The 576716-nt window shown below is 46.8% G+C and overlaps 4 protein-coding genes and 4 long non-coding RNA genes across 21 annotated transcripts in view; 4 read left to right on the top strand and 4 right to left on the bottom strand.

Moving 5' to 3' along the window:
• Positions 1-16992: 16992 nt before the first annotated feature.
• On the bottom strand, positions 16993-156939 carry MAP2K4 (mitogen-activated protein kinase kinase 4). Of its 3 annotated transcripts, XM_023244457.2 has the most exons (12): positions 156774-156939; positions 143510-143542; positions 118211-118313; positions 87917-88091; positions 73309-73428; positions 59223-59342; positions 56841-56892; positions 53173-53300; positions 34989-35066; positions 33131-33279; positions 21378-21423; positions 16993-19697 (listed from the first exon to the last, which is right to left on the bottom strand). In XM_023244457.2, exons 1-12 carry the CDS (start codon positions 156889-156891, stop codon positions 19584-19586), a joined length of 1236 nt encoding a protein of 411 aa, XP_023100225.1. In that variant the 5' UTR covers positions 156892-156939; the 3' UTR covers positions 16993-19583. The 3 variants fall into 3 exon arrangements, with proteins under 3 accessions (XP_023100225.1, XP_023100226.1, XP_044901077.1); XM_023244458.2 differs by lacking the exon at positions 143510-143542 and having other exon boundaries at positions 156774-156938; XM_045045142.1 differs by lacking the exons at positions 118211-118313; positions 143510-143542; positions 156774-156939 and adding an exon at positions 103207-103244.
• On the bottom strand, positions 86541-87910 carry LOC109494197. Its single transcript, XR_002148846.3, has 2 exons — positions 87625-87910; positions 86541-87393 (listed from the first exon to the last, which is right to left on the bottom strand). It is a non-coding gene; the product is annotated as an uncharacterized LOC109494197 (long non-coding RNA).
• A 23984-nt stretch (positions 156940-180923) lies between the features above and the next one.
• Positions 180924-210963, top strand: ZNF18 (zinc finger protein 18). Of its 3 annotated transcripts, none has more exons than XM_023244532.2 (7): positions 180924-180989; positions 193127-193635; positions 195379-195568; positions 195969-196048; positions 203205-203289; positions 204114-204221; positions 209670-210963. In XM_023244532.2, exons 2-7 carry the CDS (start codon positions 193246-193248, stop codon positions 210446-210448), a joined length of 1632 nt encoding a protein of 543 aa, XP_023100300.2. In that variant the 5' UTR covers positions 180924-180989; positions 193127-193245; the 3' UTR covers positions 210449-210963. The 3 variants fall into 3 exon arrangements, with proteins under 3 accessions (XP_023100300.2, XP_019672743.2, XP_003996264.3); XM_019817184.3 differs by lacking the exon at positions 180924-180989 and adding an exon at positions 181018-181698; XM_003996215.5 differs by lacking the exon at positions 180924-180989 and adding an exon at positions 192047-193031.
• A 1882-nt stretch (positions 210964-212845) lies between these two features.
• On the bottom strand, positions 212846-546873 carry DNAH9 (dynein axonemal heavy chain 9). 5 transcript variants are annotated; one of them, XM_023244531.2, is made up of 69 exons: positions 546450-546873; positions 537641-537837; positions 535508-535666; positions 534345-534475; positions 529051-529262; positions 527260-527493; positions 518884-519051; positions 517291-517407; positions 515553-515703; positions 511967-512081; positions 506635-506703; positions 505183-505309; positions 501448-501703; positions 500005-500246; positions 493732-493867; positions 489781-489977; positions 489266-489690; positions 470906-471128; positions 470082-470248; positions 460347-461217; positions 457016-457146; positions 456547-456673; positions 451914-452066; positions 450789-450914; positions 448375-448614; positions 447899-448059; positions 434893-435049; positions 429175-429279; positions 418151-418308; positions 415289-415427; positions 413260-413547; positions 401958-402168; positions 396924-397051; positions 395018-395126; positions 393805-393952; positions 391526-391700; positions 385207-385380; positions 384529-384736; positions 371010-371175; positions 369244-369346; positions 368434-368673; positions 358452-358613; positions 353931-354127; positions 344109-344271; positions 342179-342302; positions 329691-329833; positions 329147-329308; positions 328706-328939; positions 319739-319999; positions 309832-310257; positions 301927-302046; positions 298784-298972; positions 297478-297713; positions 292129-292251; positions 290945-291149; positions 289757-289921; positions 284643-284783; positions 279660-279830; positions 277320-277442; positions 269719-269912; positions 267293-267441; positions 253365-253492; positions 250698-250925; positions 247259-247450; positions 246061-246252; positions 243321-243491; positions 238658-238840; positions 220196-220585; positions 212846-213286 (listed from the first exon to the last, which is right to left on the bottom strand). In XM_023244531.2, exons 1-69 carry the CDS (start codon positions 546840-546842, stop codon positions 213059-213061), a joined length of 13437 nt encoding a protein of 4478 aa, XP_023100299.2. In that variant the 5' UTR covers positions 546843-546873; the 3' UTR covers positions 212846-213058. The 5 variants fall into 5 exon arrangements, 4 of the variants coding, with proteins under 4 accessions (XP_023100299.2, XP_044900974.1, XP_044900975.1 ...); XM_045045039.1 differs by lacking the exons at positions 511967-512081; positions 515553-515703; positions 517291-517407; ... (5 more) ...; positions 537641-537837; positions 546450-546873 and adding an exon at positions 508838-510666; XM_045045040.1 differs by lacking the exons at positions 511967-512081; positions 515553-515703; positions 517291-517407; ... (5 more) ...; positions 537641-537837; positions 546450-546873 and adding an exon at positions 508625-508981.
• On the top strand, positions 233199-240828 carry LOC109494193. 2 transcript variants are annotated; one of them, XR_002738235.2, is made up of 3 exons: positions 233199-233261; positions 233605-233772; positions 237047-240828. It is a non-coding gene; the product is annotated as an uncharacterized LOC109494193 (long non-coding RNA). The 2 variants fall into 2 exon arrangements; XR_006589823.1 differs by lacking the exons at positions 233199-233261; positions 233605-233772 and adding an exon at positions 234119-236727.
• LOC123382060 lies at positions 499831-522833 on the top strand. 2 transcript variants are annotated; one of them, XR_006589826.1, is made up of 5 exons: positions 499831-499842; positions 516021-516025; positions 520764-521474; positions 521739-521840; positions 522648-522833. It is a non-coding gene; the product is annotated as an uncharacterized LOC123382060 (long non-coding RNA). The 2 variants fall into 2 exon arrangements; XR_006589825.1 differs by having other exon boundaries at positions 521739-522833.
• On the top strand, positions 509700-512022 carry LOC123382059. Its single transcript, XR_006589824.1, has 3 exons — positions 509700-509851; positions 510645-510797; positions 511884-512022. It is a non-coding gene; the product is annotated as an uncharacterized LOC123382059 (long non-coding RNA).
• Positions 546874-564292: 17419 nt separating the features above from the next.
• Positions 564293-576716, bottom strand: part of SHISA6 (shisa family member 6) — a 279136-nt gene continuing 266712 nt past the window's right edge. For 2 of the 4 annotated variants that reach the window (XM_003996297.6, XM_023244669.2), the window contains 3 exons: positions 571841-571897; positions 568172-568324; positions 564293-566479 (listed from right to left, as the gene is read on the bottom strand). In XM_003996297.6, coding sequence (XP_003996346.2) covers positions 565932-566479; positions 568172-568324; positions 571841-571897 — 758 coding nt within the window. In that variant the 3' untranslated portion in view covers positions 564293-565931. The remainder of the gene's footprint in view (positions 566480-568171; positions 568325-571840; positions 571898-576716) is intronic. The other 2 variants (XM_023244668.2, XM_023244670.2) reach the window with 1 other exon arrangement.

The following is a 576716-nucleotide window of genomic DNA, read 5'->3' as shown; positions in this document are numbered from 1 at the left end:
GACAGTGGGATTTGCTGTTCCTGCAAGAGATCCTTAATGGGATCTTGGATTGGCAGGGGCCAAAGGATGGCCCTGAACTGCCAAAGACAAGATGGGTGTAATCAACATCGTGGACAGTGGAGTCAAATATGGAACCAGAACAGTCCGATTCACAGAGATCTATGGTACTGGCGAGTGGATCCTGGTGTCCCTAGAAGAGAAACAGATGGGTAGTCTACTAAATTCTTACTTGATCTGGATAAGCAGACAAGTTGTAGGTCAAATGAACAGAAGTCTAACTTGAATCATCAGAACAAAGAATCATGGCTTCTTAATCAGTTCCCGGAGTTAAGCCAGTTTACAGAACCAGAACCCCTTGAATGAAGGGAAGGTCACATTCCTTTGAGGAAGGAAGGACCCTGGCACACTGCCAAAAATTTATAGAGGTAATCTTTCTCCTAGCCTTTCCCCCTGCCCAAAGGTGCCTACAGCCTTTTATCAGGGCGACTGTGCACTGAGGGCAGGGAAATAAGGCTCTGGGGATATTACTGGGCACTGGTTCTGAATGACTTGATTCCAAGAGACGCAAAATGTCACTGTAATTCACCAGTCAGAGAAGGCTTATGGAAGTCAGGTGATCAATGGAGTTTTCACTCAGGTACAGCTAACGGTGGGTGCGGTGCCTCTCTGAACCCATCCTGGGGTTGTTTCACCCAGTTCTGGAAGGTAAAGCCAGAAATCCCCACCCCATCCCTGACTGATTTATTTGGTCTGTACAGAAAAGAGACAGATCTTAGAAAATGGCAGCAGATTACTGTAAACTTCAGCACATGGTGACTAATCACACCTGCTCTTAGCAATGTGGCTTCATTGCTGGAGCAAATCAACATATCCCCTGGTCCCTCGCATGCAGCCACTGATCTCACAAATGCTTTTTTCCCCACGTCTGTCACTAAGAATCACCCAAAGTGGCTTCCTTTCAGCAGCATACATTCACTGTCCTTCGCCGATAGGTTCAGGGATATATCGACTCTCTGGCCTTATGTCCTGATGTAGTTTTCAGAGATGGTAATCACCTTTCCCTCCTACGAGAGATCACATTGGTTCATTACCTTGATGTTCATGTGCTGATTTGACCCAGTGAGCAGAATTAGCAACTACTTTCAACTTACTTGTAAGATATTCGTGTGTCAGAGGGTGGGAAACAAATCCAACAAAAAGTCAGGAAGTTGCTACCTTGGTGAAACATCTAGAGGCCCAACGGTGTAGGGCACGTTGAGTTATCCTTTCTAAGGTGAAGGATGAGTTGTTACATCTGGCCTCTCCCACAACCAAAAAAGGAGCACAGTGCCTACCTGGGGCTCTGGGTTTTGAAGGCAACATGTTCTTCATTTGAGGGTCTACTCCATTCTGTTTACCAAATGACCCAAAAAGCTGATACTTTTGAGAGGGGCCCAGAATAAGAGAAGGCTCTGTGACAGGTCTAGGCGTCTGTGCAAGTGGGTATGCCTGCTGGGCCATATGATCCAGCAGGCTGAATGGTGCTTCAAGTAGCAATGGCAAAAATAGGGTTGCTGCTTGGAGGTGAATCATGGCATGGGCTCTTAGGATTTTGAAGAAAAGCCCTGCCACCCTCCGTGGCTAACTATTATCCTCTTTAGACACAGCTTGTGGCCTGCTGCTGGGCCTTGGTAAAGACTGAACGCTAACCACAGGCCACTAAGTTACCATGCAACCTGAAATGCCCATCATGAGCTGGGTGTTGTCTGATCCCCAAGCCATAAAGCTGCGTGTGCATGGCAGCACAGTCCATCATCAAATAGAAGCGGTGTGAGTAAGCTAAATGAAGATGTGGCCCAATGGCCATGGTCCCCATTCCCACTACACGACCTTCTCTAGAGAGTACCTATAGCCTTATTGGCAGGTGGGGGAGGGCAGATCCCTATGATCAGTTGACTAAGAAAGGGAAAACCCTGGCATGGGTTACAGATAGTTTTCCATGATATACAGGCACCATTCAAAAGTAGACATCTGGAGCACCACTTTCCGGGACATCCCTGAAAGATGGTGGCAAAGGCAAGTCCTCCCAGTGGTCAGAACTCCAGGCAATGTACCAGGTTGTTCATTTTTCTTGGAAGGAGAAATGGCCACAGGTAGGAGTCTATACAGAATCACAAGCTGTGACCAATGGTTCGGCTGGATGGCTAGGGACTTGGCAGGAACATGATTAGAAATTTGGTGATAAGGATGTCTGAGGAAGAGGTATGTAGATAGACTTTTCTAAATGGATAAGTAGATAAGTAAGTAAATACATGCATGCATAAACTGTATCTAACGTGACTCCTCACCAAGAAGTGGCTTCGGCAAAAGGATTTTGATAACCGGATGGATAACGTGATCTGTTCCATGGATACCAGCTATTCTCTTTCTTTAGCTACTTTCCCAATGGACCAATTGCCCAATGGACTCATTAGCAAAGTGGCCATAGTGACAGAAACGGAGGTAATGCATGTGCTCAGCAAAAGGGACTTCTATTCACCAAGGCCAACATGGCTCCCGTCATTGCTGGGTGCCCAATCTGCCAGTAGCAGAGACCAAACCTGACTCCCTGATACGGCATCTTTCCCTGGGGTGATTCATTCAGCAGGTTGATTACACTGGACCACTTCCATCATGGAAGGGGAAGCATTTTGCTCACTGTAATAGACACTTAACTATGGGATGTACACGTGCCTTCACACAATGCTTCTGTCAAACCCACCATCTGTGGACTTACAGGAGGCCTTCCCCACCATCATGCCATTCTGCACAGCATTGCTTCTGATCAAGGAACTCATTTCACAGCAAATGAAGAGCAACGATGGGCTCATGCTCATGGAATTTACTGATCTTTCCAAACTACTCTTTGTCCTGAAGCTGCTGGCTTGACATAATGGAGGATTCGCCTGTTGAAGACTCAGTTATGACACTAGTTAGGTGGTAATCCTTTGCAGGGCTGAGGCAAGGTTCTCAGGAGTCTGTATATGCCCCAAATCCACATCTAATACAGGGTGCTGTTTCTCTCGTAGCCAAGATCCATGGGTCCAGGAATCAAGAGGCGGAAATGGACGTGGGGGCACTCACACTTACCCCTACTTATATGCTAGCAAAAGTTTTATTTCCTGTTCCCCTGAGCTAGAGGTCTTAGTTCCAAAGGAAGGAATGCTTCCACCAGGAAATACAACAGTGGTTCCATTGACCAGGAAGTTAAGACTACCACGTGGTCACTTTGAGATCCTCGTGCCTCTGAATCAACAGGTAGGGACGGAGTTACTCTCCTGGCTGGGGTGACTGATCCTGTCTACCCAGGAGAAATGATTTAAATGATCGACCATGGATATGAAGGAGAACATAAAGGAAGCAAGACCATGAGGGGAGCAAGGGATGGAAAGAAGACGGTAAGATCAATGGACTGAGGGTCCCATGGGGTTAAGGTGCTGGCCCCCAGGCTTTGCCCCCACCCATGACTTCACTGTTGCTATCATTCATACAGTAGATTCCCCTTACTTCCATTCTAAAGAGAAAGATATAGATGAGTATTCAAATAAATAAAGAAGATGATGTCACAGAGTGATGAATGCAACCAAGTAAATAAAGCAGGGTAAGGGCATAGATAGTCATGGCAGGGAGGTGGGGCTATTTCAAACTTGCTGGTCATGGAAAACCATTCCGTGCCCCATATCTCCCCTCTGTAGTAAGCCCCGATCCCACGTCTGCGTCTTATCCACCACTCCTGCCAGATACCTTTGCCTCCTGTTCACTGGGAAGTATTACATAGCAATAAACCCTTTTACTTTTCCCTCGTCTGCCTGCGAATGTTTTCTCTCTCTAGTCTGCCCACATTTCCTCCAGGCTCCATGAATGGGAGACCTCTCTCCCCATAGAGCACAACCTCACCGATCTTGTCCCTTACCCATCATATTTGATCTTCTCCTGACCATCCAGGTTCCTTCCCTCTTGCCTTCAAACAACAACAGATCTTCCCATGTAGGAAAGAATGTTCTCTTGAACTCTGGTGCTTTGCTTGGGAATACCCAAAATGAGACCTCAACCCTGAGTCTCCTCTCCAATGAAATACCAACAGCCCGTACTATGGACTGGTTGCCTCCACCCAAAATTCATATGTTGAAATCCTAATCCCCAATGTGCTGGCAGCTGGAGGCAGGTCTTTGGGAGGTAACTAGGGTTAGATCAGGCCATGAGGCTTGGGCCTCCATGGTGGGATTAGTGGAAGAGACACAATCTCTCTCTGCCCTGTGCCAACACAGCAAGAAGGCAGCTGCCGACAAGCCAGGAAGTGGGCTCTCACGAGGAACCAGATCTACCTGCACCTTGATCTGGAACTTTCCAGCCTCCAGAACTGTGAGAAATAGAGTTGTTTAAGCCTCCCAGTCTAGGATGTTTTTGTTAAAGTGGCCCACCCTGACCAAGACAGTCCATGAACCTCTCCCCTCCCCCCCCCCAACCAGTTTTTCCCTGCCTCTCCCGTTCTTCCTTCTGTTACTGGTCTGTATACCTAAGTGCATTTTCTCTTCTGCCTTTCCTTCCCCTGCAACTGTCTGGTTCCAGGACTTACTGTGTTTCCCATCACAACATCTCTCGAATCTGTTCTCCCAATTCTAGCCTTACTGGCACCATCTTGGTCCAGGTCCTCATCATCCTCGGACTAAAAATCTCTCACAGCCTCCTAACTGGCCCCCGGCCCCAGACCCCCAGACTCCACTTCCTCTGTGGCATCCTGCATAAAGTAATCTCCCTAAGCACTTATTTGGATCCTTTCCTGCTCAAAATTGTTTGTGCCTCACCCGTGAAAGGGACAAGTCTTTGCAAACATGCCCTCAACCTATCTTCTTAGATGTGTTTCCCATCACACCCCCCAAGAACCCTTCTGTTACTGTCTGGCCTGCCCTCCACCCACCCCCACACACTTCCTGCATGCCGACTGCTGTCTGCCTTGTGACATCGGACTCCGTCTCTGGGCCCGTGACTATCCAAGCCCGTAGGTACCGCCTCCTGCCTCATACTGACTTTGGAACTTGCAGGATCTGAATGCAACACTTCCTGTGTGCAGGGTCTGAGCACGTGACGTCAACCTTTTAGAGCAGAGACACCCTTGCATCCTTCTCTGTAATATCAGGAATGGGGCTCGGTGATTGCTTGCTCCCAAGAGGGATCCTGTAGTTGCCCCAAATCAAACAGGGATAAGTAAGCCAAAACCATTTTACTCCTAGCACCCCTTGCCTCACGTTCACTAGCTGTGTTTTTAACTATAATTAAGACACGGCGTTCGATGAGTTTCAGGTGTAGAGCGTAATGATTCAACAATCCCATATGTTGTGCAGTGCTCCCCAGGATAAGTGCCCCGACCATCTGTCACCAAACAACCATATTACAATCCAACTGACCCCTATTCCTTACGCTATTCGCCTGCGTAACCTCTTCAGTTCACAACCGGAAGTCTGTAGCTCTAAGCCCCTTTACAACTGCTTCACCCATCCCCCCCCCCCCCCAACTCCCCTCGGCAACCACGCGGACTTGTTTTTCATTCTCGAAGGGGGAGGCAGTCGTTCAACAAAATGAGTAAATAGAATGCACAGAATGTTGGCTGGTAAGTGCTAGGGAAGCGGGGAGGCAGTGCAGGGGTGGGGGGGTGGGGGGGAAGGTGCTGCAGTCTTTTAAAGAGAAGTGGGGTGAAGGTGACAAGGGTGTAGATGGGGAGGAAGACGGGGAGTGGGTGGCTCTGCAGGCATGGGGATCACACCAGGGCAGGCAGGTGACGCAGGAGCGAAGGGGAGAGCACTCCAGGACTGCTCGTGAACAGCCAGGAGGTCCGTGTGACAGGTGGGAAAGGAGGGATGGTTGGAGACCTCTGCAGACACCCCTGGGAAGGGCAGCCATCAGGGCCTGAGTGAGAGGGGACACACTGGAGGTCTTGGAGCCAAGGAGAGGGGGACATGCCCCGCAGAGAGTAAGCTGTGGGCGGGCATGAGCGGGAGGCTGGCAGGAGGCTTGGCAATGACCACAGACAAGCTGATGGTGGCTGACATCATCATGGGAGCAGCGGAGGTGGTAAGAAGTGAGAAGTGATGGGATTCGGGGTCTGGCTGGAAGGCAGGGCCAGCGTCTTTGTTGGTGCACGTGGACCACGAGAGAAAGAGAGGGATGAAGGGCAACTCAAAGTTTTAGCTGAATAAACGGAGACACGGAGCCATGCTTCACCAAAATAAGAAAGTCTGCTGGAGAAACATGTATGGGAGGAGATAAGAAGCTCAGGTTTAAATGACAGGAGATACCTCGCAGGCTTCCAAGTGGAAATGTTGTATAAGAAGTCAGGTAGATGAGGGGCGCCTGGGGGGCTCAGCCGGTGAAGCGTCCGACTTCCGCTCAGGTCATGATCTCATGGTTTGTGAGTTCGAGCCCCGCGTCGGGCTCTGTGCTGACAGCTCAGGGCCTGGAGCCTGCTTCCAATTCTGTCTCCCCCCTCTCTGCACTGCCCCCCCCCCATGCTCATGCTCTGTCTCTCTCTGTCTCTCAATAATAAATAAACATTCAAAAAATTAAAAAAAGAAAACGAAAAAGACTCCAGTCTTCAGATTACCTGCTATTTGCATGACTGTGAGCAAATTATTCCTTCTCCCAGAGCCTCTGCACAAATGCAAAAAGGAGGGAGTGAACCAGATGCACTTTAACTCCCCCTTTCTGTCAGAGACAAAAATCCTAACCGCTCCTGAGAACTGTTTTGGTTTTTGGCTATATGGCTCCCCCAAGTGGTCAATGGGGTGAACGCAGCTCGCAGGTCACCTCGTGATTACTGAGCCTACGCATGTACTGATCATTCACCTACGGGTCAGACAGCGTGGATACCATTTTAGATGCATTATCTCATTAAATCCTCACCAGAACATTACGAGGCAATTACTGTGTTTATCCCCATGTCACAGGGGAGGAAACTGGGACACCGGGTTCAAGACTGCAGCAGAAAGTGTCGATGCAGGGTTCACACCCGGGCAGTCTTAAGTGTGCAGTCTAACTCCGACCATTGTACCCATCGGGATACGTCACTGTCCAGGGGTAAGAATGGATGAACAGCCAAGACCGGAAGAGCTTTCTCAGTGTTGGCACGTCACTGGGAGAGGTTATGAATGTCCGTCCACCTGCATGTGGAAACAGTTGAAGAACCCGCCCACCCCGGCTCCCCACCTCGGGTCAGAAAGGATTTCAGCAGCCGGCGGAGGCCCCTATGGAACCCAGAGCCTCGCCCCCACGTTGTCAGCCACCTAACACAGGCCTCTTATATCCAGCAGAACTGGAAAGAGTATTAGAAAGTGCACTGAAATTACCTTACTCTGGTTTGCTTGCTTCTGGGTGGTTCCGGAACATGCTTTTGTTTTGAGGTTCAGTTAAGTGACTGAGATCGAGCAACCAGAAAGTGGCTGGGCCTGGGGAAACCCAGGTCTTCTGGACCCACATCCCATTCTTTGTCTTCTCTCACATACAGTTGTTTAAAGATCGGTTTCTTTATTTTAGTAAAATTCACTCCTGTGGATGCACACTTCTCTGAGTTTTGACAAGGCACAGTCGTGCCTTCCAAATTTCAACTCCTTTCCCCGATGCACCTGCTCTCCAGAGTCCACAGGGAGCTAGCTGCCTCTCGTGTGGTCTGGAGTCTTGGCTGTCGTCGGAGGGAGAGGGGATGAGCTGGAGAATGAGCCCTGCACCTTGGCCAGTAGCCTTCCAGGTGGTCAAGGCTGGATAAACGGAGACACGGAGCCATGCTTCACCAAAATGATTTGCTCGTTAGCTGGGCTTAGGGTATAAGGAGGCGAGATGCTGCCCCCCCCCCAACCCCCGGCCCCGAAGCAGGTAGCGTATTGATCCTGGCAGGGCCCCCAAGGACGGGCTCAGACGCTGGCCCTGCAGGTTGCGTGGGGCTGTGGCAGCTCTGGGGCCTTCAGGAGGGGGTGCCAGGTGAATTTCACTCTACACACCCGGCCTCTAGGCCACAGATTTCTCTTCCCATCCTAAGAGGAGCACTGGGTTTCCATGTGGACATTCTCCACCTAGAAGGTCCCGCCCCTTGGACTTTGACTTGCCCATGACGTGCACAGCATGCTTTTGCTAACTCGGGGATGCTCATTCCCGTGTTCCGTTCAGCCAAGCATTGGGTGAACCCCACTGCCGCCTGCTTCATCATCTCAGTGTCTCCCCGCCCACAGTCCTGGGAAAGGACAAATGATGGGTCCGCTCATCGTTTTATACCAGGCCCTGTTGTGGGCTAGCCTAGGGTTGCGTTGATCTTGCCCGATCCAAGAAGCCGTAACTCAGCGGGAGACAGTGGAAGGCGGGGCCGCGGTCACCTCTGCTGCTGTCTGAACGCAGGGCACCCGGACTGCTAGTCTAGCCCAAGCAGAACCGCCAAGGCGCTCCCCCTACTCCTTCTGTGTTCCTGTTCTCTCGTATCTTTTTTCAAATTTGTTGTGAAATATTTTACACAGACAAGCACGTATAAAAGATACATGTGCGGTTGGAAGAACAGAGCAAACGCCAACGACCCCACCATAATCCGGCTTGAGGAACTGATCGCTCATATCATCTGAGAGGTATTGGCCCGTCTCTGACGGTGTCTCCCAACCTCTTCGACCAGAGAAAATCAGTATCCTGTGTTTTGAATCGATCATGCTTTTGGTTTGCCTAAGAGGTCTCCCGCCTCTGGATGTATTCTTAAAATAGGGTTTCCTCCGTTTTGTCTGGTTTTGAGCTTTATATAAATGGATTCACGGCTGATATGACCTTCTGTGATCTGCTTCATAGAGTTAAAGTTACACTTTATCAACATCCTCACTTTCAAGTCTTTATAATAACTCTTTTATCATACACAGATGTATCGTAAAAGATTACACACAGCTGTAGCCATCTGTATCTACGGATGCCTAGTTATACATCGGCTACTGGTGGGCATTTGAGTGTTTCTGGGTTCTGTAACTACAGGCAATATAGACATTCTTACATGTTTTTCCTGCTGCACGCTGGAATGCTTCTCTGGAATGCAAGCTTAGGGGGGCACGGCTAGATTGCAAGTTAACATCACACTCGAATGATTAGATTATGGCGATTCCCCCCCCCCCCAATATTTACATCCATTTGTACTCCCAAAAATAGTGTATGCGAATTCTCAGAGGACTTCATGCCCACCAACGCTTGGTTTTGTCCCTCTTTTTCAAAGCTTCTAAGCCTACCGAGTGTGAAAACGTTGTCTCACTGTGGTTTTAATCTACCATGCCCCAACACCAAGAAGGTCAAGCTTCTTTTCGTATGTGGACAGTCTCCTGTTAAAACACCTGCTGATGTCTTTCCCCATTTTTTTATCGGGTCGGTTGTATTTTTCTGATTGAGTCATGGGACTTTTTTATATACTGTGGAGGCCCCGAGTCATGAAGATACTATCTTTCATGGTTTTCGAAAGCCTTAAAATTCTACAGTCTGTTGATATTCTAGATCCATCTAGAACTGATGTTTGTGTACAAATGTAAAATTAGGGCTCTCATTTCACTTTTTCTTTTTCATCTTAAAGACCTATTGCCCTAGAGCCACAATGTCACCTTTCTCCCCAGGGGTTGCCCACACTGTGAAAGTCAAATTTTAGGTATATGCATGAGTGGGGTCTCTAGTCAGTTCGTCAAGAAATGACATGCAGAATGACCCCCTCTTACTCTATTCTCTGGAAGATGGTGGCACGGTTTGAATTCTCTGTTCCATAAATGTTTGGGGAAACCACCGCTAAAACCAGGCATCCAGTACGGCGTGGTTTTAAGGATTTTCAAACTGTGTTTCACTGACTTTAATGGATACACAACAAATCCTGACTGGTCCAGGTACAGCCAAAGCTTCCTACTCAGTCCTAATGTAATTTCCGCCTTTTCCTTCTTTATACGGTAATCTTGCCAAGGACTTACCCCTTCATTGCCCTTTTCGAAGACATAAATTTTGTCTTTCCTGATCCTCTCTACCACATTCTGTCTTTGGGTCCTCGCACATTCGTTTCTGCTCCTAATTCTGTTTTCCTTGGATTTACTCTGCTTTAAGCAAACAAAAGTCAGCATAAATATAAAAGATCTGAACAATAAAGTAAGCAATCTTGATCTGATACATCTAGAGAATTCCACATTCGATACAGAAAATAGATGTATACCATATATATATATATATACATATATATATACATATGTATATGTGTATATATGTATATATATGTATATGTATACATATATATGTATATATATACATATATATATACACATATATATATACACATATATATGTATACATATATATGTATATATATACATATACATATATATACATATATACACATATACATATGTATATATATATACATACACACACACACACACACACACACACAGAGGGAGAGAGAGAGAGGGGGAGAGAAAAGTGTGACATTAAAATGCAAACCACCTACTGGCTCTAAAAAAATATCCAATTTCAGGGGCGCCTGGGTGGCTCAGTCGGTTGAGCGTTCACATTCAGCTCAGGTCATGATCTCACACTGCGTGAGTTCAAGCCCCACGTTGGGCTCTCTGCTGCCAGCTCGGAGCCTGGAGCCTGCTTCGGATTCTGTGTCTCCCCCGCTCCCTGACCCTCCCCTGCTCATGCTCTGTCTCTGTCTCAAAAATAAATAAAAAACATTAAAAAAAAAAATATCCAATTTCAAATACATGCCACATATGTTACTATCTCTAACTGCAGTGTCAATGAATGACAAGTTAATAACGAAAAGATATTTGGAAATTTTTAAAATATGATGTAAAAGAACTCTTTGAGCAAAATAAGAAATCATCATGAAAATTGTAAAGAAAACCTAAAACAGAGTAATAATGAAACCTCTTCGTACTAAAATGTATGGGACTCATCAGTGGTGGTTCTTAGAGGGAAGTGCATAGCCTAACATGCTTACATTAAAAAGAATAAAGTCTCGGGGCGCCTGGGTGGCGCAGTCGGTTAAGCGTCCGACTTCAGCCAGGTCACGATCTCGCGGTCCGTGAGTTCGAGCCCCGCATCAGGCTCTGGGCTGATGGCTCAGAGCCTGGAGCCTGTTTCCCATTCTGTGTCTCCCTCTCTCTCTGACCCTCCCCCGTTCATGCTCTGTCTCTCTCTGTCCCAAAAATAAATAAACGTTGAAAAAAAAATTAAAAAAAAAAAAAAGAATAAAGTCTCAAAATTCTTGGGTCTGACGTCCATGTGGAAAAGTGAGAGAAATAACATTATAAACCTAGAAGAAGTACAAGGTTAGAGGTAACCAAAATAAGAGCAGAAACAAATAGCAAAGAAAGCCAAAAAGTGATTTTCAAAATAATTAACTCAGTGGGGCACCTGATGGCTCAGTCGGTTAAGCGTCTGGCTTCAGCTCAGGTCATGATCTCGCAGTTTGTGAGTTTGAGCCCTGCATCGGGCTCTGTGCTGATGGCTCGGAGCCTGGAGCCTGCTCGGGATTCTGTGTCTCCCTCTCTCTCTGCCCCTCCCCTGCTCACGCTCTGTCTCTCTCTCTCTCAAAAATAAATAAACATTAAAAAAAATTTTTAAACAAAACAAAATAATTAACTCAGCAGACAAACCTCTGGAAAGACTTAACAAAAATAAAAAAAAAAGACGAGAAGAGCATCATGAAGGCAAAGAGGGAGTCAATAAAGCAGAGGTTAAAAAGGGAGAGGACAGTGTTAGTAATCAGATGCCAACCAACGTAGCAATATAGATAACATAGGAAAATCAACTTCCAGGAACAGACACAAAAAAGGATTCTTCCAAGTATATAAATCATCCTCTGAAGAAACTGACACCGTGATTAAAAATCTTCTCCCAAAGAAAACATCAAGCCAAGACAGGTTTACCGGCAAAGTCCTGAAAAGCTTTCAAGGAATAAAAATTGGGGCGATCTCTTCCAGGCAAGAGAAAAGAAACTCCAATTCATTCTACAAGGCAAATGTAACCTGATATAAAAAAAAGAAAAAGAAAAAATAAGTCTTACGAGAAAGGAAAGTTATAGGATCATATCACTCAGGATTATGGATCTGAGAATCTTAAACACCACCAAGCTGTGTTTATCCTAGTAACTAATGAATGGTTTACAGGATGGCTGAATATCAGGGAAACGTAAGCACAATCCCCACATGAAAAGATTAATTAGGAGGATTGCTAAGCGTGTCTACTGCAACATCCTCTCAGAGACAGAAGCCATGGGTACTTTCTTAGTGATAGTACCTGCCTGCTTCTGTCTACAGTGCCTAAGCTTTGGATACTCACCATTGACTGTGCGGTCAACTGAGTCTATATTGGCTTCTCTGTTTTTAGCAAATATGCCACAGATATACAAATCCAATTTTTCGCATGGCTCTGGGAAAACATCATCGAGGCTCGAGAGAATGAAACGCTATGTTCCACAAGTGTGAAAAAACTGGGATTGAAAGGCTTTTTTAACAGAAGAGTACCGACGCTGTAGGACAGGTATGAGGACTCTTCTCACTGGGCCATAAGGATGACTAGACTGACTTCAGATAACTCACAACCAAGGAAGGAAAGAGATAACCATAACTGAACATGATTAATGCTACACAGAGATATCACGAGAGAGAAAGAGAGAGAGGGAGGGAGAGAGAGAGAGAGAGAAGTGAAGCTCAGAGGACAGAATTGGGAAGGCTTCTGAGAGGGTGTATGATTGAATTCAGGTCTTTAATTCAGAGTAGGTAGGTGCTTTCAAAAGCAGGAAAAAAAAAAAAGAGTTCTGGACAGAAGGAACCAGCTTAGACAACAAGAAGGTACTGAAAAGCACAGGAGGTTTGGTGAACCATGAAAGTTTGTGAATGGCACAACCGATCTCTAAGGCAATCTGTCACCCAAGCCAGAAAACATCATTCGTCCAGGCCCCCTCCCCTACCTCCTTCTTTACCGCACACATCTGATGAGCCCATGGAGCTAATTCCACCCCCTACATTATCTCTTAAATCCTCTCCACCTCCCATTCCACTATTTTACCTTCCCCAACTTTTGCCTAGAATATTGTTTCTTAATCGGCCTTCAAACCTCCCCATTTCCAGCCTACATAGTCACTGAAATGATTTTCCAAAAGCACAGTCTGAGAGACAGAGACAGAATCCGAAGCAGGCTCCAAGCTCTGAGCTGTCAGCACAGAGCCTGACGTGGGGCTCGAACTCATGAACCGTGAGATCATGACCTTGCCTAAAATTCCCTATGGTTCTCCAGCATGTAAGAGAAAAAGTTCATCCTTGGCATGTGCAATTTCATGTACGATTATGACCCTGCCCATCTTTTCACACTCGTGCCCTACTCCTGACTTTTCCAGACTCTTCACTGGCTCTGAGATAGTGGGCAGATTACTAGCCACAGTGAGTCCGTTTCTTAATCTTTAACACGGAGATAATAGTTTCTACCCACGTGTTGAGGATTAAATAAAGCTATACATGGAAACACACATAAGCCCGGCCTTCATCCTGCATATCCCCAGGACTTATTAAAGAATTTTAAACAGAAGAATGACACAATTCAATCAGCACTTTACAAAGGCTGGGGCACCTGGGGGGCCTAGTCAGTTAAGCGTCCGACTTCGGCTCAGGTCATGATCTCGCAGTTCGTGAGTTCGAGCCATGTGTCGTGATCTGTGCTGACAGCTCAGAGCCCGGAGCCAGCTTCAGATTCTGTGTCTCCCTCTCTCTGACCCTCCCCTGTTCATGCTCTGTCTCTCCTTGTCTCAAAAATAAATTAAAAAAAAGTTTTAAAAAATTTTTTTAAATAAATAGACATCAAAAAAATTAAAAAATATGGGTGCCTGCGTGGCTCAGTCGATTAAGTGACCAACTCTTAGTTTCTGCTCAAGTCATGATCTCGTGGGTCGTGAGTTCAAAGCCCAGCATCAGACTCTGCAGTGCCAGAGCCTCTCTCTCTCTCTCTCTCTCTCTCTCTCTCTCTCTCTCTGCCCCTCCCCGGCTCTCGCTCTCTCTCAAATATAAATAAACATTTAAAAAAGAAAAGGAAAAAAAAAAGAGAGGTGAAGGGCAGTCATGGGGATAGATTGAAGGGGAACAAGCCCAGAGGTGAGGAAGACTGATTAGGAGGCAGAAACCCACAGTGAGAAATGAATGTGTCACATTGTCAATCAGAGTAGAGAGAAACAAAAGAAACTAGAGAAAATTATGGGATCCCACCAAAAGCACCTGGCTCCTACCCAGAAGAAGAAGGTGAAGAGAAAGAGGCCCCCAGAAGGCAAGTCTCACATATTCAAGGCAAGCCTTGACATATTCAGGAACAGAAGCTGATTCTAGCCAGTGCTTATGCTTTCTCTGCCCTCGGTTGAAACAACCCTCCACGCTTTGGAATTGGGTTGACCTTATAGAAACGGGCAGATGTGTTGGGACCCAGTCTTGCAAACAAAGAAATGAAGCTGCGAAATACCACCTGGGATCAAAAGCGAGCAGGAAGCGTGATGCTTCTAACCACACGCTGAAGGCATTTTTTCCAAGGAAATAAAAAATGTTCTCATCCGTGGCTCCGCGGACTGGACTCAATGTAGAGTTCGTAAGATAGGAAGGAATCATGTGCATGTAACGAATCTTGGCTTAAAACATTTTTTTAGCCATCCTATACACACACCTTCTTATTTGTTACGTTGTTGAATAGGAAACACATGATTTCTCCAGGAGACTCTCAACAAAGCGTCAAGAGACAGAGATGGTCTGCCTCTGCCCGGGCACTGCCTTACAAAAGCTACCGAGTTCTTGAAGACTGGTACCCGGCGTGTGGGACTATCTGCCTCACAGACTTGCATTCGCATTGAATATGTGCAGAAAAGCTAGGAAAACCCAGAAGTCCTGTTTTTCAGTGTTTCAGCAAATCAAAGGCTGATAGAAATCTGATTCCTTCTACATTATCCTTACTCAGTCGGGACTTCACACTATGCTCTACAGATTGATAATTTCAGATGGCAGAGTCACATCTTACATCGAAGAAGTAGAATACACTTTGGCAGACCCTCAGGAAAAGAACAAAACAAAAATAAAAACGCTAACGCAGACGTTGCGTTACCTCGTAATGATTTCAAGGTTTGAGACGAGAATTCTTGGATATTCGTTTATCGGAAAGATTTCCTGGATACTCGTTTATCTGAAAGAAATACATCAATTTAGTCCGTAGCAAATTCCCAGAAGGCACAAGGAGGCTGGTGGTTCGGACTAACGGTATTCCTTACGCGCGCAGTCTCACACCAGCTTTCCATCACACGCGCGTGTCTTAAGAGTGCACCCTAAGAAGTGAGTCTCTCGTGCTATTGGATTTTCCCTCAGCCGACTTCATGAGGTATTTTAAGGAGTTGACAAGTTCAAGACCAACAGTTCTTAGGTTCTCCATCCCTCACACCCCGAGTAATAGGTACAGATGCCATGCATGTGACTGGTGCATCCAGCCCTGGTCGAGAGCTGGAGACAGAAGTCACCTCTGGACCTCTGCGACAAGGCGGCCAGTGTTCCAGAACGCTTCCAAGCCCCTCTGGGTCCCGTTTCTATCCTCCCGCAGCTAAGACACATGGAGGGAACCAGTAAGCGAAAAGGCACTTTAATACTAACTAAAAGCCGTCACAATTTCCTCTCCTGCCAAATCCCCATTACCAGCGACTGCCACACGATGTCATCATGCTGATAGGGATATGAAGGCCTCTGTCCTGAATCCCGGGGGTGCTACACCTGACGCTGCCTTTGTATTGGCCACTAAGCCCCACTGAGCACCCCGCTCCAGAACCTCTGAGGTCAACTCATCCCCAAGACAAAGAAGCTGGCCTTGGTCAGGTTTACGAACAGAGTTGCCCCAGCTGGAGTTCCCTCTCCCTCTCAACTCCGGCCTGCTTCTTGGGTGACAGTTTTTTTGTTTTCTTAATTAATGTAGCATTTCCTACAGTACATGTCACAGACGTGGATTTGAATCTCAGCTCCCCTCCCTGCTGCTACCGGAGCCACAAGTTTGCTTCTCTCAGCCTTGTTTTTGCTTTTGTTTCCTCTCTTCTATCTGAGACGAGACACTACAAACTGACTTTGGAAGGCTACAGTCAGGATCAGAGGAGATGAACACATACAGGAGAGGCAGGTTGCTCACAGTCTATTTCCCATGACATTGTCTTGCACGGCTAGGGTCTGGACGCTCCGCGGGGTCTCCTTTCCCCTGGCAGCAAAGGCGTAGCCGGGGAGGCGATCTACGGCCATTCCCTGGAGAACGTTTGATACTCACCTACCGCAGCTGGTTCCAGAACGATACCTCCTGCATCTCAGATCAGGTTGGGAAACAGGCACAGGGGAAGAGTGAGGTGCTGAATCTGCACACGGTCAATGAGTCAGGATTTGGCCAATAGCCGAGAGGTGCTAATGTAACAGATACGTTCAGCGCTGGAGCTTTGAAGTTCTTCCCTCCCCCACTTTCTCAGGCTCCCAAGGCTTTCTGCTCAGCAACATCTATCCTCCCGCCCATAAACCTCTCAGGTCTGGCCTCCACAGGCCTTTGGCCCACAAACCTCCTCCCCACCCTTCTCTCTAAAGTAGCGGTGACCGCGATCTGAGCTGGTATCCAGTGCTCACCCAGCAGCGACGGCACCAGCGTGAGGCAGGCTGGGTTCTTGCGAGCTGTGTACCTCCACCGGACACAGGTTGAAGAACGGTACCCCTTTCCTTTAGCATCGAGAAAGCCAGGGCAGGTGAGGGCAACCAACAGAGGAGCAAACTGGAAAAAGAGACTGCATCACACCCACTCAACAGGTGCTTCACGAATACCTCTGTGGTTTCCAGAAGAGTGAGCAGAGAGAGAGAGAGAGAGAGAGAGAGAGAGAGCGCAACCACAAGAAGGGAGGAGGGGAAAAAAAAAAAAGGAGCCATAAACACTTCCAGAAGAAGGGAGTTTGTCCCAATGTGAAATGCACAGATAATTTAATGGAATTTACTTGATTTTTCCCCTCTCAGGGTCTGACTTCAGAAAATCAAATTACAAAGTCATCATCACAGCCTAGATTTATTACAACTGACCTGCAGGCAAAGGGTAGAACTATTACATAAACACTTCGATTCCATGTATATATCTTAAATAGAGGAGGAATTCAAACAAGAATACAGGATAAAATATTCCAAAGCTCCAAGAAGCAATTATGTTACTGAGCTCCATTTTTACAGACAAATAAGGCAATATCCCTGCACATTAGCTTTTTGATAATTTTTATACATTTTTTTTCTATGGTACAAGAGAAAAATAACCAGAGCTCACAATGTACAGTCCTTACACTATTTTCACAGTTTGTGAACACTATACACCCTTTTGTTTTAATAAAGATACATTGTAATAAACTCCTTGCCCTTAAGTTTATAGTTTATAATAATCTATGATTAATACACTAAAATTGCCTTTTTATGTGGTTGTCCACACAACAGAACGGTCAGATTAGCTCCTGGACAGTCAGAATTGCTTTGATCTCCATGTGTCTAATGGCAAAGTGACCCTACGCTGAGCCAGACGGGAAGTTGACAGCAGAGAAACAGATTCCTCTTGAGTCGCCGGGGGCAACGGAGGATGATGGCTTGGTGCGGTCGAAGGAAGACGTGCAACGACGCCTCCGTTCAGAGCACTGGGAAGTCTAAGGTTTGGGGAGCCAGGGAGGGGGGAGAAAAACAAGGAGACTGGGCAGGCGGACCAAAGTGAGAAATCATTTCTGAATTCTGAAAATGGACAGGGACGTAACCTTAAACAGCACCGTCTCCCCTCTATCGTTCTATACCGTTTGCGACGGCCACCCTGGGAGGAGACACGTCGACACCTGCCACCGCCTGGTTCCTGGATGGCACTGTGTGCCTCTCGGCCCACGGCCGTTTCCTACCCAGTGTGCCTGAGCCACTCCCAAGGGCTGCTTGACTGTTACACGGAACCCAACGCTCGGTGCCGGGGAGGCCTGAGCGAAACCTAGGGAAGACCCGGCTAAGGGGTAAGTGAGGCAGCATGGCAAAAGAGAGCAGATTCTAGGGGTGGTTTTGGGCTTTGGGGTTTTGTGGGTTTTTGGTTGCTGTTGTTGTCGTCGTCTTTTTTTTTTTTTTTTTTTATAGAATTCCAATTCCAAGAAACGACAGTGACCTGTGCCAGAGACTCTCATGGGTGACGAGCTTCTCTAAAGACTGCCATTTCAGACCCTCATTTGGTCAAATGTGTCTCTAGAAGATGCTTCCTCATCACCTACCACATCAGTGGGGCCCCACGCTCCTCAGCCTTTTACACGTTAGAGTGCAGGAGGGATTTGGGGCTAGATATCCCGGATGATTAAAAATGGTTTTGAAATGGAGGGGTGGGGGGTAAAAGGCAAAATACTGGACTGAGCAAAAGTCAGTTAGCGGCAACAGACCACATGGGCAGGGGGAGGGATCCAGAAACCGAAGATGTGGGCCAGTGCGGGCAGACGACTGAGGTTTGGTCTCGTGCTGCCTGTAAGCAATCTCTACGTCATCAGTCAAGGCACATCGCTTCTATAGCTACTTCTCCCTGTGAGTGAGTTATGATGGCTAAAGTATCAGGCTTGGGACCCAGGGGAAATACAGGGTGCTGTAAGTTGTTCCAGATCGGATGCTAGAATTGGAAACACCCGTAAACTTGGCCCTCAGCACGTTTTTCTTCTTTCAGTCCTGGTGGTTTGTGGCAGACGGAATATCAAGTTGGCAGGACACCGAACTTTGAGAAAGAAAATTCTTAGGGGCAGCACCTTCTGTGACAAGTGGCAGACTCCTGAGTCTTCCCGATGAAGAGAAGGACTAGTCAAGGAGAAAAGAACACGTTCTGTCCTGTCTCCGTATTTCAGGGTTCACCTCTTTGAACGCAACACGGTTTTTGGTAAAGAGAAACTCGTTCTAATTTAACGTGATATTTCAAACAGGAAATTTGGCTGAGCACATCGATCCCCGAACATCGACCGTGACGGTGAAGCAACAGAGTATCAAATCAGTAAATCTATTGCACTTGGTGAAGAGAGAAAATTAAAATTCCTCCTTTGTCTCCCAGCTCCAGAAGGCAATGCGTCTCGTTGGCTGTGCAAACCCTTCTCGCTCAAGCCCGAGTCTCTGTGTTCAGACGTCGTACATCCATCACCGTGCGCTCCCAGTTTCTGGAAGTCTGACAAAACACCATTCCAGTGGCTGCGTCTCCAGGTTTCGAGTCTAGAAATGAAGTTAAGATGTGATCTGATCACAGTCAATAAATTGATCGTACTGACTTCCACATGTCACGGACATGTCCGTCACAAAAGAGCGGGGTGAGGTCTCTCTGACCAGCACGAACACTGTGTGATCGATCGGGTATCACGGGGATGCATGTCTAGGTGACAGGAGCATACACACAAGATGGAAACGAACACCAATCTCACTGCACGTGGTGTCTGGGCAAGCAATAAAAACACTGCGATGCGGGATGAAAATTCTTTACGTCTTGCCTCCTCTCAGCCCTTTTTCCTAGAGTCTGACGCAGCGGCGAGGTCAGTCGACGTACATGGGGGAGCTGGGAGTGGCTGGCATTTGATCCAGGATTTTACAAACGTAGCATGCGACCTCTACGGTACGTTCTTCATACATCAAAATAAAGGGATGTTTCTGCACGAAAAAAGAAAAGATGATCAAAGTTCGTAGGGGGAGCCCACACTGAGCTTTTCCCAATTTCGATACGGCACGGGACGGAAGGCTCCCACCCCATAATGGCCGTGAAATACGGCCACGCTCGTTCCGAGAGACCGGTTAGTGGGTGTGGGCAAGCCCGATCTGGAAGAGCCATCCTGGCAGTGAGGTCAGGAGGCTTCTCTGCACACCGGGGAGGATTTGTTAGGCAGACAGCAGGAGAGCTGCTCCTCGGCCCCAAACACAGCTGGAGGCCCTGCCACCATCTGAGAGCCAGGAAGAGCCACACGAGTATGGCTTGCCACTCCCCGTGGGACACAGGCATAAGCTTCAACCTCCCATATCCCCCATGTGCAGAAGGATCTCAGAGAAGAGGCTGTTCCAGTGCTCCAGACCCTGCTCTGAAAGAGGCTCGACAGAATCCCATCCTGCGAACTTCTGCCCCCGTCCCCTCCGAAGCCACCAGCCCCGTATCTGCGTCACAAGCCCACCCTTTCGCACGCCATCTCTACCAGTGTTTTTCTTTCATGGCTTCTCTAAGTACGTGGGCTGGATATCTTCGGAGTCCCTGCTGGCACAGACCAGAAGTTTGACCTAACACCCTGGACAGCTAGGCAAGGGCGTCTTTGCTTCAACTATCACCACATTATTGATTAGGTCCCAGCATTTTGTTCACTGCCAGGACCGGAGCCATTCCAGCGCTGCTTAAAACAACCAAGTCCCAGGGATGGGTGAGCTTTTGAAGAAATGGGAATTTGCTGTATGATGTAAATTTGCATTGAGAGAGTTTAATACAGAATAATTTTGAATAATTTTGTAGGGGCAGCTTGGTGGCTCGGTCGGTTAAGCGTCCGACTTCAGCTCAGGTCATGAGCTCATGGTTTGTGGGTTCGAGCCCCGCGTTGGGCTGTGTGCTGACAGCTGACTCTGGAGCCTGCTTCGGATTCTGTGTCTCCCTCTCTCTGCCCCTCCCCTGCTCACGCTCTGTCTCTGTCTCAAAAATAAATAAAACATTAAAAAAATTTTTTTAATTACTTAAAAAAAAAAACAAAACTTTGTTACACACACACAGGCCAGGCAGTGGACGGTGGCTCCTGAAATGAATGTTAAAATTCTGGGGGGTAATTTTTATGACATGTCAAGGCCAAATTTTTCCATGAGAATCTAGCCAAAAATTAGGAGGAAAATGTAACTTCAAATTTTCTCTTTCCAAATACTGGTTTCAAACATTATTAAAAAAAAAAAAAAAAACACTCAATGGTGGGGTGGGGGGTGGCGGTGGGGGTACCTGGGTAGTGGAATTGGTTAAGCATCCGACTCCTGATTTTGGCTCAGGTCATGATCTGGCGTTTGTGAGTTTGAGCCCGGCATCAGGCTCCACGCTGACAATGGGGAGCCTGCTTAGGATTCTCTCTCTCTCTCTCTCTCTCTCTCTCTCTCTCTCTCTCTCTGCCCCTCCCCTGCTTATACTCTCTCTCAAAAATAAACATTAGAAAAAATAAAATTATTAAAAACATAATAATAAAATACTCAATTAGGTCAGGCTATTTGTTGAGAACACAGGAGACCATTACTTGCTAAGAGCATTTGGGCAAGGAAATAACTAAAATTCCCAAGGTCTCATACAAATAACTAAAATTCCCAAGGTCTCATACTTACCAGAAGTTCTTTATACTTTGGCCTTTTGGATTCATCCTTCGTAAGGCTAAAATAACAGAAAAATACCATTATTAAAACGGAAACACAGTTACCCAAGTGCTTTTCTTTTCACAAGTGAAGTATCACAAAGAACCAAGCAGTTTTTTTCCTTCAGACACAAAAGGAACAAAGAGAACAACCTGCCAGATGTACGTACACACACACACACACTCTTAAACAATTTATAATCTAAGGATTTGTCCTCAGGATATTCAGTGTAGAAGCATTAGTGGAAAACAAGAAACAAGTTAACTACTGCTTACAGATTACAGCACAGCTGCGAATACTAGGAATAAATGTACGAATGTGTGTATAAAATTGTGTGTATGCACGTGTTTTCTAAATACAGACACTAGTATTTATACTGACACCACCTGAGAGAAACCAGAAGTCTGGGAAGTAAACTATATACAAATTTTATCAATTTATCCTTAGATTTTTTTTTTTTTAATTTTTGCGCTCTGTATTTCAATCCTGCGTCCTTTGGTCCAAACGTGGAGAGCACCACCGCCTTACTAAGGACTATATTGATATAATAAAACACTCTGCCCTGATATTTTTGCCTTGAATCCTACCTTGTCTAATTAATGTGGCCAGAGGTATTTTCATGTTGTTTATATTTACCATATTGGTCTGGGACCATGTATCTTAATCACCCCTCTCTTCCAATCTCAATTAAATTCTTTTTTTTTTTTTACTCGCAAAAGTTAATTAACACTGACAACATAGTTCATCTATTTCTTTTTTCTAATTAATTGGTTTTTATTTATTTTGAGAAAGAGAGAGAGAGAGCAAGGGAGGGGCTAGAGAGGGAATCCCAAGCAGGCTCCGCACCATCAGCATGGAGCCTGACGTGGGCTTTGAACCCACGAACCGTGGGATCATAACCTGAGCTGAAACTAAGAGTCAGGCCTTTAACCGACTGAGCCCCCTCACCTGTTTCCAAACTCAGCGCGGTTTTCTGTGTTCCATACCTTCTGGGCGGGATGTGGTGCTGTGCTATGGCGACTGTACCTACGCCGAGTTGCAGTATGAAAGCATTCTCCTGGCAGACAACCCTCAGCGGCCAGCCTCTTCGGGATGACCTTGGCCGAAGAGACCCACCTTAGCCTCCCTGGGGCAGCCTGAGCTCATGACTGCTCCACAGAGGGGCAGGGAAATCAAGACCCTCACGCACGTCAGGCCAACCCTGGAGGGTCATCCCAGTGGTACGCCTTGCCTGTAGAGGTCTTTGTGAAGATCGCACTGCAGGCCAACTTCCCTCCGCTCCTCTAGCTGTTGATGGCAAGGTCACTGCCATCTCATCCGCTTCCCACACACTGATCTCTGCCTCAAAAGCCTGGCTTCTGGGACGCCTGGGTGGGCTCAGTTGGTTAAGCATCTGACCTTGGCTCAGGTCACGATCTCACAGTTCGTGGGTTTGAGCCCCACATCAGGCTCTGGAGGACAGTGCAGAGAACTGCTTGGGATTCTCTCTCTCCGTCCTCTCTCTCTCTACTCCTCCCCAAGTCACGCTTTCTCTCACTTTCAAAATAAATAAACTTAAAAAAAAGAGAAAAGCCTGCCTTCCAGGGAACCAAGCTGCAACACCCTTCTGGGTTCACTCTCCTTCTGGGCCAAGTATATCTTTTCAAACAATCTATGAATGGTAAACTCTTACTCTTTCCATTCCTGGAAAAATCTGTATTTCCTCCTTATTTTGAATTATAATGGAGTGCCGACGTATAAAGCTTTAGGACAAGGCTAACAATTCTTTTTCCTCCGTGGAAAGAAGGAGCTACGGCTCGTTTTCTGGCAATTACTGTGGCTCATCGCAAGGTGGCTGTCGGTCTAATTGATTACACCTTCCCAGACAGTCTACATTCCTGCTAACTTCTACACTACCGTTCTCCGCTCGTCCTTCAGGGCATTTAGATACACATTTAGATACCTTTGTGTCTCCCACACGGCACAGAGATTTGATTCCAAGCTGAGAACATCAAGTCTCAAATGCTTCGCCACATGATCTCCAATACTGCTTCTCCCACTTCCAGAATTATGTTTCGCCACGTTCGCTACATGTATCTTACCAGTTCCCTTTCTGTTCCCCCTGGTGCTCAACCACTCTTTCACGCAGTTGAATCTGTGTCATGTTGGGAAATCCCTGTGGCCTATCTGCCAACTTCCCCAGTTCTATCCCCAGTTTCCGGCCTAGAGTACATCAAATATGCGGTCTTTTGTATCGACGGCTAAGTTTTTTTCATTTCTAAATCTCTGCATCAGTTTTCATAGCCAACTGTTCATCATTTCTGTTTTACTTCTTTCTCAGCTTTCTAAAATTTTTTTTTAAGGCTTCTTTATTTTTGAGAGAGACAGAGAGTGAGAGAAAGGCAGAGCACAAGCAGGGGAGGGGGAGAGGGAGACACAGAATCCTGAGGAGGCTCCAGGCTCCAAGCTGTCCGCACAGAGCCTGACACGGGCCCCGAACCCATGAACCACGAGATCACGACCTGAGCTGAAGTCAGACGCTTAACTGACTGAGCCCCTCAGGAGCCCCACTTCTTTCTCAGTTTTATTTTTTTTTTAATTTTTTTTTTCAACGTTTATTTATTTTTGGGACAGAGAGAGACAGAGCATGAACGGGGGAGGGGCAGAGAGAGAGGGAGACACAGAATCGGAAACAGGCTCCAGGCTCTGAACCATCAGCCCAGAGCCTGACGCGGGGCTCGAACTCACAGACCGCGAGATCATGACCTGGCTGAAGTCGGACGCTTAACCGACTGCGCCACCCAGGCGCCCCATTCTTTCTCAGTTTTAATCGAACTTACACCCTCATTTCCTCAGACAGCCTAAATATACTTATTTTATTTTGAACTGTATTTTGGACTAGTCCACAAGCTCAGCTTGATTTAAAGTAAATTCATGTTTTGTTTTATTAGTTGATTTTTTTTTTTTTTTTTTTTTTAGCATCAGACTCCATGCATTTTGGAATTCTGGCTTGCACGGTGCACACGCTTATGCATGCATTTGTTCCGCAGATCTCAGAGTGCCTGGCGGGTACTACAACCCGAAGCAGGAGCTAGAGCTAGATAGAGCCATTTCACCGCTGTTGCTCCTTTTTGGGTCCACCGCTACAGAACAAGGTCCCCCAACGGCTCTTTCAAGTTCCAGCCCCCTGCTGATATTAGGATTATTATAGATCCAGTCCTCTGGTTACACAAACAGTATCTATGCCCTTGCCATTCTGTGTCCCTGCAGCACGCGGTGGCCCAGGCAGTGACTGACAGGGGCATGTTTTCACTCCCCAGATCCTGATTTCTAGGCAGAGCCCAATTCCTGTGGATCCCTGTCCGGAAAAGAGCACTTGTCGACCCCTGATCGTGCAGGAAGTGATGTCCTGGGCAGAGCAAGGCCAAGGCTTCAGACCTCCAGAGCATTTCCATCACATCGGTCATCCACACAGATGTTTACTTCGTAAAGCTGCCACAATCTTAGGTTTTTGATTTTTCCATGTCAACTACTGTAGCAAAAAGCTGCACCAACGTATAAACTCATGATGCCATCTGAGTAGAAATGTTTAACCAAGTTCTTATTAACACTGACGATCTTCTGTTTCAGAATTACTACTGCCATTAGTTTGGTCCCACTTATCCCGTGAAACCCAACCAGTTAAACCCCACGCATCCAATAAGGTTGAGTCACTTGTCAAATTAACGTCAATGAAATAAAATTTTAAAGTTTACCTCCTGAGCCACACTTGGAGTGCTATGGCCACCACAGTGGACAGGGCAGGTTACAAAACGTTCCCATCATTTCAAAAGTTCAGCTGACAGCTTCAGACCCACTTTTCAGTTTACTGATCTCTCTTCAATCACACCCAATCTGTCTATTCCAGCCACTGAATTTGTAATGTATGCTTTTTATCTCTGGACGTTCCCTGTTGTTCTTCGTAGATTCGTGTTCCTTGCTTTTTTTTTATTTCTGAGCTTTTTCATTTTTCTTTAAATGTATGAGAAGACTTTTTCTAATTGTCCTAATATCTCAAGTCGTCGGATCTATCCCTGCCATCGGTTGTTTCTACTAATTCTCGTTCCTTGTGCTTGGGAGTGAGTGTTGGCATTTCTTCTGAACTCACACTGCACTCGACTTTTTCCTGGGGAATTCTGGGGCCCTGGCTTGAAGGACCTGGTCTTGCTCCTGCCGAACAACTAGTCTTTCTGATCAGTAGCCTCTTGGAATCCTTACCTCCCATAATTTATTGAAGTCACTTTTTCTTCACCTGAAGTACAGTTGACACACACTGTTACATTAGTTTCAGGCGTACGACACAGCGATTCAACAAGTCTGTGCGTCAGGCTGTGCTCCCACTGGTCACCATGCGACGCCATTGCAATGTCACTGACCACGTTCCCCACGCTGTGCCTCTTATCCTCATGACTTACTCATCGCACAACTGGAAGCCTGGCCCTCCTTCCCCCCTCCACCCCTTTCACTCCTCCCCTGCCCTCCTCCCCTCTGGTGACCATCAATTCTCAGTTTTCCCGGGTCTGTTTCTGCTGTTTGTTTGTTTATTCATTTGTTTTGTTTTTTCGGATCCCGCGCATAAGTGAAATCATGGCATCTTTCTCTGATTCCTTTCGTTTAGCATAATATCCTCTAGCTCCATCCATGTTGTAACAGATGACAAGATTTTCTTTTTTTATGGCTGAGTAGTATTTCATTACACTCAGGCACGCGCACACCCACCCTACCCCACATCTTTATCTGTTCAACCGTGGATGGATACAGGCTGCTTCCATATCTTGGCTATTATTTAAAAATGCTGCAGTAAACACAGCGGTGCATACATTATTTCTGAATTCATGTTTTCATTTTCTTCGGCTAAATACCCAGTAATCGAACCACTGGATTGTATGATGTTTCTACTTTTAATTTTTTCAAGACCATCTATACTGTTTTCCACAATGGCTGCACCAATTTGCATTCCCACCAACACTGCGTGAGGGTTCCTTTCTCTCCACCCCCTTGCCAGCACTTGATATTTCTAGGCTTTTTAATTCTAGCCATTCTGACAGGTATGAGGTGATACCTCATTGTGGTTTTGATTTGCATCAATTGTCATTTCCCTGACAATGAGTGACACTGGACTTCTTTTCATGTGTCTGTTAGCCATCTGGATGTCTTCTTTGGAAACATGTCTATGCAGGTCCTCTGCCCATTTTTTAATGGTATTATTTACAGTTTTTTGGTGTTGAGTTGTACGAGTTCTTTACATATTTTGGATATTAACCCCTTACTAGAGATCTTACCTCCCGTAATTTCTGATTCCACGTAGTTTTAGAACTCTGTGAACTCCATGGCGTTGTTCTAATGCCGCTACATTTTAAAAGATACCATGAAACGTTTAACCAGTATTTTAGTAGTTTTGGTGCAATTACTGTCCTGGATCGAATGCACCCTAATAATCTAAAGTGGTCTCACCCATCATAACACTCGTCAGGTACTGCTCTGATTCTATGTCTTTCTACACTGGTGTGAACATTAATGTGTGCCTGTGTTTTCAACGAAAGCTTGTCAAGTTTTCTCTCTGAATGCAAAAAACAACAACAAAATCTTACAACATCCCTAGATGGCTTTTTTTTCCCCTCCCCTCCGAGTTAATTTGGTCTGGTACTTTAATTTAGGGACTCAAGGTTTTCTTCAAGTGAAGATAATTTTTATTTTAATTCTCTCTCTACTATAATCAGTTAAGTGGGGTCTCCTGGATTTTGTTCTCCAGGACTCCTATCGTGTGTCTCCTGTTCGTCTTTCTTACCCCTCTTGTCTGCAGGATTCACTCAAGGGTGTTTCCTGCTCTATAGATTCGGTCAACCGTGCAATACCCAATATGCTGTTTACCACCAGTTCCTCCTCTTCAATTCAGAAACCGTGTTTGTTCATTGAAAAACCTGTCCCGAATTCAAATTCGTCCATTCTGACCAGTTTTCGTCCCTGACTTCTTCACTGGCAAATTTTACAAGGGAGTGTTGGCTCCAATTTCGCAGGCTGATACGACGCTCATCTTCATTGGTGTTTCTTCACGCCCCCAGGGCATCAGTGCTCGTGGAGTGTGACGAGCTGACCCCGGTCACAGCCCTGGGTGACTGGGAGAAAGAGTAGAGGGCCATCTCTGGAGCACGGTCACCTTGCCAAGGGATGCGTTTCCTGGGTTGTTAGGACAGCTTCCGCTGTGCTCCCAGACTCTGACCAACACAAGTGTCCTCAGTAGGAGTTACTTCAGCAGAGCCTGAGCCAAGGAGAAGGCAGGGGTGAACACTGCCGAAGGAAGAGTCCTGGCCGTGCCTGGGTTCCAGCAGAGAATGCTCCCTCGAGACGTTTTTCGGATCGAGATAAGCTTCCTAACTGCCTGTCCCTCAAGCTGCCTCTTTTTCCGGGTCCTGCTGTGCCCAGCTGAGCAGTTCCTGTGCAGATCTCCTACCGTCCCCGTGGCGCTCTCCCTCTGTGCATGCAAACTCTGCCATCAGTTGGCCCATCCCTGAAGTCAGTCTCACCTGTGCTATTTCACAAGAACTCCTTGAGGACAGTGCAAGTAAAGGCTGGGTTTCCCTTTTAAAAATTCCATTAATGACTTAAGGGGCACCTGGGTGGCTCTGCCAGTTAAGTGTCTGACTCATGCTTTCGGGTCAGGTCATGATCTCATGGTTCATGGGATCGAGCCGTGCACTGGGCTCCGTGCTGACAGTGCTGAGCCTGCTTGGGATTCTGGGTCTCCCTCTCTCTCTGCCCCTCCCCCACTTGTGCACACTTTCTCTTTCTCTCAAAATAAATAGACTTCAACAAATCCGTTAATGATTTAAATAGGAAGTTAAAGCAGGGAGAATTTAAACTGTGAGCTGGCGTCATCATTTTGGTCCCTAAGTGCTTCTTCTTATTCCTTAAGTGAACTTTTTTTACATTTATTTATTTTGTTTATTTTTTAATTTATTTTTTTTATGTTTATTCATTTTTGAAAGACAGAGAGAGACAGAGCAATAGCAGGGGAGGGGCAGAGAGAGAGGGAGACGCAGAATCAGAAGCAGGTTCCAGGCTCCAAGCTGTCAGCACAGAGCCCGACGCGGGGCTCGAACCCATGAACTGTGAGATCATGACCTGGGCTGAAGTCGGACGCTCAACGGACTGAGCCACCCAGGCGCCCCCCCCTTAAGCGAACTTTTGATTGAAGCATACATTCAGGAAAACACACACGCCCTCAGCATGGAACAAAAATAAAGAATATCAATATTCTGATTCTATTACCTTTTATTCATTCTTGTCTGCCTTTTGAAATTCCACGTCAATGAAACCATACACGCTGTTTTACGTATTGCTTCTTTCGCTCAGCGCTGTTTGAGGTTTACCCGTGGCTGAGTGTAGCAACAGTCCAACCTCCGATGCTGTGTACCACTGTGCTAACAATGCTAGAACTTACTGTCCACTCTCCTGGGGATAAATGCTGTTCTTTTCCCTACATTTATTTATTTATTTTTGAGGGAGCAGAGAAGGGGCAGAGAGAGAGGGAGACAGAGAATCCCAGGCAGGCTATGCGCTGTCAGTGCAGAGCCTGATGTGGGGCTGGAACTCTCGGACCCTGAGATCACGACCTGGGCCGAAATCAAGAGTTGGCCACTTTACCAAGTGAGCCACCCAGGCGCTCCTTTCTGACTGGAGATTATTACAAATACGCCGTTCTGAACGTTCTTCCACACGTCCTTTAGCGTGCCTCTGTCTCTGCTTTCGCTGGGCATCCACTTGGGACAGAATTGCTGGAGCATAACGTAGGCACCAGCTGTATTCCACCGGCTGTATGAGATACTGCCAATCTCCCAATGACACTGCACCACGTACAGTCTTACAGCTACTGCACGGGACTTCCAGGGGCTTCCAGACCCTCCTGTACCATCAGCCTTTTAAACTGTAGTCAATTCTGGCGACGGTAATGGTATTTCATCGTAGGATTTCATTTGAGTTCCCCTGATGTCCCATCACACCCGAGGAGCACCCTTTCATATGCTGACAGAGCACCCGAATATCATCTTTTTAAGCACCTTTTCATGTATCTGGCCATTTTCGGTTGTCACTTTCATAGTGCAAGTGTTCTATACTCATAGGTACTCTCTACGTATTCTGATTGAAAGTCCTGTATCGAGTGTCTGTACGGCAAGGAGACCGCATGGGAGGGCATTTCATTCAGTGGTGTCTCCTCATCAAAAGACGTTCTCAGTTTTAATGAAATTGAATTTTATCAATCTCTTCTTTTACGCTTAGCAGCTTTCTGTGTGCTGTTGGGAGAAATCTTAATCTACCCAAAGACCGTGAGACTGTGTTCCCATATCTCCTATATGCTTTTAACTCACACAACTGAAGAAACTCAGTTTGGCAGAAAAACAGCTCTAGGGGAGTACTGAGAAATGTGGCCAGGGCCATAAACCAGGTCCAGGTCATAATGGGTTTTGAGGGGCCCCTGGGTGGCTCAGTCAGTTAAGCGTCCAACTCTTGATCTTGGCTCAGATCATGATCTCACGGTTCATGAGTGTGAGCCCCTCATCAGGCTCTGTGCTGACAGCTGGAACCCTACTTGGAATTCTCTCTTTCCCTCCCCCTCTCTCTGCCCCTCCCCAACTCATGCTCTCTCTTGCTCTCTCTCTCTCTCTCTCTCCCTCCCTCCCTCAAAATAAACAACAACAACAAAAAGTTTTTTTAAAATAATAATGTGTTTTGAAAGCCATGTTAATTTAGTCTTTATTTTAAGGGCCAGGGTAAGCCTCTAGACCAGTACTCTCTAATCTTTTATTCATTACTGCCCTACCTTCCTGTGAAATTTCAATTCCGCCAATCTGCAGACGTTCTGTAGCAGCCCTTTGGAGGGCTGCAGACCATTACGCTATCCAAGAGGTTTTCCTCTCCAGAATAAATTTCTGCCCCCTTAGGGGTGATAGCACGCTGTTAAAAATGCATGCTCTAGGCAGTTTTAAACAAAAAGAAACATGATCAGACGTACATCAATAAAAATACAACTCTGACAAAAAGGAGAATGGTTTGGCACAAAACGGCACTGGATCACGAGGAAACCAATCGGAAACCTGAATGATCCAGGTTAGCGAGGACAGAAAATGCCCAGGAACAGTGGAAGGGAGGATGGGCAAACGCAGAGAGCTGATAGGAGCAGGTCATAAAAACAGATGTACTTCAGCTACGGCCCCTGATGATCTGGAATGAGATGGATCCATGGACCTACTCAGGGAAAACAATGGAACACTGATGCCTATAACCATTATCTACAGGGGAGAACTGGCAACAAGAGACACAGAAATTTAAAAAAATATACAAGTACTACACATAGGTGCAACAAAACCAGTCAAGAGATCAAGGGCCTGGGCGCCTGGGTGGCTCAGTCAGTTGAGCGTCTGACTCTTGATTTCGGCTCAGGTCATGATCCCAGGGTCGTAGGATCAAGCCCCACATCAAACTCTGGGCTGACAGTGTGGAGCCTGCTTGGGATTCTCTCTCTCTCCCTCTCTCTGCCCTTCCCCTGCACGCACACACACTTTCTCTCTTAAAGTAAATAAATAAATACTTTAAAAAAGACCAGACCAGGGGCTCCTGAGTGGCTCTGTCGGTTGAGTGTCCGACTTCGGCTCAAGTCATGATCTCACAGTTTGTGAGTTTGAGCCCCACGTCAGGCTCTGCGCTCACAGCTCGGAGCCTGGAGCCTGCTTCGGATTCTGTCTCCCTCTCTCTGCCCCTCTCCCTCTCTCTCTCTCTCTCTCTCTCTCTCTCTCTCTCTCTCTCAAAAATGCATAAACATTAAAAATTTTTAAAAATAAAGGGGGTGCCTGGGTGGCTCATTCGGTTAAGCGTCCGACTTCGGCTCAGGTCATGATCTTGCAGTCTGTGGGTTCGAGCCCCGCATCGGGCTCTGTGCTGACAGCTCAGAGCCTGGAGCCCGTTTCAGATTCTGTGTCTCCCTCTCTCTCTGACCCTCCCCTGTTCATGCTCTGTCTCTCTCTGTCTCAAAAATAAACATTAAAAAAAATTAAAATAAAATTTAAAAAATAATTTAAAAAATAAAACAAAGAGATCGAGGGATTAAACAACTCTTAATTATTTTAGAAATTATGCTCTTTGACTCACACAGATTACTTTAACCAAATTACTTCATTAAAATGGAATATATAAAATTATCACATGCAATTATATAAACTGTATAGGTGTTTGCAAACTGGTAAAAATGGAAGAAGCAGGGACACCTGGGTGGTTCATCTGGTTAAGCATCTGACTCTTGATTTCAGCTCAGGTCATGATCTCACAGGTTCGTGGGATCGAGCCCCATGTTGGGCTCTGTGCTAACCGTGCAGAGCCTGCTCGGGATTCTCTCTCTTTCTCTGTCTCTCCCCTCTCCCCCGCTTGCACAAACTCACTCTCTCTTTCTCTCTCTCTCAAAATAAATATATAAGCTTAAAAAAGATAAAAAAGGAAAAAGCAGCCAATCTGAGTCATGCTAAAGGTCCTCTTCCGCCTAGAAAACCCTGAGGTATCCGTCACCCCCTGGGAAACCATTGCAAAAGGAGAATTTCATTACAAAAGATGAAAGGGACTTAAAAACTAGAGTCTAACAAATATTTTCTAATTATTCAAAAAGAGGGCAATGCTGGACCATGAAATGGAAGTCTTACAGGGCCTAGAAAGAGGAGGGAGATAGCGTTCTTGGCAAGAAAAAAACTAGCAGAAAAAGGAAAGCATTTTCAAGAACGCTTTTTGCCCAGAAACGCATTATTTGAAATCATGTTGGATAAACAGAATAATCACCAAAAATATTCAAATGATAACAAAACAGGTGTCATTTAAAACACAGACTGAAACAGGGGCACCTGGGTGGCTCAGTCAGTTAAGCACCCGACTTCAGCTCAGGTCATGATCTCACAGTTCATGAGTTCGAGCCCCACGTCGGGTTCTGTGCTGACACCTCAGAGCCTGGAGCCCGCTTCAAATTCTGTGTCTCCCTCTCTCTCTGCCCCTAGCCCCTCACATTCTGTCTCTCTCTGTCTCTCTCCCTCTCAAAAATAAATAAAACATTAAAATACAGACTGAAACAGTAGAAAGCACGACTGTGTTCCTGCTGTATCTGCACGTTCTTATTTTTACATTCTACGCACACGCAGGTGTGCACAGGCACACACACCTGTTAAAAGGTGGACAAACAACACCAGGTGTCGGGCTCACAGCTTCCCCGGAAGCGGCTTTCAGAGAGCCAGTACTCAGCCGACCCACCAAGCTTTGGGTGGTCTCTCCTACGTGCATCGCACTATGTCGTAGTCTGTGTCGGAGCAGAGGGCCAGCCCTGAAATGCCAGTCTGACCTGGTAGGTTCTTGACTTCGTAAAAGCTTCCCCGCAATTCTAGCACAACTGCACTGTTAGAGCCGCATCTGAATAAAATGATCAGTCTCGCAGAAGCTCAATTTCTTGTACTGGGTACTAGAAATCAGTATCCAACTAGCAGAACACAAGAGCAATGCTCTCCGGGCCTGCTGGAACCTTCCGTGTGGCCAAAGTGGCCCAGAGTTCTGGCACAGAGGCAGAGCGACAGGAAGAAGGCCACCCCCCCGCCCAGGGCATGGAGGCCCAGTGCTGCAGGGAGCCAGGAACACTGGCTGTTCTCACCGCGTGTTTGTTGTGCATTTGGACATCACGTACTCACCACAAGTTGACAAAGTTGATGAAACTGGGGGAGAACTCCCTTTCCTCCGAGTTACTCAGCTGTGGAGGGTCTCCTTTCACGACTTGTGTTAGTTGATCGAATACACTATTCCACTTTGGGTAAGGAAATCGGCCTGTGGCTAACTCGTACTGAAGAGAACACAGAGGGAAAAGCAAGATATACAAGATATATAATTTTCCCAATTAGTAAGGCTAAGCGGAAGGGGTGTTTAGAAATCAAGGTAATACAGAGAATTCCGTATCAACTGAGTTCAAGGACTGGGACTAAAGGAAACCCCAAACGTAAGCCCGGACCATGTCCCCACCACGTAAGAGCTGGGACAGCCCTCAATTCTGATTCCTTTGTGTGAAGGATCCTGGAAGGTTGGCTTTAGAACACTCTTGGTACAAAGTCTGCACAGTCAACGGTTACCTGAACGGAAGGCCACGTCCAGAACAGCGGTCATATTCATTTTTAAGCGAAGAGAAGGTTCAATCAACAAAAGCCCAACCTGAGCTCAAAGGAAGCAAATGTGCGATTCTGTTCTCCAGCCATCCTGTGGTTACTACGGTTCTGACCACAGCCAGATATTACCACAACAGAAGAAATCAAGTCTGGATCAAAACCCCAACGGTGGGGTGCTCAGGACAGCATCTCTCAACCATCCCAAACCAGATCCGAAGGATCTTACGGACGTCATGTCCCAATTGGTCAAAGGTCAATTCTCCCCTTTCTCTTGCTCTGTTCTGAGGATAATGAAAACCCAGAAATTGTGCTTTTTCCGAAAAAATAGGTCTAAGTCTGCAGCATGGCCTAAATGAGCCCCGTTTTAGGTATGCTGGTAGGTGATTGCTATGCGAGGGTGTGACCCCAAGCTCATGAGAGAAGAAGGCACCTGAGAGGCAGCGCTGAGGACAGCGCCTCAGGGCTTCTTCAGCTACAAAGGGGAGGACATGAACGGGAAAGTTTGGGGCTGCCTACCAAACAGGGCACAGCCCCATCTAGTGATGGGAAATTCACAGCCCATGTAGAAGAAGCTGTCCAAGGTCAGAAAAACACCACCAAGCCGTGATAAAGCAGCAAGCACAAGAAAAGAAATCTAAAATGTCAAAACAACATTTGGTAACAAAGATAAGTAATGAGCAAATACAGGTAATTTTTAAGATAGAAGGAAAATTTCAGTACAGGTACAGGTGAGAAAGAAGAATTTGCTTAATTGTGCTTAGCTGCAAGTTAAGTAGCTTCCTTACTATTCTTTCTCAGTGTTGTTTGAAGGTAGAACTTTCATTAGGTCTATTACCTCGGTTGTTCTGGTTCCACAAGAACTGAATTACTTGTAGCTCATTCACGTGTGACTTTTCTGTTCAGTGAGTAGAAGATTCCAAGTAGAAACTCTGCTCATCCGTGTAAACACATACACCTAATACACATGCTGTACAGAGAGTACATGCTATTCCCGCTGGAGGCGGCAGCAGACAGGTGCCTTCACCGCTGCACTGCCCGTGGGGGCGCCGCCCTCCCCCGTTCCTGTTCCTAGTGCGGTTGCTGGCACCTCGTATCTGTGGCCAAGGGACCCAGCATGACACCAAAGAGCCCAAGGCACTTCGTAAACCTTGAGGGAAACTGTCAACTCTGGTTTGATTTTTAAAGTAAAACACATACTTTTTTTCAACCACTAGAAGATATAGTTCCTGTGATTATGACCATGGAGGAAAAAAACAGGTAAGTAAAGTCAAAGACTAGGAGAGAGAGAGAGAGAGAGAGAGAGAGAGAGAGAGAGAGAGAAAGGCAGTTCTTATGAGGGGTGGAAGACTGATAAAATTTTCTTTCAATGCTAAATCTACCATGACGAACGTACCAATGTGATCCCCAAACTCCAGACATCAGAGCGGACATCATATCCTTGTCGAGATGCACTTGGGTCTATTCTTTCAGGCTGGAACACAAAGAGAAGTCACAGTCATTAATCATGCAAACCCTCAAGGTTCAGGGTGGAAGCAACCGCTGGGTAGGTGGCTGAAATGCCAGCATACTTCTAGAAGAATCCACATGTGGGGTCAGACTTGGAGCAACAGGAAGCCATCATTGTATTGAAAACAAGCAAGAACAATCCACAAAACCCAACCTAATGGCCACCTCCATAAAGGGAAAACAAAGTGACTCTTCTCATTTTCCCCCCCTAACGACTCCAAAGCATGTGCAAACCGGAAGCTAAGCACAAAGAAAAAAGAAGAAAACTGGAGAAGTGAAAAAAAAAAAATAATTACAGGGTCAGATTAGTAAGCAAGTAGTGGTAAACAGAAGAAGAAAAAAAAAAGACTAGATCTTCTCTGTTTCAGGGAATGAAGCCACACCACAAAATATCTGAAATACAAGAGCAAATATAAACTCAATAAATTCGTTATAATTATTCTACCTACTCTTCATCATAAAGCTAAATTTAACACTATGCAGAGCTTTAAAGATACCTATTGGTCATTTTTAACCAAATGAGGCACTGGCAAAATATATTATCCTATCATGCAAACCGCGGAAATCATCTTTAGTAATTCCCATGAAGGGAGCATTCTTTACATGTCCTTGAAATAAGGGACCATTAGTTCCATACGTGTCAGGGATGGAGAAGAGAACCAGTAGCACAGAGCTGACAGTCCCTAGGTAAGACTGAGAGTGAGTACTATTGAAAGAAACGTCCAGAAGTCTGATAGTTGACTGTTATAATCTCTGCCCGTCAGCAACAACTAGTTTGCAGATTTATTTTACATATTTTTGCTTTGAACAGGAGTACTGAGGCTGTATAAATACTCACTGGAGGCTACTTAGTTTTTAGTTGCGGATACGTGTATTTACCTGAGAAGATACACATTACATAAAAATCCCGGACCGTCAACCAAGAGAGGCACATACTGTGCCCAAAAGAGCCAGGGTATACACACTTTTCTCAGGCTCACATGGAGCATTTACTGACATAAACTATGTTCTGGGCCATAAAACACACCTTATTTTTTAAAAAAGAAATCACGCAAAGCGTGTTCTCAGATCGCGAAGTCACTCAATTAGAAACCAGTAACAGAAAGATACCTGGGCAATCCCCAAATATTTGGAGGTGAAACAACATACTTCTAAACAACCCGCAGATCACAAAGGAAGCCTCAAGATGAAGTAAAATAATACCCTGAACTAAGTGAAAATGCAATAGAACTCATGAAGCTTCAGGAAATGCAGCGAAAGTAGTATTCAGGGGGGAAATTCATAGTACTGAATAAATGCAAATACTAGAAGAGAAGACACAGCCAGCCATCAAAACCTAACCTCACAGCTTTAGGGAGTTTGAAATGGAACAAACCAAGGCCAAACCACTCAGAAAAAAAAATAATCAAAAGAAGAGTGAAAAGTATGCGAAATAGACAAAAACAACAAAAATGACAACAGAATGCACACCGACTCTTCGGAAAGATCAACAAAACGGATAAACTTCTGGCTACAATGAGAGAAAAGGAGACATAACCAAATTACTGAAATCAGAACGAAAGGGGGGACATTGCCGTTCTTCCAGAAACAGACAAAATGGACACAGTTTTTGAAAATGAAACCTATCAAAAATAATAATAGAAATCTGAATAGCCGTAAAGCTATTTTTTCAATGAATTTGTTATGAAAAACTTTCCCGTGAAGTAAAGTCGAACCCAGATGTTCTGGTGAACTCTTTCGACCATGCAAGGGAGAGATAAGACCAGTCTTACATGAATTTCTTTCGAAAACATTTTATGAGGTCAATTTATTCACTTGTAAAACATTATAAAGACATTATGATACTACTCGTAATCCTCATAAACACAAACTCAAAAACTATTAACAAAAATAGGGACAAATCTAATCTAGCAACATGTGAACCACATAATAATCATGACCAAATGGTGTTTATCTCAGGAATACAAACACTGGTTTAAAACCTGAAAAGCAACGGGATGCCCCGTATTTACAGAAAAATGGAGGAATATTATACCATCTTCTCAATAAATGTAGGATTGACATCTGAGAAGATTCACAATTCAACTCTCAGCACACTATGAGAAAAGAAGGAAATGTCATGTCATAAAGAGCATCCAAAAACCACCAAGAGCAAATGTCATACTTTTTACCCATGAAATCTGGAACACTCTTTTCCTAATTAACACTGGAACAAGATAGGACTTCTGTTCAGCATTATATTGGAGGTCCTAGCCAGTCTAGAAAGCTAAGGAGGGAAGAAAAAAAACCAAACACCACACCACTGCCTTTACTCAGAGACACTTGAACTTCTATAACTGTTTACACAGACCATCCCTACTAAAGTTAACAGCAACACGAGCAGGGATACGGGGCGTGATGTCAAAATACGCAAATCTGTATTTATCTATGACAACAGAAACATGCTGGAAGATAGGTTTTAAAATTCCATTTTACAAGAGTAGCATCGAGGACCATGAATCGGTTAGGAATAAACGTAAAAGGCGCTCAAGGGTTCCTACGCTGAAAACCACAAAACATGGCTGGCAGCAAAACGCCCTCAGTAAATGGAGGCACTGCAGGTACTGAAGCACTTGCTAAGGCCAACATACGCACCAGTGAGTGGACAACAGATCGTGGTCCGTCAACACAGTGGAAACTTCTCAGCAATAACAAGAATGAGCTAACATACCCCACAGGACGGCTACCTCTTCAGCACATCGCGCTAGAGAAAGGCAGCGGCCAGACAAGAACATGGCGTGAGATTGCATTTGGATGAATCTCCGGGATGAGAAAATCCAATTGCATGGACAGAAAACAGGACCGAGGATCTTTTCTCGGTAACAGACATCTTCCTCTCCTGACTGATGAGCAGTCATTTGTCAAAATTCAAAGTGTGCACTTAAAATGGGTACCACTTGTGGTCTTGGGGGGCAGGTCATTCTGAAACCGCTCTATGTTTCTAGCATGTGTGTGTCGTGAAAACTTCCCCAACTCCTGTAAATATGTCAAAAAAGGATTCCATTTCCTTTCACTCACACTGGGGCCAACCCAAGGATTTTTTAACTGCCCTTTTCAGTTTGCTTGATATTTATTATTCACTAGGGCCGCTTCAGTTACAGGATTACGTGTATATTTTTGTCCATGAGGGATGCAAATGATTTCTGTCCCGTAACCCCCAACGTTACTTCTTCATTGACCTGGAGATAATTAGCAGCATTTTATTTGGATGGGCCATCTCGTTCTTTCCTCAGTGACTGTAAATACTAAATGACACAAATGCTTTTATGCTAGTTTCAGCATCCTACCCGCCCAGTGCTCTTCCCAATGAGTTAGATACATTTTGACATGTTCTTTCTTTACTTCCAAGTGTACTCTTTTTAACATCTAAAAGTTATTCACTGAGAGGGGTAGATATTTAAGATTCAAGAAGTTAAAGACCCAGCATCCTGAATCTAAAATCGAAGCATAGGTTTGAAAAACAAAAAGCTAGCCAGAAGTATAAAGGAAAACATCAACTTAGAGGATATGTCACGTTAACAAAAATAGCAAAAAAAGAAAAAGATAAAATAATTTTATATCCAAAAACATATATGACAATAAATACACAAGTTACTTTGTATGCAAACATATAAAATAAAAACCAAGAAATAAGAAGAAACCGACAATTGAATGTTACACATTTTGAACTAATCCTTCTCAATTTGTATTAAAGAGGCAAAAAAGAGGTGTTACGTATATGTAACTAATAATACAGGTCTTTTCCAATATTTCACATTTGATTGATCATCTATCATGCTAAAAAGAATCTTAATATGTCTCAAAAGGCAGAAACATATGGGCCAAAAAGCTTTGATAAGAAATAAGTCAAGAAATTAAAAAGAAATCAATGAAACTCTTTGTACTCGTTAGCTATGATGTATAACAAATTATCCCAAAACTGAATAGCTTAAAACAACAAATATTATCTCACGGTTTCTGTGAGTCAGGATTCAGGGAATAGCTTTGATGGGTGGTTCTGACTCGGGTTATCTCATGACTGAGGTCAAGATGTCAACTAAGACTTAAGGCTTTTCTGGGTTCTGGAAGATTTGGCACTAAACTCATTCACCGGGTTCCTGGCAGGAAGGCATGGCAGCTGGCTTCCCCCAAAGTGAGCAATCCAAGAAAGAAAGAAGGAGCTACAGTGTTTTTATACGGCCTGCTCTCAGAAAGGACACCCTGTCCTTTCTGCCATATGCTCTCATTAGGAGTGACTCACTAAGTTCGGCCCATACATCAGGCAGTACTTAGTCTCCACCTTATAAAGGGAGGGGTATTAAGGAAATTGTGGACACCTTTTTAAACTACCACACACCTGGCTACTAAAAAACATTCCAATAAGCAGTTCTTAAAACTAATATTTAAAAACCCAAGGGGGCACCTGGATGGCTCAGTCAGTTAAGTGTCCAACTCTTGATGGTGGCTCAGGTCATGATCTCACAGTCGTGAGATCGAGCCCCGCATTGGGCTCTGCACACGGCATAGAGCCTCCTTAAGAGTCTCTCTGTCTCTCCCTCTGCCCCTCTTCCTAGCTTGTACCCTCTAAATAAATAAATAAATAAATAAATAAATAAATAAATAAATAAAACCAACTAAGAAAACAAAAATACGTATGTGAATACATGTACACGTTCACACACGCCCACATGCATCTGATGCTGAAGAAATAGTAAAACCTCACAGATTTTGAAGAATCATCTACCTTTCCCCAAAGACTTCTGGCTCAGAAGGATTTCAGTCTCAAAGAACGGAAAATTATACCACCACAAATGTTCTGAAGTCTGGGGAAACTTTTTTGAGCTCAAGGAGATCAAAGATATGTTTCATTCACAAGATGATCAGTAACTTTTTACTATATGAATAAACTAAAGATGGAAAATTTCCCAATTTGATTTTTAAAGCTAGCATAGCCTATAGAAGACCTTCATAATATAAAGTATGAACCAATCTCATTTAAACACTTTTATGCAGAAATTATATTACCATACCACATGTAAAAATACATTAAACATGTAAACTATGAGCCATGCAGGGATCACTTCTGGAAGGCCGGAATGGTTCAACCGCAGAAAACATGTTATTATGATTTGTGATACCAGTAGCTACACAGGGAGAAACATTTCCTCATGGCATGATTGATACCAAAAAGGCATTTAATAAAATTTTTAATAGCTGTTCCTAATTCATGCTCATCTTCATATTCTCTCTCTCTCTCTCTCTCTCTCTCTCTCTCTCTCTCTCTGTCACACACACACACACACACACACACACACACACACACACACACGTACACACACAGAAATGCACAGACTTTAATCAGAAAAAAAGTATTTGGTTTCAAGTGAGAAAAAACATGAGAATCGTACAATCAATATTGTCATTCGGTACTGATCTAGAAGTATGAGAAAAGTAAATACATACAAATGTATAAGAAATATCAATCAATAGAAGGAGAGCCAAGGCAAAAATTATTTCCAGAATGGTACCTTGAGTACCATCCGAGATCAATTCAAATTCAAAAATGAGGCAGATTAGTACTTTGGCTGGTTATAAAATTAACATAGTCATCTAAATAGCTTCCCTGTATATCAGCAATGTTAGGAAAACACATTATGTGACATTTAAAATAGCAACAAAAAACTGTCTTAGCACCCAAGAATATAGCAGGGAGCCAACTAAATAAAGACTGGGGTCTTGGGGCGCCTGGCTGGTTCAGTCAGTAGGACACGCTATTTTTGATCTCAGGGTTGTGAGTTCGAGCCCTATGTTGGCTCCAGGTTGCTTAAAAATAAATTCTAGGGTCGCCTGGGTGGCTCAGTCGGTTGGGCGTCCGACTTTGGCTCAGGTCATGATCTCGTGGTCCGTGAGTTTGAGCCCCGCGTCGGGCTCTGTGCTGACAGCTCGGAGCCTGGAGCCTGTTTCGGATTCTGTGTCTCCCTCTCTCTCTGGCCCTCCCCCGTTCATGCTCTGTCTCTCTCTGTCTCAAAAATAAATAAATGTTAAAAAAAATTTTTTTTAAATAAATAAATTAAAAAAAAAAAAAAGCAAAGATGGGGGTCTCAAAGGGCTCACAATCTAGTCAGGAGACACATATACACATACAAAATACAAAACACATACAAAACAAAAACAAAGAATCAGGTGGTGATAAGGGTTATGAAGCAAAGTGGGGTCAAGGAGATGAGAGGAACAGGTCAGATGTGGTGGTCCAGGAAGGACTAGCCAAGCACATGGCATCTGCTCCAAGACCTAACTGAAGTGAAAGACCGCCAACGTTAAAAATATTCACAGAGGATGGGGCGCCTGGGTGGCGCAGTCGGTTGAGCGTCCGACTTCAGCCAGGTCACGATCTCGCGCTCCGTGAGTTCGAGCCCCACGTCGGGCTCTGGGCTGATGGCTCAGAGCCTGGAGCCTGTTTCCGATTCTGTGTCTCCCTCTCTCTCTGCCCCTCCCCCGTTCATGCTCTGTCTCTCTCTGTCCCAAAAATAAATGTTGAAAAAAAAAATTAAAAAGAAAAAAATATTCACAGAGGAGAGAGTTCAAGGGAGAAAGGAAAAGACCCCCAGGTAGGAACATCCTCCAGATGCACGTGGAACACAGAGGTCGGTGTGGTGGCCAGAGTGTGGCAAGCAAGGCAGAAGGTAACGTGTGGACAATTCTGAATGACAGTTGAGGGCCAGATCATATAGAGCCTTCTAGGCCCATTATGAGGATTTGGGGATGAGTTTTAAGCAGAGAGGTGGCATAATTTAACAATGCTCAGAGAGGGTACCAGCTGTTACATGAAGCACAGACTACTAGAGCAAGGTTAAGCGGAAGACCATTCTAGAGACTAGAGCAATCAGGCAGGCGAGACATGCCATGGCCGGACCAAGAAACACTGGTGGTTTAAACATTTTTTTTAAATGTTTTATTATTTATTTTTAAGAGATAGAGGCAGATTGTGAGCGGGACAGGGGCAGAAAGAGAGGGAGACACAGAATCCGAAGTAGGCTCCAGGCTCTGAGTTGTCAGCACAGAGCCCGACACGGGGCTCGAACTCACGGAACCGTGAGATCATGACCTGAGCCGAAGTCGGACGCTTAACAGACTGAGCCACCCAGGGACACCACCCCCCTTTTTTCTTCAAAGGAACACTAGTTGTTTTCAAAAGAGAGCAGGTTCTATGCCTTGAAAGTAAAGCAGACAGCATTTGCTTATGGACAGGATGTAGAGTATGAAGAGGAAGGAAGTGAAACTCTAAAGTCTGTGCCTTGAGCAACTGGAAAGAGGGGTAAGTATTTACTGAAATATAGAGAAACTGGGGAAGGGGAGGCAGCTCCCAGATTTTGTAGGGAGCAGAGGAGTGATATGATGAGGTCAAGAGCTTGGGAATAAACTTATTATACGTGCAACTTCTGTGGGATCTAAGAAGTAATAGAAAGTAGGAAACCAGACGTATAATTTTGGAGTTTACAAGTGAGGTGTGGACAGTAAGAAATGTATGGGCACTCATCATCCCCAAGCATCTACTAAGTGACAGAAGCTGTACATCACAGAACAGAGACAGAAAGAAAGTATTAATCCCTAAGACTGGATGATGGACTCACTAGAAGAATTTGGGTAGTTGAGGGAAAAAAAAGAGACTGAATACTCAGCCCTGGGGCATACCAAAACAAAAGAGATCAGAAAGATGAGAAGGCCCTGGAGACCCAGGAGAGAGGGGCCAGTCAGGGAGGTAGCCAAGAGCACATAAATGTCATGGAAACCAAGAGACAAAAGTCTTCAAGAACATAGTATTTTCAACATCCCAGGAAAATTAAGGAAGGTCATGGCTCCAAACTGACCATGGGCTTCAGCAACAAAAAGATGGTGATTGCTCTAATGACAGCAGTGATGTCATTCAGTGATGGGGGTAAAAGAACCCATAAGAATGGGGACAGAAAGAATAAAAGGAGAAAAAGGACAGACAGTGGGTATAGACAAGTATTCAGAATGGACAACAAAAAAAATTTTTTTAAGTTTATTTATTTTTGAAATAGAGACAGAAAGAGACAGAGCATCCGAAGCAGGCTCTGTGCTGACAGCAGAGAGCCCAAGGCGGGGCTTGAACTCATGCACCGTGAGATCATGACCTGAGCCTAAGTCAGATGCTTAACCGACTGAGCCACCCACGCGTTCCCAGAATGGACAACAATATTTTAAAGAATTTAGTAAGAAATGTGTGTAGCCAGTTAAGAAGGAAAAATTAACAGACAGTAAGATAACTTGAGCAAATAGAAACAAAGTATTCTTCCCTGGGAGGACTAAATAATATAAAAATGCAGTAACCAAAGGAATTTAAGACTCTAATGAAATGCCAATACAATTCCTGCTATTTTTAATAATGATACACTATTCAAATGAAACATAAAGAGGATACAACACAGTCCAGAAACAGTCCCAAATCCAAGGATTTAGTACAAGAGTACTGATTCCGAACAATGGAATTTGAATAATCAGATAATTAAAAATATAATTTTTATTTTATGGGTGAGGGGGTTTGATTAACAATGCACTTGTCACAATGAGCGGTAATGCATAGAACTGCTGAGTCATCATATTGTACATTACATTGTACAATGAGACCAACACCACTGTATGCTAATTACCTTGAATTGAGAAAAATAAGCAAAAAGTTTTAAAAATTCATGACTAATCATTTGTGGGGAGAAAAGTCACACTCTTTCCCCTGATAATTCACTAATCCTGATTACCTCAGGATTAAAAACCTGAAATGTTAGGGGCACCTGGCTTACTGGGAGGGGCATGTGACTCTTGGGGTTGTGATTTCGAGCCCATTTGGGTGTAGAGATTACTTGAAAAAAAAAAAAACTTAAATTTTTTTTTTTTTTTTTACCTGAAAAGTAAAAAAACAAGAGCCTAAACTTAGGTACTCAAATGTGACTCTACAACCATTTCTGATCTCGGCACCAGGAAAACCTTTCAAGATACGCTGACAGCCAGAAACCGTGACAGCCAGAAACCGTAACGGTAACCCTGATACGCTAACCACATTGAAATTTTCTATTTCTGTAATTCAATCAAAAAGTTGTAGAATTTAAAGACAAATGACAACTTCTGGGAAAACATACGAAACCTAACAAGAAAAGACTGAAGTCCTCATTATGTTATACATCAGTACAAAAGACTGGCATCCTAATAGAAAATCTGGCAAAGGATAATACAGGAAAGTGGCCAAATATAAGAAAAAATACAAAAGTATATAACTTTCTCAATAATTTTGAAATATGTAAGAAAAACCCCTTGAAGTTTTTCTTTTTTAACGTTTATTTATTTTTGAGACAGAGAGAGACAGAGCATGAATGGGGGAGGGTCAGAGAGAGGGAGACACAGAATCGGAAGCAGGCTCCAGGCTCTGAGCTGTCAGCACAGAGCCCGACGCGGGGCTCGAACTCACGGACCGCGAGATCGTGACCTGAGCTGAAGTCGGATGCTTAACCGACTGAGCCACCCAGGCGCCCCCCCTTGAAGTTTTTTAACAAATCCCATTCTGGCCTACCAACTCAACAAAGATAAAGCTGTAACACTCTAATGCAGAATGACACCTACTGAAAAAACACACCATTTTAATCGTATATTGTTTCCCCAAAGGTCTTGAGAAGTGTGATCCTTTCATATATAGCCAAGGAAAGATATGAAAGAGTTGTGCGAAGACACAGCTTAAAAATTTCTGCAGCAGTATTTAGAATAACAAACAACTAGGGGCGCCTGAGTGGCTCAGTTCAGCGTCCGACTTCAACTCAGATCATGATCTCACAAGTCTGAGAGTCCAAACCCTGCTGAAAGCACAGAGCCTGAAGCCTGTTTCAGATTCTGTGTCTCCCTCTCTCTGCCCCTCCCCCATTCATGCTCTATCTCTGTCTCTCTCAAAAATAAACATTTTTTAAAAATTAGAAAAAGAGAGGGACGCCTGGGTGGCGCAGTCGGTTAAGCGTCCGACTTCAGCCAGGTCACGATCTCGCGGTCCGTGAGTTCGAGCCCCGCGTCAGGCTCTGGGCTGACGGCTCGGAGCCTGGAGCCTGTTTCCGATTCTGCGTCTCCCTCTCTCTCTGCCCCTCCCCGTTCATGCTCTGTCTCTCTCTGTCTCAAAAATAAATAAACGTTGAAAAAAAAATTAAAAAAAAATTAGGAAAAGAGAATAACAAAAAACTAAAAAATCACAAGCAGGCAAAAATAGAAAGTCAGTTAATGTCTAGTGGCTAAATTCTTTATACATGAAGGTGCATCGACCTGGAAACACGCCTGCAAATGCCTACGGAGCAGACGAAAAGCAGAAGCACCATAGGATTTCATTTACATAAAAATGTAGCGGGATATATACTCACAGAACAATTTTTTCCCTTTATGAGTGAACGATGGGTAATTAATTCTCCACTTTCCTAGTCTGTACTTTATTTTTAACATATCAAACAAGGACATAATCTTCCAATAAGAAACACATTTACAACACTATCAATGGTAGAGTTCTTCAAACGTGGAGTTATTTCACTGAACATTTAAAAAAACAGGCATAATACAATGGGATTTCAAAGTCACCAGGAAGTGAAATATCAAGCCACTGGGGATAAGCTGTGTGTCTCAAAGTTATGTGTACAAACAGAAAAAGTGACATATACGCCTCCTTTGGGTGTGTGTGTGTGTGTGTGTGTGTGTGGACATATACATCCACCATATATATATATGTATGTACATATATATATGCATGTACATACATACATATACATACATACACACACACACACACACACACACACACATATACACACATACATCAAGGGAGAAAAAAAATCAGATCTGGAATCTTTTCCTGAATATTCCAAAATGTTTTGCTAGGCAAAAAATATTAGGCAACTGACAGAATGGAAGAAGATATTTGCAAATGATATATCGGATAAAGGGTTAGTATCCAAAATTTATAAAGAACTTGCCAAACTTAACACCTAAAAACATAATTTGAAGTGAAGAAATGGGCAGAAGACATGAATAGACACTTTTCCAAAGAAAACATCCAGATGAGTAACAGACACATGAAAAGATGCTCAATATCACTCATCATCAGGGAAATACAAATCAAAACAACTATGAGATACCACCTCACACCTGTCAGAATGGCTAAAATGAACAACTCAGGAAACAACAGATGTTGGCGAGGATGCGGAGAAAGGGGAACCCTCTTGCACTGTTGGTGGGAATGCAAACTAGTGCAGCCACTCTGGAAAACAGTATGGAAGGTTCTCAAAAAAATTAAAAATAGAACTACCCTACGACCCAGCAAATGCACTACTAGGAATTTATCCAAAGGATACAAATATGCTGATTTGAAGGGGCACATGCACCCCAATGTTTATAGCAGTGCTATCAAAAATAGGCAAATTATGCAAAGGGCCCAAATGTCCATCTACTGATGAAGGGATAAAGAAGATATGGTATGTGTTTGTATACACACACACACACACACACACACACACACACACACACACACACACAATGGAACACTACTCGGCGGTGAAGAAGAATGAAATCTTGCCATTTGCAATAATGTGGATGGAGTGGAGGGTGTTATGCTAAGCCAAATAAGTCAGAGAGAGACAGATATTGTAGGATTTCACTTATATGTGGAATTTGAGAAACAAAACAGATGAACATAGGGGAAGGGAAGGAAACATAAGATAAAAACAGAGAGGAAGGCAAACCATGAGACTCTTAAATACAGAGAACAAACTGAGGGTTCCTGGTGGGTGTTGGGTGGGAGAATGGGCTAAATGGGGGATGGACATTAAGGAGGGCACTTGCTGGGATGAGCACTGGGTGTTATATGTAAGTGATGAATCACTGGGTTCTACTCCTAAAGTCAAGGTTACACTGTAACCTTGAATGGGGAGGGGGGGAGAATCTTTACTATATTTAAAATTAGAGTAAAAAGCTCTTCTTAGAAGAAAACCATCATGGACTTAACACCCAAGATCATGCAGGGGCAGGGGGAGGATGGGGGGGAGGGAGGAGTTGTTACCTAACATTCAGAAATAAGCCTTCAAACCGCTACAGAAAGAAAGAGCACTGGTTGCTCAACCACAAATCCCCATGTTCAAAGGTGGCAGCAGGGTTGCCCATGGACAGTTGTTTCCTAAGCTTGATTTCTGTGAAGTCACAATTCTCCAGGACTGGGTGCACCAGCCGCGGTCTCAGTCCTGACTCAAACAACGGTGGCCTTCCATTGGTTTTGAAACAGCTTTCCTGAGATGGAATCCATACACCATCCGACCCACCCATTTGAAGCACTCAGGTATTCCCAGAGCTGCGCGACCATGACCAAGGTCACTTGGAGAACCTTCCCCCCGCCCCGCACTTCTGGCCATCGCCACCTCACGGTACCACAACTACCCCCCACGCCGGACTTACTAATCTACTTTCTGTCCCTACAGGTTTCCTTTTTTGGCACTTACGTATAAATGGAACCATACAGCACGTAACCTTTTATATCTGGCTTCTGCCACTTAGCGTAATGTCTTCAAGGTTTATCTATATCGTAACACGTGTCAGTATTTCATTTTGGCTTGAGACGGGGCACGAGTCCACTAGTTCACCCAGACCACGTTTTGTGTGCCCATTCACCCACTGGGGCACATGTGGGTTATTTCTGCCTTTTGGGTATTACACATTCATGTCGTTATGTGCTACAAACATTCACGTGCGAGTTTTATGGGCGTGGGCTTTCATTGCTATCAGGGATATACCTGGGAGTCCAGTTTACTGTAACTTCTGCACTGACATGTTTGAGGACCTGCCAGGATCTTTTTCCAAAGTGGCCGTATCATCTTACTCTCCCACCAACAGCGCATGACAGCTCCAAGCTCTCCACATCTTCATTAACACTTATTAGTATCTGACTTGGGGATTCTGGTCATCCTAGTGGATGTGTGGGGTGGGGCCTCACTGTGGCTTGAAGTCTTCAATTTTTAAACCAAGAAGAACTGGAATGTGACAGATTGATAAGCCGTCAAAGCAATAGCTAACAACCCCGAAGAAAATTTATTTTTTTCCCGACTGAAAAGCCTGAGACCGTTACATCCTTAACAACACTCCTGAATCAACTGCTTTCTGGTTATTAACAGGCAAGCCACAAAATAAAGTGGGTTCCACTGACAAATATCAGGGGAATGCTAAGTTTAGAAAAGCTGTTTCTTCACTGAGATTTTTCTCAGCATTTTTAATTAGTGTGCTAACATACATGATGTATCTAAACCCTTAAAATAGCATACAGCGACTCCCAGTCATTGGGTCCCAGAACGCTTTTTTGACAAACTACCCATAACATGTCATCCAGATGCAAAATTTTTAAAAAGCCACTCTACACAGTCTCCCAGTTTTCTGAACAAGATGAGTGTTCAGAACATGGCCTTCACTGAAAACGATACATAGACTGACAACAGCGAAAACGACAGAGCAGGCAACTCCAAGGGAGTATCCTTCCAAAGAAACATGAAAAAATAAAGCAAAAAAATAACCAACCTTGTCAGAATTCTGGGGTTAAAGAATCAAAAGTTTATAGGAACCAGGGGTGCCCGGGTAGCCCAGTCAGGTAAGCATCCAACCTCAGCTCAGGAATGATCTCACAGTTCGTGAGTCCAAGCCCCACGTCGGGCTCCGTGCTGACGGCTCAGAGCCTGGAGCCTGCTTCAGATTCTGGGTCTCCCTCTCTCTCTGCCCCCCACCCCTGCTCATGCTCTGTCTCTCTCTCTCTCTCTCTCTCTCTCTCTCTCTCTGCCCCTCCCCAACTTATGCTCTTTCTCAAAAATAAATAAATAAACATATTTTTAAAAAGTTTATACCAACCAAGCAAACAATGAATCAAGAAAATCCAACTCAAAAATGATAAGAACCCTCTGCAGCATTTCTACTTGACCTTGCCCCAGTCCTTGCTCCAGCTCAAAAGCTGTCTTACAGACGGCAGATCCCCGGTATCGGACCCTAGACTCTGGGTCCAGAGGGAAGAGGAAGCAGAGCAGACGTTAATCAAGAAGAAGGGAGTTGGTCTGTTCCAACCTGTGCGGGGAGCGATGGAGAATGGGCCGTGGGGCCTGCCTTCGTCCTGCCCAGCTGGGGACTCACTCACGGCATAAGGTCAGAGGACGCGCCTCAAAAACACTGTAAGGCAAACGCGTGACCTGTGGGTGGCCGGTGCAGAAGATAAGGACTGAGACACACATGAGACCCCCAGAAATGTGGCAGGAAGAGTAGACGGCAGAGTTTCTTTGGAAAATGAAGCCATTCACACTCCCCTGTGCATGCTGGGAAGTTTAGAAAGCCAGGTGCGTGCCCAGTGGGGGACCCGCACTCAGAAAGACCAGAGGACTTAAGCTGTAACCTCTGGCTGCTCTACAGGCCAAGGGCAGGTAGGAAGTGAACGGGAAAGCAGATATGTGAACGGAGGGGCTGAGCATTGGAGGGGAGCGCCCAGCACAAAAGCCATCTGCCAGGGCTCCAGTAGTTGTGTGGGTTTCCTTCCCTTTGCTTTCTTTATGGATTGTTTTTTCTTTTCTTTTTGGATACTGGTATCCGAAAGGAAACAAGCAAAACAAAAAACTAAGGAAAACAAAAAACGAAACTGTCAAAACATTAGCTGAACACAAGCTAGGAAAAGAGACATCAGAGACCACATAGGATTTATTATACGGACTTTTTCTTTTTAATTTTTTTAATGTTTATTTATTTTTGAGAGAGACAGACAGACAGACAGTGTGAGCAGGGGAGGGGCAGAGAGAGAGGGACACACAGAATCCGAAACAGGCTCCAGGCTCTGAGCTGTTAGCACAGAGCCTGACGCAGGGCTCGAACTCACAAACCACAAGATCATGACCTGAGCCGAAGTCAGACACTTAACCGACTGAGCCACCCAGGCAGCCCCATTACACAGATGTTAAGACTTTAGAGAAAAAAAAAAAAATCACTAAAGAAACAGCTACATCTCATGGCAAGGAACAAAACAAACCATGAGGAGAGGGTTCCCGAATCACCATGTTATAATAATTCAAAATGTCCAGTTTTTCACATACACAAAAATACAAAGCATGCAAAGAAAATGCCTGAAACTAACCACAAGGAGCCGATAATCAGACAAATCCGGAATGTGGGACATTCCTGGGAAATGTGTGCATGACGTACGTATTAGATGATAATATGAAATTCTTGCTAATCATTTAAGGTTTGTGTCTTGGGTGTGGTGATGACATTGTGGTTATGAAGAAAAGTGCACTTTTTTGGGGGAGATTCGCGCAGAAGTGTTTAGAATGAGATTCATCAGCCACATGCTTTCAAATGCTCCAGAGCACATACGTACATGTGTATCTGTATCTATGTTTATGCACATCTAGATGAGGAGACGGGGAGGCTGCAAAATGTTAACTATTGGTTTATGGAAACGTTTGTGCTTCAACTCTACATTTTATACACTTTTGATGATATTAAATAATCTAGAAAGATGGGGCTCGATTGAGTGTCCGACTTCAGCTCAGGTCATAATCTTGCAGTTTGTGGGCTCGAACCCCACTTCGGGCTTGCTCCCATCAGCCTGTCAGCACAGAGCCTGCTTGGGATCCTCTACCCCCCTCTCTCTGCTCCTTCCCCAAAATAAATAATTATTTTAAAAAATAAATAATCTAAAAAGAAATCACAATTCCTATAGATCAAAGATAAAATAATAAATCTTAAATAAAAAGACAAGCTATGGGGTGCCTGGGTAGCTCTGTTGGTTTGAGCATCTGACTTTGGCTCAGGTCATGATCTTGCAGTCATGAGTTCCAGTCCCGTGTGGGGCTGACAGCTCGGAGCCTGGAGCCTGCTTCGGATTCTGTCTCCCTCTTGCTGTCTGCTCCTCCCCTGTTCACCCTCCATCTCTATCTGTCTCTCAAAAATAAACATTAAAAAACAACAAAAAAAGACAAGATACATTTCTGATACCTGATGTAAAGATGCATCAAGGAAGAGTCAAGCCACCTTAAGGCTTGTAATGAAATCAATGTGGACCACACTCCTGCCCATCTACAGGCCTCACAAGACTCGAGTGGACAGAAGCATTTCATTTAGTCCAGGAAGGATTAAAGGCGGAGAAGTTTATCTGCCTGCTGACTCCAGAGCTGAAGAAGCTTAGCAGGAAGTGAAAAGCAGTGCAGCTCCTGGGCCTGTGAGCCCTATTTCCACACAAAGACTCAAAGTCTCCTTCTTTCTTAAAAGTCACCTAAGTACAGGGGCACCTGGATGGCTCAGTTGGTTGAGTGTCCGACTTCAGCTCAGGTCATGATCTCACAGCTTGTGGGTTCGGGCCCCGCGTCAGGCTCTGGGCTGATGGCTCAGAGCCTGGAGCCTGCTTTGGATTCTGTGTCTCCCTGTCTCTCTGCCCCTCCCTGGCTCACGCTCTGTCTCTCTCTCAAAAACAAATAAACATTAAAAAAAAAAAAAAAAAAGTCACCTGAGTACAAACATTCAGCTTCAGCTGTGCTGCAATTACCTTTTTAAAACCTGCATAAATTACACAGGGGCTCCTGGGTGGCTCAGCCAGTTACGCGTCTGACTTCAACTTAGGTCATGATCTCGCCATTCAGAGTTCGAGCCCTGCATCAGGCTCTGTGCTGACAGCTCGGAGCCTGGAGCCTGCTTCGGATTCTGTGTCTCCCTCTCTCTCTGACCCTCCCCCACTCATTCTCTCTCTCCCTCCCTCCCTCCCTCCCTCCCTCCCCTTCTCTCTCTCTCAAAAATAAACATTAAAGAAATTTTTAACTATCTTTAAAAAAAAATTTTTTTTCATCAGTGTTACACAGCAAAGGTACTCAGTCAACCTTAGTGCTGTGACAAGCCCGAAAAATGAAGGTGGCAGTTTCTAGTTAATTCTCAGGGCATCATTACTAAATGTGTAAATTATATGAATTCGAAATGTTCAGTGATTAATATGTTTTATTTCTTACTTTTGAAATTGTTCCATTTATCTCTGATTATCATGATGAATGCAAGATCTTCCAAATGTTCCCAATAATCTGCCTGCCCAGCCAACATCCACAAAGCCCAAACTGCAAATGAAGATCTCTTTTTGCGCGCACACACACACACACACAAGTCCATAAAGACTGCGGCCAAAGCTGCTAAATGGAATGAGTCAATACTCTGCACACCCACATGCCACCACCTACGAGCAGCATGCTGGTCCCCAAAGAACCACGGCCACATTAAAGAAGACACCAACACCTAGGGCAAGCGCTTCAAACATAGACACTAAATTTCCAATCAAATACAGATGAAAATCCAGCCTGTAGGAACAGTATATGCATACATACTATGCATACATACAGGGATAAGGTGAGTGTGAACCATGTGGATGGCTAGTGTAAGCCTGGCTAGTGTAAGTCCGGCTCTGAGGACAAACAGGATCTAAGTTGGCAAATGCCCAAGACCTCTACCCTCGAATTTGTCAGCGTGCTTCATCCACCTCCAAAGAAGGGACCAACAATATTCAGAACACAGCCTCAGATTCTTCCAGACACTGTGAGCTCTGTTAGGAACTCTGGGAACTCCAGTCTCCCGTTTTTCTCCAACTGGAAGAAAAGCATCACTGGGTGGCCCAGGACACTTTCTCCATGTGTTAACGGATGATGTGGACACAAGATCCATAGTATCCCTGACCCTACAATGTTATCTACGACAGTCAAGAGAGCATAGGGGGCGCTGGAAACAGAGAGGCCTTCTGAGAACCACCTGGGGGTTAGTGGAATGGAGGAAGACAAGGAAACAGGAATTCACTGGGACAATTTCATAGTTCCTTGGAGAAGCTAGAACCTGAATTTGGCTCTTAGGGAAGAGGAAAATATTCTAGTATGGTAAAACTGCTGACCAGTGTCAGACCCCTGAGAAGGAGAGCACCAAAGGGCAGGGGATCTCGGGGCAAAGACTACCAAGCAGGAAGATCTGGCCTTCGTACTTACTGCCATGTATGGCCTACACCCGGCATCTCTTGTCTTGGCAATGGAGTCCACCAGCTGTCCACTGATGCCAAAGTCACAGAGCTTAATATTCCCACTCCTGTCCAGAAGAATATTGGAAGGTTTGATATCTGCAAGGGAGAGAGAGAGGTCATTCCGCATACAAGTGAACGGTCAAATGAGCTATATTCTAAAGCACGTTAAGCAAAATTACTGAAAAACTTTAGACAATGCAAGTGATCAAGTCCTTAAAATTCAGGTATTTAAAAGGAGGAAAATGAGGAAAGAATACCCTGAATGCCAATGCTTACAAATGCAGGCTCAGAAATGTGTCACAGTAAATGTAGGCATTCTATAATGCTTTCTTTGTTTATATCCAAAGACGTACATTCATTTACCTGTTTCAAATTCATTACTTACTGGTCAAAATACAAAGAATGAATTTAACCTACAAGAGCAAACCAAGCTACCTTACAGGATGACAAAGACTATCCACCCACATGCAAACTACGCAAATTACACAGCCACAATTTAGTTATAAGGTCAAGCTTCATCTAACTTAGAAAAGTATCCAATCCAGTCTACCTCAAAACCACAGCTTTTGGACCAAAGAAGCAAAGACTCAAAATCTGGGTCCAAAATTCACAATGTGACCTGGGGCAAGGTAGTCGACTCTCTCAGCAGCTACAACTTCCTCATCTACCAAACGAAAATGATCATTAATTCACAGGGCTCTGGACATGAAAACACCGGATGCCGTACCTGAACTTTATTTGTACTCAATAAATGATACGTATCCACTTAGTAATTATTCCTCCTTGAGAGATTTTTCTGACCTTAGCTGACTTCATCAAGTTTCCCCCCAACTAATCCTTTGAGTCATCCTTGAGAAACCAGATTCATTTTCATTTTCACCCCTTCCAAGGTGTGTGTCTGCTGTCCTGTAAATTTGAGAAAGCCAAATCCCTTCCATTTGGTTCTCCGAGTTTTATGGTCTTGCCAAACTGGCCCCTGGATTTTCACCCCTTCCTCACGGACAATGAACTCACTGCCAGAATGTGCTAGACCCACTGTCTGGCCAATTCTCCCCCTTTGCTCACTAATTCTCTATCCCTGTCTCAATGCTTCTATCCATTGCATTATCACTATCAAATCTCAATGAATAAAAAGCAAGGATAATAAAGATGAGATACAAAAAATATCTGTCTATAACTCAGAAGGAGAGCTACAGAAAAGTCCAGAAAAGGTCTCTTACCAGCTCTGACAAGGCTGACGCCTATCAAACGTCCATCCTAACCAGCCCATCCCTTCTAACGGAATCTACATTTGATTTTATTGAGGCATCTATTCTCCTCTGTGTAGCTCTAACCACACCTCCCAAACTGGGGCCTGACTGGTCCAAACTTATCAGGATCGTTCCTCGCCAGTAACCAGCTGAGGCAAGGGCATGAGGCAATTCTGGTGAATGAGACAAGAGAAAACACTGGAGAGAGAGAAGGAAGATTTCCCAGCTCCTAAAATAGCCAAACGGGAAGAGAAAGAGCTTCTCCAAGAGGCTGTCACATCCACATGTGACGCTGGGGACTTGCTGTGGCAGTTAGCACCCTGAGGACACAGCCAACATATTAAGAAGGGTGGAGTCAAAAGAAGGGAACTTGAACCCTAAACATACTGGGCTTGGAGCCACCCTACCCTTCGACTTGTCAGGACAGATGGTGAATTTGCTTGAAGTTTAAGGCAGTTATCAGGATTTTCTGTTACTCATAACCAAAAGCACTCTTAACTACAGCAAAAAAGCTAACTGATCATAATGGATAAGAAAAAAAAGAGACTTGGGGCTGGGACTTGGAGCCTGGGTGGCTCAGTCGGTTGAGCGTCCGACTTCAGCTCAGGTCATGATCTCACAATCTGTGGGTTCGAGCCCCGCGTCGGGCTCTGTGCTGACAGCTCGGAGCCTGGAGCCTGCTTCGGATTCTGAGTCTCCCTCTCTCTGCCCCTTCCCCACTCACGCTGTGTGTGTGTCTTTCTTTCTCAAAAGTAAAATTAAAAAAAAAAAAATCAAAGAAAAAAGAGACTGCTATAAACTCATCATTTCATTTATTAATAGGAAAACCGAAGTTATTTGTGAAGCTTTTCCCATTCGTTCAGCTACTCCTCTCGTTCAGCTACTCCTCTGGCCCTGTCTTAGTGCTTCACTGTGATTGGCGAGTATCCTCGAGGTAAGTGTTAAATGCCCTAAAGGGGATACTCTCATAGGCGCAAAATACAGCCAAAAAACAATCCCAAAACGAGAACGAGATGAACAAGAACAAAATAATTTTGGTTAGCGACCTAACCCTACGTGATTTTAGGCCAAAAGAGGAAATAAGAAGCCTACCTCCTGTTATTTTTTAACAAACATTAAGCCACGCAAAATTATTCCTGATAATGCAACATATGCTGATGTTCAAGGTTACCACTGAACCACAGTTCGGCTGAACCACACAGTGCCATGTACTGTCCTGGATTTGTCCGTGACAAGTTTCGTGAGGAGAGTGACCTTGGCTACTTCTTCAAAGCCACCACCACATGGCCCTGAGTCTAGCATAGTAATAAATAGAGCAACTGTGAAATCTGTTTGCTGAATTAATTTCGTGATTCCCCCCAACTTCCAATAAATCTACATCAAATGTTTATATTCGGGCCTGTGTCTAACAAGGCCAAGATCACTGTTCATGCAAATACAAATGCTTTAGATGAATTTCAACATACAGTAACAATCAAAGCATCTCTCTCTATTTTCAAAAAAAATCTTCTAAAGTAAAGAAGAAACACCTGAAAGGGACAGTAACTTGACTTTAAAAAGCTCCAGAGGGTCGAGGGGCCTGAGTTGCTCAGTCGGTTTAGCGTCTGACTTCGGCTCAGGTCATAATCTCAAAGTTCGTGGGTTTGAGCCCCACGTCAGGCTCTATGCTGACAGCTCAGAGCCTGGAGCTTGCTTCAGATTCTGTGTCTCCCTCTCTCTCTCTGCCTCTCCCCGTCTTGCGCTCTCTCTCTTGCTCAAAAATAAACATTAAAAAAAAAACATTTTTTTAATGCTCAAGGGGGACATCTGGGTGGTTCAGTCGGTTGAGCATCCAGCTTCAGTTCAGGTCATGATCTCACAGCTTGTGGGTTCAAGCCCCACGTTGGGCTCTGTGTCTCCGTCTCTCTGTCCCTCCCCTGCTCATGCTCTCGCTCTCTCTCTCTCTCTCAAAAATAAACATACATACATACATACATACATATGTAAAAATAAAATGCTCAAGGTACCATCCTCCAAATCATTTGAATTTCCCCAGGACCATCTTCCTGCCCATTTGTATACACAGAGAAACATTATCTATCAAGCAAATGAATAACTGTTTTTCAAATAAGAGTATTAAGAACTTGCAGCAAAATCTATTTCAATTTCTAAACTCAATATATGAATAAGCTAAGCTGAAATTTATAGAATCCCAAAGGAAAAAATACCTTAAATTAATAAAGTTTTAGGGAGAAAATAACAATAGTGTTAGGATACATATGTTTTGCTAAAAACACAAGTATTTCAGGAAAGCTTAGACAGTGACACTGTAATTTTCAATAATGTTTTCCTATTAAGGAAATTTTATAGATTAATTTCTAATCTATAAAAAATAATTCCTACCCACCTCTGTGAATGATTTTCAAGTTTTCTTTTAAGTGGTTTAGTGCTTTCACAGTCTGGGGAGAAAAAGCAAAGATGAGAGAAGTAATACCCTTTTAATCAAAAAGCATGCAGTTTATCACAGCCCCGGAAGCCCTTTATATTCTTTTAGGCTCCATTATTTCAATATTCTGTCCACTTCTTGTGTTAAGTGAAAATGCTACATGATCATTTTAGATCTGAAAACTTACTTGCTTTTACATGCTGGTTGGTCCCCAATAATGAAAAGAACCCAATAACTTATAATTTTTCAGTAAGTCATTACAAAGTTGTACATTTCTCGCACCTTCAAACTTTTAAGAATGGAAATATTCCATACAAGAGAGTCCATATAGTCTGGTTCCGTTATGACCTCTAATTTAAATTAAGTTTTTCCAAATTTCCTCAGTGTCTACTAATTACTCATTCCCCTTCACTCGGTGCAACGCCTTCAAAGTCATTTTCACAGAGCCAAAGTATCTCTGCTCAACCTCTATTGCAATTTATTCAGAACTGACAATATTGTTTGATCACTGCTCAGAAAATCAGTCATTTCTTCAGGAATATAGGGAACAGGGACTTGAGTTAAAATTTCCACAGTCTCCAACTAAAAGAGGACTAAAGGACAGGCCAACCATTTGCTATCAAAAGGTCAAGTCTCTGCCCCATCAAGCTGCTGGGTGTCAGGAACACAGAACTTGCAATGTTTGAAGCAGCTAAGCCTCTTGTGTTCATTGGGTTGTTAATGAGCAAGAAGAGATTTAACACCAAGTGATTTTAAATGTTGTGCTTAAGAGGAAGGATGATCACCAAGTCTGGAAACATAGGCAAACATGTAGTAAATGATTTACTAGTGTTTCTAGATTACATATACTGCATTATACAATAAAACAATTTTGTCTATGTTTCCCAACTTCACGGCCACCCTGGTACATGGCGGTCAGGAGCAGGATTCTGGGATGGGGCTGCCTGGGACTTAAATCATTCACCATCTACAACTGTATGAGATTCAGAGCAAATTAACTACTTAACTTCTACAAGCTCCAGATCTGTCATGTGTAAAAAGGGGGCTACACTATTTACCACAGAGAATTACTACGAAGAGAAAATGTCAAAAGATCTTGGCCTGACACAAAATAAACATTCAATAACCATTAGCTATTATCATTATTCTACTACTTATAACATTATAACTGCTATGAATACTGGGTTTGGTATACTGGAGAGATGACAAAATTTCATTTATCTTCCCAAAAATAAGTTTCTAGTGTAATTCAGCTTCTTTTTATAAAACCATATGAAAGGGTGTATAACTTAACCTTTAGCTCATAAAATATTTAAATTTATGAATCAATTTAGCTAAATAAATTAAAATATTAACGAGACCCACGGATCTCAAGATTTCGATGATTAGCGTTTCATCTGATTTTTAAAATTCCAATTATACACACACACCTTTCATGACTAAAATACAGATCAGAAACTGCCCACATATTTTTACATTAACTCTTAAGGATAAAACGGGATGAGTCGGCAGTTAGCGGGTAGACAATACTGAAAATAGAGGATGCCGGAAAGGAAGAGGCGGGAAATTACTCACGACCGGAATATCTACCTTACAAATCCCTAGAAAACTTATTTTGCACATTCACTAACCTAAGTCGGGTCGTTAGCTGAGATTCTTACGGGTTTCTGAGAGTCTTACTAATTTTACCCTACTGAAAAGGATTTCGTGGACAGCTTTGGTCAACTGGAAGATTCAGAGCAAGAAAGAAAATGGTGAGGAATTCGCTTTCAGAACGACAAACGCGTATGTAAAAAAGCACCTGGCGTCTTTTTGGTAGTCTGATGAAAGTGAATTGACCCAATTAGTAGCAATGCAGGTTACTGAAATTGCTAGGCAAAAATTTAAATAGTTTAGAGTGGGCAGCTCAAAACGTAAACCACAGGAAATATGCTTTGTTTAAGAGTTTCAGTGTAAGGGACTTCAAGGGAACTGCTGTAATTCTGATTAATTCAGAGACAATGGTGAGAATATAACCGATTTAAAAGTAGGAAAAACAACAGGGCTAAAAAGGAGCAGAAAATTTCTTCTGGTCCTACTTACAACACAATGTATTATGGTTCATTGTGATTTTAATGAGCAGAGTATTACAGTTTTTACATAGAATATATTTTGAAAATTGTTTCTCAGGACTTGTATTAGTTACCCCACAGAAGTGACTGTGTCTCTTTTCCTATGACAAATGATTTTCCAGGAAGGTCAAAACCATTCTGTGAAGGACATTCAGATATGGACATTCAAAACCCGAACAGCATCTTTACGGAAGTATAGACAGAATGAACAATTTGAAAACCAGGTACTTACTGCTAAAGTGATTTTGCCTAAAATTTCTTCTGGAATAACATCATCTAATACACTATATACATATTTGTAAAACTTATCAAACGAGGTAGACATGAGTTCCATACAGATCCAACAGTCACCCTATAAAATAACAAATATCTGTTATTCCTTTACATCTCAGGATTAAGTACTATGTTTCCTTTACTTAAAATAGAAATACAATGAGAGAAAAAGCAACTAGCAGTCATTTCTGGTTCCTCCTTAAAGCCCTGGGCAGAAGAGTCCCCTCCTCTGTAAACCCAAACCTATTTGCCCAGTGTCCCCGCTCTTAATTGTAAAGACGGGGATGGTCTTACAGGGAAACTTCTGTGCTTTCACAAAGAGTTCCAATTTTCCCATAATTAAATACAGGTATGGAAAATATGTGGGAAACTGTTCGTTGCCGCTAACAAAGAAAATCGATGACAGTAATCTGGAGGCTCTAGGGTTCGTGGGAGGTCCGCACGAGAACGCACAAGATGTAAGCAGACACCACGGGGATAGCGCTCTAAGAGGACGTGTACCTATGAACGCGGACTACGGAGGGCCTTGCGAGAATGAGAACGGCTACTGGGATGATGACGATTCTGCGTGTTGTTGGGAATTTGTGGACCAGCTGCATCCTGGCAGACTCGCTACCACTAGGCTCCTACCTGGATTGGTTACGTAGGAGATTAATGCCCGAGAAAGCAAAACAGCTTGCCCAGAATAACAACGCCCATCAGTGACAGAGCCAGGAACAGAACCCAGTTTACTTAACTCCTGGCTCCCCTCAACACCTAAAAGCAAGGACCCTTCACGTACACACAGGAAGCATGCCTACGCTGTGATGGAGACTGAGACACATAACGGTGCCCTCACGACAGGAGGCGCCACCTGCCAGAACTTACCTGGCTTCACGGAATTCTTACTTGTAAAACATATTTGACATAGCGAATTTCCAGTTACATTTTCTTAAAAACATTTTTTTTAATGTTTATTTATTTTTGAGAGACAGAGAAAGAGCGTGAGTGGAGGAGGGGCAGAGAGAGAGGGAGACACAGAATCCGAAGCAGGCTCCAGGCTCCCAGCTGTCAGCACAGAGCTGGACGCGGGGCTGGAACTCACGAACTGTGAGATCATGCATGACCTGAGCCTAAGTCGGACGCTCAACCGACGGAACCCCTCAACCTATACTTTCTTTCTTCTCTCTCTGCGGCTTTTTTTCTTTTGGGTGTTCTTACAGACTGCTGTTCACAAAGAGCTGAGTAGCACCCTTTCCCTGAAACAAACGCTCGAATTTATTTTAATCTAAAGACACCATCTCAATAGATACACCAAAAAACTTTTTTTTTATTAGAGAGAGAGATAGCCCACTGAACTCATCTACTTACAAGGAAGGAACCTAACTTCAGCAGCACAGCAAAGTGGAAAGATCACTGGAAGGCCTGACTTCTTATCCAGACTCCCCCACTTGTGCAAGCTTGGGCCCCCCTCTCTGTTCCTCATCTAGGAAATAGGGCTGCCCCGCCATCCTCAATGGACTAGGATATAATCAAATGAGTTCACATATGTAAAGTACAAAATAAAGTGTCCTGGCAGGTGCCAAAAAATGACAGTTAAAGAAATGAGAGGAGGAGGAAGAAGCAGGGGAAAAGAGGAAGGCGACCAAGAGAGAAACAGAGACACAGAACAGGGGAAATAAAGGTAGGAAGGAAACTAGAAATGGGGGTGGGGGGAGCCGTCAGCTCCAGAGACAGAGAGATCTTGTGCTTGCCAAGCCCCATAACCTAATGTAAACTTCTTACCTCTTCGGGCAGTTCCTTTTGACCATAACTGAGAATAGGGAGGAGCAGCGGTGAGCTGCATTTAAAAATTTTTAAAAAGGTAGGGGGCGGGGGGGATGGTCTGAGGTGCCCCCAAAAGCAGCAACAGCAACATTACTTTCATGGTCAAGCACGAGACGGGACACTCACATGACTGAAATGTGAAAGTAGAAATTACTAAATATGGATTTACAGAAAAGAAAAGTGAAGGATGATGAAAACCTGAACCACTGAGATCGAGATAAGTGTTCCTAGGGACGAGAACCAGATAAAACCAATGACATGCTTATATGCCTACAGTACCCACTCAGAAAATAAATTGTTTAAAAAGACACCACTCAAGGGGCGCCTGGGTGGCTCAGTCAGTTAAGCGTCCATCCATCTTCAGCTCAGGTCGTGATCTCATGGTTTGTGAGTTCGAGTCCCACACTGGGCTCTGGGCTGACAGCTTGGAGCCTGGAGCCTGTTTCGGATTCTGTGTCTCCCTCTCTCTCTGCCCCTCCCCTGCTCACGCTCTGTCTCTCTCTCTCTCTCTTTCTTCTCAAAAATAAATAAACATTAGGGGCGCCTGGGTGGCGCAGTCGGTTAAGCGTCCGACTTCAGCCAGGTCACGATCTCACGGTCCGGGAGTTCGAGCCCCTCGTCGGGCTCTGGGCTGATGGCTCAGAGCCTGGAGCCTGTTTCCGATTCTGTGTCTCCCTCTCTCTCTGCCCCTCCCCCGTTCATGCTCTGTCTCTCTCTGTCCCAAAAATAAATAAACGTTGAAAAAAATAAATAAATAAACATTAAAAAAATTTTTAAAGACACCACTCACAATACAAAAACTATAAAGCACCTCGTAATGTCTCTAACAAAAGAAGCAAAACATTGATGAAAACACGTATAAAATTTGACTAAGGGACATAACAACTGACCAAAGAGAGACGCAAAGCGGAGCCTGGTCTACTAGACAAAGACTTTTTATAAAGCTGTGAAGCTGTCAAAATAAAAGACAGTGGTACTGATGCAGGGGGAAAAGTAAACAGACCAATACAACAGATTCAAAAGCCCATGCAACACATGGAAATATGAAGTATGATAGATGTGGCAGAGCAAAGAGTGGCAAAAGCATGGAATATTCAATGAATGTTGCTGGAACCAGTGGCCTTCCAGATGGAAAAGAGTTAAATGAGATCATTACCTCAGACCACTCACAAATAAAGATATAAAAATCCCAAATGGATTTTTTGGAAAGCAAAGGTTTAAACTTTTTTTTTAAAGTTTATTTATTTACTTAGAGAGAGAGAGAGAGAGCGCACACACACTTGCAAGAGGGGGAGGGGCAGAGAGAAAGAGAGAGAATCCCAAGCAGACTCACCCTGACAGACGCAGGGCTCAAACTCAAGAAACCCGAGATCATGACATGAGCCAAAGCTGGATGCTTAACCGACTGAGCCACCCAGGTGCCCCTAAAACCTGTCCAGAAGAGGGGCGCCTGGGTGACTCAGTCGGTTAAGTGTCCCACTCTCGGTTTCGGCTCAGGTCATAATCTCACAGTTTATGAGATCAAGCCCCACATCGGGGTCTGTGCTGACAGTGCAGAGCCTGCCTGGGATTTTCTCTCTCCCTCTCTCTCTGCCCCTCCCCTGCTCGCTCGCTTGCTCTCTCTCTCTCTCTCTCTCTCTCTCTCTCTCCCTCAAAAATACATAAATAAGCATTAAAAAAAAAAAAGATACCACTTCAAACTCATCCAATTGCCAAAACCAAAACATTTAGTAATACGAAATGTTAGCAATGAGGTCTGTGACAATAAATGTCTGTGACAATAAATGGCTTCCCCAACAACTACCCCCTCTTTGTTACATACAATGTGCCCAGCTGAAACTACATTTCTCTGTCTTCGACACAGAGAAGGGCAGCCAACAAGATATCCACAAAAACAGTTGGCTGATGATTCCAGAATGGTCTTTTTGGTTCTTCCCTCTTCTCTTCCTTTGTATGGACATCACAGTTGAACTCTACAAGCCAACTTGAACCACAGGACAATCTTAACAATGTAAACCGCAAACTCAGTAAGCCACTAACAGTTTCCAGTACTGACACCTGTATACAATTCCTGACAAGGAAATCTCATTCTTACTAGTAGGAACACAAGTTAGAACAACCACTATGAAGAGAAATGTCACAATAGCCACTAAGGTGGGAATAGTTCATATGATTTAACCTAGCAATTATATTTCTAGGTGTGTGCTGTATGGAATCTGTAATCTAAGTTGTCAAGGAGAAATGCAAAAAGACGTTCATTTTTACACTGTTTTATAACTGCAAAAAATTAGAAACAACCTTTGTTGGGGATTATTGAAGAAATGTAAAAAATGGTATATTTAATCATTAGAATACTACATAGCAGTTAAGATAAATTAACCAAATCAGGGGTGCCTAGCTGGCTCAGTTGGTAGAACATGAAACTCTTGTTCTAGGGGTTGTGAGTTCAAGCCCCACATTGGGCATAGAGCCTACTAAATAAATAAATAAATAAAGTAATTAATGACCCAAATCTATATATTAAAGATCTGTATTTATCTATATGGATGAATCTTGAAAACTATGGTAAATAGAAAATGCTATGAGGGATACATACAGGAAAATTTCATTTATGTAAACTTTAAAAATACATACATCAATACTACACATTTAGGGAAAAATACACATTGGAAAGCCTAAAGAAGTTGAAAGAAATGTTAACTCAAGACAGTGTTTAAAACTGTACAGTGAGAAGCAGACTAGGATGGGACCCTCAACCATAGCTATACTTTAAAGACAAATAAAGAGCGGGGCGCCTGGGTGGCTCAGTTGATTCAGTGTCCGACTTCAGCTCAGGTCATGATCTCACCGTCCATGAGTTTGAGCCCCGCGTCCGGCTCTGCACTGACAGCTCAGAGCCTGGAGCCTGTTTCAGATTCTGTGTCTCCCTCTCTCTCTGACCCTCCCCCATTCATGCTCTGTCTCAAAAATAAATAAACGTTAAAAAAATTTTTTGGAAGACAAATAAAGAGTAAATATGCCCAAGTGCTAATCTGCAGTGTTGGGTACACTATAATTCCTTTGTAATTTTTCAGTATGTTTGAAATATTTCATAGTTTAAAAAAAGCAAGAATTACCTTAAGAGACTAGACAAAGATGAGCATATTAAACCAAAACATGCAAAAAATAGGAAGGAAGAGTGATCATAATAAAAAAATTTTTACGTAGAAAATAGAAAAACAGGGATGCCTGGGTGGCTCATTGGTTAAGTGTCCGACTTCGGCTCAGGTCATGATCTCATGGTTTGTGGGTCTGAGCCCTGTGTTGGCATCTCTGCTGACAGCTCAGAGCGTAGAGCCTGCTTCAGATTCTGTGTCTCCCTCTCTCTCTGCCCTTTCCCCACTCACACTCTGTCTCTCTCTCTCCTCTCTCCAAAATAAACATAAAAAAAAAAAGGAAATAGAAAAATATAGAAAATTCTAATGACAGAAAATTAATGCAACTGAAAGCTGGCTCCCTGAAAGACTAATAAAACTGATAAATCTCTAGCCAGATTCATCAGGAAAAACTAGAGAAGATGCAAATTATCTATTAAATTGCCAATTAATTTGACAATTCCGATGAAAGGGACAAATTTCTTCAGAGAAACAAAACTACGGAATGTCACTCAAGAAGAAATGGATAACTTGAATAGAGCTCTATCTTTGAAAGAAATTGTATTTGTAGTTAAAAATCTTCCCACAAGGAAAATTCTACATTCACATGGCTTCAGGGGTGGATTCTACCAAACATTTCCAGAAGAAATACCAATTCTCTACAAATTCTTCCAGAGAACTGCAGACAGGGACTACTTTCTAGCTCGTTTTGTAAGGCTAGCTCAGATACACAGACACAAACTGATATGCTGATTCAAAAGCCAAAAACAGGGGCGCCTGGGTGGTTCAGTCGGTTAAGCGGCTGACTTCGGCTCAGGTCACGAACTCACGGTCCGTGAGTTCGAGCCCCACGTCGGGCTCTGTGCTGACAGCTCAGAGCCTGGAGCCTGTTTCAGATTCTGTGTCTCCCTCTCTCTGACCCTCCCCCGTTCGTGCTTTGTCTCTCTCTGTCTCAAAAATAAATAAACGTTTAAAAAAAAAATTCAAAAGCCAAAAACATTACAAGAAAACTACAGATCAGTATCTCTCAAGAACACAGGTATAAGACATCTAAATAACATTTTAGCAAACTCAATCCAACAATATGTTAAAAAGGTAACACATCATAATCAAGTGGATTTACCCTGGGAATGTAAGGTTGGTTTAACATATGAAAAGCAATCCATGTAACTTAGGATATGAAAAAAAGAATTTCTCTAACACCATACACAATCATCTTAAGGATGCAGAAAAAGATTGTGACAAAACTCTAACATCCATTCCTGATTAAAAAAAAAATCTCAGCAAATCTGGGGTGCTTGGGTGGCTCAGTTGGTTGAGCATTCCACTTCGGCTCAGGTCATGATCTCATGGTTGGTGGGTTCAAGTCCCACATCGGGCTCTGTGCTGATAGCTCAGAGCCTGGAGCCTGCTTCAGATTCTGGGTCTCCCTCTCTTTACCCCTCCCCCTTCATGCTCTCTCTCTCTCTCTCTCTCTCAAAGTAAACAGACATTAAAAAAAAAAAAAAAAAAGACCTGGGGCACCTGGGTAGCTCAGTAGGTTGAGCGGCCAACTTCGGCTCAGGTCATGATCTTGCAGTCACTGAGTTCGAGCCCCTCTCAGGCTCTGTGCTGACAGCTCAGAGTCTGGAGCCTGTCTCACATTCTGTGTCTCCCTCTCTCTCTGACCCTCCCCCGTTCATGCTCTGTCTCTCTCTGTCTCAAAAATAAATAAACGTTAAAAAAAAAAAAAAAAGCCCTCAGCAAATAAGAAACAGAAGGGCACTTCCTCAACTTGATAAAGAACATCTACAAAAAACCTACAGCTAACATCACCCTTCCTGGTGAAACCCTGAGTGGTTCCTCCCTTAGATGAGAAACATTACAAGGATGTCTCCTCTCACTATTTCTATTCAACAGCGTACTAGAGGATCTAGCCAGTGCAATAAGGCAAGAAATACAGAAACAAATGCAACCAAACCACAAAGAGGTAAACTCTCTTTGTTCACAGACAACGTGATAATCTACGTGGAAAATGTGAGGGAGTCCACAAAAAGCTACCAAAACTCACAAGTGAGTTTAACAAAGTTAGGGTAGCCAAGATAAACAAACAAATATCAACCGCATTTCTTTATATCAATCACAAAACAAGAGGAGACAAATTTCTTTAAAATATCATTTATTGGCGTGCCTGGGTAGCTCAGTCGGATGAGCATCTGACTTTGGCTCAGGTCATGCTCTCATGGTTTGTGAGTTGGAGCCCCACATCGGGCTCTGTACTGACAGCTCGGAGCCTGGAGCCTGCTTTGGATTCTGTGTCTCCTTCTCTCCCTGCTCCTCCCCCACTTGTGTTCTGTCTCTGTCTCTCAAAAATAAATAAATGTAAAAAAAAAATTTTTTTTGAAGATCATTTATTCAGCACCAAAAAATACTAAATACTTAAGGATAAACTCAACAACAAAAAAAGTGATAGGACTATAAAGTGAAACCTACAAATATTGCTGAGAAAAATTAATGTAAATAAATGAAGTAAAATATCAAGCAAATGAGTCATTACACTGGATGTCTTTAAAATATTGATACCCCTCCAACTGACCTACAGATTTAGCGCAATCCCAATACATTTTTTCAAAAAAGTTAACAAATTGGCCCACGTTGCAATTACAAACTTTCACCCTCCCAAAAAAATGCCATTACTAGTCTAATGGCTAAGCCACAGATGAGGGAGCAAATATTTGCAATCCTTTATCTGATAACAAACCTGTAACCAGAATACGTATTTTTTTTTTATTTAAAAAAATTTTTTTTTCCAACGTCTTTATTTATTTTTGGGACAGAGAGAGACAGAGCATGAACAGGGGAGGGGCAGAGAGAGAGGGAGACACAGAATCGGAAACAGGCTCCAGGCTCCGAGCCATCAGCCCAGAGCCCGACGCGGGGCTCGAACTCACAGACCGCGAGATCGTGACCTGGCTGAAGTCGGACGCTTAACCGACTGCGCCACCCAGGCGCCCCCAGAATACGTATTTTTAAAACTCCCAAAACTCAGTAAGAAACAAAAAAAACAAGTTTTTAAAAAAAATGGATAAAAGTCCAAAGAGAAACTTCATCAGAGGAGACATAAGGTTGGTAAACAATCTTATGAAAGGTTGTTCAACATCATTAGCCGCTCAAGAAACACAAATTTAAAACACAATGAGATTCCAGTATACACCAGCTAGAATGGCTAAAAATTAAAAAGACAGACCATCCCCAGTGGTGGAAAAGATGTGGAAGAAAGAGAACTCTCATACATTACTTTTGAAGGTGGAAAACAGCTTTATAAAGTCAAACATTCATCTACCACATGATCCAGCCACTCCACTGCCAGGTGTTTATTTCCCCAAGGGAAATGAAACCATGGGTGCCCCTCACAGACTTGTACACAGATGCTCACAGCAGCATTATTTGTAACAGACAAAAACCAGAGGCAATCCAAAAGTCCCGCAGCGGGTATAAAGGGGTAAAACAACTATGGTGTATCCCCACAGTGGAAGACCACTTCCAGTACTCAGCAAAAAAAGAAACCAACTATTGCCACACACCACAACAGGAATTGCAAATAATTCTGCAGAGTGAAGAAAGACAACACGTACCTACTGTAGGACTCTACTTATGCAAAATTCTAGAAAAGGCACATTCATCTATAGTGGCAGAAAGCTGCACGGTGGCAGAAGGGACGTGTGTGTGTTACATACAGGGCACAAGGAAATGTGTGAGTGATGGAAATGTCCATTATCTTTTTTTTTTAAGTTTATTTATTTTGAGAGAAAGAGAGAGCAGGGGAGGGGCAGAGAGAAAGAGAGAGAGAGAGAGAGAGAGAGAGAGAGAGAGAGAGAAAATCCCAAGCTATCTCCACACTGTCAGTGCAGAGCCCGACATGGGGCTTGACCTCACAAATCCTTAGATCACACACAACCTGAGCTGAAATCAAGAGTCGGACACTTAACCAACTGAGCCACCCAGGCACCCCGGAAATGTCCAGTTATCTTCATTACAGTGATAATCCTACAGGTGAATACACTTGTTCACACATATGAAACTGTGCACTTTAAATATGTGCATTTTAGTGTATGTCCCTTCTATCTCCATAAAGCTGTACTTAAAATTTGCAAGCGAGAAGGAAAGGAAAGAGCATGAGTAGCAGCAGGGGTAGAAAGCGAGAAGGAGATGAAATTCAGCTAATATCACTGCCTTCCATATAATCCAGTGAACTTCTATGGTTACTCAGAAGTGTATGTTCCAGACTAGAATTTCTCCAACCTCAAAAGATACCTGAAGGAAGGACTTCCACTCAGTGAATTGTGAAAATATATATGTTAAAGGACATTTGTTTAAGTGATTCTAGGTTTCAGCGTTAATAAAATAAATGGCAGGTGCGGACCTTTTACACAAGCTACAGGCTAGAAGTTACGTTTATTATTCAGTGCTGTCAAGCTCTTTGTTTTCCTGTCTACAAAGTATGAAAACGTGTTGCAAAACCCATGCAATTAGGTGTCTTAGTAACATATCTACATCAAATCCAAGTTGTACTTTGGGCTTTTTATTTGAGTTCAGTTCTACCATAGAAAGAAGTGCAAATGGTTGGAGACAATGGCAAAAAACTGAGTTACAGGGGCAAATGGGTGGTTCAGTCAGTTACGTGTCCGACTCCAGCTCAGGTCATGATCTCGCAGTTTGTGAGTTCGAGCCCCACGTCGGGCTCTGTGCTGACGGCTCAGAGCCTAAAGCCTGCTTTGGATTCTGTGCCTTCTTCTCTGAACCCCCACCCTCTCACGCTCTGTCTCTCTCTCAAACATAAATAAACATTAAAAAATTTTAAAAACAGAGTTACAAACTTCAGTATGAAATATTATTCACTCACTGTCTGAGTAAAGCTATGGGACTTTCAGAGGCTCAATTATTCCCCCAACGGCAAGATTAATCTCCTCGCAGCAGCCGCAAGAAGAAAATTAACGTCTTGCGAGCTCCTTGATGGATGGTTGACTGAGCCAGACCATGAACCGATGTCCTACGGGGGATACAAATTATGAAATGAAATGTTCTGGTGGGTTCCTCAAGGCGACGGGAATTAAAAGCGATTTGTCTTCCTCACAGCGGTAGTGAAGCAAGAAATCCAGGGGCACCTGGGTGGCTCAGTCGGTTAAGCATCGGACTTCGGCTCAGGTCATGATCTCACACAGTCCATGAGTTCGAGCCCCGCGTCTGGCTCTGTGCTGACAGCTCAGAGCCTGAAGCCTCTTTCAGATTCTATTTCTCCCTCTCTCTCTGACCCTCCCCTGTTCGTGCTGTGTCTCTCTCTGTCTCAAAACTAAATAAACGTTAAAAAAAAAAAATTTAATAAAAAAAAAGAAGTCCAGACCGCATCCACTCACTTCTGCTCTTTCCCTTCATAACCCAGAATTCCGGGTCTATTATTGGAACTGAAGGTCACATCATTAAAAAGATCCTAAAAGTGATCACCCTCGAGAGAAAAATGTTCCTCTAAACCTTTATTTAATCTGTTTAAAACGTTAACCTTTGTAACATCAGGAAACACGCTGCCCATGCACTCTTTAAAGGTGAACTTTTTGCTTCTGAATTTCATTTTGTATTATTCAGCAGGTCCCCATTACCTCTTGGCGGTGGGGACGGAGGGAAGTTGACAATCAGCCTGTTGGGGCAGTTTGGGACTTTATACAACTGAACTGTATCAATGTTAAAAAGTAGATTGCTTTCTTATCTTTAGTATTTTTTAAATGTTTTAACGTTTATTTATTTTTGAGAGAGACAGAGAGACAGAGCATGAGCAGGGCAGGGGCAGAGGGAGAGGGAGACACAGAATCCGAAGCAGGCTCCAGGCTCTGAGCTGTCGGCACAGAGCCCGATGTGGGACTGGAACTCACAAGTCATGAAATCATGACCTGAGCCCAAGTCGGTGCTTAACCGACTGAGCCTCCCAGGCGTCCCTTTACTTATTTTTGAAAGAGAGAGAGAGAGAGAGAGAGAGAGAGAACTAGCAGGGGAGGGGCAGAGAGAGAGGGAGACACAGACTCCGAAGCAGGCTCCGGGCTCTGAGCTGTCGGCACAGAGCCTGACGCGGGGCTCAAACGCACGAACCATGAGGTCATGACCTGAGCCCAAGTAAGACACTTAACCGACTGGGCCACCAGGTGCCCCAGCAGATTGTTTTTTTTAAATGAAGCTGAAAAGTTCCTCATCTCTGGACCACTTGTTCCATCACAGAAATAACAGCGAGGTTTTTGCCCGTGAAGTCTCATCTCTATCACTTCCTGGCTATGTGATGCCCATCAAATCAGTCCTCAAACCTCAGCCTCCTCTCTGGAGAAGGGGGATAATGCCTCTAAGCCCCCTGAGACTGTTACCAAGAGAATACACGTGAAAACTCTAGAATGTTCGATAGATGCTTGTGCTTACAGCTGCATATCTCAACTCCTTGCAACCTCCCTGAGATACATAAAACTGAATTTTACCCAGCTGGTGATAAGAAAAGATGAGCATACTGTTCAGACCCTATTCCAAGCTGTCTGTGTTGTTTCCGATACTTTGCAATCATGGGTATCACTCTGGCTTCTATTCGTAAAATCAGACGTCCACCCCGTGTAGGCTGGGGTTACGCACTGAAGTGTGGCTTGCGGGAACGATGAAACAGTGGCCACAGGAAACAGGCTGGCATGTGCCAGCACTCTGGGCTAAGACTGAGCCGGCAGGAGTCCAGAGCAGCAGTGAATACAGCCCTGGGAAAGCAGACGTGGAACGCGGTTAGGACAGAACCCCTAGTCGAGTCCCTTAACAACTCCCATCCTGCATATGATCTGAAGAGTCAAAAGGCCAGAGGATTTAGTGATTATGAAGAATAAATCCATGGTCTGGGGGAAGAAGGGAGGAGGAGATGGCAAGAGCCTTGGGCGACATGAAGAAAGTTCCAGATGTGATCTTACAAACGGCACGATATTATGTAATACTTAGGTACGTTCCCGAACACAGAACTGCACACTGTCACGACACACAACCGACGTGCTTTGGTGAAGTAAGTCAACAGATTCGGTGTGTCTGGCCACAAAAACGAATATCTGAGTCATAAAAAGTACAGGGACAGGAGTAGAAAGAAATTGCATGAAACTAGACTTAACAGTCATGAATTACGGATTCAACGAAGCAGCGGGCGCGATCATGAAGCAGGATTCCATTGACAGAGTCACCCATCAAAAGCACAGAAAAGCAAGTAAGTGCAAATGTAGGGATCGAGTGGGGGAATCAATTGACTAACCTCTGCGTGACAAGATTTGATACATTTCTAGCCAGGGTTACAGTCAGTGCTGTCTCACAACACAGTATTTTTTAAGGCAGGAGCCACAACAAAACCCCCAAGGCTACATACACGCTTTGTGATCCAGTCCCAAAAAGAAGGGGCAGGGGGCTCCTCACCAGCTCGTAACGACCCCACCAGCACAAACTCAGCCTAACATTTTCAAAATGAGAATCGTACTGGGGCGCCTGGGTGGCTCCGTCAGGTCAGTGTCCGACTCTTGATTTCAGCTCAGGTCATGATCTCATGGTTCGTGCGTTCAAACCCTGCACCGGACTCTGTGCTCACAGCACAGAACCTGCTTGGGATCCTCTCTCTCCTTTCTCTCTCTCTGCCCCTCGCCAGCTCGTGTGCGCTCTCTCACACTCTCTCTCTCTCTCAAAATAAATAAATAAACTTTAAAAAGAAATTAGATTGGTATTTTATAGAGTATTAAAAGTGTGTAGGGGCGCCTGGGTGGCGCAGTCGGTTAAGCGTCCGACTTCAGCCAGGTCACAATCTCGCGGTCTGTGAGTTCGAGCCCCGCGTCAGGCTCGGGCTGATGGCTCAGAGCCTGGAGCCTGCTTCCGATTCTGTGTCTCCCTCTCTCTCTGCCCCTCCCCCATTCATGCTCTCTCTCGCTCTCTCTCTCTCTGTCCCAAAAATAAATAAAAGTTGAAAAAAAAAATTTTTTTTAATAAAAATATAAATAAATAAATAAATAAATAAATAAATAAATAAATAAATAAATAAATAAATAAATAAAATAAAAGTGTGTAAAGGTTCAGGGCACCTAGGTGGCTCAGTCAGTTAAGCATCCAACTTCGGCTCAGGTCATAATCTCACAGTTCATGGGTTTGAGCCCCACATCAGGCTCTGTGCTGACGGCTCAGAGCCTGGAGCCTGCTTCGGATTCTGTGTCTCCCTCTCTCTCTACCCCCTTCCCCGCTTGTGCTCTGTCTCTCTGTCTCTCAAAAATAAACATTAAAAAACAAAAAGTGCTTAAAGGTTCATTCAGTTGAAGTCCTACTCACCTAACTAAATACCACAAGTGCGTGAGGACTGTCCCAGACCCCAGAAAGTATCTGATCCAAGCCCAGCTCCAGTCCCGCCCACTGCCCTAACTCCCTGCCCTATGTCAGGCAGTGGAAGGACTGGAAATGACAGAAGTGACAACCTTCAGCAGGACGCAAAATACCCAGAGGCCGAAAGAAGACACGTGAGCCCATGACCATCCGAGACCGTGCAGTTTCTACAAACAGCTCTGGATAACAAGATTTGATAAAAGAAAGAATTTCTATTATGCCTGTTTATTTCCACCTGGGTTGTACTGAGGGTTCTGGAGGAGGACGAGTAAATGCTTATGTTAAATGCAGATACATCTGATGACAGAAATAAAGTTTCAAAAGGGGGACCGTGGAGGGGGGAACACCAAGGGAGTTCAGAGTCAACAACAGGAAGAACTTAACCCACGGTAGAGGGTTAATATTCAGAAGTCGGCTGATTTGCCAGGTTCTTAAAGAACAGAAACTCTAAGAAAGGAAATAGGGGATTCACATACAACAGCCATAAATACATATATGTATATAAAAAGTACGAGATTCGCCCCTTAACTGAGGAATGGTGAGTTCTGGAAATTAATACGTAGACTCTCACGGTTACACACTAAACATTGAACAGTTAGCTTACTGCTACTGTATGGCAATTAACTGAAGATCAGAACCTAAGCCTGTCATCCTCTTATCTACTCCAATTCGATATTTATTCGTCGGCTAAAACCCCAAAGTGTTTGCTCCTACCTCTCTGAAGAGTGCACCATAAAACTGAACAATGTACGGGCAGTCACTACTGCGCATTACTACATCCAAATCCATAAGAAGTTGTTTTTGTTCTTTTTCATCCACTGTTGACCGAATTCTCTGGAAAAGAATGACAAAAGATGTCACAAACACATAAAACAACTTTAGAAACCTGAGAACAAAGGCTACCACAAGACTGAAAATTTATAAGCAAATGTCATAAATGCTAACCAGACATAAAAAATGATCATCTTCCTTAGACTTTACAAGAACAATTTTTATCGCAGAAAAACAAAATAGCACTTAGGAGATTTGTTTTACGTATTTATGTTTTTTGGGGGTTTTTTTGTTTTGTTTTGAAGCAAAACAGCACTTAAGAATTTCTTTAAAGGACACAGGACTTTTTAACCACAAGCATCCACTAATGACGTTGGAAGTTATATAACAAAGTTCCTAGCAGTGAAAATTAACCGTCACATGCAAATATAAAGAAAACCACAATGAGCGAGACTTTAAGCAATTCTTGTGTGAACAATCGTGAGCTTCACATCCTCATTCACGAGAGCTGGAAAAAGCGTCCAGAAGAGGTCAAAATGGGAATCAGTTCAGGGGAAGCTCAGGGGCCCCAGTCCCTGCCCCCCAAACCCTAGACTGCAATAGTCCCCCTTTGCCACACTTTCTGGTGCATTAAGAACAAAAAGTTTTGGGGTGCCTGGGTGGCTCAGTCAGTTAAGTGTCCGACTCCGGCTCAGGTCATGACCTTGCGGTTCGTGGGCTCGAGCCCCGTGTCAGGCTCTGTGCTGACAGCTCAGAGCCTGGAGTCTGTTTCAGATTCTGTGTCTCCCTCTCTCTCTGCCCCTTGTCCACTTGCATGTGCTCTCTCTCTCTCTCAGAAATAAATAAACATTAAAAAAAAAAAAAAAAAAGAACAAAAAGTTCTACCTGACTCTCTACCCCAGGAGTCAGAATGTAGGGTAGTAATAACATATGGAAGAAAAATCTAAAAATGAAAAAACAGAGGGCTCTTTGTCTATCCCTAAACTGATGAGGCCCTCTTCTCGTACACGGCAGACCTGGGGTATATCCCTAATCCACCTGTAGGACTTCTGTGCCAAATTCTAAAAGACTGCCTTGAATACCTAGCGCCCCCACCTCCCACCACACAATGGTATTGCACATGGACACGTCCGGAGGGACCGTTCCCACTGCACTGGCGAGACAGGAAAGAATCAAGTTCAGAAAGCGTAAAACATGAATAATGAGGTTATAGTTTAACATCGAGGCATGCAAACAACGTTTTTCTCATCAAGAAGGTCACAAGGTCACAACGCACCGCTCTGTACAACGTATGGTACATACTTACAAGGCAAGTTAGTATATCAAAAAATACACAACGTGGCATTTTGTCTTCCAAAGACTTCAAGGTATCTGTCCTCAATGTTCTTGAAAGGGATGAAGGCAGACAATTAAATCCTTGAGCCCATTTTACAGGAGAGAAGCCAGAGGCACAGAGAGATACAAAAGACGTATTCCGTGTAACATGACAATAAGCGGTTGTAGAAGGAATAGAAGCAGCTTCTTTCGTTTTGCTCTCTCCCCACGAAATGAGACATTCCGTATACTCCCCACACGAATTTCATTGTGCTACTTAAAATTTATAGCCCGTTAGCTACAGTACTTGATAGCAAACAGAATTTACTGACTCCCATACATCTCATATATACGGATTGACTTAACATTTTTACATTGGATATTAACTGGCCAGATAAACAAGAAATAAATATGAAAAATGAAAACCAATGACAAAATAAGGCTGATACTTGTAAAATCAAGAAAAGTTTCCTTCTTTCTCTCATTTCTATATTTTATGGACTATTAGATGATCAGAGTTTGGGGATAAATAACTTTTTTTTTTTAATCAACATCAGGATAACGTTTGCTCACAAAGTATGTTTGTAAAAAGTCAAAACAGCCCAGAGATATGATTTGTTATCAGTTCAAAACCATGACGTGGATAATTCTGGTAAACATTTAAATTACATTTTATTCCTGTTTTTAAAAAAAAGTAACTTAAGGCGGCTCAGTCGGGGGAGTGTGCAGCTCTTGATCTTGGGGTTGTGAGTTCAAGCCCCACATTGGGTGTAGAGTTTACTTAAAAAAAAAAAGAAAAAAAGAAAGAACGTTAAAAGAATAGCTGTGAAAATACTCATTTGGGGAAGGCAATTTTTTAACATTTTTAACATTTTTTAAAAGAAAAAGCTGGTGATCAGAGACAAATGGGGGACGAAAAAGGAAATGATACTCTGGGGGAGATGTCCATCAACTAAAGGATTCTCCCTTTAAGGTTTAAAAAGGTTTTAAAGGTTTAAAAACTTTTTTCTGTTTTTGCCTGTATGGATATACGGACAAGTATAAACACACTCACACTCACAAGACACTATTGTAAAAGGTGCCCTCTTTGCTAAGTTCTTTTCCTGAGCTGGTTATACAGTTTTCTAAGTTTCCAACTTATGCAACTGTTTGCATTTCGACTATGGGGAATCACATTACAGCCAAAACCTCGAGAGTTACTCTGACTGACTCTTGAGGACCAATTTCTAAAAATACTGCTGTAGCTACAGCAAGGATGCATATGCTCCCACATGGCCTGGAGGCCTCACGGAAGCCCCAGCATCGGACTGGTATCTCCTTCTCAGTCCTGGACAGGATTCCCGTGAGCCACAATGGAGACGGTCCCTGGCCCCGCTCTAACGTTTGAGCTCATCGGCACGGCAGTAAAACCGACTCATCTGAAAGCTGTTCTTTAATGCCACCAATGGCACACAAGAGAACACGGGCTGCTGTGTGTGGCCTGCCGGCCCCCCAGGAAATAGATTCCGCTCCTGGATGCTTGTCAGCGGGTGAACACCTCTTCACGCTCTCTGAACATCTGGCCCGTGGGGCAGGCAGTGGGTACAAGAGTCGGGACTGTTTGGGACTGAGTAAGCAGGAGCTAACTCCTAATTATACGTAAGTTTCAGGATTCTACTGCAACATTTGTTATATGGGAATACTTAATAAAATAAACTCATCCAAAAGTCCTAAAGGACTCAAAAAGGGGGAATTAACCACTCACACACCTACAATAGTGGTCGCTTCACATCGATGATTTTAACTCAAGAATTCAATAAATGTTCACATTGGAGAATACTTAACAGTGATCAATGATTAACAATAACCAATGAGAGAACAGTTAATAAGAGTCACGACCAAAGACAGCCTTTCTAATAGAACAAAACAACGTGTCCGGGTAAGAGTTCTACCACTGCAGGTAAGTACAGCCAAGATTCTCGAACATTCAGGCAGAAAATCACAGAAAACTGAAGACATGAACAAACCCCCCTTCCCTTCAGGAACCTGTCCTTGGGAGCTCCCCTCTCATCGCCACACGGGACGCTGCCTGATTCATGGATCGCTTCATAAAGCCAATTAGATCTTCAACTTAGAGAGAAAAAAAAAAAGCTTTTCTTAATGGAGGGGGACGGAAAATAAAAGTACAAAGGCGTTGCCAATGCATCCGTAAAAATCTCCCCTAATTAGAATGTTCAGAAATCAAATGTATTGATAAATGTCTTCAGTCACAGAAAATTTTCATTCATGCCATAAATTTAAAAGTTAGATAAGACTGGGGCGCCTGGGTGGCTCAGATGATTGAGCATCCAGCTTGATTTCGGCTTGGGTCATGACCTCACGGTTCGTGGGTTCGAGCCCCACGTCAGGCTCTGTGCTGACAGCGTGAAAGCCTGCTTGGGATCCTCTCTCTGCCTCTCTCTGGCCCTCCTCTGTTCGTGTGTGCTCTCTCTCTCTCTCTCATAAGAAATAAATAAGCTTCAAAAAAAAAAAAAAGTTAGAGAAGACTAGAGTTTACTTGAGTTCGGAAAAACCTTTTTTTCCCTCTCATAAAAAATAGAGTTGAAAAGCTCACACAAAACCACAAAACATTTAAGAAAATCATCTCAAGAACCTTAACTTTTTTTTTTAAGTTTCATTTTCAACCAAATATCAGAATTCATTAAAATCACTCCTGCCTTCATTATTGAGTTCTTTTACTTGTCACTACTTTCTTAACCTAACTTAAGTTATTACATGCTCTCAGGACAAATGCAACTGTACTTTTTGAAAATTGAGCCACACTGCTGTTCCAATAATGAGGTATTTTCAAATCATTGCAAGTTTTACCTTATTTGGAACAAAATGTAGAGAAGACACTTAAAATCCAAACAAGAATGACTACCCTACGTGAAAAAGCCATTTTCCACAGTGAAGAAATTTATATACTTGAAGCTAAAAAAATATTTAAAGAATTTTTTTTCATGTTTATTTATTTTTGAGAGAGAGAGACTGTGTGGGGAAGGGGCAGAGAGAGAGAGAGGGGGAGACACAGAATCGATAGCAGGTTCCAGGCTCTAAGCCATCAGCACAGAGCTCAGTGTGGGGCTCGAACTCACCAGCCGTGAGATCATGACCTGAGCCAAAGTCGGACGCTCGACTGACGAGCCACCCAGGCGCCCCTAAAAAAATATTTTAAAAATTGTCGTCTAAATTTGTATTCAAGGTTGTTTTACACTCCACACAAGAGGAGGCAGATGCCAATAAAAACAGCACGTAGCTACAGAGCGGCAATGCCCAAATGACCCCAGCGAAAAGTCTTTCGGTGACCCAGAAAAGGGATGCGCTGACTGACCAGTTCTCCATTGTTACGACTGTTAGGGTTGTACGTGGTTCTTATCCAATTAAAAAGAAAAAAGTCCACAGAGCTTCACTTTCCTAAAACCTCCAATCCAACTCATGCCACTGGCGGGGGCCTGGGAATGATGCAGTAGTGATAGTTAACAGGTTCCAAAGGACAAGCTAAAAGTTTCAGCTCAAAATCATCCTCCTGCCCTCTCCTACCCCGTGCATAAAACACAACAGTGTCCACTCTGAGGACAGTGCCGATCCACGGCGACAGAAACATCTAGAAGTTGCTGAAAGGTCGCTTTCCTTGTGCCTGTGCAACGTGACGTCTGGAAGTCATTGGTCAATCTAAATGTTGACAGCTTATACATGGCCTTCGTTTGGAATGCCTCAATGTGCGACCATTTAAATTTAAGGCATAAATACTCCTCTACTGATAGCGAACAGCTATTTCAATGTGGCGTCCTTCCAGATGGCCTCTAAATACACCGGGACCTTCACCCGGACACGATTCTCGCCCGTTAACTCCAAACCCTGCCAGCCCCACTCCCCCCTCGCAGTGTGCTGCTTCTCCTCAGGGGTAAATGACTAGGGATGAAACTAACAGCAGTAAGCGGGAAGAACTTTCCAGTAGATTAAGACCGGTTGTTATAATGCAAAGGGATTGTGGGAACTATTAAAAACCTATGTTCGCTCTAGGAGCAGGGGTGGAGGGGTGGGGGCCGAGAAGCAAAGAAGATAGAGGAAAACACTCTCAGAGAAAGTGCTTTCACCCCTTAGAGATATGAAGACGTGTCGTTTCTGCTTGTTTCTCTTCCTGTCCTACATTTATTTTCAGGGACAAGGAGAAGGGGTAGGAGGAAAGCGTGTGACGGCGGCCCAGTCGCTGTTAGGGGATGCGGCTAGGATGGCTCAACTGTGGCAAAAAGAAAAGGGAAAAAGGTTAGCAACACAAAGGCCAAGGGACGAGCCACAGAAGAAGCGAAGGAAGAAAGGCCCACAGGGTCGGTCCTCAGAAGGTCACCAAGGAGCACTGCGCCTGCGTGCTGACGAAATACCCAGCTGGCAGTGATGCTTACACTCATTCTGACTCCGAGCGAACCCTTACAGCCCCATGTCAGACTTCTCAAAGCCATCTCAGTTGCCAGGGAGGCTGGACATACACCACTGGGGACTGCGCAGAGGCTTGCCTCGAAATGGCCCAGTCTGCATCTGCCTGTGTTCCGGTGACATGGGTTCTTCCTGCCAACTCAAGCTAAGCTAGCAGAAAAGGCTACAGTCAGATGACAAGCTCCACCTCTTGGACAGTCTGTGTGTATGGCGAGGGAAGGCCCTCTGGGTTACCGGATCCCAGTCCTGCTCAGAGAAGGGGAAAACAGCTCATCATATTCTCGAAAGACACAGAATAAAGTGAGATTGATGACAAGTCATATATGCTCTTGGTTAAAAACAGCAGCTCCCCAATGTGTGGGACAGATGTTCATTCCTAGGATTGGATCATTCCAGACAAAAAAGATAAAAGTCATCTGCAAACCAACCAGGAGTCGAGAACTGAGGAGTCCAGGAATGAACTTTTACAAAGACAGACTTGAAAATAGCAACACAGTCAAATAAACTTGCCAAATATCTACCAATTCTAACTGATACTCTTTTCTTGTTTTTGTTTTGAAATGGAGAAAATATGTATGGGGAGAATGGGATGAGGGGACACAGAAGAAATGGGGTAATTAACGTGGCAGGGCATGACCACTAGGCCCCAGCAGATAAGGCCTCCCAAATTCTCAAACAAAATCTTGTCAGGTTTCTGTAGGGCTCAGGTGAGGGTCCCAAGGGCAGTATAACAAGGTCATTAAGGGTAAGGTCAGTGACTCATACCCCTGCTGCACATGTTCATCTCCAACTACCTAGAAGAAGTTGGAATAAAGTACGAGTATTTAAAAGTGAGAGAAGTGAGTTCCCCGATGAGAAATTAGGGCACGGATACAATGAGACTCCGCAAGGAGATGGGCTCCATCACTGTACGAGAAATGAGTGGGTGGCTTCAAAGACGATCTGGGTGTTGATTAAGACAATCTGACATCATGGGCACCTGGGTGGCTCAGTCGGTCAAGCGTCTGACTTCGGCTGAGGTCATGATCCCACAGTTCATGGGTTTAAGACCCGAGTCAGGCTCTGTGCTGACAGCTCGGAGCCTGGAGCCTGCTTTGGATTCTGTGTCTCCCTCTCTGCCCCTCCCCCACTCATGCTCTGTCTCTGTCTCTCTGTCTCTCTCTCTCTCTCTCTCTCTCTCAAAAATAAATTAAACATTAAAAAAAATTTTTTTAAAAAGGCAATCTGACAAAGTGTCACTTTCAATTTGTCACCAATCCAAACTAGAGCACCAGAAGGTATATACTCTTCAGCAAAGCCGTGCAGGGTCTGTGATCACTGGCAAAAAGCTGAAACTCCAATGACTGTGACTGTGGCTCACTCCTACACGTAATCACTGATCACCAACCAATGTTACCAAAAGCATGAGCATTCTGTATTTCAAGAAACAGCCAAACAACAACAACAAAAACAACAACAACTACCAAATGTCTTGCCAGAGTGATATGATAGCTAGACCAACCACTCCCAGGACAAAAGCGAAACCCAAAGCTCCCTGTGTTGACCGTCTGTACCAAGTGGGCATTGATAAATATCAGCCACACAGAAATCTTAGAACTGATCCACGAGCAAACAGATCACGTGGGATCTTAGGTGAGACTCCTCTCCACAGGAACTATTCCATTTGAAATCAAAGGAGGTGGGGCACCTGGGTGGCTGAGTCGGTTAAGCATCTGACTTTGGCTCAGGTCACGATCTCACAGTCCATGAGTTCGAGCCCCGCATCGGGCTCTGTGCTGACAGCTCGGAGCCTGGAGCCTGCTTCGGATTCTGTGTCTCCCCCTCTCTCTCTGCCCCTCCCCCACTTGCACTCTGTTTCTCTCTCTCTCAAAAATAAATAAAACATAAAAAAAGTTTTTTAATAAAATCAAAGGACGAAAAGAACAAGGATTATCTTAATTGATATAGCTGTGATATTTTGCAAATGTGTCCCGTTCCTAGAATCACAAATGCCAATACTGCTACGCCATAAATGCATCCCATTTGTTACGCGTTCCTTGCAAAGAACCCTCCTATGATTAGCGTCTGTGGGTAAAATATGAAGGGGGGTCCACTGCAGTCAGCAACCTAAATCAGTGACGCAGGGGACGGGAGATAGGATCGCACTCAGATCCCCCAAGTGCCCCAGTGGATCCTTACAAACACGCTGCTGCTGGACAGAAATGTCCAGAATTCAGTTCCAATACAAAGGGTGGAAAACCCCAGAAACCACAGCAGCATGTCCCCTTTGGGCCACATTTTCATTTTCTTAAGTCCAAAACAAAGATTCCATGTTCCACAGCTGCAGCAAGGCTCCTCCCTGCTACCCAGGTTCATCCTTGGCTGCTGGAATCTTCTGAATCGATCACATACAAAAATGCCCACTGTGTCACTCTCACAATGCCGTCACTAACGGCATGAAGGCAGACAGCAACATTAGCCGAAACAAGTTAAAAAAGGCAAGTATTTGGAATGCCGATCACAGATGCAAAATTGGTTTTCACATCAAAGAGTAACAGATAATAAGTGTGCCTGTTAAATCAATTGTTTTAAATTAGGAAGACATGTTTCTACCAGGGCAGGAAGAAAGAATACTAATTCTTAATTGCCAAATCATCCAAGCCTTTAGAAGCAATTTAATGAACTCTCAATTGTCTCTTGATCAAATTAATTAGTTAATAGTAGTACCTCCTATTCTCCTCACTGAGGAGACTGAGGCCCAAGCAATTCCTTGCACATATCCTCTCTGATGTGTCACCAGGGAACTGGGGAGATCGGTTCCAAAAATATATGGAGGATTTATTACGTCATGGGCAGGGCTGCCCCGAGGGCAAGGTTAATGGGACAAGCTGGACTTGTCTTGATCACCGGCTTCCTCTTTACTAATGACATCATCCACATAAAAAGAGCACAGCCATAGCGCTAACATTTTACAAGGGCCGAAAGATCATCGGTGACAAGTGACAGGTCATTACTTCCATACCCATGACACCGAAGTGCGACACAAGTGGAAATGACGTACCACCAACATCCGGGGCATGACCGTAAGACAAAAGCAACAAAAATGACAGGACACTTGCAGGAGGCATATCAAATAGGGGGTCAGATGGTCCTCATTTAGACCAAAGGGTGGAAGACAGGTTCTTCTCCAAACTGCGACACAGGCTGAGCTACAGATTCCGAAGGTTTCCTCAGAGCTCACGAGCCCAGAGCATCCTTCCAATATTGGCAGGCACGGGGTTGCCATCCCCTATCCCTTACATCAGCCAGAACAGTGCTATTTAGTGTATATTATTGATTGGAGTCTACATACGATGCTGTCAACAGAAAGAACCCATGGAGGAAAACCGCTAGGAACAAAAGGAACACGTCTATGTGAGGGGTGCCGAGCTACACAAGACGAGTTCAAAACCAAGCTGACCGGAGGGCAGTCCTGCCACAGCCTTTGGATCTGCCCACCTCTGTTAGCACTTTTCACCTGGAACACCGTGACATTCAAGCAACGCTAGGAACATACCGTAACACGGCTCCAGCAGCCACGGATTGCTTAATTAAGCCACAGGATGTAGCCGATCAAAGAAGAGTGGAAGGCCCTGGAATCCAGTCCCAATTCAAAACCAGGCAGCCATGACTTCTGCATTCCACACGTGATCTGGAAAATCAAACGCTAGCACGCTGGCCTTCCAACACGCGGTAGAATTGCCTAACAAAGCGCTCTACACCGTCCGAAAGGAGCTTTGCAAATGTAAGTCCGCTCCCGTCAACTATCATTCTAGCACTTTCGGAACAGTGTGCGAGACCAATGTTTAAGGACTACAATGAATCTCCTCCAGTGAGCCTCACAGTTCCCGCCAAAATTATTCAGTAAGGGAACTTCTGGTAGAAGTGGCAAGGTGTCCACAGGGGCCGACCCCCACGTTGCCATACTTACAGCACTGTCTGCGTGGGGGAGGCCTACCTAGGGAGCAGATGCAAGCACCAGCCAGCCCCAAGGCTGGGGGGGTGGGGGTGGTTCTGGTCCTTCCCACCAGGCATGAGGGTTAACCTAGGTCTCAACTGTACATCAAGGACACTGAAGGCGAGATCCAAATACCAAGGAGAAGCAGGAATCGAGATCAGGTTACCAGCCTAGGATGGACCAGGAAGACTGAAACGGATACACCAGTAGAGTTGGAACAGTAGAGAAAAAACTGAGGGTTGAAAGAACAAGACGAGCGAGGCCCATCCTCGAGAAAGGGGAAATGCCTGAAACCCTTCAGTCCAAGGTCACATTGCTAACTCAGTGTGGCCTAAGCACCTAATCTGAGACAGCCAGTCCATCTTTCTGAGTTCCACAGATGAGTTCTCAGGTTGAAGACTGAATGCTCATCGTAGTATCAACCCTGACAACCTTGACTGGACACGTTCCCATCCCCACCTACCTGCCTGCCATCGGTTTCATCCTCCCACGAGAGGTCAGCCTCGCTCAACGGTCAAGCCTCTAACAAACAACTCCACTGCCCTCCGTCTGCAGGGGCATCAATCTCTTTCTATCCCTTGACAACCTGAGGCTGTCATACCACTCCATTCCAGCCCACGGGCCTGAACTCTTTCTAACTCTTCACTCCTGTGTCCCCAGATTTGCTCACACATGCTGATTTGGATCATCTGAGGACCTGACTCTGCTGGGTGTTTCTCCCAGACGTGAGTTTCTCTAACCCTAGCCCAGAAACCTAATCCCGATGCCAATGCCTTCCTCAAACATTTGATCTGAATGTCGGGCCTTTCCCCATTACAATTAGCCCCGGAAGGGAGCTAACCAGACACCTACTTTACCCTTAGAGGACAGGGTCTGTGTGGGTCTCATTTTTTTCATTTAGTGGTTATTCCAACATCATGCGAAATGGGGTATTAAATAAATGTTATTTGCCGAAGATGCTGATTGAAGCCCGAAGTACCCAACCAGAGCCGAAGGTGGTCCCTCCTGAGCTTTAGGAGACCTGGTGGCCAGGACAACGGCTTTGCCCTGGGCAGCCCCGTGACTCAGTCATTCAGGCGACAAGACAAACCAGCTGTATCACTCCCCGTCACAGAAGAGGAAGACCTTTTTCCCACGAGTGTGCGATTAAAACTGAAGGGTCAAGATTTTCCACATCTTAGGTCCTAATGCCGAACCTCACTGGCAGCTTCAGGAACTGTCCTCGGGCCAAAGGTCAAGAAATTGTTGGCGTGCCTGGGTGGCTCAGTAGGATAAGCAACCAAGTCTTGATTTCGACTCAGGTTACGATCTCCCTGTCATGAGATCGAACCCCACGCCCAGCACAGAGGCTGCTTGGGAAGCTCTCTCCCACTCCTTCTGTGCCTCCCACCCCATACACATGCACACATGCCCTCTCTCTTTCCCTCTCTCTTTCTCTCTCTCTCTCTCAAAAAAAAAGAGAAATTGTCGTATGTACAACTCTTACACATGCTGTATGCTACCTCGCTGAGTTTGATTTATTATATCTTAGCTGATTTTTAGATTACATCTTGGAGATAACCATTTCTACTAACAGGTCTTTTCAGACATTTCTTAGAGGTGGCAAAATAAACTTGGGGAAGGGCTCCCTCAAAACTAAAACTCAGGGGCGCCCCTGGTTGGCTCAGTTAGAAAAACATGTGACCCTTGATCTTGGGGTCGTGAGTTCAAGCCCCACATTGGGCTTAAAATAATTTAAAAAACCAAAACTAAAAATGAGGAAAAATGATAATAAAACCAGGCTAATACCACAGTCCACTTTTGTACAGAACTGCAAATAGGTCTTAAGGATGACTTATTTCCAACATAAGCTTAGTATCTACTAAGTTAACCCCTCCATATTTCCCAGTGCATAGTAAAACACTAGTATAGTGCGTTTCTCATTTTACCAACAACCAGGGAAAACTCACAGGAGTGCGAACCACTGTCTCCCACTCTTTTAAATTTCTGTAGTCCTATCTCAAGGCTGAACACAGAGGGCGCTTAGTAATCAGGCTGTCTACGTCAGACCTAATGTCTTGATCACACACTGTCCCTGGGTATTTGCTCTTGTCCATCTGTCCACGTGCCTACGTGATAAGGAATACACTCGCTCAGGTGTGATGAAAGGCTAAGCTTTTTCAGAGAGACCCACAAGACACACATTTAAAAACTGCAGTGGGAGGCAAACACCAGTCTGCAAATTGGTATCAAACTGTCATGTATGTGAATGGAAAAACCCTCTTCCAGTATCATATGATGTCATGGAATCCAATGGTACGCCCCACTGATAGGTCGGTTGATAACGTCATATCACCACCTTCCCCACACTAAACGGACCCGCTTGCTCAAGGATTCAAGGTGATGGGGAGCCTGGGTGGCTCAGTCGGTTCAGCATCAGACTTCAGCTCAGGTCATGATCTCACAGTTTGTGAGGTCGAGCCCTGAGTTGGGGCTCTGTGCTGACAGCTCGGAGCCTGGAGCCTGCTTTGGATTCTGTGTCTCCCTCTCTGTCTGCCCCTTCCCTGCTCGCTCGCTCTCTCTCTCTCTCTCTCTCTCTCTCTCTCTCTCTCTCAAAAATAATAAAAACATTTAAAAAATTGAAAAAAAAAGAATTCAAGTTGATAAACACGGGGCACCTGAGTGGCTCAGTCGGTTGAGCATCCGACTTCGGCTCAGGTCATGATCTCGCGGTCCGTGTCTCCCTCTCTCTCTGCCTCTCCCCTACTCACATTCTGTCTGTCTGTCTGTCTCTCTCTCAAAAATAAAGAAACATTAAAAAATTAAAAAGAACTCAAGGTGATAAACAAATGGAGACAGTACCAACTGATAGGTATAGATGTGAGAGTTACCCATCTGGAGGTCCCATGACCCCCTCCAAGTATTTCTTAAGAGCTGGGATTTTCAAAGCCACACCAACAGGGGCTCTCAAAATAAGGTCAAATTACAAACAGCAGACAACAACTTCCTATTTTCACTCTTAAATGCCTTCAAAACTTGAGTGAGCACTACAGAGTTTCAAAAGTTCTCAAATTAAGAAAAACTTCCTTCAAGTCACAATGAAGCAAGTACCTTCTTCATTTCCCTTGAAAACCTACTGACTGTGGCCGAAGTCGACACAGATTACTAAAACAGATTAAGATAACGGTCAACATAGTAAAACGCGTGGAGTGCAGGCTGAAAATCGCAGGACATAATTATTTAAAAGCTCTTTCCCTAGTACCTGGAAGAAAGTTTAGAAGCTTCAGTTACATAGGATAGCTCTCCCTTAGACCCAGCCAAGTCAAAGCGAGTGTCATGCACAGACCGCATACAGAAGAGCAGTGCAACACTCATCCAGAAAAATCTCAATAAAATGACTTCCCACTTCCATTGCAGCGGCACAAAATAAATATAGAGGAATCATTTCACGTTCCAAGAAGAGTACCAGTTTATTTCAAGAGATAATCCAAAGCAGAGGGCGTAGCCTATGCGTCTTTAGAGGTCTACAGTTCACGTGCAAGATTTGGCAGACGTATGCAGCATCCTAAGAAAAAGGTCCACAGTCGTCATCACAATGCAAAAGAACAATGACCCAAAACGAGGTGAAGAACCATACAAGTTTTCCCCATCATGAATTTCTCATCGGTTTATATGACCCCACAAAGAGAAATGCTCAACAGTGAAGGAGGCAAAAACAGTTAGAGTAACATTTTGCTCACAGTAAACTTTAACACAGAGAGCATCTTCTATTAACGTGATGCGAATCCCCTCCCAAAAGTCAATTACGACACTGAGGCGCCTAGTCAATCAAGCCACGTTGAAAAAGTCTCCAAACAGGCGTTTCGACAGGAAGATGATTAGCCGACACTGTCTGCAAACCCATTCTCCATTGTGTAAACTGAGGCATTTACTGCTTCCGTAAGAATTGTAACTGGGATCCCCTCTTGCCTTTTTCTTTTTAAACCGCCACCCCCAACACTGTCCATTTTCCGGTAACATCTGAGACACAGCGAACATCTGCTCGACATCTAAACAAACAAATGGACACGTTACAACTACGCGGGCCCCACAGGAGTCGGATGGACGGCATCGATGCGTAACAGGCACCGACATCAGCCCGCCGAGGACAGCCTGTGGGGCCGATCTCCACTCCGGGCCACTCTGCTGTCTTCTTCACATGAACGTATTAGGTGGCAGACACTCACAGCAAGGACGGAATGTGACGGCATTATCACGAGGTACGCATTTCAAGTCCAGCTTTCGAACCGGGGAACAGGGCAGTACTGGGTGGAGATGAAAAAACAAACAGAAGCCGAGCCGGTCAGGGCCGAGTAAGGTTGAGGTTAGTGGCAACAGCATGTGCGTGGTTTCCAGGAAACCTTCAGTGAGACTGCTGTTAGCCCTAGCCCCGCACCTTGCCCAACCCAGTGCGCTGCCTCTTCGTCCAGCTCCCCGCCTGGCTCGGTGCAGCACTGCCCTGCTCCCAGGGGTGCGGCCGCCCAGCCTGAACTCACCTTGGCAGCGGAAGGGCCTGGAGTTGAAAACACGTTAGCGCATCATGCCAAGAGCGCAGCGAACACGCGCACTTCACCCCCTCGGCGCTTCCGGAGGGGAGGGAAACACATGCCAGCGGCCAGACAGCCTCGGGACGGTTCACACCCTCGAAGGATTTGGAGAAACGGTTTTACAAACACCCACGTTCGCCACACAAGCCGGGAGAGGACAGAACAACAGTGGAGCGACTGCACCAGGAAGTTGCACCTAACGGCTGAAAGCACCGGAAAAAGAAGGACGGGCGTCACCTACTTTAACTGCCATTATCTGCCCACTTGGTTTGTGGACCATTTTGTTGACGGAACCGTAAGCTCCTCGTCCGATTTCTCCAAGGTCCTTCAAGTCCTCCGCGGTGAAATCCCAGTGCTGCTCAGGAGAGATCTTCAGTTTTCCCGACGATTCGATGCTGTGTGTTCTCAGCCTCTCTCTGTTAAAATACCGGGAAGCAATTGTGCCACATTTTAAACAGGTTTGGACTTTTTTTCTGATAGCTAGCACCGATGAACGCGTGGGAAAAAAACACGGTCTGACCTCCAGGGTTTTGGAGGGGTTTTTTTTTTGCTTTGTTTTGTTTGTTTTGTTTTTGTTGTTGTTGTTTTTAGTGGGTTGTTTTTGTTTGTTTTTGTGGGGTTTTTTTTTTTTTTTGCATCGTCTTCTTTTTTTGACACACTGACTTCATTAAGGAAGGCCTAAATTTAGGGAGTCAATGATCATAGCTTTAAGAGGATTCAGAAAACCAAGGTTCCATTGACTGAAGAAAGTAATTCTATAGACTCGTTTTCATTTCCAAATACGAGAGCTTTCTCAAACCTTTGCAAAACTGCATTGTTAAATGCAGACGCCCAGGAGTGACAGACCTCATTTCCAGAAAGTTCTTATCCAACCTTACCCGACGTTAATACTCCAGGCCCTCAACCTGTGGCACAGGCACTCCCAAACTTTGGTGCACATTAGAATTTCCTGGCGAGATTCTTAAAATCTGGATGCCCAGGTTACCATCTCATAGCAATTAAATCAGAGTATCTGGGGGCAGGAGTCCAAAAGACCCAGTATTTTTAAAGATCCCAGGTGACCCCAGCAGAGTTTGGGAACTAACACCTTACCATACTGCCCTGTCCCTGTCCCTGTTTATGCCATGCTGGGGTAGGGGATTAGTTACATAAATAGCCAGCAGGCACTAAGAGAAAAACTGTCATGTATTATTCAAACTTGAACCTCTCAGTCTTTGTTCACAGATATAGCAACGAGGTGAAAACAAATGATTCATGGACAAAAGGACCCACTCCTTACAGATTTTCATTACATTCTAAAACCATCTCCAAAATTCCAACCTGGAGATCAAAGGATGAACTTGTAACCATGCTTTGTAAAAAAGCAAATCCGGGGCACCTGGGTGGCTCAGTCGGTTAAGCGTCCGACTTCGGCTCAGGTCATGATCTCGCGGTCCGTGGGTTCGAGCCCCACGTTGGGCTCTGTGCTGACAGCTTGGAACCTGGAGGCTGCTTTGGATTCTGTGTCTCCCTCCCTCTCTGTTCCTCCCCTGCTCTCACTCTGTCTGTCTCTCTCACTCTCTCAAAACTAAATAAAGATTAAAAAATTAGCAAATTTTTTGATTAAAAAAAAGCAAATCCAAAATGAAAAATGGGAAAACCACCTCATTTGTGTCTCTTTCTCCCCTGCCCCCACAGATCAACGCAGTAATGAACTCTATCAAGCCAGGGAGGGCAACATGCCAGAAAAAGATTCTTGAATATCATTGATATTTTTCTTCAATTTCATATGAAATGGTCAGAGTCTCCTTAAAATCTGATCAGGTAATACAAGCAAGAAAAGTTGACATGCTTATTTCTTTTACTTCTTCCAAAATACAGAAATGTTTTCTCAGGTTACTGGAACTGATTTTTGTAGCTACTTTTAAGGTTCTCAAAATATTCAGAATTTTAAAATCACTTCCCCAGAATTACCACATATACTAGTATTCATAATTACCATGCTTCAAGACTGTAGTTCAAAGACTAATACACTTTGTCTAAGTAACCACTTAGGGAACCCACATTCCCAATGCCAGATTCCAGGATCATAATAAGTCATACTACCAGCTTTTATTCACGCAAATTCTTGTCTTGTTTAGGACATATTTTCACCAACCAAACCTAGTGACGAACTGTCTTAGTAATCTTTTTCATGATGCAGAAGTATCCTAACGTAAAGAAGATTCGTTTTGGGGGCGCCTGGGTGGCTCAGTCAGTGAAGCGTCCAACTCTTGATTTCGGCTCAGGTCATGATCTCACAGTCCGCGAGACTGAGCCCCACATCGGGCTCTGTGCTGATGGTACAGAGCCTGCTTGGGATTCTCTTTCTCCCTCTCTCTCTGACCCTTCCCTGCGTGCACACGCTCTCCCTCTCTCTCAAAATAAAGCAATAAGCACTAAAACAAAAAGAAGAAGAAAGAAAGAAGCAAGGAAGGAAAGAAACAAAGAAAGAAAAAGAAGGCTCATTTGTAATGATCATTGTTCTCCGATCACTGGCAAGTAAACACCATCCCTATGGCTCAGTGTAATCACTGGCGAAACGTCCAGCAGTGGGCAACCGCTGAGCGCAGCTGAAAAACAGTTAAAATTACATGTAAATTGGAAGCAACGTGTTTTAAATTATTCGCTAATTTATGGGACACGGCAGACAGGCTCAAAGGTGATCTCCGCGATCTGTACGTCCCTGGGGTTCCCATCGTTGTGTAGGCTCCTCTCTCTCAGTGTGGACGGGACCTATGACCTGATTCTAACCAAGAGAGTGTGGCAAAAGACATCATTCTCATGAATACATCGTGTCATACAGCATTCCTGAGAAACGAAAGGAGTGTTTCATTACTACCTAAATCATAGAATAGCAAGTTATAATATTACCTATTTAAAGATCAAATTTCAGAATTATGGAGTAGCTCTTCAAATAATTTCGCTTACTGTAGCCTGCTGTGTAGTTTCTGGAGAAGGTCTCTCTCTTTTTTTTTTTTTTTTTTTTAAAGGGAACAGATTGACACCTACGGGGTACAGGTTATCTTCTTGGACTCATGTAAATGTTCAAAAACTGAGTACACAACTCTGAATACAGGAAAGGCAACTGAATTGTACAGTATAAGGAGTGAATTCTATGGGATGTGAATTATATCTCAATAAAGCTGCGAAGACAGAAGATGGAGGGCAGAATGTGGTCACCACCCACAGTCCATTTTCTCATTTAGACTGGAAAAAAGTTGTGGAAACCACAAAAAAAAAAACCATGCTACGGTTATGCCATCATGAAGGTGTGTTCATGGAGTCTTTGCTCCTACCAGGCTGGCAACCTTTCCAGCGAAACTGAATCAATTTCACAGCTATTGTTTTAAGAGTTAGTGGCTTCCAAAGAAGGACTGGATAGAGATACAGCGCTGTAGTGACCACACCTGGAAGCCTGACCTGACCCTTTACCCTCACACTATAGCAGTCAACCAGTGAAGCAACTGTACCGAGTGCCCGAAACCTTAGTGGTGGTTTTCTATGGAGGCAAATGTGTCAATCAAGATTTAAGTGTTACTTCTATTAGGCATATCCGAAATTCCCAGTCATTTCATTATTAATTTCTTACCTGAAAATTAGTTCAGCTCAACTCCACAAATCTGTAAGCGATCCCCAATGCCTTTCTCTGCCTCATCAGTAACTAAGTTCAGCCTATGACCTTTTCTTTACTCTTACATTCAGCCTTCTAAAATGCATGGTAAGTGCGGTCCACATGAGCAATTCTTAACCCAGACATCTTACCCATTCCCTCTGTTGGGCTTATTCAAGAAACAAGCAAGCGATGGAGAGGTTCCAAGTCTCAAATTAACCCAAATGTCATACAGAAACACAAGCCCAGCCCCATATCTAACCACCTACGCAGAGAAGTCCCTAAGAAAATCGGTAACGTTCTCTTCTGGATCTAGAGGTCTTCAACATGGAAACAAATTTTAATAGTTTTTGTTGTAAGAAGACCTGTAATTAGACAATCAAGTGATACACACTCCAGTTAAAAAGTGAGCTATACACTTACATATTTAATGCCTACAGATCACAAATCAGATTTAAAGGGCACCCCTCTTGAATACAGTATTTCCAACAGGATGTACTTGGGGATAGATCTCAACACCAGGGAAGCTGTTTAGATATAGACTGATGTCACCATAAAATATTTTCTCTTATATAAAGGGAAGTAGGAGTTGAGTGGCAATAATAAACCTTGGTGATATCTACAGACACCAACATGAAGGATTAAAACCTAAAAAGAAAAATAATGGATCCATTTTGTTAACCAATTTGAATCAAACTTGAAAAAAATCGGTTCGTGGACACAATGCATCTTACCACCAGATTCGCTAATTAACGTGAATGGACTGGGTCCGTGTCCCCTGCGGTCATATCGTCATGTTCCAAAGACTATGCTCCCTGGCCTTGTAAAGGGATGCCGTATGAATGACTGAAAAAAATCAGAGGTTCTAGGCCTTCCCTCTTCTACTTTTTCAGGGAACCCTCATTCCCCTGTTCCCCAGGCTTCATCTTTCCACGGAGAGGGATCTGGTGTCTCACCTGAGAGCCCTTACGGGCTGACCAGAGAACACGAATAAAGAAACCGAACACACTCAGGTCAAGTCCTCTCTTTTGAAACCAGCCTTCCTACATGGAGGGTACAGATGCTCTGGGTGTCCCTCTGTCATGCATTATGAGAGGCTGCCACTCACAGGATTGGGAAGTCTAATTACATGAGGCGACGAGGAGGAGTCAGCAAACTATTCGGGTCTCAAATGCAGAGCTACATTTCCCATTTTGTCAAGAATAAGACAGGGGTAGGGGCTCCTGGGTGGCTCAGTCAGTTTAGCGCCTGGCTCTTTTTTTTTTTTTTTTTAATTTTTTTTTCAACATTTATTTATTTTTGGGACAGAGAGAGACAGAGCATGAACGGGGGAGGGGCAGAGAGAGAGGGAGACACAGAATTGGAAACAAGCTTCCAGGCTCTGAGCCATCAGCCCAGAGCCTGACGCGGGGCTCGAACTCACGGACCGCGAGATCGTGACCTGGCTGAAGTCGGACACTTAACCGACTGCGCCACCCAGGCGCCCCTAGCGCCTGGCTCTTGATTTCTGCTCAGGTCATGATCTCACAGTTCATGAGATCAAGCCCCATGCCGGGCTCTGTGCTGACAGTACGGGGCCTGCTGGAGAGTCTCTCTCTCCCTCTCTCTCTCTCTCTCTCAAAATAAAGAAACAAGCATTTATCAAGGATAAGACAAATCTTACCATCTCTCTCAATTGGTGCCCAATACAAAGGGAATGAAGCCTTTTCCACTTTTTAACTTTTTAACTTCTAGAGAACCAAAAACCAAGATTTTCAAACATTTTCACAAAGTATTAGTAATAAAACGAAATGCGATCGTGCAATTCCTAGGGTTCAAAGAAAATATAACAATTTCAAGGTGACCTCAGAGCCTCCAGACGCCAAGAATTTCACCGCTCTGCAGCTAACCCTATAAACTAAAGTCAATTCCCTTTGGCCCCCTTGTACAAGTGCTCAGAAAGACAAAAGACAAATACTTTTGGTGACCTGAGTCACAGCTGTAGCTTCAAAGTCCCAGTTTATTCCACTTCTAGAAAAAGCTCACCCCGAGTCTCAAGGGCAACAAGGAGATCACGTGCAGTCTGCCGACTGCAATTTCCGTCCTAAGATACAACTTCTGGGAGCGCCAGGGTGGCTCCATTGGTTGAGCATCTGACTCTCAATTTCGGCTCAGGTAAGGATCCCAGGGTCGAGGCAGCAAACCCCGCACCAGGCTCCACAATGAACATGGAGCCTGCTGGAGAGTATCTCTCTCTCTCTCTCTCTCTCTCTCTCTCTCTCTCTCTCTCTCTCCCTCTGCCCTCCTCCCCAGCTTGCGCTCACTCTCTCTCTCAAAAATAAAAATTTTTAAATTTTAAACGTTTTAAAAAAAAATTTTTAAAGATATAATTTCTGTCCTAACTAAATAGCAGGCCTAGAGAAGAAAATAACAATAATAAATAAATAAATATATATATATATATATATATATATATATATATATATATATATATATATGAATAGCAGAAAACACACTCATGGAGAGAAAAGGTTTCCTGACTCCTAAGCTTCACTCCTAAGGGGAAGAAAGGTTTCCTGACTTTTCCTGGAATACCGCTTTCTTGAGACTAAGGGACTGTGTTTTATCAGCAATGACTTCCAAATCTCTCTCATTTTCCCACTTCTCTGGATGATTTTCTACAGAGTATCCTTAGCTGCTTTCAGTGAATCCTCCATAGGATTCCGCCTTCAAGCGCCTGATGATCCATCCGGGGAACTGAGTCAGCAGCCCCCCCCCCCCCCCCCCGTGGCAATTACCGCCACCTGCCAGCCAACACCTGTCCTCCTCTTCTCGATAAGGTCTTCTTTATTCGGGGAAACACTACACGCAGCTAAAACGCTACTCTTCCCAACTGCTATGGAATCACCTGCACTCCCCCTCCCCCCTTTCCCGCCAAAATTCACGTCAAAGCCCTAACCCCCAGCGTGACTGTATTGGAGACAGGGCCTACAAGGAGATAATTATGTTTAAACGAGGTCATAAGGGTGGAGCCCTGATCGGATGGGACTAGTGTCCTTCTTAGAAGGACCCCAGCGGAGACAGGCTCTCCCCCACCCTCACACTTGCACAAAGCAGGGGTCACAGAGCAAGATGGCGGCCACCAACGAGCCAAGGGAAGAATCCTCGGGACGAAACCTACCTGGTCGGCACCTTGATCTTCCCGGCCTCCAGAACTGCCAGCAATAGACTTCTGTTGTTGGAGCCACCCAAGCTGTAGTATTTTGTTATGATGGACCGAGCGGATGGAGAAGGCAAACTTCCTTGTGGTTAGAGGCAGTAGGATGAATGCAGTATTTAAAAGGAGCTGAGCTCGCGCGCCTGGGGGCTCCGTCGGCGCAGGTCATGATCTCGCGGTTCGTGAGTTCGAGCCCCGCGTCAGGCTCCGTGCTGACAGCTCAGAGCCTGGAGCCTGTTTCAGATTCTGTGTCTCCCTCTCTCTCTCTCTCTCTCTCTCTCTCTCTCTCTCTCTCTGCCCCTCCCCTGCTGTGCGCTCTCTCTCTCTCTCTCTCTCTCTCCCAAAAATAAATAGATAAAAAGAGGTGACTCAGCCAGAAGGAAGGTCATGGGTTTTTTCTTCTCTTTCTCCCCCTTCTGGCTCTTGTTGCCTGGAATACTGGTGAGGACTGGAGTTCCAATCACCCTCAAGTCCCTTGAGAATGGAAACGATGTACTGAGAATGAGGGAGAAGAAAATTACGGCTCTCTAGACTCTGATGACCATGAAGCCATTTCACCAACCCTACACCTACCTATCTCCAGACAACATCTCCAGAAAGAGAAATAAACGGTCTTACTTAAGCCGCTATCTGTCCTCACCGCTGATGCTGTTGATATGCAAACTCATTTCCGGTTAATGCAGCCCCCAAGGACATCTTATTTCCCGGTGATTGTCACGGGAGGAGGTCCCTAGCATCTGGCAGTGGTGAAGAGGGAGGGAACAGGTGGAAGTCTGGTCGTGACAATGACTGGGAAGTGCTATGAGCACTTAGTGGCTGAGGGTCAATGATGCTAAAATGGTTTCAAATCCACAGACCAGTCACAAACAGGCCAAGAACACTTCCCTGAATAAAGTCCTTAACTCTGGCATCCCTCATTTCTTACAGCCAGCCCTAGTCATCCCTGTTCCCAGCGACTAGCAGTTTCAACCTCTAGGGCAAACATGCACAGACAGAGACAGACAGACAGACAGACAGACACACACACACACACACACACACAGAGAGAGAGAGAGAGAGAGAGAGAGAGAGAGAGAGAGAGAGAGAGAGAGAGAGAAACCGACACAGATACTGTGGGCATCACAAATAAGTAGAATATGTGTGTTTTCTTTTACAAAACATGCAAAATGATGGGTAGAATGAATCCACGCAATACAGACCTTATTAAGACACAAATGCGATATAAGAAAATTATTTTTTGAAATAAGGGGGACATCTTGTTACATGAAAATCTGAAAGCTGTCATTTCTGAGCCCACGTGTTTGCAGTGAAGTCCTTTAGTGTACCCTCTTTGATCACCGACCCTCTGGACAGAAATGACCACTTTGTCTTTTCACTACTTACTGAACACTGAATCATCACTACTGCGTTTTCACTACCATCCATTCACTGATTCGGACTGATGTGTACAAGTTTCTAAAATCCTACAGATTCCCCTCCCCCCCCCAAAAAAATAAAAAACTGTGACATGATGTTCCAGAGCATTCCTGAGACTGGACACTGGGAAAAGCTTTATTTCTATCTAAAGCGTCCAATAAAGCTGCCCGGCTTTGCACATAGGTGGGTGGACTTGTTCTTTGGAGAAATATGGCCAGCACGGCCACGGCTACCTGGGATGTCTCTCGTTCATCTTCCACCCCTACCCTCTGCTAAATCCAGAGGGCACCCTTCTGTGCTAATTCAGCAGCAGGATAAGTACTCGGACAAATATAAAGGGTATAGGCTAAACTGTTAAGCGAGTGCCCACAGAGCCCCGTCCACAGCGCCCTTTTCCCTCACGCCCACCTAAAAGGTGATCAGGGGTGAGGTCACTCTTTTAAGCCGCAGTTTGGTTTCTTACTCTTAGAGTTGGACTTTTTTTTTTTTTGCCACTTGGCGAGCAAGTGTCTCTTCCTTGGTTAAGTCCCTGGGAGAACACCCCTGAGCCCTCCTGCCAAGGCTTGGTTTTCCTGCTGCTGTTTCTGCTAAGAGTTATTAGCATATGTTATTAACTTATCGACTGACTCCTGGTCCTGCGCTGTAAATGTTTCTCCAGAGCGTGTTTACCTTCCCATTCTATTCATGAATTTATGCCTGTAAAACATTCAGAAACGTGCATGCTCTCAAGTTGATCGTGCCATTTCACTCTGCCACGCAGTATCACTCAAGTTCACTTGCGCGTGCGAAAGGGACTTCCTTCCACCATTGCCTTTCCAGCTTCCTGCCAATGCCTTATTTTCTCACCTATCACCTAATCAATAATCCTGTTCCCTATTTATCCAAATTTGCTCTCCCCTCGAGATTTGCTGGGGGCGCCGGCGTGGCTCAGATGGTTAAGCGTCCAACCTCGGCTCAGGTCATGATCTCACAGTTCGTGGGTTTGAGCCCCGCGTCGGGCTCTGTGCTGACAGTGTGGCGCCTGCTTGGGATTCTCTCGCTTTCTGTCTCTCCCCACTCTCACTTTTTCTCTCTCTCAAAAATAAACTTAAAAAAAAAAAAAAACTTGCTGATCCTTTTTTATAAACATCATGATGTCTTCTACTGTATTAAGAATGCCGTAAAGTGCCGTGTTCAGAGATGCTTTCTCAAAGTCAAGAAGACATTGCTTCCTAGTTCCAGAATGCCTGCTCCCGTCTCACAGGGAGGATACGTGTGGCACTCACGCTTGGGCCACTGTGGAGCATCAGGGACACAGACTTACTCTCACACTTGAAACAAGTAAAAAAACAGACAAAGTCTGAGATGGTCTTGAAGACACTGGACGTCAGGCATCAAAGGGCAGTGAACACCGAGAGGCAAGAAATACACACGGTGAGCCTACGGCTGTCCCCAGCTTCCGGTCTGGAGGGGTCCACACACTGCGAGGGGACGGGGGACCAGGGGGACCGAGGCACCTCCTGGCAGTATCCTGGTGTTGAGCAGACAGATCTGGGTGTCTGAGGAGACCAAGGTAGCCAGAGTCTAAGAAGCGGAGTTCTGGGATAAGAGAGCGCCGCACAGAAAGAGAACCCCACAGATAGGCACGGAGCCCTCCTTGGTCGGCACGCTCTTACAAAGACCCTACACTCGCCTGGGGAAAGAACCCCCAAAAGGATTAGAGGGAACAATGCCCAGGCTGGAGCGGTTCTCAGAACACCCACCAAAGCTGGTAAGCAAGAGTCAACAGGATCCAGCTGTGTCCAAGTAACTTAACCAAAGATTCGTAGGAACGCAAAAACACCTGGCACCCAAAGTCCGGCCTGCAATCTAAAACTCAGCAAGGACGCACAGAAGCAAAATAAGGTGGCCCAAAATGAAGAGAAAGATCAACCAGTTCTAACTGAGTCAGAAATGGCGAAGATGCCAGAATTAGCAAAGACAATGAAACCGTGCTTACGACTCTATGGCATGTGTTCGAGAAACTGAAGGGCAGACGAATACATCGGACAGATGTGGGATATACAAAAAGCAACGAAACCAAACGTCTAGACAGAAAAGCTAGAACAGGTCAGGAGGAAACTTTGGGGGTGGTAGGTATGTTCACTAACCTGCCTGGAGTGGTGCTTTCACAGGGTATACGCACGTCAAAACTTCCCAAACTGTACACTTTCACTACGTACAGTTTATTATATGTCAACTATACCTAAGTAAGATTGATGGGAAAGAGAGAAAGAGACTGTCTTTGAGCCTCACTCTCCTTGTGGGAAAGGGATTTGTCCATCCCGTGTCTATATGTTCAAACCCCATCTGTAGTTCAAGGCCCCGGGGCTCAGGGTATTCCCAATCAGAGCACGCACTGCTCCGGAGGCAAATTCTCTCTTGATGCCCTTGTCCTCGAATTCCATACTCTTCAACGGACAGCAGCAAATCTAAGAATATAATCCTCAGTCTATTTTGCTACCACGACCCTTCTCTGCGTCCACGCTGCCCAGATGAAATGTACCTACATCCATCTGGCCTCCCTCCCCAGTTATTTTCTGGGACTTGCTAGTCAGGGGGGAGGCCTTGGGGTGGGGGAGGCACTCTGTCTCTTAAACTAATGGTTCAGAAGAGGCCACATTTTCACCTGCGGTCTGCAGGAATGCCCTAAGAGAAATCCTCGGTAAATCTCTTCTTGATTCCTATAGAGACTCCACGTGGGATTGTCTTAATTTTCTGTGTTTCATACATCCATCCTTGTTCCTTAATAAATAGTTTAGCAGGATGCTCCTTCTCCTACATCATTTTGCCCTACAAATCTGAAATTGCTTTTACGAAGTCAGAACATTGGTTCCTGAAGCAAGTAACGAAGGACCAAGAATCTTAATCCCTTTTCATTCATAACCTGTAGCTAGCTGTGTGAACTGTCTTGTAAACTATGGAACATTCTCAAGCTCACCTTTATTATTCTGGGGCAGGGCGGGCATTTACCCAAACTAGTCAATGAGAAAAAAAAAAAGATTTTATAGATTTATCTACAATCTAAAGATTTATCAACAGACACACTTAGGAACACAGGCTATTTTATATAATGTACCTACTTGAAACAGAGGGTATTTTTGAACCTCCTACAGTGCTTACATTTTAGCTTGTGTGAATTGCGATCAAACCAGCTTAATTTAATGCCAGTCTAGGCTGTAGACCTTAACTCACTCTACTTCCTTATGTATACTCTAGGTGCCTACAGAAAAATAAAAAGGTAAATCTCTAATTACAGTTGAATCTGGATCTTGCTGTGAAGAGAAGCCAAAGCACACCACTCAACATGTGTGCTAGTGAATGCACAAAATAGCCTGTGAAAGGAGAAAAGAAGAAAACATTCTTCATGCCCCCAGCTTCCAGACATCTCCGTTTGGGTTTCAGATGCACACAGTCACAGACTAACAGAATCGTCCAGGCTTGTCCTTCAGAAAACCCTGCCTGGAGGTCCTGGATTGGGTCCAGTGCTCTTCCGCAGCACCCACATATGCTAAAATCAGGAAACACCCAGTCCGAGGCCCCTGGGTGGCTCAGTCGGTTAAGCGTCCGACCTCGGCTCAGGTCATGATCTCGCGGTTTAGGAGTTTGAGCCCCACATCCGGCTCTGTGCTGACAGCTCAGAGCCTGGAGCTTGCTTTGGATTCTAGGTCTCCCTCTCTCTGCCCCTTCCTCCCCAAAACTAAACATTAAGAAAAAAAAATTGGGAGGCCTGGGTGGCTGAGTCGGTTTAGCGTCCGACTTCAGCTCAGGTCATGATCTCACATTCTGTGAGTTGGAACCCCGCATCGGGCTCTGTGCTGACAGCTCAGAGCCTAGAGTCTGCTTCAGATTCTGTCTCCCTCTCTCTCTGTGCCTCCCCCACTCACACTCTGTCTCTCTCAAAAATAAACAAACATTAAAAAAAAATTTTTAATTAAAAGAAGAAAAAAGAAAAAAAAAGAAATACCCAGTCCATGGCAAATTCCTGATCTGCAGTCCCAGCAACGTTTTCTTTAAAGTAGATTAGGATAGTTTGGTACTTCTTCTTAGTTTGGTATCCCCCTATTGTGGGTCCACATTTAACTGTTTGTGCTTAATTCTTCTGATAATTCCCTCTATCGAGTCTAACTCAGAGGTCTCCTTTGAAGGGGCACAGGGGAGGATACAGGCAACAGGCCAGGGTCCCTCAAGTCGCAGAACAAGGAGGCTTCTATCCGCAGCTCGGGCACCCGGGCTGGAATCTCCTGTCTACAACCTGACTCTTCACCATGGGCGTGTATCACTTCTTAAACGTTCCCAAGTACTCCCCAGTCTGCCTCAGGAAACATCCCACGGGAGCAAGGACACCGTGGCTTACTGATAGGAGGGGGACACCGCAGACCTCTCCTGCCCAGGCCAACAGCTCCCGTTCTCCCACAACGACACACACCGCCCACCCGGAGTCCGGTCTCCAGTTCACAGCTCTGTCCACCGGCGTATCCACTCCACGCCGCGGCTCCTCCGCCCGCTAATCAAGTCTACTTATCTTCAAGCACACACACGTACTCCCCACTGCCGTGATCTGGACAGGACTCTAATTCCCCAAAGCTCTGATTCTTTTGGGACCAAAATGCCAAGTCCACTGTGTTGTTTCTCGGGGGCGGGAGCCAAGGAGAGACTGATAGGAGGCACTAGGCCCTGCCCTCCGTCAGCTTCCCGCAAATGTGTGGGTACTTTTTCTCCCAGATATTCTGAGACTATCTCTGCCCGGCGACTTCCCTTTGCATCACAGAGGCTGTCTGCTCCGATTTCAACTACGTCTCCACCACTCTGTTCTTGAAAAGTGAACGGAACGTCCTCTCCAGCAGGTCACGTCTATCACAGAGCATATGCTCCACGGGTTTCCAGAGGACACTTGCCAGGAGCCAGTCAGTCATTTTTTTACTTAGGTAATTTCTACACCCAATGTGGGGCTCGAACTCACGACCCCAAGATTACTACGAGTCGCGTGTTCTTCCAAATGAGCCAGCCAGGCGCCCTAAGGAGCTAGCTACTCTTATCACAAAACGTGGTCTGAGAAGCCAAAACCCATTTCTCCAATACCACATGCACTGGGCTCAACTGGGGTCCCCCAGCAACAGATTTATCCACCTCAGATGGTGACCTTATCTTTACAGGTACAATTAAGATAAAGATCTTGAGGAAAGGTCATCCTGGACTTGGGTGGGCCCTAAATATAATGGCAAGTGTCCTTATAAGAGACAGACAGGAAGACAGAGACGCAGGGAGACACAGGGAGGAAATCCAAGCAAGGACAGAGGCGACTGGGGTCCTGCCACCTCCACCCCAGGAATGCCAGGAGGTACCAGGGCTGGAAGAGGGAAGGAAGGATCCCCTCCAAAGCCTGTAGAAGAAGCATCACCTTGCCAACACCCTGATTTCGGATTTCTGGCCTCCGAAACTGCGAGAGAATAAATTTCTGTCGTTTTAGTCTACCAAGTCTGTGGTAATTTGTTACAGCAGCCGTAGGAATCCAATACACCATCTAAACCACGAGTCAACAAACTTCTTCTGTAAAGAAACAGATGAACATTTTAGGCATTGCCAGCCCCTCTCTGTAGCAACTATGCGACCAAATGGGTGTGGCTATGTTCCAATAAAACTTTATTTATAAAAACTAGCAGCAGGGCCACATTTGGCTCCTGAGCTGTAGTTTGAGTACTACGGGAGTACTCAACTGTAGTTTGAGTACTAAATGAGACCTATCATTCAGACGATCTCTATCACATCTACTCATTTTTCATATCCTTCCTCTTTCAACTTTATAATTATTCTCTGGAAGATAAGAAACTCCAGTAATGCACCCAAATCTTATAGTTTTATTTTCAAAATTTAAGCTCAAGATACATTTCAGGCTCTTTCTTAACCCTCACGGCCCCTTCTCCCCCCTACACACACATACACACACACACACACACACACACACACACGCAAATCAACAGGCAGTGGAATTGGGGGTCTGTAACCCATCCCTGATTCTCTTGCCACACACGTAAATAAGTACACTAAAGAGGCAGCAGACCTCCATGCCTTGGGCATCCTTCCTATCTACGTATCCTTCCGAAAATGACAGCTAATTACCTGAACACATCTCTTCCTCCTGGGCATAAGAACTTGATCCCCCAACCCTGCCAGTGCCTACAGATTTTCCTTTGATAAATAAACATCTCCTGGTGCCCAGAACCTTCTATTATCTAATTAGGCATGTTTGAAGGCTTGAAGCATGTTTTCTCCTCTTCTTTCATGATCACATCCTTCCCCTTCATTTATCTTACTCTTGATTTCCTCCCAACGTTATCAAACATGTCTTTCTCTCCAAATTACTTATTCCTCCTTTTGCCCTGTAAGCAGCCTTGATTTTATCAAGCCGACGTACTCTAAAATGCCTCAAGCTGCTTTAATGCTCTCCTTGGCACATATACATATATATAACTAGCATTCCTCCTAAGACAGGAAAATAAATAGAACACATACCCTGCACACCACTGCAACCGTTCTGTGTCCGTACTGTTAGCATCTCTAGATGAATACTGCTTTATGCATCCTTCTGCAATGCAGCTCTGTTAATTCCGGAAATTTCCACAGTAAACCCGGTCTGTCAGTTGCCATGGAAACTGTCTGCTTCCTGCCACTACTAACAAAATGAGTATGTTTGCTAAGACCTAAGATGAGGCAAAGGGAAGAATTGGGAAGGAAGGAAGGAGGGAGGGAGGGAGGGAGGGAGGGAGGGAAGGAAGGAAGGAAGGAAGGAAGGAAGGAAGGAAGGAAGGAAGGAAGGAAGGAAGGAAGGAAAGATGTCCAAAAGAATTGCTCAAACACTCCAAATATAAATTTTCAAATTCTGATATTCATATGCAGTGAGGAGAAGATACTAATGACACAGACCTGCAGTGCCTTGAGCAGCACTGATTTAGGGGGGAGAAAGCAATTTCCCACCACTAAGGAAAAGAGTAAGATTAGAGAGTATAAGACGAGCATCCACGGTTGCATCCTGTGGCTACAGGCAGCATATTCCCTACGAGCTGATGGCGTGTCAGCTGTACTCAGCGTTTACCATCAGCACAGTTTCTCTGGGCTGTGTTTCTCACACACAAAAGTTAAGAAAGCTGCCTTAGCTAAACCAACAGGTTACAAGTTTTCCTAAGATCCTCTCCCTGTCTGGGCCCCCATCTCCACGGGCGGCTACCTAACGCCTTTTCCCCGCTAGTATGGAAGAAATCAGGGTCCTTACATGCAGATGTCAGGAGCAGGCATCGAGACAGCCACCTTACTAGGACTCTCAGAATATTAGGCACAGCTGACCACAATCGCTCCCACCTGCCCCTGGAAAAAAATGCATGTCATTCTTCTGTGACATCACATGTAACGATCTGCTGCCTACCTCCCAAGCGTCTTTGCTTTCTCTGCCTGTCGCTTCTCTGCTATCCAACCTCGACATGTTAGATTTCCTCGGGGCTCAGCCCCGGATCCGATTCTCTTATCGAGACACACTCTCTCCCCGGACAACATCAGCATCTACATGCTGACAGCTCGCAACCTTTAATTTCCAAGCTACCCCGTCTTCTCTAGGTACCAGACTTCCATCTTCAACACCACAGTGGGTGCTGTATTTACCCCTTGATCTCGCAGGGTATTTCACGGGCATCTCAATCAAATCTGACATACCTCAAGCCGAACTCCTGTTCTTCTGTGCCCTCCCCCACAGACACTTCACGGCCGGTGGGCCCATTTCAGCAATGGCAGCTGAACCCATCATTCAACCCACAATTCTGGAAGTGACCAGGGACACTTGCCCGTTTTTGCCACCGACATTCAAATTGTTTCTTGTTTTTGTTAATGCTTCCTTCAAAATTCCTTCACAAGCTCCATTTCCCTGTATGTCCCTGTCATCAACTAACATCATCACCCATCATGCCATAGCCACACTACCACCGCCTCATGAGGACTCCTGAATTCCTTTCTTGCCTCTCCACAATACACACTGCACACAGCAGCCAGGGTGATCGCACTGGGGTGTAAATCAGATGGTGCCACTCGCCTGCTCATAACCCTTCGTTAGCTTCCCACTCCCTTTGGGTTTTTCTTTTATTTTTAAGTTTATTTATTTTGAGAGAGAGAGCTAGTACGAGAAGGGGAGGAGCAGAGAGAGAGGAAGCGAGCGAGCCAGAAGCAGGCTCCTTGCACTATCAGCGTGGAGCCCATGGTGGGGCTCGATCTCACGAGCCGCGAGATGGTGACCTGAGCCGAAATCAAGAGTCTGTCACTTGAATGACTGTGTCACCCAGGCGCCCGCACCAACTCGCAAATGCCATCCCAAGTGGTTACCTACAAGGCCACGTGTGATCGGGCCCGTGACTCTCTCTCCACCCTTAAATGCACTTCTCCTCGTTTTCTGATCAAATTGGCATCTCTTCGTTTCCCTGAAAAGCTGCATCTTTTCCACCTTGATACGTTGCCTCTTCAAATACTTGCAATTCCCTGCACTTGGGACGCCCTCAGCAGCCCCCTTCCCCAGATCTAGTAAGAACCTGCCCGGGCTCAGAAGCCTTCAGTGACAACTGGTTCGTCTCCATGCTGAATGAAGCCCCTCATATGCCCTCAGCTGGCCCTTTTCCTGGAAGAGCATGAATACTACCTGTAATCACACACACACACACACACACACACACACACACACACACGCTGAATGTGTCATCCCAACACCTGAAGCTTCATTAAGTAGCAGCAGAATCTCCTTTTTTTCAACATGGAATACCCAGTGTCCACCGTGGCATCTGGCAGATGGTGGCACTCAACAAACAGCTGCTGCAAGTCTAACAGAACGTGCGTGGGGTTGGTCTCTGACAGCTACCAAGTCAGCTGCTCACAAAGCTCCGAGGCACTCCCTGGACTCTAGGAGATACCCCGTAACCTAGGCTCCCCCTCGTTTTACATCCACTCAAACCCCAAGACATGGAGGAACACACCACTGACATCTGACTTCGGCAGCTCCTAGGTCAGGACAGAGGCGACGGTAACCGTCCGTGTGAACCTACAATGCTTCTCTGGTCGATGGTCCCCAACCACAGGCAATGTTGCACTTGTACCTCAAGGGTCACACGGCCACATCTGGAGATTCCCTGCACTTGGAATTCCCTGCACTTGAAACAACTAGGTGGTTGTTCCTACTGGGGGGGGAGGGGAGTGCTACTGGCATCTGATGGGGGGAAGCCAGAGTTACCGGGAAGCATCCTACAGTGCGCAGCCCAGCCTCCTGCCTCCTATACCAAGAACTATCCCGTCTAAAACGTCAATAGCGCCAAGGTGGAGAAGAAACAGCTACTCCCACAGTCTTAGAAGATAGGAGTAGGGCCCAAAACTGTCAATCTGGGCACCTGTCTGGCTCAGTCGGTGGAGTGTGTGACTCTTGATCTCAGGGTTGTGAGTTTGAGCCACATGTTGGGTGTAGAGATTACTTGAGAGCTTAGGAGGGGCACCAGGGTGGCTCAGTCAGTTAAGTGTCTGACTCTTGACTTTGGCTCAGGTCATGATCTCATGGTTCAAGCCCCGCATCAGGCTCTGTACCAACTGTGTGGAGCCTGCTTGGGATTCTCTCTTTCTGCCCCTCCCCTACTTTCTCTCTCTCTCTCAAAAGAAACATTAAAAAGAAAATTTAGGGGTGCCTGGGTGGCTCAGTGAGTTAAGCATCTGACTTTGGCTCAGGTCATGATCTCACAGTTCCTAGGTTCAAGTCCTATAACGGGCTCTGTGCTGACAGAGCCTGGAGCCTGCTTCAGATTCTGTGTCCTCCTCTCTCTCTGCTCCTCCCCCACTCACTCTCTCTCTCTCTCTCTCTCTCTCTCTCTCTCAAAAACAAAACATTAAAACAATTTTTAAAAATTTTAAACAGGGGCGCCTGGGTGGCGCAGTCGGTTAAGCGCCCGACTTCAGCCAGGTCACGATCTCGCGGTCCGTGAGTTCGAGCCCCGCGTCGGGCTCTGGGCTGATGGCTCGGAGCCTGGAGCCTGTTTCCGATTCTGTGTCTCCCTCTCTCTCTGCCCCTCCCCCGTTCATGCTCTGTCTCTCTCTGTCCCAAAAATAAATAAAAAACGTTGAAAAAAATTTAAAAAATAATAATAAAAATAAAAATTTTAAACAAATAAAATCTTTAAAAAATATTTCTATATATAACATTTTACCAGCACAAAGTTGTTTTTTAAAGCATTATTTTTAATTAAAAAATGAAGGGGCACCTGGGTGGCTCAGTTGGTTAAGCATCCTACTTCAGCCCAGGTCATGATCTCACGGTTCGTGAGTTCGAGCCCCGCGTCGGGCACTGTGCTGACGGCTCGGAGCCTGGAACCTGCTTCAGATTCTGTGTCTCCTCTCTCTGCCCCTCTCCTGCTCATGCTCACACACACTCTCTCTCTCTCTGTCAAAAATAAGTAAACTTAAAAAAATGAAAATAATCTAAATGGTTATCAGTAAGGAACTAATTACATAATTACATAATTGGTATATAATTACATAATACATCAATTCAAATGTAATGAAAGAAAAAACTGATTTCTGAAAATGAATGTGCTAATTTAGAAATACATTTTCAAGATGTACTAAGTGAAAAATCAAGCCACAAAGTAGGGTACTAAATGGCTTTTTGAATAAATATTTTCAAGAATTACATAAATTATTATATATTTTGGTATTTGAACAAGTTTTTCTATAAGGACATACTACACTTAAAAGGGTTTTATCTTTAGAGAGAACTACATACCAAATGAATTCTTTCACCAGAAGGATATACCACTCATTTTTTAAACGGTAACATGAACTTTCTGGATGGTAACATTATGAGCCATTTTGATTTTCTTCTTTAAACTTTTCTGAAAGGAAGGATGGAAGAAAGGAAGGAGATAGACTAGTAAATGGTCTTTTTATTTATTTATTTATTTTGAGAGAAAGAGAGCATGAGCAGGGGAGGGACAGAGAGGGAAAGAGAGAGAGAATTCTAAGCAGGCTCCACACTCAGCTCAGAGCCTGAAAGGGGCTCGATCCCACGGCCCTGGGATAACGATCTGAGCTGAAATCAAGAGGCGGATGGATGCTCAACCGACTGAGCCACCCGGGTGCCCCGAGATTTACTTTTTTTAAGTAATCTCTACACCCACTGTGGAACTCATACTGACAGCCCCAGGATCAAGAGTTGCACGTTCTGCGGACTGCACCAGCCAGGCACCGCCCTGGAGCCCAATATAGACAACCTGTCCCCACACTTTTTTCTAGGGGACTCCCGCCATTCAGGGGTACGCTACACCCACTGTGACTCCACAGATGCTATAGATTAATCTTCAAATTGCATTAAAAATTTCCATCTAGGTTTGTCTCAAACATCATGACACGGGAAACCACGTGGGCAGGAATAACATCCGTCACCATACCATTCCACGGGCCTAAGAGTTGAATTCAATAAAAACAGTGTTCGTACCCTTACCAAGTGATTGTTGAAACACATACGGGCTTTGAAAACAAAGACAGAAAAACACAGGTACCATTCAATGAGAGTAAATAATAGACTTAGCATTTTTACTGTTAGTCTTCCGCCATCTGTTTTTTTTTTTTTTTAATTGAAGTGTGGTTTCCAAATGAAATGCAGACATCGTTAAGGATACAGTTGGCCGAGTTACCAAGCACACACACCCGTGACGAGACGGGTGAAGATCCCCGTCTCTTGTCTCTTGTTCACACCTGAACAAGACGGAGAAGATCCCACCACACCAGGAACGCGCCATTCCCGTCCAGCCCCTCCAGACACTGTTCTGATTTCGATCACTTTGTCTAGAATTTGATACAGATAAAATGAAACAGTGTTCCCTTATGCCTGACTTCTGCTCAGCATTTCTGAAGATTCATCAAGCAGGCTGCGAGCCTCAGTACTTTGTTCCTTTTGGTTGTTGAAAAGTATTTCACTGATTAACATGCCACATATTATCCATTCTTCCATCACGGGATACCTGGGTGGTTTCCAGTTGGAGGGCCATTATAAATTGAGTTTTCATGAACCTTCACATGCAAGTCTTTCTGAGGACACTCTTATCTTAAGTAAATAACAAGAAATAGAATTTGCTGAGTTACGGGGTAGATGTGCCCGTAAGTGACTATCAAAGATTTTTCTGAGGTGCTTGTGCCATTTTCTACTTCCCCCATAACATATGAGAATTCTGGTCATACGTACTTGTTAATACACTGTGTGGCCTTTCAAATTGTATCCATTCTGGTGGGTATGTAATAACGTAAGATAACACAAGAAATATATCTTGGTCTCCACTCCCAGCTCCTGGAGCAAAGCTTCTAAAACGCTTGTAATTTCAGGGGCACCTGGCTGGCTCACTCATTTAAGCGTCTGAGTTTGGCTCCGGTCATGATCTTGCGGTTTGTGGGCTCAAGCCCCATGTCAGGCTCCATGCTGACAGCTGGGAGCCTGGAGCCTGCTTCGAATTCTATGCCTCCTTCTCTCTCTGTTCCCCTCCCCCACTCGTGCTGTCTGTCTCTCAAAAATGAAAACATTAAAAAAAAAAAAAAGTTTTAAAACCCTGGTCATCTCCTAAATGATATGAACACTAGCAGCATCTCTTGTCCTAAAGAGGACACTGCATGGCTCCTGGGAGGGACTGGTCACCAGAAATCCCAAGCCGGGATTAGAAGTTTAGAATTCTCAGGCCCAGCGCCCATCCTCCGGAGAGCGGAGACGGGCTGGAAACAGAGTCCCTGATTCATCGCACCTGTGTGACAAAGTCCCCACAAAATCCCAACAGGAAGTGATTCCAAGGGCTTTCAGGCCAGTGAACACGTGCACCCCAGGAAGGAGAGGAGATGTACACCAGCTCCTCAGGAACTCTGGTGCCTGCGACCCTTCCAGACCTCTCCCTGGATATCTCTTCATCTGGCTGTTCGTCCGTACCTTTCGGTAAACCTAGGCGCCACCCCTGTCGCTCTCTCTGGCTCTCACTCTCTCTCTCAAAATAAATAAATAGACTTTAAAAAAAAAAAAACAAAACAGAGAGACCACACCAAGAGCTCAGTGGAAGGAAAGGAGGAAGGAAGAAGAGAAAAGAAAACTAAAACCAAAGCAGAAAAGTGAGATCTGAGACACTGGGGGAAAAGCCCACTCTGTGGTCACCCACAAAGGAAAACCCAGGTCACATTCCGAAGCTCAGAACCGTCATGGCACGTAGGTTCTTCACAGTAACCCTGCAAGTCCGGAAGCCTGGAGCAGCGCCTTCCAACTCTGAAGAACAATTTCTACCCCAGAATCCTAAGACCGACAAAGCTATTAATCTAGCAGGAGGGTGAGATAAAGGCATTTTCAGACATGCAAAGACCCCAAAACCCTACTTACTAGGAAAGAACACTTATCTCAGGAAGCTGTTGGAAGATACACTCCCTCAAAATGGAGGGAAACTAAATCACAATGAAAGAAAGAGAAAGAGAATGAAAAGGAAAAGGAAAGAGAAGAAGAGAAGGAAGGGAAGGGAAGGGAAGGGAAGGGAAGGGAAGGGAAGGGAAGGGAAGGGAAGGGAAGGGAAGGGAAGGGAAGGGAAGGGAAGGGAAGGGAAGGGAAGGGAAGGGAAGGGAAGGGAAGGGAAGGGAAGGGAAAGGAAAGAGGGGCAGCTGGGTGGCTCAGTCGGTTGAGCATCTGACTCTTAATTTCGGCTCAGGTCATGATCCCAGGCTTGTGGGACTGTGCCCTACATCGGGCTCTGAGCTGACAGCACAGAGCCCACTTGGGACTCTCTGTCTCCCTGTCTCTCTGCCCCTCCCCTGCTCTCTCTCTCTCTCTCTCTCTCTCTCTCAAAATAAATAAACACTAAAAAAAAAATACACCTCTGAAAGAAAGAGAGAGAGAGAGACAGAGAGACAGAGAGAGGGAGGGAGGGAGGACATGACTCCCAAAGACAGGGAATCAAAATCAGGAGAGTAATACAGGCATTCACAAACCACTGCCAACAGCCATGAAGCAGGCCTAACACGCAACCACTCCAGATTACAGCAAGATTAGGGATGATAGACAACTCTTAAAAAGAAAGAAAAAAAAAAAGAAAAAAGAAAAACACTGAGTGATCATCTACTCTTTCACGTTGAGAGGAGATTCACGCTGAACCATTAAACGAGGCAATTATTAATTCTGAGGAAAACAAATCTGCTCAAGATCAGTAATGTAATCACACTCAGTGGTAAATAATAATAAAAAAGAACACTCTGAAAAGATAGGATGTTTCCTTTAAGCAGCTTAACTCCTTATTCGTAGGTAAGTTTCCAGAAACATGCCCGTAACATGAAGGCAAAGGACCTCTATAGCATTCTGAACTGAATCGGAACCCAGTCTTGCTGCCTTATCAGAAACAGTTGGGAAGCTCAGGAAAAGCAAAACAAAAAACAAAGCAAGACAAAAAACACAAAAAACAAAAAACCTAGGCATTTCTTTAAAGAACACAGTTCTACAGCTCTATAGGTTAAAAAAAAAAAAACAGGGACACCTTTCAACGTGTGCCTGAGTCTCTGATTCAAGAAACAAGATGCTTGAAAATGCCAAAACTAAATTCATCTTTAGTAAACAAGCAAGTCAGCACGTTTACTATTAATTTCTTTAAGTGAATATTCCAGAACTAACTTCAATATCTCAGCTATACACACCCAGCTTGAGGAAAATTATACTAGTGAATCTCCAGGTTGGGGGGGGGGGGGGGGGAAGACAACACACAGAGAATCAGTTCAACCACAGCTATGACCACTGTGCTCAGTTGAAAATCACATCTCCCGTGAAACACTAACTTTAGGAAATGTGCCACAACCATCAGGTGCACCGAGGTAGGAGGTGGGACTGAGGAATAGATTGCATGTCTCTGAACTTTAAGAAGTACAATAATGCAAGTTCTAGAAGACAATCTCACACGACAGGATTGTTTACTAGAGTCGAAAGGTAGAAATGCCTAAATGTCCATCTGTATGAACGGATAAACAAAATGCCGTATATAAATACAACACTATTCAGCCTTGAAAAGGAAATTCTGGGGCGCCTGGGTGGCTCAGTTGGTTAAGCGTGTGACTCTTGGTTTTGGCTCAGGTCATGAACTCACGGTTCATGAGTTCGAGCCCCACATTGGGCTCTGTCCTAATGGCTCAGAGCCTGCTTGGGATTCATTCTCTCTCTCTCTCTCTCTCTCTCTCTCTCTCTCCTCCTTCCCCGCTCATGTTCTCTTTCTCTCTCAAAATAAATAAAACTTTAAAAAGGGGCGGGGGGGGGGATTCTGACACACATAACATGGATAGAGTGTGAAGACATTATGTTGAGTGAAATAAGCCAGACACAAAAGAACAAATATTGTATCATAACTCTACTTATATGAGGTACCTAGAGTGACCAAATTTAGAGACAAAGTAGAACCAAGGCGGGCAGGAGGAGAAACGTGGAGTTAGCGTTTAATGAACACAGTTTCAGTTGAGAAGATGAAATCGAGTCCTGGAGATGGATGGCAGTGATGCCTGCACAAAAATGTGAATATACTTAATGCCCCTGAGCTGCACATTTGGAAATGGTTAAGATGCTAAATTGCATGTTATGTATATTTGGCACGGGGAGTCAGAAAGAAAAAGTTTCCAGCAGTAAATCTAAACCAGCCAAAAATTAAAAGATCCCATCATATTTAATACACTTGGTGTTTTAAATTTTGGAGTACTAGTTTGTAGCTATAAATATTTCTCCCACGACTGCCATTTTGTGAAAGTACTCCAGCACAGAAGTTACCAGGCCTGCATCAAAAAATGTCAGAGATGGGGGAAAACTTTGCAGCTCGTGTAGACTCATGGTTTTCACACTTAGGAGCTGAGCAGCGATGTCCCAGGGACTATTTTGGAGAAAGGACGGGCAAGACTACAGAGACCTCGCCCAACGCACACACACTTAGCCCCCCGGGCTTTTCCATAACCTCTGATTTGAAGAAAGCACACACCTGGCTGAATTCTTTCCCTCCCTGCCCCAATTTACCATGTACAAGAATGGAAGTCGCTATGCGAATTCAACACCTGAATTGCGATCAGAGTGCCACATGACACATTCAAGGTCACAGGGATAATGATGATGTAAGGATAGAACCCAGGTCTTCCAACATTAACTAAAATGGTTAATCCAAAATAATAAAGTTTAAAAGACAAAGTTTCCACAAAATTTAACCAGCAACAGTGGCTAGATGATTTATTTTTTATTATTTATTTATTGTGGGGAGAGCGTAAGCAGGGGACGGGTAGAGAGAGGGAGACCAAGGATCCAAAGAGGGCTCTGCGCTGACAGGCTGACAGCAGTGAGCCCAATATGGGGCTCAAACTCATGAACGGCAAGATCATGACCTGAGCTGAAGTTGGACGCTCAACTGACTGAGCCACCCAAGTACCCCCACGGCTACATAATTTCTAATTGCTGTTCTATGCTTTACTGTAAAGCTCTACTGAGTAGGCTTACCATGAAATGACGAACACCACTAGCTATTAACTAGCTTTAAAACTTCTTTCAAACGACTCCTAGTGTCCCATAGCACAAACTGAGCCTTTTAACATTCAAATGTCATAAAAATAAATGAGATCCCAGAGACCTTCTTGGTCTCAACAAAGAGATTCTTTTAAACGTGGAATATATGGTTTCGAACCGCTTAGCTCAAGCCCCCAAATATATCTGTACTCGGCATTATTTCTAATATGTATTCTTTTGAGCTAGTGTTTCTTCTTGTACAATTCTGATATGTTGTGAGGATAAAAGGGCTGTTCTTTCAGGAAAACAATTGTATTTGGTGCATTCTCAGTGGTTCTGTGCTCGACGAGCACTCACACATTACTCAGTGCGATGGAAGCAGAGACCTCACAGGAGAATATCTACTGGTGTTCGTGTCCGATTTATGTACAGAACATGACTGTAGCACAAGCCTCCCACATTTATAAGAACACCGTGGGGTATCAGAGGGGGAAAAACCTACACTTCCTGTTCAGGTTTCTCCTCACTCTCGAAGGACGCACAAGAAAAGTACAATTTAAAAAAAAGGAAATAAACGATGAAGAAACTGAGAGATTCCAGCAAATTTCTGAAGGTCTGAAAGCAGACACAAATGTGTAGACAAAGCAAAACTAATCACCTCTAAAAGCAGGGACTCTAGTTTCAAAGACATCAGTCAATTGTAGTACAGGACCTTGTTTAGATCCTGCTTCAAAGTATTTTTTAAAAAAAATGATGAAGTAATTCACTTACATGATGATATTAAAGATTTATTCTACTGGATGTAATAATGGTATTGTGACTGTGTTTTTATAAAGGAGTCCTTTAGGGCACCTGGGTGGCTCAGTCGGTTGAGCGTCCAACTTTGGCTCAGGTCATGATCTCACGGTCTGTGAGTTCGAGCCCCGTGTCGGGCTCTGTGCTGACAGCTCGGAGCCTGGAGCCTGCTTTGGATTCTGTGTCTCCCTCTCTGTCCCTTTCCCACTTGTGCTCTCTCTCAAAAATAATTAAAAACATTCCAAAAGAATTTTTAAAAACAGAAGTACATCTTGAAATACTTATAGATAGAATAACATCTGAGGTTTGGTTAAAAATAAGGAAGGTGGAGAAATAGATAAAAACAGTATTGGCCACATTAACCACTAAAACTTCTATGTATCTGTCATACAGATAAATACATGCAGATTCATCTATAACTCTCTACTTCTGGATATGCTTGTAACTTTCCATAATAAGGGGTTAAAAAAAAAACAGTAATAGGGGCACCTGGCTGGCTCAGTCAGTAGAGTGTGCAACCCTTGATCTCAGGGCTGTGAGTTTGAGCCCCATGTTTCAGATTACTGAAAAGTAAAATCTTAAAAAAAGAAGAAGAAGAAGACGACGACGACGACGACTTTCCTTGTGGGGGAGGAACAGTAATAGAGAAAACTACCACCTGTAACACATTGGGAGGGAAACACTCAGCAGAGAGGAGAAATAAACAATAGTCCCAAAAGAATCATAGAGAGGATCCAAAGTTGGAAGGTACGAATGCCTAGAAGCAGAAAAGCTCATTAAAGTTCTTTCTGTAAGAAAGGTCCAGTTGGTTCCTCCTTCTCTCTACCTCCCCCCACCCCCCCAAGTGGGAAGAGAGCATGTCTTTAAAGAAAATAAACATGCTATCTGAGGAGAAAAAGGCCTCTAATGGTGAATGTTGGCTCTACTCACTCTGGCATCTGAATATTCCTGGCCTGACAGCCAGTTCTCAGACCATTCACAGAATACTCACCTGTATCAGAGCGACCCATCAGCCTTCTAATTTCCTCACTCTCAACGATCAATGGACAACCAAGAATTACAAGACACATGTAAATAAACTAACACAAAGGAGAAAGACAAAGGAAAATAAAACTGACACCCTGAAGAAATGGATTGCCAAGAGGACAGAAAAGAACCTTAAAATTCCAGATAAAGTAGGTGTGCCTGGGTGGCTCAGTCAGTTAAGCATCCGACTTCGACTCAGGTCATGATCTCGCGGTTTGTGGGTTCGAGCCCCACATCAGGCTCTGTGCCAACAGTGCCAGGCCTGAAGCCTGCTTCAGATTCTGTGTCTCCTCCTCTCTCTGCCCCTCCCATGCTCATGCTCTATCTCTCTCTGTCTCTCAATAATAAATAAATGTTAAAAAAAAATTTTTTTAATTCCAGATAAATTAAGAATAAGATACTAAAGATGGCTTAGTCGTTTAAGCATCCACCTTCGGGTTAGGTCATGATCTCACAGTTCGTGGGATCGAGCCCCGCATCGGACTCTGTGCTGACAGCTCAGGACCTGAAGCCTGCTTCAGAGGCTGTGTCTCCCTCTCTCTGACCGTCCCCCATTCATGTTCTCTCTCTCTCTCAAAAATAAATAAAACATTAAAAAAAAAAAGAGTAAGATACTAAGAAGAAGCCACAATCCACACATGGAAATTAAAATCAAATGCTAAAATAGAAAATTTCATAGAAGGATCAGTAAATAAGGGAAATCTAGGATACAGAAAAAGAAAACAAAAAGATAAAAAACACATGAAAGAAAAATCAAAGACCCAGGAAATTCAAAAGGTCCAACATCCAAACAACAGGAGACTAGGAAATACATGAAGGAATTGATCAAAACAAAAGCAGAAATTTTCTCAGAAACAGATACCTGAACTAAATAAAATGGTTCCTCCATGCACAGAAAGATGATCCAGACCTAGATAGATCTTCATATAACTATAGAACAGCAAGAATAAAGGAAAAAAAATGCTAAAAGTTTCCAGTGATAGAACTAGGTAATCTACAAGTAACATCCGTGCTATAATTAAACAGACTACACACAGTCCCCAAAACTTATCTGTACTTACACTCACCAGAATGTCATTCTCCCTTCTCTGCCCATCTTTCAAAACCCAATTCAAATCTTGCTTCTTTGTGAAAGGTTTCACCAAGTTGTTTATCCGAAAGTGACCTTATCCCCTCCTGCACCATTCATTTGACATTCAATCTGTATTGCTTTATGCCTCATTTCTTGAATCTCTACAGCCAACTGTTATTTCTTAGAATTTTATTTGAACTGTTGGTTCCCAGAAAATAAGGACACAGTTTTAAAATTTTAAATCTTACATGCCAGATGGATGTGAGAGTAGCTCCTGGGAGCTACATCTCTCAACTTCATTAGTTGCTTATACTTCACCTTATCTTTTCCTAAATTCAAGAGCAAGTTTTCTATTTAGATCTATAACTAAAGTTAAAGGGGAAAAAAAAGTTCAAGCAAATTTTCGAAGGAGGTAACACATATAAATGGCACAGAGGTAGCTTTTTCAAATCCCCACACTGCAAGTAACCAACAGTGGTTCTTTAGAGCCCAATGGTGCACAACCCAGAGAAAGAGCACAGAAGGATCCCCTTATGGAAGGGTGTAGGGAGTCAGAAGACATAAGCTGCCCTACATACTGAAACAATGGTCTTAAGGGGCGCCTGGGTGGCTCAGTCGGTTAAGCGTCCAACTTCGGCTCAGGTCATGATCTCGCGGTCCATGAGTTCGAGCCCCGCATCCAGCTCTGTGCTGACAGCTCAGAGCCTGGAGCCTGCTTCGGATCCCATGCATCCCTCTCTCTGTGACCCTCCTCTGCTCACATGCTTTCTCTTTCTCTTTTGCAAAACAATAAACAGGTTGAAACCATGGTCTTTGACCAATATCAATGCTAGTAGTTTCACCTGTTCCTCATCCACATAATAACAGACCAGCGCAGTAAGAAAATTAAAACAACGTCTGGGTCTAAAATGTTTACACCCCAGAACCAAAATCTTAAGATTCTATCATAAAATAGAATAAAACACTTCTTATTTACAGAATAAGAATGCTTATTACCATGTCCTCTCAAACTTTTAACACCTGCTGGGACGAGACAAGGGATAAGAAACCTAGCTGGTTATAAGGATATTATAAAGTGGTAGGCTTCAATAAAAAAAATGATGGACCCAAATTTTGGAAGAAAGCTTTTTTTTCACCCTGTTTACCGTTCACACACACACACACACACAAGATTTTGTCCATGAATTCCCGAATACATGAAATGCTCAAAGGATGAGAGTACAAGTATGTAAATGTTTTTGCAGTTCTAAGTGTAAGTCAGGGTGTTTTTCTGTGTGTCCAAGGGGGCTTTGAAAAAAAAGGAGGGGGAGGGGGAGGGGGAGGATCAGTTAAGTTGGGCGATTGCTATATATCCTCTTTCACAGACTTCAACTACGTAGTTCAGCTAGCAACCAAGGTAATAGAAATGGACCATGTTCAAGAATTAGTTTTGTACTAGCTTTCACCAGAAATTCTAGGAAATGAGGAAGGAGGTTCTTTTAAAAATGTTTCCTTGCTGCCAGAGTTCTGACTAATTAAGAGGTACTAAGAGTTTCCTTCCTCAATATAACCCCCACTTGATGTTTTCGAGGAGGTAAAAAGGCTGGGACGCTAAACTGAGCTCTGACAAGAAATCTCGTTAGGGACACCCGTCCAATAAAATTAGCAGACCTATTCCCAGTCAAATGAACTGCTGTCACTCTAGTTTTCATTGGTTTAAAGTCACAGGTGAAAACCTAAGAACGAACACACACACACACACACACACACACACACACACACACAGCCCCCTTCTATACTCTGATGGTTTAAAAATAACAAAATAGTTTTAGCATTCCTATTTCAAGACACTCTACCTCCTACCAGTTCGTTACTGTTTGCAAACACGACGCCTGCCAGACATCAAAAGGAAAGAAAGTAGCCATAAATGTGCTTTTTTGGGAAGTATGAATCAATTTGTAGTCTAACAAGGTTTGAATAAAAATTGTTAAGGAATGATTAAAAACTGCAGATACTATATTCTGACTGCTTTTTCAACCATACCTTCTGCCATTTGCTTGCTTTATCGTTCTCAATCCCGGAACTAGGAAAAATTAATTTTATGAACGTGAGTATGAATGTGAAGCCACTAGCTTTGACCCTTCATACTCATGATAGGTCTTGGGGGGTAAAAGGGGGAGGCATCATTATTTAATACATCACTTCACTTCGATTCAAAGGTGTCTGTAAATATTATTCTGGAGGTATTTTAAATTAACAGATGTTTCTAATACACTCAGTGACTTTCAGTGATGCTAAAATATCATTTTTACATTTTAATAAAAATATTTAGGGAAAAACATACATGTAGGGAATAAATCTTAAAAATATTCACTGACACCTGTACACTGACGGGCACACATTCTTTCAATTTACTGTGACATGAAAATCTTACAGGAATTTAGTTCATCATAATAAAATAGAATGGGACTCTACTTTGTCACCCAGTAAGCAGGGACGATTTGTACAGATCTAGAGGCGAGAGTTATGTTTCCTAAGTACCACTTACAATTTAAATGGAAATCCAGAGGGAAAGGTCTAAACGATAGTCTCAGTTCAGAAAGAGAAAAATGTTGACGATCTCAAGGTATCTGGATCTTCAGCTCTTTTTTCCCTTCAAGTTTAAACTTTAACAAGGAAAATTATGCTTATCTACTTCAGACTACAGAATCAATAATTTTCTACTTAAGTTCAAATAGTAGTATTTCAAATGGCCCATAAAATAATGAAAATACCAACCCCTCAACTTGGGAAAATTCATAAAATACAGTAACGTTAAAACCTTTGCTTGAGCTGAGCCTTTTAGTTGATTACCAGAATACTCACATGTGTGGGTTTTGAACTCCTGTAGGATTGGGATTCAGAGTAAACCTTGCTGTAGATTTGAAAGGTGGATTTGCAAAATTCAACTTCAGTGCTTTGCGTTTACCTAAGAAATAACAAATAAAAAGTAAAAGTTTCAAGCACTATAAAAGAGATACCACTCTGAGGGCATAAGAAATTCATACCAAAAAGCAGAAAAATGTGTTTTAACATACAGTTAATATAATATTTTGAAAGGCAACAAAGAATTTCTCGGAATTAAGAAACAGTAAATAAAAATGACCTAAAGTTGTTACTAACTACAAATCATCCGTTATGCTTCAATACAATAGAAAACAACGTTCAGTGTTTCAAGTTTATATTGTTCAGAGACGCTAACACTTTTGCAAATGAAAATACCACCACAAAAATCATTTACCTCAGCAAATATATTGAAAAATACTAAAGTATTACCACCTTTCCAGGGTTACACTTCGATGCCATAGTTTAATGGTTTTCCCTCAAACATAGCATAAATGACCGAGCGAAGAATCTCAAGCATTCTGCAACCATTACAAGCTAAAAAAAACATCATGGCACGGTCAACTTCAAGTTCAATACACTGGTATTTCAAATAATTATTTATCTGGAGCCATTTCTTTGGGGTTAGGGAAAGGGGAGGTAAGGTACCAATGTTTTACATTATGCCAACAAAACATGTCCAGTATAGAAAAGCCAAAAATTTCAGAAAGATAAAGAAGAGAAAAATACACAGAGTATTATTTATATACCTACAGAATATATGAGTTTTTAAAAATATATATTATACATAAGTCAGGAAAGATAAAGAAAAATATACATAATACTATGTACACACCTACAGAATATATGGATTTTTTTTAATATATATTATATATAAGTCCAATTATCCCCAAATAATCATTGTCTCTTGGAAAGTATTTTCTGTACATAGACACCCATTTTTTTTCTCTACCATTAAAATCAGACCACGATATGTTTTGTAACATGCTATACTCACTGACCATATTCCTCTCTATGTCAATAAAGCTTACAAGATCATTTCTCTGGGATTCTACCGAATGGAAACTCTGTAACAAAGTCAGGTTTGTTAAGCATTTGCAACACATCTTAGCTTCCCGAAGATACTAAGGATACTTTTTCCAGCATACACACCTCCTGGTTTGTTATGCATGTATCTACCTTCTCAAACAACACGGCTACAATCCAAACCCTTTCCCACCCCTTCAGAAGATGTATGGGTTCAGAAGATGTATGAAGGGGCTCCATCTACTCAGCCTGGTGTTTCTGATGCCAGGGTTTCAGGGTGCCACACTAGCCGGACGGGACTGCAGGACAAGAGCAGAGAGCTCCTGGCCGTGGCTCCTGGATCAGCTCTGGGAGACGGGCTTTACTACAGGATAATGTGAATTCCCAAGAAGCCCAGACACATCATGTTCAGAAGTAAGCATGGGGGGCGCCTAGGTGGCTCAGTCAGTTGAGCGTCCGACTTCGGCTCAGGTCATGAACTCAGTCTGTGAGTTCGAGCCCTGCATTGGGCTCTGTGCTGATGGCTCAGAGCCCGAAGCCTGCTTCGGATTCTGTGTCTCCCTCTCTCTCTGACCCTCCCGCACTCATGCTCTGTCTGTCTGTCTGTCTGTCTCTCTCTCTCTCTCTCTCTCTCTCTCTGTCAAAAATAAATAAAACATTAAAAAAAAAAGAAGAAGTAAGCATGGTACAACATGAATTTTCCACGTAACTTGCCCATTCAGGTGCCAAACATTTATTTTAAATTCAGTTTCATTTGAAAGCCAGTAGAGAAGGGGTTCTCTATAATTGCAAAAGGTTCTCTATGAAAATCGGCAGGTTTGGCTGTATTAAAAAGCAAATTCCGTATATTACAAAAAAAAAAAAAACTTAAAAAATTTTAAGGGAAATCTGGGGAAAATCCTTGCAATACAAAACAGGAAACTCTAAATAGACATAAAGACATCACACAAGTCAAGAAAAATAGAAAAATTGGCAAGGGTATGAAAAAGTAAAGTTTTGTTCAGTAAAGCAAAACTGAGAACAAATTATGAAAGGCACTCACTAACACCAAAAACAGTTAAAAATTTTGTTCATGTGAAACTGATAAAACTTAGGTCTCGTTTATATATACACCTATTTTTCCCCCAACGATAATGGGTTAACGTGACCAGGTAAAAGAATCACTAGTATCACACATTGCTGGTAAAAAAAAAAAAAGTAAATTGAGGGGCACCTGGGTGGCGCAGTCGGTTAAGCGTCCGACTTCAGCCAAGTCACGATCTCGCGGTCTGTGAGTTCGAGCCCCGCGTCGGGCTCTGGGCTGACAGCTCGGAGCCTGGAGCCTGTTTCCGATTCTGTGTCTCCCTCTCTCTCTGCCCCTCCCCCGTTCATGCTCTGTCTCTCTCTGTCCCAAAAATAAATAAACGTTGAAAAAAAAAATTAAAAAAAAAAAAGTAAATTGATAGAATTGTTTCTGATGAAATGTTCAGCAACATACAAGAAAAAGTCTCTAATGAACAGGCTCTTTTACCTCTTGGAAATCTGTCTTTAGGAATTGTCTAAAGGCAGAGGGCTATCCCCGGGCCTTGAAACCTAACGGAATTTGCTCTGCTGGATTTTGAAGCTGCTTGGGACTGCCGTTTCCTTTTTTCCTTCAGTGTCCTCCCATTTTGAATGGGTATCTCTAGAAATGCAATCCAATGCCTGACAAGGTCACCTGTCTTCTTGCTTCTAGGTTCGCGGATGGAGAGGAATCCTGTGTCACAACGGATCATACTCTGCCTCACCCATACCTGATTTGGATGATTCTGATGAGACTGGGGGTTGATGAACTGGTGGTGTCTAGATAAGATCTGCATTCGAGCTGATGCTGTGACCTAAGGCTCTGGGGGAAGCCGGAGCACCGAGTATCGGCTGCACACGGAGAAGATGTAAATATTTGGGGGCCACAGGTGGACTGTAGTGAAAATGGAGGCCTTCAAAGATGTCAGGTCCATGGGATGCCTGGGGGACTCAGTCGGTTAATCGTCCGACTTCAGCTCAGGTCACGATTTCGCGGTTCATGGGTTCGAACCCCGCGTCGGGCTTTGTGCTGACAGCTCAGAGCCTGGAGCCCGTTCCTGATTCTGTGTCTCCCTCTCTCTCTCTGCCCCTCCCCACCTCTCTCTCTCTCTCTCTCTCTCAAAAATAAACACTGAAAGAAGAATTTTAAAACAAACAAAAAGACGCCAGGTCCTAATCAATCCCTGGAACCTATGAATGTTACTTTATAGAACAAAGTTTCTGGAATTTAAATTAAGCTCTGGGGGCACCTGGGTGGCTCAGTCAGTTAAGCTCAGGTCATGATCTCACCGTTTGTGAGTTCAAGCCCCACATCGGGATCCACACTGGCAGTGCAGAGCCTGCTTGGGATTCTCTCTCTCTCTCCTTCACTCTCTGCCCTTCCCCAGATCGCAAAGTAAATAAACTTTAAGAAAATAAAAGAACTGAAGTTCTGAATGAGCTCAATGCCTACCAACCCCCCAAATCAAAAGCTGAACACCACGTGTCATGTGGTTGTGTCTGGAACCACCCTATAGGGTGAAAAACCGAAAACACACTAAGATCAAATTCAGGACAATAACAGAACAAAGAATCATTGTTAAAACCATCCCAAGGAAAACACCGAAACTGGTCTTTTCTTCCAAAGCTCAGTTTGAGGGGACAGCAGCTAACCTTTGCAGGCAGACAAAATATATTACTACAATTAAAACTTAAACTGTTTTCTTGAAAGTAAATATTTACACACACACACACACACACACACACACACACACACACACATCCTTCCTCAGCACTGCTTTCACACTTGAGCAAAAATAAACCGGGGTCTTGAAGGCCATTTCCCGCAGAAATGAACAAGCACACAAACATCACACAACGTGACTTACACAGGTTAGGTCTGAACACACGCCATACTTCGCCACATCTGCAACTGTCTTGAACACTGTCCAAGCACATGTTCTGATCGTCCACCAACAAAATACGCTAAATAATTCTATAAAAGTTCACAGCCTCTCTAAGCGGAGGTGATGACTCAGGGCCTAGAACCGGTGCCAGGGGGTGTAGGGGAAGATCGAGTTGCATGGGCTGGTCCTGCAGGGCTCCCACTCTCCAAAGGCTGACCATTTGGAGATGAACTCACAGGGCAGTTTTGAGGAGGAGAAGGACAGTCCCAGAAAGTCAGTCACAGACGAGATGTGGGGAGAGGCAGAAAGGAACAGAGCAGTTTTTACGAGACTTCAGAGAGGCTATCTCTGTGGACATGAACATTGTTTCCCCCAGCATTTCTTTTTTTCCCCCCATTCACTTTCTCTAAGTAAGAACCTTTATTATGACTGGTCCTTATCTTCTCTTTCTCACCCCAAAAACCTAAATCCTAAAGGCAACCCGTCACTATGCCAGTTATTTTTAGTGACAAAACTACACGCAAATACGACATTAGAGCAACAGGGATTTTTTTTTTTTTTTCAAAAGCCTGCAACTTCTACAGGGAGTAAAGGGAGCAAGGAAGGAAGTTTTCCTACAAATGGCCTGTGGAGGTTTTTAGAAGCTAACAGAGATTAAGCTATTTGTACAGCAGGCTTTAAACTAGTTGATCAAAAAAGATTATAAACTTGTGATTATAATTCTCCCTTTGGGGACACTGTCACCAAATAATCCCCATCCCTAACCAGTCAGAGATAAACAGAGCCTCCCCTTTATCTACAGCAGAAGAGAAAACAGCCATTGATCAAACATCTTAAAGTATTCATAGGGAAGGAGTCTCCTGCGAGCGAAGACGGTCTTTGTGTACCTAAAAACTAAGTTCAGTGCGGCTGGTAACAGAAAATGCTCTCAAATGTGTATTAGATCAGTCCGAGAACAAATTTCACACAGATTGCCCCAGACAACCCCGATGTGGGTCAAATTGGCTAGAATAAATTCTTGCCATCTGTAACCAAGAACCCTGACTGTTAAGGACAACAGTGTCCGCCCTCGTCCCATCATCATACTTCCAAGGCACTGCTCTGCCCCTCAGGGTAATACTGCCCAACTCTTCTCATGCCGGCTCATACAGGAAATGAGGACACCTGCTTGGCACACCGGGAAGACCAGAATCTCCGCCAGCCCACAGGCCGACCCAGGTGGCTCACAGCCTCATGTCCCACTCAGGCTCGCCAAGGACCGGGGATCGACCTCTCTGCACCACCCTTTGAAGGTCTGGTTTCAAAGCTCTTGCCTCAAACAACCTCTCCACATCGACATCCAACTTCTTCCTCACGCTTCTCATGAAAGACACGGTCCCAAGGATGGGATCTTCAAGAACATTCCGAGCTATGATTCTGAAGAACAAGGATTTGTCCACTGATATCCATACTCAGTAAGGCCTAGGAATGTGTTTGGCTTGTATTCTGACCACAGAGCAACTCACAGAATTTTGAAGGTGGAAGGAAGATATCTTTCAACTTTGCTTGGCCTTAAGCAAGAAGACAAAGGAGCCATCCCTGAATATTGTACTCCACCAACTTCTCAAGCGATACAAACCCTTAACATCACTTTCCACAATCGGCTAAGCTGGCCCATAGCTGAGTTTAACCTTGGTCAAAAATTCTATCCGAGAGCAGCCAAGAGTCTACCAGTCAACTATGCAAGATGACCAGTCTTTGCAATCTAGGTCACCAAAACATCCTTCCCCGACCTCCCACAGATGAGGAAAAAGTATTTCCTAAGCACTATTTCTATTTCCAAAACGTCAGAACCAGCCTGTCCTCAGAGAGACACTATGTCTACATGGGGTCCACCCTGTCACTCTCTCCCATCCTTCTCAAGCCTGTTCCCATAATCAAATTGTGAGCAATTTTGTCCTAAATGTTTAACTAGCTTAATTTATCTTTGAATTCTACAAATCACCTGTAATAGGTAACTACGACAAAATAACAGTGCAACAAATATTTGTTGAATTCAAATTATTAATTTTTTTTATCAACATTGCACTAACCTCTCATACAACCTAGTGGGCTTATTTTCTTTTATTCGATCATAGGAAAGCAAGATTCTGGTCCTCTGACTCAGAATCAGAGAACCAGAATCTTCCCACCCAACCTGTAAGAATGGAGACCATCTCTAAAATACTGCAGTCAATCCACGTACCTTCGACACGGGATTTCACCAAATTTGAAATAGTAACAGCAAAACTTCCCATTGTTGGTGGCAACAAAGATCACTGAAGGATCCAGCGATGCATCTAGAAGTTAGCTTTTTTGCTGTAATATTAATGCATCACTTCAGGTTATGTGGTAGATTGTTATCAAAATAGCCACCAGTGAATCACCTCTTTAGAATGTGACTATTCCCTGCCTCTCTAATCAGGCTGGATTTCAGACTCGCTGGGACCCCAAGAACACAGCAGAAAGGGTTGTTGTAGGACTTCCAAAGTTAAGCCTTAGGAGGCCCCACAGCGTCCACTTTCACCCTCTTGGAAAGTGACCAAGTCTAAACGTGAAGCGGCCCAAGTAGCATCCTTGATGATGGAAATCCACATGCACAAGGTCCAGAGGGCCCAGTCATCCCCACTGAGCTTAGTCTCCACCCACAGACGTACTAGCTGAATACAGACACATAGCAGAGCTCAGGTTAAACCAGCAGGACCACCACCCGACTACCAAACAGAATCACGAAAACGTCACAGTTACTCTTTAAAGCCACTACTCAGAAGCCAAAGGAGCTAGGTAGGAATAAAAACAAACAAACAAACAAACAAAAACCAGTAAGAATCAGTCTCTCTTAAGATCTTAAGAACCCCCACTGCCACCACTAGGGATTTCCCAGAACCTAGCAGAGGAAAAAGCGAGAACTGAAACTACGGTGTACAAATCACTCACAGAACACCTTCAAAAACATGAGCGATTGACCTACAAGTACCCAGAACATCCCGCCAGGGGATGGAGGGGTGAGGACCACCTGAAATTCTCATTTCTCCCTTGGCTCTGACTCTTCATACCTCATTTCCAAACGGAGTATCCGGAGCAACTCGTTCAATTATCTGTAATCACTGGCTATAAAATGAGGAACGCACAGTTCCAACTACACAACTTTATATTCGAGTAATTTCAGAAACAAGAAAATAAAATGGTAAACAAGGACTTACTCTCGTTTCCTTTTCTACCTAAATTACTGCAGCGATGAGGGCCCTAACTTCTTTGATAAGCTCAAGAGAAGGGCAGGACACGAAGGATGTTAGGCTCGGAACTGTCCGTTATGTCCCAGTCTTGCAATCTCCAGCAATCTGAGCACTGAATGAGTCACTGTCGGCTAATACCGTACCGCGCCTCTCCTCCTCCAGCCCTGGGTACGTAAGAGTGAACGAGTTCCAAAAATTTACAAAATCTCACTTAGAACTCTGAACTCCCATCGATATCACAACACACGGTTATTCATCCATACAGCTAAGCGGTTTGGAAGGTGGCTTGTTCTGGGTAGAAGAGATAAACAAATATATGCCAACAGGCCCTTCTGGCACAGTTCAACACTTTTGTGTGGAAGGTGGGTTTGGGGGAAGTCCAACGTAGTCATTCACACGGCCATAGGTGCAGAAATATCACGGTTATACACAAGCTATTGTGCCAGGTAGCATAGACAAAAAGACCGATAAGGCAGCTGGCTGACCTACCCACAAAGACTGCTTTGTTTCTCACCTTAGCAAAATTAAAAAGGAATGTGGTGGGAGGGGGCTAAAAGGCAGACTAGGGGAGAAAATTACTTCTGCGAGACGCTAAATGATTATCACTGAGATACTGATAAAGATGACACGGGGCTATTTCTGCGGTCAAGCAATTTACACATCTGTAAAATCAAGACAAAAACAGTCCCTTACTGTTTTCACTGCTCTGGTGATGCTGCGGGGAGGATTCATATACCTTAAAAATACAATGGCTGGTAAAGAGTAACGATGAAAAAATGGCAACTAACTGTGAGATTAGTCAGAAGTACTGAAACCCAATTGAAAAGTTGATTAAATTATTAAATTCTCTAAAAAAGAAAAAACTGGGAAAAATTGATACCTTTTAAATTTTTTTTCTTTAATGTTTATTTATTTTTGACAGAGAGAGAAAGAGCATGAGCAGGGGAGGGGCAGCGAGAGGGAGACACAGAATCCGAAGCAGGCTCCAGGCTCCGAGCTGTCAGCACACAGCCCGACGCGGGGCTCAAGCTCCTGAACTGTGAGGTCATGACCCAAGCCGAAGTCGGACGCTTAAATGACTGAGCCACCCAGGCACCCCTTGTCTGATACCTTTTAAACCAAAAAAACATATGAGCAACAAGAAAGAAATGCAACTGGCTCTGTAGATTCCTTTTAACTACTGTGCCAATAAAAGTCCCTGTTCTTACCCACAGCCAGCATCCCAGTGGTGCTCAACCAGAAACTGGGAAAACCAGTGGTAAAGCCCGTCTACCTAGTCTTGGAGTTCAGCTCTTCCACTTACTGGCTATGCACTCTCAGGCAGGTGATGTCATCTCTCTGCCACAGGCCCATTCCTGCCAAATGGGGTTGATATTACCTTCCTCAGAGGGGGGCTGGCAGGAGGAAAGGAGTTACTGTGTAGCTCAGGGTCAGCCAACCATCACTCATTGTTTCCCACCTTGTATTATCCGCTGTGTGCAGGTTTACAGTGGCAAGGTCCTGAACCAGGGTGGGTGGGAGACCACTAACACCAGTGCTTCCTCAACATTAAGCATCTTCCTCATCTGACAAGCTCGGGCCTCAGAGGCTCTGTTGCCAAAGAACGAACCGAAACGATTCACTCTCTACCTTGCCAACCTCTGGCACATGATTCACGGACCTCTCCTGGGGTAGACAGATTTTTTTTTTTAAACCTGTAATATCGAGAACTCTGCTATTTCTCTATCGGTGCCTAGAGGGGTACTGCTCTGACACAATGGCATAACAATTTCTAGCAGATTCGATGGACTCCAGGCAAAGGCAAAAGAAGCGTTTTAGTTTCTGTAGACTACATTTCACTATGAGACCTTATTTGGTTAACAAAAGTCTTCAGGGAGAGTGTAAAGGCTGAAAAGCCCCCAACATGCTCCCAAAGCTGATCAACCAACTATTAAAAAAAAAAAATGTTTTTAGCTCATTTTCTATCACAGTAAAATGGGGAGTTCATCAAGTTTCCTGGAATGAAACAGACAACCTGCCCTAACATCCTTCCAAACCGAACATTAGAGAGACTCGTGATGATTCTTCGTCCCTTGATCCCACTAACCATTAACTCTGACATTGATGACATGAGCCCCTCTATGGTCACCAGTAATTTTGCCTCAATTATGCACAATGTCACCATTATGAGTTTCTACGTGCAGCCACACCTTTGAGCTAGCATTTAAGCCAACAACACCTGCTTTGATCAGACTCTGAGCCGGATGTCTCCTTCCAACAAACAAATACAATTCCTCAGGCTAAACTGACCAAGTCCTGATTAGTCCAAACTCTTTAAAAATACCAGAGAGACAGCTCATTCAGGATGACCAATGCAGCACAAATGTCAAGGCTTTATTGAAATAAACAGGACTTCAGATACTCATGCAGGTAGAGTCAACAGACTGTCCAGCAGAACTTGCTCTGGATTCCCATGGTCCCGAGTGCTGCTGTGAGGTCCACAGGTTCATTAAGGAGATAAAGAAAACAACTTTGTACCTTGGTACTTTTGTCTAAACTACATAGCCCCAGCTGAAATGACCCACTGTGGGGGCTGGGAGGGTTGGGGTAGATATAAGGGACTGACTGATGGATTTGAGAGCAAATATCCCAGTCAGAAAATAAACAAAGAATATGAACAGGTAATTAACAAAAGGGAGAATACACACAGAATCCAAAAAACCATCAAATTCTTCTAGCTATCCACAGAACTAAAATTCAATTTTTGCCTCTAATACCACATGTAAATAAAAGGAATCCCTATGTTAATTTTTTTAATGTTTATTTATTTTTGAGAAACAGAGAGACAGCGTATGACTGGGAGCGGGGGGAGAGAGAGGGAGACAGAATCCGAAGCAGGCTCCAGGCTCTGAGCTGTCAGCACAGAGCCTGACATGGGGCTCAAACCCACGAACTGTGAGATTGTGACCTGAGCCGAAGTCGGACACTTAACCGACTGAGCCACCCAGGCGTTCCAGGAATCCCAATATTAACGTTAATAGGAGTATGAAGAAGTGGGCAGTCTTCTCAGAATTTTCCACAGCTGTACTTTCACATCGGTCTGTGGTTATGTGACGTATACCATCCCCACGACACCTTAAGCTCCAGGAGCACAGAAATTCTATTTCTCACCTGCCTCCCTGCCTAGAACTGCACCTGATGCACAGATCCTTAACATCTGTTCAGTAGACAGATGAACAGAGACAAATAAATGAACCAATTACTGCCGTGAATATAAACTGGTCCACTTTCTAGAGGGCAAGATCTTGCAAACATCTCCAAATGTCCTTGATGATTAATGTAGTAAGTCTATTCCTAAGAATTCATTCTCTAGGAAGTTAAAGATTATGCAAAGTATTCAGCATCGTGATATTTATGCTAGACTAGATAGAAAAATTACGACACATCCGTAACAGGAATACTACACCACTACCACCAAAAAAAAAAACAAAAACCCAGAAACAAAAACAAAAACAAAAAAAAAAACCACACCATAAAAGACTACTGACATTAGTAAATGTTAGTAATAGTAAGAGTTTTTTTTTTAAACAAGCAATAAGTAATGTGTCTAATAAATTATTTCAGTAAAGCATATGTGCATATGATAAATTTATAATACACACACAGGTCTTTCTCCAAAAGTACGACTGGTGATTACTTCCAGGTGCTAGAATTATGGGTCATTTTTTTCTACTTTGCTGTATTTCCGTTTTTCTACACTAAGTATTTGTTGTTTCTGTTTCAATTATAATCTCCTTGCTACTCACACCCGAGCTTTCTAAAAGAGACCAATCTGTTCTCTAAACCCAAATTTACTGAGGCCTAGAGAACAAGTAAAATGTCCTTAAAAACACAAATCTAGGCACTTTCATATATATATCTGCTAATCCAACTTGAACATTTCCATACCCCTAAAATCTTGTAATATTTCACACATGATATCTTTTGAGATTTTTTTAAGGTGTATGTACCAGCTAAGTTCAATAATATTTTAATCCCCCCCAAAAACAGGAAAAGCTTATTCAACACAGCCCCCTCGCCCCAAAAGTCACACTCCACAGATTTGGGAAGCACAGCCTCCATGGGAATCTAAGGGTAGAAATTCCAGTTACACACCCACCTTGAGAAGGTTCCAAGTGGACACCCAAGAGGTGGCAGCCATCCCTGCCAGCACGCCTCCACCCCCAGTTTAGGGGAGAAGGGGAAGAATGTGTAATAATGCTGAGCTTGTCATTTGTCCCCAGCTGGTTCGGAGCTCTCTTTTATACCATCACCCATCACAATTCTTAACAAGAAAGGTCTAACCTGCTAGGCGCCTACACTAATCCCATTCACACAGCATTACTGCTCTTAGGGCGCTGAGAGTTCTGGCCAGGAAGGGGGGAGGTTTACAGCACAGCAGGTCAGTACATAGACATAAGGGACTTCCTGACGGATTTGAGAGCAGATACCCCAATTAGAAAATAAACACAGACTAGGAACAGGTAATGCACAAAGACAGAGTACGCATAGAATAAAAAAAGAAAAAAAAAACCATCAAATTCTTCTAGTTACTCTAGGTACTCAGCACCCTGTCCAGGTGCTCAGACACTTTAAATCCACGTCATGCCTAAAACTCACCCAAATCCACAGGGCATTTATGTTAAGCCTTAAATCTTCCAACACATCAACAAGGGGTCCCACAGAGACAAGTGAGACACAGATGCTGTGTTGATCAAATCCAACAAAACTTGCCATTCAGAATGGTCAGTGAGCCTTTCTTCTCCGATGGGTAGGCCATGTGGCAACTTCTGCCTCCCAGTCAGACCCCTCCACACTCTACTTAAGTTCCTCATCAGCTCCCCAAAGTCTCAAGTTACTATGTTACCACGCACCAGTAGCGAGATATTAGGATTTCTGAAAAATCATCCACATAACGAACTCCTACTTTTTGGTAGCATCCTTCTGGTGGGACAGGGCACCTACTACACAAACTTGTGAAAACTGGGTCAAGAAAAGCCACAAGGCTTGCTCCGGTTTTCATCAACGTCCCAGAGCCCACACAAGTGGCCTCCAGCCCACCTCACTGTCCAGGCAGAGGCAACGCATCGCACAGCAGATATTCTCAGAACGGCTCGCTCGAACTCTAACAAGGAACCAAAGTGCCCGCCGGTCTTAGGCCGCATTTATTTTTCCTGCTTGGTCAACCCCACAAGATCCTAACGATACCATTTTAACTTCCCGCCACCCATAAATGAAATAAGGACACTAACCATATTGTCTGATGATGCCGTCAGTATTGTTTCAATCAGTGCTTCAAACCTTTTTCATACGTGCCACGAACTGAAGGAAAGAGCGCGCGAGCAACCCAATGAAGGAAACACAAGCCTGCTCTTGGCTCAAGGCCACTGACCTGAGCTGCAGCGAGTGGCCCCAGGCCGCAGGCCAAGGCATTCTGTGTTTCAGCTGACAGGTAACTTAGCGGCGCCCAGGTTGAGGAGCTAGCAAAACAGTCATATCAGACTTCTCCTTGAAGAGTTTACTTAGAGGAATGTTATTAGCCACAAGGCAAATATTAGTTTCTTAATATTTTTGTCAAACATTAATGTCTTCCCTCATCTTCCTACAATGCCAATAAGGATTCCCAGCAGCCATAAACAACTCTTCTAGACCCAATCCTATATGAATTTCACTCATGAGTAGGTTAGGATAAAGAAAACTAAGATACGGGCAATTTAGCATCACAGTGAAGGTACCCGTTTGGTCCTGGGAGATACAGCATATGAATCTTTTTCACAACACAAAATCAACCATCCGTTACCAAAATGACACCGGTACCCATTCTTCTTTCCAGGTAAGTATAGATTAGCCCTCCTAGAAAGCTTACAGATCCAAAGCTCTGAGTCTACTGTGTGCAAGGTAGTTTTGCTATAGTGTCTGTGTTGTAATAAAAAATGTATCTGGTACTTGTCCCAAGTACCTGGCACAGACCTCCTATGACCCTTCCAGTACCCGCCCCCCTCCCCAGTGATAGAAGAGTCTTTCGTTATTCATAACAAGCCCCTTTCAACCAAACCAGAGATTGTGCTAACGAGGGGACAGAGGAGAGGGCCTCTCCCACAGGCACTACACACACATAATTTCAGGATGGGATGCTGGTCTCCAGAGAAACAAGCCTGGCAAAGAGGAGGGCTACAACTTTTAGCTCCACCCCCTAGCTTCCGTGGAGGGGAGAAGGGCTGGAAACCGAGTTCCATCACCCAATGGCCAATGATTTGATCAACTGTGCCTATGTAAGGAAACTCCCATAAACCCTCCCCCAAGAAGGAGTTCCAGGAGTTTCCAGGTTGGTGAACACATCAAAGTACTAGAAGGATGACAAGCCCAGAGAAGGTATGGAAGCTCTCTGCCCGCTCTCTCCATACCTAGCCCTACACAGCTCTTCCATTTGACTGTTCCCGAGTTCTCTTTTACACTAAACTGATAAGCCTAAGTACAGTGTTTTCCTGAGTTCGTGAGCTGCCCTAACAAATAACTCAACCTGGGGGTGGAGTCAGGGGAGCCCTATCTAATTCATGATTGGCCAAGCAGAAGTGTGGGTGCCTAAGTACGCCACTGGCAGCTGGATCTGAAGTGGGGCCATTTGGGGGGCTGACCCCTTTAACGTGGGGACCTGATTCCAACTCCAGCTAGATAGTGTCCAGCAACTGAATTGTTGGACCCCCAGCTGATGTCAGAGAACCGGAGAATGCTTGGGGGTGAGAAAACACTGCAGTGTTAAAATCTGAAACACTGAAAGGTGAAGAATAGGAGGTCAGTTTCAAGGAATAAATCTTTTCTTATTTCCATGAACACTTGTCGGTGATTTTTCTATGCTATCCAAATCTATAAGCAAGCCAAAAACAGGAGGAAAATACCCCAATTCAATTAGAGATAAAGTGAGAAAATGTGATTTATGAATATATTTTCTCTATCATCTGTCAGTGGTCAATTCATAAACTGAATGGACGTAGTATCCACCTGTGACGTTGATTTAAGAAAGGTCTTCTTAGAGGGTGGCACAGTCGGTTAAGTGTCCGACTTCAGCCAGGTCACGATCTCGCGGTCCGTGGGTTCGAGCCCCACGTCAGGCTCTGGGCTGATGGCTCAGAGCCTGGAGCCTGTTTCCGATTCTGTGTCTCCCTCTCTCTCTGCCCCTCCCCCGTTCATGCTCTGTCTCTCTCTGTCCCAAAAATAAATAAACGTTGAAAAAAAAATTAAAAAAAAAAAAAAAAGAAAGGTCTTCTTAGAGCAAAGAATGAACATACATGACCACGTTAGGCTAGCTCAGGAAAATCAGATAGAGGGTCTTATCTATTTTTCCTTTCCATGTGGCTGCTTAAGGATCACAGTTTACTTTTTATTCCAAGCTGACTACACTCTGGGAAGGGAGAACACTAAACTCCCGTGCTGTACTGCCCCACTAGCTTATCCCAAAGCAAAAGTTCACACCAGCATATAAAATTTCACCTGTAATAATCCTTTTTATCATCATATGTCACTAGGAATCCAGAAAGGCAACGGCAGGGATCAATTTCTTTCATATATACGATTCTGCATATATTTTCATTCAATTAAGGTCATTTGGAGAGCCTTCCGGTAATCTGTTACCACTAAACGGCACTCGTGAATGACAAGAAGGCTTTTACTGACCATCTGTGTTGATGCAGAGACAGCCTGCCCTCAAATGGGAGATGCTCACTGCTGTAAAGAAGGGGAATACAAGCCTTTTTCCGGTACCTTCCACTACCGAATGCAGAAGGAAAGCCTCATTTCAAAGATAACTCCCCCAATTCTAAAACACCAGCGGTGGCTCAGCAATCATTTAATAACTGCATAGGAGGGGGGAAAATCACACTATACCATTTGTAAATAGTCATCGTTTATCACATAGCCACCATTTATATTTCTTTCTTCAGGAACAGTCAGTATTTGAACACCAGCATCTGCCCATGCGGAACCTAAATGTTCATCCGGATGACTTCTGACCATGCTAATGAGATCCAGCACTCCAAGGACTCAGTATTTTTCCTAACAGCACCTGCCATATCTCAGCAACACAAATATTTCCTGAATAAATGGATAGACCAAGGTCAGGTTTTGCTTCACTTTTCCCCCTCATTGATCAAAATACCTGTAACTAGAAATTAAGTTCTCTGAAAAAGTTAGCAGAAGCTTTAGCTAGAGAAATGCTCCTGACAGAATTGCATGACACATGAATAGTCCACCATAGTACATGCCTTCTATGAACTGAAGTTTTTGAAAGGTTAGAATTAAAGTAAGATTAATCAAGAGAGTAAATGGCAAAGAGGGTATGTTGTATCCCTTCTGCTTCCGGAATATATGGCACACGAGAGTCTTTTTTTTTTTTTAATTTTTTTTTCAACGTTTTTATTTATTTTTGGGACAGAGAGAGACAGAGCATGAACGGGGGAGGGGCAGAGAGAGAGGGAGACACAGAATCGGAAACAGGTTCCAGGCTCTGAGCCATCAGCCCAGAGCCTGACGCGGGGCTCGAACTCCCGGACCGCGAGATCGTGACCTGGCTGAAGTCGGATGCTTAACCGACTGCGCCACCCAGGCGCCCCCACACGAGAGTATTTTGATGGCAAGTTCTCTAATCAGTTACTGACAAACTGTGCGAGACCAAATCAGTTTCAGAACATCATAAAGGGGAGACTGCAATAATTTAGTTACAAGATGGGTAACTAAACAGAAATAGTAAGAAAGAAGAGCTGGTTAAGAAACTGCTATTACGGAAGGTGAAGAATGACACCTGTTGGACAAGAACACACAGTCACTGAAAAGGTTAAGTGCTCACTGGAAGGCAGGAGCTCACCAAGCTTTTTTATACCCTGGTTGAGAACTCATACTTACTTCTATTCTCACCAAACTGCCTTTTGAGGACTAATCCTGGTTCCCAAGTAATGGGAAGGTGAAGCCCTACAGGACCTGAGCCATCTAAGCACTGAATATAAATTAATTTTAAGCAAGGCTGGACTCCAGTTTGGAACTGATCTTAGTTTGGCAGAACTGCTTTCCCATAACCCACAGATTCTTCCTCACCAAAAAACGTCAAGAATTATTTGGCATGTTCTTTAATCATCTTCAGAGATTAAGAAATTTTAAAAAGCTAAAAAACCCTGGTAACGAAGAGGTCGGCTCATATTCCAGAGTATGAAGAGGAGACAGATTTCCAGTTTTAATTCTCTCAAAGTACAGAAAAGCACAATAAACGTCTGTGTATACGTGCGTGCCCACATACACATACGTTCGTATCCTTCAACACTGGTACAGCTAAGTCAGAGAGGATTAATGCTTCATTTAATTTGCATTCATTGGTATGCCCCAAACACAAATGTTGGGTGTTGGCTGATCATAGCTACTATTTGAAGAGCCCACAGATATTTGGCAGTATGAGTTAACCAGTACCTAACAAAATAATTTGGACAGAAATCATCAACGATGGCCAAAAACAACAGGTGAAAAGCTGATGGGGAACTTTCTCCTATAGGAATCACATGGACAGCACCTAAAACCCAGCCATTAATCTTAACAAGAGCTACAGTCAGAAATTACACGCCTTCATAGGGCACCTGGGGGGCTCAGTCGGTTGAGCATCCAACTTCAGCGCAGGTCATGATCTCGCAGTTTGTGAGTTTGAGCCCTGCATTGGGTTCTGTGCTGACAGATCAGAGTCTGGAACCTGCTTCGGATTCTGTGTCTCTCTCTCCCTCCCTCTCTCTCTCTCTCTCTCTCTCTCTCTGCCCCTCCCCAGCTCACACTCAGTCTCTCTCTCTCAAAAATAAATAAACATTTGAAAAAAATTTTTTAAACATCATGTGCCCCCTGATGTGAGGCAACAAGAAATACCCAGCACCACCTATAAAGCGTTCTTGCCAAAAATGCATATCTCTATGTGATCAAGCCTCTCCACCTAACCACCAATCAACAGAAGCTACAGGGCAAGGAGACACCCATGAAACACTAATGACTAAAAGGATGTAATCAGCCAAATGTGAAACGTGCAAAACGTTACAAAATGCATGACCCAGTTTTTTCAGTGAATAAATGGCAAAGAGAAAAAAGGGGGAACTACTATAAAGAAACAGCAATAAAATGCAGAATGTGTGGACCTTGCTGAGATCTCAACTTGAACAAATCAACTGTCAACATGCATCTATATGGCATTTGAGGAGATCTGAGGGGCTATCTGATAATATTGTTTTGTTTCTTTAACAGTGTGATAACCGCCTGAGGCTCTGCATTTAAGAGTCGTTATCACCGACAAGGCATGTGACTGACATAGATGTGGCCAGAAAAAAATGAAATAATGATAATCTGAACTTGCTTGAAGATATTTCAGTAGAGATAGGTGTAGGGAGGAGGAACACAAGAAATAAGATTGGCCATATGTTGGGGCGCCTGGGTGGCTCAGTCGGTTGAGCGCTGGACTTCAGCTCAGATCACGATCTCACGGTTCGTGAGTTCGAGCTCCGCATCGGGCTTGCTGCTGTCGGCACGGTTCCTGCTTGGGATCCTCTGTCCCCCTCTCTCTGCCCCTCCCCTGCTTGCGCTCTCTCTCAAAAATGAATGAACGTTAAAAGATTTTTTTAATAAAAAAAGAAAGAAAATCATTCCTATGAGTACCCACTGTTCTCTTTCAAGAATAAGACACTATTGTTTATAGCATATAAACTTGACCAGACCAGGGTCACTCACTAGCCGGATGACTTTGAAAAATTTCCTTATTAACCTTTCTGTGCCTCAGTTTCCTCACCCATACTAGTTACTATACCGACCTCACAAGGTTGTAAGGATTAAAGGAGTTAACAGAATGTGCTTAGAACAGGGTTTGGCACACAGTGAATGAGCTATGATTATTTCTGCCACACAGACTGACTCTACAAGTTCAATCTCTCAAAGAACATAAGCTTCTTCAGAGTAGGCTCTACATCTAACTCTTCTTGAAAGACCCCAGGGCCCCTTATCATTAGCAGTATATGTGTCTGTTAAGTGTTTCATTTGTGCCCATTTATTTAATCTTGGAAGAGGTGCTCTAAAGGGGAGCGAGTATGCTTACATACACTTGATTTTCATTTCTGATTAATGTTCACCTAATTCTACCTAATGATCAGATGAACAGCAACCCGGGTGTTTTAAGTTTCTTCTAGTACATCTTTTCATCTAGACACTTGTGTCTCGATTTTGAAAGCACTCGTAAGATCATGTCGTGAGAATTTCAAGTATTTACTACACCTTATTTGAAAACCATCACCCTCAATTTATAAGCTAAATTGAAAACCACTTTGATGGGGCGCCTGGGTGGTTCAGTCGGTTAAGCATCCGACTTCGGCTCAGGTCACGATCTCGCGGTCCGTGAGTTTGAGCCCTGCGTCGGGCTCTGTGCTGACAGCTCGGAGCCTGGAGCCTGCTTCCCATTCTGTGTCTCCCTGTCTCTCTGCCCCCTACCACCCCACTCATGCTCTCTCAAAAAAATAAACAAACATTTAAAAAAATTAAAAAAAAAAAAGAAAAGAAAACCACTTTGATGAATTGGAGATCTGGTTGGTAACACCTTCCGGAAACTTTTCCACATCACTTCTGCGCCATATCTGTCCAGCCACAAAAGTTTTGTCAAACAGCCCTGCACTGCTAATAGCGAAGTTCGACTGGCACATGGGAAACTTTCTGCACTGTGGGAGAATCACTCATTTTTTTCTCATGCAAAAATATCACACATTAAGTTTCTCTGAATGATTATTAAGGTGCAATGGCTATTCAAAACCTTCTTTCTTCTAGCAATGAAAACCATGTTTCAGGAGAAATGAATGTTCCCATTACTTTCCAGATCAAAGATAATCAGGCAACATTCCCCTTGGAATGGGAGGAAGTACGAAGGGAATATGTGAATGTCGCCTCTGCCTGCACCGTCACTGCAACTCTTGGGCTTTAATTTGTAAAAAGCTGTTTTCAAGCAGATGGAGTTTCCATTGGCAGTTTTACCACGAGGCCCGTGAAGATAGTGATGAATCTCCTGGATGCTAGTCGGGCTTATGGCAAATCCTACAAGATCTCATTTTTCAACTAAATTCAGCATATAAACTTAAAAATATAAATAAATAGAGGTGCCTGGGTGGCTCAGTCAGTTGGACATCTGACTTCAGCTCATGTCATGGTTTGTGGGTTCGGGCTCCATATCTGGCTCTCTGTTGTCAGCATGGAGCCTGCTTTGGATCCACTGTCTCCCTCTCTCTCTGCACCTCCCCTGTATATGCTCTCTCTCTCTCTCCCTCTATCTCAAACATTAGAAAAAAAAAATCAAACCAAATAATAAAAATATAAATATAAGTAATTCTATAGAAATTTAAATAAAACTTGTTAATCTCCAATAGCAGCATTGTTTCTTATGACTGCTGAAAAACATAGCTGAGCTTAATAAATTCCAAATGATAAAATTTTAGTCACTGTGTAGATTTTTTGCTACATAAAATGGAAAATTAGAAATTTAATCAGGTGTGGGGCACCTGGGTGGCTCAGTTGGTTGGGCGTCCGACTTTGACTCAGGTCATGATCTTGCAGTTCGTGGATCCGAGCCCTGCGTTGGGCTCACCACTGTCAGTGGGGTGCCCACTTCTGATTCTCTCCTGCCCCCCTCTCTGTCTGCACTTCCCCTGCTTGCGCTCTCAAAAATAAATAAAACATTAAAAAGAAAGAAATTTAATCAGGTGAATTTCCTAAGCTCTTAGTGTAAAGGTAGAATGGCTTGACTCCCCCTCCACGTCTTCCTTCGCCTGGTTTACTACACAGCCTACTTCCAATACAATCAAATACTCTCTTGAGCAACACATCATCTTTTACAGACACTTCTTATCAGGTCAGTAAACTTATTAATGACTTCCTCAAATTTCTGCATTCACAAAACATCCTTCCTCCTCTTTATTGTTTCCTTTTTACTATTAACAACTTAAAACCAATTAGGGATCCTTATTGTAAAAGAGTAGTTTCACAATTAAATGAGAATCTGTGGTTAGAATACCTCCACTTTTTTCTCCAAAAATATTCTGATGCGCAGTGTTACCAAAAGCAATCACTACCTGTAATCTAATTTCTATTAGTGACTTCAAGAATAAAAGTCAGCTCTGGAGCACATAACTTTCTACATAAAGCTCCTGTTGGGGCGCCTGGATGGCTCAGTAGGTTGTGTCTGCCCTGTGATTTAGGCTCTGGTCATGATTTCAGGATTCATGAGCTCAAGCCCCACATCGGGCTCTGTGCTGACAACTCAGAGGCTGCTTGGGATTCCCCCCCACTCTCTGCCTCTCCCCCATGATCTCTCTCTCTAAATAAATCAAAAGAAATAAAGAAACGAAGAAAGAAACATCCTGTTGCTTATGCAAACATCCCCAAGTAAAACAATTTTTAAAAGCTACTAAAAAAGTTTTTAAAGCTACCAAAAGTATAAAAGCTACCAAACTCAATACTACCCAAATTTGTCTTCAGCCAAGACCCCTACAGCCATGGGATCCTTAATGAGTCTTCTCATCCAAATAAGAAAATCAGACTGCTAACACACTAGGGTAAATTTGACATCTATGAAAGCACTTCTCAAAAAGTGTTTCTAGGTAAATCTTCCCCCACCAACAAACAAACAAACAAAAACAAAAACACTGGTTTTATAAACCAAAGCAAATCATGTTCTAAAGAACCATGTTTACAAGTTCTCTGATTAAAGCCATCGAGATATGATCATTCAAAACTTGGTCATAAGTCACATAAACACCTTCACAAGTACAGAATCATGATCTCCAAATGATGAATGATGAATTAATCAACCTTCTAAACATAAGCACTCTCAATCAGAAAGAGTATCTTTCCCTGAAGTAGTCTTTCGTTTAGACTTCAGAATAATTTGACAATCCGACAGGGTTAAGAGAAACATAACACCGTTGTCTTAAATAATTGTAACTTCATTTGTTTACTTATTAACTTACATACTAACTTTATATAGAAAAAAACAAAAAGCAAGTAAATGCAAACTATAATTGATCAAAAGAAGGCCATGAGATGCAAAGTGGATTTTTATTGACGATCTGTAAAAATCCAGTTCCAAAATTAAAAGTGATCTCACACCATGTGCGAAAACACCCCCCACACATTTCCAATAAAGCTCTACTAACTTGTAACAGGCGATTGTGATACACTCATTGGAATAGTGATAACACAGTATGAAAAACAAAAACTATGTGAAAGTCAAACAATGGGAAAAAGTGAATCCTTCAGAGCTTCCATTAGTCATCAGAATCATCTTACAATAAGTCTTTCTGACTTATGACGGAGAATCAATCAAGCACGTGAGGCCACTGCACGCACTCACTGGGTTCTTCCCGATAATTCTGTGCTCTTTGCGCTCCGTCCCCTCCTACAACTACCGTATGCACAGAAGTGTTTTTAATGAACTAAATCTAAGTCCTTCTGAGAATTCTGAAACATCCTGAGAATAAGATTGGAGATTCTGGCCCTACATGAGGTCCTATTCGATGAGAAAACGCTACCTGCGCGATTTCAAGCCCTTTAGTTTTAAAGAGACAGAGACCGCCTTTAACATAAAGTCAATGTCTATATCCCAAACATAAGCCTGGTTGTCTACAAACATTACAAAGTTGTACTTTAATCTTTAGGACAGGACCGATCTTGGAAAAAAGTTAATGTACGTAAGCAACTGGAAAGTTAAACGTTTAGTACAAAAATAAATACCGTCAACTTAGAGCCGGCCATCCCTACCAACATCCCTGCTCCAACCCTCCCTTTACTTGAGTCTTCCGCTGAGGTCCCAGCCAGCAGAGAGCTCTGCTTAACTCCAAAGTAGGGCAGGCCCATCGCTGGATCTTTGAGCCCCGTTCTCCAATCAGGAAAGCAGCTCTCAGGAGACCCATGGCACCCCACCCCCACCCAGCCCCATGCTGCTCTCTCTCTCACAAGAGCAGGGCAGACGTGCCCTGTACCCCTGCCTCCTGCACCACCTCACCCTGTGTTCAGCTGCTAATCAATCTGTAGCATCAGCAGCTGAACGCTCAGAATCAAACCCGGATCAACTCAGGTCCACTACACTAAGAGTCAGCAAGGGCAGGGACCTATTCATTTCCGGACCCATCGGCTCCCCCACTTTCTGGTACCGAGGCGTGCAACAGGTGCTTCGTGAATGAACGTATCAAACGGTGTTGAATCCCAAAAGTTGGAAAACAAAGAGGAGGATGTCCCAAAGTGAGAGGGGGGAAATAAAAAAGGAGATGTGAGAAGGCAGTCAATGTGAAGAGGCAGTGAAGACAACCCAGAAGTGAGAATCAAAGCGGGAGTATTATATATATATATGCTTCCTTGTTCGATTCTTCCAGGTTCCAGGCAGGCAGCACCACAAATCTGCCGTTTCTGTAACAACGGAGAAGGGACAGAACCATTTAGACAGTCCAAAGGCACTTTTAATCTAGCTACAGAGCTTTTTATGGACACTGCATACACAACTTTAAGCTTAACAAAATCAGTACTTTTCTCTGGTTTTACGTCCACAACTGGACTAAGTTAGAAAAAGGGGCAACGATGTCAATGCAGCTTTACATTTTTTAAATGTCAGCATTTTTCTTAGATTAAATGTTGCCAATATAGAAAAACTAAAAATTATAATAAAGAGAAACATTTTGTTAAAATATAAGCGAAAGCAAAAAATTATCATAGTAAGTGTATTAAAATTAAAATAGCATAAAATAGAAGTTGTAACTTCATTATACACAGATATATATCAATGGGCAGGCAATTGTATAATATCTTTAGTTTAAGGTAAGAGAAGGATAATAATGAACCGATTAAAAAATGGTGATCCTAGGGTCTGGCTGCCCTACTCTGTGTCATGAGTGAGCCATTCAAGAAATACATTGTTTGCTAACTACATTTCAAAGGAAGTCACAATGTTCAATCAATGGAAATTATAAACATTTTGATTCCATCGGAAAATGTTAGGGGTGCCTGGATGGCTCAGTTGGTTAAGCCTCTGACTCTTGAGTTCAGCTCAGGTCATGATCTCACAGTTTGTGGTTCGAGCCCTGCATCGGGCTCTGCACTGACAGTGCAGAGCCTGCTTGGGATTCTCTCTCTCCCTCTGTCTCTCTCTGCCCCTCCCTCGCTTGCTCACGCGCTCTCTCCCCCTCACTCTCTCTCTAATATAAAAAAATAAACATCAAAAAATATTTTAAAAAATTATTAAAACAGTGCATCTTAAATGTTCTCAGCACAAAAAAAAGAGTATTAATTATGCAAGGTGAGGGAGGTGTTAACCCTACAGCAATCATCATTTTGCAACATACAAGTTATCACATTGTACACCTTAGGCTTACATAATTACAAGTCAATTACATCTCAATAAAGCTGGGGGAGAAGAAGGATGTGTACCAAAAAGTGGCCACCATTCTTCCTCACTCTGTGAATAAATAAGATGAAACTAGTTACATTATATTTGGGGATTTTTTTTTTATGTTAACTGAAGAATAGTCTCCTTGAGTGGGGAGTTCTTAACTGCATTTATACAAATGATATTTAAGTTTAAAATGTGTTTGCTGGGGCGCCTGGGTGGCTCAGTCAGTTAAACATCTGATTTCAGCTCAGGTCATGATCTCGTGGTTCGTGGGTTCAAGCCCCGGGTCGGGCTCTGTGCTGACAGCTCAGAGCCTGGAGCCTGTTTCAGATTCTGTGTCTCCCTCTCTCCGACCCTCCCCCGTTCATGCTCTGTCTCTCTCTGTCTCAAAAATAAATAAACGTTAAAAAAAATTTTTTTTAATAATAAAAAAAATAAAATAAAAAACAAAATGCGTTTGCTGGGGCGCCTGGGTAGTTCAGTCAGTTAAGCATCTGATTTCAGCTCAGGTCATGATCTTGTAGTTCATGAGTTCGAGCCCTGCATCGGGCTCTGTGCTGACAGCTCAGAGCCCGGAGCCTGCTTCAGATTCTGTGTCTCCCTCTCTCTCTGCCCCTCCCCCACTTGCGCTCTGTCTCTCTCTCTCTCTCTCTCTCTCTCTGTCTCTCTCTCTCTCTCTGTCTCACAAATGAATAAATGTTAAAAAAAATTTTTTTAAACAAATAAATAAATAAGACGCATTTGTTGGGGACATCTAGGTGGCTCAGTTGGTTAAGTGGCTGGCTGGCTCCTTATTTCAGCTCAAGTCATGATCTCACGGTCATGGGATCGAGCCCCACATCAGGTTCCACACTGAGTGTGGAGACTGCTTGGGATTCTCTCTCCCTGCCTCTCTCTCTGCCTCTCCCTCCTCTCAAAACGTATAAATAAATTTTAAAATGTTTTTAATGCATTTGTTTTAGCTTTATAAGTTTTGCTTGTTATTGAATAGAAAACTTACTCTGCATTCTTTTAAGACTGGTGTCCTAATAGAGAACACTAGTCCAATTGAGGTAGGGGGAGGCAGGAGGAAGAAACAAGCTTCGTTTCAAAGAAAAAAATGAAAACACTCTATGTGTATGGTTCCAAAAAATCAACCTTAAATCATGAAATCTCTGAGTACCATTAAATACTCTGCACCACAATCTTAAAAGAGAACTTTCCTCAGCTTGTAGTTTGCATTATGGTGAAATCCAAATACCTATGCATATCTTTTCATAACTCATACACATAAATATACCTTTCCATACCTGTATACATCTTTCCAAATCTACTATGATTTCTATACATATATACATCTGAATATCTGTAAGTTATCTGCACATCTATATACAACTTTCTATACCTACAAGCATTTGAATGCCTGTATGTATCTATTTCAATTTTGAGCAAAAACAATTTACAATCAAGAATAATTATTATTATTATTATTATTATTATTATTATTGTATTTGGAAAAAGAATGAGAAATGGAAGCTCTTTGAGTGTAAAATCGCCATGGTTGGTTAGTTGAAACAGTCGTGGACACATTCCCAATACCAAGATGGATATGAAAAAAAATAAGTAGCATAGGATCATAAAATTTGTAGCTTACTTTGTGCCTTTTCACAGAAGTTTATCTGAAAGCCTAAAGTAAAAGAGATAAGTTCCAGTTCATTGACTGTAAATCAAACAAACCAAAATTAGAACATGACATTGCATTCTTGTATCACATTTGAATAAAACCGATTCAGGAACAGTTCGAATCACATACCCCCGACTAGCAAAGTGAAAACTCTAACACGTGAGCTTTCTTTTAAAAAGTCAGCTCTCTCTGGGGTAGTACTTTATTAAATGAAGCTGAAATTAGATTGAAATTCTAAATTCTGTAATTACCTTAATGTTTCACATCTATTGGATGAACAGAATAGCCATTAGCCCTTGGAAGTCAAGAGTAACTTTTAAAGTAATCTTATCAATGCTTTCAATCTACAAATTCAAAACATGTTACAAGTGACTTTTATTAACCCTAATTGCTGACTTAACACTATCTGTGATTAACTACTACCCCTGATTCAAAAGCTTCAAAAGCAGTTCATAAATTACGAAATCTAAACCAAAGCAACATTTTCTAGTCAATTCGCTAACCTCACTGGTAAAATCATGAACTAATGGTAAAATCATTACTGAGGTAAAATCATAAAATAATGATTAACTACTCAACTTCTTCTAGGAGGCCTGAGAGGGGGTGGTGTCCCTAGGAATGATATGCAGGGTGGAACCTTACAAGTTACAGGAAGAAAACCTGTGAAATCTCCTTAGGAACGTGAGCACATTGCCCAAATCCAGCTGGACCTGATTACGCCTTATGTATTCATTTATATAGATGTTAATTTTTTGTAAAATGCACCCAGTAAGATAAGCTGTTGACAACAGATTATTTAAGGTTCTTAAATAAAATATTTAAATATTCTTAAGATATTCTTTCACCCCCTTGGTTTAGGGGGTGAATGCCTGGTTTTCTCAATAGTCCACCTATGAGTGCGTTTATTAATGCCTTCAGAAACAACATGGGAAATTCAGAATGAGTATCACTACTCATTCTGTATTTATGGGAATTCAACCAAAACTTCTAGGAAAAGAGCCAGGACTAAAAGAAGGATGTGTTTAAGTACTCTCTCCCATCCAATTATCGGAATGCTTAGGATTCTAAGATAAAGATATCACCTATCAGGTACAATACCAGAAAAATCCCAACGTAGCTACTTTGCCCAAGAGTAACCCACTGCTTACTAGCTAACCACACAAATGCCAACACAGGGGGAGTGGGCACCGGGGAGCTCCGGGCTGGAGGACCCAGGGCAAACCTGGAGGCAGCTACCCCTCAAGTTCAACTTGCTGCCCCAGCAGATGTGTGGCAGGAACAGACTTCAGAAAGAAAAAAGTCGGAGATCCGTGGCCCTTTTAAGCCTAAGCAACTAAAAGCTAGCCCAGCTTCCCTCCCACGGGCCCAATGAGGTGAACACAGGTCGGAAGGAGAGGAAACTGGCTCTCTGTTAGCAGCAGTGGCATAGAGAGCACAGAGGAACCCCAGTCTCAGTTGGGAAGGCAGGTCTCCAGCTCTCCCTGCTGAGCTGAAGGCAAAATCCACCTGACAGCTGGAGGGGAAACTGATGAAAGACTGAAACAAGTTGAAGGCAATAGTCACTCTTCTCTTTTCAGCTCTAAATATAGTTAGTGTTCGCTACTAGTTAGCAAAATTAAAGGGAAGCAGGAGAGGAAAACAAAATAACAATATGAATGGAGAAAGGAGCAAGAAAAATAAACTTGAAAGATACAAGAAAAAGGAGTTGGGGCTGTTTGCACAACTGCTAAAAATAAGTTACAGGGTAATTTTAAGAAACAGAAAAAAAAATGCTTAAATGTATACGTAACTGATAATGTTACAATGTCACCAATTACTGCTCTAACCACATGGGAGGTTAAATCCACCTTAGATACAGGAATCAACGCAGGTAGATAAAAAGGGAGGAGGCTGAAATGCTCACCACCTAAGTACAGACTTGTTCTTTTTATCTAGTTACGGATACAGTGACCAGGTGAACGGATCTGTCCATCTCTGCATTACTTCTCCCTCAGAAAAGACTTGCGGGTGGCTCAGTGGGTTGAGCTGAGGTTCAGCTCAGGTCACCATCTCACAGTTCGTGAGTTCGAGCCCCGTGTTGGGCTTTGTGCGGACAGTGCGAGTGTGCTTCAGATTCTCTGTCTCCCTCTCTCTCAAAAATAAAAATTTTTGAAAATAAAATTAAAAAAGGCTTGCTACCAGACGCGGAGTTCACAGGCAAGGAGGGTTAAACTAACTCAAACACAATGGCTCACCTTGGAATCCCACTTAATCCTATCAATTAAACCAGACAAAAGGCTATTAGCTAAATCTTTCTAGAGCTCCCCTAGCTCATTAAACTCAAAGGGCAGGGAGGGGCCAAGGGGACCACCAGCAAACTCGTCCGAGAACAGAAAGGTTGGAGGAAAGAAATGATGAGGAAAACTTCCAATATTCTCAGCTTTATAAAAAGCCAGGTTGTGGCTAGGCTATAATTAGTGCATCACTATTCATTCACAAATGTTCAATTTTTGAGGTCACCCGTATCTCAATTCTGTCTTTCCACGCATTCGCTTCATGTACTACAACTCCAGGAGCACGAGGTACCAGTTCAATCCGTTGCTGGTAACCAGGTAATTTTGAAAATCTCAGGGGCCTCCTCCCACTTTTTTCTCCTGGTATCTGTAGGCTGGGACTAAATTTTACATGATCCTCCACTTTGAATCTTTTCATTTTATCTGGTCCCAGGTAAGTTTATTTGCATTAAATCTTAACCCTCCCCCGCCCCGCCCCCCCCACCAAGACTAAATACCCAGATGTATACATATGACAATGTGTTAGGAAGCGGTCAAGAGAATTGGAGCTCTGTGGGGCTTTCTCCTCCCCTTTCTCACTGGGCCACCCTCTTTCCCACACTCCTCCTCAACCTCACGCTCTTACCCCAATCGTGAGAGCCCTTCACTGGCCAGGACTGGAAACCGACCATTATGGTATCTGCCAGACAAAGTGAGCTTGTCTGCATTAGTTTAGAAGGCCATGTAGGAGGTGAGCAAGTGTATACAAAAACGAAAGGCAGAGAGTATTTGAGAAAGTAGAAGACAAAATAAAAAATGTTAATCCAGGGTCCTAGTTCCAACTGTGAAAGTCAAGTCATTTCACCTGAACTTCTGTTTCCTCCTTTAACTATAAAATTAAGAATAATAATGAGGGGGGTGTCTGAGTGGTCCAATCAGTTAAGCATCCCACTTCGGCTCAGGTCATGATCTTGCAGTTCATAAGTTCGAGCCCTACATCGGGCTCTGGAGCCTGCTTAATTCTGTGTCTCCCTCTCTCTCTCTCTCTCTCTGTCTCTCTCCCTCTGCCTTTCGGTGGCTCACACTCTGTCTCTCTGTTAAAAATAAACATTAAAAAAAATTAACCAAAGCAAAAATGAGCTATTGGAACCTCATCAAAATAAAAAGCTTCTGCACAGCGAAGGAAACTATCAGCAAAACTAAAAGGCAACCGACAGAATGGGAAAAGATATCTGCAAATGACATATCAGATAAAGGGTTAGTATCCAAAATCTATAAAGAACTGATCAAACTCAACACCCCCAAAAAAACAAATAATCCAGTGAGGAAATGGGCAAAAGACATGAACAGACACTTCTCCAAAGAAGACATCCAAATACGAATCAAAACCACAATGAGATAGCACCTCACACCCGTCAGAATGGCTAACATTAACAGTTCAGGCAACAACAGATGTTGGCGAGGATGCAAAGAAAAAGAATCTCTTTTGCATTGTTGGTGGGAATGCAAGCTGGTGCGGACACTTTGGAAAACAGTATGGAGGTTCCTCAAAAAACTAAAAATAGAACTACCCTACGACCTGGCAATTGCACTACTAGGCATTTATCCATGGGATACAAGTGTGCTGTTTCTAAGGGACATATGCACCCCCATGTTTATAGCAGCACTATTGACAACAGCCAAAGTATGGAAAGAGCCCAAATGTCCATCGATGGATGAATGGATAAAGATGTGGTGTGTGTGTGTGTGTGTGTGTGTGTGTATACATATATATATATATATATATATATATATATATATATATATGTACATACACACGATGGAGTATTACTCAGCAATCAAAAAGAATGAAATCTTGCCATTTGCAACTACCTGGATGGAACTAGAGGATATTATGCTAAGTGAAATTAGAGAAAAACAAATATCATGACTTCACTATATGAGGACTTTAAGATACAAGACAGATGAACATAAAGGAAGGAAAGCAAAATTAATAGAAAAATAGGGAGGAGGGGAGCCTGAGTGACTCAGTTGAGCATCCAGCTTTGGCTCAGGTCATGATCTCGCGACTCGTGGGTTCGAGCCCCGAGTCAGGCTCTGTACTGACAGCTCGGAGCCTGGAGCCTGCTTTGGATTCTGTGTCTCCCTCTCTCTGCTCCTCCCCTGCTCACGCTCTGTCTCTCAAAGATGAATAAACATTAAAAAACAAAAACAAAAACAGAGAGGGGGACAAAACATAAGAGACTCTTAAATATGAAGAACAAACAGAGGGTTCCTGGAGGGGTTGTGGGAGGGGGGATGGGCTAAATGGGTGAGGGGCACTAAGGAATCTACTCCTGAAATCACTGTGAAATCAGCACTATATGCTAACTTGGATGTACATTTAAAAAATAAATAAATTTTTAAAAATTAAAAACAAACAAGAATAGTAATCAGGTAATCTTATCTTAGAATTTGGGAACAGTGTGTCGACACCTGCTATGCCTGTGAAACGGCCCCGTGGGGCTTTGCATTATCCCGGGTCCCCTTCTCTGGGTTGATGGTATAACCCAGCGAGGGTGCGGGACAGGGGCATCGGTGGTTTCCAGCTCCCCTGGCAGTTCCTTCCAGCTCCCTCACAGCCGAGTCTGGTACTGCTGAAAACGGACTATGGGCCGCAGTATACATCCACACTAGCGTGAAGAAAATCAGAGCCTGGGGCGTCTGGGTGGCCCGGTCGGCGGGGCGTCTGGCTCTTGATTTCAGCTCTGGTCATGACCTCATGGTTTTGTGAGTTCGAGCCCTGGATGGGGTCTGCGTTGACAGTGCGGAACCTGCTGGGGACTCTCCCTCTCTCTGACCGCCCCTCACCTGCTCCCACTCTCTGTCTCTCTCAAAATATATAAACTTAGAAAGAGAGAGAGAGAGAGAGAGAGAGAGAGAGAAAGAAAAAGTAAAGGAAGGGAGGGAGGGAGGGAGGGAGGGAGGGAGGGAGGAAGGAAGGAAGGAAGGAAGGAAGGAAGGAAGGAAGGAAGGAAGGAAATCAGAACCCCCTTACTGGGTCACGCCCGTAGAGCAAGCTACCCAGTCTTGCTTCCAACAGGAGCAGGAAGAGCCTCGGGTGTGCTGCCTTCCAAAATCAACCTCAAAATTGTGGCATGTGGCCCCAACTGCGGAGTTATTCAGAGTACATCATTAGGGCTCTAACATCTAAGGACTGATCTCAGCTTGTCCAAAATTTGTGTTTTCGTTGTGCTCAAGAGTGGTTTCCGCAAGATTTGCTTCCTGCTGTGCTGCTTCCTGCCTCCCCTTGCTTCACCATTCACTAACTGCAAAGGGGAGCCACCCTAATTCACTAATTCCAGCTTGCCTGCATCATCCAGAACCATTCGTGATTTCATAAATACGGATCAAATCCGGGGTGCCTGCAGAGCTCAGCTGACTTCAGCTCAGGTCAGGATCTCATGGTTTGTGGGTTTAAAGCCCGTGTCGGGCTCTGTACTGACAGCTCGGGGCCTGGAGCCTGCCTCAGATTCATTCTCTCTCTCTCTCTCTCTCTCTCTCTCTCTCTCTCTCTCTGCCCCTCCCCCGCTCATGTTCTTTCTGTCTCAAAAATAAACAATTTTTAAAAAATAGCGATCAAATCCTCTCCAAAGTTGTTTTTAACTCGGGATCTTGTCAGTCCTCCTAAGCCATTTCTTTTTTCTGCCTGTGGCCAATAAACTACCCCATTGACTCTTTGGCTATGTAACTAAAGGCTATATTATCATCTCCAACCTGTTCACTGAAGCCCCAGTGTACCTGGGCGGGGCAATTTATGACTGTGACTGCGGCAAGTATCGAACCTCCGTGAGCCTCCATTTTCTCATCTGTAGGACACGAGAGTACTACCCAAAAGTGCTTTGTGATGATTAACACATCTAAAATGTCCAGCACTGCGCCTGGACTAGACGTTATTACTACCACAGTAATTACTCCTGGTCCCTCCCTCAGGTGAGCAATGGCTGTGGCACCTTCCCCACCGGGACCAGCTCCGCCTGCACAAAACCAGTCCCCCTCCTTTTACTTCCTGTCGCCCTAAGGGAGGAAACAGGGAGGGACTCCACACAGCACGGGGATCCCCACCCCGGGCTCTACATTCTGCCACAGCCCTTCCTAGACACAGCCTGGTGTCCTGGTGTCCACGAAGGTGGACAGTCTCCCTGGCAGGACCCCAACCCAGATCTCAGGGACACCGGCATCCATCAGGGGGAGCCACTTAGTGCCACTTACTTTTTTCAGCAAAGTCAGACAATGAAGCATCACCAAATAGGTCTGGCAACGCCTTTCTGGTTTCCCCCCTTTCAAAAATTTTGTCGGAGCGATCTTTGGTAAGCGGAAACAAGGTAGGCCCTGAAAAAGCTGCTGTGGTGTCTACCTCGATCATCTTCCCACGTCGTGGAGAATGAGGTGCCGTTCAGGAATCCAGCTGTAGCAACGGCATCGTCTTTCCAGGGGCCCATCTTGCGTCAACTACTAACCGATGCTCCCTTTTGACTGTGTAGCCCCAAATTAGGCAGATCTTGTCACTCCTGGCCCTCGAATCATTTCGAGAAGCACACGTTACTTCTCAACTTTGCCAGGAGTGTGAGGAGACACATGAAGACTGTGTCTCCTCTTCTGGAGCTGGGGGGATAAGGGTAGAAACAAAGCAGAGACAGTCACTTGCCCCAGATGACAGATCTAGTCAGGATGGTGACATCAATTATGAACTCTTTTGCTAACTGGGTTCCTTTGCCGCGGCATGTGTAGTGTTGAAAGAGTTCCACTACCTTTCACATCTATTCTGCCCCCCTGGGCCAATGCGTAATTAAAATGTTCCAGGGGCGCCTGGGTGGCTCAGTCGGTTAAGTGTCTGACTTCGGCTCAAGTCATGATCTCACAGTTCGTGGGTTCGAGCCCCACATAGGGCTCTGTGCCGACAGCTCAGAGCCTGGAGCCTGCTTCGGATTCTGTGTCTCCCTCTCTCTCTGACCCTCCTCTGCTTGCACTTTGTCCATCTGTCTGTCTCTCTCTCAAAAGTAAACATTAAAAAAAAAATTTTTTTAGGGCGCCTGGGTGGCTCAGTCGGTTAAGCATCCGACTTCAGCTCGGGTTATGATCTCATGGTTCGTGGGTCCGAGCCCCATGTGGGGCTCTGTGCTGACAGCTCAGAGCCTGGAGCCTGCTTCAGATTCTGTGTCTCCCTCTCTCTCCCTCTCTCTGCCCCTCTCCCACTCATTCTGTGTCTCTCTCAAAAAGAAATTTTAAAAAATTTTAAAAAAAAAAGAAAAAGAAAGAAAAACGCCCCCTAATTCAAAATGCTGCTGTCGACCCTCCAGCAAGTTTAGAACTGTGACATAAAAAAGGAGCATCAGGAAGGACAAGGCTCCAGAAACAACCCAAACATGGCTGGCGGCTTAGAGCTCCCACCCCCTGACTGCAACTTAAAATAATCTCCCCTTTCTATTCCTGAATCTGCATCTCTGCTGGCAAACATTCTTCCCTCAGACCTGATGGCTGAAATGACTTAGAGCTCAGAGAACCTGTGTGAAACTGTGTTATTGACCAGGAAGAAGAAAGGCTGGGTTAAAATCTGCCTCCACTGGGGCGAATTACCTGAAGTGGTCAGTTCCCTAATCTACGAAAGGGGACTGTGCCCACCTCCCCTTCGAGGGTGCTGGTGAGCATCAAATTAGGTAGAGACCATGGAAAAGACCTGTGTTAACTATCAGTTTCCCTTCTTAAGTTTAAACCTGAATTACAGTTTCCCAGGTTGTGTAATTTGGGCCGCATCTCTACCTCTGAGACATGGAGGTCGCAGAGGAGACTGACCTGGATTACGTATGAAGGAGCTGTGATCTCCTGACCCCTAGAAATCGGGGAAACTCTATGCGCCCAAATCCATCCAGGCTCTCTGATTAGGTAAACAAAGCGGAAGGAAAACAGAGACATTTCGGAAAGAAGAAAACAGGACTCAAAACACAGGGTTAGCTAATATCCCATCTCAAAACAAGTTTCAGGACACATTCACTAGAAAGCACGTGAGAGCGAAAGGTGAGAAAGTGTGTTGAACGCATGGTTTTCCTACTTTTTTGTCTTTGAAGATCAGGGTTGCTTGATTTTTAAGAGAACACAGAAATGCAGTGTGCTTTGCGGGGGGACCAATTTGCTATAAGCTGCATTTGTTTCAGGTTATGTCAAATAAACGGTAGAGAACTAGTACTCAGCACCCTGGGAAGAAAAGGCAAGAAATTCTAGGGTTTGGAACTATATCCACTGTCTGCACAGTTCAGTTCTTTAAAATCCAGATAAAGGAATCTCCCCGTAGTTCTTGAAAACCACAGACTAACTGGTAAAACAAATAGTCAAATATAATCACAGATAGGGTGCTTCCCACATCTTTTATGTATTTCAATGTTACTGGGAGAAAAAAAAGTGCATTGATTTTAAATCTTCATTTTTTTCTTAACAGATATGCATCATTACACTTGAAAGTTTTGTGTGTTTATTTTTGCATTTTTTTTTTTATTATTGAGGTATAGCTGACATTACATTAGTTTCAGGTGTACAACTTAATGGGTCGATACGTGTATATCTCCAAAAATGGTCACCATAGTAAGTCTTGTTAACATCCATCACATACACAACTTCTATTCTTGTGATGAGAACTTTTAAGATTTGCTGTTAGCAGCTCTCAAATACCCAATATGGCATTATTAATCATAGCTGCCAGGCCGTATATTATTTTGTGTGTGTTTAAGGACAATCAAGCTATCATCTTTTCACTTAAAATGGTATTTATATGGGTGCCCTGGTGGCTCAGTCAGTTAAGCGTCTGACTCTTGATTTCGGCTTGGGTCACGACCTCACAGCCGTAGGACTGAGCCTCGTGTCAGGCTCTGCACTGGCAGGGTAGAGGCTGCTTGGGATTCTCTGCCCCTCCCCTCTCAAAAATAATAAACATTTTTAAAAAATTGATATTTATTAACTGTTCAGGTGAAGCTAAGTAGGTAAGGACTGGTACTGGTCCATAAGTTTTGTTACACATCTGCATTTAAGACCCAAGAAGAAAAAAGGAAAAACTGCCTGCCTAGAACAGCTCATTATGAGAGGTACCTACAATGTATACTTTATATTATATACAATGTATACTTTGTAAGCTTTGTATACAATGTATACTTTGTATACTACAATGTATACTTTAGGACTATTTCCTGTAACAAGTACTTTACAAATGCCTCCAGAACTGATCCTTCAGAATCAATTGCAGGTTCTAACTATTCTAACCACATTTAAACTACCAGAGTAAAGTTTAAGGAAGTTTTATATATTCCCCTGCTTTAAGTCTTCTAGAATAAACTTCTTGTGTTTATGAGAGCTTTCAAATCTATACATTTTAAGCGAATCGTAACTCAAGGAGGTAAATAACCATGTCTAATAATAATCCTTTTTTCTGGTAGTTTATAATTTTCCAAACATTTCCATGTGCATTACTCTAATAACGTGACCCTCACAACAGCCCGGCCATATGGGTATTATTCCTATTTTAGCAGATGAGAAACTCAGAGTTCAGAAAAGGTGAGTAAATGCCCCAAGTCACAGCGCCTGCAGAGGAGTGAGCAGTTTCCTGAATCCAGGTATTATAAAGACCCATCAGGGATATTCTTAAAGGAAAGGCTCAATAATGAAAAGCAGAAATCAGCAGATTAGTGAGAAGGGTGGGACCCAGTAATAATGAAGCTAAAGAAACTGTGTAGTAGATCATGAGGGGTTAGGGACTCGTCTACTAATAGTGAAAGAGACTATTAATGACACCATATTACAAACAACACATTGTTGCTATTAACAATGATGATGGAGGGAGGCGCCTGGGTGGCTCAGTGGGTCAAGTGTCCGGCTACGGCTCAGGTCATGATCTCACGGTCCGTGAGTTCGAGCCCCACGTCGGGCTCTGTGCTGACAGCTCAGAGCCTGGAGCCTGCTTTGGATTCTGCGTCTCCCTCTGTCTCTGCCCCCCAAATAAACATTAAAGAAAAAAAAACATTAAAACAATGATGATGGCTAACATGTATCACATCCTTACTATGTCAGACCCATGCCCTACATGCATTCACAAAGAACCTGTGAAGTGAGCATTATTCCTACTTTCCAACTGAAAACCTGAGGGTTAGAGAGGTTGAGTGTCTTGCCCTAGGTCACAAAAATCTTAAATCCTGACAAGGGGATTCAAATCCAGGACTCCAGAGCTCTTAAATGTTATGGCATTAGGGAAACAATACTTCCCAATGTGGACCACACTCTTGGGTCACAAACGTCAAGCCATGAAAACAGTGTACAGGGTTATCCAGTGCCCAGCACAGAGCTTATCACACAGAAGGACCTCGCATGTCTGTTAGATGAAATGTATTCCATAAGTCCTGCAACTAGCTGTTTGAAAGAGGAGGGTCAATAACACCTCCCAGGAAGGCAATGTTTTACAGGGCAGCGAGTAGAAACAGATTGGAGGAAGGGGGTGGAATATACCAAACATCTTCTAAGGGTCTGAAGCCCGATCTAAAACCAAAGGTCTCTAGCAGAGGAAGCATGAAAGGTTGGGCTCTAAGCATACAAAGTAAAAAAAAAGGTCCTCAACTGCTCTTTAAGCTCATGGATTATAACCTGGATTGCACTAGACAACGTCCGGCGACTTTCAGGTGCTTCTCTTCGTTCTGAGTCAGCAAAAAAGGTTCAAGAACAAGACACTTATAACTAGCAGGTTCCTCAGCCAGTCAAGGCTAGACATGATGCTGGTAAAAGAAAATTCATCAATAATCCAAAGAGAGGCCTATGTCTGCCTTCTCCCTTTTAAAACTAGGTTCCGCTTGTTGGAAAGGTTACTAGACATCAGAACACAGAGGTGGCGGAGAAGAATGGAGAGCCTCAGAATATTGCCCAACCACAAGGGCACTGCAAGCTCTTCCCCATTCCGGAAGCTTCACACACACACACACACAGTGTCCCCTCTGCCCGGAGCACGACAGTCATCTTTCCAGACAGGTCTTCTCTACCCCTCTTATCGAAGCACAGCACACACTCCTCTCTTATCTTCCATCGCAAAACCCGGCTTGTTACCTTCCTAACACTCTTCTCCATGGGTAAGTTTTCTTATGTACCTGCGGACTGTCTTTCCTGCCCCGTCTCATCAGGAGGGAGGAGAACGCCCAACTAACTCTCTGCTGTATACCCAGCTCTAGAGTCTATGCCCAGCACTGGGAAGCTCAACATTTTTTAACCAAAATAATAATAATAAAAAATGTATACAGCTTTTTCAAACTATCAGCATCCCTACCCCCACCAAAATAAACTCCCCACCACACACACACACACACACACACACACACACACAAATGCACTATTTTTATAAGCTTTAGAAGTCACCCATTTTGCAAAAGCCATACAGTCCTAACCTGTCGTTTTTCCGCCCCATTTCCAGCAACAACTGGACTGGAAAGCGGTCCTTATCAGAAAACCCATCTTTGACGTCGTCTGCATACACTCACATACACATTGGGCTGTGCAACACAGCAGCGGCCAACAACTACTTCGGTCTGAATTAATCATGAGGGCCTGCACAGAAAGTGTCCTCGGAGCTCTGACATCATCCCGTCTGCACATCACCATTCTTTACGTGTACTGAAATGATCTCCCAGGGAGCGCAACCAGCCGGGAGGGAAAACTTGAGGGCACCCTGCCTCTGCTTTCCTGAATCACGCACCCTCTCATCGACACGAAGACCCCAAGGCCGTTGAGACAGACCCGGACACGCGGCTCAGGACGCAGCAAGGAGCCCTGTCGGGAAGGTTCTAATCAGAGAGGAAAATGTCACCATGGTGACACTGACCGCCCAGGGTATCGCGACCCATTCTGCTGATAATGTAACACAACCGGTTAGCTGAAGTCGTCCAAGAGGTCGCTGAGATTCCCGGTTTTAAAGATAACAGGACTCCCCCGAAATCCCCCCGAAAACTTAAGGGAATGGCCCCTGATGGGCTGGGGAGGGGTGGGGGTGGGGGTGGGGGGCTGGTGTTTTCACAACACCCCCTCGGTCAGCAGCCACGCGGATTTGAATTCGCCTTCCCAGTGGGGGCGAAGCACTAATTCATCAAGGAGGCGGCGGCCTCGGACGTCCAGACACGACCCAGTACCGCTGGGACCCCCTGCCTTTCTGTCTCCTGCGTCTCCCCCGTTGAAACCGAATCCAGGGCTCTCGCGTATTTGCGGATATTTCGAGCCTGTGCCACGCCAACGCGGTCACCCCGGGCCCGACGGCCGTCGGAGCTACTAACCTTACAGGTGGCACAGGCCGGAGCAGCCCCTCCCCCACCCCACCCCCGTCCCTCCCCCTCCCCCCTTCCCCTTCCCCCTCCCCCCGCTCCCGCCCCCGGGGAAAGTTTGCAGGCGCGGGGGGTCCCCGCGGGGGGCGCCCGGTCGGCGGGCGGGCCCGGCTGCGGCGGCGCCCCGCGGGGAGCCAAGATGGCCCTGCGCGGGGCCCCACGGCGGCGGCGGCGGGGCGCAGGGGGGCGCCAGGCCGGGGCGCCGGGGACGCAGCGCCGCCGCCTACCTGCGCGGCGCGGCCCGGCCCGCGGGAGGCCAGCCCGGCGCGGGCCCGGAAACGCGGGCGGGGCGGCGCCAGGTGAGCGGCGGCGGCGGGGGCGGCCGCGGGGGCGGGCCCGGGCCAGGTGGGCCTCCCGCGGGCCCGGCGGGGGCCGAGCGGGGCGGGGGCTGGGGTGGGGTGGGGCGGGGGGCGCGCGCGGAGGCCGCGGCCCGGGGCCTGCGCGCGGGGCCGGGGCAGGGCCGGGCGCGCGGCGGGCGGGGGCGCGCGGGCCGCCCCGGCGGCTTCCTCGGCCGGGTCCGGGGGCGTCCGCGGGCCGCGGGGACAGGCCGCGACGACGCCGACGGCCGCGCCGGGGGGGCGGGGGTCGCGGCGCTGGCGCGTTCCTTACCCTGCATGCTGCTGACGGCCGGGTGGCCCGGCGCCGGGGGCCCCACGGGGCCCGGGGTGCCGCTGCCGCTGCCGCCCCCGGAGCCGCCGCCGCCGCCGCTCGGGCTCGGAGCCGCCATTGTTGGGAGTGAGGAGCCGAGCGGCGCCGCGGCGGCTGCAATGCAGCAAGCTCGGCCTCTCGCACGGCCGAGGGGCGCGGCCAGCGCCCGCCTCGGCCACGCCCCCCGCCCCGCCTCCGGCCCGCCCCCGGACACGCCTCCCCGCGCGCGCGCGCGCGCGCGCGCGCGCTCCGGAGCCTGACGCCGAGCCGCGCCAGCTGCGGAGCCGCAGAACCGCCCAGGGCGCGGGTGCCCGGCCCGGGAGGAAGGCGGCCGGGCTGCCCCGGCGCTGCGGGCCGGCTCGCGGGGCCTAAGGCGCTTTGCAGCAGCGTTACGAGCGCGGGTGCGCCGGGGAGGTTAGCGGACGCAGAGCTTTCGTCGCTCCCGCAGAGGCCTGCGACCCCAAGAAGTTTACGAGCCCCCTTGTTGGAAACCACAGAAGCCGAAATCAGACCGGGTCGAGCTGAACAGGACCCCCGGGGTCGTGCTTCCTGTCCAGCCTCTGGCAGGGCGCTTCCAGAGGGCACGCTGGCTCTAGCTGTGGTCCCATCAGGAGCCCCTGTTAAGCTCCGCCCAACACCCCAACCCTCCACGCTGACCTGGGGGCTGCTGCGGGGTGCTACTCAAAGCGACGTCTCCGGACTCTTCTCCAAACTGTGAATCAGAATCTACCTTCTAAATAATATCCCCAGGAGGGGCGCCTGGGTGTCTCGGTCAGTTAGGCGTCAGACTTTGGCTCAGGTCATGATCTCACAGCTCATGAGTTCGAGCCCCGGGTTGGGCTCTGTGCAGACAGCTCAGAGCCTGGAGCCTGCTTTGGATTCTGTCTACTTTTCTCTCTGCCTCTCCCCTGCTTGTGCTCTCTCTCTGTCTCTCAAAAATAAATAAACGTTAAAATTTTTTTTAAATAATAATAGTATCTCTAAGTAATTTGTATGAACTTTAAATGTGAAAAACGTATCGTAAGCCCCCAACACTCCCTGGCCTCCCAAAATACACTACTTACACCCCCAACTCCCCCTGAACACACACTGGGTTCCTTTGCCCACCTGCTCTACACCGTAAAGGACCAGCCATGGTCATTATTACCAACTATATAAAATGAAAACCTCCCCCCAAACTCAGGTTTCCTCCAGTGCTTTGCACAGAGACTTTGATTCTAGGAAGGCAGCAGCTAAAAGCAGAAAAAAAATAGTCCTCTGTGAGGCTAAGAGTTTCTGGGCCAATGGAAATGCAATTGATATGGTGAGACTGGGGTCTCCAGGCAGGGGTATGTCTTGCCTATAATTGAATGACCAACTGTGCACTATCACAATTAATCTAAATGAATGACCAACTGTGCACTATCGCAATTAATCTAAACTGTGGAGCTGGACGATCCCTGCCCTTTGGAAGCATTGCACAATGTATGAAGGGCCTCGTTCTCAAACCTCCTTCCACACAGACCTTATCTGTGCTGGAACTTCCTCATACCATGCTGGAAAAGCGTGTCCTCAGTCACAAGGGCCCTCTGCCTTCTTGCTGTGAACCCAACCTAAGCCTCCTCACGATTGCTCAGAAGCTAACAGGGGCTGCAGATGGGGCTTAGGAAAAGTCAGTCGGGGAGGCAACCAAGGCGTATTGAAGATGAAAACAGGAAGATGTACTTAAGGGGAGAGCCTTTCACTGAGTCTGCCTCGGAAAGGCCTGCCCTCAGAAGGTTTGGCCGACTGTCTTCAAATCTATCTCCTTATAAACGTTGCCGAATCGCCGTCTAAGCATCAGGAGTCCACCCGGTTCTTGTTGGCCCTGGGGAATCCTGTATGTGGGGTCGTTGGGGGGATCTTATGAGAACCAGAAAGAAAAGTTTCCCGTCCAGGCTGTTCAGTGCAGAGGACAGGCTAAATATTCCATCTATGGCTTCTGCGTGGTGCTCCTGGAAAGAGAACAAATGACAAGAAAAGGAGGAGGTGTGACTCAGTGAGATCGTGACCTGAGCCGAAACCAAGAGTCGGACGCTTAACCGACTGAGCCACCCAGGCGCCCTGCCTGGTGTCCTTCTAAAGAGAATAAGGCACAGACACACACTGAGGGAAAACTGTGTGAAGACCCAAGGGAAGAGGTGACCATCTACAAACCAAGCAAGGAGACCTCAGAAGACATCAACCCTGCAAACACCTTGACCTCACGCTATGAGCCTCCGGGACTCTGAGAAAACAAATACCTGTTGTTTAAGCCACCTGGTCTGTGATACTTAGTTATGGCAGCCTTCGCCAACTCATACGTGGTTCAGAAAATGAATTGCTTAAAAGGATAGGTCTTTTAGTAATAATAAGAGTAAGTTGGCATAACCTTTGGGGAGTGGGAAAGCCATTAAGCGATTAAGTGTCAATAATCAAGAAATTCATGGGCACTTGGCTGACTCGGTCAGAAGAGCGTGCAACTCTTGATCTCAGTGTCTTGAGTTTAAGCCCCATGTTGGGTACAGAAATTATAAATCTATCAATCAATCTTTTTTCAAAATTCACATTTGGAAGAGCTCCTTGAGAAAATCCCCAAATGAGCTTGAAGCTCTCAGCTCTGCCATGTAATGATATTTCTTTCCTTCTAAGAAGGATGGGAAAGACAGATTAAGACCACTGCCATGGGGGCGCCTGGGTGGCTCAGTAGGTTAAGTGGCTGACTTCACTCAGGTCATGATCCCTCTGTTCTTAGAGTTCAAGCCCTGTGTCAGGCTCTGTGCTGACAGCTCAGAGCCTGGAGCCTGCCTCGGATTCTGTGTCTCCCTCCCCCACTCGCTCTCTGTCTCTCTCTTTCTCAAAAATAACTTAAAAAAATTTTTTTTAAAAAGACCATTGCTGGGGCGCCTGGGTGGCGCAGTTGGTTAAGCGTCTGACTTCAGCCAGGTCACGATCTCACGGTCCGGGAGTTCGAGCCCCTCGTCGGGCTCTGGGCTGATGGCTCAGAGCCTGGAGCCTGTTTCCGATTCTGTGTCTCCCTCTCTCTCTGCCCCTCCCCCGTTCATGCTCTGTCTCTCTCTGTCCCAAAAATAAAATAAAAACGTTGGAAAAAAAAAAAAAGACCATTGCTGTGAGCAATGTATGTCAATATCAGAGTACGTTGTCCCAAAAGAGGGTGCAGAGAAGTGTGCATATCTGCGGCTGGGATCATCTTTGTTTAGAAATCTAGCTTGCTGGGTTTTTTTTGTTTTTGTTTTTGTTTTTGTTTTTGAGAGAGAGAGAGCACAGGAGGGGCAGGGAGGGGCAGAGGGAGAGAGAGAGACAGAGAGAGATGGAGAGAGAGAGAGAGAGAGAGAGAGAGAGAGAGAGAGAGAGAAAGAGAGAGTCTTAAGCAGAATCCATGCTCAGAGCCAAGCCAGACACGGGACTCGATCTTATGACCCCAGGATCATGACCTGAGCCAAAATCAAGAGTTGGAGATTCAACTGACTGAGCCACCCAGGGATCCCTGGCTGGTTCTTTTTGATACCTATGTCTCAATGGTTAGATTCCAAAGACATGTTTCACTTCACATTCCAAATAAAGTAATAGTATTTAACTAGATTTCACTTTAGGACCCCAATGTCAGCCTCTGAGAAAGCAAGAAGGGTCAAACACCACTATTTGGCTGGGCGAATCACCATTATCATAGCCCCTATAAAGGCTCAACAGCTTGGCTTTGAGCAAAACCATCTCCTGTCCACCCCCCCATCACTGAGGGCTCAAGACCAGATCATCCAATGACTGATTTTTGCCTCCCCACGCAGAGGGCTGCAAGCTGTGTGGGTTTCTGGGTATTGGTTGAGTATTGCATTTAATTGGAAATAAAGCACATGTGAGAAGCTTTTAACTGCCATCAAAAGAACCAAAATTCTGTCGAGTTCTGCTAAAAGAAGGCATTAATTAGGGACACCTGGGTAGCTTGGTTGGTTAAGCGTCTGACTGTTGGTTTCAGCTCAGGTCATGACCTGACCTTGTGTCAGAGGATGCACTGACAGAACCTACTTGTGATTCTCTTCCTCTCCTTCTCTCCCCCCCTCCCCCACCCCACTCGCTCTCTCTCAAAATAATTGAATATAAAAAAACATTAATTGATTTTGACAATTAAAAATCATGCATGCATATACAAATTTATAGGTAAGGGGCACCTGGGTGGCTCAGTAGGTTGAGTCTCGAACTTCGGCTCAGGTCATGATCTCACAGCTCATGAGTTCCAGCCCTGCGTCGGGCTCCGTGCTCACAGCTCAGAGCCTGGAACCTGCTTCAGATTCTGTGTCTCCCTCTCTCTCTGCCCCTCCCCTGCTCATGCTCTGTCTCTCTTTCAAAACTAAATAAACATTAAAAATTTGTTCAAAGAGTAGAAAAATGGAAATACCCCACTCTAAGTCACTTACCACTATGTGAAAGGTGACATTGAAAGTATTAGCCATAGTCTGACCCGATACAAATATATACTAGAAGGATATGATTCTCATGGGCCAGAACATACCCACAGGCTGTCTTCATTGTCTATATTCTGTTGATCTATCTTCACTATTAGAAAAACAAAAACAAAACAAAAACACAAAATGAAACAAACAAACAAACAAAAATACAACAGTGGGCATTCTAGGGGGAAGGAAGGAGTGAAGCATGATTGGAAAGGGACAGAAGGGAACTTTCCCTAAGGCAATGGTCATGTTCTGTACTTTGACAGGGGTTGGGTTACACAAGTGTATGCACTCATTAAAATGCTGCAAATATATGATCTAGATTTGTGCATTTCAATGTGGGTAAAGTATACATCAAAAGAAAAAAATCTAGAAATATCAAGTTCTAGCTACAAGTATGAATGTAAAAGTCTTCAGGAGAACATACACTGATATCTGCGATTGACTTTGAAATGTATCAAAAACAAGATGGCGAATGAAAGGATAGTGGGATGGATAAATGGATACATATGTGCAAAATCCAGGTAGTGCGTAGACTGGTGTGAACGATTTTTTTCAATTGCATGAAATTTTCATAATAAAATATTAGGGGGAAATGAAAAACCCAATAAAACAAAAAATCACACGTACATTAAACATATTGCTAAATTATATTGCCTCCTTGCCCAAAATTACAAACCAAGTAATATAACTTCTAATGACTGAGTATAAATTTGTCTAATTTAATTGAGTAGGTTTCTTATAAAAATCAGAAATTATTGAAACTTCTTATCTAAAGGAAAGGAATCACCTAGGGTACAGCTGTGTAGGGTCCTCATGTGCAAGGATATATGTTGCTGTGGACTTATGTGAGACCATACGGGCACCTCTAGCTAAGTCAAGATCTTAGGATTTAATAATTACTTAAAGGAGGACATTGTGGTTTTTGTTTTCCAGATTAAGTAACAATATCTGGTTTGAATTTAATAACATTGTTTTGTTTCATTGTTGTTGTTGTTGTTTTTTGTAACAGCTTTGAGCTGTAATTCACATACCATATAATTCACCCATTTGAAGTATACAGTTCAGCCTGATTATAGCTACCCTTGTGGGTAACATTGTATTCGACATTGTATTTAACATTGTATACACCTGCAGTGACCACTGAAATGCACAATGGCAGACATTGTATATTTTATAAACTAAAATAAAAATAAAATCAGGCGTTCATTTCAAGAAGAGCCATCTGGGGCACCTGGGTGGCTCAGTCGGGTAAGCGTCTGACTTCGGCTCAGGTCATGATCTCACACTCCATGAGTTCAAGCCCCGTGTCAGGCTCTGTGCTGACAGCTCGGCACCTGGAGCCTTCTTGGGATTCTGCGTCTCCCTCTCTCTCTGCCCCTCCCCGGCTCATGCTCTGTCTCTCTCTGTCTCAAAAATAAATAAACATTTTAAAAAATTTAAAAAAAAAAAAAAAAGAAGAGCCATCACAGCACAAACTCTTGTGACCATAGATCAGTCACTTTGGGTATAATCAAACTACATTAACTATACCAATCAGAGCTCAAGAAAGCTGTGCCTTTTCCCAAGAGATATACACAGAGCTGTTAGCTTATTCTAACCATCAGAAATCAGTAACCAAACTTAATTAATAGTTGATAAAGTACTTTATCAGCAATGTAGATTAACTGACAAATTATTGCTAGACACATAGGAATTCTCTATTTTTGGAATGTTGAAAAGATCGAATTACCCAATAATCAGAATTAATAATGAAGTCATACACTATACATGGGATAAAAATATTAATGAGCAGGAGAGAAGATGTCACATGAACAAAAAGTCAGAATTAGGTTTTATAAAAAGACAAAGCAGATAGAGTCTTTGGGAAAATGAAACTTAACCTTACATGAGCCAGATGCTACAAGTTTTGTAAACACTAAATAATACATCTATGAAAACTACCCCATTGAACCCCAGGAACACTTCATATGTTTGCTTATTTGTTTGTGGTACATAAATGCCAGACAAATTTTATTGAAGTTTTAATTTTATTATTATTTTTAGGTAATGTCTATGCCCATTGTGGTGCTCAAACTCACGACCCTGAGGGTCGCCTCGGTGGCTCAGTCAGTTAAGCATCAGACTTCGGCTCAGGTCATCATCTCGCAGTTGACAAGTTTGAGCCCCGCGTCAAGCTCTGTGCTGACAGCTCGGAGCCTGGATCCTGCTTCGGATTCTGTGTCTCCCTCTCTCCCTGCCCCTCCCCCACTCATGCTCTGTCTCTCTCTGTCTCAAAAACAAATAAATACTAAAAAAAAATTAAAAGAAAAAAAACCCCACGACCCTGAGATCAAGGGTCACATGCTCTACTTACTGAACCAGCCAGGCACCCCAACTTTTATTTATTTTAATACCTAAAAAGCACATAAACCAGTAAATGAACATTAACAATGAAATAGAAAAAAATGAGTAAAAGATAAATGCAAATCACTTATAAACAAGTGATTCCAAGTCTCATTCATAATTATAGTAATATGCATTAAAATAATAATACATACTTCCTTAGAAAATCGACAAATATGATTAGATAATATATTTTCCTGTTGACCTTTTTTATTTTTTTAAATATATTTTAATGCTTATTATTTATTTTTGAGAGAGAGACAGAGTGCCAGTGGGGAAGGAGTAGAGAGAGAGGGAGACACAGAATCCAAAGCAGTCTGCAGGCTCCGAGCTGTCAGCACAGAGCCTGTCGCGGGGCTTGAACTCACGAACTGTGAGATCTTGACCTGAGCCGAAGTTGGACTCTTAACTGACTGAGCCACCCAGGTGCCCTGTTGAACTTAAAAAAAAAAAAAAAAAAAAAAAAAAATTATTTATTTATGTAATCTTGACACCCAACATAGGGCTCAAGCCTCATGACCCTGAGATCAAGAGTCACATGCTCTGCTGACTGAGCCAGCCAGCACCCCTTCTGTTGACCTTTCTAACAAATGAATTATTTCAGGTACAAGCTGCCATTAGTTTGAAGAAAGGTTTTTGTTAACTGAAGTCACTTCATTCATTGAAAGGCGGTCTCCCCCTGATCTTATCTCAGTTCTCAGACAGAAACTGGCACACGGCCCCTGATAGCTCACAAAACATAGGCGCATCGTCATACCAGTTCAGAGTTGTTAAGACTTTCCCGTTGATGTGACCTCAGAATTTGTTATAAGGAAATAAGATTTGGGGGCGCCTGGCTGCCTCAGTTGGTAGACCATGTGATTCTCCATCTCAGGGTTGTGAGTTCGAGCCCCGTGTTGGGTGTAGAGATTACTTAAAAATAAATTCTTGGGGCGCCTGGGTGGCTCAGTCGGTTGAGCGTCTGACTTCGGCTCAGGTCATGATCTCGTGGTTCGTGAGTTGGAGCCCCGTGTCCGGCTCTGTGCTGACAGCTCGGAGCCTGGAGTCTGCTTCGGATTCTGTGTGTCCCTCTCTCTGCCCCTCCCCCACTCATGCTCTGTCTCTCTTGCTCTCAAAAATAAATAAAACATTAAAAAAAGCTTTAAAAATGCAAAGACTAGGTTGCCTGGGTGGCTCAGTCGGTTAAGCATCGGACTCCTGATCTCAGCTCAGGTCTTGATCTCAGGGTCATGAGCTCAAGCCCAACACTATGTGAAGCCTACTTTAAAAAAAAAAAAAAAAAAAAGGCAAGGATGTTTAACGTCACTCAAAGAAAACAGAGTGCAAATTAAAACCACACCAAGTTACCATTTTTTTTTCAATTATCTAACAAGCAAAATTTACACAATATGTTGATACGACTGTGGAAAATGGACATTCTATACATTGCTGATGGGAATACATATTTGCACAATCACTGGAGGGCAATGTAGCAATATCTATCAAAATTACAAATGCATTTTCCCTTTAACCCAAAGAGTATATACTTCTAGGAGTTTATTTCTGCAGATACATTTATTTTAAAAAAAATTTTTTAACGTTTATTCATTTTTTGTGAGACAGAGAGAGAGAGAGAGAGAGAGACAAAGTGTGAGTGGGGGAGGGGCAGGCAGAGAGGGAGACACAGAATCTGAAGCAGGATCCAGGCTCTGGGCTGTCAGCACAGAGCCCAACGCGGGGCTCGAGCTCAGGGACCGCGAGATCGTGACCTGAGCCGAAGTCAGACACTTAACCCACTGAGCCCCCCAGGTGCCCCTAAACAGTTACATTTTACACTTGATCTTAGCCAAAAGGCTGAGAAGTGATTAAACAGTTACCTTTTAAAATAACTCAAAAACATAAATTATTTTTTTTCTTAACGTTTTATTTATTTTTGAGACAGGGAGAGACAGAGCATGAACAGGAGAGGGTCAGAGAGAGGGAGACACAGAATCTGAAACAGGCTCCAGGCTCTGGGCTGTCAGCACAGAGCCCGACGCGGGGCTCGAACTCACAGACCGCGAGATCCTGACCCGAGCCAAAGTCGGCCGCTCAACCAACTGAGCCACCCAGGCGCCCCCCAAAAACATAAATTATTTTTGAAGTATTTTATAAAAAGATAGGTCTTTTTCTTATACATGTAGATTCTATTTGACTTCCAGAAAATGTTTCCATTTTTCTTTTTATTAAATTGGAAATGTACTGAGTTTTTATTCTTGGCTACCATTCTGCTTGAATACCAAAGAATTATAAGATACATAGATGATGAATCCTGTAAGAATTCAGTAGACATTTATTACTGGATTAATACAGCAAAATTCATCGATAGTACTTTTTTACTTAGAAGTCTTCTTTGGTGGAGGTCCTGGGTGGCTCAGTCAGGTAAGTGTCTGACTTTGGCTCAGGTCATGACTCATGACTCATGAGTTCGAGACCCACATCAGGCTCACTGTTGTCAGCACAGAGCCCGCCTTGGATCCTCTGTCCTCCCCCTCCCCCCCCCCCCCCCCGCCGCCTCCCCTCTATAGCTTAAGGTCTCTCTCTCTCAAAAATGAATAAACATTAAAAAATTTTTTTTTCATTGGTTCTTTTAATTTGCAAACTTGGGTGGTGTGAGTGGTTCTCAGAGTAGCTCTGTGGGACACATAGGCTCACAAACAAGGTTGTCTACACCAGTCCGTGTCTCTTTGAGCATATCCTGGGACAATGTGACTGTTGGGGGTGCTGACCCACACCCCCAGTGGAGAATCTGTGTATAACTTTTGGCTCCCTAAAAACTTAACTGATAAAACTTATTGTTGACTGCAAGCCTTACCAATAACACAAATAGTCAATTAAGTTGTATTTCGCATATCATATGTATTATATATTATATAATATATAATACATATATTATGTATATGTTGTATATTATACATATACATATGCATATATGTACATGTACATATGTATATATGTATATTATGTATATATGTATATATATAATATATATTATGTGTTTCACATATCATATGTATTATATATGTATTCTTACAATAAAGTAAGCTAGAGCAAAGAAAATAGTACTAAGAAAATCACAAGAAAAAGAAAGTACATTTACAATACTGCACTTTATTTTTTGAGAAAAAAAAAAACTTCATGTATAAGAAAACCCACACTGTTCAAACCCATGTGGTCCAAAGGCCCACTGTATATGTTTTCAGGTACATGGAGGAAATCCAAGATCATTTAGTGTATTCTTCACTGAGGAAGAAGTACAGATCCCACTTTATAAGTGAGGACAACCCCAAACACAGCAAAACTTTGGATCGCGAGTAACTTGTTCTGCAAGTGTTCTACAAGACCAGCAAACATTTCTAATAAATTTTAACTTAATACATGATCGATGTCTTGCCATATGCGTCACACGATGCTGAACGTCACACAATCACAACTTAGTGATCACAATGGTTCTTCTCTCTCTTGCTGAGGGATTGTGGGTGATCGTTCAATGCAATGTCACATTTCCTTGAAATCCTCAAAAGGAGGCAAAGCAAGTGTCATTGGATAGGCTCCTTGTTAAAGTTGTACGAAAAGAAAAAGATTCCACTGAGCCAATAGATAACCGTGATTCTGTTAGCGATAGTGAACGTCTTCCTACGCAATAACCCTCCTCTCTCTTATCTCCGTCACACCAACATGAAGGTGTTCAAAGGTAAGTGCAGGTGAATTTGTTTCTTTTTCTTTATATTTTGTATTTTCTTTATTATTTTGTAGGATATTACAGCATTGTGATCATTTTTATACAAATAGTTTTGGGTTGTGGAATGAATCGTCTAAGTTTCTATTATTTCTTATCGGGAGATTTGCTTTGATATACAAGTGCTTTGGATTACAAGCATGTTTCCAGAATGAATTACGCTCGCAAACCAAGGTTTTACTGTTCTTGTTTCCCTCTCCGGGATGGGACTTGAGATTCTAACTCCTTCTTTCCTTTTTTTTTTTTTTTTTTTTTTTTTTTTTTTTTTTTTTTTTGCCCTTAGTGCACACTGGCTGAGATCTATATAACTCTAGTTCTCATATATCATGAATTTTCCAGGACAGTCACAATTGCAAATACTATGTTCCCAATTATGAACCATGAGATCTCAATTCTGGTTCTGGAAATACAGGTACGGTACACCCAGGCTGAACTCTTGTCTGTTGACCTTGGCCAATTCCTTAGTATTTCCCTCTTGGAAGTTCCCCTGCAAAAATGGGGGAAATTGGAGGAGCAAAGTTCCTAGATGCCTCGTGCCTCAGCCAGATGAGCAAGCTGTGAACGTACAAGGGTATTACCAAGGAATCCGGCTCTGACAAAGGCGATGCCCAGCCCCGTCTGCAGCAGTCAGCTGTGTCTTTCTCCACCGAGTACCCCTACACCCTCTGGCCGGCAAAGCTCTTAGACATCCCCAATGGGCTCTAAACCCCGGAATCCAAGTTGGGCATCATTAACATCTCATCTCCTGTGTTCTAGATAATATTCCTGGGCAATCTGATGCAAATGCCTTCAGAGGCCAGGTAGTAAAGTACTATGAACATAACAAAGAGACCTGATTTAAAGGGATGGTCAGACTTAGGATGAACAGAGAACATGCACCATAAAAGGCATTCCCATTCAAAGAAAGTGTTAAAATTGTGTGTGTCACACAAAATACTGGCCACCAGTTTGCAGCTCCTGGTTTGGAGGGTCCACAGTGGCATCGGAGAGAAGGGGTCTTGGATAGAATTCTGTTTGCTTTAAAGTATATGTGCCGTGCCTAATGCTTGGTGACCGGCTTCTTCCAACATGGGCTTGCTTTGTGCCTTTGGGACATGCTGTTTTTTTCTGCACGTTTCCACGGGCAACCCAAGCCTCCCTGCGGTGACCCTCTTCAAGACTTTCTAAGACGGGCTACCACTGTTGATCGACTTCCTTTTTTCCCCCTTCTCCTAACACTACGTAATGAATAGGTTACATTCTGGAAAAACATTAAACAAACAAACAAACACACAAACCGTGGTGTCTGGTTAATCCCAATGCTTTTGCGTCTGTATGTTCTCCAATGTTCAGACCCCTTCTGCTAATTAGCTGTGGCAGATGAGTCACCTGTCTTGCTATCTCCCCAAGGGAAGAAAAAGCTTGCTTCTCCTATTGATCTAGGAGACCTTCAGGAGTCACCACATGCTCCTGGAAGCTTCTGTCAGAGAGAGGAAAGTTCAGTCTGCAAAAGCCAGTGCTGACAGAAACTCAACATGGGCGGATGTCCAGCCATTCCTAGCATCAGACAGCAGGCACAGATGGGGCTCCCCACTGTTCAGTGCTGATGGGATTTACTGGAGTCAAGGCCATCAAGAAGAGGTAAATGTCACAGACATAGCGGGGGCAAAGTCTAGTTGTCTGTCCGCTCAGTAAAAGGTCATGCAGCTTAAGCCAAAGGAGGCTCATGGGTGCCGAGAAGTGACCATGCAAAAAACAGGAGTCAGTTAACAAGGGGTCGAGATGAGGCACTTATACGGGGGCCAGAGAAGGAGAATCTTGGGTGGTGGAAGGTTTCAGGGGGTCTGACTCCTCCTACTCAATCCTCTAAGATTGTTACCTGAATAGAACTCCCCAAGTTTTAAAGGGGCCCTGGTCAGTTAATGAGGTGAAGAATCACCTCTAGAGTCAGATGCTTTCCAGATCAGCATTTTTCCAGAAAAAGAAGCTGGAGCTCTCTTCCGGCACAAACTGAAATTCAAAAGGGGGATCAACGTGTATAGAGCGTCTTGACCAGGTTTGATCCCAGCATTCAGTGAATTTTAGGCCTAACACTCTCCTTCGTGAGGGAAACTGGAGTCTTGGTCTCTACAAGGACAGAGATTAAGCTCGGAACAAGAAAAGATAAGATAAACTGCAGATTGGGACGGCATCCACAATTTTCTTCTGGGATTACTTGTAGTCTTGAAGAAGTAGATGAAATGTATTACACTATTGCAGACTGTATCACAGTTTAGGTTACTAAATTCATTTAGTTGAGACCACATGTCTAATCATTACAAAGTGTTTTGTTTTCCTTCTCTGATATTTGGGCATCATGTTGAAACACTGTGGCAAAAATGCTTATGCTCAGATATAATAATTTTTTTTATGGTAATTCTTTTCATGAATGTATTCTAAAATGGACGTTATATAAAAATCAGGATGCTGGTAACAGGGAGATTTTATTATGTGCTGGGCTCATCGCAGGCATTTCAATTTTTTTAAATGTTTATTTTATTTTTTCATTATTTATTTTTGACAGAGACAGAGACAGAGCACGAGCAGTGGAGGGGCAGAGAGAGAGAGGGAGACACAGAATCCAAAGCAGGCTCCAGGCTCTGAGCTGTCAGCACAGAGCTTGACGTGGGGCTCGAATTCACAAACTGTGAGATCATGACCTGAGCCGAAGTCGGACGCTCAACCGACTGAGCCACCCAGGTGCCCCAATGTGTATTTTTGAAAGACAGACAGAGTGTGAGTGGGGGAGGAGCAGAGAGAGAGGGCGACACAGAATCCGAAGCAGGCTCCAGGCTCCGAGCTGTCAGCACAGAGCCCGACGCGGGGCTGGAACTCCTGAACCTGGAGATCATGACCTGAGCCGAAGTCGGACGCTTACCAACTGAGCCACCCAGGTGCCCCTCATTACGGGCCTTTTCTATACATCATCTCAGTTAATTCTCTTAACAATCCTAAGAAGTAAGTGGTATCATGGGGCACCTGGGTGGCTCAGTCGGTTAAGTGTCCGACCCTTGGGTTTGGCTCAGGCCATGATCTCACAGCTTCACGAGGTTGAGTCCCATGTCAGGCTCTGTGCTGGCAGTGTGGAGCCTGCTTGGGATTCTCTCTCTCCTTCTCTCTCTACCCCTCCCCCACCTTCACTGTCTCTGTCTCTGTCAAAATAAATAAACTCAAAAAAATTTTTCGAAGTAGGTGGTATTATATCTCTCATTTTATCAATGAGAAAACTTCAGGTGCCCAAAGGTGGCTACACTATGATCATAAAGAGGCTTCTTTCATTCATTCATTCATTCTTTCTTTCTTTTTTAAAAATGTTTATTTATTTTGAGAAGGAGAGGGAGCTAGTGAGGGGCAGAGAGAGAGGCAGACAGAGGATCCAAAGCAAAGAGCCTGATGCGGGGCTCGAACCCAGGAACCAGGGGATCATGACCTGAGATGAAGTTGGATGCTTAACTGACTGAGCCACCCAGGTGTCCCCTAAAGAGGTTTCTATGGATAAAAGTCACCACTGAAAACTTGTTCCATTTTAGCTTCTGTCAAAAGCATCCTAATTACCAGTCAACTGTGTTACTCCCTGGGCTGTGCTCAAGTAAGTTTTGGAAACCCGCTAGACCTATTTGTCTCTTTTTTTTTTTTTTTTTAATTTTTTTTTTCAACGTTTATTTATTTTTGGGACAGAGAGAGACAGAGCATGAACGGGGGAGGGGCAGAGAGAGAGGGAGACACAGAATCGGAAACAGGCTCCAGGCTCTGAGCCATCAACCCAGAGCCCGACGCGGGGCTCGAACTCACAGACCGCGAGATCGTGACCTGGCTGAAGTCGGACGCTTAACCGACTGCACCACCCAGGGGCCCCCTATTTGTCTCTTGAAGTTGGAGTTAATAGACCATCATCGATACCGTGGAATCAGATCAGTGCTAAAAGCGTCACGCTGGAAATTTGTTTAAAAGTCCTATATCCAGGTCCTACCTCACACAGAATCGTATTAAGGGCAAAGGCAAGAAATCTGGGTTTAACATGCCTTCTGTGCCATGGATTTTCAGCCAGATTTGAGAAGCCTGATGTAGAGCAGCGGGCTCTACTCTTTTCTAATCAAGCATTCTTTTCTCTTTTTTTTTTTTTTCAACGTTTATTTATTTTTGGGACAGAGAGAGACAGAGCATGAACAGGGGAGGGGCAGAGAGAGAGGGAGACACAGAATCTGAAACAGGCTCCAGGCTCTGAGCCATCAGCCCAGAGCCCGACGCGGGGCTCGAACTCACGGACCTCGAGATCGCGAGATCGTGACCTGGCTGAAGTCGGACGCTTAACCGACTGCACCACCCAGGCGCCCCTCTTTTCTCTTTTTTTAAAAGTGTATTTATTTTGAGAAAGAGAGAGAGAGAGAGAGAGAGAGAGAGAGTGTGTGTGTGTGTGTGTGTGTGTGTGTGCAGGGGGTGGGGTGGGGGAGGGGACAGAGAGGGGGAAAGAGAGAATCCCAAGCAGGCTCCACACTCAGCTCAGAGCCCAGCAGGGGGCTCCATCTCCTGAACTGTGGGATCACGACCCAAGCAGAAATCAAGAAGCTTAACCCACTGAGCCACCCAGGCGCCCCCGATCGAGTCTTGGTTTCATGCTCTGTTATGCCGAGATTTTTCAGGTCTTGTTCTAAGTTTTTAAAAAAAAATTTTTTTTCAACGTTTATTTATTTGTGGGACAGAGAGAAACAGAGCATGAACGGGGGAGGGGCAGAGAGAGAGGGAGACACAGAATCGGAAACAGGCTCCAGGCTCCGAGCCATCAGCCCAGAGCCTGACGCGGGGCTTGAACTCCCGGACCGAGAGATCGTGACCTGGCTGAAGTCGGACGCTTAACCGACTGCGCCACCCAGGCGCCCCTCTTTTCTCTTTTTTTAAAAGTGTATTTATTTTGAGAAAGAGAGAGAGAGAGAGAGAGAGAGAGTGTGTGTGTGTGTGTGTGTGTGTGTGTGTGCAGGGGGTGGGGTGGGGGAGGGGGCAGAGAGGGGGAAAGAGAGAATCCCAAGCAGGCTCCACACTCAGCTCAGAGCCCAGCAGGGGGCTCCATCTCCTGAACTGTGGGATCACGACCCAAGCAGAAATCAAGAAGCTTAACCCACTGAGCCACCCAGGCGCCCCCGATCGAGTCTTGGTTTCATGCTCTGTTATGCCGAGATTTTTCAGGTCTTGTTCTAAGTTTTTAAAAAAAAATTTTTTTTCAACGTTTATTTATTTGTGGGACAGAGAGAAACAGAGCATGAACGGGGGAGGGGCAGAGAGAGAGGGAGACACAGAATCGGAAACAGGCTCCAGGCTCCGAGCCATCAGCCCAGAGCCTGACGCGGGGCTTGAACTCCCGGACCGAGAGATCGTGACCTGGCTGAAGTCGGACGCTTAACCGACTGCGCCACCCAGGCGCCCCTCTTTTCTCTTTTTTTAAAAGTGTATTTATTTTGAGAAAGAGAGAGAGAGAGAGAGAGAGAGAGAGAGTGTGTGTGTGTGTGTGTGTGTGTGTGTGTGCAGGGGGTGGGGTGGGGGAGGGGGCAGAGAGGGGGAAAGAGAGAATCCCAAGCAGGCTCCACACTCAGCTCAGAGCCCAGCAGGGGGCTCCATCTCCTGAACTGTGGGATCACGACCCAAGCAGAAATCAAGAAGCTTAACCCACTGAGCCACCCAGGCGCCCCCGATCGAGTCTTGGTTTCATGCTCTGTTATGCCGAGATTTTTCAGGTCTTGTTCTAAGTTTTAAAAAAAAAAATTTTTTTTCAACGTTTATTTATTTGTGGGACAGAGAGAAACAGAGCATGAACGGGGGAGGGGCAGAGAGAGAGGGAGACACAGAATCGGAAACAGGCTCCAGGCTCCGAGCCATCAGCCCAGAGCCTGACGTGGGGCTCGAACTCACCGACCGCGAGATCATGACCTGGCTGAAGTCGGACGCTTAACCGACTGCGCCACCCAGGCGCCCCTCTTTTCTCTTTTTTTTAAGTGTATTTATTTTGAGAGTGTGTGTGTGTGTGTGTGTGTGTGTGTGTGTGTGTATGCAGGGGTGGGGTGGGGGAGGGGGCAGAGAGAGGGGAAAGAGAGAATCCCAAGCAGGCTCCACACTCAGCTCAGAGCCCAGCAGGGGGCTCCGTCTCCTGAACTGTGAGATCACGACCCAAGCGGAAATCAAGATGCTTAACCCACTGAGCCACCCAGGCGCCCCCGATCGAGTCTTGGTTTCACACTCTGTTATGCCGAGATTTTTCAGGTCTTGTTCTAAGTTTATTTTTGACACTTAGCGTTAATGGTTGCCATAAGCGAAAATCCACACACACACACATACACACACAACCCTCCAAATGGAAAAAGTACATCATAGGCAGTACACATTCATTTTTCAGTACCATCTGCTAATTAAGCAAAAGTTTTTGATGAAATGGTGCTACCACTTTCCACATATCAAGCATTTTTCATTAGATTTAATGAAAGTTCATAAAGTACCTGACAGGATATTATACGACCTTAAACATTGCTGAAAAATTATCTTCATGTTCTAGATATGTTTTTTTTCTGGATAGATTAAATATATAATCTGTATGTATATAATCTCTCTCTATATATATATAAATATATATAATCTGTGTTATATAATCTTTATGTATTTGTAATTTGTATATGGTTAATAATCTGTATGTATACACTGTCACATATACATACACATTTACATACAGAGTATATACTTATATTTTCCTGTGTAATTATACATATATATACATGCATACATATACTTACATATAGAATGTATAAGTAGACATATTTTTGTATATATAAGTATACTATATATAAATATACATACATATATAGTTAGGATAACGTAATAGTCACCTTAACTATGTAATAGTGGATACTGTTGTACATTTCTAATAGACTTCTTTCTAATAGACTCTAATAGACATTTCTAATAGACTCTAATTTTTCCAAAATCTTTATTTTTGAGAGATAGAGACAGAGTGTGAGTGTGGGAGGAACAGAGAAAGAGGGAGACACAGAATCCGAAGCAGGCTCCGGGCTCCGAGCTGTCAGCACAGAGCCCGACATGGGGCTCAAACCTACAAACCATGAGATCATGACCTGAGCCGAAGTCAGACGCTCAACTGACTGAGCCACCCAGGCAACCCTCTAGTAGACTCCTTGATATTTGAAATTACTTTGCTTGAGTTTTGGTCAGGTCTGATCAAGTTGGCACAATTTCCCAACATATCTGAAAAAGAGCTCATGCTACAAGTGTAGTTCTATCATTTTCCTGTTGGTTAACTGTACCTGCATCAATTTTTTTAAGTGTATGTAATTATTTTTCAGAGAGACAGAGACTGGCAAGAGTAGGGGAAGGGGCAGAGAGAGAGAGGGAGACAGAGAATCCTAAGCAGGCTTTGCACTCTCAGTACGGAACCTGAGACGGGGCTCAAACTCATGGAACAGTGAGATCATGGCCTGAGCTGACACCAGGAGTCGGACGCTTATAACTGAATGAACCACCCAGGCACCCCTGTACCTGCATTATTAGTGTGCCCTTCAAACTGAGATTACTTTGCAGGAACTTTAAAAATGATGTGTTCATTTTGTTAGGATTCATTCAGTTAAAACTAGGTAATGTAATCCATAATTCCACTGAATACAACACATGTCAATCTCAGCATATCTTGCTTATTATATTTCAATAATTAGAAAGCAAAGGAAGATGTGGGACCCTACTATTAACTGCCCCATGGCATGGACCTTCTCCTCTTCCCTCATGGCGCCCCCCTTCTGTGACTCAAGTCTGCTCAGCATGACAAGTGAGGGGACATGCCAGTCCATTATAGTCAATACTGGTGGGGCCGAATTTTTTTCTCATTTCTCCAGGTCCATGGACTTATTATTTATTATTTTTTTATTTTTTTAAAGTTTATTTATTTTTGAGACAGAGACAGCATGAGGCAGAGAGAGAGAGAGGGAGAGAGAGAGAATCCCAAGCAGGCTCCACACTGCCAGTCTAGAGCCTGACGTGGGGTTTGAACCCACAAAACAGTGAGATCATGACCTGAGCTGAACCCAAGAGTTGGAAGCTTAACCAATTGAGCCACCCAGGCACCCCTCCAGGTCTGTGGATTTAGATGTTTAAAGGCATCTGCCTAAGGATGCAATGACTTTTTATATTAAAAAAAAAAAATCATAGGGTGCCTGGGTGGTTCAGTAGGTTAAGCCTCTGACTTCAGCCCAGGTCATGATCCTACGCTTCGTGGGTGAGCCCCGCGTCGGGCTCTGTGCTGACGGCTTGGAGCCTGGAGCCTGCTTCGGATTCTCTCTCTCATTCTCTCTCTCTCTCTGCCCCTCCCCCACTTGCTCTCTGTCTCTTTCTGTCTCTCTCTCTCTCTCTCTCTTTCTGTCTCCCAGTAATAAATAAGTATCCCCCCAAAAAATCATAGGTCTATTTGAGGAAGTCTCCGGAAAACTTCCCAACAACCTGCAGAAGGGCCTTGGTCACTGGAATCCCGAAACCTCAGACTGGGAAAGAACCCCTTGTCTAAAGACATTTAATGTCCTCAGGAACTTGATTTGGTCATCAGGATTCATCTATAGGTTTTCTTTAAACATATAAATTCTAGGACTCAGATGTCTCCAGCCAGGTCCGTGGTCCCTTGTGTTGTTTGTAAGCACACAGGACGTCTTCTCACAGTTCCACCTGAACCTTCTTCAACATCTTAAAGACCTCCTTCAGGACATTCCCAATAACACAAGTGGTACATTGGGACTTCTTCTCACCAGGAAAAAGCCGTATTCTTAAAACTCCTCTACTCTCTAAACAGCCCTTAGAAGACAACGCGGCTTCCGTTTGCCATGAGTTGAATCACTGTTTGCTTCAAAGAAGTCAACAGCATACAAACCACATCTTGATGAGCGTATTGAGACTGGTTTCTGTTCCAGTCTCCCTTCCTTGCTTAGTCCGTAGGGTCAGTGTTTCCATACAGCTTCCACTGGTATCCTTCACTTCCTGAGCCTTGAGTCAACCTGAATCTCCCCCTCAAGTCAACATCTCTTTTCTTTTTTTTTTCTTTAAAAAAACTTTAACTTGAGAGAGAGACACAGAGAGAGAGAGCGGGGGAGGGGCAGAGAGACAGAGGGAGACACAGAATCCGAAGTAGGCTCCAGGGTCTGAGCTGTCAGCACAGAGCCCGACGCGGGGCTTGAACCCCCAAGCCGTGAAACTATGACCTGAGCTGAAGTCAGACGCTCAACCCACTGAGCCACTCAGGCGCCCCCTAGGCATCTCTTCTCAAATTTCTGTTCCTAGGTTGTAGAGAATGACTTAATGAGGTAACTCATCTGGCCTACTGCAATGCCATGCAATTTAACTTCATCCTCATAGAAATGGTAAATTTTTCTCCTAAGAGGTCTCCTTTCATACTCCCACACCTTACACCATCCCGTTGAGCAGCATGTCCTGGCTGCCCAGCTGTATCCTGGAGCATCGTGCAGCAGAGAGAGGCAAGAACGTGAAATTTGGAGTCGGCAAAGAGTTTAGAGTCAGCAACCGAATATCTCTGTGGCTCTGAGTTAGGCGCCTACCCCCCTGGATCTCATTTTCCTTATTTTCACAGTGGAGGTGCGGTCGTAAAAACCAACCTCTGTGCTCCGGAGCTGAAATATGTAACGTGAAGACACAATTTGGGGGTAAAGAAGGAAGGTGGTCTATTACTTTGCCGGGCACAGGAGGCTGTGGCAGGCTAATGCCTCCAGAACTACAGGATGGCCAAGGGTAAAAGGCTGAGGGGTTTTGCAGGAAAATACAGGATCTGGACGGTTTCCAAGGAATCTGGAACATGCTACCGGCCGTGTTTGTCACATCTTCAAGGTGGTCTCATGACTAGCATTGCCACTGGCGATCGATCTCGGAGTCTCAGTTACTAAGTATACATTGAGGTCAGCGAGATGTCAATATCGATACTGAATTCTTGGAACAAAGGTTTCCACAGAAAAACAAGAGAAGGTGGCTGAGGCAGGGGGTTGGGGGCGGGGTTGGGGGCGGGGGTGGGGGTGGGGAGAGGGGGAGGCTTCAAGAATGAGGAAGAGAAAAATGTGTTTAGTTTAAAGTCAAGCCTGGAAGGCGGCACCAATGTATCTCTTTGTCTCCATCCTTCTTTACATTTCTATAGTGGTTTCAGGAGCAAGGATTTTGCTGTGTCTGCTGTTATGAGGATTGGACTTTTTCTTTTCCAAGTGAGCACCTTTTAGTTTGTAAAGAACATAATTGGCCCTGCGGTTTTATTTCGTTTTATCCTTCCTTCTCTCCCTCTTTCTCTTCTTTCCATAATGTCCTCTGTTTCATGGTTTCTAGCTCTTTCACTCTTGGAACAACCCAGAATATTTCCTTTAAAAATCTCTTTCAGATTGCTCTATTATCTCTAATTTGGGGGGTACACTTTCATTAAAAAAAAAAAAAAACAACTGGTGGCTGTCTCTTTTGATGCATTGTTTTTGGTGCAGTTTATAGTTTTTGCTTTTAAGCTTCTCCTCAGGGAAGAATGTTTTCTTGGGTGCCCCACATGGCCCCGATGGGAGTACCCTGGAGTTTTGTTACTCAAAGATCAACCTCTCCTCTGCTCAAGGATAGCGTTCAGTAATTATTGGTCTTCCCTTTCATGCATTGCAAATTTGTCCTCTCTGCTGGATCATTGCACTCAGCATATAAACACGCTGTACCCCCCTCCTCATTTCTCTCATTTTGATATTTCCCTTTATAGCAAAACTTCTGGAATGACTTGTCTATATTTGTCGCTCCAATTTTTTTCTATTGAAGCGCTCCATTCAGGCTGTCGCCACTCTCAGCTACTCTTGTTAAGGTCACCAATGACTCCACTGTTGCTAAAACTCACGGTCAATTCTCAATCCTCGTCATAATTTTGATCATTAGTTTTTGACCCAGTTGATTACTGCCTCCTTTTTGAACATTTTGTACAGTTGGGCTCCAGGACACCACCTTCTCTTTGTTTGCCTCCTACCTCAAAGAGCCTTGATCTCTTTCTCCTTCGATGGATCCTCCTTATCTCCTTGACCCTAATATGTTGGGTGTGTCCCAGGGCTCACTCCCCACAATCTTCTTTTCCTTTCACTCATTGTCTCAGGATTTGGGCATTTGTTATTACCCGGGAAGGGAAGCTCCTGCAGATACCCATAAGCTTTGCTCTTTCACTTAAGGTCTGAATTCTGGGTCATTTTATCAGTTAGGTCTTCCCTGACTGTCTGATTAAATTACACTCCATCCTGGGGTGCCTGGGTTGAGCGTCCCACTTTGGCTTAGGTCATGATCTTACTGTTCATGGGTTCAAGCCCCATGCTGGAACCTGGAGCCTACTTCATATTGTGTCTCCCTTTCTCTGTCCCTCCGCCATTCTCTCTCTCTCTCTCTCTCTCTCTCTCTCTCTCTCTCTCTCTCAAAAATAAACATTAGGGGCACCTGTGTGGCTTGGTTGGTTAAGAGTTCAACTTTGGCTCAGGTCATGATCTCATGGTTCTAGAGTTTGAATCCTGCGTTGGGCTCTGTGCTGACAGCTCAGAGCCTGGAGCCTGCTTCGGATTCTGTGTCTCCCTCTCTCTCTGCCCCTCCCCTGCTCATGCCCTGTATCTCTTTCTCTCAAAAATAAACATAAAAAAAAAAAGACATTTAAATTATACTCCATCCTCAACACTGTCCATCCCCTCTCACCTTGATTTAATTTTCTTATCATTGCCCAACATACTTATTACTACTTGTGTATCTATTGTCCAGCTCCTTCATAAAATAGAAGCCCTCTGAGGGCAGGAACTCTATCTGTTCAGTTCACTGTTGCATAGCCAGCTGACAGAACAATGCCTCTGTAGGAGGCATCTGATAAATATTTATTGAATGAGTGAGTGAATGAATGGAAAGAGATGATAACTTTCCCTTATTTCCTAAACTGAGGTATAGATCTCCCAAATTTTAAGACATATTTTTTAGTGGTTCAGTCTGTTCAGAAAGAAGGGAGATTTCATGCTTCACCTCAAGGTGCCAGTTTATAAAGACATTATTAAACTACCAAGTGTCATTTCTATGTCAGGAATCATCTATCGGGGTTAGAGCTCTCACGGGTTCTGAGGATGGGCTTCAGAGCTCTGTGAACTCCTTAAATTTGTGTGGAAAACGTTGTATGTAGAGTGCATTTCCCTTGGGAAAAGAAGTATAGCTTCCATCAGATTCACAAAGTATCTATGGCCCAATTAAAGGGTTTGGATTGTTATTATCTTCTTTGTGTATTGATCAGCTAAGAGCTACTATGTTGAAGATAAAAACTCATCACCTTCCTTTCCAAACCAGCTTGTCTCTTGACTTTCTTAGAAGCAAAGCCCTCAGTGTCAGAAGAAACAGCCACTGCAGGTATCCCTTTAAAATGCCCCCAATTAATTGCTACCCTGCTGCTCAAGAACTCATAAAGTAGCACTGTTATGCAAGTCGACTTTAGAAATTTCCACTTGGGTTAAGCTGAAATGGTTTTCACACATTGGGTCTTGTTCTGGCCCTGGGACCAGGAAGAACATGTTAAATCTCTTTTCTTCCCCTTTGGTTAGTTTTTCAGATATGTGAAGATACCATGATTCACACCTCCCCCCTTTCCGAAGGCTTTTTCTCCAGAGATGTGTCCAATTCCGCTAAACGTGCCACAGGGCCGCTCGCCACACTGCAACTGTTTCCGAACGCTCCCCAGTGTTGCCAACTGCCCAAGACTGAACACACATAGGATACACGTAGGTATCCAGATTTCCAGATTTGGATACTTCTATCAGCGCAATTTAGTATCACAAAACGACTGTTGTGGCTGAGCGCAGGATGGGTGTGGAAGAGACAGGTGGAGAATGGAGAGAGGGCAAGGTGTCTGAGCGATGAGGCAAAATAGTAGCATTTCGCAGCTTCTAGCCTGAGGGAAAGGGAAGGAGAAGGGGAGGAGGGAGGATGGCATCCCTGTTGAAGCAGAGTGAGTTTGGGGGAGGCAGAGGGGAGGGAGACAGAAGGACACACGGGACGCGAAGGCCGGGAGACAGGTTAGCAACGCATGGAATGCCAACACGGGGGAGTGGAAAGAGAGAGCCCAGGAAGTGCAGAGCTACTGTGAGTTGGAGCATCGAGGAGGTCGGGGAGCAAATCCAATGCAGCAGGGAGGCTTCGGCTGAGCACCTAGGACACGGACAGAGTCGCAGAGGTGTGGGACTGGGCACGGGGTATGCGACACACACGGGAATTATCTTGATAGACCCTCGCAGCGCTCGGCCCAGCCTGTCGGCGACAAGAGAAGGGACGAACGCTCCAAGCAGGAATGAATGACCCAGCCGCCCCCTGCGGGCAACCGCGAGCGGCCACGGCGCCTGGGCTACGCGAGCGGGGCGGGGCGACGCAGGCGGCCAATCGGAGCCCGCGGCCCAGCTCCGGCCCCGCCCCTCCGTCCCGGCGCCGGCGCCGGCGGCGCGCGCAGCCGCCGGCCTCCCGGAAGTGCGCCCGGAGCCGGCGTCGCGGGCCGAGGTGAGCGCGCGCGGGCTGGGCGGGCCCGGCCGCGGCCACCCGGGGTCGGGCGTGGCGTCTCCCGCGTCCGCGCGGGGCTCAGCTGGGCCCCCAGGGGCGACGGCGGGGCCGGCGGACGCGCGCCCGGATGTCTCGGAGGGCGCGGGGCCGCGGCAGGGGCAGGGAGGCGGGGCCGAGCGGGCTCAGGGGTGGTGGGGACGCCGCTGCCCGGCGCTGGCTCTGTGCCCCGGATCCTGCGTACCCCGCCGGACTCCCGGGCCGCGCCCCTAGACTGGCAGCTAAACCGGGCCGCTCCCTGTGCCTTCCCCCAGAGGCTGGAAGGCAGGGGCCCCTCGTGGGCTGAAGCCCGGAGCCTCCCTCCCCGGCGTCCCAAGGGTGCTGGGGGGCCCGGCGTGGAGAACACCTGGGTGGGGTGGGGAGCGCCGCCCCGGCCTCCAGGACGCAGAATGCCAGCGGCACTCCCCTAACTCCCCTGCAGTTTGAACCAGCCTCGAAACTCGCCCCCCCCCCCAAATCTCCCGACGTTGGGGGCTCCTCTTCCCCGGAGCACAGGCCTTCCTTGGAGTTTCCTGGGTTCCAATTCGGCCGCCCCTTGTGAACATCAGAGGTTCCTAATCCGCCAGGATTAGAAATGGCAGGAACAGGGCCTAATAAGGAGCTGATGCGTAGCTGTTGGAGTAAAAATTACTCCTAAGGCTCCTTGTGGACGGTAAGGCAGGCTTTTTATTTAGGGGCCCGACCCAAACGGGGTTTTGCAGGCGCAGAGAGAAATTGGGCTGTGTTCCGAATACAGCAAGGACGAGTGAGCTCCGTGGGGAGGATCAGTGGATGGAAAATTACTAAGGAAACGTGGGGTAAAGGGAACGGGCTGAACCGACTTGACAGGAGTTTAGCCGAAGGCAGGCCCGCGTGCTAAGGACTTTGATCAGATATCAGGGGTGGTCAGATTTACAACGTTAGGATGTAGCATTTAACCAGCTCTCGAAGATGAGGGTTTTTCCCTGATCTGGACTCAGCAAGATTCTTGCTGAAACGGGACTCAAAGGGTCAAGGGCAGAGCTGAAAGGCCAGACCAAGTCACAAAGAGGACTCAGGAGCTTGACTAGATTTTGCTTAAGGAGAGAGTCTTTGTCAATAGTAGGTACACAACAAAGGGCTACTTGTATGCACATTCATAGTAAGCGTGCTTACCTAAAAGCATATTTAATTTTTAAAAAATTTTATTTATTTTTGAAAGAGGGAGAGACAGAGCATGAGTAGGGGAGGGTCAGAGAGAGAGGGAGACACAGAATCCGAAGCAGGCTCCAGGCTCTGAGCTGTCAGCACAGTCCCATGCAGGGCTCCAACTCAGGAACCACAAGATCATGACTGGAGCCAAGTCCCACGCTTAAGGACTGAGCCACCCAGGTGCCCCCCTAAGAGTATATTTTAAGTTCATTCTCATTTGTTAGAGTTTTAATAAGAACTATGCATTTGGGATAACTTGAAGTGTTTTTCGGTTCTCATGAACTCATTAGGTTATAAACTACACCCTTTATAAAATAATTTAATTTGGAATAATTGAGACATTTTACTTAGCATTTTGTTAGGATATAATTACTAAAATCAAGTTTAAATACAAGATTTACAGTTTTCCCTAAATGTCACTTTCCCGAAATGTAATCTATGCACTCTTAATTCAGGAAGGAAATAAATCTGAATAAATCTACGCATCAGTCTCTTGATCTTTGAAATCTTTTTACTTGTTATTTAAAACTCAGGAGCCAAACAGATTTAGATTATGAAGGGTGCTTGTATATTCAATTTTGTGACACGTTTATTTAAAACTGCACATTTTTCCTCTAGTTTTCTATAAGCGGTCTCCTATAAGTTTGGATATGTTGTGTTTTCACTGCCATTCAATATGAAAACATTTTAATTTCCATTGTCCTTCTTTTTCTTTGGCCATAGGTTAAGAGTTTTGTTTTTAAATAATTTCTATATATTGACATTTTCTAGATATTGTTACCGAGTTCTAATTTCACTGTATTATGGTCAGAGCATATATACTTTGAGATTGTAATCTTTTGAAAACTAATCATGCCTGTGGTCTGCTTTGGTGAATGGTTCGTATGCACTTGAAATGAATGTGTATTCTATAGTTGTTGAGTCTGAACATCAGATCAAGTTGGTAAGTTGGTTTACAGTGTTCAGATTTTCTGTATCCTTACTGATTTTTTTTTTTTTTTTTTTGTCTACTCCTTCGATCAACTATGAGGATCTGCCATTTTAGACCTGGTATTAAGTGCATATACATTTACAGTTTTGTGTTGTAAATGACTAGACTCATTTATAACGAAATGTTTCCCCATTTCTTTTTTGGTCTTGAAGTCTCTTGGTCAGATATAATATAACTGTACCACTTTTTGTCTGCTTGCTGTTTGCATAGGATTTCTTTTCCCCATTATTTTATTTCCAAACCATCTGTATCTTTATGTATAAAATGTCTCTTGTAGACACTGTATGACTGGATGTTGCTTTTCTAAAATTTTTTTTTTCAACGTTTATTTATTTTTGGGACAGAGAGAGACAGAGCATGCACAGGGGAGGGGCAGAGAGAGAGGGAGACACAGAATCAGAAACAGGCTCCAGGCTCCGAGCCATCAGCCCAGAGCCTGACGCGGGGCTCGAACTCACGGACCGCGAGATCGTGACCTGGCTGAAGTCGGATGCTTAACCGACTGCGCCACCCAGGCGCCCCTGGATGTTGCTTTTCTAAATCTGACAGTCTTTACTTATAATTAAAACGTTTAGTCCACTTACATTTAATGTAATTACTGATATGGTTGAGTGTTGGTCTACCAGTTGTCTTTTTTCCCCAATTGATCCTTCTGGTTTTTATTCTTCTCTTGATGTTTTCTTATCACATTTTGGGATAGTGAATGTTTTGGGGGATTCCTTTATTGGTTTTTAAGCTGTAGTTCTTTATATAATATTTTTACACCTAGCAGTAGCGTCTTTAAATGATCAAAGTTTACTTTAACTTATTGGAATCTACTTTAATATTTGTACCACTTTATGTCACAATTTACATTTATTTCCTGCCTCTCATTTAACACCTTTGCATTTCCCGTTTGTCACCTTAGCACCACTCACTTCCTATTTCGTATTCTTTTTTATCACTTCATAAATGTAATAACCTCACAACAGATTAATTCCTTATGCCCACTCCTTTGTGCTGTATTTATGTCATTTACTTCTACTTATGTTCTGTTTACACTGTTATTATTTTTGTATTTAATAGTTGCCTTTTAAGGAGGTTAGAAGTAAAAGCATAGTATTTCTATATTCAGTATATGTTTACCATTTTTAGAGATCTTCATTCCTTTCTGCAGATCTGAGTTTCTCTGCAATTGGAAAGGTGTCCTTTATCATTTCTTACATATAAATCACTGGAGAAAAATTTTCCTAGCTTATTTATTTATTTTTATTGAAGTATAATCAGCATACAATGTTATGTTGGTTTCAGGTGTATAGCATATTGATTTGACAATTCTATACATTTCTCAGTGCTCATATCAACTATACTCTGTATGCTGTATTTTTCATCTCAGTCATTTGTTTTATAACTGGAACTTTGTATCTTTTTTTTTTTTAGTTTATTTATTTTGAGAGAGAGATGGCACAAGCAGGGAAGAGGAACAGACGGAAAGAGAGGGAATGGTAAACAGGCTCCATGCTCTGTGCAGACCCCAGTGCGGGGCTCAATCCCACCACCCTGGGATCATGACTTGAGCCAAAATCAACCGACTGAGCCACCCAGGTGCCCCGGAAGTTTGTAGCTCTTAATCCCTTTTATCTGTTTTGCTCATAACCCCTACTTACTTCCCTTTTGGCAAAGAACAGTTTGTTCTCTGTATTCAAGAGTCTGGTTTCTGTTGTTTGTGCATTTGTTTTGTTTTTTCATATTCTACAAATAAGTGAAATTATATGGTATCTTTCTCTCTCTGTCAGACTTACTTCATTTAGCGTAGTGCCCTCCAGGCCTATCAAATGTTGTTGCAAATGGCAAGATCTCATTCTTTTTTATGGCTGAGTAGTATTCCATTGTGTGTGTGTGTGTGTGTGTGTGTGTGTGTGTGTGTGTGTGTGTACATATATACACACACCACATCTTTTTTCATTCATCTGTCAATGGACGCTTGGGTTTCTTCCATATCTTGGCCATTGTAAATGCTGCAGTAAACATAGGGGTGCGTATATCTTTTTGAATTAGTGGTTTTGTTTTCTTTGTGTCAATACCAATAATGGAATTACTGGATCATGTGGTGTTTCTGCTTTTTAATTTCAACATAATGGTTGCACCAATTTACATTCCCACCAACAGGGCTCTCCTTTTTTGCCACATCCTTGCCAACACTTGTTACTTCTTGTCTTTTTAATATTGGCCTTTCTGACTGGTGTGAGGTGATACCTCATTGTGTTTTTCATTTGTATTTTCTTGGTGGTTAGTGATATTGAGCATCTCTTCGTGTTTCTGTTGGCTTTCTCTGTGTCTTTGGGAAAATGTCTGTTCAGGTCCCATGACTATTTTTTTAATTGGGGTGTGTGTGTGTGTGTGTGTGTGTGTGTGTGTGTGTGTGTGTTGAGTTGTAGAAGTTATTTATACACTTTGGATATTAACCCCTTATTGGTTATATAATTTTTTGGTGATGGTTTCCTTTACTATGTAACAGCTTTTTATTTTGGTGTCATCCCAGTGGTTTATTTTTGCTTTTGTTTCCCTTGCCTGAGGAGACATATCTAAAAATATGTGGCTAAGGGCAATATCCAAGAGATTACTGCATTTTCCTTAGGAGTTTTATGGTTTCAGGTCTCACGTTTAGGTCTTTTTTTTTTTTTTTTAATTTTTTTTTTTTTTAACATTTATTTATTTTTGAGACAGAGAGAGACAGAGCATGAACAAGGGAGGGGCAGAGAGAGAGGGAGACATAGAATCTGAAACAGGCTCCAGGCTCTGAGCTGTCAGCACAGAGCCCCACGCGGGGCTCGAACTCACGGACCGTGAGATCATGACCTGAGCCGAAGTCGGACGCTTAACCGACCGAGCCACCCAGGCGCCCCATCACATTTAGGTCTTTAATCTATTTTCGGTTAATTCTTGTGTATGGCATAAGAAAGTGGTCCAGTGTCATTCTTTTGCATGTAGCTGTTCTGTTTTCTCAGCACCATTTATTGAGAAGATTGTCTGTTTCCCATTGTATATTCTTGCCTCTTTTGTTGTAGATTAGAGCACATGGATGCAGGTTTATTTCTAGACTCTATCCTGTTCCATTGGTCTGTGTGTCTGTTATTGTGCCAGTACCATGCTGTTTTGATTCTTCCAGCTTTGTAATACATCTTGAAACCCTGGGAGAAGAGATCCCTCTAGCTTTGTTCTTCTCAAGAATGATTTGACTGTTTGTTGTCTTTTATGGTTCCATACACATTTTAGGATTATGTGTTTTAGTTCTGTGGAAAATGCTGTTGGTACTTTGATAGGGATTGCACTGAATCTGTACATTGAGTTGGGTGTCATGGGCTTTTTAACGATATTCTTTCAGTTCATGAGCATGATCTATCTTTCTATTTGTTTTTGTCATCTGCGGTTCTTTCGACAACTTCTTATAGTTTTCAGAGTACAAGTCTTTCACTTTCTTTGTTAAATTTATTCCTAGGTATCCTTTTTTAAAAAATTTAAGAAAATGTTTACTTATTTTTGAGAGAGAGAGAGAGAGAGAGAGAGCGCGTGCGCACACACACATGACTGAGCGTGGGGGAGGGGCAGAGAGAGAGGGGGACACAGAATCCGAAGCAGGCTCCAGGCTCCAAGCTGTCAGCACAGAGCCCAACTCACGAACCGTGAGATCATGACCTGAGCCAAAGACGGATGGACGCTTAATTGACTGAGCCACCCGGGTGCCCCAGCATTATATTCCTTTATGTGAAGTTATAAATGGGATTGTTTCCTTAATTTCTCTTTCTGCTACTTCATTATTAGTGCACAGGAACACAACAGATTTCTGTATGCTAATTTTGGATCCTGTAGCTTTACTGAATTCATTTTTCATTTCTAATAGTTTTTTCATGCAGGCTTTAGGGTTTTCTATATATACTATATTATTTGCAAATAGTGACTTCTTACCAGTTTGGATGCCTTTTATTCCTTTTTCTTGTCTGATTGCTGCAGCTCAGGCTTCCAATACTATGTTGAATAAAAGTGATGAGTGGACATCCTTGTTTTGTTTCTGACCATAAAGCAAAAGCTTTCAGGTTTTCACTACTGAGTACGATGTTAGCTGCAGGTTTTTCATGTATGGCCTTTTTATTTTAAGGTATGTTCTCTCTAAATCGACTTTGTTGAGAGCTTTTATCATGAATGGATGTATTTTGTCAAATGCTTTTTTGGCATTTGTTGAAATGATCATATAGTTTTTATTCTTTTTCTTGTTAATGTGATGTATTACATTGATTTGCGAATATTGAACCAATTGATCGAGGTTTTTTTTTATTTTTATTTTTAAATTTTTTTTTTTCAACATTTATTTATTTTTTTGGGGACAGAGAGAGACAGGGCATGAACGGGGGAGGGGCAGAGAGAGAGGGAGACACAGAATCGGAAACAGGCTCCAGGCTCTGAGCCATCAGCCCAGAGCCTGATGCGGGGCTCGAACTCACGGACCGCGAGATCGTGACCTGGCTGAAGTCGGATGCTTAACCGACTGCGCCACCCAGGCGCCCTAACGAGGTTTTTTTTTTTAATGTATTGTTGAACTTGGTTTGCAAATATTTTGTTGAGATTTTTTGCATCTATGTTCACCAGAGATATTGGCCTGTAGTTTTCTTTTTTTTGTAGTGTCTCTGTCTGATTTTGGTGTTAAGATAATGCTCGTCTTGTAGAATGAATTTGAAAGTTTTCCTTCCTCTTCTGTTTTGGAATAGTTTGAGAAGAATAGATATCAACCCTTCTTTAAATATTTGGTCGAGTTCACCTGTGAAGCCATTTGGTCCTGGACTTTTGTTTGTTAAAAGTATTGGTTAGTTATTCAGTTTTGTTACTAGCAGTTGTTTCATTCAAATTTTCCATTCCTAATTCAGTTTTGGAAGATTGCATGCTTCTAGGAACTTATCCATTTTTTTCTAGATTGTTTAATTTGGTGGTATATAATTTTTCATCATACTCTTTTATAATCCTTTGTATTTCTGTGGTTATTTTTCTTTCATTTTTACAGAAATTTTTAAAAATGTTTATTTATTTTTGAGAGAGGGAGAGACAGAGTGCAAGCTGGGGAGGGGCAGAGAGAGACAGGGAGACACAGAATCCGAAGCAGGCTCCAGACTCAGAGCTGTCCGCACAGAGCTCAACGTGGGGCTCGAACCCATGAACTGTGAGATCATGACCTGAACTGAAGTCGGATGCTCAACCAACTGAGCCACCCAGGTGCCCCTTTCATTTCTGATTTTATTTATTTGAATCACCTCTCTCTTCCTTTTTTGATGAGTCTGGCTAAAGATTTATCCATTTTGTTGATCTTTTCAAAGGACCAGCTCCTGGTTTCATTGATCTTTTTCTATGTTTTTTAGTTTCTATTTTTATTTCTGCTCTATTCTTTATTATAGTAAGACCTTGGATCGCAAGTAACTTGTTTTGTGAGTGTTTCTCAAGACGAGCAAACATTTCTAAAAATCTTACTTGATAAACGAGCGATGTCTTGCAATATGAATAGTATGTGATGCTCAATGTCACATGATCACAAGTGAGCTGGTGGTTCTTGAAATTCACTTTTTTTTTTTTTTTCAATGTTTATTTATTTTTCGGACAGAGAGACAGAGCATGAACAGGGGAGGGGCAGAGAGAGAGGGAGACACAGAATCGGAAACAGGCTCCAGGCTCTGAGCCATCAGCCCAGAGCCTGACGCGGGGCTCGAACTCCCGGACCACGAGATCGTGACCTGGCTGAAGTCGGACGCTTAACTAACTGCGCCACCCAGGCGCCCCTGAAATTCACTTTGATATACAAGTGCTTTGGGTTACAAGCATGTTTCCAGAATGAATTATGCTCGCAAACCAAGGTTTAATGTGTTTCCTCCCTTCTACTCGTTTTGGGTTTTGTTTGTTCTTCTTTTTCTAGCTCCTTTAGGTGTAAGTTTAGGTTGTTTAAGATTTTCCTTCTGAAGGCAGGCCGATATGGCTATAACTTCCCTCTTAGAACTGCTTTTGTTGCATCCCAAAGATTTTAGGTTGTTTTCATTTGTCTCCACGTATTTTTCGATTGCCTCTTTGATGTCTTGATTGACCTCCTCCTTGTTAGATAGTATGTTGTTTAGCCTCCATGTGTTTGTGTTCTCTCCAGATTGATTTCTAGTTGTGGTTAGAGAGGATGCAGGATATGACTTTAGTCTTTTTAAATTTACTGAGACTTGTTTTGTGGCCTAACATGTGATGCCTTGGAGAATGTTCCAAGTGCACTTGGAAATAATGTATCCTGCTGTTTTTGAATGGAATGTTCTGTATATATCTATTAGTTCCATCTGGCCTACTGTGTGGTTTAAAGCCAGTTTCTTTGTTGATTTTATGTCTGGATGATCTATCCGTTGATGTAAATAGGGTGTTAAGTTCCCCTATTATTATGGTATGACTGCCAGTTTCTTCCTTTATGTCTTGTAATATTTGCTTTATGTATTTAGGTGCCTTTATGTTGGTCGCATAAATATTTGCAATTGTTATATCTTCTTGTTAGATTGATCCCCGTATTATATGGTGTCCTTCTTTGTCTCTTGTTTATAGTCTTTGTTTTAAAGTCTGTTTTGTTTGATATAGTATTGCTACTCTGGCTTTTTTGTCCCCCTCCACTTCTATTTGCATGGTAAATGTTTTTCCATCCCTTCACTTTCAATCTGTACGGAGTCTTTAGGTCTGAAGTGAGTCTATTACAGGCAGCAGATAGATGAGTGTTGGTTTTTTTTTTTTGTTTTTTTTTTTTTTTTTATTCATTCAGTTACTCTGTATCTTGATTTGGAGCACTTAGACCATTTAAAGTAATTGTTATAATTACATATTTATCGCTGTTTTAACTGTTTTCTTGTTATTTTTGTAGTTCTCTGTTGCTGTCTTCTCTTGCTCTCTTCCCTTGTGGTTTGATGGGTTTCTTTAGTGTTATGTTTGGATTCCTTTCTCTTTATTTTTTGTGTACCTATTATAGGTTTTTGATTTGTGTTAACTGTTGGGCTTGTATATCACATTTATAACAGTCTCTGTTTAGTTGATGGTTGCTTGAATTTGAACACATTCCAAAAGCAGATATCTTTCTATTCTTATTTTTGAAAGATGTTTTTACTGGAGTGGAAATCTGGGTTGATAATTCTTTTCCTAGAATTTGGATTTGGTTCTTTGTTATAATTTCAATTTCTCTGTGGAATGTCCCTATGTCTTCTTTCATTATGGCTATATTTTTCTTGCAGTCCTTGGGCCATCTTTGGGTTGGTTTCTCCTGTTTTTTTTTTCCATGACTTCGAGTCACATTATCATGTTTTTAAATGTCTAATAATTTGGGGTTACATCTCGAATATTGCGGGTGGCACATTGTAGGATTCTGTGATCTTCCTCTGAGGAGTATTGAGTTTTGTTCTGGCAGGCAGTTGAGTTACTCATTGATCACCTTTGACTTGAGTTAGCTTGGTTTTATGCCTTGTTAGGACAGAGCTCTCTGGAAAGGCCAGAGTGTATCCTGAGGCATTCTAACTTGATTAGGCCAGACCAGGAGGCTGCATTTCCTCTGTGGATCTTGTTGATGCTTGGCTTTAGGCTCTTTTAGGGCCAGTTTAGAGTAGATCTTACTCTAGGGCATTGTATTTACTCCTAACAATCCTAACACGCAGCCTTTCTGGTATCTCAGGATGCTTTGGGTATTAACGAGGTCTCTCCATTCTTAATGGTCACAAACTCAAATATCTCTCATTCCTGATTGGCATTTATTTTGTATCTCTTTTGCTCTTAACCCTGTAGCATCTGCTGTCTGTTAAACTTTGCATAACTTCACCCTGCCCCTGTGCAGTCCAACCCTTGGCCAAGGGCTCACAGGAAAACCCCACACAGACTTCTTCAGGACCACCCCCCTCCCTGCCATAGCTCCATTCTTTCCACTGATCTGTTGTTCAGATTCCAGATACTAAAGCGGCTCCAAGTTCTGATCTCTCCCTCCTCAGTTTGTTGAGACCACCGAACTCCGCTTGAGCTCCAGCTTCCTGCACCATCGTTGGGAAATTGTCGCCATGCGGTCAGCCAGGATGATCATGGGCCTCTTCCCCATGAGGTTTTCTTCTCTCGCGGACCTCATTCTTGTCTGCCAGTTGTCTAGTGCAGGAAAACAATTGCCCTAAACGTTTTCTGTAGTTCTGTAGTTGTTGACAGTGGGTGGGCTGGTCTTACTAGCAGGTACTCTGCTGTGGCCAGAAACAGAATTGCTCAAACACGTCTGTACTGAGCACATCATCAGCATGGCACCCCGGCTTCTGTTTGAATAAATGAACGAAATATGTGGGTTTCTTGTTGAACCAAAAAATAAGTGCAATGAGGTCCACATATGAAACCTGTAATATTGGGTTAATCCTTTATTAAATTAAAAAAAAAATTATTTGTTTTTGAGAGAGAAAGAGAGAGACAGAGCATGAGCGGGGGAGGGGCAGAGAGAGAGGGAGACACAGAATCTGAAGTGGGTTCCAAGCTCCAATCTGTCAGCACAGAACCCGACGTGGGCTTGAACTCACGAGCCCTGAGATCATGACCTGAGCTGAAGTTGGATGCCTAACTGACTGAGCCACCCAGGTGCCCCTGGATTAATCCTTTTTACTTCTTTCCCTTTTTTTTTTTTTTAATGTTTCTTTTTGAGAGAGAGAGCGACAACATGAGTGGGGAGGGGCAAAGAGGGAGGGAGACAGAGAATCCCAAGCAGGTTCCCCACTGTCAGTGCAGCGCCCAATGCGGGGCTCATACGCACAAGCCATGAGATCGTGACCTGAGCCGAAATCAAGAGCGGGGCACTTAACTGAGCCACGCGGTGCCCCTCACCCTTTCCTTTTTTTGCTTGAAACGTTTTATTTTTTATTTTACTTTATTTTTTGTTTATTTATAGTTTTTAAATGATTTTCTGATACAGGATGAGTTGTTTGAAGTGCTAGGCATGAAGACATTCCTTCCTGTACCACAAGAAAAAGGCAGCTATGAGAAACTGGAGTATTCTACCGATCTCTAATTAAGCCAGACAGATTAACTGATTGGGTGTGTCTGTTTGCTTTTATGGTTCCAATTAGTGTTTTGGAGGAATGATGGCCTGCAGCGCTTTTATAACATTTAAGGATTGGCCCAATAATCCAATATTAGGATCCTATGCAAGATAGTTAACTAGAAATAGTTAAATAAACTGATCCTTTAAGCATTTCTAAATACTACCTTTGTCATTTAACATTCCTTTTTCCACCAGCTTAGCCACTGTCTTCCAGATTTTTAGGCCAGTTGCCATAAAATAGTGCTCACTTAGTTCAAGGCCAGAGGAGTGTTTTGGGGGGTAGTCACTGTTGGTTCTAAGCCTTCTCTAACCCCGGAGTCGAGCATTTCATTTGGGACAGGTTTTTCATCGATTCCCACACAGTCTCGTTTTCCACACTGCCCTCAGAAGAGGTCACCTGGAAATTTCGTTGCACCTGTTGGGGAAGAATTAATTTGTCCTCTTTCACCCCTTATTCCTTATGGAAGCATCAGGTCGTTTCAGCGTCACCCCTTCTAGGGTGTTGATGACGTCTTTGTTCAGCTTTACCGTTTAGTCTGCACGCTCGCGGGGGCAGTTAAGGAAGTGTCGTGTGGAAGAGCCGTTCACGTGGAAAGCCAGGGTGAAAATGCTTCACGTGATGCATTTTGTCCTTCTACTGGGTCTGGCCCTTTGAAGCCCAAGAGAGAATGTCGTAAGACGGTCTGGGTGAAGATGCCAGTTTAGATACGGTATTAAGCGACTTGCTTGGCAGCTTCAGGTTTGTAATCTTTCAGAGGAGAGTAGTGGAGCCGTTGCTTCTCAGGTAGGGCCTGTGAATTCGTTCTCACTGATGCTGTGTCCTTCTCTGTCCAGCACCGGCTCTCTGTCCCTCTCTAGTGTCCCTGTGAGAGCCTCGGTGAAGACTTGGTCCCCCCCCACCCGAGACAGCCCCCTCCGGGAAACCCTTCACCCAAAGGGACCCGCCGAGCCAGATGATGCCTGTCGACCTGGGGCAGGCCCTGGCCCTGCTGCCGCAGCTGGCGAAGGCCGAGGACTCCCCGTTCTGCGGACCGGACGCTGCCCCTCGAGGGGAGCTCTCTAACCCCGAGACCGCCCGCCAGCTCTTCAGGCAGTTTCGTTACCAGGTGACGTCTGGGCCCCACGAGACCCTGAGACAGCTTCGGAAGCTCTGTTTCCAGTGGCTGCAGCCAGAGGTTCACACGAAGGAGCAGATCCTGGAGATCCTCATGCTGGAGCAGTTCCTGACCATCCTGCCCGGGGAGATCCAGACGTGGGTGCGGACCCAGTGTCCGGGCAGCGGCGAGGAGGCGGTGACCCTCGTGGAGAGCTTGAAGGGAGACCCCCAGAGACTGTGGCGGTGGGTAAGCAGAGGGGGTAATCCGCCAGCGAGGCACAGGGCTCCCTTGGGGTCTCACGAGGCGTCTTGTCTTTTTTTCTGACTCTCAGCATGTGTGGTTTTCCACACTAACGACCAGTTCTCCAACTTTCTTTTCATTTCTTCTCTTTTCTTTTCTTTAATGTTTTGTTTATTTTTGAGAGAGAGAGAGAGAGAGAGAGACAGAGTGTGAGCAGGGGAGGGGCAGAGAGGGGGATGGAGACACAGAATCTGAAGCAGGCTCCAGGTTCCGAGCCATCAGCCCAGAGCCCGACGCGGGGCTGGAACCCACGAGCCGTGAGATCATGGCCTGAGCCGAAGTCGGACGCTCAACCGACTGAGCCACCCAGGCACCCCTATTCTCCAACTTTCTGATACCAGCCCGGTGTCGTACAAGTCCGTTCAAACCCGACACTAACATTCTGGGGTTGGCAGACCCAGGGGGATAAGGGTCATTCTGACGAGAATGCTCTTATTTTGGACACCAGTCACAGGTCACACAGGCCAACTGTCCTTAAGACCGACTGGCTGGACATTTGCCGGTTCCCACAACGCCCTCCCCGGGTTGGACAGGGAATGACTCCCGGAACTCGCGAAAGCACGACTTACACTTGCTGGTTTATGATAAGGAGCGTGATTCAGGAGCAGCAGCAGGAGGCCATGGGGATGGCGTGGGGCTTCCGTGGCCTCTCCCTGCATGCCGTGCGCCCGGCACTGCTGTGTGTTCACCAGCTTAGAGGCTCCCCAGACCCCATCATTTGGGGAGCTTGATGGAGGCTTCGTTACTTAGGCATGAGAGATTAGTCATTGGCCATCGGTGACCGAAAATCTCCGGCCCCTCTCCCTTCCTCAGAGGTTGAGGGTTGGGGCCGTGAGGTCAATCCTCTGATCACCCGGTGGGCATCTCTGATGACCAGCCTCCGTCCTGAAGCTCTCTGGGGGCCCACCAAGCGTCCGCTGCTTAGCCTCAACTCAGGCGTGATTGAAAGGGGCTCATCATGAATAACAGAATTGCTCCTGTCACTCCCTTCCTTTAGGGCAATTCCAAGGGTCTTAGCAACTCTGTGCCAGGAACCTGGGACAGAGACGAAATCCGTGTTTCTTATTATATCGCCCCAGTGTGTCCCCGTGTCTCCCCTAATTCTAAGGCTCCCTGGGACTCTGACCATTACAAACAGAGGCCAAAGCCTCTTGTCTCTGTCCATCTTTAGACTCAAGTGTCCGAGAAGTTGTACAAAGGATACCTGAGTTTTCACTGGTGGAGACTATCCAGTAGAAACACATTGTCGATGAACTTTCCCTTTATTTTTTCTTAATGTTTTTTAATGTTTATTTATTTTTGAGAGAGAGAGAGAGACAGACAGAGTGCAAGCAGGGGAGGAGCAGAGAAACAGGGAGACACAGAATCCGAAGCAAGCCCCAGGCTCCGAGGCATCAGCACAGAGCCCGATGCGGGGCTCGAACTCACAGACTGTGAGATCGTGACCTGAGCTGAAGTCGGACGCTTAGCCGACTGAGCCACCCAGGCGCCCCTCAGGTCGCCTTTGGCCTCCCCTCAGGTCGTTTTCCTCACAGCTTCCTGCTGGTCTAGACGGAAAAGCTCGTGTGCCTCTTTCCCTGTTCCATGTCCCCGAGGACCGCCCTGTGGTCTGTTATGGAGCATTAGCTGTGTTTCTTTCAGAACCCCTCATTCTGGATCCTTCAGTAACTAATTCTGTGTGGTCTCTAGATCAGCATCCAAGTTCTGGGACAAGAAATCCTATCGGAGAAGACGGACTCCGCAAGCTGCCGCGTGGGGGGAGCGGGGCGCCATCTTGAAATGGCGTCTCAGGAGCTGGGACCTCGGGCCTCCCCCTCCAGGCCTGGGGAGCCGCCGAGCCGTGCTGTGAAAGAGGAGTCTGACATGGAGCAGGAATTAGGTGAGGGGCGCTTCCTCGCGGTGGCATGTGGTGAGTTCTCGGGGAAATCTGGGGGCCGTGGTTAGTGGGCCTAAGACCGAGTGGAAAATGATATGCCGCTCGGATCAGGGTATCTCTGGAAAGTCTGGAAACGGAGTGGACTTAACCGAATCCCTCTGAGGGGGAGCTCTGGTCCGTGAATCTCCTCTATGGCTGGGCCAGACCACGTGAATTTTGGTTCGGAGGAAGGAGGAGGAAACTGTGGGTGAGACTGTTGGGAAGGTTGGAGCGAGCTGGGGCTGGTTGGCGAGGGAGGGACGGGCATCACTTCTGATGTGTACCGACCGATTGCATCGGTGCCCTCTGGGGAGTGGTTTGCGACGACATCTAGAGCCTTCCAACTTGCTGTTCCTCGCTTCAGCGCTGGCCGCTGCCGCCCTGGATGAAAGGCTCGTGGGAGACCAGGACTTCACGGCCTCCGTGCTCCAAGCAGCACCTCAGGTGAGCCGGCTTCCCTGCTTGTCTTACCCCCGCCGGGGCTCCAGCGGGAGCGTGGAAAGGGGACGTGCTGTCAGAAGGAGAGAGGACGGCTAGCAGGGCAGCAACAGGCACGTGGAATGAAGCCCGAGTCCCAGTATTTCTCTTGAGGCAGAAGGCTGGGTGATCGTCACCTTGATAACGGAATCTGGACCCCTTCTTCCTGGAGGAAGTGGCTGTGAAGCTTCCCTCTTGTTTGTCCTGCTCCTGCTCTTGGGGTGGTGCGGAGAAAAGACTCGATTTCCTGGTCTCGGCCTCCCCCACGGGAGTCAGTTTGAGAGTTTGAATGGTTACGGGTCATGTGGGCCAGGCGACCTCCCCCAGCTTTAGGGAGGTGTAGTGGACAAACAGTAAACCGCACACATTTCAAGCATACGGTTTGGTAAGTTTCTTGACACGTATACACACGTGTGAAACCATGTTCACAATCAGGTTGATAAACATCCCTGTTACGCCCACGGTTTCCTTTTGCCCCTTTGTGACCCCTCCCACCTGCCCCCCCACCGCCCCCAGTGCTGAGATCCCAAGGCTGCCACTGAGCTGCTTTCTGTCACCATACATTAGCTTGCATTTTCTAGAATTGGGTGTGAAATGGAGTCATGTCATCTGTACTCTTAACTTCGTTCTTCTGCGTGTAATATATTTTTCTTGCTTCTTTTGATATTTTCTCAGTGGTTTTTAACGGTTTGACTACGATGGATGGCCTAGGACTCGTTTTCTTCGTGTGGGGTTCTTGGATCTGTGGGTTTATAGTTTTCATCAAATTTGGAAAATCTTGACCAGTATCTCTTCGACCATCTTCTGTCTCCCTTCCTTCTCCACTTCTTTGTGGAGTTTGAGAATAACCCCCACGTGGACTCTGTGTGAGGATAACGTGTGTACGTTCTTTAGAGCTCTCCAGGTTGTCCCAGAGCGTTATTGATGCTTTCTGTCTCTATTAAAAAAAAAATCTCTGTTTCATTTTGGATACTCCCTGTTCACGTGTCTTCAAGTTCAATAATCTTCTCTTCTGCTTTGTCTGATCTGTTGTTAATCCCATCCAGTGTATTTTTCATCTCAAATGTCTTTTTCATCTCTAGAAGTTTGAATTGGGGCTTCATTATATTTTTCACATCTGTACTTAACATGTTCTGTTGTTCCTACATTTTCTTGACTGTACGGAATATGGCTATAATGTCTGTTTAAAAAAAATTTTTTTTTAACGTTTTATTTATTTTTGAGAGAGACAGACAGAGTGTGAGTGGGGGAGGGGCAGAGAGAGAGGGAGTCACAGAATCTGAAGCAGGCTCCAGGCTCCAGGCTGTCAGCACAGAGCCCGACGCGGGGCTCGAACCCACGAACCGTGAGATCATGACCTGAGCCGAAGTCGGACACTTAACCGACTGAGCCACCCAGGCGCCCCTATGATGTCTATTTTAGTGTCCTTGTCTGCTAATCTGTCACCTGTGTCATTTCTGAGTCAGTTTGGATGGATTGATTGATCTCATTGTGAGGTGTTTTCCTGGTACTTACCATGCCCAGCAACCTTTGATTGGATGTCAGACGTGAATTTTACTTTGTTGGGTGCCGAGTATTTTGGCATTCCTATAAAAGTTCTTTTTTTTTTTTTTAATGTTTGTTTATTTTATTTTTACTAAAAATTTTTTTAATGTTTATTTTTGAGAGAGACAGAGTGTGAGCAGGGAAGGGGCAGAGAGAGAGGGAGACACAGAATCTGAAGCAGGCTCCAGGCTCTAAGCTGTCAACACAGAGCCTGATGCAGGGCTCAGACCCACAAACTGTGAGATCGTGACCTGGGTCAAAGTTGGACCCTCAACCAACTGAACCATCCAGGCACCCCTTTTTATTTTTTAAAATATTTATTTATTGATTTTTGAGAGCAAGAGAGAGCAAGCATGTGCACGAGTGAGGGAGGGGCAGAGAGAGGGGGAGCGAGAGTCCCAAGCAGGCTCCACGCAATCAGCACAGATCCAGACTTGGGCCTCGAGCTCATGAACTGTAAGATCATGACCTGAGCCAAATCAAGAGTTGGACACTTAACTGACTGAGTCACCCAGGCGCCCCATTTATTTATTTTGAAAGAGAGAGAGTGCATGAGCAGAGGAGAGGGGCAGAGGGAGACAGAATCCCAAACAGGCTCTGTACTATCAGCGTGGAGCTTGACTTGGGGCTCGAACCCACGAACCGTGAGATCATGACCTGAGCCGAGTCAAGAGTTGGATGCTTAACCAACTGAAGCACCCAGGTGCCCCCCTGTAAATGTTCTAGAGCTTTGCTCTGGGATGTGACTGAGTTGCTTGGACGTAGCTTTATGGCACCAGAGAAGTCTTTAGTCTGGGCTCATGTCTCCCACCACCGAGGCAAGACCCTTCTGTGTATCGTACCTGATGCTGCTTGATGTATGAGGTTTTCCACTCTGGCTGGAAGGAACTACCTACCGCCAGCTCTGTTTGCTCTGCTTCTCCTGGAGGCTCCTTCCCAGACCCGAGGGGGACCCCCTGGAGATCTCCGGAGCCTTCTCTCCGTTCAGCTCCCCGCTCTGGTCTGCTGCCCTGCTGACTCTGGCTGCCTTCGCCTTCCCAGACCCTAGCAACTTCCGCCAACTCTAGGGGGAGGGGGCCGCCTGACTCAGCCTGGCCCCCCTGCCTGTGCTTCCGGGCTGTTGTCTCCAGGTGGTGCGTTCGGCCAGTGCAGGGCTCACCTGATTCGTCTCCTCACTTTCAGGGAGCTCTGCTCTGCTCCGCCTGACAGGCGGTGTCCCCCAACCGTTGTTTCCTATATTTTGTCTCCTTTTCCAGTTGTTTCAGGAGGGAAAGTAAATCTGGTCTCTGTTACTCTATCCAAAACAACTTGGGGAACAGGTTTATTTTGAGTATGTAGTTAACAACTCTGAAAAGTTGCATTTGATAAAAATAAAGTTTTTCTGGGGGCACCTTGGTGGCTCAGTCGGTTAAGTGTCTGACTTCGGCTCAGGTCACGATCTCGCGGTTTCACGGGTGCTGTGCCTGGAGCCCTCTGTGCCGACAGCTCGGAGCCTGGAGCCTGCTTTGGATTCCGTCCCCATCTCTAACCGCCCCTCCCCTAATCACACTGTCTGTCTCTCTCTCAAATTTTAAATAAAGATTAAAAAAAATTAAAAAAACACTACAAAATTATTTAAAAAATAAAGTTTTTCTGGAACCCGTACGCCTTGATCAAAGCGTTGTTTCAAACCTTCGGGGAACTCTGCGGTTCTCTAGAGAAGGTAGGGGCAGGGAGGCCAGTGGGTGGTGGTGATGTGCTGCCCAAGCCCGGTGGGAGCTTCAGATTTCGAGGCTCAGGGATGTAGAAACCAGAATACGAACTTCACAGTTCACCCTGGGAGAGGGACGGGAGAGGGCAGGAGAGGGACAGACCTTTTTAGTGACTCAGGAGTACCTGTCTTCCCACTTTCAAGGTACCTAGAAACCAAATTGTTAGGTTTTGTACAAGTGCAAAAGATTTGGGTATTCTGTGAAATATTTCAAGCAGACGTGAGGATTACTGTTGCTTCTGTAGCAAGTACAGAGTGTTCCTATGAGAGGTCTGTGCAATTTATGAACATCTTTTAGCTGGTAGAATTAAGCATTAACGAAACATTACGTAGCAGCATTGACCGTGACTTGCCTGTGTCTGTGTGCATTTCCCTGTATTTAGCAGATAACTGATTAACAGCCCCTCGATCCAGACAAACAAAAGTCATTCTTAACCGCTTCCAGCATCCCTGCTCCCAACTATAACAAGGGCCATGTGCACCTCCAGAAGGGGCTTGATATTTAGTGGACGCTTTGTTACGTGCAGGGGATCTTGCAATAGATGTAATCACTCCCTCGAATCTCCTTTATAGGTTAGGAGCCTCGTGAATAATGCCAGAATAATGAGGTAGCATCCCCACGCAGTTTCATCGTTAGAAGCCAGGAGTGAGTTAGAGCCTCATGCAGACTCGGGGATGCTTTTACTCACATTCCTGCGTCTTCAGATTTCGGGAGAGGAACACAGTGCAGGGGGACCTGTGTGCAGGTCAGCTGTGGCAGCGTCTCACAAACCCACAAGGTGGCGCTGTCTCCACACAAAATCAAGGGTAGTTTTGCATCAGATTCCATAGTTTTGCATCAGATTCACGGGAAGCGTGAGGGGTCTCCTATTCAGCAGTGTTTGCTCAAACCTGTTCTTCTCCGGAGGTTGTGAAGGTAGCTTCATTCACAGATTAACACAATAAGCTCACAGTTCTACGAGCTCCTTTCAAAACTGAACATTTTATTTTATCTTTTAAAGGTTATTTATTTATTTTGAGAGAGAGAGAGAGAGAGAGAGAGCGCACGGGGGACGGGCATAGAGAGAGGGAGAGAGAGAGAACCCCAAGCAGGCTCCGCTCTGTCAGCATGGAGTCCAACGTGGGGCTCGATCTCACAAACCGTGAGATCCTGACCTGAGCCGAAATCAGGAGTTGGACGCTCAACTGACTGAGCCACCCAGGCGCCCCCAAAGTAGAAAATTTTGAATTAAAATTAAAATAAAAAATGTGGTTATAGTTAATGCTTAAGTATATCGTGAAATACATTTAAGTCACTTTTTGCATTTTTATCCTAAAAAAAATCCAACCCCGTGTTTTCTTTGTAAAATTTTTGCTTAGTACCTGCTAATTGCAGACTTTTGGGTAAATCATGCTTTTCCAGACCTTTCTGCTTCCCTTTGATATGCTGTTAGGCAGACTTGACCTAGGACTGAGAATGGCTTCCCTGAGCATACCTCGTGCCCTGAGAATATCTCATTTTCTTATTCGCCCTCCTCATGTTTGCTCCCTGTAGCCTGGCTATTCATAATAGTGGGTGGTTATCAACTTTGGGGTTCCTGAAAGAGTACAGCATCCCTTCATTTTCTCTGCAAACCCTGGTGAGCGTGGGAGACCAAGTGTCCCGTAGGCCGCACATAGAATAACACTACTACAGGCGTGATTTCCGAGGAGTTATTTGCCGAGGGCTTTATATCCCCCAGACAGCATGCACCGAGAGCCTGCTCTGTCCTGGGCATCGTCTCGGGGCCTGACAAAGTACACACTGGAGCTCATGTGCTAACGGGGGCAGCTCTTAGCCAAACACCTGTGTGCGTGCATCTCTGAACACCTACGTGTTCGCTAGGCCGGTGAATGCCAGGACTGAAAACTAGAGAGTGCTGTGAAGACAGGGGATGCCTCCGTTATTTCTGTCAGTCAGGGTGTGAGTGTTATCCCACCACCAAGTGAGAATGGAGGCTCAGAAAGGTGGTGTCTCTTGCTGAGGGTCACGCAGGTAGAAGTGGCAGGGCCGGGACTCAAAAACCCGGCCCGGTTGAGTCACACAGGTAGAGTTTACAGCCGAGACTGGGCTGTTGATCACTCTGCCGTCCAGACTGGGTCTCCAGCGCTCCGCTCTTCGGCGGGGAGATGGGGATTTGAATCCACAGACGTGGACTCCAGCTGGGCAGCGTTGCCAGGTTCGAGGCTCTAGCCTCCAGTTTCACAGGAGAAGAAGGGCATGTTTTGGGGGATAATTGAGGCACACCTTGCTCCAGAGAACCCATCGATTTTCCACTGAGTGGGAGGAAAACCGGTCTAACGTTAGGCTGTAAACTCAGAACTGTTGGGGAGGCTCCACGTGTGCACGGAGGCAGCCCTCTGTCTCTGGTCTGAATCCACTGATCTGTTTCAGAGAGACTAGGATGCGTCCGACTTCCTTGTGGTCGCTTCCCACCTTTTTGCTGACTCGCGTGTGGTTTTCTAACAAATTCCCTTTTAATTCCTTTTCCCTCTTGAATTTCCAGAGTTTTAAAACATTTTTTTAATGTTTATTTTTGAGAGAGAGAGAGACAGACAGAGTGAGAACAGGGGTGGGGCAGAGAGAGGGAGACACAGAATCCGAAGCAGGCTCCAGGCCCCGAGCTGTCAGCACAGAGCCCGACGCGGGGCTCGAACCCACGAAACGCGAGATCGTGACCTGAGTCGAAGTCAGACGCTTAACCGACTGAGCCCCCCAGGTGCCCCATGAATTTCCAGATTTTAATGAAATATCGGGAGTATCAGATTCCGACTGTTCAAAGACCTCTATTATAAGCATTGAGTTAAAAAAAATAAGGGGTGCTTGAGGGCTCAGTGGGTGAAGCATCCAACTTTTTTTTTTTTTAATCTTTATTTTTGAGAGAGAGAGAGAGAGAGAGAGAGAGAGAGAGAACAGCAGAGGGACAAAGAAGAGGGAGACAGAGGATCCAAAGTGGGCTCCACACTGACAGCAGAGAGCCCGATGTGGGGCTCGAACTCACGAACTGTAAGACCGTGACCTGAGCTGAAGTCAGTTTCTTAACTGACTCAGCCACCCAGGCTCCCCCAGCATCCAACTCGTGATCTCAGCTCAGGTCGTGATCTCACAATTGGTGAGATCAAGCCCCTCATCGGGCTTCACGCTGACAGTGTAGAGTCTGTTTGGGATTCTCTCTCTCCCTCTCCCTCTGCTTCTCCTGTGTATTCTCTCTCTCTCTCTCTCTCTCTCTCTCTCAAAATAAATATTTAAAAAAAGAAAGAAAGACAGAAGGACAGGGTAGAAGAAGCTTTTGCCTTCTCTCTGTGTTCTTGACTCTTAAGTATGTGCAACTAAAAAGCCAGCACTTAAAATCTAGATGTATTCTTTTTAAAAAAAAATTTTTTTTTTCAACATTTTTAAATTTATTTTTGGGACAGAGAGAGACAGAGCATGAACGGGGGAGGGGCAGAGAGAGAGGGAGACACAGAATCAGAAACAGGCTCCAGGCTCCGAGCCATCAGCCCAGAGCCCGACGCGGGGCTCGAACTCCCGGACCGCGAGATCGTGACCTGGCTGAAGTCGGACGCGTAACCGACTGCGCCACCCAGGCGCCCCTTAATCTAGATGTATTCTAACCAGGGCAAGAAATACTGACGTGGAGACTGTGGTTTTCCCCTTGGCCTCTTCCCTTGAACTACCTCCTGTGATTCCTTCGATCATCTGATGGCCAGGCGGCGAGGGCATAGGCCTGTTTTCCTCCACTTTCCTACAGGGAGGGAAGGCTGGGTTCAGAAACCTGCGTTGGAGTCATGTCATCACATGTTTTCTAGGAGCCGTGGAGGCACCTGGAGTCCGTCCAGAAGGAGCAGTACTGGGATCTCATGCTGGAGACCTACGGGAAGATGGTCTCCGGAGGTGAGGGTGTGGGCCAGTCCGGTGGGAGCAGACGTTAAACATTTTCTGTGTCCGTTAGAGAGAGCTGCTTCCATGGAAGTTCTTGGGGGGAAGGGGGCACCGGGGACATGGCTGGGAACTGGGCATAGCAGGGTCTGTGTGCCCGGAACTGTCACGGCTGCATTATGCGTGGTTACTCCTTAAATGTACGAGGTCGGGGATGGTGTTCCCGTGTGAAGGATGACGAGAGTGAGCGTCAGCTCCTGTCACGTTCCTCGTAAGTGCTGAGTTAACGATGGAACTCGGTGTGTCTGAGTCCCTGCTCTGTGCCACTAAGCCCCACTGGGCCAAGAAGCAGTGGCTCGCCCAAACGCGAGCCTTGGTGTGCAGGCGGGCCCTTCCGGTCACCTTGTGACCCTCACCATACATCCTGGTCACGTCATGAGTACTGGTGTCTGAGAAGCTCCCAGTAGCCTTCTAAGAGAAGGTTTTTTGTTTTTTTTTTTCAACGTTTATTTATTTTTGGGACAGAGAGAGACAGAGCATGAACGGGGGAGGGGCAGCGAGAGAGGGAGACACAGAATCGGAAGCAGGCTCCAGGCTCCGAGCCATCAGCCCAGAGCCCGACGTGGGGCTGGAACTCACGGACCGCGAGATCGTGACCTGAGCTGAAGTCGGGCGCTTAACCGACTGCGCCACCCAGGCGCCCCAAGAGAAGGTTTTCTAAGTGGTCCCCAGATCCTTGCTATTTCCTCTTCACACTCAGGTTGTGCCTTTGACAGACCCAGACTGGTCCCTAGTTCTCCCCATTCACCTGGGCTTCATGTCGTCCCTCTGTGTACCAGGCATTTCCAGTTCCAAGCCTGATCCTACTGGTCCAACGGAGTATGGGGAAGAGCCTGCCGGGCGGCACCCTCACCTTAGTGAGAAGATCCCAAGGCCCACCTGCCTAGGTGAGTGGTCGTTCACTGGGGCCCGAGCCCCTCCTGACCTCCTGTCATTAAATCGGAGGGGGGTACAAGGACCTGAGGTCTGTGACATTGTCTGTAACTAGCCACGATCTGGTCAGTCCAGTGTGAGTCCCGAGGTTGGGTCTCCTCATCTCTGGTGCACGGGCTGCTGGAACATGCATACGTAATCGTGGAACAGAGACCACACATCGGACCCGCTGCCTTCGGGCTTGTCTGCCGTGACTGACTGCTTGCTTCCTCAGATAGAATTCCTTTCTAGAAATGTTATGGAACAGCAGTAGGCAATCACTCTTCCTGACCCTTCTGGTTTTCGTAATTGTTGCAGTGAAGTGAAGACTGAATAAGACAAACTGACAGAAAAACACATTTAACTAATCTCCAGGCACCTGACTTCCTCGAAACAGCAGCAACAACAAACACTTCCTGTAAATCATGTATTCTAAGACAGGAGGCGGGGAAATATGTGAACTTCTTCTGTGGTCATGCAGCCATCACCCTTTGTTTCCTGCACTCTCTTTAAAGCGTTGCGGGTGTAACGCCTTGTGTCCGCACGTACCCGCACCCCCGGCCCCCCCCCAACATACACTTCGCCATGTACAGAAGATCCCAGAACTGTGGAGGAAGAAAAGGACCAGGGATGAGAAGTGTATGGAAAGTGATCCTTTCCAGTGGGATCCAACTATTTCCCTTTGCCAACTAACACACTAAGAGACAGCAAGCTTCATGTGAAATGTATGATTTTAATTTTAACCAATATGTTTATCCTAATACTGTTCTCACAAGGATTCCTTTGGAGCAGGGTTTCTCAAACTGCATTTCCTGACCAATCAGTGTAGTGTGAAATCATGTGGGTTGTATCCAGAATTTAAAAAAACTGCAGTGATAAGATTGAATGGAGAATATCAGAAAATATCAGGGTGGGTAATATTTTAGGAAATATTTGCTCTAAGTATGTGTGTATGTTCCATATTTCAATATAAACATACTTCTTTTTTTTAATTTAAAAATCCTTGTTAATGTTTGTTTATTTTTGAGGGAGAGAGAGAGAGCGAGCACAAGTTGGGGAGGGGCAGAGAGAGAGGGAGACACAGACTCAGAAACAGGCTCCAGGCTCCGAGCTGTCAGTACAGAGCCCGGTGTGGGGCTCGAACCCACAAACTGTGACTCATGACCTGATCCGAAGTTGGATGCTTAACTGACTGAGCCACCCAGGCGCCCCAATATAAACATATTTCTTTTTTTTAAATTTTTTGAAATGTTTTGTTATTTATTTTTGAGACAGAGAGAGCATGAACGGGGGAGGGTCCGAGAGAGAGGGAGACACGGAATCCGAAGCAGGCTTCAGGCTCTGAGCTGTCAGCACAGAGCCTGACGCGGGGCTTGAACTCACGGACCATGAGATCATGACCTGAGCCGAAGTCGGATGCTTAACCGACTGAGCCACCCAGGCGCCCCTAAACATATTTCTTACTGTTGGTAGCAGATCAAAAAGTTTGAAAATACTCGAGAGTGTTGTTGCAGTACGATTTTTGTTTTAATAGATATTTTTTAGAGCACTTTCAGATTCACAGCAAAGTTGAGTGGAAGGTACAAGGGATTTCCCATATGCGTCCTTGTAGTGGGATTTTATTTGTGATACATGGTTCACCTATCTCCACTCATTGTTTTTTGTTTTTTTTTTCCTCCTTCATTCCGCCTGGTGACATAGTTGCATTAGCTCTTACCTTGAATGAGACTATGGGGAGTCTACACAGCCAGCCGGCCCTCGTAGGGCTAAGACATGACAATGTCTGCTCTTGACAGAGAGGAAATGTGGGGAGAGAGACCAGGGAAGTGGCCATGGGCAGGCTAGACTGGAAGGGCATGCTGGGAGCAGGGGGAACCCCGTGGAAAGTTGATGCAGGAGCCCAGCTGTGCAGGGGCGAGCCCTCGACTGGTGTGGAAACAATTAACAGGATCAGAAAGGACTCAAAGACCCAAAAGCAGCCAGTTCGCCAGATCTGGGCTCACACCAAGGGGCAGAAGTCTCAGGAGAGATCATGCATGCTGTGTGTTTGACCATACGGAAGAATAGTGCGTGGTTAAAGCAGGCCAGCAGGGGAATACACCTCAAAAAGCCACGTCCTCATCTCTGATCAAAACCCCAAGGGGTTTAAAAAAAAAAATTGTTTGGGAAAAGGATTCTTAAGTAGTTATCTGTAAGAATACTGCAAAGTTACTAAAGAGTCTTGAAAGAAGAATTGTTCGTCGACATTAGATCTGTAAACATTACGAGTCTCTTTTAGTCTGGCTGGCCCAGTTGGTCAAGCACGCAACCCGATCTCAGGGTCATGAGTTCGAGCCCCATGTGGGGCGTGGAGCCTATTTAAAAAAAAAAAAAGTCTGTCATTTTAGAAAGGTAAAATCAGTAAAATGATGGGATGTGGGTATAGAAGTAGACACACAGGCCAGCAGAACAGAAAAGGGAGGCTTGGAAGAGAGGCTCATCAGGCAAGAATTTTTTTTTTTAATTTTTTTTTAATGTTTATTTTTGACAGAGACAGAGCATGAGCGGGGGAGGGGCAGAGAGAGAGAGAGGGAGACACAGAATCCAAAGCAGGCTCCAGGCTCCGAGCCGTCAGCCCAGAGCCCGACACGGGGCTCGAACTCACAGACCGCGAGATCATGACCAGAGCCGAAGTCGGACGCTCAACCGACTGAGCCACCCAGGCGCCCCTGGGCAAGAATTTGATGTGAGACAGAGGAAGAGGCCACGAGGGTCTGTGGATGAGGTGTTCTTCCTTGAACAGCATTCTTTGGGAAGAGGCATCGGTTTAAATGTGATGAATGTCATACACCAAAATAAGTTGGAAATAGATGAAAAAGATAAAATAGGAACATAATAATAAGGAAGGAAACGGGTGACTGTTTGACTCACTGTCTGGGCGGGGAAGGTTTTATCAGTATAAAAGCCATGGAGGAAAACCATTAGGGAAAAGATGAATAGACTTGAGTACACTGGGGCGCCTGGGTGGCTCAGTCGGTTGAGCGTCCGACTTCACCTCGGGTCATGGTCTCACAGTTCATGGGTTCAAGCCCCGCGTCGGGCTCTGTGCTGTGACAGCTCGGAGCCTGGAGCCTGCTTCAGATTCTGTGCCTCCCTCTCTCTCTGCCCCGGTTGCACTTGTGCTCTGTCTCTCTCAAAAATAAATAAACGTTAGAAAAAAAAATAGACTTGAGTATACTTAAAATTAAGAAAACCCCCACAACTTACACATATACATAAATGGCCACAAACAAAATTCAGGTATTGGTGAAAAACATTGTTCATGAAAATGGCAGATAAATGATTATCTTTCTTTCCTTTCTTTCTCTTTTTCTTTCTTTTTTCTTTTTTTTCTCTTTTCTTTTCTTTCTTTCTTTCTTTCTTTCTTTCTTTCTTTCTTTCTTTCTTTCTTTCTTTCTTTCTTTCTTTCTGTATATTTTTGAGAGAGAGAGCACAAGTAGGGGAGGGGCAGAGAGAGTCAGGGGACAGAGGATCTGAGTCGGGCTCCATGCTGACAGCAGAGAGCCCTATGTGGGGCTCCAGCTCACAAACTGTGAGATTGTGATCCGAGCTGAAGTCAGACGCTCAATAGACTGAGCCACCCAAGTGCCCCTCAATGATTATTTTTCTTAACATGGTGAGAGTTAATGCAGGATAATAAGAAAAAAAAATGACTTTCTCAATGAAAGAATGGGCAGCAGTCTTTACGAAACGTAGCTCTTAAATGTGAAAAAATTCATCCTTTAATAACAAAGGTGTTAAAATTTATAACAGTGAGAAACTATGTTTTCATTGGTTTCAAAGGCCAATATTTAAAACAAAATTTTTTTTTTTAAACATTTATTTCTGAGAGACAGAGACAGACAGTGAGCAGGGGAAGGGCAGAGAGAGAGAGGGAGACAGAATCCGAAGCAGGTTCCAGGCTCCGAGCTGTCAGCACAGAGCTTGACATGGGGCTCGAACCCATGAACCATGGGATCATGACCTGAGCCAAAGTCGGATGCTTAACCAACTGAGCCACCCAGGCGCCCCTCAGAGAAGGCCAATATTTTAGAAATACTCAGTACTTAAGGCCCGAACACTGTCCTTTGCTTAGCCCAGCTTGTCATAGTGGGGGTGGCACAGTCCTGGAGATTGATTCGCCAGCCAGTGTCAGGAGCCTCAGTATCAATGTTCGCGCCTACTGACATGGTAATAACCCTGCAGGGAACCCAAAATGGTCAGAAATGTGGGCAAAGATGTATGAAGAAAAAGCACAGCGTTATTTATAGTAGCAAACCCACAACAAATAGCTTTGGTGTCCAGAGTAGGAAAATCCTTCAGTAAATCATGTGTTTGCTATTATGTGTTCATGGTGACGTCTCTACAATAGATCATTATTCAGCTTTCAAATGATATTCATAACGGCTCCTTTAAAGACAAGAGAAAGTACCTTTGTCACTTTAAAGACCAGAGAAAGTGCCTTTGTCATCTGAGAGGGGTGTGTCCTAAGACTTTGTGAATTAAGTCAGATCTAACTCTTTAGCAGATTCCTGGGGCTCCGGCAGATAATTTGAAGGCACTGATGCAGGAATGAGAAAGGTGAATAGCTTCTTTAGGTCTACAGAAATAACGTATAAAAGTTGGAAAACATATTCTACCACCAGAATAAAAATCTTTACGTATCATTTAGTGGTAGCAACCAAAAACTTAAGGTATGAGCAAAAGAAAATTTTTTTAATTTTTTTTTTTTAACGTTTATTTTTGAGAGAGAGACAGAGTGTGAGCAGGGGCGGGGCAGAGAGAAAGGGAGACAGAATCCGGAACAGGCTCCAGGCTCCAAGCTGTCAGCACAGAGCCCGACACGGGGCTCGAACTCACAAACCGTGAGTCCTCCCCACCCCACCCCCCCAGAAAGCACACATACATACATAGGTAAAGACTAAACAAAGACCAGAAGGAAATACATAATCATGGTTGCTAACTCTGGATGGTGTGATTGAGGTCGATTTGCTTTTCTTCTTTATGTTTTTCTCTCCAAATTGCTTTTAGTGCTTTAGATGTAATCAGATAAAAACAAATCGTTTTGCAAAGTAACGCCCTTACATAATATACTTGTTTTTCCTGGGCCTTAAGAAATGCACGCCGCTCGTTCATGGGGGGCAGGGGCGGTCAGCAGAGCCCTCTGTGCGCTCCGTCTGCCCTGTGAGGTTCTCGGCTCTGGAGCCGGACACTGAGCCCGGACCCCAGCACGAGTGCAGTGAGTGTCCGGTCGCCCAGGCCGGACGGTGTCTTCCTTCCTCACCCACTGTCGCCTCCTTGATAAGGAGAATCCGTGTTTTCCGAGGACCTTTTTCTTGACGTAGGGGTTAGAAAGCAGGGCACAGCATTGACGGAACGATTTCAAATCTTCTTTCTTCTTCCAGGAGACAGGCAAGAGAATGACAAAGAGAACCTGAATTTGGAAAATTGCAGGGGCCAGGAGCCTTCCGACGTCTCCTGCCACGCCTCGGGGGAGGCGCCTTCCCAGGCCTCCTTGAGCGGCCTCTGCGGTGAGGATGCACCGAGATGCTTTGGAGAAGTGGGCAGTCGCCCCGAGGCCCCGGGAGACCTGCAGGGGGAGGGGCCGGTGGGCCAGCTCTCTCCTCAAGAGAGGAATTCTGGGAAACAGCATGTGGCCAGTCCCCGTCCAGAAGAACTGTCCCTGCTGTGGTTGGAGGAGAAGAGAGACGCCTCCCCGAAGGGGCAGCCGAGGGCCCCCATGGCCCAAAAACTCCCCACCTGCAGGGAGTGCGGGAAAAGCTTTTACAGGAATTCTCAGCTTGTTTTTCACCAGAGAACTCACACCGGAGAGACATACTTCCAGTGCCCCACCTGCAAAAAAGCCTTTCTGCGGAGTTCAGACTTCGTGAAGCACCAGAGAATCCACACGGGCGAGAAGCCCTGTAAATGTGGCCACTGTGGCAAAGGCTTCAGCGACCTCTCGGGACTGCGTCACCACGAGAAGATCCACACGGGAGAGAAGCCCTACAAATGTCCCATCTGCGAGAAGAGTTTTATTCAGAGGTCAAACTTTAACAGGCATCAGAGAGTGCACACAGGAGAGAAACCGTACAAGTGTCCCCGCTGCGGGAAGAGTTTCAGCTGGAGCTCGAGCCTTGATAAACATCAAAGATCCCACTTAGGAAAGAAGCCCTTTCAGTAGCCAAGCTCCCTGAGCCCGTTTCTATCTCTGGGCCGTTTAAAAATACTTGCTTCCATCTGGAGACATCGCATCGCTTAAAGGCCAGCCCTGTTCTGTTATTTTATGGATTTGAGAGGAGGGTCACCAGGGCATGGCTTTGGACTGGGAGGACACGTTGGCCTCTGGGTTGGGGTTCGGGTGGGTTTCATTTCTTGCCTCTGCGTCGGGAGAAAGAGTGGTCTTCCTCCGTCAGTCTCTTGCGGTGGATCCCTTGGGGAAGAAGGTTCACTTGGAGAACCTGTTCTACAAGTGCCGTCTGGGGAGAGCTCAACTGGATTGGCTGCATGGCAGCTCATGGCGGCTCATGGGAAGGGCCTGGGATCAGCGGTTTAGGAGGGGGGTTCGGGAGCAGGCCATCTGTCACAGGAAGGGCAGCAGAGAGGGCCAGTGAGCTCACGTGTGTTCCTTGCCACACGGGTGCAAAATTAACCTCAAGTGTCTCTCGTTCTAAATAAACTTCTTAGAGTTACCCCGCATCTTTCTTTGTGTCTGAAGTGTCCCCTGTGTTCTAAGCGTAACTCAAGGTGCATTTTCTCATGGAATCACCCTGAACGGTAGTTGAGCACCTGACCATCCCGTACAGACTTACCAGGTGTATCCGTCAGCGGAAGAGCGACAGGAAATCGCTAACCTGGTGCCCAGGTGTGAGAGCTGGGTTAGCACTGGGCCTTCTTTGTCTCTTCTGAGCTCATCTCTCGCTTGCTCACCTGCCTCAACCTGCCCCTCTTTCTCCTATCAATTTTCCAGAGTGTTCTGTGCTTTCAAATTGCCTTTATTACCCCATTTTGTCAGTAGATATTAGGAAGAAGTCATTAGTAGTGATGTAATGTCCGTTCTGTCTAGGGGTGTGACACATACATCTAACCTGCCCACTTGTCCCCTCTTCGAAGTCACATGCTCCCCCCCCCGCCCCCCCCCGCCAGTGTCCTGCTCTCATAGTGTGGGAGTTTCACCTTCCTTCCTTCTTCGTCCTCCTCTTGCCTGCTCCGAGTTTACTGCTGCTGGTGAGGACCAGGAAGGAGGGCAGTGATCTGTAGGCACGTACCGGCAGATAGAAACTCAAGTTGGATTTCTTGGATTCCAGAGGGATTTTTAACCCCCTTGTCGCATGAAGGTGAGGGGGAAGGCCCCTCGTTAGGAAGTGCAGGAACCACAGGGCAGAAAGCAGGAAAATCATGGAGGAACCAGCGTTCGATTTTGTATTCGGTACAGCAGAGATTTGTAGGGTGGTGGGATTTTATGTTTCAGGTTTTTTTTTTAATGTTTATTTTTGAGAGAGATTAACCAGCCCTCCAGGGGAACTCGGATGCCAGCTCAAGTTTAAGGGCTCCTGTTGTAAATCCTAATTCATCAAGGATATGGGTTGGGGGGGGGCAGTAATGATTCCGGAAGGAATACTGGGCCCTCCTGGACTCTTCTTAGCAAACAGACCTTCCTATAAGAGCTCTTTAAAACAGTGGAGCTCTTTGGGATTCCAGGGAAAATGTGTTAGAGAAAAATCTAGAAAACTTTTAGGCTAAAAAGCTGCAGGCACAGGGTTTCTCCGTGGGTCCCTCTGAAATGATCTGATGGATGATAGAGATACTGGGAAACAACCTATCTCATTCACGGTTGTGTTCTCAGCACACGGTAAGTGTTTAACTTACTGAATGCATGTGTGAGTTAATAAGGGATACGTGTCCTATGTGTACTTCCTCTGTCCTTTAGATCACTGATCGGCAAAATGTGGCCCAGCATCTGTTTTTGTAAATATGGTTTTATTGGAGCCCAGCCACACCCATTTATTTATGTTCTGGGTTGAGTCATTGCAGCAGAGAAAAATGCCCTGCAAAGCATAGACCATTTACCGAGTGGCCCTTTCTAGAAAAAATTTGGTGATCCCTGATCCAGAGTAACTGGTCGCAATGCAGCCTCTGACCCTGGGGCAATGCTGACAGCTGCTGGTCTATGGAGTAGCTGGGAGCGGAGCACTGGGTACTGTGCCGTGTAACTACATCAGGGCTCAGGTGTTTGTGGTTCGTTTCTCTTGGTCTCTCCAGGATCATTTATGACTCTGCTCACAAAGCTGGGACCAGACACAGTCGAAGAATAAATCACTTTATTGGGAACGGTGCAGTGTTGTGAAATGCTTCCCCCACTCGTTCCTGGACCCGAATTCGTCCAGCTGTCGCCGCAATTGTAGGCACATCTCTCCGGGTTCCCTACAAGAATTCTACAGAATTGTGAGTACATGTGATTTCCTTTTTTTTTTTTTTAATGTTTATCTTTGAGAGAGATAGAGAGATAGAGAGAGAGAGAGAGAGAGAGAGAGAGAGAGAGAGAGACAGGACGGGCAGGGGAGGAGCAGAGAGAGGGAGAGACAGACTCCGATGCAGGCTCTGGGCTTTGAACTGTCAGCAGGGCTCGAACTCACAAACCGCGTGATCATGACCTGAGCCGAAGTCAGATACTTAACCGACTGAGCCAGCCAGGTGCCCCAAGTACATGTGATTTCTTATCTATGCGTCTGTGTCACCCCTCCCCGCCTTGTCGCTCTGGGCAGCCTCCAGCCCAGCCTTGTGTTCTCAGTGGCTAAATCTGGAGAAGCAAAGCGACTCCAGCAAGAACCCACTTAGATGCCTTCTCCTTGGTCTTCAGGTTGAAAGTCCACACATAGGTGGGTCCCCGCTGGCAAGTCTTGTACACGGGACAAGGATAGACGCTGCGGCTGTCCTGTTTATCTGCAGGAATGGCCTTGATGAACATCACGGGCATGGGGGGTGTCAGGTCCTTCAGCTTCGCCTCCGTAATGACCCCTGCCTGGGGACAAGAACATGAAAGGAGCCACCTTAGATCAGACACAGAGTGCAGCCAGCCAGCCAGCCAGCCTCCTGTCGGAAGGCCCAGCAGCTGAGACACTGGGAAGGCCTGGCTGCCTCATGAACTGTTAACCCACGATGGGACGGCAGCTGAGATGCGGAAAACCGATTTCTGCTGTTTTCTAGCCTAAATCACTTTCTGAAGGAGAGTTCTAGAAGTTGTTATGTATCATATACAGATTAATCCCTTTGTGACTTGAGCCTCTATTTTTATTTCCTCATCCATTCACTTCATAAGCATATCGAATGCAACTATTTGCCAGATGGTCATCATGGAAGGTGCTAGGGCTTTGAAAGACGAGGAAGAAGACACAGTTCGTGCCAGCAAATGCTTTAGATTTTAAGGGTTGGGTTATGTCTTTTTCAGCTTCATATGGGACCTCCTCCACCCTCCGGAGCATTTTGACTTCTTGAGCGGAGCTGTGTTCTATCTTTACTCGTGTGATAGGGACCTAACTTCTGGAGCTTTCTAGGTGGGGCCTCTGTGGTTTTCTGAGATGAATCAATAGAGTGATGTGGGGCTGTTTATTTTTATTTACTATTATTTTTTTTTTCCTAGTCCTGAGAAATGTTCTGAGGACCAAAAGCATTCCTGTATCAAATAAGCTTGGGAAAAGGTGCTTACCATACACTGAAGACAGGAAGTCCTAGCAGTAAAGAAAAGGGGTGAACTTTATTTAACCTGGTGCTTCCCAAACTTATTTGACCACAGGACTCTTTTCTTTTCGATCTATTTATTTCCTATGGCACTAGTGTTTTATGGAACTTACTGTGGGAAATGTTGATACAGAGCGATTCACAGATACCTCGCAGTTGCCCTGGTGACTTTGATCCCCTTCTACTATGGATAGAGCTTGGCTCATTTTCCATGAAATGTTTTATTTTTAAATTTTTTTTAATGTTTACTATTTTTGAGAGAGAGTCAGAGAGAGAGAGAGACAGAGAGCAAGCAGGGGAGGGGCACACAGAGTCTGAAGCAGGCTCCAGGCTCTGAGCCATTAGCACAGAGCCTAATGCAGGGCTCAAACTCACAGACCTTGAGATCATGACCTGAGCTGAAGTTGGATGCTTAACCGACTGAGCCACCCAGGTGCCCCTCCATGAAATGCATTTAAAGGGGAGGATGTGCCTTTTCAGTTCTGTTAGAGGCTGGTATGAGGCATGATGAGTAACAGATCTTAGGGAAACAGTAGGCACTCCCTTAAGGTCAACAACTGAGTGTTTATGGCAGGGAGTGGGAGAAGGGGTAGAACCTTTCTTTTTTCCACATGTACCTCAGAACCAACCCTTTTAAAATGTACAAGTCAGTGTCTTTTAATGTACAATCATCACTTTGTAATTCCAGAACATTTTCATCATCCCTCCTCCCCCTCCCCCCCAAGAAACTAACCATGGGCAGCCACCATGAGTAGTGGGGTATTGGTGCCTCCAGTGATTATGGTTGAATTCTCTATATGAACAGCATATTTGTTTCCATCTCTTAACTTTCAACCTATTTGTGTCTGAATCTAAAGTGTATCTCGTGTAGACAGCATATACTTGTATCGTTAAAAAAAATCCATTCTGCCATTCTCTGCCTTTTGATTGTAGTGTTTAATTTATTTATATTTAATGTAATTACTGATAAGGTAAGGTTTACATCTGCCATTTGACTCTTTGTTTTCTATGTCTTGGGTCTTTATTGTTCCTTGGTTTCTCCATTGCTGCCTTCTTTTGTGTTAAATAGATCTATTTCAGTGTATCATTTTAATTCCCTTGTTATTTCTTTTACTATGTAAAAAAATTATTTTCTTAGTGATTTCCCTAGGGATTACAATGAACTTCAGTGTATAAACATCAACTTCAATGAATACCAACTTAATTTCAGTAGTAGACAAAACTTTATTCCTCTATATGTTCCTTTCCTTCCCCTTCCTCTGCTTAAGACCTTGTGCTGTTTTCATGATACAAATTACATCTTTCTGCTTATCAGCAGACTTAGAGTTATTGCTTCCTGCAATTGTCCGTTAAATCAGGGAGGAAATAAAAGTTACAAACAAAAATCCATTTATATTTTCTTATATATTTACAGACATAATTACCTTTGCTGGTGTTCTGTTTCTTCATGTGGACTCGAGTTACTGTCTTGTAACTCATTTCATTCTGAAGGACTCCCTTAAGTATTTCTTTTTCTTTTTTTTTATTCAAAAAAATTTTTTTTATTTGAGAGAGACAGAGTAAGCAGGGGAGAGGGGCAGAGGGAGAGAGAGAGCATCTTAAACAGGCTCAACACTCATTGCAGAGCCTGATGTGGGGCTTGATCCCATGACCATGAGATCATGACCTGAGCCGAAATCAAGAGTCGGACGCTTTAACCGACTGAGCCACCCAGGCGCCCCTCCCTTAAGTATTTCTTATAGGTCTGGTCTGCTAGTGGTGAATTCTCTCTCTTTAAACTTGGGAATGTCTTAATTTCTCCTTCATTTTTGAAAGATAGTGTTACTGGATATGGAATTTTTGGCTGACAGTCTTTCTGTCGGCACTATGACTTCCATTCTACTGTCTTCTGACTTCATGGTTGCTTAAGAGAAATCATCTGTTCATCCAATGGAGGACCCCTTGGAAGTGATGGATTGCTTTCAAGGCTCTCTCTTTATCTTATAACATGTCTGCGTATGGATTTCTAAGTTTATCCTATTTAGATTTTGTTGAGATTCCTGGATGTGTAGATTAATCTTTTTTTTTTTTTTTTTTAATCAACTCTGGAAAGTGGCCATTATTGCTTCAAATATTCTTTCTGGCTATTTCTCTCTCTCTTCTCCTTTTGGGACCCCTACTATGTAGATGTTTGTATGCTTGAGTATTCCTCAGGTTTCTAAACTGTTCATTTATTTTGTTCTTTTTTTCTGCTTCTCAGCTTGGATAATCTCAAGTGATACATTTCCAAGTTTGGCCATTCTTGTCTACTCAAATCTTCTGTTGAATTCCTCTATTTAATTTTAATTTTTTTATTTAATTTTTATTTTTTAATGTTTATTTATTTTTGAGAGAAAAAGTACAAGTGGGAGAGGGTAGAGAGAGAGAGGGAGACACAGAATCCAAAGCAGACTCCAGGTTCCGAGCTGTCAGCACAGAGCCCCACATGGGGCTCGAACCTACGAACTCTGAGATCATGACCCGAGCCGAAGCTGGACACTTAACCAACGGAGCCACCCAGGCGACCCGAAAACTTGAATACTTTAAATAATACATTGTGGCAACTCCAAAAGTCAGGCTCCCTCCATAGAGTTTGTTGTTGTTTGTTGAATGAGTTTTCTGAACTGACTCTCTATAGTCTGTCTTTGACACCTAAGGCTCCTGAAGTAGCCTGCTTAGTTAGCTTGGTGGTCAGCACATAGTTGGACAGAGGTTTCTTAGACGCCTGGATCCAGTGAGTCTCACAGGTTCTGCCCCAGGGCTCTGTGCATGTGTTGTGCATGCCTCCAGGGCTCAGCCAGGCAGTTGAAAACTCTGCCTTAGCCTTCACTTCCTGCTTGCACAGAGCCTCAGGGCCAGCCAGAAGTGAGCTTACAGACTTCTCGGGGCTTTCTTGGGCCTGTGCACAGCCCTGCCCATGGGCATGGCCCTCTAGGTTTCCAAGGATGAGTTGGAGGTCATCTCATTCTCCAGCTTTTCCTCTTAAGCGGTAGCCTAGTTAGCCTAGTATTTGTAGTTAGCCTAGTATTTGTTCCACTGTTTATTTAAAAAAAATTTTTTTTTAATGTTTATTTCTGAGACAGAGAGAGACAGAGCACGAGTAGGGGAGGGGCAGAGAGAGAGGGAGACACAGAATCTGAAACAGGCTCCTGGCTCTGAGCTGTCAGCACAGAGACTGATGCGGGGCTCGAACTCACGAACCGCGAGATCATGAACCTGAGCGGAAGTCGGACGCTCAGCCGACTGAGCCACCCAGGGGACCCTGCTCCACTGTTATCTACTACCTCAGGCAAGCTGGAGGTTAAATAGTTGTCTTTGTTTTCAGTACATGCCTTCAGGGGGGAAAGGCTGTTGCCCTGGGTGAGCTCCAACTCTGGTCAAGTAAAGCAGACATGTAAGTGGGGTCTTCCTGGAAACCACCACATAGGGAAAATAATGACCGTTTTCTGGGAATGGGTCTTTGAAAGTACTCCAACTCCGTTTTGCCCCCTCCCGTGGCTGGGAGGCTGCTGTGTTCACTGTGACTAGAGCACATTGGTTTTCGAGGCCACCACAGAGTTGGTGGGGATGGGGATGGGAAAAGGGCAAGTTAAAAGGCCACAAAGCTTATTCTCTTACTGAGCTTTGGACATTTTTCTTCACTAAATACTCCTTGGGTTGCCGAAAGCCTTTAGTTGATTTCTAGAGTCCTGTGCCAAAGTTAAGCTCTGATAATGTGGGGCCAGTGTTATTTTATGGAGGAGAGGATATTTGGACATTCTTACTCTTATGTTTTTGCTGACATCTTTTTGGGGGTAGAAACTGAGACTAAGAGTTCTTGGTGGGCGGGTATTGCTTTTGGGAAGTTGTTATTAGTATTATTTATAAAAAAAAAATTTTTAATGTTTATTTATTTTTGAGAGAGAGGGTGAGGGGTGGGGGCAGAGAGAGAGGGAGACACAGGATCCGAAGCAGCTCCGGGCTCTGAGCTGTCAGCCCAGAGCCCGATGTGGGGCTCGAACTTATGAACCACAAGATCATGACCTGAGCCAAAGCCAGATGCTCAACCGACTGAGCCACCCAGGTGTCCTGGGAAGTTATTATTATATAGAAACAAGGTCATAAAATACTAGAGTTAGATGATTGGAATCAGTGTCTTTTCCCCCTCCCCCACAGTTCTGGCATTCTTCTGAACTTCTTCCCCACTTGCTCACTTTGGGTTTTTTTTTTGATATTCTAGCTCTGGCCACCCTACAGCACCCTACACCTAATAGCATCCAGGTATGACCCCCCTGCTCACAGAATCTTGGACAAATGTTCAGGTGGAGAAGGGGAAGTCAGCTTCCTTCTCAAGGTTCAGGCTGTTTGAACACTGTCCCACTTTGCTGTCCTCTCTGTTGGCCCTTGATTGGTTCCATAGAGCTCCTATGACAAATTACCATAAATTTGGTGGCTTAAAACAGCAGAAATGATTCTTTCACAGTTCTGAAGGCCAGTCTTTTTTTTTGCTAATTTTTCTTATTTTACTTTTTTTTTTTAACTTTATTTTGAGAGAGAGAGCACATATGCATAGCAGGGGTAGGGTAGAGAGAGGAGGAGAGAGAATTCCAGGCAGGCTCCACACTGCCAGTGCAGAGCCTGAAGTGGGGTTCAAATTCACAAACCTGGGGAACATGACCTGAGTTGAAACCAAGAGCCAGTTGCTTAACCAACTGAGCCACCCAGGCACCCCTGAAGGCCAGAGTCGTAAATAGTAGGTAGACTTAATAGTAGGTAGGGTCTGTAGTAGACTTAAGTAGTAGACTTAAATAGTAGGTAGGGTCTGTGCCTTCTGGAGGCCCTGAGGCAGAAACTATCCCATGTATCTCTCCTGGCTTCTGGGGGCTTCCTTGGAATTCCTTGGCTTATAGATACATCACTCCAATCTCTGCCTCTGTCCTCACAGGGCATTCTCTTCTGTGTTTCCAACATGGCCTTCTTATAAGGATACCAGTCCTGGGATTTAGGGCCTTCTCTGCTCTAGTATAACCTCACCTCAACTGCATATATCTGCAAAGAGCCTATGTCTAGATAGGGGCACATTCTGAGGTTCTAGGTGGGCACGAATTTTGGTAGACACTGTTGAATCCAGTACAGCTCTGTATGTATATTTACGTGGCCTACGTGGCCTTCTATGATATCTTAGATCTTTCTTTCCCTCATGTTTATTTATTTTTGAGAGAGAGAGAGAGAGGGGGAGGGAGCACACAAGTGGGGGAGGGGCAAAGAGAGAGAGAGGGAGACACAGAATCCAAAGCAGGCTCCAGGCTCTGAGCTGTCAGCACAGAGCCCAACATGGAGCTCAAACTCACGAGCTGTGAGATCGTGACCTGAGCTGAAGTCGGACACTCAACCGACTGAGCCACCCAGGCGTCCCTATAGTTTAGATCAACTGACAGTTTTTCCCCATTAACTCTGTACTAACAGCTAGGAATAGTTGAGTGGCACTTGCCGAGCGGGATATGTGACTAAGCACTTCTTCCAGATCACGTGTTATCACAAACGTGAACTTGTTCTGGAGGCATCCATCCTTGCCTGTGTCATTTATCCCAGCCAATCTTAGGGTGACTCAAATCTTTATTAGGCTCCAGTGAGGAACCCTTTCAGAATGTCACGTTGAAATAGTATCTACGGGGCTCCCCTTGGAGATGGGGGCAGTGTAAAAGGCAGAAGGGACTCCTTCTAGAGCTCGTGGATGAGGAAAGTGGCCCTGGAAGGTGAAATGACATCCCCAGGGCGGGCAGCCAGCATCAGGGATAGCTCGAGAGTTAGTGACACTCACACTCCTGGAGCATTCTCTGTGTGCCGGGCACAATTCCAGGTGTCCCCGCATATGAACTCATCTTTGCAGCAACTCTTATTTTCCCCTTTCACGCTTGAGGGAACTGGGATTTGGAGAGGTAGAACCATGTCCCAAGGTCCCAGAGTTAACGGACGGTAGTGCTGGGATTCAGATCCGGCCAGTTTGGTTCCAGAGCCCTTGCTTTTAATCGGCGCAAAGCCTGTGCTCTCCGCACCGTCCCTGGCTGCATGAGAGTGCTTGAGAGCCTCAGGGAAGGCTCAGAAGGTCCAGGGCATCCCCTTTGCACCATCACCCTCTATGGAGGCAATGTGTAATTTAATCAGCCCACAGAGGGTGTCCCATCCCAAGATTTACCTGTACGTCCCAGCGAGCGCCTTCCACAAAGAGGCCATGGATGTAGGCCCCCTCCCGAGGGGCGCTCCTGAAGTCCTCCCTGTTCTTCTTTGTCACGTCACATTGCAGGGCCATCTGGTCCAGTGGCCATTCGTTCTTGCGGGCCGTGGACTGCATGATGGCGGTCAGGAAGGACTGGGGGTTGAAGAAGCCCGTCAGCCACACTGTGGCAGGCATGGCGAAGTCTCCTATCCAGGCCTCCAACTCTTTGATTCGGTCGAGGAGGTCCACAAACCAGGCTCCCAGGCCTGCCGTGGAGGGGTAGGCTCGCCTGGCCCAGGGCTCTGGCACCGTGTCTAGGTACAGGGCATTCTGTAAGTTCTCCATGTCGCTGGTCATGGTCAGCTCCCCCTGTAGACGAGGGGCAGGAGGGGACAGAGTGAGGGGGCAGGAAGTCCCTGGAGACAACTGGCCGTAGGGACCACTGGCTCATGGCCTACAGGCAGACAGATGAGTCCCACAGTGGTGGCCATGACTGTCCCTAATACTTGGTTTGCAAGGTGTGTGAGTCCACACCTACGTACTGACAGCAGTCGACGTCCACTGCGGACCTCAGACCACCTGTGGGTTCCCTACCCTAAAGCCTGGGTGCTGGCTCTCCTCCCGCCTTTGCAGCGGGCCCTGCAGCTCAGAAGCACGAGAGGCCCGAGGCTGGACGGTCTGTGTCCCCCCCAAATCAAGGATCTCCCCCAGAGTCAAGGTAGGAGATACACAGTCAACTTGAAGGAACCCACCTCCAACTGCTAGATGAAAGGTTACGTCGAAAACCGAAAACCATCATTAGGTTTGATTTTGTAACTTTGGTTATGACACGGATCTCCAGCAATTTCTTTCCTTTTTTTTTTTTTTTTAAATGTTTACTTAACTTATTTTGAGAGTGAGCGAGCAGGGGAGGGGCAGAGAGAGAGAGAGAGGGAGGGAGAGAGGGAAGGAGACAGGAGACAGAATCCCAAGCAGGCTCCACACTGTCAGCGCAGAGCCTGATGCGGGGTTCAAACTCACGAACCACGAGATCATGATCTGAGCCAAAATCGAGAGTCAGATGCTTAGCTGACTGAGCCACCCAGGTGCCCCTCCAAATTTCTTAAAGACCCCATCTCTATTGTAGTGGTTTCTGCACAGGAGTTAGGGTACACGACAAGGCTCGCGTGGTGGGCTGAATGTTTGTGCCCTCCCCACCGACACCCAAATTTCCGTGTTGAAATGCTTACCCCCAGTGTGATGGTATTAGGAGGTGGGGCCTCTGGAAGGCGCCTGGGTCATGAGGTGGGGCCCTCATGAATGGGATTAGTGCCATTATTATAAGACCCCAAAGAGCCCCCTCGCCCTTTATGTCTTGTGAGGACACAGAAAAAAGATGGCTGGCTGTGAACCAGGAAGTCGGCCCCTCCCTAGACACCAGATCTGCTGGTGCCTTTAGAACTGGGAGAAGTCGATTTCTGTTGTTTATAAGCCACCCAGTCTGGTAATTCAATTATAGAAGTCTGTGTGGACTGAGACAGCTTGGCTCACCCTAAGTGCAGACCGTTAAAATGTCACACGGGCCTCCCTGCGCCCCGAGTCCCCTTGCCTGTGGGATGGGAGACTGGACCATGTAACTCTATGACCATTTAACTCCTGGAACTGTTAAAAAAGAAAAGTTAAATATGCCTCCCTTAAAGGTGAACATATTTCGGATCCTAAGTGACAGTTAGAGAAACTAGCCCTCTGACCCCTGAACTTCTTCACGAACTTAACAGAGAGACTATAGCCGTTACTCTCTCTGCCCTGGAGTCGAGTGGCTGGGCTATTTTCAGATATAAATACTTTCATATTTTATACAAGAACTAAACATCCCGATCAGCCCAGTGCCAGGTAGGCCAGCCCGAATGAGTACAGCCCAAATCATGGATGCGTTTCCCTCAAGTAAACAGATCATATTCCAGCGACAGAAAACAGATTTCCTTCCAGGTGTCTGCTCAGCTGCACGGGGGTGGCGCATCAGAGAAGACTGTGGGTGAGGGTTCCGAGGCCACCCCCCGGGTCCGGCGGGAGGTATGAGCGTCCCATGTCTACCCTCCAGGTTTATCGCTTCTAAACACACCCAAATCAGGGAACAAAAGTTCCTTCTGGTAGATTTCCCCAAGGGTCTTCTGACACGAACAGAAGTTGAAACAAAAAAAACATTGTTCTTTTTCCTGGACTCTTTACTTCAGAGGACACTTCTGAAAAGAGGCTACGAAATACTCCTCGTACATTTGAGCCAAAATCAAGGTTCTGAGACAGAGTGTCTTCCTCATGCCCTCAATTCTGTGAAAATTCATTGTTATACGTAGTTGGTAATTTAGGTATTAGTAAGGTTTGCCAAAAAGCAGCTGGTTATTTAATAAAATAGCATTAAGTCTCAAAAGCAAATTTAGTGCAAAGGGAAAAAGTAAATGATCAAACCCTCTCTTTTATGAGACCCCATCTGTGCAACTTTTTCTTGCCTTATCATACTATCTAAGACCTTCATTCCAACGAGAATAAAAGTGATAAGGGCACACATCCTTGCTTCCTTCCAAACTTAGAGGGAAAAAATCATCTTCCAACATTAAGAGCGATAAGTTTTCCTTAGATGTCCTTTATTCTGTTGAGGAAAGTCTCTTTTCTTAGTCTTCTGATATTTTAAATCAAGATTCACTGTTAAATTTTGTCAGATGCTTTTTTTTTCCTTTATGAAGATGATTACGTGGTTTTCTTATGTAGTGCATTTATACGGTGAACTCCATTGATTGAGTTTTCAGCATTAAAGCCAGCCTTGCAGTCCTGGGATGAACCCCATGTGTCCACGATGTGTTATCCTTTTCTTATGTTGTATGATTTCATTTACCAACATCTTGCGAAGGATTTTTGTATTTGGGTTTATGAGTAATATTCCCCATTTTCTTTTCTTTTTTAAAAATTTTTAATGTTTATTTATTTTTGAGACAGAGTGTGAGGGTCAGAGAGAGAGGGAGACACAGTATCCCAAGCAGGCTCCAGGCTCCGAGCTGTCGTCACAGAGCCCAATGCCGGCTCGAACGCACGGACCGTGAGATCATGACCTGAGCCAAAGTCGGGTGCTCAACCGACTGAGCCACCCAGGCTCATTTTCTTTTCTCATGGTATCTTTGGTTTTTCTCATAGTACCTTATGGCCTCATAAAATTTGTTGGGAAGTGTTCCCACTCTGCTTTCTTATTTAGCGAAAATATTCTGTAAACCGTGTCGTAAACAGATGTGCTGTCATCCAGGCTCTGTTGTTCCACACGGGCAGAGCCCAGGTGGAGTAGAGTTAGCATCATTCTGAAGGGCCCTAGGATTCTGGGAGTGGTGAATGAGCACTGGCTTCAACTTAAATCACCAGCTGCAGTAGCACCTAACAAGAGAGTCAGCCTGTCCTTTGAAGCTTTGAAGCCAGGCTTTGACTTCTCTCTAGCTATGGAAGTCCTAGATGGCGTCCCCTTCCAATAGAAAATTGTTTGTCTGCACTGAAAGCCTGTTGCTTAGTGTGGCCACCTTCATGAATTATCTCAGCTCGATCTTCTGGATAACTTGCTGCAGATTCTATATCAGTACTTGTGGCTTCATCTGGCATTTTGACGTTACAGAGACGGCTTCTTTCCTTAAACCTCCAGAACCAACCCCTGCTAGCTTCAGACTTTTCTGCAGCTTCCTCACCTCTCCCAGCCCTTGTGGAATTGAAGGGAGTTAGGGTCTTGCTCTAGATGAGGGTTTTGCTTAGGGCAATGTCGTGGCTAGTTTGGGCATCTATCTAGACCACTAAAACGTTCTCCACATCAGCAATAAGGCTGTTGTACTTTATTATCATTTGTGTGTTCCCCAGAGTGGCCCTTTGCATTTCCTTCCAGAACTTTTCCTTTGCATTCACAACTTAGCTAACCGTTTGGTGCAAGAGGCCTAGCTTTATGTCTTGTCTTGTCTTTCGACATGCCTTCCTTGGTAAGCTTAATCACCCACAGCTTTTGGTTTCAAGTGAGAGACGTGTGACTCTTCCCTTCACTTGAACACTTAGAAGCCATTGTGGGGTTATTAACTGTCCTAATTTCAATATTGTTGTGTCTCAGGGAATAGGGGGCCAATGGAGAGGGAGAGAGACAGAGGAATGGCCAGTCGCTGGAGCAGTCAGAACACATAAACAATGATCAATTGAGTTTGCTGTTTTATTGTTTTATTTTTTTAAATAATTTCTTTCAATGTTTATTTTTGAGAGAGACAGAGAGCGATCAGGGAGGAGCAGAGAGAGGAGCAGGGAGCACAGAATCCGAAACAGGCTCCAGGCTCTGAGCTGTCAGCACAGAGCCCAACGCGGGGCTTGAACCCACAAACCACAAGATCATGACCTGAGCCAAAGTCGGACACTTAACTGACTGAGCCACGCAGGCATCCCAAGTTTGCTGTTTTAAATGGGCATGGTCTATGCACTCCAGAGCAATTACATTTATAATATCAAAAATCACTGATCACCATAACAAATATAATACTGAAAAAGTTTGAAATATTGTGAGAATGACCAAAATGTGACACAGAGAAATGAAGTGAGCAAATGTTGTTGTTAAAATGACACCCACAGACTTGCTCGATGCGAGGCTGCCACAAAACCTCTATTTGTAAAAAATGCATTACCTGCAAGGCTCAGCAGAGTGAAATGCAACAAAATGAAGCATGCCTGTATTTAGCTTTCTTTTGTGAAGAATTTTTGCTTTGTTTTTGGCTGGTCAAAGAGTTCTGGGTTTACCATTTTCTTTTCCTCTAGTCCTTTAAGGATCTCTCTCCACTGTCTCTGGCTTGCATAGCTCCCTATGAGAAGTCTGCTGTCATTTTTCTCTTTGCTCCTTTGCATGTACTTCAGCCCCGCTCCTGCCCCTCAGCCCGTCTGCTTTACCCTTGGGTTTCCTCAACTTCATTATGAGTTACCTCTACAGAGTTTTCATCGGGTATATTCTTCATGGGGCTGGTTGAGTTTCTTGTGCCCGTGGGTTTGCAGTTTTCACCAAATTTGCAAAACCGTGGCTCTCATTTCTTCAAGTATTTTTTTTTGTCTGATTCTCCCCTTTACCTCTGTCCTCTGAGACCCCAATTATTGTATGTTAGACCATGAGACCACAGGTCACAGTTGTGCTGTTTACTTTTTTAACGTATTTTTTCTTTTTCCTTCACTTCGGATAGTTTCTTTTGCTATGTTTTCATCAGTTGCAAATCTTCCAAAGTGCATGTTTCATTCAGCTACTGCATCTTACATCCCTGTCAATTTCATTTTTTATCTCCTATTTGTACTTCGTCACGCTCTTACTTTCCTCTGTCTTCTTCAGCATACGGAGCAAACTTACAATTGGCTCTTAACCTCCTTGCCTGTGAATTCCATCATCCCTGCCATTTCTGGCTCCGTTTCAACTGATCCGCTTTTCTCCTGGATATGGATCAGATATTCCTGCTTCTTTACATGCCTGTAATCAGTTTATGTCAGACACCATGAATTTTACAGTTTTGAGTGCTGGATTTCACTGTATTCCTTTAAATAGTACTGGAAATAATTTTTTGTGGCCTGCAGTTAATTTACTTGAAATCAGTGGATCTGTTGGAGGCTTGCATTTCAGCTTTGTTGCGGGGGGAGTGCAGACCAGCTTTCAGTCTTAGTCTGGGTCCAGTTCAGCCCACTGCTGAGTTGCTACCCTTCTGAGAATCCTCCCTGATGCCTCCTGTTTTTGTCTTGCTTTCTGCTCCAGCTGGTGGGAACGCAAACTATTCCCAGCTCTGCATGAGCTCCAAGAATTCTTTCTGCTCCTTTGTCATGGTTCCTTCCCAGCTTGGGTAGAGTTTTCTCACTCATGTGCAGAGAGAGCATCAGCCAGCAGAGTATCGGGGGATCTCTCTGCAGATGTCTGAGACTCTTTGTCTGGGCAGCTCCCTGCCATAGGCACTCTGGCCTGCAGACTCCACCACCGTGGCCTCCACGAGCTCTGCTCTGCATGTCTTGGTGCAGCACAACTGCGGAGCTCTTTCCTGAACTGTAGCTCAGAAACCGCGTGCATGTCGTAAGCTTGCACAATGAAGGGACTGCATTTCTTCTTCCCTTTCTGTCTCATATCACAGTTATGTCATTATGCGTTTGTCCAAACGCCTGGGATGTACAGCACCAACAGTGAGCCCCAGTGTAGACTACACTACAGGCTGTGGGTGACTGTGATGAGTCAGTGTGGGCTCCTCAGTTGTGACAAATGGATGACTCTGGTGGGAGATGCGGCTAGCGGGGCAGGCTGCGTGCGGGGGCAGGGGGTATGTGGGAAAGCTCTGTACCTTCCTCTTAATTCTTCTGTGAACCTAAAACTGCTCTAAAAAAATAAACTCTTATAATAAAAAAAATGCAATACTTAATTTTTAACACCATTTGGAAATCTGGAATCGTTTTGATAGAGGAACATAAAATGCGTAACTTGGCTTTCTTAAAAGTTTCTCACATCTGCTTGTAATATGGTGTTAATTCATTCTGACGATGGTTTTGCATTTGCTAATTGAATGTGCAAGTGACAGAGCCTTAGAGAATGTACTGTCTCTGAGGTGGTGCCAGTTTGAGAGCAAAGAACAATTTAGGAAAAGAGGAAACCATTCACCTTGCAGTAAGGTTTCTGAAGTCAGTATTCCCACGACCTTGAGCTGAAGTAGATATGATTCACGTTCATAGCAGGAGCTGAGAAGTAAAGGGAGAACCTCGCCCCAAATTCACTCAATGTAACTTGTGTCCTTTTCTTAGGAGAAGAGGAAATATATAATCTAGGATAGCATGTCCGGAAAGCTGTTGAGAAAACATCAGTTTCCAGGGCACCTGGGTGGCTCAGCCGGTTAAGTGTCTGATTTCGGCTCAGGTTATGATGTTACGGTTTGTGAGTTTCGAGCCCCACGTCAGGCCGTGTGCTGACAGCTCGGAGCCTGGAGCCTGCTTTGGATTCTGTGTCTTCCACTCGCCCCTTCCGCTGTGCTGTCTCTCTCTCAAAAATAAATAGACATTAAACACAATTTTTTTAAAAGAAAAAGAAAACATCAGTTTCCTAAGGTGTTGACAGATTGGTGGAGGCTGGGGTGAGTCAGACAGCAAATTTCTGTGGCCAAGCTCTGGGTAAGTGGGCCCTTCTTCAGGACTCAAGCTATACTGTCATACGGAAACCTCTTTTTACATTTGTTCAAGCCCAATTTCCTCAAGTTCCTCCCGCCTGCACCCTGTGTGACCCTGACTGATATCTGTACTCACTTGCTAACAGGTCAAGAGTCCACAAGAAGACAGCTTACAGAGAAAACATGGACTCCTTCTCGAGGGGCTACAGGATGCACCCTGTCCTGGTGGCCCGTTCCTGTCTGCTTTTCCTTCCCTAGGAAAGTGGTCTCTGCAACCAGTTTTCATTTGTATGAAACACAGGAGGTGAGGAGATGGGCGGGGGGCGGGGGGTGGGAAGCAGGAGCGATATGGGCCTGCGTCCCTTCCCATCTGGCTTCCCGACTGAGGGAGACAGCAGCCCGTCTAGCTGGGTCTTCTGATGGAAGACCGGAGGCACGCGGGCCACATCGGCTGCCCGGTGAGTGGTGACCGGAAGTCGTTGAAGGGCCAAAGCGAGGCCCCCCGTCAGACCTGCACATGCAGTCAGCACACAGTGGCACAAAGAACCGAGTAGCTGTCCAAGTCAGCAAGGTGGATTTCAGTGTGAGCATCGTTCACATGTTTAGAAACAGGTCTTGTCCACTAGTCACCGAAAGCCTAGGGAAAAAAGTCTGACGTCCTCACACATTTGAATAATCAGGGACGCCTGGGCGGCTCAGTCGGTTGAGCGTCTGACTCTTGATTTCGGCTCAGGTCGTGATCTCACAGTTTGAGATTGAGCCCCGCATCGGGCTCTGTGCACTGACAGTGCGGAGCCTGCTTGGGCTTCTCTCTCTCTCTCTGCCCCTCCCCTGCTTGCTCTCTCACACAATAAATAAATTAACTTAAACAAAATCTATATTTAAAAAAACATTTGAATAATCAGAAACAATTCCCAGCCCTACCCAGCGTCTAGGCTGGTCACGGCTCCACCAGAGAGGGCACCGCCCAAACTCAGTATCACGCAAGCCGCAAATGTGGGCGGTGTGTGTAATTTTAAATTTTCTCATAGACACAAAAAAAAAAGTTAAAAAGACTCAGATGAACTCAATTTTCATAATATATTTCATTTAACTCAATATATGTAAAATGTCAAATATTTTAATATGTAGTTAATATACAAATTAATAGGATATTTTATATGTTTTTTGTCTTATATCATTGAAATATGGTATTTATTTATTTTTACTTTTTCGTGGAAAATTTTTCCTTTTATTTTCATTCCAGTGTAGTTAATGCACAGTGTTATGTTAGTCTCCGGTGTCCAACATAGTGACTCAACAATTCTGTACATTACTCAGTGCTCATCTTGATAAATGTTCTCTTATCCCCATCACTTTAGAGTGACCCCATCCCCCCACCCCCTTCCCTCTGGTGACCATCAGTGTGTTCTCTATAGTTAAGGGTCTTTTCTTTCGTTGGTTTCTTTTTTCTTTGTTCCTTAAGTATCACATATGAGTGAAATCATATGGTATTTGTCTTTCTCTGATTTATTTCGCTTAGCATTATACTCTCTAGATTATCCATGTTGTTGCAAACGGCAAGATTTCATTCTTTTTTATGGCTGAGCAATATTCCATTGTGTATATGTGTATGTACACACACACACACAGACACACACACACACACACACACACACACACACTACATCCTCTTTATCCACTCATCTGTCAATGGACACTTGGGTTGTTCCATCAATTGGCTATTGTAAATAGTGCTGCAATAAACACAGGGGAGCACATATCTTTTCAAATGAGTGCTCTCATATTCTTTGGGTAAATACCGAGTAGTGAGATCACTGGATCATAGGGTAACTCTGGTTTGAACTTCTTGAGGAACCCCCAGACTGCTTTCCACAGTGGCTGCACCAGTTTGCATTCCCACCAGCAATACGCGAGGGTTCCTTTTTCTCCACGTCCTCGCCAACACTTGTTGTTTCTTGTGTTTTGAATTTTAGCCATTCTGGTAGGAGGTGATATCTCATTGTGGTTTGATTTGCATTTCTCTGATGATAAGTGATGTTGAGCATCTTTTCATATGTCTTTTGGCCATCTGTGTGTCTTTTGTGGAGAAATGTCTGTTTATGTCTTCTGGCCAATTTTTTTGAGGTTTTATTTGAGAGAGAGAACGAGAGAGAGAATGTGCACGTGTGATTGGAGGAGGGAGAGAGAGAATCCCAAGTAGGTTTCATGCTGACACTACAGAGCCCAACATGGGGCTCTACCCCATAAACTGCAAGATCATGACCTGAGCCGAAATTGAGTCGGGTATTTAATCTTAACTGACTGAGCCACCCAGGCACCTGCCCATTTTTAATTTGGATTATTTAAGTGTTGATTGTAAAAGTTCTTTATATATTTTGGACACTAACCCTTTATCAGATATGTCATTTGCAAATATCTTCTTCCTTTCAGTGGGATGTCTTTTAGTTTTGTTGATTGTTTCCTTCGCTGTGCAGAAGCTTTTTCTTTTCATGAAGTCGCAATAGTTTATTTTTACTCGTGTTTCCCTCGCCTCTGAGACTTATCCAGAAAGTTGTTGTTATGGCTGATGTCAGAGAAGTTCCTGCCTGTGTCCTCTTCTGGGATTTTTATGGTTTCAGGTCTCACATTTAAGTCCTTAATCCATTTTGAGTTTATTTTCGTGTATGGCATTAGAAAGTGTCTAGTTTCATTCTTTTGTGACTGTCCAGTTTTCCCATCACCATTTGTTGAAGAGATTTTTTTCCCCATTGCATATTCTTGCCTCTTTTGTTGAAGATTAGTTGACTGTATAATCATGGGTTTATGTCTGGGCTTTGTTCTGTTCTGTTACTCTATGTGTCTGTGTTTGTGCCAGTACCATACTGTTTTGATTTCTACAGTTTTGTGATATAACTTGAAGTCTGGAATTGTGATACCCCCAGCTTTGTTTCTCATTTTCTTGTGGTTCCATACAAACGTTAGGATTGTTTGTTCTAGTTCTGTGAAGAATGCTGTTGGTATTTTGATAGAGATTGCATTAAATCTGTAGATTGCTTTGGATAGGACGGACACATTAACAGTGTTTGTTCTTCCAATCAGTGAGCGTGAAATGTCTTTCCATTTGTTTGTGTCATCTTCAATTTCTTCCATAAATGTTGTATAGTTTGTAGATGACCGGTCTTTCACCTCTTTGGCTAAGTTTATTCCTAGGTATCTTGTTATTTTTGATGCAGTTGTAAATGGGATTGTTTTCTCAATTTCTCTTTCTGTTGCTTCATTATTAGTGTATAGAAATGCCACAGATTTCTGTACATTGGTTTTGTATCCTGCAACTTTACTGAAATCATTTATCAGTTCTAGTAATTTTTTGGTGAAGTCTTTAAGGTTTTCTTTTTTTTTTTTTTTTTTTGGATTTTTGTTTTTCAAATGCTTATTTATTTTTGAGCGAGAGAGGTAGACAGCAAGCAAGGGAGGGGCAGAGAGAGGGAGACAAAATCCTAAGCAGGCTTGGCACAGAGCCTGATGCAGGGCTTGAACTCACCAACCGTGAGATCATGACCTGACCCGAAACCAAGAATCAGACGCTGAACTGTCTGAGCTACCCAAGCACCCATTTTTTTTTTTTTAATCTTTAAGCTCCACACCCAACATGGGGCTTGAACTCATGATCTTGAGGTCAAGAGTTGCACGTTCTACCAACTGAGCCATCCAGGTGCCCCTTTAGTGTTTTCTATCTATAGTATCATATTATCTGCAAATATTGAAAATTTTACTGGGGCGCCTGGGTGGCTCAGTCAGTTAAGTGGCTGACTTCGGCTCAGGTCATGATCTCGCGGTCCGTGAGTTCGAGCCCTGCGTCAGGCTCTGTGCTGACAGCTCAGAGCCTGGAGCCTGTTTCAGATTCTGTGTCTCCCTCTCTCTGACCCTCCCCTGTTCGTGCTTTGTCTCTCTCTGTCTCAAAAATAAATAAACGTTAAAAAAAAAATTAAAAAAAAAATTTTACTTCTTCTTTACCAGTCTGGATGCCTTAAAATTTTTTTCTTGTCCGATTGCTTTGGCTAGGACTTTCAGTACTATATTCAGTAAAAGTGGGAACAGTGACCATTTTTCTCTTTTTCCTGACTCTAGGGGGAAAGCTGTCAGATTCTCAGCAGTGAGGATGATGTTAGCTGTGATGTTTTCATATATGGCCTTTATTATGTTGAAGTAGGTTTCCTGTAACCCTACTTTGTGGAGGTTTTTTGTTTTTTGTTTTTTCAGTCATGAATGGAGGTTGTACTTTATCAGGTGCTTTTTCTGCATCTATTGAAAGGATCGTGTGGTTTTTATCCTTTCTCTTATTTATGTGAAGTGTCATGTTCATTGATTTGTGAATATCGAACCACTCCTGCATTTCAGGATTAAATTCCACTTGATTGCGGTGAATGATGGTATTTAATGTATTGTTGGACTGAGTTTTCTAATATTTTGTTAAGTTTTGCACATCTCCGTTCATCAGAGATATTGGCTGATAGTTCTCTTTATGTAATGTCTTTATCTGGTTTTGGTATCAGGGGAATGCTGGCCTCATAGAGTGAATTTGGAAATCTTCCTCCCTCTTCTATTTTTTGAAATAGTTTGAGAAGAATAGATATTAACTCTTCTTTTAATGTTTGGTAGATTCACCTGTGAAGCCATCTGGTCCTGGGCTTTTGTTTTTCTGGGAGGATTTTGATTGCTGATTCAATTTCATTGCTGATAATCGGTCTGTTTAAATTTTCTATTTCTTCCTGATTCAGTTTTGGGAGGTTATATGCTCTTAGGAATTTATCCATTACTTCTAGGTTGTTCAGTTTGTTGGCATATAGTTTTTCATAATACTCTCTAATAATCCTTTTTATTTCTGAGCTGTCAGTTTTTATTTCTCCTTTTGCATTTTTGAAGTAGGCTACACACCCACCATGGAGCCCAACATGGGGCTTGAACTCACAACCCTGAGGTCAAGACCTGAGCTGAGATCGAGAGTCAGATGCTTAACTGACTGAGCCACCCAGGAGGCCCTCTCCTCTTTATGATCTCGTTTTCGTCCTCTAGCTCTTTCTCTCTCTTTTTTAAATGAGTCTGGCTAAAATGCTATCAATTTTGTTGATCTTTTCAAAGAACCAGCTCCTGGTTTCACTGAACTGTTCTATTGTTATTTTTTTAAAGTTTCTATTTTGTTTATTTCTGCTCTAATCTTTATTATTTCCTTGCTTCTATAGTTTGTTCTTTTTCTAGCTCCTTTAGGTGGAAGGTTAGGTTGAGATTGTTCTTGCTTCTTCAGATAGATCTGTATTGCTTTAAAGTTCCTTCTTAGAACCACTTTTGCTGCGTCCCAAAGATTTTGGACTATTGTGTTTTCATTTGCATTTGTCTCCATGTATTTTTTTCTTTCCTCATTGATTTATTGGTTGACCCAGTCATTGTTTAGTAGCATGTCCTTTATGTATTTGTGCTCTTTCCACATTTTTTCTTATAGCTAATTTCTAGTTTCATAGCACCGTGGTTAGAAGAGATGCACGGTATGACTTTGATCCTTTTGCATTTGTTGAGACTTATTATGTGGCCTACCGTGTAATCCATGTGCACTTGAAAAAAATGTGAATTCTTCTACTTTAGGATGGAATGTTCTGAATATATCTGTTAAATCCATCTGGTCCATGTGTCTTCCTTCTCCCCTCCCCCCAATTTTTTTTAATATTTGATATAATAAAATTTATTTTTATTTGAAGAGAGAGTGTGAGTGGGAGAGGAGCAGGGAGAGAGCAGACACAGAATCTGAAGCGGGCTCCAGGCTCCGAGCTGTCAGCACAGAGCCCGATGCGGGGCTCGAACCCACAAACTGTGAGATCGTGACCTGAGCCGAAGTCGGACGCTTAACCGACTGAGCCACCCAGGTACCCCCCTTCCCTTTGTGTTTGTGTGTGTGTGTCCCCTTCAAAGCCAGTATTTCCTTGTTGACTTTCTGTTTGGATGATCTTTCCATTGATGTAAGTGGGTTGTTAAAGGCCCCTACTATCGTATGACTATCGGTTACTTTTTTTAATGTGTTACTGTTTTATGTATTGGGGTGCCCTCATGTTGGGTGCACAGAAAGATTTACGGTTGTTACATCTTCTTGTTGAATCGTCCCCTGAATATCTGACGTCCTTCTTTGTCTCTTGTTACGGCCTGTTTCCAAGTCTATTTTGTCCAATGTAAGTATTGCTACCCCGGCTTTCTTTTCACATCCATTTGCAGGATAAATGCTTCTCCATCCCGTCACTTTGAATCTGCACACATGTTCAGATCTGAAATGAGTCTCCTGGAGGAAGCATACAGATGGGTCTTGTTTTCTTATCCGTTCCATCACCCTATGTCTTTTGATTGGAAGCTTTAGTCCATTTACATGCAAAGAATTATTGACAGGTATGTACATATTTATTGCCATTTTGTTACTTTATGGCTGTATTTGTAGTTCTTCTCTATTCCTTTCTTGTTCTCTCACTATAAATGGGCTTTCTTTAGAGACAGATTTGGATTCCTTCCCCTTTATTTTTTGCACATCTGCTGGGTTCTGACTTGCGGTTACCATTAGGTTTGTGTGTAACATCTTTTGCATATAACCGTCTATGGGAAGTTGATGGCTGCTTCCGTTTGAACCCCTTCTTTTTAAAAATTTTTTTTTTCAACGTTTTTTATTTATTTTTGGGACAGAGAGAGACAGAGCATGAACGGGGCAGGGGCAGAGAGAGAGGGAGACACAGAATCGGAAACAGGCTCCAGGCTCTGAGCCATCAGCCCAGAGCCTGACGCGGGGCTCGAACTCACGGACCGCGAGATCGTGACCTGGCTGAAGTCGGACACTCAACCGACTGCGCCACCCAGGCGCCCCTTGAACCCCTTCTAAAGCACTAAATATTTACCCCTTTCTCCCCCATGTTTTAGGCACGTGGGGTCATGCTTTCCATCCTTTGATCTTGTGAATCCCTTGAACGATTTTTATAGGTATCGCTAATTTTACTGCCTTTGTGCTTCCTTGGTTTCCTACTCCTGTGCGTCGGTCCTCTGCGACAGGGAACTTGCCCCCGCCCCCGGGACTAAGGCCAGCCGGGTTGGAGGGGGAGGATCCTCAAAGTGCGCGAGCTGGGGGAGATGTGGTCTTAGGAAGGTTTGCGCTGGTCTCCTGGGGAAGGGGACTCAGCGCAGGACTGAGGCAGTGGCATACCGCAGAAGCAAGTTCCTTCGGTAGTAAATGTCCCTACACTGGTTCCTATAGGTGGCCTTGGGTTTATGCTGGAAGGCGGGGGAGGCAGCTCCTTTGTTCCTGGAGGAGTCTCCCTAGGATCTCTGTCCCTCCAGACATGCTCGGAGATTAGTAAATAACTCTCCCTCCCAGGCATTTTTCAAAATCCTGCTTTGATGTTGTATCTGCACAGGCTGTCTTTTGTCCTGTTTCTTTAAGGGACTCGGTTTCCTTTTGGCCTCTGGTTCTCCCAGAGCTGAGCCTGCTGATTTTTAAAATTCTAGGTTTTTGAGTTCCTCAGGTTGTTAAGAACTCATGTAATTTGGCCCCTCCGGTTTTCAAAGCCAGATGTTGCGGGGGTTTGTCCCCGCTGTGAGTGCTCCCCAGTGTGACAGTCTTTTTCTCCCCCTTCCCACCCTCTTTGATGTGGCCTCTTTACTTTTAGCTGTAGAGGTTGTTGTGCCAGTCTTCGGGCCACTTTCTGGGTTATTTACACAGATGTGAGTGTCACCTAGTTGTATCTGTGGGTGAGGCAAGCTTCCCAGCCTCTTTCCTAAATACGGTGTTTCATTTCTGCTTAACAGAACATCTCAATTTGGACCAGTCACATTTTAAGTGCTACCCTGTCATTGGTTGCTACTGTAGACGGTACAGATCTAGGAATTTAGCTTCTCATGTAATTTTTCTACCCAGGCAGAGGATTTCCTGGGCCCACTGCCATCCGTATATGGCTCTTTGAAAGCTATACCTAGCTGTTACTGTAAAGAAAGAAACTGGCCTTTGGGAGTTTTGTACATCAGACTTTTGTGCGTTTGGTTAGTGGGAGTCGGTACCTTTGGCCAATCAGCTTGGAGTACTCGCAGGACCTAATTCTTTGTGTTATGCCTACAAGCCAGAGGTCTTTTCTCTCCCCGCCCCCCCAAGTTCATTTGTTTTGAGAGAGAGGAGCAGGGACAGAGGGAAAGAGAGAGAGAATCCCAAGCAGTGTGGAGCCTGATGCTGGGCTCGAGCCCACGAACTGTGAGCCAGATGTCTTACTGTGGTGAATCCCCAAGACAGTTCCTCTCTCTGGGAACGTGGCTGTGGCAAACTGACGTCCCTTAGGCGGCTCCCCTACCTTCCTCCACCTCTTCTGCGCTTTCAGCCCCTCCGCTCCTCGGGCTTAGCGTACTGTGCCTCTCAGTTCAGCTGATACTTTTTGGGTAGCCTTCCGGCTTCCCATCCAGCCAGTCGTGAATGGTTACAAGTTTCTCTACCATATGAGTATTGACTTAATGATTTAAAACGTTACCCCCCTCCTAACTTTGGGGCCCAGTCTGAGCCTGTCGGGTGTGCTGGGTAGCATGAGTGGCCCTCTGTCCTCCTGAACCACTCCCAGGACTTTAGAGTGACTGTGTCCCAGAGAAGGGGACGGCAAGAAGGGGAACCTCAGAATCTCCTGCCAGGTGAGCCGGTCTACAGAGCCCGTCTTGCCGTCCCAGCAGCGTCCTGGTGGGGAGCCAGGAGCTGAGCAGATGCGCACTGTGTGACGGGGCCCTCCCCGGCCAGCCCCTCCCCCGGGCCATCAGGTCGCTCCCCTTTCTGAACTCTGTCGCCGTCCCCTCGCCCCCTGATCTCACCGCCTTCTTCTTCTACCTACTTGTCTTAACACTGTGCTTCACAGACGGCTCATCCCAAGGATCACCTGGCTGCTGCTTGAGGATACAGGCGACCAGGCCAGTCTGGGGGCCTGTCCTAATGAGACTGGGTTTAGAGGACAGCGTTTTAGAGGGTCTGCTCTCGGGCGCCTGGGGGGCTCAGTCGGTTGAGTGTCTGACTCTTGACTTCGGCTCAGGTCGTGATCTCATGGTTCGTGGGTTCGAGCCCCGCACAGTGCTCTGCACTGACAGTGTGGAGCCTGCTTGGGATTCTCTATCTCCCTCTTTCTCTCTGCCCTTCTCCCGTTCTCTCTCTCAAAATAAACAAACTTAAAAAAATTTTAAAAAAGTGTTCTCCAGCTCACAGAGGGACCAGGAGGAAAAGGCCACAAATGCACAGCTGTCCTGACTGCTTGTGGGTCAGTGCTCTGTCACCGCCTTCTGAAACTCACCATACCCCCCTTACTCGCCTGCATGGACCCTCTGCTCCGGCCAAAGCAGGTAGCTCCTAGAGCAGGGCTAGGGTTCCTCTTTTGGAACCGGTGGAAGATTCTTCTCCTTGTCCCCACCGGTTTCTCCCCTGCCCCCTCCAGCCACTTCTCCTCTGGGGCCTTCCCTCCTCCCACGGCTCTCTGTGCATCTTGTGTTGGGATCTGCCTGTGTGCTCCTTCTGGAGAGGAAGGCCCCCCTTTCGGTCTCCCTGCACCCACCGGCATGGAGTGCTGAGACCTGTCCAGGGCGCTCATCGGTCAGCTGTGCTTGAACCAGACTGGGGAAGGCAAGCAGAAACGTCCTCACCCACCCCTTCCTCTGCCTGCAGGCACACTCGGGGATTCACCCAACCCCAGTCACGGCTTTCGGAAGAAACACGACTGAATGGATTGGAAGATGGATGGGTAAGTACACTGCACAAATTGCACGGATTTGATAAGCTAAGGCTACAGCAAAGCTCCTGGAGGTAATTACCAAGAGAGACCTGTGTACCACAGTCACGGACCTGCGTAATGTGACAGGCAAAGGCCTTGCTCACATTCGAGACCGTTCTATGAAACTCTGTGTTTCACTTGATCACAAGCTGGCACGTAATTTGGAAACATGACCAAATACGGTCTTCGACACGCCTTTCTGTCCTTTCTCCTGGTTTCCCTCCATCTAAACCGGCCGGCAGGGGTGGGGAGAAGGAAATGAACAGATAAAAAAAAAACAAAACCCACTAACGTAGATTTTGCAGGCTGTCTCATAGTTTCTATGTGACTACTTGTGACAAGACGCATGGCTGTTGTAACCGTGGCTGTGTGACTCCAAGAGCCGCGCCCCAGGCCGCGGGTCACACCGCGGACCTCCGGGCCCGGCCGAGCATTCGCTGCTAGCTTCTCTTCCGTCTGAAAGTGCCAGTGTAAACGGACCGCAGTCCCCTTCCTCAGCTCCCGAACGGCAGCGTGCCCTCCCATTCAGCTGTCATCGAGGTGCACGGTCCGTCGGGGTCCACGCCCAGGTCCCTGAACAGTTCTCTGCTGGTACGTAAACTTGCTTGAGTCACTGGGGGCAGAAACAGCAGACTCTTTCGTTGCTCAAGAGGTAGGAAGAGCCTGTGCGATTACCTTGGATCTCTCAATCCAACCTTGACGTTGTCAAAGGTGAACATTCTCCCCTTTCCCCCGATGGGGCCATAATAGTCATCAGCTGATACTCTGGGGGGACTTACTACACGCCAGGGATGGTTCTAAACATTCTATGTGGATCAGCTTACTTAGTCCTTCCCCAAAGCCTTATGAAGCAGGACCATTACGCCTGTTCTACGGGCGAAGAAGCCGAGACACAGTGAGATGTAAGTCACTTCGCTAGGGCCACACGGCAAAGAAGCACAGGGGCTGGGAGGCGACCCCAGGACCGTCTAGTTCTAGAACCTTTTTTTTTTTTTTTTTTTTAACGTTGATTTATTTTGAGAGAGAGAGAGAATCCCAAGCAGGCTGCACACTGTCAGCACAGGGCCTGACGCGGGGCTCGAACTCACACACTGAGCTGAGGTCAAGAGTCGGACGCTCAGCCGACAGAGCCGCCCAGGTGCCCCTAGAACCTGTGCTTTTATTCAGCGCTACTTTGACCCCCATGGAAGCAACTTATCCTATGTCAGTAGAAGGCACCGGGCCGGGGAGACCCTCTCCTTGCTCCTTGGAGTGTGGTCTCCTGGGGGGGCTCCGAGCCAGCCCGGCTCATTCCACCCTCATAGCTGCATGCTTTCGGAGCCTTGCGTCTTGACCTCCCTGCAGCCCAGCCAGACCCTGGCGTCTGGAAGCCGCACCTCCCCGGGCACTCAGATCGCTCTAGGACGGCTCTCCGGCGCCCCGGTCCGCGGGAGCCCCCTCTCCCCAGGGGGTCCGGCCGTGTCCTCTGGCGGTGCCCCTTCCCACCAAGACCTCACCCACCGTACCTTTAACCCGAGGTCCAGCTCCCTCAGCGAGCGCCGGATCTCTCTGGTGAGGATGTTCATCCGCTCACACTCCTGGAAGGCAACGACGACGTAGGGGCTGTGCTCCTCCACTCTGGCCATCAGCTCCGGCATGTTGAACTCGTCTGTCACTCGCTCCAGTATTTCTTCCAGGAGGACCTTGACCTGGCCCGTAACAGGAAACACAGGGTGAAGAAGGGGCTCTAACTCTCCAGGACTCCATTCCCCTGCGATACGGCGGTCAAGATGCCCGTCAGCCATCCCCCGCCATACTCTCACATTGTCTACTCCCTTCAGAGTTTCCATGAGGCCGCCCTGCAGTTTCTGTCCTTGGGTCCTGGAAGAAGCATCCCCATCCAACACGTGAACCTCCTCCCCAGCCCCACGCTTCCTTTGACCACACAAGCCATCAGCTAATTAGACCACGGGAGCCAGAACCACCAGGGTGTCTCTCCTGGAAAGTTGGAAATGAAGCACTCAGATCCTGGGTTGTTTGGGGGCAAGCGCTTGGAGGCTGAGTCTGCCATTTTGAAGTAAATGAATAAGCCCAGGAGGTCTGTCAGCAGAGAAAGAAAAACGGAACAAGTACAGTCATAATAGAACATGTAGCCAGCGGAGAGGGAGGGAGGGAGGGAGGGGGCCAGAGAGCCGGGCTCCTGGCACACTGTTCTGCCCATTGTCCCCCCTCTTCTGTAACAGGTCCCCGTCTCCACCTGGGAAATCCCCTCCTCCCCACTGTTTTGGGGCACAGTCACAGAGCCCGATCCTCCCATGATCTAAGCAGGCCAACCAGATTATCACTCCCAGGAGCACAAAAATTTGCATCTCTGGCCCAAGATTCAGGGGCAGAAAGTGGCTAGAGCCACTGGGACATCTGTCCTTCCTTCGGTCAGTTCCTTTTGACAGAGTGGGCTATTTCTTGCCCCGTTTCGGCAAAATTAGTCTCTGTTGCTTACAACCAAAGAGCCTCGGCTGAGTTAATACCGTTCCGCTACGCATTACCCACGCGAGTGCAAGCAAGCCATCTAGGTCTCCATCTTTTTATCTATAAAAATTTCCAAGAGCGTCTTTCTCCACCTCCCCCCCCCAACTCCCAGGGGCTGATGCAGAGATCAAATTGAGCGAACTGATGCATGTGGCAGCATCTGAAAGCTATACAGACCTACAGAAAGGGTTATTAATATTCACTCTGCCTTGTATTGTTAGCACACGATACATTCTCTAGGAAAAGAGCTGATGTCTGAAAAGGGAAAGTAAAACCTTATCTCCCGGTCACAAAGGGGTCTCTGGTGCTGTCACAGCAAAAACCAGAACAGAATTTTTCCAGTACCTGAGAGCCGTTGCCACGGGTAGAAGACAGATGGCTAAAATTACATCCTATTTCTATCGCCGGCGCCGAACTTGAAGAAACAGCCCTATGTCGGACATCACGCACAAAGAGATGAAAAGATAGGCTGCAGGCGCTGTCCCCAAAATACACCGGACACGGAGAAAGAGACTTCTCCCGTGTCCTGATCCGTCCGAGCAGGATCCGGAGGCCAGGCCTGAGGACGAGCAGGATTGCTAGGGAAGGGAGCAGGTGCACAGACACGGAGAAGCCCGCGGGCCCCTCCGTGGGAGGAGAGGGTTGCAAGGGATGTGGTCTGATTGTTTCCACAAGCGAACGTCTCTGCCTTTTTGTTGTCCTTTTTGAGCAATCTGTTTCCCATAAAAATCTAAGCGTTACAGATATTCATTACAAACAAAACCCTCTCACAATTCTTCCCTCGGCTGGGGGGGGGGGGGAGGATCATTGTTAACTGTTACTTTATGATTCCTGCAGATGTCCTTGATGCATATAACCATCCATCCATTATCCCCCCACGCATCAGTTTTGTCTGTCTGTCCTGTCTTCACTCCTCGCTCCCTCCTTTCTTTCCATCTATCACCAAGGGAGTCCTGTCATGCTTGCTTTTCGTCTTATAATAAATCCTGCACACGCTACCTTGTTAATATATATGGACTTGCCTTATTTTTTGTAGCTGTATATATACTGTTACATATATAATAAATAGTATATAGTAGATATTATTTTGCTGTTTGGGATGGATATCTGGCTGCTTATCATTTGTACGACTGCGGTCAATCCTGTAATAAACAAACATACCACGAAACCTGTGTACTTTGGAGTCTTTCCACTGGTTGAATGCCTAGAAACAGAATTCTGGGTAAAAAAAATTGTGAACATTTTAAATTTTAGCAGCTGTTGTTCTGGAAGGTAAGGGTCCACCAACAGAGAGAATGTCTGTTTTCTTGTGCCCTCACTGCTGCATACTGTCACTTTTAATTTATTTATTTTACTAAATTTTTAGTGTTTTACTTATGTTTGAGAGAGAGAGACAGAGACAGAGTACTAGCTGGGGAGGGGCAGAGAGAGAGGGAGACACAGAATCCGAAGCAGGCTCCAGGCTCCGAGCTGTCAGCACAGAGCCCAACGCGGGGCTCAAACTCATGGACCGCGAGATCATGACCTGAGCCGAAGTCGGACACTCAACCAACTGAGCCACCCAGGCGCTCCTAATTTTTAAACTATTTTCGTTTGAGAGAGAGCGAGTGTGCACAAGTGGGGACGGGGGGAGCAGGGGGAAAGAGAATCTTAAGCAGGCTCCGCGCTCAGTGCAGAGCCTGATGCAGGGTTTGATCCCACAACCCCGGGATCATGACCTGAGTCGAAATCAAGAGACTCTCAACCCACTGAGCCACCCCTTGATAATGTCACTTCTAAAACTCTTTGCCATTAGGTGGAAAATGATATCTCACATACCTTCATTTAGTCGGGAGGGACATTGACAATCCTGTGCTATTTTCATCGGCCCTTCGAATAACTGTGTGAATTTCTTTTGTGTCCGTCTGTCCCCATCTTCTGTCCTTCTCTCGTCCTCCACATGTAAGAACTTTTCATGTGTTAGTGAGATCTGCCCACTTCCCAGTGTCTGTGCTGCAGAGAGGTTCTCCTAGCTGCTCTCTGACTTCATTCACGAGGTTTGTTTGCTTTGCAGATCTGGTTTTAAATTTTTTCCAGTCACCAAATGTGTCAATCTTTATAGATTCTGAGCTGCTTTTTTTAAAAGAAGGTTTGATAATGCCCTCCTCTTTGTAAGATCACAAAAGCATTCACCCACGTTTTCTTTTAGTACTTTTTATGTTTTCATTGAAACATATTTAAATGCAGCCATCTGTGATATAAGGAGGGAGGAAACCTGCCTCGCTTTTCTCCAGATGACTAGTCAGTTGTTCGACACCAGCAAAATCTAGCAGTCAAGGGCAAATGGGGGAAACAGGAAAGGGTGTATGTCCAGGGGAGGCCGCTGGAGCCAGCGTGATGGGCTGGGTTGTGTCCCCCTAAAACTCATCTATGGACATCCTCCCCTCCACAATATGACTGTGTTTAGAGACAGGGCCTTTAAAGAGGTGACTGAGTTAAAATGAGACTATTGAGGGGCACTTGGGTGGCTTAGCTGGTTGAGCGTCCGTCTTCGGCTCAGGTCATGATTCCACGGTTGGTGGGTTTGAGCCCCACGTTGGGCTCTGTGCTGACAGCTCAGAGCCTGGAGCCTGCTTTGGATTCTGTGTCTCCCTCTCTCTGCCCCTCTCCTGTTCATGCTCTGTCTCTCTCTCTCAAAAATAAACAAACATTAAAAAAAAAAGAAGAAGAAGAAATACTCTTTGGGTGAACTAGAAAAGCAAACCGCTGGGGCATCTGGGTGGCTCAGTTGGTGAAGCGTCCGACTTTGGCTCAGGTCATGATCTCACAGTTCGTGGGCTTAAGCCCTACATCGGGCTCTCTGTCGTCAGTGAGGAGTCTGCTTCGACTTCTGTCTCCCTCTCTGTCCCCGCCCTCTCAAAAATAAACAAACATTAAAAAATTAAAGAGGGGAGTCTGGGTGGCTCAGTCGGTTCAGCATCCAACTTCGGCTCAGGTCACAATCTCACGGTTTGTGAGTTTGAGCCCCACATCGGGCTCTGCACTGGTAGCGTGGAGCCTGCTTGGGATTCTCTCTCTCCCTGTCTCTCTCTGCCCCTTCCCAGCATGCACACACTCTTTCTCTCAAAAATAAATAAACTGAAAGAAGGAAGGAAGGAAGGAAGGAGAGGGAGGAAGGAAGGAAGGAAGGAAGGAAGGAAGGACGGAAGGAAAGAAAGAAGAAAGAAGAAAGAAAAAGAAGGAGGAAGGAAGGAAGGAAGAATGAAAGAAAGAAAGAAAGAAAGAAAGAAAGAAAGAAAGAAAGAAAGAAAGAAAGAAAGAGAAAGAAAGAAAAAAAAGAGGAAAGAAGGAAAGAAAAAGGAAGGAAAGAAAGAAAAGAAGGAAAGAAAGACAAAGAGAGGAAAGAAAGGAGGAAAGGAAAGGAGAGGAGAGGGGAGGGGAGGGGAGGGGAGGGGAGGGGAGGGAAGGGAAGGAAGAACGACAAGCAAACCACAGGCAGGGGCTTGCTGTGATTCAAACAGAGGACCAGCCTGGTGGGTCAAGGCCGCACCAGCCGTGTGCGAGGGGCGGCTGTGCACAGTGTGGTCTGCGCGCGCCCTGCCAACGCGGCCAGCGGGAAGGGGCGTCTCGCTGTGCCATCCTCGGCTCCCCGGAAGGATCTCGAGCGGTCCGTCCACATACCTTTTCTTCCCGCGTGGCCCCTGCTCCCTCTCCGGCGTGGCCGTCCCGCGGCTGCAGCTCCAGGACCGTGCGAAAGAGCTTCTCCGAGGTCTGGGTCAGGAAGCCGATCTCGGCGTTGGGGTGCAGGCCGTAGAGGTGGGGCGACTCTGCCGGCAGCTCGGCGTCAATGTACTGGAAGCCGGGGGCAAGCTCGCTCAAACACAGACCGAGACGTGTCTCCCGTCTGCCCTCTCCCACTCCGGGTCGTCCTCTGAGGGACGGCGGTGGGTCACAGCAGGCGTGAGGCACCCGCGTCCCTCTGGCCCTCCAGGCGGACGCCGTTCACCAACACCTGCTGAGACGTGGACATGTTCTCCGCCTCCCGGTGACATCCTTTCTGCCAGCCTCGCCTCGACACCATCTGGTTTTGTGTGCCAGGCCGCTTTTCCGGAAATTCCACGCCCACGGGGCCATGCTCTTTTTGCAGAAGCTTGGAGGACTTGATCCCTCTCCGGTCTGCCCTGCTCCTGCCGCTCCCTGGTCTACACCTGTCCCTCCACACACACGGAGGGACTTCTCAGGGTCCTTAAGAAATACGGATCCCTTCCTGGTAGGTCACTCAAGCTCTCCCAGGGTCCCCGCCCCCTTGCCCTTAAACTCCTTTTCTCCCCCCCACTCCATTTATCTAAATCAGAGATAACAAACCTAAATGCAAATATGGGACCACAGATGCAAAAGAGAGCTTGTGGGACAAGGCGAGGTTCGCTGATAACTGGGGAATTGGGCCCCTGGGAAAAATTACTTGAATTAGAAACATTTTTTTAATCGTGCCATCCAGGCAATGCACCCCTACGGTTGCTTAGGCTGGGTCCCCAGCTTTGAGGGCTCCCTTTCCTCTCTGGATGTTCTGAGTGCCCTTTCTAGTTCTTTCCACTACACAGTGAGAAAGTGCCCCTCAAGGTTGGTTCCTAATTTGATTTTGATGATTTCTTGGTGTGAGCATCCTCGAGTCTAAGTGAAAGATTGCTCATCCCTCAAAGGCAAACTTGTGTGTTTATTTTTGTATTTCTTCTGGCCCCCAGCACACTCCTGAACTCTTGGTAGGTGCCCTGTAACCACCTATTAACTGGGGGATTAAAGAGAGATGTAAAGGGGCGCCTGGGTGGCTCAGTTGGTTGAGCGTCTGATTTCGGCTCAGCTCATGATCTAGCAGTTCGTGAGTTCGAGCCCCACATTGGGCTCTGTGCTGATGGCTCAGAGCCCGGAGCCTGCATTGGATTCTGTGTCTCCCTCTCTCTCTGACCCTCCCCCACTCACACGTTCTCTCTCAAGAAATAAACATTAAAAAAAAGAGAGGTGTAAAGAAAATCCTCACTTGTTTTGAAGTGTGCAAACCACACCGTTTTTGCCCGTTTCTGGCTCCAGCCTCTTGTTGGACTGCCCCGTGGACACTAGGGGGTGCTCTTGCACAAATTTCTTGGCTAAAGCCCTGAAGCCTTTTGGTAAAGTAGTTTAAAAATCATCTTCTTTTTTAAAAAATTTAAATTCAAGTTAGTTAACATAACAGCGTAGTCTTGGCTTCAGGAGTAGAACCCAGTGATTCATCTCTTACCTACGAAGCTCAGTGTTCACCCCGACAAGTGCCCTCCCTAATCCCATCCCCCATTTAACCCGTCCCCCCCCACCACGCCACATTCTTCTTATTTTCTTTAAATAGCCTTACCATTTTAAATTTCATAGGTCCAAAGTTTTCTGCATTGAATGACTTTGACATCTTATCTTTTTAAATTTTATGAATTCAAAAAAAATTTTTTTTAAGTTTGTCGTTAATGTCTTGATGAGCGGTATTTCCTTTAAGTTTGGTATTCAAAGTTATTTTAGGCATGTTCAAAGTCAAGCGGCAAAAAAGGTTTTTTAAAACAATTATCTTCTAATCTATCTCCCGTGGCAGCCTAAATGGGCAAAGATGGGCACTTTAAAAATAGCTGTGGCCACAGTGAAATGAGAAGTCAGAAGAGCTCTCTGGGAATGTGTGTGTGCACAAGGGTGTGTGTGTCTGTGTTCACAGCAGCCCTCAGAGAACAGGAGGGCTAAGTGACCTGCCCACAAGCTCCTGTCCCTCTGAAGATACCTAGAATCACTAATATAAACTTTACCCAAAGTTGGCTAAATTCTGAACCTGGAATTTTCTTCCTAATGGCTTTGTCAATATCTTGGATGAAAGCAATCTAATGAAAGCCCCAGATGTTATTTGTAGAAAAAGAGTGACAAATAGAATTATTGAACCAAGCATCAAGAATAGAAAGATCTCCAAAAGCTCCATTGTTATCACTAATTTGAGGCGAGGCACCCAACAGCTCTCAAACCGAACAGGGCAAACCTGGGGCTGAGAACCGAACTCCATATGAGCTCTGTTCTTTATTTTTGTATTAAAAAAACCATTTTTTCCCACGTTTGTTTATTTTTTTGAAGGATAGAGAGACAGAGCGTGAGCAGGGGTAGGGGGCAGACAGAGAGGGAGACACAGAATCCAAAGCAGGCTCTGGGCTCTGAGCTGTCAGCACGGAGCCCGACGGAGGGCTCGAACCCACGAACCTCGAGATCATGACCTGAGCTGAAGTTGGATGCTCAACTGACTGAGCCTCCCGGGGGCCCCTGAGCTCTGTTCTTTAGGCCATTCCTCCTTGGCCCTGTGTGTGCATCCTGGTCCTGCAGGACAGAATTGAAGGAAGGCCCAGGTCCCGTATGAGCAGAGCCTTACCTGGTGGTAACCAGCGTAGTCCAGGTTGCCCGGGAGTGGGAACCCGGGTGCCAGGCACAGCTCTCCTTCTAGCATTTCCGGTCTGATGAATTCCTCCAGATAGGTCCTGCAGAGCCTCCGGTCCCAGTCGTCTGTGATGTGGCCTCCATACATGATCTCTCCAAAGAGGTAGCGCAGATCATCATAGGGGACCTGAGACACAGGGAAGAAAGACCTCCGCACAGACATCGGGGCTGCCCTGACGCGTGGACAGAGTGTCAGCCGCAAGATGGGATGCCTCTCAAATTAGAAGCAACGCTTTCTTCACCTGCATACCCCTAGTGCCCCCCGAAGAGTCGGGCACGCTTGGGAGCTCACGAAATGCTTGAGAAGTTACAGCCAAGGGTGAGGAGAGGCAAGGTGTCAACCCCCTTGCCTATATGCCTCCCCTCTTCCACGGCCATTAACTGTGGCAATCAAGTCAGGCTTTACCTACAAGTCCTTTAAATAAGCAAATGTCAAAGGGAATAAAGGAAGGACCAGGATACTTGTCTGTCTAATTTCCTGCCATTACTTACTGCATTAATTTATGGTCTCCTTCCAAAGTTCAAAGTGAATGAAATAGAGCACGAAAGTCACGATATTGGAGTCAGGCCGGAAACCACTTGGGGAAGGCCATGTCTCAGCGCAGGAAATGAGGAGACGGAGCTATGGGGGCAAGGGCCGTGGAGCTGGGGGCAGAGGAGTAGCTTAGGGCTTCTGGGCCTGATTCATGTGCCCCACCAGGAAGGGGAGGTGGCCTTTGCTGATACTATGTTTGGCCTGCTAACTAGAAGAGCCTTCATGGTCTACACATTCCCTTAAATGGTGTTCTTGGCTGATTAAACTGGGAACTTGTATCAGGTGACCATGGGGTCTCTTCTGCCAATCCACAGCACCCCACAATGCCGCAGGCGCACAGGGGTGGTCTGGTGGGCCCTGGGACAAAGAATCACACCAGGCGTGAGTCACCAGTTTGGTCTCCTGAGCTTTCCTGGCCCTGACATCCCGTGGTGCTCTTTTTGGCCTCCCACTGGCCCCGGGCTGGTCCTTCCTCCCTCTACTTGGAGAGGGTCTAGATGGTCCCCAGCGCGTGCCCCCTTTACCCTGTGCCGATGCGACATCATCCTTCTGAGAGATGGCCCTCCCCGCCTCCCCCCGTGCTGGCCGGGAACTTTACCTTTGCGTTGGCCTCCAGGAAGTTGTACAGCACGTTCACAGAGATGGTGAGGTCCCCAGTGTTGAAGGGGTAAGGGCAGTTCCATCCCTGCGGCCCAAACTTTCGTCTCTCCGCCACCACCCCGTGAAAGTAACAAAGAGCAAAGAGGATGCTCTTAAACTCCGTCTCCCGGGAGCACATCTCCAGCGTGTCCTGAAAGGAAAGGGTTGCCTCCAGTGTTAGCAAAGACCTGCTGTTGTGCAGCACAGAGCAGGGTGTGGGTTATGGCGGCCGGAAGTCACGCTGGACGAGGTCACTGCACATCCTGGTTAGGTTTTTGAGCCACAGTAGGAATGCAGGTCGCGCTGTGGGTCAGCGTGAGCTCAGGGTTTGAGGGGACCTTGCAGAGGGGCTGGGTTCTAGATTAGAATCTGAGTTAAGATTTAGGTTCAGGTGATGACAGGGCTTGCTTTACAGTTAATGTTGCCCCCCGTGGACATGCCAAGCACAGCTTAACGGGAAACAGGGTAGTGGGTCCTGAGAGTTGTGTTGGTCTTAGGAGTATCACTTTGTGCTGGGGTGTGCGTGGGGACTCCTACGGCATCATCTCTGATTTCTCCCCTTCCTGCTATGCTTTTCTTTCCTTTTTATTTTTTTTAAGGTTTTATTTATTTAATAAATAAATAAATAAATAAATAATATATAAATAAATAATAAATGTCTGTACCCAACATGGGGCTTGAACTCATGACCCCGAGATCTCGAGTCGCAGGCTCTACCGACTGAGCCGGCCAGGTGCCCCACTTGCCACGCCTTGCTTGCCCGTCGTGGGACTGTCGTAGGCATAATCGCTGCTTGTGTGGCTGAGGTTGCTGCTGAGGGAGGGACGGGACACGAGAGAAACAGAGGAGTGCTGCGCCCTTCACCGTAAACCTGACAACATCAGAATAAAATAACCGTCCCCGATCAGCACGGCTAGCAGCAGTAAAAAGAGCTCCGTCCTGCAGTTTGTCCCTTAAATGGTTAAAATCGGGCTCTGAATTATAGGGGGTGTTCATGGGGGCCTTGGTTCCAGGGCACCCATAAAAGCAGAATGGAACAATTAAAACCCTTGCGAGCAACGGATATACCCATAAGTCTGTCTCTGTTTCTCAGAATGAGTTACCGAAGATCGCTCTCAATGGCCAAAGACCCAATTGTGGTGGGGACAGAATAGCCAGGGAAAGCCAGCACCCTTGGGATTTATTTCCCAGCGGCCTCATAACCAAGGCTGGACAGGGGTTTGGCAGGGAGAGAGACCCAAGGACAAGGGTCCGTGGGTAGGCTGACAAGATGAAGCCACGCAATGAATATAGGATAATAACCCTACAGAGGGATACTCTTGTATAATTAATCATTAGGAGATCCGGTATCTGAGGCAACTATGGCCCTTCTCCCCGGATCTGCCCAAGACCCTCAAGGCAAAATTGCTGAGAGTAGTCTGTGACTGTGCCCTTAGACGGAGCTTGCTAACTAACCGCATCCCAATGCCTTTTTCTTTTCAATTGTGAATTAAAAACAAAAAATTCCTGGTGGAATCCACACCATAGAATCTGTCATCTGCACCATTTTGAAGCGAACATAGCTCCGTGGCATTGCGTATGTTCACCCTGTTGGGCAACCCAGTGCCTTTTCTGGGCAGAAGTGGTTTTGCTTGGACGAGCTACCGCCTTCCGGGGAAAGAAGGCTATCGATTTCAAAGTCGAGAATGTAGATTTCCCTTACGTGGAATATAAGATGTAGAAAATTTAGAAGTTCTTACCTCTGGTACAGAGTACCTAGGGGATTAGTCAAGGCCTATTTACCCATTCCCGGTTCTGGATTATGAGTGGGTCTGGGGGTTCGGATGGGAAGGGAGTGAAAAAGAGGGCTGGATAAGTTTTGCTTCTCCTTCTCTTTCCTCTCCAAGTGGAACTGGAGCTTCCTCTCCAAGTGGGAGCTTTCTTTCCTCTCCAAGTGGGACTGCTTGATCCCCACACTACAAGGGGTATCATGCACTCAGTAAAAAAAGAAAACAACAAAAAACCCTTCACATTAGGGGCCCTGGGTGGCTCAGTCAGTTGAGTGTCCGACTTCAGCTCAGGTCATGATCTCATAGTTTGTGAGTTCGAGCCTCGTGTCGGGCTCTGTGCTGATGGTGTAGAGCCTCCTTGGACTCTCTCTCTCCCTGCCTCTTCTCAGCCGACTCTCAAAATTAACAAATGAATAAAAATTTAAAAGAGAAAAATAAAGCCCAAACCCCTTCATGTTAGTCTAAGTGAAATCAAGCCCCAAAGGGCCCTTAGTCCTGGTGGTTTATGTTGGGTTGGTGACAACAGGTGTCCTGTGGGACGGCCCGTTTCAGGGTTCCAAGATGACCCATTGGGGACTTGTGTCCGGTTAGAGCACGGGCTCTGCAAAGCCAGAGATACAAAGAGGATCATCGGAGAGGACAGATCCTAGAACCCTCCCCTTGGACTCCACTGAGGCCCAGTGTGGCAGATGGATTTTAAGGTGGCCCCCAACCTCCCGGCCTTCACACCTTCGTGTATTCCTCTCCCCAGGATGGCACAAATCCCTGAGGAAGAAGCTACCAGACAGCCTGCCTCCCGGAGAAGATGCAAAAAGCCTGAGCTACAGACTTTGCAAGTGCGACTTCACACATGGAGTGAGTTACCCACCACCCTATTGTTGGCTTTCAATACACGCCCCACAACACGAGTCTTGGATTCCCAATAATGGGCCTACATCTGAGCCCGATGCCCTGCTATTTATTCCCAGTTCCATTGTAGCACAGTGTCCCCAGAGTGGCCTGTACATTGGGATCTTCTGGAGGGCTTGTTAGAACACAGATTCCTGGGCCCCACCCCAGAGTTTCTGATTCAGCAGGTCTAGGGTAGGACCTGAGAACCGGCATTTCTACCAAGTTCCCGGGCGCTTCTGCTGCCCTGGGGGCCACGCGTTAAGAGCCTAACATATGATTACGATCCCCACATCTGACACCTGGATTCTCTGGACCCTCGACATTCGAGATGCACGTAGATGTTAACTGTCACCGCGTGAACACGAGTGTCAACCCCCTGCTTGAAGACGGCGTGCGACCGGTGTGTGACATCAGATTTCTAGCAACGTGGCCCCTCTCCACCTTGGGATATTTAGGTGGCATGGAGGCTTGCAGAGAGCTCCCCCGTGCCTCTCGCCGAAGAAAGCCCACCCTAAGCTCAGGTGTGTCTGGGAACTGAGAGTTGGGTTGCACTCGGTGGGCGCTGGGAGGAGGCCGGTCACAAAGGGAATACGTTTCGCCCATGTGGCACTGCTCTGAGCCCAGTCACCCCCTCGCCACGCCCCCCCCCTCCCCGACAGGTGCATGCTCTTCTAACCCAGTTGAATCAGCTCTTTGGGGGGGGGGACGCTCTTCTCCCCTCCCTCCCCGGGGCTGTACCTGAGTGAAATTGTCCAGGGCCTTGTGTAGGTTGGTGTGCATGCCTCTGGGAGGCTCGCTGGTGATTTTAATGGAGTTTTCCAGGATGCCCTGGGGGATGATGTGGCCCTCAGGGGAGGGTGCTGGCTCCGCACTGATGAAGACCCTGAACTCTGGGTGGCTGTTCTCACTGTGTTCCTCCAGCTTCTTCTCCAGGGTGCTCAGCCACTTGGCCACCAGGTGGATGTTCTAGTGGGAAGGAAAGATCCCAACCACGCCCCCCCATGCAGACATTTGCTTAGTTTTGTCAGCAGCAAGCAGTTTCTGGAAGGCAGCTAGAGGAGGGACCTGGCCATCAAATACAGCTCACTGCAGCAGGAATCTTGGGGTTCCCAGCAATGAGACCTGCCAGTATCTTGCAGCTGAACCCTATCTCTTGACATCCCAAGTCTCCTTGGCACATTGTTGTCAAACTGGACTATGCATAGGAATCCGTCCCCCACCCCCATCTCCCCAGAGGGCTTCTTTTCTCTTTTTTCATTTTTTTTAACGTTTTATTTATTTTTGAGACAGGGAGAGACAGAGCATGAATGGGGGAGGGTCAGAGAGAGGGAGACACAGACTCTGAAACAGGCTCCAGGCTCTGAGCTGTCAGCACAGAGCCCGAAGCGGGGCTCGAACTCCCGGACTGCGAGATCGTGACCTGGCTGAAGTCGGACGCTCAACCGACTGCGCCACCCAGGCGCCCCCCGGAGGGCTTCTTAAAATGAAGATTCTTGGGCTCCAGCCCCAAGTATCTGATTCAGGGGGTCTAGGGTGGGGCCTGAGAATTTGCACTTCTAACAATTCCGGGTGATGCTGAAGATGTTGGTCCCCGGGCCACGCTTGAAGAGTCACACGGTCCACACGCTCCAAATCCAGATCACCACATCTGACACCTGCCTTACTTGAACCCTTGCTACACAAAAGCGGGGCCCGTGGACCAGCAAAGTTGGCATTACCTGGGGGCTAGGTGGGAACGCAGACTCTTCGGCCCCACCCAGACTTCCTGAATCGGCACATTTTAATCCGATCCTACGGTGACTTGTGAGTGTGCTACAATTTGAAAAGCACTGATGTCAACTTCTCGGGGCTAGCTTTCTGGAGTCCCCTCGCCCTCTCTGCAAACCATTCTGCTCAGTGTGGCCCAACTTATCTTCCTAAAACACACGGGGGCATTTCGGCTCACGTACTGGGAAGGCTTCCTGCTCCAAGAGCAAGCTCCTGTGTCTGGTCTTGGAGGCCTTCTCCCTGCCGCCCCCCCCCCCCCCCCCCATGTGATTGCCATCTGTCTGTCTGCTCTAAGCCCACAGTTACTTCTTAGGGCTACTCTGCAGAATGCACCTTTCGCTCCGGGAAGGATAGCCGCTTGGCTTTGTTGCAATATGTTTCATTGTGATGGGCAGATAAAGGCGCCTCGGTAAATATTTGAGGAAGCCTGCTCGCAGAGCCTTAAATACACAGATTAGCACTGAGCACAGGACTCGGCCGCAGCAATCTGGCCTCTGAGTGCTGCTTTCTCTTCTATAAAAGGGGGACGTAACATCGGCCATCCGTATTTCACAGAGTGGCTGCAAATAACTGACGGCAAAGGCAGTGGATTTGGAAGGGCTGGTGAAGTGAAAATTTGTTAGAGAATTCATTTATAATCACTCTGTCGGAGCTAAGACTTCAGCGGGCCGCCTGGAAAGCCGGGGCTCCGTTGGCCAGGCGGGGCGGGGCGGGGGGGGGAACCTTTCTTGTTTTATTTTTCCTTGCATTGATTTCTTCGTTGATGCTCCCGCCCAACGGGCTTTTGCTGGGTGTCTACTATGTTCGCGGGGGTGTGCTGGGTGCAGAAAGGTGATGGAGGAGGGGATCTCTCCTAAAGGGAATGTGGTGAAGGATGCGGTCGTGACATAAGTGCCTGTGCCACACCCAGGGCACTCTAGCAGAGGCGGCTGTGGGCCGTTTGGGAGAAAAGGGAACTGAGCCACTTGTTCCGCCCCGGCCCCAGCTCCCCCTGCAAGCTGCATAAAACAGGGGTAAGGGGACAGGCGGCCCCAGGAGAGGGGCCGCTTCGCGTCTTCCTGATACGCGTGGGAAGGGATCACCGGGTGAACACGATCCAGCTTCCATGGACTCAACTGGATACCTACTCCCTGAGCAGGCACCGAACAGGATGTGGGTGGAACTATTTAAACTAGAGAGAGTAGGGGCGCCTGGGTGGCTCAGTCGGTTAAGAGTCCGACTTCGGCTCAGGTCATGATCTCACGGTTCGTGGGTTTGAGCCCCGCATCCGGCTCTGTGCTGATGGTTTGGAGCCTGGAGCCTGCTTCGGATTCTGTGTCTCCCCCTCTCTCTGCCCCTCCCCTGCTCGTGCTCTATTTCTCTTTCTCTCTCTCTCTCAAAAATAAACAAACATTAAAAAACATTAAACTAGAGAGAGTGGCAGGGGGTTTGAGGGGCGAGGGACAAGGAGTTATGGAGAGGGGTGGGGAGAGCAGGACCACATAAGAGGGAAGGAGACAAGATCAGGCAGCGAGACGGGCAAGGGTGTGGAGGGAAAGGCAGGGGAGAGGGGCGGCAAGGTCAGAGGAGCCCAGAGACTGTCAGGTCCAGGCAGCTATGGGGTCAAGAATGACCCCCATCGGGGCAGAGGGGTCATACCTGCAAAATAACCCAGTGACCTTTCTTGGCAGCCAGGTCCAGAGCAGCCTCAGCCACCACCTCCTGTCCTTGCCCCAAAGACACGTTGTGAAAGTTCCGGTTGTTGAAGGTGTAGCCGAGCTTTTTACCTGGAAGGGGTATAGAGCTGTCCTTAGAATCTCTTGGGCCCAGGATCTGTGTTGTCATAGGTCCACGAGGAACATTCGCCTGTCTCCCGGTCACTCCCCCAACACAAGCGTGTTTGAGCCTCGAGCCTCCTATGCTAACCCTCTTCCTACCCTCCATTCGGGGACAGAGGGTACATCTGCCAGCTTTCTGTCCCCAAACAGAAGGAAGCACCCAGCTAGACTTCAATGCTCCCCCATCACACAACCCCCCCCTCAGGATGCACAGCAATGTCGGTGATCTTCCTGACAGCTTTCATCTGGAGACCAGGCGTTGGTCCGCTACCCTAGAGGGTGAACGGGCTCCCAGGCCAGCCAGCAGGTGGGTGTGGCCCCTTCTGACTTGCTTGGACCTCTGAATACATTCTCCCCCGAAATCTACTGGGAGGCGTGGCCAGTAGGGGCAGGACCCAGGTAGTTCGGGCTTCCTGTACTTTACCCCCTAATAGCCTCCTCCCGTTTTTCCCAGCACGTAGACACGTTTGATCTCGTCATGAGAGAGGTGATCACGTCTGAGAGCAGAGAAGCACAAGGCAAGGGCTTGGCTGTGCAGGTGGAAATGTTCTGCGCCCGGAGAAGGGCGGCCGGTATCGGGAGTGGGGCAAGGGACCTGCCATGTACCAACGTAAATGTCACAATCACCTCCCTGGCTGGGAGTCCAGGAAAACCCTCACACAAAGACATTAACCTTGGTAGGGAGGCCGGCCCGATTCTGCCTGGCTCTCCTCCGTGAGCCCAACGCCAATGACGTTTAGAGCAATTACGTAAGATTCTTTAGACAAAGGGTCCTAAGAGTGAAGGAATTTCTTTCTAGGAAGATAAAGCACGTGAGAGACAAGAGAAGGAATTTAAAAGAGGAAAAGGATAACCACACGTCCTTAAACATTTCGTTTCAGGGCAACTGAAATCGAAGATGCATTCCTCTACGTGTGTGCAAGAACACTTAAAGAAAATGGTCAGCGCAGGATATTTCTTTAACATGCTAAAAAAAAAAAAAGTACAGAATCTCCTTCGCAACTGTGTAAGAAAAAGCAGGAGGTTGACTTTTTTTTTTTTTTTTTTTTTTGCAGTGAGGACCAGTTATGATAGATTCAGTCGAGATGGACCCAAGAAACACCCTTATTAAACGCTATAAATCCTGGCTGGCGAGAGAACCGATGTCAGCTTTCGAACCGGCAATATAAACAACTTATTCCAGAGAAAATACCGGGCTACAAGGCGCCGGGATTATTAGATCGCCTCCGAGACGTTCCGTCTCACAAAGGAGGCTGTCTCTTTTCTTTGTTAGCGAGAGGTAGGGGAAGAGGGGCGCTTCACGGGCCGCACAGGCTGTCGCAGGCAAAGTCCAGCGTGGGCCGGCCCGGATCAGCTCGCAGGAGTCCGGCGAGGCTGATGGGGAGATGCCGACGAGATTTACAAGGATTGAACGCTCGCAGCCAGGATGACTGTGGCACCGGCCGGTGCTGTGAGATGCTGGGGCAACCTTGCAGGGTCCCTCCATCTGCGACCGTGGGGCTCTCCAGACACCCTCCCGGGGCATCAGCAAGCCCCCCTCTCCTTCCACAGTCACGTTCTCTGGGGTTTCCACCTTCATACTGTTTTGTGCCGAGGCTCCCCCGCCCCCAGCCCCCCACTACCTTTAACTCATCTTTCCTTTTCTGATCTCCCTTCCTATTCTCCGTGGGGCAGTGTCACCCAGAATGGTGTCCCATCTTTGCAGGGTGCTTCTTTGACCTCCCGTCCCTGAGGACCGTGGCACCTTCTGTGGCCCTCTCTTGGGCTCCCCAGATCCGTGGGGCTGGGAGGAAGGGAAATGTTCTTCTAGCCCACTCTTGTTCCGGGCAGGCTATTTCTTCCCATCCTCATATTAAAAACCCCTTTTCTGGGGCGCCTGGGGGGCTCAGTCGGTTGAGCATCCGACTTCGGCTCAGGTCATGATCTCGCATTCACTGAGTTCGAGCCCCGCGTCGGGCTCTGTGCTGACGGCTCGGAGCCTGCAGCCTGCTTTGGGTTCCGTGTCTCCCCCTCTCTCTGCCCCTCTCCTGCTCATGCTCTGTCTCTCTCACTCCCCAAAATGAATAAATGTTAAAAAAAAAAGTTAAAAAACTCCTTTTCCTTTTAAAGCATATGCCATCTGCCTATATTGTCTACTAACTTCTATGTTCTCTGCCCTCCGCCAACTTCCCAGTGAGATTTGCCTTTATCGGGGGCTCTGGAATTCAGTCCAGAATCCTCCACAAGCCCCATCTCATCACCATCCCAGTAAACCTCAGTGTCGCTACAGACGACTGAGCCAACATCCAGCCTCATGCTTCCTCATCTTCAAAGGTCCTGACTCCATTCCGGTTCTGTTACCCCCCCCCCCCCCCCCGTGGCTGCACCCAGGACGTCACTGTCCCAGAAAACTGTCCCGCGTCCAAAACATTCTTCACTCACGTCTACTCCCGTCACTTCCTACTTTCTTGGCTGTTCCCTGTTACTCCCTTGTCACCTGTTATTCTACTTCAGCGAAATGTCCAGTCCCTTGGCTCCTCTTTTTTTCTTCCTAATCTTCATAACTACTTCCTTCTTCTTATTGTTTTTAATGTTTATTCATTTTTGAGGGGGGGGAGGGGCAGAGAGAAAGAGGGAGACACAGAATCGGAAGCAGGCTCCAGGCTCCGAGCTGTCAGCACAGAGCCCGACGCGGGGCGCGAACCCACGAATCGTGAGATCACGACCTGAGCCGAAGTCGGACGCTTACCTGGCTGAGCCACCCAGGCGCCCCATGCTCCCTCTTATTTTAACATGGACTCAATAATCCTTACTTGGAATGAAGACCTTACAAAATCCTCAACTCTGCTTCCCCTTCTACTTCCTGCGTCACCCAACTTTCGCCAAATTCTCAATCCCGGATGAATTAACCAGAGGGAAAGGGAATACATTTGGTGAACGAGGGGCACCCCAACTTCGTGACTCTCACCCCCGCTGCCGTTTGGCAATCTTGCCACGCGCCCAGGAATTGGCTGCGTTGCCCATTCCCTACTTCCTTTAAAATTCCTAGGAGGCTCTGCTCTGCTTAGTTTGCGTCACTCTCTGCTTTCCAGGGAAAACACATGCCACGTGTCAGGGACTCCTTCAATTTCCTGCCATTTTAGCCGCATCCCTGCACGCTCCCATCTCCGGGGAGAGGTCCCTCTTCTGCTCCCTAAATCCCATCTCTTCTTAGATCATCAACCTTTCTCTGCCCACTCACGCCCCTGGCTCCCTGGAACACGAGCAAAAGAGTCTCTCTCAACCCCAAAGTGAATATTTTGCCAATCCTGAAGCTGTTTGCTAAAACTGTACTTGCTTCAACCTGCCCGAGTCCCGGTGGACTGTTAAAGAAACGAGAACAGGGCCAGGAACAATGAGAGGGAGAGGCTGCACGCTACGTGCGGATAATCTGGCGACAGAAACACCAAACTGGCAACTGTTTCTTTGAACACACTGGGGAGCAGGCTTGAACAAATCTAAGCAAGCTCACAGTTCTGACCAGCGTGTTGGAAAGAGAAACAGGAAGCCGCGGAAGGCAGAGGTGGTAGATACGGCTTCTTCCTGACCAGAACACGGAAATGGCCGAAATATTTGGTAAAGCCACGTAACTGAACAGAGGAGGACACAGACAGAGCAAGATCGTGCAAGAGTCATGTGAAAGCCCAGAGAAGATGCCTGTGTGTTAGGGTGGAAAGAGGAGTCCTGGGTTGGGAGTCCTGGGTTGGGAGTGAAGGGGAGTCTTGGGTTGGAAGGACCAAGGACAAAGCTGTGCTTCCAAAGGCCATACAGGAAGGAGCCAACTGAGCTGCCTCAAAGAATAGACGGATTATCACCTCCGTTATAATGCCTTACAATGCTACCGTACTCGTGACATTGTAAAGTCTTTACACGTCTTAGATTTCATTTTCATCCTAGCGGCCCTAGGAGGCAGGTAAAACGGGCGATTGGAAAAAAAAAATGGGGGATTGCTTTTAAAAGAAGCAAAGGCACGAGCTCATGTGCAAATCAAGAAGTATGGTTCATTCAGGAAGGAGGTGATGAGGAAAGAGAAGAGAAAGAGTGTTACATCAAAGCACTTTCAAGGATTCATCTGACAAGGCAAGAAGAAAAACAGTGGGGGTGGATGGTCCTAGCTTTCGTGTTGAAACAGGGGCCAAGAAAAGTGAATTGAATTCCCCCCTCCCCTCCTCCTTCAAAATTACTGAGGAAGGAAAATCCTAGAGGAGACTAAGAGCCACAAAGGTGTCAGAAGAGCACAGATTTCTGATCAAGGGTCAGTGGATGAGCTTTAGGGGCTAGAGAGCTCCTAAACTCTACGCAGAACTTTGTCTGTGGGTCTACGCGCCTGGGGCGGGGATGAGGGGCTGTGGTGGAAGGGGGCTGAGGCAACAAATCTTCCGGTTGACTCTGAACTTTTAAAACCCTCTCCAGGACTAAGAAGTGCCATACTGAGGGGCGCCTGGGTGGCTCAGTCGGCGAAGCGCCCAACTCTTGATTTTGGCTCCGGTCATGACCTCATGGCTCGTGAGGTGGACCCCCGCATCGGGCTCTGTGCTGATGGCACAGAGCCTGCTTGGGATTCTCTCCTTCCCTCTCTGCCCCTCCCCACCCCCCAAATAAATAAACATTAAAAAAAAAAAAAGAACTGTCATGTTGAAACAAAGGGATAGAGAAATGAAGGGGTTAAGCACATAAATCACAAACTCGAAAACGGGGAAGGATGCCAAGCTCTGTGAGAGCCTAAGTGGAGTAAAACAGTGAACTGTCTGATACACAGCCTCTGCCCAAGCATAGAGGCAGTACGTTTACTTAATAAGTTGGGGCTGGGGAGAGAAAGGAAAGTGGGAGTCAGTCATGTAGACTGCAAAGTTGAGAACAGGAGCCCGTCAGGCAGTCTGATTCCATCCGAGATGCAGAAAGCATGGCTGTCGCCAGAGTATGTGTTCTAAATTGGTGAATTAGAAAATAAATCAAGCCATCAATGAGGCAAGAAGGAAGGGAGAGAGAGAGGAGGCACAGGTGCGTAAGTAATCTCGAGTCGATGAACGGCAATATTGCTTCTAGTAAGGAGAGGTGTTGAGATGAAGCCAAGGGCAGAGCTGAGATAATGTATTCAGAAGCAAATCACCAATATGGACCAGGGCGGGGTCAGCTTCCCTGGAATGACAGAAAGCTTCAAAGCACATGATGCAACAGACAGAGGTCAATTGGCAAAGAACAGTAGGAAATTGCTCATTTGCAGGGTATATAAAAGCTTCCAGAAAGGGAAAGATTGAGTGAAAATGAGGAAACTAGATCTGTCAATATGAAAGGAATAAAGCCTCCGGAAGCCAGAAGGAATACAGGACTCTATAAAAGGGTGAAACTCAGGAATAACTGAGCTGTGACAACAGTTCTTATGATATTTACTCATTTATTTGTGGATTCATTCAACAAGTATTTACGGAGCACCTTCTCTCTGCTAGTTATGCTTTTAGGTGCTGGTTCCAAAATGGTAAGCAACAGGTCCTGGTCCTTGACCTGAAGGATCTTGGTGACACGCAGGTAGGCATGCTCTGAGGCAAAGATATGTATGGCAGGGGACCGACGGCCTTGCAGGGAGGTCAGGAGAGGCTGATACCTGCAGGGTGAGTAGGCACCGGACTCTTGAATTGCTGGGGAGAAATAGTTCAGATAAAAGAAACCTCTTGTAACACTGCCCTAGGTCAGGAAGGCTCACGGTCTACAAGGGCTGTGTGTCTGGAGTAGAGTGAGCTTGGGGGAGGGTAAGATCCAAGGCTTGACACAAAGGCCAGTCCATGCAGGCCCCACGGACCGTGTCGGTGGTACTGGACTTTACCTTAAGAACAATGGGAAGCCACCAGAGAGTTTTAAGGAGAAGAGTGATACAGTCGGATGTGAGATTTAGCAAGATGCCTTTGGCTGCAGAGATTGGCAAAAGATTGCAGGCAGGGGGTGAAGAACAGAAAATGGGTTAGGGGGCCACTGGGACAGTCCAAGTGAGACCACAGTGACTCAGACCAGGGAGGCAACACTGAGGACAGAAACACTGAGACCAGTCTCACATGGATTTAGGAGGCAGAATCCATAGGACTCAATGTGGTGGGTGGCAGAGGAGTGTTACTGTGACCAATTCCAACATTTCTGGCATGGCCAACTTGGTGAATGGTAGCGGTACTTACTGAGAACGAGAGAGCAAAATTTCCAGAGGTAGAGAACACTAGGACTTTTCCATTTGAAATGGCACGGTGAACGCTGAGCAGATGAATGGAAAAAACCCACACCCAACGCAGCTCTTGGAATTTCAGAACAGGAGGTAGAGAGATAATCCTAAAGTTTCCAAGGAACAGACACAGGTAACCAACAAAGAAGAGAACAGCACCCTACTGGCATATGATCTCAACCAAACATAACCGACTTCCTGAAGACAATCGAGCAATGTGGACACCTTCTGAGTACAAATCACTTTGCACTTAGCAAAACTACCAAACAAGTATAGGGGCAAAATCAAAGCCTTTTTAGACAGCCAAGGATTATGAAATTTTACTTCCCACGACTCCTTTCTGATGGCATATGCTAGCAAAACTGGGGTGAAAACTGAAAATGAAAGACGCAGGATACAAAAATGATAGAACTAAACTAGAATATAAAGAAAATAAGTCCCAGGGTGGGACTTGCCTAGAAAGCCACAGTGTAACTTATCTCTTTTAGAACAGAAGTGGGCCCTAGGTAGAGCATTTTCAAGAAAGATAACACTGGATTCTATTAGATTCTATATAGATAACGGGGATTCTATTCAATTCATACAACAAATAAGATGTGTGAGATATTAGTGATAATGGCAGAGGGGGCATTTATTTCTTCTTCCAAGAACAAGGAAAAGACATTCAGAAACTCCATGAAAAACTAAAAGCTCTTCGAGAAAATCTTCATCCTAGTAGGAAGCAAACTGAAATTTGATATGACTTTGAAACTTCTTGCTGAGAACATTCTTCTTTGAGAGACCCCTAGAGATTAGGACATTGGCTCCATGAAGAAGGATGTGTAATCCTAGCATATTTACCTGCCTCTTCAGTGAAGAATATGTATTTATTAACTATGACATAAACCCTATGTATCAGTTTTCAAATATTACAGTTAACTTGTAGACTAGGCGTGAACAACATGAATGATGGTAACATTAGAATGAATATATATTCATCCTTGTCGACGAAAAACTGAAGGTGCAGCTGATGCGAGCTGGAAAACTGAAATCTCAGCTGACACAGAGGGAAGTCAAGAGAAAGCATCTGGAAGTCACGGAATAAAAAATTAAGTTTCACTAACGCTGTTAAAGTGAACATAGCCCATAGAGGAAGTGAACATTTTAATATAGCTATCAGTATTTGGGAGTTTGCAAACCAATTAGATAACTGGATAAAATGGACACATTCTTAGAAACAAATACCAAAACTGACTCAAGGAGAAGCAGAAAATTGGAATAGATATATAATAAGCAAAGACATTAAGCTAGTGATTCTTTTGTGTGTGTGTGTGTGTGTGTGTGTGTGTGTTCCAGTAAAACTTTATTGACAAAACAGGCACCAATCAGATATGGCAGGTGGACCACCACTGCTGATCCATGATAGAAATGAACAAACAGATAAATACATTTTATACTCTCCATGAGCAATTTTTAAATTCTAATTGTTTTTTTTTCCCTAAAGGATGGGGGGGGGGGGGGTAGGAGGAACCATTTTACCTGTGTGTCACTGTCATTTACCTTCCAGCTTACATTTGTAACTCTGGAAGCTAATAGCCTCAAACCAAAATTCCTGTCTGCTTTTAAGATGCAGAAGGGGCTGGAACGTGTTATTGCGGGGTTTTTATTTTAAGGACCGAGATCCTGTTTGCTACTTTTTCCTCCCATCTAGTGAAGTTCTTCATACACAGACAGCCTCCGCTAAGAGTTGAGGAGTGTCTCTTACCCGGCCACTACTCTTTCTTTCTTCCATTTCACTGGCAACAATGACCATCTAATTTGGCCTTCTTTGGCATTGCTTATCCAAATAGAGAGTTAATATATTCAAAGATGAGGCAAATGCAATTTCTTTCAAAATGCAGGAAAATACCAAACGCAGAACTTGAGTGAGAAACTACTAGAAGAGACTGATCGTGGCCAAAATCAAGTCCAAAGGTTAAACATGTTTGCCCTCCTTATCTAAGGAATGAAAATGCTCAGATGCAGGGCAGAACCTGACCGACACTAAATTCTCTTCAGCAATTAGCAACTTCCGTCACCTGTTATTGCTTGGCTAGTGTCTTCCCAAAAGATACAGTGAAATGCTAATTTAGCCCTCGGGGCCTGTGAATGTCACCTTATTTGGAAATAGGGTCTTTGCAGATGTAATCAAGTTAAGCGGAAGTCATTAGGGTAGATCCTAATCGGACTGGTATTTTCATAAAGTGACAGAAATCTGGACACAGACACACACAGAGAAGAATGCCACGTAAAAGACAGGATGTGCAGGGAGAAGGCGGCCACATGACAATGGAAGCAAAGATGGGAAGGAGGTAGCCACAAGGCAAGAAATATCAGAGATGGCTGATAACTTTCAGGAGCTAGGGGAGAAGCATGGCGTAGGCTCACTCTCAGGCTTCCAGAACCTTGCTGGCACCTTGATTTTGGACTTCTAAGCCTCCAGAACCATGAAAGCACAAACAGCTATTGTTTGAAGTTAGTCTGTGGTGATCTGTGGCAGTCCTAGGAAACTAAGATACCAACTATGGGCTGACATAGAATAATTCAAATAAATTTCATAGAGCGTTCCCCTCTCCTCTTGTTAAATGTCCTCCTCACTGTCTAGATACCTCAGTCACAGAGTCAGCTCAGTAATTCTGCCATCAGATGCACAGGCCACATTTGATTTTGATTTATCTTTCAGATAAGCCGGGACTTTCAAAGTTAAATGGAAGTGATCATTTTAATACTTTGCCTGATGTGGATTCAGAGCCAGGCCAAAGGCAGTTTGGCAACCTGTCAGCAACTGACAGTATGACTGAAAAACCTGATATGTCAGCTATTGTTCTACTGTATTAGCTTCTTTGGGTCCTATGAACTCATGAAATATAACAAAGCGCTGTAATGTCTAAACTCTTCTGAATATATGGCTAGCGATCACATAACTCCTTTTGTCTTAGTCTATGCCTGTCAAAGAGGAATTCTCTGATGTCTTTGTTTTTGTTTTGTTTGTTTTTTTTCAAATATATGAAATTTATTGTCAAATTGGTTTCCATACAACACCCAGTGCCCATCCCAAAAGATGCCCTCTTCAATTCCCATCACCCACGCTCCCCTCCCTCCCACCCTCCATTAAGCTAGTGATTCAAAAACTTCCCATTAAGAAAAGCTCAGGCCCAGGTGACTTCACCACTGAATTCTATGAAACATGAAGAAGTAATATCAGTCTTTCATAAAAATCTTCCAAAAAAAATAGAAGAGGAAGGAACACTTCCCAAATCAGTTGGTATATAGGTCACTAATTATATCCTCATACCCAAAACAAAGACCTCACAAGGAAAGAAAACAACAGGTCAGCATCTCTTACGAATATATCTGTAAAAATCCTCAAAGACATATTAGCAAATTGAATCTAGAAATATATACAAAGGATTATAACCCAGGATCAGGTGAGATCTCAAGAATGTAAGGTTAGTTTAACTTCCAAAAATCAATTAACGTAATATCTCAATAGAATAAACAAAAAAATGATATCATCTCAATGGATACAGAAAAAACACTTGATAAAACCCAACACCTTTTCATGATAAAGGAAAAAAAAATTCAACAAACTAGAAGGCAACTTGCTCAATCTGATGAAGGGTATCTGTAAAAACCCCACAGTTGATATCATACTTACTGGCGGAGATTGAATGAATTTTCCCTAAGATCTAGAACAAGTCAAGGATGTCCAAACTTGCCATTTCGACTTAATATTGTGCTGGAAATTTTAGCCAGGTCAGTTAGGCAAGATGAAGAAATAAAAAGCCATCCAGATTGGAAAGGAAGAAGTAAAACTACCTCTATTCGTAGATCACATAAACTTGTATCTAAAAACAAAAACAAAAACAAAAACAAAAACAAACCCAAGGAATTCACAAACATTATTGGAACTAATAAACAAGTTCAGCAAGGTTGCAGGATAGAAGATCATTATACAAAAATATACATGTTATACACCTGAAACTAATATAACCCTGTAGGTTAACTATTATTCAATTAAAAAAATGCAAGACTTTATACCCCAAACTACAAAATATTAAAGAAATTAAAGAAGACCTTAACAAATGGCAAGACATTCTATGTTGATGGGTCAAAAGACTTAATATTGTTAACACTTTCTAGATTGATCTACATGAACTATTATCCAGTCAGAAAAGGAGTGATACATGCTACAGCAAAAACCTTGAAAATACTATGCTAAGTAAAGCAAACCAGCAACAAAAGACCCTATAGTATATGATTTCATTTCTAGGAGATGTCCAAAACAGGCACATTTTTAGAGCCAGAAAGTAAATTGGTGGTGGGCTTGGGAGGACATAAGATGGAACAGAAGTGCTCACTAGGGGATCTAGAATTTGGGGGGGGGGTGCAGAGAGACACAAATTTGCTAAAATTAGAGTGTGGTGATGGTCACATGGCCTTGTGAAAATATAAGCAAACTTTGAATTGTATACTTGAAGTGGGTGAATATGGCATGTGAATTATATCTCAGTAAAGCTGTTAAAAATGTGGGTAGAAAGTAGAGAGTCCTAGTGGGCATCAGTGGGAGCCAAATTCTTATTTTTTATATCAGGGAATAAATAGATATCTAGAATTGATCAATTTAAAACTAGTGATAGATTAGTAGGATACTGGCACAAAAACAGACACTCAGATCGATGGAACAGATAGAGAACCCAGACATGGACCCACAAACGTATGGCCAACTAATCTTTGACAAAGCAGGAAAGAATATCCAATGGAATAAAGACTGTCTCTTCAGCAAATGGCCCTGGGAAAACTGGACAGCGACATGCAGAAGAATGAACCTGGACCACTTTCCTACACCAAACACAAAAATAAACCCAAAATGGATGAAGGACCTGAATGTGAGACAGGAAACGATCAAAACTCTAGAGGAGAAAGCAGGAAAAAAACCTCTTTGACCTCAGCTGCAGCAACTTCTTCCCCAATACGTCTCCAGAGGCAAGGGAAACAAAAACAAAAATAAACTATTGGGACCTCATCAAAATAAAAAGCTTCTGCACAGTGAAGGAAACAATCAGCAAAACCAAAGGGCAACTGACAGAATGGGAGAAGATATTTGCAAATGACATATAGGATAAAGGGTTAGTGTCCAAAATCTATAAAGAACTTATCAAACTCAACACCCCAAAACCAAATAATCCAGTGAAGAAATGGGCAGAAGATTAGTAGGAAATAGAGAAGCAGTTCCCAGAACTAAATTTAGAAATAGGCAAAAATAAGATAAAGTAAAATAAAATAAATTAAATTAAAATAAGATAAAATAATAAAGCAAAGCAAAACAAAACAAAACCAAATGTGTCTGAAAAGGGAGACGGGGTATGGGAAGGACTGGAGCTGGGAAATGTTGGTTTTCATTTTAAAGTCTATATTATCTATACAGTAAAACCTTTGTGAGCATAATTTGTTCTGGAAACATATTTGTAATCCAAAGCACTCGTATATCAAAGCGAATTACAAAACCCATTGGCTCAGTTGTGATCATGTGACATTTGACGTCATGTGCTACTTGCATTACAAGACATGGCTCTTTTATCAAGTTAAAAATTATTAGAAATGTTTGCTTGTCTTGTGGAACCCTCGCAGAGCAAGTTACTTGCAGCCCAAGGTTTTACTGTATTTTAAAAATGTGCAAGTGTCACTTGAAATTATCAGGAGACTACAGAAACACACATACACATAAAATCAGTGAATAAGACAATTCTTTCCCTGCTGTAGACCCTATCCATTCTTTAGGACCCAAGTTAGCTTCTTCTCAACCACCCCCCAACACTAGGCATGCTGTAGAGTTCTCTCACTGTGTAAATGAATGGACTGCTCTTGGAGCTGTATTACCTGGGCTAGGTTCCAACCTGTTGGGTCTTTATTTAACTTTGCAAAATGGTGTCGTTTGGCCAGTGTGATGGTTTTGATTAGTCGTTCATTTGCTCATTCTTTCATCGAACGTACATATTTCTTTAGTACCCCTCACCGTCCTAGGAAGTGGGGACACTCTGGCGAAAAGGACACCTGTTCCCAAGGAGCTCTCACCCTCTCACGAAGACACAGCAGTCACTAGACAAGTACAAGGTGATGTACATAAAGAAGGGCACTCTAGGAGCACGTGGGAGGGGGAACCAAGGACCTTGAAAGCCAAGTAGGTCTTCCTGGAGATGGTGACATTGAAATTGGTGTCTGATAAACTGAGGGTTGATGGGGGGTGGGAGGGAGGGGAGGGTGGGTGATGGGTATTTAGGAGGGCACCTTTTGGGATGAGCACTGGGTGTTGTATGGAAACCAATTTGACAATAAACTTCATATATTGAAAAAAAGAAGGGAAAGATACCCAACTCAATCATAATAAAAGAGATACGAATTAAAATTTAAGAAAAAAAAAAAGAAATTGGTGTCTGAAGGATGAATCAAGGCTAGCCTGGTGAAGGGGATCCAGGAAGGGAAATGGCAGGCTTGGGAGAATGAAATGGCTGCCATGTAGAATGCAAAAGAGGTGAGTAGGAAAATGTGGACAGAATGATGGACCCCCAAGGATGTCCACGTCCTAATCCTCAGCAGAGGGGACTCTACAATGTGAGTAAATTAAGGCCCTCAAGATGGGGAGGTTATCCTGGGTTATCCAAGTGGGCCCAATATAATCATAGGAGTTCTTATAAGGAAAAGAGGGAGGCGGTAAGACCCATTTATGATTTCTGATCTCCAGAACTGTAAAATAATAAATCGGTGTTGTTTCAAGCCTCCAGGTTTGTAGTAATTCATTACAGCAGCGACAGGAAACTAATGCTGGGAAGCAAGCTGGAGAAATAGGGAGGGACGGGAGGAGGAAGTTCCCTGTGAGACACATTAAGGAGTTTGGACTTTCTTCTCAGGGCAATCAGAGGCCGTGAAGAGCAGGGTGAGACTTGTGTTTCAGAAAGATTGCTCTGGCCCAAGTAAGGTGGGGCGGGGCGGGGTGGGGGTGCGGTGAGAGATGGGTGGGTGGCGGGGCAAGGTCTCTCCAGGACCCTGCCAGTGTCCTCAGGACTCTACCGTGTCCCACCCTGGATGGTCCCTTCTCTGGTGATAATCCCCTGGTGTTCGTTTCCAAGGACCCTGATTTCTGTATGTTAGCAAATACTGAGTACTGCCTCGTGAACTTGGGGTCTAGAGAAGAGAGACTGCCGGATGCAAAGAGTGGAAGTTCACAGGGCAGGTGCGGCCTTGGCTCCAAGGTGAGTTTGTCTTTTTCTTCTTCTTCTTTTTTTCAATCTTTGTTTATTTTTGACAGGTAGAGAGAGACAGAGCGTGAGTGGGGGAGGGGCAGAGAGAGAGGGAGACACAGGATCTGAAGCAGGCTCCAGGTTCTGAGCTGTCAGCACAGAGCCTGATGCGGGGATCGAACTCATGAACCACAAGATCATGACCTGAGCTGAAGTTGGACACTTAAGTGACTGAGCCACCCAGGCACCCCTAAGATGAGTTTTTCTCACCTTGATTTTCCACATCCTTCAGGGGATCCACGCCTGGAGACAGGATAAAAAACATGGGTGTGGCTGGTCCTGATTCCTCAAACGAGGCCGCAAAGTCTGGCGTTCTTCCCGCCACGTACTTGCTTCCCAACTTCTCTTCAACAAAATCTCTGCCAGAAAAGAAGTGCATGTGTAGGTCAGTCACAAAATAGCGAACACTTGAGAAATGGAGGCGTATAGACATGGAAGGATGCACTCAAGGTCATGGGCGTGGTAGTCACAGAGGTGAGACCAACTTCCAGGTGCCTCATTGTTAAGTCAACATGCACAACCATGGCTGGCCCGCTGTCCTAGATCAGGGCTCTTTCTGAATCCCCATACATCCAGGCCACTGTCACCTTCTCTGTGAAGCTTGGATGTCCCGTGACATCACCACCATCCATTGGAACGCCACCAAGATCGATGCTTTCAGAAAGATTGCAGGCATGGGGCGCCTGGGTGGCGCAGTCGGTTAAGCGTCCGACTTCAGCCAGGTCACGATCTCGCCGTCCGTGAGTTCGAGCCCCGCGTCAGGCTCTGGGCTGATGGCTCGGAGCCTGGAGCCTGTTTCTGATTCTGTGTCTCCCTCTCTCTCTGCCCCTCCCCCGTTCATGCTCTGTCTCTCTCTGTCCCAAAAATAAATAAAAAAACGTTGAAAAAAAAATTAAAAAAAAAAAAAAAAAAAAGAAAGATTGCAGGCAGCTGGACCCTCCACACTCCATATCCCCGTGGTCTTCTGTCTCGGTCCTCTATCTCAGCTCAAGATGCAAGGCCCTCTGCTTTCCTGTGCTGTCATACTCTATCAATGTCTGTTTCCTTTCATCCTACTCCACTTGTCAATGTTCCTTTCCACACTGCCCTGTCTTCCGCCGAACAAACCTTTCACCTGCAACCACTTGGTTGACCATCTGGCCCAACTCTTGGCCTTAACTCTTCCCCAAGGACACTGCTTCCTTGTAGTCTCCACAGTGGGGTTCATTCTCCTACCTCTGACCTATATCTCAGGACGGTAAGGTGGGATTGGGATCATGGTTCTCCTCACTGGTGGTTACTCTTTGCAAACCATGACTTCTCCATTCTTGTGGCTCCGTGGACTCTCCATTCCCCATGCTGCATCGCCATGTCCCCTGCACATTGACGTCATTTACCGTTCCACTTGTCGCTCTACCCCTTCCCTGAACACTTGGCTCACGGACCTTCCCTCCACCAGCCTGAGTGACATCAACATCCACATGGATAATCGTCCAGTTCCTCTGTCTTCATTTTTTCCTCAATTCAGCCACCTGGTTTTGTGGCCACATTTTATCCTGCCATTACTGAAGGACTTTGTCTACATCTGAAACCTTCAGTGGAAACATTCCACTCTCTGCCGAAAACCTTCCGTCAGCGATTTAGCAACTGACCCTTATTCCACCTGTTCCTTCCCTGTGTTGGTGCCACCACAAATGGAGGATTTTCAGCACTGTGGCTTCTCTGTTTTGTTTCTTAACCATCCCCTTACACTCTTCTCCTCTTTCCTATCCAGTGTAGACTCCACGGCCTATAACCTTGAAAAAGACTAAACAACGTCTTGGGGTATAACTGATAGCATAACATTTGTCTATTTTAAGTGTAGTATTCAATAATTGTTAATAAGTTTACTGAATTGTACAGCCTTCACCATAATCCAGAATTAGAACACTTTCATCATGTCAATACGATTAGTGCCCACCTCAAGAATTCCCGTTCTCACCACCCAGCCCCAGGCTGTGCTCCAGACTAACTTAACTCTGAATCTACACCTGGGTGGTTGGACGTTGCCACAGGGAACCATTGATGAAGACAGGTGCCTTGTAAATACATGATCTTAACTAGGTGGGCTCTCAATGCTGCTCAGAATTCTTTGGGTTTCCCTGGTGGGTCTTCTCTCCCACTTGTCACAGATTCTATTTCAAACTCTGCGCCCTTCTCTAATCTCTAACTCTGCCACCTCCTCTCGTGCACAGACTCAACTGATGAACACAGACGTCATTAGACACGGTTCTCAATTTTCCACCATCATCCTACCACCTCAGCTAAAGGCACAAATATCGCTGTCTCCCTTCTTTGCGGTCGGAGAGACGTTCTTCCTGCTATGGGTGATCCTTCCAGCTCTTCTCTGGGTACCATCATCTCCCAGCACAACAGATGTGACCAGCAGCCTTCTCAATGCTGATATGGATGGGCTCACCTCTTTCCAAGTTGTCCACTTAGCTATTAAGAAAATACATGGCTGACACAGGGCAACAGGCCTTACTGGATTTTGGATGTTGGTACCAAGACCCCTGTGACTAGAAACACATGACCTTTGTGCTCAGCTCTGCCAATCTGGCCACGTCGAGACTGCCCCACGCCCAGCCTGGGGCTCCCCACTGTCCCCTGTCCCGTACCGTATGGCGTAGGTCATCCGGTCAGGCCGCATGACTCTCATCATACAGAGGCGCTGCAGGGCTGTCTTGTCCTTCCACTCCTGTGGAAACTTCTCCTTCTCAGGACATTCCGATTCCACAAACTTCTTCCAACTCTTGGCGGATCCCTCAATGTCTCGATCCAGATTACAGAATTCTTCCATTGATGAAAGTGCCTGTGACATTTTGGAGAGTCTTGCTGTGAAATACAGTTTCTCCAGAAAGCTATAGTTTTCATTGCATTGGGGGCAGGGGGAAGGTGTCAAGGAACGAGATACGAGTATAGACGTTAATTCTGAATTGTTCATACTCGCGTCTGGAATCTTGGATCTTCCCCCCAGCTAAGCTCAAGGAAAAGGAGGTGTTTTGATCAAGTCGCCTCAGCAAACTGTACTAATAGTGTGCAAGGGTTAGCAAATAAAGTGTTTGGGTTATTATCAGTAGCACATTGAACTGCACCTTCCTGCAGGGTATTGATGGGGAAGAGGGACAAGAAAAGATACCATGACTTTTCTGTTCACGGAGCCCAGACATTTCAAGTCTCTGACTCCTTCCTTTTATCTCAATACTCATTCTGCTGGCAACTCAAGTTCTCTCTCAAGGTACTCTAGATACTGACTTTGTGTGAATGCCAACACTGAAATTTCCATGAGTTGCCTGCTTCCAATAAGGACTAAGTCCAAATACACAAATTAGTAATCAAACGTTTTCATCTAGCGTTTCCTTCCGATCCATCCGGGGAACCGGGTGTCCTTCTTCCCTCCTACTCTGTCCAAGAGTATCAGTGCCCAACCCTGGAACCGTGCCGGACTCATTCCCAACTCAACTCTTTGTCTACGCTACTTTCATCACGCGAGAGATCCTTGATCTCTCCTCCCCCAAATTCCACTCCTTCCTTTTCTTGGGCTGGTCACGATGAGCATGTGGTAAGGTCCTACAGGTTGTTACAGTCCTGGTCATAATCAGCAACCTCTCTCAGGTACCTTCTCTCTCACAGAGAAACACAGAGCCTTCCCATCCTTCTTGCGTGGGCTACCTGGAACTACTCAGTGTTGAAATCTTTAACAAAGGGTCTGATTCAAGGTTCAGATGTTTGGTAGCTGACAGCTTTAAAGCCTTATCCACTCCCCTGCCACCACCCCACACTTTCTTCTTCTCCTCCACATCCAGGCAAGCTGATAAGTAAGTCTTGGTACTCCCTCCTCGGGTGCTGGAGGGAAGCCGAACCCTGTAAACCCCTGCTCACATACAGAAATACTCACCCCTGCCCCAACCTTAAACTACTAAAAAAAATAATAATAATACATAAATAAAACAAAAAAAAACAAAAACCAAAGTGGTCTCCTTCCTTGGCTCTCTCAAGCCAATTTCAAATTTGGTTTTTAATGTTTATTCATTTTTGAGAGAGAGACAGAGAGAGAGCAAGTGTGTGAGCAGGGGAGGAGCAGAGTGAGAGGGAGACACAGAATCTGAAGCAGGCTCCAGGCTCCGAGCTGTCAGCACAGAGCCCGACGTGGGGCTCGAACCCACAGACTGTAAGATCATGACCTGAGCCGAAGTTGGATGCTTAACCGACTGAGCCACCCAGATGCCATGTGAGTAATACATTTTTTAATACTCTCTTGGTATGTGTGTGGCATCATCAGTCTTGATGTCAAAACCAAATTTTGGGTGGTGGTTCCTCCCATCCCATTCCTTGAGAATGCCCACATAAACATTCGTCACTTGGACACTTTTCTGCAATTCTTTCCATTATTACTTGACTTTGCTTATACATTTGGTCTCTTCCATGAGATTAAAAGGTAGAGTATGTCCAAAGCATCTACCACAAGGCCATGAATTTTAAGTATCCCAATACCTTCTTGCTATTTGAATTCATCTGTTCGTCCATCCATCCATCCATTCAACATTTATTGAATGCTTCATGCCAGGCACTTGGGGGTACAAAGGTAAAAAAAAAAAAGGACACACATCTGCAAGGAACTTGTAGTCCTAAGTTAAGGAGAAAGGACAGATGAGGGAGGCCTTCGGACGTAAGTGGAATTCTGTTGGGCAGAGATGGAGGGAGAGAAAAGGGAAGGGCATTTAATGGGGTGGGGTCAATGAGAGTCAAAGTCTGGAAAGGGGAGGGGGGGCCTGTCAGAAAGCAGTGTGCCAGCAGCAGAGGGGTCTTACGGGTGACCCGGGGCAGGTGAAACTAGAGAAGGACATAGACCCTTAGTCTGGGCTCGCCGAGTCTCATTTCCCATGTGGACGAACACAGGTCCTGTCTTCACGTGCCCTTTCACACGGGCTCTGTGTCCCCCCCCCCATCCCCCGCCCCACTTGACCTTGGCCACTAAGCAGGGGGTGCATGTCACTCTATTGAGAGGTGGGGGCCCGGGGGAGTGGTGTGTAGCACGGGGAGGGGGCGCCTGGTCCCAGCACCACCGCCCCACAAGCCTCTTGTGACTCAGAGACTGTGGGCTTTGATTTTCCCACTTGGATAACGAGGCCAAGCAATCCTGGTCCCTGTTGCTCACATTCTAATGTAGAAACGAGTGCTTTGAAGACGGTAACGCCCTCCCTGCTGCTTCCTTGGGGTTCCTGCAGTTACTGAATCCCCCCACCTGGCTTACTTGCCTGTCACTCCCGCAAGACGGTGAGTTCCCTGCGGGCAAGGACTTTCTTAGGCATCTCCGAAAGCCTTGGAACTAGCAGGCTGCCTGGCGCTTAGCAAGTGCTCAATTAATAAAGTTTGACATCTGGGCCGCCAGCAGGAGGGCTCTTGACAGGCTGTGAAAAGCTGCTGCTACTGTAATTACTTCTCTCTGGGCTGAGGAACCGACTCCCATCTTCTTACAGCTTCACCCCTGCTCCCAGCTGGCATCACCATTAACCCTTCTGCGGGCCCGTTACCCCCTCGGGCGATGCCACAAAACTGAGCACATTATGCCCCGATCAGCGTTCCCAGCTGCCGTGACTGGGTCTGAAACACGCTTTCTTGAGGCTCTGGCTTGAGCACAATTGCAACATTTAATCTTCCAAATGAGGCAAAGGGATTTCTAGCCTTCTAATAAGCTAAATGGAAATGACTAATTAACCTAATTACATTGGGCTGTGCAGCAAAATACAACTGTGCAAATTGGCGTCCAGAGTGGAAGGGAGAGGTCCTTTCAGACTCTGACAAAGGCGTGCATCATCGAAGAGATTTTATAATGGAGAAAGGGACGTGCCATTACCTTCCGGCTCAGCATTTGGTGAGACTTAAAACATCCTCACAAAGGATAATCATAAAAGGAGTCTTTTATCTCAAAGAGTTCGCTCATTACCTGATTATTAGTGCTTCTGGGGAAACAAGGCAAGCAACCTTCCTCATCGGATAGAATTAAAAACTTCTGTTTGGTAAGTCATATCCTATGCAGTTGTATTTATGTCTTCAGGCTAACATTCAACCCAACGCTTAAAAGGAGCGTTGATCAAAGGCTTTGGTGATGTGTACTACGCATCATATTTTGTTCCACCTGCTGACATCCTGCCCCGTGCTTGAGCGGGACGGGGGTGGCCTTTTGCTGCCCTACCTAACACAACTCAGAGAGCGAGAGAGAAAGCTAAGCGCTCATTTGTAAAAGGCTTTGACCAGCCAGACGAGCTTAGCCCACACAACCAAACGGAGAAGCGAAGCGGAGCAAACAATCCGTCTTGTGGAAAGAGAAACGGAACTGGGTGGCACAGGAGCTTTCGAGTTGAGCAACGTCAAGTGAAAGTGGTAGGGTGTGCTTTTGAATCACTTATTCTTTATGACTTTTGCTGCGGAGGGCTTTGTGGCATAGCACAGGGAAAGGCAAGCTGGACTGGAATTCCAGACTCACAATTCCTCAAGGTTTCACCTTCGGTGGACAAGTTCCATCAGGCACGATGCCCATCAACCACAGCAATATATACACCCCACAGCCGGGTAATTAATAATCATAACTATTATGGGGTGAGCTGTGTTCCCCAGAAAGATGGGCCGAAGGGCTAACTTCCCAGACTTGTGTGTGACCTTATAGTTGGAGGTAGGGTCTTTGCAGGTGTGATCAAAATGAGATGAGGTCACCAGGGTGGGCCCTAACCCAGTACGACTGGTGTTCTTAGGACAGAAGATGTCAAGACACACAGAGGGAAGATGACATGTGAAGGCCGTGGGGATGGACTGAGGCCACCAGAAGCCAAGGAATACCCGGAGCCACTGGAGGCTGGAAAAGGCAAAGAAGGATCCTCTCCTAGAGACTCTGGAGAGACCATGACGTTGACATTTTAATTCCAGACTTCCAGATTCCAGAACTGCGAGAGGACCCAGGCTGTAGTACTTTGTGATAGCAGCTCTAGGAAACTAATGCCATGGCCATCACCATAACTATAATCACAAGTACGTTCCGTTTACTGACCATTTACTATCTGTTCAACGGAGCCCTAGGAGGCGGGTATTATAATAGCCATTTTGCAGATAAGGAAAGAAAGGTTCAGAGGAATGAGATCATGTGCCAAAGGCCACACACACTCCAACTAGAACTTGAACCCAGGAATGTCTGCCTCCAGAGCCTGTGTTAACCAGACCATCATTACTCCGGTTCTGCAAATGGGCTCATTCAGAACTGATTTCCAGGATTTATTCCCTCCCTAAGGACAGCAGACTATGAGTGGGTATTCTCAGCCCTGGGGCCACACTGTCCATCAAGGTAGTCAATGAGCCAATGAAATGTGGCTCATGTGATTGAGGAATTGCATTTTTTAATCGCACTTAATTTTAATTATTGTTATTTTTTTTTTAAGTTTATTTACTTAAGGAAACTTTACACCCAATGTAGGGCTCGAACTCATGACCCTGAGATCAAAAGTCTCATGCTTTTCCTGCTGGGCTCTTCCAGTTGCCCCAATTTTAATTATTTTTAAATTTAAGTTTAGAAGCTGGAACTTGGCTTTAGTAATTTGGAAAACTTTTAAGTACGTTCTGAACAACTTAGGTCAATATTGTAAATCTAAGTTTTGTGAACTCTAAATACGTATCCAGTGCTTGCGATGAAAAGTTAACATCTGAATTGAAATGAGCTGTACGTGGGGCTCCTGAGTGGCTCAGTCGGTTAAGTGTCCGACTTTGGCTCAGGTCATGATCTTGCGGTCTGTGAGTTCGAGCCCTGCATCGGGCTCTGTGCTGACAGCTCGGAGCCTGGAGCCCACTTCAAATTCTGTGTCTCCCTCTCTGTCTGTCCCTCCCCTGCTCATGCTCTTTTTTTCTCTCTTTCTCTCAAAAATAAAGATTAAAAAAAAAAAAAAAAGAATGAGCTGTGCGTGTAAAAACTACACACCAGAATTCAATGACTTGATAGAAAAACAAAAAATATTTCATGAATAGTTTTTATAATAACTACCTATGCAAATGGTATTTTGGCTACCCTAGGTTAAAGAAAACATATCATTAAAATTACCTTATTTCTTTTTACATCTTTTAATGTGGCTACTAGAAACTTTTAAATTACATAAATGACACGCATTGTATTTCTTTTGTTCATCTCTTATGTAGCCTAGGAAAGTTGATGGTTTTCTACACATATCTCCACAAATCTCTGCATTTATTATGGTTTTTCTTAGAAATCTTGGAACTTTGTTATTTTGGTTATTGTTGTGAATGGAGTTCTTCATTACTTCTTTTCCAGTGTATTATTCCTCTTTTTATCTGCCAGACAGGGTCCAGAATGACAAATGCAGTTAATAAATGAAAATCACTCACACCTTTGCTGTTTAGGTCAGGGATCAGCAGACTATAGCTTGCAGACCCAATCTGGCCCACCGCCTGTCTTTGTAAATAAAGTTTTATTGGCACTCAGCCATTTCCGCTTATTTATACATCGCGTGTGACTTTGGCAGAGCTGAGTAGTTGTGACCGAGTCTGGCCCTCAAACCATAAATATTTGCTCTGTGACCCTGTACAGAAAAAGTTTGATGAATCCTGATTTAGAAAACAGCCCTCAAGATGATTCAAAGAATACCTGTGGACTCTGAAAAAGAAGTTAGAAAAATTTTTTGGGCGAAGGCAGCATGAGTGAAATTAGCCTCGAATTTCCTAAGACGGTTCCTTCGAAGAGGAGAGCGTGTGTATAAATATTAAGTTCTGGGCTTCTGTTATAAAATGAATCCACTTGGATGGCTCTCAGGGGAATTATGCTCCGTGAACAAGCTAGTCCGCCAAGGTTACATACTGTAGGATTCCATTTACATAACGTCCTTGGGAGGACAAAATTGTACAAGTGGAGAACAGATTAGTGGTTGCCGTGCATGAGGCACTAGGGGAGGGATCAGGTTGTTGTGGTCATAAAGGGCAGCACAGGGGTCCCTACAGTGATGGAATTTTCTGTACCTTGACCGGGGTGGTGGAACCTTGGTGGTACCTTGACTGGGGTTCTGTACCTTGACGGGGGTGAATCTTCACATGTGACACACACACACACACACACACACACACACGCATAAAAAATTAGTGAGATCAGACTCAGATTAGTGGATTGTATCAATGGAAATTTCCTGGGTGTATGTTCCAAGATAGGAATGCAAGATGTTACCACGGAGGGATGCAGGGTATGAAGGATATTTCTATTATTTCTTATAATTGCATGTGAATTCGTATCATCTCAACATTTTAAAAAACTTAATAAAAAATGTAAAGAGCCAGAGAACCACTCCCGTCACTTGAGAGTCCTTTGTTCTATGAACTGTGTATAAAATGCAACAAACAAAAGAGGATTAATTTCGGGTAGATGCCAGTGTCCCCAAAGCACCAGCACCTGCTGTGTGTAAGCATCCAGGTGTGGACCCAACGGCTGCCTACGTGGATGGTGGCCCGGACCCTGCAGGGGGGAACTGCTCAGTCAACGTCACTGCTCGGCATCATATCGCACACCCATCGTGTCACATCAATGCAGGCATGGTCCCTACAGCAAGGAGCTTATACTTTGTGATCTTTTCGTGGAATAACGTTCATAGAATCCCAACCACACTCAGCTGCGTAACATGGAAAGAAAACATGCTTTGCGTTAAATGCGAATAAAGAACATCGATGTCCCGGGTGAACGTGAGAATAAAATGCATTTCTCAGGTGCTCAATAAATGTGAGCTATTACGAACCGGTAGGAATCCCAGCCTGGGATGCATCCCCCACTGAGTTAGGACCCGCATGGATGTGCCTGAACAGAGCCCTGGCAGGTGTCTGGTTACTGGGAGCCCTGTTGGAGCACCCCCACACGGCCTGAGGGCCCCACGGAGGAGCCCGCGGTCCAGCCCTCAGTGCCGGCAGGTGAAAGGCAGCTCGGCTGAGGCAGGGAAGCTCCTGGATCTTCCTGTCGCCCCACATCCTGAGGGCAGAGCCCTGAACCAGCGTGCACCTGTTCCACTGACAGCCTTCCCAGCAGGCCCGGGAAGGGTGAGCTCTGCTGTGGGGGGCCAGGTGAAGGCACGCACCCGTGTTTAACCCCCAAGGAGCGCCGCGCCGACTTCATGGGGACAAGTGTCAGGGGAGAAACTCCAAGAGCTGAGAACTTGACTTTTTTCAAGGGGCCTTTTCTACTGACCTTTATGCCACCCCAGGCCTGATGGGAGAGGAAGCCCACGGGACTGGTGACGCCCGTCTGCCCCGGAGATCGAAGCAGGAAATCCAGCGTGGTCACACTCACTTCCCCACTCGCGAGGAGGATCTGCAAGGCAGAAGATGATACCACGATGCTTTAGGGGTGCTGGTCACAGGGTTCTGGAGATCTGGGGGTTCGCACTCGGTGTAATCATCGCTGCTTTGAACCCTAGAGCGTGCTCATCAGTGTTGGTTGTTTTAAAGAGGGTGGAGTGTGGGGCACCTGGGGTGGGTGGTGGGTCGGTCGGTTAAGCTTCTGACTCTTTAACTCGGCTCAGGTCATGATCTCACGATTTGTGGGTTTGAGTCCCGCGTGGGGCTCTGTGCGCGCAGCGTGAAGCCTGCTGGGGATTCTCTCGCTCCCTGTCTTTCCCTCCCCTGCTCGCTCTCTCAAAATAAACAAAAATAAACGTTTAAGAGCGCGGAGTGAAAGAAAGTGGGTTATCTGCGCAAATCACTTCTGGGTAGGTGTATATTCACCCACCAACATCAGGGTGACGTAAATGCACACAGTGAGTGACCAGCTACCTTCATTAGCGAGCGTCCTATCAGTTCTAAATGCCATGGAGCACATCTCTGCGATCTGAGAAGATGACACATATAAGTGACATGCCTGAGGAGGATGTCAAAGTCACATACAGACACATGCAAGAGAGAAATGCACGAATGAATCAATAATGCTAGAGGGGTTCCAGAATAGGGGAGTGACCAACAAGCAGGGCAGTGGGATTACTGTGATGAAACCCTTTTATTCTTCTCTTTCTCCCCCTCCTTTGTTTTTGTTTTGTTTTGAGAGAGAGAGAGAGAGAGAGCAAGAGAGCAAGTGTGAGCAGGGGAGAGGCAGAGAGAGAATCCCGAGCAGGCTCCATGCTGTCAGCACAGAGCCCGACGCAGGACTTGATCTTATGACCGTGAGATCATGACCTGAGCCGAAATCAAGAGTTGGACGCTCAACTGACTGAGCCACCCAGGTGCCCCTTTCAGTTTTTGAAGTAATCTCTACACCCAATGTGGGGCTCAAACTCATGACCCCAAGATCAAGAGTCACACATTCCACTGACTGAGCCAGCCAGGTGCCCCAAGTTCTTCTGATGACACCACATGCTTCTGGGCTGGAGAGGGAATACAGAGGGTGACAGGGACGAGCCGCACTAACACTCCCCCGTGGATTCAGGCTTTGGAACATGCAAACAGAGTCAGCCCAGAAGTCATCATAGCATATCTGGTGTGCAGAATTGGAAGAGGCCTTCGAGATAATCTAAGCGTGTTCCCAGTTAACTTACGGAAACAATTCCCAAACCTAAATGATTAGAGGGATAAGTGCGAGGAAATAAATTCTCGTGGCTTTTTGATGTTGAGAGTAAGTGGAAGACAAGGTTTTCTTATTAACACTGGAAGTCCCTGATGCCCCCCAAGCCCTTGAGAATCAGAGTTCTTAAGGACCTTTTCAAGGCCAAATCTGCTATTGCTGTGGAAAGACATTTGCAATTTCTTTAAAAAAATTTTTTTAATGTTTATTTATTTTTGAGACAGAGAGAGACAGAGCATGAGCAGGGAAGGGGCAGAGAGAGAGGGAGACACAGAATGTGAAGCAGGTTCCAGGCTCTGAACTGTCAGCACAGAGCCCGATGCGGGGCTTGAACTCACAAACCGTGAGATCATGACCTGAGCCGAAGTCGACGCTTAACCAATCGAGCCACCCAGGCGCCCCGACATTTGCAATTTCTTATTCTGAGGGAAGGTTGGGGCATGAAAGTCACATCCCTAGAGGTAAGTAAATAATGAGGGATGCTCCACATTTCTTCTAGCATCTCAAAAGTATCTAGTTATTGGTATGGCCATTGAGTTCCATTTTTAGTGCCAGCTTGGGTTGATGGCTAGTGGCCTGCTGGAGGACAATGTTGAGGAGGATCCTAGGTCATCCAAGGTAAATGAGTACAACGGTTGATTAGGCATGTTTGCCATGAGTGTGACAATGGTGAGGCAGCATGCACGCGCCATATTGGACCTTCTTGTCCGATGCCTCTGCGTAGAGCCTAATTGTCTTCACGTTCTATGGGAAGCGAAGTGAAAAGAGCAAACTTTCTTTACACCTGCTGGTTGGGCACTGGAAAATGACGTGTTTTCTGGAAACTTCTTAATTTTTTTTTTCAACGTTTATTTATTTTTTGGGGACAGAGAGAGACAGAGCATGAACGGGGGAGGGGCAGAGAGAGAGGGAGACACAGAATCAGAAACAGGCTCCAGGCTCTGAGCCAAGGAAACTTCTTGATTCTACTTTTACCTGAAAGGTAAGCTGGGCAAGGTAGGTCAGCTTATCACACTCGAAGAGCCCACGTGTGGTGTACTGGTATACGGAGAAGGTGATGCTGTCTATCAGATTGGTCACACGTGCCTTGAGGCTCTCGTCCGGAGCAGCCTTCTCCACAGCCTTCTGGAAGACGATGCTGAAGGCCTGGGGGCAGGAGGTTGGACACTGGTAATTTACACAGCTCTCTGTATATGTAACTAGTAGACTCACCTGTGAAGAATACTGTAATTTGCCAGCCTCAGAAATGTTTTCCTAGCATATCCTGCCAAGAAGGGACCATGGTTGGAGCGCCTGGGTGGCTCAGTCAGTTAAGCGTCCGACTTCAGCTCAGGTCACGATCTCACAGTCCGTGAGTTCGAGCCCCACGTCGGGCTCCGTGCTGACGGCTCAGAGCCTGGAGCCTGTTTCGGATTCTGTGTCTCCCTCTCTCTCTGACCCTCCCCCATTCATGCTCTGTCTTTCTCTGTCTCAAAAATAAATAAACGTTAGAAAAAAAATTTTTTTTTTAAAAAAGAAGGGACCGTGGCAACAAGACAACATTCTATTAGCTCTTTTCTTAGTTTGCTCGTATGAATTGTTACGTTGCCCTGATGTGGGCAAAGCTATGAGGCATACACAGAAGAGCCTACAGTTCTGGCTGGTGAAAAGTGACTATCCAGGAACCAAAATAATTAAATTAGATCCAGTAAGTTCTGTTGGATAACCACCCCCACAAGTGGGTAAGCACGGTCAACAATAACCAGCTGGGATTAGTGATACTATCCAGTAAATTCCAGAACTCCTGATGGTAGAACCAAAATGGGTTGGACAAATCTGTTGTCTTAAAGAGACTCTTGTAGGGGCGCCTGGGTGGCGCAGTCGGTTAAGCGCCCGACTTCAGCTCAGGTCACGATCTCGCGGTCCGTGAGTTCGAGCCCCGCGTCGGGCTCTGGGCTGACGGCTCGGAGCTTGGAGCCTGTTTCCGATTCTGTGTCTCCCTCTCTCTCTGCCCCTCCCCCGTTCATGCTCTGTCTCTCTCTGTCTCAAAAATAAATAAACGTTAAAAAAAAATTAAAGAGACTCTTGTACATAATAGGTACTCAGAATATTTTATTTTATTTTATTTTATTTTATTTTATTTTATTTTTTAATTTTTTTTCAACGTTTATTTATTTTTAGGACAGAGAGAGACAGAGCATGAACAGGGGAGGGGCAGAGAGAGAGGGAGACACAGAATCGGAAACAGGCTCCAGGCTCCGAGCCGTCAGCCCAGAGCCCGACGCGGGGCTCGAACTCACGGACCGCGAGATCGTGACCTGAGCTGAAGTCGGGCGCTTAACCGACTGCGCCACCCAGGCGCCCCACTCAGAATATTTTAAAATTAATTACTTTTCCTTTTGGTGATGATCAGAATCTCATGTGCTGTTTTTCTTCCTACTAAGTCTGCAGTCATTTGGAGAAGCCTTTTACACACCCTTTATTTCTTCATAGACCCTTCCTGAATCAGAGAGCAGGGTGCAAGGCCTGCTTTGGCTACGTCTTCTGAACATCAAGGGTCTCTTATGAAATACAAATGATAGGAATCAATTTTTCGTGGTTTACACGTATACAGCATTTATGCAAATCAATATTAGGAATGCTGCACTTTGTGATATGCATAGAATGAGTCATTAAAGAAAATAAAAATCAAGGCATAATCAGGCCTTTCCAATTCGTGGCTATGCAGATTTCCAGTCTTTACTCTATTGCCCTTTGGTGGCTTCAAAAAAAAAAGAAGAAGAAAAAAAAAGGAGTCTTGGGTCTTTCCAACACCAGGTATTTAAACCTCAGTGGAAACCATATAAAATTTGCATCTCGAGATTTCCTCAGTTGCAAAATGGCGGGGGGGGGGGGGGAGAGGGAATAGGACCTCCTATTTTTCAAAGTTCCGTGGTGTTTCTTGTTAAGGAAACCCTTGCAGACTCCCTTCTTCGTTCAGTTTTGATGATCCTAGCAAAATCTTCTGACTGCCTTCAACCCAATCCACGGTGATGTGTGCCCACACCCGGTAGGCTGGAGATTAGCTCAGTGGAGGTGGGTCCTGTCCCCCAGGTCCACACAGAGAAATCTGGAAAACTTACACTGGCGAGTGAGTCTGCAGAGACTGAGTAATCCCCAGGGCGTTACTGTGCCTTCTTTTCCCTAAATCTATCTTTATTGAAATGATAGTGATCAGTAAAGAGTCTCCAGCTACTAAGTTTAGACAAGGTGGTTCACGAGTCAGAAAAAAGACCTAAAGAAAATGCAAAGACTTAGGTACGCTTAGCATTTTCTTTACATTCAGCTCAGTTGGGCTCCTTTTCCGTTCCATCCTAAAGGGGACTCCCATCCTCCTGACTTCCAGGAGGAAGCCAGCGCTGGGCTGACCTCTGCTTGTACGACCCCCTCCTGGAGGTCATCTGTTGCGCACACGGTCCCATGGCTGGCTCTAACCACCCTGTCACTCTTCTAGGGCCCCTGTCCATGGCCTTGCGCCTTAGATAGGTTTCACCTTGGGGGCGCCTGGGTGGCTCAGTCAGTTAAGCGTCCGACTTCGGCTCAGGTCACGATCTCATGGTTTGTGAGTTTGAGCCCCGTGTCGGGGTTTTGCTGACAGCTCGGAGCCTGGAGACTGCTTTGGATTCTGCGTCTCCCTGTCTCTGCCCCTCCCCCGCTTGCACCCTCTCTCTCTCTCTCAAAAGTAAAAACATTTAAAAATTAAAAAATATGTTTCACCTGGTCCTTTCTACCAGATTGTGGGCACACTGAGGATGGAAGTCAGTCCTTAGCAACCCAGAATCCAGCCCAGCTCTTCACGTATGATAGGCTTTCAAAAGATCTGGTAATGAATGACTGTGTCCCACTAGTGCCCTAAAGAGCTTGGGCAAAGCATGAGAGATGCTCCAGACTGAGGGTCTCAAACTCAGATGCCCCAGGGGCCAGGTGTGTAAGACCAAATGGGGATGGGGGGAAGGAACGTGGCCAGAGGGAGGCAGAAGCTGATCCTGGAGGAGCCACCCATCCCCTTAGCTCCAGCCAACTTCTACTGTGTGGAAGGAATGGGGGCTCAGTACTGAAATCCAACACACTTTCACGGGAAGCCAGGCATCTGGATTAGTGGTTGTCCCGACCCTTGGATCTTCACCACCAAGGAGGGTGAAAAGCCCTCTGAAAATAGGCCAACAGGCCTTCGGTTTGAGATCAGAGCTCTGTGCTCTTTGCTTCTGTCTGATTCTTCCCTTCCCCACCTCTCTGAGCAAGGTCCCTCCTCCAGCTGTCCCCCTGCACAGAAGACACAAAACAGAGGGACACAGGCCTTCCAGCCAGCGGTCTTATCTTTCTCAGGACCCCCTGGCCCTCGGCCAGTGAAGCCTCATTAACCCTCTCTTAGCCTTTGGCTGAGTTCTGGAGAAAAATGACAATGCACCCCCGTTCCATCTTAACCTTGGTACGAGCTCCCCAGCCTTTTCAAACCTGGCTCTTGAAGAGTGTCTGGGTGTGTAAAAGCCAAGAGACACATTTGGACATATTCCTGCTCAGAGCCATTTGGGAAACAGGGATCTGTGGCTGGAACAGCGACCGTAAAACCCAACCTCAGACAAAAGCCGAGACCGTGGAGACCCCAGGGACTGGTTTTTCTTCCCATCGCACAAGGTTTCTAAGTATACTGTTGTTTCGGTCCCTCTGAAGACCCTTCACCTTCTTATCATTAAGCATTTAAATCTGCTCTCGATGATCAAGCTGGTTGGCAAGTCTTAGTAACAGTATGGGGGCCAAATACCTCCCTCCCCCAAAAAAACAGTGCTTCTAGGACAACACAAGCCTCGATCAGGGTGTTATTGCTGCAAAACAACTTTCCCCAGGTTTCCGAACACATCTTTTCTTGGGTTTCATTTGATTTCTTTTCAGCCACTCTCAGAACTGGGGAGCCCTCTTATAGCTATTCTGCTTACCATGCTAACTCTTACGCTATCTTAAAACATCTCGTAATTCTTTCATCGTTTGCTTTGACCTGAATACGAGGCCAAGCATTAGATTGCTTTAAAGCGCATAAAATATAAACACAATTCCTTTCGTCTGCAGAGACTCTGAGTTGAGGGAAGGGGACCCGGAAATGGTACAATGCCATCCGCCATTGAATGAGCCCCAGGGACTGGAGACCTCCTGATTTCTCACCTGCTCACCTCCGTCCCCACACCTTGACCTCCATCAAGTGTTCCCCTTCGCAGAATGAGGGGTAAGCTCTGACTGTGTAAGTGTGTGTGTGTGTGTGTGTGTGTGTGTGTGTGTGTGTGTGTGTGTCCATCCTCTGTTAGGTCGAACCACAGAGGTTGTTCAGAAATGCTGCACTATCCCTAATGCGTCTTCAACTGTGCATACCCTACGGGAGAAAGATAGACTTTCATCGATTCACTTAAAATTTATAGGGCTTTATTTTTTCATGAGTAAGTTAAGAGCAGTCAGCACTTACAATGTGCTAACACCTTTGGTGTTAGAAATATTTCGGCAACCATAAAGCAGTCCCCTGGAGGAACTTAGGGTAGCGAGGAAACTAATTGAAGGCTGGACTGACGCCACTGCTTGGACTTTAACCCCTATGAAAGGCACGCACACCTGTGATCGTCCCTATCGTATTTTAAGCTCTTTTGGGGGGCAGTGGGGGGCCACTTCTGATATTTCTTGGTTCTCTTCCTTGCCTTCAGTAAGCTTAGCACCCACCGTGTCGCCTGAGTGAGTGAGGCTGGGACAGCTCCTGCTCCTGTGGGAATAACCCGTGAGTCCTGAGTGACCCAGTTAAAGAGATGAGGACTGTAAGGTGGGTCTGAAGGTACCGTCACGGGTCCCCCGGATTTGATCTGACAGACCTGCCGTAGCCAACGGAGCCCGCGGGTAAGCCCTCCCGGACAGCTAGGTGGCTGTATGACCAGGTTGACGCAAAACCCCACAGGTGTAGGTCACCTTGAGAGAAAACTGGTACATCGGGTGGATCTTGCTGAGGTCATTCATGATGAAGTAGAGCAGGGAGGCCCGGGCGGCTGCGGGCCGGTAGTGTTCGCGGGCCTCGTTGATTTTCACTTCCGTCACCCTGGCCTCCTGGACCTGGTAGGGAAAGAAAGCGGTCCGTTCAACCGCTATTCAACCAACCCATCAGCCTGGCCTCTCTGTGTCCACACACACCGTGTCTGTGTGTGGGGCAGGTGGGTCTGGGTGGGGATAGCAGCTAGAAGGTTAGGAAGCTGCTGTGGGGTTTCTAAAAAATGTTTATTCATTTTTGAAGTGGGGGTGGGCAGAGAGAGAGGGAGACACAGAATCTGAAGCAGGCTCCAGGCTCTGAGCTGTCCACGCAGAGCCTGAGGCGGGGTTTGAACCCATGAACCATGCATGAGGTCATGACCTGAGCCAAAGTTGGATGCTCAACTGACTGAGCCACCCAGGCGCCCCTGTTGTGTGTGTGTGTGTGTTTTTTAATAGAGCATCAGTGAGAAAGGAGGTGATCTTTCACAAGCATGAGAATACACACACATACACACACACATGCATATATTACTTGAAAATAAACCAGTATTACAGGCAGTGAAAGTCCAGTGAAAACAGCATAAATTGAATTTTGTTTTAATTTTTATGAAAGAGTTCATATGTAAATTCACAAAGAGGATCTCTCCTTTTAGTAAAAAAAACCCTTAATTCCCGTATAGTTAACACAGAGCGTGATATTAGTTTCAGGCGTACAATACAGCGACTCAACCCTTCCATACATCACCCGGTGCTCATCAAGATAAGTGTGATGTCAGCCCCATCACCTACTGCCCCCCCCACCCCCACCTCCCCTCTGGTGACCGTCAGTCTGTTCTCTACAGCCAAGAGGCTGTTTCTTGGCTTGTCTCTCTTTTTTGTTTCATTTTTTTAAAATGCCACATATGAGTGCGATCATAGGGTATTTATCTGTCTCTGATCATTTCCCTTAGCATTCAAGTCTCTAGATCCATCTAGGTTGAAAGAGGATCTCTTTCAATGGAATAGTTTGTTATCAGAAAATGTCTTATCACAGGTAAAAATGAGGAAACAGACCCAAGCGTCAGAGAGGGAGTCTGAAAGAAGAGGCCACTAAATACCAGCCTCAGTATGACCTGCCTTATGTTCCAGACGAGTGAAACTAATGATAATTTCTGAGACTCTCACAGGAAAAAAAAAAAAAAAAACAAACCACAACGATCCTTTACAAAGATCAGCTTGCAATAAACAATTACGAACTTCAGAAGGAAGTGTTACCAAGGGGGAAAAGGAGAAATCTACTCCCCCCAAATTCCCAGGAGGATTAGCATCCCAACAGCTGAAGATCCCTGAACAATCTATAACTCACCATTAACTATTTCGGTTTAAAAGCAGTAGAGCTGAAGAAAAACATAAAATCGGGACATTAGAAAGAGGAGCAGCTATTACCTAGAAAAAAAAATGAACTCACTAGGACTTTTTAAGTAATTCAGTTATTTAAATGAAAAACCCAGTGCACAGGTTAAATAATGGACCAGTGCTGGAAGGAGAAGATGAAAACTAGAAGACGGATCTGAGGAAGTTGGAACAAAGGTAGCTCAGAGAGAAAAGAAAAAGATGAAAAATATGTATGAGGTTGTGAGACTTGGCAGACAGAAAGAGAAGATTCAAAATACATTTAACAGAGATACAGGACAGAGAGAACGAGGGAGAAGCAACACTTGGAGGCGTAACGGTTGAGAATTTTCTGATCTGGAGAAAGACCAGAGCTTTTGGAAGAAGCAGTCAATGTCAAAGTTTACTATCCACAGACCCTTGAAGAAATAATTATTTGCCTCAATTAGAAGATAACATCAAAAGGGGGAAATGAGATCTGAGAATTTCTTAAATATGTGGTTAATCTAAATAACAAGGGCTATAAAAAAGGACCACCATAGGGGCGCCTGGGGGGCTCCGTCAGTTGAGCGTCCGACTTCGGCTTAGGTCATGATCTCGCGGTTCGTGGGTTCGAGCCCCGCGTGGGGCTCTTCACTGACGGCTTGGAGCCTGGAGCCTGCTTCAGATTCTGTGTCTCCTTCTCTCTCTCTCTCTCTCTGTCCCTCCCCCACTCACACTGTGTCTCTCTCTGTCTCTTGAAAATAAATAAATGTTAAAAAAAAAAGAAAATAAATTAATGTTAAAAAAAATGACCACCATAGGAAAAGGAAGTAGAAGGTGGAACTAAAATATTATAAAACAGTAACAGAAGATGGAAAAGGATGATCAAAGTATTCTAAAGTCCTTATATTGTCTTGGGAGAGGCCATATATCCCTTTATATTAGACTTTGTTAAATCAGTATATATATTGTTAAGTTATATAAAATGAAATATAATTTCCATATATAAATGAAACAAGGTTAGTCAATAAAATAAAGTAAATTAACTTTCTTTTTAAGTTTGAGAGAGAGAGAGGGCGAGCAAGAGAGAGTATGTGCACATGAGGGGGGGGGGGTCAGACAGTGAGAGAGAATCCCAAGCAGGCTCCATATGGACAGTGCAGAGCCCCACATGGGGCTCAATCTCATGAAATGTGAGATCATGACCTGAGCCGAGATCAAGAGTCAGATCTCTACTGAAGTGACTGAACCACCCAGGTATCCCCAAAGTAAATTAACTTTAAAATCAGGAAAGGATAAAGATGAGAATGATGAAAAATCAAGATGGGAGAAAAAAACAAATAAGCGTGGTTAATAGAAAACACGAATGAAGGCAGTAGAAAGAAATTCACTCTATCGATAATGTTAATAAACGTAAGTGGGTTAAATTCAGTAGCTGAAGACAAAGCTTCTTGGAAGGGGGTGGACTGAACAAAAACAGCTACTCAGAATGGTATTATCACAGATCCATCCTTTTCAAGCTCACCTGGGTTCCTAATGCTGTCCACTAATTATGTTTCCTGAATTAACTTTTACTCCTATTTCAGTAAACCTTCACTCCCCTCCCCAAACTGCCTCACTACCACTCCTTCACTCTCCGCAGGTGAACGTGACTCATGCTTTCACCGTCTATAGAGAGACCATCAGGAAGGAATTTCCTTAATTTCTGCCTCTCCTCTGATTCCTTGAAGTTTCTGTCTCCTTACCTCAGTTGCCTGGATGGATCCACGGACCATGGATCTCATTTCTAGACTCATGCTTGCCCCCAACCCCTATCACATTGGAACTAGCTCTCCATCTTTCCAAAGACAAGCTCATCATCTGTGACCTGAATTAGGTTTCCTCTGACTTTCTCATGTACCCCGCTACATTAATTGTTCCTTCTTTTTCCTGTAAATTCACCTTCTCTTATCAACTGCGGCTTTTACTTTACAAACCAGGCATCCTCCCACCTCTGGTGAAGATCTTACCGCACCCAATCTCTCCCGTCTCACGGGACCCATGTCTCCTTTAAGTCGCAATCCTTTCTCTCTCTGCCATTTCACAGTTTGGCTTCTTTCAAGGGTAGCTTATAGTCTCTTTCCCTTTTTCTGATCCCATTTGCTCTCATTCTAATTCAGTCTGACTTCTGCTTCCACGACACCACGGAAACCATTCTCCCCAAGATCACCGATGACTCCTTTCTGCAAAGTTCAGTGGCCACATCCCAGCCATACCTTGAGTCCTCAGCATCATTCAACATCACTGGCACACCCTCTTGAGGTGCTTTCTTTCGCAATCCCTTATTTTCCTGCTCTTCTTCCCATCTGTCTGCTCTATTCCACAGTCGACATGTTCTGTATTTCTCCTAAAACGTCTCAGGATTCTTCTCAACGCTCTATTCTTCAGTCTCCTCACTGCACACACATCTCCCCCATGACTTCCTCTGCTCTCAGTTTCAATGATCAACTACTTGCTGATGACTCTTAGCACCTTAGCACCAACCAAGGTCATTTATCTGGAAACTCAAGGAAGGGACCTACGTGAACGGCCCAAAGGCGTTCCAAACTCAACGCAACACAAACGAAACTAATAATGTCTTCTCATCCCCAGATCCATTTCTGCTGTCATCTTTCAGTTATTGGCATCAATGCCTATCTAGGTGTTTATTCCTGGAATCTGAGATGTTTCCTGGGCTAAAACTTTACCCATATATCACCATGTGTGAGTTGGGTTCTGTCCCCCCAGGCCCCGTCTCTCCTACCCAAGACAGGAGCACTTGTACACAATTCCTATACAAACTCTGCACTCCCTTTTCTAGAGATATGGAGGCCACAGAGAACCAGGAGTGGAACCTGGTGGCCAAGCAGCGGCCACAGAGACAATGTGAGCCTGGACCTTCCTGCTCTCAGGCTCCCATTCCAACTTCATTTGTCTGTTACCCCAGCGTGGGCATGAGCTGGTCTACCTACACCACCCATCATCACCTCTCATTTTTCCTACCCTGTCCCGACCCACAACAACGGCTTTGATATGTGGAGAAATCCCAACAATCTGCCCAACAGTGCCTCCCCTCAGAGGTGTCCTGTTACAGACTCATTTGTCCTGCTCAGAACCGGTATCTTCATTGCTCCTCTGATCCAAGAGCAGGGCTGGGGATGAAAAAGAGCCTGTATAGTTTCAGCAGCCTCCCGGCAAAGGGCGAGGGGCTCGGACGCCCTCAAATCCTGTCCTCCCTTCTCCCACAGGGGGGAATAAAAGCCTTCCAGACAATGTGAGGTAAAGGAAGGAAGCTAGAGACCGCAGAGTTTCCCGGGATGATAGCGGTTTTTGAGAGCTGGCCTTCCTGAGCAGCCACGGAAGCTGCTCGCATTGCAATCAGACTTGCGAGACTTTTGCCGGCTGGCGGGCTTTCTCAGGGAGCAACCGTGAGCCAGCCAGCGCTCACGGCGCACAGGGGTGCGATTCCTTAGCCTCGGGGCAAGTGTGCAAACTCTCAGCAGGCACAGAGTTCACGCTCACCAAATGTCTGTGGAGTTGAGGGGTCAAACTCCTTGCCCAGCAGGCGGGAACTCCCCGATGCACGGCGTGAGGTGGTGATCTCAGGAATCCTGCCCGCCTTGACTTTCTGGAAGGAATGTGGGAACCTGCCAACGCTACCTGGGAACGCTGCCAGGCAGTTTTACCTTCTTCTCGACTTCCGCGGCCGTCTGCTTGGTGGTCTCCAGGTTCTCCACTAAGGCCGTGTCCCCCAGGAAGTTCCCAGATGCTGAAGAGAGGCGAGAAAGCAGGTTGTCTTCTAGTGTTTTCAGGGTGATTTTGAACCCGTTCTGTTGCTTGGTGAGATCTGACTGCAAACATAGAGCAAGGGGGAGTCAGGTGCAGGAGCCCAGCACACCCTATGCCTGGCGTAGGTCTGAACAGATAAATGCTACGGGGTCTTCTTTTTTAACATTTTTACTTGTTTTTGAGGGAGCACAGGCAGGGGAGGGGCAGAGAGAGAGAGGGCAACAGAGGATCTGAAGCAGGCTCTGCACCAACAGCAGCGAGCACGATGCGGGGCTCGAACTCATGAACCGCGAAGTCATGACCCAAGCCGAAGTCAGACGCTCAACTGGCCGAGCCACCCAGGTGCCCCTGAGGTACCTTCTTAATGTGTCCATAACCTTGGCTGGCTAGCCCCAGCCCCTTCTCAGAGGAGAAAACACAGTGCTGGCACATAGCGTGTTCCCTCAGTGGAAACTATTTGTGTGACTAGTCAGAGGGTAGGGTCAAGTTCTCATTCTCTGGAAGGTCACCTCTGTTACCTCTCTACTGCCCCAAATGAATGGCTCTCCTGTAGATGCTCTTTACTTGGAAAAAAAAAAATCAACAGAAACTGACAAGTTTAGACAAGCTCATCGCTGGAGCCTTCTTTAAAGTCGGAGTGGGGCTCCGGGGTCCAAGCTGACCTCCCCTCCTCTTCCCTTCCTGATCATTAGATTCCATACCCTAAAGCACTAGGATGCTACTGGGGGTGGGGTGGGGTGGGGCGGGGAACGCGTGAGTTCAGGCAGCTGTCATTTCTTTGCGCTTGTACTGCATGGGATTATTGCTTTTCGAGCCCTGGAAAGAACAATCTTCCTTCCTTTTGGGGGCCCCAGCCCCCAAAACGCAGCTACTCCGTTCATCTTCTGTTTCTTTTCTTTTTAAGTTTATTTATTTATTTTGAGAGAGTGAGCGCAGGCAGAGAGAGAGAGAGAGAGAGAGAGAGAGAGAGAGAGAGAGAGAGAATGAGAGAGAGAAAGAATCCCAAGCAGGCTCTGTGCTGTTAGATCACCGCAGCAGTCACAGAGCATTTTCTTCCTCCCTTCCTTGGTGGATCCCCCACGAACCTTCAGCTGCTCCAGGTCCGGCCTCTCCATGCTGACCACGGCGGCCAACAGCTGGTCCTCCAGGCCATCCCTGGTCACCGTAAAGTTGATCAGGGTGGCCTGAGCCTGCAGCTCGGGCTGGTAGTGAGGATTGGCCAGCTTGGTGTGAAGGATGAGCCGGAAGCTGGGGTTGTATTCACATTCTTTGTCTCCGATTTTGATGAATCTGGAACACGAAGGGTCATGTGAAGGTGGGGTGCCTTCCTGTGAGATTTGGTTTGGGGACAGAACTCCAGATGGTTTTTGTTTGTTTGTTTTTTGTAAGATCATAGCAAACAATATAGCCACATTCGGATTCGTCTCAAGCAGGCCTAGCCTGAACGCTAGGATTCTTATTTGCCCTAATGTGGGTTGGGATGGGGGTGGAGGGTGGGAGACTTTCTCCCACGGCCACCATGTTGGATTTTGCATGTGTCACCACCACAGGGAGAGGCATCCAGGGAGTTGCCCAGGGAGGTGAGTACGTTATGAAACGTGCCCAGCAGATGGCAGTAAAGTGTTTGCAGGAAAGGGCACCCTAAGTTTGCAGAAAGGTGCCTTCTGGGCTAGCAGCGATGGGGCCCTTTTTCTTTCTTGGCTGATGGAGAGTAACTGCTAAGGTGGTTAATTTGGTAAGCGAGCACATACTAAGGACACGGGAAGGGTCTTTATGGCCTGGGCAGTGGGTGAGGCTCTGGAATGAAGCAACCCATCACAATAATCACTCTTCTTCCTCTCTCGTGTCCCTCCTTCTGCCAGACGCTTGCTGAGCCCCTGACCACTTACCAGCCCCCAAAGCCACCGGGACTCAACAGATGGACAGAGAACCGAGTTCTCAGAACCCAGAAGTCTGGCTTGGGTAAAAATGACTCATGCTTACGAGTCAGTCTGCGTTTTGACCGCTTTCCTTCTGAAGTTCTTCCAAAACAGTGCGCCGCTAACATGTAGGGGGAAGTCGAGGAGGACGTGACGGGACGGGAGCTAAGTGATTCCAGGAAACTGTCTCTACGAGTCAAGGGCAGCTGAGTGTTCCCCTTGGGTCCCGTCGGAGCCACCTGACGGGAGTTAAGGAGAACGTGTTCTGGGCAGAGCAGATCTGCTCACGGTTCTACCTGGGGCTACCATCCAGTTCCTCACACAGGATCAACAACATGGCTAAGTCGTACCGTCCTTTCTTGATGACTTCTCTCCCGAGCAGGGGACCCAGGACAGGGTCAACGGATTCTTCCAGGTTTTCGATTAGCACCACATCTCCAGCTTCCAGGGCACGCTCTATGGTTTGGAGATACCTGGGGAGAAAGTCGGGCAGTGTGAGCTGGTGGCAAAGTGCGGATCCACAGGAAACGTTAACAAGACGACCGTGGCCTCAGTGGCCAACGTGGAGGTGCGGCCACCTGGGATGACTTTGGCGGTCACGTGCTTCTCTGTTTAAAGTGATACTTGTGCGATCTCATAAAGTTTTAGAAAGAAGGAAACGTTGTCAAATACAAAAAAGAATACCGAAATGAATGTAACCCTTCCATTGGTCATTTACATCTTGGTGTTTAACATGTATGTTTGGAGATATTATATTCTCGAGTTTATTATTTGTATTTTGCTATATATTATTCATGTATAATTTAACTTACATTTGCACCTCTTTGTTTGTTATTGGATGTCACGCAGCACATTTATCATTTGGTTCCTGTACGTAAAATGTATCAGAAACATTTCCCCATCTCGTTAAATATATATATGAAAAATTTTATTATTATGTTAATGTTTTTCTTAACGTTTATTTGAGAGAGAGAGTGCGAGCAGGTGAGGGGCAGGGAGACAGGGAGACACAGAATCGGAAGCAGGCTCCAGGATCTCAGCTGTCAGCACAGAGCCCGGCGCGGGGCTTGAACTCATGAACTGTGAGATCATGACCTGAGCTGAAGTCGGACGCTTCACCAATGAGCCACCCAGGTGACCCTAAAAATTGTATTATTATGTAAAAAAGTGTTTATTTATTTTGAGAGAAAGAGCATGCATGAGCAGGGGAGAGACAGAGAGAGAAGGAGAGAGAGAATCCCAAGTAGGCTCTGTGTTGCCAGCACAGAGCCCGATGTGGGGCTTGATCCCATCAACAGTGAGATCTTGACCTGAACTGAAATCAAGAGTCAGACATCCAACTGGCTGAGCCATGCAGGCACCCCTTAAATATTCTTCTAAAATAATTTTCTATGACTGGGTGTCAGGCTGTACTTATATACCTTAATTTATTTAACAATTGCCAAAACTAGGTTGTTTCTAAATTTTTTTTTTTTTAACGTTTACTTATTTTTGAGACAGAGAGAGACATAGCATGAACAGGGGAGGGGCAGAGAGAGGGAGACACAGAATCGGAAACAGGCTCCAGGCTCCGAGCCATCAGCCCAGAGCCCGACGCGGGGCTCGAATTCACGGACCGCGAGATCGTGACCTGAGCTGAAGTTGGACGCCCAACCGACTGAGCCACCCAGGCGCCCCAAAACTAGGTTGTTTCAAAAGTGTCAGTGTTATGTAGAGTTTAATAAACATGTTAAAAGATTGATCTTCTCTAAATATATGGATAAGTTTGATGTAATTCCAATTCAAACAATAGATAACAATAAAACTATCGAGATTGATCATACATAAATCTTAAAAGTAACCTAAAAGAAAACAATAAGGATGATTAAAAACATAAAAGCTACCAAGAGAAAGAGGAGGTATTCATATTAGCTAATACTAAAATATTTTAGGGGCATCTGGGTGGCTAAGTCAGTTAAGCATCTGACTTCAGGTCATGATCTCATGGTTCATGAGTTCAAGCCCCACATCGGGTTTTCTGCTCTTAGCACAGAGCCTGCTTCAGATCCTCTGACCTCCTTTCTCACTGCCCCTCCTCCACTCATATTCTCCTTCCCTCCCTCCCTCTCTCTATCTCTCAAAAATAAATTTAAAAAAATAAAATATTTTATGTAACTTTAACAATATAGATATAGAGGAAGAAGCAAATTCTAAAATATTTTCTATAACTCGAACAAACTGGGTATATAGGAAGAATCTGAAAGGGTATCATATCCCCCAAAGTTAGAGTTTTCCCCTGAATGATGAATTATAGGGTATTTAATTTCTTTTATTTTGTAACATCACCCCCCCCCTTTTTACTGTGATGATACATGACTTTTGTAATGCGAGTTGCCACCATAAACGTTGCTAAATACAAAGCTGAGTAATTAAAGGCTGGTATAGTATTATATAAATGGAAAAGAATAAAGACTGTAATAAAATAATTTAATACAGAGTAAAATGTCATCTCTAATTAATCAAGGAAAGGATGGAGAATTTAATAAATGGTATTAGAACAGTGGCTGACCACCTGAAAGTGAAAATTAGGTCTGTATCTTATATAGCACCCTAAAATATATTCCAGGTGACTGGATTTCAATGTTAAAAGAAAACACCTACAAAAGCCCTAAAAAAATCTAGGTGAATATTTATATAATTTCTGGAGAGAAAAAGGCTTTTCTAATCATGATATATAGAATAAATGGATGACATATCTGGACACAAAGGAGGCCCTCAGGGGCACGTGGGTGGCTCAGCCGGCTAAGCGTCTGACTCCTGGTTTCGGCTCGGGTCACGATCTCACAGTTTGTGAGTTCGAGCCTCACATCGGGCTCTGCGCTGACAGTGTGGAGCCTGCTTGGGATTCTCGGTTCTCCCTCTCTCTCTGTGCCCCTCCCCTGCTCACTCTCTCTCTCTTGCTCTCAAGAAATAAATGAACTTGAAAAAAAAAGCCCTCATACAAAACCCCACAGCTGTCATGTGTCAAACCCCATAAATAAGACTAAAAGACAAATGACCCACCAGAGCAAATATCCACTCATGTGATGAAGGGAGACCATACCCAACAGTCTTCACACACATTGTAATATAATATTTACATTCAGATAATATACAACAGATCTAGAAAAGCACCCAACAGAAAAGTGGATGGACAGAAAACAGAGAATTAACTGCACACGTGTTTACCGAAGCCCTACTATGTGTCAGGCACTGTTTTTGGTACTTAGGGATATAGGACGAGCAAAGAGGAAAAATGCTTGTATCTAAAAGGCAGTCGTTGGCCAATTAGAAAGGGATTTTTCTGATGTTTGTTTCTGTTTTTATTTAGAGAGACAGCGTGTATACGGGAGGGGCAGAGAGAGAGGGAGAGACAGAGAATCCCAAGCAGGCACTGCACTGTCAGTACAGAGCCTGACTCGGGGCTCGAACTCACGGAACTGTGAGATCATGAGCCGAGCCAAAAGCAAGAGTCGGGCACTGAACCAGCTGAGCCGCCCAGGCGCCCCTAGAAAGGAGTATTTTGATCAAAGTGTGGGGAGAAGGCCAGGATGACATTAGTCGATCGATGGCACAGGTTAAAATATACCCGGGTGTACCTTGGGATTCATTTCTCCTCTTATCCTCTCTAGAAGAAAGGATCCATCTGGCAGTCAATATTTGCTTGAACTATTTTTGTAACATTGCGTGTTTGATTTAAACAACACCGGCTGATCTGGACCTCTGGGCAACCGCGTCTGGGACGTGTGACCAGACCACCACACCTCACCTTGGTGGCTGTGGGCTGGGTTTCTAACTGAGAAGCAAATGCTGCCTCCGTCAGTTTTTTTTTTTCTTAAATTTAATTATTTTAAAATTGTGCTTAAAATATATGTAACACAAAATCTCCCATCTCAGCCGCTTTTAAATTCTGATTAAGTTTTCAAGCAAAGCTCTGCCAAAGTAAAGTGTGTTTTTATGCACAGGAATCCTTTCATGTAACATCACTGCAACAATCCTATTTTGATTGAGTTCTAAGTTAGCGAGGGGAAAAAAGAAAGCAGTTATGGATGTTTCCATTTCCATTTCCCAGCTCGGCGCATCAAGTACGTTCACATTATCATGCTACCGTCACCACCTTCCGTCTCCAGAAGTTCTCCACCTTGCAAAACTGAAACTCTGTACCCTTTCACCAGCAACTCCCCACACCCCTCCCTTCAGCCCTTGGTAACACCATCCTGCTTTCTGCCTCTTGCGAATTTGATAACTCGAGGGACCTCCTACAAGTAGAACCATACGGTATCTAGAAAAGCACCCGACAGATCTACAACGTAGATGTTTTGGGTCCTTTTGTGTCTGGCTTTTTTTCACTCAGCATAATGTCCTCAAGGTTCGTGTCAGAACTGCCTTCCTTTTTAAAGCTAATATTTCACTGCATGGATACGACGCGTTTTGTTCATCCGTTCGTGTGTCGACGGATACTTGGGTTGTTTCTACATTTTTTTTAACGTTTATTTTTGAGAGACAGAGCGTGAGCGGGGGAGGAGCAGAGAGAGAGGGGGAGACACAGAATCCGAAGCAGGCTCCAGGCTCTGAGCTGTCAGCGCAGAGCCCGACGCGGGGCTCGAACTCACAGACCGTGAGATCATGACCTGAGCCAAAGTGGGATGCTCAGCCAACTGAGCCATCCAAGCGCCCCAAGGTCGCTTCTACATTTTGAATATTGTGCACTGTGCTATGAGCATGGGCGTACAAACGTCCACTGCTTTCAAAATGGTATATTCTTGCGGACATTGATTTGCTTCTGTGAACCTCAGTTTCCTCAGACGTGAAATGGTACCAGTCGTGCTAGTCTTATCAGTTGTGCGGATTAAGGAAAGCATTTGAGATAAGGTCCCTAACACCAGGACTGGCAATAAATGATCTCTGTCACTCCTCCTCTTCCCCATGGCACCCTCCTATCCCGCTCACGTATCCTAACGTCACGGACAAGAATCCAGAGCAGACACTACAAAGCTAAGTTCTAACCCAGTTAATGAAGCCATGGGGTGGGAGACTCCAAGGTCTGGGGTCGTGAAGTGTGGTGGGTGCTGATAGACATTCTCAGAGACACTCATGTCCCTTCGTGTAGTAATGGCCCCATCGGAATGTGTGAAGCTGTACGTGCCGGTGAAAGGGCTCTCGGGGGTTCACCGCTAACTTGGCTACTATGCTTCCAACTGCTATATCTGGTCATTCTTCGGGAGACATCGTGTTTGGGTTTGTTCTGGGGGGCGCTGGGCCGGAGGGAGAAACAACGGGTAGACAAGTGGGCTCCAGGATGGGCTAAGACAGACACTTTTTGGCTCAATGTGAGGGAGGCTTTATAAAACACAGAACTGCCTGATGGTGGAGCGTGATGGGGAGGTCATGTCCAAGGAGAGGTGTGAGAGTGAACACGATGGGGGGGGGTGGGAAGGTGGGGAGAAAGGGCCCCTGATGGGTCAGGAGGCAGGCACGCACGATTCCTAATGACAAACACAACTACCCAGGCATCTTCCATGGAGAGGGGTCCTACAATGGGAAGAGAAACACAGGAAGGCTCGCGGAGGGACCGGGAGGGTAGAGACAACCCGCTGGGGTTGTCTTACGATCCGCTCACTCCATCGCTCTTCTCTCTGCACAGGTGGCGAAAGTCAGAAGTGATGTGCTCAGCCACCTACCCCTTCTGACCGATCCGGGTGACCCGGAGGTTCTCGCCGTATTTGTTCTTGATCCATTTCATGCCTTGTTGCTGCGGGTCAACCACGAGCGGCCAGCGCTCACAGGTGACCACGATGGTGGCGTTCTCCACGGACATGCGGTCTGCGGGGAGGCCCTGGTTCTGCCAGGCTGCCACGTCGGCCTCGTCCGTCAGCATCCTCAGGGGATCCAGGGTGGGGGTGACCGGGATGGGCACCTGACGAGGGAGAAACGAGGCCCGCGCTCAGAACGGAGAGGCAAGCCTTCTCAGCCAGATCCAAATGCCCCTGAAAAGTGCTTTCCCGGCTGCGCGATTGTTTCTGGAAGCGGGTTTCCTGAACGTCCTGAGGGCCTTTTTTTCTCTCGGTGGGTGAACAGCAGCAGCCAGGCTCGGTGACCCTTTGTTCGTGAGCGCATTCGCCCAAATCAAATTTCTAGCAGATCGATGATTTGTACGTTAGCAACAGCCTCTTGTCGGCCCCCGCCCGTGTTAACAGGGTCACTTTCCTACTGCTCTCTCGTCCTCACGCGGGCCCCTGGCCTCGTGAGCTTTCCCCTGTCGCTGCCAGCCCACGCCACCCTTGCTGTCCCGTATGTCACCCCCTGCTGGTTGTGCTGCACACAACCGGAGGTGCCTACTTTTCTCCCTGCCCAGAACATTCCACTTCCAGGGTGGATTACAGGGCTCCTCCTTTCCTTTTTCTCTTGACCTCTCTCAGCTCAATTCTGCTGCTAGTCCTATCTTCCACTGGGGGCACGCGCGCATTTTTGTTAATTGGGGTAAAATTCACGTAACTTAAAGGAACCATTTCATTTATTTTTTTATTTTATTACAAAAATTTTTGGGGGGGGGTCGCCTGGGTGGCTCAGTCGGTTGAGCGTCCGACTTCGGCTCAGGTCATGATCTCGCGGGTCATGGGTTCGAGCCCCGCGTCGGGCTCTGTGCTGACAGCTCGGAGCCTGGAGCCCAATCTGGAATCTGTGACTCCCTCGCTCTCTGCCCCTCCCCTGCTCATGCTCTGCTCTGTCTCTCAAAAAATAAATAAACGTTAAAAAAAATTTTTTACAGGGGAGAGATGCTGTCCTCAGGTGGCCCAGAGGGCAGTGGATGGCAAGGCAGGGCACTGTATGGGAACACGGCTGCAGAGGTCTCCCTCCCAGACCCCAAGATCACTAGGGGACGCTCAGGTGCTAGTGGTGGAAGCCTGCCAGAAAGAGCTAGAAGACTTTATTGCCAGGAGAGCTCCCTGGCTGTAGAGCTGTAGGAGAAATCCAGGCCGTACGCACCTTTAGCTGGCTTAGGTAGGGTCGCCAGGTGCCGTCCATGAGGCTCTGCCGATATCCCTTCGTGAAGAAGCCGAGGTACGAAACGAAAGCCGTGGTCAGAAGCACGTCTCCGCAGAGTTTGCTCTCCTGCTGTCTGAAGTTCTGCACGGCCTCTGCCCACCTCACGTTTTCCGAGGCCAGTCCCCTCACCTGTGGTTTCAGAGAGCAGAGAGGACAGACGACGCATCATCCCACGGGCTGCATACAGACCCCGGGATTGAGTCACACGGGACGCACGGTGCTCGTCTGGTGGCAGCAGTCTCGGGACATCGTTCAGGTGGCCCTGTGGATCCGTGGGGAGTCGCACATTTTTGGGGAACAAGACCCTGTTCTGTTCTGTGCTATGTGTTATTGGGTGTGAACGTGGGCTTGGAGAAAATTAAATATGACCGTGTCGGTTAATCACTTAGCACGGTGCCTGGGATGCAAACATACTAGAAGCTCATACACCTCCCCCTCTCCTCTCCAAATGCTGGGGAGAGGAAAAGAAATAAAATCAATCCCATGAGCTATAAATAATTCACAGTGGGCGGGGAGACAGACATGGTAATGAAGGCCCAGAGTCAGAAGTACTGAAACATGGCCGTGCGTGAGGCACCAAGATGGCGGTACACGTCCTGACTCTGCCCGCCCCGCTTTGGTATGGCGCTCCTCTCCAAGGGGGAGCCCCTCTCTGGGGAGGAGGGGCCTCCTTTCTACAGTAGGCATCTGGTAGAGCTGAGTCTGTGTTGTGACTGACCCTTTTTCGACCCTTTTTCCTTTTTCCTTCCTTGAGAGACGGCATCAGAGAACATCACAGCTGGAAGAAACCTTAAGGATGTGCCAGCCCAACCATTCCCATGCCCAGTTTTTAGGTGACACGGATAAAGACCAGAAAGTGGAAGGATCTCTCCAGAACCTCTAGGTCGGTAGAGACAGGGTTGGCTTCAGAGCCTGTACAGCCTGCCTGCCTCCCAAGAGGATCAATTCAGAAAACTCCCGGGCCAGGCAGAGAAGGCCGTGCTAAGTTCTGGAAGCCAAACAGAGAGCGGAATGGGAGGCCAGCTGGGAGGTCTGGACTACCTCTTGCAGAAGAGCTGTCTCTACACTGAGTTGTTCAGTTAAAACCATCGTCCCAAAGCTACTCAACAGCAGGTGAAACAGACAACTGCACAGACGCACGCCTTTCTTCCCGGAAGCCATGGCTCATTTCAGTCATGGTTGTGACTCACTTCTCCCTAAATGAGAAAACCTGGCTCTGTTTTATAAACAAACGGTGGCTGGAATAAACATAAAAAAGGTATCAGTTCTACCTTTGGAGAGAAAGGTGCTGTGAAGGCTCTCCATTGAAGAGAAATCTTACCCCGTGGACGGTGCCTTCCAGGATCTTAGCTGGTTTATGGGGAAACATATAAGCCGCAGGGGATTAAAAAAGGCAATGAATACTGACACTCTTTTCATCAAGAGTTGGTGTCTACAGGGGCGCCTGGGTGGCTCAGTCAGTTGAGCGTCCGACTCCGGCTCAGGTCATGATCTCGCGGTTCGCAGGTTCAGGCCCTGCGTCGGGCTCTGTGCTAACAGCTCAGAGCCTGGAGCCGGCTTTGGATTCTGTCTCCCTGGCTCTCTGCCCCTCCCCCACTTTCTCTCTCCCTCTCTCTCTCTGTCGAAAATAAACATTAAAAAAAAAAAAGAATTTTATTTTCAGAAGGAAGATCTTTTTTTTTTTTTTTCTAGATGTTATAAATTATATATCCCATTTCAGGGGCGCCTGGGTGGCTCAGTCAGTTGAGCGTCCGACTCCGGCTCAGGTCATGATCTCACGGTTCGTGGGTTCGAGCCCCGCATCGGGTTCTGTGCTGATGGCTCAGAGCCTGGAGCCTGCTTCAGATTCTGTGTCCCCCTCTCTCTCTGCCCCTCCCCTGCTCGCACTCTGTTTCTGTCTCTCAAAAGTGAATAAAGATAAAAAAAAAATGAGTTGGTGTCTATGTGCCCCCTCCCTGAACCCGTGACCAACAGAATGCAGCGGAAGTGATGTTGTGTTGGGTTTTGGTCCCAGGCCTTAAGAGACCGGGACCTTCTGCTTTCTGTCTCTGGGAGCCCTGGGTCTCCATGTAAGAGGTCTAAGTACCCTGATGGAGAGACCTTCCAGGGGCTCCTGCCGAGGTGCATGTGGCGAACCAGCCAGCCACTGGCTGAAGAGTGCTGAGCGGCCCCAGGAGGCGCCACACAGGGCAGAGGACCCGCTGGTTGAAACCTACCCAGATTCCCAGCCCGCGAACCCGTGAGAGGCAATGAAATGGTTGTTGTGCTAAACCGCTAAGTTTTGGGGGGGGGCAGTCTGTTAGACACCCACGAGACAGGCACCCTGCTGTGACCCTCGGATTTAGTTTCGCAGGGAGGCTGGAGCCCGCGTGCGGGTGTGTGACTGCGCACACGTGCGTATAGGCAAGGTCACGCTCAGAAGTGCTCAGGGTTGAGAGGTCTCCTTCTCTCCTGCTTCTCTCTCAGCTCCTCATCCTGGTCACACCCTCATCATCAGATGTTACACGGGTAAGAGCTTCGGAGCTCGCCTGTCACACAGCTACCTTCGTCCTGGACCCCTTCCTCCGGCTGATGAGCGTATAGGCACATCAGCATGTCACGTGTCACCGGCTGTCTGTAGGTCAAGGGCTCCCATCCTCCCTACTGATCCGTCTCTGTAGGAAAACTTTTTTTTTTAATTAAAAAAAATTATTTTAGAGAGAGAGAGAGAGAAAGCATGTGGGGAAAAGATGCATAGGGAGAGAGAGAGAGAGAGAGAGAGAGAGACAGAGAATCTCAAGCTGTGACGAGTCCCGACAGGGGACTTGAGCCCATGAACCATGAGATCATGGCCTGAGCTGAAGTCAAGAGTTGGACGTTCAACCTACTGAGCCACCTGGGTGCCCCGGAAAACTCTTTTGAGCACACCAGGGTGTGCATTCACACTTCTCAGGATCTGGTCCCCGCATCCCAGCACATTTAAATATTCCCCCCCGCCCCCCAAGTCAGAGCATCGCTAAGCTGTGCTCTATTTTGCACCTCTGTGGCGCCTGACAAGCTCGGATCATATGATCAAGGCTCAGGCTGCCGGGGCTCACACTCACCAGGCGATTTGCAAGGGAGATGACGCCTGCGGTCGCTTCGGCTTCTTGCTGACATCTGAGCTTGTCTGCCGTGGCTTTCTCAAACTTGGCTGTGAGTTTGGCCAGGTTTTCATTCAGGTGCTGTTGACGAAGGAGCATGAGGTCGATCAGTAGTTCCAGCCCGAGTCACCTCTAGTGCTGCTGAGACAGATGCATGTGTCAGTGATTTTTAAGGAAGGCCCCCGGGGGGAAGGTATAAGGGACCGAGGAAGGCTGGGCGGAGAAGGAAAGGAAGGGAAATCAGGGGTGATCTTGGGGGAGAGTCCGGGGGGATGTCCAGATCAGTCCTGACCCAAGTGAGAGGCTGAGTTTCCCACCTCAGTGCAGAGCCAAGGGGGGGGGGTGGTGACAGACATAGAAGGGGGTGCATAAATTCTGTCTCTCCTTGTAGTGGGGGAAAATGGGTTGCAGGAGCCTATCAATGAAGGCGAGGGCCGCTGTTCAAAGCAAAAGTGCACCAAAGGCTGGGGTGGCCTGAAAATGTTCAGGGGGATCCCGGGGGTCCTGGGGGGAAGCACACTGTGTCTGGGGCCGCAGGTCTGTGGTTTGGGATTGGGCTGTCTGCAATCTAAGCCCTCCCCTTGCTTTAAGGTCTTAGGAGTACAGCTCACTTTTGCTTAACCTCATCGATTCTCTCCAATGATCCTGAAGTCGAGGAACGTTTTGTAAAAAGACATGGTTTTAAGGTTTTCTAAATTGATCAAGAATTTAGAATCGACGTGCATAGCTTCTGTTACCCCCGGAATACACATTTGCGTTCACAAAGACACAGGGACACGGGGCACAGCCTCGAAGTATGTCTCAGGTCACCACGATAATGGAGTCGGGCTGCCTTTTTGGCCATTACCAAGTCACAAGAGAAACCACTCACGGGCCAAGTTTATACAGCCAAGCAGTTTGAAAAGCACGTGGTGAGCTGTCCGATTAGTGATGGCAGACTGGCCACACTCACTTACTTCCTCCTCTCCCCGATGCCTGCTCTAAAATAATTATGCAACAATTGAAGATGTCAAATCCTTAACACTAAGCAATTGTTGAGGGTCATTGGAGGGGGAGGGATTCCAATAGATTTATGGCAGACTGGACTCGTAGAGGAGTGGAAAGTTCCAGAGCAGGGCACAGGAGGCTGCAGTACAGAGTGGGCCTCAGTTCGCCAAAGGGGATAGGCACTGGGGATTTGGAAACGTCAGGTGTGATGGGGTGGGATGCTGAAAGCAAAAGGGTTTATTGGAAGCTTACTGATCCTCTACCCCCATCTCCACTCCCATGCTCAGTGTCCAATGCCACCAGGCATCCGTGTCACCAGCAGGGCATTCAACAGTGGCAGAGAGAAGACGCCACATTGTGGCATATGGGAAGTAGCCAACAGAACTCAACTGATCCCCAAAACGAGTTCTTCCGGGGAGCCGGCTCTGCCCTTGCCTACAGAGCTCTCACCAGATTTTGAGTTCTTATAAAACACAAAAGACAAAAAGGCATTTGATGAAGCCTGGATTCAGGTAAACAAGAGGGCAATAAAAGCAACAACCTGAGACAAGAGGTAACCGTCAGCCACAGAGAGCACAAGAAAGCCTAAAATCCTTCACGATGAGTTTCTTAGGAAGATTCGAGATGTCTCATCCATAAAACAAGAAGAGGATGCTAGTAAAAGGAACAGGGAACACTAAAGCGATTGTGGAAATTACTATTATTGTTGATGTAAAAAAAATAATAAATTCAAGGGAAGGGGCCCCGTGGGCTCAGCTGGTTGAGTGTGCAACTTAGGCTCAAGTCATGATCTTATAGTGTGTGGGTTCGAGCCCTGCATAGGGCTCTGCGCTGACAGCTCAGAACCTGGAGCCTGCTTCGGATTCTGCATCTCCCTATCTCTCTCTGCCCCTTTCCTGCTCACACTCTGCATCGGAAAAATAAACAAACATTAAAAAAATTTTTTTTTTAATTCAGGGGAAGAGTTAAAAGATGAATTTGAAGAAATTTAGAAAGAATAAGAAAACAAAGTGACTCTGAGAAAAAACATAGGACTCATCAGAAGGTCCAACTGCCAACAAATATGCATTCCAGAAAATACGATCAAAAAGGAAACAGAAGGGAGATTACTAAAGAAAAAAGACAAAGTAATTTTCTGGAGTGAAGGAAAATAAATCTCCCTGAGCCAAACACAATGAATTGAAAAAGAACGGCAGCTAAGCACATCCATGCAGAGTTTCAGACACCAAGAATAAAGAGAAAGATGGAAACACTTCTAGAAAGGTGGAAACACAGTGCACTGGCAAAGGAATGGGACCCTGACTGTTCACCAGACTTCTCACCAAAGAAAGGGATAAAGCATTCAGGGTTGTAAAGAGGAGAAAATTAGCATCAGAATTCAATACTCTGCAAAATTGTCACATCAGTTTCAACATTTTTTTAAATGTCTATTTACTCTTGAGAGAGAGAGAGAGACAGAGAGAGAGACAGAGAGAGAAGAGACAGGATGTGAGTGGGGGAGGAAGGAGTGAGAGAGGACACAGAATCTGAAGCAGGCTCCAGGCTCTGAGCTGTCAGCACAGAGCTCGATGTGGGGCTTGAACTCACGAGCCACGAGATTATGACCTGAGCCCAAGTGGGATGCTTAACCGATTGAGCCCCTCAAGCACCCCAATTGGGTCAGTTTAAAAGTCAATTAAAGGCATTTCCAGACTGAGACCCTTCATAAAATTTACCTCTTAGTTAACGTGTCTGAGAAAGTTACTTAAGAAGGAGCTACAGCAAACAAGAAATCAAGGAAGGAGAAGGCAGAGGTTCTAGAAGTCCTTGGAACCAACCCAAGAAAGCAGTGAATGTGTTTAATCTCCAACACTGATTGGGGTTTGGAGATGGGGACAAGAGAGAAAGGTCTTGGGAGTAAAAATGGACTTGACAGAATATTGGATTGCATGGGGATTTTAATTGAGGCTAGGGGTGCCTGGGTGGCTCAGTCGGTTGTTTCTGTCTCTTGATTTTGGTTCACGTCATAATGTTGCAGTCGTGAGATCAAGCCTTCTGTCGGGTTCTGTGCAAAGTGCAGATCCTGCTTGAGATTCTTTCTTCCACCTCCCCCCCCGCACCCCTCCCTTGCTTGCGTTCTCTCTCTCAAAATAAAAAGTAAACTTTAATAAAAGAGTAATTGAGGCTATACAAAAGGAATTAATGGCAGAGAAAAAAAAAATAAAGGCCAGTAGAAACTCCAGGGGGAGGGGAAAAGATCGTATTAAAAAGGAAACGTATTAAAAATAGAAATTGTTTTAAATAAGAAGCATAATCAGACCTATAAATACCGAGAACAAAGTGGTGGTTGCTAGAGGGGAGGAGGTAGGGGGATGGGCAAAATGGGTGAAGGGGAGCGGGAGATACAGGCTCCCAGTTATGGAATGGGTAAGTCACGAGAATAGAAGGCACAGCATGGAGAATACAGTTGATGATACTGTAATAGCTTTGTATGGTGACAAGTCATAGCGACGCTTGTGCTGAGCATAGCAGAACATACAAACTTGTCTAATCACTATGCTGTCCACTCGAAAGTGAATGTAACACTGTGGGTCAACTATCCTCAAAAAAGTTGTTTTCTTTTTTCTTTTTTTTAAAGTGTCTATTTACTTTGAGAGAGAGACAGAGTGCATGAGTGGAGCAGGGACAGAGAGAGAGAGAGTCAGAGACACAGAATCCGAAGCAGCTCCAGGCTCTGAGCTGTTAGCACAGAGCCCCACACGGGGCTCGAACCCATGGACAGTGAGATCATGACCTGAGCTGAAGTCGGAGGCTTAACCAACTGAGCCACCCAGGTGCCCCAAACAGAATTGTTTCATTAATCTTTTTGGATCATTCAATGCTTATGTATAGAAATGGCGATTTTTGTGTGTTCATGGTATATCCTTCACGGTTTCAGAATTTGTTCATTAGCTCACATAGCATTTTGTGGTTGTTACCAAGAAATAACAAATGAAAATTTCTACTGAAAAAAGGACATGTAATTCTAATGTATCAGTTAGATCTGCTATGAACAATATAGGTAGGTTCATAGAATATAATTGGAATTGACTGATTTTTCAACTTTTCCGATCAGGGAACAGAGCATGGGACCCTTCATTTTTGGTTGCAGAACAGAATAAAGTCTTGGTGACTCAAAAGCAAAAGTAACAATCAGTAATGATAACAGAAGCTGGGAGGGAGGAGGTCGGGGGAAGAGCTGACGGAAAGGGTAATCATCTTTTCTTGAAAACTGAGGGTTCCTACGAAGCTGCCTCTGTGCGAGAGGGCAAGAAACAAAGGTCATGTCAACCGAAAGAAATTGTCGTGATGGTATCATTGGGGAGACGTGGGGATGAACGCCTTAGGGCCTCATCTAGCAGAAAGTCAACTGCCTGCATAAAGTCCATCAAGTAACAGGATGTCTCAACCGACGAATGGATAAAGATGTGGTTCATATATACCACGGAATACTACTTGGCAATGAGAAAGAAGGAAATATGGCCTTTTGTAGCAACGTGGATGGAACTGGAGAGTGTGATGCTACGTGAAGTAAGTCAGGCAGAGAAAGACAGATACCATATGTTTTCACGCATATGTGGATCCTGAGAAACTTAACAGAAGACCATGGGGAAGGGGAAGGGGGGAAAAATTACAGACAGGAAAGGAGGAAGAGACTCTTAAATACAGAGAACAAACTGAGGGTTGATGGGGGGGTAGGGGGAGACGGGAAAGCGGGTGATGGGCATTGAGGAGGGCACCTGTTGGGATGAGCACTGGGTGTTGTATGAAGACCAATGAGACAAGAAATTTCATAAAAAAAAAAAAAAAAAAGAAAGAAACAGGACGTCAGCCCAGCACACAGGTGGAAGTCAGAAGTTCAGATGACAGAGGTCAGGAACATGATGTAAGCTGGTCAGATGAGTCTAGCACTGGGCGGGGGGGGGGGGAGGGGGGGTTGGGGAAGGCACTGGCAGGGACTATGACCAAACTGGACTGGATGGCAAGGTGCTACTCAACTCCAGGGCCAGCTCATGATATTTTAGAATCTTCTAATTACTTTAAGACTGGCCAGAAATCAGATTTTTACAATGATCTCCTGAAGATAGATTGATTATTTATTTATTTATCTATCTATCTATTTATTTATTTATTTATTTATTTATTTATTTATTTATTTATTTATTTCTTAACGTTGATTTATTTTTGAGAGAGACAGAGACAGAGTGTGAGCTGGGGAGTGCCAGAGAGAGAGAGAGGGAGACACAGAATCCGAAGCAGGCTCCAGGCTCCCGGCTGTCAGCACAGAGCCCGACACGGGACTCAAACTCATGAACTGCGAGGTCATGAGCTGAGCCGAAGTAGATGCCTAACTGACTGAGCCACCCAGGTGCCCCTTATTACTATTATTTTTATGAACTGTAACATTAGTATATGCTCATTATAGAAAGAAAGAAAATGCCAGTAAGCAAAACTTATTCAAAATATATCTCCCCAAGGGAGCCTGGGTGATTCAGTCGGTTAAGCACCTGACTTCGGTTCAGGTCACGATCTCGTGGTTTGTGAGTTCGAGCCCCGCGTTGGGATCTGCTCTGACAGCTTAGAGTCTGGAGCCTGCTTTGGATCTTTGGATCCTGTGTCTCCCTCCCTCCCTGGCACTCCTCTGCTCACGCTCTCTTCCTCAAAAACAAATAAACATAAAAAAAAAACTTAAAAAAATATACCCCCCAGGTATAACTACAACTATTTGTGTTTTTATGTATTTTATAATCTGTTTGGAAAATTTTTTTTAAAACTGTATCTTGGATATAACATTCTTTACTTGGAATTATCCTAAAATCCTAAAAATAAGGCTTAGGGACTGGAGAAGTCTGCCCATGGCCACCGTGGCACGTAGGAAGAATTTCCTTGCCCGGGGTGGCCCTTCACATTAGGGGTGGATGTCAGCCCCTCACCTCTGTCATTAGTGGCGGAGTTTTCAAACTCTTGGGACGCTGACAGGAGTGTGCATAAGCAAAGGATGGGGAGAAGGTTGTTAAAAGCAAAAATACATTTTTTTTTCCCCCAAAAAACACTTTGGCAGAAGAGCGGTGCCTTCCTAAGGTAGCCAAGTATTTGAAAGATCTGCTGGCTGCTGAATAGGTATAAACATTTTGCAAACATTCCCTCTGCACCAAATGTTCCTTTAGTTAAAATAACTTGAGTAAAGAATCCTTCAAAATGCAGTTCTTAACACTTTTCTGGGAGAGTCTGCAGAGTATGAAAACCGTCAGGACGCTTTCCCCCTTAACCATCAGTCCTGCGGACGGTAGGGTGTTACGCACCTCGTGTTCTTTGAAGAAGGGCATCGTTGTGGTGATTATCACCTGCTTTGAGTAGACGGGCCCGCAACGCGTGGATTCATAAGGCAAACATACGGAGATTAGCTGCTTTGCTTTAAAGCACCTTTAGAGAGAGACTGGCCGCAAGGATCTTTGAACTGGCGCCCTGAGCCGTAGAATTTGATCTAGTCTGCCACCTTGCATCTCATGATCTGTAAAACCCTTTCTTATCATCGTGATGCACTTGCTGTAAGAATCTTATGTGCCTGGAATGCACGTGGAGACGTGAAGGACCCAGGAAGTGTTTTGGATTGAACTTGATCACGGGAATGGCTGATCCCCAGCACCTGGGCACGCCTGTGAGCGAACACAGGGGGTGGAAGGAGGAGGAAGGACAGGAGAGGTGGCACACCGATAGTTGTCGTGACCAGGGCAGCGCGGCGGCCTGAGCCCCTGGGCGTGGTCCCATGGGCTCTGTGCGCACGCTGTCTGTCCTTTGGTCCTCACTGTGATCTCGTGAAGCGGGATGTTACTGTGTCCATTTTCCTTCAGGAAACTTAAGTTTGGGAACTTAATTTTTTTAATTATTTTGAGAGAGTGCGCACAAGCAGGGGAGGGACAGAGAGAGAGAGAGAGACAGAGACAGAGAGAGAGAGAGAGGGAATCCCAAGCAGGCTCCAGGCTGTCAATGCAGAGCCCAACGTGGGGCTTGAACCCATGAACCCTGAGATCATGACCTGAGCTGAAATGAAGAGTTGGACGCTTAACCAACTGAGTCACCCAGGCACTCATTAAGTTTGGGCATTTTGAAGGCCTTTCTAAAGGTCACACATCCGTAAAGGGCACAGCCTGGACTGGATGGTCAACGGCTCTGCCATCCTGTGGGACTCCGACTTCTACCTTCGCTTTGGTGGTTTCCGTTTTAAGGGCAAAGGTGAAGTTCAAGGGGAATCTCTCTCAAACAGGTGTCAATCCAAGATTACCCCATCCCCCAATCCTGAGAGTGGCGGACGCAATCAAGGCATCCACAAGAGGTTAATAAAAGCTAACAACCCTCACAGTTTCATATTTATGGTCAAGGGACCACCCGCCCAAATGACATTACGCTATCCGCTTTTAAAAGCTTCCAGGGAATGGTGCAGGTGACCTAAAACCAACGGTCTGGTGGATTTGTCTCGCGTGGACTCTACGGTAGCTGAGAAAGAAAAAAATTCGCCTCTACTGAGAAATCAGGAGCTTTTGCATCGCACTTTGGTTTTCTTGCCTCTCTCTAAAAATCGGGACACTCAGGGGGCGCCTGGGCGGCTCAGTCGGTTAAGCGTCCGACTTCGACTCGGGTCATGATCTCGTGGTCCGTGAGTTCGAGCCCCGCGCCGGGCTCACAGCTGACAGCGTGGAGCCTGCTTCAGATTCTGTGTCTCCCTCTCCCTCTGTCCCTCCCCCGCGCTCTCTGTCAAAAAGAAACAAACATCCAACAACAACAACAAAATTCGGGACGCACCGGTGCTGGGAAGCGGGGGAGCCTGCCCAGAAGGGCTGGGGGCACTCTGGCCTCACTTACAGTGATTTTGGCTTTTATGGCTGCCAGCTTCTCCTGGGCGGCGGTGAGGTCCGAGGTGACTCTGCTCAACGCCTGGCGCTTGGGCTCGACGTCGCAGAACACCTCGTAGAACTTCACGATGTTGATCACCCAGGAGCAGAGGCCCGCAGCCGCGTGAGACTTGGTGGCCACGAACTCGGGGTTGAACTCTGGGTCCTGCAGATACGGCCTGATGGCCTTGAGGCAGTTCTCGTGAATGTTCTCTTTGTCGAAGTTGACGAGGGAGTCCAGGAAACTGTCCACTTTGGCCATGCTGACCTTCGCGGCCTTCCAGCTCCGGTCCTTGGGGACCTTGCCCCCGGGGGCGATGAGGGTCATCACCGCGGCCGTGACATTGCTGACTGCCAGTGGCGGGGTACCAAACGACTTCAGCTCCGTCAGGTTGGTCTGAGGAGAGAGGAGGAGGTCGTGAGGGGCGAGCAACCAATGGGCTTTCTATGTCCTGGGCCGCTAATGGGAGCGGGGCTCCGGAGCGATCAGTCTGAACAGGCTGCTTTGAAGCCTGCCAAGCCCTCTGAATTTGAAATGTCATGACTCATCAAAAAGGAACCAAAGCTGGTCTCCGGGGGCTCCAGACTTTCCGAACGGCGAGCTGAGGCTCAGCTCTGTGTGTTCGGCTCTTTAACAGACTCGCGGCCCATTAGAGACGCACGATTATTTCACATTCAACGGAAAAAGAGAGGGATGCCAACGCACCCTGAAACGGGCAGCCTGCCATGAATAAAAGATAAGGGTATTATAAATTAATTTCCATCCTGGATGGAAAAGAACGGCACTGTTAACCCAACCAATTTTTTTCCCTTTAATTAAACTCCTTTCTTCCATCAGCTTGTTCTATTGCACTTGACTGTCCTGATAGCAAAGTGACATTTTCTGCCAAGAAATAACTCGGGCCGAAGGCTGGGCACAGCCTGAGCCGTCACTGCCTCTGCCCACACGTGGGTTTGTCCTCGGCCCCAACTGTCACCTGCCCTGGGAAGATGTGGTCCGAAAGGGTTGGCTTTCCCAAGCTGTCACTTCAGCTCTCCAGGCCTCTGTGTTTCCATCTGCAAATTGGGAGCAGACAGACCTGCTAATCTGTGAGTGAAACTGTCACGAACACAGGTGACGTTGACTTAAGGTCTGCGTGACCATCGGTGGGAAGCCTGTGACCTCACAAGCGCTCGTTGTGGGAGCTGATTTTGTAAGCGGGGGAAAAAAATCTTGATTGTGAAGATTAGGTCCCTTGTGCCAAATTAATTAGGGGGTGCTCTTGGGCCTGGGAATCTACAAACGAAGGGGGATTATTTCTAGCACCTTCCTGATGGAAGCCTCTGGGAAGATGCTCCATTTGCTTTTGCAATTATTTTCTTTAAAAAAGAATTGTTTTTTAACATTTATTTATTTTTGAGAGAAAGAGCATGAGCAGGAGAGGGGCAGAGAGAGAAGGAGACACAGAATCGGAAGCAGGCTCCAGGCTCCGAGCTGTCGGCCGTGAGCCCGACGCGGGGCTCGAACCCACGAACCGCGAGATCATGACCTGAGCCGAAGTCAGACACTCAGTCGACTGAGCCACCCAGGCGCCCCAGCTTTTGCAGCTGTTTTCACATTTGGTCCTGAGAACCTGTCAGGGGCAGGGATGAAGGACAGCACCTGTGTGAGTGTTGTGCTGGCACTCCTGTCCTGGTGACCTCTGCTGGGGGGAAAGGGGCCAGAGTCAGAAAATATAATCGGAAGCAGAACCCTGCAAACGTAAAAATTCTCTAAGTTCAGCACGGTCAACGTACTGAATTAAGAAAATACAAAAATGCATGGCAGATGAAGTTGACTTTCTATCACCCAGATATATCGCTGGTAATATTTCCATGTACAATAAAACCTTAGATTGTGAGTAACTTGTTCTGAGTGTTCCGCGAGACGAGCGAACATTTCTAATACAGTTTGACTTGATAAAGGAGCGATGTCTTGCGCTAGGAGTAGTATGGGATGCCGAAAGTCACATGATCACACCTGAGCCAATGGTTCTTGAAATTCACTTTGATGTATGAGTGCTTTGGATCACAAGCATGTTTCTGGAATGAATTATGCTTGCTCACAGACCAAGGTTTTTTACTGTAATTCCTTCCAATCTCTTTTTTTTTTTTTTAATTTTTTTTTCAACGTTTATTTATTTTTGGGACAGAGAGAGACAGAGCATGAACGGGGGAGGGGCAGAGAGAGAGGGAGACACAGAATCGGAAACAGGCTCCAGGCTCTGAGCCATCAGCCCAGAGCCCGACGCGGGGCTCAAACTCACAGACCGCGAGATTGTGACCTGGCTGAAGTCGGACGCTTAACCAACTGCGCCACCCAGGCGCCCCCCAATCTCTTTTTTTTAATTTTATTTTTAACATTTATTCATTTTTGAAAGAGAGCGTGAATGGGGGAGGGGCAGAGAGAGAGAGAGGGAGACACAGAATCGGAAGCAGGTTCCAGGCTCTGAGCTGTTGGCACAGAGCCTGACGTGGGGCTCGAACTCACGGACTGTGAGATCATGACCTGAGCCGAAGTCGGACGCTCAACCGACCGGCGCCCCTTTCCAGTCGTTTTTATATTCGTGTGTCTCGACCGATCCATCACAGCCTTTTTGATGGTAGTGACAGAAGACCCCGCCGAAGTATAAAGGGGACTTTCTGGCTCATGTATTTGGTCGGAAGGATGAGTCTGGAGGTGGCTGTGAGGACGAGGACAGCTGGGTTCACGGACTCTCTGGACCTTCTGGTTTCGACTTCTCCCCGTGCCCGCTTCTGTTTTGCACAGCAGAAACCAGTTTCTTCGTGTCGCAAGGCACGCGACCTACCTCGCTGCCCTCCACTTGCCTTGTCACCTCCATCTGTCACTACGCTCCGCCTCCAGTCACCTCCTTCTAGTGCCCTGACGGCCAAGCTCATCCTTCCCTCAGGAGCCCTGCCCGGAACACTTCTTCCTAAGCTATCTGCCTGGCTCGTCCCTTCTCAGCCAGAAGGATCTCAGTTCAGACCCTGCCCACTCACAAAGACTCTCCCGTCGGCTTCTACTGCTCATCATTTTTTATGGGCTCCTTGATGAGCTGCAGAGAACTCGGGGCAATCAGACACGATCACCCCTTTTTCCGTATTGGATCTCCGTATTCCTCTCCTTCCAGAGAAGAGGGACCCCATCTGTCTTGTTAACTAATGAGGGAGCGCGGGGCAAGCGGAGGGCAGAGGACAGGCTAACAGCACCCCCTCCCTCCAGGCGGGATCTGTGCGATATTCCTGGGACACGCCTGCCTGCCCGAGAACAAAGGAACGGGGTTTAAGTGCTGGCCGTGGCGACGTGGGAAACTAAGGCAAATGAAAAATTCAATTCCCTTATTGCCTACCGCCCACTGACAAGTCCTTGAAACGGGCAGAGTGACCGTCCTCCGGGAGCTCGGCTGCCTCGATGACGACCCTCTGCTGGGGGCAAAGAGAGAACCTTAGCTTAATATTATCCCAACCTCGAGGATTCTGCAAGTCAATTTCCTTTATCTCAGCTGCCCCAAGAGATATGCTGGCAATCGTACTCTAAGCTTATGGCCCCCTGATACGCATCTGAAGGGTCTCATGACTGGGGTTTTATTAGATGGTAATAAATGGTGTTTCCTTAGCAACAGCTAGCCCCTCAAGGTCCTGGAAACCTTGCTTCCAAAATTCCCTAGAGACTTACTCTAGCCCTGACCCCCTCCCAACCTGAGGGTATATAACCAGTCTTTCCTCACAACCCCAGGGAAGCTCTTCCTGCCCACGGGTCCTGTCCCCGGGCTTTAATAAAATCACTTTTTTGCACCAAAGACATCTTTTTCAAGATTTTTTTCTTGGCCATCGGCTCTGGACCACCCCACCATCACCCCAAAACCTCATCATTGTAGCTCCGGTGTCTGGAACAGAAACCGGAACCCAGTAGGCGTTCATCAACATGTGGGTCGAACACCCTCAGGGGATGAATGGCTGTCAGCAGCTTCGAGGTCACAGCCATCACATCGCAACCAGAAGGGAAAGGGACTTTTTCCTCTCAAAATGTCCTGGGGAATGATCTTGTTTAGTTTGGCAGGGCTCCTACAGCCAAGCAGGAAGAGAGGGGTCCACTAAAAGGAACACAGGGTGGAAAGAAACATTTCTCAGAAGGCAGGCAAGGTTTTAAGAAGCAAACATCAGGCGCGGTGCGCTCTGGCTTTCTCCACCCCACCTCCTGCCATCAGGCTGCTGTTCTCGCTATATCAAGGGATTAGTAGTAAATATATATATATAAAAACCTGTAGGGGAGCCTGGGTGGCTCAGCCAATTAAGCATCCAACTCTTGATCTCGGCTCAGGTCACGATCTCACAGTTCCTGAGTTCAAGCCCCACGTCTGGCCCCGTGATGACAGCTCAGAGCCTGGAGCCTGCTTCAGATTCTGTCTCTCTGTCTCTGTCTCTCTCTCTGCCCCTTCCCTGCTTGCACACACTCTCTCTCTCAGAAATACATAAATAAAACAATTTAAAAAACCTGTAATTTTAGAAATAAAAAGGGAAGCTCTCTTACAAGAAAATGAACAACAACAACCACGGTCGAAACAAGTAATGGACAAAAGAAGAAATCTAAATATTTGAAAAGATGTCCAAGTCTCATCAGAATGAAAACATCTATAGTTTTTTAAAAAATGAAAAAGGGGCGCCTGGGTGGCGCAGTCGGTTAAGCGCCCGACTTCAGCCAGGTCACGATCTCGCGGTCCGTGAGTTCGAGCCCCGCGTCAGGCTCTGGGCTGATGGCTCAGAGCCTGGAGCCTGTTTCTGATTCTGTGTCTCCCTCTCTCTCTGCCCCTCCCCCGTTCATGCTCTGTCTCTCTCTGTCCCAAAAATAAATAAACGTTGAAAAAAAAAAAACAAAAAAAACAAAAAAAAACCCCCAAAATTAAACACTCAACAATGGAAAAATAGTTAAAAAAAAAAAGGGGGGGGGGTATAATTAGAGCATGGAATCCTATGAAGAATTCAAGTTTCAATGTATGTACCGGCATGAAGTGGTCTTACTTCATGAGGCAAAGCAAGTTAGTGTTATCCGTTTATATTTAAAATATGACATATTTTAGGGGCACCTGGGTGGCTCAGTCAGTTAAACATCTTCGGCTCAGGTCATGATCTCGCGGTTCATGGGTTTGAGCCCCGCATCGGGCTCTGTGCCGACAGCTCGGAGCCTGGAGCCTGCTTCGGATTCTGTGTTTCCCTCTCTCTCTGCCCCTCCCCTGCTCGTGCTCTGTCTCCGTCTCTCAAAAAATAAACAAACGTTAAAAATTAAAAAAAAAATACGACATATTTTACATGTGCATTTGTACAAATATAAATGCATAGAAAGATGGCTGGAAGGGATATGCCAGATTATTACAGGAGTTCTCTTGGGAAGAAGCAGGGTTGGGGTGAAAAAGAAGGTGACGTTATATTCTACCCTATATATTCTACGCTATTTGGACAATTTTTTTAAAAAATTTTTTTTAACGTTTATTTTTATTTTTGAGACAGAGAGAGACAGAGCATGAACGGGGGAGGGGCAGAGAGAGGGGGAGACACAGAATCGGAAGCAGGCTCCAGGCTCCGAGCCATCAGCCCAGAGCCCGACGCGGGGCTCGAACTCACGGACCGCGAGATCGTGACCTGGCTGAAGTCGGACGCTTAACCGACTGCGCCACCCAGGCGCCCCTGGACAATTTTTAATAATGGAAAAGACATTATAGGTTATTTATAGAATACAGGAAATAAGTTCACTGTAAAAAAACATATAGGAAACACACGGAAAATTCTAAGTGACTTTGTAAGGGGGAGGGGGGCGGAAAGACCATGAAATTGCAAAGCAAAACCATTCCTCAACTGGGGAAGGAAAAGTTACACTGGATTTATTTCAGTTTAGCGATAAAAGTGAAATAAAACTGCCAAAGCAGAGACTTAACACCGGGCTCTGACTTACAGGTGTTCTTTATGTATTAACTAAAGATTTAATGTTAACTTTGAAAAAGATGAGAAGACAGGGAGGTGGTCATTAAATACCGGGAGTCCTGGGAACGCCGAGGGTTTGAGGGCACCCCAGGGATCCTGGGGTTCACGAAGCAATAATGCCTCCATCACATGGCGTACAGGCTGATCTATTCATTCTATTCCACCAGGCGGGGGGCGGGGAGGCGAGATCGACAAAGGGGGTCAAAAGGTACAACTTCCAGTTATAAGGGAAATAAGTCCTGGCGATGTCATTTACAGCACGGAGACTGTAGTGACGATACTGTGCCATGTATTTGGAAAGAGAGGAAATCACGAAAGGTCTCATCACACACACACAAACCTACGCGTGGTGATGGACATTCACTGGATTTACTGTGGTGACCATTTTGCAATACATGCAAACACTGAATTATGATGTTGTGCACCTGAAACGAAGATCCTTCTAGGTCAATTATACCTCAATTAAAAAAAAAATGTTGTCTCCCGCGCCTGGGTGGCTCGGTCCGTTAAATGCCTGGCTCTTGATTTTGGCTCCGGTTATCTCTGACCCCACCTCTCCAGAAGCCATGGCTGGCAATTTCTTCCCTCGTTTCTTCCAGATTTCGCTCCTTACTGATATGGAACATGTTTTGTTTTTTTTTTTTCATTTTAGAAGTTAGCAAGTGGCTTCCTCCTCGGAGTGGGAATATTTTAGCTATTATACTGCCCTCCCTTTTGCTCCTACTTATTATGGTCCTATCAACTTTTTTCGTTCAGTTAATGTTCAGTGCGATTATGACATGATTATGATCATAAATACTGTTCACCTTGGGTTATACTATGTATCTTGTATCTGCTGAATTTTTTTTTTCTGAAATTAATGAGCGCTTTTATTATTTGTTTCCTGCGAAGGTAACTTTTGGGCAAATACCTGAAAGAGGGAGGCATGGGGGTTTGTATAGGAAGAGCACTGCGCATAGAGGTGGTTGCTTGTTCAAAGGCCCTGGGGTGGGATTGTGCTGGGAGTGTCTGAGACACAGCAGGACCAGTGTGGGGGGTCAGAGGGACAAGAGGAAGGCTAGTAACTGGCATCGCAGAAGAGGGAACTGGGCAAAATTGTAAGGTCTCCCGGGCCACTTTGGATTTTATTCTGAATATGATGCGAAGCCAATGGAAGATTCTGAACAGAGGGATGATGTGGTCAAACTGCTGTTTTAAAAAAGATTATTCAGGTGGCTGTAATGGGCAAAGACAGAACTGGGGCAAGGGTGCAAGCAGGGAGGCCAACTGACAGGCTACTGCAACAGTCCAGGTAATAGGGGACAGTGGCTTGGACCAGAGGGGTAGCGGCAGAGAGGACAGGAAGCATTTGAATTCAGGATATATTTGAAGGCAGAATTGACAGAATTTGCTGACTGGTTAGGGCAGCGTGACATAAGGCGCTCATTGATTCGCACCCGCCCCTTTCTACGTAACAGAGAAGAGAAAGCGAGGAGTCAAGAACCTCAGTGATGTGTGCCAGGCTCTGCAGCCGGCTGGAGGAAAGCACCTATCATCTTGCCTGGCACACAGTAGGCACTCATTAAAAATGAGTTTCATGTCCTTTGTGGCGGAAGTGTTGAGACTTTCAAATCCACCGCTATTTCCCGTACTGTATCTCATCGCTTCCACGAGGTCCGCCGCTATATGTTTATTTCCACCAACGACCAATCCGCTTACTAACCGGCCAACTAATTAACCCGGAAGGATTTACGGGCGTTCACTTTGTTTCCAGTTTTGCGGAAACAGAAGTGATGATGCGGGTGATGGTGACATCGACAAGAGCCAGCATCGACTGGGCGGCTCCCATCTGTTAGCTACGTTTCAGGCATGATCTCATTTCGTCCTGATGACAACCGATGGGGACTGCGTCACTGTCGCCTCCATTGCTCAGATGAGGAAACAGGGGCCGAGCAAAGAGAAAATCACACCCAGAGCCAAACCCAGTATTTGGACGCGGCTCATGTTAAAAGTGGTCTCATGTTTCGTGCTCGGGAAATCGGAAAAGGGCGAGATTGATCCAGAATGTTAAGTCTGATTTTAGAATGCGGGTAGGATTTAGACGGGAGGAAGCGATAGGAGAGCGAGCCCTAAACAATGGTGGTGGGGAGGGGTCCAGGCTAATCAAAGGCCAGGAGGCCGGCCAGTGGATGACGCTCTGAGGGACAGCCTGGCTTGGCTGTGCTATAAGGTTCAGGTGGCGTAATGGGGCTAACTCCTACTCCACCCGATGGTACCCAAGTTCCTAAGGAGAACCTTGAGTTCTCTCCTGATGTAGGTAGAGACCTGTTTATGGCCTTTTTGGCCCTAGCTGCCTTAACCTTTAGGGGATCCAGCCCCCCCCCATCCTTAGATATACTAGAATGCCCTCGTAGCTCAACTTCCAATGTATACGTAGCTATATGTCACAGGCTTCTACAGTGTTCCTAGTTTAGCTTTGGATTTGATGAGGCCCTAAACCACTGGATGCTACCTTCCAAAGTGAGGCGTGAGATGGAGGTTCCAGAAGGCCAGTGCTTTGCGTCAAATGCCTCACCTGCACTGAGGGTGTCAGAGTCAGCAAGTTGGGGACTAAGAGAGAATTTTCTGTGAGACCTGCTGGTGAGTCCCACCCACTCTGCCTTTAAAGGAGGGCGTGGGGTGTAGTCCGCATGACATAGTGGATTGGGGTCTAATGCATACCCCAGAAATCTAGAATGTGTGAGAACAGCTGGCTAGCCCTCCTACTCACCCCCCCCCAAACCACGGAACGAGGGAGAGTGTGTTGCATGGGTGAGTGACATTCTTAGTGCATTTGGGGCAAGGAGGCACAGGTGTCCTCTGTGGAGCTGAGGTGAGCTGCCTGCACAGCACAGATGGGACAGGATGTCTCAGACCTTGGCCAAGTGGCCCAAGTGGAAGGGCATGTGAATTGCCAGACTTGGGAGAGGAGGAGAAAGCACCCTGCAGGGGAGAGATCCCAATGACTGGGGGAGGGTCTCCATCCAACAGAGAGAGGGTCAGCTTTTTGGTCCTTCTCTGCCACCTGCTCCTCATGACCTGAGTCTGTCCGCCCCCTTTTCTCCCTTTCCCCCTTGGCCCCTCAGCCACGGTTATCCGAGCGGGAAAGAAGCGTAATCGCAAAAAGGCGATCAAAGGAAGAAGGAGCTAATTCTCACCTGTCCGACGCACACGTACCTGGGATACATTTCACGGGAATCCAATCAAAAGCACCTTGTGAATACGTCTCAAAAGCCATGCCTGTCCTACCAAATGGTTATGGATAGGGCTTGACTTTAATTGATACACGGGTGCCGTGAACGGTGGAATATTTGTGAATTTTGATTTTGTAGGGCTCCCCCCCTCCCCCCCTCCCCATTTTGGAGCCAACATGGGTTTTCGTCGCCTGTCCTAAACATCTCCATAGGGTCTCCTGAGGCTCGTGCGGCCGGTGGTACGAAATGGGTAAGACGACCACGGGCTACTTAGCTGGACGATCTCTGACTTGGATCCTGAGGGTGTGAGCTCCAGTCTGGCTCTAATGAGGCTTGTGACGCTGGACAAGTGGGTGCTCCTCTCGGGGCCCTGGCTTTGTCATCTGTGGAGTTGGGGGGGGGAGGGACTAGCTGGCATCTCCTGTTCTGATTGGTTCTAAGACTCACGCCTCTGGGATTTCATTGGTCGTCTGCGGAGCCCGGCACACAGGCGGTTTCAATAAATGGTGGCATAATGAATAAACCCGTGACAGCTGGATCCCACCCTGAGCCTTCCAGCTTTGCTCTTGTACCTCGTTGGGACACCAGGGTACCGCGCTGTCTTTGGGTCGGAGGGGCCTCCCCCTGGCCCCGCGAGGGGCGAGCAGTAGGGACGGATGATCGTCCTACCTTGTTGAGGGTGTTGAGGGCTGCCTGGGCTGCTGTGAGCGCCGGCTCCGCTTTGGCCAGGTCGTCCTCACAGTCCTTCTGTTTCTGCTTTACCTCCTGCATGATGAGGGCCACCTTCCGCTCCTCCTCGTCCGCGATGGCTTTCTCTCTGCTCACCTTGTCCGTCTCTATGCCCACCACCCGGATCAGCTTGTCTGCGTCCTCATTCTTGTGTCTCACCTCCACTTCCTGGGTGGCCAGCTTGGCTTTCAGATCATCTACCTGCGGCAGAGAAGCGCTGGGCTTACTGGGAGCAGAGGGAGTTGGGACACGGCCCTGGGGGTCTGACCCTATAGAGGAAAACGGCCAACTCCTGAAGCGAAGGCGCCTAAGCTGAGCTCTCACCTGGGACCAAGCGCCCTGACCCCGCGGGCGGAAAGGGGCACTGGACTCTCTCTTCTTCCTCCCTCTATGGTAAATGTGACGGATGGAAGATTCTAAGCAAGATTCTCCCTCGTGCCCACGTGACTTAGGCTGCTTCCCACGGCCATTGGTGCCTGCGTCTCATAAAACTCCTCCTGCCTTGGATACTACTTGGTGCAGAGCGGGCCTGTTGCAAAAAGCAGTCGTTGTCTAATTGGAACTGGCCAACGCGAAGTACACCGAGAATTTAGCAAGTTACAAAAAGTGAGTACGTCCCGTGCATCCTGAAAGACTGAATGTACGAACAGACAGCGGCCGGGCCGCGTATCAAAGTAGAACGCTGACCCACAATTGCAATCTCCTGGCGACCAGGAGACCAACCCATTATCTACAATAACCAGCTCAGGAAGCCAGACTCCTGAATACGTCACAATCCAGGGAGACAGACAGACAGCAGCCTCTGCAGCAATCGGCCCCGGATGGCCAGCACTTGGTTAACGACGGACGACTTCCTTAATTTTTGTCCCCGCTTCCCACTTAGGAGCAGCCAGAGAAAGTCAAACACGCTCCCCTAACTGATCACACAGGATGCCCACTTCTAGGGAGCCCCCCCTCCAGCTCCGCAGGCCACCAGCCTCCATCGGGACACATCTGACACCTTTCCTTTCTGCCCACCAAGAAGCCCTCCCACCCGGCGGGCTGCCTTTGAATCTCTGCCCAAAACCAGGTGCCCGCTGGAGCCAGCTCTGCGTAGAGAGCGTTCGCTTGGTCTCATTGGTTTGGTCTTAGTCTAGTTCCTCAGTCCTTTCAGGAAACAGATGACCAGGTTGACGCGGACCCAGTGGCCCAGACCAGAACCCAACGGGCTCTCCCCAGCGGGCCTCTGAATTCATATGCGTTTGGAGGAAGTGAAGAAGCTCCCCACGGAGGAGACCGTTCATTTCTCTGACCCCCTGGAGAAGGAGGCATGGTTTTCTCTGTACAGTCTGTTCCGGAGAGTGTGGTGGCTCTCGGAGTGTGGTTCCCTGGACCACCACCGACAACAGCATCCCCTGGGTACTTGCCAGAAATGTAAACTCACAGGCCCACTCCAGACCTACTGAGTCAGAAATTCTGGAGGTGGGCCTGGCGATCTGTGTTTTAACAGGCCCTCTGGGTGAATCTGGTGCCCACCTAGGTTTGAGACCCATTGGCCTGGTTTTATGGCCCTTTCATCTGCAGAAAGAAGCCTCACATCTGTTTATTTTCGGGAAGTAAAAAAAAAAAAAAGCCATTTGTATTTGCAATAGGGCCCATAAACTTTACATCGCGAAATGCCCTCCCGTCTCTCATTTTTCTGCGGTCTATTTCATGCAACAACCCAAGATGACCTCAGAGCTCCTGGAATACGTCAAACAGATTCAAATGCTTTATGCTACAAAATGCATAAGGGGAAAAATAAAACAGAGGCTTAGATGCTGCTGCTAATTCCCTTTTCACGGCAGATCAAAAGAAAAGAAAAGGAAAGCGGGGGATGGGGGCGGGGGGGAGAAAGAATGCTCTTTAATTTTGTGTATTCATGGAAACTGGAGACTTTTTGTTAACCTCGAATGAAGGCCTGCTCCCGAGAACAAGTCTTATATTCCCGTGCTGGAAGGTTAATCCATTTCTAAATCCCATGGTTCAGCTGCAGGGAGTTATTTCTACAAGGACAAAGATGCAATTGTAAATCAAAATGATTGAGCCACATAATCACCGCAGTCAGCAAGCACACCAGTAACTTTTTGTTCCTTTTTAAATCTGGGGAGATTTGAGAAAATTGGAGTGGGTTTTTTTTTTTTTTTTTTTTTTTTAATTCTGTTGTTGTTGTTTGTCTGTTTGTTTTGTGGCTTACAGATAGGGTGTACGACCTCAGGCCCAAGGTAAGCAAACACCAGCACTGTGGATGGGAGCTTTGTAGCTCTCGAGCTGTGACAAGAAGTGACACAAGGCTCCCGCCAGTCAGAACTAGGCCGCTCCCCACAAAGCTGAAGAGAGGGCGTAAGTCAGGCTTGTTTCATGGCTCTTTGGCAACAGAACGGGAAGTTTAAGTAGGTTAGAACAGGAAGTCGCAGTAGGTCAGAACAGGAAGTTGAAAGAGGTCAAGTTAAAATTTCCTCTTCTCTTCACCTTTTTTCAAAGCATTCGAGCCCCCTCCTTGGATCTCTTCCTCTTTAGACACCCACCCCCGCCCCCAGATAGGAGGGTCAAGGGGGAGAGGGACAAAAACAAGGAAGAGACCCTCTCTTCAGTCTTGCCAGCTCCATGAATATAAGTGGGAGGGGAGTGTCAACTGAGTGGAGTGCCAAGAGGCTGGTGGTGAGAGACCGTCCTCTCTCCGAGGACCAGGAACATGATGCCAAAGAGGAAGGCCAAGCTTCCTGGGACCTTCTCCTCAGAGCCACAGAAGGAAGAGAGAAAACCCGGGATCATCAACAGCAATCCCTAGTGTGCAGAGCGTTAGAGGCCCAGAGGTCTTTGCCTTCTTACCCCCCAGGTCCTTCTGGTCACCCACCACGTTCTCCCATGAATTCACACTTCACGTAGGCTTCTCTTCTTAGACGTAGTGGTTTCCCATCTGCAGGAGACATCTGTTATATTTGTCTACCTAATAAAACTTCTCATCCCTGTATTGGAAATACAGTTTGAATTTCCCTTGGGGAATATTCCCTCCCCTAGTCCTCGTGGTTTGGGTGGGGCTGACTCCAAAGGTGGCCCTTTGATCCTCACTTGGCCAAGGAGAGTGTCGAAGTCACAGAGAATGGTTCACGTATGGGCAAACCAATGATATGAAGAGGCCAATCAGAGCTACTGACCATTTACCCCAGGAACTTGCTATAAAATCCTGGGAAAGATGAACCCCTCCTTATGGTGAAGTTGCAAAGCAGGCAGAATAGAAGTCTGAGGTTGGCGGGGCCATGGGGTTGCCTGCCTGGACAGGGACATTTAGTGAGAATCTGGCTCCAGCCCTGTCAAAATTAAGCTCTATCTCTGAATTTTCACTTATATGAAACAGCTTGTTTTATTTTTTGTTGTTGTTTTGCCTAGACCAACTTCAGCCGGATTTTGGTCAGTTGCCATCAAAAGGATCTGATAAATATATCATGTAATCTCATTCCCCCCCCCCCCTTCCCCTCCTGTCTTTTCCTTTTCTTCTTTTTTCCTCTTTTTTTGCTAAGTGAATTTGAATTCTTTTTTTTTTTTTTTCACTTGCACCAAAAGAGTCCTGATGCCTACATCATGGTAAATTACTGAACTGTCAACTTCAGGTAAATTCGGTGGCCTGAGATTCTTTGAAAGCCCAAGAAAGATTGAATTTAAGAGTCTCCAGACGAACAGACTTGGGGAGTAAATCTTAGACGGAGGGAGCCGGTAACGAACTGTAGGCCTCTTATGAACATTTCTTCAGTCCAACAGCCCTTCTCCCTCATGAGTACACTTGAGCTAGGTATAGAAGTGAGGGTGACAGTGTGTCCTGAAGATGCCAGGAGATGGCGTGAGACCCAGGTCAGGGGTGAGGGTTCTGATGGTGCTAAGAGAAGGAACAGAAGTAACACCACCCTCATATGAGGCAGCAGCAAAGACAGAGATGCCACCCAAAGACCCAGTGGAACCAGCCACCCTCAGCAGAGCCAGTGAGAGCTGGAAGACCACACATGAAGCTTCACCAGCTGCCTCCTGAAACCACCACCAGTGAGATGCAAAGGGGCAAAAGACCCTTCACACGGAAACAGCCCCAAGGTAGAACTACACTCTGAACTGACTGCTCTCCAGAGACTTCCTATTCTTAAACAAAATAACTTTTTTAATGTTTATTCATTTTTGAGAGAAAGCAGGAGACAGCGGGCGAGCGTGGGGGAAGGGCAGAGAGAGAGGGAGACAGAGAGTCTGAAGCAGGCTCCGAGCTGTCAGCACAGAGCCTGATGTGGGGCTCGAACTCAGGAACCACGAGATCGTGACCTGAGCTGAAGTCGGACGTTTTAACCAACTGAGCCATCAGACGCCCCGAGAATTTCCTACTCTTAAATGAAAAAGACGGATCTGGAGCTAAGTCAAATCTCGGTATAGAAAAATAAAGTGGTGTTTCTGACCAGGTGAGTCTAAGCGTGAAACTGTGTCTGAAGTTTATAAACTTTAGATGACCATATAATTATTAATTCTTGTCATTATTATCATTATCATCACTGCTCCTAATATTGTGATCATTGTTAAATAAATCTGGAGTCCATCTGAGCCAGAGTGGTGAGATTCATGTAGCCCACTCCTGCTGGATTATGAATACCAACATCTGTCATAAGTGGGTAGTAGGATACTTATACAATATAATTCAAGTCATTACCCTTGTACCAGGATTATGGGGATATACTTAAGGCTTTTTTCTACAAAGGAACAATTTCAGATGAAGGCTTTACATCAGAAGCCAAGATAGCATTTTTACAAGAAGAATTATCCTCATAACCATCCATAAGTATGAAATATACACCATGTACACAGTATTGGGGGGCCCACCCTCCATCCCCACTCTAAGCTTGTAAGTGACTCATTTGCTTGGTTGCCTAGCCATCTGTCATCTACCCATTTATCCACACACTTAGAGAACACCTACTACATGCCAATGAATCCTGGTGTCTGCCCTTGGGGATCATGCCGCCATGACAGTGTGGCAGGACATATACAAGAGAAGAAACATAAGGCCGGGATGGAACCACAGAGAACGGAATGAAAATCTTCTCAGAACTTAGAAGGGGCTTCTGCGAGTGGAGGGAGCAAACCGTTTACGTCTTGACAGTCACAAGCTGGCAAACCAGGGGCACGCATAAAGACACAGAGATGTGAACTAGCTGTGGAGATTTGGGGCGACTCCAACCAGTCAGTATTGCTGAATGCCAGGGTACAATGGGGTCGAAGGGAGGAAGAAAGGATGTCGAAAGAGGCAAGGGTATGGTTTGAAAGTTCTAGAAAAGTTCAGAGAGTCTGAAATGTAATGTCTAAAACATTAGGGTCCACGTTAGAGAAAACTCAATGTTTTGAGCGAAGATCAGTCTGATAGCCGGACAGGGGCTGGTCCAGAGCTGTGCTGTCTAGTTTGGGGAATGAGCACCTGAAATGTGGCTTGTCCCATCTGAGACGTGCTGTAATTATAACCGCACACACACTAGTCTTTGCAGCCTTGTAGGAAAAAAATATTTCACCAATAACTTCTTTATACATTGCTTACCTGTTAAAATGATAATATCATGGATGTATTGGGTTAAATAAAATGTATTCTTAAAATATATGATAAAATTAGGTAAATTTAAGATCTAATGTTAGAATGAAAGCCACTAGTTTCCTTTTATTTCTTTTGATACAGTTAATAGGAAACTGAAATTTGCATTTATGACTTGCAGGATATTTCTCTTGGACGGGGGGTCCAGAATGTTGGGAGAGGCTAAACAAAATGCCATTCATTCATTCAACATTTCACGCATGCCCCCTCTGTCCAGGTAGTGTTTTAGGCATGTGGGACACATCAGCAAACAGAACAGATAAGGATCCCTGTCCATGCCGAGGTTGTCTGACAGATGGGGATCGACAACAAAAAGTAAACACAACCAGTACAGGAAAGAGGCGAAGTCGAGCCCCGTAAGGGACCTGGGAATGGGGTGGGGTTGCAATTTAAAATCGGGCCATCAGAATGGGATTCACTGAGAAGCTGACATCTGAACAAAGAAGTCGAGATGAGGGAGTGAGTCTTGGGGGTGAGAGAAGGAAGAACACGCAGGGAGAGGAAACAGCCAGTGCAAAGGCCTGGCGTGTCTGAGGGAAGAGCAAGGCGGCGGCACGGCCGGAGAGGAATGTCGCGGGCATGGGGCAGCGGAAGAGGAGGTCTGACAGTTTGCAGGGCAGGGTGGGAGAGGAGACTGGGGCGCCACTTTAGCGAGGGAAATGGGGGCCATCTCAGGGTTTTGAGCAGAAAAGTAACATGCTCTGATTCCTGTTTTGAACGGATCCCTCTGGCTGTTGCAATGATGACGGACCCAAGAGGAACAGAAGGAGAAACAGACAAGTGAGTTGGAAAGGGACCGTGGTTCCCCGGGTAGGATCAGTGGCCTGGGTCAGGGGAGTAGCAGCGTGGGAGGCGCACAGTGGGGGGATTCGGGGCTCGTCTGAAGTTAGGGCCAATGGCGATTTTCTGATGCTTGGGAGCAGGGTGTGTGTGTGTGAGAGAGAGAATTGAGAAGGGTCAAGGATGACCCCAAGGATTTTGGCCTCATGGGTGATGCGAGAGGTTGCAGGTGAAGCAGGTTCGGGACCAGGGAGACACTGGAGAGTTCCATGTATTGAAATGACCTAGGTAAGAAGTGTCTGAATCAAGACATAGAAAACGGGGATACAACAAGAGAGTACACTTGAGACACATTTAGGAAATGTACAGAAGTTGTTAATTCTTAAACGGGAAATGAGGGAAGGGGAGGAATCGAAGGTAACTCCCCGCTTTCTAGGGAACTGGGTAGATGAAAGTATCACTCGTCGAAGTAGAGAACTTTGAAGGAGAAGAAATGGAAATTGACGCCAGGACTGAAAAGAATTCTCCACTCTCCACACGCAGGTAGAGCTGGGTTCGCCGAAGGTATAACCAGTCTTCTCCTGGGACGGTTGGGATTTCCAGAGGACAGGGAGGGGAGGGAGAACAGGGGCTGCTAAGATGACAGTATTCAGAGGGCACCATACGTCAGGGGTGGGGGAGGAGGCAGGAAGAGGAAGAAGCGACAGATGTTAAGAATCTGCATTCCGGGATCCTATCTTATGCTGAGTTCTAGAAGTTCAGAGATTGAGGGTACTGGAAACACTAGAAAGTGTTGGAAAGAAGATGTGACATTTCCACAACCACAGTACATATGCCGGGTAAACTGCTAGGCCTTTGGCTTGGGTCTGGGTCCCTCGACCTGCCCTGCACTGTAGCTCTGGGAAGGGGTGTGGTCATGGCATAAATGGAAACCAAGAAGCATCATGGACAACTGGCACGTGTCATCGGTGGACAAACATTGAGTTTGGACCGAGCTCACCATGCCTGAAGGCACAGAAAGAAAAAGATAAAAGGGTCTTTCTAGAAATATAGGACAAGGATGGGAAAACCATGTAGGAGGCTAAGAAGAACACAGTTCTGGAAAAGTACTACCAGATCTAGGGAAAACCTGGAGAAAGCGGCCCACCATCCTCGGTAGGATGGTTTCTGTGACACCATTGCAGGAAAACATGCTGAAATAAAAAAGCAATAGGATGCATTGGACAGGGAAAAGGATGAGATGGGGAAGGGCTGTTAGGATATTAAAAATGTAGTAGCATAATTAAACCCTTCCCTGTAAGTGTAAGAAGCAGAAGCAATATTACACAGCACGAAACTAGAATTGTCCGGGATCAACGTGAAAGGCTCTCTTAGAACACAGAGGGAATAAAAAAGCCGAAAGAATGAGATCAGTGAGTGAGAACATAATAGATGCGGGACACAGAGAAGCCATCCGGCAAATCATTGCTCCTGGAGGAGAGGCCAGGCCAGATGAACGACATCAGATAACAGAAGACAGCTTTTTCTGAGCAGAAGACATTCTCTGTGAACAGACTGCAAGGGCTCACCGCATTCCACTAAATGCACTGAGATCCTCTAGGCCTATTACATCTACCGTTCAAGAAACAGAAGCGGGGAGAGGGGACAACTCAGAAGAAGCAAGTTGAAGAGTTAGTCCAAAGGCAAAGCTCTGAAACAATGACAATAAGTGAAAGGCTTAGGTATGTGTGGGAACACGTGACGCCCATGGATCAAACTAATCACAATTTCAGTTTAATGCTGCAAAGGCATGAAAATGACACCACCTGAATGAGAGACTGCCTCTGCTTCTGGCAAACAGAGCACACAAAAAAAGGGCCATCCAGGGACTGGCAGTGTTTGATGGGCGTAAGCAGGGGCAGAGAAGGTGCCAGAATTGTCCCCAATTCTCAAGGGAAGAACAGGCAGTTGAAACAAACTCGTTCCCTTTGGAAGAGGAAGTAGAAAACTCTTACCAGGACAGGACAACAGGGGCCTTCTTTCGATGGCCAACCACTTAGGGACACACGAGGAAATGTAAGAAATGAGACAGGAATTAAGAAATTAGGTCCCAATGGTGCTTTGACAGATGACAGAGCAAGACACAAAGAAACCAAAGAGAATCGGTACAGTTCGGCAACCATGTCTTTTTGGTTTTGGAGATGGAGGGGAAGTGGACTGGAGAAGAAAGGAAGGTGGCGGAAGAGGAGGAGAGGGGTAGCAAGCAAGAGAGAAGAGGTGCTCCAGAGGATTCCATCATCAGAAGGTGGCAGCAGACCCGACCTGAAGGGGACAGCGTGCCCTTCTGCAGGGAGAGCTCAGCCTTAACTTCTGGAATGGTTTCTGGTGACTCCGACGCCTCTGGGGAACCATAAGTGATTTTCAGGCCTGGACTGTGATCTCTCCAGTTCCCCGGAATGGGGTGCTCCCGCTCCCTCTCAGTGCCCCGCATGCACAAGCCATGAAAGAACGCTACCCACCTGGGCAGAGGTGCTGTGAAGCTTCAGCAGTCCGTTCTCGAGACGCTCCATTTTGGACCTGAGCTCTTTTCCATGTCTGCGCAGCAAGCTCTGGTAGAGTCTGATGAACTCCAGGAACGACTTAGGGGTTGTGTAGTTGTAGCGTTGCTCGTTGCTCAGATAAGCCTGGGACATCTGGTTGACACTTGTGTGGACAAAGGCCATGAACTTGCTAATCGACTGCTTGACGGTGGGCTGAAGGTGAAGAGCAGGAAATCAGAGTGACTGTCTGGACGTGAAGACTGGCGGTGGTGGCCCACCCTGCTCACTGCCTCGCTACATGGAAGGTTTTGCCCCGACGACTCTATCCAAGCTTGAACTTGAATCCTGAAACTCTGGACATGGAATTCCTTGTACCCGAGGTGGAGAGGATCTTGACGAGTGTCTCCTTTGCCCTCTTACCTCAATGCCTTCTGTGTTCTGCAGGAAGCGGAGGCTGACAGACTCCAATGCCTGCCGAGGCCACTCGTGGAACCAGTCGATGGCTGTGCAGTTCACAATGGCTGGAAACTTCCTGCTGCGGACCCTCAGCTTGTTCCCCACAGGGGAGAAACAGAGAGTCACCTGAGAAGTCATAAGGGTGGGGAGAACCAAGAAGGTATCAGAAGTTCTCACAGGGAGATAGCTATGGCTTTAGGTTCTTTATTTCCCGGAAAGTTGGGAAACACATCCAATGGAGTAAAAAAAAAAAAAATCTGTCAATACCACCCAGGCTTCTCACCAAGAAATTAAGAAAGCTGGGACTGCATGAGGCAAGAGGGAGGCTACTGCCCTTGAATCAGATGAGAAGGGCAGCCTTGCAAAATTGCTCAGGCTGAGGAAGTCGCTCCACCCACACTGCCCATTCCCAGTACAATCAAGAAGGACAGCTATGTCCAAATTATCAGTAGAGATTCTCGTGAACCATCTCTGGTCTGCCTACCCGGCGCGGTAAATCCTTTTATACCTTCAGTTGTCGTCGGACCCGATCTATAAAGAATTTCCAGCAGTTCCCTCTGTTGTCTACCAGACCTTGACTCTTGACTTCATTCCTCACGTTGTTTATGATGTTTTCAACTTCATCATCGGAGTAGAGGTCTGGGATCTCTCCTGGGAGAAATGGGACACAGAAGGGCAGCTTTCGCATCTCTCTGCACAATGCAATTGGACATGAGAGGCTATCCAACTTGGGGACACAAGGCCCGTGATTTTTGTGGCCATGCCCCACCATTCCTGCTGGTGAAATTAAACAGACACTGTATCTACTCCAAACCCAGGGCAGAGAGATGATACTTGAAAGAATGGAACAAGCTACATGGCACCCTTTTGTCCTGGGCCAAGAGTTTGTGGCATGAGGGCTTTCAACTGTCTATGTCTTTTACTTAAGGAATTTATTTACTAATTATTGTTAATAAAAAGTTTGTTCCCAAGGAGCTTAAGATTTGGTAGGAAGAATAAAAGAGATGTAAAATACTTATAAGACCACAAGTGAAAGGGGGGGTAACATACAGACAAATCCATATATTGATGAAAAATGAACTATCCCTTTCTATTAGAGCAGAAAGGGAGAGAGCAGGAATGGCTTCAGGGAACTTAGCCTATGGTAAGTATGACATCTTAAAATCAATGGGGAAAAAATGAACATTCAATACACAGTATTAGGAAAACTGGAATCTGAAACAAACAAACAAACTATGGTTGGATCCTTATATTCCACTGTATGCTAGGATAGATTCCAAATGGGTCAATGACTTCGCCATAGAAAAGAAAACCATAAAAATGGCAGAAGAAATGAGGGCAATATTATATGACCTCTGAGTGGGGAAGGACTTCCTCATTGTAACTCAAAATCAGCATGTTTTAAAAGAAAGATAAATTTGATATATTTAAGTTGATATATTTTATGTAAAAGTATAAGTTTGGTATAAAAAATAGAAACAAAACAGCATGGTGAAAACATAGGCAAAGTATAATAAAAGCAAAACCAAAGAACCAATGAAAATAGGTTTCTTAAAGAAGACAGACAAATGGCCAGCAGGTTCATGAAAAGGTGCTCAACACAATTAGTTATCAGGGAAATGCAAATGAAGATCACAATGAGATCCCCCCTCCCACCTGTGAGGATGCCTATTATCAAAAAGACAAGAGATAATAAGTGCTGACGAGGATGTGGAGGAAAGGGAGCCCCTGTGCCCTGTTGGGAATGTAAACTGGTACAGCCACTATGGAAAACAGTATGGAAGCTCCTAAAGAAATTAAAAATAGAATAAGTACCATGGGATCCAGGAATCCCACTTCTGGATATATGTTCAAAAGAAAAAAAAACCAGATCTCAGAAATATCCATACTCCTCTGTTCACTGCAGCATTATTCACAGTAGCCAAGATCTGGAAACAACCTAGGTATGCATCAGTGGATGAATGGATCAAACAAATGTGACATATATAGGAATATTACCCAGGCTTTAAAAAAAGGAAATCCTGTCATTTGCAATAACATGATGAACCTGGAGGGCATTATGCTAATAAGCCACAGAAAAAGGAAATTATTGCATGATGCCACTTACATGTAGAATCTAAAACAAGCAAACAAAAAACCCAGTCAAACTCCTAGAAATAGAGTAGAAAGTGGTTGCCAGGAACTGGGGGGTGGAGGAAATATGGAGAGCCTGGTAGAAGGGTACAAACTTTCAGTTATAAGATGAATGAGGCTTTAGGATCTAATGTATAACACAGTGGTTATATTTGATAACACTGTACTATGTAACTGAAATTTGCTAAGAGCTGGAACTTAAATGTTCTCATTCCTCAAGTTTTAAAAAGAAAATATGTGTTTAACTCTGATTATAGTTAAACAGTTAATCCCCTTAATATGTAAATATTATAATGTTACATATAGTAATATTATACATAAATATGTAAATAAAGTCTCCACAAATAAAGGAAAAAACCAATAATTCAACTGTAGGACGTGGATACAGAAGAGAGCTCACAGTACAGGAAATACAAATACTTCTTAAATATATGAACACATGCTTTAGCCCACTCATAGTAATAGAAATGTAGTTTAAAACAATGCCTCAATATTAATTTTGCAAGACTGGCAAAGTTCTGAAAGTTCGATAAAATCCTGTCTTACACAACATACGGTGAATAAATCTTTTAAAAAATCCTAACTAAATACATAAAAATGCATGTATGATGACCAAGTAGGGTTTGTCCTAGAAATGCAATGATGGTTAGGTATTAGAGAAATCTATGAAAATAATCCACTACGTTAATAGATTAAAGTAGATAATTACAATATTACCATTACAAAGACACATAACATTTCTAAAATACTGGTAACAAACTAGGAATAAATAAGATTTCTCTTACTCTATCATAGATGTCTATTGCAGACTCATTGCAAACATTATACCTAAGAGTGAAATACTAGAATATTCCCTTTCAAATCGGGACCGAGACAAGCACGATTGCTATTATGTTTCCTAGTCAATGGTATATAGGAAGTCCTAGACCATGCAAAAAATCAAGAAAAGGAAAATGTAAAGCATGAGTTAAGACAATCATAAAATTATTATTGTCCAAAATCTAATTTTCTACATAGAATATCTAAGAGAATATACACGTAAACCATCAGGACTCACAAGCACATTTAACAACAAGCTTTCTGGATATAAATCCATATTGAAAATAAAATGGCAACTCTATACTCAAGCCCCCCAGAACGTTCCTTTATTCTTTTGTATCTTTTTAAGAAAAGATTTTATTGTTTTTGAAGCAATCTCTACACCCAACGTGGGGCTCAAACTCACAACTCGGAGATCAAGAGTCACATGCTCTGCTGACTGAAGTGGCCAGGGAAGAGTAAAGGATAAAGAACAGCCATGACATTTCTGAAGCAGAACCAGTGGGAAGGATTTTCCCTACCAGAAATCAAGTCTCCTTATAAAACAAAGCTAATTTGGGGCGCCTGGGTGGCTCAGCTGGTTGAACATCTGACTCTTGATTTTGGCCCAGATTATGATCCCAGGGTCATGGGATCGAGCCCCACATCGGGCTCTACACTCAGCTTGAGATTCTCTCTCCACCCCTCCCCTTCCTTGTGCTCTTTCTCTCTTAAAACAAGCAAACAAACCAAAAAACCCAAACCTATGTTAATTAAAACAATGCAAAATTGGTATGGGCCAAATATATAGAACACCGAAGGCAACACCTAGAAACAGACCTAATTATAAACAGGAAATTGCTATTAAAAATCAGTGTGCAGTCACTGATTGATGGATTAATCAATAAGTGATGTTAGGTAATTCAGCATTACGAGTAAAAAATTAAAATTAGAACACTATATACAAATAAATTTCAGGTGGATTAAAGACATAAATATGAAAAGTAAAACACCAGAAATTTAAAACTAAAATGCAGGAGGGGCACCCGGGGGCCCTGTGAGTTAAGCGTCCAACTTTGGCTCAGGTCATGATCTCGCAGTTCGTGAGTTTGAGCCCCACATTGGGCTCTGTGCTGATGGCTCAGAGCCCAGAGCCCACTTCGGATTCTGTGTCTCCCTGTCTGTCTGCACCTCCCCCACTGTGCACTCACGCGCTCTCTCTCTCTCAAAAATAAATAAACATTAATTAAAAAAAAATAAAATGCAGGAGATAATTTTTATCATGTCGAATAGAACAAAAGTTCTGAACAGTCTGGAGCGTTAAAAAGAACTGTTAAGTTTTACAGCGTTTAAACTAAATCAGCATGACAAAAGTCAGATGCAGACTTCAAAAGAGATTTACACCCCATATAATGAGCAAAGTGTTAGTATCCAGGATATATAAGGAACTCTTAGAAATCCGTAAGAAAAAAACAAGAAAGCCAAGAGCAAATGGTCAAACTGTATAAATAGGCAACTCACAGGAGAGGAACAGCCAATAAACCCTCCAAAAGATGCTCAAGGTCACAAGTAAAAAGGGAAAGAAAACAATGAGATTTCATTTCACGCCCATTGGCAAAAACTAACGTGTGAGATCAACCAAGCACTCACGAGGTTAGGAGGAAGCAGGTATTCATGCGTGACTGGGCAGGGAGCAAATGTGCACAACTACTCTGGAGAGCAGTGTGGCACTTTTTATAAAGTTGAAATATCCATCCCAGACAATTTAGTAATCTACATTTTGGGCCCCGATTGGAAAGAAACTCTTGTACGTGCCCATTGCAAGTTTCTATGTTGCAACGTCATGATCGCATGGGAGTTTTATTGCATTCCGCACATCCAGAAGAGTTTGTAAAGAAATACGGAAACACATAAAGGGAAGAAAGTCAACGGGGGTGGTGAGAGCATAAAGACTGTGAAGGAAGAGTCAGAAATTGGGGAGAGACAGCCGGGCAGAGCAGAGTTGTGAGTCAGGGGCCAGGGGGTGGGCTCCCGGCTCAGATGGAGGCTTTGGCCTTGGGGAGGAGGCATGGTCACCTTGGAGGACAGGAGAAACCCACAGAGACGTGGAGACGGGCTGTGCGGTATGAGTAAAGTTGTGAGTCTCATCCTGAAGAGTCAGGTCTTCTCAATGAGAGAGGACAGTGGGTGGGGGAGGGAAGCACTGGAATAGCTCAAATCTTGAAAACACTGGATATGATGTGAAGTAGGCGTGGCTCATGGCCAGGATATTCCATGGGCCCTGGGAAAGCTCTCCCCCATTTCCAGAACAAGGCTTTAGACGGGTACTGAGGCCATCTGGACCTGGAATCACAGGAATCCACACCCACACGCTTCTTCCTTCCTCCATAACCAACACAGAATTGTGAGCATCACAGAAATGCTGGACGTGGAAGGAGCCACGGGGGCCACCCTACCCGTGTTACCTCCTTGCGGGCTTGGATGAGGTCCTCAAAGATGGGTGGTTTGGCAAATGGCCTTAATCAACAAGTGATGTTAGGTAATTCAGTATTAAGATAAAAAATGAAAATTAGCACACTATAGACGAAAACATTTTAGGTGGATTAAAGACATAAATATGAAAAGTAAAATAGGAAAAACTAAAACAAAATGCAGGAGGGGCACCTGGGCGGCTCAGCCGGTTAAGGGTCCAACTTCGGCTTCAGGTCATGATCTCACCATTCATGAATTTTGCGTTAGTTAATCCGAGCGATGGGAATTCTGACTTTGCCTGTCAGTGAAGTTGCTACACATCGGTGCACTACCACAGCTGAAGGAACGCATTGCCAACTGCCAACAAATGTCTGGCTTTCATAGTCTGACCACATTAACCCAGCCGGGAGTTCAGTAAGAATTTTATACTAATTAGACTTAATCGTTTTAAAAGGTCAAAATGGAAAAAAAAAAATGGATTATCATGAAATTGATCGTTTACTTCCTTCCCTTAATTGGACAAATTTAACTTCCGTCCATCAAGGTATTCCGTAGGACGCATATAAAACACCCTGAGCTATAACTTGTCCAAACCAAGGTCTTAGGAATGGAATAACCCCTTTCTCATTTGATCAAAGCAGAGGTCCACGGAAACTGCTAAGGAAATGCAATGATATTCAGCATGTGTTGGGAATTAAAGAGCTCAGGGAAGTGTTGTTTTTTCTTTTTAATTGTTTTAAATGTTTGTTTATTTTTGAGAGACAGAGAAAGAGCATGAGCAGGGGAGGGGCAGAGAGAGAGGGAGACACAGAGTCCAAAGCAGGCTCCAGGCTCCGAGCTGTCAGAGCCCAACATGGGGCTCGAACTCATGAACCACGAGATCATGACCTGAGCTGAAGTTGGCTGCTTAACTGACTGAGCCACCCAGGTGCCCCAAGTTTTAAAAAAAGCAACAGTCAAATGGAATTGACATGAGCCATACTCCCCCAGCTTCAGGAGCCGACTGCCTACAGTGGTCTGTATTCCTTTCTCCTTTGTGTCTCTGATAATCTGCATTCCCTTCCCCATTATCATGTTAGAGCCCCCCAGTGAGGACTCCATTCCCTTTGGTCTTAGAGCATGTGTAACAACACAGCCTGCATTCTTCGCCCTTCTATTATTTGAAATATGGAGGGCTTACTTTTGGTGTTTTATGTAGAACATTCTCGATAGGGAGGAACCAAACTATGGTCTACAGGCTAAATCCGGCATGCTGTCTGTTTGCTTGGCCTGTCAGCTACGAGTGGTTCTTACAATTTGTAATGGTTGAAAAAAAAATAATAATAATACTTAATGACTCATGAAAATTATAGGACATTCAAATTTTATTGTCCATAAATAAAGTTTTATCGGCCACGGCTGCAATCATTCATTTAGGTATGGTCTATGGCTATTTTTCCCAGTACAACGACAGAGCTGAGTAGCTGTGACAGACTGTATGGTCTGCAAAACTGAAAATATTTACTTTCTGATCCTTTATAGAAAAAAAGTTGGCTGACCTTGGCTTATGGGATACACTTAGGCTGTGCTGTTGAAAGTACCAGGCCATTTGGAGACTTGCTCCATGCTCTTAAGATGCTAGTATCTGTCACAAGGTCCCAAGAGCTCCTTAAGAAGAAGGTCACCAGATGGAATTGAGCCTCTGAATTGGGAGCAAAGTTTGCATCTTGAGGTTTATTCCTCCAATTTCTCCCGGCATCATACCCATCAGTTACTATGTGATGTAGGTAGTCATGCTTTCAAGCGAGGGACTGAACTGCCAGAGGGGATTCTGTGATGCGAACAGAGGCAGAGGCTATTTAAATATTTGAAAAGTTCCCTCCTGAGACCTACACTCGGGAAACACTATTTCTGCTTTCAAGTGCTCTGTGCCATCATTAACGCCTCCTAATACTTTGAAGCCCAGACTAATCATCATTCTTCTCTGTGCTCATGTGGGACCTTCAGAGGCGAAAACTGCTTTTGGGGGAGGAGATCCTGATGGTTTGAGATGGTTCTGTTAGGTGGGGCTTGATGATAAAATGGATGAAGCTATGGACTGGGTCCTCCGTGAACGCGTTAGTGTCGCACTGGCTTAGGGGACCTGGCCTCATCCAGGCCCACCATTTTCCCCCAAAGTTTCTCTGGTCTCAAGGGGGGGAAAGTGGGGGACTGTGGTGGCTGTCTCAGGAGCCCTCTGCACCTCTCTCTGCATGCCTGAAAATCATCTCAAAGCATGTGTGCAACAGTGAGATCTAATACGTAAGACAGCACATCATTCTCGTGACATCACACACCTTAGTTCAACAAACACCTGCTGAATAATAATTATGGGACCAGAGATGGGTTAATAGCTGACAGCATAAATGATGGAAGTAACAGTCTCTACAGAGGGTTAGAATTATATTTGTATTGTTTTATTTCCTAAACTGGACAGTAGGTCCTTAAGCCTTTTCCTTTCCTATCCTTACATTATTTCCTAACAACAAAAACATTAACTGACAAGAGACAACCTAGGCTCTGCCTTTCACGAATCTGCAATGCTGTTTCAGCACAGTGGTGGGGTATGCAGCCATGGAAACCTACAGAGACGTGGAGGGTATTTCTCACTGCCAAGGATGATAGTGGATCAGTGACGATTTCCTAGAGAGAGAGGACACTCAAGATAAGTCTCATAACGTGGGTAGAAGGGACTCCAGACAAAGGAGGAGGAGGGCATGGAGTTCAAGAGGAATATGATGAGTAATGATGTCAGGGAACAACAGTGCAGTGTATTAGCTCAGGGAGTTAGGAAGTAGATCACAGAGTAGGTCAAAGGCAGGGTCTTCTTCTTCTTCTTTTTTTTTTTTTTTTCTTTTTTAATCTGTAGAAAAAGGGGCTTGGGTCTTCTCCTGCATTCAGTTAGAAAAACCAATGAAGAAATTCTATTTTATAAAGACCCTTTGGAAGCAGTGAGGAGGATGGATGAGGGGAGGTATTGCCTAGGATATGGGGATGAGTTAAGAAGTGTCTGTATGTGTTGAATCAACCGATGAAAAGACCGGTGGTAGCTATGATAGAGAAGATTTAGATTCAGAAATGGTTCGGGGATAAAATTGGTGGTGGCTGATTATCTCTTAGATAGAGGAGATGAGGGAGAAGTCAGCAATGTAGGCAAATGCGCGGACATTGTCTTAACAACTTGCATAGAAATTTAGCACCACGTGAAGGAAAGGAAAGGCTGACAACTCAAGCATGTTTTTGCATCACCCTTTGGCATTTCTGCTTGGCAGCTGGAGAGCCAACCAGGTGCTGGTTTGAGGACACAACTTGTAGATAAAGCCACGGAGACCACAAAGTATGCTCAGAATATCTGATGCATGCTCAAGGGAGCCTCCTTTGCCTCCCAGTCTATCTCTTCTCCTTCCAGGGAAATTGGGCCAGATCTCTGCATATGTAAAGCAGAGATGGCCCACCAGGAAATCTAGTTCTGGGAAAAGCATAATCTAATGCCAAGTCTGTTACAAATATTTCCAGACTCTAGATTCTTTTTTTTTAAGTTTACTTATTTTGAGAGAGAGCGAGCGACACAGTGTGTATGTGGGGGGGGGGGGGGTGGAGCAGAGAGAAAGGGAGAGAGAGAATCCCAGGCAGGTTCTGCCCTGTCAGCATGGAGCCCAATGTGGGGCGTGAATTCATAAACCGTGAAATCATGACCTGAACTAAAGTCAGATGCTTCACCAACTGAGCCACCCAGGCGCCCCTAGACTCCAGATTCTTATGTGATGGGTGGAGACCATTAACATACCAATCCTGGATCTAATCATTGAGGTCCTGGAAGGCGAGGTGATCTTTTCATGTTCTATATATGAACAGGAGATGTGACCCTAATTTAAAAGGACAGTCTGGTTCAGAGATGGAGAGGCACAGTACTTTATAACAAGGGGGACCCAATTTCATAAACTATTTCAATAGGCCACATAGAGTGTATGATGCTCACGTTTAGGCACAGTGCCTACTGACTGGAACATGTGAGCTTAATAAGTGGTTCTGAATATGAGTACATGGAAAGTGAACTAGTCTGGACCGGGGAAGAGAAATCTTAAATGTGGAGTGAACAATTAGGCCTTTTGAAAAGCAGGAGGAAAATCCCAACACGAGATCCCCATGTAAAATAAAGTATGAAACCTGGCAGAGTTAAGAAAGGCAGAGACACCACACCCAGAGCAGACTATGTCCTCTTAGCTGGGACTGCGATAAAATGCTCTTTCTGGAATACAGGGAAGTTGGAGGAAGATGTGTTATACCAGAAAGCCAGGAAATGATTCTATTTCCCCCCTCTAGGTTAGGATGAGGCCTTGCTGGTACTGAGTTTTGTCCAAGAACCAAGACGGTACACATTTTGTAAGAATTTCTTAAGTACCTGGGTTTGATGACCAGTGTCTACTCTTTAGGAATTATTATAACAGGGCAGTAAGGGCATAGCAAAATTTGGGCTTTCCAGATTCAGCAAGGATCAATGTTTCCTGTGTAGTTTCATGATGCCAGCAGCTGCATGATGCCCAGGAAGGACCCTGGCAGCCAAGGGAAATGACTCAAAGGTACTCCTCCTTTGCTCCTGATATATACAGCCACCGTGTTTTTTTTATACAGTTATGTACCTTTTGCTAATTAAACTAGGAACTATATTTAATTTTTAAACTTTGTGTGCAGGATTTCTTCCTGCCAATCTGTAACCCAACTGAGACACAGCTGGGATAATGATAGGTTCTGAAATGGTTGGTTGGTGTCAGGAGTGGGATGCAAGAACTGAATTACTATTATGGTTTGATTCTGGAAATGGCATCAGAAAATCAAGGGATCAAACAATGAGCTAAAGTAGTGTGGGAAGAGGGGCGCCTGGGTGGCTCAGCTGGTTAGTGTCTGACTCTTGATTTTAGCTCAGGTCAAGATCTCACGGTCGTAGATTGAGCCCCGCATTGGGCTCCATGCTGAGCATGGAGCTCGCTCAAGATCCTCTCTCTCCCTCTATCTCTGCCTCTCTCTCCAGCTCATGCGTGCTCTCTCAAAAAAAAAAAATGTGGGAAGAAACCAGATAGCCTATGGCATGAGATTAGTAGGTCATTGAGAAAGGTGTTTTTGGGGAGGGTTGAATCAGTGTAATACATTCTACTGTACCTTTATATCTCTAAACTAACAGGACTTGTGGATAACTATGGAGGGAGGAGTTCATGGCAAGGTAGCCTGACATAGTGTTATAGTTTGCACTGTGTTATCCAAGAGTGGAGTGATTGCACAACCCCACAAAATTCAAACATGAAGGGGATGGGGAGGTTCTGAGGAATTCCCGAAGCCCTCTGTGGACTAGCAGTCAATTAATTTCTAGCAATTATTTAGTTGACAGGGAAAATTAGAACTGAGATAGGCTCTTGTTCTCCCTGTCAAAGTGGTTAAGAAGAAAGGGAGGAATATTAGAAAAGCATTGCTTTTAATTGCATTTCTTTTTAACATGTGTATGTAAGTCTTATTTTTGTACAGAAGCCTTAAAAGAGAAATGTGAGCTTGAAACTTCATGGCTTTGGAGCAAGCTGACCGCATTATGCTTTCACTGGGCAGGGCTTCAGAAATTCATTTCAGCTTGGAAAAGAAACAGTTGCCTTCCAAATGAAAAATTAAAAAGACTTAATTGAGAAACAAAATTTCAACTGGTAAAAGCATATGAATTTCTGTGTCTCAGACATTATTTTAGGAGAAGGTGACCTGGCTGGATGGGGCCAACTGCGATACAGGGTGAGGCTGGCAATGTGCCTGGTATCTCCAGAGCTGGAAGTTTTTGGAAGCACAATTTCACCTTTGTTGAAGTTAGACTTCAGGGTGCAGGGTGGGAGAGCCACTGGACACACTCTCGTTATTTAGTAAAATCATAAAAGGGGAGGCAATGTTGTAGGTGGAATGCTGTCGTAGAAGATGGTGGCTCTAAGAATGGGGAGAGCGGATGGGAGGAGAAAAGGAATAAGTAAGGCAAACTCCTGCATATGAAGGTAACTTTAGGGTAGAAATCTGTGTGAGGCTTAGAGCTGGCACAGTAAGGAACCTGGGACTCCGTTCCTCATCAGAAACAATCCAAAGGTTGCTCACAGAGTCTGCTAGAGCATGATGGGGACCAGGGACCAGTGGTTCTTCAGGGGTGACGGCAAAATGGCGTGGGATAGAAGCATACAAAATTTGAAGCGGACAATGATCCTGAAGCAGTGAAGTTCCTAGGCACTGCATAGCAGAAGACCACCTTGAAATAAATTACATCAGACATGGGATAGACTATGGAGAAATATGCTGTGATCGTGGTTCTTGGATTTCATAAACTAAAGAGTATTTAGTCAGAGAGCCAGGGGTTGGACTGTGGATACATGGGCTTTCTGAAATGCTGAAAAGCTAGAGGCAGTAATTTTGTTCTGGAACATCTGTGCATTGACTTTGTTTTCTTAACCCAGATGAAGAGGTAGTTTTGCAGATGCTGAATTTGGCTTAAGAGCCAGGAAAGCATATTCTATGTTTAATTAATATAAATGCAAAAATATACACCTCCAATTTCTGTAAATGCATAATTTAAGTAATATATTGTCTTACATTCTTGGGTATATACATTTATATATATCTTGCGTTATGTTTATATACATGCATGTGTGTGTGTGTATAATTTTTTTTAACCCAGAATGGTTCACATAATTCCTGAATTCCTGAGTAAATAAGGACAGTAAAGTATCAGAATCGAACTTTCCACTGAAGTCCTCTCTTGCACTGATGGTGTCACAGGACAGTGGACAGCCTCTGTCAAGTTTTTGGGAAACCAAGGAAACCAGCTTAGAGATATCCCCCCCCCCTTTTTTTTAAAGGAAATTCTGTTTTTTTAAGTTAATTTATTTATTTTGAGAGAGACAGAGACAGTGTGAGTGGGGACGGGGCAGAGAGAGAGAGAAGGAGAGAATCCCAAGCAGGCTCTGTGCTGCTGGCACAGAGCCTGATGGGGGCTCGAGCTCACAAAACTGTGAGATCATGACCAGGGCTGAAGCCAAGAGTCTGACACTTAACTGACTGAGCCACCCAGGTGCCCCCATTTTAGGGATATCCCACATCTATTGTTGCTTCTACTTTGCCTAAGGTTCTGAATCCTCAATTAAATTGGCAAACGAATCTTGCCCTATTGCGTAAGTTTTGCATGTGCAAATTCTGTGTCTCTTCTGGCCAATGCCTAACCTACTTGAAATATTGCACACATTCTATCTAGTTTCTCTCTTGAATACGGGAAGAGAATAGCACCTTCCCGCTGGGCTCAGGAGATCGGCAGACCCTTAACATGTTCTTTTCCCAATAATCAGATCTAGTTCCAATAAAAGCCCCAAGATTATTGCCTGTTTTGCAATGGAAGGAGCCAGGATACCAGGCACAGCACTAGCTCTAAGGACCTTAATGAACCAGTCCTCTTCTAGTTTCTTCCTTATTTCTATGACCTAGCTCTCCGGACCTTGGGCCACCTTGGGGTGACTCTGACACCAGGGGGAATTTAGCAGAGACACTCAAGAGAAAAGGGTTTCTTACCAGATGCCAAGAGATCATTGATGAGCACAAGGAACTTCTCATCAGCCACTTGGGCCTCGGTCATGAGAAACACCGTGCTGAGACCCTTCACCCCAGCTTTCAGGCACAAACTGGCCAGGTCCATCTGTGGAAACAATCAATATTAGAGATCTCTGGGAAGACGGCCTTACTGAAAGAGGTCTCCAAGCCACTCGTTAGGAATGAGACCACTTCCTTATCTACTTTAATGGGAGATAAAGTGAAGCAGCAATGGAAAGTAGGAAGGAGTGCCATCTTGTCCTGAAAAGTAAGGAAAGTACGCCTCATTCCCTGCCTCAATCCCAATAGAGATGGACAAATAAAATTAAATAGCGATGATCTTCAATTCTACAACCATTGCGGCTCCTACACTGGCCTCTGGGGCTCCTGCTTTGTGCAAAGAGCTAACAGCTTCCCAAAGGGACAGAGATGGTTCCTGTTCACCTGTGTTACTCATATCATCATGCAAGTGAATGAACTTCCCCAGGAGGCAAGCAACTGCTCTTGGCCTTGACAGAGGAGTCATGTGCTTGGGGATACCGACCTGGGTGATGAATACATCTTATGCCAGCAGTGTCTTGTGTCCTCATGACTCGCTCCAGCAAAAGCCTTATGTTGGAATAAAATATACTGGGGACCACACACACACACACACACACACACACACACACACAATCATCTTGTAGGAAATTACATCCAGTCAAAACTACAGGTTTTGGGCTACAGTGTTGGGCTAGGATGCCAAGCCCTGAATTTTTCCAGCTTAGTCAATCTCGGTTCCTACTCTGTATCCCTCTCGCAAAGCTCGGTGCCAGTCTCTGATCTTGCTCTTCTCCCTTGCCCCACTCAAAGCTCCTTTTCTAAGAGCCTCGTGCATTTCTTTACAGCAGAGCACCTTTGTGTCCTTTAAAGTTAGTGAACTTCCTTGAATATCGACTGCTCTCAACCTTGTGCGTTGACGGAATTAGCTAAGACAAGGCTTCTCAACTCTCACCGGAGCCATCTGGGGGAGGCTTTCAGAAGTCCTGACGCTCAGGCCATTCCCTGGACTAGTTAAGCGGAAATTTCTGGAGGGTGGGGTGCAGGTACCAGCATGATTTGAAGGAGATTCCGGGATGTAGTCGAGGTAGAGAACCGCTGTCTTAGATCATTCCGTGAACATGTGTTTCTCATATGCACTAACTTATTTACTTTTTGGGGGGGAACCGCTGAAGACTGGTCTCACGTGACCATGGTCTATGACCTCAGATCCAGCCAGTCATGGAGAGGCTGAACTGTGGCTCCGGAGTCAGCAGTGGGTGCCACTGGCGGAGAGATCTGAAGGCAGGTGGGTAGGTCTGGCCCCACGCTGGCGGGAATTCTCCCAGGGACAGTAAGGGCAGCGTCCTGGTGGAAATTACATCAGGACTCCCAATCCCGCCTCTACTGTAACCATGCACAAAAGGGAGGGGGCTGGGCAAAGTGACCTCTGAAGGCTGGATAAATGCCTTTCCCCACTTTCCAGAGCTTGCATTGTGGCTGCTAAGTGCTTAATGTCGGGACCAGGAAATGTCACTGAAGCTCCTGGTAGCTGGTGGTTACAGGAACTTTCCTTTAAAATATGGCTGTCTTACAGAACTTGGGCAGACTGTCGGAATTCCTTCGAAGCCTGCCACAGGGGCTAGCCAGCCGTGCGCTAAACGTCACATAGATGTGCCCCTGCTCCGGTGAGAACTGAGGTTCCAGGGACCGAGCTGAAGCAGCTGAGGTCTGCAGACCTGAGCCCAATGAGAAAAGAGCCCCTCACGTCCCTAGCCCTGAACCGAAGAAGCGAATGGCCCAGAGCCTTACGGGGAGGGTCTAAGCGAGGCGCGTGAAGAGCTAGGAAGGGGGACGGGAAGCTGTGGGTGGCTGCAGGGGGGCTGTCACTCACCTTGAAGTCCGCGATCTGGTAGCCTCTCCACGGCGTGATCTGGAACACGTCCCTGGAGCTGATGAAAGCCGCAAGCCTGGTCAGACACTGCTTGCCGCTCCCACCCACGCCGACCAGCAGAGCGTTTCCCCGCGGGGACTCCAGGATGCGGCTGATGTGGCAGCTGCGGAGGAGCAGAGGTCCACGGCTCTGATCAGACCCCTCCCGCGAGGAGCACGCACCGCGCCGGAACCTTCCTAGGAGGCACACGGTGAGCCGAGCTGCAGGAAGCGTGAGTTACACGGCCCCCGCATCAGGTCTCACCTTCTTGCCTGGATGGATGGAGGTTGTCAACGGCTTTGCTTTAAGCCAAAGCCTCTGCGACCAGGTGGCAGGGGAGGAAGAGCTCACGGCAGCCAGGCAGGATGGGAGGGGACCCCAACTCACGCTCCGTCCCCTCCCCAGCCCGGGCTGACTGCCACACCTCCATGGCACTTTGCCTCACCTGCTTGTGCTTTCAGGCAGGAGGAGGGGGCAGGGAAAAGAGAAAAGAAGAAAAAACATTCAGGGGAGGCTAGAGCACGAGCGGGAACAGAATTGTTTGCTCCTCTTAAGAAAGAAGGAGCAACGGGGTGCCCGGGCGGCTCAGTCGGTTCAGCGTCCGACTTCTGCTCAGGTCATGATCTCACGGGTTGTGGGTTCGAGCCCCGGGTCGGGCTCTGTGCTGACAGCTCGGAGCCTGGAGTCTGCTTTGGATTCAATGTCTCTCTCTCTCTCTCTGTCCCCACCCCGCTTGTACTCTCTCTCTCTCTCAAAAATAAATAGACATTACAAAATAAAAAAATTTGTTAAAAAGGAGGAGCGGAATTGAAGTCAGCAGAATGATGGGGAGCCCTAGGCATGGATGCTCTTGCAATGAGTGCTCGGAGATTCTTGGGGCACAAGACACCCGCTTCCTTGGCTTCTGGATTCTTCCCCTTGCAGCGACACTCACCTCTCTCAGTAACCATATTCCCACCCAGCGATGGCGAAACATTCCCAGGCCCTGGGCTCAGACTACGTTCTGCAGAGGACCCTCCTCTGCCTGCCCCACAAGCCTTCCGCAAATGCTCTCCCTCCTTCAGGCCATCCACAGACCCTCTTCCACATTCTCCGTTCCCCTCAGCACTGTGTACTTACCTTATGTAAGGGACCTACACCCTTTATAACAATAGTTCCCATTCCCTTCCTTTCCTTGTCTTCGTATTTATTTATTTTTTGAGAGAGCGAGAGCGAGTGACAGCGTGGACACAAGCAAGGGAGGGGCAGAGAGAGAAGGAGAGAGAGAATCTCAAGCAGGGTCCGCACCATCCGCCCAGAGCCCGACGCGGGGCTCGAACTCATGAACGGGGAGGGCATGCCCTGAGCTGAAACCAAGAGTAGGACGCATAACCGACGGACACATCCGGTTGCCCCCCTTGCTTTCCTCATCTTAAAAACAATAACTATTCATTGTGAAAAATGCATAAAATCCAGAAAAAAGCTACAACTTACTAGATAGCAATAAACACTATTGACATTAACTGTATGTCCTTCTGGACATTTTTCTAGGGTCTGTATGTTTATAAGTATATATTTATGCGTATCTACACCCATTACCTGTGGAAGTTCAATATACGTATCTATCCTGTTTTCAAAACTGGGCTCACGTCATACACTAAACAGTGTTTTGAGACCACTTTTCCATTTAGTGATGTTCTGTGATTATTTCCCTATGCTGCTGAGTAATCATTAAACCGTGCTTTTATTTTTTTTAAGTTTATTTATTTCGAGGGAAACAGAGACGGCACAAGTCGGGGAGGGGCAGAGAGAGAGAGGGAAAGAGAGAGAATCCCAAGCAGGCTTTGTGCAGCCAGATCATGACCTGAGCCGAAACCAAGAGTTGGACGTTTAACAGACTGAGGCACCCAGGCACCCCGCTAGGCCATGCTTTTAATGGTAGAACAATATTCCAATGCATAGAATAAATTCCTTGTCTGCAATAGACTACTACTGGATATTTAGATTGTTTCCAACTTTTTCCAGCCATAAATAATGCTATTTAAGTTATTTTTAGTTTCTATCTCTTGTCATGCCCACAGGACGGGCTCCTAAAAGTAAAGCTGCCAAGGGGCCCCTGGGTGGCTCGGTCAGTTAAGTGTCCGACTCTTGGTTTTAGCTCAGGTCATGATCTCACCCTTTGTGGGCTCGAGCCCCATATCAGGCACTGTGCTGACAGTGTGGAGCCTGCTTGGAATTCTCTCTCTCCCTCTCTCTCTCTGCCCCTCTCCTGCTCTCTCTCTCTGTTTTTCAAAAATCAATAAATAAGCTTATGGGGCGCCTGGGTGGTGCAGTCGGTTAAGCGTCCGACTTCAGCCAGGTCACAATCTCGCGGTCCATGAGTTCGAGCCCCGCGTCAGGCTCTGAGCTGATGGCTCAGAGCCTGGAGCCTGTTTCCGATTCTGTGTCTCCCTCTCTCTCTGCCCCACCCCCGTTCATGCTCTGTCTCTCTCTGTCCCCCCAAAAAATAAATAAACGTTGAAAAAAAAATTTTTTTTTAAAAATCAATAAATAAGCTTAAAAAAAGGTAACACTGCCAAGTCAAACAGTGAGGCGATTTTCACGACCTTTGATGTGTAGTGAAAAACTGCCCGCCCCAGAATGGGGGCAACAATTTGCGGTCGACTTAGGGACAGCCGATGGATCAAAATGTGGATCTCTTATTTCAAAAGGTGAGCCTATGTTAGATCGTGTGAGTTGAATGAGAATATGTTAAAAACGTGGGGAAAACGTAACACAGTGACCAAGGCACGGGGGAGAAATGGGTAAAATAAAGGTGAGACAACAGGTGCTGGGGACCTCGGAACTGAAGGGGTACACAGAACAAGACCTCAGGTGGAGTCTGACCAAACACAGCAGAGTGGACGTCTGAGATTGAACAGCACAGGCTATAAGCCTGTGTCTCTACCTTGTGTTCGCGATGTTACAGTGACAAATCCCGTATTCACATTAAGTAATGGTAATCAGGGGTGGGGAGGCCCAAGGGGAGCTAAGCTCCATTTGGAAAAAAGGCTGGGGCACGGGGAGAGTTCTGGGGCTTGACGTGTCACCAAACTAGGAGCATATATGAGGTTAAACCTTCTGTGGCTTGATTTTCTCACTATTGCAAAATTTCTGGCACATACTGATGACTGGGTCATACTCAGCGTCGATAACCTAAATGTCTCTGGGTGTTCGTTGCCTCCTGTCTCCTGTGGGATGCGTTTGCTACTGAGAAGGAAACCCTAGCAGGGCTGCAGGTCCGTCAACAATGCCCACCTATCAGCCGATAGGAGAGTCTGGCCTCCATTCTTGTGGACACGGGGTCTTATATACATATTTTTAAATCTTTGCCGGTTGCGTGGTTGAAAATATTAATTTTTATTTCTTCATTATTTAGGGAACTGAACATCTTTCTTTTCATTATATAGTTTTTCTTTTACAAATTTCCTTTTCGTGTCCATTGCCCCCCCCCTTTTTTTTTCTTTTTGTTTAATCTCTACCCTCAACACGGGGCTCAAACTCACAACCCTGAGATCAAGTGTTGCACACTTCTCCGACTGAGCCAGCCAAGTACCCCAAGTTCCCACTTCTTAATTGAAGTGTTCTAGATTTGTAAGACCCCCTTAGGTATGTATGTTCTGAAATATCCCTCCAATTTGTCACTTTTACCTTTTGGTCTTAATGTATTTTTTGATGTGTGGAAAATCCTAGCTTTCTGGTCTTAAAATTATAAGTCACTGAGTTTTATAGTTGAAATTGATTCCCCTAAGAATTTAGGAATTATTTACTGACCTATCCTTAGTTCTTTTATGATTTTGCTTTTCCCCTTTAGAATTCTTTAATTGTGATACTTATACTCTCCCTTGTATCAGATGGCTTTTCACTTCTCTGGCTCCCTTATTAAGTCCTAGTTTCGAGGCCCTGGAAGAATGTGCATGTATAACTCGTCTTGTATCCTCTATAATGCTAGCACATTGAAGGCATTTAATAAATTTTAGTTAAACTCAAACAGCACAACAAATACCTTCCAGTCAGCATCACATCTGGGGGGATGTGAGGTGCAAGGACTCACCTGCTTTGTGACTATGTTAGAGGGCGCCTGGCTGCAATGGTAGAAGGAGAAGCATACCCAGGCCCTCTATTTGGAGAAGAAGTTCACCTGGGTTCTCTGGGCCGCCCAACACCCCCTCTAGGCTGGAAGGCCTGACCTCAGCTTTGCATGGTCCCTGCTATTCAATATCTAAATGGGAAATGCATCATTAGTGCTGAAGTTTCCGGAGAAGAATGGTTGAGTCTGCAACTGTCAGCATTAGACTCCAGCTGGGGATTCATTAACAACCTCTGACGAGGGCAAAGGACTCTGCATTCAAATTACAAAATTTAAAAAAGAGGATCAATATTCTGAAGGACTCCTGGGCAAGCAAACCAGCGGAGTCTAAGTTAAGCCCATTACTGAATTTCTGCGAGATTAAAGACAAAAGCCAAAGATGGGCCACAGCACAGCTGGAGGAAGCGGGCTCACCGGAGCCGACACACGCGCACACTCAGGCACATGCACGCGCACGCCCACACGCACACTCACGCCCTAGAGAATGGACAGGATGCACAAAGGAAGGGGCACAAGAGAAGTACATCTAAAGTTCCTTTTTTGTTAAGTGATGCTAAGAGAAAGAAGAGGCAGAACAAAGAATCTATGTGGGAGCCAATAAACAAAGAAAAACGTTAAGGTTATGCCACAAGCAGGGGAAAAGACCCGGTGTGAGGCTTTAAGGAAAGGCACAGCAAGAATCTGCTGAGGTGGTAGAGAAAGTCAGTAGGAGAGCGAAATGGTACCGTTAAGGACACAACAGCACAAAGAAAAAGACTAAACCTACGGACTCTGTTGAGCGCAAAGCGCCGTATACTCATTGCCACGACGTAGGCGCACGACGTGGGCATTCCTACTATCCTCGTTTCCCAGAGGAGAAATTGAGGCTCGGGGAGGCTCAGTGTCCCTTGAAAAATACCGAAGCCAACTAGCGGCAGAACCGGGATTTGAATGTGGGTCTGACTCTGTCTCCGGAGCCCGTGCCCGTCCCCGCAATGCGGTGCTCCATGGTCGGGTTCAGCACAGAAGCAGGCAGGAAGAGTTAGCAGAATCAAAATGAGCATAAGCCTCATTGCACCGAGGAACCTATACCCGTACCTTGGCTCCACCCGCCAGCCCTGTGGGTTCCCAGGGAGTGCCACAGCCTCCGTCCTGCTCTGCCTCGCCCTGTTCCCACCCTAGGTATCAGAAGTCAGGACCTTCCCGGAGGGAATCCAAACCCCTCTGCCCCGGGCATCATGCGGTGTGATGTGAGGCCACAAATCTTGTCACTCTTAGGTTGTCTGTGTTTCTCGCTGTTGATTCCATTTTCTGGCATGAGGGGATGCCTCTGCTCTATCTGGCTGGTAGGGGCAGCAGAGGAGAGTGAGGAGCCCGAGGAGGGGAGGGGAGGGCAGTGCAAAGATGAAGTCGTGAGACATTGATATTTTTAAACAAATGTATGTGAAATGATACATCCAAATAAACTTTAATCTTGAGAACTGCCTCCCTCAAGGCAGTTCATTGTTCCAGTTAGCTCCAGATTCTCTTTGGAAACCATCTTTGGAGCCTGTTAAGGAGTCTCAGGAGAAAAGCCAGTTTTCATAGCCTTATTTTTTCCTATAAACAGAATTAGTCAGTTTGATCACCCGTGTTGGAAACCGCATTGACCGAATTCACTTGCTCTTCTCTCAAATGAAATTTACCCTGAAAGGACAAAGATCTGTCTCAATTCCAAGACGATGACACAGGCTCTGAGAGCTGTTACTGAGGAGGGGACGTGTCCACTGAAGCTGCCCAGGGTTACTGAACAGATATCCTAAAACCTTGGTTACTGGCCGCCTACTAGGCACCAGGCGCTGTCCAAGGTACTGGGGATTCAGCCGTGAGCAAGACTGAGTCCGCACACAAGGAGCTCATATTGGCCCGGGAGAGACAGAAAAGTAGATGAACAAGTACCACAGTGTGAAAGCCCAGATCACACACGCCGGAGCCACAGGGCCCTAGTGTAAGCTTTGGCTTACCTGTTTCTGGGGAGTGTGGCACTAGGCAACTTCTCTCTCTGGGTTGCAGCTTCCTCATTTGTAATGGAGGGATGACAGACCTCACTTTCTTCAGGGTTTTTGTGGAGACTAGATGAAATGACTTATGCGAAGATCCATGCACTAGGCCCACATGAGTTCTGTGTTCAGGGTGGCTCCTACGTGTCACATCAATGCTGCCTCCCCAGAGAGGTCCTCCAGACCATCCTATTTCAGACTGCAATCAGCCCCCTGCCCCCAGCACTCTCTGTCCCCTCTTCCCTGTTTTCTCTACATCACCTATGCCATATGACATGCTAAGGATTTTTGTTGATCTGCTATGTTCTAGACACTGTCCTGGGTATTAGAGATCTAGCAGTGAATAAAACAAAGATCCCTGAACTCATACTATGCCTACTCAATAGATACGTGTTGGATGGATGGATGGTTGGATAGATGGAGGGATGGATGGTTGAATAGATGGAGGGATGGATGGATGCAAACAACTAGAGTGATTACTCATGACAAATGCAGTAGAAAGGCAAGTTATACAAGGTGAGGACCCAGCAGTGACAACTGACTTTCGCAAGAGGTGGCTCCGTGGTGACTTTGATAAGAACTTATTTGTTCAATTGATAAGAAATGGGTCAAGGAGGGGCGTCTGGGTGGCGCAGTCGGTTAAGCGTCCGTCTTCAGCCAGGTCACGATCTCGCGGTCCGTGAGTTCGAGCCCCGCGTCAGGCTCTGGGCTGATGGCTCAGAGCCTGGAGCCTGTTTCTGATTCTGTGTCTCCCTCTCTCTCTGCCCCTCCCCCGTTCATGCTCTGTCTCTCTCTGTCCCAAAAATAAATAAAAAACGTTGAAAAAAAAAAAGAAATGGGTCAAGGAGAGAATGAGAAGTGAGAAAGTATGACAAGCACAGACAACCACTTTGATGAATGCTGTTATGAACAGGAGCAAAAAATAATGGGGGTAGGAGATGGAAAGAGATGTAAAAGTGAAGGGATAGTTTATTGTTTTGATAAGGATGATCTGGCATGTTTGTATGTAGATGCATATGATGAAGCAATTACTGAATCAATGAAGATGGGGTAAGGGGAGACAAGAGCAAAGAGGGGAGGGAAGAGAAAGAGAGAGAGAGAGGGAGAAAGGAGGAGGTGGTGGGGGAGGGGGAGGTGGGGGGAAGGAAGGAGGGAGAAAGAATAATTGAATTTCAGAAGGAATAAAGTCACTTACAAGGTGGTAAGAGTCAGGATCCAGAATGCACAAGGAGGGATTGGCCTCAGGTAGGAACAGGGATGGTTCATTTGCTGAGACAGTAGAGAAGGCACAATCTGTGGGTGGGATGCAGGAGGGAGGAAGATAGGCTGTTAGATTTGATGATGGGGAGATGAGAGGATTCTCTCCTGGTTGCTTTCACTATCGCAGTGAAGTAAGACATGTGCTCATTAACTGGGAACAGGGAGAGGAGAAGGATGCTGGAAGCTTGAGAACAGAAAACTACACGATGCAATTACCACAGGCAGGGCAAGAGAGCAAACTGCCCGGGGTAGGGGAGGTGGTGTTTCCACAACGTTAGGGGCCCATTTGGTAGGTGTGGCTGAAAATATGAAGCAAACCAAGCCAAAACTTTTGTGGTTTTTCTTCCACGATCTTCAGATGCTTAGGGGGCAGGTGTGGAATAAGACGACAGTGGGGTTTGACTAGAATGGGGTTCTGCCACATGGATGCTATGCCAGGAAAGTTAGGGGAGCCTGTACCAGGATGATGGGAGTCTATGATGGCTGAGGACAGAAAAGGCATGGTAGGCAGAGGGACAAAGGAGTCTGCGAAAGCGGTTGGCTCCATGAAATGAAGTCTTGATGACATTTAAGAGTAACTGGAATATTTGTATCTGGGACAACACAGAAGGACCTTGAAGGTATTACACCACCTGAAGTAAGTCAGAGAAAGACACATACCATATGATCTTACTTATATGTGGAATCTAACACATACACACGCACACACACAGAAATCAGATTTGTGGTTGCCAGAGACTGGAGGAATGGGGGTGAGGAATCAGGTAAAGGTGGTCAAAAGGTACAAAATCCCAGATAGAAGAGAAATGAGTTCTGGGGATGTAAGATATAATACGATGGCTACAGTTAACAGCGCTGTGTGGTGTATTTGAAAGTTGCTAAGAGAACAGATCTTAAAAGCTCTTATCACAAGGGGAAAAAAATGGTAACTAGGAGAACTGATGACTGTTAACTAATCTTTTTTTTAAGTTTATTTACTTATTTTGAGAAGGGGGAGGGGCAAAGAGAGAGGGAGAGGGGGCATCCGAAGTAGGCCCCATGCTCAGTGCACAGTCCGATGCATGGATTGATGCCGTAAATGTGAGATCGTGACCAGAGCCAAACAAGAGTTGGATGCTTCGCCACCTGAGCCACCCAGGTGCCCCAATCTTATTGTCACGACCATCTTGTGTTATACACGTATATCAAGTCATGACGTTGTACACCTTGAACTTATACCATGTTATATGTCAGTTATATCTCAATAAAACTGGGTAAAGAAAGGACACCTGGAATGGGAAGTAGAGCAGGTGAGTGGAAGGGTAAGAGGTACAAGTCAGGGAGAGGGATGTTCGAAATGGCAATGGTGGAGATGGGATCATCACCGACGATGGAAGTGCAAGGGTAGGAACATGAGAGCGAGTGGCTGAGGTGGGGGATGGAAGAAACAACCACAGGAATTAACAAGACCAATGCCAGCCGTGGAGAAAGATGTAGTTGAGAAGACGCTCCAAGCACCCAGGCAGCCGGTAAGTGTTGGGGGGGAACTGGGTGTTGGCAGATGACAGGCGAGGTGATGAGTATGAATGTCCGGTTGCCAGTGCTTTAGAAGAAGTGGGGTTTGTAAAGGATAAAGAGAGAAATGGTTTAAATGTGCCACTGAAATGAGGTGGGGGGAGAAGGAGGGTACTTAGTTCTCACTAGGTCCTGGGGGGGACACAGAACAGCAAAAAGAGCTTTCTTCCACTCAGGGGTCAGTGAGGTTTCACTCAGAATCATCAATGAGGGGAGGTTCAGAGAAGGTAAAGATGAGGTGGGTTTTGCTGCTGAAGTGCACGGGTACCAGGGGACAGGGTGGAAAGATTTTGGAAGGCAGGGAGGGATGGTGGGTGTGATTGAACCAGGGAATGTAGAGCAATACAGGGACAGCACTGGTGTGAGTATAAACCGTCTGGGAGGCTTGGTGACTACTCTCAGTGATTCATTTGATGGCAATAACATTTAAGATGGGTATTCAATTTTTGAAATCTGTGAGCACGTAAACAAAAATCTTCAATCTCATTATTCTAAAGTTGGCCCTTCGACCGGTATGGGGTGGGGATATGGGTTCTGAGCTGTTCTGGTGCCTCTTTTACGATCTTAAATTTTCCCTTGGTGTCACTGTGGTCATGCCCAGGGATTGTAAATGACACACAAGGAAATACATCCAGTGCTGCCTGAGTTCAGCATCCTGCTGCCCCCTAGGGCCAGTGGCAGACACCGCAGCCGCTGCTCTACCGGCCGCCATCTTGACCTTCAGGGCAGACGCATAGCTGCTTTTTTCTGGTTTTAGGGAGGTGTCCTGAAATGCCCATATGAGACCTCTGACATTGGGAAGACGAGGCAACTGAGGAAAGGCAAGAACGGAAGCACACTTACACATGGCGCATGGCGTCCTCAAAGAGAACCAGGTCCATCACCGTGTTGACTTCATTGTGGTTCTCCAGGGCTTCCACCAGAGTCTGGGTCAAAAGTTCCCACGATTGTACAGGCATGTACTTGGGTTCACCAATACCATTTGCAAAATGGCAATATATGTTTAGGCTTCGGGTCTGCTCCGCCGTCTCATCAATACCCTGGTGATGGGACACAGGCGTTAAGGACCCTCCTTACAGACTCAATTCTGGTTCCATACAGATTGAAGACCCCTCATGTGCTTTTTCTCTCTGAACACACCCTGCAAATTAAGTATCAGTCCTGCTTCCAACACTGTCTTTTTCTTGAGAAGCTTCTATGAAGTGGATGTTTAACATTCATTTACTAGCTCCATGAAGTCATGAGTGATGTTTGTTATTCCTTGTGGGCTGAGAGTGGAAACCGGAAGGTAGGAGGGACCCTCCCACATACACAGGTAGAGCCCATGTCTGGGCAGAGGAATGGATGGGGACACAGGGACAGATTACGCTAAGCAGCGGCTCTTCGACCAGTGCCGGGTGAAGGGGTCCATGCACCAGTGGCCTCATCTCCCCCGCACCCATTCCAACAAGTCCTGCTTCCCAATCCACAGCAGTGTCCTAAAATATCCTTTCCTGTTTCCTGTGAGACACCCCACTGTAGGCTACCAGCCCCAGCCTCACAGGCTCAGCCCAGAGAACTTGGTTTCTGAGAAATGTGCCATGAGCCATCCTTAGGTGACTGGTTCATTCACAGGAGAGCCCCCTGCGTGTACATGGTACACAATTTTCCTAAAGATATGAGCCTATTGTGTGTTAATTCTTGCCCACAGGGCAGACCTAACCACGTTTAATGAATACCTAGTACAATTCAATTAATTAAAAAGATACGGCATCTATGTCTCCTTACCACCAAGGTGCCCTCCAAGCATCAAAGAGGCAGCTAATCTTTTCCTTAATTTATTTTTTTGCACACCCCCATCCACCCTCAGTTACCTGTATTTAAGAGTCTCTTATGGTTTGTCTCCCTCCCTCTCTGTTTGTAACTGTTTTTTTTTTTCCCCTTCCCTTCCCCCATGGTCTTCTGTTAAGTTTCTCAAGTTCCACATATGAATGAAAACATATGATATCTGTCCTTCTCTGACTGACTTATTTCACTCAGCATAATACCTTCCAGTTCCATCCACGTTGTGGCAAATGGCATGATTTCATTCTTTCTCATTGCTGAGTAGTATTCCATTGTATACTTACTTACCGAAACCTGAATGCTAGAGACTTCGAAAGGAAGAAAGGCGGCAGGAGGAAGTTGAGAAAAAACAGGTTTCCTAGAGCTGTACCATTATGAGCAACTATCCCCACTGCCATTGTGTTTTTCTCCCAACGTTCTGACTGGGAGAACCACCTGCCAAAGAGGTAACACACATGCTGTTTATCAGCAAGGACATTACCCAGGAGATGAGTCCCTTAGGGTTGGCTTTGTAAGCCCATGGGCAAGATGCATCAAACTTAATAGAGGGGAAGTGAGTTCGACAGTCACATGGACAGAGAAACCAGGACTGGTTTATAAGAAGAATGAAACGGCAAGAGTTAAATATCAAAGAGCTATTGTATTTTGAAGGTGATTTCAGGGCCCTGGAAAGCCTTTAAACCATTCTGCCTTTGCCACACATTAGCAGTAAATGCCCAGACACTCGGATAAGATTTAATGAAATGCAGGCGAGCCATTCTTGCTAGCTGCAGGAAGCACGTGGGGAAAGTGATGTGGGAATACATTTACCCAGTTTGAACATGGGCTAATATACTGGGAATTGGTCCTGATAGCAGTCAATTTACATGAATGATCTAGCAGAGGAAGGACTGAAGTGAAGTTCTGAAAAGCCCACTCTACAAAGACTCTTTGATGAACAAAACAATGTGTCTCAGATTTTCTGATCAGAGCCAGGCGGTGCAGGAGGGAGAGGAAAACCAAGCACCCGGTGAATCAAAGACTTCTTCATAGCGACGCCACATCACACAAGGGCCACTTCTCAGAGAACGTTAAGAATTTAATGGTGGAAACAGGACCGTGTCACTTCCTTGGTGGAAATCCGGCAACCTTTCATTAATACCGATACCAAGATTTCATGCGGCCGGAGGTGATTCTGGCTGGCATTTCAGAGGTTGTTGGAGAAGGATAATGGTATTAATTATATCTGGGTCTATGATCAAAAGAATGCGTCCTTAGGACACAGACCCACAGAGGAACCTCGATTTCAAAGGCTGAGAGTTGTCCGTCTAAAGTGCCAGCTCAGACTGGCTGGAGAAAGTAGTCAAGGTGTGTGTGCAGAGCCAACCATGAACACGTAAATTGGCAAATGCTACAATGCTCAGAGGGGCATCTAAGGTGTGAGAGCGGGGCACAGAAAAGTGGTAAGGGGAGGCATTTCAGGGTGTTCATATTAGTAAAGAGCAGGCTGAGATAAATTCCTTAAAAAGGCTGTCCAAGATCCAGAAGGCTGCCATGTAGGTTGGGATGGACTCGAAGTATCTTCAGAGGTAGACCCAGGTTGGTGTCAGGACCAAATATGGTGCTAGACCCAACAAGGCGAGCAGGGAAACACGGTACATTTCAATACAAGTTCTGGTTATTTCTAAGTTCGAGAGAGGGCAAGTGGCTTGAGTGGAAACTAGGGAGTTTGGGTCAACTTCCAGAATGCTCAGTGTTAGCTGTGGGGGTAACTGTGACACAAAGAAGTGTAACATGATCTTAGGCTGCGTTTGTGGATCAGCGCTTTCCAAGGCATATTCTGTGGAATATTCGTTCTGCAAATTATTTGTAAGTTTCATGAACGGAAAAGGGTTTGAGGGTCTCGTACATGTGGGGAATGACAAATGAATCAGGGTTATTCAAGATTTTGGGGGCTTGAATGTGCTGAAAGCACGATGTATTTCCAAGAGAGGGATAGAATATGAAGCACTTTCTCAACTTATTTTTATCATGGATACCTTCTTTCTAAGGAGTATATCGTAGTTCAACAGTTTAGGAGGACAATTTTGGGAAATGGTAACAAAATTATAGTATGTAAGAAGAGGGAATGATGATTTTGCTTTGGGCCAGACCCCAGTTGGGTTGTGAGACGAAAAATCAGACCCCACGATCTCAGAGGGGGGAACTGATGGAAAAGTAATCAAGATGATGGCAAATTTCTCTGGGTTTGAGAACAAGCCATGTCAGAAGTGGCTAAAAGAACAGAGGCTATTTGGTCTGGAGGAAAGAAGACCCAGGAAGGACAAGACATATTATTTGAAATATTTGAAAGTGTTTCATGTAGACTTAATATGAGTGGACAGGGAAATAAATTTTAGATCATCATTAGAAAAAATTTCCAGCTGGGGTGCATGGGTGGCTCAGTCGGTTGAGCGACTGACTCTTGTTTTTGGCTCGGGTCATGATTCCAGGATCATGGGATCGAGTCCCCCCATCAGGCTCTGTGTTGAGTGTGGAACCTGCTTCGCATTCTCCCTCCCTCTCTCTCTGCCCCTTTCCCCTGCTCATATACACACACTCTCTCTCCTCAAATAAATTAAAATGAAAGAAAGAAAGAAAGAAAGAAAGAAAGAAAGAAAGAAAGAAAGAAAGAAAGAAAGAAAGAAAAAGAAAAAAATTCCAGACTTTAAAATTGTTCCAAAGCTTCCGAATTTAAAAATTGTTCCAGGGGTGCCTGGGTGGCTCAGTTGGTTGAGCATCCAACTTTGGCTCAGGTCATGATCTCACGTTCCATGAGTTCAAGCCCCACGTCGGGCTCTGTGCTGACAGCTCAGAGCCTGGAGCCTGCTTCAGATTCTGTGTCTCCCTCTCTCTTTCCCCCTCCCCCACTCATGCTCTGTTTCTCTCTCTCTCTCTGTCAAAAATAAACAAACATTAAAAAAATTAAAATAAAAAAAAATAAAAATTGTTCCAAATTTCCAGGGGCACCTGGGTGGCTCAGTCAGTCAAACATTGGACTCCTGATTTCGGCTCAGGTCATGATCTCATGGTTCGTGAGTTCAAGCCCCACGTGCTGACAGAGCCTGCTTGGGATTCTTTCTCTCCTTCTCTGCCTCTCTCTCTCTCTCAATATAAAAAAATAAACTTAAAAAAAAATAAATTGCTTCAAATTTCTAGTCATTAGTGGCTCCAGAATGGCTCCCCTGGGAAAGATGAGATTATGCATTTTCAAGGATGCATCCACTGGGATGACCAATCTGAGAAATGCTACTGACATGAGTGAGTATGGGACAAGGAATTGGATCACATGAAATCCACAGACCCTCCCAACACTGAAATTCTATGGTAATTTATGTCTTTTCTTGTCCTGCCATTTTCACCTCAGCAAAATAATGATAGATTTTCTTTCCCTATCTAATCTCTGATTCCCGCCCCCCACCTCACCCCATTTCTGAGCTAGGTTTTATCATTTGGGTGATCGCCTACAGAAATATTTATTTTTCAAATATGTAGCAATTTTTTTTTCAGGGCAATACTCACATCAAAAATTTTCTTGACCACTTCTGTCTGGATTTTGTCAAAAAGATCAAAGTCCTTTTCTTCCACCATCTTGTCCCGATAAACCCGACTTGATTCATGTAGATAGAGCTTTACGAGGTCCTGTGTGGATTTTACACATTCCACAGAGGAGAAGAGAATGCCCTTTATAGAGAGTAGACCAAAAATAATGTGAATAACAATTTAAAACTACAACAGCTACAACTTATTAAACCAGGTACGTGACAGGTACTGGACTAGAAGTTTCGCCAGGTAAAACTCATGTGACCACCATGATAAACAATTTCTACAAAAATATAACTTCTCCTACATCCATTTGGTATAATGTGGAGATTGGGATTCAGAAAGACAGGAAGCATACCTAATGGCATATATATAGTATGTGGTCTCAGCAAGGTTTCAAAACCTTGAGGACCTGGAATTTTGATCACTGCATTCCAAACAGCCACAGTGAGGAGACAGGTGGCCTCTCTGCCGTGTTTCAACTCCCTAAGTACCGGTTTGAGAACCAGTCTAGGTGACAACTGTTTATGTAAAGTCGGAACGATGACAAAGGGTGACTCTAGCTAACCTTTGCAGGTCAGTAATCCATTTTACTCATCTTTAGAGGGTTCCCCTTCCGTATACCACAGGGATCATCCCAAACATTTACTATCCTTTTCAAGTTTCTCTGTCACCTCACCTCTCTGCTACGATTAGCTAACGTCTCAGCCTCATTTTTCATTGAAAACTGGAGACAACCAAGATGAGAGTCTCTGAATGACCTCAACAAGTCCTGTAATTTGAAACTCATCTGTACCTGTGTTTCCCCCCAATTCCTTTTTTTTTTTTATCATGAGGAAAAGGGGCCATGTAATTATCCCTCATTACCAACAGGATGAGCACGGCAGAAAGTTCTGGTTGTAATAGGACTACCGGTCTAGTTCCTCATGACCACCACTTCCCATAAAATCTAGATCTCGGTTTCACCAAATTCAAGTTGTTTTCTGGCGCTGCATACTTTCTGTGCCTTCGTGCCTTTTGCTTTTCTGGCTATGCTCATATTTCAAGATCCAGTTCGAGAGTGATCTCTTTCTTGAAGTGTTCCATGGCACCTCCTTTCCTGTCCAACAGCACTTTCTCTGATGTGCCCTACGTCGAGATTTCTGCTTTTAGTCGTGGCAGAATACCTGATCACAAACCAATCCGCTGAAGTCAACTGCAAAAGATAGGGAACTTATCTTTTTTTATTTTTATTTAAAAAAAATTTTTTTTTTCAACGTTTATTTATTTTTGGGACAGAGAGAGACAGAGCATGAACGGGGGAGGGGCAGAGAGAGAGGGAGACACAGAATCGGAAACAGGCTCCAGGCTCCGAGCCGTCAGCCCAGAGCCTGACGCGGGGCTCAAACTCACGGACCGCGAGATCGTGACCTGGCTGAAGTCGGACGCTTAACCGACTGCACCACCCAGGCGCCCCTAGGGAACTTATCTTTAAAGCTTCATCGTTTTAGAGGCATTAGGGAGCCACCAAGGCAGTGAGGACTCAAGGGGCTACGATACTAGGGAAGAGAAGGAAGAAAGATGAACCCAGAATTTGGTACTATTTTTTTTTTCCTTCAGGCATTTTCCAATTCACAAGTCATGGCTCATAGGTTCAGAAACCAAAGAGAGACAGACAAGTGAAAGGTTAAGATGCTGAGCAAAGTTACCTCATCTCAAGTGGTGGGAAGGGTGAAGGTTGAAGTTCAGGGATTAGCAAGAAGGGGTTCATGGCTAAAGACCTCAGGGGAGCTTCTCAAATGGTGATACATCAGGAGTATGAGTGAGTCACAATCATTCAGTCCTCACAGAAACAAGCGCAACTTCAACTCCTCAATCCCTGGTACCTACTGGCCAGAAGCAGAAGTGTGTAATCTCTGAAGGAAAATATCATCATATAAACCCTCAAATTATCTGAATAGCTCTGCCCTGACAGTGTGGAGCCTGACTCGGGGCTTGAACTCATGAACCTGGTAGAACATGACCTGAACCGAAACCAAGAGCTGAATACTTAACTGACAGAGCCACCCAGGCACCCCTGCACATTTTAAAACTCCTAATGTCTGGCCATCAAACAAAAATTACTGGCAATACCAGGAGACATGACCAAATCAGGGGGGAAAAACCCAGCCCACAGAAGATCTAGGTATTGGAATTATCAGACACAAGAGCTTTAACAAAACTATGATTAAAATGACCAAGAAATTAGGGGACATCAGGTAAAGAATTTCATCAAAGGAGTGGAGCCTTTAAAAATGAATCAGGGGTGCTCAGGTTGTGATATCATGGTTGTGAGGTCTTCTCAGCACAGAGAATACTTGGGATTCTCTCTCTGCCTCTCTCTCTCTGTGCCTCCCTTGCTCGCTCACACACACACGCGCACGCGCGCACGCGCGTGCTCTCTCTCTCTCTCACACACTCTTTCTCTCAAAATAAATAAGTAAACTTAAAAATGAATCGAATGGAAATTGTCAAATTAAAAATTACCCCAAATTACTGTTACTGAAATTAAGAACTTAATCAATGGAGTTGACAGCAGAATAGACAGAATTGAAAAGAAAATGAGTGAACAGGAAGAGAGAGTAGTATGAAACATTCAGATTGAATCACTAAGAGAAAAAAGAAAAAGCATAAGGGACATATGAGACCCAGTGACAAGGTCTCATATACTTGTATTAGAATACTAGAAAAAAAAAAGCAGAAGTAACATTTGAAAAGATATTGTGACTTCTCTAAAACTGAAAAAGACACCTGAAAAGAAAAGACATCAAGATTCAAAAGTGCTGCAAACACTAAGCAGGATAAATACAGAACATACCACGTAGAAATCCTGGGAATAGTGAAAATTTTGAAAATCAAAGACAAACAGAAAATCTCAAAAGCAGGCAGGTGGAAAAAAAATATGGGTACTGTCGAAGGAAAAGTAAGACTTAAGACTTCCTCCGTAGAAACAATGAAAGCCAGAGGACAGTTGAATAATACCTTTGAAAAGCTGAAAAAACATAGCTGCCAACCTAGACTTCTAAACCCCCTCCAAGAATTGTTTTTTTGTTTTTGTTTTTGTTTTTTAAGTTGGGCTCCACATTGGGTGTGGACTCACAACCTTGAGATCAAGATGTGAGCTGAGATCAAGAATCAGACACTTAACTGACTGATCCACCCAAGGCGCCCCCCCCCAATTCTTTTAAAAAATAAGAAATAAATACATTTCCAGTTAAATAAAAACAGAGAGATTATTTTCTAGCAGAGATAAACACCACTAAAATCTACAGGAGAGCTTCAGGTAGAAAAATGAAAATGACTCCAAATGGAAGAACAGAAATGCACCAGGGATAGGGGAAGTGGGAAGATAGTATGTGAGTGATCCTAAGTACATGTTGACAAAGACAAAAGTATTCATGCGTTGTGGGTTTTCAATACACACTGAATTTTAAAAATAATAATAGAATCAAATTGGAGGGATATAAATTGCTCTAAGACCCTTGCAAGTGATAAAGTGCTCATTTACAAAAGAATCAAATGATGCATTTGATAATCATTAGGTGAAGAGTAAAAAGATGTACTGCATGCTAAGAGGGGAGAAAATAAAAAACAGAAAGTGATTAATTTGATAGAATACAAAAAGTGAGGGGAAAGAAAACATAGAACAGCTAGAACATACTGAAAACAAACAGTATAGATTTAATCCTAAATTTATTATTATATAAAATCAAATCAAATATGAATGAACATGATATTTTCATTAAAAGACTATGATTATTAGACTCGATTTTAAAAATCCAACTATATGCTGCCTATAAGAGATATACTTTAAATATAAGAAAAAAAGGCTGGGATAAGAAACTGGAAATAAAGCAGAATATTTAATAATAAGTAAAAGGGCAGTCCATTAGATAGATATACTAATTCTAAATGTATGTGCACCTAATAACACCACTTCAAAACATATAAAACAAATGTGACAGAAATAAAAGGAGAAATGGACATGTTCACAACAACAGTGGGAGATTTTAGCATACTTTTCTTAGAAATGGACAGAGCACATAGTAAAAAAAAAAAAAAAAAAAAAAAAAACAGTAAGGATATGAGATATTTCAATGACATGATTTACAAGCTTGACCTAGTTGACATATTGATTTAACTACACGTGGCATCTGAAGAAAGCACTATTTAAAAAGTGCCCATTGGTCATATCTTGGGACATAAAGCCAGTCTCAACACACTTCATATTTCAAAGGAATAAAATAATAGAGTATATTTTCTGAAATGGTGAAATTAAGCTGAGCATCAACAAGAGAAAGGTAACTAGAAAATCTCTCAATTTTGAAAAACAAAGCAAGATAACTAGAGAATCTCTCAATTTTGAAAAACAAAGCAATACACTTCCAAATATCCCACAAGCTAAAGGAGAAATCACAGGGGAAATTAAGAAATATTATGAAGTGAATGATAATAAAAATACAACATATAAAAGTTTGCATGATACAATAGTGATACAATAGTGATAAATTCATAGCCTTAAAATGAACATTTTAGAAGAGCTGAAAGGCTGAAAATTGATGATCGAACTAGACACATCAAGAAGCTAGAAAAAGGAAGCCTAATCACAAACCTAAAGAAAGAGATTATACAGTATTTATTAATAAGATAAAAGCAGATATCAAATAGACACAGCAAACAAGGTAAAAAAAAATTGATATACTTTTCAGTTTCTTTGAAAAGATTAGCAGAATTGATAACTCTTTAATAAGCCCGATCAAAGAGAAAAAGAGAAAACGAGAAAAGGCACAAATAGTATCAGTTTTAAGAAAGAGGACATAATGTGAGATACAACAGATATCTAAAAGATAGTCACAGGACGTTATAAATGACTGTATGCTAATAAGGTAGAAATTGATGACAGTGACATCTTACCACAACTGACACATGAACAGAAAATCTGAATTGTCTAATATGTACAAAAAAAGTTGAACTCAGAGCGTAAGACTGGCCATAAAAAATCTCCAGATGGTTTCATCAGTAACTTCTTCTGACATTTAAGGAAGGCTCGTATACAGTGTTTTACAAAATCTTCCAGAGAGTAGGAAAGACCACTTCCCAATGCACTTAATGAGGACTTCATAATCTTAGGATATGGAAGAAAGGAAAATTACAGGACAATCTTATTAACAGAGGTGCAAACAATATATTAAAAAATAGCAAATGGAGGGTGACTGGGTGGCTCAGTGGGTTAAGTCTCTGACTCTTGATTTTGGCTCAGGTCAAGAGCTCATGGTTCATGAGATCAAGCCCCACCTTGGGCTCTGCACTGACAGCGTGGAGCCTGTTTGAAATTCTCTCTCCCCTTTCTTTCTGCCATTACCTCTCTCTCTTTCTCCCTCTCTCTCTCTCTCTCAAGATAAATAAACATTAAAAAAAATAGAGAATGGAACCCAGCAAAATATAAAAGGCTCAACATGCAGTAATTAAGTTGGGTTCACTATAGGAATGCAAAGGTGAGCTAAGATTCAAAAATAATCAATGTAGGGGCGCCTGGGTGGCTCAGTCGGTTAAGCGGTTGGCTTCTGCTCAGGTCATGATCTTGTGGTCCGTGAGTTCAAGCCCCGCGTCGGGCGCTGTGCTGACAGCTCAGAGCCTGGAGCCTGTTTCAGATTCTGTGTCTCCCTCTCTCTGACCCTCCCCTGTTCATGCTCTGTCTCTCCCTGTCTCAAAAATAAATAAATGTTAAAAAAAAATTAAAAATAATCAATGTAATTTATCACATTTCCAGAAACAATAAGAAACCAATATAATTATTACAAAAGCTACAGAAAAACCACTTAAGTTTCAATATACATTCATGGTTAAAACTCTTAGACTACACACAGGAAGAAAGTTTCTTTATCTGGCAAAGAGCATCCACAAAAACCTAAAGTAAGCATCACACACTCTTAAAAGCTCTTCCCCCGGGGCGCCTGGGTGGCGCAGTCGGTTAAGCGTCCGACTTCAGTCAGGTCACGATCTTGCGGTCCGTGAGTTCGAGCCCCGCATCGGGCTCTGGGCTGATGGCTCAGAGCCTGGAGCCTGTTTCTGATTCTGTGTCTCCCTCTCTCTCTGCCCCTCCCCCGTTCATGCTCTGTCTCTCTCTGTCCCAAAAATAAATAAATGTTGAAAAAAAAAATTAAAAAAAAAAAAAAAGCTCTTCCCCCTAGAATTAGGAATGCAACAAGAGGCAGCTCTCTCAACTTCTCTTCAACATCATACTGGCGGTTGTAGCCAGCGCAATAGGACAAGAAAAAGAAATTGTAAGATTTAAGGACCGGAAAGAAAGAAATTATTACTAGTATTTTTTTTTTACCAATAACATGATTGTATATATAAGCATAAATGCATTATTGAACAAAGATACAAATTAATATTTGCCCTATGATTCTGTTTTCATAAAGTCCAAAAACAGGCCAGAAGAACTTACGGTGTTATAAATCCAAACAGTATTTACCTCCGGGAGGGGAGGAAAAACCAAATGGAAGGGACAAAGGAGAAGGAGTTTCAGGGATGCCGGGAATGTTCTATTTCTTTTTTTTTTTTTTTAATGTTTATTATTGAGAAACAGAGAGAGACAGAGCATGAGCAAGAGAGGGACAGAGAGAGAGGGAGACACAGAATCCAAAGCAGCTCCAGGCTCCGAGCTGTCAGCACAGAGCCTGATGTGGAGCTTGAACCCACAAACTGCGAGATCATGGCCCAAGCTGAAGTCAGACACTTAACAGACTGAGCCACCCAGGTGCCCCAAGGGAATGTTCTATTTCTTGATCTGAAGATCTTGATCCATTTCTTGTGGTTACAGAGGTGTGATGGCTTTGTAATAACTAACCAAGCTGTGTGCCTGTGACTTGTGGGCTTTCCTACTTATATGTTGTACTCTAATAAAAGTGTATTTTTTAAAATGGAAGAGGGGCGCCTGGGTGGCGCAGTCGGTTAAGCGTCCGACTTCAGCCAGGTCACGATCTTGCAGTCCGTGAGTTCGAGCCCCTCGTCGGGCTCTGGGCTGATGGCTCAGAGCCTGGAGCCCGTTTCCGATTCTGTGTCTCCCTCTCTCTCTGCCCCTCGCCCGTTCATGCTCTGTCTCTCTCTGTCCCCAAAATAAATAAACATTGAAAAAAAAATTTAAAAATGGAAGAAATTCCGTTAGGTCCCTTGGGCCCCACCCCCACACACATCTCGACCTCTCTTCTTCTTTGCTCTCCTCAGTATGAGCCGTATGAGATGCAGAGGGCAGGGAGAAGTACCCACCAGGCACCCCGACTTCCTGGACTGTCCCTTACAGTGAGGTATGCTACTCACCCACATGAGCACGTCAAGCACAAATTCTGCCCCACCTTAGTTACGTGTGGCATTGAGACAGGAGCAGTTGATGATTTCTGCCACTTGGAGCTTTCTCAGATGGTGTCCTGGTCAGGACAGAGTGAGGGAAGTGTAGAGAGGGTCTGAATTCCTGAGTTGCAGGTCACACTGGAAGGAGGTGATGCCTGGCTCCTACCAGGCATCCAGCCACCCCCTAGGTGCTTCCATCAGGCCGTTAGACAAGTAGCCAGGGGAGGCTGTGGTCAAGCTGGGAGCCTGAAACTCCCCCCTGGAGGAGGAGGGCGGGGGCTGGGTGGTTGCAGGGAGGCAGGTGCTCCAATGGGGGATGTGTTTTCCCACCGTGGTGGCAGGTGGCTGACAGCTGGCAGGCTGCAGACAGGCAGGCAAACAGGGCCCCGGGGGTTGCCACTCAGCCTGCCTGAGCCAGCCAACGAAACAGGCCGGGGGAACAGGAGACGTTGCCCCCAGGCCAATACCCCCCCTCCTTGGCGCTTCCTTGACATTACGCTGGCCGCCACTGAAACAAGGCTGGAATATGGCAGTGAGCATTTTGTAATTGAACGTTCTAGTTTTGGATGTCGGTGACGCTGCCTTCCGGTGATGGGATCATGCTCAAGGCACTTGATTTGTCTGTGGCTCAGTGTGTCCCTTCCAAATTGGAAATAATCGCTGTTTTGCCTTGCATGATGGTTGCAAGGATTCAATTATTCACTAATAGATGTAAAAGGCCCAGGACCGTGCTCCATAATTGCTACAGGCCAATGTCAGACTTTTTATGAGGGCCCACTCTGGCCTCAAATGATCTTTCCAATTCTGTCTCTCCACGACCACCTCCTTCCCCTCGCTTTCCATCCCCCATGGCCCAACGCCTGTTACGCATTCCACTGATGTTGTCTATGCTTTTCTGCCTTTGTGACCATTCGTGCTGTCACCTGGCTGGTAACTTCCCTGAGCCTCCGTTAAATTGGGATAATAATGTGGGTCCCGAAGGGTTGTCATGAGTGCGTTTCAGAGCGTACGGGTGACAAGGCGTCTGTCCAGGCAGGAGCTGGATGCTTCTGGTCAACCAGATCTAATGCCCTTCTCCCTTCAGCTCTGCCCTATGAGCAATGTGAATTTGACCCAATTAACTCCTTTCTTGCCTTTGAAAAGTACAGATGGGGACATTCTCACCTCGTGCTGCTGCGGTGAGATTTAAGAGAGGTAGTATGTGATAAAAGAGGTCTTTCTCAATTAATACTCAATAGAGGAGAGATAATAGTGGGCATGTACAAATTTTGCCATCGTCCTGGCCTCAGAGCCACAGACCTGAAGGCTTTACGGGCTTGGAGTGGGGTCTTTCTTGCTGCCTGAACTACCTTATGCTTGTCCCCCTCTCCAGAAGTGTGGATGGAGAGGACAGAATGGTGTGCAGGAAAGAGGTCCTGGCCAGGAACCCAAAGACCCGGCTTCTTGTTCCAGTCCCTTCCCCGGCTGGCTGTGTGCTCCCAGGAAAATCTACAGAATCTCTGGGGGTCTCTGCTTCCTCATTTTTTAGCAGAGTTAGTGTTTGGGAGGTATGTGGCCCACAGTGCTGTCCTGAGGTAGCTTAAGTGTGTACTCAGAGACTGGTCCTTACGCGGGGAGGCTCAGTGTCTCTCTAGGTGAAGCCACTCCAGACACAGTTCTCAGACCTCTGAACTAATGGTCAGAAGATTTCTGCTTTTTACAACCAAAGGTCCTGGCTGGACCACACAGGCCCTATGTTCTCAGGATCTGGACAGGTAGCGTCCTGGGTAATTAATTCCAAGTACATGTGCTGACCACAGAGGGTCACGTCTTACTCCCCGGTCACATTGACAGCCCCCTACAGGTGTGGCCTCTGCTTGGTGTAAAAGGCATCCTTCCTGCCAACTTGGGGAGGACTGTGTCCAAAGAGTGGTCTCCATAGGTTCTTGCCCAAGATGGGAAAGTTGCAGCCCCCATCCTGTGAGGAAGAGGGGACCAGGCTTTGTTGAGTTGCCCTCTGGAGGTTTTGACAGTGAAGGGTTAAGCAACTGAAGGCGATGGGCAGAGACAGGCCATCGCTATGCAGAGGAGAAAGAGCTAGAAGAATCTGCAATGGCTGTGGCCTGGAGAGGAAGCTGGAGTTTGACAACAGAGGCCTCCTGGAGGCTGGCAGGTACTACCTTAGGAATACTATGATGTGGCTTTTTCAGGAAGCGGATCTATCCCGCCTGATTTCGGGGGACATTCTTTTTGTTCCCAAGAACCATGCTATACCACCAGGGCCTGCAAAGTAGTTTTTCTCTTTCTTTTCTTTCCTTCCTTGGCATGCTGGAATCAGTATGTAGCATTTTCTTCAAGATGCTGAGCCTTCTCCAACCCAAAGGAGCCAACTCAGAAATGTGTCCTGGGAAACCATGTCTTTGGCAAACAGAACTCTACCTGGTTGACGTCCCTCCTCATGGAGCCCGTGGCCCCATCTACCTGATTGTGTTCATGATTCTGCACGAACGGCGCCTTTGCGTAAGGGTTTGGTGCTATTATTTTACCAAGAACGGAAGGGCCCAGATTATCAGCGAGCCTTTCAAGGGTGTCTCCGTACAGATGGACTCACCTGGAAAATGTTGGCGAGGTCTCGGAGATTGAAAACGTAGTGGAATTTGATCGCTGTGGGTAGGAATGTGGTGGCGATCTTCCGGTGGAAGGTGAGGGCCAGACTGATGAGCTGGGGGCTGGATTTCTGCAGAGACTCTGGGAAGTTTCCAAGCTTAAGGTGCTGAGTCAGGATGGTGTTGTAGATGGAAGCCAGGGCGTCTGCCCCAGGGAAGGAGAGGACGAGCACGCTAAAGTGGCGCTGTACGAGAGAACAGGCAGGGGCCAGGGGTCAGAGTCAAGATCGCCTCTTGGGGCTCTGGGTAGAGCAACGAGGAATTCTTATGAGGCCTTTGGATTCTATATTCCGATCACACTTCTCACACTGAACCCGAACTTAGAATAGAACTTGAACTCAGAGCGTCTGAGCCCAAACTAGGATTTGACACTGGATATCCCCACGACCTTGGGAGACTCATTTCATCTGGCAGAGAACGGAACTTGAACTCAGAGCGTCTGAGCCCAAACTAGGATTTGACACTGGATATCCCCACGACCTTGGGAGAGTCATTTCATCTCTCTGATGTTTTCCCGCTCCAAAGAATGAGCTAAATCAGATGAACTCTATGGCCCCTTCCAGCTCTAAAAGCTTCATGGCTCTGGGTCTAGGAGTTTCTTTGTCTCCCCAGAAACGCAAATCAGCATCCCGTATGATTCGCCACTTTGAGAGGCTGGACGGGGGAAGGACCAGTTACTACTTGGCATTGAGGGATGTGGGCCCTGGTGAGCTAGTATTTATTTAGGACTCAGGTACCACAGCTCCCTCCCATACCTGAAGCCGTGGGTTGATGGTGAAGCTGCCCGCAGTGGGGTTCATACAGGAGACATATTGCACATTCCTGATCTCCTTCAGGGACAGCTTGTTCCGGTCATACCTGGAACAGTCAGAAACCACAGGGAGAGCTGGGTGATGGCCCAGGCAGGTGAGTGCCTTGTTAGGGTGAGGTGGGATGTATCCTATCATTTATATGCTTGGGTGGTGAAAAAAAAAAAAAAAAAGCCTAGATCCATTGGTAGAGATCGGAAAAGGATAAGAGGCTGGGCCCAAATCCTGAGGGATCCAACATCTATGGAAAGATCATAGAAAAAAGAAGCCATAAAGGTCTAAGAGGTGGGGGGGGGAATTAGAGGGGTACGGCAGCCCAGAAGCCAAAGGAAGTTGGTTCCCTCCAAGAGGAGAGAGCAGCCAAAGAGAATCTGAAAGACAGTTGACCCAACGGGTCTGTCAGGTCTCACATAAAGTAGTTGAGCAGGAAAAATTCGGTAAAGTGGAGGAAACAAAAACCAGGGAGTGGGGTGAGCGGTGGTGGGGAAAGTGGGGAAGTGGAAATAGAGATATGTGGCTATGTGGGAAGAGAGAACGGGTCATCAGTTAGAAAAGCATGTTTTTGAATGCAACGGAAGAAATCTAGGTGAGTCTCAATTTCGATGAGGAGGAGCCAATCAGGAGGCAAGAGGCAGTTGCCGAAGGAGGCGGGGGGGGGGGGGGGGAGAACCAGAGGCTGGTGACGGCTCGGCCTCAGGGAAGGTGGGTCAGGAGGAGGGAGGAAAGGAGGCTCTCGTACAGCTACGGAGGCAGGAAACAAAGATGGAACCCATGGTCAGCAGCGGAGGTGGGGCGGGAAGTCTGGGGACAGACAGAAGGTCTGAAGCAGCCATCGCTGCGAGTGGAAATGCAAACATGCTGAGGCAGCAGGGCGGGATTCGCAGAGAGCTCCTACTGCCCACTTTGGGCTTGTGGCCCCGAATCTAAAGGAAAACTCGTGTGTCAGATCGATCTGTTCCTGTACAGCCGAGCCGCCCAGATGCCGGTGTGCACGCTGTGGGGGGATGTACACGCTGTGGGGGGATGTACACGGCAGGCATCCGCAGAAGGTGTTAGCGATGGCTGAAAGGCGACTCAGGTCACCATCACAACCATGCTTCTCTCTGGATTCCCCGAATTCTCAGCAGCTAATTCGACGTGGGGTAGGAAGGCGAGCCAATGTTGTCTCCAATCACAGACTTTTTTTTTTTTTTTTTTTCTGGCAAGTTCAGACCTTTTGCCGTCAACAATTACGCTGTGGCTGGAGACAATAACAAACTCTGCGAATTTCCCCGAAAGGGACAAAGGCTGTTCAGACCCGCGGACATATGGGCACCACACAGGGTGTTAGCGGTTATCGCTCAAGTACCCGCTCAGGGACTTGGGACCACAGCGGGGGACAGGAGAGGTTCATTCTGCTTTGGGGGTTTGGAGAAGGCAACTTTTGAGATGAATGTTGAAAAAAAAAGTAGGTTTTTTTCCCCCCTTAGATAACAGCTCAGTATGTCCCCTGACCAAATTTTCCATGTCGGTACTGATTCCTGGGTCTGAAAGTGCACCCCAGGGGACACAGTCCTGTGGGGACTGTGGTTTGCTATGGGGATTCTCATCCAGCACCAGCACTAAACTGCAGTTTGGGGCTCCAGGGGAACGGCCTTCAGCCCTGCCTTAGGCCTCCCCCACTCAGCCCCCCCAGCCCGCGGGCCCCAGGCCCTTTGCACATGTGTGCTTACCAGTGGCCATAGTCCAGATGCTGCCTGATGATGGTGTGGGGCTGCACGGTCCCGTAGGCATCCACCTCAGGCAAGTTCATGTCATCGATGAAATAGATCAGCTTCTTGTTGCCTGGGGGGCCATAGTTTCTGCCGGCCTTCTTTTCTAGAGGCTTCTCCAGGACAGCTGAGGGGAGAGCCAGTGGGTGAGGGAAGGAGGTTCGAATCTCAGAGGCCAGTGCGGAGACAGAACCAGTGCCAAGGACAAGCCGTGGCGCAGCGTGCACCTGCCTAAGTCCTGGCGTTCTACGGGACCAGAGGTGAAGCGGGAGCCCGCCTGGCACTAAGGGGGACTGCATAGACCAGGCACCGAACACCTCACTAGGCGTGGACCCTCTCGGGTTTCTACAAAAGCGCACCATCTCGTTTAATTCTCGCAACGTCGGCGCCGGATTCGTCTTAGCATCCCATTTCACAGAGGAGGAAACCGAGGCTCGGAAGAACAAAGAAACTCTTCTAAGGGGAGGTCAGCGTACAAGTCTGGGACGGTTAACTTTCAGAGCCCAGGCTCCTCCGATCGTACCTGGGGTCCCCAGGTTTCTTCGCTTAGAGAGCCGAAACAGAAGATACCTTCCCGGTCTCAAGGCGTGGCACTCTACCCTCGAGGAAATCTCCAGATAATCGGACTGTGGAGAGACCTGCCCGCTCTGGCTGAGACAGCACAGGGGCGTGGAGGCCGGGGCTCCCTTATCAGCGTGGGTGGAGGCCCCTTCCACACCTGGGGTACAAAACGGGAGCTACTGGGGGCGCCTGAGTGGCTCGGTCGGTTAAGCAGCTGGCTTCGGCTCACGGGTCGTGGGTTCGAGCCCCGCGCCCGGCTCCGTGCTGACCTACTTGGGATCCTCTCTCTCCCTCTCTCTCTGCCCCTCCCCTGCTCTCTCTCAAAAATAAATAAATAAAAACATTAAAAACAAAAAAACAGGAGCTGTTGGATACTTTGTGAGCATATTCTCAGAGTATTCATCTCCCAGGTGGGGGTGGGGGTGGGGGTGGGGGTGGGGTCTTCCCCGAGTGGGAACAGGAGCAGAGAATTGCCCGGAAGCTTCCAGCAATGCCAAGGGCTCCTCCACTGCTTTCGGGTCACCAGGACCCTATCAGAGCATCTCCGTGCTTTTCCGGAGACTTCAGTACAGAATGACTGTCTTCTAGGAAGTGTTTCTTCAAACGGCACCGTAGTCCAGCGTGACGGGACTTGCTTAGAACAAACTTAAGTAATAGAGTGGAGATACGTGCGTTTTTTCCCCCAGTAAAGCAATTAAATATGTATCGCAAGAACAGACATGTCTTATTATAGCTGGAAGCTCGAAGAAGCGTGAGTCTTCCCTTGAAAAACAAGTTTGTAAACAAGGAGAAAGTGTCAACAGACATTTGGAGGTGACAGAGAGGAAGACAAGTCCCTTCGAGAAGCCTGAAGATTCTTAATTTTCTGGTCCTGAGTTAAATTAAGGGTTTCAAATACGAATTAGATTTCAATGTAATTAGCATCCAATTAACATACACCATCAACCAATTAATCACCCAACACCTTTCTCCCCCTAAAGATATAACAACCACATATGAGATCTGTCAAAAGGAAATATAATTAATGGGCTGCCAAGGACATGTTTTTGAGAACAGGCCTTCTCGTAACTTCTCTTCTTAAGAAGAGTTGTTTTCTCCTCCCCGCAAAGGGGGGATATTCAAATCAACCCCTGGAATGGAGCAGACCCCTCTAATTTGGGCCCGTCCAGCTCTACGTGCTTCTGAAGGATTATCGAGGAGAAAACCACACCAGTTTGCAAGAAGCGGGCTGGGAACGCCTCGGACCATCCCAGCAGGACGCCGCCGAGTCCCCCAGGGAGGGAGGACTCCCTCAGGAAAGGCAGCCGTGTTTTTGCTCCCTACGCGGCCAGACGCTGTTGCAACTCCCCTCCCGGACGCAGGGCGGGAAGTGACAGTTTCCAGGCAGAACCGGAGAAGCAGGTGGACTTAAGTTGATGGCGAAGGCATCCCATGTGCGAGACGCACAAGGACATGTGATCGTCCCCTCACATTTCAGGGTCCTGCACCATCGCAGACAAGTCCTGACGGTCAAGCCCATACCTGGACGCCCCCGAGTTCACCAGCTCACCGAACGTGTCCCCTCGGACGGGCTGGTGTCCCGCCTGTGGCCGCGTGCGGCACCTGCTGCTCTGCGCTCTTCACACAGTTGGCTTCTGCGGGATCGCAACACCATCGTGTGGTCTAAGAGCAAGTGCATTTTCCAAGCAGGTCCCCATCCGTGATCTCGTTTCGCCGTCTCCGCCACGACCGCCCTTTGCCCAGCGGCTCTCACCTGCTCACCACGACATCGTCCCAAGGGCCTCCCTGCTTTCGCCCTTGATCTCTTTGCCACCCGGTGTTCTCAAAGCAGCAGACGGGAGTACCCTCGCCGGCTGGAAATCAGATCCTGCCCGTCTCCCGCTTAAAACGCACCTGGGGCAAAAGCCAGTGTGGTTCCGTCCACAAACCTCGCATCTCGGTTCTTCTCTCTCGAGGCTGCCCTGTTCACTCTCTCTGCTGCAGCCATCCTGTTCCGACACGTTCGCTGCCACAGGGCCTTTGCGCTGGCTGTCGTCCTCCCTGCCGGTAATCCATTCTCCCAAATTCCAACAGAGCTTGCTCCCTCGCTGCCATCAGACATTAACCTGCTCCAATGCCATCTCTCGGTGAGCCCTTGCCTGCCCTCTAGCCAAAATTCACCCCTCACCCCAGTTCTCTGTGCCGGCTTCGTTATTCTCTGTGACACGCATCACCACTTAAAATGCCATACATTCAACTTATGTATCGTGTGTGTGTCACCTTAACCCCCTCCGCACTATAAACTCCATGAGGACAGGAAATCTTTCTCTGGTTTTTTATCTCGCACACAGTAGGGTGTCCGAAAGACATTCATAAAATTAAGGAAGGAGCGAATGATAAGCCCCAGGAAGAGCAAAGAAAGATACGTTATATCAATGTCGTAATTAAGAACACAGAGGCGGGGGCGCCTGGGTGGCGCAGTCGGTTAAGCGTCCGACTTCAGCCAGGTCACGATCTCGCGGTCTGTGGGTTCGAGCCCCGCGTCGGGCTCTGGGCTGATGGCTCAGAGCCTGGAGCCTGTTTCTGATTCTGTGTCTCCCTCTCTCTCTGCCCCTCGCCCGTTCATGCTCTGTCTCTCTCTGTCCCAAAAATAAATAAACGTTGAAAAAAAAATTAAAAAAAAAAAAAAAAAAAAAAGAACACAGAGGCTGAGGCTGTTTGCATACCTTGCCGAGTGAGGAGCCAGGTCTGTAGATACCGAGGCTGATGCACCTTGCGTATCACCCCGAGAGAGAGCCCTCGCAGGCAAGCCCTGACACCCCAGCCCCCGTGTATGTCTGCCCCCGACCACCCCTGTCCCACAGATTCTTACGGTCTCTGAGCTCGGAGTAGGATGTCTGTTCTTCCGCAAAGCATCGCTAAAGGCTCTATATGGAGCCCATTATACGCCTGTCATCACTGACCCCTGAGAGCAGCCCTATCATGTGTTAAAAATCTTTTAACAAATGAGCGGGTTCAAGGGTTTGAGCCCCACCTCAGGCTCCATGCTGACAGTGCAGAACCTACTTGGGATTCTCTCTCTCTCTCTCTCTCTCTCTCTCTCTCCCTCCCTCTCTGCCTCTCCTTTTTCATGTGTTGAGACATTTCCATTATACTGTACGGACTCTGCATTTATTCCTTCCAAATATAATCATGCTCTGCGTGACTGTAAAAGTAATACATATTCATTCCATAAAGATGAAAAAACGGAGAAGATCATAATGATGAAAACGAAAATTACCTGTAATTCGATCACCTCGCGGGAGCCACTGTTTTCAATATCTTGGTGAATTTCATTCCAGTCTATTTGGTCTGTTTGGTTTTTCCTTTACAAAATCAGTTTTGCATATTCTGCTTGTCACTTTGTCCATCCACATAAACATTATATGATAATATAGCCTCCTAAAACATGATATTAATTGCTGCACCGTGTCCCATAATTTGGAGGTACCAAAATTTATGGAGTGGTTTCTCTGTCGTCTCAAATGTATGCTGTATTCCATTTTTTTTTTTTTCCTATACTCTGAAGCCACCTCCGCTTATCCTGAGCCGTGTGTCTGGCCCACGAGGTGACAGATCTTTTCATGATTTAATTTCCTGTCATCTCCGTTTTGAAAGACAGGCGGACGAGCTATCTGTAACGACGGAAGCGCGAGGCTCCCCGGGGGTTGAGGGTTCGATCGGATCTTTTCGGGTCCTGTCTAACCTCAACCTGTTAATGAATGGGTTACAGAGATTCACGTCGCACAGAGATTCAGACGCCTGAGCTCCTATCTAATGAGTGTAATTAAGGGCTCAAATATTTGTTAAACGAATCATTTAAATTGCAGGTGGATGGTAAGAGAATTCAGAACCGTGAAGCACATCATCTTCAGCCTCCTCTCTTTGCGCTGCAGATAGAAGTCCCTCGATGCCTGGTCCGTTTCTTTGCTTCTCCTTTTTCGCTTTCTAGACTGTCTTGGGTCATTGCAAATTCTTTTAGTCTTAAAAATTACTTATATTTTAAGTTTTAAATATTTTTGAAAGAGAGAGAGCGAGTGCACGAGGGGCAGAGAGAGAGGGAGACACAGAATCTGAAGCAGGCTCCAGGCTCCGAGCTATCAGCCCAGAGCCTGGCGTGGGGCTTGAACCCATGAACTGTGAGATCAGAAGTCAGACGCTTAACCAACTGAGCCACCCAGGCACCAAATTACTCATATTTTCTAAAAAAAAAAAACGAGAGAGGCTTCAAGTATTTGCAGACATAAAACAGACCAATTAAAGGAGACTAACCAAGGATTCCAAAGCCATATAGGAAAAGAAACGTGACTGGACCCATGATCCAGATGACAGGGTTACTGTAACCAAATAAAAATGTATCTCACGCCTACCTGAAATCTCAGAACTAAACCTGTGTTTAGTTACAGCAACCACGACATCCTGGGTTACTGGTACACATCCACTTCTAATTTTCTACGAAAAAAAATTTTCCAGGCGCTAAATTCTAGCGGGCATGTATCCTGGATACTTACTCAAGGAATAGCAGGCTTCAGGATGAACAAGGTCGTCAATGGGCATTTTACAGGAGATGTAACAGTAACTTAAAGTTATCTTTCATCCTCCTGCGCCTCAGCGAAGCCCAAGGGTGGATCATTAAATTGGAACTCAGTAAAGGAAAGGAAAGCATTGCAGTGGGTCTGTGGGTTTAGAAGGATAGGAGGAGGGCGGGTCCCTGCCTCCCTCAACGCGAGGGCTCGGTGTTCTTGATCTGTGCTCTGGGCAGCTGCTGGAGAGGTCAGTTGGAATCTGAGTCTTTCAATGACTACCCGAAGGGCCGATTTGATTTACTATCAAAGGGAAAGCTATCCATGTGCTCTAGATATCAGATGAACGGAAGCAAAGTTGGCATTCGAGCGTGCAAAGCAGGAAGCCTGACCTAGAATCTCATCAAAGCCGATCAAATAAGACCGCTTGGCTCTTAACTCCTTGTGGGACTTTCAGGGAAGTCCCTTGACACCTCTAAGCCTCATTTTTCTCATCTTGCAAAATCAGAGACTGTCAGATCTGTGATGGACACCATTTCCAAAATCCTCCTCTCTGAGTCACTTTCCAGCGAGGGTGGCCCTGTGACACGGTTCTGAACGGGAAGACACATGTATAGGTCACCGGGGTTCCTGGAGAGCTCTCGTTCCCTGACATGGGCCCTAACTCTCCCCTCTATCTTTTCCTTGTTCCATTGGGAACGCAGATGTGATGGCAGGAGCAGCAGCCATTCTGCCAACCTGAGGAAGCAGCCAAGAGAATAGATATTATAGCATCGATATCATTGAGCCACGGATTTCGCATTAGTAACTGCCTACCTCAAGACTTCTTGCTGCGTGAAAAACAAATTCTGTCCACGTCGCTGCCGTCAGATTTTCTGCTGCGTGGCAAAGGCATTGCTGACATGGTGTCTCACTGGATGGGGAGGGTTAAATGCACTAAAGGGGTGGGACCCTGAGCCCAATGTTTGGCACAGTACAGACAGCACATAAAGCACGTGTTGCCTCCACGGGTGAGCCATGGGAATGCCTTGAAACACAACCCCATTTGTACTTGAGACTACTGGGCCTGCATTGAGAACCATAGTTGGTGGAGACCCCAGAGCTGGAAGAGATGAGACACAAGGGGTGCAGGGTTTATCAAGGGCAGCTGCGTCCTCTATAAAAGAACATCTGATTTTGAGAAACGGGGCATTTGATGGGCTAGCCGGATCCGTCAACTGTAAAATATCCCCCCGCAGACCTCCATGAATTGACCTGCAGGGTGGGGTTACTTCCCATTTGAACGTCAGAACCTTTCTTACCAAAACATTGTTTTTGTTTTAAAAACTTTTTAATGTTTTTATTTATTTTTGAGAGAGAGAGAGAGAAAGAGAGAGAGAGACAGACAGAGCATGAACGGGGGAGGGGCAGAGAGACAGGGAGACATAGAATCCGAAGCAGGCTCCAGGCTCCGAGCTGTCAGCACAGAGCCCGACGTGGGGCTCAAACTCATGGACCGCAAGGTCATGACCTGAGCTGAAGTCGGACGCCCAACCGACTGAGCCACCCAGGTGCTCCAACATTATTTTTGTTTTAGTATAGTTGAAGTTAAACCCCCTTTCCAAGCAAAAGGGGTTTACCTGGGTTCCTTACGTTTTGGCAGTGGGGGGTTTTTAGAAATGATCGCATAATAGTTATAGATTCTTAAATTCAGGAAGGGTTTTAATATTATTATAGTAACAGCTTCCACTTACTAAGCATTTACTTTATGGTAGGACTCATTGTGAGTTTTTTACATATTTTATCTTGCTATTCAAAAATGAAAAGAATGAACTATTGAAACACTCAACAACAGGGACAAATCTCAAAATCATGCCGAGCGAAAAAAGCCAGACCAAAAAAAAAAAAAAAAAAAGAAAAAAAGAAAAAAAAAAAAAGAAAGGGAAAAAAAGCATGTATTGTGTGATTCCATCACAGGCAATTCTAGGAAATATGAACTAACTGACTGCGATAGAAACTGGTCAGTGGTTGCCTAGGCATGGGCAGGGTGGAAAGGGAGGGAGGGAGGGATTGCCCAAGAACACCAGAAACTTCCAGAGGTGATGGATATGCTCATTATTTCAACCATAGTGATGGTGTTGGGGGTGTGTAAGTATCTCCAAACTTCTCAAATTGTATACTTTAGTATTATTTTTAAATGTCTGTTTTTGAGAGAGGGAGAGTGAGTGTGCGAGCATGAGAGGGACAGAGAGAGGGAGACAGAATCCCAAGCAGACTCTGTGCGGTCAGCACAGAGCCCGATGCAGGGCTTGAACCCACGGACCGTGAGCTCATGACCTGAGCCGAAATCAAGAGTCGGAGGCTTAACTGACTGAGCCACTGAGGCGCCCCTCAAATTGTTATACTTTAATATGTGCCATATGTGTTATATGTCAATTATAACCCAACAATGCATTTTTAAAGGGAAAATGGCAAAAAAAAATTATACCGCCTTTAGTAGGAATGTGGATAAACGGGCTGTGGTTTATTCCTACAATGGACTTCTATGCAGCAGTGAAAACCAATGAAATAGATCTACATGCATCAAAACGGATAATGATTAAAAAAGTAAGTTCTCAAAGGAACTTCCAGTATGATCACATATTTAAAATGTAAATACAACACAACATTGTGTATTTTTATGGGTACGTGTATATATTAAAATTGTAAGTTTGCATCTTTTCGTGTGTCTGTTGGCCATCTGGATGTCTTTGGAAAAATGTCTATTCATGTCTTCTGCCCAATTTGTACTGGATTATTTGGGTTTTTTTAGGTGTTGAGGTCTATAAGTTCTTTAAATATTTTGGACCCCAACCCTTTATCAGATATGTCCTTTGCAAATACCTTCTCCAATTCAGTAGGCTGCCTTTTAGTTTTGTTGATTGTTTCCTTTGCTGTGCAGAAGCTTTTTACTTTGATGAAGTCCCAATAGGTTATTTTTACTTTTGTTTCCCTTGCCTCAGGAGACGCATCTAGAAAGAATTTGCTATGGCCGACGTCAAAGAGGTTACTGTCTGTGTTCTCCCCCAGGATTTTGATGGTTTCGGGTCTCACACTTGGGTCTTTAATCCATTTTGCGAAACATCACGGGTCACCAGGGAAACACAAGCCAAAACCACAGTATTGCCTCACACCTGTCAGAAGGGCTAACATCAACAACACAAGAAACAACAGGTGTTTATGGGATGCGGACACAGGGAACCCTCTTGCACTGTTGGTGCGAATGCAAAAAGGTGCAGCCACCCTGGAAAACGGTATGGAGGAGCCTCAGAAAGTTAAAGGCAGAAATATCCTACGACCTAGCAACCGCACTACTAGTATTTATCTGAAGAATACAAAAAGTACTAATTCAAAGGGATACATGCAGCCCAATGTTTACAGCAGCACTATCTACACAGTAGCTACACTGTGGAAACAGCCCAAGTGTCCATCGAGGGACGAATGGATACAGAGGCGGTATATATACACAATGGAGTATCACTCAGCCATAAAAAAGAGTGAAATATTGCCACTTGCAACAACATGGATGGAACCAGGTAGCATGATGCTAAACGAAGTAGGTCAGAGAAAGACAAACACCATCTGGTTTCACGCACAGGTGGAATGTAAGAAACAAAGCAAGGGAGCCAAGGGGGAAAGGAGACACAAACCAAGAAATAGACTCTTAACTGCAGAGAACACACCGAGGGTCACCAGACAGGAGGAGGTGGGGGATGGGGGGAAAGAGGAGATGGGGATTAAGGAGTGCACTTGTATTGAGCACCGGGTGTTGTATGGAAGAGTGGAATCACCCTATCGGACGCTTGGAACTATTATTATACTGCGTGGTGGCTGCAACTTAAAAACCTAAGAGAAGGTGTAGATTCAGAATGATACGCATCAACTTTAGTACTTGGTCGATGAGGGGCAGGAAGGCGGGTGGGGGTGGTGTGCTGGCTGTGCTTACTGCTAAGATTCGTAGCAAAATGACACAATTTTAACATCTGTGAAATCTGGGTGGTGGGTACATGGGCATCTGTTACATTATTTTCTGTCCTTCCCTGCAGGCTTGAGTTATTTCATAATTTCTAAAAAGTTTAAGTAATTCTCCATCGCTCCTTCTTAGCGTCTAGTTCTCCTTGCCAGGGGCACCTGCTGTTATCAGTTGTGTGTACTTCTTGAAATATTCTAAGTGTATATAAGCATAGGTATGTGAGTGTATATATATGTATACTTTTATATCTTTTTAATTAAAAAATTTTTTATATTAATTTTTAATTTTTTTAACATTTATTCATTATTGAAAGATAGAGACAGAGCATGAGCAAGGGAGGGGCGGAGAGAGGAGAAGACACAGAATCCGAAGCAGGTTCCAGGCTCCGAGCTGTGAGCACAGAGCCTGATGCGGGGCTCGAACTCACAAACCTTGAGACCATGACCTGAGCTGAAGTCGGACGCCCAACCGACTGAGCCACCAGGCACCCCAGTTTATTTCTTTTGAGGGAGACAGAGACAGTGTGAGTACAGGAGGGGCAGAGACAGAGAGAAAATCCCAAGCAGGCTTTGCATTATGAGTGCAGAGCCTGATGTGGGGCTTGAACTCATGAAACTGAGAGATCATGACCTGAGCTGAAATCGAGAGTCAGACAATTAACTTTGACTGAGCTGCCCATGTTTATTTATTTTTGAGAGAGAGAGAGAGAGAGAATGAGAATATGAACTAGCAGGGAAGGGGCAGAGAGAGAGAGAGGGGGACACAGAATCCGAAGCAGGCTCCAGGTTCTGAGCTGTCAGCACAGAGCCCGACCCGGGGCTCAAACCCACAAGCCGCAAGATCATAACCCGAACTGAAGGTGGACACTTAACCAACTGAACCACCCAGGCGCCCAAGTATACACCTCTTTTTAAACAAGACACATTTTGGAGCGTGATCCACCCTGTTCCGTATCTTCCTTTTCCCGTTCAACAAAGCTTTGGAAGTATTTCCAACCCCGTTCATACAGAAACGTCCTCACGTGTCATAATGATGCTCAGCACTCCATCTCATGGATAATTAGGCTACTTCCCACATCAGTACAGGAGGGGCAGAGAGAGAGAGAAAATCCCAAGCAGGCTTTGCATTATGAGTGCAGAGCCTGATGTGGGGCTTGATGTGTGTTTATAACGGGTCTGAAGTGGCCCCACACACATCTTGCACACCTGTCTGGGTGTACTACCTGCCCCGGGAAGCAGACCATACACCACAGCACACTGGATCGGTTCGTAATTACGCAGGCTCTTAGGCACAAAAGGCGACAGAGGCGCTCGGCCGCAGAAAGAGCGTTGGGCTCAGGATGTGCGTGGGAGAATCTGCCTCTTGTCCGAGACCGGGGTAGCTGCCCTTTGAGAATCTCCTTTTTTGAAATGTTCTCTGCCCTCTGAGATACCAGGTTCCTGGCTCCCCTGTTCCTAAGCGTCATCAGCTTAGGAAAGGCGGGAGTCTTTCTCCCGCCATTTTGTTGCTTCTAAAACGTTTTAGGCTGAGAGGCCAAATAAACAAAGTTGTTTGGACTGTGACCAACAGAAAGAGGCCTGAGGCTCCACGTAAGGGAATTCAGCATTTTCTTTTTTTTTTTCCAGAGTCACGGGTATGAGCTCTGCTGCGTGGACTTTGTGGCCTTTATGCTGCTCCTCTTGGGCTCTGGGTTAGCCCCAAGTTCCTGGCTGCTTCTGGACAGCAGAAGCTTCACCCAACTCTAGTGTGGAGGATGGAAGGGACCAAGAGGCCACTAGGGAGCTAACGGGACACAGGAGTGTTGTGTCCAGCTGCAGTGACGGCCGGTGTTATCCTGGCCCCATCTGACAGCAGGCTGACTCTTCTGAATAATTCTCTGTGTTTCACCAGGACAGAAGGAGAAAATCCTCCAGCATGGGGACCCAGGAGAAGACGGAGAGGTCCGGGCGAGAGGACCCGGGAGAAAAGCAAACAGCTCGTCTCCCTTTCCTTGGTTATGAATTTTTACTATTTAAAGTGTTTGCTTACATGCAGAAACCTGACAATAGGATTCTAGGGAACAACTCCTCCAGAATACTCGAATGATACCACGAACGGTAATAGTAATAACAGCAAATATTTATTACAGTTTTTGTGGTATTTTCCTACCAGGGAGGCAATGTAACCTTGTTGTTAAGGGCAAGGCTCCGGGGGCGCCTGGGTGGCTAGGTTGGTTGAACTTTTGACTTTGAGTCAGGTCATGATCTCACGGTTCATGAGTTAGAGGTCCGTGTCGGGGTCCTCAATCACAGCATAGAGCCTGCTTGGGATTGTCTCTCTCCCTCTCTCTCTGCCCCTCCCGGGCACCTTCTCTGTCTCAAAAATAAATAAACAACAACAAAAAAAAGAGCACAGACTCTGTCTGGGTTCAAACCCTGGCTCCATCATCACTCTCGGCATGGCCTCGGGGAGCTTATTTAACTCCTCTGCCTTGACTTTCTCATCTACAACACAGGGACGATACAAGGACTTAGTTTATGGGGCTGTAAATGATGAAATGATTTAAAAACATGTCAACTTCTGGGGCACCTGGGTGGCTCAGTCGGTTAACTGCCTGGCTGTCGGTTTCGGCTCAGGTCACGATCTCACGGCTCGTGAGTTCGAGCCCCGCGCCAGGCTCCACGCAGACAGTGTGGAGCCTGCTTGGGATTCTCTCTCTTTCACTCTCTCTCTGCCCCTCCCCTGCTTGCACACGCGCTCTCTCTCTCAAAAATAAATCAACTTTAAAAAAATTATGCAAAATAAATAAATAAAAACAGGTCAGCTTCCAATCTCAGGTTGGCACCTGACACGTACTTGATGAATGTTTGATAAATGTCACTTGTTGATATTAGCCTACTGATCATAGATTTAAGAATCAGAGCAAATGGGCAGAGCTCATAATCTGGTCGGTCACCGGACTCCAGGCTTGCAAATAAGGGCAGGTATATTCTCCCAGGAACAAACGGGGTCAACAAGTGAGCCAGACAGGCACGTGAAGTCCGCTTACGACCACCGCCGGGCATTAACGTGGCAATGTCAGGCCACGACGCAAGGCCACAACACAGCATACCATGATGGTGGCCGAGGTCTCACGGAAGAGAGATGAAGCGAGTGAGAGCCCATGGTTAACACTGAAGGAATTCTGCAAGCTGGACTATTAAGCACAGCGTTATTTAAACAATAAATTAGATAATGAGGCACCTGGGTGGCTCAGTCAGTTGAACGTCTGACTCTTGAGTTTTGGCTCAGGTCATGATCCCAGGGTCATGGGATTGAGCCCTGTGTTGGGCTCCATGCTGAGCACAAAGCCTGCTTGAGATTCTCTCTCGTTCTCTCTCTCTCTCTCTCTCTCTCTCTCTCTCCCTCCCTCTGACCCTCTCCCTTGTTCGTGTGCACACACTCTCTAATACAAAAAAATAAAATATAAATTAGGGGTGCCTGGGTGGCTCAGTCGGTTGAGCGTCCGACTTCAGCTCAGGCCGTGATCGCACAGTCCGGTCTGTGAGTTCGAGCACTGCATCGGGCTCTGTGATGACAGCTCGGAGCCTGGACCCTGCTTTGGATTATTCTGTGTCTCCCTCCCCTCTCTGTCCCTCCTCCACTCGCACTCTGTTTCTCTGTCTCTGTGTCTCAAAAAAAAAAAAAAAAAACATTAAAAAATAAATAAGCTTACAACTAATTAAATTGTATTACAAAAAAACAAAGGTAAGGATATTCAAAACTCATCATATCTGAATGATTGTTACCCACTCTGCCTGGGAAGTGGAAATACCATGGAGGGTGACCACCACAAAGGTGGGAGTATTTCCACCACAGAAACGGATAGGTGTGTCTGGGTGCTTGTGCAGTTTTCACAAGGTGCCGGAGAAAAAAAGCGTTAATCGTGCAGACGAAACTTCAAAGCGCATCACGCCCGCAGCCATTTACAGGGACAAGAGCAACAAAGAAAACGCAAGTGTTCTTTGAATGTTCAGAGACGCTCACGTCACCGACCTACTAGTGAATCTGTGCCACGAGCCTTCCTCATTTCATGTTGTCTTACTTGTTCAGGTTCACGTGGGCACTAGGGTCTCGACGGACCCTGGGCAGCATTCACGAGCCCAGCAGGGGGTAGAGCCCCGAGGCTCGCTTGACAAAGAGGCGGAGGAGGGCCTGTCACCGAGGGGTGCCTAACTGCTCTGAGAGGCAGGGAGCAGACACCTCTCTGTGTTCAACTCCTGGCCCGGGAGGAATGTAGGAGACGGTGGGGGGGGGGGGGTTACGGGGGAACCCCAACAGGTGCCTGATGCTTTGCCCCGGCTCCGTGTCGGGGGCACGTGGCCACTCAGACGCCCCCACACCACCCTCCACGCGCTCCGGCCCTCACCTTGCAGCATCGCTGACGTGGTATAGTAGTTGAACGGCACGTTTTGCACCAGGTACTCCTCGGCGTCGAGGCTGGCCAGCTTGGTTCCCACCAGGACCGACTTGCCGACCCCCGCAGTCCCCACCAGCATGACCGGCCGCCGCCGCTCCAGGAGCCGCTCCAGGAAGTAGCACACTCGGACGGTCTCGCCCGTGGGCACCAGGCAAGCCTGCGGGGAGGACACGATGGGCAGGTTCGTGGGAGAAACAGATGCGGGGCGGGACGTTCCGGAACATTTCAGAAGAGGGACTCCCCCTGGCGAGGGGGCGCTGGCTCACTACCTGGGGCAGGGGCGCCTTCCTTCGCATGCATGCTAACACCACTCCGCGAGTTCATTCTCGGGGTGGAGAGATCCCCTCCCTCCTCGGCCAGCTCCGTCTGCTTCCCTGTGGCCTCTCTAACGCGCTTTAGAACCTTCTGCCCCCAGGATGCCGCTGGAGTCTGCGAATCAAGTTAGCTAGTCTTTGTGGGGTTTCTGTGGCTTCCCTGCACCGAGAGTCTCCTCTCGAAAAGCACGTCACTGGGCATGACTGGTTGCCGGCAAGGTTAAGACACTTGAGGGCCGATAACGGGCTGTGACGAGGACCGCTATGGATCCTTGGCACGAGCAGACATCCTTGGTCACTCGGCCACACTCACCTGCAGAGGCATCTCAGGGTCGAATTCAAACTGGGGAATGAGCTTGGACCAGGGCTCGAATTTCTTGGTCTCCGGGTCTATGTAGTAGTCAAAGACGGTTCCCTGGGAGGGAAACTTGACTGTCTTGAACTGCGCGAGCCACCACTTGCTGAACTCTTCCCGGTGGTCTGCAAGCTGCCAGAACAAAGCGGGTCAGGAGGCGAGGCTCTCCGGAGCTTGCGAAGCCTGGACAGACTGCCCGGCCGTCGGGCAGAAGGTTGGGGCCACGAAAGACTTTGCAGACCTGCCCGATGGAGTGGCTTCTCCAGGAAGGATGCTGCTTCCCTGGGGATCGGCCCTGACGAGGCGCATCAGTGTGGGGACACGAGTGCCACCGCTTGACCGTGGGGCTGAGTCCCCCTGGCACTGTGCATCTGAGACTCTTCACGGGGTGTGAGAACACCAAAAAGAGTGGGGTCCCATGACCGCAAGATGAAAAGACAGATCGACCCCCTTCCTCCCAGACCGCAGAGACCCAGCAACTCCAGGGTGGCGGTTAGGGACGGAACGGATACAAATGGAGGCTGTTGGCACCTGGGGGGTGCAGGGTGGTGGCGTGAGAAGAGCCTCACCTCCTTCTGTGCCTCAGTGTCAGCTGTGAAATGAGCACCCCAGAAAAGAGAACTTCCAAGGACTCTGAAGGTCTTCCTTCAAGAGCTAAAATTTATTTTTTTTTAAGTTTATTTCTTTTGAGAGAGACAGGGACAGTGCAAGTGGGGGAGGGGCAGAGAGAGAGAGAGAGACAGACAGACAGAAACAGAATCCCAAGCAGGATCCGCTAGCCAGCAGAGCCTGATGCGGGGCTTGAACTCACGAAACCACGAGATCGTGACCTGAGTCGAAATCAAGAGTCGGACGCTTAACTGACTGAGCCACCCAGGTGCCCCAAGAGCTAAAATTTCTAAAACATAAGAGCAGCAGAGACAAAGCTAAACTGGTCTTTCTGACAGAAGGAATAGGTAGAGATACATGATTCACATGCACACGTGTTAGATCACGAGCCCCTCAGGGCTGCGCTCCCGGTGTACTCAAATTATCTTACTATAGGGGCACCTGGGTGGCTCAGTCGGTTGAGCGTCCGACTTCGGCTCAGGTCATGATCTTGCGGTTGATGAGTTCGAGCCCCGCGTCGGGCCCTGTACTGACCTCTCAGAGCCTGGAGCCTGCTTCCAAGTCTGTGTCTCCCTCTCTCTCTGCTCATACTCTGTGTCTGTCTCAAAAATAAATAAACATTAAAAAAATTTTTTTAAAATTATCTTACTATGTCCAAGCCAAAACATGTCAGACACGGGCACACGCATGCACCCCATAACATACCCGTGACTACTGGCAATAAGCCCATTCTTTGAGCATACAGACCTAGGAAAAATCCCCAAAAAGGAAACCTAAAAAGAGACCCAGACTGGACATTTTAGGGAAATGTTCCCGGAGGGCGGGACAGACGAGGAAGCTGGGCGCGTGGGCAGTGATTCTGGGCTTGCGGCCAGTGGGGCAGCTCACTTTGTTGCCTATTGGGTAAGTAGGACTGAATTCTCTTGCTTTGGAATGAGAACGGAAACAAGTCCCGATACAGACGGACAGATCTGTGTGTTCTTATTCTGACATGAATTCAGACGAAGGGGGTGCGGGATCTTCTCAGTCGTGTGCTCTGCGACCAGAAGCCTTGGAGGAAAAAACCCATTTTTGACTCATGGATACGATCCTTCAAGATTTTCAACGTCCCTTAAAAACCGGATTGTAGATTTACATGGAAAAACCAAGGCGAAGGTCACCTTTAGAAAAGAAAACAGCTTGCCGACTAATCTTTGACAAAGCAGTAAAGAATATCCAATGGAAAAAAGTCTCTTTAACAAATGGTGCTGGCAGAACTGGATGGCAACATGCGGAAGGTTGAAACTAGACCACTTTCTCACACCATTCACAAAAATAAACTGAAAATGGATAAAGGACCTGAATGTGAGACAGGAAACCATCAAAACCCTAGAGGAGAAAACAGGAAAAGAGCTCTCTGACCTCAGCCGTAGCAATTTCTTCCTTGACACATCCCCAAAGGCAAGGGAATTAAAAGCAAAAATGAACTATTGGGACCTCATGAAGATAAAAAGCTTCTGCACAGCAAAGGAAACAATCAACAAAACTAAAAGGCAACCGACGGAATGGGAAAAGGTATTTGCAAATGACATATCGGACAAAGGGCTAGTATCCAAAATCTATAAAGAGCTCACCAAGCTTCACACCCGAAAAACAAATAATCCAGTGAAGAAATGGGCAGAAAACATGAATAGACACTTCTCTAAAGAAGACATCCAGATGGCCAACAGGCACATGAGCAGATGCTCAACGTCGCTCCTCATCAGGGAAATACAAATCAAAACCACACTCAGATATCACCTCACGTCAGTCAGAGTGGCCAAAATGAACAAATCAGGAGACTATAGATGTTGGAGAGGATGTGGAGAAACGGGAACCCTCTTGCACTGTTGGTGGAAATGCAAATTGGTGCAGCCACTCTGGAAAACAGTGTGGAGGTTCCTCAAAAAATTAAAAATAGACCTACCCTATGACCCAGCAGTAGCACTGCTAGGAATTTACCCACGGGATACAGGATGCTGATGCATAGGGGCACTTGTACCCCAATGTTTATAGCAGTGCTTTCAACAATAGCCAAATTATGGAAAGAGCCTAAATGTCCATCAACTGATGAATGGATAAAGAAATTGTGGTTTATATACACAATGGAGTACTACGTGGCAATGAGAAAGAATGAAATGTGGCCCTTTGTAGCAACGTGGATGGAACTGGAGAGTGTGATGCTAAGTGAAATAAGCCATACAAAGAAAGACAGATACCATATGTGTTCAGTCTTATGTGGATCCTGAGAAACTTAACAGGAACCCATGGGGGAGGGGAAGGAAAAAAAAAGAGGTTAGAGTGGGAGAGAGCCAAAGCATAAGAGACTCTTAAAAACTGAGAACTGAGGGTTGATGGGGGGTGGGAGGGAGGGGACGGTGGGTGATGGGCATTGAGGAGGGCACCTTTTGGGATGAGCACTGGGTGTTGTATGGAAACCAATTTGACAATAAATTTCATATATTTAAAAAAATAGAGAAAAAAATAAAAAATCTGAAATAAAAAAATAAAATAAAATAAAATAAAATTCACTCTAATGAGGAAAAAAAGAAAAGAAAACAGGTTAGGTGCGTCTTCTCCTTCTGCCGCCAAGGCCACTTGGAGCTCTGTGGCCAGTTAACGGCCACGCCGTGGGCTGGGCCACACCAACATCGCCTCATCCCTGTAACCCAGCACTTGGCCTCACCTCCACCATAATTGGACGCTAAACACAAGGTCACCTCTGCTGAGCCATCCAACAGCTCTTTCTCAGTTCAGCTCTCTGGGTGTCTCTGCAGCAGTGACCTTAAGGAAGAGGTGACCTTCAGAAATCCCCATCGCCTTTGGATCTGGACGGTCCTGCGGTCCCCCCTCCCTTTCTGTCCTCTGAGCTTGAGGACACTAAGGTGCACCCGTACACCGTAGAAGACCTTGGGCTGTAACATCACCTCATCTGATCCTTGCCTCGCTCCCAGAAAGCCTGGCGAGGGCAAATTACTCCTATTTTACATACGAAAAAACCACGACTCAGAAGGCTCCACTTCCAAAGCACAGGGTGACGAACCTAAGCTTCCGGTCTCCAGAGCACGTGCTCTCCGAGAGGTCATTTGCTTCTGAGAGGCCACTACCCATGATCCCCTGCAAAGTCCTTTAGGGAGAACCTCCTTTAGCACCAAGTTCTTTTGCTTTTGCAGCCGGCACTCAGGTATGGGCTGCATGCTGAATTCGTGCTTTGCTTTAATGACAGCTTTTCAAACATTAAGCACCACTGGTGTTCCTGACGTGAATTCTTTGGCCAACTTCCTATCTTGCTATTTACAGCGCTATTTTTGGTGTTTGGCTTGAATGCAGGTTGGGTAGGGGTCTTGGGCATTCCCTGCTGCTAAAAGCTTTCTCCTGTGTCCTTTCCCCACGTGCGAGCATGGCCACCTACAGTTCCAAGTGCTCCGGGACGCCTGGGAGGACGCTTTCTCCTGGGCTTTTTAAAAAGAGTTGAGTGGATTTAAAATGTATTCGGACACAGAAAAATTGACCAGGAGTCTTCATCCTGACTGCCCCCACCCCGCCACTGCCTACTAAGCACTGAAACGGGGGAGAAGCCCAACAGTGGTTGCTGTCTGACATTTCAGCAGCTGAAAGGTCAGGGTGTGCATTTGATGGAAAGAAGTGACCTATGCCTTCTGGATCTCTGGACTTGGTGAGGTCTCACCCATCCTGCCGGAGTCCTTGGCTCCAAGAAGCAGTCCACGGAGAAGCTCCGAGGACTGCAGGAGGCGGTGTGAGATCCTCAGACGCCCAATTCCCAGTTTCAGGCATTGTCCTGCCCTGGGGAATTCCTCGTTTCCCACCAGGATCTGGAGAGGGGAGGGGCAGGGAGAGGGAGAAAGGCACACGTCCCAGGAGCTTGGGAGAGCTGATTTCTGAATGTGGACCACAAAAGAGCATGCTAGGGAGCGGAGGGAGGTAGGGTGGATGCTAGCAGCCAGGGTCTGTGAAAACGAAAGAGAAACTAGTTGTTAGTTCTAAATTAATTGTTGGGGCGCCTGGGTGGCTCAGTCGGTTAAGCGTCCGACTCCTGGTTTCGGCTCAGGTCATGATCTCACGGTTCGTGAGATCGAGCCCCACGTCGGGCTCTGTGCTGACAGCATCGAGCCTGCTTGGGATTCTCTCTCTCTCTCTCTCTCTCCCTCTCCCTCTCCCTCTCTTTCTGCCTCTCCCCCCTTCGAAATAAATAAATAAGCATTTAAAAAATAAATTCATTGCAAATTCTCCCAGCTCGCCGCCATTTTGGATTCTAGAACACAGCTTTGCCCTGGGAGACTGACGCTTTTTACCTCTCTCCTCGGAAGAGCCCCACATCAACCCAGACCGGAAAGAGTAAATCATAACTCTCCACCCACCATGGGTCTGTTTGACCCCTTGCTGTGAGGGGGGCACCAGACACTTGCTATGAAACTGAATATTCACGGTGCGAGAATATGAATAATAAGCACATAACGTGTGCCAGCACAATTTAACCCAAAGAGCTCTGCACATATTGTGTCAGACGATCAGAACAGTATCCTTTCCTTGACTCCTCACGACCACCCTAGATGCTGTGCACCACTGTCCTCACCCCTGCCTCTGTACACACGTGAGCAGCAAGGTAGAGAGAGGTGAAGCCATTTGTCCAAAGCCCCCCAGTATCAAGTGGCGAAGTTACAATTCGAAAGCAGAGTCCATGTCGGAAGTCCCTGTATGACCCTGCCTGATTGCTAGAGTCGGCTGTAAAGGACTGGCTTGCCCAACCTGGGAAGTGAGGTTTCTAGATAGAGAACTTTTCATTTGGAAGAAACTAAGCTGACAAAACGTCTGGGGATATAGGAAGGGTTAAAGAGTAGGACACCACTGGGGCGCCTGGGTGGCTCAGTCGGTTAAGCAACTGACCTCGGCTCAGGTCATGGTGTCACAGTTTGTGGGTTCGAGCCCCATGTCAGGCTCTGTGCTGACAGCTCGGAGCCTGGAGCCTGCTTGGGATTTTGTGTCTTCCTCTCTTTCTGCCCCTTCCCTGCTTGCACTCTGTCTCTCAAAAATAAAAAAAAACACTTAATTTTTCTTTTTAAAAAGAATAGGATGCCAAGATACCCCAAGCCAACATCCCTTCCCCTAAACATGAGGCTACAGGGAGCCAGAACCATGAGATAAATACTGATTTGGTTTCCTACCCCTAGATGTCAATTAATCTTTGGTCCAAGCTTCTGTGGACAGCGCTGGCTAACACTCTGGCCAGGGACGGAGTTGTACGTGCTTGTTCTGAAACGCTAAAGGGATTCCTCCCTCTCAAGCCTCTACAGCACAGCATCGTTCCGTCTATAAAACACATCCCCTTGCAAAGTAGCGTACCTATACCGCCAGTTGTTCCAAAACACCGCGGCCCTCCACGACATCGGATGCACCACCGACCCAAAAGGCAAGAGCTCAAAACCTAGCCCGATCTCATCGGTCTCGCTCCAAAGGGCCCTTCTGTGGGGACCGACGTCTCTGGCAGAGCGATGGATAGATAACAAGACAGCCCGATGCCTTCAGATTGATTCTGACATTCCGCGGTCCTCTTTTCCGCATCTTTGCTGGAACGCTGGTTTTGGCCACGGCGGGCTTGCACGTGGGCGTCAAGCCCGGCATCTCCTCTTACCTGATCTTGGGCCATTGCTCCGCCGAAAGCCCAGATGGCGGCAAACACGAAATAGAGCTCGTAGGTTTCCTTGGGGCAGTCTGCAGGGATGTCCTCTGTGGTCAGGAGACACTCGAGAAGGTAGCACAGCATCTGAACCATGCTCTGCTCTGGGATTGGAATCGTCTTCTTGAATCTGCAGGGACAGACCCAGAGATGCTCTTTGACGTACGGGCTTCTCTCCTAGAGGCTTGCTGGACAGCCTCGGCACCCACTTGCTTTGGGGGCACTCATGACCCGTCAGGATCCCTGGGATTACGAGGTGCTACCGAAGCCTTTATTCTCACCGCCTACTTTTGGGTCAGCTCTCCCGACCAAGAAGGGGCCCGCGGTGCTCCGAGAAGGTCCCTTCTCATCACCCTTCCCTCCGATACCCTCCCCCACTGCTCTTCCCTTCTCTGAACAGTGACCACCCCCCCCTCAGTCCTCAGGGAGTGCAGGCCACTGCGACGGAACAAGGAACCATTCCGGTTTCCCCGAGTGTCAAAAGCCCTCCCAGAGTCAGCGCAGTGCTGAGGCTGGTCCTTCCCTGCCTTTGGCTCAGAGAAGTTCCCTCAAATCAAACACACACACTGAAGACATTTCCTCGGGAACCCGAGTCTTACGGGCGGGGAGGCGGAGTGGGCCCGGACAGCTGCTTACTGTAGATACAATCATGGCTTACTTGACGGAGCTCGTCTTCTGAAAATACGCCTCACTCTTCTGTGGCCTAGTTTTTGTACTTAAAAATTTGTTTTGTTTTTTACTGATTCAAGTTTATAGATTTATTGTGTGTGTGTGTGTGTGTGTGTGTGTGTGTGTGTGTGTGAGAGAGAGAGAGAGAGAGAGAGAGAGAGAGAGAGAGAGAGAGAACAAGCAGGGGAGAGGCAGAGAGCTGGGGACAGTGGATTCGAAGCAGGCTCCGTGCTGACTGTAAAGAGCCCGACACGGGGCTCGAACTCACAAACCCCGAAGCCAGCCGCTCAACCGACTGAGCCACGCAGGCGCCCCAAGAGTCTGATTTCAAATCTGCCACGCTTAGGGTAACGAGGCCATGCCAGTACCAGCCGTTAAGACCCTTCCTGCCCTTGCTCTCCTCTGCCCCCTTTCGACCTGAGGGGTCAGAAGCTACAGCTAGTGATGGGTGGGGGGCGGGGACCAGGGGAGTAAGGAGAGAAGCTGTCGGGGACTCCCCCACCCTCGCCACTGCAGGTGGACGGCAGGAAGCGGGCCTGAGCGGGGTGGGGGTGGAGGTGGGGGCAGGAGAAGCCTTCCTCGTAAATGGAGTTTGGTTTTTAAAGTTTTCACACGTTCGTGACCGGAAGCAACAACATGCCTTCTTGCAGAATGACCTGAAAAGTCACGAACGTGGCCCCAGATTCCCTCTGGGGGGGGGGTGGGGGCGGGAGCAGAACCAGCCGCACAAAACGGCTCTGAAGGTGAGGCGGGACACAAAAGCTGCTGTATCATCATCCCTTGTGCGGCCCGCTTGTTCAACGTGAAGACTATCGTGCACGCGCCCCACAGCCTGGTGGTATCGGGGCCAACGTTAATCAGCACCCAAGCCGTGGCCGCGTTTCTTCCTCGACGGCCACAGAGTTAGGAGATCGGGTGAGCGGCCTCTGGATGCACTCAGCATCCTCACAGCTTGGTGAAGAGGCTTGTACACATGCTTGTACGCTCGCACACTCAGGCACACACACACACACACACACACACACACACACACACACACACACACAGGGTTTAGCATCTCTTCTTCTAATTGTCCAGAGAGGGAAATGGCCTAACTCTTAGAGACAGGTTGTATCGGGCAAGGGGCGAGGCACGCGGCAGGACAGGGGGCGTGGGGGTCCCTTCCACCTCGGCCCCCACGCCGGCCAGCTCTGCTCCACCCCGGGGCGCCACAGGCCAGTGAACCACAGAGTCAGGGGTCGTTCTGAGCAGCGGCCTCAATTTCCCGGAAACGCAGTCCTGGCGTTTGTGGACTTGTTGAATGTTCGGGAACGACGGGTCCCTGAGTCACGTCGCCTCCCGGCACCGACCTCGGATGGCTGGGCTGGGCTCAACTGCGAGGCCGGGCACCTGACACCCAGAAGGACGCGTCCACTGGCAAGAAAGCGGGTTGCAAACCTCGGACCCCCCCCCCCACTCTGCGGACACGTGTAATATTCTCGCTGGAGGCGAGAACAAACATTAAACAAACATTAAAAAAAAATAAAAAATAAATAAATTGTCGCCTTCCGTGTTTCCCGGCCTACCTGGTTCTGAGCGTGTCTAAGCAGGTCGGGAGGTACTTGTCAAACAGGATGGTGAGGTTGGCTCTCTCTGTCTGGACTTCCCTCTTGTCAATCCAGCTACTCACGGGAGGGTTCCAGCCCAGGTCCGTGGGATTGATGTACAGGATTCCTGGGATCGTCAAGAATTTGGTTAAGTTTCCATAAATGCCACTGCATTCCCCAGCCCACGGAGTTACTTTCTCTGCGTAGAAAACGTACAGAGGACTGGACTTCAAAGAAACAGAGGCCCGGCCGAGGTCTGAGAGGGCAGGTAGGATTGCTACCCGATGGCCTCAGAAGAGCTGAGCGAAAGCAGTGTTGGCAAGGATGCTAGGGCCAAGTCCAGGCTCAGGAGGAAACCGGAGCCTGTGGACGTGACCTTATTCAGCAAAAGGGCCTTCCTTTGCCCATGTGATTAGCGATCTCCTGACGGGATCATCTTCGATTATGTGCGTGGGACATTGCTAAGTGTCCCTATAAGAGACAGAAGAGACAAGACACACGCAGAGGAGAAGGCCGCGTGGATATGGAGGTGGGGGTTGGAGTCATGGGGCCGCCAGCCTGAGCGGGAAGAAGCAAGGCAGGTTCTCCCCTAGGGAGGGAATCAACGTCTGGTGTCTTAGAAGCCACTGAGTTCATGGTGACTTATAACAGCGGCCCTGGGACATGACTATATACAGAGAGAGACTATTCTCCTGCCCGCGTTCACAGCCTCAGCACGGGTTCCTGGAAGGAACTCTGGTGTTACGGGAGACATCAAATCCGCTCTCCTGTGCCCCAGTCTGTGCCCATCAGTTTGGCCATGGAGCCAGAGGTTAAGTTAAGGTATGAAGTTGTCATTTCTCACCAGGAGGTAGTGAGAACTTCGATGCTGGGTTGTCACCGCTGCCGTGGAGGCTAGAACTGGCCTACGAGGAGCCTCGTTCCAGGCACTTCTGTGCAGAGGACAGCTGTCCAGCTCAGGGACCCTTTCCTTCCCATCTCTGAACAAAGAAAATCCCATGCCCCGGCCTGGGAGCGCCTGGCCACCCTCGTGGACACAGATTCGGGCTGGGAATCAGGCCAGGGTTTCCCATGATGCACGGGCGGCTCCCGTCCGGACCTTCCTTGGGAGACGGCCACATCACACGTGATGCCAGAGGCACCTGTGTTCAAGGGCGCGGCTCTGCGGGTTTTCTCGTTTCCCGGGGGATACCTGCTCTGGAGACCGTTGCTGGGGTGGCCGTGCGCAGGTGGCTGATCTCAAACAGCAGCCTCATCGTGGGACTCAGGGGGATCCTCTCGTTGCTTGCCAGGGTCAGCACCTGGCAACAGGGAGGGACACGCCAAGGTAGGAAGGAGTGAGGACACGTGATCAGCTGGGGTCGGGGGGTGGGGTGGGGGGTCTCTGGATTTGGCTGAGTATTCCTGGTAGGGATTAAGGATGATTATTTTCCTCTTTATGATAAGTATTTTCTAAATGTTCTACAAGAATCCTCTATCCCCTTTCCTATTGCCCCCCTTGTGTGTGTAAATGCATCCAAAAAAAAAAAAAATCAGCTCTCTAAAAAGTTTAAATGGATGTCAATGATTTGAATGAGCTAGACCATACGGAATAATAAGGTTATTAAAAGAAAAGAGTTCAGGGGATCCTGGGTGGCTCAGTTGGTTGAGCGTCTCACTCTTGGTTTCAGCTCAGGTCATGATCTCACAGTCTTGTGGGTTTGAGCCCCAAATCAGGCTCTGAGCTGAGAGAGTGGAGCCTGCTTGGGATTCTCTCTCTCTCTCTCTCTCTCTCTCTCTCTCTCTCTCTCTCTCTCTCTGCCCCTCTCCAGATCATGCGGTCTCTGTCTCTCTCAAAATATATAAATAAAATTTTAAAAAATGAAAAGAAAAGAGAAGAGCTTAGGCTTCTTTGAAATTGCTATTTCTTTTAAAGTAGTCCCTCTAGCGAAGGGGGGTGAAGGGTGGGCAAAGGGGGTGAAGGGGAGAGAGATACAGGCTTTCAGCTATGGAACAGGTAAGTCACAGGATGAGAGGCACAGCGCAGGGAATATAGCTAACGCCACTGTGATAGCATCGTATGGTGGTAGTGTTGTCTCTAACGGAGAGGGTTGTCCAGCCACCATGTCGTGCACCTGAAACTCACATAACATCGTGTGTCAACTGCACTACACTGAAAAATAAGTAAAGTAGTCCTTCCAGGCGAGCGCACGTTTATTTTAATGGTTCTGTAAATGTCGAAACCATCCCAACGCTTCCAACCCTAATGTACCTTCTGAACAAATTCAGGAGCCACCATTTTATTGGTACGAGATTTCCTGGTTTATGAAAAATAAAACATACTCTCCATGGATCAAGGTTTGCCACCATGGAGGACGCCCGACAGGCTCGGAATGTTTCTGACCTTCAGTGTCCATACTTACAAGAGAGGAAAAACTTAAATAAGATTCGAATAGATGACTTCCGATTCCTTCCAGCTCTGAGTTTTATTTTTTTTTATTTTTTATTTATTTTTTTTAAATTTTTTTTTCAACGTTTATTTATTTTTGGGACAGAGAGAGACAGAGCATGAACGGGGGAGGGGCAGAGAGAGAGGGAGACACAGAATCGGAAACAGGCTCCAGGCTCCGAGCCATCAGCCCAGAGCCTGACACGGGGCTCGAACTCCCGGACCGCGAGATCGTGACCTGGCTGAAGTCGGACGCTTAACCGACTGCGCCACCCAGGCGCCCCATCAGCTCTGAGTTTTAAATTAACCTACATGCAGAAGATCGTGAAGACGGTTACAATAATGCTAAAAATGCAGTGAGCATGTGAGTATGCATACATCCGGTAGTTATGTGATAAAGCCGTTGACTAACTTTATGGCGGCCATCATTTTTACAATATACACGTATTTCAAATCAGCACCTTGCACACTTTAAACTTACACAATGTTCTATGTTGATTAGATCTCAGTAAACCTGGGGAAAATTAAAGAAAAAAAAAAAACAACCCCTGTAGCAATTCCTTACTCGGGGCCAGCCCTTGTGGGGGATCGAGATTTCCAAATGGGCCCGGGGGGACTGGTTTCCTGGATGATTAGGGATGGCCTGGGCATTTCCCTACGCCCGTGATACCTTGTTATCATCCATGACGGTGTTCAGGGACTCAATCCACATTGGATCTATGTCGCCATCCAGTAAGATCCACTTGGGCCCATCGTGGGAGATGTTGGCAAGCTCCCGCATGATGGAAGAGAAGAGTCCTGAAAGGAAGTACGGACAGCTTACCATCCACCTCATCATCTGTCCTATTTCTCGTCAGACAGACTTTCCCTCTTGGCTATAACACCCAGAAGAAGGTGTAAATGGAAGAGACAGGTCAGGACTGGATTTGGAGTTTGATCTACGGAAAATCTGATAGTGAGTGCTAAGACGCTCCTTTCTCTGTGCTTCTGTCTGACTTTTAAGAACAAGAGCAAAATGAAAACAAAATCTGATGGTCTGGCTTGGGTGACGAGGGGCCCTAAGAATCATTTCAATAGGCAACTGGGACATGACAGAATTACCTTAAAGCTTTTTAGGTAAGGTTTCATCCTTTGTGATTACAGCCCAGGCTTTGAGAGAAAGGGCCAATGGGAATCTAACTGGCATCACACAAAATTTATCTCTTAATTTGTAAAGAATCTATTTTCGTGATATTAAGCTTTCCTAATCAATAACGTGGTATGTGTTTTTCATTTCTTCCAATGTTTCTTCGTGTTCCTTCATAAAGTTTTACAGTATTTTCATTCGATGCATCTCTTTGGCTAAATGTATTCCTAAATACTTCATAGTTTTATTGCTATTGTGAATGGGATTTTTTTTTTCTGTATTGCCCTTTTCAGCCAGCACAGAGAAAAGCTATCGAATTCTATGTATTTATTGTATGCTTAGTTACCTTCAGTAAATTTTCTTAAATTTTTTTTTTATTTTTTGAGAGAGAGAGAGACAGACAGACAGACAGAGCATATGCAGGGGAGGGGCAGAGAGAGAGGGAGACACAGAATCCAAAGCAGGCGCCAGGCTCTGAGCCATCAGCACAGAGCCCAATGCTGGGCTCAAACCCACAGACTGTGAGATCATGACCTGAGCCGAAGTCAGATGCTTAACTGACTGAGCCACCCAGGCACCCCTTTAGTAAATTTCCATATTAATTTTAGTGATTCTTTTTTTTCAAAATGTCTCCTGAATTTTCTAGGTACAAAGTTGTATAATCAGCAAGATAATTATTTTTTTCCTTTCCTCGAACTTATACTATCTATTCCATTTTCTTGTCTTACTGCATTGTCTACAATCCCACACCAAGCCATGCTGAATAATAAGGTTGGTAATCGTTCTCCCTGTATTATCCCTGATTTTAATGGAAATGGCTTTAGTTCCTCATCATTCAGAATGCCTTTGTCCCCTCTTTTGGCTTTAAAGATTTATTGATAAAGATTTAGATTTATTATATTTAAGGGATTTCCTTCTATTCCTATTTTACTTAGAATTCTTAAATTAGGGGGGCGCCTGGGTGGCTAAGTCGGTTAAGCAGCCGACTTCGGCTCAGATCATGTTCTCGCGGTCTGTGAGTTCGAGCCCCGCATCGGGCTCTGTGCTGACAGCTCAGAGCCTGGAGCCTGTTTCAGATTCTGTGTCTCCCTCTCTCTGACCCTCCCCCGTTCATGCTCTGTCTCTCTCTGTCTCAAAAATAAATAAACGTTAAAAAAAAATTAAAAAAAAAATTAGGAACAGCTACTGAATTTTTAGTGCCTGTTTGTATTGATAGAGCGAGTGAGCGAGTTGGGGCAGGGCAGAGCAGACAGAGACAGAGAGAGACAGAGAGACAGACAGAGAGAGAGAGAGAGAGAGAGAGAGAGAGAGAGAGAATCTCAAGCAGGTTCCGTGCTCAGCATGGAGCCCAACACAGGGCTCAATCCCATGACCCTGCTAGGATCATGACCTCAGCCAAAATCAAGAGTTGGACGCTCAACCAACTAAGCCACCCAGGTGCCCCCTGAATCTATAGTAGTAAGTGAAATTGGGCTGTTTTTGGTTCTACATAAAGGTTGATATCAAGGTTATTCTGGTTTTATAAAATGAACTGAGAGGTGTCCTTTTTTTATCGTTTTGGAGGTTTTTTTCCCCCCGCTCTTTTTAAATTTTCCTTTTCACCCATTTACTCGTTTTCTGTTTCCTGTTGAGTAAACTGCCTTAATATTATAATTTGCTAAAGGATCATTTTTCTCCTAGTTTTCCTAACATGTATCATATAATTAAGTGATCTCTTCCACTTTAATCTGTATTTGCTCTTACAGCTACTAATTCTTAATCAGCTACATTTTACTCTTTTTCCTCCCATCAATCATGCTCACAGCGGGCTTCTGGTCTTTACAAAGAATCCATAAGCATGTTTTATTTATCCTATAATTTCTTTGTTCCTGCCCATTAATTTCGGATTGTATCTTTATTAAGTTTCTTCTTCCCCATTCTCTTCAGGTTCAGTCTATCAGTCTGAATAATTTCTTATGATAGACGCTGACGTCCTTCACTTCTAGACCACCTTCAAAAATAAAAGTCTAGAGCTCCTGTCTGTTGGTTTCAGACATGACTCTGTTGTTTTCCGTATGTTCTTTTTACCGCTTCTGAGAAGGGATCCCATGTATTTTTTTTCCTTCATCTAGGGGTTAAGTGAGCATCTCCTGATGCGTGAGCAGCACGATTATTTTTGGCCACTTTCTTGTTGTCTGTTTTGACTTCTATTGCATTATTATCAGACAATGTGGCTTGGAAACAGATACTTTTCAATTCACTGCAGTTTCTTCCGGACCCAATTAAACTTCAAAGTTTTGTAAATGTCCCACGAACCGACCAAGAACAGAATATCTTCTACTTATAAGATGCCAGTGTTCTAAAACTAGGTGTTATATTGAGTTTGATGACGTATTTTTTTTCAATTTCTCTCAGAGTATGCTTATTTTTCTCTTACAGGATCTGTCTAGTTTTGAACAAGAGAAAGTAATGTTATCTGTCACATTTCTGTCTTTATCAAGCTTTCCTAGAAAATGTTAGAATGTTGCCTTCCATCTACATGGACGGTCTTTTTTCATGAATACAGATTTATGATTAGTATAAATCTTCCTTGCCGACGTCTCCAGATTTGATGGATACTGTATGTTTAATAAAATTTTAATTAAAATTCCCACAGAGCTTAAAGTCTGAATTATATTATGCGAGCTTAGATTTAATATGGAATACTAAGTGCCTGGGACCAGCCAACAAAATGACAAGAGAATATTGAGGAGACTTATGTCATCAGGCATTAAAATGTTATAAAATGATTATGAACAAGGGTGCCTGGGTGGCTCAGTCAGTTAAGCGTCCGACTCTTGGTTTCGGCTCAGGGCACGATCTCACAGTTTGTGAGTTTGAGCCCCACATCGGGCTCTGTGATGACAGCACGGAGCCTGCTTGAAATTCTCTTTCTTTCTCTGCCCCTCCCCCGCTGTTTCTCAAAATAAACAAACAAACATTAAAATGACTGTGAGTGGAGTAGAATCATAATTTGTATAGGATTAGATAAATACCAAGTGGACAGAATAGAAAACTCAGAATCGGATCCTGGCGTTTAAAACAGGCTTGGTATTTACATTCAGGGAGAAACGATGGTTTGCTTAATGAGCGGTCCTGCCACTTTCAATTATCCATTTGGAAGAAAATAAAGTTGAGTCTTTATCTTACCTCACACCAAGCTCCAAAATAAATTCCAGATGGATAAAAAAAAAAAAAGGTTCATGGAAAACTAATGTTTAGGACCACATTTATGATACTGTATCTACTGCTGAGCATGAGAGAGTGTGATAAACCAAACAGGAATCCCAGGTGCTAAAAAGAATGGGCAGACAAAATTTTGTCTTTTAAAAAGTGGATGGGGGGCGCCTGGGTGGCGCAGTCGGTTAAGCGCCCGACTTCAGCCAGGTCACGATCTCGCGGTCCGTGAGTTCGAGCCCCTCGTCGGGCTCTGGGCTGATGGCTCAGAGCCTGGAGCCTGCTTCCGATTCTGTGTCTCCCTCTCTCTCTGCCCCTCCCCCGTTCATGCTCTGTCTCTCTCTGTCCCAAAAATAAAAATAAAAAAAATAAAAATAAAAAAATAAAAAAAATAAAAAGTGGATGGTAAATATGTCATGAAGTGCCTGTAGACAAATGGTAGAAACCATTCGCAATGCACCCAACAGATACAGGGGTAATACCTCTGACGTATAAAGAATGCGTACAAGCGGAGAAGAACATCGTAAGTGGAAAGAAAATCACGAGTCCGTTACTAAGGCCAGTAAGGAGGAAAAAATGCTAAGCCTCATTAAGGGTCAGTGAAATAAAAATCGGACAGGTTGCCCATCAAACCCCCTTGTTCTAGGCCCCTGACTGAGGGCCCTGAATGAGAGGAATCCAGGCAGCCAGACCACGATGCAGTCAGACACTGAGACAGGAGGAGGGAGCTGAGAGGTCCTCATTCTGGAAGCCACGTGGGTTTTACAAAGAGGTCCTATGGGCTCAGAGTTTTCTTTTCAGCTCTCTCCCAGTGACAGTGCCTCCTTCCGGCATCTACCAGTGATTCTTAAATCTTAGAAGGCGACCCCGGGCTTAGTACTAAGTGAACTGGGATTTGGGACCCTTTGCATCGCTAGAGAAGGGATCGTGGTTCTGGGTCCCGCCCGAGGTGGTGATGAATGGCGTCTTCTGTAGTGACGTCTCCCCATCACTCCTGGGGCCGTGCCGATAGGAACAGGTGTCCACTGTGAGACGCTACAGCATTTTGGGGAAGGAGCTGTAGGCCTCCCCATCCCGCCCACGTATTCATTCCACCTGCCAAGCAATGAGTGGACTCTGACTTGTGCCCTAAAATCTCAGAACCCTGGCTGAGAATGCCTGCCTCGTCTCTCCTCTTTCGATGCCCTCTCTCACGGAGCAGCTGGAAGGGTCCCCAAGGAAAGAGACTATCCCAAGGGCTGAGGTTCCCCTCCGAGCCCACATCAGTGCCTTCCTTTCTCTGCTTCTTTTCACCTCCTTCTCCCACTCCGTACAGAGCGGGCCGGCGTCCTTCCCTCTGAAGTTTGCCCCTGGATGTAGACTCAAGCCTGCCCATGGTCTTACCATCCTTCCATTCTCTGGTAGCTGGATTGATGATACCAAAGAGCTCATCGTTTGTGACTGCTTTGGGGTTGAGGTCCACCCAGACGGGGCGACGCTTCATGATCTGATGGGTCTTGTGCAAGGATTTGAGCACCTGAGACTTGCCGGCCCCAGCGTTGCCCACCACGAACACCGAGTGCCGCACTGCCAGGAGCTCCTCCAGCTGGGCCACCTGGGGAGACACAACGTTATCAGCCAAAGGGACCAACCTCTGCACTTGCATCCCAAGCGCTCATCCGTGGGGCCAGGCTGGTCCCCAAGGTGAGACCCGATGTCAACAGAGGAAGGATCCGAGCGAGGGGTCCTAAGTGTGGGGGCAACGTACTTGTTCGTCATTCAGTCGTATAATTATTAGTCACCAACTAAGTGCCGGAGAGCGGGGCAGGCGGAGGGAGATTCAGAGAGGACGTCCCTGCCCTCCGTGAGCTTCCAGGCTAACGGGGAAGCGTAATGGTTTGCCGTGGTCGAGGGATTTGTGAAGGGCCATGGGAACAGATAGGAAGAAACAGTTGATTTTGTACAGATAGAGGGAACAAGAAAGGCTTCACGGGGGGGGGGGGGGGTTTGAACTGGGCTCCAGGGGTGGGTTTGCCAAGAAGATGAATAGTGGGGGTGGGGGGGATATTCCAAGCAGAGGTAAGGGCACAGACAAAGGCTCGTGGTGTGACAGAGCACGATGTGGGTGGCCAGATGTTTTGATGAGCCTGGAGTCAAGGAGTCCCTTGGGGACAATGGTGGCACTGGAGCCCTTATGGCTCTTGTCCTGGCTTGCCTCCAGCCTGGCCTTTCCACACTGTTGTGGGGGTACATCCCCTGGAATGAACATCTGATCACATCACTGCCATCACTCTGTCCCTTTAGTGGCTCTCCAGAGCTTTGGTGAGGAAACCCCAAATCCTCAGACTGGCTGACAAGGTCCTTTTGCAGACGGGCCCAAGTCAGCTTCCAGCCCATCTCCCCTCCCCACAGCACGCACATTCCAGGGAGACAACTGGGATTCTTTAACTTTGTTCTTTCCCGAGTCTGCACCTTTCAAGACAGACCTTCTCCTTTCTCCTGCTTCTTCTGCCCAGACCTGGACGTCCCTCAGCCTGTAGGTACCTACATACTAGTACTCACCAGTGCCGCAGTGGTTACTCCTCTCCCTGTGAGATTCTAAGCCCATTGAAGGCAGGCTAGGAGGGATTTCTCATCTTTTTTTAAAAAAGTTTTTAATGTTGGGGCGCCTGGGTGGCTTAGTCGGTTGAGCGTCCGACTTCAGCTCAGGTCACGATCTCGCGGTCCGTGAGTTCGAGCCCCACATCGGGCTCTGGGCTGATGGCTCGAGCCTGGAGCCTGCTTCCAATTCTGTGTCTCCCTCTCTCTGCCCCTCCCCCCGTTCACGCTCTGTCTCTCTCTGTCTCAAAAATAAATAAACGTTAACAAAAATTTAAAAAAGACCTTTAAAAAAAGTTTTTAATGTTTATTTTTGAGAGAGAGAGAGAGAGAGAGAGAGAGAGAGAGAGAGAGAGAGAGAGAGAAGGGAGGGGCACAGAGAGAGGGAGACCCAGAATCTGAAGCAGGCTCCAGGCTCTGAGCTGTCAGCACAGAGCCTGACGCGGGGCTCGAACTCACAAACCATGAGATCATGACCTAAGCCGAAGTTAGATGCTTAACCGACTGAGCCACCCAGGCACCCCATGAATTTATCTTTTTACTTCCAGTGTCTAGCAGAGAATCTGGCAAACACCAAGCATTGAACAAGTATTTGCTGAAAATGGGAAGGATGGTTGGAAGGGCCGGGCAGCCCCTATTGTGAAAGGTCTTATACATCTTGGGCTAAGACGTTCAAACTTTAATATAGATCAAGCGTATTTTATTAAAAAAAAATTTGTTTATTTTTGAGAGGGGGGCGGGGCAGAGAGAACATTGAGCAGGGGAGAGGCAGGGAAAGAGGGAGAGAGAGAATCCCAGGCAGGCTCTGCACCATCAGCATGGAGCCTGATGTGGGGCTCGATCTCATGAACTGTGAGATCATGACCTGAACTGAAGTCGGACGCTCAACTGACTGAGCCACCCAGGCACCTCTAGATCAAGTATATTTTGCACTATAAGATCCTTAACGGCTGAGTTAAGTGAACCGAAGAGGTAATGTACTGGATATTGACACAACAGTGGAACAATACAAAGATTTTTCCCCATACGTTTTATTTATTTCTCGTTTTTCAAAAATGATAAAAAGTAATTGCTCTCTCTATATTTTTTTTTAATTTGAGAGAGACAGAGAGAGAGCACAAGCAGGGGAGAGGTGCAGAAGGAGACAGGAAGAGGGAGAGAGGAAGACAGAGGAAGAGGGAGGGAGAAGGAAAAAGAGAGAGACAGGGAGGGAGGGAGGGAGAATCTCAAGCAGCCTCTACACTCAGTGTGGAGCCTGACGCGGGGCTCAGTCCCACAACCCTGGGATCGTGACCTGAGCTGAAATGGAGAGTCAGATGCTTAATGGACTGAGCCACCCAGGAGCCCATAATTTGTCTATTTTAAAACAATTAAGCGATACAGGTGTTAAAATGAGTTCTGGGGGATCAGGAGGAGGGCGGCACTACTGAGCTCACTATAAAGGTAGTGGATGAGTGGCTGTTTGGGGAGCAAGATGATTAGCTTCCACTGTGGCAGACTGATTTACTAAGATACTGAGTTTTGCTCTCCATGGAATCCATATATTTCTCTCCTCTGTCCCCAGCTGCTGCTAGAACTCTGAGTCAGGGCCCAAAAGCACCCAAAAGGGGATTCTCAATGCTGGCTCTCGTTCACGTCCTTCAGGGACTTAACGCAGGATCTTTCCAGATAAGGAGAGTGTTGGGAAGGGCCTGTGGGAGCTGCCATCTAAAGCTAATATATGGAGGCAAGAGAGGCGGCCACGTGAAGATCTCTGGGCGATGTTCCAGGTAGGGGGACAGTGAGTACAAAACCCTCAGGTTTCAGCTGTGAGCCTGGAGGGCTCAAGGAACAGAAAGGAAAGGTGGGGTGGGGAAGAGTGTAAGGTAAGAGTGGTAAGCAGAGGTCAGATGTGCAGGAACGGGGACTTGGAATTGTATTCTTTTTCTGTTTGTTTAGCTTTTTTTTTTTTTTTTTGAGAGAGACAGAGGGAGAGAATGAGAGGGGGAGGGGCAGAAAAACAGGGAGACACAGAGTCCGAAGCAGGCTCCTGGCTCCGAGCTGTCAGCACAGAGCCCCATATGGGGCTTGAACCCATGAACCGTGAGATCGTGAACTGAGCCGAAGTTGGACACTTAACTAAGCCACCCAGGCGTCCCGGAATTTTATTCTAAGTACAACAGAAAGCATTTGGAGGATTTAAGCATGAAACTGGCCCGAGGGCACTGCATTAAAAAAATGAAGGAGGGGAAAACGGAGCCCTGGTTATCGAACTGAGACTGTATTCTATTCCTACATCGTTTCTTTTTCCCATGAACAACTTCTGACTGCTTCCCTGATCCTGAAAGACTTAAAATCACTCTCTAGTTCCATTGACTTCTTTTTATTCACTTCTACAGTGTTATTGAGATAGCATTCAAGTACCATAAAACTCACCCTTTTAAAGTGTACAATTCGATGCTTTCGAGCATATTCACGGGACTGTATAACTGTCACCACCATTAAGACATTTTCTTCACTCCAAAAGGAAAAACCATACCATGAGTAGCCCCTCCTTATCCTCTGACTCCTACCTCGGCTCTGGCAGCCCTTGATACACAGTCTGCCTCTATAGACTATTCTGGGCACTTCATACAAACAGATCGAGAACAATATGGTATTTTGTGGATGGCCTCTTTTACTCATGACGTTTCCAAGGCTCATCTGCGCTGTGGTGCATACTAGCCCTCCCTTCCTTTATGGTTGAATCAAATTCCGCTGTGTAGGTGGGTCACAATTTGATTATCTGTGTATCAACCGATGGATGGGTCATTTCTATTCTCCAACTATTATGAGTCTATCTGCTTTTGACAGTATCCCTGTCCTTCCCTTTCTCTCCTATCTTCAGCCAGACGCATTATACCCTTACGTTGCTATGTTTGATAATAGTTATATGTCATTCTATCCATATATCTAGACCTTCTCTATTTTCCGGGATTGTAAGGGTTGAAGACCAATCATGACTTGTGTTTTTATGGCCATAGAGATTTTTCATTGCAGAAGAAAGTAGTTGCCTGGAATGTGTTGTGTTCTCTATGAGCCTGGTGTCATGACCTGACACATGATGTTCTCAGCATTAACCCATGGATACTCTTTTATTACATTCCATATGTTGGTCAATATCAGGTTATGTTTACTTAAAAATTGGGGGGCGCCTGGGTGGCTCAGTCAGTCAGGCGTCTGACTTCGGCTCAGGTCATGATCTCACAGTTTCTGGGTTTGAGCCCCACGTTGGGCTCTGTGTTGACATCTCAGAGCCTGGAGCCTGCTTTGGATTCTCTGTCTCCCTCTCTCTCTGCTCCTCCCCCACACATGCCGTCTCTGTCAAAAATAAAATAAGACATTAAAAAAATTTTTTTTAATTGGGGGATGCCTGGGTGGCTCAGTCACTCAAGCATCCAACTCTTGATTTCGGCTCAGGTCGTGATCTCCTCGTTTGACCCCGTGTTGGGCTCTGTGCTGACAGCATGGGGCCTGCTTAGAATTCTCTCTCCCCCTCTTCTCTCTCAAAATAAATAAATAAATATTCAGAAAAGTTTCAGACCGTGACTTTTTTCTCTTGGTGTTCTAATTGCTTTCCTTTTTCTTTGTTAAAATAAAAGACATTTGCCTTAGCAGTTTAATAAAATTACATAAGAACTTTCATCATGATGATCTATTCTTGCTTCAGCGTATCCATTTTGAGGTCTTTTGTTGGAGACTGTGAACTTCCTGCCCTGATTTGGATGGATCGCTTTCTAGGTCTGCTGACAGCTATAATGCTAAGGTTTCTTTTTCTGATTCTGGGTGTTTTGAAACCCGTGGCATTATTATTTTTCACCCTCAGTTTTCCATAGTATGTCTTCAAGTACCATTCAAAAGGGTGCATAACCCCGATGTCTATAGCAGCATTATTTACAATGGCCAAGATATGGAAGCAACCCGAATGTCCACTGACGGAGGAAATGGATAAAGATGTGGTATATACATACAATGGGATGTTACTCAGCCTTAAAAAAGAATGAAATCTTTCCATTCGCAGTGATGTGGACGGAGCTAGAGAACATAACACTAAGCGAAATAAGTCAGTCAGAGGAAGACAAATACAGTATGATCTCACTCAAATGTGGAATTTGAGACACAAATGAGTAAAGGGAATAAAAGGAGACAAATCAAGAAACAGACTCTTAGCTATAGAGAACATACTGATGGCTACCAGTGGGGAGGTGGCTGGGGGGGATGGGTGAAATCAGGGATGGGGGTTAAGGGGGGCACGTTAGTGATGAGCATCGGGTGATGTATGGGAATTGCTGAATCAATATATTGTTGTATACCTGAGACTAATATTACACTGTATGTCAACTGGAATTAAAAACAATTTTTTCAACATTTATTTTGGAGAGACAGAGACAGAGCATGAGCAGGGGAGGGGCAGAAAGAGAGGGAGGCACAGAATCCGAAGCAGGCTCCAGGCTCCGAGCTGTCAGCACACAGCCCGACATGGGGTTCGAACCCACGCACCGTGAGATCATGACCTGAGCCGAAGTTGGATGCTCACCTGACTGAGCCACCCAGGTGCCCCTCAAGTGGAATTTAAATACAAACAAAACCAAACATCTGTTTCTCCAGCTCTAGAAAGTTCTTTCTAAAATTCCCATTGGTCACACGTTGTATAACCTAGATCAATCTTCTCTGTTATCCGGACTCTTGCATTTTCGGTCTCTTTGTACATCATATCTATTGTATTGTTATACACACATTATATCTACATAAATAAAGACATAAGTATCTCTTATCCTTATAAAACACATATATTGAGGGGTGCCTGGGTGGCTCAGTCAGTTAAGCATCTGACTTCGGCTCAGGCCATGATCTCACGGCTGTGAGTTTGAGCTTCGCGTCGGGCTCTGTGCTGACAGCTCGGAACCTGGAGCCTGCTTCCCATTCTGTGTCTTCCCCTCTCTCTGCCCCTCCCCTGCTCATGCTCTGTCTCTCTCTCCTTCAAAAATAAATAACCATTTTTTTTAAAATTAAAAAATATATATATATTGAATAAAAACAAATGTTTTTTATATATTGTATATATATGTATATATGTATGTATATGTATGTACATACATACATGTATGTATATGTATACATATATTTATGTATTTTATATATTGAATAAAAACAAATGTATATAAAAATGCATTTTTAAACTTACACACATCCATACGTAATTTCCTCCTGGGGTATTTCCTTGACTTCCCCTTCCAATCCCCTTACTGAATTTTGTGTTATCAATGATACAATTATGCATTTCAAAGAGCTCTTTACAATTCTTTGATGGTTCTTTTTACTTATTTACTTATTTTTACAGCATCTCATTCCATTTTTATGGGTATCATTTTCCTAATTTCCTTCAAGGATACTAATTAGAACTTTCAAAATGTTCTCCTCCTTACTTGCACTGGATCAGCTGCTGTGTGTGTGTGTGTGTGTGTGTGTGTGTGTATGTGGTGTGAGCATGTGCGTGTGTTGGGGGGTGTCTATCAGCTTGCCTTTGTCTCTCGTGCTGTTGGCTTTCTCCAGCATCCGGTGAGTCTCAAGTTTAAAAATTTTTTTTTTTAACGTTTATTTATTTTTGAGACAGAGAGAGAGAGCATGAACAGGGGAGGAGCAGAGAGAGAGGGAGACACAGAATCGGAACCAGGCTCCAGGCTCTGGGCCATCAGCCCAGAGCCCGACGTGGGGCCCGAACTCACGGACCGTGAGATCGTGACCTGAGCTGAAGTCGGACGCTTAACTGACTGAGCCACCCAGGCGCCCCAACCTCAAGTTTAAATGAAGATTGCTGCCCTGCGTTTTCAAGGAGGCTGGGCAGGTGGATACGCTCGGGGTGCCTTCCCGAGATGGGAGCTCGCGGACGTATGTACACGTGGACCATAGACCTTGCAGGTGAGTAAGCAGGTGACTGGCCTTCAGGCTGAGGGGCCCCGAGTGGAATAGACAGGCCATGAACTGGGGCACCAACACCCCAAGAGCAGATATAGCCGCCCCCTCCAAGAGTTTATTAGATTACTTTAGACTTTTCCTTCCGGCTGCGGGTTAAATGCCTGGCTGTATGTGGTCTGCCTTCTTGGGAATTTGGAACTAGAAGGCAGAGCTGGGAGAAGAGTGTGGGGAAGCAGGTGGCAAAATTATAAGGGAAACAGACTTAATGGTCCCCCTTCGGCTGTTGCCAGTTCTTCTTCTCGCCCCTGCCCTCCTTCGCTACCAACTCCAAGCCCAGGGCTTCCCCCCGAGGTCCGCCTGGGTGGACTGGCCCCCTCCGGGTGGATTCTGGCCTGTAGCCCCTCCTGCCCTGTGTGATCTGTCCACCTACTTTCATCCTGTTTCCAGGAACTGATGGAACCATCTCCTTCTAGTTTCCACACTCCTTACTCTTTTTTCTTAAAAAAAAAAAAAAAAAAAAAAAAAAAAAAAAAAAAAAAAAGAACGTATACTATCACTTTTCAGGGGATCTCAGGATGACATCTCAATCCAGAGCCTCACGAGGTATCTCTGATGAACTGACTTTCAGGAGTTCAGGTGGAAGGCGCAGACGGAAAAGTGGGTGGAGACAGCATGCTTTAACAGGGAGTATCTGTCTTATCAGAGGAGCAGAAAGCAATCATGGAAAAGGAGGAGAGAGAAAGAAGGCGCAGAATGGGGGCCAGCTGAGTAGGAAAAAATGTAGCAAGTGGCAAAGTAGGGCCATGTGGCCTCAGCAGACTCGCAGAGCGTCCAGGAAGATGTGGGCAGTTCTGATGCTGGGACATCGGCCCCAGAGCCCTACATAGCAGCAGCCTCGTCGGATTTACCTCCCCTCTGAGGATCGGAGCCCTTACGAGGAAGCCCCTTGGTCTGGCATTCAAGGCCCCCGATATCATGCTGCCATGTGACCCTTCGAGTCCTCCTGCTCCCTCCCGGGCCCCATTACCTTTTTCCTAGTGACACCGGACTTCTTGCCAGTGCTCATACCATCCCTGTGTTTCCCCGTCTAGCCCCTCACCGACACTTTTCTTCTACCTGGAAGGCCTTCAAGCCCACCTCTACCTTGAAAAAGTCTATCCACCACACTTGGGTGGAGGGAGGTTGGGTGTGGGGACAGACAGGCAAAACACAGTCATAGCTGTGAAGGACCAGGTAAAATTTTGCTTTCCTCGGTGAAATGTAATCTCAGAGATGCTAACAGACACCAATTTGCAATTCTATTTATATACAGCCACCGGGGCTGAATCTCAACCGATTGTATTGTATTCCATGCTAGAAAAGCCTCCAGGAGGCTTTTATGGCGCCCCATGGCATAGAAGCAACAAGGCCCCCTAGTCCATTAACGTCCTCAAGGGGGAGCACGTTCTCGCTCATGAAACCCTCAGTGGCAGATCCTGCAGAAGTAATGGCCGTCCAGCGTCCTCATCGGTAAAGTATCTCACCTGCTCCGTCGGCCTCGGTGGTTGGGGGACGGGGCAGGGGAGGGTCAGATGTGATACATAAAGTAAGACACCCGTGAGCTCTCAAGCAGCGTTCACAGAATTCCTAAAGATATCACTGCACAGGAAAACAATCTAGCCATGCTCCTGTACCCTGGGACCCTCTCTTGTGGCACCTGTCACACCCTCCTTCAAGGTATAGTCACTTGTGGGCAGATACATCTACTGTTACAACAGTCACGCCTCCTGAAAACGTGACTGTCTGCAAAGGTGCTCCGTAAAAATAACAGACTTACGGAAAAATGGGATTGGGGCGGACCAGTCAAAAGGGACAGAACTTAGAGGGGAGCCTGGGAGGCTCAGTCGGGCGGGCATTCGACTTCGGCTCAGGTCATGATCTCATGGTTTGTGAGTTCGAGCCCCGCGTTGGGCTCTGTGCTGATGGCTCAGAGCCTGAAGCCTGCTTCGGATTCTGTGTCTCCCCCTCTCTCTCTGCCCCTCCCCTGCTTGTACTCTGTCTCTGTCTCTCAAAAGTAAATAAATGTTAAAACATTTTTTTAAAAAGTGCAGAACTTTGTATCCAAAGCCTGAAAAATTTTGACAATGCATCCTAATCCTAGTAAAAATGTTAGCAGAGTTAAATCGCTAGAGCGTTTGCTCCTTGCCTCACGTTGGCCAATCTTTTCTCTCTCTTGCATGCTATCTCTCTCAATGTTTTTATATTACTTATATATTTTATTTATAAACCACAGTTTACAGTTTATTGTGCAACTTTTCTTAGAAATTTCTACACCCAACATGAGGCTCGAACTCCCGACCTCAAGATCGAGAGTCACACGCTCCTCTGACTGAGCCAGCCAGGTGCCCCTATTTTTTTTTTTTCATAGGATTTTTAAAAAGTAATCTCTATGCCCAGTGTGGGGCTTGAACTTGCAACCCTGTGATCAGGAGTTTCAGGCTCCACAGACTGGGCCAGCCGGGTGCCCCAACTGGGGTACCTGTGTGCTTCCTTTTCCAAGAGGTAGGTCATGGGCGCACTCACTTCTAATAAAGACCATTTTAATCATGATTAAAGATCTGTTCTAGACAGAGCCTCTTTAATCCACTGTTTTTTTTTTAATTTTTGTTTTTAACGTTTTATTTATTTTTGAGACAGAGAGAGACAGAGCATGAACAGGGGAGGGTCAGCGAGAGGGAGACACAGAATCTGAAACAGGCTCCAGGCTCTGAGCTGTCAGCACAGAGCCCGACGCGGGGCTCGAACTCACGGACCGCGAGATCATGACCTGAGCCGAAGTCGGCTGCTTAACCGACTGAGCCACCCAGGCGCCCCTTTAATCCACTGTTTTAATGCAAGGAGAGAAATGTCTTCACCTGTCCTGAGCGTCCTCCAGAAAATAGTAGAAACCACCATGGCTCCAAAGGCCTTGAAACCTATTATACTTTCCCTGAAGTTTCAGATTTTTTTCCCTGAAACTCTATACGTACTGGTAAGCAGACTCATTTTCTGTTGCTGCTCTAACAAATTACCACAAAAGTATTGGCTTGTAACAACCCAAAGGCATTATCTCACAGCTTAGGTGGTCAGAAGTCCAAAGTGGGTCTCACAAAGCGGGGCAACAAGGTGTTGACAGGGCCCGTCCCTTCTGGGGCCTTCTATGGGAGCATCCATTCCTTGCCTTTTCCAGTATCTAGACGCCTCCCGCATTTCCTGGTGCATGGCCCCCTCCTCCACCTCCAAAGTCAGTAATGGCTGGTGGAATTTTAACTATGGAGTTATGGAGATAACTATGGACACGTCCTCCTGTGTCCCTCTTTCACTTACAATGACCACCGTCATGGGGCACTTGGGTGGTCCAGTTGGTCAAGTGTCCGACTCTTGGTTTCGGCTCAGATCACGATCTCACGGTTGGTGAGTTCTAGCCCTGCATCGGGTTGTGTGCCTACAGCGTGGAACCGGCTTGGGATTCTCTGTTTCTGCCCCTCCCCCACTGGTGCAATCTCTCTCTCTCTCTCTCTCTCTCTCTCTCTCTCTCTCTCTCTCTCTCTCAAAATAAATAAATCTTAAAGACCACCACGATTATATAGGGCCACCTAGGTAACCCATGATCATCGTCCCGTCTTAAGGTCAGCCCGTTAGCAGCCTTCATTCCACCTGCAGCCCTCATCTCCCCTTGCCATGTAACATAACGTACATCCTGGGGACTGGGCTGCAGACATTATCCTGCCTGCCACCCTCAGGGTTTGTTTGTTTTTCTTCCTTTAATTGTGAGAAAGCTTGCCCCTGACCACTTCAGAACATTCACAAGCTCGGAAACCTGCCTAAGAACCAGCATGACTTCCAATTTCATCATTGCTCTGAAATCACGTCTGAAGTAGTTCATGGGAAAATAACACGTGAAGCAGCAGTGGAACGGCTCGTGTTCCCCTGCCGGATCGTGAGCCTTCTGATGGCAGGGGCCCCGTCCTTCCCTCGCGCTCCCCACCACACATTCCGCACGGTGGGTGCCCCAGTAAAGAGCTCTTGAAACGAATTCCTACTGGGTAGATACATAGTTGTACATCTAAGGCAACCCTTTGGATTGAGGACCACCCATCATCCAAGAAAAGGGTTGAGCGACAAGAAGAACTTGGGAGGGAGAAACCCCGTGTACCTTGAGCACAAAGTTGTCCTCGGCCTGGAGCTTCAGCTCCACCACGGCCTTCCGAACCAAGGCTTCGAAGTTGAGGTCTCTCCTCCGAGGGACATCCAGGGCAGGAAAGAGGTCCCCAATCAGGCCCATGAACACTGGCACATCATCGGTCACGATCTTGGGGATGTTGAAGTCTCTGAGGGAGCGCATCAGGACCTGGTCCTCGGGGCGGTCAGGGTCTCCTCGCTTCAGGGATCCCGCCACCACCAGCACCGACTTGATGGCCCGCAGGCCCCAGTCATAGTGGTCCTGAGGGAAGGCGGCACGGGTCAGGCCAGAGTCGCTGGGATGCAGAGCACCACGTGCCCGTGCTGGCGTCCACACGATTACCAGCGGGTCACTTCCGAGGCCAAGGCAGAGGCACAGGGCAAGACCAATGACACGGAACATCAGGGTCACGGATGATGACAAAGCAGACCCAGAGCATCCCGGGGGCTGGGGGTCGGAGAAACCAAACAGAACCACTTCCCGACCCACCTGGCTTCTCCTTGTACATTCAGAGAGCTGAAGGGTATCCGGGAGGCAGCCATGTTGGCTTAGATATGGCGGAGGCTGAGCTCACAAGCTCTACACCTTGGAGGCCTCCAAACTCTCTGAGGAAAGCAACTGAAAACAATCACTGGTAGCAACCAGTAGAAAGAAAATTCCAAGAGTTTAAGCAAGAGACAGGGGGGCTTGGATTCAAGGTGGTAGAAAGAAAACGAGATGGATTTGAGAGGAGGCCAGAGCGGGCAACGAACAACAGCTCGTCCGTGGTTAGGTGCAGGGCTGTGGAAGACGAAAATGCTGAGGAGGACTCCCAGGGTTCCAGAATCAGCAAGCAAGTAAGTGACGGTTTTGCGTAGTGAAGGAAGGAATATGGGAGAAGCAGGCTGGGGTGGGGTGGGGACCTGTGGCAGAAACCAGTGAATATGAGGGTTTGGAGGTCACAAGAGAGGCTCAGGGTGGAGTTGTGAATGTCGGCCGCTGGCCTGGACGTTAGTGGTAGTGGGGAATCTACGGAAAGAATGCAATGACCAAGGGGCCTGGGAAGCATGAGGCAACAGGAGAGGTTTTTAAAGAAATCCACCTTGGACAGATTTCACAGGGCCGGGTGTTCCCCGTGCTGTGGCGGCAAAGATGGTCCCTGTGAGCCCCGGACGGAGGAGACACTCAGTGGGAACAGCCCAAGGAAGCCTGACTGGCTGTCCCGGCCACCAAGAGATTCTCCGTCACATCCCGTGCAGAGCCCAACATGGGACCTGAACTCACGACCCTGAGATCAAGACCCAAGCTGAGATCAAGACTTGGACACTTAACTGACTGAACCACTCGGGTGCCCCCTTCGGCATTTTTTTTTTAAGTTTATTTATTTTGAGATAGAGACGGCACGAGCGGGGGAGGGGCAGGGAGAGAGGGAGAGAGAGAATGCCAAGCCGTCTCCAGGCTCTGAGCGGTCAGCACAGAGCCTGACATGGGGCTCAAACCCACAAAACTGGGAGATCATGACCTGAGCAGAAACCAAGAGTCAGACACTTAACCAAATGAGCCACCCAGGCGCCCCCTTCGGCATGTTTTAAGGTGCTATTCCCGTGTGGGGGCCTCCCCTAGGCAGCAGCCACATTTAAGGACAAGTGGTGAGGTACATGGGGCTCGATGACTCACTATCTCCCCAACCCTCTCCCCCATCGCGTGTCCCTCTGGGTAGAGGCCGCGTTCCCTCCAAGGGAGTTTCGTTGGCCACTGAGGTGTTTCTCACGGGACACGGGTGGTCGATGAGGTGCTAAGTAGTCTGTGAAAAAAAGTAAGTTTGGGGGCCGAATAAGATTTCTTTTTTAACGCTAAGAAAATGAATACGAATCTTTGTTGTGGAAGTGTGCAGAACTCGTACTATGCTTATGGGCGCCTTGACAGAAGGCTCTAATGTTTCCCTATGACATCGGCCCCGAGCCCCGTCCAGAGGTGGGGCGATCACACGTGACTGGTGGCCCAGCGTCACTAGAGAGAGCACCTGTTTAGAGAGCAGCTCTTTGCACAACCGATAAAGGGTGATGAACTTTCTGGCCAACGCCCGTGCTTCGATGAATCCTTCTGCCACCAGCATGATCTCACAGATCAACTCGAAGTCTGGAACCACCATCGCGCAAGGCCTGTGAACAAGGGGGCAGAGGGCCAAGATGGTTTTCCTAACCACGGCTGAAGGGTGGCAGAGGGGGGCGGTGCTGGTAAGACAACAGACACTGGCTGGGACCACGGACAGAGGCATCTGTGAGGATAAACATCTTGGCCCTTAGCAATGGTTTCGTCTAAGACTTCCAACTTACGGATGAAGTGATGAAGGATATGGGACGTGAGTTGTCTTGTCCAAGGTGATGGGTGATAGTAGCAGGTGGGGACAGGATCGGGGCTACAGCTCATGTTGTAACCTGGGTCCAGTGAGCCTTCCACAGGCACAGATCAGTAAAGCTTTGGTAATTAGTAATTTATTAGATTAGTTGTTCCTATAATAGATTAGGGACTCCGGTTGAAGAATTGGGTCTCTCCTGGGGTCTATAAGAATCTATTTCTCATTCTCAAGACGTGCGTCTCCTCTAAGCCTAGACGCTCGGGGCCTATTCTGTACTTATGTGTGTACAAATGTAAGTATCTAATGCCGAGGTCTCAAGTAAATACCCATTAACCCCATCTTGCCACAGAACGGTATATAGGGGAATTTTTGTCTTTCTGTAAGGATTTACTTTGATTTTTTTTTCCTGCCTGGCTCTAGAAACATTTGATTGCAAAATCACTTATTTTTCAAGTTAATTTATTAGGTATATACCAGGAGCCTAAGGTCATTTACAGTTCTTTAATCGCATTTTCCCCACGCGGATATAAGATTTTCACTAACATATAGCTCAAGAACATTTTTCCTTTAAATTATTTTTCATGGCATTCAAACAGATTCTCAACCTGAAACATTTTGCAACCTGAAATAAGGTTAAACATGCATCCATACAACAGCAGGCAACACGGCCGTGGAAAATAATGCTATAGAAGGAAAACTAATGGTACGGGAAAATTTTTTTTTTTAATTTTTTAAATGTTTATTTATTTTTGAGAGCGACAGACAGACTGAGCGTGAGTGGGGGAAGGGCAGAGAGAGAGGGAGACACAGAATCCGAAGCAGGCTCCAGGCTCTGAGCTGTCAGCACAGAGCCCGATGTGGGGCTCAAACCAGCCCCTTCTAGAAAATGCATTTGCGTTTTCTTATCACAATAAAGAAGATTTAAACGCATGACAATATCCACCGGGGGCGGCCAAGGCGAAGGAAAAGATACGTGTTCTCACATATCGCTACCAGGAATGTAATTCGGTACTGCTCTTTCTAGAAGGCCATTTGTCAGTGTGCATCAGGAGCCTTAAAAACGTGCCTTCTGGGGCGCCTGGGTGGCGCAGTCGGCTAAGCGTCCGACTTCAGCCAGGTCACGATCTCGCGGTCCGTGAGTTCGAGCCCCGCGTCAGGCTCTGGGCTGATGGCTCGGAGCCTGGAGCCTGTTTCCGATTCTGTGTCTCCCTCTCTCTCTGCCCCTCCCCCGTTCATGCTCTGTCTCTCTCTGTCCCAAAAATAAATAAACGTTGAAAAAAAAAATTAAAAAAAAAAATGCCTTCCCAGTTAGCTCTGTGATTCTACTTCTGGGAAGCTTAGCCAAAGAAAATCATCACGCATACAGAAAAAAACACTTAGGTACATAGGTGGACATCACAGCATTATGCATAAATTTGTCTTAAGTGCTAGACAAGGTCCTAATGTTTAAACATGGAGGGTTACTTAATTACGCTGTGGACCACACACTTGATAGAATAACGTGTAGTCACGGAAGGAGGTTTCTTAAGACCATCTAACAGAAGAGGTTATTTGTGATAGGATTACGATCGAGTATGAAACGAAAAAGACAAAACAGTATGAAACCGTGTGTGTGGGGGGGGCGCCTGGGTGACTCAGTCAGTTAAACGTCAGACTTCAGCTCAGGTCATGATCTCACGGTTCGTGAGTTCGAGCCCCATGTGGGGCTCTGTGCTGACAGCTCAGAGCCTGGAGCCTGCTTCGGATTCTGTGTCTCCTCTCTCTGTCCCTCCCCTGCTCCCTGGCTCTCAAAAATAAAATAAAACATGAAAAAAAATTAAACTGATAAAAAGAAACCATGTGTGGACCACAAGTCCATGACTTTAAAATACCCATATGTTGGGGCGCCTGGGTGGCTCAGTTGGTTGAGCGTCTGACTTCGGCTCAGGTCATGATCTCACAGTCAGTGAGTTCGAGCCCTGCCGTCGGGCTCTGTGCTGACAGCTCAGAGCCTGGAGTCTGCTTCAGATTCTGCGTCTCCCTCTCTCTCTCTCTCTCTCTGCCCCTCCCCTGCTCATGCTGTGTCTCCCCCATCTCGAAAATAAACATTAAAAAATTTTTTTAAATACACATATTTTAAATACAGCTAAGCAAAAAATAATTTTACTGATGGTAGCATTAAAGGTGTTTTTTTTTCATTTTTTTTAAAGTTTATTTTGAGAGAGAGAGAGAGAGAGAGAGAGAATGCGCACACGCACGCAGGAGGGGCAGAGAGAAAGGGAGAGAGAGGGAGAGAGAATCCCAAGCAGGCTCCACACTGTCAACGCAGAGCCCGACGTGGGGTTTGAACCCACAGAACCACCTGAGCCGAAACAAAGAGTCAGATGCTTAACCAACTGAGCCACGCAGGCACCCCTAAAGGTAGTTTTATAAGCTTTTCTAGATGTTCCAAATGTCTTCTAATATACACGCCCTACATTTTCAGTGGAAAAAACCAGGAGACCCTTCTCTGGGGGGGCCCTCGTGTGGGGCAGAGCGGACGCTCACCTGAACAGAGCCTTGAGATTCTCCGGCAGCTCCGTGCGGCCGGCGTAGCCCGGGTTCATGGTGATGAAGATCCCCACGGAGGGATTCAGGCTGATCTCCTCCCCGAGGAAGCTGAACCGCTGCTTCTTGTCTCGGATCGCGTCCTGGATGCTTTTTACCTGGGGAACGAGTCAACGGAGAAAGGTCCCTCCGCCGGGTGTCCCAGGGGCGGAGTGGTAGCTAGGGCTGGGAAGCATGGCCATAGCCAACACAGACACCTGCTCCCTGGCCCCCTTCGTGGAAGGACAGGCAAAGCGACGGCACCCTGGACCCTCCGCTGGTGGGCGCGGGGTGCCTGTCTAAAAGAAATCTGGCCGCCTGTTTCTGTATTTACAACACAGCGGCTGAGAGTGAACAGCAAGCGGGTGTTTAACCCTCCCTGTAGTTACCCTGGAAATGCACTAGCACTGATCTCTGGCCAGGCGTTGTTCTGAGCACTTCCGTATTCATTCATTTGCTTTTCACCACGATCCTTCGCCGGCGGGGAGCGGGGGCACTTTACTGCCACCAGCCCCGTCTCTCGATGATGAAACACAAGCACTGAGCAGTGGAACAGTCTGCCCAACCTGACATCGCTCCAAGGTGGTGGCACCCGGACTGAAGCCAGGCGAGTGGATTCTGGAGCCTGGGCTCGTGGCCGCTGCGTGATCGAGAGGGCACTGGTACCTACCGGCTGGGCTTGTTCTTTGTTTAAATGAAATAAAGCCCCTGAAGAGAGTGGCATCCAGAAAACGCTTAAAAGCCGCAGTCAACGGGGCGCCTGTGTGGCTCTGTCGGTTGAGCATCTGACCCTGGGTTTCGGCTCAGGTCATGATCTCACGGTCTGTGGGTTCCAGCCCCGCGTCGGGCTCTGCACTGACAGCGTGGAGCCCGATTGGGATTCTCCTCTCCCTCTCTGGCTTCCCCTCCCCTGCTCTCTCTCTGTCTCTCTCAAAATAAACTCATGAAAGTTTTTTTTCTTTTTTAAAAGTCTAGCAGCTAACATGGAAACTGTTAGGGTGACCATCGTCACCGCAGTCGTGGTCCTCAGCCTGGTTTACCTCCTCAGACTGCATCTCTAGAACCGATGGCATGAACACAGCTCACCCCTTCAGGGACGGAGTGCCCTGTAGATGGTGAGGAGTGGAGGGAGCCCCAGAACCAAAGCGAGGCTCGAGCTACATCCCCGGGGCTATTCGTGCCTTTCTAAAAAGCTGAGACTTTTTCTTAAATGGTGGGGATATATGCTAAAGCTTGAGCTGGCTGGCTCTATATTCTAGATCATTCTTACAGCCCCGGGAGGAGAGACAGAAAGGAGATCACCATTTTCACACCCAGTGCCTTGGAAAGAGCGCTTGCAAAGATGATCAGTGACAGAAGGCGGGAAGGCAGGAGGGGCGCCCTTGTTCGGGTGGGCCCCTCGGAACGTCTCTTGGGTAGTTCCAGCTTGTCGGGGCTCCCGAAAGCAAAACCCAAAAGCCGGGGGGACCAGTGCAAGGTTTTGAATGAGCTCCCGTCCTGTCAGCCGCGTTCGGGGTGTTTGGAACAGCCAAGGGTTCTGTGGAGACTGGGCTGCAGGTAGGTGTGTGTGTCCGGGAGGGGGAGGGGGAGGGGGAGGGGGAGGGGGAGGGGGAGGGGGAGGGGGGGAGAGAGAGAGAGAGAGAGAGAGAGAGAGAGAGAGAGAGTGTGTGTGTGTGTGTGTGTGTGTGTGTGTGTGTGTGAGAGCGAGCTCGAGCATTTATGAAAGAGACAGCTGGAGCCTAAATAAGGGGAAAGACACGAAACCACCGGACCGTGTATGGCAGAACAAGGCTCTCTCCAGTGTCTGGAAGAACGGGCACTCACCGGAACGTGTGACAGTTCCGTAATTAGGATTCAGCTCCTTCCCCAAAGCGAGGCCTGGAAGGCCACACGCATTTGAGCTCACGGCAATTAGTTCGAGACCGAAACTTCTCTTCTGCGAAGGGAATGTCGATGCCTTTGCGGCAGAGGTGGTCTCCAGAGCCTTGCACACGACCTCCGGCCTCCCGGCCACCCCGCGGCTTACGTGGGTGGTGAAGGCTGGGCTCTCTCTGGCCCCGGTCCTCCCCATAAACTACACTGAACAGTCACCATCCTAAGGGGCAGGGGAGTGAGTTTAATTGCTATTTACCAACGGCTCGGATACCTTTGGGCGAAGGCTGACCTGGGGCCCTTTCTGCTGACAGTCTGAGTCAGCCTTCCCTCCTGCAACACCGAGGCCCAGGAACCTGGCGCTCAGTGAGACTTTATGGCACGCTGGAGGGCGGGCGGCGTCCATCTGTAGGGGGCGCCCTTGAGGGACAGCGTTGGGCCGATTCAAGGCTGCAGTTAACGCTGGGGCACCAGTGCTGGTGGCAGGCTCTGTTCGCTGGGCTCACGCTGGACAGGACGGGAGACTGCCTGCCTGGCATTTTCTCATCATCTTAGGAACAACCGAGGTCCGCGGGATGAGCCTTGGAATGCAGCGGTCAGGGTCCAGGAGGCCCCGATAGAGTCCAGAGGTCCTTCAGGATCTTAGGGGGGGGGCAGGGGCAAGCAGGTGGGCTGGGATCGTATGGATTAAACCGCGGGCCCAGCCAGGTGGGGGTGCACACACAGGCAGGCATAGACTGTGCACCTGTAGGTCAGGTACACTCCTCCCTCACAGGGGTCTGTTTCTCCACTAAAAACTTAACCGCTTTCAAAGATTTTAAAACCACGCAGAATAACCACAAAATAGTAACTGACGTTTTCTGAGCGCTTGGAAGGCACCGGGCGCTTTTCTGAGTATTTTACGCGAGTTATCCCGTTAAGTCCTCCTAATAGCTGCACCAGATGGGGGCATATCCTCGTTTTAGAGATGACGAAACAGCCAGAAGCAGTTAAGAACCTGTACTACAGATATGCAAGATGCCGAGTTTCGGGAGGTGGGGGAGGGATACGTGGGGCCTCTACACGATTTCTGCAACTTTTCTAGAAGTCTAAAATTGGTTAAAAAATAAAACTTTACAAGGAAAAAAAAAAAAAGAAACTTGCCAGGTATCTAACAGTTGGTAAGTGGGGCACCTCAGGGCACCCCAAGTCACCAACCAGGCAATTTGGTGACAAAGCACATACACTTAATAGCCACTTTCTCAAACAGCCTTTTACTAGAAGGACACCATGCCAGCCACATACGGCTCCTCATCAAATACATAGCTTTCAGAGGAATTTTGTTCTGTTCTGGAAATAATAATTCCGACACACGTTTCCGCCGAGTAAGAGAAGCTGTATTTGTCACTCACCAAAGGAAACAAACATGGAGAGCTATGTCGAAACGAGTGGTCTCAAATGCGGGTGAGGGGGGGATGATTTTGCACCTGCCCCCCCCCCTCCCCAGGGGACGTCTGGCCATGGCTGGAGACTTTTTTGTTGTCACAACTAGGGGTCGGGGTGGGGGGGGGGGCGGTTTGCTAGAATTATCCGGCCTCAAGACACGGAGGCCTTTGACGTTTGCCAAAGTTGGGAAAACCATGATCCGCAAAATCAAGCATTTTACCAGTGAGGAAACTGAGGGCAAGGAGGTGTAAGTGACTTGTCCACCATGCCACAGCTCGTGTCCCCGGGGCCTACCAAATTCCCATGCAGATTATTGGCCCTACCTCAGTTTGAGCCGATCAGAAATGCCGGGGTGGGGGTCCAGCTGATGAATAAGGCCTCCAGGTGATCTGGATATATGCTCAAATTCGAGAACCACAGCGGTCCAGGCAAATCTTGGGTTTCGGCTCATCCCTGCCACTGCCCAGGTGTCCCTGTCAGAGCTGCCCCTCCCCCCTCAGTGCACCTGCTCCTCACTCCCTCCTGCCGTGGGGAGGACGTGTCCCTGCAGCCCGCTAACCTGGGCCAGTGGGGCTCGAACCTGTGGGTCTTGAGATGCACCCACGCTCCACAGCCCTCAAGATGTTCCCCTCGCCTGCCCATCTCCCTCTCCACTCCGGTTCTCGAAGTTTGCTGGACAAAAGAACCACACAGAAAGTTCCCCAAAAAAGACTCGATGCTTAGGGGATGCTTAGGTCTTGCCCCAGACCAATGAAACCAGAATCTTTGGGCACAGAGACTACGCATTTGCACATTCCTATTTTTCAGAATTGCCCAGACAGTTCTACGGTGTAGCCAGGGTAGAGGATACGGAGTCAGAGAAGCAGATCTCCCAGGTTATGGTGGGTACGAACCCCTGGAGATCTCGTGGAAATGCAGATTATGTTACGGCAGGTCAACGGTGGGTCCGAGTCTGCGTTTCTAGTAAGTTCCCAAGGGAAACAGGTGCTGCTGGCCAATTAAGTGTCCCTGCCACTGGTCCCAACTGCCCCCTACCAATTTCAAGAGTCCCCACTGGCCCTCAACCAGATGAGCTCACTTTGTCTTCCAGCCTCTACAGCCTTTAATCATCCCTCTCTCCTGGAGCTTGCTTTCTGCCTTATGCTTTTTTTTTTGAACGTTTATTTTTGAGAGACAGAGACAGACGGAACATGAGCAGGGGAGGGGCAGAGAGAGAGGGAGACACAGAATCCGAAGCAGGCTCCAGGCTCCGAGCTGTCAGCACAGAGCCTGACGCGGGGCTCGAACTCACGAACCGTGAGATCACAACCTGAGCCGAAGTCGGACGCTCAACTGACTGAGCCATCCAGGCGCCCCAACCGACTTATGCTTTAGATGTGTGGGTAGACTTTACCCCTCTAGGTCGTGGTGGCCCTGACTGCAGATGAGCAATCCTGTATTCTGTACAAGCCACGTGTGTTTGCCTGACCGTGGGGGCCTGATGGGACACCTTAAAAATGAGGTCTTTCCCTTCCAAGACTGGAAGCTGGTAATCACGGAGGGTTCTGCCCCTACATCCTCCCGCTGGGGCCTTGTATCAGACACACTCGTGAAGTAGAAAAGTCAGGCCACCTTCCCCGCAGGTGATGTTTTAAGGAGGTCACGGGCTAGCCCTGAGCTACATACAACCTGTCAGCTCTTTCTCCTTTGCCCCTCACATTCTAGGGAAGTGGTCCATTCTGCGGTCCGCACTTTGCCCCCAAATGCCATGCGTTATTAAAATCCTGCCTGGCTCACTCCCTGCTTCCCTCTGCAAAGGCGGATTGGAGGGTGCTGCCTTCGGCAAGTGCAACCCGCTCACCAGGTTTCACGTTTTTTTAAAAAAAATATTTCTGGGGCGCCTGGGTGGCGCAGTCAGTTAAGCGTCCGACTTCAGCCAGGTCACGATCTCACAGTCCGTGAGTTCGAGCCCCGCGTCGGGCTCTGGGCTGATGGCTCAGAGCCTGGAGCCTGTTTCCGATTCTGTGTCTCCCTCTCTCTCTGCCCCTCCCGTGTTCACGCTCTGTGTCTCTCTGTCCCAAAAATAAATAAATGTTGAAAAAAAAAATTATAAAAAAAAAAAAAATTTCTGCGTTTGCACCTTAGACCTTAAGCTCCTCTATCAAAGGTGGCAGGTGGGGAGCTCCCTTGGTTCTGAGACTCTAGCATTTGTTTGGCGCCCTGAGTCCATGGAGCACTGCTCTGGTGACCTCCCAAGACCTTGCCAACCGATTCGCTGCTTCTAGCTGCTTCCTGCCTCGGCTCAGCACTCCTGTACCACAGGGAAGGAAGGGGCATGGTGGAAATGCCTGGCCAGGGGGCACCGAGGGGACAGGAGGCTGGAGGGAGAGGGCAGTGGAGTGCGCCCTGGTGACACTTGTCCCTGGGCCCGGATAACCCGAGGCCCGGCGAGCTGACCGCAACAGCATTAGCAAAATTCCGAAGGAAAAAAAAAAAAATAGTAGTATTTTCTACGTTTTTTAAAACAGCAGAGTAATTGCTCTTGGAAATGCCACACTCTTTCCCCGTTGGGTATGTAATTCTGCTTGACCCATCGGACAGAAACAGGAAAATACCCACCTACGAGAACACGGACGCGCACGTGCTTTTGTGGAAGTTACTAGAAGAGCGCAGACAGGCAGGCCAGGAGCCGAGGGGAGGGGCGGGGAGGGTGGAGGAGGACTGTCCCAGCTGGTGCGGCTTCTGAACCAATATGCCAGCCTAGATGACTGTGTGAATAATTAAGTGCAATTTTCCCCTTGGACGGGTGTATGATTTTAAGTGGTACGGCCTCCAATTCTGCCCAGGCTGTTGTCAGACCACTTTCTTGAGAACCGTCTCTCCCACGGGGTGTGTTCCTAGACTGCAGTGTGAAAGCACCTGGGAATTCAGGGTGGAACTCATTTAATTCCAGAAGCAAAAAGGAACTGATCTTGGTGAACCTCCTAGGACATCCTGTCGGGCAGTTTCAGGATCAGGTGAATTCGCAGTGTTCATCCATTGCGCCCCGGGGGACCAATGGGCTCTTGGGTTTTGCCTCACCCGTTGGGACGCTAAGTTTGGGAAGAGAGCCTGAGGCTGGGCCAGCTGAGAAGGAGCGAAGGGTGTCCGGGAGACTGGATAGACCTGGGCGTGGACCCTCTTTCCCTGCTCTGTATCCCCCTGCCTTCTGCTTCCCTTCAATCCGTTTCCGGCCGTGTTCAGGCAACGACGTTAGTGATCACCAACATCATGGCCACCACCATAATCAGCACCATCACAGTGACTAATGTTTGTCGCACACCTCCTATCCGTAGGGCTTCAAGGGCTCTTACACGTATTAACTCATTTAATAAATATTACAACTGCATCTGGCACGTACTGTTATTAACCCTCTTTACAGACGGAGAACTTGAGATGTGAACTTGCCCCAAAGCACACAGCTTAGTTAAGTGGCAGAACCGGGGCTGAATACCGGCTGTGCGGTTTCAATCGTGACCCACGCTCACAACCACTTCCCCGCCCCTTGCCCGGGTCACCCCACCCCAGAAGAACCTGTTTCTTTTCAAATCCCAGCTGCACGCGGGGCTGCTCACAGCATCTCTGCAACGCGAGACGAGCTCTGGGCTGACCCCGGTCTGGCTCTCACTGCTTTTCTGGTGGCTCTTCCCCTGGGCTTCTCGGAGGGACACGGCGAGATGGCCCTCGGGAAGCCCCCCAGTGCTGAGCTGGGACACCACGGGTGTAACTACTCAAGTGAGGGCAGTCACAGCCAGGCAGCCGGGCTGGAGAGCACGAGAGAGGCCCTCTGAGGTCTGGGGCCAGCAGCCAGGAGAGAGGGTACAGGGAGTCAGACAAGCAGAGAGGAGGGAGGTGGGCACCACCTAGGAAGAATGAACAGAGGATGGCGGGCAAGGGGATAAAAACCCGGGCGATACGAGAGCTGCCCGTTATCTGCAGTAGACGGCTTAAGGAGAAAAGCCCCAGGCGCACATTATAATGACAGTCCTCGATCCCAACGGCCACCAGGGCAGGGAACAGCTTAGACTTCCGTCCCAATTCTCAGAACCCATTGCGGGCCGAGATTTAGTACTCTGAGAAAGCTTGATTTTATTCGTGTCACTCTATCTTCTATCCTGAAATTCACACAGGCCGCGAAGGGGCGCAAACTGGGCTCTAAGTCGGCAAGGTGAATGCAGCCGGCACCGTGCTTTCTTGGTCCGGCTCAGGTTTTGGTTTTTGTGTGTTTGCTTTTTTGTTTTGTTTTGTTTTGTTTTTTAATTGAGTGAGTTGACAACTCTGAGAAGCCTGGAGATGTTTAAAAAAAATGTTTTTTTTAACATTATTCATTTTTGAGAGACAGAACATGAGCGGGGGAGGGGCAGAGAGAGAGAGAGAGAGAGAGAGGGTGGAGGAGACACAAATCCGAAGCAGGCTCCGGGCTCCGAGCTGTCAGCGCACAGCCCAACGCGGGGCTCGAACCCACAGACCGCGAGATCGTGACCTGAGCCGAAGTCGGACGCTGAACCGACTGAGCCACCCGGGCGCCCCAAGAAATCTAGAGATGTTTTTACATAAAAACCTGGACTTTCAGAGGCTCTCTAAAATTAAAAAAAATCTGGCGGCCCTGACGTGCATTCTTCCAAAGCAGAGGCGTGCTAAGTGTTGAAGCGGCAGCTCGCCAGGAAAACCAAATGCCCCTGGTCTGTGGCACTCGCCAGGTGCCACAGCTGACCTCAAGCCACCGGGGCAGCAGCCTGGAAACACACACCATCGGCTCCCGCGACCCAAGCTAGTCAAGGGCTTTCAGGCCAAGAGAGTGCTCTGGCCAGCCACTCGACTTATTGCTCCTACTAACTCCTGCGGAATCCAACGGTCCTAAGGGAAGGGATCAGCACCGGGAACGGAAGGAGAGCCCTCGGTTTTGCAACCTGCAGGAGCCTCACCGAGCAGCAGGCCAGACAGGAGCCCATGAGTGGGAGCACCAGACTGGCTGTCAAAATCAAGGGCTGGAAGACCGGATGACCTTGGGAGGCATGGGGGAAGTGAAGGGACCCTGCGGAGCCCCCTGACCACTTATGGCTCCCAGCGGCAACCGGAGATGAAGTGGGCAGGCGGGGGGGGGGGGGGGGGAGGGGGGGAGGGGGCCTTGGAATCAGCTGGCGCTATGAGCTCCACTGCTGTTGCGCCTCGTGGTGGCTGCGATCCTGCCCCCAGCTCCGAGTCCAGCCTGCTTGGACGGTGACAGCACGTTGCGTGGGGTCAGCATGCTGGAGGAGGGGGTGACGGGGGCGGAGGCTGGCTCCTGCCGGGGCGCGCGGAGTAGGGAGTCAGGATGCTGGTTCAGGCAGCTTCCCCAGCGAGGACCACCCTCTGTCTGCAGCGCCTCCCGCCTCCCTTCCGCTGCCCCCGTCCTCTGAAAACTGAAAGTCAAGCTACACTTCTGTCTTGCCCCCTTGTTTGGACCCGAAGGAAAGAGAGTCCTTCAGAGCTCTGTTTCTCTTTCCCTGTACTGTATACACGCCACTCTGGAAATAAAAGCCACCGGTAGGGGGAAAGTTAAATGGTTGGACCGTATGGAGTCCAGGCACAAGCTGGGAGCACCTGTCATGCCAGCCCCTCGTGCCATCACCACCCAACATTCTCCACCGCGCAGCACCCTGACGCTGGCCTTGCCTGGCGGAGGCAATAGAGGTGGGGGGAGGGGGTGGGCTCTGAAACCACACGCATCCCCAGCAGGAAACAGGGGCACCCGGCTTACAGGAAGGAGCCCAGAGCAGGTGTCAGCAAAGGCTATGCTTTGCTGGGGTGACCGGGAGGCCATGGGGAAGGCCGGGGGGCTCCCACTGAGGCCCCAGCTCCAATCGGGACCCCCAGGAGAGACCACTGACTTCACAGCCACTGATCTTCCTCCTGCTCAGCCCCTCCTTAAAACCACTGCCAGGCAGGGGCGCCTGGGTGGCGCAGTCGGTTAAGCGTCCGACTTCAGCCAGGTCACGATCTCGTGGTCCGTGAGTTCGAGCCCCGCGTCAGGCTCTGGGCTGATGGCTTGGAGCCTGGAGTTGTTTCCGATTCTGTGTCTCCCTCTCTCTCTGCCCCTCCCCCGTTCATGATGCTCTGTCTCTCTCTGTCCCAAAAATAAATAAATGTTGAAAAAAAAAATTAAAAAAAAAAAAAACCACTGCCAGGCAGAGGGCAATTTGTTTTGCAGAAACCTCCAACCTCCAGGGGCTCCCCGTTGCCTGCTGAAGACAGTACACATCATGGCATTTAATTAAGCCCGTCTGCTGTTTTTGGTTCGAACCTGCCTCTCAAGCCTCATTTTCTTCTCTAGCATTTTATCCCTTGTATCTGACAGATATCTGTGTCTAGACCTGCACCTGGGCAGTGTGGGTGGGGGTGCTGGGTTCAAGTCCTAACCTCGCCACCTGCCAAGAGTGTGCCCTGGGACCAGTTACTTTTCTCTGCTGATCTTTGGTTTCTCTCCCTACCCCGTGTGTGTGTGTGTGTGTGTGTGTGTGTGTGTGTGTGTGTGTGTGTATCTATCCTTGTACACCTTGTACAGATGTGAGGATATGTGAAAAGTACCTGGTACAGGACAGACTTTCAACAACAGTTTGCTCATTTTCCCCCTCCCTCTCCCTCTGTCTGCTCACTTCCTCTGTCTAGAAGACCCTTACCCTCATCCACATCATCTCCACCTTTTTTAAGGTCTGGCTTAAAAATAATGTGTCTGGGCGTGCCTGGGTGGCTCAGTTAGTTGAGCATCTAACTCTTGGTTTTGGCTCAGGTCATGATCTCATGGTTCAGGAGTTCGAACCCTGCATCAGGCTCTGCACTGACAGTGCAAGGCCTGCTTGGGACTCACTCTCTCTGTCCCTCGCTCTCTGCCCTATCCCTTCTCACTCTCTATTTCCCTCTCTCAAAGTAAATAAACAAACATGGAAGAAGGGAAGGGAAGGAAGGGAGATAGAAAGGAAGGAATGGAGGGAGGCAGGGAGAGAGGAAGTGTCTAGCAGTCTTGCCCCATATTGTGAGTCAGGAGTTAAATCACTTCTAGAACACTGAAGAATGCTCATGTCCCCCTCAAGAACTAAAGTCGTTTTAAAGTTAGGGATCGCGTCCTACTCAACCAGGGACCCTTCACCCTAGTTTTGAGCGTAGCACTTACTATGCCATAGGTGTTGAATGAGTGTTTTCCGGATAATTTGAAAGACAAGTGGCAGCTTACATAAATCTGCCCCAAACGTGACTTCCTTCCGTCAACAACATTCATCCTGTGATCCTCGCTTTAGATACAATGAGGTGAATTGGACCAAGGGAGCCGGAGCAGCTTGCCCAGACTCAGTGACAAAATGGAAGACAGTCCCAAAGTCCATGGCCTTTCCAAAGAGCTGGGCTCCGCCATCTTGTTTGCTGCTCTCCTCACCCCCGTGAAGCAGAGGGGACGTGTTACAGAGAAGGAAATGGAGTCCCATGGCCAATAAATGGACTCACCTTGGTAGGGACCCACAGGACGCCTATATCCTTCACCAGCGTCTGTCTTAGAGGGCAGAGGAAGGAAGGGACGTGAAATGCAAGGGGGGAAGGGGACACGGAAGTGGACGAGCAGGGTTGAAAGCAAGAAGATGTCGACTTTCACGGTGCTGGCAACAAGCCCATGGCCTCCCACCTACTCCCGACCCCCATACCTGCACCGCCACCACTGATAAGACCTCCACAGAGATTCGATTAAACTCATCAAAACAGCCCCAGGCGCCGGTCTGAGCGAGGCCTTTGTAGATGTTGCCACAAGACTGCAATGAAATGTACAAACATTAAATCACTATCAGCACTGGGTTCATCATTACACATCTAAGTCAGTTTCCATCCTTTTTGTTATAGATACTTCCAGTCCCCTAATGACCACTGGCTTGAAACTCATATTAAAGTTTCAAGGGCAATTACGTTTTTGACGGCTATGGGTGCCAACGTAAGTCACGGGATCAAATAGAACCTTTTCAAGACACTTGGACCCAAATCCCTTCAAAATGTCATCAGGCTTGCGTTACTGTTGATTCTGGAGCTTTCAAAATCCCAGGAAATGAATAAAATATTATTATTATTTTTTTTTTTTTTTGCACCATACAGACAAAAAAAGCCTTCTACTCCGCCTTTGGCACACACTGATAAAAAAAAACTTTCTATCTGTATCTTGAGTTCCGTGCCCAAACACCCAGGCTTCCCAGCGTGATAGGAAGCTGGGGACAGACGGGGGACGTGATAAGATCTATAGAAAATTGAGTGGCAGGTAAATCTTTTCAAATGAGAGCAAGAAAAGAATTTCAAAGGGAAGATGGCCTATCATCTGTCCTGAAAATAAAAACCTCCTGGGCGTTCAGTGTGAACCAGTAAACCAGGAAGCAACACAAAGGGGAAGGTTACAGGGAGACACTCTCAAGGCCACTGTCAAGGAGACATCACCGAAGCCCTGGGAAAATGCAAATAGTGGACAGTCCCACTCGTTTCCCCCACAGCGAGCACTCGCTGACCGTCAGCTCTGAGCGCAGACACTAGTCACTGTGACACTAGTCACTGTGACACTAGTCACTGAAGGGCTCAGTCCCTCTAAGGACTTCCAGTTAGGTTGTGGACAGAAATCATACAGCCAAAGCGGGTAAATTGCCATGTGAGCAGTGGTTCCGATGGACAGTAGAAGACACAGACGTTTCGTTGTTCAGAGGAGCGGGTCAGCGCACTCTCCAGAGATCCGTTTGGCCGAAAGAGGTAAATTTCAGACGGCATCACGACCTCTTTCGCCCAAGTTTATCTCATGGAATGCCGCATCTGGGAGACGCTCCCTGAAGCCAAGGCGTTTGGGTCGATCAAGTTTAGCAAACGCCACATTCTGTAACCCTCTGTTGCCAATTTACAACAGATGTTAGGATTTTAAGGGGAGCACTGAGAAGTCCTGCGCCACGAAATTGGGTCAGTGTCTGTTTTATGAGCAGGATTTTTTGTTTTCCTCATGGGAAACCCTGGTTTTCTCGGGATGCACGCTGGGAAACGTGTGGTGGACAAAAGAGAAGAAGGGAAGTCAGGAGACCTGAAGTGTTGGTATCTCACAGAGCCTATATGGGATCTTCATACCCTGGGAACGCTCTTATTAGCATCCGTGTAGGCAGAATGGAAGAGGGTAAAGTAAGGAAGGGCCAAGGGCTTTCTAGAAGTAATTATTATGGTCAAAGGATGACCAAAATCATGATACGTCTAGAGAAAAATAAAGGTGCCATCTTGGCTGGGAAATTGAATTACAAGGGCGCCTGGGTAGCTCTGTCAGGTGGGCGTCCCGTCTGACTCTTGGTTTCCGCTTTGGTCACGATCTCACGGTTTGCGAGTTCGAGGCCTGCATCGGGCTCTGCACTTAGCAGTGTGGAGCCTGCTTAGGGTTCTCGCTCTCTCCCTCTCTCTCTCTGCCCCTCCCACGCGCTCTCTCTCAAATAGACTTAAAAAAAAAAAAGAAAGTTGAATCACAAAAGGAGGCCATGGTTAGGGAAAGCCTTGAATTATTCTAAGGGGCCGTGGAATTTTGGAGCAAAGCATGGTTAAATCAATGTTTTAGGAGAACCAGCCTAATATCACACAAGCTAGGCTGGATGTGAGGCAGCCTTCGAAAAGGAGGGAAGAGGGGGCACCTGGGTGGCTTAGTCGGTTAAGCTTCCGACTTCAGCTCAGGTCATGATCTCATGGTTCATGGGTTTGAGCCCTGCATCGGGCTCTGTGCTGATGGCCCAGAGCCTGGAGCCTGCTTCGGATTCTGTGTCTCCCTCTCTCTCTGCTCCTCCCCTGCTTGTGCCCTCTCTCTCTCTCAAAAATAAAGAAACATTAAAAAAAATGTTTTTAAACTACATTTGCTGCTTCAGCAATAGCATCTTTGAATTGAGATCAAGGGGGAAAGTACCGTGGCCAGAAAATAAAGAATGTCTTAGCATTAATGCCGCGATGTTTTCCAGAAAACGTGGCCAGGCTTATGGGTTTTTCAACCAGAACTAAAGAGAGGGGAGCAGTAACTTTGCCTTTTCCACACTGTTGTTGCGTCTGCCCTATGACCCAATGCCTCTGTGTGGCATTGAGAAGGCAAGGGGAATTGTGGGGGTCCCCGACTACAGCCCACCTCTCCTCTTTACCCCAACCCCACCCCGTTTCACCACCCACCCCTCCCCATGTTCACCAGGTATCATTCCATTCTTTGAAGTCTCTCCTTTTTTCTTTTCCACTTATGCTACCCTGATGTCTGGCTGCTGACCATCCCTGGTTTGAACAACTGCAAGTTTCTCAGCAAAAAATCTTCCTCCTTCCAGTCCCGTCCTGCCTCCACTTGTCTTGCTACCCAGGAGTCATCCTCAGATGCCATTCGTTTTCATCATGCCCCGCCTTGATTTCTGAAGCCTGCAGGGTCTTCCTGATGGCCACCACTTCAGGGTCATGTTCTCTCCTTGGCTTTATGTCCCCCCCCCACCCCGGCTTCTTGTTGAACCCCTCTCTCCTATTTCCTGTTCCCTCTCAGGCACTCGGCTGCTACTCCGTATTTATTGCTAGCTTTTCTCTGGTGATACGGAGTTGTTGTGAGTTTCATGAACGACCCTTTGGAATGACATCTGGGGAAGGGCCAGAAGGCTCTTCCTGATCCCCGTTCCATCTTCTCCATCATCCGAGCCATGCCCTGTGAGGACAGGTCAGGGGAGAGGTCACAGCAAGGAGTAGGGGAAGAATGGGATGCACAGAGAACTTGGTCATGTCTTTACCCTTGATGTTTTCATAGGCTAGGCGGTGTTAAAATGGCACATGCCCTGTTTGGCAACACCCAAACCTTAAACAGCCTTCGGTCTCACATCCTCCAGGATGTTCCCGACCAGCGTGCCCTGTACTCTTCCCTGTCTCTGAAGTCATCCAGGGATTAGAGTTCTTAAAACACACATTCTACGTGCTCTTTGGTATCTCCCCTAATTATTTCACGTATCTTTCTTGTCTTTCCAGGTAGACTGGATTATACTTTGTCTGTCTCTGTATCTATCCATCATTTATCTATCACCTATCCATCATGCTCTCATCTCTCTCTCTTTCTCATCTCTCACCTATGTCTATTTATATCATCTATGTATCCATCCATCCATCCATCCATCCATCCATCTTCTCATGATGCACAATGCTTGCTGAGCAATGGCGATACTCAATAAATTGATTGCTGGAGAGTGCTTTGTGACGAAAATAATTCTCAAGGACTGGACAACAAAGGGAAGAGGAGGTTTGCAAACAGTGCAGTGAGGCCGTTGGTTACAAAGGACATTTGGTGCCTAGGAAGGGACCGCTATCCTTCTAGTGTGTTTCACTACAGCCATACCCATTGTTCTTCTTCCGATCAGTGCTTCTTCCGATCTAGGCTAGACTTGACCAGAGCTTTGCACAGTCCAGACAAACGATGGATAGACCCCTCCTCTCATCCTGTACTCTCAGAGGAATTGCTGGGGTCAGAGTTCAGTAATAAGTGTTGGAAGAATTGGGTAAGATGGCCTCGGTGACCCCTGGCCCATGGGGCGAACTCCTCTATTCCTGCTTGACATGTCAGGCATAACTTTGAAGATATTTTGATTTTCTTCAATCAAAATTCACCAGGTCTTCCACATCTAAATGAAATAACCTCTTGGGTGGCAATGCTGCCTTTGCTCAACTAGAGAACAATCTAGAAACTTAAAATAATTCTTAAAGGTTGAGTTTGTTTGTTTAAATAGAAAAAAAAAACTTTGGGGGGCGCCTGGTGGCTCAGTTGGCTTAAGCGTCTGACTTCGGCTCAGGTCACAATCTCACGGTTCGTGGGTTCGAGCCCCGCGTTGAGCTCTGTGCTGACAGCTCGGAGCCTGGAGCCCCGCTTCGGATTCTGTGTCTCCCTCTCTCTCTGCCCCTCTCCCACTCACACTGTGTCTCTCTCTCAAAAATAAACGTTAGAAACAACAATTTAAAAAAAGAAATAGAAAACCTTTCTTCTTTCAGCCTGGCTTAAAGAGAACTATCACTGTAATGTGTCCAGCAGTAAGAACAATCATGCTAAAATTTAGACCCAGTGAAATATGGGGAAGACAGCTGTTTTGGGGTCTGAATCCTCATTTTGTTTGCTTCCCGGGGGAAAAAAAAACATGGTGCTTTTTGGCCGCTGCAACTCTTTGCACAGCAAAATTTTATGTACGAGAGAAATTATTAAAGTTACAGCTGATGAATCTCGTGTGGAGTTCTATATGTTCCCTTGAAGTCTCTAAAATTATTTTTAAATTAAATTTACTTTGTACCCATCATACCGTGATTTCTATGTATAAATATTTAATCTACTTAATGCAATTGTTTTATTTTTTCCCCCGCTATAAATTTATTTACGTGCCATCCTGTTGCAAAAGGGACGTAAGACAGTTTACAAAAATAATACAGGAAAACAAAATAAAAATAATGAAAAAGTGAGAATCTTATTCCATTTTTTTTTTTTTGTAAAGAGCATCTATAGGAAATCTGGTTGTAAGCAGAATATTTCTACCTAAGAAGTGACCTCTAAGCCTGTCGTTTTTTTTCTTGCTTTTCTCTATGACACAGGACTTGGAATATATTTGAGAAGACGATGCTGAGCGCCTGAGTGAAGACCATTACCCTTGCATTTGTCCGTTGTGAGCATCGAATCATTGATTAGGAGCGGAGGTTAATCGAGTCTGACTTCAGAAGTCACACCTGCCCGGGGCACCCGGGGGGCTCGGTCAGTTAAGTGTCCGACTTTGGCTCAGCTCATGATCTCACGGTCTGTGGGTTCGAGTCCCGCATCGGGCTCTGTGCTGATGGCTCAGAGCCAGGAACCTGCTTCGGATTCTGTGTCTTCCTCTCTCTCTGCCCCTCCCCTGCTTGCACTCACACTCTCTCTCTCTTTCAAAAATCAAATAAAAACATAAAAAATAAAATGAAAAAAAAAAAAAAGAAGTCACACCTGCCCTTGTAGAAATTCTGAGGAAATGCCCACTTTTCCAGAAAAGCACAAGTATGACTTTTATGTGAAGATTTTACGGTAGCCCCTTGTGAGCTTTTCTGTGGTTCTAGGTCAAACAGTGAACTTAAGTCTTCAGATATATGTTCAGCTTCTCCATTGTACGGGTCACAAAATGAAGAGCCTTATATGAAATAACCCACCTACGGCTGCAAAGTTCATCGGTGGAAGCCGATCGGCTTATGGAGAGGTCAACAAGCTCCAGGGGTCAGAGACCCTCAGGTCTCCCGGGATGCAGCCAGCAGAGCCCTCCAGGGCCGGGCCTCTGAGCCGGGCCAGGGTGGCATGGATGAGCCTGGTCCCCGGTGTGGCCCGCCCCCCGGTCCCCAGGCACCCCCGCCCAGCCGGGCCTTACCTTGTAGTCCATCTGCTCTGAGCAGTTGAACACGTACACCATGACGCCCAGTGCTCGGCCCAGGTCCTTGGTGGTCTCCGTCTTGCCTGTGCCCGCGGGTCCTGCCGGAGCTCCGCTCATGGTCAGGTGCAGAGACTGAGTGAGGGTGATGTAGCATCTGTCAAAACACGGGAGCGTGTCGGTCATCCTCGGGGCCCCAGGTGGCCCGGCCCACGGCTGGGGCCCTGCTGGGTCCTAGGGAGCTAGAGCTGAGGCTCTGGAACGTGGCGGCCAACAGCTTCCATAAAAGGAAAGCCAGAGCCCCCACTGCCAACTGCTCCCCACAGCACCGTGGGGAGCACTCTCTGAGGAATCCTCTGATCGTGATTCTCCCTCCCTGAGCTTGCCCCTCCTCCGTTTGCTAGCTCATTGCCCATTTCTCGTGTCTCCTTCAGCCCCAACACTCTAAGGTGCCTTCACGTACAGCTGTTCTCACTTGCTCGTGCTCTGTCTTGAGGGTTCGTGTGCCCCACCTCCCCAGCTCCTACAGTAAAATCCTAACCCCCAAGACTACGGTATTGGGAGGTGGGGCCTTCAGAAGGCGATTAGCTCGTGAAGGAGGAGCCTCAGGAATGAGATTAGCAGCCTTATAAAAGAGGCTTCAGAGGGATCCCTCGTCCCTTCCGCCACCAGGTGAGCCCACAGTGACGAGATACCTGCTAGGAGCCAGAAAAGGGCCCCAGACCAGAACGTGACCATGCCGGTGCCTTGACCTGGGACCTGCCAGCTTCCGGAACTGTGAGGAATGAATTCCTGTTGTTTATAAGCCCCCCGGTGTATTGTATTTTGTTATAGCAGCTCAAATGGATGAGGACACTCAGACACACGAGGACTGTGCTCGTCCCCCTCTCCTTCCCCCACCCAGCCCCCTGCCCTTCCAGTCTACCTGAGCCGTGTCCTTCCTCAACATGGTCATTAGTAGCCTAGTGGTGGCCACTCATCCCTTGGGGCTCATATTTGACATTAGCTCCCCGGCTAAGTATCCCCAGACCCCTCAGCACTGGGGGGAGTGAGTACACGTCCCTCAGCTGAGGTCCTCCCCCACTGTCCTGCACGTCAGCGTCCAACATATACCACACACGTCATTCATACAATCTTCATAAGACACGTGAAGGTGGGGCCATGTCCTACTCGTGGTTTCATCTCCAGAAACGGCTCTGGCCACATAGAGACCCTAAATAATTATTTATGAAACAAATTCATGAATGAAGCCATCAGTCATTCCATCTGTTTAATCCTCCTTTGACTATCTTTCCTAATGATCATAAAATAAAAACAAGCATTAGGCTTGCTTCTGGTACTTTTTAAAACAGACGTGCATTACAGCAACTTATTTGACATGTCTTCAGAGGCAAGGGAAATAAAGGCAAAAATGAACTATTGGGACCTGATCAAGATAAAAAGCTTCTGCACGGCGAAGGAAACAATCATCAAAACGAAAGGCAACCAATGGAATGGGAGAAAATATGTACAAATGACATATTGGATAAAGGGTTGGTATCCAAAATCTATCAAGAACGTACCAAACTCAGCACCCAAAAGACAAACAATCCAGTGAAGAAATGGGAAGAAGACATGAACAGACACTTTTCCAAAGAAAATATCCAGATGGTCAACAGACACATGAGAAAATGCTCAACGTCACTCATCATCAGGGAAATACAAATCAAAACCACAATGAGACACCCCTCACACCTGTCAGAATGGCTCACGTTAACAACTCAGGCAACAACAGATGTTGGCAAGGATGCGGAGAAAGGGGAACCCTCTTTCACTATTGGTGGGAATGCAAACTGGTATAGCCACTCTGGAAAACAGTATGGAGGTTCCTCAAAAAATTAAAAACAGGGGCGCCTGGGTGGCGCAGTCGGTTAAGCGTCCGACTTCAGCCAGGTCACGATCTCGCGGTCCGTGAGTTCGAGCCCCGCGTCGGGCTCTGGGCTGATGGCTCGGAGCCTGGAGCCTGTTTCCGATTCTGTGTCTCCCTCTCTCTCTGCCCCTCCCCCATTCATGCTCTGTCTCTCTCTGTCCCAAAAATAAATAAATGTTGAAAAAATAAAAATTAAAAACAGAACTACCCTACGACCCAGGAATCGTACTATGTATTTATTCAAAGGATACAAAAATGCTGATTTGAAGGACACGTGTAACCCAATGTTTATAGCAGCGCCATCAACAATAGCCAAATTATGGAAAGGACCCAAGTGTTCCCCAACTTATGAATAGATAAAGAAGATGTGGTATATATATATACATATATACACACACATACACATACACAATGGAATAGGACGTGGTGGGGAAAAAAAAGAATGAAACCTTTCCATTTGCAACAACGTGGATCGAACTAGAGGGTATTATCACAAACACGGTGATGGCAAAGTCTGCAACTGGATGACGGTAATGGTTGCACAACTCTACAAAGTACTAACCGTCACTGAATTGTACCCTTGTAATGGGTGAACTGTAACGCATGTAAACTATACCTCAATAAAGCCATTAAAAAACGTGCCACGGGCCTCACTTCTTGATACCTAGATAATTAATAACATAGGCTCTCCACCTGCAGGTTGGACCAGAAGGGGCCCACCCAAGGAGGCCTCCAAGATGAATTGTTTTGGAATCTGATGTCTAGAGTTCACCGGGGGTTCCAGGTGAACGCTCTTCGGGCCAGATGGCGACTGCGTCTCCACCGACACCAAAATGGCTTTGGAAAGACGGAGTGAGTTCCTGAATTCTCTACGTTTATGTATTTTGAGAGAAAGTGTGATGGGGGGCGTGCAGAGAGAGAGAGGGAGAGAGAGGGAATCCCAAGCAGGCTCCGCGCTGTCAATGCAGAGCCCGACGCGGGGCTCGAACTCACGGAACTGTGGGATCGTGACCTGAGCCAAAATCGGATCCTTAACCGACTGAGCCACCCAGCTGCCCCCTGAATTCTCCTTTAATTGAGTGCAAAATTCCCAGATATATTTCAGCCTTTGCACGTGACGCTCAGGAAGGCAGATCCCCAGGTGGACAGGACAGGTGTGGGGACCTGCTATTCCATCGGCAGTTTTCCCGTGTGAGGGCAGGTGTTGGCTCAACTGATGGGCTGCATTTCAGGGCTGGTGAGCTGGGCTCCCCCAGGGTGCTGCTCTCCTCTCTCAGACACTCCTAGCTGAGTCCTAACAGAGGCCATACCTGCTCTCAGGGGCTGAGTTCTGACTCCAGATTGGCCCCGGGGCCTTCTACCCACCCGAGCCTCAGCTTCTTCTAGAACTTTCCAGGGGCCGTTGCAGCCCTGAACCTCCCAGGAGGAAAGGCAGCTGCCCGGACTGGCAGACTCCCCGGCCTCCGGCCAACTCACCTCCCCACTCTCTCCCACCACGGATCTGTCCACGGCAGCCTCCTCTGCCGGCCCGAGGGGGACCCAGGCCTCTTCTCCACAGAGCTGCAGGGCTCTCGAGGAGTCCAGGAGGCCAGAAACACAAGGGTTTGCAGAAATAGAATTCGCACAGAAAACTCAAGAATCTCTGGAAAGAAACCCTTGGAGCCGGGTGTCAATCTCTTCCGGAGTATCTACTGCTGAGCTTCTGATGATCTCCAGAAGAAGTACTTGGGGGGAGGGGGAGGGGGAGGGGGAGGGGGAGGGGGAGGGCCCTCCCCCTCCCCCCCCCAAATATTTTTCTCCCCACAGTAACAGAACTCTAGAGCTCGAAGGCGTTTCTGAGATCAACTAACCCAATCCTTATTTTACAGACGGGAAGACCGAGCTTCGGGAAGGGAAGCTGGGCTAAGGCTAATAATAACTAAGGCAGGGACAGTGGGGCTTAGGCTTGGGCCATGAGTAAACCAAACGGAAAACAGTGCCTCCCTCTTCCACATGAGGGTCGCCATTTTGCTCGGGTCATGGGGGCCATCCGGCTGTCCTAGGCCTTAGGGATCCCCGCTCCTGCTCTAAAGTTCAATCTGGGGTCTTGTCAGCCTGTCCATCTCTGTCAACATGAAGCCAGCCGCTGCAGTCTGCAGCTGCTTTCCATTGAGGTGGGCGGATCAGGCTATCGAGGTCTCAGGCGAGGGCTCTGGAGTCAGACAGGGTCCCTACGTTGCCTCTGGTACAAAGTGCGCAACCGAGCCAGGGAAGGAAACCTTGGTGCCTTAACAGAAGCGGTCACTGGAATCCATCCCACGGTCTCGGGCTTGGCACCAAGGAATTCAGTAAGCTCGCTGTGTCGAGCCGATGGCCATTGTGAGAATGGCAAGGACTCCTCCAAGAGGCGCTCTTGCCTGGCCAGCTGGCCCCAACCCGGATACGGATCGATTTAGTCTGGTTGCTCCTGGGAAGACAGACCCTTTTGTTCCGGGACGGACCTCGGAGGTTTGGCCTTTTAACCAAGCCAGGCTTGTTCCCATTAATTAAATCCTTCCAGGAGGGCTACTTGAGCCTTTTCCTCCAGCGGGGCAGGGTTTATGATTTCAGAAGGCAGCTCCTTCCACAGTGCGCCCGTTGCAATTGCCTGAAAGAAAGGCTTTCCAAATATCAAGCTGAAGTCGGTCTTGTTCTTTTTGCGCAAATGACTCCCATAGGCTTCGGTCTTCTCGCCCCTTCAGGAGGCTTCCGTGAGGATAAGGGGAGACAAGAGATAGGAAGGTGCCTTGAAAAGAGGGCCGATCCATGTTTAAGGTATTATTTTTTTAAGGTGAAAAAAATATATGAAATATAGCTTTTCTGTTTCAATACAGTTATTCAATTGGCAGATTAAAGAAACCGTCAAGGACCCTGCAGCTCGATTGCAGCTATAAGTAGCCTGAAGCTATCCTGGAAATGTGGTCTGAGTCATCTCGGAGTTGGTGAAATCTTTATAGTTGTTCTGTATTCGTTTTTCTCCTGCCATGTAAGAAACTACCATAAACGAAGTGGCTTAAAACAACACTCACTCATTCTCTCACTCTTTTAGGTCAGAAGTCCGGGTGGATCCTCTCTGGAGGGTCTCAACGACCACAATCAAGGTAACTGTTGGCTGCACTCTTATCTGGACACTCTGGGGAAGAATCTGCTTCCTAGTTCACTCGAGCTCTCGGTTGAGTTAAGTTCCTACCAGTTGGAAGACTGAGGTCCTCATTGGTTACTGTTGGCCAGGGGATAGCTCAGCTCCTCTGGGCCTCTCTGTCATCTTTGCATATGGCTCCCTCTACCTTCAAAATCAACAACAGTGTGTCAAGTTTGTCTCACGTTCAGATCTCTCTGATTCCCCCTTCTGTCTTCGGCCAGGAGAGAACTCTACTTTCCAGGTCTCACAAGATGACATTGGGTCCACTTGAATTATTTCCCTCTTGCTGTAAAGCAAAGCATTATCATGGGAATGACATGATCACATGTATAGTTTTCACCCATACTCAAAGGGGAGGAGATCGTACAGGGGAAAAGATCATGGGGATCATCCTTAGAATTCTACCTACCACACGGTTCAACGATCATAACATGGGTGATGATTATTCATAAGAATGAACACGGATTGCAACAATATCTCCCCGGCAGGGGGTCCCTCTAGCATGACCAGCAGGACTCGGGTCCATGATAGTCAATATTTTTATCAGTAACTTGGATTAAGAAATAATCGATTACATGCAACATAGACTGAATTCAAAATAATCCTAACAGTCGAAAATGACAGGGGTAGATCCCACAGGGTAAAATTTAGGAAGGATAAATGTAAGTTAACCTTCCAAGCACTTGCAAGGGAGACACAGAATCTGGAGCAGGCTCCAGGCTCCGAGCTGTCAGCACACAGCCCGACACGGGGCTCGAACTCACAAATGGTGAGATCGTGACCTGAGCTGAAGTCGGACGCTTAACTGGCTGAGCCACCCAGGTACCCCATAACATTTTAATGTTTAAATACGAATGTTGTCTTCAGCATACATGGCCCCGATTCTAAGATCTGTTGCTTATGCCATTTGGTTATGAGATAGTCCCTCACCCCAGTGTTCATCTTTCTCTTTGCCCCCATGACTTGGTAAATGTCTTTCTCAAAATATGACAGAACACAGAGCAATGACTGACACATGATCTCTGGAACAAAAATAACAGCGTGCTCAGTAACGAAGCCTGAGTAGGTCTAATTATGCTTCATATTTATGTCTCAGATACGTTTGGAAATTCTAGTAGTGACTGAGAAAAGTCAAGAGAATCAAGACTAAAGTTCTCAGAATTTTTCTAATATAGGGCAGTCGATGGGCAGCATAAGAGATAACTTCATAAAGGTGAGTTTCGTTCTATACACAAGTGAAAAGGCAGAGACACAGTGGAATTAAGCAAAGATTTCTTAGCCACGACACCTAAAGCACGGTCCAAAAACAAAAGCTTGACAGATTGGACCTCACACAAATTAAACACTTTTGCGCCTCAAAAGACACCGTTCGGAAAGAAAAAAGGGAAGCGGCAGATGGGGATACAATACTTGCAAACACATGTCCCATAAAACCAGAATATACAAAGGCTTCTCACAACTCAGCGAGATGACAAAACGGATCAAACAGGAGGCACAGGACATGAACGGGATGACACCGAGGAGATCGACAAATGGCTAATGAGCACAAGAAAAGACGCTCAACAGCATTATTAGGGAAATCGCAATTAAAACTCAGATGAGATCCTACTTCACACCCCCTTGGACGGCTGTAATACACAAGACAGACAATAATAAAGTTGTCAAGGCTGTGGAGAGATGAGAACCCCCGTCTACTGTGGGGGGGGGGTTGGGGTGGGATGTAAAATGATTCAGCCACTTTGGAAAACAGTTTGCCCGTTTTCCAGAAAGTTCAACATAAAGAGCTCGTACCACCACGCAACTCCCCTCCTGAGTATCGGCCCAAGAGAAATGAAAACTCAACACCTACACAAGGACTTGCACGCAAAGGTTCACAGCGACATTGTTTGCGACAGCCCCAAACTGGAAATAACCTAAGTGTCCGTCAACAGGTGACTGGATAGACAAAATGTGTCCTGTCTATAACATGGGATATTCGTCAGTAAGAAAAAGCAATGGACGACTGCCACGTGCTCTATCGTGGACAAACCCCCCCCAACTCTGTGTAAAATGAAAAAGCCAGACACTAGGGACAAGTTGTATGGCTCCATTTACAAGAAGTGGCTGGAATAAGCCAAATTTAGAGACACAGAAAGTAGCTCAGTGGTTGGCTGGGGCTGGGGGTGGGAATGGGTATATAAATGGGCATGAGGGATCTCATTGAGGAGGTTAAAAATGTTGTATAACTGATTTATGGTGATGGTTATACCACATGGTCAAGTTACTGGAAATCAGTAAGCGGTACGTTTGGAATGGGGACAAATTTTTGACACATAAAAGAAACCTCAATCAAATTGTTTTAAAATGTATATATAATGAAAAACCTTGTATAGCAACAAAACTTTTATTTAAAAAAATTTTTTAAATGTTTATTTATTTTTGAGAGAGAGAGAGAAAGAGAGCACAAGCAGGGGAGGGGCAGAGAGAGAGGGAGACACAGAATCCGAAGCAGGCTCCAGGCTCCGTGCTGACAGCACAGAACCCAATGCGGGGCTCGAACTCACAAACTGTGAGATCGTGACCTGAGCTGAAGTCGGACAACTTAACCAACTGAGCCACCCAGGCGCCCCTAGCAACAAAATTCTTTTTTTTTTTTTTTAATTTTTTTTTTCAACGTTTATTTATTTTTGGGACAGAGAGAGACAGAGCATGAACGGGCGAGGGGCAGAGAGAGAGGGAGACACAGAAACGGAAACAGGCTCCAGGCTCTGAGCCATCAGCCCAGAGCCCGACACGGGGCTCAAACTCACGGACCGCGAGATCGTGACCTGGCTGAAGTCGGACGCTTAACCGACTGCGCCACCCAGGCGCCCCACCTAGCAACAAAATTCTTAAAAGCACCTAGTGACAATAAAAAATGTTCAAAATCTTTATGATGATACTTAGACACTTTTCTGAACTGAAATATATATAACTGAAACTGAAAGATATATAAACATAATTCAAGATATGAATATACAGAAAAGTATCGCATATCATAAAGATGGCTATTCTTTCCAAATTAACTTGAAGGTATTAAGACTCACCCATCAAAAACCCTAACCATTTATATTTTGGAACCTGACAAAATGATTCAAGTTCGTTTGAAAAGAGAAGAGATAAATATATAATATATATTATATATATAATATATTATATACTTATATATATAATATATATTTATATATTATATACTTATATATATAATATATATTATATATATTATATAATATATATAATATATCATATATAATATATTATATATATAATATATATATATAAAAGATGATGTGGACCTTTACTACACAAATAGGAGAGCTCACGACAAAGCTACAATCCTTAAATAATATGGCGTGTTGATGGACAGAATGATGAAACAGGATAGACGCTTTGAGGTAGTCTGAGAACTCAGAATTTTGAATGTGGTGGAGGAAACATCACAGACCAGTGAGGGAAAGGGCGCATGGCTCACTAAAACATGTCATGTCCACTGGTTACTTGGCAACCAAAGAAATCAAATATTCCCTGCCATAGTAGTTTCTGTGGGTTTTCCTTGCTCAGGAGTCTACACTTACGGTAAGCCCTCTGGCTGCACAGCCATCAACCAAAGTATCTCCCACCCTCCCGGGGGTGGGCACAAGACTCGGGCTGGGCAAAATAATCAAGCTCAGTGGCTCCAGTGAGGGACTCCGAGATCGGCACAGGATCCAAACAGGGCTCACGAGAGTCCCTTGAAGGAATCAGATCTACGGAGCTGAGAAGCGGGGGGAGGGTGTCTCTTCCTCCTGGAAGATTCATGAAGTCATGGGCATGGAGACCGCCCTTGCAGCCATACAATGAAAACCCGTGGAGAGAGAATATTCAGAAGAAAACAGAGCCGTGATAGGAGAGAGTTCCATCACCGATCTCTCCCCATCCAGGCCCCGGGGCTAGACTCATTTCCTAGGCCCATGAGGTAACAATTCCTCCCTCTGTTTACCTTAGTTAGGGTTTGGCTTCTAGCACTTGTAACCAAAAGTGTTGTGGTAAAAACACTCCCTCTACTCGAAAGCCCAAAAGTTTACCCAAGAATTTTAAAAGAGAAAGGGAAAAATAAAACAAAAGAAGTTGCGGTAAAATCCAGGTGAATATGGAGCTGATCTTGAAATGAGCAGGGACTTTCTAAACATAAAAGTAATAAAATGGGCAGGAACAGTCATAAATAATTCATAGGACAGGAAAATCTACTAGCCAACGAGCACACAAAAATGCTAAAGTCTGTGAGTAATTAAGGACATCCAAATCCAAATGAGATCCCATTCTGACTTATAAAATAGTATTTTTGACCATGATACTTAATGCTGGTGAGGATGTTGCGAGGTAAACATTCTCATAAACTGCTGGTGAGAGTGGGAACAATATTGGTTTCAAGAATAATTTTAAAGTATGTGTCACCTAATTACCCTGCCTCTTGGACTGTCTCCTGGGGAAATATTAGGAAACGCAGCACAAAGTTATTTATAAGCAAGTTCATGGCAGATTTATTTTCAAGAGTAAAAGCTTCGGTGTGACTGAAACATTTTATAACATGGCTCTGTTACGTAAATTATGGGAGACTTGGAAGGAGAAGGTAAGTCGGCTTTTAGGGTGTCTCAGAAGAATGTTGTGAGAATATGCCCATGATATAATGTTATGTAAAAAAAAAAAAAACTATGGTATTTTATATACAGCACAGGATTGCAATTTCATTTTGTCAACATCTACACGCAGAAGGAAACGGACTAGATATTAACAATGGTTACCTCTGGGCGACTTTATCGTCTGTGCTTACAGAGTACTAAGTTTTTCCGACAAAAAACTGCAGATAAAGACTTAGGAAGTGTAGGACTTGTGCTGCGTCCTTGTCCGGCAAATCCCCTTCCAAGACTCTTGGGTCAATTAAATCTCACCTACTCGCAGCAGTTCCTGAGATATTAAGAGGTACTCAAACTTGATAAGCAGTTGATTAGTACTTAACGCAGCAGCACCACGGGGCTGAAAGGGGCGGCTGTGTGTGAAGGTGAGTTGAGGGAAGAGGAGGTCATCCAAAGGTTGAGAAACAACTTATGCGAATGGCTTTTGTTCAGGCTGAAAAGGCATTTCCATTTAGTTCTTCAGCTTAGTGCTACGCCAGAGTCCTGCGAATATATCGTAGCTACTTATAAATTCAGGTCCCATCCGGGCACTGGGAAATTCCAAAGAAATAGGCATAATCAGTCGGAGGTACTGTAATGCGGCTATGCTTTTAATGAATGTGCAAAGGTTTTATGGATCAATTGTCCATTTGATTAATTCCTCTGGCAGAAGAGAATTAAATGTACTTAAAGCTACACACCGGACAAGGCTGAATGCTCTTTAAAATGTGATTTTCTGTGTTAAGGCCTTTTTTTTTTTTTTTCCCGGGCAAAACATTTCTTGAGATAATAACGGAAGTCAACGAGAAAATGGAATTTTATATATAAATATTCACTACAAACCACTTTGTCAGAAAAGCATCCAAAGAGCCAAACGAGGTCAAGGTCTATACAGTATTCACCATTATTTATGTTAAGTCCTCCTTTCTAGTTCTTTTTTTTTTTTTTTTTTTTTTTTTGCATCGTTTCATAGGAGGGGTGATAAAATCCTGTTTTGGAGAGAATTCCTTGCCAGAGCTTTACCCTCTCCCTTTCCAGAGGCCTTCAGCGTTCGTGTACTAGAGACTTCTAAATCCAAAAGAGGTAATTATCTTCAACGCTGGGGCGGGCGTGACGACCCAGGGAAAAGAAAAAAGTCTTAGGCTTTTTATCACTTGGAATGATCGTGTCTGCTGTGTCCATGGAAAGGAAGGAGATATTCTGACTGGGGATGGAGAAGTTGGGGCGCATCGTGTCAGAAATCGTTCCACTGAATTCGGTCAAGGAGTGAACTTGAATGCCTATCACAGCGCTGGGTCCCTTGGGGTAGAACAGTGAGTACATCGAAGTCAACGTTACCACGGAGCATACAGTCTAGGGTCAGAGACGGACATTCGTCAAACTGCTCAGATACAGAACAGCTTCGTGATTCTGTTGCGAGCATTAGGAATTCCCAAACTATTAGCTTATATTCCAAGGCTGGCAGGAAAACTCACTGCAAGAGAGAATCCTGGACCCCATTTCCTTCCTGTTTAGGGTGCGTGTCTTGCTGAGAATAACCACGACACACAAGAGGGTCCGCTCTGATAGATGCCTGACGCGGGAACACTTTTCCCTTTGGCCCGCACTGAATGAGCGCCTCTTATGGACTGATACCAAGTGAAGGCCAAGTGCAACGCTAAGGTGCCCGAACCCTCTGAGTTGCTGTTGCCGATACTGTCCCAGCCGCAGAGAAACCCGCATCTCCCTCTGAACAGGTGTTATCTGCCTTTCGTCCAAAGCTGGGGCAGGGAGGAGTATCGGTCCCCGCATCAGGGCAGAGGACAGAGTAGCTGTTCCTCCTTCTTTGGGAGCCAAGGCAGAGAGTCCTGTGTGGATCCCCCTCCTGAGTCAACCTCCTATTCTTAATTCTATTCTTACCACAGAGGTCTTCAATATTCAAGCACCATTCATTCCTTCGACAGGTATCAATTCCAACATCTAGCAGGTGGCTGGTGACATAGCAACAAATAAGACAGACAAAGCTCCCTGACTGCAAAGAGCTTCCATTCCTAAGTGCGGGGGAGAGTGACCGGAGACAGCGATGCGACCTCTGCGGGCTCCCACAAAAAATGAAAAGGAGAGAAAGACAAGAGCAAACATGGAATGGACTCTGGGTGGAAGATCCTTCCAGGCTGGGCAGGAAAACGAATTAAGGAAAGGAACAGCATGGGGGCGGAGGGAAGAGATCAACCATGAGGTCCTGCTCTATGGATGATGTTGGGATTTTCCCACATCCCAGGTCATGCCGTGAATGCCGCGATCACAACTCCACTCAATGTTCCTTGGAGATACGTCTGAGGATTTGGCCAGAATACAGGTGGAAACACTTAAAAACAGGCAGGGGGGAAATTCAGCAAGAGATGACACAGATTCTACAAGGCCACTCGAGCCTTCACCACTGATGACAATCTTTTCACCGTCTACAAGTCACTTATTTGGAGTAAGCCGGCCATTCAGACGCGCAGCTCTTTGGAGAAGAGATTTAGTGCTCAATGAAATTATACGGGAAAAGGGCACCAGCTCATAGCAGAATTTACGGAAATCTCAACAGAATTAAAATATCCCGTCCTCGCTCTCCTTTGCCCACGCTGTGCTCTCAGATAAGTCTCCATGAAATACAGTTTCCATCGTTTTATTCGGCTGATGAAAAATTTTCAATAGTTTATCGCTACTTACTGGTTAAAAAAAAATGCATGCTACATATTTATAGCCTGACTCGGACCCACCTTACCAGGCTTATGGCCAACCACATCGCCCCCCAAGTCAAGCCCCCCTCTTCCAGGAACACATCTTGGGTTTTCCCCATTTCCAGCCTTCTATACACAAAACTCCACTTTCCAGAATGCTTATCAGTAGTTTTTTTTTGGTTTTGTTTTCGCTTCTGGGGATCCCAGATCCCAGTTAACAAGTCACTGCCTCCATTTCATGGATGAGAAAAACCAAGCATTAGGTCAAGTTTTTCAAGGTCAAGTAGCCGGTATGTGTTAGAGCTGGTGTGAGAACCCAGGGGTATGGGATTCTCCCCTAGTAAATTCCTCAAAAAAAAAAAAAAAATCACAGCTCACGGATTTGCCCTGAGAAGGGTTCTGCCCTTCCTCCTTCAAGTTTTATTTTTACGTGTGTTGTGTGGGCAGGCGCTCCCTCCCTACAGCTCTGTGGGCAACTAGCAAGGGGCAGCGGCCCGTTAAGACGGCCCGAGCCGGACATCAATCCTGTTCTCTGTGAGTGGCTGATGCCAGTGCTCACCGGTCTGTCAGAGGCGTGATCACCAGGCGAGGCGTATTTCCCAGGTACTCGTAGGAATATAGAAACTGCGCATCACAGATGTTGGCAAAGCAGTGTTTGGCCTCGTCGTCCCAACGGTGCCGCAGCTGGGACAGCCAGAGGAAGGCCTGAGCATTGTCCACCTGAAGAGAGAGCGCAGAGGAGGGGGCTCAATCGCGGTTCTGCCGGTGGCCCCTTGGCCACAGGCCACGCGGGGCTCTGGATGAGCTGGGTTTTGCCTACCGGTCAGGAGTCCATGCTGCGCCCACCACAGCACAGAGAGCATGCTAATTACACACGTTCGCTGGGAGCAGCCACCATGACCCTCCCCCCAGCTCTCTGGCCGGGGCAGAGTCTGGGACCCCCACGTGTGGGTTGTATGCGAGCTTCTCCCTTATCCCACCGTTCACGGTGTAGCTGGCGACAAAGAGGGACGCTCCCGAATGTTGGGGACTCACCTTCTGAGCGATCATCTTGGCCACCACATCCCGGGCGTGCACATCAACGGTGCATATGGTCATAATCTTCTGCCGGTCCCCTTCGGAGAGCTGGCCGAGTAACATGGTGATGAGGGTTTTGAGCTGCACCACTTGCTTCCTGTAATAGTCCTTCATGGCGTTCTCGTAGCCTTCCTCCAGCCTGGCAAACGCAATGCCCACCTCCGTGGTCCACCAGATCTGCGTGCAGGTCAGGGCCACCTGTGGCACCAGGAGCTGCTTAGTAAAGCCATGACCAGGACTGTCTCCAAAGCCAGCCCACTCATCACACAGCGAGAGTCAGCATGCAATTGTGTGGGTGACCTCAGCCCCTTCCCTCCCTCTTCTACCAGCACTGACAAAGTGAGCCACTGGCCTCTGTCTCCTTGGAGATGTGAAGTGGTTCCAAGTGGGGAAAGCACTTTCTGCTCTGGAAAAAAAATGTAGCATTTGGTTGAAAACAACCAAAGAGTCCCCCTGGTCAATGTCAGTGGCTTTTAGAAATTGCTACTCTGATCTCTCCATCTTTACTCCCCAGGCAAAGCATCGTTCCTGGGCTTGGGAGGTTAACAATATGTTGATTGAACATCTCAACACCACTTGGTCTTTGTTCTGTTCTGCTTAAACTTCCCGCGGTCTGAGTGTTCTAGCTTAGTGAGCCTCTGATGATCATTTGCGGCGTATTTTTGCTTGCCCGTAACGCTTTGGCTGCGTATGGTTTTTATTTCTCGGACCCTATAACCTTGAAAAGCCTACTCCTGGAGACCAAGGTGAATTGCAGCAAAATTCAACGTGGTCAGTGGGATTTGTGTTTTTCAGAGAGTCGAAATAAAGGAATGGAAGAAGGGATTTGAACAAACACGACTTCCGTTTGCTGAGCAACCTGATACGGAAAATGCGTAATTCGAATTATTCACGGTGGAGACTTTAGACACACCGATCGTCTGTAGCATCCTGTGGTTGGGGAGACACTGCTCTAGATGAGACCGGTCACAAGAGTAGGAGGTGACACATTTTCTTGTCTCAAAAGTCTGATTCAGGTAAACAAAGAATCCTGATGGGGATCATTCCCTTTGTCAAACAGAGAATCCTGTCATAGTAAAAAGGACCATTCTCGCCTTTGGGATCAGGCGTGTGGGGTTTTGCTAGAGATCTTGCTGGGATGCTTTGAACGCGATGCACCCATTGCATAGTCAAAAGAATCCTTGCAGTAGTCCTGACTTATTTCTCGTTTCTGTTAGTCTACACTCGCTGCCAACATTTCCCCACCTTCTTTTCCCTTCTCTGCCCCCTGCAATGCGCCACCACCTTCCACTCCACGGACATGGCCGCACCAAGCTCACAGACACTCCCCGGCCTCTTTATTTTCCTTGATCTCTTACAAGCGGGTGGCATGGCTGACCTCTGGCCGGCTTTTGGTTTCCATTGTGACCATCCCCTGGTGTTCCTTCTACCTGAAAAGGCACCATTTCTCAATCTGCTTTACTGGCTCCTCCTTGGCTACCCAGTCTTTACATGATGCCCAAGGGACTCTTCTGCACCCTCATCTCGGGTCTGCGTCTTTTCCAAGAGCAGTCTTCTCTACTCCTGTGGCTTCAATTCCTGGTAAACGCCTGCCACCCTCAAACACCCCAGCTCGGGCACTGTGCCCCTAACGGGGGGTGGGGGGAGGGTCTACCGCAGCCATTTCTCAGTTCGCCCCTTTCCCTCCTCACCCTCCTGCGAAGCCTGGAAAGGATTCGGACACATTTTAGAAGCAAGTCAGACTCCCTAACGGGGTGGGTAAGAACTGGCTTCAAGTTTCCTCTGTAGGAACCATCAGCTGGCTCAGCCTCCTTCTTTCCCTTCTTGCTGCAAACCACAGGAGGCTCTTTCTTGCCTCTGAGCTCAAGGTCCTCCCCATACTGGTTGTTCTTTCCCTCCATCGTTAACTTGTTAGCTCCTACTTCAAATCTCAGCTTACATATCATATCCTCGGCAGAGGTGGGGGGGGGGGCTCCCCAGACCCCACCAGCTAGCTGTGTGCTCATTTGTAAGCGAGTTGGCTTCCCTGCCAAGTCTGTAAACTCCGGCAAGGCAGGGTTATGAGCTCTCGGTCCCTGTTGGGGTCCCCTGCGCTCAGCAAAGATCTCGGCATATACAAAGCAGGCTGGCTCAGTGAGTTGAATGCTTTACATTTTCTCCCTATGGTGGCCAGAGAGGGTAAAAAGGGACAATCCCAGGTTCTCCAGGGTAATGGCTGGACTAAGTCTCAGTTGACAATTCGGAGACCAGGCCTTCTGGACTGTGAAGCATGTAGTGAGTTTGAGGTCTGGTATCCCCTCAAGGCCGAAGGACTTCCCCGGGGGAGGGGACCTGGCAAGGAGGGGGGCCCACAAAGCTCCTGGTGAGAATACCTGAGCTGGATAGTCAAAGAGCCACTGTTCCCTTGGCTTTTCTTCATAAGCAACTACACCTTCTGTCATCCCATGCCTCACTGTGGCCTTCATATGTGCGAGCACATGGTTCAACCATATTTCCACCTGAAAGAAGAACTCCAAGTTAGACGCTGGATTCGGGAAAGGATACAATCGCTCACCCAGAGGGAGACAAGAAAATGGAGCCCAGCCATCGGCCCAACGGCCACCAGAAGGCACAGGGAGCCATCTTGTTTCTGTGGCCCAGGACGGTGGTCGGTGAGAACCAGGCTCAATTAACAACAGGTGGACAGGCCCCTTTGGAACACACAGGACACAGCAGCAGGTCAAGGGGAGGGGAGCTGCCATCTGGCATCCAGACAAGGAAGTGTGAGTCTGGGTTGAGCAAGGTCAACCTCGCTCAGTGGGTCAGTGGGTTTTCATAACCTGTCCACGCTCAGTATGGAGACGTAAACCAGAATTATATTTTCCAACTGAATGCCTTCTGGTCAAAAAACAGACACATAGCTTATACTCTGGCGTTGATGGGGGAGGCTAGGAAGGAAGTTTTAGGGGAGAGTTGCCCCATATTTTGTGTTTCTGGAATTGTACACGGGACATTTAGAAGTAGTAGTTCTTGGAGCACAATGGTATTTGGCTCTCCCAGGGGTAGGACTGTGGGAGGAAGTGACTCTGAGCTGTATTTGTACAGAGAAATGACATCCCAGGAAAACGGCTGATCTCAAAGAACGTCTTCTCCAGGGGAAGATGTCAGTGTGCCAATGGGGTGCCCCAGGGGTTGTCACGTTAAAGTCTCCTGGTGCTGCTAATCGTTTAAAAATTCTTTTCTCCTCGACTTGGGTGGTTGTTTATGCGCATTTCATTCCTCTCTGCACAGGTCTTTGGTTAAGAAAGATATACGAATATTGATGTGTGTCCTTCCCAGACACGGGAGGGCAGGCACCAGGAGCTCCTCCAACGTCGGTTCGAGAGGAGCTAGCAGTCCCAGGGCCCAGACAGCAGTTCCGGCCCAAGGTTGAAATGGGAAATGGCCATCCTGAAAGTTGAGGTTGCCTGATACTTGCGAGAGAACGGGATGAGGAGGGCAAAGGACTTCTACTCTACCTGGCCACTGCAGTCACAGGGCTCGCTGAAGGCCACGTACTCTCCTTCCTTGCTGTACATGCCCAGACTTATCTTGGTCGCTTTCTCACTGGCGTCCAGCTGGAATTCCATCTTGGCCATGTTGTCAAAGAGTTTGGAAAGATGGCGTTGAACCTGAGATGGGAAACCACACCACAGGATTGGACAACATGTCCGGGCAGACGCTCATCGGTACCGTGCAGAGGTCTACTGCGTGCCAGCCATTAGAGAGACGGTTACGAAACATTTACAGGGAAGCTTGTGGAGCAGTGGTGGGGTGGTATGAGGTCGGAACCAAATGAATTGGGTAGAAGTGGTCAAGGGAACACGGAATTAGTGGGAATCGTGGCCGCAAAAGTTTCACGAATGTCTGCTTGAACTAAATGGGAACAGACTGGAGGGAAAAAATGATGGTTAATTCCTAAACCCTCCTCCTCAGAAAATGCTACCCTGCGGCAGAAGGGCGATGGTGGTGGCGGTGGCCGGTGGAAGAAGTCACCCGGCTGTCGAAACCACTTAGGCGCAGGAGACCTGTACCTGGTTCTCCCTCGCATGTCGTCTCATGACACAGAGGCCCCTTTCCAGTAACACCCTGGGTGACTGTTCTAGGAGGGTTCCCAGAGAGCCATGCCGTGGTCCTGACATGAGGGAAATGGCAGGCTGAGAGGGAAAAAATAAGCAGAAAGCTCTCTGGTAGAGCTTTCTGAGATACAGGGCCTCCAGGGTGCGGGGACCCGGAGCTGTAATCCTAAATTGACCATAAGCAGCTCCCCAGCTAATGACAGCAGAGGAAAAACTCCACGTGTTAAAGTAAATACACTGTGAGGGCACCAGAGGGGGTGACTTGGGATGAATATCTTGATGGGAGGGAACCTTCTTTATCAGAGAGAAGGGAGGAGGGGCACAGAGGGGAGGGGGAGAGGAGGCGGGAGAGAGAGAGAGAAGCTTTAATAAAGGAAACAGAAGTGATTACGAAAAAGGCCACCTTGTTTTCAATTAAATGAAAGAAACACGAACGCGACGAAGTAGGAGGTAGAGATGGACGGGTAGTGATAGGAAAATGATGTAAGGGGACAACAAATACTTAAGAACCAAATCAACACAGACGAATGAAATACGGTGGATGGGCTTGAGAAGCCATGGAAGGACACCAAGGAAGAGGGGTAACAGATGAAAATGTGGGGCGCCTGGGTGGCTCAGTCGGTTGAGGACCTGAGTCTTGATCTCGGCTCAGATCGTGATCCCAGGGTTATGGGATCGAGCCCTGTGTTGGGCTCTGCACTGACAGCAAGCAGCCTGCTCGAGATCCTCCCTCTCTCTCCCTCTCTGCTCCTCCCCTGCTCATGCTTTGTCTCTTTCAAAAATAAACTCAAAAAAAAATTTTTTTTAAATATGTATGAATATATGAAGGTAATGTTATATTGTACAGAGAAAACAGAATCCTAGCTTATGGAAATCTGATGAACTTAAAGGGAAAAAAATCCAGATAAATGGAATAGAAATATTATTTTAAAGCATATAGGAATAGGGGCGCCTGGGTGGCTCAGTCAGTTAATCATCCAACTTTGGCTCAGGTCATGATCTCGTGGTTCATGGGTTTGAGTCCCACGTCGGGCTCTGTGCTGACAGCTCAGAGCCTGGAGCCTGCTTTGGATTCTGTCTCCCTCTCTCTGCCTGTCCTCCACTTGTGCGTGCTCTCTCTCTCTCAAAATTAAATAATCGTTACAAAAATTTAAAGCACATAGAAAGAAAACCTTTTCAAGATAATGACCCTTGTTTTCAGATAGGAAAGAAAAAACTCGTCAAATGTTGGAAAAATTAACAAAGCAAGTATATAAACGCATACAAACTTTCTAAAATTAAACTTTAAACTTTGATCTCTATGGAGATCCAAATAGAAACAAATGAGGTTACCTAGAAAGGTCTGGGGGGGGTGGGAAAGCAGGTGGACCTCAGATGATGTCTCAGAGCTACATCTGGGGGGATTTGAGAAGAAAGTGCTGTGACATACAGGAGTTCCAAACTCGACCGTTCAATCGCTCACCTGTAAAAACTACCACAGAGTCGCAGATAGAGAAGGATCTGGGGATTAGTCTACTAACCTTCATCTCTTGGGATGGTGGGGAGGGAGGAGCTACTTAAAGATTTACTCACACCAAGCAAGACAAATAAAAATAAGTATTTAGGGGGCGCCTGGGTGGCTCAGTCGATTAAGCGTCCGACTTCAGCTCAGGTCATGATCTCGCGATCCGTGGGTTCGAGCCCTGCGTCGGGCTCTGTGCTGACACCTTGGAGCCTGGAGCCTGCTTCGGATTCTGTGTCTCCCTCTCTCTGTGCCCCTCCCCTGCTTGTGCTCTGTCTCTCTGTCTCTCTCTCAAAAATGAGTAAACGTTAAAAAAATATATAAGTATTTAAGAATGAGCACATCATGTACAAAAGGTCTGGCAACGATCTTTGACTTTCCCTACACATGGAATTAACGAACGTATAGCTACAAAACAGAACGCCGGTGTGATAAATGTCTCAACTCCGCTATGCGTGGGCTACTCTGGAACTTTTTCGGAAAACTATACAGGGGAACAAGAGAAAGGTGGGTTTTAACTCTAGGGATGATCTGTGTTTGGTACATGCTTCTCACCAACAAACCAAAAATATAATTCCAGGGAGGTGGAAAGTTAATGACGAAGATGACAAACTAACGCACGGCTGTCATCTTTAGGCTCCATGAGAGCCGCTCTCCTCCGTTGCTGGTGGTGACGCAACAGGCTGTTTCCCCACGGAGGGAATTAGGGCCACCGCTAAACCCGACCGCATAGCATTTACCCTCTGACCCAGAAAAATCCCACTTCTAGGCATTTGCCTGGAAGGCAGACCCCCAACAATACAAAACCCAAAGTTATTCGCTGGCACAGGATTTGTAATTGCAAAATTGTATCAGCAACCTTTGGCCAAACTGTGGCATCGTCCAGGGAGTTAGGATGCAGGTGTATTAAAAAAAAAATGAGGGGGGGGCGCCTGGGTGGCTCAGTCGGTTAAGCGTCTGACTTCGGGTCAGGTCATGATCTCATAGCTCGTGAGTTCGAGCCCCACATCGGGCTCTGTGCTGACAGCTCAGAGCCCGGAGCCTGCTTCGGATTCTGTGTCTCCCTCTCTCTCTCTCTGCCCTTCCTCTGTTTGGCACATGCTCTCTCTTAAAAATAAACATTAAAAAAAAAAAAAAAAACGAGGGCCGTGCCTTTAAATTGATATGGAGTGATTTCCAGGATACGTAACGACATAAAAAAACCGCTTTCAAGTATACATAGCAGGCTCCCTTTTATGTGAGAAAGGAGGGTAAATTAGAAAACCACATGGTTAGAAAACCACACGGGCAAATATAAACGAACATTTGCTTGTTTCTTGCAAAGGAAAGCCAGAAACTAGTGGGGTCTGTGACCTACAGGGAGTGGAGGGGGAAGTACAGGAGGGGCGTTTCCAACATACCTTTTTGCACATCTTGACTCTTGGAATGCTACGTATTCAAACAATCCAATCAACAGGGATGGGAAGAAAAAACAAAAACAAAAACAGAAACAAAAACTAAAAGCCAAGAGAAATACCTGAGCCCAACCATACTTCAGGTGAGGTACAAAAATCACACTGAAGGGCGGGACAGAACTCATCCAAGTAACTTCTGAACACGGTACTCTGACCGGATATGCTCCGTCAAAGGAAAAGTGGAGAACTACATACACACAGAGCTTGGCGTCTTCTCGGGGTGATACCTGGTGGAGACACCATCCCCCCGTCCTACCTGTTAACTTGGAGACGCAGACCTAGGGTCTAGGACAGTCCTTCTCGAAGGGTGGTCCCGAGACCGCCAGCATCACTTGGGGAATCCTTAGAAATGCAACCTCTCCAGCCCCACCTGGACCTACAGGCTCATCTGAAACCCTGGGGCCCAGGAATCTGCATTTTAACAAGCGTTCCAGGTGACTCTGATGCACCTGAGCCCCCAGGTGACGCTCATGTTTGAGAACAGCTGTCTACAGCTCCAAGCACAACCAGTGGGACTTTCATATTAAGGGGGGGGGGGGGGGAAGGCCGTACCACAGTAGCCTTCTCCTATCTTACAGATGAGGAAATTTCGCCAAAGAGAAGGGACTCCCAAGACCACACGGCCAACAAGTGGCTAGAACCAGGGGCCAGAACTCCAAATTTTGAGCTCCTTGTGTATACTCTTTCCGCACACACAAAAACCACAAAATGCCAAGTTAATACAACCTTCAGTCTTCTCTCCCCTGGAAATGTTTGCTGTAACTTTTGCTAGCACCTACCTGGATCTCTCTTCAGAATCCGATCAAAGGCACGCTCCTGTGAAGGCTTAGACCCCTCCACCTTCCCCATCCTCAAAGCTTCTCCTTTCGGGGGTTAGAGCCACTGATGGGCCGGGGGCTCCCCGAGAAGCCTAACTATAAACGTGGAAGATGCCAGGAGGTGAGGTGGGGGGGGGGAACGTGGGTCTGAAATACGCACCCTGCCAGAGACAGGAGGCGTAATGGGGAATCTGAAACCTTCCCACTTGGGAGCCCCCTCAGACTTTCTGGACGCTTCCACGAGCGCTCCCTCCGCTTACCTCTTGAGGAGCTGTGCCGTTGGAAAGGATGTCTAACAGGTCAGAAGAGGACAGAAAGTAAAACCTAGGGAAGGCAAGCCTTTTCGTATTCAGGTACTCTGCCAGGGCCTTCTCACACAGGTGCAATCTGAGGGCACAGACATAGGACTTTGTAATTAAGTTTGCTTAGGCGCATAGGTGCGTAGACACGACCCAAAGGCAGACAGAGGCAGGACACGGAACGCATATGGAAATCAGTGCCAGAAACACTGAGGGTATTCGCGAATATACGCACTGGTGCATTTCCACCCAAACAAGCGCCTCTCATAATACCCCACGTTACCTAACATACTGGAAAATCGAAGCGCGCGCGCACACACACACACACACACACACACACACACACACACTTGCTTGGATAGCTAAAGACAGTAAGGGTCACCTTCCCCGGTATAAAGGGGGGGGGGGGCGGAAGCAAGCAGACCATCACCTGCTCTGAAGACCTTCCAGTTTTTCGTAAAGACCTGGTTTATTGGTGGCCTCCACGACATTTGGAGTTTTCTGGGCATCGTAAGCCAGCTCTTTAAAGTCCACGTCAATGCCTTCAAATCTTTCAGAATCCTGAAATTAAAACGTGGGGGGAGGGGCGCTTGGGTGGCTCAGTCGGCTAAGCGGCCGACTTCAGCTCAGGCCATGATCTCGCGGTCCGTGAGTTCGAGCCCCGCGTCGGGCTCTGTGCTGACAGCTCAGAGCCTGGAGCCTGTTTTGGATTCTGTGTCTCCCTCTCTCTGACCCTCCCCCGTTCATGCTCTGTCTCTGTCTCAAAAATAAATAAACGTTAAAAAAAATTAAAAAAAAAAACGTGGGGGGAAATTCACCACCGCTTTCTCAGACTCGAAGAAGGTCCCCTCATCTGCAGCAATTCAGAAGCAGAAACCGGTCCTTGGGGGAGGCCCTAAAAACTTCAACAAGGAAATACTCTTGGCTTCAAACAGCAGTTCCTGCACATTTGGGCCACAAAATCCCTCCCTCTGTGTTTTGCAAAAATCGGCGAGGAGTGCAAAGAGCTTTTTGCGTACGTGGCTAATTTAGCCCTCAGTGCATTTTCTCTGTTGGAAGCTGACGTTGACAGATTGAAAAAATATTTTGTTAATTCATTTGAAGAGTAATGATATTAAGCCCACGATGGTAACCTGATAATATACTTCTCTCTAACATAATTCTATTTTCCAAAACAAAATAACTTAGAGAGGAGGTGACATTGTTTTTTTTTTGTTTTTTCCTCCCCAAAGTTAATGTCTGACTTGGAACGTGACCAGGTTTTCTTTCCTGCTCTGCACTCGATCTGTCGTGATGTCACGTATCATAGAGCCTCTGGGGAACTCCCGTGTGCGCCCGGAAAAATCTGAGCGGAAAAGGCAAACAGCATCTTAGCGCTATTCTTAAGACAGCTTTGACCCTGAGGATCCCCTACAAAGGTCAGGGTCCCCGGACCATACTTTGAGAACCGCCGGCATAAAACACACACTTCCTACATCAGGTGGACGGCGGGCGGGTCCGCTGCCTTCCCTGGGTCCGTGCTAAAGTTTACGTGACCAAAGTAAGACGTTCTTCGGCAAAAGTGAGGTCAAACGAATCAGTTACCACCGTGTCCTTCAAACACGCACAGTGAGGAACCACATCACTGACATGGTCCAGACAATAGTATGTGCAGAGTTTAGCTCAACACCTGGCACCTGGCGACAGCTTGTGGTATTTTTAGCACACGGCAACGATCACAACGGTATATGCTGTGTGCAGTGTTCAGTTACATCCCTGAAGTAGGTACTGGTATTTGTCCCAGTTCGCGGGAGGAAACCAGGGCACAGGGAGGTTAAGCAACTTGCCCAAGATCCCACAGCTCCAAGAGACAGAGCTGAAACTCAGCCTGCCCCGCCCACCTGGGTCTGCTCTGAACTCCTTCAATCCACACCCCTCTCCGAGAAGATTTAGAAATAGGGGGGCTGGGGACATTATGTTTGCTCAGTGAGGTATCTTGTTCCCGTGAGAGGTGCGGAAGTCTCGAGGTTTCATCGGAAGTATGAAGTACGGAGCACAAGTGCTCCCGTGGAAAGAGTTGGAAAGAAAATTGACATCCTGCAGACGGCAACTGTACAGAAATGCGTGTGTGTGTCAAGCCAAGTTGGGAAATGTTTCTAATGAATGAAAATAGTTACCAGTTAGGGTGTAAGATTATGGCCGGTTTTATTATGTTTTCAAATTGTCTCTGTTATTGCACTGTTAATACAAAAAAAAAAAAATTAAATGTGTTTGCATACTTCACAAACAAACCTTTACCACTGAGAAGGTAATGACACCAATTCTTTCTGGTGCCTAGTTGGGAGTTCTCAGGTGCCTCCTCAGAGTCTCTACCAAAGTCTCCACTGATTTCCATGCCCCCCCCCCCCAATTAAACCTGCCCTTCTCCAGTCACTAGCACTGCAGAGAAAGAAAATCTGGCTTATTCTATGTGGGCTGATGACAACCTATCAGAATTGTTTTCTGTTTTTTTATTTTTTAAAAAAAAATTTTTTGTTGTTGTTTATTTATTTTTGAGAGAGACAGAGACAGAATGTGAGTGGGTTAGGGGCAGAGAGAGAGGGAGACACAGAATCCGAAGCGGGCTCCAGGCTCCGAGCTGTCGGCACAGAGCCCGACGCGGGGCTCGAACTCATGAACCGCGAGATCGTGCCCTGAGCCGACTGAGCCACCCAGGCGCCCCAGTTTTCTGCTGTTTTTCGTTCCGGATGTACAACCTTCCATCTGCAGTCGGACATTAGATATGCTTTTTGAGGGGCGAGCTGGAAAAATACAACGTTTTGATGGGGGGGGGGCTGCTTCAACTTTTAAGGGAGAGCTGCACAATGCGTGACGTTTTGGACACAAACTGATTTGTAGGCAAAGAGCTTTCTGTGCTGAGGGGGTACAGAGAAACAGAGAACTCTGCAAAAAAAAAAATCCAATGAATATGAGTCCACTGAGAGGTGGGTAAGTTAATGGCACATTAATTAAGACAAATTAGAAGGGGCAATCAACCACAGGGAAGGTAGTAATAAGAAGAACGTATAGTTCAGAGAAATTTGCTGCTGAGGATTTAGCTGCAGACTGGTGTTTCGCAGGCGGTACAGGCCAGAGGTCTGCAGGGTGGCTCACGCTCAAGAAGGAACTTGAATTTGCCCGGAAACAAATGCTCACTCCCAGTTGACAACTGCACTGTAATTGTCTGTGGAGCGGCTGGTGACTGGCTCAAACTTCAGGAGCTGATAGTCTCCCTTTCCTTTCTTTTTTTTTTTTTTAAACGTTTATTTATTTTTTGAGACAGAGAGAGACAGAGCATGAACAGGGGAGGGGCAGAGAGAGAGAGGGAGACACAGACTCCGAAGCAGGCTCCAGGCTCTGAGCTGTCAGCATGGAGCCCGATGCGGGGCTTGAACCCATGAACCATGAGATCATGGCCTGAGCCAATGTCAGACGCTCAAATGACTGCGCCACCCAGGCGCCCCTCCATTTCCTTTCTTAAATACACGTTAAAACAACACCAATCGACCCTCTTTTCTTTTTCCCAGCCATCCAGGGACACGCTGATGGGTGTACCTTTCCCCTTCTCTCTTTCCCTCTGCCTGACTTTTGGCGGCTTGGGAGGCCGATGTTTGTTGCGGGTGCCTTTGAGTGGAGGCAAGACCAGGCAGAGGAGGACAGGGTCTAGAGGACCGCGCAGACAGGGAGTGCCTCCCTCGACTCGGGTAAGGGAGCCGAGCGAGCGGGATTTCCTTAGCAGGTACCTGGGGCAGCTGAGCCCGGATGTCTTCGGATCCCATGAATATGCTTTCCAGGTGAGACCACGTGCGCTGCACGTCGAACCAGGAGGAGATGACGGCGTCGGCCGTGGACAGCCTCTTCTGCCAGCCGGACACTTCCTCCAGGAAGAAGGCAACGTGCTTGGACGCCATCAGGTTCTGCAGCTGGACTTGGTTGTCCTCCAGGAGCTCGAGGAGGTCCTCGTCCGACCGCAGCTGGGGGACGCCGGTCCGCGGGTGGGGCTCGTACCGGAATTCCAGGCCGGCCCAGGTGGCGCCCAGCCCCGTCAAGGTCTCCTCCGTGCCCATCTCTTTCACGGCCTTGTCCGCGATGCTCCGCACCTCGTCCTCAAAACGGTGCAGCTGGAGCCGCAGGAGGTCTGCCAGGGTGGTGCCCTCGCCCACGGCGAAGCTCACGCCCGTGGCCTGCACCAGCTGCCTCCAGTGCCGCTCCCGGATGGCCGGACTCTGCAGCTCGGCCACCGCCCGCAGGGAGCTCAGAGCGTCCGACACGGTGCTCTCCAGGCCCGCGAACGCGTCCCAGGCCCTGACCTCCTTGTCCAGGTTCCGGATGCACCTGGCGAACCGTTTACACTCCCGGTCCATGGCCTCCACGTTGACCTCCCTCCACGGGGCCGTCTCCCAGGCACGGATGCTGGAGGTGACCATCGCTATCGTGTCCCAGAGCTCCTTCAGCAGGCAGACTTCCTGCCTGCACTGGTTCAGCTGCTTGTAGTTGGGAATGCTGACCTCAAACAAGGCAGCAGACTCCGAGATGGAGGCCAGGGTCAGCTCCATCTGTCGGATCTCCGCGTGCCTGGCGTCCAGCTGGCGGTGAGGGGCGACGCTGTCGAACCTACGAAACAAAAACGTGTTCCTTCCGGTGAGTAGGGCGCACGGGGGCTCGTGTCCCGGAATCGCCAGGGTCACGCCAGCTCAAATCTTTAAACGCCTAGTATCTTAGCCACGAACGGTAACTGGCACCGAAGCCCGGGAAGAAAAAGGCACTCGGGGTGGGTTGGGGGGGAGGGGGTGAGCGCGCGCAGCTGGAGAAAAGACAGTTCAAGGTGAACAGGAGGCTTGGATCTTCTCTTCACACCCGAGAAGGGAAAACTAGTCTCCTTTTCTGCTGCTCCCTGGTCCCCCATCCAGGGATGAAGGGGACCATCCCTTTGTTCAAGCTCCCTTTGGACTGTGCTTCTGCGCCCTGGCTCCCGGAGCACCTGACACAGAGGAACACGGTCACGTTCCCGTAGGTGCTGTAAAGCCAGAGCTCCCGCCAAGACTATGCGTGGTAGGCGGTCTTTAGGTGAGAGGGCTGGCATCTAGAAGTCCAACCCTACACTCCCTCTGGGGCACTGGCTCTCAGTCTGGGTGACATGTTAGAATTTGCTGGAAGTTTTGAATGCTCTCCGTGCCCAGGCTGCTCCCCAGTCCAGTGAAATCAGACTCTTTAGGGGTGAGACCCAGGCGCAGCTTGCCGGGTGGTCCCAGTGTGCCAGGTTGGCGTCCTTGACTGTGGGGAAGCTCACGTGGGTGGCCTGTGATGCCTCCAGGCATTGGCACTGCCACGTTTGGGAACCACGGATAGAGGACCTTGAAGACCGAGCACAGAGACCTCACCAGGGCCCTGTGCAGTCATCGTGCCGCTCCTTGGCTAGGGGCCTCAAGTCAGACTCCTTAAGTCCTCCCTCCAAGTTGTCCTTGATCTCGAGCCTTAGACCACTCTGGCCTGCTCTCTCTTGCATCCTGGATGCCTCTGGTTCTTGACCCGACTTCTATCTCTGCGCTGTGCCCAGCTTTACGGTTTTTCTTCATAGGCCCCCACCCTCTTTTCTCTCTAGTGCTCACGGCAGGCATCCACCAGTGCTTAGCCTCCCCAGTGCTCGCCTGCTTCACGGCCCCACCTTTCCAGAACTGCGTTCCCGGCCTGGCCTCTCTCCGCCAACATCAGCACCCCACATGCAGGGGCGTCTGGCTGGCTCAGTCCGTGGAGCACGCGACTCTTGATCTTGGGGTTGTAAGTTTGAGCCCCATGTTGGGTGTGGAGAGGACTTAAAATCTTGAAAGGAAGGAAGGAAGGAAGAAAAGGAAGAACGAACGAACGAACAAACCTGACGTGCAAAGGAACCCACGTGGGCAGATAACGTTTCTTTGGTCAGGAGCACGTGGAACCCAAGTGTGTAAGGAGCCTCTCGTTTTCCTCGCCATCACCAACCCTGGTTTCTTCTCTCTGTGCGCCTGGAGGGCCAATTTGGGGGCACCGCGACTTAAGGGGGAATACCACGTTCCTCTAAAATCAAAATAAGGTATCATGGGCTTCATCATCAAGGGGAAAGTTGAGGGTAAATGAGTGATTTAAAGAACCAGTCGTTTCCTCCAGTCTAGCATGTGTGTGCATGCCCGCGCACACGTACGTACGTGTGCTCGTGTATGTTAGCTGGGTGGTGGAGTGTGGAGGGGAGGACGGCACACGACGTCTTTTTCTTGAACTGCCTCTCCTCTCAGTTGTCTTTGGAAATATCTGCCTTGACGGATGGAAAGTAATCCTAATTAAAGCCATTTACCTGAACTGCTCGCCACTTAAGCCTAATTGCCATGCAACACAATAACAGTTATGCATCCCATTAAATCAGTGTCAGATTAACTTTGATGCTTGCTACGTTTGATTCTGTTGGTTCCATCTAAATGGTTTTTGGCTTCTGTGCTACGGTTGTGGACTTGTCTTCAGAGGATGAGGCCGAACATCATGGCGCGTCTTCGCTGGTCTCCGTCCCCCCAGGGTTCCGGAACAGGACTGGAGGTTGAAGTTCTCAGAGCTGAAGGGGGACCTTTGTCTGTCTCGGCAAGGAGCTTCCTCCACCCCCACCAGGAGAGGAGTGGAAAAAGGACCAGAAGGAATGAAATGTAATGTCCTTATGGCAAGTGGTCCGGTAGGAAAGATCAAGTGCACGGCTGGTTTCTTTCTCCTTATTCTTCATTTCCAAAGACTGATTGTTCGAGTGTGTAGGTTCTACTTTTTACCTTGACTGGAGCGACTTGGAAAGCGAATTTAGCTTCTTGCTGTTGGTACAAGATCCTTGTGGGCCAACGTCTAAAAGCCCACATTCTGTTTAATCTACGAATGGCGTATATAATTCAGGAATAACTTACGAGGGAAGTCGTGAGCTCTCAGGGTGTTCGGGGCACACACAGGAGAAAATGAATGGTCTTTCTAACCATTCTTTCCTTAGCCCGTGCGAACCTCCTGAAATCAACAGCAGCATCTCAGATGTCTGTCAGAGGCGATTACTTGTCAGACCTACTCCTGACGCCGTCTACTGCGTGGTGTAATTTTTGTTTATGGTTTAAATTTGTGGACAGTCATTTCCTGCAGCTGAGCACACATAAAAGTTAATTTGGCCTAAGTGGTGAAAAGAATCCCAAGACATGAGGGCAGGTAACCCTCTTCCCATTTCAAAACTCTGGTGCACACCGTCAGGATGTTCACAGCCCTGATTAATGTGCCTAATAAGCTGGAAGCGGTTCTCCGAATCCTAGGGGAGCGATACAGTAGGAGAACAAGAAAGCAATTGGAGGGAACGTGGTGCGGTAAGTCTTTGAAATTGAAACAATAATGCAAAAGTATTTTAATCTAAGGAGAGAAATGCCTGCAATGTCTGGATGAATAAAATTGTAATGGAGAGAAATGGAAATTCGGCGCTGTGCGTACGATCTCAGAAGAATGATCGACTCAGGCCTGACCCAGACGTAGGTGTGTGTGTGGAGAGAGTGGGAGGAATGAGTGATTTAAATTAATTCTCGGGAAGCCAGTGGGTGGTAAATGTTTAACCTCGGAACCACACTTGTGTGTTCAAAAACAAACACACCCCTGCTTGGTACCTGACGGAAATCTTAAGACTCAACTCATCCGAACGGAGCCTGGGGTCTTGCAGTTCTTCCCCATCGGTGGCCCCCACCTGGGTGAGCAGTGAAAGAGTGCCTTGCACTTAGTGGTCCAGGACAGAAGACAGAGAACTGTACCAGTCTCTCCTCCCTGCTCACCTCTCATACCCAATCAACACACCTATTCCCCTCCCAAATCTCTCTCCAATCTGTCCTCTTCTCCATTGTCAATGCCATCGCATCAGTCCATGGGGACTGCTTCTCTCCTGGGCTGCCGCCATCACCCTCCCACTGAGCACTTGGCCCTGAGTGGGTCTCGCTCCACCCCGTTCTCCGCAGCCACAGGCCAGTGGTGTTCACACCACGTTGTCCTCATGCTTAGGCTCCCCACTGGTTGATCATGGTCAGAATCTGGTTCCGTGAACCGCTCTGTTCTCACCCCCATTTCCAGCATCCCAGCCATGCACACATGGGGCCATCCAACTGTTCCTCACGTTTTCACCCTTTGGTGCCTTTGAGTGTTCTGCTTCCTATGCCTGGAAGAACCTCACCTCCAACTTCTTTTCCCAATGGCTAATCCTCCCTTTCCCACTGGCTCAAGCACCATCTCCAACAGGGGGTGTGAACTGCCTCCTTGGGGGAGGTTAAAGTTGGCCACCCAATGAACATGTCTTTCGCTTTATTTTTTCTGTTTTTATTTAAAAAATTTTTTAATGTTTTTATTTATTTTTGAAGGAGAGAGAGAGACAGAGCATGAGTGGGGGAAGAGCAGAGAGAGCAGGAGACACAGAATCTGAAGCAGGCTCTGTGCTCTGAGCTGTCAGCACAGAGCCTGACACGGGGCTCAAACTCACAAACCGTGAGATCATGACCTGAGCCGAAGTTGGATGCTTAACTGACTGAACCACCCAGGCACTCCTGTTTTTGTGTTTTTGTTTTTTTGAGAAAGAGAGAGTGGGGTGAGGGGCAGAGGGAGAGAGAGGGAATCTCAAGCAGGCTCTATGCTCAGCATGGAGACCAACACAGGGCTCTATCCCACAATGCTGGGACCATGACCTGAGCTGAAATCAAGAGTCAGATGCGGGGTGCCTGGATGGCTCTGTCAGTTGAGCGTCCAACTTCGGCTCAGGCCATGATCTCACAGTCTGTGGGTTCGAGCCCTGCGTCGGGCTCTGTGCTGGCAGCTCGGAGCCTGGAGCCTGCTTTGGATTCTGTGTCTCCCTCTTTGCCACTCCCCCATTCATGCTCTCTGTCTCAAAAGTAAACATTAAAAACATTAAAAAAAAAAAAAGAGTCAGATGCTCAATCAACTGAGCCACCCAGGCGCCCCTCCAATGAATGTGTCTAAGTACTCATTTTTGAAATTGTCTCTGAGGTCAGAAAGTATGGGGTTTTTTTTTTGAGTGTGTATTATCTTAAAATCCCAGCACAATATCCTTTTTCGGTGACCCCATTGTTGAGACCACGACCTCTCCTGCTCTGCGGAAGCCTGAATCGTGTGAATGAATCCGATGAACTGGAAGAACAGGGTGAAGCTGAACTAATGGCTTGTCTCAGGACTGCGACATGTTTGTGGGAGATCTAACGATGAGCACTTCTTTTCTCCGGCTATTGAAGAGACGACAGACACCGTGCAAGCAAGACCGAGGACCCTCTTTCCTCACGCCTGCTGCACTGGGCTATCTGGAAAGCTTTGCTTTCTCTAGTTGTCACGCACGATAGTACCCAAAGGGAGGGTACCTTCAAGAAAGCTCTCTCGATCGTTCACGGAATCCGGCTGCCAGGCGGCTGAGAACACTAATGGTCTCCACTGAGCAGTAGCTCACCGAGATCAAGTGCTTTGGCTAAGAAAGCCGTGGGTAGATAACCTTGGTCTCGATGTGGGAAAGGCAACCGGTTATGTGCCGTGGCATCATTCCTTAAGGTCAGGAAGACTGCGCTCAAGGTGAGGACACTGAGCCAGGGAAGGCCACTGGAGCGTGGAGACATTCCTTTTGCTCGAAGGGGACAGTCCGCCTCCGGACTTTAAGAGCTGTGAAAAGTCCTTGAATCTGAATATGAGGAGTTAGCCAATTACTACGGAGTCAGGGAGCTCAGCTCGGAATATGCTGATCCAGCTCAGAGTTAACAACTACAGGAAGAAGTAAGACTTGAACACGAACAAACTCAACCCAAGCAACCAGACATCAACCGGCACCTGACAGGCTTCAGGAGCCTCTAATGAGATACTTTCTTTTTCCTCCTCAAAGACAAGATCAGTGTGAGCTTAACCTGCAACATAATCAGGAACCGAAACTTGCACTCGCAGAGGAATGTGCCACGGTCTGCATTTTAGAAACTCTTAAATGATCTAAAAGTGAAGGCGCCAGAATTAAAACCCTCTGCCATACACACAGCCTTAAAATGTCAAACACACAGATTTGCATACACCAAGCCCAGAAAGACAACAAGCCTTGAGTTGACTCCCACGAAGATTCCCTTCAGCCATAAATCCACGATTCTGCTCCAGTCCTGATGTTTTCTTGCCGAGGAGAAGAACGCATCACAATTGAAGTAATGTTTGGCTTTCCATGCTGCTGTGAGCAGCTCTTTTCAAAGTGTTCTCTTGCAAGGCCTCATCTGCATGTCAAATTAACAGATGCGGATTTGGAAAACCCAGCTCAGAGAAGCAATATCCACCCAGCCGGCAGATACGGGTGCTAAGAAAGAAAACAAACTCAATCGCAGCCATCACACGTTACAAAAACGCCACCAGTCGATCAACACACGTACGCGACCCAACTACGAAGAAGGAATACCGCGTTTCCAACAGGTGCGCAAAATCACACCAGCAAAGGGACGTCGTGTCCTCCCGAGCAGTTATCCGGAGTCCATTTGGGAAAACATCTCACCACGTATCTTTGGGACCCTTCTCTTGAAAAAATTTGTAAGGGACAGTTGAGGCAAAGATATTAGTGCCTTTTCCTCTCTTTCTTACGGCTGTTGCCGTGGGTGTGATTGTTAACGCTAAGCAAGTATCACACAGCTCCATAACCCAACCCCCTCGCCAGCTTTGGCTCTGCGTGATCGGTGTTAAAATTCAAATATCCAATTGCATGTCCAAAGGAGAGTCAAGAGAATATGTCTCAGACTCTGAAAGAACAGCCCCCAAAGAGTTTCACCAATGTGTGGTGCAACAGATGTTTCCTTGGAGCAAGGGCACGGCTCCAAAGACCATTATGCTAAAGGGATGTGGACTCATCTGGAATTTCACGCCCGGGCACGATTGCTTAAAAGGGAACCAGTTACTTCCCCATAGGGCAGCAAGGCTCAAACTTGGCTGCGCAGTGGAAGCACCTGAGGACCTTTACAAAGTACTGGAGGTCTTGTCCCCAGGTTGCTCTGCTGTTCCCTGCCTCGTGAAACATTCGTCTCGTTCTCTCTAGCCCCAGGTATGGTAATTGGGAGATAGGAGCCACTCGGTGTACGTTTGGGGAGTGGCGAATAGGGATAGGTAGGCCGTGCCCGTGCGCCATGCTGGGCGACCGACAGTTCCGATCTGCCTGGAACAGGGAATCTTCCCTGGATGTGAGACTTCCAGTGCTAAAACCAGAACGGCCGAGGGAAAACCAGGATGGTTGGTCATCTCAGTGCCAGATACTACGCGAAATACTTGCAAAGATTACTTCTTTTTCTTTTAAGCTCATTTATTTATTGGGGCACCTGGGTGGCTCAGTCGGTTAAGCATCCGACTCTTGATCTGGGCTCAGGTCACGATCTCACAAGTTCGTGAGATCAAGCCCTGCGTGGATTCTCTCCCTCTTGGGATTCTCTGCCTTCCTCTTTCTCTCTCTCTCTCTGTTCCTTCTCCATTTGTGCAGTCTCTCAAAATAAACTTAAAAATATTTTTAAAAATAGTTTGTTGGGGTGCCTGGGTGGCACAGTCGGTTAAGCGTCCAACTTCAGCCAGGTCACGATCTCGCGGTCTGTGAGTTCGAGCCCCGCGGCAGGCTCTGGGCTGATGGCTCAGAGCCCGGAGCCTGTTTCCGATTCTATGTCTCCCTCTCCCTCTGCCCCTCCCCCGTTCATGCTCTGTCTCTCTCTGTCCCAAAAATAAATAAACGTTGAAAAAAAAAACAGTTTGTTTATTCTGAGAGAGAGGATCCCAGCCAGGTGTCATGCTGTCAGCACAGAGCCCGACGCAGGGCTCGAACTCGTTAACCACGAGATCATGACCTCAGCCAAAATCAAGAGTCGGACGCTTAACTGACTGAGCCACCCAGGTGCCCCACAAAGATTACTTCTTAATTCTGTCAACAACCTTAGGAGACGGATACTATCATGAACCCCATTTTATAGGCGAGGGAACTAAAGCTCAGAGCTGGTGAGCTTCCTGACACACAGTAAGTCACAGACTTGTGAGTAGCTGCAAGGCGGCCTGAATCCAGAGTCCCCATCCTTAATCATTACGCCGTATTTCCTTCCACTAACGTTGTGATGGTTGTTTTTTTCGTGGTGTTTTTGTTTTTTTTTGTTTTTTTTTTTTTTTTGGCTTCATTTGTTGCTTTAGCGTGTTGTCTCCCTGTGTGATGTTGCTTTTTCTGGGTAAGTGCCCTGGACAGTGAAAAGGTTTGTCACTCTTCACCAGCGTGGCGTTTTCCAGCGCGGAGACGTCTAAGCTCGTCCGTCCAAAGCCGTAGAGGAAACCCGGCAGGAATCTCAGCGAGGGAACCAGAAAGTGAGTCATAGAACTGGAGTAAGGGAGGGGACCCATCTCAGCTGGTGCATCAGCAGACACGGGACATTGAGAACCAGCTTGTTCTCCTGGTTGGAGCCACCGACACTGAGCAGAGGACCAGGCACAGACCCCTGGTACACTTCTCCACCAAGGTAGGAGTCGTGCGAAACTCGTGTGTGCACAATGTGAGCACGTGTGAATGGGGTCATTCGTCCTAGAGTTGTTTTAAGTAAAGACCCCTTATCATGAGTGGGGAGGGGTCTGAGCATTACTAAGCAGAGAGAGAAAGAAATCCTTCACCTCAAATCCTTCCCTTTTTTTTTTTAATATTTATTTTTGAAAGAGACAGAGTGGGAGTGGGGGGGGGGTGCAGAGAGAGAGGGAGACACAGAATCTGAAGCAGGTTCCAGGCTTTGAGCCGTCAGCACAAAGCCCGACACGGGGCTCAAAGTCACAAACCACGAGATCATGACCTGAGCCGCAGACAGATGCTTAACTGACTGAGCCACCCAGGCGCCCCTCAAATCCTTCCTTTCGTCTTCCAAAGTGCCTTCCAAAATTATTTCAAAATGCTCCCAGCCACTTTTAAACCAAAAGAACACGAGTCTGTGGGTATTTTGAATACTAGTGGCTTTGTAAAATACCTTGTGATTTTTATCACATACAGTTCGGGGACACAGAACTTTGAGACTTTTTTTTTTTTTTAAGTTTATCTATTTGAGAGGGAGGGAGACAGAGGGAGAATCCCAAGGAGGCTCTGAGCTGTTGGCACAGAACCCGACACAGGGCTCGATCTCATAAACCGTGATATCATGACCTGAGCCGAAACCAAGAGTCGGACGCTCAACCGACTGAGCCCCCCGGGCGCCTCTAGGCTTCTGTTTTTAAGGCACGGTGTTTGTACAACCTTTGGTCATCTCATACAGGGCTCTGCTCACATCAGCGCCAGGTTCTAACCAGCCGATCTAAGTGGGAGGGAAGACTGGAAACAAGTCTTCCCCTGCTAGACGTCAGAAGATCCAAGAACTCAACCGAAAGACCCTCGGAAACCCAAAGATCGCCATGTTTACCAGAAAGGAGGCTGTGCTGACGCGGTGGGGGTGGGGGGGGGTCCATACCTGAAGGGAGCTTCCTTGCGGAATCGCTCCCAGAACTGCCGCTGTTCAACGTCGAAGGCTGAGCACCTCTGACGGAGGGCGGCCACCTCGTTGGCCTGCAGCGGGGCCACCTGCTGCCTCACAGCGATGGCCATCTTCTTCACATTGTCCCACTGCTCAGGCAGCTCCTGCGAAGACGATCACGGTCCGGTCAGACCCACGCTCTAACCCCCCCCCCCCCCCCCCATCGCCCGCAGGCCTGAAGCTGGACAGGTGCCCAGACGTCTTTATCAACGCTAGGATGCCACACTGTGACGGCACGGCACGGCGTGCCCGTCCCCTACAGTTCTGACCCATCTCCGTGGTCGCCTGCTTGCCTGACTATCATCTCCTTCTGACTCTGGCATATCCTTCTTGCCCTCAGCCTCTGACCCAGGAACCTGTGCCCTTTTTCTGTATTGCCTCAGAGTACTGCTTGAATGTTTTCTTTCAGGCCCCACATCCCCTTAAGGTCATCCTAACACTTCTCAGACTTGCTTTCCTTTCTCCGAATCAAAACTTTCAGTCATCCCTAAAAAAGAAAACACAAAACAAAACGAAACCGCCAAAACCCTTCGCCCACACCAATCGTCCCATCCGTCGCCAACATTGTGCCGTTTCGCATTTACGGAGTTTCCGGAAGGCACTAGAGAGCGCACAGCCGTTACACGGACGGCTCCAAATCGCGAGCCTTGGGTCCTCACCCAGCCCCGTTTCTCGTTCACCTCGCCCCAACCTCACCCCACTCTGCGGTCCAGAAGCTTTCTCTCTGTTTCTTTTACTCAGGACACGAACTGTGCACTGACCTCCAGCTGCTTAAACACCGTTTCCGGCAATTCTTGTTCATAGGTCTTTAGCAGCTCAAGAGTGTGCTTCAAGGGCTCGAACATCTCATCAGTGCTGTTCTGCCGCTCTTTCAGAGCCACAAGGTGTCCCATAATCTCCACCAATCCTTTGAAATCTCCTTTTTCAACTTGCTTGAGCATGCCGCTCTCGGTCTTTCTTATAAACGCTTCAAGGTCGGCCAAGCTAAGCAAAGCAAACAGAACGTGAAGAAGCCTTCCCCTCCCACTCCTCAAAAGGAAGGCTGATTTATTTCCCCGACAGGAACAGCCATCATGGCCAGACACTTTCCATGTGCCTAGCACCGTGCATACACTAGACCCTGACGGTGAGAACGCGGTCCTCTTCGGAAGGGTCACGGTCATGTTTTCACGGCCGTGAAAGACAGAGACCGGGATCTCCGCGCCGGAGGAGAGACGACACGTTAGCGGGGCAACTGGTGAAATGGGAAGAAGGCCTGTACATCAGAAACTAGTTCTACACCAACATCAACTTTCTGGTTTTGATAACTACATTATGATTAGAGAAGATGACATCATTTGAGAAAGCTCAGGGAAGGTACATGTGAGCTCTGTACCGTTCTGGCAACTTTTTTTTTTTTTAAGTCTGACATTATTTCAAGGTGAAATTTAGGAAAAAAAATTTCAAAACACTGGGGAAAAAAAAAATATCATGGCCTCGAAAGTCATACCACACTTGGGTTTGATTTGGACGCTCACTAGATGTGTAACCACGGCCAAGTCATTTAACATCTCTGGGCCTCAGTTTCCTCACCTATATGATTGGAAAAACTCACTGGTTATGGTGGGAGTTAAGTGAGATTCAGTCTTTATTTCAAAAATATTTATTGAGCATCTATTACATAGCATGAGATAGATCAATGTATCAAATATTTGAGCCCAACCGTGCCTCCAGTTTCTGGAGACAGAATGATAAATGAGAGGTGGGTGCCTGGGTGGCTCAGTCGGTTAAGCAGCTGACTTCAGCTCAGGTCATGATCTCACGGTTCACGGGTTCGAGCCCTGCATGGGGCTCTATGCTGACAGCTCGGAGCCTGGAGCCTGCTTCGGATTCTGTGTCTTCCTCTCTCTGCCCCTCCCCCACTTGTGCTCTGTCTCTCAAAGGTGAATAAATGTTAAAAAAAAAACATAAAAAAAAAGAATGATAAATAAGGGAAACGAAGGCTCTGACTTTATAAAGCGTACATTCTCATGGGAAAAATAGGAAACAAATCAATGAAATAAATTGCATAGTTTCACATGGCTTTGAGAGCTATAAGGGGACAGAGACTAAGGAGAGTCCAATTTTCTGTGGAGTGGTCAGTGAAGGCCTTTCTACAGAGGTGCTATTTGAGCAGAAATGGAAATTGTGTGAAGGAGTAAGCCACAGAAAGAAACGGGAGAAGAGCTTTTGAGTACAGGGCACAGCACGAGTGAAGGCACCGAGGCTGGATTCAGTCTGACATATTTGAAGGAAAGGAGAAAGGTCAGCGGGCAGAAACAGAAGAGGAATCAGGGAATCACGGAGGAGGGGTGAGGGAATCAACAGGGGCCAGACGCTGCAGGGCCTTGTTCGCCAGGGCGAGGAGTCCAGATTTCATCGTTAGCACGAGAAATCTGAGTTGGAGAAGTATGTTTTCAAAAAAAAATTTTTTTTAATGTTTTATTTTTGAGACAAGGAGAGACAGAGCATGAGCAGGGGAGGGGCAGAGAGAGAGAGGGAGACACAGAATCTGAAGCAGGCTCCAGGCTCCAGGCTCCGAGCTGTCAGCACAGAGCCCGACGCGGGGCTCGAACCCACGAACCGTGAGATCATGACCTGAGCCGAAGTCGGACGCTCAACCAACTGAGCCACCCAGGCCCCGGAGAAGTATATTTTCAAAAGATCTGTAGCTGGCAGAGAACAAGTTGTAGCCGGAGGTGGTGATGGTGGCATTGGATATGGAGAGACAGGAATGGAAGCCAGGAGGGCATTTAGGGGCTCTAATGGTTGTGACAGAAGATGATGATGATGTTGACTTTGGCCTGGAAGGTGGACTGGAGCGGTGGTCAGGTTCAAGGTAATTTCACACGGAGATGCTAGAGGACCCACTGATGGACTGGAGGGGAGACACTAGGGGATGACAGAAATCAGTAACAACTCCTGGTGACGGGGTCAATGGTGATGTCATGTACAGATTTGGGGAAGAACTGGCGAAGACTGGGGTTTTTTTGGACGGAGAAGGTGGAGGAGGAGTAAGTCTTAAACGTATTGTGTGTGAGATGCCTCACAGACACTGGACACCTAGTGGGGGATATCTGTGGGTCAGTTGCCTGGAAGTCTTGGTTTCCGGAGAGCTGAGGCTGAAAATATAAATTGGGTAGTTATCGGCACACAGGTGCATTTACAGGGACGAGTTAGGTATCATCTGGAATGAGAATGTAGATAGAGTTCAGGATTGAGATTTCGGAAATGCTAACATCTTGATGCCTAGAAGAGGAGATGAGCCCAGCCAAAGAGACCAAGAGGGCACGGCCAGTGAGACCGAAGAAAAATAATAAAAGTGAGGTATCCCGAAAGCCACACGAAGAAGCTCTTTGGGAAAGACAGAATAATCAGCTATGCCAAACGCTGCTGATGGGTACGAGTAAGATAAAGGTGGTCATGGCCACAGGATTCGGCCATGTGGCCATCACTGGTGACCTTGACAAGGGTGGTTTCGGTGGAGTGGTCCCGGAAAGCCCTGACTGCCGAGTAAGCGGGAGAGGAAGTTGGAGACGACTGTACAACGCATGCGATAATATGGATAAATAACCCCTCCGCCCAAGCCGTGAAAATGCGTCGCTAAAGTGGCAAGAAATCAAGGAATCTCTGGAGGCTGAAGGTGTAGTGAAAGCAAGCACTGAGTAAGGCCCCCAGCGGTCTTTCCTGTGATGGTTTCTCCTCAACACTGGAGACCTTGAGCTGCTATTCTGATTGCTTTGTGGGACGTGGGGACCTGGTGATTCAGCCTGGGGCCCCCACGAGGTGAGGAGGCTGGTAGGAAGCCGCATGTGAAATCGCGACACCGTGAGGGCGTATGAGAAACAAAACACAGAAAGGGCAAGGATGGAAGTTTCCTGCTTTCTCCTGGGCACTAAGTACACCCCTGCAAGTTGAAGTGTAAGTGGTCTGGGGTTGGAAGAGCCCCTCGAAGACTGGCAGAAACAGATACAGATCTCTCCTGGAGGAATGCAACCAGATTCCAATCCTCAAAGGATTCCCGCAAATAAAATCCCAAGGAACGTGACGCTGACAATCAAAAGTCATAAAATACACAAGGAAAAAAGTCACCAAGAGTCGGAGCCAGCAGAAGCAGTGGGATCCAACCTGCAAAGACTTCAAATATTGGAAGCCCAACTATAAAATCGCAATCTTTAACATATTTAAAAACAACAAGAAGTTCCTGTTGAAGTGTCTTGCTTCATTGTCTCTGACCCATGTAGCAGGAAAAAGTGCCTTCCTCGTAGTTTCTCAGACACCAATTCAAGACTCAGAAAAAATACCTTCATCCTTCTGAGCACAATGTATCAGTTAAGACGGAAATGCTCTCGAGGCGCCTACGTGGCTTGGTCGGAAGAGCGTGTGACTCTTGATCTCAGGGTTGGGAGTTCGAGCCCCATGTTGGGTGTAGAGATCACTTAAATAAACAAAACTTAAAGAGGCAGAAATGTTCGCTGTTAGGAATCACCCTTCAGAAGCCTAAATAAGCACCTAGTCTCCATAGGTCACAGTTCCTGCCCCTGACCTCGTATTTTAAGTTCTAATATAAATTCAGCATTGCCTGAACTGGCAGGAAGAGAGGCGATTTCAGAGGCTCTCCAAATATATCCAGACTCTGTGATCGTGCATGGACCTTTGCCTTCTGAGAAGTGACAAAACTTACTGAAAATTATAGGCTGTGATGGCATTACTTTGTGAAGAGAAGCAGACAAAGCCTTTAATATGTGTTTTAGCAATTCAAAAATGATCATACTGTGCTACGCCGACAGCCAATTCCAGGAGAAAGAAGCTAATAATTGTTGGTAGGTCTTTATGTTACCCTTAATCTATGGCACAGAGAAACAAAACAGTTTTAAACTGTCAAAGCAGAAGTTGTCTTAAGATCATCTTCTAATGAATGTACTCTAAAACTGAAAAAAATTGAGGGGCACCTGGGTGGCTCAGTCAGTTCAGCATCGGACTTCAGCTCAGGTCATGATCTCGCAGTTCGTGGGTTCCAGCCCTGCATCGGGCTCTGGGCTGACGGCTTGGAGCCTGAAGCCTGCTTCAGGCCTGATTCTGTCTCCCTTTCTCTCTGCTTCTCTCCCACCGACAATCTGTCTCTCTCTCAAAAATAAGCATTTTTTAAAAATTTTTTAAAAAACTGAAAAAATTGAATGAAAGAGAACCCTTGATATTTGAGCAAAGAACAAGAAAATACAAAAATGAGTAAGCAAAATTTTATAAAAATGAAACAGAAGGTCTAAAACTGGAACGTATAATTAAAATTTAAAGCTCAATGAATGGATTCAACGGGAGATCTAAACAAAGCTGAGAGAATGAGACCACTGGGTGATAAAAGCGGAGACGTTATCCAAACTGCAGTGGAGACAGAAAGCTGTAAATTATGAAATTCATTAAAATACATGGACGATGGTGACAACAAAAAAAAACCCTCACGTAAGTTTAGTAAGAGCTCAGAAGAAAGCAAGAGAGAGAGAATGAGCAAGAAGCAACCTCTGAGATCTCGGCTGAGAATTTTCTCGAATTGCCGAAAGACAATGTAAGTTCGAGAAAACCCACCAAATTCCAGGCGGCATATCAAGAAACCCTCAAGGTCCTTCCTACTGATACCTTTACCAAAAAGGAAATGCAGATCTTAAAATTAGCCAATTAGCTGTAGAGCAAAGACTGACTTCTACCAAACCAAACCAAACCAACCAAACCAAAAAGCAAAAATCCCCCCAAAATGCAGATGGCTGAGTACTCAGACGTAAAAATGGCGTCTGGAACACGGTGGAATGCTGTTTTCAATAAACTCACAGAAAAGAGCTTTTATCCTAGAAATCCCTTGTCTACAAAGCCATTTTTGCCCCCAAGTAAAAGCAGAAAATACATGCATTTTCAGGCAAAGAAAGAATGAGAATTTCACCGATAGACTCTTAAAATAATGGAACTTCTAATGACCGTAACTCAGGAAAGTGGTCTGTAGTGTAGAAAGATGCGACGAGCAAAAGGTATTGGTAAATATGTAGGCAGATTTAAATAAACATTGAGTGTATAAAAATGAAGTAGAATTGTGGTGATTAAATAAATAATAGAGCATAACCGAAATCGCTGGGAAGGAGAACATAATTTGATGAATCAATGGTTGAGATCAAACTATTCTAAAGACTTCCTATTGACTGTGAGGAGAGTACCAGTACTGACACATTTATTCCTTTCAAGGATGCTTATTAAAATAGCTATGGTAGGGGCGCCTGGGTGGCTCAGTCGGTTACGCGTCCGACTTCGGCTCAGGTCACGATCTCACTGTCGGTGCGTTCGAGCCCCACGTCGGGCTCTGGGCTGATGGCTTGAAGCCCGGAGCCTGCTTCCGATTCTGTCTCCCTCTCTCTCTGCCCCTCCCCTGTTCATGCTCTGTCTCTCTCTGTCTCAAAAATAAATAAACGTTAAAAAAAAATTTTAAATAGCTATGGTAACCATAAGAACAGCAGACCTCGATCATATAACATCCAAATTAGCACAAGGAAAAAAAGAGAATTAAAAAAAAAAAAAACAATGTAAAATTCAACCTCAAAGGAGGCAAGAAAAAAAAAAGAATAGAAACTATATAATAAAATGGTAGCAGAATAGATATTAATGAACAACCCCCCCCCAGCTAAAAGATATATATTAAGGTGAATAAAACATTCAGTTCTATGCCGATCATTAAAAAGTAATCTCGAATATACAGGCGCAGAAAGATTAAAAGTCAAAGGATACAATGAGCGACGCCAAGCTCATATCATACAGAGGAAATTGGTTTAGTTATATTAATATAAGACAAAACAGGCTTTAATATGAGAAATATAGTTAGTAATAAAGACGATTTTAATGTGTGGCTGAAAGTTCCAATTTGCTGGAAAGATACAAAAAGTCAAGCTGTGTATGCTCATGTAACACAACCTTAAAATATACGAAGCAAAAAGTGACAGAATTACAAGGCGAAATTGACAAGCTTCCATCAAAGTAGAATATAACTAAATAGAAGAGGCCACATCCAAGAGGGTAGGAAGGGCAAAGACATGGTCAGAACTACATGGACTTTCCAGACTGTCCACAGGAGGGAGGAAACTGAGGGCACAGTGAAGGGAGAGAAACACACCCCCCACCCCCCACCAGAGAGCCCACATGGAGACAATTAATCCTCGTAATATTAGGCTTTGAAAACCAGAGGGTTTAAATTTTGTGAGTTCTTACAACTAGTGGAACTTGAAACCTGGACTTTTAAAAAGTCAGTGGGCTTGGCTCTGTGAGGGCCGGGAGGCCAAGGGGAAACTGAGTACCTGCCCTTAAAGAGACAGCACAACAAAAAGCCCAAGGAGATGCAGCAGAGAAGCAGCACTTTGCAAGGTGCCTGGGGGATATACGAGGGAGAGTTACTTACTAATGTTACAGCATGTCCCAGAGACACAGAAATAGCTGGGGAACTCCTCCAGGAACCAAGAAACTGGCAGGTGCCAGTTCCTTCCCCCACCCCCCAGCATAAACACACAGCCACATGTGGAACTTGCTACCTAACTTGCTAGCTCAGCTGCCCCGCCATTCTGTTCCCACCATGTTGTGTTTGGTTACCATGCTCCCCAATACACTCTTGGCCAGAGCCCACACAAGGCAATGCCACAGGCCTGGGAGTGTGCGAGCAGTCCATATGGTGGCCAGCACCACCCCAAAGGGACTTCTTCCCCGGAGGGGGAAAGACAGCCACCCACAGCAGTCGGCCTGTGGCCCCGGCAGTGGGCTGGAGACGGACATCTGGTCTGACCGCAGGCCCCGACCACCAATGAAAGATTCTCAGGGGACAACACAGGGAAGGTGGCATGCAGTTTGGTGCTATTGCATCTCTGGCAAACGCCTGGTCTGACTCAAGTCAAGTCCAAGGCATCCTAAGAGTGGCCCATTAACACCACAGGAACCAAACCCTGCCCAGAGTAAGCAAGGAGAATCACCGCAGATGACTGGACTGAAGGAAAAAGCGACTCGGCCACAACAGATGGGCACACACATCACACATAGGACACATCCCTGAAGCACCAGGTTCTGGTGAACAGGGGACACTGCACTACCAGGAACTGTAGAACCTCTTCTTCATAAGAAGAGGGTCCTCCTTCTTCACTGTACTACTTTCAAGTGCAGTAAACAGCTGTCTGTCCTAACACAGAGAAACAGACACAGAGTTAGATAAAATGAGGAGACAGAGGACTATGTCCCAAATGAAAGAACAGGACCAAACCACAGCAAGAGACCCAAGCAAAACTGACGTAAGTAATATGTCTGATAGAGAATTTAAAGTAATAGTCATAAAGATGCTCACTGGATTTGAGAAAAGAGTGGAGGATATCAGTGAGATCCTTAGCAGTGCGACAAAAAGGAACTAATCAGAGATGAAGTACATGATGAATGAAATAAAAATATGCTAAACAGAATAAACAGCAGACAAGATGAGGTAGAAGAATAAATCAATGACCTGGAAGACAGAATAATGGAAAGTCTTCAAGTTGAGCAGGTGAGTGAAAACCAATTATGCAAAATAAGAATAGACTGAGAGACCTCAGTGATACCATCAAGCATAATTTCATGTGCATTATAGTCATCCTAGAAGGAGAAGAGAAAGAAAAGGGTGACAGAACATTTATTTGAAGACATAATAGCTGAAATTTTCCCAAATCTGGGGAAGGAAACAGAAACTCGGATCCAGAAGGCACGGAGATCCTCCAACAAAATCAGTGCAAGGAGGTCCACACTAAGACATGTAGTAATTAAGATGGCAAAAAGTAGCACTAAAGAGAGAATTTTTAAAGCAAAAAAGAGAGCAGTTACATACAAGGGAAACCCCATAAGGCTATGAGCAGATTTTTCAGCAGAAACTTTGCAAGTCAGAAGGGAGTAGAATGATATATTCAAAGTGTTGAAAGGAAAAAGCCTGCAGCCAAGAATGTTCTATCCAGCAAGGCAGTCATTCAGAATAGAAGGAGAAATAAAGAGTTTCTCAAACCAACAAAGTTTAAAGGAATTCATGACCACAAACCAGCCCTACAAGAAATGTTAAAGGGGACTCTGAGTGGAAAGGAAAGACCATAAGCAAGACTAAGGAAAGTAGGAAGCACAACACAGTAAAAGTAAGTATATCTGTAAAAATCAGTCCAGGGACTCACAAAATAAAAGGATTAAAATATGACACCATATACCTAAAACAAGGAGGGGAGAGGAGTGAAGATTGGGTTCAAAATTAAGCAACCATCAACTTACCATAGTCTGTTATATGCAGAAGATGTCACATAGAAGTCTAACGGTAACCACAAATCAAAAACCGGTGATAGATATGCAAAAAAAAAAAATGAAGAGAAAGGACTCCATATATATCAGTAAAGATAAAGCCAACTTACAATGAGAGAAGAGAGCAAGAGAAGAAACAGAGAAGAACTACAAAAACAACCATAAAACAAGTAACAAAATGGCAATAAATACATACCTATCAATAATTGCTTTGAATGTCCACGGGTTAAATGCTCCAATCAAAAGACATAGGGTGACCGAAAAGAAAACAAGACCCACCTATATGCTGCCTACAGGAGACTCATTTCAGACCCAAAGACACCTAAAGACTGAAAGTGAGGGGATGGAGAAACATTTATCATACAAATGAATGTGGAAAGAAAGCCAGGTTAGCAATTACTGTATTAGACAAAATAGATATTAAAACAAAGATGATAACAAGAGACAAAGAAAGACACTATGTAATCACTGATGGGACAATCCAATGAGATGTAACAGTTGTGAATATTTATGCACCCAACATGAAGGCCCCAAAATACTTAAAACAGTTAATAGCAAACAAAGGAAATAATCGATAGTAATACAATAATAGTAGAGACCTTTAACACCCCACTTATATCAATGGACAGACCATCCAAACAGAGTATGAATGAGGAAACAGTGGCTTTGAAGGACACGTGGGACCAGATGCATTAGATATATTCACAACATTCCATCCTAAAACAGCAGAATATGCATTCTTTTCAAGTGCACATGGAACATTCTTCAGGATAGAGCACATATTAGGCCACAAAACACATGTCAACAAATTCAAGGAGACTGAAGTTATTCCATGCATCTTTTCTGACCACAATGCTATGAAACTAGAAATCAATCCTAAGAAAAAAATCTGGAAAGAACACAAATTCATGGAGATTAAAGGACATGCTACTAAACAATGAATGGGTCAACCAAGATATCAAAAAGGAAATCCAAAAATCCATGGAGACAAATGAAAATGAAAACAGAATGGTCCAAAATCTTTGGCACGCAGCAAAAGTGGTTCTAAGAGGGAAGTTTATAGTAATACAGGCCAAACTTAAGAAGCAAGAAAAATTTCAAATAAATAATCTTACACCTAAGGAGCTAGAATAAGAACCCACAAAACCCAAAAACAGTAGAAGGAAGGCAACAACAAAGATTAGAGAAGGAATAAATCAAATAACAACTAGAAAAGCCATAGAACACCTCAATGAAACCAGGAGCTGGTTCGTTGAAAAGATCAACACACTTGATAAACCTTTAGCCAGACTCACCGAGAGAGAGAGAGAGAGAGAGAGAGAGAGAGAGAGAGAGAGAGAGAAGAGAGAGAGAGAGAGAGAGAGAGAGAGGAGAGAGAGAGGAGAGAGAGAGAGAGAGAGGAGAGAGAGAGAGACAAAGAGAGAGAGGAGAGACAGAGAGAGAGAGAGAGAACTCAAAATCAGATCAAACAGGAGAAATAATTGACATCACAGAAATACAAAAGATGATGGGAGATTATGAAAAATGATATACCAGCAAATTGGACAACCTAGAAGAAATGCATAAATTCCTGGAAACATATAGCCTCACAAAACTAAACAAGGAAGAAACAGAAAATTTAAACAAACCAATTACCGGCAATGAAATTGAATCAGTAATCAAAAAACTCCCAGAAAAACAAAAGTCCAGGACCAGATGGCTTCACAGGTGAATTCTACCAAATATTTAAAGAATGAATACTTATTCTTCTCAAATTATTCCAAAAAAATAGAAGGAAAACTTCCAAATTCATTCTACAAGATCTGCATTACCTGATATCCAAACCAGAAAAGATACCACCCACACACCCACACCCACCCACACCCATGCTATAGGCCAACATGTATGATTAACACACATGCAAAAATCCTCAACAAAATATTAGCAAACCAAATCCAGCAATACATTAAAAAAGTCATTTTCCATGATCGAGTGGATTCCCAGGATGCAACGGTGGTTCAATAATTGCAAATCAATCAACATGACACATCACATTAAGAAAAATAAGAACCATATGATCATTTCAAAAGAGGCAGAAAAAGCACTTAATAACGTATAACGTCCATTCATGATCAAAACCCTCAACAAACTAGTCTTAGAGGGACTATACCTCAACATAATAAAGGCCATATATGAAAACCTCACAGCTAACATCATACTCTATGGTGAAAACCCAAGAGCTTTCACCCCAAGGATCAGGAACAAGACAAGGATGTCCACTCACCACTTTTATTCAACATAGTACTGGAAGTCCTAGCCACGGCAAATGAACAAGAAAAATAAATAAAAGGTATCCAGATTAGTAAGGAAGTAGTGAAACTTTCACTTCAGATGACATGACACTATATATGGGAAATCCCAAAGATGCCACCAGAAAACTACTAGAATTGATAAATGAATTCAATAAGGTCACAGGACACAAGATCAACATACACGAACCCGTTGCATTTCTATACATCAATAGTGAAGCAACAGAAAGAGAAATTAAGAAAACAATCCCATTTACAATTGTACCAAAAATAATAAAATACCTAGGAATAAACTTAATCAAGGAGGTGAAAGATCTATGTCCTATAAACTATAAAATGCGGATGAAAGAAACTAAAGATGACACGGACAAATGGAAAGGTATCACGTGGTCATGAACTAGAAGAACAAATATTGTTAAAATGCCCATACTACCCTGGGGTGCCTGGGTGGCTCAGTCAGTGAAGCCACCGACTTCGGCTCAGGTCGCAATCTCACGGATTGTGGGTTCGAGCCCCGCGTTGGACTCTGTGCTGATGGCTCGGAGCCTGGAGCCTGCTTCGGATTCTGTGTCTCCCTCTCTCTCTGCCCCCCCCTGCTCATTCTCTGTTTCTGTCTCTCAAAAATAAATAAATGTTAAAAAAAAATTTTTTTTAATAAAAAATAAAATGCCCATACCACCCAAAGCAATCTACAGACTTAATGCAATCCCTACCAAAATACTACAGCATTTTTCACAGGACTACAACAAATAATCTTAAAATTTGTAAGGAACCCCGAAAGAATCCAAACAGCCAAAACGATCTTTAAAAAGAAAAACAAAGCTAGAGGCATCACAATTCTGGATTTCAAGTTATACTACAAAGCTCCAGTAATCAAAACAGTATGGTACTGGCACAAAAACAGACACATAGATCAACGGAACAGGATAGAAAGCCCAGAAACAAACCCACGGTTATATGGTCAGTCAATGTTCAACAAAAGAGGCAAGAATATGCAACGAGAAAAAAGTCTCTTCAACAAATGGTGCTGGGAAACCTGGACAGCTACATGCAAAAGAATGAAACTGGACCACTTTCTTACACCAGACACAAAAATAAACTCAAAATAGATTCAACACTAAACGTGAGACCTGAAATCATAAAAATCCTAGAGGAGAACACAGGCAGTGATTTTTCTGACAGTGGCCTAATCACATCTTTCTAGCTAAGTCTCCTGAGGCAAAGGAAACAAAAGCAAAAATAAACTATTGGGCGACATCAAAACACAAACAAAGCTTCTGCACAGCATAGGAAACAATCAATGAAACTAAAAGACAATATACTGAATGGCAAAAGATATTTGCAAAGGACATATCCAATAGAGGGTTAGTATCCAAACTATATGAATTTGTACAATTCAACACCCCAAAAAACAATAATCCAAGTAAAAATGGGCGGATGCCATGGACAGATCTCCAAAGATGACCTACAGATGGCCAACAGACACATGAAAAGATGCTCAACATCACTCATCATCAGGGAAATGCAAATCAAAACCACAATGACGTATCACCTCATACCAGTCAGAAAGGCTAAAGTCAACAACACAGGATATAACAGGTGTTGGTGAGAATATGGGGAAAGGGGAACCTTCCTGCACTGTTGGTGGGAATGCAAATTGGTGCAGCCACTCTGGAAAACGGTATGGAGGTTCCTGAAAAACTTAAAAATAGGGGCACCTGGGTGGCTCAGTTGGTTAAGCATCCGAGTCTTTATTTTGGCCCAGGTCATGATCTCATGGTCATGATCTCATGGTCATGAGATCAAGCCCCCATGATGGGCTCCTTGCTCAGCATGGAGCTGCTTCAGATTCTGTCTCTCCCTCTTCTTCTGTCCCTCCCCTGCTTGCATGGTCTCTTTCTTTCAAAACTAAATTAACATTTTTTTTAAAGTTAAAAATAGGGGCATTTGGGTGGCTCAGTCAGTTAAACAGCTGACTTCGGCTCAGGTCATGATCTCACAGTTCATGAGTTTCAGCCCCATGTCAGGCTCTGTGCTGACGGCTCAGAGCCTGGAGCCCGCTTTGGATTCCGTGTCTCCCTCTCTCTCTGCCCCTCCCCTGCTCACACTCTGTCTCTGTCTCTCTCTCTCAAAAATAAATAACATTAAAAAAAATTTTTAAGTTAAAAAGAGAACTGCCCTATGATCCAGTAATCACACTACTGGGTATTTACCCCCCAAATACAAAATACTAATTAGAAAGGATATATGCGGCTGTATGTTTACAGCAGCACTATTTATAACAGCCAAACTATGGAAGCAGCTCAAGTGTCCATCAACTGATGAATGGATAAAGAAGAGGTGAGATAGATACACACACACACACACACACACACACACACACACACACAATGGAATATTATTCAGCTATGAAAAGAATGAAATCTTGCCATTTGCAACAACACAGAGGAAGCTAGAGAGTATAAGGCTAAGCGAAACAGGTCAGAGAATGACAAATAGCATATAACTTTGCTTGTACGTGAAATTTAAGAAACGAAACAAACTAAAGGAAAAGGAGACAAACCACAAAGCAGACTCTTAACTGTAGAGAACAGACTGATGGTCACCAGAGTGGAGGTGGGAGGGGTGATGGGTGAAACGAGTGATGGGGACTAAGCATACATTTACCATGATCGGCCCTGAGTACTATACGAAGCGTTGAATCGCTATATTGGACATCTGAATCTAATATCACACTGTATATGGACCATCCTGGGGTTAAAATGAAAAACTTAAAAAATATATATATCTGGAAGAACCGTATGTGTGAAAATATTAAATATATATATAAACACATCATAACGGGTATTAAAAATACTTAGAACTAGGGGCGCCTGGGGGGCTCAGTTGGTTAAGCGTCCGACTTCGGCTCAGGTCATGATCTCACGGCTTGTGAGTTCGAGCCCTGCGTCGGGCTCTGTGCTGACAGCTCGGAGCCTGGAGCCTCTTCAGATTCTGTGTCTTTCTCTCTCTCTCTGCCCCACCCCACTCACACTCTGTCTCTGTCTCTCAAAAATAAACATTAAAAAAGAAGTTTCTAAAGACTTAGAACTAAATTATAACGAAAATATTACATACGAAGACCTGTGAGATGTAGATAAAATTGTACCAAGAAGGGAATTCGTAAATTAATTATATCGTTTAATATTTATATTAATTACATTTAAATATTTTACATTGCTTTAAATATTACATTAACAAAGACAGCTCAAAGTGAATAAGCCAAGCATGAATCTTAACTTAGCCTAGGAGAAAAAATAAATCCAAGGAAATAGAAGGACATAATAAACATAAAAGAATAAGTCACTGAAATAGAAATTAAATTGTGACAGAGAGGATCAAGGAGTTTATAAGATACTTCTTTGTAAATCTCTGGCAAGATTAATCAAAGTATTCAGAAAGCACAAATGGAAATGAATAGAAATGACAAGGGGGACATAATCATAGATTCTGCAGAGAGTAAACAGACGAGAATATTATGAATTTTAGGACAATAATTTATTTACATGAAGCGGATACGTACCCAGACAACTATGACTTACTAAGGAATGTAAAACCTTAACATCCCTCTTACCACTAGAAAAATCATAGGTACAAAACTCATCACAAAGAAAACACTGAGCCCAGATGTTCAAGGGAGATTTAAATCAAATCTTCAAGGATCAGAGAATTCCAATCTTACACTAACTCTTCCAGAGGATAAACAGGAAGGATTACTTCCTAAGTCATTTTATGAAACTAGCCAAACCACAGAGCATGGTCAGCAAAAACGTGAGAAAGGAAAACTGAAGGCCAATGTCAATCACAGAGACACATCAACAATAACCAATATGTGTTCAAACAAAATTAAGCAGTGGATATATTGGAAAAGATGATACCTTGTGTTGGGCTTTTCTCAGTAATACTCGGCTGGCTTAACATTAGCAACTAATATATTCACCGCTTTAACATTTCAATGGAAAACAATAGAATCATCTTTAACAGGGTTAGAAAAAGCAGTTCACAAAATGTTACGGCCATTACGTCAAATCCCCTTAACCAATTAGGAATAGAATGGAATTTCTTTAGGGGTTTCTCTGGCTCAGCTGTAAGAGCATGTGACTCTTGATCTCAGGGTTGTGAGTTCGAGTCCTGCGCTGGGTATAGAGATTACTAAAAAAAAATATTAAATAAACTTAAAACAAAAAGAAGGGAACTTCTTTAACTACATAAATAGAATCCACAAAAACTCACAGCAAATATTATGTTTAGTGGTGAAATGTTATAGTATCGCCTTTAAGATCGGACAAGATGGGGTGCCTGGGTGGCTTAGTCAGTCGGGTGTCTGACTTCGGCTCAGGTCATGATCTCGCGGTTTGTGGGTTCGAGCCCCGCGTCGGGATCTGTGCTGACAGCTCAGAGGCTGGAGCCTGCTTTGGATTCTGGGTCTCCCTCTCTCTCTGCCCCTCCCCTGCTCACACTGTCTCTCAAAAATAACATTAAAAAAATTTTTTTTAAAAGATCAGACAAGATAAGGGTACCTGTCATTATAAATTTGTAGATGATGACCATGTACATAGCAAATCCAAAGGAGAGCACAGATAAATTATTGCAATTAATAAGTTAATTCAGCAGAGATGCTTGATATAACATCAATAAACAGAAATCAATTCCATTTCCCCAGAAAATATAATCTTAAAATATCGTTTATACTAGGAGTCCAAAATTAAAATACCTAGGAATAAATCTTAAAGACACGAGAATTACCTTAAAGGTAACGATTACAAAATTTCGTCGAGAGACATTTAAGACATAGGTTAATGGAAAGATGACACATTCTTGAGCAGGGACACTCAGCATGTATGGATGACTACTGTCCTCAAATTGAGCTATCGTCACTGCAAACGGAATCAAAATCCCAACAGGTTTTTTTTTTTTTTAGTTCTACAAACAGAATTTTACATTTACATAGAACAGTAAGGGCCAAGAATTGTGGAGAATTCTTAACGAAAATGGACAAGGCGGGGACCTGCCCCGCAAGATACCAAGATTTATGACAAAACTATGGGAATTCGGATTTTGTCATATTAACGCGGCGGCAGATAAGGGGCTACTTAATGTGAAAGATGAAACTACAAAGCTTTTATGAAGAGGGTATGGGAGAGCACCATTAGGATCTCAGGGCGAAAAAGCATTTGTTTAACGAGACCGACTGCAACAGAGGGGAAAAGATGAACGAACACGTGTGGCTACGTTATGATGAACTGTTCATGGAAACGTACCATAAATGCAGTGGAAAGACAGGTCACAAAATGGGAGACTGTGTTTGCGATACATACAACTCGTACAGGATTAGAGAGAGTATATACCAAAGAGCGAAAGGAAAATCTTGTAAATATCATAAAGGCAAAAATAAAGTCCGACCAAAAGTGGGCAAGGGGCACCTGGGTGGCTCAGTCACTGAAGCGTCCGACTCTTGGCTTCCGTTCGGGTCGTGATCTTATGGTTCATGAGTTCGAGCCCCACACCGGGCTCTGCGCTGACAGCATGGAGCCTGCTTAGGAGTCTCTGTCTCCCTCTTTCTCTGCCCCTCCCCTACTCCCTCCCTCTCTCTCTCTCTCTCTCTCAAAATAAATAAATAAACTTAAGAAAAAAACGGGTAAGCGCTCTGTATGGGCACAGAAGGAGAAACCCACAAACTCACCAAAAAAAAAAAAAACCCAACATAAAAAGATGAGCCACTTTATTCAGAAGCAGGGCAATGCAAAATATTTACCACGGTAAGATACGACGAGGCACCTCAGAGCAATCGGGTCATCGTCTCCTTTCGGGGTTAAGGAAATAGTGGTCAAAGGACAAGAACTCCGCCTGTTTATCCTGTCACACCAACTACCAAACCCTGCAAAGTCGCACCTGGTGGAGAGGCGCCCGGCAGGTGCTTTCACTGCATCCTGTATCAACCACATACTCTGAGGCGCTAAGTGACTTGCCTCTGAGCCTGCCTTCCACACGCAAACCAATCCACCCGGAGCCCACGCCTCCAACCGCCTCCTCTATCTGGTTCTCACACTCCAGACCTCTATCCACCTGCTCTAACCACCCCAGGGCCAGGGACCGAAAACCTAGACACCGTCAGTCCCTCTGGCCCCAGAGCCTGCGCAACTCATTCAAGAGAGCCAACTGTCCACCCGCTGGCCCTGTCTCGACAGCTCTGTTCCAGGGAAACCACAATAAAGGCTCTTGCTCACGTTTTCCCATTGTTGCCTCTGCCTGATGGACCCCGGCGCCTCCCCCTTGCAGCCCTGCATAGGCGGCATGGTGCATCCTGTCCTGAGAATCCAGTTGTAGAACCAACTCTCTTCTCAGGGGCAGTCATTGCCTACGGGGTCTCTCGGGTGGCCCCACCGCATGTGAATGATAATAAGGCCTGTGTTTTGAGACACGCCTCCATGTCCTTGGATCCCCAGACCTACCAATGGAGAGGGACCGTGGAGCAGAGACATTCAGAGACATCTCCGTGAATGTGGACAACTGGCCTCTTCTTAAAAGCACCAGGCAAACCCACTTCCAACATCCCACCATGATCTCCTGGAGTTTTCTAGAGCAGAGGACCCTCACCCCGGTAGGGTCTCTTGGAATTTACTTGCAAACAGACACGTCCTCCATGGGGTCATTTCCTTTCTGCTCCCGGTGCTAGATCACTGGGCGGGGCGGCGGGAGCATTGAGCGAAACCACCCCCAGAATCAAGGGAGGGGGCGGGTCGGCTCCCCTGTAGGCGCAGCTGATACACCACAGGCTGATGGCTGCACAGAGGGACCGTGACTGCCCCGAAGGACTCAGGGTGGGGGGTGCTAGTTGAGGTTCTGACTGTGGCAGATCTGTGGGGAGCAGACCAAGGTGAAGTGACCAGGAGACTGAGCACAGACCTGTTCACCCGGAGGCCGATGCTCTGGGTGGCAGAGCCTGGTGCTGGGTAGTCAAGGTGCCCCGGGGAACAATGTCAGGTCCTGTCTGTCCCGTGGCTAGAATGGCACACACACGGGCATCGGGAGTGTGGGGATTTAGTGACTTCTACGTTGCAAAGCGGGGTCATCCGAGACAAGGAGGGAGTGGTAGAAATAAAATCTAAGAGGCCCATTAGATGCCCTCTGTTTCCCAGGCTTGAAGAGATTTCGCAGGGCTGCAAAGGGAGCCTGGATCTGCCATCATCACGCGGAACGTGGTTTACCACTCACCGAGTGCCTATCACGCACTGGGCCCCGGATGGAAAATAAAACCAAAAGAGGCCACGTCTGGTGAACCAAGGAAAGCGCAGGACTAACGTTACCGCCAGCGTCCGAGGGCCTGGAACCTCAATGAGCCGTTTCAATTTTTCACTGAGCCAATGAACCCACTGGGGAAAACGATGAAGAAGATGAAAAAACATGGCGGCCCCAATGGCTCGGGATGCCGGAAGAAAGCTAGAACGACGGTCTTACCTGTTAGTGACGTGGTCAACGAGATGCTGCTTGAACGTGAGGCTCCACCTCTTAATGAGGTTCAGCAGAGATGCTTTAAGGGGTCGCACGTCGATTTTCATCCAGCCGTCAAACACCTTGACGGGCTCCAGCCCGCACACTTCTTCGTAGAGCTTCTCGTAGGAGTCGATCTGTGCCTTGAACTGATGGAGGAGAGGGGGGTTCTCTGGAAGGCCATCGTCTATGTGAGCTTCCATTTCCTCAGGTGTGAGGACACGTCCATACAACAGAAACTGACTCAGAACCTCCTTCCGGTCCTCCATGTAGAGGTAGGAGTATTGGCTGAAAGTGTTCCGATAGCCACTGCAGAGGGCCATCATGCTCTGAACCCTGTCCAGGAGCGTGCTCCTCAAGCTGGCCAAGTGGGCCACGCCCTCCATGTCAACCTGGGGTGGGGGGCAAGACCACAGCAGGCGGTTACACCAACACTTTGCACGAGGTCGCGGGGGAAGGCGCGATGGTTGCGAATTTGGTACCTGGTAGTGGAGAGAGCCGTTCTGTGGGGAAAGCCGTGGCACCAAAGACGATATTCCAAAAATGTTGGCCACCAGACCCTCGACGGTGTCGTAGAAGCCACCCTTCACTCCAGACTCCAGGGATGGAGAGAAAACCAATTCTGGTATCACTAAGCACAGCTGTGCCTCAAATATCGGGGTGAGTCCAGCTTTACTTTCTGAAACACAAGGAAAACACACACACACACAAAACAAAGAAGGATGTCAAGACGGGCAAAGCGCCATACCCGTTCTCAAAGCACTCGGAACCTTTTTTCCCTTAACACAGGCTGTTTGGGTATAGGAAAAATGGAAATGTAAAATTTGCTAACCCCCCGGAAAAGGTGAGGGGGGACGGTCTTGCAGTGTTTACCGACAGGGGAGCCACTGACATTTCGAATAGGCCAATTCTTGCACAGGGCCGTCCTGGGCATTGTAGGACATTTACCCTCCTGTCCTCGGAGAGCACGTCCCAGTGACTGATCAACCCAAGCCAGTCCCCTTCCACGTTCCCAGGTGCCTGGGTCGGGGGAGCGAGGCGCGGGCGGTGGAGAACAGGTTGATTTTGCACAGCTCATTTCTAGGAAGCGGCTGACTTCTTCCTCGGCACCAGCCACACGACCGCATCGGCTGTCACTAGGTGAACCGAGGCGTCCTTATCAATGGTCGCGCAAGCAAATAAATGAAAAGACAACTCGCAACCCTGGCCGTTCATCCTGTTCCACGAAAACAGAACTGACTTTAATTCTGTAGTCCTACGGTGCTAAAAAATTTAAAAACAGTATACATAATTAATGGATCCCTGATTACTTGCTAGACTAACTTGCCCTGCTAAATTTAAATCAAAATATAACACGGAGCAAGACGTTCCAAGTACGAGATTAGCGCTTCAACTTTTATTAATAACCACTTAGATTCCCAGGTCGTCTTAACTGGAAATATTCGGGAGACTGTTCCGCACAGCATGCTGCGGGTGGTGGAGACTCATCGGAATCCTCATCCCCTTCCTCCCTAGAAGCAGAGGTCAGGGTGGGCACGATTCCCTCCCCAGTGGGATGGGGGAAAAAGTGAGGGCTGCCGCCTCTGGGCTGCAGCCCTTGAGACAGCAGGGGAGTCATCTCTGTGCTCGCTCTTTTCTCTGCTCAGGACTAGAGCCTGGATGTGGCAGTGACCCAGCTCCATCACAGAAATGAAGACAAGGCAGGAACACGAACGTGGGGGAACCTCAGCATGGCAGGAACCCACCCGCTAACCTAAATGCTCACCTGAGTCTAGAACTTGGGGGATAGACCTTTTTGTCCTTTAAGCCACATTATTGATGGAGTTTTCGTTACCATAGCTTAGCCACTCACCCCAACTAAAGTAACTGGGGGGATCCTCAAAGATAAGTAGGACTAGGGCCTTGCCTTGAAAACTGTAAGGATGATTGGGGCGCCTGGGTGGCTCAGTCGGTTGAGCGTCCGACTTCGGCTCAAGTCATGATCTCACACAGTTCGTGAGTTCGAGCCCTGTGTCGGGCTCTGTGCTGACAGCTCGGAGCCTGGAGCCTGTGTCAGATTCTGTGTCTCCCACTCTCTCTGCCCCTCCTCCACTTGTGCGCGCGCTCTCTCTCTCTCTCTCTCTCTCTCTCTCAAAAGTAAATAAACATTAAAAAAAATTGCAGGCATGATAAATTTGCATGACTGGATTCAGGAGGGTCCCATCAAATGCAAATTTAACTTAAGGGAATACATGGTAATTATGCCATCATGGAATCGTTTTTAAAAACACCTATAACATCACACTTTGCATTACGTACTCAGGACATATTCTGCATTACTCTCTGTATGAGATACTGAAAACTTCACAGACCAGGTTGCATAGGGTTTACAGGAGGTAAAAGACTCATGAGACTGTTTTGACCGTGAGATTTCTGTCCCAGGCGCTCTCATGAGAACCGAATCCCTACATGAGACGGAATGACAACATCGTGACCGTAAAAACCAGATTGTCGGGGCGCCTGGGTGTCTCAGTCGGTTAAGCGTCCGACTTCGGCTCAGGTCACGATCTTGCGGTATGTGCGTTCGAGCCCCGCGTCGGGCTCTGTGCTGACAGCTCGGAGCCTGGAGCCTGTTTCAGATTCTGTGTCTGCCTCTCTCTCTGACCCTCCCCCGTTCATGCTCTGTCTCCGTCTCAAAAATAAAAATAAACGTTAAAAAAAAAAAAAACCAGATTGTCTCAGTCTGTACTGAGACAGACTCAGTCTCAGCGGTCAGTCACTTTGGGACTCAGGAGAGGGAAGAGCATTTCTCGGTAGGGTGGGTAGCATCTAACCTGGGCAGGGTTTGCATTCTGAGAGGCGACAGGGAGTCCAGCCCAAGCCCTGGGAATGGTCTTGGTCTCACCAAGCACAAAAAGGTGGAAATGATAAAGGAAGCAGGGGAGACAGCCCAGGTCGGGAGAGGTAGATGGGCACCGGTCGTTGTGGAGTCACTATGTTTAGGGACCATTTCTTATGCAGTGCCTATGGCAAGGGTGTTGGGGCATCTTCCCGGACCTTCTAGAGGACATTTGGTTGGTTCTCTATGATGAGCACTGTCAGCGCTGCTCCCCAGAAGCCAGTTCTCTGGTCTCAGTGCTTGCGCTCTGTGCCCCACTGGCTACTCGCCCCCGGGATCCCCCCACCCCGCCACCCCAACCTTGCTGACTATACTGGAGGCTGTTTCTTGCTGCCTGATCTCCTTGATTTGGAGCATCCTGCAACCCTGCAAACAAAGACTGTGCCTCTGACCTCAGTCACTCCCCTTACCAAGACCACATGGGGTTTGCCTGTCTGAGCTACACCCAGGACCGAGCCTCGCTTCCCTCTGTATTCTCAGCCCGGGGGCCTGCACCTGCCATCTTCTTTGGGCTGGGTATCTGGACACTGACCTTGACCTATCCATTTGACCTCTGGATTCTCTCCTTGGGTTGGACTTAATATCTTAAACTCTCATCTCACCTTTATCTTCTGGCTTCAACCTATTCCCCTCGGTCTTTCCCTTTCGATTAATTCTTCAGGGTGATCCTTGCTAAGCTGCTCAGAAGCTATCAGGATATGAAGGGTTGGTTTTGTTTTTGTACGTAGGCTTCGTGCCCAGCGTAGAGCCCAATGCGGGCCCTGAACTCACCACCTCAAGATCGTGACCTGAGCTGAGATCGAGAGTCGGACACCCAAATGACTGAGCCACCCAGGCGTCCCAGAATGTGAAGGTTTAGTTCAGCTTCTTCCTGAACCCTTCCACCCTTTCCATCCCATGACCTCCTAGCCCAGGTTGGCCCTGACTGTATCCTCGACACTGTGCACCTTAACTCAGTTCTATCCATCAGAAATTCAAGACGATTTTTAACCACTTCAGACAATGCCCATTACCCTTCTTAACATTCCTTTTCCTCCTGAAAGCGACCTCATCCCCAGCTGGTCTGACCCTTTTCACGTAGAAACACTCTGTTTCCTCCACTTAACCTGGCTGCTGCCTGTGTTCTCGAAAGGCCACAGAAAGAGAGTACATTAAGCTTCAAGGCACAAAACGTCCCCCTCCCAATACCACGAGGCGAGCCCAGCCTCGAACCCACAACCCCGAGATCAAGAGTCGCACACTTTCCCGACTAAGCCAGCCAGGCACCCCCTGAAGCTTTATTTGGATCGAAGTGGCATTTATGGTTTTGCTTTTGCTAAGGGCTTCACTATCTGTGAGCCTGGTTTATCATCTGAGTTTTAAAGAGAGAGAAATCTTTTCTCCGGGAACAATGCAGAAACTCAATACCTTTGCTATTCTCCTGTGTGTAGCTCACAAAACATCCACAACATTTTGGGAAAAAAGTCACAAAGCACTCGATCACACTTCACTTTTGTTCAACAGGTGCCACTGTTATCTTTGCGGCAAGAACACACCTCCATAAGCCAGTACATACCGGTGTTTTCCAGAAGGTACTTGAGGGAGCACTCAATGGCAAGAAAAAACCCATCCAGCAACATATCATCTATGTACTTAACATAAGCCTTCCAGATATTAGAGGTTGGGTCCGCGGCAAACAGACCTAGGTTCTCCTACAAAATAAAGAAGAACGGATTGAAACCATGTTGAATAATATGGAAGGACTGGTCTAGTTCTCATTGACGGGAAGGAAAACAACCTAGAGGGGGGAGAAAAGCATTCTCGTGAAAAGTTTGCTATCACACGGATGTTGAATCCATAGTGTCTAATGGGTTTAATCATTGATCGAAAGGATCACAAAGTTAATCCGTGAAGGGCAGATGGGGTCTCATCCTGTCCCTGAGGAAGGAGGAGGGGGCCCGGCCACTTTCCCAGGAAAGATGGGACATAGGGTGCTGATTTATAAGTGCTGACGGGTACGCCGTGGAGAAGCGATATCAAGACGGGAGTCAGGGCAGAGAGAAAAAGGGACGCTATGGATAGAGGGCTTGGTGATTCAAGGCGCGTAAGAACTTTGGGGTTCAAGCAAGTAAAGCATTTCCTGGCGAGTCCCCAGAAATGAGCTGGAGGGGTTTGCTCAGGGCAGTTGCCATTAAAAGCAGCCGGCTCCCTCCCCCGTTCATGCTCTGTCTCTCTTTGTCCCAAAAATAAATAAACGTTGAAAAAAAAAATTTAAAAGCAGCCGGCTGAGTGATTTAGAAAACGTACACACATCAAGGAATGCGTGCGTGCTCTCTCCCTCCTCCCTGATCCGGTGGCGTGGGGCACACACATCCCACCTACCGCCATCATTTTCATCATTAAGCCTTCTGACATCGACTCTCTATTTATCGCACATCTTCAAAGAAAGCGGTAACTACTCTGAAGAGGTACGTTTTTTAGGCGACTCACGCCCCTTTACAAACATGTCCACGTATAAACCCCCCTGAATTAAAAACAAAAAATCTCATAGCGGCGCCTGGGTGGCTCAGTGGGTTAAGCCTCTGACTCTTGATCTCTGCTCAGGTTCACGATCTCACCGTCGACGAGATCGGACCCCATACCCGGCTCTGCACTGGAAACGTGGAGCCTGCTGGACATCCCCTCTCACTCTCTCCGCCCCTCCTCTGCGCGTGCTCTCTCCCAAAAAGAAATTTAAAAAATCTCATTCTTTATTAAAATTTTTTTAACGTTAAGTTTTGAGAGAGAAAGAGAACACAAGCAGGGGAGAGGCCGAGAGAGAGAGAGGGAGACACAGAATCCGAAGCGGGCTCCAGGCTCCGAGCTGTCAGCACAGAGCCCGACGCGGGGCTCGAACCCGTGTACCGCGAGATCGTGACCTGAGCCGTCAGACGCTTAACCAACTGAGCCACCCTGGCGCCCCTCATAGATTCTTAAATGCAGAGAACAGGGGCGCCTGGGTGGCGCAGTCGGTTAAGCGTCCGACTTCAGCCAGGTCACGATCTCGCGGTCCGTGAGTTCAAGCCCTGCGTCAGGCTCTGGGTTGATGGCTCAGAGCCTGGAGCCTGTTTCAGATTCTGTGTCTCCCTCTCTCTCTCTCTCTGCCCCTCCCCCGTTCATGCTCTGTCTCTCTCTGTCCCAAAAATAAATAAACGTTGAAAAAAAAAATTAAATGCAGAGAACAAACTGGGGATTGATGGAGGGACGTGGGTGGGGGATGGGCTAGATGGGCATTAAGGAGGGCATCTGTTGGGATGAGCCCCGGCTGTTGTATGTAAGTGATGCATCACCAAATTCTACTCCTGAAACCAGTGTTGCACTGTGTGTTAACTAACTAGAAGTTAAATAAAATATTGAAAAAAAAAAAAGGTCTGACGATCCTGTCTTTACATGATAAAACTCTAAAATTTCCAAGATGCATTAACATACCCCTTTCCTTCCTATGCAGGTAGACGAGTTTCTGAATGATTTAAAGCCCAACATCACACAAATCACAACACAGTGACAATACAGAGTTGTTCTCGGGTATTAGTAAGCCTGTATGTCTGTTTGCTTCTTTATTGTGTAAAACATTCAGTTCTGACTGCTTTGTACGGTTTTATCTCCTCAACGTCATGCTCTCAGTATAGCTCTCCGTACCTTTCGACTCTTCACCTCAAATCTACTATGGTCTGGGGGCGGGGGGAGGGGGGGCAAAACTGTTGGAATTTCTGTGAACCAAGAAGAAATGGCTCCAGTTTCTGATTTTCTGGTCAAGACAGAGGGGTGAGATCAGACCTGTCCGTCCGCGACACAGATGCAGCTATGGCAGATGCAGCACAAGAAACCATTCTTGGGGGGCAATTAGATAACAGGAACACGGGGCTGTGTTCCTCGGGAGAAGGGAAATACACACACACACACACACACACACACACACACACACACGGTGAGTTTCACCTGGCTCCCGACCTAGAGGCACTTTCCCAACCATGGCATGGAGAAGTAGACCACAGTGACAGGTCCTTCCTGATGGGCAGAAGACCACCCAGCAGTTGGGGTTTGGGGCTACTGAGATTGCCGAATCTTCTGCAGTCTCTGGGTGGTAAGCTGCACATCCTTAGGGCCAGACTCTGCGAGGCCTGGTGGAGAACAGTTGCCAGGGTCCCCTGAAGCTGCGTGGAGACTGTGTGGGCCTGCGGTAATATATCTGGGAATATCCGGTAATATATCTGGAAAATACCTGTGTGCCTTCGGACATAAATGAGGACATCTTACAGATAGCCCAGGCACATTCTGCTGAGCCCCCAGCAACACCGTGCTTGGGGGTGAGAGCTGCTTTGTCCTACAGTCAGGCCCCCTCGGACCCACCCTCACAAAGCTTAAAACCGAGCCTCGGCAGGACCAGCTGACCCACCGGTAAGTCAACTGCCTGCCGAGGCAAAACACGAACCCTTTAAGGGGACTAACGCTCAGATCCTAAAGTGGCATCCGACATGACTAAGACATAATAAGAAAAAATCACTAGACACGCAAAGAAGCAGGAGAGCGTGACGTTTAACCGAGAGAGGAAACAATCACCAACAACATACTCAGCAAATAGCCGCCATACCAATCCGGGGATGCCTGTTCCTAAGACTTGTTTTATGGAGACAAAAAGGAACTTCTGCCACATTAAAAACAAAAGCAGACGCAGAAAATAGAACGGATGTTGGAATCAGGAGACAAGCATGGCATAATTTGATTAGAAACTCAAATTTGGGGCGCTTGGGCGGCTCAGTGGGTTAAGCGGCCGACTTTGTTTGGCTCAGGTCACGATCTCACGGTTCATGAGTTCGAGCCCTGCCTCGGGCTCTGTGCTGATGGCTCGGAGCCTGGAGCCTGCTTCCGATTCTGCGTCTCCCTCTCTCTCTGCCTCTCCCCCACTCATGCTCCATGTCTCTCTCTCTCTCTCGCTCTGTCAAAAATAAATAAAACATTTAAAAATTTTTTTAATTAAAAAGAGAAAAAAGAAACTCCTCAAATTTAATGAAAAACAGGTTCAATAAGCCCACATACTCCAAGCTGGGTGAACAGAAAGTAAACCTACTTAGGCACATTGTAGTGAGACAGAAAAAAGAAGTCCAAGGATTTTTTAAAAAAAGAATCTATTAAAAGAAGCCTGGGAGAAACAATACTCTGCATATACAGGAGCAAAGACACCAAATGCAGCTGGCTTCGCATCAGAAACATTGGAGGGGAGGAGACAAGGAAATAACTTTTGTAGGGAAGATAAAACCATCTACGCAGAATTCTGTATCTAATGAAACTATCCGTCAAGACCAGAAGTGAAACAAGGACAACTCAGATACACAAAAACTGAGAGAATGTGTCGTTAGCAGACGGCAACTGCAAGAAAAACTGAATGGAGTTCTTCAGGCTGCAGAGAAATGACTACAGGTGGCAAGTCAGTTTTACAGAAGAGGGGGAAAAAAACCAAGTCTGGAAATGGCGAGGATGTGGGTGGATCTAAAACACCAGAAATATTTTTTTCTTGAGTTTTTTTTCTAACGTTTATTCATTTTTGAGAGATGGACAGAGACAGAGTATGAGTGGGGGCGGGGCAGAGAGAGAGAGGGAGACACAGAATCGGAAGCAGGCTCCAGGCTCCGAGCTGTCAGCACAGAGCCCGACGCGGGGCTCGAACCCATGAACCGTGAGATCATGACCTGAGCCGGAGTCAGATGCTGAACCGACTGAGCCACCCAGGAGTCCCTTTTCTTGAGTTTTTAAGGCAAAAATATAGAATACTCTACAAGGCCTGGGATTTAGTGTGGGATTTGTCACACACACACACACACACACACACACACACACACACACCAACAGTACCAAAGATGAACGGGGGTGTTTGAATTGAACCATACTGTGGCTACGTTCCTATATTTCATGGGAAAACAATCACTGATTGTAATTAGAGACCTATAACCCACAACAACCATTGCAAATGTAAATGCAATGACAGCATCATTAAAGTAAAAGATGGAATACCCATTGAGAAATCAGAATAGGATATTTTTAAAAATAGAGAATAACAGGGGCGCCTGGGTGGCTCAGTCAGTTGAGTGTCTGACCTCAGCTCAGGTCATGATCTCGCGGTTTGTGAGTTCGAGCCCCACGTCGGGCTCTGTGCTAACAGCTCAGAGCCTGGAGCCTGCTTCGGATTCTGTGTCTCCTCCTCTCTCTGCCCCTCCCATGCTCATGCTCTGTCTCTATCTCTCAATAATAAATAAACGTTAAGTAAAAAAAAAAATAGCAAATAACAAGAAGGAAGGAACAGAGGAGCAGAACAACACAACAGAGATGAAGCAAACAGGAAGTAGCCAGATGGTAGGGCTAAATCCAAGCACACCCATAATTACACTAACCGCAATAGTCTAAACATCCCAGTTAATAGGCAGAGTTGTTAGGAAAGTAAGTTTCTACTATACTGTCTATAAGAGAAGGAATCAGAAAGTCATGATATTATAAATGTGTCTGTATTAAAAGAGCATCACAAACTTGATGAAAACTCAGACCGCACTAAAGGTTTAGTCAAATCACCCAAAGTCACAGGCGGAGATGTTAACACGGCCCTTTCGGTAATTGGTAGAACAGACAGACAAGAAATCCTGAAACCATACAGAGGATCTGGACAACAGTATCAACCACTTTGAACTTTAACGGAGATTCATAGAGCACTACACCCAACAACGGGAAGAATGAAGGCATTGTCAAGTGTACAAGGAATGTGCAGTAAGATGGGACAGTATTCTAGGTCATGGAACAAGTTTTGGTGAATTCCAAATGATTTGGATCTTACAGAGTACTTTCTCTGGCCACAACTGGACTGAACTCAAGGTCGATTTCACTAAGCTATCCAGAGAAGCCCTGAACATATGGAAACGAAACAGTGTGCTTCCAAATGACCATTAAACAATGAGTCACGAGCAGAAAAATTTAAGAGTGAATGACAATGCAAATGAGGCACATGAAATTTGTGGAATGCAACTCAAGTACAGCTAAGAGAGAAAATTACATCAAATGCTTGTATCAGAAAAGAAGAAAGGCTTAGAATCAATACCCTAAGTTTCTGCCCTTGGCGGGTAGGGGGAGAATGAAAAGGGGAGAACAACCTCAAATTAAGGAAAGAAAGGATAAAGCGCAAAGAACAGAAATTAATGAACTAGAGGGGTGCCTCAGTGGCTCAGTTGGTTAAGCGTCCAACTATTGATTTTGGCTCCGGTCACCATCTCGCAGTTTGTGAGTTCGAGCCCCGAGTCGGGCTCCGAGCTGACAGTGCAGAGCCTGCTTGGGATCCCCTCTCCACCCCCTCTCTAGCCCTCCCCTGATCGTGCTCTCTCTCTCGCTCTCTCAAAATAAAGAAATAAAACTTAAAAACAAATTAATGAATTAGAAAACAGATAAATAAAATTAACAGAGTCAAAGTACAGCATGCTACTGTGATTCAAACCACAGCTAATCAAAAATAGCAACTCTGATCCATTACGGACTCTAGGGTTCTGTACTTGGCCTCTCCTTCTATGTCCTCGGGGTTTGGCGTGGGACTTAGGTCATGCGGTGACACCGTTACGACAGTATTAATTCTGACACACTGGTACCAGAATGTGACTTTTCTCTCTTCCGATCTGTTAGCTTTAGTTCTCTCGCTCGCACTATAAACTTCTACCCTGAATGCAGAAGTCACGGGATCTGTTGAGCGTTCTAATTTTCAAATCACTTACTGCATCCAAACACTTCCTGACGCTTTCCCTCTGCTAGTGGTAGGTGCATCCGACAGGCTGGTTATTACCTGAACGAGGGCATGAATCTTAAGTCCAGATTCTTTGATGAGATCGTAGTATTTTTCCATCCGGTTCCGCTGGTCATCCATGGAAAGGAGACATTCCTTTTTTCCATCTTTTCTCTTAAATATTGGAGACACCCATGTTTTCATGATGTTTTGAATCTCTTCCACATTGTCTTGGGCTTTCTGAATCCTTTGTTCGAGATCATGAACGCTGTTGGTGATTTGAATGACATAATCCCAAATGCCTGCTCCCCAAAAGAAATACATTTAATTGAAAGAGTTAAAGGTCTAGTCGCTACAGAAGGTACGGATTTAATCTCTGTAGGTTTCAAAAGGCTTCCTAGCACAAGTTATTTTGTTAGCACCAGAGTCTTTTTCTTCCTGGCTGTGTTGAAAAGCCAATGCTTACCATCACCCTGCTTATGGAGGAAAAGAAACAAGGAGGTAATGCTTACCAACCAAGTGCATCAAGAAATCGTCATAGTTGCTGGGGCACACCAGTGCACCATCATGATTGTCTTTGGGTTATGGACCTTCTGAAAAGCACTTTCGCCTCATCAAACGTTGAAAACATTGTTCCCTTTTGCATATAAAATAAAGTTCTAACTCGTTTAATATGGCATTCCAAGACTTCTGTGAGTTGATGGTGACCTCCTTTGCAAACATGAACTCTTTTGAGGACTCTAATAAGAATTAATCTCCCTCCCCTGTGATTTGGCACACTTTATTTTTAACTCTGTGAAGGCTTTTTATCATAGCCTGTCTTGGGTGATTTATGGGTGTACGTATGTCTGTTGGTCCCACTAAAACGTGAGTTCTTTGAGGGTAGGAGCCACGTCCCATACACCTCATATTCCAAGTGCCGTTGAGGTCCCTTACATAGTACCCTGCAAAAGTTAATCCATCAATGAAAGTACTGAATTGGAAGAAACACAAGAAATAAATCATGGTACCCTCACTTAAGATGTCTACAATCTAGGGGTGCTTGGCTGGCTCAGTCGGTGGGACATGGGACTCTTGATCTCAAGGTCATGAGTTTGAGCCCCATGTTGGGGGTAAAGATTATTTAATAAATAAAAAAAAAGTTTTAACAAAAGGTATCTATATTTTAGTGACAAAAATTAAGTGACAGTGATGACATAAGAAAAGCCCTCATTCACGGAGTGCCCAATATACGTTGGAGACCTCAGGGTATGTCACGCAAACCCTGAGCCTCCCCAAACGCGTGGCGGCAACGTCTTCTCAGTCTACCAGTCATATCCAAAGAGAAGGAAGAAAAGGAATACTAGCCCGTCTTGCCTTCTCTGCTTTGGATACATGTCTCAGAGGCCAGGCTTGTGTTTCGAGCTCAAATCCGGTTACTGGGGGAGTCATTCAAGTTCTACCAGCTTTATCAGGATCCTGACCCCCACCCCCCGCCCCAGATTCCAGGCAGTGCCCTGCTACCTTCCGTTTTCCAGTTCAGAGCCTCTTCTGCAGCTTTCAGACAGAGATCGATATTCCCCAGCTCTTTCGCCAGCAACGGCAGTTCCACCTCTACAAGAGTTTTCAGAATCTTGTTGTACCAGTTCGCCATCAGTTCCAACTTCGCCACGAGCTGCCGGTAGAATTCCCTGGAGGAGAACATGGCTGCTGCTGTCTCAGGAACATGTCGCATCTGCCTCGATTCAAGATAACTCATTTCCTTCAGCACTGAAGTCAGCTGGAAAAGCAAATCGGCATTAAAGTGGTTACAGCTCCGCGGCAGTAAAGGGTGGCAATCATCCGTCAAGGACTAGAAAACCCCAGGGGCCCAAAGACCTTCGTAACGGGTCCCTTCGTAACGTTTGCTCCTACCTGCTCCTTCCATCTAGAGAAGGGAAACTGAGTTTTGAAATTGAGAAAGCAGAGGACTCAGACGCAGCAAGGCTTACCAAGTCCGTCAATCCCAAAGAGTAACAAAAACAACGCTGGACAGATTACCCTGATGCTTTCGGGCACGTGGCTGATGGATGCAGGGACGGGCTCACCCCAATGAGGTCACGCACACGCAGACACGGACAGAACTGAGAGGAGATGCTATTGTACGAGTTTAATTGTGAAATGGAACCATTGGAAACAGCCCTTCGTTTCTGTGAGCCTGTGCCGGCACGCCTTTGTGTCACCCAGGCCTCCCTGAACGTCTGTGGGCACGGAGTTCAGTGGAACTGAAGGGTGAGAGGCGAAGCAGACGTGGGCCAATGGAAAAAGAGACCTCTGGCTGGGTTGCTAGGTATTGCGGTCTTCGCTATTTATTGCGTTTACCTCTGAACCCACGAGGACAGATGTGTATTAGTGTGGGCAACAAAACACGCCAGAGATACTTCCCACCCGCCTCCCACTCCCCTCCCCTTTGCATGGAGACACCTGGGCTCCCAGCTCTCCTCGCAGTGGCTCTGGGTCAGTGCTCCGCTGCGGCCCAGCCAACCCTACCCAGGATGAAGGCAAATGCTAACCATCTGGTGGGGAAATGGCTTCAGTCTCCTACTTTGTTTGAAATAAGCTCAAGACGGATATTAAAAATTTAAGTGTAAAAACTGAAAACAGAAAATTAAAACATCAGGGCTACTTATATGATACTGAGGTGGAGAAGGCCCTTCCAAACATACAACCGGAAAATAAAATACAAAAGGTTGCAGGCATTAAATATCGTTCACGTAATAAAACAGCACATTTCAACAGGTCTGAGACATATGCAATGGATTTCTTAATATGCGACAAATATTTCCCAAATATTCTGACAAATTCACAGGAAAAGAGGGCACTTCCACTCCGAAGTGGGCAAGAGACACGAACAAGTGATTTGTAGAAGAACTATGACCGGCCAATGAACAGATGAGAAGGTTCTACTTTACTAGTGGCCAAATAAATACAAATTAAAACAATGTTGAGAACTATATTTAGTTCAACAGGCTAGGGGTGATTTGAAGAAATGGATATCTTCCTGGAAGAGATATGACTGAGTTCCATCTTCCTGAAGAACCAATTGATAATGTGTATGTGAATCCTCACAATGTGAACACCCTTTACCCCATTTCCAGGCCTTTATCCCACATAAATCATCGAGGACGGACACAACAATAACTAAGGATGTTTCCTGTAGCTTTATTTATACTGTATTTTATTTCTTTCCAACATGCTTCGATGTTAAAATTCTCTATTATTTCATTTCCAACCAGGGAAGAAAAATGCGGTTAAACTATAAACACGTGCCATTTTCAGAGATGCGAAGATGTAACAAAAAAGAAAGTGCATCTTTTGACCAGTGAAATACAGATTGATAAAATGAGAAAATAATTTCAATATCCCATAATAGGGCATTTAAAACACTTTAAATAATTTGCAAAAGAATTTTTTTTCTGGCCCCAGAGGGGCAGATCTGATCATGTCCCTCTAGAATGATACACGTGTTACTGTTCATTCTTACTAGCACGGCCACTGTCATGTTGCTCGAAGCTGGAAACAGGGACACATACAGCTCCTCTTTGACTTGTGTGTTTGGTTGTCTCCCCTTAACTCACTTTATAATTCAGGTATTCCCTCTCCCCCTTTCTTCTCTCTTTCACTCTCCGCTCATTCCTTCTATCACCTACGAACACTTCGAAAGTGCCTACTATGTGCTGCACATTGGGAGAGAGAAAGAGTCCTTGCTCTGGAGTATACAGAGGAGGAGTGGTCCATCCTCAAAACTGTCTCATCCTGAGGGCTTCATTCCTACAATTATAACCTCTGGACTGTGGCTTCATGGGTAACCCAGACCCTCCTCTGTTTGGGCATTTAACAATCAACATTGCTCACGGTGAATGCCGATAAAATTATGCCAAGGAGTTAAATGAGTCAAACGACAGGCTTATGCACTACCAAAGTGAAGAAATGGACCCTCCAACCCCCTTTGTTGACTCTGATCGCCGTCGGAGTCGATGTTCTACTTAAACTGTAATTTTCTCAAAAGACACTCACATGCTATCAGCTTAGTTTCCAGCTCTCTCTACCTCGAGAACACGCCATTGATACTGAAGTCGCTGACTGCGTTTAGCTCAGCGTGGCCTATACTTTTAAGTTGGGTTTTTTTTCCAATATACTTCCTGATATGGGCTGGCTTTTGGTTATCACGTTCTCTGGCATGAAGTTTTCCACATTGCTACAGCCCACGGTGGTCTTCAACTCTTCTGATCGCCTAGAGCAGGGCCTCTCAATCTCAGCACTCCTGACATTTTCAGACAAAAACTCTTGCTTGTGGGGTGCCATCCTGAGTGTCGTGGGAAGTTTAGCTGCATCCTTAAGAATCTGCTCACCCTACACCATTGGCACCCAGGCCATGACGGACAACCCAAAATATCTCCAAGGGGACTAAATTGCCCCAGGTGAGAACCAGTAATCTAGAGTCTTATTTCCAAAGCTACTCCAAGGAGATTTATCACATATAATCTAATAAAGGTAGACTTTTGCATGTTGAGGTCCTAGCTCCCAACTAGCTGGTGGGTTCCTTGAGGGCAGGCGTAGCAATACCTGTTACCTATTTCAATACTTTCTCGAATTCCAGATGGTGCACACCTAGGATAGGATATGTAAACTTTTGGATGAGTTTATCTTTTTTAAAAAAAAATTTTTTTTAGTGTTTATTTATTTTTGAGACAGAGAGAGACAGAGCATGAACGGGGGAGGGGCAGAGGGAGAGGGAGACACAGAATCCGAAGCAGGCTCCAGGCTCTGAGCCGTCAGCCCAGAGCCTGACGTGGGGCTCGAACTCACGGACTGTGAGATCGTGACCTGAGCCGAAGTCGGATGCTCAACCGACTGAGCCACCCAGGCACCCCTGGATGAGTTTATCTTGAACGCAATTGCCGTTCTAACTTTGTATGTGGAGTCGAGTTCATAACAAAGCTGTTATCACCCAACTATGAAAGTTTAAAACATATTCTGCTGTATTTTCTGTTGTGCAAAACTGACACAAACGTATTGACCAACCACGGAGGAAAATGAGGACACTGGACAACGTAAGGAAACAACGCACCGCGGGATTCATCCCGAAAGGGAGATCCGGGGTGGAAATTCTCTCGGGCAGCTTCTGCAATTTCTTATAAAACACCTCTGTTGCCTTTGAAATCAGCAGAGTTAAAGGAGTCTCTTCAGGAACCCACAAGGAAATCCCTGCTGCCTTACCTGTGGGTTAAAGTTGACGGCGATCTGCTTCGTCTCTGGGTCACGTTTCAGAAGCGGCTGGGAAAGATTGTACTGTGACTTCTCCGACACGGCCTGACACCAGTCTTCATAAAGTCTCGTCTCGTACCTGCGAGGACCAGAGACAACAGTCACCTCTGAAGCACCCTCCCAGCGCCTGGCAATGACCCGCTGAAGACAGAGATCTATTAGTGTGTATATGACCTAGATATCTACATAGGTATATGTGCACGTCTATAACAAAAACTTAAGGTACCATCAGTAAAATGCCTGGCTACGTTCTTAGGTCAAAGTCATTGACTCGGCTTTCAAAAGGTAGCACATGAGAACCCGGTCGAGAGGCTCCATGCAATCTTTAGAGGAGATAAAGGGAGTTGTGATTAGTCTCATTAACCGTGGGAAGACGTTATTGGCAAGATTTGCTCTCACCCTAATCTTCATGCAGCTCAGACATCCGTCGCTCAGCCGTTACCCGATGACTGAAAGCGTGATGAATAAACACCCCACAGTAAATGGAGCTAAGGCCCTGGACCACGGGTAAACGGAAAATACAGAAGTACAACCCTGGAGAGATGTACCGGGCATCGGGCATCGGGCATCTAGTGGCGGGGATGAGAGTGTGATAAGGAGAATGCCAGGAAGGCTGCATGGAAGAGGGGCTGAGGCGAGGCTTGACGGAGTCTCAAAGGATGAGTACAGGTAGGAGAGTGAAAGGGAAATGGATGTCTCCCAGCAGAAGCATCAGCACCACCACAGGGCAGAGAAGAGACACGTGAAGTGTGATCTAGGAATGGCTGAGGCCGGAGGGGGGAAGGGACGAGGCTGGAGAGGGAGGCAAAGGCCACAGCGAGGGCTTTTCGGGTCACGTGAAAGTGACAAGAGCCAGTGGGAGGCACTGAAGGGCTCCCCGGCCCGGGCATGCGGTGACATCACCGGATTTGCTGAGACTGCGAGCATCACAGCCTGAACCACAAGACCTAACCGCAGCTTTAGAGCAGGAACTAAGAGTCCGTGTGAATTGTCATTCTTCTGTTTTCTCCGTAAGAGGACGCAGGAAGTACTTTTAAAACTTATTTTCTCTTTGCGCAGCACAAACCGTTGCTTTCTGCTTCGCGAGCGGCCGCTGTGATTTCCCGGGACACCGATCTCCAGGTGTCCCGAGGAGCGCCCTACTTCCTCCGGCTCCGCCAAGTTCATGCTCCCAACTGAACTACCCTGGAAGGCGTCTGTTCCTGGAACACAGCCGCGTTCCCCAGAGACCCAGAAGCGCTGGACTCACAGACACCGTGGTTTACATCCTAAAACAGTGACATCGCACAGCCACTGAGGAATCTACGTGAAACCGGTAACCACAGAAGGCATCACGGGGGCGGGGAGGGGGGCCGGGGGTGGCTATGCCATTTGCAGAACAATACGATGCCAGAAGCCGCTTACTTGTCGAGCAGTGAGAGCATATCTTCATATTTTTGTGTCATTCGCTTTCCTTCGGCAGATTCCAGGCAGCTATCCACACAAAAGAGGGGGGGAAAATGGCACCGATTTAGAGGTCAAAATAATCATCAAAGTAACAAACTGCACCTGTTCCCCGCGTCCTTCTCGCCAGTGTCGTCCACCGGCCACTAGAGGGCATCTACACTTCCTGAAACGCAGGCCGACCCCCAGGTGGCAGGGACAGTGAACACAGCACCTGAACCCCACCCCATCCCACTCCGCCCCACGCTGGGCTCCACCAACCCCGTCTCCTAGCCCAGCCAGTCATGCACGGGCAAGTGAAGTCCTTCCAAAATCTGAATTAAAAAGGAAATTGAGACGAAAGGAACATTCTAGGTGCTAGTTTTCTGTATTTAAGGAAAAAAACTACATAATGCTATGCATTATAACATAATAAAACTACACAACATCAAATATAAAAACAATATTGAAAACTTTTTTAATGTTTGTTTAATTTTGAGAGAGAGAGAGAGAGCATGAGCGAGGGAGGGGTAGAGAAAGAGAGCGGGAGACAGAATCAGAAGCCAGCTCCAGGCTCTGAGCTGTCAGCACAGAGCCTGACGTGGGGCTCGAACTCACAGACTTTGAGATCATGACCTGAGCTGACATCAGATGCTTAACTGACGGAGCCACCTAGGCGCCCCCAAAACAATATTTTGTATACATTTGTGTAAAGTGACACCTGATGTGTGTGTATACATATATGTATACATGTATACATATACATATGTATATATGTATATGTATACATGTATATATGTCACACACGTGTATATGTCTCCTCTGAAATCCTTCTAGGACATGTGATGACAAAACTTCCTACCCATTACTCACTGACACGTCGATGCAAGTTTCCCCTCCCACCTCTTATGCCCCCCATACGTGAACGCACATGTGGACACAGAGGCTTCCGCAGGGACGCTGGGGGCCACATGGCATGTAAGCAGGGTCCGGCTGGAGGCACCGTTACCCACACTGTCGCCCGGTTGTGACGTTCCTTTGCAACACGAAATGAGAGTCCAGCCTCTGGGAACATCGGCGAAGTGTCTGTAATTTTCAGACACCTTCACGCTGACTGTGTGGGAGCGTCTGTTTCTGTTCGTTCTCCCGGCTGATTGCAAAGATTTTTTAAAACCCGTTTGCTCCTTAACCCAACACAACGGTTCTCCACCAGATGTCCTGAGCTCTCAGGATAAGCCCTCGTGCCTGCAGAGAAAGCACTGGAATTCCTGGCGTTTTATTCCCAGTCCTTAGTCCCCGTTCCCGGTGAAGGAGCAGGTGTGGCTGGGGAGGCAGCAAGGAGGCGAGAGAAGGGCTTTGGACCAGGTGGGCTGGCTCCCCCCAGCTCTCGCCTCCCGAGCCGTGGGATTTCTGCAAGCCTCAAGACGCCGGATCCCAGTTTTGTTTCTAGAGAAGAGGGAGGCCAGAGGGGAGAAGGGTTTCTCACACTGGGGCCCGTGCCCGTCGCCTGGAAGTTTCAGGAGCCACAGGAATCATTGCAAACTCCCTGTGGGTTCTCCTTCCCTTCGTGGTGAGGAATGGAAAACGTTCTTGATAGCCAATTCATACAGGTAGTTGACCCCTAAACAACGTGGGAGTGAGGGACGCCAACCCCCACGCAGGCAAAAATCCGCATGTAACTCTGGACTCCCTAAAAACTTAACTATTAACAGCTACTCTTGCCTGGAAGCCTTACAGATACCCCAAACTGTCCATGAACGTGTACGTTTTACGTTATATACGTTACACGTTGTATTCTGGCAGTAAAGGAAACTAGAGAGAAGATGGTAAGAAAATCACAAGGAAGAACACCATAAAAACTCCGTCTGGGCAGCGCGCCCAGTAGCCCCTGGGTCTGTCTCTGGCCTCAACACCTTGTGCAAGGAACAGACCCAGTGCCAACCCTTCTTCCAGTCTCCCGGCACCCTCCTACCTCTTTCCCCGATGCAATCTTTGGAATCATCCTGTCAGCCATGCCCTGCCTCCGGGACCAGCCAACAGCGTCTACGGGGCTTAGCTCCTTGTTGCTGACCAACCACGAGCTCCCAGATTCGTCAGAATCATTCCACCGCTGTGGAGGCCACCGTCAACTGCCTGATCGAACTGCACCTGCACGCCTCCTACACCTATCTCTCTGGGCTTCTACCTGGATGCACTGATGCGGCTCCGGAGGGCTGGGCCACTTCTCCTCCCAGTTGGCAGAGAAGCGTGAGGGTGTCCAGCGTCTCTCGAAGTCACAAACCCAGCGGAGCTGATGCGCCTGTTCCAGAAGGCGCAGAAGCCATCCCGAGATGGGAGAGGTGAAGCCTGCCACGCCACGGAAGCTTCCACGCTTCTGGATGAGAAGCTGAACCAGCTCCTTCTGGATCCGCTTGCCTTGGGTCCCACGAGCACAGGCCCCACCTCTGGGAATCCCGAGAACCACGTCCCAGAGGGGCAGGTGAAACTCCTCAAGAAGACCAGCGGGCCCACCTCCGCAGGCTGGCCTGGCCGCCCCCAGGCTGGGCTAGGCGGGTAGCTCCTCCCCTTGTCAAGCACAAGAAGGGGACCCTGCACCTCCTTTCTGCGCATCCTGCTCACGGTTGAGGTTTCAGCCTGAACTTACTTTTCCCTGCAGCCTCTAGGCAGCTTTTAACCACCCCTGACCAAATGGAAACAATAAAACTTCTTGTAGCAAAAGAAAAGAAAAAAGAAAAAAAAAAACTGCATGTAAATGTAGCCACCCAGTTCAAACCCATGTTGTTCAAAGGTCAGCTGTATATTACAGAGCAAGGTGCTGCAAATGTGAATTCATTTTTAAACAAAGGGGAATTTTCAGGGGGGACCACAGAGGACACCTTGGGTGCCGTTCTGATCCCCTCTCCAGGCCCAGGCCCTCTTAGCATCCTCCCATCCCCCCTGGGCTAGACACATTGGCTGCTGATGAAACACAGCTGCCTGCCTCTTGGGGGAACAGCTGCGGCCAGAGAGCCCCTCGCCCAAGGTCATGTCCCTCCCCTCCGACAACCCACATCCACGTGCACGTTTGAGAAGATGGGGCTCAGCGTATCCTGGGCCACGGTGCCGGTGGCTGGGGGCTTCCCGGGAAGAGTGCTGGGCCAGGGTCTCAAGACCCCAGACTCTGTTCCAGTTCTTTCTGGGATCTCTCCCTGGGACTGTGGTGAGCCTGTCACCTCATTTCCGTTTTCCTCCCTTTCTTCATCTGCAAAACAAAGAGCTCAGCTAGCTCAGACCAGATCAGGTGTTGCCAGTGGATCGCCTGCAGGGCAGGACCTGACCCCCTGTTTATCGGATGGGTGTGGAGTTTGAGAGCAGGTGGTAACTCTGAAGTTGGGCGATTTTCAGCTCCTCTCTGAGTGGGGGGGGGGAGCGCTCCTATGGAGTCCGCTTTTCCACTGGGCAGCGCTGGATGGGGTGCTGGTGACCCCCCTGTGGGACCCCAGCCTGGCCGGTCTTCCGTTTTTCTTCCCCAGCCCCTGAAAGCGTTCAGTCCTGCCACCTGCACCAGAGGGTCGCCGGCGTCCTACCCGATGCCAAAAACACCTGGGAGGCCAGGGCCTCAACGCTTGGTTGCCGTTTTGTTTGCCAAAGCTGAGTGCCCTCAACGGAGACTCTTTAGAAAGAGGGGTCAGAGAAAGACCGCCCTTTCCCGAAGCATCCTGAATGTGATACCGCAAAACAGTTCTCTCGCATCTTGCAGCCGAGACGCCTCTACGTAGCCCAGCTTCCAGATTGTCGAGCCGGTGGTTTCCAAACCTGGTCAACCATCAGAATCGCGGGGTGGGGGGAGCTTGCTAAGGAAGCAATTCAGAGGCCCCATCCCGCTTCGCGATTCGGATTCAGTAGGGGGAGGTGAGGCCTGGGAAGCTGCACGGAACAAGAGCCCCAGGTTTTCTAACAGGCGAAGACTTGACAGCACGCTTTAGCAGACACTGGGCTTCTCTATTTTCCAGCAGCCTCAGTAGCCAGGAGACGCTGTGTTAGAGGAGACTGGTGGGAGAGCCCCAAAGAGCTGGAAACCCGGACTCCTTTGCCTCCGGAAAGGACCCTCGGGGCACGTGGGTGGCTCAGTAGGTTAAGCGTCCGGCTCAGGTCGTGATCCCACGGTGAGTTGGCGTGTGGGGCTCTGGGCTGACAGCTCAGAGCCCGGAACCTGCTTCAGGGTCTGTGTCTCCCTATCTCTCTCTCTCTGCCCCTCTGTCGCTCTCTCTCTCAAAAATAAACATCAAAAAAAAGAAATCAATCTGATGGAGCAAAAAAGAGGCAGCCTGTCATCCATGAAGCCTCATTTTGCACCAACGGTCCCCTAATGAGTCCAAATGTATCAATCTCGATACTGCATGTTTGTGTTCCCTCCCACACCAAAATTCACATGTTGAAATCCTACCCTCCAGGTGATGGCCTTAGGAGGCAGGGCCTTTCGGGAGTGATTAGGCCATGAGGGTGGAGCCTCGTGGAGGGGTGGGGCTTTGTGAAGGGGTGGAGCCTCGTGAAGGCGGTGTAGCCTCGTGAAGGGGGTGGAGCCCCGTGAAAGGGTGGAGCCTCATGAAGGGGGTGGAGCCTCATGTAGGCAGTGTAGCCTCGTGAAGGGGGTGGAGCCCCGTGAAGGGGTGGAGCCCCGTGAAGGGGGTGGAGCCTCATGTAGGCAGTGTAGCCTCGTGAAGGGGGTGGAGCCCCGTGAAGGGGTGGAGCCTCATGTAGGCAGTGGAGGGGGCCTCATGGAGGGGGTGGAGCCTCGTGAAGGGGTGGAGCCTCGTGAAGGGGGTGGAGCCTCGTGAAGGGGTGGAGCCCCATGAAGGGGTGGAGCCTCATGAAGGTGGTGGAGCCCCATGAAGGGGTGGAGCCTCGTTAAGGGGGTGGAGCCTCATGGCGGGGGTGGGGCCTCATGAAGGGGTGGAGCCTCATTAAGGAATTAGTGTCCTATTAAGAAGAGGCTCCACGGAGGTCCCTTGTCCCACCTGCCATGTGGACACAGTGAGGGACAGCCATCTGTGAACCAGGGTGTGCCTCACCACACACCAAATCTGCCGGCACCGCAATCTTGGACTTGCCAGCCTCCAGAGGTGTGAGAAGTGCCTCTGGTGTTTATAGGCCACCAGGTCTGTGGCATTCTGTACAACAGCCCAAACGGACTTAAGATGCTGGTCTACTGCCGAAAAGGGAAAGAAATGAAGGTGATTTTCATGCCTTAGGGAAGTGAGCTGCATTTCTCCAAAAATCCAGAGCGGGAGCTGAAGCCTAAAACGCACCCGCCTTCGGGGAGTCGGTTACTCACGGATGTGCGATGCGTCTGAAGTTGGCGAAGGGGCCCTGGATACGCTGCCGCAGCTCCTGTGCCCAGCGGAGACCCCCGGCCACAGTGGGCATGTTCTTGTGCACGGCGGCGAACCCTGGGGACACGGCACAGGCAGACTGAAGGAGGCCCGCCCCCGGCCCCACTCTGCCCAAGAATACCCGCCCCCCCCCCTACTTTTTGCCTCAGTACCTCCACCTGCTAAAGTCACCCTGTGCCCACACTGAGATGGGGGTGGGTCCCGGGAGATCGGCCTGTAGGCTAAGGAGTAAGGAGGAGGGGCCTGGGGGAGAACACCAAATGGGGTCCGAGGACAGGGGTGCCCAGCCCAGCGCTGCCCCTCACTGGCTTTCTGACTCCACACCTGGGACTTTCCACCTGCCTGCACATCAGCATCACCTGGGGGCTCTTAAAAAAATCCCGGGGCACCTGGGTGGCTCAGTGGGTTAAACATCTGACTCTTGATTTCAGCTCAGGTCACGATCTCACAGATCATGGGATCCAGCCCTGCTTGGGGCTCTGGGCTGACAGTGTGGAGCCTGCTTGGGATCCTCTCTCTCCACCTCCCCCTCTTTGTCCCCCGCTCCTGCTTTCTCTTTCTCTCTCTCTCTCTCTCTCTCTCTCTCTCTCTCTCTCTCTCTCTCTCTCTCAAATAAATAAACTTTAAAAAATTACTAATGCTTGGACCCTGACTCCGCCATTCTGATTTAATTGGTCTGGGTGGGGCCCAGTCATCTGTATTTTTAAAAGCTCTGGAGATGATTTCAATTGCACATTCAGGGTTGAAAACACTGCCTTAAACAGACAATAGAAATCTCTTTGGGCCTCAGTTTTTTCATCTAGAAAATGGGAATACTATCTTCCCTGCTTCATTTCCAGGGTTTCTGCGAAAATTCACTAAGATGATGAATGAGACAGGCCGTGTGGGTTGTGAATCACTTGCCCAGCGTCAGCCCAGCCTGGATGCTCTTACTTTAGTCCAAACAGTGGGTTTCTTTGCTCACAATTACTTGTCAGGATTCAACAGTGATTAGATTTCATTTTTTAAGACGAATTTTTAAAACTTATTTTTTCCGTTTATTTAATTCGAGAAAGAGAGAGTGGGGAGAGGAGCAGAGAGAGAGAGAGAGAGAGAGAGAGAGAGAGAGAGACAGAGAGAATCCCAAGCAAGCAGGCTCCGCACTGTCAGTGCAGAGACCGACGTGGGGCTCAGACTCACGGATGCGAGATCATGACCTGAGCTGGAACCAAGAGTTGGACACTTAACCGACTGGGCCACCCAGGTGCCCCTGGATTCCATTTCTTGAAAAAAATCTCCGTTGGAAGAGTTGGCAAGAACCAGCCACCACTTCTAACTAGCAAGTGTAGCTGAATAGTGGTCTCTTCCTTATTTTACCACAGACCCCACTGCTCCCTGATGTCTACCCTCAACCCTGATCTGTTACAGTCACATTCTGCCCCGCCTCCACAGCAGGGCAAAATGCTAAGATGGCACCAATGACCCTAACCCTTGCATAATCCTCTCCTCTTCAGTGGGGGGGGGGGGGGGGGGAACCAGATACGATGGAGAAATCACTCCAGTGATGATGCTATGTTAGATAGTGGAAGAGAGAGGATCCTGGGTGGGCCTGACTTAATCAGGTGAGTCCTTTTAAAGCAGAACGTTTTCTCTGGTGGCTGGAAGGAGAAGTCAGGGGTTCAGGAAGCCATACCTGGCTTGAAGATGGAGGCATGGGCGTGCCATCCAGTCACTAAGTGGCCCCCCCCAGCCCCCCCCCCCCCCCCGCCAACAGCCAACGAGGAATTGCAGACCTCGGGGCTACAGTCACAAGGCACTGGATTCTCCCAAAAAAATGAGCTCGAAAGCGTATTCCCCCCACTCCCCGGGACCTCCTGATGAGAACTTGGCCCTGGCCAACGCTGTGATTTCAGCCCTGGGCCACTCTCAGTGGAGATCAAGGCGCATCATGCTGGGCTCCGACCTACAGAACTTTAGAAACGTTTGTTTGTAAAGTTTATTTCTTTTGAGAGAGAGAGAGAGAAAGGGAAAGCACACAAGCAGGGGAGGGGCAGAGAGACAGAGACAGAGAGGAGAGAAAGAATCCCAAACAGGCTCTGTGCTGTCAGTGTAGAGGCCGACGTGGGGGCTCAGACTTATGAACCATGGATCATGACCCGAGCAGAAACCAAGAGTCAGACACTCAATCAACTGAGCCACCCAGGCGCCCCTAAGAAGCAGTTCTTAATGACCTCCCTGGGAACTCGCAAACCTCTTTATAGATGCAGTGGTCCTACTACTCTGTTGCTTAAAAACCCTGGAAAATTTCCCGTTACTCGAATAATGAACCCCAGATTCCTAAATATGGCACTCAGAGAAGGTGATATTGTTGCCCTCAAACTCTGTGACTAACATAATCTCCCCATGTAACCTCCTTTGGCTGAGGCAGGTGCCACCCATCACCTTCCTCTCCTGTCTCTACTTCAGAGGCCTTTGCCATTTCTCCCTGGCTGTCTATCCCCCGACCTTGCAGGGCTCAGCTCAAGGCCACCTACCCCTCACACACTCCCCTCAGACCTCCCGGCCATAAGCTGTCTTGTTTTGTTACCGTTCGCTGTGACTCAAGTTGAACATCGCCTATGTCTCTGCTCTGCATTACTGTTAAGTCTGTTCATGTCTGATGTGTTCCTTGAAGAACAAGCCTTTAGTATTAATTACTTTATCCCTTACCCTGGCCTGCCTCTGTATACAGTGCCCACAAAGGTGCCCTGCATATAGTGAGGATTCAAGAAATGCTTGTAGAGCAGAACTGAACTTATGTTTGACTTCAGATCAGGTAAGACAGGGCATCTAAGAATTGCGGCAAAAATGGAGACGTCATGGGGTGCCTGGGAGGCTCAGTCGGTTAAGCGTCCGAGTTCGGCTCGGGTCATGATCTCACGGTCTGTGGGTTTGAGCCCCACGTCGGGCTCTGTGCTGACAGCTCGGAGCCTGGAGCCTGCTTCGGAATCTGTGCCTCCCTCTCTTTCTGCCCCTCCCCTGCTCATGCTCTTTCTCTCTCTCTTTCTCTCAAAAATAAATAAAGGTTAGACAAAATTTTTTTTTCAAGAATGGAGACATCACACCTCAGCACGGACCCGCCCTTTGTCAGCCTCCTGCAGGGTCCCCCCTCCAGAGGCAGGGTTTGCTATGGTGTCAGAAGGGAGCAGAAACTTTCCCCAGGCGTGTAGACATCCGTTGTGGAACTGAGGTACGCTGGAGATTGATCAGTGTGGCAACACTGATCAAGGGTCAACTCATGCATTGTGCTAAGGTCTCAGCCAGAAGCAGTCGGGACTTCAGTGCTCTGGGTCGGCTGCCGGTCGCAGCCCCAGACACAGGGAAATGCGCGGGTCAGTGAATTCTACAATTACCCAAGGCGGCCTGAGATTTCAAGCAGGAAGACTGTGCTCTCTTTTCTGGGAGGGTGTCATGGACCCACCGTGGCCATTTAACGGACCCAAGAGGGTTGAGTTGCACCCTTGCTGGTAACAGAACTCCCCCATTCAAATCCGCTCGCCACAAACCTACCAAGTTCCGCCTCCTCCTGGACGCGCTGACTGTAGATCACCCTCACGGTATCCAGGTCTTTGTGGAACATTCGGACGAACAGCAGGTACTTCTCAGATGCATCCTGCGCTATCAGCGGTCTTTCCAGAAGGTTCCCTGCTATGTCTAGCAGCTGCGGAGGAGGCAGAGAGAGAAGAAAAAGTCACAGATCCAACCTTTCTAAGTACAGCTTGTTTCCTGGCTATTTCTTTCACGTGTCCGCTGGCGGCAGAGGGTCGAAAACTGTTGAGTCAATGATTATAAATAGCTGGATATTCATAGTCGCCCCTCCCTCCTTTGCTTCTAAAGGAGAAGGAGACCTGTCGGCTGAATTACCCGCCAGACTCTCACGTGTTGAGAGACCCCGAGTAAAGGATTAAACAAAGAGAAAGCTAAAGATGTCAGAGAGCTGAGCTTCATTAAAAAAAGAGAACTAAAACAGAAATAGAGATGAGGTAAAGAAGCTAACTGAGCTAGGGGTGCTTGGGTGGCTCAGTTGGCTAAGCATCTGACTCTTGATTTCGGCTCAGGTCACGATCTCACGGTTCATGAGTTCGAGCCCTGCGTCCGGCTGTGTGCCGACGGCACAGAGCCTGCTTGGGGAGTCTCTCTCTCCCTTGCTCTCTGCCCCTCCCCCTGCTCCCTCTCTCTCCCAAAATAAATAAATAAACTTAAAAAAAAAAAACCTAAGTGGGCCAGGTGTTGGGGAGAATGTGGAAGGCTCAAATTTGAGGGTGGCGAGCAAGAAAAAAGTTTCAGAGAGAACTAATTCTGGAACTAATTTCCAGAATGAGTTCAAAGGCTTGGAGACAGGAATCCTACAAGTGTTTCCCCATGAGTTATGGGGCCGCACTGTTTATGAACGGTCATGTGTCTCTATGCTCGATGGCTAACGAAGGCTGGCATGCTGGATCACCCACTATCCCAGAATGGCACGGACTCACCCACCCAGGGCTTGAGCGTCTTCTACAACTGTCATCGAGGCTACCCGAGGACATTTTCAGCGACTGGACACTCATCGACTTCTCCAAGAAGTCCATTCCGCCTTTCACAGAAATCTCTCCCCTCCACGGAGCCCAAATTGGCCTCCTTATAACTGCCACCGGTCAGTCCTTGTTCTAATCTTCAAGTCTTTACAGAGTGGAAGTTCCTTTGCAGTTTAGAGAAGATCGGTCACGTGCCGTAAGGGCATCGTGCCTCACGACTCAGAAGTCTCAGTGTGCACCCACTGTCCACTTGTCCTGTGCCTTCTCCTCCCTATTCCTGCTCCAGCTGGCCCCTGACGGACTTCCAACTCTAGCAGCTGGTAGCTGAACCCTACAACCACTTATGGGGGGGTTTGCTCCGGCGTGAATCACCCCTGCGGCACTGGTTAAATAGCCCAGGTTTTCAGGGGGGCGACCGCAAGTAGACTTCTTCACTTCTAATGGGCACGCTCGGGATAAGGCCTAGAGAGAACATTCTAGAATAAACTCTTTTGGAAAGTATTTTCACATCGTCGTGTTTCTAGGAAAACATTAATGATCAACCTGAGAACCCTAGTTCTGCCCAGTCCCTTTGCCTAGTTCTCCCACAACACCGTTCTAGAAGATCCATAGGAACAATTGACATTTGCGGGGACAAAACCATTGGAAGAGGGGCCTTGCCCCCCTCAGCTGAGGGTGGGGACAGAATGGAGCACAGTGGCGGCTCCTACCCGTCTGCCCCCCACTACACAAACCTTAAAGGCATGCTCCAAACCGGGGGCATCATCGAAGGCTTGAATGAAGATGGTCCCCAGCCCTCGGTCAAGATCTTCTACTCTCTGGCGAAATTCGGACACGTCATTTTCGAATTCCTGTAGAGACATCACGTGGACGTAGGACGAACGTGAGCTCCTCAAGGCCGATCCCACTACGCTCTTTACCACCACTCATGTGCTTGAATTGGCTACACCCAGGACTTAAATTTTAAGTTTCTAAAATTCACCCTGGCATGGCTTTGTTTCTATCCATGCAGTGACCCTATTACTGCAGTATTGTTTTCCCGGATGCCACTTTCCTGGTAAATTGAGTCCGGTGTGAGCTTGGCTCCTTGTCACCCCCTTTCGGGGCCCCTCTCCCACCTTCTGAAGTCCCTTCTCTCACCCCCAGTGCTAGCTCATGTCACCCCAGAAGCCACCTCGGCGCCAACAGCCCCGGCAGTAAGGCTAGTCTATCATTACCTCCTGCTTTCCTTCCTGCCCCAAGTCAAAATCCTCCCAAATACTGTATTTTGTCAGACAGCCCCAAGGGTGTTCTCTTTCTCAGAGCGTAGCCACTGTCAAAGAAACTTTTATTTGTGGAATCATTATTACCTGTTATTATCACTTTCCAACACTGATGCATCGCCTTACAAAAAGACAAAGGAAACTAGAACAGCATAGTGTTTTTCTACTTCCCAAACCCAAGCACATTAATACTAGTATGTTTCCTTGTGTGTAGGGTTTGGTGCGTTTTCAGATTATCACTTTGTAGCAAATACACAGTATATATCCTGTTTTGTCATAGCCACCGCCCCCCCCCCCTTTTTTTTTTCCACCTGAGACTCATGGAATTTTTAGAAATTTTTAGAACTTCTGGCTTTGGCCAGCTAATCACCCAAGGTCTGGAGGTGCTCAGAGTAGATTTCTGCTCAATTTCTTTCTCCACTTCCCCTGGTACATTCTTGTGATTCCTTCTCCCCTAATTCAGCCCCTCCTAACAGGCATGCCATTCCCTCCTTCCGTACTGACCCTTCTGCTTTCTTGTTTTGTTTTGTTTTGTTTTGTTTTGTTTTGTTTTGTTTTGTTTTGTTTTTCCTGCTGCAGGCTTGGACCCACAGGTCCAGAATCCTGGGCTACAGGTGACATGTGGGATCCTAGAAACTGCATCTCTGGCCCCTTCCTCTGCCTGAAGACTCCCTGGGGGACCAGGGTCAGCTCAGAACAATTCAGCCTCTGTGTCACTTCCCCCTCCCCAAGCCACTAATGAAATTCTGCCCGGGTGCGCCTGGCCTCCGCGGAGCTCGAAGCTGAAAGCTTTGCACACGGCCCCCCACCATCAACCCGTACACGTCTCAGCATCTCTGGAACCCTGGGTATTATCAGTCTGGAGCAGTCAGCCGTTAGAAAAGGCCTTTCCTGAACTTTCTCCTGACAAAGAGAATAACTGGGAGTGGTCTCTTAATACAACCACCGGAGCCCCGGGAACCAAAGGAAATACACAAGGAAAATGCAAGTAAACACCTAGACCCTACCGCCTCGAGGCATCTGAGAAAGAGAAAAAGCTTGTGAGTTAGCCTTTCCAAGCCTTACCGTGCTCTGGGGGTCCAAGCAGTCATAGGGGGCCTCTGTAAAGACCCTGTACATCTCTTGAAATTCATCGTACATTTGCTGGACCTGCCGACTCAGGGCACTCCCTCTGATGCCACTGAATTCAAGCTTTCCCAGCATGTGGAAATCCAGGGTTGTCTTCAGAAGATCCTATAGGGCCAGTTCACAAAATAGTTAATAAGAACAGCAGCAGATAATACTCAGATTAGTATGGGAAGGGCTAGAAATCACGGGGAGCGGGGGCGGTTGCTTAGGAAAATAGGAAGGCTGATTAGTATCGTAGCCTTATTATTAGATCGGCTTGGTATAAATCACTATTGGCTAAACTCACAAAGCAAAGAGGAAGCACAGGTAAACAAAATTCACACAGACAAGAAAAAAACCACATGTATATTTCAGCCTCTTTCCGGGTTCTCTAATAGATAACAAACTATAACAACATTATTTACGTGACTGGTGGATTTACTTCTGGGTTTTTTTTTAAATTTTTTTTTAGTGTTTTGTTTATTTTTTTTTTAATTTTTTTTCAACGTTTATTTATTTTTGGGACAGAGAGAGACAGAGCATGAACGGGGGAGGGGCAGAGAGAGAGGGAGACACAGAATCGGAAACAGGCTCCAGGCTCCGAGCCATCCGCCCAGAGCCTGACGTGGGGCTCGAACTCACGGACCGCGAGATCGTGACCTGGCTGAAGTCGGACGCTTAACCGACTGCGCCACCCAGGCGCCCCAGTGTTTTGTTTATTTTTGAGACAGAGAGAGACAGAGCGTGAGCAGGGGAGGGGCAGAGAGAGAGAGAGCGAGACACGGAATCCAAAGCAGGCTCCAGGATCCGAGCTGTCAGCACAGAGCCTGACGCGGGGCTCGAACTCACAAACCGTGAGATCATGACCTGAGCCGAAGTCGGACGCTTAACTGACTGAGCCACCCAGGTGTCCCTGATGTTTTTTAAAAAAATCCATGTCGGGGTGCCTGGGTGGCTCCGCCAGCTGAGCATCTGGCTCTTGGTTTCAGCTCAGGGCGTGATCTCGTGGTTCATGAGATCGAGCCTCGCGGCCGGCTCTGCTGACAGGGCAGAGCCGGCTTGGGATTCTCTCTCTCCCTCTGCTCCTGCCCACCTCTCTCTCTCTCTCTCTCGCTCGCTCGCTCACTCTCGCTCTCTCTCAATAAATAAACTTCAAAAAAATAAAAATAAATCCATTTCAAAGGAAACACGTTATCTGGCCCCAGACGCACAGCTATCTTAAGGGATATTGACAGAAAACAGATCCTTCAAAAGGTCTCAAGGACAAGCCAAGAGGGAGACACCGATATTCTCAGCAACCACTCCTGCCGAGAGAAGGAATCTGCCATGTGGTCGGCTGGGCGACAGTGAGCAAGTTACTGGGCGTCTCTGTTGGGTTTCTTCATCTGCAACAGGATAATAATGGCGGGAGTGAAAGCAGTCCGGGTTGGCTTAGGGTTTAGGCCAGTGCTTGGCACACGGCAAGTACACAGTGCGTGCGTCTTGCTGTCACTGTTGTCGTTGATACGGCAGTGCCCCAGCTGTGCTCAGAATTAAGTGACAGGTGGACAGCGCAGAGCCTCGGGGAGGAGCCCCTCCCAAGTCCACAGAAGCCACTTCATCGGACGGGAGCCTTCAGAAGACACTACCATGCCAGATTGTGTTTTTCCCTCGCACTCGCTCATCTGAAGTCACAGAACCTGCAAACCCAGCCTTTCTTCCAATCTAGGCGCAGACCTCTTCCAACAGGAAAGAGGAGGGTAACTCTGACCTTTGGGTGATTCTGGCAAACGCTGGGAGGGGGTCCTCCACCCTAAGGGAGATTGGAGGGCAGGTAGAGGGAACACCGTGTCACTGAGAGACCCCTGGTCTAGCTTACTAAAACACCCCCACCCTACCTTCAACTTTGTAAACGCCTCACTCGCAGAGCCTGTACTCCCACTAGTTAACAAACAGGATTTCTGCGGTTGGACATCTGGACCCCGGGGGAGCTGTACAGGTTGCTACATAGATAACCGCTTTCCTCTCGCTTCTGTAATCTTGCTTACGCGCCCAACCATAGTAATCTTGCTTACGCGCCCAACCCTAACCGGAAGGTCCCTAGCCGCTTCGCAGCCCGGGCTCCAAGTTGCATCAGCCAAAAGAAACTTCATTTCCCAAGCTTCCCCGGGACGAAACTACCCACAACCCTAACCATCACCGAGCAGAGAGCCTACCACCAGCCTGTATGCAAATAAGACTCAAAATAGCATAAAAGACCTGTGACCCCGTTTATCGGGGCTCTCCCGCTTTCTAACACTGGGGAGCCCTGGTGCACCAGTAAAGACTCTCTGCCGACGTCGGAGTGCCGTGTGGTTCTTTGCGCCAACTCTCATTTCATAGGGCCTAGGAGCTTGGCTCCTAACATCACAACGCAGAAAACCCAGTGGGTCCTGAGTCCACTGCGGGAAATCCCCGCTGCCAATGGCCACTGCGACGGGTTGAGCCACCAGGCTGGCGAAAGGCTGCTCGACTCCCTTCCCTTCCTGGGAGGCCATGTCCAACGGCAGTGACAGAGACGCCAGGAAGTGGTGAGACGGGACTGGTTTGCCCCACGTTGCCAGGAGGGCACCTGGCAGCCTGGGGCAGCCCATCTAACCCCCTCCCTCCACCCCTGTTTTGCTTGCTATGCTCAGGCATAGCTGTTAGCGAGCAGCTCAAGTCAGGGAGGAGAGAAGAGGAAAGAACCAGCTAAGGAAAGGAAGACGTCACCCAGACCAGGGGGTCTTGCCTCTACTGGTGGGAAATGGGGCAGTCTTTACTTAAAAACACGTTTCAATTTTATATATCCGCAGGAGAACAGAAAAGAATCTGATTTAAATGAAATCGACTTAGATCGCAATTCACGTCCCTTCGACAAGTTGTGCTTAGCTGTGATCCGTCAAGCGGGGGAAAACGTACGTGTGCTGTGGGATGTCACCTGGGTACCCATCTTTCGTAATTCCATGGAAGTCAGTTTCAAGTTTTGGGAGGATGCTCTGGATCCATGTTAAAAGACAGACGGATCTGGGTATGTTTGGTTACATCGGAAAACCAGATGGTCATTTAGTTGTACTGTTTTGTTCTCAAGAATACTTGAGGCATGGTCTTGGGTCCCAGAGGTACCACTGTACCTTCAGCCCCTGGAGGGGTCCTAGACGCTGAAGGAATTCAAGGCAGAAATGTGCCTTTAAACGTTCGTGCCTTTAAATGTGCGTTTAAAAGGGCCTTGGTCAAATACGAGGCAGAACCTAGCCTGGTCCTACTGTGAGGGCAGAAATAAGGCAAATGAGTGAACAGGGCAAAAAAGTAGTTTTGGCCTCAACTCGTGGGCTGAACGTATAAAATGACTTGCACTTGGCCATTTTGGCAATTCCACGTGGTTCCACTTCATAAAACAGAACCGTCTAATACCCAGAAATGCCCGACTATAGAATGGAATGCTAAGAGAGATAGTGAGCTCCCCATCACGGCATGGATTTTAGTAGAGGTTTGAGATCAGGGGCATTGTAGAGACGATTCCTGAATCGGGGGGGGAAATCGTCTCCCAACTGTGGAAACTGATTCATCCTAACGATGGTTTCCACGTCGTTGATTCTCAAAATATTTGAATGCAAGTCCTTTTCGTTACTGAGAAGTCCTCGTGAAACAGATAAAAGGCAGTTAAAACCAAAATGAGGCTTAAATAATATTTTCAACGTACCCATTTTTATTCGTCCCGCCAGTACACACAGGAAATTCACTCTGCTCTGTACTGGCTGAAAACGTCGACCTCAGGAGCACAGGCATCGTGGAAAGCGCTGAGGATCCAGGACCCCAAGTCCCTGGGTCCACACAACCCTGGGGTGCCACTCCCTACCCAAACGGCTTAAAGCAAGACCCTAATTAAACCTCACTCTCCTAACCTGCAAGAGGGTTGGCTAACACCTGATTCGCCGTGGGGTCACCGAGTGTTCCACGGGAAGTGCTTTGGAGTGACTTCCATCCACAGAAGCCGCTGTCATTAATTACCATCTCGCTGATGTCATCAGATCGGGTTGGTGGGTAAGAGATGTCTAACGGCGGATGGACCGCTGCTCCCTCCCAGCCGGATCCCAAAAAGACCATGGGGTCCCCGGCAGCCGACTGGCAGATTGGGTCCTATTCTTTGGAGCAACGGGGCAACCTCTAATGGGGTGCCGGGGGAGAGCTCCGTTTGTGCCCTGGCCCCGCGAGGCGTGGCGACAAAGTCGGGGATCATGGCCATCCCCACGCACACAAGCCTGTCCTCCACCAAGAGGTGACACCACCCATCTGAAAGGAAATGTCTTCAGAATTCATTAAGGGAGAGCACAAAGCAGGCGTTCGGAGAAGACAATCTCCAAAGGTCGTGGGGAAAAAGACTGTTTTCTTTACCTTTCGAACGGTGGCCGACGTTACGCGGCTAATGGTCTCCTGCGTGGCCACATGCCCGGGCCAGGCTGAGAGGGAAGCCGCCCCAATTAGGCCCCAGTGAAGGAGGCAGCAGCCCGGCCACCACCGATGGAGGAAGGAGGGAAGGGAATGCAGTGCATATTAGGTCAGCTGATTACCTCTCTCCCCGCTAATCACCTCGCAGAAAGCCTCAGCAGGAAATCATTTTGTCTCCAAGTGAATCCCAGCTTTGCAGCAATTTTATAATGAAAGAAATGAGGGTTCTCTCCAAGCTGCTCAGGGCATTGTTTGTAGGGAAGAGGCTGCAGGCAGAAACGGAAAAGGGAGGTGGCGGGTGGGGGGGGGGTGGTCTGCAGCATCTACTGACTAGGGCACAAAAATGAGCTCAGTGTGGGGTGTGTGTGTGTGTGTGTGTGTGTGTGTGCACGTGGCGTGGGTGTGTGCAGCGTGCATTCACGTGGTGGGGGGCACACGCGTGCGCACTGGTAAGGCAAGCAGGAAGGCAGGGTGAGGGGATCAGGAGGCAGCCGAACCCCTCTTCTTCCCTTTGACTTTTGACTGTTGGAGTTGCAAAGATTTTATGTACTTTTGGGAGTTCCTTAGCGAGTCATAAAGTCAAATAAATAAGGCCCCCTCGTGGACAGGGGGGAGGGATATAATTTTACCCAAATGACTTATTTTGGGAAAAAAAAAAAAAGGCCTAGGAACAGGTGGTAGAAATAGGGTCTAAAAAGGCAGAGTCGGGTGTCTGAGGGCAGAAGGAAAACACAAAACCCTGGGGAGTAGGGGGGCAGGACAGAGGGACAGGACCTTGAGATCTCCCCCCAGGAGATTCACAACTTTGGTGGAAAGACAAGATGCCCCTGGCTACAAATTGCAGCCAAACCTCCCCGAGCCGCGTGAACCCTGGGCAAGCGAATTTGTGCGTTGCCCTCAACGCACCTAGGCTCCTGCTGAATGTAGGCTGCGGGCCAGAGCAGGATTCAGGCTCTAGAAACAGGTTTGTTCTTCATTTTCCTCTTCTTCCTTTCGTTCCCCCAGGCTCGGCTCTATCCGAGATGAGCTGTATCCTGGCTGTGATGGGGGAGGCGGGGGAGGGCGCGGTGCCCTACGAACCCAATCACTCGGCCTGCTGAGCGCACACAGGCTCCTGCCCGGCAGCCCCCTCCTCGCCCTGCCCCCATTTTTTGCTCCAACAGGAGCCCAGAGGGAAGAGTCCATCTGCACAAGGAGACTTTCTTGTGCAAAAGGCGAGGGAGGGAAAGCCATACAAATCAGAGGGGAAAAGAAGTCCAAGGGAACCACGGAGATGAAAAACAGGCCCTTTTACAACATAACCCTGGACGTGAGCGTGCCGGAGAGTAAAGGTATTGGTGTCATTTTATTAACTTGGCTGCGTGCGTTTATTAATGGCAGACACCCACATCTCGGAGGCTGCATTATTAGAACGGCAAGATGAATAAGGCGAGGTTCATGCTAATTCTTGCTGGAGAGAAGCAGATTAATCCCATTTCAAACAGGCATTGATCACAGAGATACACGGAATGTTAACTAAAGGGCCACATGAAATATGCTCCCGGAAGATCAATAACGCCGTGTCCTCTGTGCTGAGACGGGTAGGGGGGCGACAGGGGAGCCGGAGGGCACAGGGATGAGTGAGAGCCAACATTTGGGAGAGGAAACTGGGAGAAGGGGAGCAAACACTGGCCTGGGGGAAGGGGGGGGCAGCCACAGGATTGGGAAGATCACAGAAATGTAGGGCGAACAGTGAGGTGAGGAAAACAGAAAAGGGAGGGAGAAAGAAAGAGAGAGAGAGAAAGCAAGAAAGAGAAAAGGAAGGAAGGATGGGAAAGAGAAAGAAGACAGAGGAAAGAAGGAAAAGAGAAAGAAAGGGAAAGAGAAAGAAAGAGGAAGGAAGGAAAGGAAAGAGAAAGAAAAAGAAAGGGAAGGATGGGAAAGAGAGAAAGAAGAAAGGAAGAAAGGGAAAGAGAAAGAAAAAAGAAGGAAGGGAATGAGAAAGAGAAAAAGGAAGGAAGGGAAAGAGAGAAAGATGACAAAAGAGGAGGGGAAGGGGACAGGTAGAAAGGGGAGGAAGAGGCAAGGCAGCAGAGAAAAGAAATGCTGGGGTCTGAGGTAAGGGCTGAGAAGTAAACCATCTCGAAGGACAGGAAAGAGAGGGAGCCACAGAAAGGCCGAGCATGGTGACATTCAAGCCATCCCCTCATTAAATTGGGGCAACTGCTTTTTATGCCTCCGTGCCCTTGATTCGGAGGGAAAGAGCAGCTGTGAGCACTCTCGTGAGGGTAATGACTCCGGGGAGACGGGTGGCCATCAGCGCTTGTGTTTACTGAACACACCCAGCAGATCAGCCGCCCTCATGTTAGAATAGCTGTCTCTATGCAAAGTCACATCATGAGCGTGTGTGCACAGGGCCGGGGCCCCGCCCCGCAGTCGCTGTGACTGCAGAGGCAGGTTGGTGACGGTCGGTCACCTGGGCTCAAGCAGGGAAGGGGTTAGAGACCAGAGGGAGCGCTCCAGAGGCTGCGGGAGGAGGAGGCATTTAGGATAAAGCTAATGTCGATTATCTGCAGCCTCCGCGATCGGGTGAAGCATTTAGGGTGCGCCTCTCGCGAGATCTGGCTTCTGGGTTTCTCACGTATACATTTTCTCTGTCTCTGGGGCCTTCCCCTTCTTTCCCTGGAGAATTCCCACTCCAGTTTCGAAATGCATTTCCTCGTGTGCTGCCCGCTTTCTCAGAGCCCCCTCTGGGTTAGGGAGCCCTTCTTTCCTGCTCCCAGGAACACCCCGATTTCGCTTCTATCGTGGGATTTAATACACCTCAACGACATTCCCAGATTCTGGGGTCTTTCTGTCCCTGGACCTCATCCATCAGTCTGTCTACCTTCTCCTGCGCTATGGCTACTGGTCCCCAGGCTTCTTGTAGACAAAGCCGTCTTCCGGTCACCATGGTATCCCCAGTTCGCAGCTCGGTGCCTGGTGCATGGCGGGGCTGGGACAATGCTTCTTGAATTGGAATGCATGGATTCAATCCCATACTCTCTTGTCCTCATTATCCTACAAACTGTAGGGTCCACCTCTTCCCAACTGATCCCCCCCACCCCACCCCACCTCTGCATTCTCAGATCTGTGCGGATCATAGATGGAAACATGATTCTGACTCCTTCTCGGTCCCCTTGGTCCTTGTCCTAATCTTGACCCTGAATTTCTCAAATAAGTCCGTATTTCAATTGATGACGTCCATTGCAAAGTTCAGTCAGCAAATATCGAGCCATCAAGTGTGAAAACACCTGCTAACCACATTAAATTCTGAGGATGAAAACCATCAAAAGCAGAAGTCTCCTGTTTTCTCACCCTGGCCCTTAAACTAACATTCACATGAACTTTTAAATCATTGCTGGGGGAGGGGGGCGTGGGGGGAGGAAGGGGGTGGAGCCACAACTTTGAGCCAAAAGTCCTGCATCTTTTGCACAGGGATTCACTAGTCTTATGATTCTGGGAGCCACCTTGAGGGTGGGAGCATGGAAAAGGAGAAGTTCAAAGGAGTGGATTTGTTGAGCATGGCTAACTGCATCTAGATCAGTTCAGTTGCATTCCGCCCGTGGAATTTCTAGCAAGAGTTTATTTGAAACAAAGTTTGAAGATTATGGGTAATTTGAAAACCCACTCAATTAGTTGGCCTTTCCCCCAAACGAGTCTGTGATCAGAGTTTCCTACACTTCGACCAGAACCACCATTACATGAAAATGTCAAACCAGATGTTTATTGACTCTTATTCTGGGTTCTTCCAACCAATGGAGGATTGGCCACCGTGCTGCTTTGGTCCTTTTCCTACTCTGATTTCGGATCCCTGGATGGCTCACCCCTGTATGGAGCTGGGAGCCTGATGTGAACGAGGACACTCACCTGCACCAGGAGCAGTCTCCCCAGGAAGCCATCCAGTCGCACAAAGACCAAGGAAGACTGGAAATCCCACTCCTTGACTTCCTGGTTCTCTTTGAAGTAAGTATGGAGATTCTCTCTTCTGTCCTGAAACATCTGCTTGAAGAAGTTCAAGGTGTCCACGGCCACTTGCAGTTTTCTCTGACTTTCTTCCACCTCACTTCTCAGGAGGCCTTCTGGGTTGAGATAATTAGAAGCCTGGAACGCAAACAGATGGTTGTCACGGAGCCTGCACGCGGTTTTTGTCCATGTCCCAACTCTGATCTCAATAACCGCCCGCCATACTTTGCAGAAGCATGCTGTAGGAAACCTCTGACCCCATCCTCAGTTCTACCAGTGGACTGGGGCCTGGGCTCAAGCCAAACCGTCCACGATTAGCTCAGGGACAGACGGGCGCGCAAAGGAGCCATGGCGAACTTCTGTTGGGCCAGCTTGGGCTGGGGAAGGTGCTCTTTCCTGGGGGATTCTCTCGTGACTAGTTGGCTTTCTACAGTAAAGTAATTCAAAAGCAAGAATTCTTTGAACCATAAGTATTCCCCTGTCTCCAAGAGCCTCGATCCTGTACAGCTGTGATGCGTAAGCTGTATGACAGCCGCCTTCGCCACCACAGGGCGTGTCAAAAATAACCACATCCTGGTGATGTTATGTTAGCCTTCCTGTCGGCCAGGGCTGGAGCCAGCCTTATCTTGGGCCTTTGAAGTACACAAACCAGTAAGTCATGCTAGTTGTTTTGTTGAGGCTGGTTTGGATTGGGCTTTCTTACACTTTCAACTGGAAAAGTCACAAAAATGCTGTGATGGAAGGGTGCTGACCTTGGAGCCAAACAACTGACTTCCGGTCCTGGACTGGGGGACTTTTGGCAACTCAGTTGACCTCCTCGAGCCTTAGCTCACATCTTTAAATATTAATAAGAAATTAATAAGGCTCTCCCTGCCCATCTCACAGGATCCATCCGAAAATGGCCAAGGTCTTGGATGTCACAGCACTGGTAGGCTGCAACGTTCTCCGTAGATGTTAGTTGTTACGAGTTACTCTTTATATATGTTCATTAGAGGTAAAAGAAGCCAACTTGGGAGACAGATCCCTGAAGCCTCATTAAGGCCCCTTGTTCTGTTGACACACAGACTCCTGAGGTATATGCTGTGCTGGCTGGTGTTCCAAGAGGCCCTGAGGAGGAGGAGTATGGACTATGTGGCCCAAGAAGCTGTTTCTCTGTAGCTCACAGGCCCTGAGTTCATAGCACGTGCAGGGCATGAGCATGTGGGATGTGGCCAGCCGGCCGCCCTTTGAGACAGGCCCTCTGCTTTTTCCCATTGCACAGTGGGGAACGTGAGGCACAGAGAAGATACGTCACTTGCCCAGGCACACACGGCTAACCAGTGGTGACTCAGAATTAGGCACAAGGACGCCCGGCTCTCGGGGCAGCATTCTTAAGTGTTGGGCTTCCCTGTTGACCCTGGGCACTGATCACTAAGGAGGTCAAGACTCACCACACCCACCCTGTGCCTGACCCCGGGACTTGGGCAGAGGGGAAAGGAAGACCGGTCCTCCCAAGGATTCTAGCACTACTGAGAACACCTTTGGGAGTTACTGGCGGTGACAGTAACACAATTTAAGTGTGAGACTCCTCCGGACTTGAATGATTTCCCTGCCCTGAAGGAAACGCGCCCTCTCCTCTTCCCCGTGACCCGGTGCAGCCAGCCCCTGGCGGGGGCAAAGGGGGGACGCGGGTTGTCAGGAGCCCCGACGGCTAACCTGCTGGATGAGGAGATTGCAGATTTCCTGGAGCAGCACCGTGAGCCGCCCTGGGGAGCGGTAGGACCCGCACGTGGCCCAGATCAGACACACCACGTGGAGCAGAGGCCGCAGCCGTGGTTTCACCTCCGGAAACTCCAGGCTCTCGAGGATCTCCAGGTGGCGGGAGAGTGGCATCAGGTGTGTCCGGATGTCCTGCGCCTCTGTCAGAGCTGGAAGGGATTGGAGATGGTCACCTTCCCCGCTTGGGGCTCACGCCTACCGAGTGGAGCCCTGGTGCCTGGGACGGAAGCTTCCGGGGAGCGGTGGCTGCCATTTCTGCTTAAACTAGGAGGAGAGCAGAGGAAGCTGGTCCCCGAGAACTTTCTAGCTCTTTTTTTTTTAATTTTTATTTTTTAATTTATTTTGAGAGAGGGAGAGAGCACAAGTGGGGGAGGGGCAGAGAGATGGCGGGGTGGGGGGGGTGGCGGGGAGACAAAGACAGAGAATCCCAAGCAGGCTCCGTGCTGTCAGCGCAGAGCCCGACGCGGGGCTCGATCTCACGAACCATAAGATCATGACCTGAGCCGAAATCAAGAGTCGGATCCTTAACTGACTTGAGCCGCCCAGGCGTCCCAAACTTTCCAGCTCTTTTGAGGAAACACTGAGACCTGGAGAGCTCTGGACAGCTGAAATAATGGTCTGAGGAGTCTCTCTTACAAAAGTCCCGTATCTGGACACCTCCCTGGCTCTGCTGGCCCCAGTCCGGTGCCCTGTGTGGAGAAGATACTTTGCTGCTGGCCAACGCCATACAAAGTAGATGATCGGAAGGACAAGTTTTAGAGTCAGAAAGATCTGCCTCCAAATGCCGACCCAGACGCTTCCCTGATGTGTGACCTTGGGCACGGCGAGTCGCTCTAACCTCAGAAAGAGGAGGAACAGGAGCTAATTTAAAGAATTCTTGCAAAGGTCTGTAGGCAGCACGAGGAGAGTGTCCCAGGAAAGGTCACGTCCCTGATAAACATTTTGCTAATCAAGTATCTCACTGAGCCCGTACCGAGGAGGAGGCAGGTGGGGAGAGAGAAATAGCACAGACTGATGATGGCGGGGTTCTACGGGATCTAAGCCGGGAAAATCTCCCCACCACTTCCTTTGACCACAGCCAAGGAAAGATAGGTGCCTTTCACTAGTCACCTTGTGGTGACAGAGAGAAGGGAAAGTAGGAAACCCAGTGGGTGGGGGACTAACTCTGCATATCACCACAGAGGCAGTGAAGAAGCCCACTGAGCAAAGTATCCCGGGAAGGGCCATTTATAAAGTTCTTTCCTGGGCAGATAATCAGGCGCTATGATGGGTGATCATGGCCTTTGTTATCTTACAGGCTCCCCACTCATTCATCCTAAAGGAAACCCAAAAGGTACCTATTTAGTGAAGGTTCCGTGTGCCAGGCACTGATCCATCCACTAGACGTATCCCATCTCATAGCAGACCCCGGGCGGGAGCTTCGTTACTCTCCCATCACGAGTGAAGAAATTAAGACCTGCCCACCATGCCTAGGGTCTTCTTCCCACGGATAAAGCGGAACAAAAGCAAGATCACCCCAGGTTTGTGGGGCTGAACCCTGGCTTGATGGCCGCAGGGCTCACCCCGCCAGGAGTTTGCAGTGCGTGTACATTTGCACTTTATATCTCCAACGGGAAGTCGTGTGTGCGTCGAATGGTCGAAAGTGAAATATCACAGTAAGTTGATGGGAGGGGTTGGTGAGAACATCAAAACCGCCGTGTGGGGGTGGGGGAGACGCACCTCCAGCAGCCATGCTAACGGGCACGTGCCCTAGAGTTCAGACACATGGGGAGGAAGGAGGCTGAGGACATTGGGCCAGAGAAGCTTTCTCTTTACGATACCTTCCCCCCAACCCCCAAAAAAGCAAACCCTTCTTTAATCACATAAATAGGCATTCCCCTGATTTTTTTTTTAATTTTTTTTTCAACATTTATTTATTTTTTGGGACAGAGAGAGACAGAGCATGAACGGGGGAGGGGCAGAGAGAGAGGGAGACACAGAATCAGAAACAGGCTCCAGGCTCCGAGCCATTAGCCCAGAGCCCGACGCGGGGCTCGAACTCACGGACCGCGAGATCGTGACCTGGCTGAAGTCGGATGCTTAACCGACTGCGCCACCCAGGCGCCCCGGCATTCCCCTGATTTTTAAGAGCACGGTATTTGAGGGTTGGCTTGTCCAGTCCAGGGCGTGGTCACAACTTAGCTCACAAGGCAGATAAAGAAAGAAATGAACAAAGGTGGGTGAAACATAAGCAGCTCAGTCGTGACAGGCTCTTCTGGGACCAAAGCCTTTATTACGTGTAGCACTTGCCAATTTCCATGGCGTAGATACTGCTGACATTCCCACCATGTCGGATTTCAAGCTACCAGCTCGACTTTTCTGAGTGTTAGGAGGGGGGATTGAAAAGAGTTGCAGACAGCAGGTTCTCAAGAACCTGATGGCCAGTCCACATTGGCTCCAGCCCACCTCTGGCCACTGACCTGCACACATTGCCACCAACAAAGAGCCGGACTGGTGACCAGGCTGTACTATGCCAATCCTGCCCCTGGTGGCCAGAGACTAGAATGCTCCTGCAGGGACCTGTTGGCTTCCTTTCTTCCCAAGGTTTCCTTCCACTGCTGACAATCTTGTTCCACACTGTTTCCTCCACCCCTTTAACTCCCCTCTCTACTTTGCATCGTTTTCCAATTTGTGCCCACTGATCCAGGAATGTTTCTTCTCCTCTCCTTCTCTTCAGTCCATCAGTGAGCCCAAGAACTACCCTGCTCATGACTAAGATGATTAACATTCATAGTGGGTCTCTTTAGGTTCAAGAAAGACAGATGCTCTTTGGGGCGCCTGGGTGGCTCAGTCAGTTAAGCGTCCGACTTCAGCTCCGGTCGTGATCTCGCGGTCTGTGAGTTCGAGCCCCGTGTCGGGCTCTGTGCTGACAGCTCAGAGCCTGGAGCCTGCTTCACATTCTGTGTCTCCCTCTCTCTCTCTGCCCCTCTCCCACTCGCTCTGTCTCTCTCTCAAAAATAAATAAAAACATCTTAAAAATTAAAAAAAAAGAAAGATGCTCTGAAATTAAATCGGAAATGGGAAAACTAACTGCCAGCCTCCAAAATCTTTTAAAAAAATTTTTTAAAGATTTTATTTTTAAGTAACCTCTACACCCAATGTGAGGCTGGAGCTCACGACCCCCAGATCTAGACTCACGCGCTCTACCGACGGGGCCAGCCAGGCGCCCCTCTAAAATCTTTTTATTCTCAGAAGACCCCATCACAATTTCTGACCAAGTCTTTGCCTAACTCCTATAATCAAAATTCCTCTTCTTGCATCGTCAGAATTGAGTTACCTATGTTTCAAGGATTTCTAATTTTGCTGTCGTGTTTATCCGTGATCATGATGATGGTATTGTTTTTTTCTCCCTTCTTCTCATTGCCAGCATTTACTCGACTGCAGAGAGCTTTCTGAAGCCCACCCGGGAAACCAAACCTTTTATAACTATTAATCAAGCAGAATGATTATAGTCTATTAATCTATTAATGTGCAAAATATATTTGGGGCTCTAAATAACGGACTCGTAAATACACTTTTAGCGCGTGTCATTTTATTTCAGGGCCCCGAACGTCAGTCATTTGCAGGTCTCCTTTACGGTAGCTGTCGTGCCTGCATACAACCTGTAATATTCCTTACTGAGTGCTTTTCTCAAAGTTGATGCACATTTTAACCTGAAGAAAACATTAGATGAAAACTTCGAATCACTACCACAAACAGAACACCGGCATCACTTGCCAAAAGCAGTTGCCCTTTCACACTCTTAAAAAAATTTTTTTTTCATGTTTTTATTTATTTTTGAAAGAGAGAGAGAGAGACAGAGCATGAGCAAGGGAGGAACAGAGAGAGAGGGAGACACAGAACCCGAAGCAGGATCCAGGCTCCAAGATGTCAGCGCAGAGCCCGACGCGGGGCTCGAACTCATGGACCGTGAGATCATGACCTGAGCCGAAGTCGGATGCTTCACCGACGGAGCCACCCAGCGGCCCCAACCGTTTAACACGCTTTCAAACATACCTGTCCATTCGTCTCCCACAATCACAGTGGTGGTGGCACGCATCCACTTTTGGGGACACCTGTCCCATCTGAACTACAGTAGAAACTGGGAACAATGGCTGGTTCCTCTGGGACACAAAACCTCTCTGCGAAGCAATAATCGGGGGCCCCCAAGAGGGATCTTGTTCCAAGCCAGCTTTATGTGTTGGCAGAGCGATGTCTGTGATAATATTTTAGGGCCCAAAAGGACCTCAAAGACTAGTCACTTACGGCCACTCTCCTCTGTTAGTTAGCACATATCGGAACCCCCACCACTGGGACCTTTATTCCTTGAGCTGAGTGGTTTCCAGACCCCACGCCGTGGGGCTGAGATGGTGGGGCAGGGGTAGACCAGTGGGGTCTGGACACAGGACGCTCCCCTCTTTAACAGAGCAAATGTAGCTTGGTGAGTTTTACATTGTGGACTTCCGTAGATTGTATTTGAAGAAAGAGTTCCGATCGAGGAAAAAAAACGTTTGAAAAACCACCACTTGAATTAAGCTTGAATCACATGAAATTACGGACGCCTTCAAAAGCACATTCTGACCTACCATGCTGAAGAGCTAGCGGGAGGAGGTTTGATAGGAGGGAGGAAAGAAGCAAAGGGTACAGACGGCGGGAGAGGGAGCCCCGAGAAAAATTTACCTACTTCTAATCATAGACTTTGCTCACTTTGCAATTTTGACAGGGGCCGATCTTGTCTGGGGCTCCGATGGCCAGTCCCATCTGACATCAGGAACAGAAAAAAGCAGAACGGAGCTCAAAAAGGAACAGAGACTTCTTCCAAGGAGCTAGGGGCGGAGGGACTTGGAATCCAGAGGTGAGAGGTCACAACATGCACGTGCACAGTACAACATGGTCAGCAGAGCACTTCCACTTGTGTCATCCCCCAGCGGCCCAGGGAAGCCTACGCGGGGAGTGCGGGGGCCACAACCGCGCTCCGCACTAAAGCTCAGAGAGGTTAGGTGACTTTGCCGGGGTCACAGAGCCCTGGCAACGCAAACAGACCACAAGGTGTCTGCTTTCCTGCTTCTAGATTTGGCACTCTCATCACCAAGCTAGACCGTGTCGGGTGGGAGGGTTTCAGAGACCGGAAAATCGCAGAGGGAGAAGATAATTCAGCACTAAACGAGAAATGCGACGCCAGCGTGTTGACGAAAATACCCGCGTGTCCTCACCTGCTACGACATCTCTGCACATGGCTTGGAAAGCTGGGAAGTAGCTGCTGTGGACTCTGTCCAGGAGCCTGGCCATGCCCCTCGCCTTTATCGCTCTCAGTTGGTTGTAAATGTGTTCCAGATCTTCAGCCCTACAACACCGTGGAGAGGGGTGAGTCCGGGCGGACATCGCGAAACGCAAGTCACACTGTGATGATCCCCCCCCCCCCCGCCCCGGACACAGAGGGGCCCTGCCTCCGGGTGCTTGCACAGAGGCCGGAGCCAGCCCCACAGAGCAGGGCATCTGTTCCTGGAACAGTGAGGGCAAAAGCCTGGGTCGGGGACGCGGGTTCAAAGGGGCAGCTCCGGGAGGTAACGGCAGCGAACACTGCTGTGACCATCTGGCGGCTCATCTCGGCAGCTGGAGGTCATCAGCTCTTGCAGTAAGGTCTGGAAGGCGGGGTGGGGAGGGGGGTGTCGTCAGAACACAGCTGCCGGAGAAGGGCCCGTCAGCAGGTCAGAGGAACGGTCAGTGACGAGGCAAGAGGATGGGGCGTCTCAGCGCTGGGGCACACAGAGGGCCGGAGCCCTACCGGTACGCCTGGCCACGTGACAGGGACACTCTCGTTCAATGCGAGGACAGGGGCGTCTGTCTGTCTCCTTTTCAGTGAAGGAGCACTCAGCAGGGCAATAAACAGAAGCAGGGACACAGGAGAGCCTGAGGGGGAAGGAGTGGGAGCACCAGTCAGGTCTTTCCAGAATCCCGCAGGGGCTGGGACGCCCTGGAGGGTGGGATTTCCAGCCCTCCCGATGACTGACTGGGCCCTAGGAAGGGCTGTTTTGCAGGCAGCCAACGGCCAGAACCCCAGATCTTTACAAGAAGTGTGCTTCGACTGTCCACGGAGGAGGGGCTAGAGGAGTAGAAGACAAAACGTGACAGAGAGTTCGTTACTTTTATATTTGGTTGAAAGCACCTTTGAAGAAGTGTCAGCAGGTAGACAGATCATAGCTCAAGAAAGGAAAGACAGCTAAGCATTTTCCGGCACTTGGGACACCTGTGTTGACCCAACCAGTGGTGAAAAGTCCCGGGGGTGGGACCAGACTCAGTGGCTGCCCCTTCCCCCCCCAGGCCACCATCATCCCCGGTCAGACATCTATGCCCCGGGATTCGAGCGTGCGCCTACCTGCTCTTCCAGAACTCCAACTCCACCCTAGGGGTGGGGTTCTCCCCTTGTAGGAGGGGCTGGGAAGACTCTCTCTTGAGCACCCCCTGGACCCGGCGGCTCCACTGGATTACAGCAGACTCAACGGCATAGATGACTGACTTCTCTGTGCAATCCAAGCTGTGGAAGACACAACAAATCTCCCGGGTCTACTGGAAGTAACTCCAGGCGTCCCCAAAACAGAATTCCAAGTCTTTCAAAGATAGGTGGGAAATTCCACTGAATCCAGGCATTGTTCACTTCCGTTGGATGATAGACTCGGATCCGCAGTCAATAAAAAGTACAGACAAAACGCTTATGTGTGCATGCGTACACAGTTATTCAAGGTTGGGGGCTTCCCCGACATCCTGAAGACGGGTTTGAGAACTCTGAATCCCACCGAGCCTTTCTGTCCGCGCAGGAATACACTGGACAGAAGCTATTCGGGTGAATGTCCACCCCTTGCCTGAGCACCCCCAATGTCAGCAAGCTCCCTACTTGACAAAGCAGTGCGATCCTCGGTAGGCCAGCCCGTCCTGGGAGAGAGTCGGTCTCTACACTGAACCCAGAACCGCATCTACCTCTCTGCCAATTTCCACAGTTGGTCTTGGCTCTGACTTCTGCAGCAAGAGGAGGTAGGCTCCGTCCTCCTCCACGAGGTAGGGAATCAGCCATCTGAAGGCCACGGGCAATTTCATTCTGGGCCCCCATTCCCCCTCCTACACCTTTTCGAAAATCCTTCAGTGAGGAAAGCTAGAGGTGTTTCGGAAGAGATGTAAATGTCCAGAACACATTTTGGTGGCCTTTCGACAAAGCTTTCATAGACAGCTGTTCATGCCAAGAACCCAGGACACAAGCGACACAGAAAGAGAACCTATCGCCTGGGTGTTTCACGCCAGAAACCCACCTTCGCTTATTTTAATTAAATTCATATTTGCTGAGCAACGATATGTCGCAAGTGATTACAACAGAAGGTATTGAAAGGAAAAGATACTCACCTCCCTGAAATGTGATCCAGCCTTTCGGGAAATTATCAAATTTGAACAAAGCGAGACAAACCCAGCAATGATTATACACACACACACACACACACACACACACACAGACACATACACTGAATGTTATTATGTTAACATATAAAAAGGAACAGGGAAAGCGTCATTTGAGTTTATTTATTTCAAAAATTGAATATTTTTATTAAGCCACATTAGGTTTTCTAGTTAACTGGGAAATTGCTTCCGATCATATATGTAGCAAATTACTTCCCAATAGCAAAAACTCATTATAAAGGACATTGGCATTGCACGCGACACTTAGTGTCCAGATCAAATCACGGGCCCTTGAATGTACAACTGTTGACCAGTAAGACATTTGCAAACTGCTGGCAATATGGCAGACAGCACTCACACCGGAAGGTGGCCTGTTCCCAGAAACACATAGAAGTGCTGGATAGAAGATAAAAAATGTATCATTTAGAAACCCAGGCTGGCTGAAAAGAAAAAGGAAAAAGACAATCCCCATGGGACAGAAAGAAAGCCATCCCCCCTCCAAGGGGAAGAGGCTGGGGGTTTTCTGCCCACCCAGACGCAGAGAGGCGTAGACTTCAAACAAAGCCAGATTTGTGTCCGTTTGGGGGGAAAAAAAATAATCCCGGAGATCTGACAAAAGTCTCCAGCTGCCAGGGGGAGGAGGGTGTGGAACAGTAACAAGAGCCACAGAGGCTGGTTCTGTGACATTACGTGCCGCGTAAATGCGCGCGGCTGTTGCCCAGACCGGACCTGGGTCTTTGCCAAGGATGAGACGCTGTCCTGATGAGCAAAATACTGCAAATCAGTGTGGCTGCTCCCGGCCCTGAACTAATTCTGAGCGGGGGAGAAAAGGGCCATGCTGCTGTGACGGCCTTCAGGGACTTCGGGCACAGGGAGTGAGAGGCACGGGCGGCAATCCGCGGAAAACACGCAGTCCGCGGATGTTGGCAAACGGCAGACGGTGGGCTTGCGTGCAGAACCAGGAGGTGTGCGGAGCCGGGAACAGAGAAGTCGTGAAGAAAACACTCAGATAAACCGGCATCTCCCCTATCTCGGAGGCCCCTACGGCCAGGCGGGCGGTACTTACGCACTGTCGCTGTCAGAATCCACAAACCCCACTTCGTCTGCGCCTGCCGGAAGAGGCAGCGCAGTCTTCCCCTTGACCTGCTCCAGGATAACCAGGAGGTCGCCCTGCAGGCCGTGGGCGTGCCGCTGGACATGTTGACATACCACGTGGGGCCAGCCTCGGTGATTCTTCTCATTGGCCAGGACGGGGAGGACCACCTGGAACGGAAGCATGCGGGAAGGGAAGGCGGGAATTTTTCTGACGTCTTCAGGAAAGACTATCTTAGAATGGCCCAGAAGGCCACCCGCAACCTTTTGCAGGCCCCTGTGCTATTAAGAGCCAACAGTGGGTATTGCCTTGACATCTGGTAAAACTGGGAGGGTCTCGAAGAGCCCACCTGCAGGTGAGTCCCCTTGGCCAGACAGCCGTCTTCGTCAAGGGGATGGGCGCGGTTGCCGCTTAATTCTGAGTAGCGGGCTTCGACCCCCTGCCAGCCAGTAGACTTCCTCAAACAAGCCAGTCCTATCCTCCCACCGGGGCTGGTGGGCACCCCACCATCTAGATCCCCCCACTCCAAGCTTGCCTCCCATAGCCCCATGGTTGTTCATTGTGGTCCCAAGCCCAACTCCCGAGGGACACAGTATCCTCTCCCACTTCCTCCTCTGGGCTGTGAGTCTAGGTAACTGAGGAGCCGCCATCAGGATCATCTGTCCAATGTCGTGTGCTTGGCCATCCCCAGAACTCTTGGGCAGGAGCCCCTCCGTCATGAGCAGGGTGAACAGGAGGCGATTGAAAATGTCAAAATATAGGACGAATGCGGGTAAGGCAGCCCATCTGTCTACAGGTGTTATGACCAGGGCGTGTTAAAAAAGCAAGCCAAGTTGAGGATCTTAAATCTACCTGTAGGGTGAACATTAGTTGGTTTGGGCCACCCAGTAGGGTTCCTCTTTTTTTGGTACTCATTTCTAGGTCCAGAGGCAGGATGTGAACAAATGTGAGCCAATGAGAGTCAGGCCAAAGTCTCGCATCTGAACTTTTTGACGAAGAGAGTTTTCTCTTTTCTAGGAGTCCAGAACGATTGTGGCCACCTTGCCAACATATGGAACCTTGGAATAAGGCCAATATGGGGGCGCCTGGGTGACTCGGTTGAGCGTCTGACTTCGGCTCAGGTCACGATCTCACAGTCTGTGAGTTTGAGCCCCATATCAGGCTCTGTGCTGACAGCTCAGAGCCTTCAGCCTGCTTCAAATTCTGTCTCTCTGTCTCTCTCTGCCCCTCCCCTGCTTGTGCTCTGTCTCTAAAATAAATAAACATTAAAAAATTAAAAAAAAAAGAATAGGGTCAATATGGGGAAAAGACAGTTTATAGATGGAGGAAAGCCCATGTCCTCTGACATCATTAGAGCTCCTGAATCAAGCCGCTCCAGAATTTTCTTAGCTACTTCACATGGAGGTTTTGATCACTAGCAACTTAAAAAAGTTGTAGTTGATGGCACCTACTAGGAACATCTCACAGCTGAAGGATGACCAGAGTCCATGTGGCTATGAAATGGGACACCTAGACCTGGCGGGTGAAATCGAAGAGGGTGAGCCTTGCCTGGTCTGTCTGGAAACAATCACTGAACTGAGAATTTATAACAGCAGGTGGACAGGGAGTGCCGACAGAGAAGATGTTACAAATCAAGTCCCACTCATTCATGTTGAGAAAGGACGCTCTGGGGGGCGGGGAGGGGCGCCTGGGTGGCTCAGTTGGGTGAGGATCCAATTTCAGCTCAGGTCATGGCCTCACAGTTTGTGAGTCTGTACCCTGCATGGGGCTCTCTGCTATCCCTGCAGAACCCGCTTCAGATCCTCTGTCCCCCTCTCTCTCTGCCCCTCCCCCACTCGCACACACTCTCTCCCCAAAATAAACAGACATTTATTAGAAAGAAAGAAAGAAAGAAAGAAAGAAAGAAAGAAAGAAAGAAAGAAAGAAAGAAAGAAAAGAAAGGACCCTTTTGGATCCTGGGCAGAAGGCCCAAGAGGAAAGAGAATGAAGAGTAATATTCTTAGGATCTCAGAGGCAGGGACTGTATCTCATCTGGTCTTTTTATACCCAGAGTCCTCCATAAGGCCTGGCAGAGAAGAAGCACTCCATAGAGGTTCACAGAATAATTGAACGTACGCGGTCTGAAGAAAACTGGTGAGTGAGCTTGCACCGGATTTTTGAGGGCTCTGAGTGAGAGAAAAATAATGAACGTGAACTTTCTATGAAACGAAAAGCTACTCCTTCATTTATTCAATAAATATTTATTAACCATCTATATGCTAATCGTGTTCTAGGTGCTGGGAAGGTATGTCAATGAAACAGACAAGAATTCCTGATCTCATGAAGTTCAGGGGAGAGACAGTCCATCAACGGAATGTTCTGCAAGAAAGGATAATAACAAAGCAGGGGAGGACGATCAAGAGAGTTTACAGTGACAGATGGACTGATAGGTGCAGGCTTCGTTGAGAAGGTCACATTTAAACAAAAACTGGGGAGGACAGGGAGAGAGCTGTGCAGATCCTTGGGGGACGTCTATTATAGACAGAAGGTAGGTGGCTATGGCAGTTGGGGTTTCAGAGAAGCCAAGACTGGGGACAGCAATATCCGAATCAGGTGGTTTGTGAAACTCTGGGGTGGGGGGGGGTGTGAATGACTGCTCCCGAGAATCTGAGGACAGATAGAGAGGAGGGGGTGTCCAAGCAGTGAGCCCAAGGGCTCTCCAGTGTTAGGAAGCCGGCAGGTGCCATTGATGGAAAGGAGTGGCCATCGCGACGTCAGAAGACTGGTGTCCCGAAAGCCAAAGGCCGCTGACAGGTCCAACCAGAAGAGGACTGCTGAAGCATCCGGCGTCCTGGTAACGCCGCCGAGCTCTTCACTTTGTCTTCCATGCGACGTGGGGGTGACCGCGGGCTAAAACAGGAAGAAGACGGGGCCCAGCGAGAACAGACGCAAATCCCAGGCACTCTGCCGTCGAGGGGACCACAGAAACAAGGACGAGAGCTGCCAGGAGGAATGAGGATTCTGTCTGACGGGAGTTACCTGGTGGGGAAGGAAAAACCAAGAATGCAGGAGAGAGGGGAGAGTCGTCGGCGTGACCTCTTCAAGGAAACGAGAATGGAGGGGATTCGGAGCAAAGGTGGAGCTTTTAGTCTCGGGGTTGCCACCAGGGGACGGCACACGGTCCTTCTGTAGCAACAGGAGGGATGGCAGAGTAGGGTGACTTTAGATATTGGCAGATGGGACGGATAGAAGGACTGGTGGGAGTTTTATTCTAATACTCCCGTGTTCTAAAACCAAGTAAGAAGGTGAGGCTGATAGAAATTCTGGACATTTGAGGCAGAGGGTGGGTGGTGTTGGGCGGGGGGGGGGGGGGGGGGGGGGGGAGAAAGTGTGTGACAGGGATCCAGAAAAATCAAGAGAATAATTGGAAGCATGGGTGTCACCTGGGAGGCGTAGAAGGCCTGTTACAGGTTCGGGCTCACGGATTTAAAGTGGGGCCAGTGGGTTTTGTTGGATTCCATCAGGATTATGGTTTCACCAGAGGAGTAGGACAAAACGAGGCAGAGGCCAGTGAGTCCGGAGTTTACCCAAGGTCGTGATGATAATGGAGGAGAAAGCACGTGAGTCTGGAGAGGGACAGCGGGAAGGTGACAGGATGGAGGGATTGGCGGTCCCAGCAGGGTCGTGGGCCTGCGGTATGGGACGCTGTGTGGAGCGAGCTGGAAGACAGGAGTGGTGGTCGGAGAAAGAGGTCCCTGATGTGGGATCCTGAGGGCGTGGTTTGGAATGGGAGGTCTGGGAACAGCCACAGTAGAGAGGTAGGCAACATCGTTGGAGGAGGAAGTTTCAAGGACCCCGGAGGCCGGCTTATTGGAAGGATCCTTCCTGCATGTGATGAAGCAGCCAGGTGGAAAGGTAGGAGTGATGTTGGAAAGAGTCACAGTGAGCCGGGGGCAGGGCGGTCAGTACATGACGCAGCAGTGAGACGGGAGAGGGCGGGTTTTGTCTGATGGCGTAAGATCCAAGCGGAGGTTTTTCTACACGAGTCTAGAAGCAGCAAGGAGGAACGAAGGCTCAGAGATGGAGAGGCTGTGGGGACAGACACACAGCTGAGTCCTCCAGGGACAGCGGGGATGGGTTAGGGCCAGGTGACAAGGAAGGGTCAGAGGAGTGAGGATGCTTTTGAGTGGGGTATCGAGGGACAAGAATTCTTGTCCTGTAGGGCAAACCTACAACACAGCACACTATTCCGGGTGTCCTCATGTACTGTTTCTAAATTCCATGACCGTCCTGCACGATCGTTTGACCCTGGCTGCAGAGGTCACATGACACTGATGCATTGCCCAGAACCGGGATTCGAACCCAGGCCCATCAGATTCCATATCCCATGCTCCCTCCCCCAGACACAGAACTTCAAAATGGCACCCAAGTCTCGGACCTCGGGGAAAATAACCTGGCAGCAGTGAGTGAAGTGGCCAGGAGGAGGAAGAAACTAGCAGGAAACTCGTTACTAAATTCTGTCAATTCCAAGAAACATTGCTTGGATGCCTTTTTTAATTACTTTATTTAATCTATCTATCTATCTATCAATCTATTATCTATCTATCATGTATGTATTTTGAGAGAGAGAGAGAGTGCACACACATTCAAGCAGGAGAGAGGGGGGGCAGAGAGAGAGAGAGAGAGAGAGAGAGAGAGAGAGAGAGAGAGAGAGAGAGAATCCCAAGCAGGCTTCATGCCCAGTGCAGAGTCTGACACGAGGCTCGATCTCACGACCCAGGGATCACGACCTGAGCCAAAATCGAGAGTTGGACATTCAACCGACTGAGCCACCCAGGCGTACCTTGGATGCATTTTTTTTTAAACCCTGTACTAGTGTAACAAAATAATGTTAAAATGTATAGCTTCCTCCCTCGTTGGGAGGAATCATACCCCACACCCACCCCCTAACACAAGAGGGCTTCTCTCAGCCACAAGGGCTCCTTTGGCTTGAGTGAGCTGAGCGGGGTGTGGGAGGATGAGGGGAGTATGCCATCAGGGGTGGAGCTGGCCCACAGGGGGAGAGGAGAGGGGGCAGGAGCGCTGGGAGGGAAGGAGGGGCTTAGGGGACAGGAGGTGAGCTGGGGGCTGTAACCACCCTCGATCAGCAGGGCAAGTAAAAGAAGTAGATGAGGGAACAGTGGTTGAATGGCCTATGGATGGCTGTTAGCGGCTTTGAGAAATGCTAAGGCCTGAAGGTAATCTAAAAGTAAATGTTTTATTTGGATTTTAAAAACATATAATACATTTCCCTGGTGCAAAATCTGAAAGTGCAAAAGCTTCCCAGTGCGAAGCAAGCATTCTATCTACCCCTGCAGCTCAGTCACCTAGTTTCTCGGGCCTGTGGATTCCTCTGTTAGTGAATCTGTCCATCCTTCGTCCCTCTCTCCCTCCCTCCTTCCCTCTTTTCCTCCGTTCCCTCTTTCATTCCCTCCTTCTTTCCCTCTTTCCTTCCTTACTACCCTCCTTCCTTCCCTCCTTCTTTTCTTCCTTCCTCCCTCCCTCTCTCCCTTCCTCCTTCCCTCCTTCCTTCCATCCTTCCTTCCTTTCCTTCCCTCCCTCCTTCCTTCCCTTCCTCTTTCCCTCCTTCCTTCCTTTCCTTCCCTTCCTCCTTCCCTGCTTCCTTCCATCCTTCCTTCCTTCTTTCCTTCCTTCCTTTTTTCCCTTCCTTCCTTCCTTCCTTCCTTCCTTCCCTCCCTCCCTCCTTTTTTCCCTCCTTCCTCCCTCCCTCCCGCTTTCCCTCCTCCTTGTTTCCTTCCCCCTTCTTTCCTCCCTCCCTCTTTCTTCTTTTTAGCAGAAATGGTAGCATACTATACTATAATTCTGCACCTTAAAAAATTATCTTAAATCGCAGCACTCTTCACACTAGCCAAGAGGGGAAAGAACTTCCCTCCATGGGTGAATGGATACACAAAAGGCGACGTATACATAAAATGGGATAGTACTCAGCCTTAAAAAGGAAGACGGTTCTGACACCTGCTACAACCATGGATGAACCACGAGGACATTATGCTAAATGAAGTAAGCCAGTGACAAGAAGCTAAATGCTGCACGACTCCATTCATATGAGGTACCCAGAGTGGTCAAGGTCATGGGAACAGAAAGTAGAATGGGGTGGGGAGGGGAATGCCAGGGCCCACGGAAAGGTGGACCTGGGGGTTTGTTTAGAGTGTACCGGCTTTCAGTCATGCAGGATGGTGGGGGTTCCCGGGGATTTGCAGCACAACAGTGTGTGGGGAGTTCACAGGCGTCAGCCTGTACACTTGGAAATTATTGAGAGAGTGAATTTTATCTTGTGTGGTTTTTTTTTCCCCACAATAAATATAAATTACCTTAAGGACTGTTCCATAGCAATTATTCCTTTTATCTATTTATTTTCTCAAAGTTTATGTGTTTGTTTTGAGAGGGAGAGAGAAAGCACAAGCAAGGGAAGGGCAGAGAGAGAGAGGAGAGAGCGAGAATCCCAAGTCGGCTCTTCGCTGCTACCACAGAGCCCGACGTGGGGCTCAAACTCATGAACTGTGACATCATGACCTGAGCCCGAGTCCAACACTTAACCAACTGAGCCACCCAGGCGCCCTACCAACTCTTCCGTTTAATTATAGCTGGACCTTCCTTCATTTGCCCGGTCCCCTGTCGATAAACATTCAGTTTGTTTCCAATCTGGTTCAATGCACCAATGAAAATTCTGGAATGTTTGAGGGCTTGGATTATTTTACAATTATGTTTGCCCGCTGGATACATTTCCTCGGGCCTGATCCTGCTCTGAGATTGACCCGCTGCCCTCCACACGTACTAAGTGTAGCGCCACGTCTGAACCTTGGCTCAGTCTGCTCCCAATCCCTTGAAACTTACATTGACATCCATTTACCCTAACCTTCCTTCCTGTTCAGGAGCCAGTTCGACACCTGAGGCTAAGCGTGGCTCTCAGACCACATGCATACCCCTCTCCTCTGAACACAATGGCACTTCCTTCTGTCATCATCATTCACAAGGGGACTTGATCCAAGCTTAGATCTCTGTAGTGAGGGTGTTCAGACAATGCACAGCAGTAAAGCCATTCTGGTTGTTAAAAGACTGAAGTGCATCCTGATCTACTGAGAAACCTAGCTTCTCTGGGCTTCCCGAGGGTGACTCTGTCACCCATGCTCCTTCCCTGCCATAACCCCTTCCCAGAGCTTCCTGGTAAAACAACTAAAAGGCTAACATCTGGCCTAGCAGGGAGCCTCCAGGACCCGGCTCCAGCACTGGGGCCAACTCTAGTAAATTCTACCTCCACCCCAGGCATACGAGTTTTCAATACACTAAAACCTTGGTTTGCGAGCAGAGCATAATTCGTTCCAGAAACATGCTCGTAATCCAAAGCACGAGTATACCAAAGCAAATTTCCCCATAAGAAAGAGTGGGAACTCAGATGATTTGTTCCACAACCCAAAAATATTCATATAAAAATCGCAATACTGTAAATATAACGCAAAATAATAAAGAAAATACATAATACAAAGAAAAAGAAACAAATTCACCTGCACTTACCTTTGAACACCTTCATGGTTGGTGTGAAGGAGACAAGAGAGAGGAGGGTTATTGTGTAGGACGACATTCACTATCGCTAACAGAATCACGGCTATCTATTGGCTCGGTGGAATCTTTTTCTTTTTGTGCAACCGTAACAAGGAACCTATCCAATGACTTGCTATTGCCTCCTTTTGAGGATGTCGGGGAATTGTGACATTGCGTTGACAATCACCCACAATCCCACAGTGAGCGAAAGAGAGAACGAGAGAGAGAGAGAGAAGAACCTTTGGCTCTTTGTGATCATGTGACAACCCACGTCGCGTACTACTTATGTTGCAAGACACTGCTCGTTTATCAAGTTAAAATGTATTAGAAATGTTTGCTCGTCTTGCGGAACACTCGCAGAACAAGTTACTCGCGATCCAAGGTTTTACTGTATTTGAAATAGAGGATCAATTTCATGGGTAGGATTGTGTCTTCTGTTTTCCTGGCATTCCCTATGGCCTCTATCACACAAAACAGCCTCCCCAGACATACACACACAACTTACAGGGAAAATTACTCCCATTCCAGAAAGGTCTAAATGTCCCAAGAATCTCACCTTGGGCACCCTCTCTGAAATCTGCACCGTCCCCGCTTTGCCTGTGGCCTCACACAAGTACTCTATAATCCACGTCTCGGGACATCTTCCTCCCTGAGGTCAGGGCAGACCCCTCCCCCCTCCAAACACCTGTTGGCACCTCTTGGACATTTCTAAATGGATGCCCCAACTTCTTATCTTGGCACGTGGCTGACACTGGGTATTCACGGATGAGGTGAAATCGAAACCAAAACATCTCCCCCTTTAACTCCCCTCGTAGGTAAGCACTGTGTATATAGAGCCTTTCACTTCCGTTACCTCCCTGACCCCATAGAGATGACCCCTTGGTCACCACTGTTTGTCTTTCCCTGTGCCAGTTTACAGAGGGATTAAGAAATGGTCAGGACCCAGCAGGCCCTCCTGACCCCAGCCTCCCCTCGACGTTGGCTTGGTCCCAGACCGGGACTGGAGGAAATCGGAGCCCATTCAGCTTCTCACTCTGACCTGGCCCCTTCCCAGGTGGCCCCAGCTCGCCCCCAGGTCGCACGTGGGCTCTGGGCTTGGGGCCCCTCCCCTCTGGCCACGCCCCCTTCCCCGCCCTCCGGCTCCGCCTCCCCTCCCCTCCCCCTCCCAGTGGCTGCCGGCGCCCAGCAACCTGCCCACCCTCACCTGAGAGAACAGGGCGGCCAGATGCTCCAGAGGGGCGACGGGCACGTCCCCGCACAGCACGGCGCCGCGGAGGCTGCGGGGCCCCGGCGGCTCCGGCCCGGTGCGCAGGAAGAAAAGCCCCTTGGCGCGAGGCGGGCCGGCCTCGGGCCCCGCGTCCAGCCCGGGTCGCAGCGCCAGGCCCCCCGGCCCGGGCCGCACCACCAGCAGCGGCTGCGGGCTTCCCTCATCCTCGCGGCCCAGGAAGGCGTGCAGCAGCCGCTCCGCCTCGGCCGTGCCCGCGCAGCGCTCCCAGGCGCCGGCGGCCGGCCGCAGGCTCCGGGCCACGTAGGCCCCCAGGAGTCGCAGGCGCGGGTCGGCGCCGGGCTCCGGGTCCGCTTCCTCCGCTCCCGGCATCGCGCGCTCCTGCCGGCCCCAGCGGTTTCCCGGGCGACGCGGACGCGGCCGGGGCTCCCGCCTCCGCTACCCTCCTATTGGGCCGGAGACTGCTGACCACGCCCCCTTCCAGGCTAGAGAGGTAGGCGAGGGACGCGGAAGGCAAGGGGCGGGCTCGCGTCGCTGTTGCTAGGAAACCAGCCGCCGCTCCTGGTTAGTGCCTGCTCTCTCGGATTGCAGGTGCTCAGGGGTGACCGTCCAGAGCCCCGGTTTATTGACGGGGTGCGTGGAGGGGGAGGGCAGGGATACAAATGCTGTTAAGGGTCTTGCTGGCTAAGGTCAGATTAAATTCTTTAGAGGACTCCAGACACTGAAAATATGCTGGTTCTCCCGTCTACTCCCCAGATGTGTAATTCAAACTTGAAAAAACGATGTCAAATCCTAAAATAGATGTAAGCGAACTCAGTGAATTTTTTAAATTTCTTTTCCGTGATAACTTACATACTTTAGAACGGTGTTTATGTGGCCACTGAGCATTCGAAAGGTGCTGGTGCGACTGAGGAACTGAATTTTTAATTTAATTTCATATTAAACAATAATGAAATAATAATGAAATAATAATTTTAGATCAGCTTCAGAATTTCAATGTCAATTTATCTTTTAAAAAGATTTTTTTTTTAGAGTCCTGCTCTGTTCATGCCTTAAGTGTGTGCTTAATCTGACAAATGGGGACTCAAACTCTGAGATGGCCCCAATCAGTTCTTCTGAAATGCAGAAAGGCGCTTTTAAATATGCAGGATTATGTGGATCTTGTCTTCCAAAAGGGATACCGTAAAGCAGTTTTACTGACCTCAGAAATTAGCGTTTGTCACCTGCTGACTCCCTCTTCATTATGGAGATATAAATAGCTTGGCTCTTTGCATGCTTGTAAGGGGTGGAGGGACAAGGAAAGGGACAGCCTGGAAGCGTGAAGCCTGCAGGTCTGAAATGAGCCCCCCCCACCCCATCCCCCCACCCTACCACCCTGATTTTTGTCATCAACCAGAGACTGCACAATCTCTGGTAAAAAAGAATGTTCATAATGGCTTCAAAGAAACATTAACAGAATAAGCACTTATCAAAGGCAACTCAGCTAACAAGAACCCCTCAGGAAAAGTTGGTAGCTAAAAGATAAAATGATTGATTTCATAATAACTGGGGCACAGGAGGCGCTATGATGAAAAATGTTCACAATAGAAAATGAATCTTTGTGTGTGTAAAGAGTGTTTTATCATTGCCGGATTAAACAGTAGGCAGACCAACTGTGAGGAAAGGGACAAAGCAGGGGCCCTAAAATGATTTTAAGATGAATTTGGTGATTGACATTGCAAAAGAAAGCATCAGGGGAAAATGGAAGTGTTGGGGGCTTCTTACACATAGCATTGTTTTTTAGAGTTTTTATTTTGCACAGAGGAAGGCATGATTATTGTTTTAATGCTTAGGGCCTCCAAATGTGTAAATCCCGGTCATGTTTTATAGAGAGAGTGGCTTCAGGGCCATTAACTTCCTGTAAACCCTTCAAATAAAGTTGCTACCACCCCAGTCGTGGCCTATGTTGACCTCTATCCTCATTGTCCCTTTGCCCCAATATACATAAAAATAGAAACCCAGAAGCCTGTGAAGGTGATCTGAAGATATCTGACAGTAAAGTCTCCTGCACACTGTCAACCCAGGCTTTTTTCCTTTAAAAATACACCTTAATCTTCATTTTAGAAGGAGATCGGCTGGGGGTGGGTGGGGGTGGGACATTAAATGGGATTTATTAAACGCAACTGACATCAAGTTTATACTGTATAATTATAGTAAAGGGAAATAAAATAACAAACATGTTAGCAATCTGTTAGCGTGTAACGAATTACATGAAAAGTTAGCAGCTTCATAACATTATCTAACATAATTTATGCTGGCTCAGGAATTGGGGCAGCTTATCTGGGCAGTTCCGGCTCAGGATCTCTCATCATGTTTCAGACAAGATGTCTTCAGGGGCCACATCATCTAGAGGCTTGACTGGGTCTGGGGGAGCCGCTTCAAGATATCTTGCTCCCATGGCTGGTGAGTCAATGCTGGAGGCTTCGGTTTCTCAGCACGTGGAGCTCTCCACTGGGTGTTTGATAACACTATGGCTGTCTTCCCCTAGACCAAATGATTTAAGAGAGAGCAAGACAGAAGCCACAAAGTCTCTCACGACCTAGCCTTGGAAGCCACACACTGCCATTTCTGCAATAGCCCTGTTAGTTACAAAGATTCACCCCATTCACGGTGAAAGGGAAGTATTCCAGGATGTGAATACCTTGAGGCAAGACTCACTGGGTGTTACCTAAGAGGCTGGCTACTCCAAAAAGTGTTCAGAAAGATATTGAATTTGTGTAATTATTCAGAGGAAATGATTTCCATTTTTTATGTTGGAAACGTGACTTTGCTTCTCTGAGCATAATGTTTTTTATATCAGATTTTTTGCTTTGCACAACTCTTGTTCAATGCTTTTTAGTAATGATCTCTTTAAATTCTGGGCAGTCATCATGGGCAAGAAAATGTGTTCACACAAGCAAGTAATGCAAAATGTAAAGCCTTTAGACTCATTCAAAAGTGAAGAGTTGACATTATATTTCCAGGATCTGACAGTTCTTTTCTTCACTGACAAACATTATGTTGAAATTTCTCATGATGCTGCTAATGGATATTGAATCTGAATCAACCTTTTCCTATCAAATATTTAAAATAATGATAATGTCTTAATTCAAAGAGCATGCATGCGTTGTTACAATAGTTTCCTTCCAGCTGTCTTAGATGCCACTAAATAAAGACATTGGACGCAAATGGGGAGGTGCTTTGGGTACATGTGCCAAAGGAGAATCCAGGCTACCTGGGACTCCATCCAGGAGGCACGTGTGAGAATATTATTTGTTCGTAAGAGCATAATCATGGGAAATAGACTGAGTGTTTACCAATGACAGAATGAGTAGACAAATTGTAGTGTATGTCATTCATAAAATACTATCCGGCAGTGAACAGGAGGGGACAACACGGGCAAATCTCAAAAGTGTAGTGCTAAACAAAAAAGGGGAAGTTGCACATAAATGCATTTAGTATAATATTTATTACTAGTTTTAAGCCAAACCAAATCAACACTATTTTTGTAGACAGGCAGACATAGGAAGAAATCTAGAGAAAAGTCAGAGAACGATTATCACAAAATTCAGATTTTGATCACGTCTCAGAGGTGGAGGGGAAAAGAGGCATGGAACGGGGAGGGACACACAGGGGTCTTTCACATCCCTGGTAATGGTTTGTTTGTTTATTTGTTTATTCATATTTTAGAGACAGAGAGATGGGGGGGGGGCGGGGGAGAGGGGCAGAGGGAGAAAGAAAGAAAATCCCAAGCAGGTTCCATGCTCAGTGTGGAGCCCAACGCAGGGCTCAATTCCACAACCCTGGGATCACGACCTGGGTCAAAACCAAGAGTCCAACACTCAACCAACTGAGTCACACGGGTGCCCCTAGTAATGGTTTATTCTTAACCTTGCTTATGGGTGTTCATTTTACCACTCACTCTTCCCTACCCACACGTGTGTATTATATACTCTCTTGTGTACATATGAAATACTTCACAATTAAAGAAATTTCATGGGGCGCCTGGGTGGCTCACTTGGTTAAGCTTCCGACTTTGGCTCAGGACATGATCTCACAATTCGTGAGTTCAAGCCCTGCGCTGGGTTCTGTGCTGGCAGCTCGGAGCCTGGAGCCTGCTTCGGATTCTGTGTCTCTCTTTCTCTCTGCCCCTCCCCTGCTGGTGCTCTGTGTCTTTCTCTCTCAAAAATGAATAAACATTAAAAATTTTTTTTTTAATTTTTAAAAGGGATGTGCCATTTCTTGAACTCTGAATGTTGTGGGGCAATTCATTTCAGTTACTGGGAATAAATGTATTGTTATTCACTTAAATGCTACTAATACCCCATTAGACCTATAAAAGTATACATCGTTGGGTAATGCCTGTTTTCCCTCAAACCTCTGTAGAAATTGCTTTTTGACACTGAATGTGGAAGAGAAGTCTGAAGCTCGCCTGATTTTTATTCCTTTGTAGGTAACATTTTGAAACTACAGGATTGTTTAAGGCAGTTTTTTCCCCACTTTTCATTCCGGTGATACAAAAAAAAAATGTTTTAGGATATAGCTAAAGTCCCATTGAATTGATTTTTGCTTGAAATTATGAGGGCATGTTTGGTTCTTATAATGATGGGTTTCTACACAGCAAGAGAGATCGTTCTATAGAATCTTTGATTATTACCTATTTTCTACTTGCACTTTCTGATCTGGTTTTCGGGTAACGTAAACTGATCGAGTGTGCCTAAAATTACAAGTAAGGGATACATTTTGAAATACTAATTGAGGTTTGTTTTTTTGGCTTTTTTTTTTTTTTTTTTTATCCCTCTGTGTTTTGATATTGTCCTGTGGCTCTCTACTTAGTGAGTTAGTGACATTTAATGCCTCAGGGGAGTACGGATATAGCTTCAAAGGGTCTATTGAATTTCGGAATGGTTTTCAAACACAATGGTCATGAAAGCCATTCTATTTCTTTTCTTTTATTGTAAGAGCTAAGCACTTAAGAGGGAGAAAGGGTTTAGGTTGCACTGCTAGTTTGTTTTCATTGCAGGAGCGTGGCTTTGAGGACACAAGGCACAGCCTGGAGACTGAGAGGTCAGGATGTGTGTACTAACCCGTAGGTGGAGAAGCACATTTCCTAAAAGGAGCCATAAGCTGGGAAGGAGTGCTGCAGAAGCCAAGTAGAGGACCGCTTAGACATGCGGTACAACTATTGACCCTTTCAAGAGAGTCCGAGGACAACATGACAGCTACTCCAGGAATACTTGGGTATTTCTTGGGAATACCCAATACTAGGGAAGGGGATGCTTGAGCCCGGCTGCCCAGGGAAGCACTTGGTGTTACAGTGGCAATGAATGAGAGCAGGGTCTAAGGAGAGTAAACAGAAAGCAGCCTTTCAATACTGCCTTGACTTATGTTCAGGGACAGGGGCTGACATTTCCCAAGATCTTTGTAGGATGGTTAGGAGAAGGAGGGCAGAAATGCTCGGAGAGTCAGCTTGGGTTCAGGCTGAGAAGGACTGTGAGAAGGACACAGTCTAGGTACCTGTATCACCTAGAGGCTTGGTGGACAAGAGGGCATGGTTACAAGGACTGACTCTACAAGATGGTGTATATCTCAATGAGGACATAGGACAGATGTAGACCCTCCCCTGATGGCCAAAAGATATATAAGCTCCCCAGGAACTTACAACCTCCCAGAGAAGAGAGTAAAAGGAAAGAATCCTGAAATATAGACATCAGGTGATTGGATTACCTTGAACTGGCAAGACTGTGTTTTCTACCGCTGACTGGGTAGAGGGGTGGATCAGTCTGGGCTTGGTCAAAGCCACTCCAAGTATTATATAAATAAGGAGTTTCATATAGAAGTCAGACCTTACATGAGCATGGGAAGAGCAGGGAAGTGAAGCGGGGAGGTCTGAAGATTGTAGCTGGAGATTCAGAGAAAGAGTCATAATTTCGTGACCATGGAGGATGTACCTTTATTCCATTTAAATACTATTTTCCTGCCTTCTAGTACATACTTCCCAGAATCCAATCCCATTCGGGGCCATATTTTAAATGAGAGTTTCTGTTTCTGGTGGTAGAAAGATGATAAGAATAGAGAGTCTAGGGTAAAATTAAGCGGGAGACTACGAGGGCGGTAAAATATTATTGGTCACTTCACGTGGTTAACATCGTAAGTCAGTCAACTATGGTCTGTGGACCGAATCCAACCCTACTTTATCTGCCTACTTTTGCAAATAAAATCCAGGTGGAACACAGCCAGGCCTATTTGTTTATGCATATATTCATTTATTAATTTTTGTTATGAATCGTGAAGAGCCTACGGCTTTTTTCCACACTACAAGGGCGGAGTTGAATTGTTGCAAGTCTACAGAGACAGGATGGCCCTAAAACCTAAAATATTTGCTTCTGTAGAGGAACAAGTTGGCCAGCCTCGAGTTTAGATTAGAAACTATGAAGTCTTTTGGTTGGTAAGAACTCAATGGAGGAGGCATAAAGTAGTCTTAGTCTCATGAAGTCAAGTTCAGAATGGGTTTGGTGGTTTCCATATGCTTTAGAGTCAAAGGTCAACCTTTGCAGGTTGTGGAATCAGGTGACCCTTCAGTCACAGCTGTGAAAGTGAGGAACATTCTTTTTCTGTGTTTTCTTAGTTATTCTAGTGAGAAGTTGGGAGAGGTTACAGGAAGTGTCCCTAGCTGGATATGACTTTTTTAAATGTTTATTTATTTTGAGAGAGAGAAAGAGACAGAGTGCCAGTGGGGGAGGGGCAGAGAGAGAGGGAGACACAGAATCCGAAGCAGGCTCCGGGCTCTGAGCTGTCAGCACAGAGCCCACTGTGGGGCTTGAACCCACGAACCGTGAGATCATGACCTGGGCTGAAGTTGGAGGCTTAACCGACAGAGCCACCCAGGCGCCCCAGGATATCATTTTAAACAACAAATCCATAATGTGCTTTCTCATTAATGGTTCTTAAGGGTACCGACTGACTGCCTTCTTTTTTCCCCATGACCCAACCTGTTCCTGTGGGCTGTGAAAGTAGGTCTTACACTTCTGAGAGCAGGAAGGCATTCGCCCATCATTTATTCTCTTTGCCTTGGGGATGCAGTGATGGATGGGATATCGTCTTGCCTTCAGAGAAGGGAGCCACTTAGTGACAATCCCAAAGAGGAATGTTAGGAGCTGTCTACACTGAGTCTAGTCAATTTCCACACCACACTCTCCCTGTTATTCAAAAGTCAGCAGAAAGGTGGTTTGACGGACATTGGCTTCTTTTGTGTTTTTACCCTTGGATAAATGGATATTTACCCTTGTTGTAATAACCATTTACCACTTTTCCTTTGGGAAAATACCTCTACTCCCTGCCCCCAATCCAGGCACTTCTGATAGGGCTCAGTCCCCAGCTCTGACTGAAATGTATGACTGAGCTAACTGGACCATTCCTGTCCCCGCACCCCCCATTAGCCATCAGTGTGGCAGAGGGCTTGTGATCCCATCAGAACCGTAGAATCAGACCCAAGGCTTTGGTTTCACTCTTGGGTTAAGTGAGCACTTTCTGTTTCCTCTTGGACTTGAACTTAGAGGGATTTAATGTTTTTTAAACATTAAAAAAATTTTTTTTAAAAAAACTGAAAGGCAACCAACGGAATGGGAAAAGATATTTGCAAATGACATATCGGACAAAGGGCTAATATCCAAAATCTATAAAGAACTCACCAAACTCTAAACCCGAAAAACAAATAATCCAGTGAGGAAATGGGCAGAAGACATGAATAGACACTTTTCTGAAGAAGACATCCAGATGGCCAACAGGCACATGAAAAGATGCTCAACGTCACTCTTCATCAGGGAAATACAAATCAAAACCACACTCAGATATCACCTCACGCCGGTCAGAGTGGCCAAAATGAACAAATCAGGAGACTATAGATGATGGCGAGGAGGTGGAGAAACGGGAACCCTCTTGCACTGTTGGTGGGAATGCAAACTGGTGCGGCCACTCTGGAAAACAGTGTGGAGGCTCCTCAAAAAATTAAAAATAGATCTACCCTATGACCCAGCAATAGCACTGCTAGGAATTTACCCACGGGATACAGGATGCTGACGCATAGGGGCACTTGTACCCCAATGTTTATAGCAGCACTTTCAACAATAGCCAAATTATGGAAAGAACCTAAATGTCCATCAATTGATGAATGGATGGTTTATATACACAATGGAATATTACATGGCAATGAGAAAGAATGAAATATGGCCTTTTGTAGCAATGTGGATGGAACTGGAGAGTGTTATGCTAAGTGAAATAAGTCATACAGAAAAAGTCAGATACCATATGTTTTTACTCATATGTGGATCCTGAGAAGCTTGAAGACCATGGGGGAGGAGAAGGGGTGGAAAACGTTACAGAGAGGGAAGGAGGCAAACCATAAGAGACTCTTAAATACTGAGAACAAACTGAGGGTTGATGGGGAGTGGGGGAGAGGGGAAAGTGGGTGATGGGCATTGAGAGAGCACCTGTTGGGATGAGCACTGGGTGTTGTATGGAAACCAATTGGATAATAAATTATTTTTAAAAAGAAAATACAGCTATATCTCATAAATATGTGTTATTATTAACACATCACAGGTTTGTTGTTTATTAAATAATTTAATAAATACATTTTTAAAAGGTCCCTGTTTAAATTTCTAATATAATAAATGTATATAGATATGTCCCATCCAAGCAAAAGCTCTCTGGGGTCTTCAATAATTTTTAAAAGTGTAAAGAGATCCTGAGACTAAAGGCTTGTGAACTTCTTTTGAAATATGTTGGGTCTCAAGATATGGGTGTATCAGCTTTAAAACTTATAGCTGGGGCTCCTGGGTGGCTCAGTCGGTTCAATGTCTGACTTCAGCTCAGGTCATGATTTCACCTCTCATGAGTTCGAGCCCCGTGTCAGGCTCTGTGCTGACAGCTCACAGCCTAGAGCCTTCTTTGGACTCTTGTCTCTTAGCTCTCTGCCCTTCCCCTGCTCGTACTCTGTCTCTGTCTCTGTCTCTCTCTCTCTCTCTCTCTCAAAAATAAAATAAAACATTAAAAAAAATTTTTTTAAACTTATAACCATAACTCAGAGATGTTGGATCTCAAGATGTGGGTGTACCAGATTTAAAATTTATTAGCCAGACCTTAGATATGCAGTGAGGATTCTGTTGCCTGTGTCCACCTTCCTCCTTCTCCAGTCCGTATTAACCCACCCCATGGTGGTGATCGCAGTTGGGGCTTTCTCAGAGAGAGATATAGATAGATATAGATATAGATATAGATATAGAGATATAGATATATAGATATATAGATATAGATATATAGGAGCAGAGGGAAGGAGAGACAGAATCCTAAGAAGGCTCCACGCCATCAGCCGAGAACCCAATGTGGGCTTCGAACCCATGAACCATGAGATCATGACCTGATCCACAGAGAGTGGGATTGAAAAAATAACCCTTTCATGTGGGAGGGAGATTTGGGTGGGAGTTGTTTATCACTCTAGCATAATCCAGCCTAACCTGCCTGATTCAATGACTCTGTGTCATAATTACCAAGAAGATTGAGATTGTCCAGGAAAAGCTCCCTTAGCAGGCTCCTTCTCCTTATCTCACCACGGCCGCCATCTTGACCCCCCCCCCCAAAAACCTTCAGAAGAAGTCAAGAGTTTCCTCCTCCTGTGCTCCTCCTATGCCGAAGGGGATGAATCTTGTTCTGTGACCATGTCCTGACCCGATTCTCCTTTCTCTTCATATTTTCACACCCTCAAGTTTGTGCAGTCTGTAAAGATTCTCATTCAACCCTATAATGCCTTCCAATGGTCACATATTTTCCCTTCTACTAACCTTTCCTATGGATTATACACCCTGCCTCAAGTTTTTTGTTTTAACCTCTTCACCGAAGCTGGTTGCCTAAAATTGTTTGTTTTCACAGACCACGGCTACTCTGAGCCCTCGAATTCCAAGTTTTTCCTCTAAACATAGAGTTATAGGATTTCAAAATGGGGGGGCGGGGCAGGCAGAATGATGTGCTTCTCTAACATGCATAGAATCACCTAGGGATCTTGCTAAAAGGCAAATTCTGGGGCCCCGTCCCCAGAGATTCTGATTCAGTTAGGTCTAGGGTGGGAATCAATAATCTGCAGTACAGCGAGCTCCCAGCGGGTACCGACACTGCCGCTGGATTAGCCGACAGCTGGATTAGCCAACAGCTTTTCATTTTCTCCAAGTCTGAAAGCTGATGTAGGGACGGTTGTCCCTTAAATAGCAGAGGAGATCCTCTCCTCTTTGGTTGCCGCGATGAACCAGTGGATGCAGCTCTTATAAATGATCCAAGAAGGAATCCCTAAGGTACACAGAGTTGGGAATGAGGGCAGTGGTCCTCGTCTTCTACCCTCGACACCTATCTCCAGAGCTCAGACTTGGGGTTGGGAATGAGGCCGGAGACAAAACAACTTCTGGCCTCTTTGCGGGGAGATCCCTGGTCCTGAAACACACTTTTGAGCTCTGTTTCTATGGGCAAACACATCAGAAGAATGCGCCGTTGAGAACTTTCTGTGATAATGCGTTCTTTGGGATTTTTCTTTTCTTTTCTTTTCTTTTCTTTTCTTTTCTTTTCTTTTCTTTTCTTTTCTTTTAAACAAGCAAGTTTTTGATTTGGGGAAGTCACAAAAAGTTAAGTTAAAGGGAAGGGACCTTATACTTCCTCTAGCTTAATACCTTTCCTTTCTAGCTATCTTGTTGACGCAGGGTAGATATGCGGGTGACCGGAAAGATGCTATCTGGTATGCAGTGGCTCTAGCCAAGGATCTGCATTCCTGCCATCACCCCACCCTTATGCCAGGACTAGTGCCCGCTGAGCTCACCGACTCCCTGCAAAACCTTGACAAAGCTACAAAAGCAGATACTAAAACTGCTGAGGATGCTTTTAGGGATTCAGAGTGGCATGGCCCACTTATTCTGTTCTAGAAGAGAATGTTGAGATTTGACGGGCGGAAACAAGTCAAGGCCACACAGCAAAATGCTGGCATAGCCAGGACAATGAGCAAGGTTTCCTGACTCCCAGTCCAGTGCTCTCAGACTACGTCCTATTTCTCATGGGACGGACAGGACCGAGGAAGACAGCAGGATGGGCTATTGCCAAGTTCATTTAGTACCTAGAGGTCCTGATAGAAGCTGAGTGTTGTTTTGCAATAATTCAGTGATCACGACTTTCAGATATGGCAAGGACCTCTGAGTCTAATATCCCCAATTAGGATGAGGGCCCCAAGGCCCAGACGCATCCTTGGCACACAAGTTACCAATCCCTCCTGGAGCTTTCAAGGCACTCATTCCTAACCTCTGCTCTTTGATTTGTCAACTCCTGACACACTGGAGCCCAGTGAGTGTCCTTAAGTTTCTTGGTAGAATCTTGAAGGAGAATCCTTCTTACTCCTTCCTAAGGGTCCCGAGCTTCCCTCTCATGCTCAGTCAGAGAGGAGAAGGATCAGTGTCTAAAGTGACATCGGAGGTCAAAAGCTGTGGGAGGCTCCTGGCATTCCCGTGCTCCCAACGTGAGTCTCCCCTGGCTTGGCTTATTGATGACAGCATAGTGTGACCTCATGTATTCAAAATTAGTGACAACCAGGATGGGCTAAGTTGAGGTTTACCTTGGAGAATCAAAGAGAAAATGTCGAATAAATTATTCAAGTTAATGATATTTTATCTATTTATTTCTAATTTGTGTTTCTTTGAAGAGAGAGAGAATCCCAAGCAGACTCTGCACTGAGTGTTGAGCCCAACATGGGGCTTGATCCCACAAACCACGAGATCATGACCTGAGCCAAAATCGAGTCCGAGGCTCAACCCATCGAGCCACGCAGACGCCCCCTAGTGTTAATGATATTTAAGGAGGGCTATTTAACCTATTTAAGGGAAGATTCTTTTAAAATATTTTCCAAATACCATTGAAAACATATCTAGGGCTCTCTGACCCATACCTCTTGACAATTTTTAAATTAATTACACATTAGTCTTACCTGTTCAATAATAAAAAAAAAAACTCTCCTGAGATTTTTCTATTAGGGAACACGTTTTCGGTCTAATTTAGTCATTATACATGTGTGTAAGTGTTGTTATTATACTTCTCTAAAAACATTCTGCAATTCAGAATTTTGTTTTCCCTTAGGTTTCCTTTCAATAATGAATATAGATTAGTGAAGCTTTTCTATACGTGTGTGCATGCATTTGCTATGGTCATCATAGAGACATTGTGACTTAGGAGCAATGCATTGTAGTAACAGTTGTTATAGTGAGCAAAATACATTTCAGAATATGTGTGGTTATGTGTTACTAAATATTAGAATAGTAAACAGGTTTGTAACTCCGTTTTAGGTGAGGAATGCCACTGGCAGGAGATAATAAAGGGAATTTTTAAAATAGTATAGCTATTGATATTTCTTTTTTTAAGATTTATTTATTTTTGAGAGGGAGAGAGAGTGAGCAAGCAGGGGAGGGGCAGAGAGAGAGGGAGACACAGAATCGGAAGCAGGCTTCAGGCTCCGAGCTGCCAGCACAGAGCCCAATGTGGGGCTCGAACTCATGGACTGTGAGATCATGACCCGAGCAGAAGTCAGAGGCTTAACTGACTGAGCCACCCAGGTGCCCTTAAAGGGATTTTTAAATATAAGCTCAAAACACCCAATGAGAAGAGTTTTAATTGCGAAGGAGTCAGGCAGTTGGTAAGAGAGTATAATTCACTGTAGACTCTAGGAAGCATGGCGTTGCCGAAGTTGGCCAAAGACCATGTCCTGTTTGGCACGACTTTGTTTGCTGAACCTGAGCCCACCAGTATCTAGGTTATGGTGAAAAACTCAGACACACAGAACAACAGATGACCTTAGCAGCAGCAGTGAATATGTGCCAAAGGAAATCATATTAAAAACCAGGTCCGGAGAAAGAAGGTCTTGAGCAAGACTCCAAATCAAAATCAATTTTCATGGCGCTGCTCGATTGTCTGGTTTGGTCGGCATGGATATTAAACCACGGATACTCCAACCACCTATGCTACCTACAAGAACTCACGGTAAAAGCAAACTAGGACCTCACGGCTAAAAACAATAGCACCAGAGTCGATGCACGTGGCTACAAAGTGATCGCTTCTAATTCTGCTTTGAATTAGCATACCTTGTCCGCTGACATCGTCCTAAGCCTCCCTCCCTGCATTCCTTTGGTTCACTGTCTTTAAAAGCATTTTTAAGGCCAAATTTGAACATCATACAATCCGCCCCTGGTAGCGATACAGTTGGATGATTTCTAGTACATTTATACAGTTGGTGGCATCGCCCTAAGACGCTTCCCTCACTCTCTATGCCGTCAACTCTTGCTTCAGCCCCTGTATCCAGTGATCTGCGTTCCTTTGTGATTAATAAAAACATTCCTAACGTGAATTTATTTTTGAGAGAGAGTGTGCGAGTGGGAGAGGGCCAGAAAGAGGGCGACAGAGGATCCAAAGCAGGCTCTGAGCAGTGAGGGCAGAACCCGATGCGGGGCTCGAGTTCACAAACCGTGAGATCACGACCTGAGCCGAAATGAAGAGCCGGCCGCTTAACCGCCTGAGTTGCCCAGGCGCCCCTCCTTTGTGGTTTTTTAATTATCTTCCGTTATGGCTCTATGTTTGTAAAAACAAGCACGTTGGCCATGTTAAGAGACACAGGTTATGTTGAAACGGCTTTATTATTTCTTTTATTCCATAAATATCTGTTACTGACAAAAGTGGAAAAATCCTTAAGACTAAATCTTACTAAAGGGATACCTGTTTACAGTACATATAGAATGTGCTTTGACAAGTAAGTGAACGCTAAGATCTGTACAGAAACAGCAGGTGCATAAGCACTGCTCATCGTGAAGCTTCCTTACGAGGAACGGAGAAACTGTGTAAAGGTACAGATAGAAAGGTACTTTTCATCAGTACTACCATATAATAAACACGGAATCCGTAAATTGGGCTAATGCGTATAAATGTTCATTAATCCCCCCCCCACACCTTAGGAAATTGTGTCCCCAAACTAAAAATATTACAGTAAGAATTGCTTTTTATTAGAGAATTTCAAGAATTCTTTACTACAAAATGTCTAGTTGAGTTACAGAACTAGAGGAATATTTGCCACTACGAAGCAAATGAACAAGTCCTCTCATGGAGTGGTATTCCGGGGCACAGCAGGAGTGGGCAGCAAAGTTGAGGTGGGGGGGGTGGTTCTTCCCCTCCCTCGGGAGGGAAGGTGTTAAGGAAACATACGACGCCATTTCTCTTACGGATGGGAGGTTGATGGGTTGGCCGATTTACAAGATGGGTTTGACGTTGCAGACTTCCACCATCAGCTCTTGCTTCGCAAGCTTTCACCAGGAGGACGGTAGTGTCACCGGGAGGGGCTGGAAAAGCACTAGCCTGGGGTGAATGCCCACCTCCTAGCCGCCCAGGGCGTGATGCCTCCCCCTCCTCCAGTGGGAATGGAGCCCAGTGTCCAGACTCGGTCTTCAGGACCCGGGTTCTGGAGTCAGAACATCCATTTCAACACGGACCTTTTGCCGTGTGTTCTCCTCTGTGGCTTGAAATGCATTTCCAAGCTGTCCTCAAATACAAACCTGACACCCCTGTGGGGCACCCTCTGGGCCTGTCTCCTCCAGCCTGGCCTCTCTCTGAAGTCAGAACCGCCTCCCTCCAGCTTCAAGGACCACATCACAACGAACACTTCAAATTCGGAATGCCTCAGTGACACAGACACCCGGGATAATTTAGATGTGTCCATGCGAGAGGGCTTTTGTGAACGCTCTTGGTAACCTGTTGAATGGGTAGGGCCTTACCCCTGCAGGTATGAGCATCTCTGGGTGGCCGAGACCACGGAGCCCACCTCAGACTCTAGCGAGGGGGCTAGTGGCCACCCAAGGCATCTGAGGATGTGATCATGGGGCAGGCGTTATGTGTGCAGCTCATTTGAGGTGGGGAGGAACGTGAAGAAGGGAGGGGGTGCCAATGGGGAGTGAAGGCCCTAGGACGTAAGAGCTGGATGAAACTTCAAAGCTCACCTAGTCAAAGCCCCTCGTTCTACAGATGGGAAACTGAGGCACTGAGAGGGAACATGACTTGTCCTTGGTCACACAGCAAGATGGAGACAAAGCCATGTCCCCAGGAGCCTTAGCCCTGTGTTTTCCCTCCTGTGGCATGCTGCCTTGTGAAATTAAATATGGAGCCCAGGAAGACCTATCTTTCATATTGAGTCTGTCATTAAAATGCTGTGTTTATAAAAAATAACATTTGCACCCTGAAAAATACTTCATTAAAACCCAACAAGCTTCCTTGAAAATACTCCAGAGCGAAATGTCCCAGGTTCGGGGAGGACGGTGGAAGGAGTGTCTGTGGGAGGTGACATGTCAACTCTTCTCAGAGCAGGTGGTGATGTCTAGGGTCCAGGTCACCAGCAGCCCCTTCAGACGACCTCGGGTCAAGCCCACACTTGTGTGGATGGAATCTGAGGATGGAAGGAAGGCTGGTGGCCAAGCATCTCTGAAGAAAAATGGATTTTTTGGTGGCAGGGCTACTGGTAATGGAGATTTCTCCACGCCTGGAGAGTCATGAGGCTCTCCCGTCTTTTGAGAGAAAGGGGGGAAAATCCGTGACACATACGAGCAGGACAGATGTAAGCAAGGTGGCAGAGTGGCCGAGAGCCACCAAGGATATGAATCTTTGGCCAGAACAGGAGCCTCTGGGCTCGTGGCAGGCTGGGCAGGAGCTTCAGGGAATTTCCAGCTGCAGAAACCAAAGCCGACCTTCAGACCATGATGTCTCCGACAGGCCAGCTTCTCTCCCTAACCTCCCAAAGATCAGGGAGGTAGAGCCCTTGGCTGCATGGCCTGGAGAATCATCTTGTGGGGGCAGGAGGTGAAGGACAAACCAATGAGGCCAACAGAAGTCTTCAAGAATGTGTCATTCCTTGCTTGTTTTCACCGAGGGCTCTAAGTTTTGGAACTTAGAGGATAGCAGGATGGAGGTAAACACATTAGGGATGGAGGGAGGTAAATGGAGGAAGAGGGCAGGGCCAGGGAGTTGAGAGGAGGAAAAAACTGGAAATGGCATAGAAGACTGAGGTTAAAATAGGAGTTTCTGGGTGTGAGAGTGGAAAGAGGGGAGAAGTTTGAGCTAAGGGGAAAGTCTGGAACTTTCACCCAAGGCACTGGGGAGTCCCGAGGGTACAACTCCAGTCTGGGGGATCCAGGAATTCTTGGGAAAGCCTTTGTGACTTACGAACTTATGGAGCCACGAGTTAACTGGAAGAAGCAAGACGGGAAAGGCGGAAGGGCATGAAGGATGGCGAGAGCTTCACTGCCATCAAAGACCAAGGGGACCTGTGAGATCCTTCAGGGCAGGAGAGAGCCTACGCAGAGCCCCATCCATTCCCACCGGAGCAATGGAGACACACACAGAGACCACAACAAGCAGAAGGAAGTTGAGGGCTCTGAGCTGCCCTTGCTGGGAAAGAAGGGCTTTCACCACGGGGACGGATGGCCCTTCTATGCCTAGTGGTGCTAGTGGCCACCAGCCTGGTGGGGCTGGCAGTCAGGGTATCTATCTGGGTTCCAGCCCAGAACCTTCTCTTACCTGTTATGTGAGCTTGCCTGGTCATGTGGCTTTGCTTGTTCTGCAAACGTGGATGGGCAGTTGAATAAATGAGATGTTTCTGTATCCCAGTGGAGACATAATTTTATGGATTTTTAAATGAGGGACTGAATTGGAGCAAGTTTGTAGACTTCTCTCTTTCTCCTTCCTTCCTTCCTTCCTTCCTTCCTTCCTTCCTTCCTTCCTTCCTCCCTCCTGCCCTCCCTCCCTCCTTTCCTTTCTTCCTTCCTCCCTCCACTCCTTCCTTCTTTCTTTCTTTCCTTCCTCCCTTCCTTCCTGACCCAAGTGAGAAGCAGAAGAATAATTTAAATAAAGTAAGCGTTAGGTAGGATTTTCTGATCTGACTGACAGCAGAGGTTTTGAACCAGACAGCAATAAGGCTGGGATGAAAAATGCTTTGGAATCAACCTATCAAACAACCCCTGAGACAGACAGGCAGACAGACAGGGCAGGGGAGAAGCATCATGCTGACGGCTGCAGAACTCAGTGCCAAGATGCTTCTGACCCGGGATGAGATCAGGTTTCTGGTTCGGCGTGTGTATGTGTGCAGACACCTGGGGAGGGGATGTTCACCCTTTCCCCTCCGCACCAGCAGGCAGCCTTAGAGGGGAGGCTGGATTAGAGGACAGTGGGTTTAGGGGGACCAGCTGTGAGAGGTACACTCTCGTCTCTGGGAGTGCCCTACTGCTCCATTTAGATTGGCTTCCTCCCCCCAGCCCTCTTAGCCTTGCCTTCCGGAACAAACGCTCATAAAACCTTGGGGACCAGCCCCTTGAGAAGGTTTATGTGTTTGTAGGGGAGGAAAGCAGAGAGTGATCCCTGTCCTCACAGCCTCACAGTCTCAGTGATGCTCCCCCAGTGGGGAAGCTGAGAGCTGTGTTCACCACCTCCAGCCTTAATCCCCTCATGATGAGCCTTGAGGGGGAGACAAGAGCTTTGGAATTCTTGAAATAAGTAAAAGGACTCAGTCGATTGAGTTTTCGGTGGATCGTAGATGTGGTGAGATTAAAAATTCCAAGGGCTGACGCTGGGGGGGGGGGGTTCTTCCTGCCCGACCCCCATGTTAAAGGACCATACATGTTGTATGCAGAACCGGGGGAACCTAAAACCCCAGTTTAAGGTCATTGCTTTTGGAGTCTGAGTGTGGCGACAGTCGTATATTTTTGTATCATACCTTCACCTGCCAGTCTGGGGCTGATTCCCCGCGCCCCAGCCCAAGGAAGTGCCCTGGCCCTGAGAATGGGGGAGACCCTTCTCTCCCCCCAGGCTCTGGTCTTCGGGAGTTGGATGCTGCTTAGTTCACGGTTCACTCTCCAGGAGGCTGTTACACCCTGCCCACTGCCCACGTTGGAGGCAGAGAAGGGGCTGAGATGGGCTGGCAGGGGCCAGTCCCCCAATAGAGCTGAAGGCCTGGGTCCGCCCGGTGCCCGAGTGCCCCCTGCAGGGGAGGGGTGGGGAGCTGCCCAGTTAACCCCCAGACCCAGAGCCCTGGAGTAGCATTGTCTGCATTTGCCCATGGGTCTCTGTTGCTTTGATCCAGAAGAGGCACTGGTCTGAAGCAGCAACAGCCAGGAGAGAGAAATGGAAGGGCAGGGGGAGTGGGGAGGGGGCAGGGGGAGTGGGGAGGGGGCAGGGAGAAGGAGCACTGAACAGAGAAGGGGCCAAGCGGGTGGGCAGCGGTGGGGAGAGAGGGGTGGGCACGGTTCAAGGCCACTGCCTGGGGTCCTCCAACACTGGGGGCCAAGCCACCCTCTCTAGAGGCCTCTGCCTCAGCCTGCGCGGTGGGAGGCAGGCAGAGCCCGGGGCGATGGGGATGGCGGGCCCCTGAGGCCCCGGGGGCATCACAGTGGCTCTCCCCACCTTCTGCTCTCTGGCCACGGGCGGAGAGGCCTCTGGGGAGCAGAGCAAAGGAGGGGAAGGCAGGCCTGAGTGTCGGGCCATAGTTCAGACCTAGAGGCCTGGAGGAAGGGTGGACATAGGTTGATGGGGAGGATACCCCCCAAAGTCCCTGTACCCCATTGTGACTTTCCTCTGGGTGGGCTCCAGCAAAGCCCCAGAGAGCTCGGGGGCCACACGCCTAGAGCCCGAGGAGGGGGTCGGTGGGGGGCGGGGGCTGCAGGTGGGGCAACCAGCTAGAACTGGGTGGGGGGGGGGTTCCCCACAACGGGGGAGGCAGCTGAAGAAAGGGAACCCCTCCCTATCCCGGGGCTTGGGGGAGGGGTGCAGGGCAGGGGGAAGGGCCACTCGGTGGGGACCAGAGAGTTCCAGCAGGCAGAAGAGAACGTTATTGTGCTTATGGACACAGCAGCTCCCTGGTTCTGAGAGAGCAAGCAGACAGTTTGTAGGCACTAGAAGATTTCTGTGATGCGGTCGAAGGGAAATGAATGAGACCAAGTAGCCTATTTGGTCAGCCCGTTGACTGCACCTGCTGGCCAGTCCAAACCCGGGGGATGGGGGGCTTGGGACCAAGGTCAGGCCAGGGTCTCTCGGCCGACAGAACCTGCAGGGGGGACGGGACATGGGGCTGAAGGGAGTTAGTGGTGGGGGGGGGGCGGGAGGGGGAGGCGGGGCTGGGGCCTAGCCCCTCCCCTCACTCCCCTGGATGCTTCTGGAAGAGTGAGAGAGATCGCTCTAGATCCCAGGTGTGAGTGTGCCTGGCCAGGCCACCGCCGTGTCTCCCGGCGTATGGCTTTCTGGGCAGAGGCGGCGCGCCCCCACCTCCCGCAGAGGGGACAAGGCAGGGCGGCCACACGCGGCTAGGGGCTCCGCTCCCGGCCCCGCCCCGCCCCGCCCGGCCAGTCACACGGTCACTTCCGTCTTGCTGGCCGTGTAGCAGGTGTGGTGGCCCGGGATGTAGTGCAACTGCTCCACCGTGTTGTGTCTGCGGGAGGCGAAGGCCTGGCGCCTGGCGGCCGTCTGGCTCTGGCCCAGCGTGGCGTAGGAGTTATTGGAGGCACTGGGATGGGAGTGCATCTTGGTCATGCGGTAGCGGTCCAGCACGGGCGTGGACACAAAGACGTCCGTGTGCGAGAGGGCCCGCGACAGGGACTGCTCGGGGAAGGCCGTCCGCTCCGGGGACAGCAGCGGGTCCTGGGAGTGCAGGCGCTCCGTGGAGAGCAGCTGCTCGTCGGACAGGATGCGGTCATAGGGCAAGCCGAAGTCGTCGGGCAGGCCCCGCTCTGGGGACAGAACCCTGTCCTGTGACATGGCCCGGATGGGCCGGCGGGGCCGCTCCCGCGGTAAGGGCTTCTGGGACATCTGGATGACGTTGAGGGGGAGGGTGCCGCGGGCGGCCAGGTCAGGCAGATGCCGCCGCCTCATGTAATATTCGTCAGCCTCTTTGTCAGCTGGGGAGAGAGACAGAGAGAGAGAGAGAGAGAGAGAGAGAGAGGAGTCAGCTGGGGTGACAGTGTGACAGCACAGCCCAGACGGGTGGAGGAGTGCAAACCAGTCCCCAGGGTCTTGTTAGACGCAAGTTCTGGTTCAGACCTCCTGGCCCGGGCTGGACCCGAGAGTCTGCGTCTCCACCCGGCTCCCAGGCAATGCTGATGCCTCTGGTCTGGGACCACCTTGAGCCTCCAAGGGTGGACGGGCTCCCTCGAGGTCCCCAGGGGGCTCAAGGTACAGTTGATGGCACAGCCAAGCCCCTGAAATCCCGCTTCGACCACACCGTGGTCCTGAGAGAGACCGGGTCTTGCGGAAACCCCCGGGAGGCCGTTGTCGGCCTTCTGAGGAAGTTCAGAGCCTCTCTTACAGTGAAGACGAGACGCTCCCACCAAGAGGCACTCGTGAAAATGCTTAGCTGGTAACTTAGGAACGTAGTAACACCCCCCCTGCGGTGACAGCCAGCCCACAGGAAACCAGCACCCGCCCCCAGTCCCACACACGCCCAGAATCAAGCCTACACCCACGTCGCCTGTGCCCACAACATGGCCAAGGCAGTCCTATATTTGGACTTCGCTCAACGCTCCACCCGTTCCCTCCATCCGGGAGGCCCTCCCACGCTCACACTGACTGCTACACCCTTGAGTGTACCCAGGACACACGCGAGCCTGCTTTGGCCCGAATTTCAGGAACGAGGCGTCCTGCGGTTCTCTAAATCTCTGGCAGAATGTGGCAACGCTGACTGCTCCCGGGGTTTCCCAGAGAGTCACGGGTGGGTAGGTCCTGCCTCCCTCTTCCCCGCCGTTCATCGAGCCCTCGGATCATCGGGGACCCCGCTTCTAGCCGTAGAAGCTCACCACGGAGGTGGCTGATGTGGACCCACGGGATGGACTCCGTCAGGGCAGGTTACCCCAGAGCGTCAAGTAAAGACTCGTCCCCACAGCTGGGTGGTTATGAAAACAGACCCATGAGGGCATGGAGGCAGGAGGTCCAAGGGTCAGAAAGCTAGGAATGAAGACCTCTCCTCTTCTTGTTGGCCTCTCCATGTACCCTGTTGACATTGTAATGGGTCTTCATGGGTCTTAAGCCCATCCATGTTCAGGTCCCCCCCCAGACTCAAATGGCAGAGCTGGGACCACCGGAGGAACGGCGCTCCGCGAGGAAACGGGGTGTGTGCGTGGGAGACGGGAGGCTCGGGTTCTGAAGACAGCGTTGGCCGGGTTGGAGAGGGAGCTGGTTTCTGGGCCCTTCCAAAGCCGGGTCTCTGGGAAGGGTCTCACGCAAGGCTCTGGCCCCGGTAGCCTCCACTCTAAGGTAAGGTAGAGCATGAGGAAGCGCGGTTTGAAGGTGGCGGGTGCCGGGTGAGGCTGGGGGAAGGCTTTCTCTTGCGGTTCAACTCGTCCGTGGCGCTGCCTCCCACGGGAACGTGGGTCTGATGATTCCGTGGCCTCCACCCTATCTATGGGGACACGGATCCAGGCCATAGTGAACAGACACGAGGGGCTTCCCGAAGTCCGCTTTTCCCAGGCTACACCTTACTCTTTATTCTTGAAACTCCACACCCGTCCCCTCCGGTGTAGGGCAAGAGAGGGAAGGGCAGGAAGGTGTCGCAAAGGCCCTGGAGCAGACCCCAAACGCGAGGTAATGGTACTTACTTAGCCGCTTCAGGGATGAGTACCTGCTGGGGTGGGTCTTCACCGCAGACTCATAGGATGGGGGCAGGTGGGCCAAGTTCTGGAAGGAGCGGGAGAAGGAGAGGTCATAGGGCTCCGTGGCCGACGTCAGGATGTTGTTCATCCGTGGCTTTTCTGCAAAAGAAGGGGGTGGGGTGTGTCGCGTTGGCGAGGACGATGGGCCGGCAGGAGGGGAGGATCCGAGTTCTAGCTCTCACTCCCTATCCTGCTTTCCTGGCCCCCGTACTGGAACGTGGGTGGTGCTGGTGACTTGGTTTCCCCCATGCTCAGTTCCAGTTGCCTCGAAGGCTAGGGACAAGTGCTGTTTTAGCCGCCGCGGGCCGTGCGGGTGGCCTGTCCCTCTTTGAATGACAGACTCCTTCTCCTTGCGCACCGCTGTGCTTTCTGACGACAATGTAAGCCTGATGGAGCTGAGGGCGGGCCTAAAATTGTGTGAAAGTTCTGTCCTGTCCCTAACAGCTCTCAGGCCCGGGGAGGCGGGGGGAAAGATCTCCGTTGGAAATAGGTGGGGTGACGGTGGTCTCGTCCACGTACTCACAGGACGGGGTCCAGGACCCAGGCTCACTGAGACTCCATCCCACGCTGCCCATGACATTATTCCGTCCCTCAATGCCAGCCCTCAGGTCCCCCCTTCCGCCTCGGGCCTCCCCAAACCCCGCCCCTGACAGGCCACCTACGAAGCCACTCCCTCCTCCTCCAGTTCCTTCCCCCAAAGTTCTGGGGGCCACGTTAGGAAGAGCACAGGGGTTGGGGGGAGAGAGAAGATGCGGGTGTGGGGGAGGGGGGTGGTTGGGCAGGCAGGCAGGCATGTCTTGGTGCTTGACTGACTTTCTGAGCCTTAGCAAGAAATCAACAGTGGAAACAGTGGTGCCCTTCCCCGAAATGAGGTGGGCAGGTGGCTCTCTCATTGTCCCTCCATACTCTTTGGTTTGGGGCACCCAGAGAAGGGCCAGGCTGCGGCTCCCCACGCCTCTTGGCAGAGAGAGTGCCGAACTCCAGAAGTCAGGAATGCTATGAACTGGGGGACGAAGAGAAGAAGTGCCAGGCTTGGTCCAAGGGCAGCCTCACTACAGGGAACTCCCAGCTTCTCTATCCTTCCTGCCTTCACTGGTACCCCTAAACGCTGGGGGTGGAGCCAAGGGAGCCCAGCCAATGAGCTGGCATTCATGCCAGCTCGGTACATATGTGAGGGGGTGAGGGACGCTCTACGTCCCCGAGAGATCAGAACATGCTGTACAGAAAGAGCCTCCCTGGCATGGATCGGGACAGACGCCAGGAAGCGGGGTGGGCAGGAAGCTGGGAGCACTGCTCTCCGGAGCTGGGTGACAGCCACCAGTCCTTTGCTCCTACTGCTTCACATTCAGTGATGCCGGAGAAAGAAGGAGCTTCCCTCTGCCTGTTGGCATCATCCTGCCACCGAGGGCATTGCTCAGCTCACCCACTTCCAAATGCAACATTTCTGGGTGCTCCTACCCACCCCGCTCTGTCCTCCAATTCATGCTGCTGAGCCAAGGCCAGCTCTTCCTCGCCCTCGGCCTCCACCATGATCACCCCTGCCCCCTTGCTCAGCCTCTCTCTCCTATTGCAATGTCCTTCCTTACTCGTCCTGTGCCCAGATTGGCTCTTCGCTCAAGACTCTCCACTCCAGCCACGTCACGTCTTTTCAGCCCCCTGTGACATCTGGTCCTCAAGCCCCTGTTGCCGCTTTCCTAGACAATGCCACGCGTTTCCGTGTCTATGTGGTCTCTAATCATTTGACTTGATCTGCTCGTGGGGTTCTCCAAAGACTGGAATATCCTTAACAGTAGACACCTTGCTTTCCCATTTGGCTGATGACTTCACCGTGCTTGGCCCAAAATAAGGACCCAGTTAATGCTCTCTGGTTAATCAAGTCGACACAGTCCACCTTCCCTCTTAATAGTCTCGCCGCCAGCTCCTGGGGAGAGCGTAGCCCCCAACGAAGAGACGCGGAGGACACCCTGCCTCCCCCAGGCTGTGAGCGGCTCACGGGGCAGAGACCGGGTCTCGCCTACCCTCATGCCCCTGCAGCAGGTGGAAAAAGAAGAGAGGAAGAGGAGGGATGAATGGCTCCTTCTGCACCCAGGAGGCGTTGGCTCCTTCTGGAGCACAAGCCTTTCAGAATGTTCCTCGCTCGCCTTTTCAGGCTCCTCTTCCTGCTGCTGCCTCATCACCATGGGCATCCCACCCCCCCCCCCCACCCCAGGCTCTCTGCTTCTGCCTTCTGCTTTTCTCTTTCAGCCTTCTTGCACAGATTGCCCCCACTCGCAGGGCATCGGTCCCTGCCTCCAAAGCGTCGCTTACTTACATCTTCAGCTGTAACCTCCCTCCACGCTTCATGTCTGCATTTCTAGCTGCCTGCTGAATCCTTTTTCTTGAGTCTCCTCTGGTCTCTAGCTTTAGATGTCCAGATCCAAATTCACCATCAACGGCTTCCTCTCCTCCGCACACTGGCTTGCTTTCTTGACTCCTTAGATTGCCTTACTAAGAACCCCCATCCTTCTCAATGATCGCGGCTCACCATCTTTACTCACTGTTGACTCTCGTCAACCATATTCGCCCCGTCACTAAGTTTCCTCGATCCTTTCTCCAAAATATTTTATATCTGAGCCCTTCTTTCTTTTCCCACTGTCCACATCACCACTGGTAGCTGCCGCTTCCTCACTGATCTCTCCAATTTCTTTCAGTTTTGGTTTCCCCTGGTCCCTGCAACCTTAAACATCTTATTAAACTAGCTTTCATCACATATTTCCACTAGGAGCCCAGCACTAGAGGGGGACATCAAAATAGTCCACTTCTGTCTTCCTAATTATAATGCTCAACACCTCAATGCAGAAGCAGAGCACAGTCTCACAAGAGGGTTGTCAGTCTCTCTGCCAAGTGAGCCACATAATTTATCTTTGTTTTGAGTTTCTCTCTCACTAAACTTTAATGATGTTTTCACTCCTTCAGAGCAAGGACAGCAAAATGACTGATGGTTCATAATTTCCATGGCTGTCTTATGTTCTACCAAGTTTGGAGCGGGTACCAAAAATAGTTTTACTCTGCAGTGCTAGGTGTTGAGTTGTGATCAGGAGGATGTTATAAGAAGGGCACGTGGGTTTTGTAAACCTCTGGCGCTATGCCCACCCTCCTGTGCTCTCCAACCTTCACCTTCTTCCCCTGTCAGGAGGCTAACGCTCGGGTCACCCGGGTTGGTTTTGAGTGTGTTATCAAATCTTAAGTGGTTTGGGGAGGACTGGTGGAGTTTATGCCAAGTTGCATGCCATTAGTCAATGGTACCACATGTAGACTTGGGCAAAGGAGCGTGCTCGCTCTTTGCTCTGGACATATGGAATTCATGACTCCAAGAAGTGATCTAGCGTGCACACGAGAATGGGTTAGGAAAGGATCTCCCTCCTTCCCTTCCGCGGCAGAAGATCACTCTGGGTTCTGAGACAGAACACTGGGAGACAATGGTCTAAGAGTGGGACTGAGCCACTGTGGGCTCCTTACACCTCCTGAGCTCCAGCGAGTCATGACCATATGTCTGATGCCTGACGGGAATCAGGAGTCAAGATGGAGCCCCTGGGGACGGGGACGGAACACGGAATGCTCACAGCCGTCTCTCACCATGTGTAGGGGTCTGGGTAGCACTGCTTAAAATCGGATGGTTATACTGACGATCACCTGGAAATCATAGAAAAGAGATTTTTAAAGAAGAGTTCAGGCATTCCATTGTCTCTCCCACATAGCGGCGCCTCTCTTGACGTCTAATGTGCTTCTCTGAGCCAAAGGAAGCCCCCCTTACAGGCCTGGGCCCTCTAATGCCCTGGAAATATGAAGGGCAGAAGGCAGTGTATTAGGTGCAAAGAGCCTTCCTCTGCTGTTTGTGTCCCTCTCCTCCTGCATCAGGGCTTCCTCTGTCACCATGGAGACCCACCCACATCTGTGGATCTGGCTGACCGCAACAGGGGTTTGTTGGGGTGGAGGTGGGTGGAAGAGAAGGCACTTGACAAGTATACATATATGGGGTGGGGGACTGGCCAGGGGAAGTAGACCTTTTTGGGGGGAGGGGGATTGTAGGGCATCGTTAGCCAGGAAGGGGATGCCCTAACTTAAGGTGGTTGCACCTTTATGGGGCTTTGATTTGTCTTGAGTCTTTATACACGGGTGCCTGGGTGCATCCTGAGATGGGGCAAGCTGACGGGAACTGTCAGCTTGGGATCAGGAACCCTGCGTTCTAGGCTCTGTCCTGCCTAGAAATGACACAGCCCAACATTTCAAAAGTCCACATCAATTGAGCAAGTCACAAAGTTAATGGAGTCACAGTTGCCAAAGCCCAGAGTTCAAGGCAATCTAAGGTCTTCTTAGACCCAATGACAGTGTGGTTTTGCCATGAAAACACACTTCATCCCTGTGTTATTGCTTCAACTCAACATTGTATTTTTGCATCTAATTTTAACTAAAGCAAGGGGGAAAGGGGGCACATAGCCTTTGCTCTAGTTTATCTAAACCATGGATTACAGCCATGCCATCCTCTTGGGGCTAGAAGATCTGTGTCTGTTTCCTTCTATCTTGCTATTGGAACCATCTTTTCTACTGTTGGCATCATAGTCTTTGGTTGCTCACTATAAAGCATTCTCACCAGATAGCTTTTCCTCTTGTATTCTCAACATACTAGTGTTTCATGAAGGCTCTACCTTCTTACCCAGACTGATAGTTCTCAAATTTACACCTCTCATTCGAGGTCTGTCTGGTGTGGAGGGTTCGATTTTAAATTGCTTGTGGACATGGCCTTGAAATTCCTGCCCTTAGCCCAAACCATGATGTCCCAAAGTTAGCTCATCATCTCATTGCTTTATCCTCCCATGGTCAAGTTTCTGTCTGTCCATGACACTAATGTTCCATGGGCTTGAATGTAAAACTCCAGTCATGGTCCACCATTTCCCTCCCTTCATCCTCCATAACCGGTGAGTTCCCCAAATCCTGTTCTTACAGTCACCCCGTAAATCCAGGCCTATAATATATCTTTTTGTCCAGATTTCTCTTAGCTCTAGTCTCTGGCCATTTCCAAGACAAATCATCCTGGGTACTCCTACTAGACAAAATTTCCCATATGAGTGGAATCATGACATTTTTCCTTTGGTTCAGTCCAGACTCTTTAAATAGTCATGGACAACTATCCAGTGGGGGTGTGGGTTTGGGCAACAAGCCAGACTTTCTCACATAAAGATATTCTTCCCTCCCAAGACAGAATATTAAGTTATATCCAGGGGAAAAAAAACCATTTGCAAAAGGTTGAATCAATTTCACACTGGATGTGGATTTAAGCAAGAGGAGAGAATCCAGGAAGGGAGATAATGGATAGATTTTTTTTCCTTTTTTTTTTTTGCTTGTCCTCCAGAGGCAAGCAAAAAAAAAGTTTCATTGCTTTATGGTTTTTTTGGGGTTTTTTTGGTATATTTGCTTTTAGGCAGTATGGCAACCTCAAAGAGACAGCTACAAAAAAATGGAAGAACCCAGGTAGAATGCTAGACAGTGGCAGTTACAGAGAAACACTCTTAATCTTACATCTCAGAGTTTAGGTAGCACTGAGGAAAGGGGATCGATTCAGGTTCAGTTAACAATTCCTGGTCACCAATTTTGCTCTGCACTCTGTGCTAAAGATGGTCGCATATATTCTTAAAATACTAATCTTCATAATGATTTTGATTGGAATATATATTATTGGCCTACCAATTTCCAGACTCTGTCAAAAACTCCTTAAACATCTCGTTCGAAGCAGTCCCTGTGTTTCTTTACAGATGAGTTTGCAAGCAGGATAAATGTCTTGAATTTAGATATTTTGTTTACAAGATCAACGTGTTTCCTTTTGTTTGAATCTCACTTCAAATGTTTTGCTGACACTCAATTTTTTCCTACATTGGCATCAAGAAAAGACATTTAAAGTATGAAGACGAAAATTAAAACTGTCTTAAAGTAACCATCATGGCACTTTGTTATATTTCCTTTTGTTTCTCTGCCCCCTTTAAATTACTGTGTGTGTTTACACACACACACACACACACACACACACACACACACACACAAATATTATAAGGAATTACCTTGTGCATTTTTCATTTTGGGGAGAATAGGATTTCGACTCTTAAAATGGAGAAAAATACAATGATTTGATCCTCAAATTTGTGCAAAACAACAAGTGTGTGAGGTTATTCATTGTGGCATCTTTATAGTAGCAAAGAAAAGGAAGAAACCTAACTGCTCATATGCATATGTACTTAGACACATACAGATAAATATGGATAGTTTCCACATACGTTAGCTTGCTATACACACTACTTTTAATCTGTTTCCTTGATACTTAATGGACAATATGCTTGAATATATTTTCTTTTTTTAAGATTTTTTTGACTTTATTTTATTTTATTTTTTAATTTTATTTTTTAATGTTTATTTATTTTTGAGACAGAGACAGAACGTGAGCAGGGGAGGGGCAGAGAGAGAGAGACACACAATCTGAAACAGGGCTCCAAACTGTCAGCACAGAGCCTAACACGGGGCTCAAACTCACAAACCATGAGATCATGACCTGAGCTGAAGTTGGATGCTTAACCAACTGAGCCACCCAGCCACCCCTTAAGGTTTTGTGTTTAAGTAATCTCTACACACAAAATGGTGCTCGAATTCTCAACCCCGAGATCAAAAGTCACAGGCTCCACCAACTGAGCCAGCCAGGTGCCCCTTGAATATATTTTCAGGTTTTGAAATATTCCTCAAAATATTTCATATGGTTTCACAGTAGTAATTCTATAGAATACAGTATATGTCTGTCTATAGTTTGTTTAATATGTTTATTTAACAGATATGGTTAAGCATTCCCCTGTTATTGTATATTTAGATTGTTTAAAAGTTCAATAACGTTCCAGCAAGCAACCTCGAACACTGGTCTTCAATCATGTCTTATTTCCTTAGGCGAATAATAAAAAGCAGTCTTTCTAGGTCAACATACTGCCAACTGCCTGGCCACGTGATAAAGTGGACTGATAGATTTCCTCATACGGAGCCATTTGTCTCTTCCTGGGAATTTCCTTATTTGATTGTGGCAGTATTCTTCCATTACAACACTGGATTCCACTGGCATATATTTTATTCAATTCCTATATATTCACAAAGAGAGTCTATCTTTTTTTGTGCTAATATATCAAATGTGTTCATCAAGATAAATGATTTTGTAAAAGCTGGATGAATAGCATCCCACTTTTCTGTGTGCCCTGAAACTATTAATATAGCACATGAGCTACCTCTTCTTAGGAAGTTTGAAGGAATGCAGTAATAGAAATTTCCGGTGTCTCTGGGGAGCTTTTCTGTTATGACCATAGCACGAGGTTGACTCACCATGTCGTTGACTGCACAACAACAAATTTGGTAGATGGACGTTGGTTATAATCACCAGCTTAGAATTAGGGAAACTGAGGTTTGGAGAGGTTGAATAATTGGCTTAACAGGTGAAGTCTGGGATGTAACATGCCCAGGTGAGTTAGCATGTTAACCATTATGCACGCTGCTTCTCACAGTCGGCAACATTTTCCTTACGTATTAGTTCAGTTTTCTAACTCTAAATTTAACTTGTAATTCCTATTTTTCTTAAACATACCCATTAGACATTTTTAACTCTATTAGCTTAACACTATACCATTCCTCAAAAAAAAAAGTCATCCATCTATTTATGAAATCCCAACCCTCTTTTTACTCTTAATTTTCTGTGCTAATGTTTTCTAGATCAGCCATTTCTTCTTCTTCTTCTTCTTCTTCTTCTTCTTCTTCTTCTTCTTCTTCTCTTTCCAATAACTACCCCTTATACATATCAATTCTTTTTTTTTTGTCTTCAAATCATTATTTTATGCTTTTGGATTTGTTCGTCTCTGCCTCTTAATTTTCTTTGGTTTGTTTGGTTTTGCTTTTGCTTTCTCACTTCTGGGCTCAAATCTTTAGTCCATTTACGTTTCCTCTTTTCTGCTAATAATCTGAGGTCTTTCACACCAATTTAGTCTCTGGCACCTTCTTGTGAGTGTCAATACACAGTGTTCTTACGGTTGCAACATCCTAAATGATCCGTAATTGCAACCCTGGTTTTCCCTCTGACCCAAGAATTATTTTTTTTATGTTTATTTATTTATTTTTATTTTTTTAACGTTTTTTTAAATTTATTTTTGAGACAGAGAGAGACAGAGCATGAACGGGGGAGGGGCAGAGAAAGCGGAGACACAGAATCGGAAGCAGGCTCCAGGCTCTGAGCCATTAGCCCAGAGCCCAACAAGGGGCTCGAACCCACGGACCGCGAGATCGTGACCTGAGCGGAAGTCGGACACTTAACCAACTGAGCCACCCAGGTGCTCCTGTTTATTTATTTTTGAAGGAGAGAGAGACAGAGTGTGAATGGGGGAAGGGCAGAGAGAGAGGGAGACACAGAATCCGAAGCAGGCACCAGGCTCTGAGCTGCATA

This window comes from Felis catus, chromosome E1, assembly GCF_018350175.1.
Source record: "Felis catus isolate Fca126 chromosome E1, F.catus_Fca126_mat1.0, whole genome shotgun sequence".
In the NCBI taxonomy this organism is placed as follows: domain Eukaryota; kingdom Metazoa; phylum Chordata; class Mammalia; order Carnivora; family Felidae; genus Felis; species Felis catus.
The sequence above is the reverse complement of the archived record's forward strand: the minus strand, read 5'-3'. Positions and strand labels throughout refer to the sequence as shown.

Excerpts from the sequence above, each read along its gene's own strand:
- MAP2K4 (XM_023244457.2), bottom strand. The coding sequence starts at position 156,891 with ATGGCGGCTCCGAGCCCGAGCGGCGGCGGCGGCGGCTCCGGGGGCGGC. Across the intron at positions 59,343-73,308 it reads ATGGTGCACTCTTCAGAGAG|GGTGACTGTTGGATCTGTAT; the intron begins GTAGGAGCAAAC and ends GTTATTTTATAG. Across the intron at positions 53,301-56,840 it reads CTTGAAAATCATTCACAGAG|ATATCAAACCTTCCAATATT; the intron begins GTGGGTAGGAAT and ends TCTCCCTTGCAG.
- ZNF18 (XM_023244532.2), top strand. The coding sequence starts at position 193,246 with ATGATGCCTGTCGACCTGGGGCAGGCCCTGGCCCTGCTGCCGCAGCTG. Across the intron at positions 195,569-195,968 it reads TGACATGGAGCAGGAATTAG|CGCTGGCCGCTGCCGCCCTG; the intron begins GTGAGGGGCGCT and ends TCCTCGCTTCAG. Across the intron at positions 196,049-203,204 it reads TGCTCCAAGCAGCACCTCAG|GAGCCGTGGAGGCACCTGGA; the intron begins GTGAGCCGGCTT and ends CATGTTTTCTAG.
- DNAH9 (XM_023244531.2), bottom strand. The coding sequence starts at position 546,842 with ATGCCGGGAGCGGAGGAAGCGGACCCGGAGCCCGGCGCCGACCCGCGC. Across the intron at positions 489,691-489,780 it reads ACGGCTCTCTCCACTACCAG|GTTGACATGGAGGGCGTGGC; the intron begins GTACCAAATTCG and ends CCCCCACCCCAG. Across the intron at positions 297,714-298,783 it reads CCTACCTAAGCCAGCTAAAG|GTGCCCATCCCGGTCACCCC; the intron begins GTGCGTACGGCC and ends CTCCCTCGTCAG.